General features: G+C 42.3%; 7 protein-coding genes and 4 pseudogenes across 29 annotated transcripts; 7 read left to right on the top strand and 4 right to left on the bottom strand.

Annotated features, from left to right (window-relative positions):
- Window positions 1-16,217: 16,217 nt before the first annotated feature.
- LOC110489722 (E3 ubiquitin/ISG15 ligase TRIM25-like) lies at window positions 16,218-23,513 on the top strand. The gene is made up of 6 exons (XM_021562514.3): window positions 16,218-16,871; window positions 17,454-17,549; window positions 17,769-18,002; window positions 18,107-18,266; window positions 18,371-18,532; window positions 20,427-23,513. Exons 1-6 carry the CDS (start codon window positions 16,296-16,298, stop codon window positions 20,960-20,962), a joined length of 1,764 nt encoding a protein of 587 aa, XP_021418189.3. The 5' UTR covers window positions 16,218-16,295; the 3' UTR covers window positions 20,963-23,513.
- Window positions 23,514-26,247: 2,734 nt separating this feature from the next.
- On the top strand, window positions 26,248-32,840 carry LOC110489721 (E3 ubiquitin/ISG15 ligase TRIM25-like). Its single transcript, XM_090199081.1, has 6 exons — window positions 26,248-26,903; window positions 27,321-27,416; window positions 27,652-27,885; window positions 28,008-28,167; window positions 28,564-28,725; window positions 28,843-32,840. Exons 1-6 carry the CDS (start codon window positions 26,325-26,327, stop codon window positions 29,361-29,363), a joined length of 1,752 nt encoding a protein of 583 aa, XP_090055207.1. The 5' UTR covers window positions 26,248-26,324; the 3' UTR covers window positions 29,364-32,840.
- Window positions 32,841-40,558: 7,718 nt separating this feature from the next.
- Window positions 40,559-41,796, top strand: LOC149977411 (stonustoxin subunit beta-like; annotated as a pseudogene).
- A 2,110-nt stretch (window positions 41,797-43,906) lies between these two features.
- On the top strand, window positions 43,907-105,055 carry bcl2a (BCL2 apoptosis regulator a). Of its 4 annotated transcripts, XM_090199417.1 has the most exons (4): window positions 43,973-44,099; window positions 44,273-44,469; window positions 44,669-45,396; window positions 103,933-105,055. In XM_090199417.1, the coding sequence occupies exons 3-4, from the start codon at window positions 44,839-44,841 to the stop codon at window positions 104,065-104,067; spliced, it is 693 nt and encodes a 230-aa protein (XP_090055543.1). In that variant the 5' UTR covers window positions 43,973-44,099; window positions 44,273-44,469; window positions 44,669-44,838; the 3' UTR covers window positions 104,068-105,055. The 4 variants fall into 4 exon arrangements, with proteins under 4 accessions (XP_021418187.3, XP_021418186.3, XP_021418185.3 ...); XM_021562512.3 differs by having other exon boundaries at window positions 43,907-44,060; window positions 44,273-45,396; XM_021562511.3 differs by having other exon boundaries at window positions 43,945-44,099; window positions 44,273-45,396.
- An 18,589-nt stretch (window positions 105,056-123,644) lies between these two features.
- Window positions 123,645-221,586, bottom strand: LOC110489719 (5'-AMP-activated protein kinase subunit gamma-2). 3 transcript variants are annotated; one of them, XM_036943912.2, is made up of 16 exons: window positions 220,737-221,586; window positions 203,418-203,489; window positions 197,208-197,478; window positions 154,149-154,366; window positions 150,692-150,743; window positions 147,225-147,334; window positions 143,742-143,823; window positions 140,449-140,507; window positions 138,273-138,318; window positions 138,095-138,149; window positions 136,763-136,889; window positions 135,217-135,382; window positions 133,730-133,767; window positions 133,400-133,546; window positions 129,428-129,521; window positions 123,645-126,674 (listed from the first exon to the last, which is right to left on the bottom strand). In XM_036943912.2, the coding sequence occupies exons 1-16, from the start codon at window positions 220,815-220,817 to the stop codon at window positions 125,683-125,685; spliced, it is 2,610 nt and encodes an 869-aa protein (XP_036799807.2). In that variant the 5' UTR covers window positions 220,818-221,586; the 3' UTR covers window positions 123,645-125,682. The 3 variants fall into 3 exon arrangements, with proteins under 3 accessions (XP_036799807.2, XP_036799808.2, XP_036799809.2); XM_036943913.2 differs by lacking the exon at window positions 220,737-221,586 and adding an exon at window positions 208,009-208,349; XM_036943914.2 differs by lacking the exons at window positions 197,208-197,478; window positions 203,418-203,489; window positions 220,737-221,586 and adding an exon at window positions 168,001-168,807.
- Window positions 145,469-146,557, top strand: LOC149977410 (uncharacterized; annotated as a pseudogene).
- Window positions 221,587-230,525: 8,939 nt separating the features above from the next.
- LOC110489717 (polypeptide N-acetylgalactosaminyltransferase 11) lies at window positions 230,526-286,969 on the top strand. Of its 2 annotated transcripts, none has more exons than XM_021562503.3 (12): window positions 230,526-231,040; window positions 251,996-252,292; window positions 253,080-253,203; window positions 254,714-254,880; window positions 255,190-255,315; window positions 256,771-257,020; window positions 258,722-258,839; window positions 261,415-261,567; window positions 266,123-266,341; window positions 268,267-268,371; window positions 281,289-281,426; window positions 281,796-286,969. In XM_021562503.3, the coding sequence occupies exons 2-12, from the start codon at window positions 252,034-252,036 to the stop codon at window positions 281,925-281,927; spliced, it is 1,791 nt and encodes a 596-aa protein (XP_021418178.3). In that variant the 5' UTR covers window positions 230,526-231,040; window positions 251,996-252,033; the 3' UTR covers window positions 281,928-286,969. The 2 variants fall into 2 exon arrangements, with proteins under 2 accessions (XP_021418178.3, XP_021418179.3); XM_021562504.3 differs by lacking the exon at window positions 230,526-231,040 and adding an exon at window positions 241,426-241,567 and having other exon boundaries at window positions 281,796-286,250.
- On the bottom strand, window positions 286,322-517,825 carry LOC110490933 (histone-lysine N-methyltransferase 2C). Of its 16 annotated transcripts, XM_090199407.1 has the most exons (62): window positions 516,916-517,825; window positions 504,876-505,037; window positions 479,565-479,653; window positions 472,850-472,997; window positions 468,964-469,182; window positions 458,250-458,514; window positions 451,618-451,780; window positions 450,190-450,361; window positions 446,403-446,517; window positions 441,723-441,913; window positions 435,763-435,926; window positions 416,589-417,746; window positions 414,953-415,920; window positions 400,136-400,255; window positions 399,084-399,203; window positions 398,184-398,288; window positions 393,988-394,092; window positions 391,496-391,677; window positions 380,029-380,193; window positions 372,045-372,154; window positions 369,572-369,649; window positions 368,979-369,212; window positions 363,878-364,000; window positions 356,507-356,626; window positions 356,235-356,362; window positions 350,710-350,920; window positions 347,639-347,743; window positions 347,105-347,152; window positions 345,535-345,672; window positions 338,012-338,044; window positions 337,270-337,392; window positions 336,569-336,608; window positions 336,452-336,532; window positions 335,817-336,031; window positions 335,552-335,625; window positions 331,253-331,459; window positions 330,557-330,703; window positions 328,220-330,154; window positions 327,637-327,971; window positions 325,505-327,231; window positions 322,406-322,520; window positions 322,225-322,309; window positions 322,048-322,111; window positions 321,617-321,849; window positions 310,253-312,016; window positions 309,863-310,072; window positions 307,338-307,502; window positions 306,999-307,140; window positions 306,652-306,790; window positions 306,247-306,425; window positions 304,714-304,847; window positions 302,674-302,923; window positions 302,005-302,117; window positions 300,820-300,918; window positions 296,394-297,546; window positions 296,088-296,224; window positions 294,042-294,184; window positions 293,217-293,397; window positions 292,887-293,003; window positions 288,315-288,388; window positions 288,085-288,193; window positions 286,322-287,886 (listed from the first exon to the last, which is right to left on the bottom strand). In XM_090199407.1, the coding sequence occupies exons 2-62, from the start codon at window positions 505,034-505,036 to the stop codon at window positions 287,794-287,796; spliced, it is 16,521 nt and encodes a 5,506-aa protein (XP_090055533.1). In that variant the 5' UTR covers window position 505,037; window positions 516,916-517,825; the 3' UTR covers window positions 286,322-287,793. The 16 variants fall into 16 exon arrangements, with proteins under 16 accessions (XP_090055533.1, XP_090055527.1, XP_090055530.1 ...); XM_090199401.1 differs by having other exon boundaries at window positions 336,452-336,608; XM_090199404.1 differs by having other exon boundaries at window positions 294,054-294,184; window positions 336,452-336,608.
- A 14,348-nt stretch (window positions 517,826-532,173) lies between these two features.
- LOC110490932 (DNA repair protein XRCC2-like) lies at window positions 532,174-533,330 on the bottom strand (annotated as a pseudogene).
- Window positions 533,331-534,901: 1,571 nt separating this feature from the next.
- Window positions 534,902-554,603, top strand: actr3b (actin related protein 3B). 2 transcript variants are annotated; one of them, XM_021562501.3, is made up of 12 exons: window positions 534,902-535,579; window positions 536,363-536,418; window positions 536,855-536,979; window positions 537,279-537,389; window positions 537,755-537,850; window positions 546,347-546,454; window positions 548,485-548,628; window positions 548,785-548,958; window positions 549,661-549,753; window positions 551,519-551,644; window positions 551,808-551,891; window positions 553,649-554,603. In XM_021562501.3, exons 1-12 carry the CDS (start codon window positions 535,536-535,538, stop codon window positions 553,742-553,744), a joined length of 1,257 nt encoding a protein of 418 aa, XP_021418176.3. In that variant the 5' UTR covers window positions 534,902-535,535; the 3' UTR covers window positions 553,745-554,603. The 2 variants fall into 2 exon arrangements, with proteins under 2 accessions (XP_021418176.3, XP_021418177.3); XM_021562502.3 differs by lacking the exon at window positions 537,755-537,850 and having other exon boundaries at window positions 535,329-535,579.
- A 19,811-nt stretch (window positions 554,604-574,414) lies between these two features.
- LOC149977409 (uncharacterized) lies at window positions 574,415-575,409 on the bottom strand (annotated as a pseudogene).
- Between the last annotated feature and the right edge of the window lie 1,307 nt (window positions 575,410-576,716).

Here is a 576,716-nt window from a genome sequence, read left to right as displayed (position 1 = left end):
CTTTTGGTTGACTATACTTCCTGTACACAATTTCTGATACATCACATACCTTACTTTTATTTTTCTGCATAAGTAAAAGCAAGAAATGCATCAGGAAATGCGATCCAGAGGACTGATCTCGCTATCCAAGGCCAACATGAGTAAGGTCTTTAATCAGGTCAACACTGGCAAAGTCACAGGCCGGAAGGTATTCCGGGGAGGGGGGGGGGGGAGTTCTCAGAGCATACGCAGATCAACTGGCAGGCATAATCGCAGTCATTTTCGACCTCTCCTTGTCCCAGTCTGTAATCCCCATGTGTCTTAAAATGACTACAATAATTCCTGTTCTCAAAAGCACTAAGGCTTTATGCTACAATGACTAAAGCCCTGTAGCACTCACATCGGTAATCATGAAGTGCTTTGAAAGTCTGGTTGTGGCACACATCAACTCCATCATCCCAGACACCGTAGACCCACCTCAATTTGCATACTTCCCCAGCAAATCCATAGATAACGCAATCTCAATTGCACTCCACACTGCCCTATAGGAATACCTATGTGAGAATGCTGTTCATTGACTACAGCTCAGTGTTCAACACCATTATTCCCTCCAAGTTTGTCCATCCAGGACCTCCATATCAGGCGGTGTAAAAGGAAGGCTAGGAAAATCATTAAAGACTCCAGCCACCCAAGCCATAGACTATTCTCTCTGCTTCCGCATGGCAAGCGGTACCGGTGCATCAAGTCTGACACCAACAGGTGTCATCCCCAAGCCATAAGACTACTAAATAGCTAACAGAATGGCTACAGGGACTATCTGAGTTGACCCTTGTATTTCATTTTTATTTTTGCACTGTCTCTATGTACACTCACATGATTCTACACCTCATGCACACTGACTCTTCAACACAAATAATATACACACACATTTACACAGGGTCTACACACACGCACTCACATACAATCATAATTTACACTGCTGCTATTCTGTTTATCATACATGCTGATGCTTATACATACACTATACATGCATTCTAATTAGACTGGTTTTGGATTTCTCTCTGGCCAAGATGGCTGCCATTTTGTCCCCATTCTGTAATTTTGAGGGTTTATGACATAGCCCCTCTAGTGATTTAATAAGATCTCTATTGTCATTGAACTGATAGAACTAGATAGGTAAGCAAAATGGTTAGTGAGGTCTCCAGAGAGACATGGCAAGGTAGAGGTACAGCAGGTGGTATATGTTAGGAAGTAGCTGTTTCAGGACCGAGAAGGGTGTGCTTGAAAGGATGCACATAATTCTGCAATGTTGGGTTGAATTGGAGAGAGTCAGTCTTAAATCATTTTCCACTCACAGTCTGTGCCTGTATTTAGTTTTCATGCTAGTGAGGGCTGAGAATCCACTCTCACGTACTGTAGGTATGTAGTTGCAAAGGGCATCAGTGTCTTAACAGTGCAATTTACCAAGGCAAGAAACTCTGAGCGCAGCCCTATCCAGAAATCTCGCAGTGGCTTCTGATTAAATTCAATTTCGATGAGGCTCTCTTGTTCAGATATCGGTAAGTGGACTGGAGGCAGGGCATGAAAGGGATGAAGAATCCAATTGTTTGTGTCGTCCGTTTCGGGAAAGCACCTGCGTAATTGCGCACCCAGATCACTCAGGTGCTTCACTATATCACATTTGACATTGTCCGTAAGCTTGAGTTCATTTGCACACAAAAAAAACACACAATTGTGAAAAGACCTGTGTGTTGTCCGTTAATGCGGACAGAAAAGAGCTCCAACTTCTTAAGCATAGCCTCAATTTTTCCCCGCACATTGAATATTGTTGCTATTGACAGCAAGAGTCTCTCGGGTGGATCCTGCAGTTGACCCAAGTGAAGTCGGGAGAAACTACTTGCACACTCGTTACCACTTCACTATGTCTCCCTGTCATGGCTTTTGCGCCATCAGTACAGATAAAAACACATCTTGACCACCAAAGTCCATTTGATGTCACAATGCTGTCCAGTACTTAAAAAATATCCTCTCATGTTGTCCTGGTTTTCAGTGGTTTGCAGAAGAGGATGTCTTCCTTAATTGACCCCCCATAAACGTAACGGACATATACCAGGAGCTGTGCCATGCCCACCACGTCTGTTGACCTGCCCAACCTTACCTGGTTGAATGCTCCCCGTAGCCAGGCCAGTGCGGCGAGGTGGAATAGCCCGCACTGGGCTGTGCAGGCGAACCGGGGACACCATGCGTAAGGCTGGTGCCATGTATGCCGGCCCGAGGAGACACACTGGAGGCCAGATGTGTAGAGCCGGCTTCATGGCACCTGGCTCGATGCCCACTCTAGCCCGGCCGATACGATGAGCTGGAATGTACCGCACCAGACTATGCACACGCACCGGGGACACCGTGCGCTCCACCGCATAACACGGTGCCTGCCCGGTACAATGCCCTCTCTCTCCACAGTAAGCACGGGGAGCTGGTGCAGGTCTCCTACCTGACTTCGCCACACTCCCCGTGTGCCCTCCCCCAACAAATTTTGGGGGCTGCCACCTGGGCCTCCAGCCACGCCGCCATGCTGCCTCCTCATGCCGACGCCTCTCTGCTTTCGCTGCCTCCAGCTCTGCTTTGGGACGGCGATATTCCCCTGGCTGTGCCCAGGGTCCTTTGCCGTCCAGAATCTCCTCCCAAGTCCAGAAGTCCTTTGATTGCTACTGCTGTCCGTGACCATGTGAATCCATTATTTTATTGAATGACGAAAAAAACACAAAGAAAACTTAAACAAAAACAACAAAACGAACGTGACGCTATGATAACGAGTGCTGACACAGGCAACTACACATAGACAATAACCCACGAAATACCCAAAGAAGATGGCTGCCTAAATATGGTTCCCAATCAGAGACAACGATAAACACCTGCCTCTAATTGAGAACCAATCTAGGCAACCATAGACCAACATAAACACCTAGATGAAAACAACCCCATAAATCTACAAAAACCCCTAGACAGTAAAAACACCCTAGAATAAGACAAAAACACACATATCACCCATGTCACACCCTGACCTAACCAAAATAATAAAGAAAACAAAGAATACTAAGGTCAGGGCGTGACACATACCATGCAACTTTCTGACGATACCAACATATTTAATCACTTTGCTGGAGACAAGTTGAATACTGTATGATCTTTCCAGGATAACTTTTCATCAATTAGAACTCAGAGATCTAGTGGATGTGACTTGTTCTATTTCATTCCCACCAATTGAGATTATGGCTCTTTTTTATACAATATTTCTTATTCTTACTAGTGAATACAATAAAGTTCAATTTTTTTTTACATTTAAAGATAATTTGTTTATCTGGAACCATTCAGAAAATTAGGCCATGCCTGAGTATGCTTCATTAATTAGTGAATCTAAATTATTGTGTGATAAAATCAAATTGGTGTCATCAGCAAAGAGAATGGAAAGTACGGTAGAAGACACAGCAGCAAGGTCATTGATGTAGATTAGGAATAACGAAGGTCAAATTATCGAACCCTGTGGGACGCCATAGGATATCTTGGCCCTGGTAGATGCATAGCCGTTTGCATAAACAAATTGTTCTCTATCATAAACATAACAACAGCATATAACTAATTATATGTCTAATCATGAAAACCGTAATAATGCAATTTAGAAAGTAATATTTCATGATCAACTGTGTCAAACACTTTGGATAAATCTAAAAAGATGCCAAGAGCGTATTCATTGTTGTTAAGGGCTGTAAAGATTTCATCCACATGTTGCAAAAGAGACGTATCTGTGGAATACTTTTTACCAAAACCTATTGGTTCTCATATAGAACACAGTGTTGATTTAAATATTTCAACATTCTCGTAAACACCACTTTTTCTCGTATTTTTGGAAAACATGGTAAAAGAGATATTGAGAGATAAATCGTAAAAGAAAAGGAGGATTATTTGTTGGCACAAGCGGGGAGCCCACCCAACAGTGAGTTGCAGTAGTCCAGATGGGAGAGGACAAGTGCCTTGATTAGGACCTGCGCCGCTTCCTTTGTGAGGTAAGGTCGTACTCTACGGATATTGTAGAGCATGAACCTGCAGGAGCGGGTCACAGCTTTGATGTTTGCGAAGAACGACAGGGTGTTGTCCAGGGTCACACCAATGTTCTCTGGGAGTGCGACACTGTGGAGTTGTCAACCGTCAAAGAGAGGTCTTTGAGCGGGCAGGGCTTCCCTGGGAGGAAGAGAAGCTCCATCTTGCCAAGGTTAAGCTTGAGGTGATGGGCCGACATCCAAGTTGAGATATCTGGCAGGAATGTGGATCGGGACCTGGGTGTCAAAAGGGGGGAAGGTGAAAAGATCATGTGAGGATATGACGGAGCCTAGTGACTTGGTGTATAGAGAGAAGAGGAGAGGGCCTAAAACCAAGCCCTGGGGGACACCAGTCGTGAGAGTACGTGGTGCCGACACAGATCCTCTCCACGTCACCTGGTAGGAGTGGCCTGCCAGGTAGGATGCAATCCAAGAGTGTGCATAGCCTGAGATGCCCAGTCCTGAGAGGGTGGAGAGGAGGATCTGATGGTTCACGGTGTCTAGGAGGATGAGGACAGAGGAGAGTCAGCTTTGGCAGTGCGGAGAGCCTCCGGGACACAGAGAAGAGCAGTCTTGGTTGAGTGACCCGTCTTGAAGCCAGAATGGTTAAGGTCAAGAAGATCATTCTGAGAGATTATTGAGTTATTGAGATGGGATTGTTGTAGATGTCTTTTTCTTATTCAACAGTTGATTGATGATTATCCAAGTTGACTTTAAATTATTTAATGGTTCTTGGAATTTGTTAGTCAAATATATTTTGGGGGATATCCGAAGAAGGTGACTAAATTTGTTCTTAAACTTTTAGTAATTTTCAGAATTCATGGGAGAAGGATTTGTGAGAAATGTTTCATACAAAACATTTTTTTTAACATGATTTCCAGAACCCTTCTGCTGCTCTCTTAAGTGGCATAACTAAGGGGAAACAATTCAAAGATGTGATAAAAGTCTTGTAAGCAGACTGATTATAAGCCTGATTATAAACATTTTCCCATGAAATATCATCAATCAACATCTTAAAGCGCTCACAATTACTTTTAATTTCCAGCTGCCAAAAAGAAGTGGAAAATTGGAAAGTGGTCAGAAATGTCAGTATAAAGTATGCCTGTATTAGCCACAACATTCAAAGAATTTGTAAAAAATAATATCAATAAAGGTGTCAGATGAACTGGTCATCTGGTTGTGATCGTATAGAGGAGGGGATACAGATAGCTGGAGTATAAAGTATTCAAAAAGACAGATCAGTGAGTGGTTCTCATTTTTAAATAGGTTTATGTTGTAATCACCCAATAGAAAACACATTTTATCTTCTATTAATCAAATGTAAGGTTGATGCAAGGATATCAATGAAACTACCAATTTCAGATATGGGTGGCCGATAGATTATCACTTTTTTATCACCAAAAAATGAACAGGAGGGAGTTTTTATGAAAAGAGATTGAACATCAATGTTATCATATGTAAGTGCAAGGTCATCGCTTACAAAGAACTGAAAATGTTTCTGAACAAAAATGGACACTCCTCCCACTCTTTATGTTCTACAGTGCTGAACAGCATTATAAGGAGACGTGTCATGAAGCATGGTTGTCTCATCTGTCAACTATGTTTCTGAGTGGTCAACAACTATCACGTTTCAGGTATGACCCAGATGCAGACAGTGTCAAAGAAACAAAAGTTTATTTCTAAAACAGGGGCAGGCAAACGACAGGTTAAAGGCAGGCAGGGATCAATAATCCAGAGAGGGTGCAAAGGGTCCAGAACGGCAGGCTGTCTCAGGGTCAGTGCAGGCAGGGGTCAATAATCCAGAGAGGGTGCAAAGGGTCCAGAACGGCAGGCTGTCTCAGGGTCAGTGCAGGCAGGGGTCAATAATCCAGAGAGGGTGCAAAGGGTCCAGAACGGCAGGCTGTCTCAGGGTCAGAGCAGGCAGGGGTCAATAATCCGGAGAGGTGGGGTAATGTACAAAAACGGCAGGTAGGCTCAGGGTCAGGGCAGGCAGAACGGTCAAAACCGGGAAGGACTAGAAAACAGGAACAAGAAACAGGCAATAGCAGGTGAACAAAATGCTGGTAGGTTTCACAAACAAAACAAACTGGCAACAGAAAAACAGAGAACACAGGTATAAATACACAGGGGATAATGGGAAAGACGGGCAACACCTGGAGGGGGGTGGAGACAAGCACAAAGACAGGTGAAACAGATCAGAGTGTGACAACAACAGAAAGTTCATGACTGAAAGAAAATGGATAATGAACAAGGTGGTCAAGATTTTTAGGAAGACTGTAAATGTTCAAATGGAAGGTAGTAAATAAGATTGTCTTGGTATTAGATCAACTGCTATACAGGTTGTTTGTTATATTGCTTAAGTTTATAGTAATCACAAGTGATAGACTTATTTCTGGATATTTCAGGAAATTTGAATCTGGATCAACACAATAATTGTATTTATTGTTCGCTTCACTAATATATATATGGGTTAAAGACCATGTTTTCAGAGTTGATATCCTGCCCAACTAGAGAGATACACAGTCGAAATCAACCAGAGAGTGGAACGGAAACATAGAAGTGCATGCCTCACATGTCCAATACAACCATACAGTTGTGTTAGTTTTATCAATAAGGGTGGACATCCTATGGAATGCACATTGACCCAGTCCACATAACACCACTGAAGACTTCAGAGGGTTATGGCATTTGGAGCAATGTGTGTTTTTGGTCATGAGGTTAAGTGAGTGTGTGTGTGTGTGTGTGTGTGTGTGTGTGTGTGTGTGTGTGTGTGTGTGTGTGTGTGTGTGTGTGTGTGTGTGTGTGTGTGTGTGTGTGTGTGAGTGTGTCAAATCAGCTGACTATAGCGGAGCCACTTGCCATAGGCCTACGAGAGGGGGGTGAACAACCAGCTGATCATACTTCAGGTATGCTATGTTGCCTTTCTTTCATATGTCAGTCGTGGCAGCAGTTCCTTTCTACATCCGTCAGCTGAATAATGGAAAACCTGCAGCAAAAACGTGTGTGTGTGTGTGTGTGTGTGCGTGTGTGTGTGTGTGTGTGTGTGTGTGTGTGTGTGTGTGTGTGTGTGTGTGTGTGTGTGTGTGTGTGTGTGTGTGTGTGTGTGTGTGTCTGTGTGTGTGTGTGTGTGTGTGTGTGTGTAAGGAAGGAAGGAAGGAAGTAATCAGCCCATGCACCTGATTCCACAAAAGTATTGATTTCTATGTTTGTTTTCCAATGGTTGAATTATGGTATGAAGATCTGTGAAATATCATCAACAACAATTAAAAACACCTGCTTGTTGCTCAGATACAACCAATAGAACTACTAAAAAATTATCTGGCAATGAGTCTTGTTGGTTCTGATTATTTTTTTAAGTGATTAAATGATTTTGTTGGAGCACATGTATGCTTAATGGCGTTGGCAAATTAGTACAATTAATCAGGAGTGCAAATGAGTTATTGATTTAGCGCTTCAAAAGGAACACATTCCATTCCGGCGTTCTAGCGAGGTAGCTATGAATCATGATGAAATGACCACCTTGTTTACTTTACTTTCTCATACTAGTTCAGAATCAATTGAGGCATTATAGAATCATTTACTCACCCTTACAAAAAAAGACTGCCGTTTTGAAACTGCAGTAAAAGTGCAGTAACTGCAGTCGACTGTGGTATTTTGGACCCAATAATTGCAGAATAACTGCAGTGTACAAAATTACTGCAGCAAAAAAACTGTTATTTTGGATAAAGTATTTTTCATTATTTTATTCGTAAAGGCATAAATAACCTATCATATCAGGCCTCCCCGAGACAAAGTCAATCCTCGGGTATGAATGTTTGCTTCAATGATGACAAATGTGCATTCATTTATTTAATACTGATACTGCATTTCAGTCACACAACTCATATAATAACGTCCATATTAAAATATCATGGCAATATGCACAGGTTCATCATGTGAGATTTGAATTTCTTTTCAGGGTTTTATTGTTCCTAATATAAGCACATTGTAGGAGGTTATGAAATCTGAAATCTGTTTTACATTACATTTAGGATGTTACGTAAGTGACATCATCATCATGGGACTGACACGCATAACTGTGAGAGAGGCATTATCACTGACAAGTCATGGCAGTGTGGATTGGATTCAACAACTGGGCTTTGATGATTGCAACATCACAGTGCTGGAGAAAAATGATATGCTCCATCAAAGTGCTGAGGGGTAAAGCAGAAAACTAGAAATGCTTCAGTGCCATCTAGTGGTGGATCTGGGGGGAACAGGTGGAATTCACAGCAAAAACTGCACTGTATTTCAAGTCCCAACCAACAAATAGTTACAAAGAAAGGTCAGGGACCATAGATCCTAATAATTGTATGACATGTTAATGTATATGGAGTTTGTAGATCATTAAACTGTACTTCATTTGGATGGGAGTAATCGTCATTGGACTTTGAAAAACATAATTGGATCTATTGGACTTTGGACTTTGGACAATGCAGATAGTTTGTGTCCTCACTCATCTGGGTATTATTGTCAATTCTGTAAATATTTGAATAAATTCTAATCAAGTATTGGGCATCTATTTTTTTCTCCCTAAAATCACATTCTGATGCCTTCATCGCTCACCTAGATCATTGACAGACATCTGTATGAATGAGCCTCAAGATGACATTGCCCAGAATTAATTAACTTGCTCACTCAACAATTTCCAGGAAAAAAAAGGCATTTTCAGGGAGTACGTTTTCATCTAGCCACCAAGCTCATCATCTCTGTTACGCCATGATAACCATATCATTATGCCTAGACACTCTTGTACTTCAAAATGATTGTCTTTGCCCACATATGCAAAAAAAAAAAGGTAATCTTCTGTTAGATCCATGAAGAGCAAATAAGGAAAGAATAAAATTGAATCTAATTTAACAAAGACTATACATTTATCTTTCACACTTTATATCACACACGTTTGTCTGGTCACACACACGCACACACACTCACACAAAACACACCTTGCCCTCATGCACATTCATGAGCACACTTCATACACACACATCCTCAAATCCAGTTCTGTCCTTGACAGGGTCACATACAGCTCAGCTTGCACTCTCTTCCCTCTTTCTCACTACACTGTTTAATATTATGTATGTCTACTATATACAGGCAGGTTTAATGTTATGTATGTCTACTATATACAGGCAGGTTTAATGTTATATATGCCTACTATATACAGGCAGGTTTAATGTTATATATGCCTACTATATACAGGCAGGTTTAATGTTATATATTCCTACTATATACAGGCTGGTTTAATGTTATATATGCCTACTATATATAGGCCGGTTTGATGTTATATTTGCCTACTTTATACAGGCTGGTCTAATGTTATATATGCCTACTATATACAGGCTGGTTTAGTGCTATATATGCCTACTATATACAGGCTGGTTTAATGTTACGTATGTCTACTATATACAGGCTGGTTTAATGTTATATATGCCTACTATATACAGGCTGGTTTAATGTTATACATGCCTACTATATACAGGCTGGTTTAATGTTATATATGTTTACTATATACAGGTTGGTGTAATGTTATATACAGTTGAAGTTGGAAGTGTACAAACACCTTAGCCAAATACATTTAAACTCAGTTTTTCACAATTCCTGACATCAGAATAATAGTAGAGAGAATTATTTATTTCAGCTTTTATTTCTTTTATCACATTCCCAGTGGGTCAGAAGTTTACATACACTCAATTAGTATTTGGTAGCATTGCTTTTAAATTGTTAACTTGGGTCAAACGTTTCGGGGAGCCTTCCCACAATGGGTTTGGTGAAGTTTGGCCCATTCCTCCTGACAGAGCTGGTGTAACTGAGTCAGGTTTGTAGGCCTCCTTGCTCGCACACACTTTTTAAGTTCTGCCCACAAATTTTCTATGGGATGAGGTCAGGGCTTTGGGATGGCCACTCCAATACCTTGACTTTGTTGTTCTTAAGCCATTTTTCCACAACTGTAGAAGTTTGCTTGGGGTCATTGTCCATTTGGAAGACCCATTTGCGACCAAACTTGAACTTCCTGACTGATGTCTTGAGATGTTGCTTCAATATATCCACGTAATTTTCCTCCCTCATGATGCCATATATTTTGTGAAGTGCACCAGTCCCTCCTGCAGCAAAGAAACCCCACAACATGATGCTGTCACCCCCGTGATTCCCAGTTGGGATGGTGTTCTTCGGCTTGCAAGCCCGCCCCTTTTTTCTCCAAACATAATGATGGTCATTACAGTCAAACAGTTTTATTTTTGTTTCATCAGACCAGAGGACATTTCTCCAAAAAGTACGATCTTTGTCCCCATGTGCAGTTGCAAACCGTAGTCTGGCTTTTTTATGGCGGTTTTGGAGCAGTGGCTTCTTCCTTGCTGGGCGGCCTTTCAGGTTATGTCAATATAGGACTCGTTTTCCTATGGATATAGATAATTTTGTACCTGTTTCCTCCAGCATCTTCACAAGGTCCTTTGCTGTTGTTCTGGGATTGATTTGCACTTTTCGCACCAAAGTACGTTCATCCCTAGGAGACAGAATGCTTCTCCTTCCTGAGCGGTATGACAGCTGCGTGGTCCCATGGTGTTTATACTTGCGTACTATTGTTTGTACAGATGAAGGTGGTACCTTCAGGCATTTGGAAATTGCTCCCAAGGATGAACCAGACTTGTGGAGGTCTACACTTTTTTCTGAGGCTGATTTCTTTTGATTTTCCCATGATGTCAAGGAAAGAGGCACTGAGTTTGAAGGTTGGCCTTGAAATACATCCACAGGTACACCTCCAATTGACTCAAATCATGTCAATTAGCCTATCAGAAGCTTCTAAAGCCATGACATCATTTTCTGGAATTTTCCAAGCTGTTTATAGGCACAGTCAACTTAGTGTATGTAAACTTCTGACCCACTGGAATTATGATACAGTGAATTATAAGTTAAATAATCTGTCTGTAAACAATTGTTGGAAAAATGACTTGTGTCATGCACAAAGTAGATGTCCTAACCGACTTGCCAAAACTATAGTTTGTTAACAAGACATTTGTGGAGTGGTTGAAAAACTGGTTTTAATGACTCCAACCTAAGTGTATGTAAACTTCCGACTTCAACTGTATGTCTACTATATACAGGCTGGTTTAATGTTATATATGCCTACTATGTACAGACTGGTTTAATATTATATATGTCTACTATATACAGACTGGTTTAATATTATATATGCCTACTATATACAGACTGGTTTAATATTATATATGCCTACTATATACAGACTGGTTTAATGTTATATATGTCTACTATATACAGACTGGTTTAATGTTATATATGCCTACTATGTACAGACTGGTTTAATGTTATATATGCCTACTATATACAGGCTGGTTTAATGTTATCTATGCCTACTATATACAGACTGGTTTAACGTTATTTTTGCCTACTTTATACAGGCTGGTTTAATATTATATATGCCTACTATATACAGACTGGTTTAATGTTATATATGCCTACTATATACAGGCTGGTTTAATGTTATATATGCCTACTATATACAGACTGGTTTAATATTATATATCCCTACTATATACAGACTGGTTTAATGTTATATATGCCTACTATATACAGACTGGTTTAATATTATATATCCCTACTATATACAGACTGGTTTAATGTTATATATGCCTACTATATACAGACTGGTTTAATGTTATATATGTCTACTATATACAGACTGGTTTAATGTTATATATGCCTACTATATACAGACTGGTTTAATATTATATATGTCTACTATATACAGACTGGTTTAATATTATATATGCCTACTATATACAGACTGGTTTAATGTTATATATCCCTACTATATACAGACTGGTTTAATGTTATATATGCCTACTATATACAGACTGGTTTAATATTATATATCCCTACTATATACAGACTGGTTTAATATTATATATGCCTACTATATACAGACTGGTTTAATATTATATATGTCTACTATATACAGACTGGTTTAATATTATATATGCCTACTATATACAGACTGGTTTAATATTATATATGTCTACTATATACAGACTGGTTTAATATTATATATGTCTACTATATACAGACTGGTTTAATATTATATATCCCTACTATATACAGACTGGTTTAATGTTATTTTTGCCTACTATATACAGACTGGTTTAATATTATATATCCCTACTATATACAGACTGGTTTAATATTATATATCCCTACTATATACAGACTGGTTTAATGTTATATATGCCTACTATATACAGACTGGTTTAATATTATATATGTCTACTATATACAGACTGGTTTAATATTATATATGCCTACTATATACAGACTGGTTTAATGTTATATATGCCTACTATATACAGACTGGTTTAATATTATATATCCCTACTTTATACAGGCTGGTTTAATATTATATATGTCTACTATATACAGGCTGGTTTAATATTATATATGCCTACTATATACAGACTGGTTTAATGTTATATATCCCTACTATATACAGACTGGTTTAATATTATATATCCCTACTATATACAGACTGGTTTAATATTATATATGTCTACTATATACAGACTGGTTTAATATTATATATGCCTACTATATACAGACTGGTTTAATATTATATATCCCTACTATATACAGACTGGTTTAATATTATATATGTCTACTATATACAGACTGGTTTAATGTTATATATGCCTACTATATACAGACTGGTTTAATATTATATATGTCTACTATATACAGACTGGTTTAATGTTATATATGTCTACTATATACAGACTGGTTTAATGTTATTTTTGCCTACTTTATACAGGCTGGTTTAATGTTATATATCCCTACTATATACAGACTGGTTTAATGTTATATATGCCTACTATATACAGACTGGTTTAATATTATATATCCCTACTATATACAGACTGGTTTAATGTTATATATGCCTACTATATACAGACTGGTTTAATGTTATATATGCCTACTATATACAGACTGGTTTAATATTATATATGTCTACTATATACAGACTGGTTTAATGTTATTTTTGCCTACTTTATACAGGCTGGTTTAATGTTATATATCCCTACTATATACAGACTGGTTTAATGTTATATATGCCTACTATATACAGACTGGTTTAATATTATATATCCCTACTATATACAGACTGGTTTAATGTTATATATGCCTACTATATACAGACTGGTTTAATGTTATATATGTCTACTATATACAGACTGGTTTAATGTTATTTTTGCCTACTATATACAGACTGGTTTAATATTATATATCCCTACTATATACAGACTGGTTTAATGTTATTTTTGCCTACTTTATACAGGCTGGTTTAATGTTATATGAGTCCTATATTCAGGCCAACACTGGAATCTCAATCGAGCCCGCTGCTAACGGACTAAGTCATACCTCCACAGCAAATGCCTGTGAATCTTAAGTGTGGCCCCGGACAGCGCCACTGAGCATGATGAATGGCCCTGTGCTGCACTGCGTTCCGCTGCTGTCACAGTTTGCCAGTTGGATGGCTCGCCTGATGGACATAATTGGAATGGACAAAGTCTGGATGGTGGCTGTTTGTAACACTACAGCACGGCATAGGCGCACACATTTACAAAAACGAATACGTTTGGTCTGTCAACAGCGTTGAATACAAATATTTATTTGAACTAACTGCCAATTGCCCGTGGGGTTGGTCCTTCAGTCGGTCAACATTTGAGACAAAATATCCCCATTTACGTATTATTAAACCGACTTCAAAACGCGTATCTCTGTCTGTGGCAATCAAGACGTGTTTGTTCCTGACCCTAAGACATGTTCACAAGACGGAAGGACATGCAGGCTGATGCACGCATACTTACTGACGTGTTGCAGGTGTGTAAATGGTTTAGCGCATGTGCCAGGTAATAGAAATGTTAATGCAGTACCGGCATTCTAATAAGTTCGGTATTTAATACTTTCCCTTTTCAAAATTCGACCCACTGTAGGACTAACCACACAGACAACCGGTAGGGTATGTTCAAATGTAACTTTATTCAACATTCTGGCTTGTAAGGAAACGTTCCACGTTTTTCCACTGCTTAGTTTTATGCTGTATACCAAAAGCGGGTTTCACAGGCTGATTCATCAGCCGACACAACAGTTATAACATATTCTACTCACACGCTCTTCTCTTCATGGGTTCTGGATGCAGGATAAACACAGAATTGATTACACCATGCACTGTCAATGCTGAAGAGCCTCAATCCCGTATTAAGAGGATCTTCCCATGTCTTCAAGGAGGAAGATAATGAAGCCGGACACTGTCCTTCTGCGAGCATCAATACAAAACTTACTCCGATGAGATTGTTTCCTCTTCTGTCATGATCAGGCTGTGACCACATACAGTACTGTGTCTCATTTTAAATATTTACAACTCCTTTCACATTCAAAGTCATCAATACGGAATCGTTCGTTCCTATCCTTGTTGGCCACTGTGCTCATACATATACTGAGTTTGTTCCAAGCTGTGTAAATACTTCCTGTTGTTATTCACCACCCCTTCAGCCATTACACATGTTTTCTAGAGGGAACTGGCAGTTAAGTGCATTAGTCCAGCTAAATGCAATCCCCTGTGGAGAGGAACTACTGGTTCATGGCCATCAGTTTGTAAGAGAGGAGCTAGACTGTTTGCAGACATATCAATCAAATTAAATCAGTAAAATGTATTTATAAAGCACTTTTTTACATCATCAGATGTCACAAAGTGTTATACAGAAAGCCCAGCCTAAAACCCCAAACAGCAAGCAATGCAGATGTAGAAGCATGGTGGCTAGGAAAAACTCCCTAGAAAAGCAGGAACCTAGGAAGAAACTTAGAAGGAGTCAAAAACAAAAACAGTTGGTCTGGGACAATGTAGCACGTACAGTGAACAGGTCAGGGTTCCATTTCTGCAGGCAGAACAGCTGAAACTGGAGCAGCAGCCTGACCAGGTGGACTGGGGACAGCCAGGTGTCATCAGGCCAGGTTGTCCTGAGGCATGGTCCTAAGGGCTCAGATCCACCGGGAGAGGAGGGAGAGAGGGACAGAGAGAGAATTAGAGGGAGAATACTTAAAATCCCACAGGACACCAGATGAGACAGGATAATTACACTAGATATAACAGACTGACCCTAGCCCCCCGGCACAGTAACTATTGCAGCACAGATAATGGAGGCTGAGACGGGGGGGTCGGGGGACACTGTGGCCCCGTCCGACAAAACCCCCGGACATATCTGCCCATCATCAGTCAGGTGGTTGTATTCGCAAGTAAATAGGCTACCTTTCATAACTCCCACACAATATTTGCATGTTACAATGTCGACACAGTGTTGTGTTGGTAACAACCATAATTCAACAAATAATTACCTGTGTACTACAGTATATAGAGGTTAGGGTTTTTCTAATTTCTCCAGTGTTAGCAAGCCTCCCTTTCTCCTAGCCTGGGTACCAGAGTGGTTGTGCTATTATTCCACTCCTTGTCACTTCTTGTCATGTGACACAGAGTACAAGGAGTGGAACGTTAGCACAGACAGGCCTGGATTTCAGGCTACATTTCTCCTCCGTCTTATCTTCTAACTAAGCCGTTTGACAGGATGAGCTGAGCAAGGCACTGTACAGCATCACTGATCTACAAATCATTTTCCATCCCAAATAACTTTTCATTATGTTCTCGCAGCACCTTGCACACACCTATCCCCTGGAACACCCTATAGTCTATGACCATGGAGGATTGCCATTGCTGCAGTACCAAGTGAGATTGCAGCCCAGGACTCCAGTTCACATATTCTAAAATCTTCCCTTGACTTTCCATCCTGCCGCCTTGTGACTTTGTCCTCCTGAATTGTCCCTTTATGAGCCGCATTATCTTCCTCAATAAATCTTTAAATAACTATGTACTTTGAGGTGTTGCGTCAAGAGAATTGGGAAGTGTAGAGTATTGCTTGGCACACATACGTACCATGAATGGAACTTCCACAGGCACCTTAGTCCAATTACAACCCTCTTCCTGGAATCTGCCCAATGCCACATCACCTACAGGTACAAAGTGTAAACACATCAGGAAATGTTCCCACTTATAAGCACAAACATGTCTTGAGAAATGATCATCTTTAATACTCTGCTGCTCAGTCTGTTAGTGTGTGCACCACAATGTCAGCAGCCATGGACTCAATCAGTTGTTCAATATGTCTGGATCTACTGAAGGATCCGGTAACCATTCCCTGTGGACACAGCTACTGTATGGGCTGTATTAAAGATTGCTGGAATCAGGATGATCTGAAGGGTGTCTATAGCTGCCCTCAGTGCAGACAGACCTTCACCCCAAGGCCTGTTCTGAAGAAAAGCACCATGCTAGCAGAATTGGTGGAGACTCTGAAGAAGACAGGACTCCAAGCTGGTACCCCTGCTCACCATTATGCTGGACCTGGAGATGTTGCGTGTGATGTCTGCACTGGGAGAAAACTCAAAGCGGTCAAGTCCTGTCTGGTGTGTCTGGCCTCTTACTGTGAGACTCACCTCCAGCCTCACTATAAATCTCCTACCTTTAAGAAGCACAAGCTGGTCAAAGCCTCCACACAACTAGAGGAGAAGATCTGCTCTCATCATGACAAACTGGTGGAGATTTACTGCCATACTGATCAGCAGTTTATCTGTTATCTGTGTACAATGGATAAACATAAAGGCCATGATACAGTCTCAGCTGAATCAGAAAGGATTGAGAGACAGGTAAGGACAACAACTCTGTAATAATTGTTCATTCACAGTATCAATGTGAGAATACTATTAATTACAAAATATTATTCACTGCACATATATTTCTGTATGACATTGAAAAGGAAGTTAGCCCACACCCAATAACTTAAGGCTGGCAGGTAGCCTAGCAGTTAAGAGCATTGGACCAGTAACTGAAATGTGTCTGGTTTGAGTCCCTGAACCGGCAAGGTGGGTGGGTGGGTGCCCAGGACCGAGTTAAGGAAATCCTGGATTAAGGCAGCCACTGTCACCTCTCTGATTCGGAGGGGTTGGGTTAAATGTGGAAAATATATATCGGTTGAATGCATTCAGTTATGTGTATCTCCTTTCCCTGAGCTAATGCCTAGGCTTTGAGTGCTTTTGCAGGCTTATGTGCTTTTTTGGCACACAGGAGACCTGGGATAGAAAATGATTGGTCATGCGCATACAGACACGCATGTGACTTTTCTTCCATAAGTCATGGACTTTGACCTATCATGAAGTTTGATCTGTTCTCAGTAAGACAGAGTCACTTGTACACATGAACAATGGACTGACATTTGTTTTTTACACCAGAGTCAACTGGGAGAGAAACAGAAGGAAACCAAACAGAGAATCCAGAAGAGACAGAAAGAGATACAGGATGTGAGACAGGCTGTGAAGTCACTCAGGGTGAGAGTTGTTGACCATTTGGATGTATTTACTTAGAAGATAGTCCCCTTTAAAGTAAACTACAGTAAAACTGAAGCCAGTGATCAGCCCAGTGCTGGGCCATGTTCCATTCCCACTGAGCCCCTCTGTTGGGAACAAGTTGTCCGGGGTTCTTGTGAGAGCTGAGTGAATGAACTGGTTGAAATGGAACCCCTCCTCTCTTTGTTTGTTTCCTAACAGCGCTCTGCACAAGCAGCAGTGGGGGACAGTGAGAGGATCTTTACCGAGCTGATCCACTCCATTGAGAGAAAGCGCTCTGAGGTGAAAGAGCTGATCAGAGCCCAGGAGAAGGTTGAAGTGAGACGAGCAAAAGGACTGCTGAAGCAACTGGACCAGGAGATGGCTGAGCTGAGGAGGAGAGAGGGCGAGTTGGAGCAGCTCGCACACACAGAAGACAACATTCAATTCCTCCAGGTGATATCAGTGACTCTCTGTCCCCAGCATCAGGTGTTACTGCTGAAAGTGAAATGTTTGTATTTCTCAACAATAATCTTTTCTGTTTTTTTATGTCTCTGTAGAGTTTCCAGTCTCTCTGTGTCCCTCCTCGATCTGAACACTTACTCAGCATCACTGTCAACCAACACGTCTTCTTTGAGGATGTAAGAAAATCAGTCACTGAGCTAAAAAGCCAATTAGGAAAAATCTGCTCTGGGGAAATTGCCAAGATCTCTGTAAAAGGTAGGTAACCTAGGCAACTACTGAGCCCTTTGACTTTCTGTAATGTTTTAGTCATGATCAGTATTGAACTGTGTTTATATATTTAATTTCCTATGTTTCCATAGTGACAAAAGTCCACATTGTTCCACCTTCTGAGCCCCGTTGTCTTCCGTCATTTGGCACAACTCAGTCTGGACTGTCAGTTGGAGGACTAGCATCACATGGAAATGATACCACCTGTCAGAAGACGAGGCCTGAACCCAAAACCAGAGAGGAGTTCTTAGAATGTGAGGAAAGAATATACCCCAGCTAGTGCATAACGTTCTGAGAACCATACGTTTCTTAGTGCTTTGTGAGAGCATGGTTATTTTGCATACAATCTTTCCAGAGTATTCTGAGAATGGTGCAGGATACCCAACTAGCACATAATGTTCTGAGAACCATGTTTCTTAGGTAGGAATTTTAGTAGTTCAGCATACGGATTTCTACATGTTTCCTCATTCTTAAAAAAAAAAGTGCTACCGGTTGCCTTCAGACAAGTGCCGTGACACTTGTGGGGGTCGTAGAGCAAGTTAGTTTGTAGCCCAAATGGTTCGGACACTACCAAACAGAAGTTGGCACATCGAGATCGCCACTTTACATAAAAACCACAAGAAAACATTAAGTTCAAAGAACATTCTATGAGTGTTATTTAAAAACATATACATTCCGTTCTCAGCATCAACAAAACTCTTTCTTGTTCATAAGTGTGTTCAGGTGTGTCGGCCGCATCCACTAATTGGCCACACCTGATCTTAATGAGTGCTTGCCAGCTAGCACATTTTGTTCCTTGGAAGTTATGGGAATGTAAGTTTTTGGTTTCCCATTGGTTCTGGGAACGAAGCCATACATTTCTTTTATAAACGTTCTGAGAATGGAAGTAAAAAAAATTAAATGACTAGGCTGCAGGAGGTTCTGAGAATGTTTTACTATGGTTACCTGAAAGTTTTCCTGGGAGGTTTTATTAACTTTTTGAAAACAGAAATTATAGATTATTTGAAGGTAATTAAATAACATTCTAAGAACATGTTTCAATAAGACTTTTAATAACACTGCTAGCTCAGTTTGGGTTAACTGTTTAGAACTCCAAGCACAGATAGGACACCTTGGAAAGTCATTTGCTTAGGCATTAATTATGCATTTATTTTTCTATTGTGGCACGGTGTCAATGAGCCTCAAACCTATGATCTTCTGTTCTCTATTCATGGAATTAGTCCACTACACCACCAGGACAGTTGTGATTCATTTTTTAAACTCATACAAACCTGTTTATTATATTCTATTCAAACAGACCATATTTCAACATAAAAAACCACTCATTAATATCAATTAGTGGGCGTGGCCAGCATACCTAAACACACTTAAGAAGATAGAGGATAGAGAGTGTTTTGTTGACGCTGAGAACTGTTTTTTCCTTCCCACCTTCTGACACCCAGGTGGCAGCACACATTGTTGCGTGCCTAGCAGATATCTTAGCTTGGATGTTGGCCCACCACCTTAAGCTCTACCTCGACAAGATGGAGCTGCTCTTTCTCCCGGGGAATGCCTGCCCACTCAAAGACCTCTCCATCACGGTTGACAACTCCACAGTGTTCCCCACCCAGAGTGCAAAGAACATTGGTGTGACCCTGGACAACACCCTGTTTTTCTCTGCAAACATCAAAGCAGTGACTCGCTCCTGCAGGTTCGTGCTCTACAAGATCAGTAGAGTACAACCCTACCTCACACAGGAAACAGTGCAGGTCCTAATCCAGGCACTTGTCATATCCCGTCTGGACTACTGCAACTCTCTGTTGGCTGGGCTCCCCGCGTGTGCCACCTGGAACTTGTCCAGAATGCTGCAGCCCGCCTGGTTTTCATCCATCCCAAGTTCTACCATGTAACCCCACTCCTCGGCACACTGCACTGGCTTCCAGTTGAAGCTCGCATCCACTACAAGACCATGGTGCTTGCCTACGAAGCAGAAAGAGGAACTGCCCATCCCTACCTTCCGGCTATGATAAAACAAAAAACTTACGTTCACACAGCTTCCAAGGAACCAAATGTGCTAGCTGGGACTGTACAATGCACTTTAATATACTACACACACAAACACCTGGATGCACACATACATTTCACCTGTTGTTTTGTCTTCCTCCTCAGATTCCTGTCCGCTCACATTGGATCCCAACACGGCATTTAACTGTCTGTGTCTGTCTGAGGGGAACAGAAAGGTGACACGGCGTTATAAGGACCAGCTTTATCCTGCCCATTCAGACAGATTTACCACCTACCCCCAGGTGTTGTGTGGAGAGGGTCTGTCTGGAGCCTGCTACTGGGAGGTGGAGTGGAGCGGGGACTGGGTTGATATAGCTGTCTCATATAAAGGGATAAGCAGGAGTGGACCTGACGAGGGTTTGTTTAGAAGCAGTAAACAGGCCTGGTGTTTGGAGTGTGATGCTTCTGGTTGCTCTTTCTATCACAATGATAAACCGACTGTCATACCTGTCTCCTGTTCCACCAGAGTAGGAGTGTATCTGGACCACAGTGCAGGAACTCTGTCTTTCTACAGCGTCTCTGACACAATGACCCTACTCTGCAGAGTCCAAACCACTTTCACTCAGCCCCTCTATCCTGGGTTCACTGTCTCTAGAACTGTGAATATACTGAAACCAAACAAGATTATTATAGCAAACTAAAACTGAAACTAAAACAAAAACTAATCTTGAAAAAACTATTCAGTAAACCGAAATAAAATAACTAACTAAATTGTAAAAATAAATAAACAAATAAATAAACATAACCTAACTAGGCAAGTCAGTTAAGAACAAATTCTTATTTACATTGACGGCCTACTTGGGACCAGTTTGTGTGTCAAAAGCAATTTGCGGCCCAGAAACAGGGCAGTTGTTTGAAAATTTGTATCATTATAGTTTCTACATACAGTGGTTCCTCCCTTAAAAGTTACGTCATACTGAAGCGCACCTTGTGTGCTGCCGCAGCATTCTGTGGCACGTCATTTAATTCTCAGCCAATTCTTCTGTTACTGCAAGTTATTGCTAGTTTGACCACCAGAGGGCATCCTTGAGAAGCATTTGATAGTACTCCCGTATTGGCATTACCAGTGAATGTAAAACCTTTTTTGTAATAACATAGTATATGGGATTAATTTTAAGAAATTTGGCTTAATTAATTTGATTAATATTATGGTGTTTCTATTCAGAGAAAAAATATGCACAGTTTGTCTCTACGTTAGCTAACATATTCCTCTCAATTGTACATTGTACATTTTTGGCTTGACTCGCCTCCCCGTAATGTTTTGTCAGCCATCTTTGCTGAAGAAAGTCCCCAGGGAGGGGTGGCTCATGTCAAATTCATCACTGGAACCACTCAATATGATTGGTCATATAAAAACCTATAGAGACATTAAAAAGGAACTAAGGTCAGGGCGTGACAGTACCCCCCCCCCCCCCCCCCCCCTCCCCAAAGGTGCGGACTCTGGCCGCAAAACCTAAACCCATAGGGGGGTGGTCTGGGTGGGCATCTATCCGCGGTGGCGGCTCTGGCGCGGGACGTGGACCCCACTCCACCATAGTCTTGGCCCACTTAAGTGGCGCCTTTGGAGCGGCGACCCTCGCCGCCGACCTTGGACTGGGGACCCTTGCAGCGGGCCCCAAATAGACAGGCGACATCATTGCTATAAGACATGAAGGTCAGTCAATGTGGAAAATCTCAAAAACGTTGAAAGTTTCTTCAAGTGCAGTCGCAAAAACCATCAAGCTCTATGATGAAACTGGCTCACATGAGGACCGCCACAGAAAAGGAAGACCCAGAGTTACCTCTGCTGTAGTGGATAAGTTAATTAGAGTTACCAGCCTCAGAAATTGCAGCCCAAATAAATGCTTCACAGAGTTCAAGCAACAGACACATCTCGACATCAACTGTTCAGAGGAGACTGCGTGAATCAGGCCTTCATGGTTTAATTTCTGCAAAGGAATAACTACTAAAGGACAAGAAGAGACTTTCTTGGGCCAAGAAACACGAAAAATGGACATTAGACTCGTGGAAATCTGTCCTTTGTCTGATGAATACACATTTGAGTTTGGTTCCCACCATGAAGCATGGAGGAGAAGGTGTGATGGTGTGGGGGTGCTTTGCTGGTGAAACTGTCTGTGATTTATTTAGAATTCAAGGTACAATTAACCAGCATGGCTACCATAGCATTCTGCAGCGATACACCATCCCATTTGGTTTGCGCTTAGTGGGACTATCCTTTGTTTTTCAACAGGACAATGACCCAACACACCTCCAGGCTGAGTAAGGGCTATTTGACCAAGAAGGAGAATGATAGAGTGCTGCATCAGTTGATCTGGCCATACAATCACTCAACCTCAACCCAATTGAGATGGTTTGGGATGAGTTGGACCACAGAGTGAAGGAAAAGCAGCCAAGCAGCCAAGTTCAGCATATGTGGGAACTCCTTCAAGACTGTTGGAAAAGCATTCCAGGTGAAGCTGGTTGAGAGCATACCAAGAGTGTGAAAAGCTGACATCAAGTCAAAGTGTGGTGTTACGGCTCTCGTTTGTGGAATGACCGGTCCAAGGTTCAGCGTTGTAGGCGTACATCGTTTTTTATTTGATGACACCAAAAGCAAAATAACGACTAAAAACGAAAGCACCACAGTTCTGTAAGGCAAAGAAACAATACAGAAAACAAGATCCCACAAAACCCAAACGGAAAATGACAACCTATATATGATCCCCAATCAGAGACAATGATAGACAGCTGCCTCTGATTGCGAACCACACTCGGCCAAAACAAAGAAATAGAAAACATAGAATGCCCACCCAAATCACACCCTGACCTAACCAAATAGAGAAATAAAAAGGCTCTCTAAGGTCAGGGCGTGACAGGGGGCTACTTTGAAGAATTTCAAATATATTTGGGTTTGTTTAACAATTTTTGGGTAACTACATTGTTCCATATGTGCTATTTCCTAGTTTTGATGTCTTCACTATTATTCTACAATCTAGAAAATAGTACAAATCAAGAAAAAAAAACCTTGAATGAGTAGGTGTGTCCAAACTTTTGACTGGTACTGTATGTGGTAGTGGAGTAGGGGCCCGAGGAACACACTTAGTGTGTTGTGAAATCTGTTACGAATGTACTGTAATGTTTTTAAATTGTATTTTGTCGAACCCCAGGAAGAGTAGATGAATGGTGATCCATAATAAATACAAATACAAATCATATATTTTGTGTTGTGGTGGTGTGACAGTGTTATATGATGCACTATTTTATATTTTATTTTATGTGTGATGTAAGTGTCTTAATGTATTTGGACCTCAGGAAGAGTAGCTTCTGCCTTGGCAGGAACTAATGGGAATCCCTAATAAAATACAAATACAAATGGACATGTAGTCTTATAATCTCCACCCGGCACAGCCAGAAGAGTACTGACTAGCCCTCAGAGCCTGGTTCTTCTCTAGGTTTCTTCCTAGGTTCCTGCCTTTCCAGGGAGATTTTCCTAGCCACTGTTTCCCTACATCTGCATTACTTGCTCTCAGGGGTTTTAGGATCAGGTCTCTGTAAAGCACTTTGTGACCACTACTGTTGTAAAAAGGGCTCTGTAAAGACATTTGATTGACTGATTTATACTAAGCCTAACCCTAAACCTGACCCAAAAGACAGTTCACTAGACACAGACCACACCTCCAAATGCATAGTTATTACAATATTTATTTAGGAAGATTAAAATGACGATTCATGAGGACAAAGTCACAAGGTGGAACGATGGTTGAACAGTTGGAGAACTGGAATATGTGAAATGTGCTCTCATTTCCCTTGGCAGGGTGATTGGCGTGAGCGAGGTGCTGCGAGAACATGCCCACTGGGCTTATACGTCAATTCAACACCTATTCCACTTTGGTTCAACGTCATTGAAATGGCGTGGAAATAAAGTTGATTCAACCAGCGGGTAATGTGTTGTTATTTAGGATGCAACATGATTTATTGATCAGTGATTCTGTACAGTGCCTTGCTCAGCTCCAAATTTGAGATTTTTGGATTCAAGCACAGTGTCTTTGTGAGATGCAGAGTAGGTGAACGGATGATCTCCGAATGTGTGGTTCCCACCATGAAGCATCTAGAAGGAGGTGTAATAGTGTGGGGGTGCATTGCTGGTGACACTGTCAGTGATTTATTTAAAATGCAAGGCACAATTAGCCAGCATGTCTACCACAGCATTCTGCAGCGATACGCCATCCCATCTGGTTTGCGTTTAGTGGGACCATCATTTGATTTTTCGACAGGACATTGACCCAAAGCACACCTTCAGGTTGTGTAAGGGCTATTTGACCAAGAAGGAATGTGATGCATCAGATGGCCCCCACAATCACCCAACCTTTACCCAATTGAGAGGGTTTGGGATGAGTTGGACCACAGAGTGAAGGAAAAGCAGCCAACAAGTGCTGAGCATACGTGGGAACTCCTTCAAAACTGTTGGAAAATCATTCCAGTTGAAGCTGGTTGAGAGCATGCCAAGAGTGAGCTTGGTGTCATCAAGGCAAAGGGTGGTTACTTTGAACAATCTCAATAACACTCATGATTCCATGTATGTTATTTAATAGTTTTGATGTCTTCACTATTATTCTACAGTGTAGAAAATCCCTTGAATGAGTACATGTATCCAAACTTTTGACTGGTACTGTATGTGTAGTACGTTATTTTACTGTAGTCATAGTTTCACCTAGCAGTGAATCACTGCTGTTTGAGAATGACTCAACATTTGGGCTGATCTATGACCTTACAGAACCTCCCCTGGTCAGAGGGGGATGAAGCAACCTCACAGAGCTACACACAACGGCACTTTATGGACATACATCAGACATAGATTGGTGGTTCTGTAATGGCCAGAAAACAGAGTTAATGAATATACTGTGCACAATACAATCTCTGACACTGCTTGAGGAAGACAGAGTAGGACGGTATGTGACATGCAGTAACGAGGATGGACAGATGTCCGGTGCCCTAACAACTGGCCCCTAGCAACCAACCAGTGGTCAGAGCCCCAGGTCACAGAGGGGGCAGAGATCAGCAGGCAGACACCCAGACTCTTGCCGGGGAGGGCTTCTACTACAGAGGTTTGAGAGGGCTGTGAAATGGTGTTAACAGACACCGACAGGGAATTCATAACAATTGCCGTGGGTTTGTAATAGAGGAGCAACCAATCCGTTTTGTGGTTATGTGCCCAAGTAAATAAGCTACTTTTCACAGCTTTCCCACACAATATGTTTTGCCACATTGTTATGTTGGCAACAACCACAATTAAACTAAACGATTGCTTCTGTGCTACAGTATGTGGAGAATAGGGTTTCTATGTCTCCAGTGTTTGCAAGCCTCCCTCCTTTCTCCTAGCTTGAGTACCAGAGGGTTTGTGCTATCATTCCACATAGAGTACAAGGAGTGGAACGTTAGCACAGACAGGCCTGGATATCAGGCTACATTTCTCCACCCTCTTATCTTCTAACTAACCAGTTTGACAGGATCGGCTAAGCAAGGCACTATACAGAATCACTGATCTACAACTCATATTCCATCACAAATAACTACTCATTATGTTCTCGTAGCACCTTGTTCACACCTATCCCCTGGAACACACTGTAAGTCTATGACCATTGAGGATCGCCACTGTTGCCAAGTGAAATGGGAGCCCAGGACTCCAGTTCACATACTCCAGGTCACCCCCTGATCTACCATCATACTGCCTACAGACTGTTCTCCTGAATCGTCACTTTAATCTTCCTCAATAAATCTGGTTATAGCTATGTACTTGGAGGTGTAGTGGTCTGTATCGAGTGAATTGTCAGTTTGGGAGAATGGAGTGTTGCATGACACACATACTATAAATAGAACTTCCTTAACCACCTCTGTCCAATCACAACCCTCTTCCTGGTGTCTGTCCAACACAACACTGTGTACAACCAGGAATGTTCCCACTCAAAAGCACAAACAATTCTAGAGCAACGAAAGTAGTATCATTCGGCTAGTGTTTGCACCACAATGGCAGCAGCCATGGACTCAATCAGTTGTTCAATATGTCTGGATCTACTGAAGGATCCAGTGACTATTCCCTGTGGACACAGCTACTGTATGGGCTGTATTAAGGACTGCTGGGATCAGGATTATGTGATGGGTTTTCTGATCAGCTGCCCCCAGTGCAGACAGACCTTCATCCCAAGGCCTGTTCTGAAGAAAAGCACCATGCTAGCAGAATTGGTGGAGACTCTGAAGAAGACAGGACTCCAAGCTGGTACCCCTGCTCACCATTATGCTGGACCTGGAGATGTTGCGTGTGATGTCTGCACTGGGAGAAAACTCAAAGCGGTCAAGTCCTGTCTGGTGTGTCTGGCCTCTTACTGTGAGACTCACCTCCAGCCTCACTATGCATCTCCTACCTTTAAGAAGCACAAGCTGGTCAAAGCCTCCACACAACTAGAGGAGAAGATCTGCTCTCATCATGACAAACTGGTGGAGATTTACTGCCATACTGATCAACAGTTTATCTGTTATCTGTGTACAATGGATAAACATAAAGGCCATGATACAGTCTCAGCTGAATCAGAAAGGACTGAGAGACAGGTATTGACAATCTATAATTCCGCTCATTCAGAGTATCACTGTGAAAATACCATTCATTGCTGAACATTAGTCACTACTGTACAACATAGCTTTGAAAAGGAAGTCAGCCAACACCCAATAATCTAGCTGTGCTAATATACACACTCATGTGATGTTACCTTTACTGAGACCTGAATAGTTGCATTGGCTCTTTCAGCTAATGCCTAGGTGTTTGGCTTAGCAGGCTAATGATATTTTCTGGCACGCAGGAGTTCTGTGATCGAACACGATCGGTCACACTCATACAGACTCACACAGACACACGCATGCCTTTTCCATATTGCATAGACTTTGACCTATCATAAAGTTTGATCTGTTCTCATTAAGACAGAATCACTTGTACAAATGAACCATGGAATTACATGTGTTTCCCTGCAGAGCCAGGTGGGGGGAAAACAACAGAAATCCAAACAGAGAATCCAGGATAAAGAGGATGAGATGCAAGAGTTGAGACAGGCTGTGTATTCACTCAAGGTGAGTGTTGTTAACCATTTACATGCATTTACTTAGCAGTTAGGCCTCTAAAGTGACTTATTCCTTCTAAACTAAACTGCAGAAAAACTGGACCCTGTGAGGAGCCCAGTGCTCGGATATGTTCCAATCCTATTGAGCCCCTCTGTAGGGAACATGTTGCTGGGGTTCTGATGAGAGCTGAATGAATGGGCTGGTTAAAATGCCACCCCTCCTCTCTTTCGGCTTGTCCTAACAGTGCTCTGCAGAGGCAGCGGTGAAGAACAGTGAGAGGATCTTTACTGAACTGATCCAGTCCATTGAGAGAAGGCGCTCTGAGGTGAAAGAGCTGATCAGAGCCCAGGAGAAGGCTGAGGTGAGTCGAGCTGAAGGACTGCTGAAGCAACTGGACCAGGAGATGGCTGAGCTGAGGAGGAGAGAGGGCGAGTTGGAGAAGCTTTCAAACACAGAAGACAACATTCAATTCCCCCAGGTGATATCAGTGACTCTCTGTCCCCAGCATCAGGTGTTTACTACTGAAAATTATTTTTTTATACTTTCACAGCAATAATCTTTTTCCTGTTTTCTAATCTTTTTTGTTTTGTGCATCTGTAGAGTTTCCAGTCTCTCTATGTCCCTCTTGGATCTAAGGCCTTACCCAGCATCACTTTCAATCAACACGTCTCCTTTGAGCATATAAGGAAATCAGTCTCTGGGCTGAAAAGTCAAGTTGAAAAGATCTGCTCTGGGGAAATTGCGAAGATCTCTGTAAAAAGTAGGTAACATACAGTATTAGGTCAGTATATACGATGCAAGTTAGGGCTCGATTAAATCCATGGAGCAGATAATCTGTGTTGTAGCGAGCTTGATATTTAAAGGTAATTTCCGATTAAGCAGACACATGCAGCGTTTACTGTGAATGCAGTCTCCACGAACTCGGTACCATTGCCTTTAAATGCCATTCACGCTAGAACGCAGATATTCCACGCTACGGAATTAATCGAGACCCTATCTGCCATTTAGTAAATTCAGTACATTTGGTGAACTTTATGGTTTAATGTTTGTTCTCAATAGAGAACCTTTTTCAGTTACTTATCCCATTGATTTGCTGTAATGTTTATGTCATGATCAGTGTACACAAGTGATACTTGATTTCCTGTTGTTTCCATAGTGACAAAAGTCCACATTGTTCGACCTTCTGAGCCCCGTTGTCTTCCGTCATTTGGCACAACTCAGTCTGGACTGTCAGTTGGTGGATTAGCATCACATGGGAATGACACCACCTGTCAGAAGACGAGGCCTGAACCCAAAACCAGAGAGGAGTTCTTGGAATGTGAGGAAAGAACATACTGTACATACACGTGTACAAAAACACACACACACATGCATACGCATGCGGACACAAACATGCACACATACATTTCACATGTTGTTTTGTCTTCCTCCTCAGATTCCTGTCAGCTCACATTGGATCCCAACACAGCACATAAAGAGCTGCGTCTGTCTGAGGGGAACAGAAAGGTGACATGGAGTGATAACGACCAGCTTTATCCTGACCATCCAGACAGATTTACCACCTACCCCCAGGTGTTGTGTAGAGAGGGTCTGTCTGGAGCCTGCTACTGGGAGGTAGAGTGGACCGGGGTGGAGGTTTGTATAGCTGTCTCATATAAAGGGATCAGCAGGAGAGGACATAATGAGTGGTTAAGAAGCAGTAATCAGGCCTGGTGTTTGGAGTGTGGTGCCTCTAGCTGCTACTTCTATCACAATGATAAACAGACTGACATACCAGTCCCCCGCTCCACCAGAGTAGTAGGAATGTACTTGGATCACAAGGCAGGAACTCTGTCCTTCTACAGTGTCTTGGACACAATGACCCTCCTCCACAGAGTCCAGACCAATTTCACTCAACCCCTTTATCCTGGATTCTATGTGACTACCTCTCTCAAGATACTGACACCGACTCAGTGATGAGTTACAGTGAGTTATAGTGAAACATTTAGAATAAAGACAAGCAAAAGGGTCAGAATAGTGACCGGAAAGATCCATATTATAAGATTAAGAAGTATTACCAAGTTTAAATAAATGTGCACATAAATTATCGTGATTCTATTGCCTTAGTGCATTTTTCTAAAATGTGTTTTGTATAAAACTCCCACTTCCACAGTCAACATGAGCCCTCTACCAGAGAGGAACAGAGACAGGTACGGTATGTAATATAAATACCTTGTCTTTATACCGTGGCGTGTATTCACGGACGGCAAGGGTAGCCAGGCTTCCCCATATACTTTTAAAAAAATGTCTCATTCATCTCTCTCAGTGTGTTAATCATTTTCCATCAATTCGCAAGGGGCTGAATCTCACCGAATAAATAATTTGAGCGAGGGAAACAGTGCCCCTCTGTCTCAGTATGTGTAGCCCAAAATAGTATAACATGTCTGGGTGGGCATCTGTCCGCGGTGGCGGCTCTGGTGCTGGACGTGGCCCCCACTTCACCTTAGTCTTCCCCCACCTTGTCCTCTTCCGTGGCCTCCTCACCTTGGCAACTCTTCTCAATGGACAGAGGGGCGGCAGCTCGGGACAGAGGGGCGAAGCTGTGGACAGAGGGGCGGCAGCTCCTGGCTGACTGGCGGCCCCTGGCTGACTGGCAGATCTGGAAGAGTCTGGTTGACTGGCAGATCTGGAAGAGTCTGGTTGACTGGCAGATCTGGAAGAGTCTGGTTGACTGGCAGATCTGGAAGAGTCTGGCTGACTGGCAGATCTGGAAGAGTCTGGCTGACTGGCAGATCTGGAAGAGTCTGGTTGACTGGCAGATCTGGAAGAGTCTGGCTGACTGGCAGATCTGGAAGAGTCTGGTTGACTGGCAGATCTGGAAGAGTCTGGCTGACTGGCAGATCTGGAAGAGTCTGGCAGATCTGGAAGAGTCTGGCTGACTGGCAGATCTGGAAGAGTCTGGTTGACTGGCAGATCTGGAAGAGTCTGGCTGACTGGCAGCTCTGGCTGCTCGATGCTGACTGGCTGCTCTGGCTGCTCTATGCTGACTGGCTGCTCCATGCTGACTGGCAGCTCTGGCTGCTCCATGCTGACTGGCTGTTCTGGCTGCTCCATGCTGACTGGCTGCTCCATGCTGACTGACGGCTCTGGCTGCTCCATGCAGACTGGCGGCTCTGGCTGCTCCATACTGACTGGCGGCTCTGGCTGCTCCATGCTGACTGGCGGCTCTGGCTGCTCCATGCTGACTGGCGGCTCTGGCTGCTCCATGCTGACTGGCGGCTCTGGTTGCTCCATGCTGACTGGCGGCTCTGGCTGCTCCATGCTGACTGGCGGCTCTGGCTGCTCCATGCTGACTGGCGGCTCTGGCTGCTCCATGCTGACTGGCGGCTCTGGCTGCTCCATGCTGACTGGCAGCTCTGGCTGCTCCATGCTGACTGGCAGCTCTGGCTGCTCCATGCTGACTGGCGGCTCTGGCGGCTCCATGCTGACTGGCGGCCCTGGCGGCTCCATGCTGACTGGCGGCTCTGGCGGCTCCATGCAGACTTGCAGCTCTGGCGGCTCCATGCAGACTGGCAGCTTTGGCGGCATCCTGCAGACTGGCAGCTCTGGCGGCTCCTTGCAGACTGGCAGCTCCTTGCAGACTGGCAGCTCTATGCAGACTGGCAGCTCCTTGCAGACTGGCAGCTCCTTGCAGACTGGCAGCTCCTTGCAGACTGGCAGCTCCTTGCAGACTGGCAGCTCCTTGCAGACTGGCAGTTCTGAACAGGGGGGAGACTCCGGCAGCGCTGTAGAGGCGGAAAGCTCTGGCAGCACTAAACAGGCGGGAGACTCCGGCAGCACTGGAGAGGAGGAAGGCTCCGGCAGCGCTGGACAGGCGAGGCGCACTGTAGGCCTGATGCGTGGTGCTGGCACTGGTGGTACTGGGCCGAGAACATGCACAGGAAGCCTGGTGCGGGGAGCTGCTACCGGAGGGCTGGGGTGTGGAGGTGGTACTGGAAAGACCGGACCGTGCAGGCGCACTGGAGCTCTTGAGCACCGAGCCTGCCCAACCTTACCTGGTTGAATGCTCACGGTCGCCCTGCCAGTGCGGAGAGGTGGAATAGCCCGCACTGGGCTATGCAGGCGAACCGGAGACACCAAGCGCAAGGCTGGTGCCATGTAAGCCGGCCCAAGGAGACGCACTGGAGACCAGCTGCGTAGAACCGGCTTCATGGCATTTGGCTCGTTGCTCAATCTAGCCCGGACGATACGCCCGCACTGGGGACACCGTGCGCACCACTGCATAACACGGTGCCTGCCTGGTCTCTCTAGCCCCCCGGTAAGCACAGGGAGTTTGCGCAGGTCTCCTACCTGGCATAGCCATACTCCCTGTGAGGCCCCCCCCCCAAGAATTTTTTGGGGCTGACTCTCGGGCTTCCTTCCGCGCCGCCGTGCTTGCTTCGCCAACTCCATTCTCCGATAACCTTCCGCGCACTGCTCCATCGAATCCCAGGCGGGCTCCGGCACTCTCCCTGGGTCGACCGCCCACCTGTCTATCTCCTCCCAAGAAGTATAGTCCATACTGTACTCCTCTTTGGGCTGCTCCTGTTGCCTCTTCTCCTGCTGCACCTTTGGGCGGCTACACTCCCCTGGTTTAGCCCAGGGTCCTCTCCCGTCGAGGATTTCCTCCCATGTCCAGAAATCCTTATTACGCATCTCCTCTTTGGGCTGCTCCTGCCTGTTGACACGCTGCTTGGTCCTTTTGTGGTGGGTGATTCTGTAACGGTTTTCTGTATGTGAAGGAGAGCCGGACCAAAATGGGGCGTGGTAAGTGTCCATGGTAAATCTTTAATAAAGAAAATACTGACACTGCATACAAAACAATAAACAAATGACGACCGTGAAGCTACAAAATAGACCTGTGCTGACACAAGCCACTGACATAGACAATCACCCACAAACGAACAGTGCAACCCAGGCTACCTAAGTATGATTCTCAATCAGAGACAACTAAAGACACCTGCCTCTGATTGAGAACCATACTAGGCCGAAACATAGAAATAGACAAACTAGACATGTAACATAGAATGCCCACCCAGCTCACACCCTGACCAACCAAAACATAGAAACATACAAAGCAAACTATGGTCAGGGTGTGACACATCACAATTCTATATTGGAGATCTACAGACAGGTCCTTGGACTTCATGTTATAGTTTCTGCTGTGACATGCACTGTCCCAGAAACACACTGGGACCTTATATAGGCAGTTGTGTTTCTTTCTAAATCATGTCCAAACAATTGAAATAGCCACAGATGGACTCCAATCAAGTTGTACTGACATCCCAAGGATGATCAAAGGGAATTGAATGCACTGAGCTCAATTTTGAGTGTTGTAGCAAAGGGGTGTGAATACTTATGTAAAGGAGATATTTATTCATTTCATTTTCAATAAATGTGCAAAAATTTCTAAAACGTTTTCACTTTGTCATCATGGGGTGTTGTGTGTAGATGGGTGAGATTTGATTTTTTTTTAATCAATTTTGAATTCAGGTTGTAACACAAAAAAAATGTGGAATAAGTCCATGTCAGTACATACACATGGGGGTTTTGCTTTATAATTTTTTTTAAACCAGGTTTGCTGTTGACTTGCACTGTATGAAATGGAATGGAGTTCCAGGCATTTATGTCTCTGTATAGTTTTATTTAACTTGGCAAGTCAGTTAAGAACAAATTCTTATTTTCAATGACGGCCACAGGGGAACAGGGGCCTTGGTCAGGGGCAGAACGACAGATTTTTACCTTGTCAGCTCAGGGATTCGATGTAGCAACCTTTCATTTACTGGCCCAACACTCAAACCACTGGACTACCTGCCGCCCCAAAATAATACTATACGTTTCCTTGAATTTGTTCTGGACCTGGGGACTGTGAAAAGATCTCTGGTGGCACGTCTTGTGGGGAGGTGTGTGTGACAGAACTGTGGGGTAAGTTGACTATGCAAACAATTTGGAATTTTCAACACATTAATGTTTCTTATAAAAAGAAGAAGTGATGCTGTCTGTCTTTCTTAAATTCTTAGCCAGCAGAGACTGGCATGCATAGTATAGTACTGATATTGGCTCGCTGATCAAATAAAATAAAATAAAATAAAATTGATTTATATAGCCCTTCGTACATCAGCTGATATCTCAAAGTGCTGTACAGAAACCCAGCCTAAAACCCCAAACAGCAAGCAATGCAGGTGTAGAAGCACGGTGGCTAGGAAAAACTCCCTAGAAAGGCCAAAACCTAGGAAGAAACCTAGAGAGGAACCAGGCTATGTGGGGTGGCCAGTCCTCTTCTGGCTGTGCCGGGTGGAGATTATAACAGAACATGGCCAAGATGTTCAAATGTTCATAAATGACCAGCATGGTCGAATAATAATAAGGCAGAACAGTTGAAACTGGAGCAGCAGCACGGTCAGGTGGACTGGGGACAGCAAGGAGTCATCATGTCAGGTATTCCTGGGGCATGGTCCTAGGGCTCAGGTCCTCCGAGAGAGAGAAAGAAAGAGAGAATTAGAGAGAGAATATGTGGGATGGCCAGTCCTCTTCTGGCTGTGCCGGGTGGAGATTATAACAGAACATGGCCAAGATGTTCAAATGTTCATAAATGACCAGCATGGTCGAATAATAATAAGGCAGAACAGTTTAAACTGGAGCAGCAGCACGGTCAGGTGGACTGGGGACAGCAAGGAGTCATCATGTCAGGTATTCCTGGGGCATGGTCCTAGGGCTCAGGTCCTCCGAGAGAGAGAAAGAAAGAGAGAAGGAGAGAATTAGAGAACGCACACTTAGATTCACACAGGACACCGAATAGGACAGGAGAAGTACTCCAGATATAACAAACTGACCCTAGCCCCCCCACACATAAACTACTGCAGCATAAATACTGGAGGCTGAGACAGAAGGGGTCAGGAGACACTGTGGCCCCATCCGAGGACACCCCCGGACAGGGCCAAACAGGAAGGATATAACCCCACCCACTTTGCCAAAGCACAGCCCCCACACCACTAGAGGGATATCTTCAACCACCAACTTACCATCCTGAGACAAGGCTGAGTATAGCCCACAAAGACCTCCACCACGGCACAACCCAAGGTCCCTGATCACAATGAAAAGCAAATCGTGCCGCTCTGTTCTGTGCCAGCTGCAGCTTAACTAGTTCCTTCTTTGCAGCACTTGACCATATGACCAGAGGATAATCAAGAGGAGATCAAACTAGAGCCTGCAGTACTTGACCATATGACCAGAGGATAATCAAGAGGAGATCAAACTAGAGCCTGCAGGACTTGACCATATGACCAGAGGATAATCAAGAGGAGATCAAACTAGTGCCTGCAGGACTTGACCATATGACCAGAGGATAATCAAGAGGAGATCAAACTAGAGCCTGCAGGCCTTGACCATATGACCAGAGGATAATCAAGAGGAGATCAAACTAGAGCCTGCAGGACTTGACCATATGACCAGAGGATAATCAAGAGGAGATCAAACTAGAGCCTGCAGGACTTGACCATATGACCAGAGGATAATCAAGAGGAGATCAAACTAGAGCCTGCAGGACTTGACCATATGACCAGAGGATAATCAAGAGGAGATCAAACTAGAGCCTGCAGGACTTGACCATATGACCAGAGGATAATCAAGAGGAGATCAAACTAGAGCCTGCAGGACTTGACCATATGACCAGAGGATAATCAAGAGGAGATCAAACTAGAGCCTGCAGTACTTGACCATATGACCAGAGGATAATCAAGAGGAGATCAAACTAGAGCCTGCAGCACTTGCTTTGTGGAGTGTGGAGTCAAAAAAACATCTAAGTTTTAACACCAAGTAATTTAGTCTCCTCAACAGCTACAACAATCATTACCAGATTCAGCTGGTGTATAGAACTTAGGGAATTATTTGTACCAAATACAATGCTTTAAATTATGGGTTAAAACTTTATATGGTATTCTTCTGTATTTACAAAATCTCAATTGCATGGCTTAGTCTTTTGGTCTCTTAAATGAAGAACACACATTATTGAAACATTCAAACCAGCACGTCAGAAATGCACTTTGGTGAAAAACAGACAAAAATGAAAAATAATTATAATTTTAATTGAAAGGTACATACATTCTATTTTGCGACTATATTATGACGTGTTTGGAAGAGTTTTAGTTTTCAGGAATGGGATCATAGAGGTCATATTAGCTAATAGACCCAACTGTTCAAAAGCTTCAAAAGCTAGAGCCAGATTCGGAGGAAGAAAACAGGGGGAGTCTGTGTATGTGAGGTGTGCACATCTACCACTTTGTGTAGCCATTAGTGACGTTACTAATGAAAAGTCTCTGGTAGATGGGAACGCTTCCCCAAAAACCTTCTCAATTACAGTAAATGTCAGCTACAAAATAGCTTATGTTAGCTGGCAGAATGATATCATGATTATTTGCATCAATCCAGTGGGTATTTGTGTTTTAAACTCTACTATCACATGTGGTCACAAAGTGCTTTACAGAAACCTGATCGTAAAACCCCAGAGAGCAAGCTAGGAAAAACTCCATGGAAAGGCAGGAACCTAGGAAGAAACCTAGAGAAGAACCAGGCTCTGAGGGATAGTCAGTACTCTTCTGGCTGTGCCGGGTGGAGATTATAAGACTACATGTCCATTTGTATTTGTATTTTATTAGGGATTCCCATTAGTTCCTGCCAAGGCAGAAGCTACTCTTCCTGAGGTCCAAACACATTAAGACACTTACATCACACATAAAATAAAATATAAAATAGTGCATCATAGAACACTGTCACACCACCACAACACAAAATATATGATTTGTATTTGTATTTATTATGGATCACCATTCATCTACTCTTCCTGGGGTTCGACAAAATACAATTTAAAAACATTACAGTACATTCGTAACAGATTTCACAACACACTAAGTGTGTTCCTCGGGCCCCTACTCCACTACCACATACAGTACCAGTCAAAAGTTTGGACACACCTACTCATTCAAGTTTTTTTTTTAATTTGTACTATTTTCTAGATTGTAGAATAATAGTGAAGACATCAAAACTAGGAAATAGCACATATGGGACTATGTAGCTACCCCAAAAGTGTTAAACAAATCCAAATATATTTTATTTTCTTCAAAGAAGCCACCCTTTGACTTGGTGTCAGCGTTGCACACTCTTGGTATGCTCTCAACCAGCTTCACCTGGAATGCTTTTCCAACAGTCTTGAAGGAGTTCCCACATATGCTGAGCACTTGTTGGCTGCTTTTCCTTCACTCTGTGGTCCAACTCATCCCAAACCATCTCAATTGGGTTGAGGTCAAGTGATTGTGAAGCCATATCAACTGATGCAGCACTCTATCAATCTCCTTCTTGGTCAAATAGCCTTTACACAGCTTGAAGGTGTGTTGGGTCATTGTCCTGTTGAAAAACAAATGATAGCCCCACTAAGCGCAAACCAGATGGGTTGGTGTATCGCTGCAGAATGCTGTGGTAGCCATGCTGGTTAATTGTGCCTTGAATTCTAAATAAATCACAGACAATGTCACCAGCAAAGCACCCCCACACCATCACACCTCCTCCTCCATGCTTCATGGTGGGAACACAAAAATCTCAAATTTGTATTCATCGGACAAAGGACAGATTTCCTCCAGTCTAATGTCCATTGCTCAGGTTTCTTGGCCCAAGCAAGTCTCTTCTTCTTATTGGTGTCCTTTAGTAGTGCTTTCTTTGCAGCAATTTGACCGTAAAAGGCCTGATTCACGCAGTCTCCTCTGAACAGTTGATGTTGAGATATGCCTGTTACTTGGACTCTGAAGCATTTATTTGGGCTGCAATTTCTGAGGCTGGTAACGTTAATGAACTTATCATCTGCAACAGAGGTAACTCTGGGTCTTCCTTTCCTGTGGCGGTCCTCATGAGAGTCAGTTTCATCATAGCGCTTGATGGTTTTTGCGACTGCACTTGAAGAAACTTTCAAAGTTCTTAAAATGTTCTGGATTGACTGACCTTCATGTCTTAAAGTAACTAGACTAACATGTTGTCCATCCAGTCATAGATGTAGGATCAGAGAATTAACATAGTGTGTTGTATATGGAATGTGCCACAGAGCATTATGGGGGTTCTATGTGTTGAGAAGCTTGGTGACATTGTTGGATAGAGATTACGAGTGAAGAGTGATTAGTATTTTTGGGACATTATTCAATCCAAATTAGTTTTTTCAAATTATAGGAGATGGAGGAGGAATATTATACATTTTTTTCTTGGGTTTAGATCTTTATTTTTGTGTCCAGTTAGTGCAATTGATTTAAATGTGTCTTGCTAATTTCAGTAGCAAGCTAGCTATCCGACGCGAGTGAGCATTTTTCATCCGCCAGAATGGTAGAATGGCCAACATGGCCGAAAATGTTGTGGACTTTTTTTGGGGAAAAAAACTTTATTCTCTGGGGTACACGGAAAAGTTGCAAGTGAGTGTCGACCTCTGCCTGAGATCAGTTTCATGAAGAAGGATGAAAAGGTGAGGGCACTCAATATCAACTGGTATCAAATGTATAGCTGGTTAACAGGGAGCCTATCATCAAGCCGCCTGTAATTGCACGTTAATATTCATTACATGCTGAAAACCTTTTCTGGGTTGTCGAAAACAATTCTGAATGATTTGATAGCTCCATCGTATCATCCATTAAAAGGTTGACGCAGCACATTTTTTTTTGTGTGCGCTCAAGAAGGCTTTGCACTTTTCCCTGGTATTTATTTAGCAAAGATGATAACACAATCACTCACACAAGCAAAAACTCATGACATAAATGTTGCAGCAGCCTAGGCTACACCTAAACATTAGAAATCTGACATGCTGTATGGGATGAAAACAATACTATTTTTCCATCTGATCAACTGTAGGCTACTAATAAGAGCAGCTGCATACAGCCTATGCACCCTGTCCATCTGGTCTGGGTGACTAATTAGTAACGTTATGTATTTATAGTCCATTTGTGTGTCAGGAGAAAATGTGAATGTGATCAAATTGGGCTATCTAGGCTGCCTATATATTTTTTATCCAAAATGATTACCTGGAATGAATCAATCAACATAATAGTGATGGCAGCCTAGACTTTTTTTTAAAAGGCAAACATGCATAAAGCAAGCTCAGCCCTGTGAGTTAAATTGTCAAGCAGTTGTTGTCTATGTGTCTGGGTAGAGGAAATCCCCCCCCCCCTAATCTAGTCTAAATGGGTTGGCAGTTAGTGTTGAACTAGTAACTGAAAGGTTGTGAGATCAAATCCCCGAGCTGACAAGGTAAAATCTGTCATTCTGCCCCTGAACAACGCAGTTAACCCATTGTTCCTAGGCCATCATTGAAAATAAGAATTTGTTCTTAACTGACTTGCCTAGTTAAATAAATATAATTAATATGACCAAATATAAGGTAGCTGCAGTTTGAAAGGGTTCATTCCCCCTCAATGCCAGGAGTTTTTTTTTAAACCATGTGACTTGATTAGGAAAAACTGGTCCCATCATAACCCATATAAAAGCTTTTTACAACTGATTAATCACTGTCATACCTTATAGGGTCCAGAATTTTTCCTAGTTAGGTTAACATATAAGGAAAAGCTCCAGGCCCCAGGAGGTAAAAATTGTCCCACCACTCTGGTGCCACCAGTCTGCTTGCAGTTGTCAGTTATCGTCAGGTACAGTGGGGCAAAAAAGTATTTAGTCAGCCACCAATTGTGCATGTTCTCCCACTTAAAAAGATGAGAGAGGCCTGTAATTTTCATCATAGGTACATTTCAACTATGACAGACAATTTTTTTTCTCCAGAAAATCACACTGTAGGATTTTTAATGAATGTATTTGCAAATTATGGTGGAAAATAAGTATTTGGTCAATAACAAAAGTTTATCTCAATACTTTGTTATATACCCTTTGTTGGCAATGACAGAGGTCAAATGTTTTCTGTAAGTCTTCACAAGGTTTTCACACACTGTTGCTGGTATTTTGGCCCATTCCTCCATGCAGATATCCTCTAGAGCAGGCTGTTGCTGGGCAACACGGACTTTCAACTCCCTCCAAAGATTTTCTATGGGGTTGAGATCTGGAGACTGGCTAGGCCACTCCAGGACCTTGAAATGCTTCTTACGAAGCCACTCCTTCGTTGCCCGGGCGGTGTGTTTGGGATCATTGTCATGCTGAAAGACCCAGCCACGTTTCATCTTCAATGCCCTTGCTGATGGTAGGCTTTGTTACTTTTGTCCCAGCTCTCTGCAGGTCATTCACTAGGTCCCTCCGTGTGGTTCTGGGATTTTTGCTCACCGTTCTTGTGATCATTTTGACCCCACGGGGTGAGATCTTGCGTGGAGCCCTAGATCGAGGGAGATTATCAGTGGTCTTGTATGTCTTCCATTTCCTAATAATTGCTCCCACAGTTGATTTCTTCAAACCAAGCTGCTTACCTATTGCAGATTCAGTCTTCCCAGCCTGGTGCAGGTCTACAATTTTGTTTCTGGTGTCCTTTGACAGCTCTTTGGTCTTGGCCATAGTGGAGTTTGGAGTGTGACTATTTGAGGTTGTGGACAGGTGTCTTTTATACTGATAACATTTTCAAACAGGTGCCATTAATACAGGTAACGAGTGGAGTTCAGAGGAGCCTCTTAAAAAAGAAGTTACAGGTCTGTGAGAGCCAGAAATCTTGCTTGTTTGTAGGTGACCAAATACTTATTTTCCACCATAATTTGCAAATACATTCATTAAAAATCCTACAATGTGATTTTCTGGATTTTTTTTCTAATTTTGTCTGTCATAGTTGAAGTGTACCTATGATGAAAATTACAGGCCTCTCTCATCTTTTTAAGTGGGAGAACATGCACAATTGGTGGCTGACTAAATACTTTTTTGCCCCACTGTATGTAGATGATCAGGGCTTTATTCAGGAACGTTTGTAGTAGGTTAACTGCCTTGTTCAGGGGCAGAACGACAGATTTTGACCTCGTCACCTCGGGGATTCAATCTTGCAACCTTTCGGTTACTAGGCCAACAGTCTAACCACCAGGCTACCTGCCACCTTGAGAGAAGGTACTGAGGTGAAGGAGCTGGTCAAATCCCGGGGGAAGGCTGAAGTGAGTCGGGATGAAGGACTGTTGAAGCAACTGGACTAGGAGATGGCTGAGCTGAGGAGGAGAGACGCCAAGCTGGAGCAGCTCTCAAACACAGAAGACAACATCCAATTCCTCCAGGTGACATCAAGGGTTCTCTGTCCACAGCATCAGTTGTTACTGCTGAAAATGAAATGTTTGTATTTCTCATCTTTTCTCTGTTTTTCTGATTTGTCTTTGTAGAGTTTCCAGTCTTTCTATGTCCCTCTGTTACCCAGCATCACTGTCAACCAACACGTCTTCTTTAAGGATGTAAAGAAATCAGTCTCTGAGCTGAAAAGTCAAGTTAAAAAGATCTGCTCTGGGAGTATTGCCAAGATCTCTGTAAAAAGTTGGTAACTTATCTGGTCATTGATATTACTAAACCAATTACCTAAACATCTTTCAACTATTGAGCCTATTGAATTACTGTAATGTTTATGTCATGATCAGTATTGAACTGTGATATTTCATTTCCTATGTTTCCATAGTTACAAAAGTCCACATTGTTCGATCTTCTGAGCCCCGTTGTCTTCCGTCATTTGGCACAACTCAGTCTGGACTGTCAGTTGGTGGATTAGCATCACATTGGAATGACACCACCTGTCAGTAGACGAGGCCTGAACCCAAGACCAGAGAGGAGTCTTGGAATGTGAGGAAGAACTTACTGTACAATGCACTTTAATATACTACACACACCAACACCTGGGTGCACACATACATTTCACCTGTTGTTTTGTCTTCCTCCTCAGATTCCTGTCAGCTCACATTGGATCCCAACACGGCATTTAACTGTCTGTGTCTGTCTGAGGGGAACAGAAAGGTGACACGGAGTGATAACGACCAGCTTTATCCTGACCATCCAGACAGATTTACCGCATGCCCCCAGGTGTTGTGTAGAGATGGTCAGTCTGGAGCCTGCTACTGGGAGGTGGAGTGGAGCAGAGGGGTTTATATAGCTGTCTCATATAAAGGGATCAGCAGGAGAGGAAATTATGAGTGGTTTGGAGGCAGTAAACAGGCCTGGTGTTTGGAATGTGGTGCCTCTCTCGGCACTTTCTACCACAATGGTATTGACTGCCATGTGTGTCCCCCTTTCCACCAGAGTAGGAGTGTACCTGGACCACAGGGCAGGAACTCTGTCTTTGTACAGTGTCTCTGACACAATGACCCTCCTCCACAGAGTCCAGACCCCATTCACTGAACCCCTCTATCCTGGGTTCTTTGTTGATAGATCTGTGAAAATAATGACATCAACACAGTGATAAAGGCCAGGATCCAATCTGAGCACTCTAGTCAACAATGCAGCTTCTGGGTCAATCATTATAGTGAAATATTTCCATTGATAGGTCAATTCCCTTCCCATGATTTTACTGTAGTCACATAGTGTTACCTCACTGTGATTCAGTTATGGTTTTATTGATCATGGATGGATCGACAGATTATAATCATATTGTATTTCGGTCAAATTAATATTTTCACAATGATGTACTTAAACAAGCAGCAATGAATCTGAGCTGTTTAGTTCAGTTCAGATTTGTGTTGATCGTTTAGTCCACCAGGTGGCAAACTATGCATAGTTTACGAGAATATCGTAATGTAGGCAGAGCACTGCAGTTACAATGTCTTTGAAGTGCAGGGCTAGGATTTAAACCTAATCTCATCTCTCATCAATTTAAAGGTAATGATATAAATTAGGATGATCATTTAGACATGCATACAATATTCAGAGTAGTGCTGCTATGAATTGACGACAATTAGATACAGTAGTTACCAATCTGCCTGATTTCTTTTTTTTTTTAAGATAAGTGATTTAAACTATGATTAGGAATTATAGGCCTAAAGGATCGTTTGAAAAAAAAATACTTAGTGCTGGATAGCTAGGTTTTCAATTACACTTGGTCTTCAACGTATTACTACTGACATTGTGTTTTCAGATGTATGTTTAGAAGTGATATACCGATATCCAGTCATCCATGTTCTGAAATGTCTCTCCAGTCTACAGATGGCTGAAAACTGCAAAGATGGCTGCAGCCAGATATGCCTGGAATTGCAGACACCCACTCAAACGATTTGAGTTCTAACTATCTACAACATTCATCTGTGTTTACAAAAGCTCAATTCCATGGCTTGTTCTCTTAATCTCCTATATGAAGAATTCACATTCATGAAATAATCAAACCAGTGGTGAAAAACAGACTAAAATAAATACACTTCATTGGGACGATATGATTGTATCTGCAGTGAAATAATGAGTGAAAAGGAAATAAAATCCATAATCATGATTTTTTTCCTGAATACTTGTACACCACATCACCTAACATGACTACAAAGGACGCAGAGGAACTCGCAAACCATGCAAATGAACCCATCAACCCCTTCCATCATCCCGACCGCGCACTTGGGACAAGACTGCCATTGTCTCAGAACCCAGCCACCGTCCACCCCCATTCCCACTCCAAGCTCCCTGCACACTTCAAGGAGAAACAAGGAGACTGTTGGTGACCTAAACGTAACTGCCAGTGAAGAGAAGGCTTGGGTCCATTGTTTCAAGAAGTCGCATACACCACTATTGTAATGATTCATGTAACTGCGTTCATGTCCTCAAGTTGGACAGGGGTTCTCATCCAGCCGCATGCACACAATATCTTTGTTGTCTCATATTACATACAGTATTCTGCAACAGGACTATGTTAGGTTTCTATAAGGCTTTCTAAGTCGCCATCCACTACTACATGATTTGAGAATAGGAAGCGAGTCCCACACACACATCACATTCAAGTGTGCGCACACACACAAATGCACACACAAATGCACACACACACACCATCTCAATAGACTGTGTAGTAGGGTGATGAATGTGTGTGGTGCAAGACTCTAAAAATGATGTTTGAGGGATTCTCTTTCATGCAAGCAGCTATAGCCCAAACCAAGAGCTTCTGAACATGGACCCCTAGGAGATGAGTCAGTGGTGGGGGGCTATGGTTAGATATGGGTCAGTAAACCGGAGGCAGGGATTTTTATATCCAGTGGTTCCAATAGTGTCCAATTGTCATAGCTTTGTAACATTCATATTATGAATACGTTTAAAAATATAAGAGTTGTGGTGGTATACCTTTAATGTAGCATATTTACCATACATGTTGATGTCTGTCTTTGTTGAGGCATCACTTTACTTTATGAAGACATTAGGCTTATCCTGTAACTACACTTTCAATACTTATTCCACTTTGTAGGCTGGGTACTCTGTTATAACATCTGTCAAGTGTTAACGTGTACAACGCAAACAGATGACCAACATATAAATGATATGGCCATATTCACTGCACATAATGACAAGAAAAGATTGAATGGGAGTGACGTAACTTGACGGAAGTAGCCTACCTCACCGAGAGGGAGTGAGTGGCTCGCCTATGTGGGAGTGAACGAGAGAAAGCAGAGTTTGCAGACAACCCTTGGATAGGAAGACCCTACTGGAACTGACTGCATGACCAAGCGTCGCTGAAATCGTCTGCAGAGAAGCCACAAAGTAACCTGCGCTGTTCAATTCTTAGAAATCTTCTTCCTTGTGCGTATGTTTTTTTTTTGTGTAAGCTATTTCTCTGTGAAATAAGAGTAGTCTTTTAAGAGCAGCCTTGCAAATGATTTCTCTTCCGTCTTTCTGGAACTGTGTAGTAAATGTCAGAGTATTGAACCCCAGAACGGATAACTGTAACTTAATCAACAACTTCGTTTTTCCAGATAAATACACAATATCGATTGACGCAAGCGATTGAAACTCTCGGACGCTCATGTTGACGTGAGGGTCAGCTGAAAGGATATCCAAAACTTATTACTGTTCGGTCTTGTTCCAATGGATTCCTGAAAGGGGGCGTACCATAAGCAAGGAGAACCAGACATTGCGCGCGGATCATGCTACAACATGGACGCATTATACTGTAAAGTTGACTTGCTACTGGAACTCGAAATGCATGTGATAGAATAAGAATATCATTATTTATTTGATCTGATTAGATATGTGTATGTGCATGTTTTAAGCAATTTGTTCAAGAAAACAGTATTTCCACTTTATTTTATTTGAGGCTATATGCCATTCGGAAATACTGTTTGATTTCATGTATTTTTTTTTTTTTGCAGGGCTGGAACAAGTGTTGCTATGCAAGTAATGTGCTGTAGCAATATGTTAGAGATGCAATTTATCGTCTGATACCATATCTAATTTTAGGGGATATCTTGTAGGTCGTCTCAACCAACCATTGGAAATGTATTCAGCGTAAACAGCTTGCTGGGTATTAGGCTATAGCACCATGATGGCAAACGATAATCCTTATAACAGTCGCTTTATTGTTGAAAAATACATACATCACAAACTGTTGAAGAAGGGATTTGTATGGGAATTTTATCCAGAAAACGATTCCCCAAATAATGGTTTTGGGGAGCCCTCTCCCCCTAACTCCCCCGAAGTTTTTGCACGGAGGTCCCAACCCTCCGCCGAAGGCGTGGACACTAACTCTCCGCTCCAAAACAGGATCCCGCAACCTGACCGACATGCCCGGCTCCATAGGGTGCTGCGCGAGGCGGGGGACGAGATTGAAATAATGTATCAGCGGGACTTTGCAGAGATGTCGGGGCAGTTGCATTTTACGCCCAGTACGGCACAGAGAAGGTTTACTGCTGTTATAGAGGAGCTCTTCAGCGACGGTATAAACTGGGGTCGGATTGTGGCTTTCTTTGAGTTTGGAGGGACAATGTGCGTGGAGAGCGTCAACCGGGAGATGACGTCCCAGGTAGACAACATTGCCCATTGGATGACAGAGTACCTGAACGGACCCCTGCAGAACTGGATCCAGGAGAATGGTGACTGGGTATGTCTGTTAATAAATCATTCCACATTTGCTCAGCCTCTATCCACCTATCACACCTTTGCATCAGTTGCAAATACAATCACTTCTCATCAGTGCCAAGTGCATAAATATACAGCTTATGAATCCCTTCAGGTCTGCATGCACCCTATCCTACTATTTTGATTGACCAAAAATCTGTCTACTAACACATGTCCACCACCATTGTCTAACATTTGGGACTATATTTCAGCCAACCCTGTTATCATGACTAGGGCAGTAGCCTAACCCTACATGGACAATGATTGATTTGTTGTCTGTTTCCGGGGTCCTTATATCTCCTGGCCAATATTTCAGTCAATCTAGGGAAAGCCTACCCTACCCCTATTCTGACTGAAGGTCAAGCACACACACTCAGAAAGCCCACACTGAATTATTTTGACTGCATACCACTCTGTCATTAGTTCACCAGATGTTTGGAAACGCCTGACTTCATTTCTCTCCCCCAACATCTGTGGTTTGAGTGGAACTGCTACACAGTATGATGTCTCTGAGGAGAAAATTGGCTTGTTTCCGCAATTCAAGTTTGAATGAATGAACACAGCGTTTCCCTATTTAGAATCCACATCAAATGGAGAGAAAAAAGCCTTCCCTCTTTTAGCCTCTGCTCTTAGTTCATTAAATCCCATCCGTCTGTTTTACCGCATTGCTCTAGCATTGAATAATTCAAGTCTGAAATTGGAACAGGCACACCATGCTTTCATACCCACCAATCCTGGTGTAATAGATGTCTAGGTTGTAATAATAACAACCACACTCCTTATTTTGTTCATTCACTCCTCTGTCATTTATTTACATATTTGCAACATACAGGGACTTAACATTTTAATTTGGGGTGAAGTGAATTGAAATGTCATGATATTGATGGGGCAATTTTACTGGCTCTTCATGTCCTCTATACTTGACCCATCACTTGACCTGTCACCGTAGTTAGGGTGGAGTACATGGTTTCCAAGACACAGGCAGATCTTCCCAGACAAGCAGATACTGTATGCATAGACTGCTGTATAAAGGGAGAGTGGAGGTGGTAGCTGTCTGGACTGAGCATCAACTGGAGCAGAATAAATGGCAGAGGCCAAAGGCTTCCCCCACCAACTCCAGGACGGCTAGGGAAATCACATTCTCATTGTATAGTTAGTTATGTGGTGTTGTCCCCAGAAACAAGAAGAACTGTGTGCATGTGTGCATGTTTGTGTGTCTTTATAATATATTATTGCATAGCTGTAGTAATTTCTACTCGTTCCATCAGAAAACTATTAGGAAGCAGTCAGCACTGAGGTACTTTTCAAATTAAATCAAAGTTTATTGGTCGCGTATACAGATTTGCAGATGTTATCGCAGGTACAGTGAAATGATTGTGTTTCTATCTCCAATAGTGCAGTAATACCTAGCAATAAAAAATTAAAAGCAATACACAAATAATCCAGAAAAATTAAGAAATATCAGAACGAGTGTTACGCGTGCTCCCTCTCCGGCCTCCAGGTCACCAGGCTGCTCGTTATGGTGCACACCTGTCACCATCGTTACGCGCACCTGCACGTCATCAGACTCACCTGGCCTCCATCACTTCCCTGATTACCTTCCCTATATAATTTATGTCACTCCCTTTGGTTCCTTCCCAAGGCGTCATTGTTTCTTGTCTGTGTGCTGTGTTTCTTGTTTTGTATTATGTACCGTTTATTTTATTAAAACACTCACTCCCTGAACTTGCTTCCCGACTCTCAGCGCACATCGTTACAGAATGATGCCTCATCTAAGGGAAGCATCAGGGAGTGTTTTTTTTTGTTTCGGTGAGAATGACGTCGGGTCCAGGAGCTGCTATAGGCTCTCATGCCTCAGACAGATCGCCAGGCTCCCCTGCCCTCCGCCGGATCGCCAGGCTCCCCTGCTACAGCCGGCTCGTCGGGCTTTCATGCCTTCACCTGGTCGTCAGGCTCTCATGCCTCAGCCAGATCGCCAGGCTCCCCTGCATCAGCAGGTCTGTCAGGTTCCCGTGCATCAGCAGGGGTGACCGGTCTGCTCCTGATCCACTGGATTGTCCCTTTGGTTGACGTCCTGCAGTGGAGTCGAACACGCTGGGTAGGGGGTACCGTCACGTATGCTCTCCGGTGCTCTAGGTCGCCCTGCTCCCACGTCTCAGCCGGACTGACAGATTTCCCGCGCCTCAGCAGAGGTGACCGGTCCGCTCTTGATCCCCGGGATCTTCATTTTGTTCGGTGTCCTGCGGCTGGAGCCGTGCGTCATGGAGGGGGTACTGTCACATGTGCTCCCTCTCTGGCCTCTAGGTCACCAGGCTGCTCGTTATGCCACACACCTGTCACCATCGTTATGCACACCTGCGCGCCATCAGACTCACCTAGACTCCATCACTACCCTGATTACCCTCCCTATATATGTCACTCCCTTTGGTTCCTTCCCCGGGCGGCATTGTTTCTGTTTCTTGTCTGTGTGCTGTTAGTGTTTCTTGTTTTGTATTATGTTCTGTTTATTAAAACACTCACTCCCTGAACTTGCTTCCCGACTCTCAGCGCACATCGTTACAACAAGAAATGTCAGAGACCGGAATATATACTGTACAGTTGAAGTTGGAAGTTTACATACACTTAGGTTGGAGTCATTAAAACTAGTTTTTCAACCACTCCACAAATTTCTTGTTAACAAACTATAGTTTTTGCAAGTCGGTTAGGACATCTACTTTGTGCACGACACAAGTAATTTTTACAACAATTGTTTACATACAGTGAATTATAAGTGAAATAATCTGTATCACAATTCCAGTGGGTCAGAAGTTTACATATACTAAGTTGACTGTGCCTTTAAACAGCTTGTAAAATTCAAGAAAATTATGTCATGGCTTTAGAAGCTTCTGGTAGGCTAATTGACATAAACTGAGTCAATTGGAGGTGTACCCGTGGATGTATTTCAAGGCCTACCTTCAAACTCAGTGCCTCTTTGCTTGACATCATGGGAAAATCAAAAGAAATCAGCAGACCTCAGGGGGAACAAGGTGTAGACCTCCACAAGTCTGGTTCATCCTTGGGAGCAATTTCCAAATGCCTGAAGGTACCACGTTCATCTGTACAAACAATAGTACGCAAGTATAAACACAATGGGACCAACGCAGCTGTCATACTGCTCAGGAAGGAGAGATGTTCTGTCATCTAGAGATGAATGTACTTTGGTGAAAAAGTGCAAATATTTCCCAGAACAACAGCAAAGGACCTTGTGGAGATGCTGGAGGAAACAGGTACAAAAGTATCTATATCCACAGTAAAGCGAGTCCTATATCGACATAACCTGAAAGGCCGCTCAGCAAGGAAGAAGCCACTGCTCCAAAACCGCCATAAAAAAGCCAGTCTATGGTTTACAACTACACATGGGGACAAAGATTGTAATTTTTGGAGAAATGTCCTCTGGTCTGATGAAACAAAAATAGAACTGTTTGGCCATAATTGTCATGTCGTGTGTGTAGTTGGCAGGAAAGTCGGAGGGGCAGGTTTCAGGCCGAGAGCCAGACCCTGACCCCCGGTGCCTCACTGCGGTGACGGTCTGTGGCAACTTTCTGGCGCAGAACGACGCGCTGAAGGTGGACGTGGGCGGCGTCCCATGTTTCCTCTGCGCACCGGAACCAGTCGTCCACCACAGGAGCCTCTGTCTGATACCCCAATACATACTGAAATGGAGAAAGGTTAGTGGAGGAGTGGCGGAGCGAGTTCTGGGCCATCTCTGCCCAGGGCACGAACGCCGCCCACTCCGCCAGCCGGTCCTGGCAATAAGACCTCAGAAACCTACCCACTTCCTGGTTAATGACCATAATAATGATCCACAATGACCAAGATCGTGGTGTTACCCTGTGAAGGTGGAAGATCGGTTATAAAATCCACCGACAGGTGTGACAACAACCATTGTAGAACGGGTAAGGGTTGTAACTTACCTCTGGGCAGGTGTCTAGGAGCCTTGCACTGGGCGCACACTGAGCAGGAGGAAACATAAACCCTCACGTCCTTAACTAAAGTGGGCCACCAGTACCTCCCACTAAGACAGCGCACCGTCAGACCGATCCCAGGATGACCAGAGGAGGGTGACGTGTGTGCCCAATCGATCAGCCGATCGCGGACTGCAGACGGAAAGTACAGACGCCCAGCTGGACACTGAGGGGGAACGGGCTCTGCATGTGATGCCCGCTCAATGTCCACGTCCAGCTCCCACACTACCGGCGCCACCAAACACGAGGCTGGGAGTATGGGAGTGGGATCCATGGACCGCTCCTCTGTCATACAGCTGGGACAGTGTGTCTACCTTAACTTTCTGGGAGCCTGGTCTGTAAGAGAGGGTAAACACTAAACGGGTGAAAAACATGCCTCACCTTGCCTGGCGAGGATTCATTCTCCTCGCTGCCCGGATGTACTCCAGATTGCGAGGGTCAGTCCAGATGAGAAAGGGGTGTTTAGCCCCCTCAAGCCAATGTCTCCACACCTTTAAAGCCTTAACGACAGCCAACAGCTCACGGTCCCTCACATCATAGATTCGCTCCGCCGGGCTGAGTTTCTTAGAGAAGAAGGCACATGGGCGGAGTTTTGGTGGCGTTCCCAAGCCCTGAGAGAGCGCAGCTCCTATCCCAGCCTCGGAAGCGTCCACCTCCACTATGAACGCCAAAGAGGGATCCGGATGGGCCAACACAGGAGCCAAGGTAAACAGAGCCTTCGGGTGCCTAAAAGCCCTGTCCGCCTCAGCTGACCACTGCAAGCACACCGGGCCCCCCTTCAGCAGTGAGGTAATGGGAGGAGCTACCTGACCAAAACCCCGGATAAACCTCCGGTAGTAGTTGGCAAACCCTAAGAATCGCTGCACCTCCTTCACCGTGGTGGGAGTCGGCCAATTACGCACGACTGCAATGTGGTCACTCTCCATCTCCACTCTTGACGTGGAAATGCGATGCCCTAGGAAGGAGACGGACTGTTGGAAGAACAGGCATTTCTCAGCCTTGACGTACAGGTCATGCTCCAACAGGCGCACCAGGGACACATGCTCGGCACATGTAGCGGAGTATATCAGAATGTCATCAATATACACCACTACACCCTGCCCGTGCAGGTCCTTGAAAATCTCGTCTACAAAGGATTGGAAGACTGATGGAGCATTCATCAACCCGTACAGCAAGACAAGGTACTCATGATGACCCGAGGTGGTACTAAATACCGTCTTCCACTCGTCTCCCTCTCGGCACGCACTCCGGAGATCCAGTTTAGTGAAGAAGCGCAACCCGTGCATTGACTCAATCGCCATGGCGATAAGAGGTATCGGGTAACTGTACCTCACCGTGATTTGGTTTAGACCTCGATAATCAATGCACGGGTGCAGACCTCCATCCTTCTTCTTCTTCACAAAAAAGAAAGTTGAGGAGCCAGGTGAAGTGGAGGACCGAATATACCCCTGACGCAGGGATTCGGAGACATATGTCTCCATAGCCACCGTCTCCGCTTGCGACAGGAGATACACGTGACTCCTGGGAAGTGCAGTGTCTACCAGGAGATCAATCGCACATTCCCCCCGTTGATGGGGTGGTAATTGAGTCGCCTTTGTTTTTACAGAAGGCGAGAGCCAAATCGGCATATTCTGGGGGAATGCAAACGGTGGAGACCTGGTCTGGACTTTCCACCGTAGTAGCAACAACGGAAACCCCTATCACCTACCTGAGCACTCTTGTGAACACCCCGTGAGAACCCTCTGTGGCCAAGAAACAGTGGGGTTATGATAAGCTAACCAGGGTAGGCCTAGCACCACGAGGTAGGCCTAGCACCGCGAGAGGCCAGCAGGTTGTCCAGCCGGATGATCAGGTCCACCAGCTGGTCGAAGTGGAGGGTGGTGTCTCTGCAGGCCAGCTCCTGACGGACGTCCTCACGCAGACTTCAGCGTTAATGGTCGATCAGGGCTCTGTTGTTCCATCCCGCGCCGGCAGCCAGGGTCCTAAACTCCAGGGCAAACTCCTGAGCGCTTCTCATCTCCTGCCTCAGATGATAGAGACGCTCACCCGCCACTCTGCCCTCGGGTGGGTGGTCGAAGTCTGCCCGGAAACGGCGGATGAACACCTCAAAATGGTCCAACGCCGCATCGTCCCCTCCACACACGGCGCTGGCCCACTCCATTGCTCTCCCGGTGAGGCACGAGATGAGGGCGAAACCCTTCTCACGGTCTGATGGAGCTGGTTGGACCGTGGCCAGATAAAGGTTTAATTAGAGGAGGAAAACCTGGCCACGCTCAGAATAGACCCCGGTTGTGCTGGTGGAGGCACTGGAAGAACTCCCTGTCTCTCCCAGCGGTCCCTATTCTGGACAACGCGATCCATGGCGACGCCCAGCTGCTTCTCCGTATGCTCCTGGACGCGTTCCTCCACCTCCATATCCGGTGTACTTTCTCCTGCTGACTTCATATTTAGGGTCAGAGATTCTGTCGTGTGTGTAGGTGGCAGGGAAGTCAGGCGCAGGAGAATCAAACTTGGTATAATGGAGTAGTTTAATAATGTAAAACACACTCCAAAACCAAAGTACATAATCAAATAAAACGTGGGTACAAGAACCTGTCGCACACCAATCCATAAATCACGAGCATAACAAGAAACAATCTCTGACAAGGACATGAGGGAAAACAGAGGGTTAAATAAGCAAAAATTAATGAATGGGATTGGAACCAGGTGTGTAGGAAGACGAGACCAATGATGATGGCTAGAAGACCGGTGAAGTCGACCGCCAAGCACCGCCCGAACAAGGAGAGGCATCGACTTCGGTAGAAGTCGTAACAATAATGACCATCGTTATGTTTGGAGGAAAACGGGGGAGGCTTGCAAGCCGTAGAACACCATCCCAACCGTGAAGCATGGGGGTGGCAGCACCATGTTGTGGGGGTGCTTTGCTGCATGAGGGCCTGGTGCACTTCACAAAATAGATGGCATCATAAGGCAGGAAAATTATGTGAAATATATATGAAGCAACATCTCAAGGCATCAGTTAGGAAGTTAAAGCTTGGTCGCCAAATGGGTCTTCCAAATGGACAAGTGACCATCACAAAGCCCTGACCTCAATCCTAAAGAAAATTTGTGGGGAGGCCTGAAAAATCGTGTGCGAGCAAGGAGGCCTACAAACCTGACTCAGTTACACCACCTCTGTCAGGAGGAATGGGCCAAAATTCACCAAATTTATTGTGGGAAGCTTGTGGAAGGCTACCCAAAACGTTTGACCCAAGTTAAACAATTGAAAGGCAATGCTACCAAATACTAATTGAGTGTATGTAAACTTCTGAGACACTGGGAATGTGATGAAAGAAATAAAAGCTGAAATAAATCATTCTCTCTACTATTACTCTGACATTTCACATTCTAAAAATACAGTGGTGATCCTAACTGACCTAAGACAGAATTCTTACTGAAAACCAGACATCTACATTCAACAAGAGTCGAAGGACAGAGGGATACACTAGCTAGAACCTTCTCATCATGGATCTGGTAGGATAAAAAAGCATGACGGTGGCTGGCCGATTTAATTGTTTCCCCCCATGGTGTTCATGTACTGTATGATCAAATTAATTAATTTTGAGAAACATTGAGAAATAGTTTGGCCGATTAAAAAAAAATCATCTAATTGTTTTTCCTTTTGATAATCAGCAAGCTAGCTAGTTAGCTCTCATGCCAATTTCAGGTCTTTCTAAAATAATATCTGACACTGAAATATGAAGTTAACTTGCTAGCGCATCATGCTTTGTGACATTATGTTAGCTAGCTATCTCCAGTCATATGTGTTTTCAGTTATTGCATCTGCATGCCTGTTATGTTCTCCCTGGTGCACTCGTTCGTTCGTGAGCTGGCTGCTCATTCTAAATTGTATAATCTAATCTGTTCAAAACAGTAGCAGCATGTGCAGCAATAGTCATTCCGTTTTTGACATGCAAAAGTGAAATAGGTGTATTTATCCTGTTGTGCAAATGCACAGATCGTTTTATATATCATCTAAAAGAAATTACTTGTAGTTGGAAAACTTGGCATCCTATTTCCTACTCAAACCACCCTGCGTCCCGGGTATTCAGCCAATCAGCGACCGCCACTGGCTGTACTTATTATCCTTTCTTTTGAATCCATGTGAACCCTGCGTCCCGGGTATTCAGCCAATCAGCGACCGCCACTGGCTGTACTTATTATCCTTTCTTTTGAATCCATGTGATTCATTAGTCCTCGGATAAAGCCTGCCGAATAATTGCACCGTCTGTGGAGAGGACATGGTTCAGCTGCGCTACCCTGTGCTTTTTCAGTACTACTGATATTCCAGATCTCCTGCTGGGACAACCCCAGTTTACCAGCATGTGATCAAGACCCTCGTTTTGTATTAACCCTCATTGATTTCTGTTTTCTTTTGAGTTTCTACAGAATTTCCTCTAGACGTGCTTTTGTATTTAGTCTACAGTCAACTGTTTGTGGTGACTTAACAACACCTGTGAAATGACACAGCAAGACATGATATCTAGTTGTTTATTCCCCAGAAAAGATTTTGACTTTGACTGCGGTTTTTGTTTTGGTAGTTTGATCGTCTGGGGGAATCCAGCCCAAACAAATCAGTGCTGATGACATGCGTTGTAAATAAGGTGGGGAAAAGGATAGGAATGTTTAGAGGCAGGTAAAGGTCACTTGACATTGTGGTAACGGGACCACTCTTTGCCTTGTGGGTGTCTTGCAATCGAGTTTGGATATTTTCATGAACCCCTTTACTAAAAATATCCCATAGCTACATTGCAGTTATCCTAACGACAGCTTAGGATAAAGACTTCTGTATTGTACTAGTATAGGCTACAGCAGAGAACATCCCAATTATACTCTGATTCCCTATCTCTGTTATTGCAGAGTAGCCAGAGTATGCTCTGTGGGCCCATTATGGAACGCACTCTCTCTGTTTGTCCAGCTTCTTCTATGCTGGGAAGATTTTCCAGCAAATAACCATTTCTGCTTTGTCCGTCAGAAAAGGGTTTCATCACAATCAAGGAGCTGCATATAGTAGTCTTCAATTAGTTGGAAGAGTTTTGATGTTCTTTAGGTCTTGGATTCGAGCATTGTTCTTTGTTGATGTGAGGGGCTAGAGAGCCGACTTTGCTCTTTCATGTCTAAATGTAAAAAACGAACAAAAGGCTCCTCAAATTTAAAGTCACTCACCCTCTAGTACTGTGTAGTTGGGAATGTGTCAAGGTAAGACATGAATGGCATGATGATTTGCACTTGCCTGACGACTCAAACTGAATTCTTCCGCTGCTCTATTGTCTGCTACATACTTCAGTCTGAGACTGCCATCTTGAAGTAATTTGTGAGGGGTGTCGTACAAAACAAAGTCCTCAATGATTGGATCATCTCTAACCAATCACAGTATCAAAGCCAATGCCGAATTTTCAAAATGCTGCTATAACTGCGTGTGTTCAGGCCCTGGCCGAATCCCCCGGTTTCTGTGACCAATCAGACAGTCTAGAATGGATTTCCATTCTCAAAATCATTGGGGAAGTGCTCAGCTCCAGACTCATTGTAGAGAAGTAACTTACGTCAGTGGGCGTGGCGTAGCACTTGGCCGGAGCAAGGAGTTTTGGTAGCCAGGCAAGAGGTGCACCGCACCATGCTGTAGTTCACCGAAGACAGTCCAATAGTTAAAATCACTAAACTGGAAATATCAGTATCACCAACCAGATAAAATAATTTACACATTTCTTTACAAAGTAAAAAAATTAAAAAAATACATTGGCAGGAAACTACTTGGCTATGCAAATGAGGACAGGTGAAGGGTGTTGATTTGCAAGTGGCAGATTGCAGTTTGCCTAACAAGTTTTCTCTATCTCTTACCATGCTACAAATGATCAATGGTGGTTATCATAATCACTGTACATATTCCTAACTGCCTATAATGTGGACGAGGGAGAAGTTACATGAATTTAATTGGAATAGCCCACTTGTTAATGTACTCCTCTGCTCTTACCTTTTGGCTCAGTTCGAGATGATTGCCTATTGCTATTACAATCATTGAAATAATTCCTTTGAGCAAAATCAAAACTAATGAGCGATAACAAACTATTAATTGTCTTAATAGAGCAGAAATATCTCTGCAAACTTAATAGCAAATGTATTTTTTATGCTCAATCAGGGTGGGATGCTCGGTGTCATTAAGTTAACAACCTTTCAGCAGTTAGTTTGTGTAGACATTCAGGTGCTCAACCCACGCATCACATACCTTGGGCTCTTGCCATTTGTTTGTCTCGATGAAGGACACTAATTAGCTATGTTAAGTAACAGGTGGAGCTCAATTAAGCATGTTTGACCTTGTTGATATTTCTGGGGGTTTAATAGGAGAAAGGTGTTCAAAGGAAGAAAAAAGCGAAGGCACTTCAATCAGTGGAAAGCTACTCAGGTATTAATTTCCCTGTGTATGTACTCCTTACCAAGCACTTACAAGTGACATTATTTATGAAAGCCAACTGGACACAGAGTTGTATGTGAAAATCCCCAAAGATAAAGAAAAGAAAAACCAAGGGGGAGCTTTTCTCTTTCTGTTGTTTCCCCCCGAATAATGGCTTCAAACGAACCCACTGTATATCCTGCAGCTACTGTACTTACCCTCACCACCTCAGGCTATGAGGGCAGAGGAGAGTGAAGAAAAGAACCAGGAAGAGTTTGAAAAGAGAAGAGAGCCAAGCTGATTGTAGAGATACAGCTTCCAATTGACTCATTCATCCCCCCTCTCCCCTGTAACTCTTCCACAGGTTGTTGCTGTAAGTGTTCTCAGTCAACTTACCTTGAAAAGGAAAATAAAATAGTAATACAATTGAATCCCCTTGTTGCAGGAGAACTTTCCTGGACATGTGAAACTTCTTGTGTATTTGAGGTTTAAAAAGGCTTCTAAAGTTTGTAATTTTGACTTTGAAATTTCAGACTTGATTTTTCCCTTTCGAAAAATGTCCAATTGTTGCAGGATAATTTTCTGGAGAACACAACAGTTCACCTGAAAAAAGCCTGAATCCAAACGTTACACTGTTGAATTCATGTGCATTTTACATTTACTGTACTTTCCACCGCATTTGTTGATAACAATATCTCAAAATATTCAAGGTGCATTCAGTAACATGATAAGAATATTCATGGTAAATGTGGGATAGGTGCAACATAAGACAAAGTAATGACAAGAGTTTGAGTGAGATGACTAACTGGTGTCTCCAAGGGGCCTCACCTCTCCAAAGTGTGCACAGTTCCTAAGTCATTTCAATGCACTTTTATGACTCAAAGAATAGTCTTCAACTATAAGGTGCTTTTTTTGAGCTCTCCTAAATGGGCCGTTGAGGTACTAGAGCAAGCACACTTGTAGTTGTTTTGTTGGGACACAACCTTGCATCCCCGCCATCACACAATTATTGTTGCTGTTTACGCAATCCAAAAACGGCCCATTGCGCAATCTGGGTCAGGTGGGCATCATTTGAAACGTTGTTCTATTGTCAAAATGACTAGCTAAATTCTAAAATACAATCGTACAGTTCAGCAATACAATCGTACAATTGTCATAAGACAATTCTGAGAAAATATTGTAATTTTGGTGGCATAGAAATGAGTCGTGGATGCTTTCAGGTACGTACTCCGCAGCAAATTTATCACAATAGACAAACATACGCTCATTCTGTTCAGAACCACTGTTTAGCTCTTTATATAAAATGAATGTGAAAAAAAAACATAGCAGAATTTAAGAAAACTGACGCAAAATGAAGCATTTTGGGCCGCAGAAATCACAAACAAAAATTTGCATAATCCTGGAGGGACCGACTAACCTAATTGACAGAGTGAAAAAAAGAAGCTTGTACAGAATAGAAATATTACCAAACATGCATCCTCTTTGCAACAAGGCACTAAAGTAATACTGCCAAAAATGTGGCAAAGCAATTTACTTTTTTACAACGATTATATTTGGAGAAAATACAGTACAACACATTACTGAGTATCCCTACTGGGGAGTTTTTCAGAATAAAAACTAAAAACAATGGAGCTAAGCACAGGTAAAATCCTAGAGAAAAGCCTGGTCCAGTCTGATTCCACCAGACACTAGGAGTTGAATGTACTTTTCAGCAGGATAATATCCTAAAACACAAGGCCAAATCTACACTGGAGTTGCTTGCCAAGAAGACGGTGAATGTTCCTGAGTGGCCGAGTTACAGTTTTGACTTAAATCTGCTTGTAAATCTATGGCAAGACTTAAATGGTTGTCTAGCAATGATCAACAACCAATTTGACAGACCTTGAAGAATTTTAAAAATAATAATGTGCCAAGATTGTACAATCCAGGTGTGCAAAACTCTTAGAGACTTACCCAGAAAGACTCACAGTTGTAATCGCTGCCAAAGGTGATTCTAACATTTTCTCATGGGTGTGAATACTTATGTAAATGAGATTTCGGCATATAATTCTCAATACATTAGTAACATTTTTTTAAACATGTTTCTCTTTGTCATTATGGGGGGTGGGGTCTATTTAATTCATTTTGAATTCAGACTGTAACACAGCTAAATGTGAAAAAAGTCAAGGAGTATGAATACTTTCTGAAGGTACTGTACATCAAACACATGGTTTCCATGCAGGGCCGGTTCCAGTCATAAGCCACATCAGCGGTCGCTAGGGCCCCCAGAACTTTTGGGGGGGAACTCAGTCGGGAGCTCAACTTACTATTGAGAGTAAGAATAGTAGAATACACCAGGTACAATTTTGAAATTTGGTTGTGCATCATCAGTTTTTCTCTTGTTATGTCAGTCACTGACAGTCACTCAATTAGCCATGTCAGCTAACCATTTTTAGATTGGTAGTTCATCTAGACAGTTATTTAAACTTGTAGTAATCATAGCCAAATACCAATCGGGCATGCAGGACTCGACCTCCAGGAGGCCCCCATTGATTTTGTTAGTCATTCTCACTATGATATCATATTAACATGGTGTAAGTCATTACAAAATGTGTAGAATTGCAGGAAATTCACCCAACAGGTGGCATGGCAAAATGGGTAGAATTGCAGGAAATTAGCTGTAAAACTGGAGATTTTTTTTTCACTCCATGCCAAAATGTGTAGAAATAACGGCGTTTTTTAAAATCTCAATATCAAATCATTTCTGGTGTCATGACTCTCTCCTTGGTGAGGATCAAAGTTGCCAGATCAGCTTGGCAAATGGCTGACAGATAGCCAAAACATTTTTAAAAAGTAAGGTAAACATTAGAACATTATTCCTGACATCCAAATGTTTGGAATGGTTAGTAGGGATCTAAAAAATAATCATGTCATATTGTTTATTATTTTGTGATGTCATTAAGGATGGTATAACAAAATAACTGTAACTTAGGAAGGAAACATATTCTATCTGTCAAATTGACATCTAAATGTTGTATAAAATAAATTATTAACTATGAGAGTATTTTTGAAAAGATAGAAATTAGATTTTAGTTTTCTAATGACATAATTGTTTTTCATATAAGCTATGCACAGTCAGTAGCCACGCCAAAGTGAGCTCAGAGTTTGTGTCAGCATGACAGAACGCCCCCTTTGGCCAGAGTGCTTAAAAGGACTCGCTAAGAATTAACATAGAAGACCAAGCAGAGGTACAGTGTGAGCCAGACGTTACGAATGGTTAGACTAGACTAGAAAGTGTGGAGCGGTGGCTCCACGTTGAAATGGTAAGAAACTCTGAACCTCTCTACACAAGTGAAGAAGATAAAAATTACACCAGAACATTCACAGTCTGCAGCTGTGGATGTAAAAGTGGTCCTAGAACTTTGACTCGAGGGGGGAAGGAAGACATCCCTTCTCAGACAACCGTTGGTGCATCTGAAGTATCTGTCTAACAAAACTCTACAACTAAGGACATTGTGACCTCTGGTGGACAACCAGAGAATTACACCCATCCAGCCCCTTCCTCGTAGAAGGATCGATTGGTTTCAACAGAGAGACGACAGAGAACGACATCTACGCGTAAATATATACATTGTATTTCTTATCCAAATGAGCAGTGGGTCATTGACCCCTCCCTTTTATAACCAACCGGGTTTTCATTGTATTACATTTCTAATCAATAGTCTATACCGTGTGTGTTTATGTATTCTGTGTTATTATTTACTTAGTAAATAAATAATTAAGCCAATTTGTGTATTGCTCATTCATCAACAAGGTTAGGGTGTATGCGACATTCAGAAGGAGACTGATATTAGGTAATGATTATTAAGTGACTGTTCTTGATATAATATATCTTCCAAGAGATTAATTCAGGAGATGGTAACTCGTGGGGCGGCAGGTAGCCTAGTGGACAGCATTGGACTAGTAACCGAAAGGTTGCAAGATTGAATCCCCGAGCTGACAAGATAGAAATCTGTCCTTCTGCCCTCTGAACAAGGCAGTTAACCCACTGTTCCTAGGCTGTCATTGAAAATAAGAATTTCTTTGTAACTGATTTGCCTAGTTAAATAAAGGAAAAAAAATAAAAACAACTTGGTGCCCCAAATTTCTAATGAGTTAATTGTTATGTGATTAATTTAATCAAGTAATAAATCAACATAGTTGAGTCGATAAATAACAGTCGTCAGATTAACGATAGTCACATCACGACACTGGGTAATAATTAAGTATCTTACTGTGATGGTTTTCAATTAAAATGGTCAAAAAGAAACAAAAATAGCTTCTTAGCAAAGAGCAATTTCTCAAGCAAGAATTTTGCTAAGACTGGGCGGGGGGCGGGAAAAAATAAAATGTGCTGTTATTGGCATAAAAGTTTGGAATTATCGTTCTTATTGGTCTATTAATTATTTTACTGCATGGTGATGTCACCATGGAAGTTCAAAACTCTATCCCACCAAAACAGGCAGAAATCAGGCAGTCTTTTTCAAACAGCTCTTACGCTAAAAGGGCATTGTCATCATATTCACAATTTCACAGTATTAGTCCAACCTCATAGTATGGAAATATATATAAAACACAGTTTTTGACTGCACTGGGCAATTAGAATTGCAGGAAATTAACTTTAATACTAAAGCTGTCTCCACACACACACTTTCTACGCACCACAAATGACTATTTATGTATATGCCAAGCAAACCTGGGTTCAAATTATATTTGAGCATTTGTTTTTTTTTGCCTGCCTGAAGTGGCAGATGGGTGGTGTTTACTTTTGTACTGGTTCCTATTCACCAGGCAAGCTGAAACAAATCCAGCTAAAATAGCATATGAACCCAGATCCAATGCCAAGTACAGTAAAGGACTGTATAGCATACAGCCGGTTGGGGCCGCCCCAGTCTCTGCTGCAGACTGGCTTGGGTGATCCTTTGTTGACCAAAGCAGATTTTTCTTTTGTGAGGACTGTGGACATCTGATCGTAACTGATTTCTATCCCATTTTAAAGTGATGGGCTACTCGTATATGTATTGCAAGACTTTTGTCCATCTGCTTTGGCTCAAAGCTACTAGCTTCCAATATGCTACCCCTCAGTCAGTTATTATCAATTACTGTGAGTGAGAGAGAGTAAGAAGGATGATTGAGAGACATATACAACAACATAAATAAGAATTGCCAACATAAAAAGCCATAGGCTGATTCCAGTTGCAGGGACTGATAGACTGTAGCCGTTTACGCTTTGGGTTGAGCTCCTAAATTGGAACGTAAAAGCTGTACAGTAGCATGCTATAAATGACGTCAGAGCTCAGGCTCTGCGCATCACAGCTCTGTATAAGTTTTGACTGACAGACATTCTGAACTGTGCGCGACAAGAAGTTGCCCCCATCCCTCCCGGTAATTGGGCAACTTTTGCACATTTTGTTGTCTGAGTGAAGGAAATGCTGTAAATTAAGATGACTCTGTGCATTTTGAAAGATGACACGTTGAGGATTATAATGAATACCGCTTTGATGTCATACAAGCAATTCAAACACCCGTGAGTCCAAATGTGCACTCCACGTAACCCTTTAATGGAAGCCTCTACAACATAATCCAGGTAGAATCAGGAATTCCCCAGGGCAGCAGTCTAGGCCCTTACTTTTTTCAATCTTTACTAATGACATGCCACTGGCCTTGAGTAAAGCCAGTGTGTCTATGTTTGCTGATGACTCTATACATGTCAGCTACTAAAGTGAGTGATATCACTGCAACACTTAACAAAGAGCTGGAGTTAGTTTCAGAATGTGTGGCAAGGAATAAGTTAGTGCTAAATATTTAAAAAACAAAGCATTGTATTTGGGACCAATCATTCACTAAACCCTAAACCTCAACTAAAACTTGTTATAAATAATGTGAAAATTGAGCAAGTTGAAGTGACTAAACTGCTTGGACTAACTCTGAATTGTAAACTGTCATGGGCAAAACATGTTGATACAACAGTAAAATGGGGAGAAGTCGGTCCCCCTTTTTAACAACACTATCAAGGCAGGTCGTACAGGCTCTAGTTTTGTCACACCTGGACTACTGTTCAGTCGTGTGGTCAGGTGCCACAAAGAAAGATCTCTGAAAATTAAAATCAGATTCAGGTATCATTAATAATATGCATGTAAATCTCTCATGGCTCAAAGTGGAGGAGAGATTGACTTCATCGCTACTTTTTTGTAAGAAGTGTTGAAATACTGAATGCACCGAGGTGTCTGTTTAAACTACTAGCACACAGCTTGGACACACATGCATACCCCACAATACATGCCACCAAAGGTATCTTCTCAATCCCCAAGTCAAGAACAGACTATGGGAGGTGCATAGTACTACATAGAGCCATGACTACATGGAACTCTATTCCACATCAGCTAACTGATACAAGCAGTAGAATCAGATTTTTAAAAAATGGATACAAGTACATCTTATGGAACAGCGGGGACTGTGAAGACACACATACTGTACACATGATAAAACATGCACTCTACACACACGTACACATGGATGTTATATTGTAAATATGTGATAGTGAGTGTTATTTTAAATATTATGTAACTGCCTTAATTTAGCTGGACCTCAGGAAGAGTATGGAGATGCTTAATAAATAGATTGCGATTTATAGTGGACCGATTTTGGATTGCATAAACAACAACAGTAATTGTGTGATGGCGGGAAAACAGGGTTGTGTTCCTAACAAAAGAACTACAAGTGTGCTTGCTCTAGTTCCTCAACGGCACAGGTAGGAGAGCTCAAAAAGTGCCTCATGGTTGAAGACTCTTCTTTGTGTCATAAAAGTGCATTGAAATGACTTAGGAACTGTGCACACTTTGGAGAGGTACGTGGCCCCTTGGAGACACCAGTTAGTCCTCTCACTCAAACCCTTGGATATTTTTTTGCCTTATGTTGCACCTACCCTACATTTCCAGGAATATTCTTATCATGTTACTGAATGTATCCAGATTCATTTTCAGATTTTCAGATTTTGTTGTTAACAAATGCAGCAAAAAGTACAGTAAATGTGAAATGCACATAAAATCAACAATGTAATGTTTGGATTCATTGTTGTCAGGTGAACTGAATCTTCCCATTATCTCTAAACTGTTTCCTTTCAATTGCTACCATGATTATACATATGCTTTTCATATTTGTTCTGTAATAAACATTTCAATTTAGCCCTTCCTCTCCATATAGGCCATATAGGGTTAAAACTGTTTACGAAAGTACCCCCCCCCCCGAACCCTACACATCTCCAGACTCATTCGATTAATGACACATCATCATCCGCCTCCGGAGGGACGTTGCTCATGCCATTAGGGGACCAAAAATGACGGCCATAGGCTTTGTTCCGGTATGGGACATCAACATCAAACCCTTTTCCCAACAATGGCTAGTGTTTGGAATGTAGCCTGAAGATAAGGATCTTTACGTGAAGATGTCAGTTTAGTTTTGTACGGTGTTATGTATTTCGGCAGCGCTAAGGTATCCGATGAATGTCCTGATCTTGCACGGAGATGGGGACAAAGCACCCTGTCAAGTCTCAAAAAGGGGAGGCTTTTTTCCCACTCCTTTAGCTGTGGAGTCATCTGTCTCCCGCACAAAGGGAAATCCGATTTTGTTTGACAAAAAAACCCTGCCGGTACCATGCAAGCCACCCCCCTCCCCTTCAAAACACGGCTGATTCAACCACCCACACAAAAGTTGTCAGCCCTGACGGTTGGCACATAGGAACACTTAACTGTAAATCCATGTCTCCCGCTCAAAGCGGGTACAGACACATACTGTACACATAAACAGACAAGTACAAAGACACAACAGACTGCTATTTGCACAAAAGGACATACTGTACAGCCATGAAAATTATTCAGACTTGCATAAGAACATAATACTGAATATATACACACACACAGAATACATACACACACAGGGTGCACATGCTGAAAACAGAAATGGGCAAAAGACACATGTTCAGATCAATATAAACACTATGTATTTGGTGTGCTGGTTGCACCATACGGGTCTTACGTGTGGGAGGGTGTGTGGGCAGGTTTGGTGGGCTTGCTAATGGAATTAGTCTGGGAGCAGGGTACGGATTGCTTTGTTCCCTTAGATGTGTTGCTTGTAAACAGTCTGTTCTGCAATTGCCTCAGTCTCAATCCTGTGATTTGTTAATTTCCTCAATATACACCGATATAAAAGTCTCTTGCATGTAAATACTGGTTATCCACCATGTTTGTTTGTGTGTTGTGCTTGTCTTCATGTTTTGCTACATTGCTGTGCTTCCAATGTCTCTGTTTCTCTCTTGTGTGCGACCACTAGTTTGTTTTATTGTCCATTTCTATCCTGTATTTGGGTCTATTAAAACACAATTAAGTGCGCTAGTTATTGAAAATTGAATGATACAAATATATGAGCATTTCTCTCTGCACTGATCTGGAATCAGGAAGGAATGACGAACTGTCCCTAAGGACTCGATTTAATCCCTATTGCTGAAGATCTGCGCGATTGAAATTAAAAGGTCATTTTCGATTGAGCCGACATGACATACAGTATGCAGTGTTTACCGTGAATGCATTCTCCGCGAACACGGGAACATTGCCTTTTAATTTGTGTTGCGCTAAATAACTAGTGTTTTCATTAACATGCCATTACAGACCAATTTGTCTCAGTGGAGGTTTGTCAAAAGTGTGGCACAGCACACACGTCCATTCCAAGTTGTTTCTTTCCCTTGGCTCGCGTTGTCTGGAGAAAACAGATTCTGGTTCCCCTTAAAGCAGTGAAGAGGGGCTGAAGCCAAGTGTTCCCCCTCTCCGGTACCTCCAGGTCGGGTTCTGGCTCTGCCGCCTACCATCTGCTCCACTGTTTGCACCCGTCATAGCAGGGCCTGTAATCCCGAAAAAAGCGCACACAAAAAAATGTATTTCCTACCAACGGTCCAACTGGAGCTCAGTACGTGAAAGCATGAATCCCCCTCTTTCATATGTCCACAGTAAGATTCTCTCTCAGGACTAGAGATAGCCAGCAGACCAACAACTCAGCTCCCATTCATAACCGCAATGATTTTGGACAATATTAGCTCTCAGTGTTTCCTCACTGTGGTTTTAACATCATGTATTCTGAGTATTTTGTGTGTGCGTTACACTGTTGTGCCCTCTATTGAACAAAATTAGGAGGCTGGTAATCCTAAAAAACAGTGTTCCACCCAGGAGCCGTTGCTCCCTGCCACTGTTGAATGCTAATAAGCCGTTGTTAAAAAGATTCAGCAAAGTTTAGGCAGCACTGATGTCAGATATGACAGAATCAAAGTTTGGATAAGTCAACCCGTAACTATGTATTTTAGGTTCCCTCCAATGTGCAATGAATTATTAATCATGCTGGGGAAGGAGGCAATCTTCTTATGTTAACATTAAACATACTGACCCTTTGAAAAATGAAGTCGCTCATTAGCTAGCGACTTCAAGTCTCTCTTGACTGGGTAATGCCTCGGGTCATCCAATAGACCTGAGATATTACTCAGTGCTTCAGTGGTGCTTTGAGTTGGGGCCATTTAAAGCTCACATTTAGGTTGTGTCCCAAATTCGAATACATCTCCTATTAGAATACTTTTTATTAAGAATGTCTCAAAATCAACACTTGTGTTTTGGAGACTCAACTCATCCATGTTCCACTGAACTGCTCATAGGCACATGGCTGCATACATGATTATTCTATTAGTTCCATGTTACCAGTCATTTAATCAAATGAATGATTGTAGGTTTCCATAGAAGCTGGTGGATGTGCAAGATCATTGGCAGGCTTCGGTCTTATAAATAAATAATGCATCACTCTTATGCTCTGTCTGTCTGTCTGTCTGTCTGTCTGCCCCCTTCCCTTTTTCCTTCCCGCCACCCGTTCCTGTAGCCAATTTCCTGTGTAAATGAATCATTAATGGTGATGTTAATATCCAACCCCTAAATGCGCCGCCCTCACAACAAGAGGGCCATGTCCTCCTCTCTGCCGCCCAGTCATGTTTTTGTATGTGGACACAGCTGGAAGCGAGGACGTGTTCACTCCTCACAGATGCGTGTCGTGTCGTCACAAGAGGTCATGGGGAGGGTTGACAGCAAGCTAAACATAGCAACCCCTGCAGTGCAGTGTACACATCATGTGCATCACATTTACTGTAGAAATGTATTAACATGCAATGTACAGAATGCTTCCTGCTTTCCTCACATTGTCCTCCATTACTGGCTGTAAATATAGGCTATATGAGAAAGCATCTAGTAATGTTCCGTTGATGGGTTGAACACTTTGACTCTAGGAAATCAATTGTATCATCCATAGGAATCACGAGTGAAAAATACACTACTATTACGAATCCTGGCTTGAGACTTCCATTTGTTTTTCAAACTTTAGCGACCACCAAGCTCTATCACACGTGTCAAACTCATGGCCTGCGAGCACATTCATGTATATAAATTATAATAACCCTACATTTACAACCCAACATTTATAGTCTCTTCACTCTGTCCAACATTCATCGAAACAAAAGCTAGACAGACGTGGAACATCAAAAATTCCAAAAGCGATGAAAGAGAACTATTTTTTGCAAATGTTGATATCGAGGAAATATTATACATTTTAAATATTACCCTCTGAATTTGGCCCGCGGGGAAAATGAATTTGAGGCCACTTCTCTATCAGAAGTGATTGTCCACTCATAAGACTGAGGACATGCAGTACCAATTCCAACCCCACCCTACTTCACCCTACCCTCAATCTTCATTGTGTCTGGGGATTGTAGGGGGATTTCCTGGATCATACAGATGCTATGGTCAGTGCAGCTGGATTAGTGAAAGGCACGCCAGGGTCGTCAGTTGTCCCCATGCCTCATTCACAAACCACCATGTGTATTATCCCAACAATTCATAAACTGTGTCGTAATTGGGTCGAGCCGTGGCCACAAGCAGAGTGAAACAGGAAGTCTTTGTGTGGGGCGCCATGATGTCTTCCTCCTATAGCCTCAGGGTTACCCCTGCCTTGGCAACACATTTCCACCGTCCATACCACAGCTGAGGCTTCAGGAAGGGCAACAGCTACATATTAGGCCTTTTCAAAATATATATAACTAACTTAAGTTCAAGTGTTCACCCCCCGCTCATGGCTATATTTTTTACAACATCACATCATCAGCAAGAGACTGCAAAAAGATGCTGGTATGATCCAATTCTAATTCAAAATCGAGATTCGTTATGGCTACTAAAAAATACCATTCTCATTCACTGACTCTGCCAAATAAGTGTCCATTTCCATTGTAGCTTCTTTTGCAAGGGGGATGTCATTGACAGTCGCGGTATTGTAGTCTGTATTCAGTCAGACAAGGGCTTTCTTCAGAGAGAGGAGGAAGGCAGGACCCACCTCCTATCCCAGGACCGTAGTGATTGGGGAAAAATCGATGCGGTTACATATCGGGATATTATTTTTGACAATATTGCAATATTATTTTTGCGCTAGTCGGCTGTACCTACCCCAAAATTCTAGTATTTCTTTTACATAGTGAGCCAATATTTTTTTCAGCACTTTTATTTCCCTGACTGATCAAAACTCGTTTCATCATGGTTCTCTCTCGTCTCTCTGCAGCAGACATATGGTGAGCAATACGTTTGGAACATCAAATCGCAATAAAAAATCATCACAGTATCGAATCGCAATACATATAGAATCATAAGAATCGTGAGAATCGCAATACATATAGAATCGTGAAAACCTCAATGTATATCGTTTTGGCACCTAAGTATCGTGATCACATAGTATTTTGAGGTCCCTGGCAATTCCCAGCCCTACAGGACTGCATCATGATTGATAAGCATCTAAACTTTTAAGTTGTCAAAAAGTTCAGGTGGTGCTGATGCTGGCAATGGTGGTGGCAGCAGATTGGAGTCCTCTCATAGGCTGAATCGGGCTCCTCCCACGGCTCAGCGTTCACCTTTGATGAGAGCTGATGGGGTTTGAAGTTCCCGGGAGAGGTGGAGAGGGGGATGGCGAGGAGGGGGTATACCTGAGTGATGAAGGGAGATGAAAGTGAGGGAACTGTCACATTCCAATGTAGTCGAGTGAAGAAACTTTCTCACAGATTTGCATGCGCACACACACACACATACACACACACACACACACACATACACACACACACACACACACACACATACACACACACACACACATATACACACACATATACACACACACAAACATACACACACACACATACACACACACACACACACATATACACACACACACACACACATACACACACAAACATACACACACACACACATATACACACACACACACACACATACACACACACACATGAACCCAAATACACATCTAGGTGCTAGTGTTTATAACAACATTCATGTACAGTATATTGTATGTACTCACACATACACACACACATTTGTACTTTGCTGCAAAGAGGATGCCTCATAACCATCCTTGTGTTTGTTTGGCAGACAACACTCTTGGGAAGGTTGAGAAATGAATTCCTCCTACAAGCTGCTTTGTGGGTGTTCTGCTCAGCTTAGCTTCAGAAACAGAATCTGTCCATGGATAAACTTCACCGTCCCTGATGTCCCTGATTAGGCTTGTAGTGAGCTGTCTCTACTCCAGGGAACTGTCTCTACTCCAGTGAGCTGTCTCTACTCCAGTGAACTGTCTCTACTCCAGTGAGCTGTCTCTACCCCAGTGAGCTGTCTCTACTCCAGTGAGCTGTCTCTACCCCAGTGAGCTGTCTCTACCCCAGTGAGCTGTCTCCACCCCAGTGAGCTGTCTCTACCCCAGTGAGCTGTCTCTACCCCAGTCAGCTGTCTCTACCCCAGTGAGCTGTCTCTACCCCAGTGAGCTGTCTCTACCCCAGGGAGCCTTCTCCACCCCAGTGAGTCGTCTCCACCCCAGTGAGCCATCTCCACCCCAGTGAGCCATCTCCACCCCAGTGAGTCGTCTCCACTCCAGTGAGTCGTCTCCACCCCAGTGAGCCGTCTCTACCCCAGTGAGCCGTCTCTACCCCAGTGAGCTGTCTCTACCTCAGTGAGCTCTCAACCCCAGTGAGCTGGCTCTACTCTAGTGAGCACTCTACCCTAGTGAGCTATCTCTACTCCAGTGAGCTGTCTCTACTCTAGTGGAGCAGTCTCCATCCCAGTGAGCTGTCTCTACCCCAGTGAGCTGTCTCTACTCTAGTGAGCTCTCTACCCCAGTGAGCTGTCTCTCCTCCAGTGAGCTGTCTCTACTCCAGTGAGCTGTCTCTACCCCAGTGAGCTGTCTCTACACCAGTGAGCTGTCTCTACTCTAGTGGATCTGTCTCCATCCCAGTGAGCTGTCTCTACCCCAGTGAGCTGTCTCTACTCCAGTGAGCTGTCTCTACTCCAGTGAGCTGTCTCTACTCCAATGAGCTGTCTCCACTCTAGTGAGCTGTCTCCACCCCAGTGAGCTGTCTCTAATCCAGTGAGCTGTCTCTACTCCAGTGAGCTGTCTCTACCCCAGTGAGCTGTCTCTACCCCAGTGAGGTCTCCCTAGGCCTGATTGTACTCATGTATTATGAAAGTAGCAATAGATTTAGTGTGTTTCATGGACTGTCATAATGCACAGAGTGAGTGGCCAAATCCTAACTGGAAATTAGTTTGTGTATCTCAGACTAAATCATGCAGTAATTTTATTGGTAGACCTGAGCGATTTATGCACAAATCTCAGTTAGGATTCGGGCCCAAGAGTATATAATAGGTTACCCATATTCTTCTTGTTTAAATGCCATTTCATTTGAGCAGAAAATTATACATTGATTACAAGAGTGAGCCAAAATATGGTAGTTAGTTCTACATATTGAAGTGTCAGCATTTTCATGGAGGCCCTGAATCTGAAGATGTAACTCTCATATGGCTTTTTTTGGGTCACTTCCTGTTTTTGGATTTTCCTCAAATAATTGCAGTCTGGGAAAATGAGCTTTCTAGATGTGGTTCCATGGTACAATAAAGACCATGGCGAGGCGAAATTCAAACTGGAACCTTTGCGTTTTAACATTGGGACCTATAAAGTTCTGAAATGTAACCCTTTGTTCAATTGTCAAAGTATTTAGGGGGAATAGTGAACATCCTAATGAAGGAACAAGAACAAGGTGAGTACCTGGTTGTCTCATGTTTCTCGTCTTGTCGCTAGGTAACGTTATAGCAGTAATTTCTCCGTGTGGGATGGATCTGCAGAGGAGTATTAACCAGAGACTGTGGTGGAGACAATTTGTGTGGAACTGTTTCTGTTTGTTTTGATAGTCTGTTAATTTCACTGGCATAACACACACAGTCATTAAACCCATAAAGGCAGTTTAACACCTCTGTGATAGTGACGGAGAGTAACTGTCAATCACAAGTGGCTAGAACAATTGATGATGTTGACAACGGCACAACACAAGGCGGGCACATATGCCCACACACACACAATATCAGTGCACACATTAGTGCCACTGCCACACACATGCTGATTACACTTCCTCTCGTTCATGCAAACAGACTTGCATTATTCAAACCCAAACATGGGCTGCTGTTACACTCAGACACTACCACACACACATTCTGAAGCGGGAGATTGTATCTCCATAGGGGCAAGGGGGCGGGCATAAGGGGAACACAGTGGCAGATGGGTGATTTAGCATTCTGCGAGCCCAGAGGGGCGCCCCAAAACTTCAGACTGGGGGGGGGGGGGGGGGGGGGGGGGGTACAAGATGGAGAGGGGTGCTAGATGAGATGCATAGCAACACACTCTCTCCTTTCTGCTCAACACAAATGTATGTACCATTGTCTGTGTATTTGTTTGTATTCCTTTCAAGGTTGTTTTTATCACATTGCCCTGTGCCCCACTCGTCCTGGAGGCTCAATCTGTCAAACTACGCTTTGGAATATGTGCTTTTTAAGATCTCTGGGGTTGATTTAGAAGGATGGTCTTAAGGGGCTCCAATGGATAGCTGGGTAGTTGGGGGGGTGCTATGGTTCAGAGAGGACAGAGAGTGTGGAGTGTGGCTGTCTGAGTAACGAGCGTTAGCACTTTGACTCGATGCCCCTAGGACTTCCACTGAAGGAGACCAGACTGAATGGTTAACAACGCAATGGGGATGATTGATTTGAAGGCAGGCTAGAGGTTGCATTTGCCGTATGTCTTCAGTCACAGTGCTATAAAGACAGAGATGGATAGTGAGGCCTTGAGAATGGAGAGCTGACACCAGTTTGGTAACCTTGACCCCTCAGACGTTACCGGGACCGGTGGTTCCACCCTGTCCTCACCCTGCTTCCTTGTATTGAAAACACCAGAGGGACTATTGTGGCTTTGGCAGGACATTTGTCACCGGCTGGCATCATTTGACTTGTTTCCATCGTTTTTTGGACAATGCACTTGGCTGTCTTTCCTAGCAGAGGTACAATGTGTTGTGAATGAGAGGTCATCAAATGCTAACTTAATATTAGTATGGTACAATGCGACAGAGATGGTTGTGATCATTTTTTTTGTTTAATTGCCTCCGTTTGTTTATTTTGAAAGAACCGATTGGCCCTTGCAGTGATTATAAAACAAGTTCTGAGTCTCAAACTGTTTCGAAATTGAAACAGAGAGAAAGGGCCCAACTACTGTTTTGAAGTGAATGCAAATATATGCAAAGGAGAAAAATCCCCATTTTAGAAGGCATTATCTCTGTTCTGTTTACCATCTTGTTCCCCTGACAGAAATTGAAAGTCCCCTCGGTATTCCCCCCTGCAAAAGGAGAACAAACTAAAACTTCATAACAAAACCCCTGGGGGTTTAGATGCTTAGTTGTAAGTACCATAAGGCTGGCAATAGGTAATAAAGCCACTATAAAGCTATAAGAAATGCTTGATGAATGATGCTATTATGAATATTTTATGACATGACAGATGATGTGTGACAATATTTTCACATGAAAATACATAATTACATTGTGAATTTTTTTGGGGGGGGGGTCTTGACACAATGTGTGTCTTTGAACGTAGCAAGTAACAGTCATTCAAACATATACGTGCCTCCTAAATCCAAGACATAATAGCCCCATCTGAGAAGTCATGTTTTCACGGCAAGGATGGAAAAAAAACTCTAACTGATCTAACACCAGACAGCCTGCCTCATAGGGGAAAATTGTTTGTTCCATACTTTTATCTGGTGATGAGGTCACCGGCCCTGGCGTCGCTCTTTGTGTTTTGCAAAAAGCCGCTTTATGGTGGATTACGCCCGGAGACGATCACACAAGACTAGGCCTCGCAGCAAAAAGATTTAACAGGAGAGTGGGTCGACCTGAATCGCTGATCCTCATTGTTCTGTTTGGAAAGAGATAACTCTGGGGGGGAAAAGAACATCTTTCTGGGCTAATTGGTAACCCTGGCTTTCTGTCAATTTTTATTTGATGATCCAGATGGATGTGAAGCCCATGCTGGTGTAACAGTATTGCTTCCGTCCCTCTCCTCGCCCCTATCTGGGTTCGAACCAGGGACCCTCTGCACACATAGACAACAGCCACCCTCGAAGCATCGATACCCATCTCTCCACAAAAGCCGCGGGGGAACAACTACTTCAAGGTCTCAGAGCGAGTGACATCACCGCGATTGAAACGCTATTCGCGCGCACCCAGCTAACTAGCTAGCCATTTAACTTCGGTTACACTGGCCATGTATTCACAGTGCTTAATACTGTATTGATAGACAAGGTCTAACTGGACCAATTCAATCAGTCTGTTGAACCTTGAATACTGATTAATAATCACTACCTGACATGTTGCATCAGAGACCAGCAAAGTTGTGATGGCATTGACCTTGCATTTGGAGAATTCCAAGAAGAGACACTTATTTAAGGCATTGTGTTCCTCAAAAGTTCAATAATGCATACTCAGGAATCCTAAAGTCCTGCATTTCGTAGATAATCTCAGGTTTTCTGTCGGAGTGTTCAGAGCGCTGGCCGTGGAGTAGGGTTGATCCGAGCGTTCTGACCTCACAACGGCAGTCAAGCACCCATGCTAACTGGCTAACGTTGGCTAGCTCGCTAGCTACTTCCAGACACAAATGAGAACATTTTGCCGACATTTACTGACACTGGCTATATTCAACGGGTGTTGAGCGTTCGTAAATTCATCAGTTATTCTGCGTTCATCAGTTATTCTGCGCTCAGATGAGAGTGCTCTGAAATCAGAGTAGATGCACCCACTGTCTTCCTCTCTCTCTGTGGCTACCCAAGCCTATTAGTCTAGGTGCCCGTCTGTTTAGCTATCATTCCACACCTTACCACTCCTGCAATGGCATAATAAGACTACAAGGAGTGGAACGCTAGCTTAACAGACTGGTACTCAGGCTACAAGCATATTCCACAGAGAGCAAAACAAAGCCAGATTGTCTTACCCACCCCTGTATTAATGCTTTCCTCTCATTCATTTTCCTGGCCAGGGTGAGATCAGCTGATACAAAAAAACACACAGAACGAATGTGAGAGAGGTAAAAAGGTAATTTAACTGTTCCCTGGTTCAAGCCCCAGACAGAGGAAAGGGGGAGGCATGTGTGGGTGTTGAACGAGAGAGGGAGTCAGTCAGCAGTAGGCGTGCGTGGGTGTCAGGGGAAGTTGGGGGTGGTGTGGGTAGAAGAGGTGAGACTGGCGATGACCTCTGCTTACAGCGTGGTTGGGGGGGATACATGAGAGGCCCCAGCTTGAAGCATTTCCAGCAGCAGCTCCCAAACAACCCCCTCTTTACCGTTCGCCCATGAGCTAATGCTGAAAAAATGTTTTCTCTTTCTGCTTTCCCCTCTTTTGTCTGGTCGAATCTGTTCTGGGCCTCCACGTGGTCTGGTCACCACCCACAAAGCTTCTGTGGCCTGGAGAGAGGGAAGATTTGGTAGAAGGACATCTTTCTTTCTTTTTTGTTCTTTCTAGTTGTCTTTTTCCATCTCTCATTCTGTCTTCATGTCTCCTTCCATCAACCTTTTTCTTTCTTTACCATCCTTCATGTCTTTTTGTATATTTCTCGATCTCCCCGCAGTCTGGAAATTGCTGTTTACCACAGAGATGTTACAAATCAGATGAATGTGAAACAACATTAAATAATGTAACCCTGTGCAGGCATGTGGATTCCCAGGCTTAGGGAAAAGACTGTGGTGGTGAGCGTAGGCAGGAAATGGACTTTCCCTGCTTGTAAAAGCAAAATGAGCTTTTTTGTTTTCAACATACCAGTCTGTCTTCATTTAGTTGTTTTGTGGTGATATGTATCCTTGATTCCCCTCTGTATGGAATGAACTCCTGAGAGAAAATGCTTTTTTCAATGCATTTGGTATCATCTTCACTAATTGAAATGGCTGTGAAGTAACAGAAGGTGATTATATGAACATAGCTGTTGTTAATTGAGATGTATGAGGCAATTGTATTGAAATACTGTTCAATAAGAGCATTCGATGTTTGATCTGATGTTCACTAACCTTGAAAAGCACAGCAATATTCCACTGCAATGTTTCTCTCAGCAGTGATATGAAGCTATTTTAATGCATCCCCTCCTTTTCCACCCAACAAGTGGGACAGAAATACGCTCATCCTATCATGCTGGCTATTACATAAATCTCTGTATGACGAAAATAGGTTGAACCAGGGGGTAAAAAAAACATGAAGCTGTCTGGGCCCCACCGGACATGTGTGTCTTTTGTCAGGGGTCCCAGCATTATGCAATAGTCTGTCCCGTGTGTGTGTGTGTGTGTGTGTGTGTGTGTGTGTGTGTGTGTGTGTGTGTGTGTGTGTGTGCGTGTGCGTGCGTGCGTGCGTGCGTGCGTGCGTGCGTGCGTGCGTGCGTGCGTGCGTGCGTGCGTGCGTGCGTGCGTGCGTGCGTGCGTGCGTGCGTGCGTGCGTGCGTGCGTGCGTGCGGTATGAAATACTAGGGTATGAAACTGGACATGCCAGCACTTCAACGTGTTCAAGCACCAAGACAACATCAACATTAACTTAAGGACACTTCCATTCTTAGAATGGACTTGTTGACATTCTTTACATGCCTTGTTGCAGTCAGTGGTGACTCATTCCTACCACTAAAATAAACCTTCCTCTTTAAGATGAAATAACATGTCTCTATGATGTAGCTCATGAAGGGGACAATCCCCTTATTTGCACTGGCTGACTCATAGCCAGACACTAGGGGATTGGCTTGCCATTTCTGGACCATAATGATTTAAAGAGAGGAGGGGCGGAAACCATGTGTTTTCGAACACACATGGGCGTTTGTTTGTGTTTTGATATCCCCCCTACTAAACATAATGGTCTATCATTATAACTCAGGCGTCATCACTGTAGGCTGTCAACTTTACGTAATGCTGCAATGCCAACTCTGAATTTTCCTCAGTGGGGTTACCCATTATAGTGAATCTGAAACTGGTTTATTCAAGCAAAATGACTTGAATGTTAAAAGTGGCTGAGCTAGAGCGACAGGCATTATATTATTAAGTCTGGGAAGAACCGGAATATTTTGTTGCACCTGCTGCTCACACTGTGAAAAAATGTATTTTGGAATTCATCACCTGTACCCACATCAATGTCAGGTCCATAGCTCTCCTGAAACACATCAGTGTTACCTCTCCCATCAATAGCTATAGGAGTTTTGCGAATTACTCAATCAAAGTGTATGAAACTGCTTAGCCCTCCATTTGCGGTTTTGTAATTTGCTAAGATCTCAATGTGAGCAAATCAAACATCAAAAGGGTGTTGAACTAATGTGTTCTACATCAAGAATACGTTGATGTAAGGGTGAAGTCTAGACTGCTTTGAAATCATTAGCTGTTTTACAAGAAGGGAAGCTGATTTGGCTGTTGTGTCATGTCTTATTTTGTTTATTATTATTGACGACTAACATGAGGGAAAGTTAAGGTTATTTGTTAATTCGGCAATTTTTTCACAACAGGAAAATAATCCTGCAGCAACAGGAAATATGAATTATTGTATGGATGATGATTAATGGACACTTTTGTAGGGGGTGATATATTTTTAGTTCGGGAAAATCAAGTCTGACATTTAAAATGGAATTTACAAACTTTAGAAGCTTTTTTAAACCTTGAATACATTACAAGTTTGCATTTTCTGCTGTGAAGGACATTTCCTGCAAGTACAGGGTGATCAACGAAATCTGAATATCTTCTGGATACATTTGAGTAACATGATAAGAATATTCATGGTAAATGTGGGGTAGGTGCAACACAAGACAAAGTAATGACAAGGGTTTGAGTGAGAGGACTAACTGGTGTCTCCAAGGGGCCTCACCTCTCCAAAGTGTGCACAGTTCCTAAGTCATTTCAATGCACTTTTATGACTCAAAGAAGAGTCTTCAACTATAAGGTGTTTTTTTGAGCTCTCCTAAATGGGCCGTTGAGGAACTAGAGCAAGCACACTTGTAGTTGTTTTGTTGGGACACAACCTTGCATCCCCGCCATCACACAATTATTGTTGCTGTTTACACAATCGAAAAACGGGGCTTTATAAATTACAATCTGGGTCAGGTGAGCATAATTTGAAAGCTTGTTCTATTGCCAACATGACTAGCTAAATTATAAAACGTGATCTTACAGTGTTTGGCTTTCACTGGGCAATTCAGAGAAGCAGATGGTATTTTTGGTGCGTAGAGAATGAAGTCATGAGTGCATTCAGATGTGTGGTCCACGGCAAATGTTCTTCACAACACAACAAACACATTCTCTTCAGGACAACCCAGGGTATTGTGAAGTGCACATTTGGACTCACGGGTGTTTGGCTTGCTTGTATGACATCAAAATTGTATTTATTATAATCGTCTCATCTTTCAAAATACATAAGAGTCATCGTATTTTACAGCATCACTCAGGTAACTTTTTTTTTTCAAAAGTTCCCCAATTAGCGGAAGGGATGGGGGCAACGTCTGGTCACGCACGGTTCTCAAGTTCAGAACGGATGTCAGTCAAAACCCATACAGAGCTGTGAAGCGGAGACCCTGAGCTCTGATGTCATGTATAGCACGTTACTGTACAGCCACTGCGTTCCAATTTAGCTGGTTATCCAAATCTGCCATTTTCAGCCTGAGTGTAAAGGGCTACCTCAACCAGACCAATTGGAACAGTTGTATAGAACATGTTCTGTTAACAGGAAGACGAAAATGTTTGCTTTTCTTTTTTCTGTCTGAGTATGAGTGTGAGAGAGAGAGAGAGAGAGAGAGAGAGAGCCTTTATCACTACTTTAAACGCCGCCACTTGGCTTGTAGGGCAATAAAGGCACAGTCTTCAGGGTACATGGTATGGAATGCCACTCTGCATCTCTCTGCTACACAAGAGATAGACATAGCAGAAAGAAAGTAGTGCAGAGAGATTGTGAGCACTGCATTACAAATTTAGACGATAGATAGATCAGGCCTTACATTTGCCCTAACTCTAAGAATACCGTCAAAAAATGAAAGACAGGAAACAAACCTTCCAAATCTATTTGCGGGGAAATGGTCGCTTCTGTACAATTCACCTTTTTTTACTGTCCTTTTTTACACTGAACAAAAATATTAACACAACATGTAAAGTGTTGGTCCCATGTTTTATGTGCTGAAATAAAAGATCCCAGAAATGTTCCATACGCACAAAAAAAGCTTATTTCTCTCAAATGTTGTGCACACATTTGTTTACATCCCTGTTAGTGAGCATTTCTACTTTGCCAAGACAATCCTTCCACCTGACAGGTGTGGCATATCAAGAAGCACCTTGTACTGGGGATAATAAAAGGCCACACTAAAATGTGCAGTTTTGTCACACAACACAATGCAACAGATGTCTTTTGAGGGAGCGTGCAATTGGCATGCTGACTGCAGGAATATCCACCAGAGCTGTTGCCAGAGAATTTTATGTTAATTTCTCTACTGTAAACCACCTCCAAAATATTTGTGGATAATTTGGCAATAACTCCAACTATCCTCACCACCGCAGAGCATGTCACGATCGTGTGTAGAGACGGACCAAGGCGCAGCGTACGTAGAGTTCCACATCTTTATTATCAAGTGAATCTTAGAACTAAAACAAATAAAGGACAAACGAAACGTGACTACGTGGTGCACAAACACAAAATAATATCCCACAAACACAGGTGGGAAAAAAAACTACTTAAATATTAAGTGCGATTACCAGCTGCCTCTAATTGGGAACCAAACCAAAACACCAACATAGAAATGTTAAACTAGAACACCCCCTCGTCACGCCCTGACCTACTACACCATTATAATTATAATACACCATTATACACAATTATATTCATTCGGGGACAGGTCAAAAAGCTAGCTTGCAGTTGCTAGCTAATTTGTCCTATTTAGCTAGCTTGCTGTTGCTAGCTAATTTGTCCTGGGATATAAACGTTGAGTTGTTATTTTACCTGAAATGCACAAGGTCCTCTACTCAGACAATTAATCCACACATAAAACGGTCAACCGTATCGTTTCTAGTCATCTCTCCTCCTTCCAGGCTTTTTCTTATTTGAACTTTATATGGCGATTGGCATCTAAACTTTCATAGTATTACCACAACGACGACGAACTCTGTTGTCTTTCAATAACCCACGTGCCATCTCCTCATTGGTTATACCCACATGGTCGATTGAATCTGCTTCTATAAACCAATGAGGAGATGGGAGACGCAGGACTTGCACCACGATCAGCTTCACAAATAGAACTGACTTCTATTTTAGCTCTTGGCAAATCAGACACTCATTGGCGCGCGCAAGCAGTGTCGTCAACATGTAACTCAGTAAAATATTTTACATTTATTTAACTAGGCAAGTCAGTTAAGAAAAAAATCTTATTTTACAATGACGGCCTTATGACGTCATTGTAAATGGCCTTATTTTACAATGTTGCATGTTGCGTTTATATTTTTATACAGTGTAAGTATTGTGCAAGCATTGGCCGTTTTTGTTTCAACTCACATTTAGGTCATGTACAACCCTTCCTAATCTGAATGAGATAACAGAAATGACGTTATGGGAACCTCACCTACACTGTAATATCATTATCATCGAAGTGATTGTGAAGTGGTTGTTGAATCAATGGCCGTATCCGAAACCTGTCTTACCTACTACTTACAAAAACAACTTTTTGTGTACTAATCATATTACATACTATTAAATAACATACTGTTTAGTATAAATGTATTCAGTAAGCAACCAACATCAACATACTAGGATCACCCATACTGCCAGTGCGTCACCTAATGCGCGTTTGAATTGTTTCCTGTCATTGGTTCATTTTGGTACAGTCGAGTTTTAATGACTCCAATCTAAGTGTATGTACACTTCCGACTTCAACTGTATATTCAGACCCATGTCTGTGTTTGAGGATTATTTGATGGTTTCCTGGTGAACAGACCTTTATACCTAGAAAAAAAGGACATACAGTTGAAGTCGGAAGTTTACATACACTTAGGTTGGAGTCATTAAAACTCGTTTTTCAACCACTCCACAAATTTCTTGTTAACAAACTATAGTTTTGGCAAGTCGGTTAGGACATCAACTTGTGCATGACAAGTAATTTTTCCAACAATTGTTTACAGACAGATTTTCACTTATAATTCACTGTATCACAATTCCAGTGGGTCAGAAGTTTACTAAGTTGACTGTGCCTTTAAACAGCTTAGAAAATTCCAGAAAATGATTCCAATGGCTTTAGAAGCTTATCATTGGTTAATTGACATAATTTGAGTCAATTGGAGGTGCACCTGTGGATGTATTTCAAGGCCTTTCTTCAAACTCAGTGCCTCTTTGTGTAACATCATGGGGAAATCAAAATAAATCAGCCAAGACCTCAGAAAAAAAGCCAGACTACGGTTTGCAACTGCACATGGGGACAAAGATTGCACTTTTTGGAGAAATGTCCACTAGGTCTGATGAATCAAAAATAGAACTGTTTGGCCATAATGACCATCGTTATGTTTGGTGGAAAAAGGGGGAGGCATGCAAGCCAAAGAACACCATCCCAACCGTGAAGCACGGGAGTGGCAGCATCATGTTTTGGGGGTTCTTTGCTGCAGGAGGGACTGATGCACTACACAAAATAGATGGCATCATGAGGTAGGAAAATTATGTGGATATATTGAAGCAACATCTCAAGACATCAGTGAGGAAGTTAAAGCTTGGTCGCAAATGGGTCTTCCAAATGGACAATGACCCCAAGCATACTTCCAAAGTTGTAGCAAAATGGCTTAAGGAGAACAAAGTCTAGGTATTGATGGGGCCATCACAAAGCCCTGACCTCAATCCTATAGAACATTTGTGGGCAGAACTGAAAAAGCGTGTGCGAGCAAGGAGGCCTACAAACCTGACTGAGTTACACCAGCTCTGTAAGGAGGAATGGTACAAAATTCAACCAACCTATTGTGGGAAGCTTGTGGAAGACTACCGGAAACATTTGACCCAAGTTAAACAATTGAAAGGCAATGCTACCAAATACGAATTGGGTGTATGTAAACTTCTGACCCACTGGGAATGTGATGAAAGAAATAAAAGCTGAAATAAATCATTCTCTCTACTAACATTCTGACATTTCACATTCTTAAAATAAAGTGGTGATCCTAACTGACCTAAGACAGGACATTTTTACTAGGATAAATGTCAGGAATTGTGAAAAACTGAGTATAAATGTATTTGGCTGAGGTGTATGTAAACTTCTGACTTCAACTGTAGGTGTCTAGGAGCAGTATTGCTTCACCCACCTTTCTTTAATTTGATATAGCAATCCTCTGAGATCTATAGTGCGACTGCAGAAAGATCACATGGAATACCCCAGTATGGTCTTAGAGAAAATGAATCTGATGGGCATGAATGACATGTTTGGTGTCTAGATATCACAGAAGGGGTCTTTTAAGACTTACAGTATATGAATTCGAAATGATGATCTTTAAGGTTTGACTAGACCGCATTTCTCCATATAATTTAATCCAATGTCTTTACATTTACTGTTTGTTTGCTGGTTACCATAGTTACTGGGACTCGGAAAGGGGGGGAAAGCACTGTACAACTAAGCCCCAACTGTACAATTATGGTGCTTATATCTGCAATGTGGGCTCCAAGTTTTGGAGTTGGCAGCCTTAGGTAATGCATGGAATGCGACCAAAACAGCAAGGTTTTATTTTGTACCGCTTACCTAAATGAATGTGCACTCTGCTGAATATGTGCGGGTTTTGAAATCAAAAGTCTCTCTCTCTCTTCTCTTTATCTCTCTCTCTCTCTCTCTCTCTCTCTCTCTCTCTCTCTCTCTCTCTCTCTCTCTCTTCCTCCAAGACTATAAACAAGCTCGGAAATGCTTGCCAGAGCGTAAGGAATCATTATGCAAATTCTTAAGAGTATATTCCCAAGAAGCATGAATTGCTGAAGAAATTGTACGAGCAAGCTCTCTCAGAGGGTCAAGATAATTTGACACTTCTCCCCAAACCATGTTGTGAGGTACATGCAGCCTCTGCTTGCAGAATATATTTTAAAGCATTTCTGCGATGACCCATAGCGTTAGCATATATTAGCTAATGAGGAGCTATCTAGCATATCCCACACAAAGACCCTTCTTTTATCATCGCCATCTTGATCGATTGTGGTCTGGCTCTGACTTTGAAGATATAGAACTTTGATCCAAGAAAGCCTGTTGGTGGAATGTTTTAAACTATACTTGAGGCCTTTTTTTTATTCTCCAAAGAGCATGCATTGTAGGCCTACATAAGCAACATTTTTAGTTGAACTGCAGTCATTATAACAGTTCCGCAGGTAATATAAGTACTTTCCCTCAGACTATGTTTTGGCTAGTTGGCGGGCATTTCGTGCCTGAGAAAACACACACAACTTACAACTTATGTAATGGTCTCAAAATATATATATACTTATATACTGCTCTACAAATTCAATGTTTTTCACTTGCCTGAATGCCTTTCCTTTTTCCATCAGGACAGTCAATAGTTTTAAAGCAGATTGCTGAGGTAACAATACCTCCTACCTAAGCGGGTTAAAGGAAATATTCCTTCTGTTACAGATTAAGCTCAGTCTACCATTTCAATAACATCATATTGTTCTATGAAGAGATTGCAGAAAATCTGAATTGACATACTTCTGTCATAACAACACGGGTCAATGTTTAGTAACATCTCAAGATCAGCCCAACCCATATTTCACAAAGAAGCGTCTCAATATAGGAGTGTCTCAGTAAATGTTTTATAAAATGTATAGATTTACACTTCAATGTATCATGACGTAGAAGCAGTTATGTTGCACCATGGTATTTTACAGCAATTGTTATTAGATATCTCAGTGTTTTGAGAAATAACATAGTGGTATGTTAAATGGAATTTTCTAAAATGTTATTCTTCATATTCATCATCTCTTTAGCACCACCCCAACCATCAACATACTGTACGTGAAAATGGCACGTTTTTATGTTTTGTAGTAAAAAAAAATATAGAGGAAGATACGTGTTTCCAATGACATCATCATCCAACTAGTAGACAATTAGTAAGTAATGCCTCCTCATTGGTTAAAATCAAACAATGCACACCGATGTCATTGGAAACACGTATCTTCCTCTATCTTTTTTACTACAAAACATAGAAACGTGCCATTTTCACATACAGTATGTTGATGGTTGGGGTGGTGCTAAAGAGATGATGAATATGAAGTAAAACATTTTTTAAATGTCCCTTTAGGTGTCATCACTCTTTCTTGATATTGAAACATGTAGCCTCATAACCCTTGAGACTAAGCCTGATAACTCTCACCACATGCCACACCCAAGGGCTTTTTAAAATATGAAATCTCCTAACTATGACCCTGGGGCCTTGTGCTAGTTGGCTGTTGCTAAACCCACACTAACGCTGTGCAACCTCGGTGCAATGGCTTCTCCCTTTTGAATGTGTGGGATCTTCAGTCGCCCACTGGTTCCCCCTCCTCTTCTGTAGCAATGGTTTCCTCCCAGCCTGGGTTGCTTGTGGAGATTCTGAGCTAAAGTAACACAAAAGCTTTCACTGGTTTCAGAGGCTAAATGGTTAGCTTGGCCCTTAGCCTGCAGGGTCCTCACATTGCATTATTTATTCCTCATCCATTATTGCTCATTCTCACTTGAAAGTGGACATTTCGCCCTTGAATTAGTTGTTGAATTCAATATAATTGACTTGGGATTCAAATGGAACAAGATCAAGGGCAGAGAGACCAGTCAAAGTGTGGGCTCTATTCAATCAGTATGGCGGAAGTTCAGCTTTACAGCGTGATTGAAATGTAAAAGCAGTGTTCCTGCGTCAGCGGAGACTGCATTCACAGTAAACGCTGCACATGTCGACTCAATCAGAAATTACCTTTATGTTTTCCATCGCTCAATCTGTAATGATTCAGCCATACAGATCGAATAGAGACTATTCTTCCTAACAGGTTTTTAACAGGTCTCAGTAAAGGTCATTATATTTGAGTTGAGTTAAACTGGTTTAAACCTTTAAAGCACTGAGAAGGAATACCAACAGGAACTGCTGATGTAGACTTCTCCTGGGAGCGAGATTTATTTAGAAGTGCACATCGTGCCTCTCAGGGTAGAGGCAAAGCACTTGTTCCCTTCCCCCAGTCCGTGAGAGATCTGTGCCAATCCCAATCCCAGAGAAACTGCAGCCAAAATCGCCCTCGCACTACCGCCTCTTACCACAATCACGCCTCCATCTCACGCATTCCAATAGTGCACATCGACCGCACATTCAAAACAGTTTGCAGATTAGACATTTCTACTTTCTACAATACTAATGTTATACACTGGACAAAATTATGAACGCAGCATGTTTCATGAGCTGAAATAAAAGATCCCTAAATTATCCATAGGCACAAAAATGTTATTTATCTCCAATTTTGTGCAGAACTGTATTTACATCCCTGTTAGTGAGCATTTCTCCCTTGCCAAGATAATACATCCACCTGACAATAATGGCATATCAAGAAGCTAATTAAACAGCATCTTGTGCTGGTGAGAGTAAAAGGCCACTATAAAATGTGCAGATGTGTCACACAACACAATGCCACATATGTCTCAAGTTTTGAGGGAGCATGCAATTGGCATGCTGACTGCAGGAATTTCCACCAGAGCTGTTGCCATATAATTTTATGTTCATTTCTCTACCATAAGCCACCTCTAACATTGTTTTAGAGATCACGCCAGCCCAGGACCGCCACATCCGGCTTCTTTACCTGCGGGATAGTCTGACAAGCCACCCAGATAACTGAGGAGTATGTCTGTCTGTTATAAAGCCCTTTTGTGGCGAAAAACTCATTCTGATTGGCTGGGCTTGGCTCCCCAACCATGGCTGCTCCCCTGCCCAGTCATTTGAAATCCATAGATTAGGACCTAATGAATTTATTTCAATTGACTGATTTCCTTATATGAACTGTAACTCAGTAAAATCGTTGACATTGTTGCATGTTGCATTTATATTTATATTCAGTATAGCATCCCCCTCTTTAGAAATCAGCCTGAATGTTGCAGAACATTAGCCAAGTTCTATATTTAAGTTAATTGTCTGTTTGTTAGAAGCAAACAGACCTGGGTTCAAATACGTGTATTTCAGTATGTAGTATTTAAAATCCAATAAAATCCAAAACAAGTACTTTTATTTGAGTAGTTGAACGGCTATTTATAAAAACCAAATAGCCTACCAAATTGTATTTGAGAGTATTTTCAAAAACTATTTTCAAATATCTGGGTTAAATGCATGGGGCTGTATTTGAGTCAGTGTATTTTAGTATTTTCAAATACTTTCCAAGTGTATTTCCAAACACATTCAACATCATATGTGTTGTAAAACCAATTTGCGAGTTTAAGAACCCGACATTGAAATAGGTTTAGAATATTTATTGAGGAAATGGAAGGGACGTGAGAATGAGGATTTGGGAGGTGAATGAGAATGGAGCGGGTGAAGCCAAGGGCTGCAGATGAAGGATCCAGGGGGTGTACTCTGTTTGGCTTGGATTCTCAGGTAGACATCATCGTCAGGCCAGTTAGGCTGCTGTGGTGGTGGAACAAAGAGGAGGAATGTTAGTTTGGTCAGGTTTAAGTAGGGTTGCAGTGGTGATTAAGGAGAGTGAGGACAGGTGTGGAGGCTGATGAGCAATTAGTTGCAGCTGATGCTTGTTGAGGAGCTGCGTTCAAGGCAACTAGTCAAAGTGGTTGTATTCAAGACTGGTCCTCTCCTGAATTTTTGTTCATTTTTAACACCATTAAAGTCCATAAAAAATATTGACTTAATTAATTTAACTAACTTAAAGAGAGATATGACACATGTTATCGATGGGGATATTTTTTCCTCAGAAGAAGAAGTAGATAAAGTCTGGATGGAAATGTTACCTCAACCACTTCGTACCCCCGCACATTGACTCAGTACCGGTACTCCTTGTATATAGCCTCGTTATTGTTATTTTGTTATTGTGTTATTATTTCCTTTTTATATTCAGCAAATGTTTATTGTTTTTTAACTCTGTATTGTTGTGAAAAGTGCTCGTAAGTAAGCATTTCACTGTAAAGTCTACACCTGTTGTTTTCGGCTCAGGTAACAAATAACATTGGATTTGATTTTGATTTGAAATGTCATACTGGAGTGTGTCATGTACAGTCAACCAGCTGCTGCTGCTGTTGTTGTCTCTTGCCCATATAACTCTGTCTATGTAATAACCAAGGGCAGGTTATCTGTGTGTAACTGTATGCCCCTCTGTTCGGTCCTCCCATGCCTCTTTGTTCCAGTAAAAGACTCTCTCCCCCTCTCTCTCATTTCTGGGCAGTCTTCACAAAAACAAGGGCATCACTTAGGCTATCTCTGATTCATAATTTCAGGGAAATGTGAACCAGGCCTTCATTTATATTTTGTGCGGTTTCATGGTGTTATTTGTTACAATAGAGGCATTTGTTAGTAGGGCTCTCCAACACTGTCCTGGAGAGCTACCAACCCTAATCTAGCGCACCCCATTCTAATAGTTATCTGGTTGATAAGATTCATCAGGTTACAACGAGTTAGAGTGAAAACCTACAGGAAAGTAGCTCTCCAGGAACAGTGTAGGAAAGCCCTGGTCTCGTAGGCCTTGGGCCCTTTAAACGTTTAAGCAATGCTAAGCCATTAGAGTTAGTAGGCCTAATTCAATTAACATCACCATTTCCTCTAAATTAGCATTAGCAGTGCTAATAACACTAATGTTCTTTGCCCTAGAACGCCCCTTTCTTCCATGCATGCCAGCTGGGATGTTTTAGCAGGAGATGGGTGGGTAGAATAGGGAGGGATAGTGGTTAGGTTACTAATCGTAACTCTATTGCCGGGCTGCTGGGTGGAATTGACAGGCACATGTTGTCAGCTGGTGCCAGTCATCGAGTGATGACTCTGTGTGCCAGTCCATTTTCCTCTTAATGCGCCAGCTCTGCTTTCAGATGAAAGAGTTTTATAGAGCGCCAACACACTGCCACGCGTCTGTTTATTTTTAGCATTAGCAGCACCTATAGTACAGTAGCGTTCTCTGATAGCACTGAAAACCCAGATGTTGTCTTTTGAAGTTTCTCATTGTTAAATTGTTTTAATAAATGGTACAGTAGTGTAATAATTGTAATAAAGTATGCACCTCCTATTTGGTGAGGTTGTTGACCCTTTAAACATAAAAGTATTCTCCCTCTATTTCATCTCCCACAATCAGAGAATGCTACTCCTTTCTGGGAGTTCATTTCACTTTTCCAGTTATCTGTACATTGTTTTTAGTAAATTAATAATGATTTTTTAATTTCCACATAATGGATCACTGGAAGAAAATGAGTATTTGTTTCCTTGAGAAAGTGTTGGGCCTTACCGGAAGCCAAGCCTTAAGGGGGTTCCGCCTGACACACGTGATGTATTGCATGTAACACCATCTTAATCCCTTGCTGGATTCATATTTAATGCCCTGGTCGTAATAAGGGAGTATGTATTTACAACAGGCATCAAGCTGCTAAATTATGTATAAACGTTGAGTTGATAGACATCAGGTATGAGACCGATACTCTTCCAGGGAACACTTTGGAGGATGATTCTCCACAAGATGGAAGTTTGTTTATGGCAGATGTTGAATTTGATGCGTTGATTAGTCCTCCCAAACCGTCAAGGTTATGAGCCAGGATACTGCTATGTCTATCCTAATGTGGAAACAGAATCGATGGATAGGTGAAGAGGTCATTGTGTGTGTGTGTGTGTGTGTGTGTGTGTGTGTGTGTGTGTGTGTGTGTGTGTGTGTGTGTGTGTGTGTGTGTGTGTGTGTGTGTGTGTGCGTGCGTGCGTGCACATGGGGAGGGATAATGTTCACTCAGACACACTCCAATTGTAATTATGAAGAGTGATGAGACAAAATCCATCTACAAAGAATTTAAATGTTTTCAGCAAAGCCTTAAACAAATACTCGTAGCTAAATGTTACCTCAGACCTGCCGCAGATACAGTAGGCCCACCTCTTTAAATACCCAAGTTTTCACTCTCCGTAATAAACTACTAATACTAATAACGCTCAAGGTAACATGTGGTAATAAACTGTTGGTAATGGGATAACGGAAACCAAGGACGTACAAATCTATACAAAAGCTGTATTTTCAATAATTGAATTGTTCAGTCAAGTCATAAAAGGCCCCGGTTTTAAAGGCTGAATGGGTGTTGGGTTTCAAAGAAGCCTCTATGAAAGTGCCCAACATGATATGGAGCCAGCCGTTCAAACAGAACAGTGGACCGAAGCTTTATGATGCGGAGCCAGGCTTTGACTAAATAAAAACTAGATACTGTACAGTATATGAATAAAATATATCTTGTAATTCACAACTTGACAGTGTCAAGTGAGAATACATGTTGTGCTTTCTCTTTAACTGAATGAACGTTTTATTTCACTTTACCATTTCAATGTAAATACTTTGTGTTTGTTGCCACTTTGCTTGGTGAGACACTTGAAAGTGCAGAGCCGGGTTATTCTTCAGTCAAAAGCCTTTTTTTCCATGCCCTCTATTGTTGCCAAGGCAGTCTTGCGAAGAAAATGTTTCTCGTTCCTTCTGATAGTAACATTTTGTAAGAACTTTGAACATCCTCTGACAATGCCCTCTGACCCTGAAGGATTCATATGCTATCAGTGCTTCAAAAATCCAACCACAACAATCAACCTGTAGATGCCTCATCGAGTAACACAGTCATCGAAAATATCCTCCTGAGGCATGATGTTATAGTCTCTGTCATTAGGAGCATAGCAATAAGGCAGTATGAATATGTACATTATTCCTCACCAAATAGTTTGGGGTTTTGTTTTTGTTTCTTTTCATCTTTTTTTTGCCTCTGCTTTCGGGGAGAGATCGAGTTGCGGCTCTCACGGGGAGTGAGCGAACTTGAGCTGCCATGGGAACACAGGGTATGGTTGAAGCCGGGGGACTAGATTCTGTGGCTCCAACATCAAACAATCTCGATGCCATTGTGTGACTAGCCACACACATACAGTCACTCACACACACACATTCTGAATGTATGTGGTTGACGTGAAGGAGAGATTGAACAAGAGAGAATTGACTGAGGAAGGGAGGCGCATGCACATGGGGTGTGAGTAGGTCCATTTTGTATAAAACTATGATTATATGTAGAAACCAGACAGCAAACTTTAAATCAATCCTCTAAACTTGATAAATCAACACATCCCCAAGCAACTGGGAGAGTGTGAGCTTTCATTTTTGTACCACAGCAAAGCAATCAGCTGGTAAAACAGCGCAGCAACACAACTGTCCAATGGAACATGGCCTCCTTCAAAGGAAAAGGAAAGGACAAAGGGCAACAAGAGTAATAAACAGTTAAATGCTATCCAGGAAAACATAGCTACAATACTCTCAATGCTCACAAAAACGATCAAAAAGACAAGAGGCTATCATGTCAGACATGTACAAACAAGGCGTGCGCGTGAACAAACAAGACAAAAAAATGGGCCTTTTGGAAACAAAGTTAGAAACTTTAGAAGAAGAGTCGGATGGATCTAACAACATTAAGAACTTTGACATCGGTTTTGCACATCGATGTTAAACTAGACATTGAGCCGATACCGATGTTGGCATTTTTAGCTAATATTGGCCGATTCCGATATGTTCACCGATACATCGTGCATCCATATAAACTAATGTACAGAATTTATTATACAAGAGACAAAATTCACAAATACTATAGCACAACAGCAGAGTCATGTCTTAAGTGTACAACTAACAGTGACTCGATGTTTCATGCCTTCTTTGAGTGCTATAAAGGTGGAATTAAACATATTACAATATAAATGTACTTTTAATCCATCGATCTGCATATTTCAAGACATGGCATATGTGACCGACCACCTTGATTTAGTCTTATGTAGCAAAGTTTGAAATTGTATTTTTTACATTGGATAAAAGCAGAGATACAGAGCTACAAAATGGTATATCATACACTGCATTTAAAGGAACAATGGGAAAGTCATTCTGCTTTGAAAGTTGATCAACTTAACCTCACTTTTGAGAAAATGGCCCTTCAAATGTTTTGGTACTACTACTGGAGAGCCCTCCCTTGTCTACACCCATTCAGCATTGTTCACACCCTTTTAAGCCGGCCCCACTCATCTCTTTAAGGATTCACATGTGAGGTCATGTGCTAAACAGTGAGTAATGTAGTAAAGATTAAGACTAAAAGTGGTAAAAGTAGTAGCCCACAATAAGGAAAAATTCCAGGTAAACAAAGTGTCCAGATAAAAATATTTGTTTAAATATTTGATGACACTGACCCAGACACACTTGTCTAAATTGGTGGGTCAAATGACTAAAACCAAAGGGAAAATGTGTATAAATGATAATGGCCCGACATTCTTCACTTTTTCCAGCTCGCTAATAATCACCCAAATTAAAGCTAGACAGTCAGATTATAGAAAATTCCAAAAACAATGAATATTTTTTGCACATTTTGACGGGGAGGAAATGTAACCAATTTTCAGTGCAGCCCTCCGGACCTTGTTGAAGACAGATTTTACCCAAGGGGCTGCATTGATTTTGACACTCCTGGTCTAGGCAGTCAATCCATTATCTGTCAGACGAGTGAGAACTTGAAAAACATGACCTTGGCAGTGTGTCTCAGTCTCTGACTCAGCTCTTGACACCTCGCCCCATGACGGAGAGAATGCCATCCCGTCGATTCTTGATGGAACGCTGTGGTTGTTCACGGGTTTGCAGGTGCTGGGCGGTCGTGTCTCTGTCTCGCTCTGTCTCGCTTCTAGACACAAGCGGGTGTCCGACACTGTAGGGATTGCACCCCATGCAAATTAGTAGCAAGCCATGGATGTGAGTCAGATTCTCAACAGCTGTGGCTTTTTACACATGCACATGCACACACACACACAGTTACACATATACAGGAACATTCAAGCACCCAAATCATACTTCAGCTTCATATGGCTTCCTGTGATTTTGTGTTGTTGTGTACAATATGCAGCACTTGTTCATCCTGCAAAATATCATGCCTAAGTTGCTAAGCCAAAACAATCTCAAGTCTCACTCAATCCTGTAGCCAAGCTCAAGGAATGTCTCACAAGGCTCCTCCGTTCAATCATGAGGAAACATGCCTCTGGGTCAGTTTTTTTCCTCTGTGATGGTTTAAACCCTCAGAGCAGGTGAATTAGCCGGCCACATAACAATAGCTAACGCGGCCAACCACAGATGCTAAAGGCCAAGCAGGTCTTCACTGCTCTCTGGTAGTGGTCTCTGTAGTGGTTCCAAACCCACAGAACAGCCAGTAAAGCTGACCTGGCTCTGTGGTGGAAGAGGCCAACAGTTCCTCTGGCCATTAATGCATCAGATTATAAATAACTCCCAGCACCTTTTAAAGAAGAGAGGAAGAGAGTCCTGGTGATTGGGGGAGACCTAATGCCTCCACAGACTTTGTGAATGGCCTCCTGACTCTGTTGTGGTCAGTGTGTTCCATCCTTATAAGGATGGTGACAGTTGTCAGTGACACAGGGTTGGATTTCAGAGTGACAGAGGCATCATTTCTTCAAATTTCCTGGGCGGCCTGGCTTGGCGCTAAACCAAGAGATGACTTAACCTCCCCCCACAGATTTAACAGCATAGACACAGCAACTCTAGACTAGGAACTAAGAAACTCTTCTTCCTTTGTCGTATTTTACAATTTGGACTAAAAGAGAGAATGGTTTATATTGGGGCAGGGGCGTGCATCTTCTCAGTGACGGTTCATCACCCACCCAACCTATCTGCCTTTTCTTCCTCCCTCATACATCATTCACTTTGACTAGCTAATACACACACAGTAATGGTCCATATCCCTCACACAGTAATGGTCCATATCCCTCACACAGTAACGGTCTATGTCCCTCACACAATAACGGTCTATGTCCCTCACACAATAACGGTCTATGTCCCTCACACAATAACGGTCTATGTCCCTCACACAATAACGGTCCATGTCCCTCACACAATAACGGTCCATGTCCCTCACACAGTAACGGTCTATGTCCCTCACACAATAACGGTCTATGTCCCTCACACAATAACGGTCTATGTCCCTCACACAATAACGGTCTATGTCCCTCACACAATAACGGTCCATGTCCCTCACACAGTAACGGTCCATGTCCCTCACACAATAACGGTCCATGTCCCTCACACAATAACGGTCTATGTCCCTCACACAATAACGGTCTATGTCCCTCACACAATAACGGTCCATGTCCCTCACACAATAACGGTCCATGTCCCTCACACAGTAACGGTCTATGTCCCTCACACAATAACGGTCTATGTCCCTCACACAATAACGGTCTATGTCCCTCACACAATAACGGTCCATGTCCCTCACACAGTAACGGTCCATGTCCCTCACACATAACAGTCCATGTCCCTCACACAGTAACGGTCCATGTCCCTCACACAGTAACGGTCCATGTCCCTCACACAGTAACGGTCCATGTCCCTCACACAGTAACGGTCCATGTCCCTCACACAGTAACGGTCCATGTCCCTCACACAATAACGGTCCATGTCCCTCACACAGTAACGGTCCATGTCCCTCACACAGTAACGGTCCATGTCCCTCACACAGTAACGGTCCATGTCCCTCACACAGTAACGGTCCATGTCCCTCACACAGTAACGGTCCATGTCCCTCACACAGTAACGGTCCATGTCCCTCACACAATAACGGTCCATGTCCCTCACACAATAACGGTCCATGTCCCTCACACAATAACGGTCTATGTCCCTCACACAATAACGGTCTATGTCCCTCACACAATAACGGTCCATGTCCCTCACACAATAACGGTCCATGTCCCTCACACAGTAACGGTCTATGTCCCTCACACAATAACGGTCTATGTCCCTCACACAATAACGGTCTATGTCCCTCACACAATAACGGTCCATGTCCCTCACACAGTAACGGTCCATGTCCCTCACACATAACAGTCCATGTCCCTCACACAATAACGGTCCATGTCCCTCACACAGTAACAGTCCATGTCCCTCACACAGTAACGGTCCATGTCCCTCACACAGTAACGGTCCATGTCCCTCACACAGTAACGGTCCATGTCCCTCACACAGTAACGGTCCATGTCCCTCACACAATAACGGTCCATGTCCCTCACACAGTAACGGTCCATGTCCCTCACACAGTAACGGTCCATGTCCCTCACACAGTAACGGTCCATGTCCCTCACACAGTAACGGTCCATGTCCCTCACACAGTAACGGTCCATGTCCCTCACACAGTAACGGTCCATGTCCCTCACACAATAACGGTCCATGTCCCTCACACAATAACGGTCCATGTCCCTCACACAGTAACGGTCCATGTCCCTCACACAATAACGGTCCATGTCCCTCACACAATAACGGTCCATGTCCCTCACACAATAATGGTCCATGTCCCTCACACAATAATGGTCCATGTCCCTCACACAATAACGGTCCATGTCCCTCACACAATAACGGTCCATGTCCCTCACACGGTAATGGTCCATGTCCCTCACACAGTAACGGTCTATGTCCCTCACACAATAACAGTCCATGTCCCTCACACAATAATGGTCCATGTCCCTCACACAATAACGGTCCATGTCCCTCACACAGTAACGGTCCATGTCCCTCACACAATAACGGTCCATGTCCCTCACACGATAACGGTCCATGTCCCTCACACAATAACGGTCCATGTCCCTCACACAATAACGGTCCATGTCCCTCACACAATAACGGTCCATGTCCCTCACACAATAACGGTCCATGTCCCTCACACAATAACGGTCCATGTCCCTCACACAGTAACGGTCCATATCCCTCACACGATAACGGTCCATGTCCCTCACACAGTAACGGTCTATGTCCCTCACACAGTAACGGTCAATGCAATGTTGAGCATTTCACACAGTTAGGGCTCTATTTTCAGCTGGCTTTAAGGCGGCGCTACTGTTAAACGCCTGTTAGTTTGCAATCTCGTTATGTAAAAACTGGTGCACTGGCATTTTCCAGTTCTAACGCCAGGTTCGGCAATTTACCTGTCGAACATCAGCACACTTGCGCTCAGATGGGAGGGGTGGAAATATTTGAGGTGTGTCCTTAAAAACATGATCAAAAGTGCTTATTTCAGGAAGAGCTGGTAGGGATATTTAAGACCAACTAAAAGCTGGTTTAAGAGGTAACACGGATGGTTATGTCATGAATGTTGACGGCAGAAAACGCAGCCTATCCAGCCGTGACACACACTGCCCATATGAGCATGGAACAAGATGTGCTTTTGGTGCTATAAACACTATAAACACATAAAACACTCATGCTATGCTTAAACCAAGCATATCCTCCCTTCTTCTCAATGAAGTCTGTTTTCTTTTTGTCCTGACCAATGTAGCTAATCAAGTAGGCTAGTCAAGACTGTCAAAGTGTTTGGCTTGTGAGACTGCTTGGAAATAAATCTTAATCACCAAAGCTTTATTAAAATATCAAGTTTGAGAGGAGCTAAACAGTGAGCTGACATTCCCTTTTTATCTATGTATTGTTGACATTATCTTAGCCATGCTTTGGACGTGCCTAAAACCTCCTCCATGATGTAGGCTAAATGTATTCATTGTTTTTCGTAGAATTTTATTAAAACCAAACTTATTAGAATGATTCACTGTCCAATGCAAATTCTGGAGAAGTGTAAATACGATCTATAAGATTGTTCCAATATGTACACTACCGTTCAAAAGTTTGGGGTCACTTAGAAATGTCCTTGTTTTTGAAAGAAAAGCACATTTTTTTTGTCCATTAAAATAATATAAAATTGATCAGAAATACAGTGTAGACATTGTTAATGTTGTAAATGCAGTTTAGAGTAGGCCTAGCCCCTTTATCAGTGTGAATGCTATGTACATATTTCAACATAGAAGCTATGCAATTACTTACAACAATGTGGGACAACAGGTTCAAGTGAACATATTTAGCAAAGATGGGATAGGTATACATTTTGTTATTTTGTTTCTGTAAGCTGTTTAACATACTATAACAGACTAACATTGGAGTTGATTCCAAGGCAATGCATCAAAGAAAGGAGAGACAGCTGGATTGGCTCTCTTGGAACTTTTGGCAGAATGGTGAATGAAACCAGATCGGTGGACCGCATTGACTCGGACTAGATTGACCCCATCCCACTACTTCCACTTTCTGTCCTGTGCATCGGTTGTTGATAGCTTTGCTCAGCCATGATCAGGATTTACACACTCAAATTACCAATGTGACTCTCAATGGCCCAAAGCAGGCTTTGAGAAGTAACACATGCAACATGTCTGTTTATAGCAGAAACAAACAAGCATACACTATGTGACAGATGGGAAATATATATTTTTAATCTTCATTACAAATTAGATTATTGGTTACTAGGGATGTTTATATTTACATTTTATTCATTTAGCAGACACTCTTATCCAGAGTGACTTACAGGAGCAATTAGGGATAAGTGCCTGCTCAAAGGCACATCGACAGATTTTTCACCTAGTCGACTCAGGGATTCAAACCAGCAACCTTTCAGTTACTGGCCAACGCTCTTAACAGCTAAGCTACCTGCTACTTATGTGTGTGATACCATGCACTGTAAAAGAGACCGCTGTAAGCAGATCTAAGCCCTTGTCCCCAAAACAACAACAAAGAGTACTGTATCTGGAGATGAACCAAAACAGGACCAGCAGAAGGTAGCTTCAAGAGGAAGAGAGGGCAAGGGGATGAAATAAAAACCCATTAAGTAAAGTGGAGATGGGAGGGGACATGCCCCCACCCACCAAGATATAGGGTGTGCCAATCTCATTACCCATAAGGCTTTCCTGAAAAATCAACCCTCCTCTAGGTTCAGTATCTAGTGTTCTGTTTCAACTCTCCCGGCCCTCCTAACCCACAATCCTCTCATATCAGTGTGAGGCTGCCCTCCCCCGGTCAAAGGGTTCAATGCCCCCCCCCCAAAAAATACAAGCCGAGAAGGGGAGACATTTGAGGGAGGGGAGATTGCACTTTGACCCAGTAATCCAATGCATCCTGAAAAGGTTGAATCTCCTGACTCTGGTATAGTGCAATAGACAAAATACAAATCTCTCTCCCTCCGGGCTTTGTACATTTAACAGCATTATTCATGTCTCACTCTTACATATGCCAATAGCATTGTTAGGCCTTAAAGAACAACAGTCAAACTGTGTTTCATCATTAAATTAAGGATATTCTCTGAGGTATAAAGTGTGAGGAAAGAATCATATAACGTCTTGACTAAGCTGCAGCTCTATGTGTGCTACCGCAAGTTAGTTACAGCTCCCTGAGAATGTCTCAGTATCAGTTTTTGTATTAAACACATAATAACATGATACCAAAATAAAACCTATGAAACTGGGTTGACAAGATGTTCATCTTTCCTCTGTGGAAATTTTTAACAAACATCACACAGGGACAACATTGCATCTGCCCCAAACTACTTCATATAGACAAAATAATTTACTGCTTCCTGCGTTGCACTCACCCAGCCGTGGGGTGCATACAGATGGAGGTGCACGTTCAGGCCCTGTGGCTACTACATCAAAGTGAACAAAACCCCCCTCCCCACCCCTACTCTCTCTCTACCACACATGCATGCACACGCACACACACCATGGCCTACACACTGATTGGATAGGACTGGGAGGATGTGTGCTTTTTAATTCCCTAATGCGTTTTTATCTGTGATACTGACCCCCTGAGGGAGGGCAACCTGGGAAGGGCCACAGGGGACCCTGAAGTCAGAGATGGGTCAACCTGTGCACAGCAGGGGGGGGTCCATCTTCACCTCCGTTACATTGCCTTAATGACTGAATCTTGTTTATCTCAAAGAGAAAAAACAGCTTTTAAGACCTCATTAGTCCACGGGGCTCCATGAAAGTGCGCTGTAAGGAGAGGAACTGTTGCTAGGGTAACAGCTAAAAGGAAAGTTCCTTGAAATGAACAAATTTAATTTCAATGTCGTGGTCAGAGGCAATAAGGGCATAGTTTGTGTGCTTGTGTCGCATGTTAATTTCCCCAGGTAGTCACACTATTTTGTTTTATTATTTGGCATCAATGTATCTGTGACAAGCTATACAAAAGGTACTATGCATATATCCCATGTTGACGTAGTTATTTCTGTATTTGACGTGTACTGTATGAATCATTCTAAAACGTTGAACCATTCTCACGCAGTGGTCCTTTTAAGTAGAGGAAAGCACTAATTGTACGTCTCTCTGGATAAGAGCATCTGCTAAATGACTAAAATGTCAAATGTAATTGTTGTTTGTATATCCCAGCATGCATCTGTTCTAATGAGAACACTCCTCTTCTTAGGCAGCTCAGTACAGTGTGAACGGTGCTCTGTTCCCTTTCCCATGGTGCCTTTATATCTATGACCAGCTAATTCATTTGCTCAGCTGAAAACATGGCGGGGGTAAAAACAGACCCAGAGGCATCCTTCCACGTGATTGAATGGAGACATTGTACGATATTCCTCCTGTTCAGCTCAGGGGTTGTGTGAAACTTGAGGTCTTTTTGGCTGTATGATAAAGTTGTCGGATGTTACACGTTAGCTCTGCTTAGTGGCTGTGGGAGAGGATGTCATAATGTGCATGGCTCGTAGGAGGCCTGTGGGCCAAACACACATCATGGGATAGGCAGCAAGTAGATCAGCGAATTGTCACACGCTTGAACTCAGGAGTGTGTGAGTGTGCATCTGAGCTCATCATGGGACAACTCACACACTTCTAAACTCAGACACACATAATACAGCCACATCTGAGTACAGTATACACACACACACAGCACACACACATACATGCATACACACACAGCACACACACATGCATACACACACAGCACACACACATACATACACACACAGCACACACTCATACATACACACACAGCACACACACATACATACACACACAGCACACACACATACATACACACACAGCACACACACACCCACACAGCACACACACATACATACGCACACACATACATACACACACACACATACACACACACACAGCACACACACATACATACACACACACACACAGCACACACACATACATACACACGCACGCACGCACGCACGCACGCACGCACGCACGCACGCACACACATACATACACACACACAGTGCACACACACATACATACACACACAGCACACACACATACATACACACACAAACATTGTTAAATCTTATCACATCACTCTGTCAAGTTGTCTTTTCCAGGGCTGCCTACATTTGACATGTGATGTGACAAAGCCAGAGACATGGAGGCTATAACATGAACTATATTTCCTTGAACTTACAACAACAAATCAAATGGCCCAGCTATTGAAGTCGATAACAGGTCCACTGTCATCTGACAGAGTGGGTGGACCTGGATTGGAAGCCTCCCCATTTTCTGAGAGTTTTGCTTCCTTTCTCCTCTATTGCGATATCCCTCTGGCAAACTCTTTTTAGAATGTCTGCCAGGAATGAGGCCCTCACACTAAAATCTGTGTGTCTGCCGAGGCAGGGGGAGGGTTCAGCACAAATGAGAGACAGGGACGTGTTGTTGCCAACGTGTGACAGGTGCCTGAGCAGGGCAAAGCCCTCAACGTTCCTGTTCTCATTCTCAACTCCCTGTTTAGCCTGACAAGAGTCCAAGAGGAGCCCTTTTCTCACGAGGAGAGTCCTTTGTTGGAGCTTTGAGAACTAATCTCTTCTTGTTTTCTCAGTCATTCCACCTTAAGAAGACCACCATACCTCGAATTGACCCACCTACATCATTTGATCAAAGCGATTGAATATCTGAGAGAGAGAGAGAGAGAGAGAGAGAGAGAGAGAGAGACAGAGAGACAGAGACAGACAGAGAGAGACAGAGAGAGAGAGAGACAGAGAGAGAGAGACACACAGAGAGAGAGAGAGAGGGAGAGAGACAGAGAGAGAGAGAGACACACACAGAGAGAGAGAGACAGAGACAGCAACACAGAGAGAGCGAGAGAGACAGCAACACAGAGAGAGTGAGAAAGAAAAACCGAGAGTGAGAAAGTGAGACACATAGTGAGACAGAGAGAGAGAGTGAGACAGAGAGAGAGTGAGAAAGTGAGACACATAGTGAGACAGAGAGAGAGAGTGAGACAGAGAGAGAGTGAGAAAGAGAGAGACTGGAATATGAGCGAGAGAGATGGGAATATGAATGGGAATGAGATTGGAATGAGATAGAGAGAGATAGGAATGTGAGAGAGAGAGAGATGGGAATGAGATGTGAATGTGAATGTGAGAGAGAGAGAGGGAGATATGGGAATGAGAATGTAGAAGGACGAGACTGAGGGAGAAAGGAATGAGAGAGATGGAAATTAGAAAGAGAAAGAAAAAGAGAGTTTGATTGTCTCTCCACGATAAGCCATTTTATCATGCTGACCCTCCAATGAACCGAGAGAGGAAACTCCCCAGACGAAGAATTCCCCCATTATCCAGTCTATGTCCTAATCAGCATATCATGCAAATTCGTCTAAATCCCATCCATTTGTCTAATCCCCTGGATTAAACGACCTAATCAAGCCCTTATTAACCCATGTGTGGGTACAGTGAGTCAGAGACTGTCACATTTGGCAGGCTATGTTACAGTACCTGGGCTTTGATCCAAGGCATTAGGGAAAACTCTGGGAAAGGGCTTGGTTGACTTCTTGGGCTGCATACAAAGCAACGTCTGTATAACAAAGAATTACATATGTTTATCTAGCAGTTATTGGATGTGGAATTCTGAAGATTCACAACTTAGTCTAACCCTTTGTAAAGAATCTCAGTAAATATTAGTACAAAGGCAAGTGAATAAGCATATTTTTTTATTCACCTAGGGAAGATCTCAAATGAATACTCCTCGCGTCTTCTTTCGTCATCTCCTTCTCAAAACCCATTGGATGAAAAAGTCAGAAGTCCCTCCCCTCTGACCTTCTCCTCCAATTGGTTTTGAGAAGTAGATGAGGAGAGAGGATGCGAGGAGTATGCAATTGAGATATTCCCCTAGACACTGTTAGCATTAGCAGTATGTAATCCAAAACAACCCACTCAACGTCGACTAGACGTTGAATTGACGTATGTGCCCAGTGGGAAGTAGGCTAGTATATCCTGGTGACCATGACAGCACTGGTAAAACCTGCTGGGTTCTGGCTCGGTTACCTCAGTTAGCTAGCTCAGCTCCTCCAGCAGGTCAGAGTTGTGTTCAGAATCCATTAGCGCTGGCTTTGGGCAAACCTAGCTGGTCGGTTTAAACACACGCTGGAAGCTCACCTAATGACATGTTTGCCGAGGTGGGGGGAAAAAGCAAACAGAGATGGCAACATGTTGGAAATCCAAGGGCCCTGTCTGTTACCAACCCTCTGGCTAGTGAACAGGACCATAGAGCAACCTGAAGAGAGAGAGATATTAGGACAGCACCATAGAGCAACCTGAAGAGAGAGAGATATTAGGAGGACAGCACCATAGAGCAACCTGAAGAGAGAGAGATATTAGGACAGCACCATAGAGCAACCTGAAGAGAGAGAGATATTAGGAGGACAGCACCATAGAACAACCTGAAGAGAGAGAGAGATATTACGACAGCACCATGGAACAACCTGAGGAGAGAGATATATCAGGACAGCACCATAGAGCAACCTGAAGAGAGAGAGATATATTACGACAGCACCATAGAACAACCTGAGGAGAGAGATATATCAGGACAGCACCATAGAACAACCTGAGGAGAGAGATATATCAGGACAGCACCATAGAGCAACCTGAAGAGAGAGAGAGATATTAGGGGGGCAGCACCATAGAATAACCTGAGGAGAGAGATATATCAGGACAGCACCATAGAGCAACCTGGAGAGAGAAACAGAAGAAAGAAGGGGGGGGGGGGGGGACAAGAGAGAGTGTGTGTGTGTGTGTGGGGGGGGGGGGGTGTATCAGGTGATCAACAAAGCAGCTGTTGTTGCAGGTGTAAACACCTTGCACACCTTGCTTGTGTGTCATAATGAAATACACACCGCAGGTCCACTTCATCTGGCCAGAGTGGGAACCAACGAGACCAGAGAATGGAATAAACCGTGACATCAAACCAGCGTTGTCCATGTTATGGACAGCTCTCTATCACGGTACTACTGTGTAGCCCCATACTGTAGAAGTATGACCGTGACAGCAGAGAGCCAGTGTGACATTTATGGTTTACAGTACATGCACGAGGTTGTTCTGTTGACACTGGATATGCATGATGAACTGTACTTTCCTGGACACCTGTTCCCCTCCTGGAACCGATGAATGGAATTACCCGTGATATGACTTGTATTAATATGCTAATGAGGTATGTATGCTAATGATGCAGTTCCTATGGTGATGCTGATGTGTCCAGACTGAGCCAATCGAGGAATTTCCCACGATGTCATCAATCTATTTTTTGTTTAATGTGTGTTCTCGTCAAGGTAAACTTTGAAAGATGCTCCCCTCGATTTCCTACTTTTATTACAGTAAGCACCTTGGTGGAGATTGGAAGTGTAAACAATGGCTATGTACGTCATATTGCTGGAAGAGATGGTATTTTGTACATAATATGATGCGGTGCTCCTCATGCTCCAAGACACAGGATATTGACCTGTGGCTGTCAGAGAAATGGTCAAAGACGTGCACTCTTCTCATTGACATATAGTTTAAAATTAGGGAAAGTACGTGTGTATGGGAAATTGGGAAGATGACATACTGGAAGGCTACTTTTATATCCTATCCATTCTGACTAGAGGATTATCCTAGGTTATGAAGACAGACTTTTGTGTGAGCTACACTAATGAGTCTATGGTGCTGAATATTGCATCGGCACTCTGATTTGAGCTCAGAAGAAACGTGAACTCTAGCCAGAGTACTCAGCAGCACATTTCCTCATTCTCTCCCCTTCTACTCTGAGTCATTTTGATGTGCAGCGGTTGTGGGTTAACCTCCTACCAGCACCAGAAGCATGCCGTTACCACTCCTTCTCTTTCCACCCTTTCCTCTCGGTCTCTCCTCTTCACTTCTCGTCATCTGCTCTAGCTGGTTTTGATGTGCAGCAGTTGTGGGTTAATCTCCTCCCAGGCAGCACATTGGGGAAGCTTCCTTCCTGCAAGCTGTTCAGGGCTAAGAAGCTAACAAAACGGGTCTGCCCTGCAGATATTCTCTCCACTGACAAGATGCTGGAACCAGTGGGAAGGGCAATCATACAATCCAAACAATTGCGCACGAGCCGGCCCCTCACTGGGCTAGAACACTGGGGCCTGAACGCAGCCTACGGGCTTGAGCTGTAGATGAGAGTCTGTGCCAAATGTAATGTGGTACAAGCACGCTGCAATAAAAGCACGGCTTTACTTATTAAGCAGTCTACTCCACTGTGTATGGGGTCTGGGAAGGGGAGGAGAAAACGGAGGCACACTAGTATTCAGTTTACCAACCAACCACACACACACACACACACACACACTGGGATCTAGGGTTCTGGAGCTTAAAGCTACAATATGTAGCTTCGCTATACTCGCATTAAAACCTGCTAACCATGTGTATATGACCAATAGAATTTTATTTGTATCTTTTTGTGCGACCATACCAAATTCACATAGAAATGTGAGTTATAGATCTTTCTTTCTCCTTGAAAGCAAGTCAAAGAAGCGGTAGATCTATGTGCGCCATTTCTATGCTTCCCGTTCTTCAGTTTAGTTTTAGCGTCTTCTACTTTCAGTTTTGTGCCCCAGCTTTCAACAGCTGAAAATATCATATTTTTGTTTGTGGAAAATATATTTCACAGTGGTTTAGATTGTTTAATTATTTTCTACACAATGACTGCTTGTTTTGTCATATAACCTGAAATTAGGGGAACTATTTAAATTTCAGCAACCAAAGGCCATAGAAAAGACATACACACACACTTAGATTTCACAAGGTCTGGGAATACAGTGTTACATATCCAGCTCTTAGTACACAACCTGGGTCGCATACACACAGGAATACAGTGTTACATATCCAGCTCTTAGTACACAACCTGGGTCGCATACACACAGGAATACAGTGTTACAGTGCTAAACAACCTTAAAATATGTAAAACACTGGAGGCAGTCTAGCACTGGAGGCAGTCTAGCACTGGAGGCAGTCTAGCACTGGAGGCAGTCTAGCACTGGAGGCAGTATTGTATGCTCTAAATTTGTAAAGATTTAATCAGAAGACGCTGTACTGTGTATTGTTATAGTGTACTGTACTGTGTGTTGTTATATTGTACTGTACTGTGCATTGTAATATTGTACTGTACTGTGTATTGTTATATTGTACTGTACTGTGTGTTGTTACATTGTACTGTACTGTGTGTTGTTATATTGTACTGTACTGTGCATTGTAATATTATACTGTACTGTGTATTGTTATATTGTACTGTACTGTGTGTTGTTACATTGTACTGTACTGTGTGTTGTTATATTGTACTGTACTGTGCATTGTAATATTATACTGTACTGTGTATTGTTATATTGTACTGTACTGTGTGTTGTTATAGTGTACTGTACTGTGTGTTGTTATATTGTACTGTACTGTGCATTGTAATATTGTACTGTACTGTGTATTGTTATATTGTACTGTACTGTGTGTTGTTATATTGTACTGTACTGTGTATTGTTATATTGTACTGTACTGTGTGTTGTTATATTGTACTGTACTGTGTATTGTTATATTGTACTGTAATGTGTGTTGTTATATTGTATTGTACTGTGTGTTGTTATATTGTACTGTGTATTGTTATATTGTACTGTAATGTGTGTTGTTATATTGCATCAGATATGCATTCATAATTTTTCCATCCAGTTTTTAAAAAGCAACAAATTACCAGGAACAGCTATTCATTAGGGTTATCCCCTTGTTTGTCATATTAGTATTACACTCTATTACATTCCACTGAACATGTTGGGGGAAGAACCTGAACGTTTCCTTGTAACCGGACCAGTGGACAGATTTGGGGAAGAACCTGAACATTTCCTCTTGTTTCAAAACCAGATAATATGCACAGATACATTTGTTTGTGGTTTGTAGTTGTGTGGGATCGGATGTTTTGGTCTTACTTACTGTATGCCTGGTATGCAAAGAAGCTGTGTGTGTGTGTGTCTGTGTGTGTGGGGGGGACGACAGGCTAAGGAGCTTTCTTGCAGAGATGCTGGCTGTGAGACATGGTCATCTATTCCTCTGTCTTTTGTCCCTGTGTGTACCACAGACAGAGGAGGCTCAGGGATAGAGCTACAGAGATATGGGCCCCATGTAGCCATGGTCATTGAGACATTTTACTGATGCATAGTGTCTATATAGATCTATGAAAAGATTACATTGAGGGCTTGATGGGGCACGAACTGATATTATAACAAACTAATTTACAAGGCGAGTGAATGTTCAGTAATTAGAATAAAAAACAGTTGTAGTGATGATACTAACCTCTCTCTCTCTCTTTCTCAGGACGCCTTTGTGGAGATCTATGGGCAGCAGAGGATCTCTGCCTTCCACTCCTGGCCCTACCTAAAGACAGTGTTCGGCCTGGCCGCCCTGGGTGCAGCCGGAGTCACCATTGGAGCCTTGTTCATCCAGAAGTGATATAAAATACCCCAGAGGACCCTTCCCCTCCCTCTCGCCTCTCCTACCAGGTTCTTACCCAGTAGCCCAAAAAAGAAAGGCAAACAGCACTTTTTTCCCTTGAAAAACTGGCGACCTATAACTTTGCTGTGCACGGACTACAATATTTCGTCTCTCGTTCCTCGCTTTTTCTTTTCTCTTTGAAAGCACCTCACAGCTCAGCACTGCCCATCCCGGGCCTGTAGCCCGGTTCAATCCCAGAGCTGCCGGATCTTCAAAGGAGACCGCACCGCTCTGTTGCTTGGTTGCTTATTTGATATTCCATGACCCGTCCTCTTGCGTATTGAAAAGATGAAAAAGAAAAATAAGTATACAAATCAATCACACGGAATGCAACATGTTTTTTCTGACAAATGCAGCCTTGTATATTCATACAGACTTACAGATGGATTCACCCATGCGTACTGTATACTAGACAGCTACCAACAGGGAATATCATTGGAAAGATTGCATACACACTTGATCATTTTATACTAATGCATAAACACATACCAACGGGTAGATACTGAATGTTGCAGGCAAACATATTCACACAAACTCATGTGTGTGCTCTAACAATTAAACAAATGACTTTTATGATGTATGGTTAATGAACATAAGAAAAGTGATTGTTTATTCATAAACCGAAAAACAAGATTTTCTTTCTTTTTAATAACTATTTTCAGCATGATTCTGTGGTGTATGTAGCATGTAACATTGACAGAAAAGTAAAACATTTTTAAAAAACATCCCAAGTGTACTGTACATACAGCTTCCATCGCCAGCATGAGTGGTGAAAGTGGTCGTTTTTGCCTGAGTGACCATTTATGCATGATGACTTTTGATGACAGGAATTATTGGTTTGTTTTTCTAGTTTGGGTGGTGAAGGCTCACTGTGCACAAACCCCCAAGGGAACTTCAATCAAATCCAATAGATGTGAGAATTTCCTATTAAAGTTCTTGTCTCTGATTCGTCCCCCATGTTTCTTTGTTTGTGGAACACAAGAGCGTGACCTAAATGTTGAGAAGGAATATTCTCCGGAGTTTCTCTCGCTTGTTGTATATTCTAAGGATCGAAAGCCATTTTCAAGCACACCTGAATGTATTATAGCCAGTCCCAATGTGCCACCTACCCAATCCCTTTGGCCCAAACCCTTTGATGGGATAATAAATCGAAGATAGTAAAACGAGGATAATAAAACGAGGATAGTAAAACGAGGATAGTAAAACAAGGACAATTTGTCAGTCCCCACATGGAAAAAGGCTGTTTTAAGCTTAGGGCTTAGGTTGAGGGTTTTGGTTGCAATTAGGGTTAGAATTAGGGTTTGGGTTAAGTTAGGGTTACATGCTGACTACACCGGCCACGCGCATGCGTCCACATGCTTCATTGCACGCCTGTTGATTTCATCCTCAACAGCCTTGGTTTCTCAAATGATTGCCTCGCCTGGTTCACCAACTACTTCTCTGATAGAGTTCAGTGTGTCAAATCGGAGGGTCTGTTGTCCGGACCTCTGGCAGTCTCTATGGGGGTGCCACAGGGTTCAATTCTTGGACCGACTCTCTTCTCTGTATACATCAATGAGGTCGCTCTTGCTGCTGGTGAGTCTCTGATCCACCTCTACGCAGACGACACCATTCTGTATACTTCCGGCCCTTCTTTGGACACTGTGTTAACAACCCTCCAGGCAAGCTTCAATGCCATACAACTCTCCTTCCGTGGCCTCCAATTGCTCTTAAATACAAGTAAAACTAAATGCATGCTCTTCAACCGATCGCTACCTGCACCTACCCGCCTGTCCAACATCACTACTCTGGACGGCTCTGACTTAGAATACGTGGACAACTACAAATACTTAGGTGTCTGGTTAGACTGTAAACTCTCCTTCCAGACCCATATCAAACATCTCCAATCCAAAGTTAAATCTAGAATTGGCTTCCTATTTCGCAACAAAGCATCCTTCACTCATGCTGCCAAACATACCCTTGTAAAACTGACCATCCTACCAATCCTCGACTTTGGCGATGTCATTTACAAAATAGCCTCCAATACCCTACTCAACAAATTGGATGCAGTCTATCACAGTGCAATCCGTTTTGTCACCAAAGCCCCATATACTACCCACCATTGCGACCTGTACGCTCTCGTTGGCTGGCCCTCGCTTCATACTCGTCGCCAAACCCACTGGCTCCATGTCATCTACAAGACCCTGCTAGGTAAAGTCCCCCCTTATCTCAGCTCGCTGGTCACCATAGCATCTCCCACCTGTAGCACACGCTCCAGCAGGTATATCTCTCTAGTCACCCCCAAAACCAATTCTTTCTTTGGCCGCCTCTCTTTCCAGTTCTCTGCTGCCAATGACTGGAACGAACTACAAAAATCTCTGAAACTGGAAACACTTATCTCCCTCACTAGCTTTAAGCACCAACTGTCAGAGCAGCTCACAGATTACTGCACCTGTACATAGCCCACCTATAATTTAGCCCTATCAACTACCTCTTTCCCAACTGTATTTAATTTATTTATTTATTTTGCTCCTTTGCACCCCATTATTTGTATTTCTACTTTGCACATTCTTCCATTGCAAAACTACCATTCCAGTGTTTTACTTGCTATATTGTATTTACCTTGCCACCAAGGCCTTTTTTGCCTTTACCTCCCTTCTCACCTCATTTGCTCACATTGTATATAGACTTGTTTATACTTTATTATTGACTGTATGTTTGTTTTACTCCATGTGTAACTCTGTGTTGTTGTATCTGTCGAACTGCTTTGCTTTATCTTGGCCAGGTCGCAATTGTAAATGAGAACTTGTTCTCAACTTGCCTACCTGGTTAAATAAAGGTAAAATAAAAATAAAATAAAAATCCATCCACACCAGACGTGATCACGACATGCAGGTTAAAATATTAAAACCAACTTTGAACCAACTATATTCATCTGTGGGCAGATCAAAACACATGTTCATGGGCATTTAGCTAGCTAGCTGTTGCTAGTTTTTCCTAGGAGATGAGCATCGGGTTGTTATTTTCCTAGGAGATGAGCATCGGGTTGTTATTTTCCTAGGAGATGAGCATCGGGTTGTTATTTTCCTAGGAGATGAGCATCGGGTTGTTATTTTCCTAGGAGATAAGCATCGGGTTGGTATTTTCCTAGGAGATGAGCATCGGGTTGGTATTTTCCTAGGAGATGAGCATCGGGTTGGTATTTTCCTAGGAGATGAGCATTGGGTTGTTATTTTCCTAGGAGATGAGCATCGGGTTGTTATTTTCCTAGGAGATGAGCATCGGGTTGTTATTTTCCTAGGAGATGAGCATCGGGTTGGTATTTTCCTAAGAGATGAGCATCGGGTTGGTATTTTCCTAGGAGATGAGCATCGGGTTGTTATTTTCCTAGGAGATGAGCATCGGGTTGTTATTTTCCTAGGAGATGAGCATCGGGTTGGTATTTTCCTAGGAGATGAGCATCGGGTTGGTATTTTCCTAGGAGATGAGCATCGGGTTGGTATTTTCCTAGGAGATGAGCATCGGGTTGTTATTTTCCTAGGAGATGAGCATCGGGTTGGTATTTTCCTAGGAGATGAGCATCGGGTTGGTATTTTCCTAGGAGATGAGCATCGGGTTGGTATTTTCCTAGGAGATGAGCATCGGGTTGTTATTTTCCTAGGAGATAAGCATCGGGTTGGTATTTTCCTAGGAGATAAGCATCGGGTTGGTATTTTCCTAGGAGATGAGCATCGGGTTGTTATTTTCCTAGGAGATGAGCATCGGGTTGTTATTTTCCTAGGAGATGAGCATCGGGTTGGTATTTTCCTAGGAGATGAGCATCGGGTTGTTATTTTCCTAGGAGATGAGCATCGGGTTGGTATTTTCCTAGGAGATGAGCATCGGGTTGTTATTTTCCTAGGAGATGAGCATCGGGTTGGTATTTTCCTAGGAGATGAGCATCGGGTTGGTATTTTCCTAAGAGATGAGCATCGGGTTGGTATTTTCCTAGGAGATGAGCATCGGGTTGGTATTTTCCTAGGAGATGAGCATCGGGTTGGTATTTTCCTAGGAGATGAGCATCGGGTTGTTATTTTCCTAGGAGATGAGCATCGGGTTGGTATTTTCCTAGGAGATGAGCATCGGGTTGGTATTTTCCTAGGAGATGAGCATCGGGTTGGTATTTTCCTAGGAGATGAGCATCGGATTGGTATTTTCCTAGGAGATGAGCATCGGGTTGGTATTTTCCTAGGAGATGAGCATCGGGTTGGTATTTTTCTAGGAGATGAGCATCGGGTTGTTATTTTCCTAGGAGATGAGCATCGGGTTGGTATTTTCCTAGGAGATGAGCATCGGGTTGGTATTTTCCTAGGAGATGAGCATCGGGTTGTTATTTTCCAAGGAGATGAGCATCGGGTTGTTATTTCACCTGACATGGGTATGGTCCTCTTTTTTAAGATGGTTCTTTGTAGAATTTTGACCCGGAGTCATACACCATCGTGTGTTTCTCTACTCCAACTATTAATCCACAGATAAAAAGGGAAACCAAGTTAGTTACCTTCATTTCTCTCTCCTCGTTTGTCTTCCAAGCCTCCACGTGGGGTTGGATCTTCTGGATATCCAATAAGGATCTCCTTCCAGAGAGACATAAGGGACTTTAACATATGGGGGTTGAATGGAGGTTGAACAAAGAAAACAGACAAATCTAATCGGTCTGTTGCTGCTTCCCCCTAAGAGAGAGATGCATCGATCACCTGGTATCAGATAACGGCCCAAGTCTACTCCGATGGGAGGCTTGATTTCCGATCAGCAGAGACAGACATTGAGGCATGACTATCTGTCAGGGAGACACATGAGGACGTCGCTGATATATTTACGGTTCTTATTGGACAGAGGGGGTTTTCCATGGACTCTGGTTGGTTCCTCCTGATGTCTAACTACTGTCATGGTACCTCCTGATTAGCTATATCCATAGAAAAGCAGGGGACTGTTCAGGAGGGTACAAGGTCAGGATTAAGATAGAAATGTATTGTGAGTTGAGATGAATTAGACTGAAACTTCCAGTCGCATAGAAACCAAAAGGAAGCCGTGGAGTTTGCATATAGTATCTTAACTAAGGGTTGTAGGATCCACCAAATAAATCTATTCTATTTCTGTCGATTGTGTGATAAGTCTGTTAAAGCTGAACATACAAAAGAAGCTCCAAGAAAATGTTGGTTGGTTGGCAGCTTTTTTATTTTCACACAGCTCGCTCTCTTAAAACCGCAAGACAGATCAGGTCATTAATTTTCTTTTGAACTTCCATCCTCTTGAACTTATACAAAATGTAAAGTTTTACTGCACTTTTTAAAAATAAATACTCAAATACTTCTCAAGTATGGCAATGTCAACGATAGCAGTACTGTACTTTGGTACATTGCCCTGTATCATCAAGAAAATGTCTGATCAAACCCAGACACCCCATGCACAGCAGACTGGTGCGTGATGTTTCTGGAATTGACATCCATCACGTTCTTTGACTGCAATGAAGATCCCAAATATTTTTTAAACCAGCAGTTTTGAACAGCACATACAGATTGTATGGATTAGTAACTGAGTATTGACCTAAACAAAAACCACGAAGATATGATAGCCAACCAATCTTACCAATACATGGGTGAGGGCTATTTCCATAAACCACAGTTTGTTAACAAAACTGATATCAATTATGTATTTATAACGGTTATATGTTTACAGATTTACATGAAATATGACCTATAATTAATTAAAATATGAGGTAAGGTAATAAAGTATGTAAAAAAAAAAGTGCTTTTCTGTATTGGAAAGGTGTGGGCGTACCCCAACAACAGAATGGTGGGGGTGTATAGCACTCAAAAAAAATATTTATGACAAGTTAACAGCTGATTGGCCAGCTCATTGGCCAAGGTGAAGTCACGTGATATGAGGAAATAGCCAGCATTTTTGAGATACAAGTTTGAGGTGGGTTTTTTCTCTAATTCAACAAATACGAGTATAGGACGAGTAAATATTATTTGGGTATGAGTTAACAGAATATGAACTTTTAAAAGTGAGATTTTCACTGGATAGTTACTTTAATTTATGCATATTTCACTTCTAAGACAGAAATAGTTTTGATAAACGGTACACACAGACCATCTAGTAGTATTTGACTGGTCCAAACTAAAAACGTTCTGCATCTTGAAAAAGGGACATAAAATAGAAATAAACGAGAACATTTTCATGACATGGGTTTGTTTTATACATTCTTGGAGTCAAAGGACAAACATGCAGGTATTTTTGGCAGTGACTTTGCACCTGATTTGCGCCTGTTGTTGTTTGGGACTAAAACTAAAACACATAGGACAAGCAGAAGAAAATAAGATCGTAAAATGAGGACAGTTTTGTATCTTTCTTTATACCTTCTGTTGTTGATTCACCTCTTAGCGATCTTCTTTCTCAGGGAAATCTAACTATATTCAATAGTATTGCATTGATACTGTATATGCACATAAATAGGTTTACAATTAAGTTATTTCGTTATAATTCTGTATGTAGACCACATGTCTCTAGTCTCCATGGTAATATCTCATTGTATAGCCATGCTACTTCATTATGTATGATGATAACACTTTAATCGCTCTGTGTAATTTTAATATATTTGATAATAGTTCAAGCATGACTATCTGGTTATTTAACATCATTTTTTAATAATCTGAAATATTGAAATAATTCTAGTAAAAATAGAAAAAAAGGTGATTTGTGAAGAAAAAAGCAAGGCTTGAGATCCTAGTATGCCAAGACACAAGCATTCATGGATATTTTTTAATATTTGTTTTGCTTCTAACAATGAGATCAGTTTGATTAATGTGTATGCTTTGACATTTATTTTGTAGACCTTACAGTGAAATGCTTACTTACAAGCCCTTAACCAACAATGCAGTTTAAAAAATGAAAAAAAATGGGAAAAAATGTAAGTAACAAATAACAAAGTGCACTTTGTTCGTAGATTGCTAACAATGAAACTAAACAAAGATGTACATTTGTAATTTGGGTGTACTTGTCACGAACGTCGTCAGGGAAATGACCGGACCAAGGTGCTGCGTGGTGAGCGTACATTTTCCTTTATTAAAAATGTCGCCAACAAAACAAGAAACACCAAAACGAACGTGACACTGACTAGGGCTATAGAGGCCACTAACAAAAACAACTACCCACAACTAAGGTGGCAAAACAGGCTGCATAAGTATGATTCCTAATCAGAGACAACGATGGACAGCTGCCTCTGATTGGGAACCACACTCGGCCAAACATACAGAAATACAAAACATAGAATGCCCACCCCACATCACACCCAGACCTAACCAAATAGAGAAATAAAACAGCTCTCTAAGGTCAGGGCGTGACAGTACTATCCCTTTAACATGCTGAAGAATGGAAGAATGGTTTACTTAGACTCCATGAATAGCACTCACATGGAAGACATTAAGAGCTCCATACACTCAAGTGCAGTAAGGTGTGTGAGTGTGTGTGTTGTGGTATTTATCATGGCTTCCCATTGCAGTATTACAGTAATAATCACCTAAGAGAAGGAACAAAGCTGTGAAGTGTGACAATGACTCAGTTCGAGGTCGCTAGCATCAAAAAGCCCCCTGGTGCAGGCCTGTACCAAATAGCAACCCCTGCTCTCTATTCTGCCTGCCTCTCTACTGCTGTTACAGCTGCTACAGAGGTCGATGATGATGAGGATGATGATAATGATCGTCATCATCAGGTAGTCATCATATCACTGATAACGATGATCACCACTATTGAATTACTGGATTAATCCAATGCCAACAGTCTAATTACTACTGTTTATCTCCCTGGACAACCAGGGTTCCAAATTATGATGCAATAGCCCTTCTTGGCATCCTACATCCACAGGACTTAACCCCCGTCCTCAGACTCCTAACATACTGTGCCATCATGATACATGGGAGGGACACAGTGAGGGATCTACATCCCGAGTTCTTCTCACTGTTGAAAAGAAAACCACACACTCAATGTATGAATTACTTGAGCTGCAGAGAAGAAGGAGAATTTTAAAAAATGTTTTTAGTTGGCAGTTTCGCTTGTGGGGTTGGTAATTGTGTGGATAGCTAGATAATTGCTGGCATCGAGTGCTGTTTTCTCGCACTCTCGGGTATCGAAAACTGATGACTGTGACGGAATTTAAGACCGTGTTTAATTTCAGGGTTAGAAATGGAAGTGGAGAACAGGAGTATGTTTAGTTTTGCTTTTTGTACAGAAAAAAATGTATACAATTTCAGAAACTTGTGCTTAAAAATTAATTAATGTTGCTGCAGCTAATCATCAGTTTAACATATTCTGCAGGATGAACAACATTTTGCCTTTATAGGAATTCATCCACAATTAACGTTGGTCACAATATGTTTTACTTTGTTTATAAAAAATAATCCATCTTAAAATAAGGCTCCAAAAGAAGAATAGATTCTCAGCCCTGAAAGTGAGAGCAATGTTAGATGTTTGTGTCATGTTGAAGGGGTAGTTTACTCAAAATACAAATGAACACAGCCAAGGAAAGGGAAAGAAGGATACCTAGGCAGTTGTACAACTGAATGCCTTCAACTGAAATGTGTCTTCTGCATTTCATTCAACCCCTCAGGTAACTGGCAAAATCATAATCGTTTGTATTTAAAGTTAACTATCCTTTTAACACGACACAAAGGCCTCACCTACACTAGGTCTGAGCGATTAGTGCTTTTTGATGTCGGTTTGGTTTCATTATAAAAATACATAAAAAAATCACAGATTTCGGTTTTGATTATTTGGGTTGAATTCTGTAACAACACAGAATAAAACAATGAAAGTCCCATGATGGTAGTGACTGCTCATTACTGCTTATCACTTATTCACCATCATTTATTCACATTACTTTTATAAAATATTTCATTTGTGTATATTACATTTTTATTTTCATTTTTATATGATTGCTTTATTATTTTATTCCCAGTGGTGGAAAAAGTACCCAATTGTCATACTTGAGTAAAAGTAAAGATACCTTAATAGAAAATGACTCAAGTAAAAGTGAAAGTCACCTACTACTTGAGTTAAAGTCTAAAAGTATTAGGTTTTAAGTTTACTTAAGTATCAAAAGTTAATTTCATTGCAAAACATATACTTAAGTATCAAAAGTAAGTATAAATAATTTAAAAGGACTTATATTAGGCAATCCAAACAGCACAATCCAATGTCAGTCTCAAGAGATAAGACAAACTATGACTAAACTGTGTTAGAAGATGTTTTTGTGGATCATATGGAAACCAAATGGGTAAACATATTTTCTAAATATCAATTATTTATTGTTTCAATAATCTTTCAGGAGAGTTAGAGAGGAACAGAGTGAAAAAAAAGCGAGCGAGCGAGAGAGCAAGACATGACTGTGTTGCATAAGACTATGTCAATCTCAAGAGATAGACATGACTGTGTTGCATAAGACGATGTCAGTCTCAAAAGATAAGACACACTATGACAAAACGGTTAGAAGATTATATGTGGATCATATGGAAACCAAATGGGTAAACATCTTTTATAACAAACAATTATTTATTGTTTCAAGAATCTTTCAGGTCCCTCCTCTTGTAAGAGCATTGTCAAACTGAGCCAAACTGTTTCGATCTGTTTCCTGGACAGAGATTAGTCCTGGGCTAAAAAACAACTCTAAATGGAGGATCTCCACTGAAAACCCTTTTTAGTCCAGTACTAGGCTTAAACTGTGTCCGTGAAAACCATTCCTCAGAATCAGGTGGTGTGTTGTCTTCATCAGTGTATGAAATTGGATGAGACCAAAAAGACATTAGGGTTTGAGTTTCGTTAGAAACCGTTGATGTCACTTTCCGTGTATAGTCATGAGGTAGTTCGTCTTGAGTCTCAGGCGATGGTCACCAGTAAATGCAAAAGCGGAAGTGAGCTCAACCACACTTGAGATGAAAAAAAGAGTATCTTAGTTAAGGTTAAATATTATAACCACTTATGTTGTGAGTCAGCAATGCACAAAATGGGCTATGAAGTTATTTGGTTGACTTGAGAAAAAGTGATTCAACCGATTCAACCAAATCATTGGGCACAATGTCTCTGTTCACATGTTCACACTACCATTAGATTGAAGCTATGTATTGGATATGCATTGTACGTGGTTTGCTAGTATAGCTATTGTAACTTTGCCATTATTTCCAAAATGCCTTGAAGTGGATTTCTTTCTATCTCTTTATTAATTATTGTTTTATTCAGTAACTACTCTCATGGACTGTCGCTCAGCCACGAGACAGTTCACTTCACACATCAAATAATAACATAAACAAATGCAAACAGTTGAAAAAGTCTTATGGCTTGGGGGTAAAAGCTATTGAGAAGCCTTTTGGTCCTAGACTTGGCACTCCAGTACCACTTGCCATGCAGTAGCAGAGAGAACACCGCCCGGTGTAGAGGTGCTGGGTGGCAGGCAGCTTAGCCCCAGTGATGTACTGGGCCATACACACTACCCTCTGTAGTGCCTTGCGGTCGGAGGCCGAGCAGTTGCCGTACCAGGCAGTGATGCAACCAGTCATGATGCTCTCGATGTCAGTGTCCTGAGGGGGAATAGGTTTTGTCGTGCCCTCTTCATGACTTTCTTGGTGTGTTTCGACCATTTGTTGGTGATGTGGACACCAAGGAACTTGAAGCTCTCAACCTGCTCCATTACAGCCCCGTCGATGAGAATGGGGGCGTGCTTGGTCCTCTTTTCCTGTAGTCTACAATCATCTCCTTTGTCTTGATTACGTTGAGGGATAGGTTGTTATTCTGGCACCACCCGGCCAGGTCTCTGATCTCCTCCCTATAGGATGTCTCATTGTTGTCGGTGATCAGGCCTACCACTGTTGTGTCATCTGCAAACTTAATGATGGTGTTTGAGTCATGCAGTCATGGGTGAACGGGGAGTACAGGAGGGAACTGAGCACGCACCCCTGAGGGGCTCCAGTGTTGAGGATCAGCGTGGCAGATGTGTTGCTACCTACCCTCACCACCTGGGGGCGGCCTGTCAGGAAGTCCAGGATCCATTTGCAGAGGGAGGTGTTTAGTCCCAGGATCCTTAGCTTAGTGATGAGCTTTGAGGGCACTATGGTGTTGAACGCTGAGCTGTAAGTCAATGAATAGCATTCTCACATAGGTGTTCCTTTTATCCAGGTGGGAAAGGGCAGTGTGGAGTGCTATAGAGATTGTATCATCTGTGGATCTGTTTGAGCAGTATGCAAATTGGAGTGGGTCTAGGGTTTCTGGGATAATGGTGTTAATGTGAGCCATTACCAGCCTTTCAAAGTACTTCATGGCTACGGACGTGAGTGCTACAGGTCTGTAGTCATTTAGGCAGGTTACCTTAGTGCTCTTGGGCACAGGAACTATGATGATCTGCTTGAAGCATGTTGGCCTTGTGAATGTTGACCTGTATAAAGATATTACTCACGCCGGGTACAAAGAGTGTGATCACACAGTCGTCCGGAACATCTGATGCTCTCATGCATGTCTCAGTGTTGCTTGCCTCGAAGCGAGCATAGAAGTGATTTCGCTCATCTGGTAGGCTTGTGTTACTGGGCAGCTTGCGGAAGTGCTTCCCTTTGTAGTCTGTAATAGTTTACAGGCTCTGCCACATTTGACAAGCATCGGCGCCGGTGTAGTACAATTCAATCTTAGTCCTGTATTGGCGCTTTGCATGTTTGATGGTTTGTCTGAGGGCATAGCAGGATTTCTTATAAGCTTCCAGGTTAAAGTCCCGCACCTTGAAAGCGGCTGCTCTAACCTTTAGCTCAGTGCGAATGTTGCCTGTAATCCATGGCTTCTGGTTGGGGTATGTATGTACAGTCACTGTGGGGACAATGTCCTTGATGCACTTATTATCAAGCCAGTGGCTGATGGTGTACTCCTCAATGCCATCGGAATAATCCCTGAACATATTCCAGTCTGTGCTAGGAAAACAGTCCATCTGACCACTTTTTTATAGACCAAGTCACTTGTGCACCCTGCTTAAATTTTTGCTTGTAAGCAGGAATCAGGAGGATAGAATTATGGTCAGATTTGCCAAATGGAGGGCGAGGGAGAGCTTTGTACACGTCTCTGTGTGTGGAGTAAAGGTGATCTAGCACAATAAATAAATTAGGGTGAGTGAATTCCAGAGGCAGTACCCTGTCAGGGTCAACTGCAGTATACCGTCTGAGAGTCAACTGCGGTATACCATCAGAGTCAACTGCGGTATACCATCAGAGTCAACTGCGGTATGCCGTCTGTGAGTCAACTGCGGTATGCCTTCTGAGAGTCAACTGCGGTATACCGTCTGAGAGTCAACTGCGGTATACCGTCTGAGAGTCAACTGCGGTATACCGTCTGAGAGTCAACTGCGGTATACCGTCAAAGAGTCAACTGCGGCATACCGTCTGAGTTAACTGCAGTATACCGTCTGAGAGTCAACTGCGGTATACCGTCAGAGAGTCAACTGTGGTATACCGTCAGAGAGTCAACTGCGGCATACCGTCAGAGTCAACTGCAGTATACCGTCAGAGTCAACTGCAGTATACCGTCTGAGTCAACTGCAGTATACCGTCTGAGTCAACTGCAGTATACCGTCTGAGTCAACTGCAGTATACCGTCTGAGTCAACTGCAGTATACTGTCTGAGTCAACTGCAGTATACCGTCAGAGTCAACTGCAGTATACCGTCAGAGTCAACTGCAGTATACCGTCAAAGTCAACTACGGTATACCGTCAGAGTCAACTGCAGTATACCGTCTGAGAGTCAACTGCAGTATACCGTCAGAGTCAACTGCAGTATACCGTCAGAGTCAACTGCAGTATACCGTCAAAGTCAACTGCAGTATACCGTCAGTCAACTGCAGTATGCCGTCAGTCAGCTGCAGTATACCGTCAGTCTCAACTGCAGTATACTGTCTGAGAGTCAACCCAGAGAGAGTACACAACATGCAACCAACAATTAATAGATCATTATGTTATGAAACAGCTTCTCAGTATGAACTGTTCACAATGGTACTGTAATACACTACACAGTGAGGAGAAGAAGGGTACTAACTATGCCAACTGAGAAGTAAAGGGTCTATACCCATGGGGAAATTTCAAACGGCAATGTTCCAGTCCTTAGAGAGTTACTCTAATATCCCAACTTTCAACTCCAATATCAAAACCAACCTTCGTGGTAAAGTGATGCTATTGCGCTGAACCACTCAAAGGCAGGCAAAATCTTGAAACTACAAGGAATACCAAACATTCTTCAAGGGAGCGTTCCTGAAATGGGAATTTTGTGGGAACGGTGAAAGTCACTTGTATGTCGGAATGCGCCGGAGGCGGAGGCTCGGAGTGAACCTGTATCCTGAAGGGATTGGGAAAATCACTTTATCCGTCCTCTTAGTAGAGTGGAGCCTGGTAACGTATATCCTGGGAGGAACTATTTTTCTGCCTTCCCTAATTAGGTGGAGGGAGTCCTTCAGCATAACACGAACCCTGCTTTTCAAGTCTCAACTCCAGCTCCAAACTGTGGGAAATACCCAATCCTCAACTGAAATGGCTTAATCTGTCTTTCTCTCCCTCTCTCCTGTCTTTTTCTAACTCGTTTCTTTCAATTTCCTTTATCTCATTGACACATTTCACATCAGCCTATTTATTTTTTGCGCTCTTCTTTCATTTCTACATCTCACTGCATTCGCTTCTACTCCATCTCTTCCCCTCTGCCTCACTTTTTCCCTCTCTTTACCTCCCTCTCTTGCCCTGTGTCTGTCTTTTCTCTCTGTCTGTTCTCTGCCTTGCCTCACTCTGTGTTGTGGTCTTATTCATTTCCTGGCTGGATTTCTCCTGAGGTAGCATTTTACTTCCTCCATGAATGCTATAGGGTTTCTCAAGGACGGGAGATGGAAAGAGAGAGTTTGTGCTACTTCCGACACCAACAGGCACAGCCAGGTGCTCATCCCCATCATTGTTAACAGGGTGTGTCTGGGGGATTTCTCAACTGAAGCCCTGGCTCAAACACCTGAGTGCTCTCGCTCTCTCTCTCTCTCTCAGGGAGCAGGTGCTGTAGGTGAAAAGGCTGTGTCTACTGCAAGTCTGAAACACAATATCACAGCCGTGGGAATCTGAGCAACATGTCTGGTGGAGCTGGTCAGATTAGAGTGAGTGTGGGGATTTTTTTTCTGATGGAAAGAGGAGCAAAAAATGTTTTTGTGAAATTGATTTTTAATCTAACATTGTACTCTATCCATTTTATATAGGGTGTAAATCCAATGTGTAGGCCAGTGGAATACCAGAGTTGAATATTTTTGTCCTGGTTGAATTAATATAGTGTACACTACTTACTTTTTATTTATTTTTTTATTTTACTAGGCAAGTCAGTTAAGAACAAATTCTTATTTACAATGACGGCCTAGGAACTGTTCAGGGGCAGAACGACAGATTTGTACCTTGTCAGCTCGGGGGTTTGAACTTGCAACCTTCCGGTTACTAGTCCAACGCTCTAACCACTAGGCTACCCTGCCGCCCCACTTACTAACATTTTGGATTTCAGTCAAGCAAGACTATATGTTTTCACATCTTCAGCATTTGGCCTATCAGCCTATAAAAAATAAAACTGTTAGTGTGATACAATGCTAATGTTATGATAATTAAATCAGAATCACTTGTACCGAGACTGTGCTCTGTAACATTGCACCAAACTGTGGTAACACTGTACTTGAACCCACCATCATAACATTGTAGTTCCACTGCACTAGTTCTACAGTACTGGTATGGTAGTGTAGCGTATGTCACAAGAAGTCATGAGAGCAAATGTATAAAATGACAGATCTCTATCGTGTTGCGTACATCAGTGTGCAATCTAACCGTGTCTTACATTTTAGCTAGCTAACGTTACACATTAAACCAAGTTTTCCGGTGTTAAGTCAGATGGCATAATCTGATATCAGTTATTATTCATGCTTCTTACATACGTCCTGCTAATGACAGTCAAAAGACCATTTTTAAAACATTAATAAAATAAGACTGGTCTTGCAAAACAACATTATTTACACTCAAAAGTGAGGACCTTTATCAACTGACCTAGGTTCAGCTCTCCAGACCACTCTCCTAGCCTTACCCACTTCTCCAACACCACACAGATGGTACACTATCAGACAGCGAACGAACGAGAAAGAGAATAACACGATTACATATCAATGTTGAAATCATCTTTAGTAACCATTCTATCTGATCAAAAATTAAGAGGGCTTGAAACACTAGATTATTCAAAGTATTTCATTGCATTATTGCTTAATCCATTTCATATTTAATTGGGATACAAATTCAGGAGGAAGCCAGCTTATCACAGTCTTGATTGTGAGTAGACAATATTCTATCATATACAATATTATTATTATATACAATAAACCTTTGTTGTAATTTCTCATATGGGGAGGTTGGAACTTGTAAAGAACGAATCACCATTCCAACAATGTGAAATAAATCTTCCATAGAGTGAGTATATATTGCCACCTTGTGTTTGAACTACAATATTGGCAATATTCAGTTCAAGAAAAACAGGTATAAGTCATGTTAATGTACATTCAACAGAAGCAGTGTGATCTCTCCCCTCTTTCTGAACATTACTGGTCAGCATTACACCTTTACACCAAACATCCTAATCCTGTGAAGAAGAAAAAAACAGCCATTCAACATCTAATCAAACAAATCATAAAACAAGAGGAAAATTGGTCCAGATTTACACTGCATCAGAGATTTTCATAATGTAAAAAGTTTGGACTGAACCTGCAGTATTGAGAGCTAAATCTACTTAGAGCCAACAGTATTGAGAGATGAACCTACTTAGAGCCAACAGCATTGAGAGATGAACCTACTTAGAGCCAACAGTATTGAGAGATGAACCTACTTAGAGCCAACAGTATTGAGAGATGAACCTACTTAGAGCCAACAGTATTGAGAGATGAACCTATTGTGTCTTTGGAGCACTTCCAGAACAATACAATATTCCACCCATCCACCTGCTACAAATACACAGTGCAGCCCAGTACACCATATTTGTGTCACTGAACTCAAGTCACGCCATTACCCAGCGAGCATTTCTGAAATACTGTATACACCCTTTCCAAAGGGAGAGCTTATCATTTACCAAACACCTGGTCCTAGGGCCAAAGTCCCATAATGTATTACTTGAAGGAAATGTGATTGATCATTTTTGACAGGTCTATTTGGCTTACGTGAGGTGATTCCAGGCATCTTAAAGCAATACATCTAGCCAAGCATGTAACTGTTTGACCTCCGTCAAGTAATTGGAAATAGTCCAATTACGTTACAATTTTACGTTACAAAACAATTGAATAAATTGTTTTATTGTGTGCCATGATGAACATGATCCAGCTGTGATTATGATTTGATCACTAGGATTTAGATGCAATTTTCTCCTCTTTGTTGAGCTTAGTTCAGGGCCCTTTCTCCTTCTCCTTGAGCTGCTTCTGCTCTGTGTTGAGATTCCTATGTCGTCATGAGGAGCGTCCAGGAGGTTGTTGTACTGCGGCACTGAGCAGTCACTCTTACCTATATCTGAAAACGAAAACAAAAGACAGACAGCATATGAAACAAGGAGAGGGTTAATTAACACATATACAGTCGTGGCCAAAAGTTTTGAGAATGACACAAACATTAATTTCCACAAAGTTTGCTGCTTCAGTGTCTTTAGATATTTTTGTCAGATGTTACTATGGAATACTGAAGTATAATTACAAGCATTTCCCAAGTGTCAAAGCCTTTTATTGACAATTACATGAAGTTCATGCAAAGAGTCAATATTTAGTGTTGACCCTTCTTTTTCAAGACCTCTGCAATCCCCCCTGGCATGCTGTCAATTAACTTCTGGGCCACATCCTGACTGATGGCAGCCCATTATTGCATAATCAATGCTTGGAGTTTGTCAGAATTTGTGGGTTTTTGTTTGTCCACCCACCTCTTGAGGATTGACCACAATTTCTCAATGGGATTAAGGTCTGGGGAGTTTCCTGGCCATAGACCCAAAATATCGATGTTTTGTTCCCCGAGCCACTTAGTTATCACTTTAGCCTTATGGCAAGGTGCTCCATCATGCTGGAAAATGCATTGTTAGTCACCAAACTGCTCCTGGATGGTAGGGAGAAGTTGCTCTCGGAGGATGTGTTGGTACCATTTTTTATTCATGGCTGTGTTCTTAGGCAAACTTGTGAGTGAGCCCACTCCCTTGGCTGAGATGCAACCCCACACATGAAAGTCTCAGGATGGTTTATTGTTGGCATGACACAGGACTGATGGTATCGCTCACCTTGTCTTCTCCGGACAAGCTTTATTCCGGATGCCTCAAACAATCAGAAAGGAGATTCATCAGAGAAAATCACTTTAAAATGTGCAGTTTTGTCACAACACAATGCCACAGATGTTTCAAATATTGGGGGAGAGTGCAATTGGCATGCTGACTGAAGGAATGTCCACCAGAGCTGTAGCCAGAGAATTGAATATACATTTCCATAAGCTGTCTCCAATGTTGTTTTAGAGAATTTGGCAGCACGTCCAACCGGTCTCACAACCGCAGACCATGTGTATGGCTTCACGTGAGTGAGCGGTTTGCTGAACAGAGCGCCCCATGGTGGCGGTGGGGTTATGGTATTGGCAGGCATAAGCTACGGACAAAGAACACAATTTAATTTTATCGATGGCAATTTGAACGCACAGAGATACCGTGAACGAGATCGAGGCCTATTGTCGTGCCACTCATCCACCGCCATCACCTCATGTTTCAGCATGATAATGCACAGCCCGTGTCGTAAGGATCTATACACAATTTCTGAAGCTGAAAATGTCCCAGCTCTTCCATGACCTGCATACTAACCAGACATGTCACCCATTGAGCATGATTAGGATGTTCTGGATCAACGTGGACGACAGCGTGTTCCAGTTCCCGCCAATATCCAGCAACTTCACAAACCCATTGAAAAGTGTGATAACATTCCACAGGCCACAATCAACAGTCTGATCAACTCTATGTGAAGGAGATGTGTTGCGCTGCATGAGGCAAATGGTGGTCACACCAGATACTGACTGGTTTTCTGATCCACGTATCTGTGACCAACAGATGCATTTCTGTATTCCCAGTCATGTGAAATCCATAGATTAGGGCCTAATTCATTGATTTCAATTGACTGATTTCCTATTATGAACTGTAACACAGTAAGATAATTTAAATTGTTGAATGTTGCGTTTATATTTTTGTTCAGTATATAATGGCTTGGCTTCATATAAAAAACAAAGGATCTGATTGGAAACCTTGATTTGTAACGTTCGTAATATGTTTTTCAAAAAGTCAATCAAATTCAGCCTACATTAACTCAGACAGGAAGGACATTATTATTCCCTCTACTGGCTGAATAGTGTGTAGTCTGAATCAACGCGCTTCTCCCTATTGACTTGAATCCAACAGCCTGGCTCCAGCGTCACACAGCACTCCCAATGACCTTTTGCCATGGTTGGCACAAGCTCAGACCGTGTGGCATGTGATACCCATATTTTCTGCCTTAACTGCCTCGGAGTGGCTCCAAAGCAACAAGCGGCACTTGACAGCTTAATCATTCTTAGCTGAAGGACTGCTATGCCAGCCTTGTGCAAAACGGTGCTGCATTAGATGGCAGCTATCTGACCAATTCTCCTGTTGTTTTTTTAACACTGATCTTAACTTTGGTACATAATGTCCCCGACATCATTTCCTATGACACAAAATATTGACTTCAATGAGTCGGCAGCATTCTGCTTAATTTGGACCAGGCCCTAAATCCCTAGGTTTTGAAAGAAGAAGCTGCAGCGACTAAAGAGGCAGGTGAGCCGGCATCCTGACGAGACATCAGCGAGCAAATAATCCGCCATTGCCCGCGGTTCTATAGGCGAACATGCAATCAGTGGAGAACAAACTGGAGAGACTATCCTATCAACAATAAATGTTTTATATGCATCTCGCTGGATTTACCTCATTTTTACCAGCATGTCACCTGTGCAACTAGAGGCAACAAAACTGTAGACGACTTTTGATCCATACACAGAAACGCATACAAGGCCCTCCCTCGCCGTCCATATGGCAAATCAGACCATAACTAAAGACTAGAGCTGCTGCTTTCAAGAAGCGGGACACAAATCCGGACACCGAGACGACCTCAGACAAGCAATCAAACAAGCAAAGCGTCAATACAGGACTAAATTTGAATTCTACTATGCCAGCTCTGACGCTCAATGAATGTGGCAGGGCTTGCAAACTATCACAGATTACAAAGAAACCCATCCATGAGCTTCCCAGAGACATGAACCTACCAAATGAGCCAAATGGTTTCTATTCCCGTTTCAAGGCAAGCACCAGCTGTTCCGGACTACTTGTGTGACCTCGCTCTCCGTAGCCGATGTAAGCCTAGTTCAAGGCGACATTTGCACCATTGTGCAACTATGTGGTGCCATTACGTTTCAAAAATTCAATACCACAATCATACACACCAGATAAAAAGATTCAACAGTACGTTTTATTACTTTTTCAAACAGCAAAGTAAAAAATAAAACTGAAAAGTACAATATGTATTACCATTTTACTGTCGTACTCAACCAGTTCTATCCATTTTCAATGGATAATCCCCTTATTGAGACCATCAACAATACACCACAACCTAATCCACAAGGGAAAAAAATAATCAATCTAAATGACGAAGAACATTATTTTACAGCATTGTATACACAGAAAAAAATAATGATCAATACAGAGTACAAGATATCTTGCATGCCTCCAAGTAACTGGAGAAGTAAAGAGAAATGTTGGATATAGGCAGCTGCTGCTCCTTGAAAAGCATTGAACAACAAAGTCAGCATACCGTCACCTCACTTTCGTTCTCTTCCACCCTCTAAAATAGTTAAGCACAGAGAAAATACGATTTAATAAATACAACTTTGAATCTATCTTTACAGCATCATTTCAAAATTAACATTTCAGGAATATAACAGACAAACTTTGATTCTAGAAAATTATCTCAACATCAACAAAATAAACACAAGGTGTGATATATCATGTTTTTGGTTTTGGAAACGCTCACATTCAGTTTTAACACGTTTTTGAACATTCTCCAGCTCTCAGCCAATGACGTGTGACTACTTGTGGGGCTACTTGTGGGGGCGAAAGGCACCAATGATGTTAAAGAGAGGACAGCGAGCACAGCCCGTTGTCAAAGGGACATCATAACTAGCAGGGGGGGGGATTGGTATAGTTTTCAGAGAGCCTCTGTTACGTTCACAAAACCTTGTGCAAATAAAGCTAAAAACAACACTCCCTGAAGGAGGAGAGCAGACAGAATCATGATAAAGATGTAGAAGTACACTGGAACATAAAATAAGCTTAAAAGACTGATATTCAAACCATTTGTGTGCTCATGGTTGAGACCATGACCCTGTCCAGAAACAATCCTTAGCCCCTAACTTCTATGCCAGGGGTTTTCAACCGGTGTGCCTTGAGGAACTTGAAACTTTTCCCTAATCTTATTTTAAAAATACTTTAAAACACTCAAACATTTCAAGTCCGGTCAGGTTGTAACATTTGTATCATCTGAGGGTTGCGCATCGCAAGCAAAGTCATTTGAATCATAAAAAAAAAAAACTTTGCCTGTGACTGAAAACCACTAGCACGTCTGATTAAGCTTAGCTGTTCCACAGCCTCTGCCATAGAAAAATATGGGGAGCATGGCTTTATCGGTGGTTACATCTTTACAATGCAGAAAAAAACAAATCTCTAACCAAAACGGCTCAAAACTAATTACCTATTCCCCAAGAGCTACATTTTTGTAAATTTCTAGCACGGAGTCACGAGGCACTCTTGGATACACACAAATTAACCCTATTTATCTATAAGAAAAGCATTTGTTACAGAAAATAGCAGTTTGGGTGAAATGGGGGTCATTTCCACTAAAATCGATTAATATGGATATTTTAGGTGTGCCACAGAATTTGTCTCACCTCAAGGTATGCCCCGGTTCAGAAAAGGTTGAGAACCACTGCTCTAGGTAGACACTTGGTGTAGACAGGACAACATGGTGGTAGCTCCGCCTTTCTCTCCGATAGGCTAGGTGGAATATTAGCCACATTGCTCACACCCATCCACTCCGTTCAAGTCTACACAAGTGCCTAGAGGATAGGGACTACGGGTTGTTTCTGAATTGGGCCCACAGACAGGTGATGCTGGAAGATCCAGAGGTAACAGGACGGGGGTGTTATAGTGCACAATCTGGAGAAAAGGGAGGCACAACCCAGTTATAGTAAAGTGATCCCTGGTTGGTCAGCCCGAGAAAGTCACCCATGTGACCATCTCCCCCATCACAGAAAATTACCCATTAGGACCCTGGTAAGCTGGAGTGTCACACTTCTACTAAACCACCCATCCCAACAATTAGATCCAGCCTCTTTCTCAGCTCGCTCCTCTTCCTGAGTCAACTTCCTCTCACAGCAGCGTCATGGCAGGCCAGTCACGTACGGCTTGTGGCGACGGCCATGGATGTCACTCTGCCTCAGCATCCTTGGGTCCAGCGTCAGTCTCTACCTTCACTACTGCCTCAGACTCTGCCACAGCCTCAGCATTCCCCACCTCAGCCTCGGTTTCAGCCTTAATCTCCACCACCACCACCTCTGCTTCATCCTCTGCCAACCCCACCGCAGCCTCGGTTTCAGCCATAACCTCCACCTCAGCCTCTACCTCGGTTTTAGCCTTAATCTCCACCACCACCACCACCTCTGCTTCATCCTCTGTCATCCCCACCTCAGACTCGGTTTCAGCGTTAACCCCCACCAACTCTACCATCACCACCCCAGCTTCAGACTTAAACTCTACTTCCTCTGACTTGGTTTCAGCCTTAACCTCCACCTCAGCCTCTATCTCTGCCTCAGTTTCACCCTTAACCTCCACTACCTCAGTCTTGATTTCTACTTGCACCACCACCTCAGTCTCAGTCTTACCTTCCACCTCTGCTTCATCTTCCACCACCACCTCAGCTTCCACTAGAGCTTCTACCTCAGTTGCTGGTTCAGCCACCACTACCTCGGTCTCTACCAATGTTTCTGGTGGTTCCTCAGTCTCTGGTTCTGCCTCTACTAACATCTCTGGTGGTGCCTCTGCTGTGGCCTTTTCCTGTGGTTCTGTATCTGCTGCTACCTCTACCTCTGGTTCTGCCTCTACTAACATCTCTGGTGGTGCCTCTGCTGTGGCCTCTTCCTGTGGTTCTGTATCTGCTGCTACCTCTACCTCTGGTTCTGCCTCTACTAACATCTCTGGTGGTGCCTCTGCTGTGGCCTCTTCCTGTGGTTCTGTATCTGCTGCTACCTCTACCTCTGGTTCTGCCTCTACTAACATCTCTAGTGGTGCCTCTGCTGTGGCCTCTTCCTGTGGTTCTGTATCTGCTGCTACCTCTACCTCTGGCTCTGCCTCTACTAATGTTGCTGGTGGTGCCTCTGCTTCTACTTCTGGTTGTGGTTGGCTGTTCTTCCTGCAGATACCTGGAGAGAGAGAGAGAGAGAGAGAGAGAGAGAGAGAGAGTGTGAGTATGATTGGGTTAGCATGGAAGTGTCTCAGAGGCTCTTGTCAATGCTTATGCAGATGCATTCAGAGATGTGTGCATGACCAGTTAGCAGTGGAAATCTATTTTCGTTGCTCTCATTAAGTGTAGTTAGCTGCACACCCATGCTAAATTAAAACATGGATGTTCCCTGAGTAATGCAATTAGATAAAATACATCTCAATTAAGCAGGAGGCTAAATCTATTTGCCATAATTGGTGGGGAGCTCTCATCATGTCTACCCAAATCAAAATCTTAGTGTTTAGAATTTTGCTGCAGCTCAGGAAAGACCTACTGTTGGACTGTTGGTGGCATCTCTGTGTGTACCTCTTTAAAATGTCTCATGCAATCTTTTTAGCTCAGAGATGTGAGGTTTTGCCTTGCTGTTGAATACCATGTACACACGTTATACTTAAGCAATTAGGCCCGAGGGGGTGTTATATGGCCAATATACCACAGTTAAGGGCTGTTCTTATGCACGGCCCAATGTGGAGTGCCTGGATACAGTCTTTAGATGTGGTATTATGGCCATATACCACAAACACCAATGGTGCCTTATTTCTATTATAAACTAATGTAATTAGAGCCGTAAAAATACATGTTTTGTCATACCCGTGGTATATGGTCTGTTATACCATGGCATATTGAATACTTGTTTCTGTTTGCCTTGAACGGCATTCTAGAGTGTGAATCATCTCCCTATAACGCACAGTGTATTATGCACGGTAGAATTCAATGGCGATAGTTAGTTCTTACATGATCTACGTTTGAGCTTCTTTTGAAAGCAAGTCAAATTGAAAACATGAGTGGCTTTGTTGAATTGTATTTTCATAATGGCAAGCTAGGACAGATGGTTTGGTTAGCTAAACGAGCAAGTATGTTTGTTTGCTTGTTACCTATAGCTATCTAGTAAACTTCCAAGCTACTACTTCAGTGGATGTTGAAAACATCTATTGGCAGATTAACACCTTTCTAGCGGCAAATGTGTTCAATTTTAGCCATGGTATAAAAGGGATAAACAACTTGGCGCTCTATACATTCTCTCAAATATAATTCAAATCCGTGGTAGGTCAGTTCCACTCCGCTAGCGCGTCGTGGAACACACCAATGTCATTCATAATTTTTTCCCATGGAACGCATAGCCCCTCGTTGATTATCGCTTACATATACCACGGCTGGCAGCCAATCAGCATTCTGGGCTCGAACGACCCAGTTTGTAGTTCCCAACATTAAACCCAGCACTTTGGACGTGTTAATATTTACAACACTTCCCCAAGCAGATCATTAATATGCAGTGTTTGTCATCTAGATATAGAGCGGTAGCAGTCAAAACAACACCTGCACAACTCCGTCACCTCTGACAGGCTGAAAACAGGGGGTTGTGTGTATTAGGGGATGCAACAGAACATTTGTGTCATGTTTTGCAATAGAAAATGTGCATTTCTTATTAAACAAGTCCAGGTGTTGTGGCTTTTCTGACACAGTTTGCTCAGAAAAGCTCTGTGGGCAGACTTCAAATACAGATCTTAATAGGAGAAGTATGTAGAGAGAGAATTCTGCTTTGTGTTAGATTCTAGACCTCAGCAACATAGGTTACTTCTTGCCATTCGAGATGAATCACAATGTTTACTGATACAGCTCTCCAAATAATACCAAGGACCAAATAAAACTAGCTTAAATATTAACATGAACATAACGATGAGACACCAGCTAAACAAACTCAAGGTGTAGAGTCTGGGTAAAGGCAGAAATGTTTTGACAATCTGATTAAGTGTGCCAGGCAAGTTAAAGAAAATGACTATTTGAACCCATGTCCGGATGGGTGTAGCAGGGGGTGAATGTGTTGACATGTAGAGATGAGTCTCTCTGATGGATAGAGGCTGGGATCAGACAGTGGGGCTGGAGGGAAAGAGGGATGGAGGAGAGCAGGAAAAGAGAGATGGAGGAAATGAGAGAAAGAGGGATGAGGAGAGGAGGGAATGAGAGATGGAGGGGAGGGGAAGTAGCAGAAAAGCAATCCATCAGGGAGGAGAAGTAGTAGAAAAGCGATCCATCAGGGAGGAGACAGAAAGAGAGGAGAGGGTGGGGCATGGAGAGATAAATGGTAGGGCCTGCTACTCGGTCATCACTCAGCCTTCATGACACAGGCACGAAAACACACACACTAAAGGAACATTCTCACTCAGGCTAGAACACATTTGTACACAGCACAAAAACAGACACACGCTTAACCACAAGCTTGATTATGTGTGAGCAAGCAAACCCTGTGTATTCCATATAGCATGGTCCCCCTCATCAGTACCTTCCCCCAGCATGTTCCAAAACCCCAGAGAGAAACCACAGTCACATTCCACAGCCTACCGCCTCAGACAACCCAGACTAGACCTGGGTTAAGAACATGAGTCAAATACTTACACATTTGAGGTGCACTTGATATGGAATAGTTGAGACTATTCCAAAGGTTCCATTGTACCAGGTAAACCAAATCAAGTGCAGCTCAAGTACCTGAAAGCATTCAACACACAGCATGTATATGACCCAGGGCCAAATCAGACTAGCCCGAGCCACACCGTGCCATGCCATATCATACCGGTTTAGAGGCCTTCCTTTTGTCATCTATTGTTGGGGGTGGAGACAGGACAGGGTGGAGTTTTTTATTTTATTTCTATTAGGAGGAACGCTGGGCGTTTATACCTGCAGGGGTGAGCACCAGGGCCTGCAGGATGTCCGACAGGGACACGATGCCCACGATCCGGGCATTCTCATCCACCACAACCAGCCTGTGGACCTGGGGACCAGAGGAGCAGGAATATTATAGGAGGAGAGGATCAAGGTTAGCAGAGAAAAGAGGAGAGGGTGCTATATTATATCTGAGACTGTGACAGGAGAGGGTGCTATATTATATCTGAGACTGACAGGAGAGGGTGCTATATTATATCTGAGACTGACAGGAGACGGTGCTATATTATATCTGAGACTGACAGGAGACGGTGCTATATTATATCTGAGACTGACAGGAGACGGTGCTATATTATATCTGAGACTGACAGGAGACGGTGCTATATTATATCTGAGACTGTGACAGGAGACGGTGCTATATTATATCTGAGACTGTGACAGGAGACGGTGCTATATTATATCTGAGACTGACAGGAGACGGTGCTGTATTATATCTGAGACTGACAGGAGACGGTGCTATATTATATCTGAGACTGACAGGAGACGGTGCTATATTATATCTGAGACTGTGACAGGAGACGGTGCTATATTATATCTGAGACTGTGACAAGAGACAGTGCAATATTATATCTGAGACTGACAGGAGACGGTGCTATATTATATCGGAGACTGTGACAAAAGACGGTGCTGTATTATATCTGAGACTGTGACAAGAGACGGTGCTATATTATATCTGAGACTGACAGGAGACGGTACTATATTATATCTGAGACTGTGACAAGAGACGGTGCTGAATTATATCTGAGACTGACAGGAGACGGTGCTATATTATATCTGAGACTGTGACAAGAGACGGTGCTGAATTATATCTGAGACTGACAGGAGACGGTGCTATATTATATCTGAGACTGACAGGAGACGGTGCTATATTATATCTGAGACTGTGACAAGAGACGGTGCTGAATTATATCTGAGACTGACAGGAGACGGTGCTATATTATATCTGAGACTGACAGTGCTATATTATATCTGAGACTGACAGTGCTATATTATATCTGAGACTGACAGGAGACGGTGCTGTATTATATCTGAGACTGACAGGAGACGGTGCTATATTATATCTGAGACTGTGACAAGAGACGGTGCTGTATTATATCTGAGACTGACAGGAGACGGTGTTATATTATATCTGAGACTGACAGTGCTATATTATATCTGAGACTGACAGTGCTATATTATATCTGAGACAGACAGTGCTATATTATATCTGAGACTGTGACAGGAGACGGTGCTATATTATATCTGAGACTGACAGGAGACGGTGCTATATTATATCTGAGACTGTGACAGGAGACGGTGCTATATTATATCTGAGACTGACAGGAGACGGTGCTATATTATATCTGAGACTGACATGAGACGGTGCTATATTATATCTGAGACTGTGACAGGAGACAGTGCTATATTATATCTGAGACTGTGACAGGAGAGGGTGCTATATTATATCGGAGACTGACACGAGACGGGGCTATATTATATCTGAGACTGACAGGAGACGGTGCTATATTATATCTGAGACTGACAGGAGACGGTGCTATATTATATCTGAGACTGACAGGAGACGGTGCTATATTATATCTGAGACTGACAGGAGACGGTGCTATATTATATCTGAGACTGACAGTGCTATATTATATCTGAGACTGACGGTGCTATATTATATCTGAGACTGACGGTGCTATATTATATCTGAGACTGTGACAGGAGACAGTGCTATATTATATCAGACTGACAGGAGACGGTGCTATATTATATCTGAGACTGTGACAGGAGACGGTGCTATATTATATCTGAGACTGTGACAGGAGACGGTGCTATATTATATCTGAGACTGACAGGAGACGGTGCTATATTATATCTGAGACTGACAGGAGACGGTGCTATATTATATCTGAGACTGTGACAAGAGACGGTGCTATATTATATCTGAGACTGTGACAGGAGACGGTGCTATATTATATCTGAGACTGTGACAGGAGACGGTGCTATATTATATCTGAGACTGACAGGAGACGGTGCTGTATTATATCTGAGACTGTGACAGGAAACGGTGCTATATTATATCTGAGACTGACAGGAGACGGTGCTATATTATATCTGAGACTGTGACAAGAGACGGTGCTGTATTATATCTGAGACTGACAGGAGACGGTGCTATATTATATCTGAGACTGACAGTGCTATTTTATATCTGAGACTGACAGTGTTATATTATATCTGAGACTGACAGTGCTATATTATATCTGAGACTGACGGTGCTATATTATATCTGAGACTGACAGGAGACGGTGCTATATTATATCTGAGACTGACAGGAGACGGTGCTATATTATATCTGAGACTGTGACAAGAGACGGTGCTATATTATATCTGAGACTGTGACAGGAGACGGTGCTATATTATATCTGAGACTGTGACAGGAGAGGGTGCTATATTATATCTGAGACTGCCAGGAGACGGTGCTGTATTATATCTGAGACTGTGACAGGAGACGGTGCTATATTATATCTGAGACTGTGACAAGAGACGGTGCTGTATTATATCTGAGACTGTGACAGGAGAGGGTGCTATATTATATCAGACTGACAGGAGACGGTGCTATATTATATCTGAGACTGTGACAGGAGACGGTGCTATATTATATCAGACTGACAGGAGACGGTGCTATATTATATCTGAGACTGTGACAGGAGACGGTGCTATATTATATCTGAGACTGTGACAAGAGACAGTGCAATATTATATCTGAGACTGACAGGAGACGGTGCTATATTATATCGGAGACTGTGACAAAAGACGGTGCTGTATTATATCTGAGACTGTGACAAGAGACGGTGCTGAATTATATCTGAGACTGACAGGAGACGGTGCTATATTATATCTGAGACTGACAGGAGACGGTGCTATATTATATCTGAGACTGTGACAAGAGACGGTGCTGAATTATATCAGACTGACAGGAGACGGTGCTATATTATATCTGAGACTGACAGTGCTATATTATATCTGAGACTGACTGGAGACGGTGCTGTATTATATCTGAGACTGACAGGAGACGGTGCTATATTATATCTGAGACTGTGACAAGAGACGGTGCTGTATTATATCTGAGACTGACAGGAGACGGTGTTATATTATATCTGAGACTGACAGCGCTATATTATATCTGAGACTGACAGGGCTATATTATATCTGAGACAGACAGTGCTATATTATATCTGAGACTGTGACAGGAGACGGTGCTATATTATATCTGAGACTGACAGGAGACGGTGCTATATTATATCTGAGACTGTGACAGGAGACGGTGCTATATTATATCTGAGACTGACAGGAGACGGTGCTATATTATATCTGAGACTGACAGTGCTATATTATATCTGAGACTGACGGTGCTATATTATATCTGAGACTGACGGTGCTATATTATATCTGAGACTGTGACAGGAGACAGTGCTATATTATATCAGACTGACAGGAGACGGTGCTATATTATATCTGAGACTGTGACAGGAGACGGTGCTATATTATATCTGAGACTGTGACAGGAGACGGTGCTATATTATATCTGAGACTGACAGGAGACGGTGCTATATTATATCTGAGACTGACAGGAGACGGTGCTATATTATATCTGAGACTGTGACAAGAGACGGTGCTATATTATATCTGAGACTGTGACAGGAGACGGTGCTATATTATATCTGAGACTGTGACAGGAGACGGTGCTATATTATATCTGAGACTGACAGGAGACGGTGCTGTATTATATCTGAGACTGTGACAGGAGAGGGTGCTATATTATATCAGACTGACAGGAGACGGTGCTATATTATATCTGAGACTGTGACAGGAGACGGTGCTGTATTATATCTGAGACTGACAGGAGAGGGTTTTGAAGGTCTGGTGTGTGTGTGAGACAGTCACCTCTGCTTTGACTATCCTGTCCACGATGGTCTCCAGTGTCTCGAGCCGGTTGCACTTCATGACGCCCTCAAAGTACTGTGAGCGATGCCTCAGAGCCTGGGTCACCGTGATGTCCAGGTTGTTGTAGGTCTTCTCAGCAGCAAGGTTCTACACACAGTAAAGACAAACAACTACTCAGTCCATCTCTGAACATTCACTTATGATAAGAAATATTCATCAACATTGAATTAGTCAACTTTTTAAACAGGTGTTTGATGAAGTATTTCATTAAATGTTTAGGAAAGGGATACATTTTTAAAAATGTATTTAAGAAAGAAAAGGGTTACTTACAATGACATCAAACTTGGAATAGATATCCACTACCTTTCCTGAAAAGTGGAAAAACCAAAGAGATTCACAATCCGGCTAAAACCATACAACCGACACGTACGGCACTTACACAAATGACTGATTGGCTGAAAGAAATTGATAATAGTCAATAGTCAGCTTGTGGAAACTTTCGTTAGACTTCAATGCAGCTTATGACATTATCGATCATCATCATTGAAAAACTTGTATTATTGCTTTTTATCCCCTGCTACATCGTGGATGGAGAGTTACCTGTCTAACAGAACACAGAGGGTGTTCCTTAACGGAGGCCTCTCCAACATAATCCAGGTAGAGTCTGGCATTCCCGATGGCAGTTGTCTAGGCCCCTTTTTTCAATCTTTACTAATGACCTGGCACTGAGTAAAGCCTTTTTGTCTATGTATGCTGATGACTCAACATCATGACTCAACAGCATACTCAATACCCCAGCAAGTGAAATCCCCGCAACACTTAGAGCTGCAGTCCGTTTCAGAATGGGTGGCTTGTAATAAACTAGTACTAAATATTTCAAAAAACTAAAAAGCACTGTATTTGGGAAAAACCATTCCCTAAACCTCAACAAAATGTTGTAATGAATAATGTGAAAATTGAGCAAGTGGAGGAGACTAAACTGCTTGGAGTAATCCTGGATGTAAAACTGTAATGGTCAAAACATATTGACGCAACGTTAGCTAAGATGGGGAGAAGTCTGTCCATAATAAAGCACTGCTCTGCTTTCTTGATATTGCCATCAACAAAACAAGTCCTACAGGCCCTAGTTCTGTCGCACCTGGACTACTGCCCAGTCATGTGGTCAAGTGCCACAAAGAGGAACATAGGTAAATTACACTTTGCACTGAACAGAGCAGCACGGCTGGCCCTTAAATGTACATGGAGAGCTAACATCATGCATTTCAATCTCTCCTGGTTCAAATTACAGGAGAGATTGAATGCATCACTATATGTCTTTGAGAGGTATTGACATGTTGAAAGCACCAAGCAGTCTGTTCAAACGACTAGCACACAGTTTAGAGACCCATGCCTACCCCACAAGACATTCCACCGGGGGTCTCTTCAGTCCCCAAGTCCAGAACACACTCCAGGAAACACAGTACTACATAGAGCCATGACTACATGGAACTCCTATTCCACATCAAGTAACTCATGCAAGCAGTAAAATCTGATCAACACTAAACCTTATGGTGCAACGCGGACTGTGAAGAGACACACACACACACACACACTCCACACAAACGCACATTGTAATATTGTTGTATGGTGGTATTATAAATGTTGTATTGTCGATATGTAGTGGTGTAATAATGTTATATGATGTACTGTTTTATATGTAATCTAAGTGCCTAAATGTGTTTGGACCCCAGGAAGAGTAGCTGCTGTCTTGGCAGGGGATCTCTAATAAATACAAAATACACCACCGCACGTCTGCTCAGCCTGAAGCACACACACACCTGACTCGTCCACCACTGGCAGTGCGGACACCCTCCGGTCCACAAAGATGTTGAGGGCCTTGATGATGGGTGTGTTGGGGTGGATGAAGGCGATGTTGTGGTAGGTCCCGATGGTTAGTTCCTCCAAAGTCTGCTTCATAAAGGCAGGCTTGGGCATCTCGCACACCTGCCACATATTCATAAGGGAGAAAACGTTTGGAAATTCTTATTAACATTGACTGAAACCAGGCAGAACTACCAATGAGAAACACTTTTCAAAATGTTGTAAAAGGTTTTTGGTTGCGTGACCTAATAAACATGAGATAGGAGAGATGGGACAAAGCACTTTAGGACTAAACTGGTTTCACCTCCATTTGACTGTCTAATGTAGTGTCAGCAGTCTTTCCATCAGTCTACCGGTCCCATTTTTGATATTGTCCATGTCTGTCTGACCTTCTTGCATGCCCTGCTCATATTACCATGAATGTCTGCCGGTCTATTTTTCAGTCCGTCTGTCTCATTCTCTATGTCTGTCTGTCTGTCGGTCGGTCTTGTATTCTGTCTGTCTATACCTGTGTGTGTGCAATCACCTGGTCTATCAGTTCCTTAGTGCGGCAGGTAGCCTAGAAATTAAGAGCGTTAGGTCAGTAACCAAAAGGTCACTGGTTCGAATCCCAGAGCCGGCAAGGTAGGAAAAAAAAAATCTGCCATTCTGCCCTTGAGCAAGGCAATTAACCCCCAAACACAGCACACACATTTCAGTTGAAGGCATTCAGTTGTGCAACTGACTAGGTATCCCCTTTCTCCTAACCCGCGACAGACGGATGTCCTTCTGTCAAGTAGGTTCATATTTCCTAACATCTTTCCTGTGGTCTACTTTATTATGCAGAGATACATTTCACACTCCCTTCTACAGGTCAGACACCTTCGCCTAGACAAGACTGCTTCTCTAGCCAGCAGCCTGCTACAGTACTACCTTAACGCAACCAAGTCATTCATTTATTAAACAACATTTCATTAATTAACGGATTGAATGAATATAAAATCGTTTCCTGAATTAGTGGATTTGAAACTGTTAACTGCGTTATATAGTCACAACACATCGTTAGACTTGAGGTCATCCAGGCAAAATCAGATGTTTTAGTTTTATTGAACCTTTATTGAAATAGGCAAGTCAGTCAGATCGCGTAAACCACGTGTCAAACTCATTCCACGGAGGGCCTAGTGGCTGTGGGTTTTCCTTCCTCCCTGATGAATTAACGTCAGTAATTAGTAAGGAACTCCCCTCACCTGGTCGTCTGGCCCTCCACGGAATGAGTTTGACCTCCCTGGATTAAACTAATCCTCTACTGAATCAGATAAGACCAGCCTCTCTAGACTCCATCCTTTCATCATCCTACCTTTGTAGGTGTCCTCCTTAATTTCCTTCCCTCATCCCATCTTTCAGAGTGTATGTTACCTTCAATTCTACAGAGATCCAACAAGGGGCAGCATACTCTTAAATTGCCACCCACCGTGTGTTATTCCTATAAGAGAGCCCATGCTTCACACATCCAGATTGACTTACGAAGAGCTGGAGGAACTTGAGGATCCTCTTGTGCGTGAGGATATAAAGCGCGTTGCCGCTGACTGGGTCGATGACGGGCAGCCGGTGGATCTTGTTCTTGATGAGCGAGTACACCGCGTCGAATATGCTGGGAGAGATCAATAGAAGATTGGGTTAAAATAACACAGACAACCTGTCTTTGCCAATAAAGCACTCGAGGCCGAGGGTGTTGATACATTGACTCTCTCTCTCTATCAATCGTCTCCATCTTTAAAACAGCACGTCGTGGTCGAGTCTCCAGAAAAACAGGTTCACAGTCCAGGCTACCTTTTTAAGTACTGCATTGGCTAGGAGGCTTTCGTAAAACCTGTTTCAGAACATTCCGCTTGGAGAGAAATGCTACAGTATCTAACGGAGGCGCCATAAAACACTAAGTGGACCTTATTCAGCGAAAAGCTCAAGCAAATTGACCAGATGACGTGCAAACACAAAGTATCCATGCATGTTAAACCATGAACCACACAGGAAGTCATCATAAACAAGGGGCTAACTAGGAAGGTAAACAGATCTGCTCTCTATCCCAGTCTTTCTCCTTCAGTCTCAAACCAAATAGTCTATCAGAAAGCAAAACCACGAAGACATCGGAATCAGTCATTAAGCAATTCAATGATACTGATGTTCTCCCAAAAGGAGGCAGAAACCAAACCAGAGGCATGTTAACCTGGGATGATGCCATAGTCGAGTGCCCTAGGTGGTATTTTAAGCAGAGGTTCTTTTTTTAGAGTCTGGCCCATACGGCTTTTCACAGGACGGTCCTTGAATTATTCAGTGTGAAGAAAATAAACAATGAGAAAGGCTGTCGCAGAGCAGGGAAAAAAAGGACAAAAATATGAGGGGAAAGTAGCAGAACTTTCCCCAGAAATCTAGGGAACGTACGGCATACTTGAAACTCCACCTGGGAGAGCTTATTGATAATAAACGACTCTACCTATAAATTCTAACTGAGTGAGGAAGCCAGGCTAATTTGCTGTGTTTATGACCATAGAAATACACTTCAAATTATGTTTATGACTATGATGTAGAAAAAAACGAGTAGACAAATCAGATTTCTCAATCAACTTTGAGTTGAATATGGACCGTTAGTATAATGGACTGATTAAATCCAACGCAAGTCCCTCAGTGTAATGATGAGTCAAGTAAAGTTAATCATGAACGGATCATTACTATCCTGTTCATGGATCTGCAGGTTCATTTCCACATCATACATGTTGTGTTTTATTTGAACTTCCTATATGAAATAAAGACAAATATGAAATGCAGGTGACATGTATAAGAAATGTGGAACAGGCTCACCTTGCATCAGGTGATATGTTCACTAATGGCTTAAAGGTTTCTTGTAGGTAGAGCTCTACAGGACAGAAAAATAACAAAAAGCACCAACAAACTATCACATCAATTTCTTTATAATCTGTTGACCAACTGATAAAAAGGGTTGTTTTGAAACTGGAAATCTGCTGGAAAGTTGCTATACCTCTCCATGTTTCAATCTGATGTTCCTCCAGCTCGTAGATTTGTACCTATAAGACAGAACATTCAACAATTAGTGATATTTAACATGCTTTCCATGACTCGAACATAGCACACAGCATTACATTTATAATGGTTTTGTTTTTATAAGCATTTGTTAGAATTAGAAACTTAATTAATTAAAAATATATAAAATCACAGCAATTGTCAGAAGAAAAACATGTAAGCCATGGCATCATGAAAAATCAAACAGGTGGGAAATTACCAGAATTTGGCACCACTATCACGTTCTCTCTCAGTCTCAGCTAATGACAGAGAAAAGGACTATTTCCTCATCAATATGCATAAGTCTGATATGGAAGGTTCCCTAGAGGGTCTCAATCAGGTCCACCTCAACCCTCTCCGACGTAAAACAAGACAGTTATGAGAACCGCTGCTAATGAATAACAGCAAAGAAAGGAAGGGGGGAGGGGGAGATGAGGGAGCAGTAGGTCCTCAATGACTTCATTACAAAAACAAAGGCCATTTCTATGGTACCCACAGCTACATTGAGCCCATTAGGAGAATATGAACAACAGCGGATTTGCTTGGTAATGCGTGTCGATCATTCTTTAGAATGGTGGTGTGACAGACTAGCGAGGTGGATGGAGTATAGACAAAATGCCCATTGAGCTCTATCAGCTCTTGAAGTACCCTTAGGCAGACGGAGTAGAGGGTTATAATACAATAGTCAAAACCCTGAGGCCTTTTCTGTTCTTGTAAAACAACAGCTACATCACATTCACAATAACACAATTACTGATCCAGGACTCTCTGTCTGTGTGTGTATGTGTGTGTGTGTGTGTGTGTGTGTGTGTGTGTGTGTGTGTGTGTGTGTGTGTGTGTGAGAATGTGTGTCAGCTTGACCACAAACTCACTCAAAAAGTCCACAAACAAATGAAAGGCCATTGGGCAGCCCACTCGTCAGTCAGTCCAGACTAGAGGAACTTTGACTCATCTTGGAGTAAGGTTGGAAAATTCAGGCTAAAACCTGGGAATTTTTGGAAAGCTACCAGAATTTGGCAACACTGTCAGTGATCTCTGTCTTAGGCAATAACAGAGGCACTGACTATTTCCTCATGAATATGATATGGAAGGACTGACAAACGCTTCGCTGCATTGGTTGTTCTCTTGACTATGGATTAACTAACGATAGCCATTAGGATGCCCACACACTGTCGCCGTCACCTGGCCTAACAAATACCAATAAATATTGGGACGGGGAAAATCCCAAGCTGGGCCTAGCCTCACTAGCTGGGCTTTCTATAATATGTGTAATATGCAGGAGTGACCACTCAGGTAACATGAACACAGATACTCCCATCTGACACATTTTATTTTTTACTTACCAGGTCAAATGTATTTTCTAGCTGAAAAATCATTGGTCATCGTTCGTAACAGTTTTGCTGCTATTTTGACCAGGCCTCTCTTGAAAAAAATATGATAATACTGCACTCTGCCGTTATTAAGCTTTAGCTGTACTAGGGAGGACTCCTGGAAAACAGCTACTGAAGTGGTTCTCATTACACAACACAGCTGAGCAATGCAGGCTATTTACACTACAGCCTACTGTAGTCAGCTGGCTGGCACATTGGCTGTGGTGAGTGTGAGGGTGTTCAGTGGGTGTGTGTGTGTTATACTTGACCACAATCACTGTGGGTGAGCTGGTGTGAGAGACAGTTAAGAGCAAGTGAGAGTGTGTGTGTGTACACACACAGGGTAAAACATGTGTGAAAGCCCTGGGTCAGAACAGAGAGACCGTACTGCAGAATCACCATCTTCTCATGACCTGATGATTAATGATGATGTCTCTCTCCACTCTGCCTGTAAAGCTCCATGACACAGTGCCTGAGATGGAGGTATTGTTTAAGCTCCCATCCTCCCAACACAACACTGCTGTCCAGTCAGTTAATGTCGCTGGCTGTGGTGACAATAGGAAGCCGAAGCCGTACAGTCAAACCATTTCAACCCACAGTCATGTTCATTAGTATGGACTGAAACAGGGAGTAACTAGCTGGACATGCTCAATGAGAAAACACTCATTTTGGTTTTCTGTAGCAAAATATTTGTACATTATTTCCATTGCCCTAATGAACATGACCCAAAAGTCCTTGGGATCTGTCTGATAAGGGGTCACGTACCATGGGAGACTTGTAGTATCTGTGGAGGATGTTGATGAAGTCTGTGATGGTTAACATTCCTGAAGAGAGAGCGAGAGGGAGAAAAAGGAGTGGTCTTGTTTATTGCAGTAATTATTCACATTGCACAGGTGTTGGATTTGTCCAAGCACATACACTCACTGGTACTGACAGAGGGAGACATAGGGAAGATAGGGAGGGGATACTGAGAAAGAGGATAGAGGGTGGAGAGGATGGGGAGAGGAGAAGATAGGGAGGGGATACTGAGAAAGAGGAGAGGGTGGAGAGGAGAGGAGAAGATAGGGAGGGGATGCTGAGAAAGAGGATAGAGGGTGGAGAGGATGGGGAGGGGAGAAGATAGGGAGGGGATACTGAGAGAGAGGAGAGGGTGGAGAGGATGGGGAGGGGAGAAGATAGGGAGGGGATGCTGAGAAAGAGGACAGGGTATAGAGAGGAGAGGAGAGTGAAATAGATGGGCCTATTTCTGGGACATCCTCTCCACATACACCTCATTGAGGTCAGTACAGCCTAGGGGTGAGAGAACAGTGTAGTGGAACAGAGGGCTAGATTCTTAGTAAAGCCCATCTGTGCGTGTCATACACACACACACACGTTTCTCTCTCTCTCTCACTCTCAGTTGAGTGGACTTGATTTATGTATGCGAGGCTGCAGGGAGACATCAGGCTCTACACTCACATCCTAGTGATGAAGCCAGGACAATTGCGCAATATGGATGTCCCCTAACCATAGGTGGGCACATAGCAATATTGTTCAATGTATCCTTGATTCAATTGTTGAAAAACATATAGACCAAATATGGTAAGAATATACTATTGAGTTAATTTCTGCCATCTTAAATTAGCACTAGTGAATGGAAGCCCATGACCATGGCTCATTATAACTCGTCTGCCTGTCTGTTCTCAGAGCCGGCTAGAGAGGAGAGAACAGTATTTATATCCGTCTCCATGACGCTGGCCCAGATACAAGGAGAGGAGGCCGCCTCTTGAGGGGAAGAGAGGGAAGGAGAGAGGATGGAGTCGTCAAAATGGAGGGCAGAGTAAGCCAATGGAAAGGAGAGAGAGAAGATGGATAGAGAGGATGGATAGAGAGAGAGGATGGATAGAGCAGAGACAGAAAATGGGGGAGGAGGTTGAAGAGAGGGAGGTACAGTGCAAAGACGGAAGCATTAGTAAGAGGATGGGTAGAAGTGAGGGAGAGCACACAAAGGAGAGGGGGTTTCTAAGGATGAAAAAAGAGACGAGGCAATGATTATATTATGGGGGAGGGTATTAGGGATGTGGCTAGCCATGATGTAAGAGTGATCCAACAGATTCAGGCTAGAGAGAGATTCCTATGTTACATAATATTCAGTGCATCTCAGTACAGTACATACAGTAAGTATGTGACTTATTTCAATATGTGTGTGAACACAGGCCACCAGTGCCCTCCCGCAGTGAAAAAAAAAACATTTTACACCTTTATTTAATCTTTATTTAACTTGGCAAGTCAGTTAAGAACACATTCTTATTTTCAATGACGGCCTAGGAGCGGTGGGTTAACTGCCTTGTTCAGAGGCAGAACGACAGATTTTTACCTTGTCAGCTCGGGGATTCAATCTTGCAACCTTACAGTTAACTAGTCCAACGCTCTAACCACCTGATTACATTGCACTCCACGAGGAGATTGCCTGTTACACGAATGCAGTAAGCGAAGGTAAGTTGCTAGCTAGCATTAAACTTATCTTATAAAAAACAATCAATCAATCATAATCACTAGTTAACTACACATGGTTGAAGCTATTACTAGTTTATCCTGCGTTGTTGTCCTGCGTTGCATATTATCGATGCGTATCGTTGCTCCAATGTGTACCTAACCATAAACATCAATGCCTTTCTTAAAATCAATACACAGAAGTATATATTTTTAAACCTGCATATTTAGCTAAAAGAAATTCAGGTTAGCAGGCAATATTAACCAGGTGAAATTGTGTCAGTTTGGGCCGCCTAATTTGCCAGAATTTTACGTAATTATGACATAAAATTGAAGGTTGTGCAATGTAACAGGAATATTTAGACTTATTGATGCCACCCGTTAGATAAAATACGTAACGGTTCCGTATTTCACTGAAAGAATAAACGTCTCGTTTTCGAGATGATAGTTTCCGTATCCGACAATATTAATGACCTAAGGCTCGTATTTCTGTGTGTTATTATGCTATAACTAAGTCTATGATTTGATAGAGCAGTCTGAGCGGTGGTAAGCAGCAGCAGGCTCGTAAACATTCATTCAAACAGCACTTTTGTGCGTTTTGCCAGCAGCTCTTCGTTGTGCTTCAAGCATTGCTCCGTTTATGACTTCAAGCCTATCAACTCCCGAGATTAGGCTTGTGTAACCGATGTGAAATGGTTAGCTAGTTAGCGGGGTGCGCGCTAATAGTGTTTCAAACGTCACTCGCTCTGAGACTTGGAGTGGTTGTTCCCCTTGCTCTGCATGGGTAATGCTGCTTTGAGGGTGGCTGTTGTCGATGTGTTCCTGGTTCGAGCGAGGAGAGGGACAGAGGCTATACTGTTACACTGGCAATACTAAAGTACCTATAAGAACATCCAATAGTCAAAGGCTAATGAAATACAAATGGTAGAGAGAGAAATAGTCCTATAATTACTATAATAACTATAACCTAAAACTTCTCACCTGGGAATATTGAAGACTCATGTTAAAAGGAACCACCAGCTTTCATTTGTTCTCATGTTCTGAGCAAGGAACTTAAACGTTAGCTTTCTTACATGGCACATATTGCACTTTTACTTTCTTCTCCAACACTTTGTTTTTGCATTATTTAAACCAAATTGAACATGTTTCATTATTTATTTGAGGCTAAATTGATTTTATTGATGTATTATATTAAGTTAAAATAAGTGTTAATTCAGTATTGTTGTTATTGTCATTATTACAAATAAATACCTGTTAAAAAATAAAAATAAATAAATAATAGTCTGATTAATCGGTATCGGCTTTTTTTGCCCTCCAATATCGGCGTTGACAAATCATAACCGGTCGACCTCTAGCAGGGACACACACATTTTATAATTTGCACGGACTATGTCATTTGATCTACTTTCCTCATCACCTCTCAGTTTCTATACCTCCCCTCCTTTATAGTTGTGATACCCTCATCTTTCCCTCTTCTCTATCCCAGTCTGACCATTTCTCCCTAAGAACTTGATTTGGTTCCATTCTGTTCACTATGTATGAAAAATACAGTTTGACTGCAAAGAAAAATATATTTTTCCACTTACCGACAAAGCTCTGCTTCTTTGTCTCCCATAGTGGGGCTGCCCGCACCCCGTTGGCAACCAAGGCAAAGAAGGCCTTTTTTACCTACAGGCGAGAAAAACACACAATGTTTTTACAAGACTTGTCAAACATGTATTTCATAAAATGTAGGTGGAATAGAGCAGCATTATCCACCACTTCCCAGCCCCCTCTGCCTCCCAAGCTCCCAGTTGAGGGGTCAGACGACACAGCATCTCCCCCCTAAAGAGTGTGTTTCTGGGCAGGGCAGGGCTTCATCACACCTCCCTGGCTGTGTCAGTTAGCATCCACTGCTTCCTCCCCGTTACCACTAGCCACTGTGTGGTTAGATGTCTGGTAACTTAGGACAGGTATACAGTACTGTAGTCTTTCATCACAAAAAAAGAATGCTGCCGTGTGTGGTTCTGGTGGTTTGACTTTTGTTCCCTGTAAACAACAGGCAGTGGAAACAATTCTCCTCACTCAGGACAAATAAGTATCCATCTTTCCATCTACTTTCATGGAGAGAATAATGCCCCCATGGCCCAGTTTTTCAAAAGATATCTGGATTTCGCCTATCAGATTGGATTAAATGCATAGTAATAGAATAAATAGAACATACTTGAATGGGGGGGGGGGGGAGGGACTCCCATCCTATTCCTTTGCATTAATCCAATCAGATAGGTGAAATCCAGACAGCTAACCTTTGAAAAACTGGGTCCTGGACATTCCAGTTTGGTGTGATGATAAGTTGGTATAAAATCAAAGACTCTAGTTCAGATCTTCGTATCTCTAAGCCAGAGTCACATCTACCTGACTGACTGGATACATACTGTACCATGACTCCATTCACCTCAGCTGGGGGTAAAATAACTAGGTAAACTCGTAAGGGGCTTGTGTAGACATGCTGAACAAATACCATTTCCTCATTAGAATTCATTCCCATTAGCATTCATTGTGAACGGCTCTCCCTGAGAAGCAGGTATCTGGTAATATTGTAATCCTACTGATACTGTATATCATTGTACTGCACCTCCCAAGATACGAAATGACTTAAAACCAAGACACCGCAAAGGGAAACCACAGATGATATCCCCCTCCAAAGACAAACGCATGGTCGTCTCTCTAATTGAATGCCTCCGCCTTTTTTAAATTCATATCCAATGCTAATGGTCTGGGAATGAACACACAAGCATGCTATTAAACCCCATTGTCTCCAGGCACTGTAAAACATTAATGAGAGCATCTATTTTTCTTTTGGCATTTCTGAAAGAGTAATCTTAAGAAGATTAAAGTTTAATGAGGCCGTGTAGCCATAATGAGAAGGTTCCTTTAGCCTTCACATGGAAACTTTAATCTTCCATTGGGGTCAGGCTCAGTCCGTTTTCTGTTCTGGGCTGCTGGTCTGGACAAGCACTTAATGAAAGATTGGGAATCGGATAAGCAACTACTACCAGCCAAAACGTGGATGTGATCAGAGCTATAGGGCTGCCCTATTTTCCAATCGTTAATACAAGTATATTCCAGTAAGCGGGAGGGACGACCCATTTTCCTATCTTCGTTTCCTCATCCACGTGCCAAATACATTCCCTATGAAGAGAAAGAACCCCCTCATTGACTTCAGAGAGTTCCTGCTAAACCCTCTGTAAAACTTGACATATATAAAAAGAGAACTACACAAGCTAAAAGACTACACAGAACTGACCTGTCTCGACAAGAAAAGGTTTTAAGAATGAAGGGGGAGCCGTTCGACAAATGCTGTCTGTGCCTCACACTGTCTGGGGCACAAGGTGTGTGTGTGTGTGTGTGTGGGGGGGGGGGGGGGGCTGTCCTGAAGGAGGAATTGGGAGCCATGGACCAGAAACTAGGCGCTGTGGAGACCAGGCTACAAGCCAACGTGAGCCAGGTGGAGGAAGTGAAAAGTATGAACAAAGTTCAGGAAGAAGAACTGAAGACATTAAAGAAGAAGGACTTAGCAGCTGGTCAGCCAAAGGTGGCCTTCTCTGCAGCTCTAAGAACATATGGTTCTGGGAACATTGGACCCTTCACCACTGACATACCCTTACAGTACAAAAGTCTTCTCCAACGTCGGCAGTGGATACAACCCTGCTACAGTTGTCTTCACAGCCATGGTCAGAGTGTATTACTTCTGCTACACCGTGTTCTACAACGGAAACGCCAACGCTGCCGTGACTTTGCGGAAGAACGGACAGCTGCTGGTGTCCTCATGGGACGTTAGGTCTGGAACGGCACAAGACTTTGCCAGCAACGCAGCCGTAGTGGAGCCGGAGGTGGGAGACAGCACTGAGCTGGGCGTAGACACTAACAGGGCAGAAACTACAACACCTCCAGTGGGTTTTTACTCTTTCCCATGTAATATGAGTAACACGTTTAGTTCATTTGGCTGTACATAACAGAAGAGATTTTGGGAAAATACATCACAACAGTATGAAAGTAAAACAAAATAAAACATTTACAAAAATAAAAACTAGCACACTGATTAAACTGTGATGATGTTGAGAGAGGACCAGGTCTACTAGACAAATAGATCTATTGCATTCTTGTGACCTGCGCACTAGTCAAAGGTCACTGTCTGCTGTAATAGTTGTGGTTTGATGTTTAATGAAGAACAGGTTCAAGCTGTTTGAGTGAGGTGTTGGTGGTGGTTGTGTTTGTTGTTCTTCTCCATTGTTTGACTGCTGGACTGCAGCCGTTTCATTAAAGTCTTCTCACTGCTTCCTTGTTTTCACTGACATCTCTGTAGACCGACATCATCTCTGTAGACCGACATCATCTCTGTAGACCGACATCATCTCTGTAGACCGACATCATCTCTGTAGACCGACATCATCTCTGTAGACCGACATCATCTCTGTAGACCGACATCATCTCTGTAGACCGACATCATCTCTGTAGAGTGTAGTGTGGTCTAACCATGGAAGGATGAGACCTCCAAGCGACACGGTGGATAAGAGATAACACTTATCTGGATTAAAATGTAGAGCTTTTTAATTGCAGATTTCTATCAAGTCACAAGTTCAGACAAAAGCTATTTTTCTAGCTGGTGCTTTTGAAGATAAAACAGTGGGAGAGATTGCGAGGGGTTTTAAAGTGTGACAAGCTTCGAGAGAGAGGAACTGAAAGACTTTTACAAAGAGGATATCATAATAGTATATTCTGGCCTGAGGAGAAAGTCTCCAGCTAATTTCTGTGCTGCGTAGAGACATTTGTATCACTTTCCAAACCAAGACCATAACGGAGTTTACATGTTTAACAAAGCAGATCAATAAGTAACCAGAGACATAGTATCATGGCTCAAGCCATGACGCAATTGCATTTGAAGTTACTAGTCAATAAAACACACAAAAAAAGTTTCCTATTGACCACCTGTGTAGATGGAACATTATCAGAAGGCGGGACTACAGAACAATGTTCTGTGACTGTCAGAAGTCTTTGTACAATAGATGTTCATTAGACGGAGCACTTACCTGCAGAGTAGTGTCAAAAACCACGAGCTTAGAGCTGGTAGGAACAATGTCGTAGCACTTGTGTGACTTCATAAAGCGCATGTAGATATCACTTTCGGATTCTTCAAAAGCTGAAAGTAAAGCACATATATGCACAAGCATTAATTCGATGTTCTTACCAGAAAACATTAATACACAAAATACTAGGAATGGAACAACAATGGAAATCCTGATACCTTGTACTATGACCAGTAATGAGGAGGTAAAATGACTTCCACTGATTCATGGTTTGCTCTATGCACATCTTCTTCAAAGAGAATATGGAAGAGACGTGGTACATGGAGAAAATGACTTCCTGGGCATTTTCATATAGCTACAAAATAGGATCTCTCAAAACCACTACATTGTTGTGTGAGATATCCTGGGTGTCTGATGTTGCCTTTCTTCTCAAAGGACCTGAATATAAAGGGTATATTCAATGAACTAAGAGACTGGAAGTTTCTCACTCGCTGACTACTGACTCAATCTCCAGGGCCGGTTGCCATGGTAATTCTCCCTGTACTATTCAGCTACACTAAACAGACTTTTTTTTGTTAAGCTCTTGAGACAGAGCAGTCGTTTGTTCTATGACTGGAAGGAGCCGCCATGCTCCCCACTCACCTTCCTCAAAATCTCTCCTCAAGGAGTCTAGACGACTTGGCCGACTTCGTCTGGACGTTGCCATACATTCTGGCGGTGATTTGAACCGACGCTGCAGTCTAACTGCTGTGCCGTCTGTACGTCTGTACACCCGTCAGTGTATCAGGTTGATGCGTAGGACTGACAGCTCCACTCCCATGGCTTTCGCCCTGTCAATTCTAATGACGGGTGAGGAGGCTATGTCGACACCTCTGCCGATGGTCACAGCCCAGGTCCATACATATCACAACCTGGGTATCCGAGCCCAATGCAGCATTGCTAAACCACAGTCAATGCCTAAAAAGGGACGTGAATCCATGTCCATTGTGCCACTTGAAATAAATCTAATGCCATAATAACAACAACAACCTCTTCCATCTGCTTTGTCCTAGAGGTTCGCCACCCAACAATCCCATAATAGCTCCGTTAGACTTTGCTCCTTTGCTATGCAGAGCAGCAGGAGAATGCAGCCTTACAAACCTGAGAGAAACGAGGTGCATTTGATTGAGACTAGATCAAACTGGTTTAAGACAACCCTAATGTAGTCGGAATGTCCTCGGGGGGGAAAAACTGAACATTTATATGTGTTCTGTTATCAATAAATTAGTCTTGGTTCTATGGAAAACCTTGGAACTTAAACCACTATAGGTTAGAGTATCAAACAGAGGTTTTATAGAGTGCACAACGCACATACCAACTCCCAAAATCCCTGAACACAATGGCTGTGGCTGGTGCCCAAAGCCATTGCCTCACGATCACACTCCCACCAATCTCCAAGTAAAACTACTCTGACCATCTGAGTATTTTGAAGTACCACTGAGCACAGGCTTGACACTCTGGCAAGCAGCCATGTTGGCTATTCTGAGAATTGAATTAATGTAAAATGGTCTGTTTGTTTTGAAGAGCCTTGATGATTCACATTTGACCAACGTTGAAAGAAGGCAGCAGTAGCCTTCCATCTCACAGCCTACTGAATGATGGTTGGCTCATGTGGCTTAACTTGAAAAACAAAATGGGGGGAAAAAAACAAATGATGTAAATAGGATTTAGTTTACCAGATTTACCCAGATGTCTGGTGTTGATGCCTTTATGTAAACCTCTACAGAGTACATCTAGGCTATTTCCATCCGAATGGAATGTTATGTAATAATGGTACCACGATGATAATTTCACACATCTTCTCTGTAATAAAGGTATAGTAACATTAGTGTTCAGCCCCCCCATCCCACCCACCCACCCAGTTTTTTGAAGCAAGCAGCATCATGCTCACTGAATGTGCTGCGTGTGCCATGCATACTGTGATGTGACACACAGAGTGAGAGCTGCTGGTACAGTGAAGAGCCTTGGGGAAACACTCAGCGCTGACGTACCTGGTTACCTTAAACATTACAGGGCACGAAGATCACCACCAGTCATGAAAACGAAGAACAAAACCATGGCTTTGTTCAGCAGGGCAGAGCGTTCAGAACTGTTGCAGATACAGTGCATTCGGAAAGTATTCAGACCCCTTCACTTTTTCTAAATTTCCTTATGTTACAGCCTCATTCTAAAACTGATTCAATTGTTTTTCTTCCTTATCAATCTACACGCAACAGAATAAGGCTGTAACGTAACAAAATGTGGGAAAAGTAAAGAGGTCTTAATACTTTCCGAACACACTGTAGATATGTGGTGTATAGAACGGACATGACATTATATCCTGTGCAATATGCAACTTCATCTAAGCTCTGAGCACTCACAGATAGGCTACTGACTAAACTTGAAAAAAAAGACTGTGTCAAGTGACCTGAACTCACTGGACTAGAAGTGACTTTGGATAAGTGAGTCTGATAAGTGGCATATATATTGTATTTCATGTAAAGTTTAGGGTAGCTGCCTAGGTGGGTAGATTGTGGCAGTTTTTTCTAGTTCTACTTCCCATGTACTTGGTCGTTCATTTGACGTCAGATGGTAAACACATCTGGAGAAGTAAGTCATATTCACAAACATCTAGATTAAGCTCCCTTAATCAAGGCAGAATAGCACTGCCCTGTCAGTAGCCCCCATCATCTCCTTGTTCAAGCTCTTCTGTAGGGTATTTCTGATTAGATCAGTTATTTACAGCGAAGCTGAGATGCTATTTGGTATAAACACTAGATAAAATGGATACGCTATGATTCAGCATTCTAAACTCATTAATATAACACTGTCAAGCTATAGGGTAACACTACCTATGCTGCAGCAGTACTGTATCTGATACAGATGCAACATCCCATTGTGTCTGGACTGAGGGAGGCAGCCAACAGGTTAGCAGGGATAACAGCAAACAAGCTCCCCCCTAACATGAGCTGAATCCCCTTCATACTAACAATGAAGGTCCCTGCCATCCACTAAAGCTTCTATACATTGACATGATGGGCTACAGAGCTGGTATATAGTTCGGTTCCACCTTTGATATACTCACAAAGCAGTTCAAAACATGTTCTTTTTTTTTATTACATGTTTTGATTATTAGACTACACCAGTCAAATAATGGGAATATGATCCATGGGTGGGATTGTTTGGGCAAAAATACATTTACCACTAAATGTGTTATTGGCATGATATATGACTTTAAGGCACCAACCATGTATGTTCATTTGACCAATAATCAACGGGCTACATGGCCTTCATGAACTGTTGCTTAGGCTAATTACATAAAAATCATAGATCATTCACAGATCCATTTGGCTGACGCATTACCTTGTCAACTGCCATGACAAAGGTTATGCATGGGTTTGCGGATCTACTAGTTGAAAATACATTTCCAAAAAGTTTGCAAAGAGGCTTACCTTCATCTTCTAGATCAAGTTTCTCCAGCATGCCTTCAGCTAAACCGTGGACCTGTAGATAAGAGGTACAGATAGCCAATTGACCGACTGACTCTTTCCGCTCCTCTTTCACTCCACAACCCTGCACAGGCAACGATGGCAGCAGAGACCAGGGCGCAGTCGGTTATGAAATACTAGTAGGTCGTAGAAAAAGTAACGGTTGTCAACCACACTATAGTGGATAAAATGTAGCGAACAGATAGCTTATGTTGCCTTCCCGAGCTGCAACTAGCCTTCCGAACTGGTAACGTTACTGATTTGACAGTCGCCGGGCATGAGAAACTCCTCTCCTCTTGTGCGGTGCCAACACGAAAATGAGAAACACAGTCCAACCGTTTCGCGCATAAAAGGCTCCTGCGATTTTCATGGACGCATGTCTTTCTTTTCTTGCTCGGTGTTGGTAAAAAGAGTAGAGTAAGCGTATTTTAGTAGACGAGAGAGCATTGTCAGGTAGCCTACATCCCGTAATTGCGTGCCGACTGACGACGCTTGACGTAAAATAGGATGCACGCTACCAATCCCCTATTCAAGTAAAAGTGGAACATTCCAATTTGCTACAGTCGCTATGAAAAATACAATGAACGCCTGCCAGATCTCACAACGCCTGGATAGGTACTTTACCTATCAGCTAACCACATCATGTTTTAGCAATCTGGCTGCGTTTCAAACTCATTCAAGACACACCCTCCCCCACTTACCATTGCCTCACAGGCTGACTAAACCGTTGGTGTGCATGCCTTGCAAAATCAATTTAGAAATCTATGTTATTCAATTATTGCACCCTCACTGCTCGTGGGCTCCAACGAGCATCTGCTTTACCAATGGCTAAAATAGAGGTCATTTCTATTTCTGACGCAGATCGCGCTTCAAGTCCTGGCTATCCCATCTCCTCATTGGTTTATAGAAGCAGGTACCCACATGCCATCTCCTCATTGGTAATACCCACGTGGGTGACTGAAAGATGAGTGAGGTCAGTGGCAGTAATGCACATAATCTATGAAAGTTGCCAATCGCAATATAAAGTCAAGAGAAGAAAAGGCCTAGAAGGAGGAGAGATGACTAGAAACGATTCGTTTGACCGTTTTGTGTGTGGATTAATTGTCGGAGTAGAGGACCTTGTGCATTTCAGGTAAAATAACAACTCAATGTTTATATCCCAGGCCAAATTAGCTAGCAACAGCAAGCTAGCTAACTAGGACAAATTAGCTAGCAAGTGAAGCTAGCTAGCTAAATTGCCATAAATGTTTAATGCTTTTCAACCTTTCCCCAAATTAATGTAATTGGTTCAGAGTTTGTTTTGATATTTTAACCTGTGTCGTCATCGCGTTTTGTGTGGGGGGGATAAAATACATTTATGCACGATGGCGCACGTGCGCAGCCGGTTTGGGTTCTGTGTTATGCCCTTGGGGAATCCCTGCGACCATCTTCGCCGTCGATCCCAATTGATTAGCCAACCGAGGGAAGTTGCCAACGTAAGCCTCTCAGCCCTTGTTTTTGATTGAGTTTGCGAGTGTACAATTATGTTCACTTCAGGGCCTGAAACGCCCCATAATGCAATTTGCGATGATCGTACATCTGCTAAGAAATGTCAGTAAAAACTTAAAACCTCAAAATGTCAATATGGAGAATTTAATATTTTTCATTGTATTCACAGGAATGTCCCTGTATTGATGTGTAATATTGTTATTATTGTTGCAATATATAAAAAATACTGAAATATAAAATATGGAAAAGTCAACATACGAAGGTAAAAAAAAGTAAAAACGAATGTAAATAAGTTAGAAATGTTGATACTAATGCACTAACATGTCTCAAAAGTAATGTTTTTGTTTGGTTAGCTTTTGGAAATTGTAGAAATAAAACATTTTCCTTCTTTAGAAGCTAGGCAGGCCAACATTAGTTAGCTTATTAATTTGCTAGCTATCATTCAGTAGGCGTATATTAATAATTATGTAGTTAATATAAGTAAACATGCAATCATAATTGACTCTAGCACATAAAGCACCCACAAGTTACCGGAAGCTGAAAATATAATCGTCGCGGGACAAACGACTGACAAATTTCAGGGCAAGGCAGTCATTAGAAAAATGTATAACTTCCTCCCTCGCCCCTTGCCCTGCAAGTGTCAGACGTCATCAGAAGTGTCCACTTAGAGGGCTGAGGGGAGAGGTTGTGTTAAGTGTTTGGAATGCAGCCATTGTTTAACATTTTTCACATTCTTGATTAGCCTTGAATTAAGTGTTTGGAATGCAGCCATTGTTTAACATTTTTCACATTCTTGATTAGCCTCCAATTACAAATTATGATACCAGGCAGACAATGTTAATTCAGTGATTAATGAAATTGTATGCAAATGACAACACACATTCACAATTTATAATGTGCCATGCTCAATCAAAACTTTGGTTCTGAACCTATCAATATAATATTTAAACTGTGAAGTATGGAATAAGCAAAATTATGCATGGGAGAGAGAGCTATAGAGACCTTTAAGATTTCTCTAGATTGAAGTTGTTGACTACTGTGGTTGTTATACAGTGTCTCTCTTGTCAACTCCTATGATCATTGCCATGCCAAATAGCATGCCAATGACCATAGAAGTTTGCAAGACAGTACAAACAGATCTGGGATCATGCTAGTGTCTCTCCACTAGCTGATTGAAACCAGTGTTTCACCTGGCAGAGACAGAGAGGGATCCTACTGCGCAAAAACGTCTTGAATCAATGTTGTTTCCATGTCATTTCAACCCCCAAAATCTATGTGATGATGTTGAATCAACAAGAAAACTGATTGTATTTGCAAAAAGTAATCAACGTAAGGGCTTTTAAAAAAAACAACTAAATCCAGTGACATGGTGAAATGTATTGTTGATTTCACTTTGAATTCACGTTAGTTGACAACTCAAACTAGACGTTGAACTGATGTCTGTGCCCAGTGGGATAGGATGCACAGTAAGGGCAGAGATTCCAGCAGCATACTGTTGTAGTTCTCATGGGCCACAGAAACAAAACAGACTCTAAATTCACAATTCTAAATAAAACAGTGCAGCTGCTTGGAATTCTATATAAGTTAGATAAATATCAAATTAGATGGACGTTAAAGTGATGACAATATCATTTGCATGAAGCAAGAAAATATGTAAATGCTTATGTTAATGTAAGAAGATGGACCACCCATCAATGCATAACGGGAGGGAACAGCCACCAGAACTGACTTCATAGGTGAATCTCAATAGTTTAAAGTAGCTTCCTCTCCTCATCTCCTTTCCTTAATCTGCACTGATCTGAAAGGACCATTGCAGTATTGCTTTTGCCTATCCTTTGTGGTCAGATCAGTGCAGTTGAAGAAGAAGAATCTGCTTTAGACTATTCAGATGCACCCTATTTCAACAAGTTTTTATCAGTGGGGTAGTACTCACTGGTCGTGATCGTGAGTTAGCGATGGGGGCGGAGGGAGTCATGGGTGGTTTGGAGCAGCGTAGACTGAAGCGCTGCCCGGTGTCTGGCGGGGATGAGTAGGAGCGCATCCGTGCCTCCAGCCTCTCCGGCTCGCTCCGATAGGCCTCGAGCGGGAACGCCGGCGGCTGCTTGGCGGCCTGCGTCGGAGGAGTTGAGGGGGGCGAGGAGATCCCGGAGGCTAAGGAGAAACGAAGAACGGGAACAAGAGGTGGATTAGACTTTCAGTATGAAAAAGACCTGAGGATCTTTCTGCCGTAATCTAACATGTCTGAGGGCGATGGGCATCCAGAGTGCCACTATGCAAGGAACCACAGATGGGGTGTTATCTGATTGAACATTGAACATAATTGAACATTTAGCAAGGATTCAGAATGAGATAGATAGGGAATAAACCTATAGTGCTGCCTTTTTGCAAGTTGAGACAACGTTATTTTGGTGACGTGGACAGAGCTTGGAGATGTTAATCGGATTCTCCTGTCATTTCTATATGTATTTTTTTGAATGCAATATTCTGGTATGTGCCATGTGCAATAAATCTGAACTCATTCAACCACAATACAGTCAAAGTCAGCCTGTAGGTTATTCAGAAGATTCAGAGAGGATTATGTAATTCTACACCAGCAGTAATGGAGTTTAGAGACAAAAAATAGCTGGAAAGTTATTTAAAACCCCTCAGAGAGGATCATTTATTGCTGTAGCAAGCATTTTTACACTGTAACAAAGCCAGGAGGGATGATCACCTTTCAGCTTCGAATTCAAAAGGACAGAGCTAGATCAAAAGACATCTTCATTTATAACAACATAGCCCTTAGAGAGATATTTATTAAGAAGAGGTTTCAAAAGAAACGACAGACACACCATTTAAACAGTCAAGTGTGAAGAGAAAGTCCATATTATACTAATGAGCTACTGCCATACTAGTTACCTTCTCATCACATGCATGGCATACACACATCCTCTTTTCTGGCTATCCAACAAAACAGGAATTTACAGGGAGTAGGTACCACTAATCAGCTCTTACTCCCAGAGGTTCTAATCTAACACAACCTTATTGACATGCAGATGATGCAGTATATCTTCCTTGATGAGCCCAAGCATAATCAATAAAGTCCTCTAGGCACTTAACCAGACTTTTAAGCCCTTACACTCGTGGGATTTGGCCTATATGGATAGGGATAACCATGGTAGGAATCAAAAAGAAACAGCTTGGAGATTATGGGGAAATTATTAGACTAAATATGAGGACAAAACAGTTAATCTGACACAAGACTGAACCCAAACATTTACACTGTTGATTTCATGTGCATTTTACATTTACTGTACTTTCCCGCATTTGATGACACAATCTGAAAATATTCTGGACACATTCAGTAACACGATAAGAATATTCATGGTAATGTGGGGTAGGTGCAACATAAGACAAAAAAAATTACAAGGGGTTGAGTGTCTCCAAGGGGCCACACCTCTCCAAAGTGTGCAAAGTTCCTACGTAATTTCAATGCACTTTTATGACTTAAAGAAGAGTCTTGAACTATAAGGAGCTATTTTGAGCTCTCCTAGCTGTGCCGTTGAGGAACTAGAGCAATCAGACTTGTAGTTGTTTTGTTTGAAACACAGCCCTGCATCCCTGCCATCACACAATTACTGTTGTTGTTAACGCATTCCAAAAAAGCTCCATTATAAATCGCAATCTGGTCAGGTGGGCATAATTTGAAAGCGTGTTCTATTGCCAACATGGTCAGGTGGGCATAATTTGAAAGCGTGTTCTATTGCCAACATGGCTAGCTAAGTTACAAAATAGGATCTTACTGTGTTAGGCTTTCACAGGGCAATTCAGAGAAGCAGATCGTAATTTTGGTGCGCAAAGAATAGTCACGAGTGCATTCAGATTTCAAATTTATTCTCAATACGACAAACATAGGCTCATTCTGTTCAGAACAACCCAGGGTATGACACCATGTCATCTTGTAACTGTATATCAAGCATAGTGATCATAAACGTTGACACTGTATTAGGGCTGACCCCAATTAGTCAACTGGTCGATTGTTTGGTCGTTAGGCTATTGGTCGACTGAGATTGTTTTAGTCGAGCAGTAACAATATATATTATGTACACAAAAGTTTGGGGTCACTTAGAAATGTCCTTGTTTTTGAAAGAAAATCACATTTTTTGTCCATTAAAATAACATCAAATACGGTATAGATGTTGTTAATATTGTAAATTACTATTGTAGCTGGAAACAATTTTTTATGGAATATCTACATAGGTGTACAGAGGCCCATTATCAGCAACCATCACTCCTGTGTTCCAATGACACGTTGTGTTAGCTAATCCAAGTTTATCATTTTAAAAGGCTAATTGATCATTAGAAAACCCTTTTGCAATTATGCTAGCACAGCTGAAAACGTTTGTTGTGTTTAAAGAAGCAATAAAACTGGCCTTCATTAGACTAGTTGAGTATTTTTGAGCATCAGCATTTGTGGGTTCGATTACAGGCTCAAAAGGGCCAGAAACAAAAAACTTTCTTCTGAAAATCATCAGTCTATTCTTGTTCTGAGAAATGAAGGCTATTCCATGCAAGAAATTGCCAAGAAACTGAAAATCTTGCTGTGTACTACTCCCTTCACAGAACAGCGCAAACTGGCTCTAACCAGAATAGAAAGAGGAGTGGAAGGTCCCGGTGCACAACTGAGCATGAGGACAAGTACATTAGTGTCTAGTTTGAGAAACAGGCGCGTCTACATTTTTGTCTCTCACTTGGACAACAAAACATTTGCAAAAGATTCCCAATTAGTGGGAGGGATGGGGGCTTCTTGTTCAAGTTCAGAACCGCTGTCAGTCAAAACAATACTGGCTGTGAAGCGGAAGACCTTGCGCTCTGATGTCATGTATAGCATGTTACTGTAGGCTACAGCCATGGCGTTACAATTTAGGCGCTTATCAAGGTCCAAATCTACGATTTTGAACCCGTATACAGGTACGAGTGTTAGTCACATGTATAGACTAATATAGAAGTAGGATCTTAATTTGATCACCCTGTTGCAGGAGAACTTTCCAGCAATGCAGGACATTTTAAAGCAGCAATATGTAACTTTTTTGACGACCTGACCAAATTCACAATGAAATATGTGTTGCAGAGTGCACAGAATACGGTTAGGTACTGTAGGGTGAAATACGGGTAGGTTCTGTAGGGTGATATACGGGTAGGTTCTGTAGGGTGTAATGTAGTCCTCCCCAGCAGAAGACGTGAACGGCATTACAATGAGGTCTAAAGTGAAACCTGTAAGTGATTGTGTGTGTGTGTGTCGCATGATCTTGCTTCAATTAATAAATAAAGATGTAATTTCCTACAGTTTCCTACATACTATTTAAGCCATGCCATTAGCTTTCAAAACATTTGCTGTAACCCTAGAGATAGATTCCCAGAGCGGTCGGAGCTCTATGGAGAATACATTGGTAGTAAACTCCATTGGCGAGCAGCAAGGCATTAAAACTCCCTTTAACACAGCAGAACGGACATCACCTTGTCCTACACCAAGCCATCCATTCTCTCTGTCTCTCGGTCGGTGCTACACACAACTGCAAGAGAAACAGGACAGGGCTGTAATTCCACAACATACGGTGATCGCTACATAAATAGTAATATTAAACATTCATAAAAATACAAGTGTCTCACATGTATCGAAAGCCTAGAATCTTGCTAATCCAACTGCGTTGTCAGATTTAAAAAATGATTTACTGCGAAAGAATACGAAGCGATTATCTGAGGATAGAGCCCCATGAAAAACAACTATTTCAACCAGCACAGGCGTAACAAAATCCAAAACTGCATTAAAATAAATGGTTTACTTTTGACGATCTTCGTCCGTTTGCAATCCCAATGCTCATTGTTACACAATGAATGATCTTTTGTTTGATAAAATCCGTTTTTATAGCCTAACCCAAAACATTTTGTGAACCGCTTGTGTCGTGAATTCCGTCTCATTCCATTTTCGACGACACATTCCAGGTAAATAACCCACACAAAACGGGACTTTTCCAGTCATGTTTGGTTTCATTGCAATCAACTGGTTTGTTTGTAACACAACCAAACCTGATGGGCCATTTCGCGGGACATATTGACTAAAAGAAACCGATTTGAAGACGCATTTTACACACAGCGTTGTTTTGGTAAACGCGCAGATTCCGCTGTTTATATATCAATCAGTATGGCGTCTAAGTCTGGGAAAGCTAAATCTAAGTCTAGATATACAGATGTACACACAATTTTAGAAGAAATTGATCGGAAAAGTGAGACAGAGATTGTTGTAGGACGATTAATTTAGCGATTCCCAAGTGGAGGAATATTTTTTGAACGGAGAGGACACCGTTGTAGCCACTGTGTATAATCTGTAACGGTGCCTGCAGAAGAGGAACAATGTCACCGTTTTGGACTGGTAAGTTCTTCTCATGCTAATGCCCTTGTTTGAAATTAATAATATAAAATATTATTTGTGATTTTTTTAAATTTAGAAGCAATATATAAAAATGTAATGTGATGAAATGATGCAATGAAAAGTGATGAAATGTGTTTGCCGCCCCACCCCAACCCACATGAAATAGCCTATTTGAGGCTGTTGAGGGGAGGGCAGGCCCACAACAATGGCCAAAGTGAAATGGAGACAGTAGATACAGCTGGTCTGTTGTAATATAATAAAGACAGTAGATCTAGCTGAAATGTCATAATATAAAAGAGACAGTAGATCTATAATAATATATTCAACCTTATGTTCCCTGTACTCTATATATCTGTTTATTATACCTCAGCAGCACAATATTGTGTAGAGCTTTGGCAAAGTGGGTGATGTTATATCCTTCCTGTTTGGCCCTGTCCCGGGGTCTCATCGGATGGGGCCACAGTGTCTCCTGGCCCCTCCTGTCTCAGCCTCCAGTATTTATGCTGCAGTAGTTTGTTTCGGGGGGCTAGGGTCAGTTTGTTATATCTGGAGTACTTCTTCTGTCTTATCCGGTGTCCTGTGTGGATTTAAGTATGCTCTCTCTAATTCTCTCTCTCTCTCTCTCTCAGAGGACCTGAGCCCTAGGACCATGCATCAGGACTACCTGGCATGATGACTCCTTGCTGTCCCCAGTCCACCTGGCCTTGCTGCTGTTCCAGTTTCAACTGTTCTGCCTGCGGCTATGGATCCCTAAACTGTTCATATTTACTCGAGGTGCTGTCCTGTTGCATCTTCTACAACTACTGTGATTATTTTTATTTGACCCTGCTGGTCATCTATGACGTTTGAAAATCTCGGCCATGTTCTGTTATAATCTCCACCCAGCACAGCCAGAAGAGGACTGGCCACCCCTCATAGCCTGGTTGCTCTAGGTTTCTTCCTAGGTTTTGGCCTTTCTAGGGAGTTTTTCCTAGCCACCGTGCTTCTACACCTGCATTGCTTGCTGTTTGTGGTTATAGGCTGGGTTTCTGTACAGCACTTTGAGATATTAGCTGATGTACGAAGGGCTATATAAATCAATTTGATTTTATAGAGGACTGAGGGTCTTCCAAATATTGAAAGTGTGTAAATAGATACCCATGTTATTTTGTAAAATGTATTTATTTTTTTCTTCATATTTTTTGCATATATGCATATCCTTGCTTCCGGTCCTGAGCTACAGGCAGTTAGATTTGGGTATGTCATTTTAGGTGAAAATTTAAAAAAAGGGCGGATTCTTACTAATTTGGCCTTTTGTCTGTCTTTTTTAATAATGTGTGCTGGCCTTCATGTTCCATCACCTGGGTAATTACAAGAAAGATAAATTGCACAGTTGAAATTATAGCTTGTCTGCTATGCAGCAAGGCAACCACTGGAAATATAGGTAATATTGTTTACTGTGCCATGATGTTTTCCATTTGTCGACTAATCTCAAATTCTTCTCGCCATGGTTGTGTGATCTATGAAACATCTGCTAGCCTCACACTCTCACAGCATGTGTCTGGCTTGTCTGACAGAAACGACAGCTTGCTGCCCCCCATGTCTCTCTGTCTGTCAACATCCCTACCTCCATCTCACTCAGGTTTTATATTTGCATTCATGTCCCTATGTCACTGTAGTATCTGTGGGCATCATAACAACAAGATGTCACAAGGTTATGATGCCAATACATTACATGCATCTCTACCTTATTGGTTATGGACTGTATTTGTTTGATGTGGAATTGGACATTATTGTGAATAAAGCAGTTGGACTAAATAATCACACTATGATGGAATTATAAACACACTATTAAATATATTATAAACAAATTAAAACAAATGAACAGTTAATTCACGTGAATAGCAGTGGCACCAATTGAACTCTACTACAGAGCACTTTACACACTTCAAAGGGCACTTTAAAGGGCTGGTTTCAAGTGTCTTCTTCACTGGCAATTAAGGAGCTGGAATTATTCACTTGAACAAAAAAATTGCTCTCCATTTCAGCATAATTTGCCTTTAAGTAACACTCATGACCAGTGGTGACCTGTCATTTGGGGGGGCTTGCCTGTTTTGCATGTTATTTTGGCATTCATTCGTGTCACATATCAGTTTGCAAACAATGTAAAAAAATATATATATATCATTGAGTTAATAAAGCTGCTAGAAACATGGTCTCTTTTTTGTTTTCTTGAGTAAGTCAGCTCCAATGCAGGAGTTTCAGCCTAGCTCAGTGCTTTCTGTGGTGGTGGGGCAAGCCAGCAGAAAATATGGAGAATTGTGCCGTGATTGGCTCAGTGTTCTGTCACTCATGAGGACACGACGTCACCGCCAAGTCCAAGGGTAGACCTCGAAAATCATAGCCCCTTGGGTGCTGCCATAGAGTTACATTAGAAGTGCCCTTCCAAGAAGGCTCAAGATAATTGGCCACAGATAAAATTACATCAAATCACGTTATATCTACAGTAGCTTTGATTGGACTGATCATCATGCTTTCAAAATCTTAGCTAGCAGTCATCATCATGAATCAAGTCGACAATCTACTGGCAAATCCTTTTTAATCCTTGTCATATGAAGAGAAATAATGAAGAGAAAATATAGATAAAACGTATCGGTGCTCATCGGCCATTGGACATAAACATTACACAACAAGTTGGAAATCTCAAATTCAACAATGAGTGGTTTGGAAGGAATCAGTGGCTACCTGCAAACATTGCAAAGCAGTTATTAGCCTGCTATTCAGTGGAGTGGCTGTGTGGTACCAAGTATATGATGAAGGGTCTCTTTTCCTAGTTTAAAATTATAAACATTCAACATTGGCCATGCTGTCAATAAAGCATGATTTGTGCCCCGTTCAAAACAACTTAACTCGGAACTACAAAATCTGACTGTAGTGAATTCAAGACAACTGGGAACTCGGGGAAAAATAGCCACGACTGGGAAAATACATTTTGAACTTTCATCCAACTTGGAATTGTAAATCCGGAACTCGGGCCTCTTTCTAGAGCTGCGAGCTGAAGATCACTAACGTCATCATGATTCGACCATCGATGATGCGCCACCTTCCTGTTCAAGTGAAAGGGGTGGTGTACCGCAGGGCAGATCTCTAGGCCCTCTACTCTTTTTTATTTTCACCAATGACGTGCCATTGGCATTAAACAAAGCAAGTGTGTCCATGTATGCTGATGATTTAACCATATGCGCATCAGCAACCACAGCTAATGAAGTCACTGAAATCCTTAACAAAGAGTTACAGTCTGGTTTGGAATGGGTGGCCAATAATAAACTGGTCCTGAACATCTCTAAAACTAAGAGCATTGTATTTGGTACAAATTCTAGACCTCAGCTGACTCTGGTAATGAATGGTGGGCTGTTGAACAAGTTGAGGAGACTAAATTACTTGGCGTTACCTTAGATTGTAAACTGTCACGGTCAAAACATATAGATTCAATGATTGTAAAGATGGGGAGAGGTCTGTCCGTAATAAAGAGATGCTCTGCTTTTTTGACACCACACTCCAAAAAGCAAGTTCTGCAGGCTCTAGTTTTGTCTAATCTTGATTATTGTCCAGTCGTGTGGTCCAGTGCTGCAAGGAAAGACCTAGTTAAGATGCAGCTGGCCCAGAACAGAGTGACACGTTTTGCTCTCATTGTAATCAGAGGGCTGATATAAATACTATGCATGCCAGTCTCTCTTGGGTAAGAGTTGCGGAGAGACTGACTGCATCACTTATTTTTATAAGAAACAATGTGTTGGAAATCCCAAATTGTTTACATAGTCAACTTACAAACAGCTCTGACACACACACTTATTCCACCAGACATGCCATCAGGGGTCTTTTCACAGTCCCCGAATCCAGAACAAATTCAAGAAAGCGTACAGTATTATATAGAGCCCTTATTGCATGGAACCTTCTTCCATCTCATATTGCTCAAATAAACCGCAAACCCGGTTTAAAAAAACAGATAAAGCAACACCTCATGGCACAATGCCTCTCCCCTATTTGACCCCAGATAGTTTGTGTGTATGTATTGACATGTAGGCTATGTGTGCCTTTTTTTTTAAATGATGTAGTTCTGTCCTGGAGCTGTTCTTGTCTATTGATGTTCTGTATTATGCATGTTTTGTGTGGACCCCAGGAAGAGTAGCTGCTGATTTTGCAACAGCTAATGGGGATCCTAATACAATACAAAAAAAGGTGAATACTAAAATGTATTGTATGCTGCAGCATAAATTATGTAATATGCCAAGGAAATATGTATACTGTAGCTAACAAAGTAATACTAAATATACAGTGGGGAGAACAAGTATTTGATAACCTGCCAAATCTGCAGTGTTTCCTACTTACAAAGCATGTAGAGGTCTGTCATTTTTTATCATAGATACACTTCAACTGTGAGAGACGGAATCTAAAACAAAAATCCTGAAAATCACATTGTATGATTTTTAAGTAATTAATGTGCATTTCATTGCATGACATAAGTATTTGATCACCTACCAACCAGTATGAATTACGGCTCTCACAGACCTGTTTGTTTTTCTTTAAGAAGCCCTCCTGTTCTCCACTCATTACCTGTATTAATGGCACCTTTTTGAACTAGTTACCTGTATAAAAAACACCTGTCCACACACTCAATCAAACAGACTCCAACCTCTCCACAATGGCCAAGACCAGAGAGCTGTGTAAGAACATCAGGGATAAAATTGTAGACCTGCACAAGGCTGGGATGGGCTACAGGACAAGCAGCTTGGTGAGAAGGCAACAACTGTTGGCGCAATTATTAGAAAATGGAAGAAGTTCAAGATGACGGTCAATCACCCTCGGTCTGGGGCTCCATGCAAGATCTCACCTCATGGGGCATCAATGATCATGAGGAATGTGAGGGATCAGCCCAGAACTACACGGCAGGACCTGGTCAATGACCTGAAGAGAGCTGGGACCACAGTCTCAAAGAAAACCATTAGTAACACACTATGCCGTCATGGATTAAAATCCTGCAGCGCACGCAAGGTCCCCCTGCTCAAGCCAGCGCATGTCCAGGCCCGTCTGAAGTTTGCCAATGACCATCTGGATGATCCAGAGGAGGAATGAGACAAAAATAGAGCTTTTTGATCTAAACTCCACTTGCTGTTTTTGGAGGAAAAAGAAGGATGAGTACAACCCCAAGAACACCATCCCAACCGTGAAGCATGGAGGTGGAAACATCATTCTTTGGGGATGCTTTTCTGCAAAGGGGACAGGACAACTGCACCGTATTGAGGGGAGGATGTATGGGGCCATGTATCATGAGATCTTGGCCAACAACCTCCTTCCCTCAGTAAGAGCATTGAAGATGGGTCGTGGCTGGGTCTTCCAGCATGACAACGATCCAAAACACACAGCCAGGGCAACTAAGGAGTGGCTCCGTAAGAAGCATCTCAAGGTCCTGGAGTGGCCTAGCCAGTCTCCAGACCTGAACCCAATAGAAAATCTTTGGAGGGAGCTGAAAGTCCGTATTGCCCAGCGACAGCCCCGAAACCTGAAGGATCTGGAGAAGGTCTGTATGGAGGTGGAGGAGTGGGCCAAAATCCCTGCTGCAGTGTGTGCAAACCTGGTCAAGAACTACAGGAAATGTATGATCTCTGTAATTGCAAACAAAGGTTTCTGTAACAAATATTAAGTTCCGCTTTTCTGATGTATCAAATACGTATGTCATGCAATAAAATGCTAATTAATTACTTAAAATTCATACAATGTGATTTTCTGGATTTTGGTTTTAGATTCCGTCTCTCACAGTCTCTGTCTCAGTCTCACAGTCTCTGTCTCAGTCTCACAGTCTCTGTAAGAACAAAAGTGTTGAACAAATAGTTATATTGACTACGTCCGTCCTAGCTCGCTCTTAATGTCTTAATCAAAATTACAGATTGCATCTTATCCGCTTGTCGTCCCCTTATGCCATAGTTTGTACATTTCAATTGTCAGTAAAAACCAAATTTGTTTAAGCAAGTCAACCATATCAGCTATGACTTTTTAAAATGCAGTAATTGAGGCTGAATGAACTGTTTCGCTGCCAGACAAGGCTCTGCTGATAGCCAGGTGTAGCAGTGGTAAGGTGTTGGAACTCTGCTGTTGGGACAGCTTTATGTAGGCCCTAACAGTTTGTGTGCACAGTTTGTCACCGGTATAGTGCAATTAATGTATTATTTAGTGTTGAGTAGTGGCTTTGCTGGCATGCATCCCACAGTTTGTTTTTGCCCGACTAAGATTTACATGCTAAAATGGCCCCTGCTTATGACTAAAAAAACACTCAACCCCGGTCTACCAAAAGTCTCCTTTTGTTACCATACACTTGACATTGGACGGGTGTATAACAACTAATTTCAATGCATGCAAAATGTTGATGAACTCATTGGCTAGCAGTAGAGCTATTTGTGATGATCTTGTCTGAGTCTTCATTGCACCATTATATTTCTATTTGGTACTTGATGTGTCACTGTTAGCGTTGCAAAGCTACAAGTAATTTACCAAAGTTACCGGAATCTTCAGTAATTTGGGTAATTGACATAAAATCTATGGCAATCTATCGTAACGTTGGTCATTTTATAGTTGAATAACTTGTAAAAACATTGAAAGTGTCAAGTAATATACCCTCCCTTTGCAACCCTAGTCACTGCTACATCATGAAGCAGATGGAGAGAAATAAATAAGCACAGTTCGCCTGACGCACTCGCCAGCTGATAAAATAAAATGGCACAGTACAAACTGACTGAAAGAGACAATAATTTAGTTATTTGACATCTCACAATCCATTTGGATTAGCAGGGATGTGTGGGTGGTCTGCATTTAACTGTAATCCATTATAGCTATGATAAACAACATGCCTAAAGTGTCATACTTAAATAAAACTATAAAAAAATCCTAACGACTTAGAAGTCAAACAACCCCTGGGTTTCATTAGATCACAGTGCCATATAATCAACAAGTTGAATCATGGGATGTCATGGTGTGAGAACCATGGTAACAGAGTGTATGTATGAGAGTGAGAGAGAGCGCACTATTGGGGAGTTTCCATCTGCGACAGTGTCATGTAAGGTGACAGAGAGGCGAGAGCATTCAGCAGGGTGTACCAGCATTCATTTCAGGGTGGGCGGGGGAGCATTAACCAAAACAGAACCTAATAGGAAAGTTACTTTTACACTTTTCACACGCGCACACACACACGGCCATGTGACACCTCCAGTGTTTTACAAGGGAGAAATACTGCTGACTTATTCTTGACATTCAATCATTTGGATGAGTGGTCACTGGTCACCCATTCAGACCTACAGTATTAGAAGTGTTACTGGTTCGACTCTACCTAGAGCTAGACATTAATCATTTGGATAATGAAGAAAGCCTCTAACCACATTCAATGGCTAGCGGGGTCAACAAACTATGACCTTTCCAGCCCCTACAAGACTTTACATAACGACTGTATAATGACTTTAATTGTGTGATCATAAGTAGGGAGGTGAACAATAAATTGATTGACTAATCAATCAATGGCACTATGTTTTCATAACGGTAAGAGTCTGACTTGCTATGTCCTCCAATGTCATTCCTCAAAGAGCTTTGCACACAACAGCCAGACAGGAGAGGTGCAGTTTTAAAGTGTGCAAATACCCTGACCACATTATACTAAACAACGATCAGTACCCTTTTTCATAGGCCTGCACCAATATACTCGGGATAAACTGTAATCATTTGCATAGATTTTGGTAAAACACAACAAAAGATGTATTCACTGTTGTTGATTCTTCATCTGAAAAAGGAAGACATTTGAATTCTAAAGGAAGCCAACAGTGCCACCTAATGACGTCAGAAAACAACTGCATTCCTCCATGTCAAACGAAACTCCACTGAATACCCATTCAAACATTCTGTCGTAGCACAGTGCTAATACAGTTTTGAATTTCTCTGCAAACACCCGGTTGCCAGTTTGGATCAAATGCAGATTTCAATCTAAATACAATCTGTAAAAACAAACAGACAATCACCCCACCCAAAGCATGGACAGTCAAAGCTCATGTATTCAAACATTTCCCTCTCACCTTAAATGATCATCCTCTATTGGAAAATAAAAAACTACAGGCAGTAAATAAATAATCAGTGATGCAGTATGTGATGCTGAACTACTGTAAATAACTACAAGCATTTCCAGGTCCAGGTTGTTCCTTGCTGTTTTACTCTGTTTTCTTCTGTTTGGTGCCTAATGAACACACGTTTTGTTACTAGATGGAGTGTTGCCAGGAAATGTTCAAATGTCAGCCCTTCGATAAGTGAAGTTAAACCAAAAGGTTATTTAAAAGCTCTCTGTGTTTATCACTTGTTGGGGATGCAATTTGAAAGCGCATAGATGACAAGACTACATGACACCCCTCACATCTACCAGGAAACGTATTTGACATTATTTACAGACTTTGAGGTGATCGTCATGGCGTTTTAAGAACTTCAGAGCTGTCGAGTAATTTCAAGGCAGCTAATGAGGAAACAGTAGTATCTTTATCAATCAAATGTTTTCCATGTCAGACTTTCAAACCTATGCTGAAAAAAAATGAGGAACACTTAATTCCACTTTTAAATGTGAATTAAAAAAAATCCTAAGCATAACGTCAATAATGCAAAATAGCAACTGTCTCTGCGGTCTAAATGTGGTTTTACATTTTGGCCATCCCCAGAAGTATTCCTGTAATCTCAGGCCTTCACACTGTAATCTGTCACTCCATTCTCATTCACTGAGTAGCCATGGTGATTACGTAAATGGCTGGATTTAGTTTACAATGGAACCATCTTCCACTCCCTGATGGCAAAAATAAGTGTGTGTATGTGGAAGGAGCATATCCTTTCCTCGGAAATTAGCTATCCAGCCAGCGTGGCCCACAGTGAGAGTGCACTACCCCAAGTTGAGATCAGGCCCATGAATGCGTTTTTCAAATTTTGTCATAATACATTTTTAAAAATCCTCCCTTATTTTACAGAAACAGATAACTGAAATGCCTTAGTTCTTTCACTGACATTTTCTCCCTCTCAATAGAAACTATCTTTCTCTGGCTTTTCATGCTATCAACACCCTGGTGACATTACAACATCCTAAGCTTCTGAAGCCTTCCAGTATCACATCGGTCATCAAGCCAGCTCCTTGAGAAGACAGTGGACTTTATGTTAGATCCAAGCAAACTATCACACTCACTCCCACACACAGTTACTCACTGAGCTTTTCTGAAGACTTGCCACAGTTTTGGCATTAATTGTACAAACCTACGCTTTTAAATCACATCTACTGTAACTGTTTAAGTACAAATTGGTATTAGTGTGTATACAAATGCTGCCCGCTTACTGTTTCCCAATAGGTCATGGGGCTCGGACTGCCTCCTCCCTGTCCGTCTGTCCGGCTCCTTCTTCTTCTTGCTCGCCCTCAGGCTCCCGAATCGCTTCATGGGGCACGATGGGACACAAGTATAGTGTGTAAACCCAAATAGTACATATCCAACTAAATACGATATATTATTCAATCAAGCCTGAACAAGACCTGATTCAAGCATCAATGTTCACCTTGCAGAATTCGCACTTGAAACAAGCTGGGTCAATCTTCTCCTTTAGGAGCCCTGCCAATCTGATCCAAGGACAATACTGAGTAGTGACCGTCAATCCAAGTAGATGATCCCAGGGGTTCTCTCCAATATAGACAGCGTGGAGAGACTGGATATTAGAGCCAGCTAGATAGTTCACAGTAGAAACACAATAGGAAGGGAAGCAGGAAAGAAATCAGGCAGGCTGGCAGGCAGGCTGAAAGCTTAACCCCCAGAGGAGAGCTGGTCTCATATAAATCTCCTTCAGCTCTGAATCGGCTATTCTTCTTAAATGCACTTCCCAAGAGAACCTGTTCTGTCCTTTCCCTGCAGCTCTCTCTCTCTCTCTCTCTCTCTCTCTCTCTCTCTCTCTCTCTCTACCTCCCTCTCTTTGAATCTTTGAACGCTCTGATCCACTGAGGCGTCCAACAGCAACAGAGTCCCTGCTGCCGTAGACTGTCATGTACAGCTGTGTGGCTGGTGTTCCTTTAAAAACGAGGCTGCATCACAGAGAGGCTGTAAAAGGAAAGGAAACAAAACCCGCTCCCTTTCTCTGACACACACACACACTTTTTACCTCTGACAGCCATTGACTCTGAGCAAAGCCCTGACACCCCCCCCCCCCCCTCCCCGCCTGCCGCTCAAGCTCTCTTGTTCTTCCAGAACTCTCCATCTCTCTCACACAACACACAACTTTCCTGCGTAGTGTTTCTTTAGCATGTGATAGGGTTGAAAGCAGGTATCTGACAATATAACATGGTTTTATTACAGAAGTGCCTCTGTGGATTTCTACTATCAGGAGGGACAATACGATGAATGTTCACTGATACGTAATATTTTTCATTCAAGGGTCAAAGACACACACTCACACCCACTAATGCATGGACTAAGCCGATGCCCCAGAGACACGCATCAGTACCTGTAAGTTACAGACCACAGGTTAGTATGAGAAGGGAAAAGTGTGCTGGGAACTACCTGGATAGTCATAGGTAAAGCCTGGGTGGTCCTGAGGATTTTTAACTTGAACAAGACAACCAATCTTGTTCAGGGAGACCATCATTAATACCACATTTTGTAAAAACCCAAAGCTTTGGAGACATTTTTTGTGGGGTTGAGCATTCTGCCTTCTGCATGGAAGAGCATTCTGCCTTCTGCATGGAAGAGCATTCTGACTTCTGCAGGGAAGAGCATTCTGCCTTCTGCATGGAAGAGCAGCACACGGCCTCAGAGCTACTGTTTCTCAGCCCCTGATATGCTAAAGACTATCTGAGGTAAGCTTGAGTTGGTTTGTGTGTAGGGAGCAGTCTTTTTTGAGAGTGGTGTTATTTCTTTCTTTGGGAAGTCTACGCTCAACTGAACACTGGCTGGAGCAGGGGCGCGTGTGAGAGGGAGAGCAGATTGTTTCGTCAACGCAGTTGTCGTCCTGGAAAACTCCACAGTTCAGCTGCGACCACACAGAGTCAGTTGTATTGTAAACACCATGGGGCTAATGAAGTCACAAAAGAGAATTAAAAAGCAACAACAAATCAACACTAACATTATAACACTATAATTCCACAAAGCTCTTTACACCTCCTACCTGGGAGCCAAAGTCCATCATTAATGTTGACAACAAAGAGATCAGGAATAACCTACTGAAACCAAACTTAAATTGCCAAATGCCCCCTCCATCCCCCCAGTGATGCCCATTGCAACCCCAGAAAACTGTGACAAAGTAAAAATGGCTCGACTCTTCTTCAGACGGCACTGTTTGGCTTATATAAAAATAATTAAATAGGCTCTGATGGATCTCCTCTCATATTCATCATATTCCTGTCTCTGCCCTGTTATTTTCTGTTTAGAGGGGCACTAATGTGCCAGTAAATCTCCAAACAACCTTATTTAAGTCAGATTTTTTATTCTTCTTGTGAGCGGGGTTTAACCAATCCCTCCCAAAATCTTTGACTATCTTTTTTTAAAACCAAAATGCAATCAGGAGTACAGGCCAAAGAGAGAAGGGGGAGAGGGGGAGAGAGGGAGAGGGGAGAGGGAGAGAGGGAGAGAACAATATAGAGAGGTTGTGTGAGGGAGGGAAAGAGAGAGAAAGACAAAGAAAGAGAGAAGGGCAGAGACAGTGGGGCAGAGAGAGATAGCAAACAAGATGGAAAGAGAGGTTGTGAGAAATGTCCTTGACTTTGCTTGACCGCTTGGACATTTAGCTCGGAATCCTTTCATGTACTGCTGGTACACATTCAGCAGATAAAAATGTGTGTTGGGGTGTGTATGTATGTTGTTATCACTTGTCTTGCATCATGGCTTCAAGCCATGACATTTACCATTATAGTCCTTATTCACAGTATAGGTCCCTTACTTTATCACACTCCAGTACTAACCCTGCAGCACTGGGGGCTCATGGGAAAACATGTACATAATAGTTCAATACATTCATAAATGGGTGGGGGGTGGGGGGGTTAAATTCTGTGGGATTCTATGAAAACCTCATCTGCTGGCTGCTGAAGGTCAACTTGTGTTTCTGGACAGAATCCAGATCAGTCTAGTCCATGCTAATTACTCACCTGTTGACACCCTCTTAATAAAACACACAAGAATTTACAGAGTGGGAGCCATGTGTGGAAATGACCTACCTGTCTGTCAAAGATACCTCTAATGCAGCTTGGTTTGAAGTGAGAACCTGGTGAACTTGCATGCTAATGCAGAATATGGCAACATACTAAGAACAAAATGACTATGTGAGGTCTGTACCAGAACTGTGTTCAAGGACTGTACCATACATGGGTTCAGGGACAGTACCATACCTGGGTTCAGGGACTGTACCATACCTGGGTTCAAGGACTGTACCATACCTGGGTTCAAGGACTGTACCATACCTGGGTTCAAGGACTGTACCATACCTGGGTTCAGGGACTGTACCATACCTGGGTTCAGGGACTGTACCATACATGGGTTCAGTGACAGTACCATACCTGGGTTCAGGGACTGTACCATACCTGGGTTCAAGGACTGTACCATACCTGGGTTCAAGGACTGTACCATACCTGGGTTCAGGGACTGTACCATATCTGGGTTCAAGGACTGTACCATACCTGGGTTCAAGGACTGTACCATACCTGGGTTCAAGGACTGTACCATACCTGGGTTCAAGGACTGTACCATACCTGGGTTCAGGGACTGTACCATACCTGGGTTCAGGGACTGTACCATACCTGGGTTCAAGGACTGTACCATACCTGGGTTCAGGGACTGTACCATACCTGGGTTCAGGGACTGTACCATACCTGGGTTCAAGGACTGTACCATACCTGGGTTTGTTGGCTTTCTAACACTTTAGCTGCGCTTGATTTAACCTGTCCAGATCTGCACTTGAGGAAGATTCTTCTCTCCATCACTACATGTTAACTTCACAACAACAGAGTATACCGGTAACTATGGGTTGTGCTATAAGCAAAAGAGTTGCAAACTGTTAAAGCCCTCCCCTATAGGGTGATTGTAGGGTGATTAGCCAATCTTCAATGAGCACAAACACCTGTCAAAACCTCTCTCCACGGCAACCAAGACTAAGCTCTCCTTGTAAGTGAAATAACTTGATATCCGTATTGAGAAGGGAGAATGGTCAGTAGTCTAACCACTGTTAATAAATAAATAAATAATATATGGCCTAGATTGTTTGCCCATATTTTTCACCCGCACACGGCAGTGTCGAAATAATCTAAAATGAGTGCAGGAAATGCAGAAATAGATGAAAATGCTGAGAAAAAGTTGAATTGAACAGTATAAAACAATCAGAATGGAGAAAGACCAATTGAAATCACTTAGAATGTGTGTTGCCACCCTAAGGCACACACTACTCATATAGCAAATGTAGAACTTTTATTATTTAAAATATGAAATACTGTCAAACACCGTCATTCCGTCCAATTTTTTAAACACAGTGATATGATATTTTGGCCATATCGCTAAGCCCTATCCAGGCCAACTATAAGGGTAGGTTTCCCACAATTCCATAACTAGAGCTCAGTATTACAGCAGAATGAAGCCAGCCAGTGCTGCCACACATCTACTGTCTGGTTCATGGACAGGCCACCAATGTTTCCTACACAACCAAACAGAATGGCTAACCACAAAACAAAATGACCACACACACATATTGTCATGTACGTGTGACAGCATGTTTCTCAGCTCAGCATCCCACAATCCATATAGCAAATCTGAATGATTGAGGGGTAAACTCACATACTTAAATGACTTGCACCCATACTCACAATCCCAACATAATTACACATTCACAACTAAACATTGTCCTCCATCTGTTCTCTAAATCACGTCTCGCAATGTGAATGAGAATGGGCCTTTCTCACAATGTGGCTGGGAATGGGCCTTTCTCACAATGTGGCTGAGAATGGGCCTTTCTCACAATGTGGCTGAGAATGGGCCTTCACACACGAGCATTTCTAAGGTCCTACGATGCTTTTCTTTATGCTTTCAGTTTGCCCTCCACAAGTTAGCAATTAACAGAGAGCAAAAACACTGCCATTATGGAATCCCTTTTCTGGACAGTGTGCAGAGAGATTTAGCCCAGTCATGTGGCTAATAGGGAGTTTCGACATTTACATGCACTCAGAGAACGTGGTGACTGTCACGCCGCTAAAATAAGGGCTTCTGTGACACCCTGGTGTCACTCTCCTGTTCCAGTGCTAACTGGCCAGTCAGCTGCTCCACGCGCGATGACGCTCGCTGGCGATGCTCTGTTTATTTGACGGTTGCCGAGCAACTGGGGTTGTGAAAGGGGAGAGTGATTATGGGATTGCTGCTGGAGGGTTTAGGGAGAGCTGCTGCTGCTGTGTGGTCACTCGGTACACAGAGAATCACAGTGAAGCATAGGCTATACGAACACACACACACACACACACACACACACACACACACACATACATTTAGTCCACACAGAGGTATGCTTCACGCTAACAAATATACAAACATTTAGTCCACACAGAGGTACAATTCATACTAAGGGATATAGAAACACAAACATACACCATTGAAAAGCTGCTAGGGGAGGAAACCTCTAGAGTGTAGTAGATGTATAGGTCAAGTCTGCCAACCCTGCATATAATGGGGTGGCACTAGTGACCCCAACAAATCAGAACATTACAGTAAGGTACAAGCTTATGTATACATTCCTCACCCCTACCACCCTCACAACAACAGGCCCCCAAACCAGATCTTTCACATCTCTGAGGGGGGATCAATATGGTTGCCCTCCCCCCATTCTTCCATCCCCTCCTCTGTACCTCACTTTCATTTCAACCTCTCTACAAGTAACATTATCTACACTAACCTCTACCAGTAACATGATCTACACTAACCTCTACCTGTAACATGATCTACACTAACCTCTACCTGTAACATGATCTACACTAACCTCTCTACCAGTAACATGATCTACACTAACCTCTCTACCTGTAACATGATCTACACTAACCTCTCTACACTAACCTCTACCTGTAACATGATCTACATTAACCTCTCTACCAGTAACATGATCTACACTAACCTCTCTACCTGTAACATGATCTACACTAACCTCTCTACCTGTAACATGATCTACACTAACCTCTTTACCTGTAACATGATCTACACTAACCTCTCTACCTGTAACATGATCTACACTAACCTCTCTACCTGTAACATGATCTACACTAACCTCTCTACCTGTAACATGATCTACACTAACCTCTTTACCTGTAACATGAGCTACACTAACCTCTACCTGTAACATTATCAGCTTTCGTGTCTACCTTCCTTCTCTAGCTTACATTCTCCAATCTAGCTCTTTTCAACAAATATTGGTTGCCGATAGCCTGCATACCTCAGCTTGAAGGTTGAAATGTTGCATCCTTAAACAGTGCACATAATCTTCTCTTTCCTTTTGCTTAACCTGCTTAAGCACTGGACCGTTGTTATTGTATACTGTACTGACATGGCCAGTAGAGGGCACAATGTGTCTGGACTGAAACCACGGTGACGGGAGGGATTCAAGGTTGTTTGACACCTTCCTATGGCCTCCTCCAACACTCACCAGTGTGCGGTAACTTAGGACCACTGGCCTAGTAGCAGTAGGATGGGACTGCAGAATCTCAAGTACACATTTGTTTAAAAAGGTAGACTCAGGAACATGACATCATCATACAAAGCAAGGGGACTTCTTTCTCACAGACATCAACAACATTTAAATCTGCCAAGACTGCTACTATTGGCACTACCCAATGTACAGTACATACAGCGCATTTACCACAGGTGGACTCCAATCAAGTTGTAGTAACATCTCAAAGATAATCAATGGAAACAGGATGCACCTGAGCTCAATTTAGAGTCTCATAGCAAAGGTCTGAATACTTATGTAAATAAGGTATTTCTCAAAACCTGTTTTTGCTTTGTCATTATGGGTTATTGTGTGTTGATTGATGAGGAAATACATTTATTTAACATTTATTTTAGAATAAGGCTGTAACGTAACAACATGTAGAGAAAGGGGTCTGAATACCTTCGGAATGCACTGTACATGGTAGATAAAAGCCTTTCTGCACTCCCTTACCAGGTGCACTCTACATTCAAGCGATCTGTACAGTCCTGTGACAATATATATAATCTAGCGTGCAAGAAATGGCACGACGTCTTGACGTCATTGCAACCAGTTTTTCCAGTGGGAACAATGATGTGTACACCGATCAAGGGCCTGATGTTGTCTCTGCAGAAGCCCCTAGTTATCTCTGGAAAAACAACGCCATCAAAACAAAATTCCAGCAGGTCCAGGGGTCTAATCGGACCTCCAGTGGCCTAGATATACAGACCACTCCTGTGTGTGTGTGCGTATCAATGGTGTGTGTGCGTGCATGTGCGTGTGTGTAAGTGAGAGAAAGAGGGAGCAGTTGTTTTGACCACTTATGCTCTCTGTATGAGGTCAACCTGGCATTGTGCAACATATCTCGTAAGATTGTCCTACTGTCTGATGATACAGATTAATTAGGGTGCTTGTTAAAATCTCACTACTGTAATCTGACATACTTTTAAATTATTAGTGTGCTTGATGAAAACAGGAACAATACTGTTATTGGTGCGCTTGCTTCAGCGGGAGCACTAGTGTAATCAGACATACTGCCTTGTAAGTGTGCTTGAAAGCACACTACTGGTATCTGACATACTTCCAAGTCTATTATTCCGGAATCTCTTGCTCTTACATTGCTTATACTAGACAATTCAATAACTTGATGTCCCACAATTGCCATGTTCATTCATAGTAATGTATTTGACCATATGTTTTTTCCAATTCAAGACATTGCAAAGATTAACTGTAGAATAGGATTTTTTGTACAGATTTTGTACTGAGGAGCTTGGGTTATCATTTATTTACACACAGAAAGTACACCACTCCAATAACTATATTATCCAATATGGAAGAACTTCTCTAATACTTTTTTATTTACCAAACTGAGTATACAAAATATTAAGAACACCTGCTCTTTTCATGATATAGACTGACCAGGTGAATCCAGGTGAAAGCTATGATCCCTTATTGTTGTCACTCGTTAAATCCACAGGAGACAGGTTAAAGAAGGATTTCTAAGCGACGAGACAATTGAGACATGGATTGTGTATGTGTGCCATTCAGAGGGTGAATGGGCAAGACAACAGATTTAATTGCATTTGAAAAGGGTATGGTAGTAGGTGCCAGGTGCACTGGTTTGTGTCATGAACTGCAGCACTGCTGGAATTTTCACACTTAACAGTTTCCTGTGTTTATCAAGAATGGTCCACCACCCAAAGGACATCCAGCCAACTTGACAACTGTGGGAAGCATTGGAGTCAACATGGGCCAGCATCCATGTGAAACGCTTTCGACACCTTGTAGAGTCCATGTCCCGACGAATTGAGACTGTTCTGAGTGTAAAAAGGGAGGGGATGCAACTCAATATTAGGAAGGTGTTCTTAATGTTTGGTATACTCAGAGTATATGAGACGTGTTTGATTGGAACCTCTGGATTTGACCTCTTCGATAAAAACTTCTACTGGGGGATCACGTGACCCTTGAACAAGATGGCCGCATGAACTAAGAGCTCCGCACAAGTAGTTTCCAATTCCTAATCTTACCTCCACTCCAAGTTCACACTCATTTAGCTTTAGTAAGAAAAAGTCATGGCGGCTACAAAAGGCGACACTACAGGTGACATTTTTACCCGGACTCGAGTATTAGCGACGGAAAAAGCCTCCAAGAAGAAGCTAGCTTCAGAAAAAACTAGCGCCATTAGCCAGGAGCAAGAGAACCCGCTCCCCCACGAGGCACAACGAATGCCAACCTCGCACTCTGTCGAAGACATCCTTTCTGAGTTGAGATCCCAACGTACAGAACTAAACACTAAATTAGATGCCATTAATTCTCAGCTCAGTGCGATAGGGGGCAAGGTGACAATCCTGGAAAACGCTTTGCCTGACATCAACAACAAGCTAACCATAAACGCGGGGCGCCTGGACGAGGCAGAGGGGCGAATCCTATCCATGGAAAACTTATTGACAGATGCCATGGAAACAATAGCATATGCTAAAAAGAAAATCGAGCATCTGGAAGAGAAAACAGAGGACCTGGAAAACAGGGGGCGAAGGAATAATTGTGTTCTATTCAATCTGGGCGAAAAAGAAGAGGGAAACATGCCACTGATCCGCTACCTGCAAGACAAACTTCCCGAGTGGCTCCACCTGCCCACCGACAGGCCCATAGAACTCGAGAGAGCTCACCGAGCACTGAGGCCCCCACCAGCAGCCAGACAACCACCGCGCACAATCACCATACGTTTCCTGAGATTCACCGACAAGGAACGAGTCCTACAGGCGGCGAAAAACAACACCATCACAGTGGGAAACGCCAAACTCGCTTTACACCAGGACCTGTCAGCTGGAATACGCCGAAAGCGCCGAGAATTTGACGAAGTGAAGAAATACTCCATTGACCGAGGCATCTTCAGGGGATTCAAATACCCAAACGAGCTCAGGATTCTTCACCAAGGAGCCTTGCGACACTTCAAAACTCCCGAAGAGGCAAAACGTTTTTTTGAAAGACAATCCTGGCCAATGAGAAACAGACCAATGACTAAATGTGATTAATGCCATTACTAAAGGAGGTAAGACGACATATAGCCGATATCCAGAGATCCACCCCCTAAATGTCATTATAGCCGTCCAATTTATATTTATTGTCCTTTAACTGAGAGGGATGGGCTGTATAGCCTAACCTAGGCCTACTAATGTTTCAGCCTACTTTTATTTCCCTGTTTTTTTGTTGTTGCTATTATTACCTGGGGTTCCCTATGTCCCTTGGGGGAGGCATATGTAGGCTGGGCTATTGATTTTATTTTTCTCCCCTCTTTTACTGGGGTCTGGACGAGGGCAACTGTGTTATTTACTCAATGCGGGGTGGAGAGGATGAGGCATTTCTTTGGTGGGGAGAGGGAGACGTTGTGCGTTGCTAACTGTTCCCGGTTTTTGTTTTATTCGGAACACAGAATTGAGACTGAGCGGGGGGGTAATAGATCCAACGGGATGTGTCGAGTTGTTTGGGAACTCGGCTGGGGTGTTCAGAGATTATTATTTTATGTACACCATTTATTTTCCTTTTATGTGAACGCAGCTGTAATTACTATCCACTTTTACCCAGCGATGACTTGCACTAAAGTTCGATTACTGCTCGATGACGATGACTAGTACCTAAAATCTATTGACATGGACATGGAACTGCCATACTAAGATACTATGTGCTCTAAAAAAGGAAAAAGCAGACATTGCGCTATTACAAGAGACACCTCTGTGATGCTGAACATGCCAAACTCCGCAGAGCTTGGGTGGGACAGGTGTATTTCTCATCTTTCAAATCAAACAGTAGAGGCACAGCCATACTTATCCATAAAAATGTTCCATTCATAATTGACAAAAACATATCTGATCCGGAGGGGAGATTTATTTTGATAACTGGGTCACTGTATGGTCAACCAATTACTATATTAAACATATACGCCCCTAACACAGATACTCCTGCCTTCATGTCAAAAATTATAACCCTGTTCAATGAGCATTGTGTCTCCTTTGGCGTGGTGGCCGGAGATTTTAATTGTACCCTTAACCCAACCCTAGACAAATCATCTCAAGTCCCCACCACAAATCCTAGATCTGCAAAGATGTTGAACTCTCTTACTAAAGAGATGGGACTGATAGATATCTGGAGAGAGAATAATAGCTCATCTATGGACTATACATACTACTCTAATGTCCATAACACCTACTCCCGTATAGATTAAATTTTTATCCCAAAGAGTTTCATAAATTCAGCCACATGTACAATCGGACCCATAGCACTTTCAGATCACGCCTTTGTCCTCCTTCGCTTTGACCTCTGCAAAAACATCCCAAGGTCAAAGAGCTGGAAATTCAACACCTCCATGCTATCAAATGACAAGTTCCATACATTGGTAACTACATGGATAGACAACTACACACAAGACAATAAAGACTATCCTGTTTCTCCGGCCACAATGTGGGACGCTGCTAAAGCCACACTAAGAGGTCATCTAATTGCATATGCTTCCTCTAAGAAAAAAGCAATGGAAGCACACAGGCTAGATCTTGAGAGGGAGCTGGAATGCTGTGAAAAAATACATAACCAATCCCTAGACAGCACCTCCTGGAGTCATCTTAAAGCAGCCAAAGCCAAACTGAATTTGGACTACACTCGGGAGATAAAAAAAAAAAGTTTTCTTTACTAAACAGAAATACCATGAGTATAGCAATAGGCCCAGTAGATTGCTTGCTTACCAATTAAAAAAGGAGCAGTCAGAGCGTACAATCATGGCTATCCGAACAGCAGAGGACGAGGTCACATATGACCCAAAAAAGATCAATTTAACTTTTCATGATTTTTACTGCAAACTATATACCTCTAAGAGAAAACACACAGAGGCAGAACTACACTCTTTCCTAGAGGGAATCTCGCTACCTAAACTATCAGAGACCGACCAGGAAGATCTCATCTCCCCCTTCACTCCTGAGGAGATCCTGGAGGCAATTACCTCCATGCCACCTAATAAGTCCCCAGGCCCAGATGGATTCCCCAGAGAGTTCTACAAAGCTTTTTGGCCCCAGCTCAGCCCTATCTTCATGCCAATGCTGGAGGATTTTTGCAAAAACGGAGTTCTCCCAGACTCAATGCACACAGCTCGCATTACAGTGTTGCTAAAAAAGGACAAGGACCCCCTATCCTGCTCGTCCTTCCGGCCCATAAGCTTGTTGGATTTCGACTATAAAATAATTACCAAATTGCTCGCCAAAAGACTAAACACTCTTCTTCCCAAAATAATAAAAGCGGACCAAACTGCATTTATTAGAGACAGATACTCTTCTGATAACATTCGCCGTCTTTTTGATATTATTGATCAAGTAAACGCACAAAAGACCCCTGTCCTGCTGGCTTCACTGGATGCTGAGAAGGCGTTTGACAGGATGGAGTGGAGCTTTCTGTTTTCAGTCTTAGAAAAGTTCAATATGGGCCCAAATTGTATTAAATGGATCAAATCACTATACTCTCATCCAAATGCCATGGTGACTACTAATGGACTGAACTCTGACAGATTCCCTCTGGAACGGGGCACAAGACAAGGGTGCTCGCTGTCCCCGCTGCTCTACTTGTTGGGGGCGGAGCCTCTGGCAGAGCTGATAAGGAGCAATCCAAGTATTATGGGTGTTTCTGCAGGTGGCCTGCAGCACAAGATTTTGCTTTACGCGGATGATGTCTTGCTCTACATATCCAACCCTGAGAAATCCCTCCCTCTCATTTTAGACACAATTGCTCAGTATGGCAAGTTTTCAGGTTATAAGATCAATTTTAACAAATCCACTGTCTGCCCTCTCAATATTACACTCACCAGCTCTATGAAGACACTTTGTCCTTTCCAATGGAAAACACACGGGTTTCAATACCTCGGGATCTTCATAACACCAGATCTGAATAGCCTTTTTAAGGAAAATTATCTTCCACTCCTGGATCGAATCAAGAACGATCTCCAAACCTGGATCTCCCTCCCAATTAGCTTAGTAGGAAGAATTAATGTAATCCGTATGAACGTCCTCCCTAGACTAAACTACTTATTTCAGATGCTCCCATGCTATCTCCCAGTTTCCTTCTTCAAAACAACTAACCAAAGCATCACCAAATTTATATGGGGCAATAAAAAACCTAGGATCAAGTTTTCCACTTTATCAAAACCTGAATATAAAGGTGGTCTTGCCCTTCCCTCCCTTCAACTGTACTACTGGTCTGCCCAAATCCGCAACATGCTAACATGGATCACACACAGACAAGAGTCAACGTGGATTCAGATAGAAGCCCAATCCTGTGGTTCATTGCCCTTAAGCTCAATTATATTCATTAATAACTTTAGTGAAGTGGGCAACATAGCCAAAACCTTTGCGATTTACAGCACCCTACTAGCGTGGAGGGACTGTAAGAAATACCTGGGCATTTCCTCCCAAATATGTTCTCACTCGCCTATAGTAGGCAACCCAGACTTGCCAAAAGCCCTGAGGGATGCCAACTTTAATCTTTGGCATACTCTAGGAATCAGGACCTTTTCAGACCTATTTCATCAGAAAACCACTACACTGAAATCCTTTCAAGAGCTCTGCAGTGAATTTGATGTGCCAAGATCCCATTTTTTAAAAATATCTTCAAATTAGACATGTAATCTCCTAATTTACCTCCAAGAGGAGGTTTAGAACTCAGTTGAATGAAGTTGAAACCCTTCTTGTCACAGCACAATCCATTAAAGGCAAAATATCTTACATCTATAGACTCCTTTCTGAGAAAGGAAGCTCCTCCTTTACTCCTTTGAAAATAATCTGGGAAAAGGACCTTGGTCTGACTATCAGTGATGAGTTATGGGCGGAGGTTTGCGACAGGGTATACTGCTCCTCTACCAGTGTAAAAATGAAAGAATCTAATTACAATTTTTTTTACAAATTTTATTATACTCCTTTGAGACTCCATAGAATGAAAACAGATATGTCTCCTAACTGTAAAAGATGTACCTCTGAAAGTGGAACCTATATGCATGTATTTTGGAGCTGTAGGGAGATTGCCAGATTCTGGCAATCTGTACATACTGCTGCACAGAAAATACTAGATGTACAGTTTGATATGACCCCGTGTATCTATCTTCTTAATGCCCAGCAGGACTTTGTTCTTGATCCTGACAGAGAAAATTTGCTTATGACTATTACATACTTTGCTAAGAAATGTATTCTTCTATTGTGGGCCTCAAATACCCCTCCTACATTTAAAATGTGGATTGACCAGATTGTTGACTTTCTTCCTCTTGAAAAGCTCACTTATGACCTCCACAAGAGACAGCCCAAGTTTGATAGACTCTGGTCTCCACTATTCAACTATATTTCAAACTGGACAGAGTGAACGGGGTGACTAGGGAAATGCGCAGATACATGTTGTGTAAGGTACTGTAAAACCTAAAAACGAATTGTTGGCCCGTCGTCTCAGCGAATGCTTGAAATAGCCGATAAGAACCTTGATAGTGCTGCTGCAAGTGTTAAATGTTTTTTTTTTTGTGTGTGTTTTTATTTTAATTTCGTTTTTGAGTACGTGTGCGTATGTGTGTGTGTGTATGTATATGTGCGTATGTATGTACGTACGTACGTATGTATGTATGTATATATATATGTACCAAGGAAAATATATAGATTAAGAAAAATAAATGCTTCTATTTGACTTTATCATTCATTTTAATTGTATTTTTATTTTTTCAAAAGTATTATTATTTTTTTATTTTTTATTTTTTTAAAGCCTGTCACATCTGTGAATGTGGAATGTGTTTTGTTGGTTGATTGAAAAACAAGAAAACTTAATAAAACTTGAAATTGAAAAAAAAAAAACTTATACTGAACTTGTATGTGTTGCATGGTTGTTGTATATGTGAGCCTTGTTATAGAAGTATATGGTCATGCAAATGGTTTTTGCGCATGCTCTTACTTTTGCAAATCAGGTTTTGGTCAATTAACAAACTTGTTTTTGTAATAAGGGAAAATACACAGATGTGCTGGTGAGAGCTTAGGATGTATTGGTTAGATCAAGGAGGTAGAGCAGACAGAGTGAGTGCTGCCCTAACCAATGCAAATTCTCATTGTCCCAGCAGAAGCACACCATCTTATGAATCAGAGCTTAATTTCACCTTTTGTCACCTGATGAAGATCCTTCTGCATGAAAACGTTGGTCAATAAAGGTGGTAATTGGGAGCATATGCAGAGTACAGGCCATTCGGTTCTTTCCTATTCCCAAATAACACATGACTTGCCTAGTCAAATAAAAGGTTAGATAAAACAATAGTGACCCTTGCTTTCCCAATATTGCAGTCAATATACAGTACCACTCAAAAGTTTGGACACACCTCCTCAGTCAAGGGTTTTTCTTTATTTTTTACAATTTTCTACATTGTAGAATAATAGTGAAGACATCAAAACTATGAAATAACACATATGGAATCATGTAGTAACCAAAAAAGTGTAAAACAAATCTAAATATATTATATATTTTAGATTCTTCAAAGTAGGCACCCTTTGCCTTGATGACAGCTTTGCACACTCTTGGCATTCTCTCAACCAGCTTCATGAGGTAGTCACCTGGAATGCATTTCAAATATCAGGTGTGCCTTGTTAAAAATACATTTGTGTTATTTCTTTCCTTCTTAATGCGTTTGAGCCAATCAGTTGTGTTGTGACAAGGCAGTGGTGGTGAGTAGGTGTGTCCAAACTTTGACCAGTACTGTATGTAAACATTGTATTTCTGTTGTACTCACTCCTTCTGCTCTACCTAGTTGGTCAAACTGCTCAAATATTTTATATGTTACACACTGTGATAAATAATGTACATGTCTGTAAATAGATTGGTTGTTTTTGTGTTAAAAAAATGTATGAGCCAGAAGTACCTACGGATACAGGTGTGGTAGACACTTCCAATGGTTGCCATGGGAGTCCTATCAGAGATGATTTTGGACCGGTAGGAGTACGATTCCTGCTTTTTGTCTGACCCGTCGGTTGTTTCAGGCCGGGTGAAAGGACAAACTGGGAGTGGTTACATCTGTGAAAGTTTGGAGAAGTGGAATTGTTTGTATTTTTCGTACATCCTCCACCCAGAGGGGGCGGGCGCTGTGCTTCATGCGTCACGGGGCTCAACCTGTGTCTTGCTTTACTCTCCGGAGCAGGGAGCAGCTCAAAGGAGTGATCAGTGGGGTAGCGTTGAGTGTAATGGTGAATCAAATAAAAAAATTATATTCCTAGGACCTCCTGGGTGGCGCAGTGGTCTAAGGCACTTCGTACATCGAAGTGCCTTAGACCACTGCGCCACCCAGGAGGTCCTAGGAATATTATTTTTTAATTTTGGATGGGCATTGTGTCAAGAAGCAGTGCGGCTTGTGCGGCAGTTGGGTTGTGTATCAGAGGACGCATGGCTCTCGACCTTCGCCTCTCCCGAGTCTGCACGGGAGTTGCAGCAATGAGACAAGTTTATCCCCAAATAAAATTGCGGATAAAAATAAAAATAATAATAATAATATTCCTGGTATTTATGATGCACGCCATTTGGTAAGATGTAGACCGGTGGGAGATTTTGAGATTGAAAATACTCTGTGTCTTGTTGAGCTTTGACACAGAGATTCTAGCTGACAAGGTCAACTTAGGTTATATTCGCTATTCTGTGAGGGCCTATGTTCTGGGGTAGAATGTTTCCAATGCTGAGGCAGTGAAGAGAGTAGCCCAAGGGTGAGTGATTTTACTGGGAGCCCCCAGTGAGTAGGCCTGAAGAGAGAGAGAGATCCAGAGAGGATGAGGTTTAGTAAGGTTGGATTTGATGCGTTTATAGCCATTGTGATCAACTGCACTGCACTGATGGAGTGGAAATCACAGAAGATAGATGTGGTTGTTGCAGCAGCAGATAAATATTTGGGTGTGAGAGATTTTAGTGCAGAAGATCTTCGGGGAGTAGACGGCCTGGTGTAGGATTGTTTAGGTGTTTTGATGGTTGTGCAATTTAAGATGATCCCCTTTATTTTGTGCCCAAAATTGACAACCTGAACACCGAAAGGCGCAACACAGAGTCTAGTTTGCCAGAAATTCACACGAAGAAGAAGAGATTCTAGAGCGGTGACTGAGCCTGAGTTTTCGACCACCATCAACAAAACACAAAATTGTGGGATTTCCTGTGGAAAAATAGTTTTGCATCCCTCCAATAAAGTTTCAGGCACTTGCAAAATATATGCCATGGTGCATCGAAGCTGTTCTGGCTCATGGTGGTCCAATTAAGACACTTTCTATTGGTGTTTATTATTTTGGCACTTACCTGTACGTGTTTGATTGTAACCTCTGGATTTGACCTCTTCAATAAAAGCTTCTACTGAATTTCATGTGTTGTATGTGTGAGCTTTAATGTAGAAATATACCAGACTGGAAAGTTAGGCAAATAGTTTTGCTCATGTTCTTACTTTTGCAAATCAGTTTCTGGACAATTAACAAACTTGTTTTTGTAGTGAGGGGACATACACAGGTGTGCTGGTAAGACCATTAGACTTTTTGGACACTACCACTACAGCCTTACGGAAGAAAAGACTGCTCCGACAATCCAGGTTAGAAATGTCTGAATTTCATCATTTTTTAAGTTTAAATGGTTGGATTGTTGTAAGAGACTAGACGTTTAAATAACATTAATGTTTAGCATGCTGTTATATATTTAAAATGTACCTAGATTTTACTTACGTAAAAGCTCAAACTGTTTATTGTGAATCATAATATTTGATTAAAACCCTTAACATATAGTAGATTAACAGATAATATCTGACTTTGAGGAGTTTACCTGAGTTTTTACTCAGGTAAAAAGTCTTCCTGGCATGATTTAAAATACCATAATACTACCATATGGCAGAATTAAATCGCAACACATACAGAATTGAGATACATATATAATTGCAATATGAATCAATTTGTTATGTCTATGTATTGTGATACAAATTGTATTATAAAGTCTCTGCCAATAGTCAGCCCTAATAACTACCTTATTAACAATACAAGTCTGGTAATTAAAAGGGTTATTCAATTAGCGACAGTACCAGTCAAAAGTTTGGACACACCTACTCATTCAAGGTTTTTCTTTATTTTTACAATTTTCTACATTGTAAAATAATAGTGAAGACATCAAAACTATGAACTAACACATAACCAAAAAAGCGTTAAACTAATCTAAATATATTTTATATTTGAGATTCTTCAAAGTAGCCACCCTTTGCCTTGATGACAGCTTTGCACACTCTTGGCATTCTCTCAACCAGCTTCATGAGGTAGTCACCTGGAATGCATTTCAATTAACAGGTGTGCCTTGTTAAAAGTTCATTTGTGGAAGTTCTTTCCTTCTTAATGTGTTTGAGCCAGTCAGTTGTTGTGACAAGGTAAGGGGTGGTATAGAGAAGAAAGCCCTATTTGGTAAAATACCAAGCCCATATTATGGTAAGAACAGCTCAAATAAGCAAAGAGAAACGACAGTCCATCATTACTTTAAAACATACAGGTCTGTCAATGCAGAAAATTGTATAGTCACAAAACCATCAAGCACTACAATGAAACTACTCTTATGAGGACCGCCACAGGAAAGGAAGACCCAGAGTTACCTCTGCTGCAGAGGATAAGTTCATTAGAGTTACCAGCCTCAGAAATTGCAGCCCAAATAAATGTTTCACAGAGTTCAAGTAACAGACAAATCTCAACATCAACTGTTCAGAGGAGAATGCATGAATCAGGCCTTCATGGTTGAATTGCTGCAAAGAAACCACTACTAAAGGACACCAATAAGAAGAATATACTTTCTTGGGCCAAGAAACACAAGCAATGGACATTAGACTGGTGGAAATCTGTCCTTTGGTCTGATGAGTTCAAATTTGAGATTTTTGGTTCCAACCGCCATGTCTTTGTGAGACGCAGAGTAGGTGAACGGATGATCGCCGCATGTGTGGTTCCTACCGTGAATCAAATCAAAGTTTATTTGTCACGTGCGCCGAATACAACAGGTGTAGACCTCACAGTGAAATGCACCAATGGTGCGAAAAGGTGTGTGTGTGTGTAGGAAGGTAAGTAAAGACATTTGAAAAAAAGAGTAGCAAGGCTATTACAGACACCTGTTAGTCAGGCTTATTGAGGTATCAAATCAAATTTTATTTGTCACATACACATGGTTAGCAGATGTTAATGCGAGTGTAGCGAAATGCTTGTAGTATGTACATGGTAGTAGTATGTACATGTAGGTATCGTTAAAGTGACTATGCATATATGATGAACAGAGAGTAGCAGAGGCGTAAAAAGAGGGGTTGGAGGGTGGTGAGACACAATGCAGATAGCCCGGTTAGCCAATGTGCGGGAGCACTGGTTGGTCGGATCAATTCAGGAGGAAGCATTGAGGAGGAGGTGTGAGGGTGTTGGGGTGCTTTGCTGGTGACACTGTCTGTTATTTATTTAGAAATCGAGGCACAGTTAACCAGCATGTCTACCACAGCATTCTGCAGCTATATGCCATCCCATATGGTTTGCGACTAGTGGGACTATCATTTGTTTTTCATAAGGACAATGACCCAACACACCTCCAGGAGTGCTGCATCAGATGACCTGGCCTCCACAATCACTCAACCTCGACCCAATTGAGATGGTTTGGGATGAGTTGTACCACAAGAGTGAAGGAAAAGCAGCCAACAAGTGCTCAGCATATGTGGGAACTCCTTCAAGACTTTTGGAAAAGCATTCAAGGTGAAGCTGGTTGAGAGAATGCCAAGAGCGTGCAAAGCTGTCATCAAGGCAAAGGGTGGCTACTTTGAAGAATCTAAAATATATTTAGATTTGTTTAACGCTTTTTTGGTTACTACATAATTCCATATATGTTATTTCATAGTTTTGATGTCTTCACTATTATTCTACAATGTAGAAATTAGTAAAAAAATTAAATAAGAAAAACTCTTGAATGAGTAGGTGTCCAAACTTTTGACTGGTACTGTAGCTAGCAACTAGCTTAAATATAAGGTACATTTGTAATGTGTGGCTGTCTATCAACTAAGAAACACATGTTAATGGATTGTTAAAATATCACTCCAAGGGGAAATGTTTGTCCTTAATATTCACAGATCTCATTTTTCAACAACTGGGAAGTTATGAACACCTGAAATACATTTATTTCATGACTATTTCTTTTTGTACCCAGCACCTGCAAGTCACTAGATGGGTGTACACTACTTATTGAAAAGAGATGAACACCTCCATAGAAAGCAACACTACTCTCCTCACCAAATACGGTCTCTATCCATCTATGTATATAATTTACACTGCTGCCTACAGCATCAACCTCTTCCTGGGTCTCCCCACCAATCTCTACGTCCTGTGGCGGATAGTGACCGGAGCAGGAGGGTTGGTGGCTTCAGATTTCTTCACTCTCAACCTCGCCGTGTCTGAAATCCTCTTCTGCCTGAACTGTCTGTTGAATATAATCTACATGTACTTCCAAATTAACGGTTCTGTACTGAAAGTTATAGGATTCTGCATGGGTTTCATCAGCACTGGTCGTCCCCTTTTCCAGTGTAGTGTCTGTGTGGAGCATTACTTGGCGGTGGGTCATCCTGTAACCTTCCTGAAGTATAAACCCCTGAGATACAGGGTGGGGTGCTCTGGGCTGGTCTGGCTGATGGTGCTTGGGTCCTGCTTTGTGCATGTGCTTAATGAATTCCAACTTGCAATCAATTACTTTATTTTGGGGTTGAACTTGGTTGTTTTTTCTGTGATGCTCTTCTGCTGCCTGGCTGTCCTCAGGGCGCTGAAACGCCCTGGACCGGGGGAAGGAGACAGGGAGAGAGAAGGGATAAACATGAAGATGAGGGCCTTTAGGATAATTGTAATTATCATGGTGGCAATGCTGATGAATTATTTTACTATTATAGTAGCAATTCCACTTCAGAATTTCTTAGAAGACAATAAGCTTGGTTTGTCATTCTCCATTTGTTTCTCCATCGTTGTGGTCTTTGGGTTTGTGCAGCCCCTTCTCTACTTGCACAGGGTTGGGAAACTGGCCTGTTTCAGGGGTCCCTGAAGAGATCTCCCTTAAAGGAGATGTTTGCTTTTTTACAACCAAATCTAAAAAATGTATCTGAAGGGTCTAGACATTTTTTTTGCGATTTCACTTGTTTTTCAGAAACTTACGTCAACCAGCGATGAATTTCCTCATCCTCGTTGCGCAGTACGGGGATTCAGAAAAAACATTTAACAAATGCTCCAAAAACACCAATAATTCCTTTAAGAATTGGAAACACTATCAGTATGGTGGTGCAGAGGTCTTTAGATGTTGTACACATGAAAGTGTGTCATTCCAAACTTTCTCTGCAAGTTATATTCCATTTTGTGTGACTCGAGTCGTTTCCCCTATCCAGGTGCTCCATTGTCCGTGTAGCCTGCTGCTACAGGTAACTGCCAAAATAAAGAAAATACCAACATAAAGTGTATTCATAGGGAGTTGGGCCACCACACACCACCAGAAGAGCATTGGCATAGATTCTACAAGTGTCAAGAATGTCCTGTGTGAAAGCACCTGCTTTCAATATACTTTGTATCTTGCCTATACTCAAGTGTTTCCTTTATTTTGGTAGTTACCTGTAGAATGGACAAAGATGTATGGGTCGAGTCGCAACAAAATTGCGGATAAAGTTATAAAATTACACCATTTCATGTGTACAACATCTAAAGACCTGTATCAATATACTGAGAGCTTGTCCATTTCTAAAATGACGTATTTGGGTGTTTTTGGAGCCTTTGTTAATGTTTTTCAGAGCCCCCGTACTGCACAAGGAGGATGAGGAAATTAATCACTATTTGGTGAAAGTTTATCAAAACCAAAAAATATAACAAAATCGGGAGAAAAAAAAAGAGTCCGGACCATTTACATCCATTTACATCAAAAATACAAATTTGTTTGTAACAAGGCAGGCAAAATTCTTCTTAATATGGGCTAGATTTCGCATTTCTACATGCAAATAGTTCTAAATGTTAACGCTATATCCCCAGTAGTATAGGAATACTATTCCATGATATAAACATAATTATTAAACGCTGTCCCTGCAGCAGGTATTTGGGATTATGATTCGGTAAAAAAGTAGTGCTATGTTATTTTAGGCATTTGCAAGTCGGGTTTTTTAAACGCAAAGAAATCCAATCTATTGCTAATTGTGCATGTAGCTCCTTTAATTACTAGGTACCAGTTGTTGTCTTGTGTGAGTTTTCTATACCATCACAGAAATGAATTACAAAAGACCTTTGGAACCTAACGTTAATATATAGGTTAACACTACATTTATTATCCTGAATGAAAATAATTTGTTGTAATTGTTTGACAGTAGCCAATTTCATTTGTATACTGCATTTACATATTGTGTGTTAATGGATTGTAATCATACTGTTAGTGGTGAATTTAAAAAAAAAGCATATTTATAGAATAATAATGAGTTATCATCAATCTAATAACGGAATTGTAAATGTTTTGTATTCAACCAATCTTTCAAATGTAATTTTCTAATGTTGAAACTCACTGTATGCTGGCCTTGAAAACCTTGATTGCTTGATACTCAAGAAATGATTCCACTGAACTTCGATAGTTTCTGTCCTAATAGATATATTACAATATGTACAATCATATTCTGTATATGCGGGTTGAAAGAAATAACAGTGAGAAAGAGGAACTGGCTGAATCTACAGAAAGTTTACAGAAGGTCAAAGCCATTTGTTGGTGCAATAAATCACTAAGGCATACTTTAAATCAGTGTGCTAATGCAAGTACTTCTCATTCTACATTGGGCAATAAATGGTTTCAAGAGGAAAAGCCAGCCTTAACGGTAAGTAAAATGACAAGTGTGTGTGTGTGTGTGTGTGCGTGTGTGCGCGTGCGTGCGAGCTTAGTGGTGTTACATAAGTGTTGCCATTAGCATCAAATCGCCCACACTGCTGCCGACACTGACGCCTTCCACTCTCACACATCCAAATGTAACATAACAAGAATGCTGTGAAATCATTCTCAACACATTTTGTGTGCTGTCAAATACCCTTTCTCAGTCTCTAATAGTCTATGTGCCTGGGGGACTAGGGTCAGTCTTTCCTATCTAGTGTAATTCTCCTGTCCTATCTGCTGTCCTGTATGATCTTAGGTATGCTCCCTCTAATTCTCCCATATCCTCTTCCTCTCTCCCTCTCTCCCCGAGGACCTGAGCACTAGGACCATGCCTCTGCACTACCTGGCCTGATGACTCCTGTCTGTCCCCATCTCCAGTCCACCTGGTCATGCTGCTGATCCAATTGCTGTGGTTCTGCCTGCGGCCATGGAACACTGACCTGTTCACCGAACGTGCCACCTTGTCCCTAATCTCCCTATCTCACAATTCAATTCAAAGGGCTTTATTGGCATAGGAAACCTACGTTTACATTGCCAAAGTAAGTGAAATAGATCATCAACTATAGCGAAATGACAATCAGAAATTAACAGTAAACATTACTCACAAAAGTTTAAAAGAAAGAGACATTCAAATGTCATATTATCACTATGTACAGTGTTGTAACAATGTGTTGAAGTACAAAAGGGACAATAAATACAATGTATTTACAATGTTGGATTGTTCTTCACTGGTTGCCCTTTTCTTGTGGTAGCAGGTCACAAATCTTGCTGCTGTGATGGCACACTATGGTATTTCACCTAATGGATATGGGAGTTTATCAAAATTTGATTTGGTTTTTGAATTATTTGTGGGTCTGTGTAATCTGAGGGAAATATGTGTCTTTCCATGGGAATTAACAGGAATATATGGGAAATAACGGGAATTAATATTAATGCCATTTAAATGTAATGTTTTTTTTTTTACATTGGATATATTTACCATATCATATGGAGACAGAAACATAAATATTTTACCTATCATAAGTAGACATAATTGCAAATGATTAAATCCTTCCAATAGGAAAAAAAATGTAGTTACAAATTGAACTTTATTTAAATGAGTTGACTCTTCACATGGGAGGATTTCACTGAACAACAAAAGATAGGGAATATTGAATGATCCCCAATGATCCATCACATCTCCCAAAAACGTGTTCAATATACATCTGTAAAATGATTGTCTAGAAACTAAAGCGTTGGTTGTCTTCCTCTCAGGCTTCCATGTCTTCTCCCTGGACTTCCTCAATGTCCACCTCTTGAACATCAGACTCTGAGGCCTCATCTTCACTGTCACTTTCCAACCTTGTTGAGGATGTCTCGTTGTCAGGCTCAAAACTCCTCAAATTGGCCCGGATGGCCACCAATTTTTCAACCCTTGTATTGGTCAGCCTGTTGTGTGCTTTGGTGTGTGTGTTCCCAAACAAGGACCAGGCGGCTGATGTTGGTGGAATTTGGAAGATGATGGAGGCAACAGGGGAAAGAGCCTCTGATCCACAAAGTCCCTTCCACCAGGTGGCTGATGAGATATGTTGGCACGACTGCCATATTGCATCTCCATCCCAAAGCCCTTGCTTGGAAGTGTACTTTGCCAGACTGCCAAGAACCTTGCCCTCATCCAGGCCAAGGTGGCAAGACACAGTAGTGATGACACCATAGGCCTTGTTGATCTCTGCACCAGACAGGATGCTCTTGCCAGCATACTTGGGGTCCAACATGTACGCTGTGGCGTGTATGGGCTTCAGGCAGAAGTTTTCATGCTTTTTGATGTATTTCAGAACTGCAGTTTCCTCTGCTTGGAGCAACAGTGAAATGGGTAGGGCAGTACACATTTCTTCTCTTACATTTGCAAGCAGAGTCTGAACATCAGACAGGATGGCATTGTCTCCCTCAATCTGTGCAATGGCTACTGCTATAGGTTTCAGGAGTTTCAGGCTGCTTACCACCCTCTCCCAAAATACATCATCCAGGAGGATCCTCTTGATGGGGCTGTCCATATCGGCAGACTGTGATATGGCCATTTCTTGGAGAGACTCCTCCCCTCCAGGAGACTGTCAAACATGATGACAACACTACCCCAACAGGTGTTGCTGGGCAGCTTCAATGTGGTGCTCTTATTCTTCTCACTTTGCTTGGTGAGGTAGATTTCTGCTATAACTTGATGACCCTTCACATACCTAACCATTTCCTTGGCTCTCTTGTAGAGTGTATCCATTGTTTTTAGTACCATGATGTCCTTGAGGAGCAGATTCAATGCATGAGCAGCACAGCCAATGGGTGTGATGTGAGGGTAGGACTCCTCCACTTTAGACCAAGCAGCCTTCATGTTCGCAGCATTGTCTGTCACCAGTGCAAATACCTTCTGTGGTCCAACGTCATTGATGACTGCCTTCAGCTCATCTGCAATGTAGAGACCGGTGTGTCTGTTGCCCCTTGTGTCTGTGCTCCTGTAGAATACTGGTTGAGGGCTGGAGATGATGTAGTTAATTATTCCTTGCCCTCAAACATTCGACCACCCGTCAGAGATGATTGCAATACAGTCTGCTTTCTCTATGATTTGCTTGACCTTCACTTGAACTCTGTTGAACTCTGCATCCAGCAAATTAGTAGATCAAGCATGTCTGGTTGGACGGGTGTATGCTGGGCGAAGAACATTCAGAAATCTCTTCCAAATGAGTAAAAAATAACTAAATACATTTCCACATACAGATAAATAGTTAAGCAGTTAGATTAAACAACTCCTTTGTAAGATAAATTATAAAAAATGAAAAATGAAACGGCGGAACTCGAGCGTAGTATCAGTGAAGAGCGGCAAGGCAATGTAGGCCTCCAGGCTAATTTAGCTAAATTATATCAGGACCTGGGTAGTTTTTCCAGGTTAAAGCAAACGGAGATAGGTGCTCCATGCTCAAGAAGATGGATGCTCCCAGCTCCTTCTTCTTTGGTTTGGAAAGACAGAGCGGTGAAGCCAAGGGCATGCATTGTCTGCAGCTGTCAGATGGACGGGTGACCTCTGTGATAGGGGAGATGCGGGAGCGGACTGTGGAGTTTTATACTGAGTTGTATAGGGCAGAACTGTGTGATTCTATGTGTGCTCAGGTTTTATTTGCAGAACTCCCTAAGATCTCCCTGGCACAGAGGATGAAGTGAACTGTCAACGGCCATAACCCAGACTCTCCTGCCCAAAAAGGGGACTTGTGTGAACTTAAGAACTGGAGGCCTGTGGCATTGCACTGTGAGGACTACAAGATATTTGCCAAGGTCCTTGCCAACAGACTGAAATCCCAACTGGACTCTATAGTACACAAGGACCAGACATAATGTGTACCGGGATGCTCAAGGACATGTTGGACATTGGGGCGGCAGGGTAGCCTAGTGGTTAGAGCGTTGGACTAGTAACCGGAAGGTTGTGAGTTCAAACCCCCGAGCTGACAAGGTACAAATCTGTCGTTCTGCCCCTGAACAGGCAGTTAACCCACTGTTCCCAGGCCGTCATTGAAAATAAGAATTTGTTCTTAACTGACTTGCCTGGTTAAATAAAGGTAAAAAAAAAAAAAAAAAAAAAACATGTCGAGAGTTTCAAATGTGAACTTTGGACTGGTTTCTCTAGACCAAGAGAAAGCTTTTGATAGAGTGGACCATGAGTATCTGTTTAATGTGATGTTTGGGTTTGGGGAAAGGTTTTTGGCTTGTGTGAAAATGTTGTATGCTGGGGCTCAGTAGGCCAGTCTGGGTGATGCGGGGCATTAGACAAGGATGCCCTCTATTGGGCCATTATATACACGATTCATTGAGCCTTTCCTGGGCCTCCTACGCAGGAGACTGCAGGGAGTGTGCTGGACAGGTATGGGTGTTTTGACAGGCATAGCAGTGTCAGCTTACGCAGATGATGGTTCGGTGGTGGTCAGGATATGCAGGCACTAGAAAATACTCTGAAGGTGTACAAGTGAGCTTCATTGGCTAAGGTGTATTGGGGCAAGAGCAAAGCTCTGTTATGTGGGGCATGGAAGGATAGCTTCCCGGGGGTTTGTAGTGGTACAGGTATTTGAATAAGGAAAGGGCCAAATGTGTGTTGTTGAATTTTCTGTTTGCTCAGGCATGTTTGGCTATTTGGCTAACAAGGAGGAACAGGGTTAAAGTGGGGGGATAACAGACCCTTTACTATTATTTAATAGGATGGTGTCTGTGCGCCTTAGGGTGGAATTTGAGTTCTATAAAATTATAAAAAGTTTGGAGATGTTTAAGGACATATGGTGTGTCGGGGAGGCCGTTTGTATAGCTAGGGAAGGTGGGTTGGATATACGGTTGTAGAAATGGTGAGGTTTTGGTTATTGTGATGTGTGATGTGGTTTTGTATCATGGGGTAGAGGGCAAGGTGAGTATGCAGCACAGAGGATTTTTGTTTTTTAAAGGGGGGTGGGGCTAGTGAGGTTTAATGAAATGAGGACGCATCATATAAAGTCATCTAAGTATCTCTCTCTCTAAAGAGAGGGGTTTCAGCTGCTCCGTTTGCTCCAATGCTCAGGCGCCTATGCACCTCACGAAATCTCAGGTACGGTAACACATATCGACAAGAGCAGTAGAAAACTGTAACAACACAACTTGGAGATATATCACAGATTATAGATTTCAACAGGAATCACTTTAGTCCATGTCAAATGAGATCTTAAGTTATATATGAGATCCTTTTTAGAACTGCAAATATAAGCTAAAAACTGTGACAGACAAAACAAATACAAATGTCATTGAACCATAGCTAACAAAACAAAAAATCTGACAGCTGTAGAGCTTCCTTGGAATGGAATAGAGTACATTTCGTGTGTCACAAGGCAGCAACTTTTCCTCTGGGTCAAGACTTTGGGAAAATGTGAGGTATTCTCCAGAGACACAAACACAAACTCTGCTGATTCACATTATGTCAGTATCCACACTAGGTGAGTTACTTTTGCATTGCCTAGTGCTCCGGGTGGGTGGAGATTTTAGGACCAATAGAATGGTCTAAACTGCACAAACTCCGCCCACCCAGGCCACCGGGGTATTGCAAAACGAACTCGCCCACTGATGCAGTATGACTCTGCCAAGGGAGGGGCGGCAATATATCGACCAATGAAATGACCAGACTATAAATACCACAGAGAGAAAAGTTGATATTGAACTAAGTTGGACTGTCACGTGGTTTAAGGTCATTCCAGTGTATCCCAATGTTTTGCCTTCCAGGCCTAATGGTACCAATAGCGGAGGTGCATAAAGATACAAACTTTACAAACTCAGTGGAGAGTGTTAAAACAATTAATTAATATCTGAATTCTCCCATCTTTATGCAGAGGGCCTGGATGTTGCTCTGGGGGCATTTGCAAAATGCCTGTAAAACTTAAAAATAATCTAGGGGAAAGACTGGCTCTATCTAGCAATCATAGTTGATACAGAAAACTCCAGTCTCCACAACCATTACACCCAAATGTCAAGAGTAATGTAGCTGATCTTAACATACAGGCAATGTATGCATGTTCCTTTTGTATCCCAATTATGTAATTTACATGTTTTTCAAGTCAGATATTGTGTTAAACTACAGACCCTGGTTCGATTCCAGGCTGTATCGCAGCTGGCCGTGATTGGGAGTCCCATAGGGCGGTGCACAATTGGCTCAGCGTTGTTCGGGTTAGGGTTTTGCTGGGGTAGGCCGTTGTTGTACATAAGAATTTGTTCTTAACTAACTTGCCTAGTTAAATAAAGGTTGAAATAAAACATTTAAATAGCCGTCATTACAGGCGTCAGTTGTAATTGGGTGGCGGTGGTTAGAGGTGAGCCAGTTCGAATCCTGGGTCTGATGAGGAAAATCCGGTGGGAAGTGAGCTGGCAACCAGAGGGTTGCTGGCATCTGCCATTGCTGCCATTGCCTGCCATTGTGCCCTTGAGCAAGGCACTTAATCCCAGCCAACAACAGCTCCCTGGGCAACCATTGTGGCAGCCCAACTCACCACTCCAACAAAAACTTGTTTTTGTATGCTTGTGTATGTGTGTCTTTCGGAGGGGTTGGGTTAGAATCGGAAGACAAATTTTGGTTGGACAATTGACCAATAAAGTGATCTTAATCTAATGGCAACATATATCAATTACATAACAGCCATGAGTTAGCTAGACACCTGGTGATTATCTACACACCTGGTACTTCAGGTTAAAAAAATAATTAAAGGCATGTCCACCTATTAAACACTAAACTCATGTAATTGGTCTTGTAGCTCTACTTATGTACTTATGTCCTCTGAAATGAGGCGAACGTAAAGGGATGCAACTGCAAGTCAATGTGTGGGAGGTGAGAGACGAAAGGCTGGCAAGCCGAGCAAAAAGTACATCCCCCCCCGGCAAGCAAGTTCACCACCAGTCCACCAGAAACAACATCTCCTCTGACAACAACAATATCCATCTCTAGACTATAGAATACAAATTCATTTAATGATAAAAGGCATAATTTTGTTGCATTCTATGTCAAATGATGATGGATCCCACAATAATACCCATAGAACAGCATATCCACACGGTTCACCTGACACAACCTATAGGAACGAGCATCACCCCCTCAACCACATGCCCAATACACAACGCAGGCATTTCCGTCTACCATCCTAAAACAACCTAAAAGTACACAAACACTAATTACCACAGAAGCAGAAGAACAATTTGAGCCATATTTGAGCCCCCCCACCCCCCCACCCATTCACACACATACTGCTCATATACTGCGCATATGTGATCGACCAGAGTTTGAATCTGTTTTTTCCTGCCTAGGCATTAAGTTGGGGAACTAACACAACTCTACAGGTTTAAATAACATATGAGCGTGCTTCACAGAACCAACGCCGTTGGGGTTAGAGCAACTGGTCTTACCTTTCCTGGCCCTGGAGAAGAGCTTGATGCTGATGGGAGAGGTGGAGTTAGAGTCTCTGGAGGAGGAGCGGAAGATGCCGCTGAAGCTCAGGCGACGAGGCGACTTGGGTGGAGAGTCCTGGTGGGACGAAGGGTAGGGAAAGATGGTTTTGGGGGAGCCTGGGCTGTTCTTGGTCCTAGCAGGGGCCGACTTGGGACTGGAGGGCCGGCTGAAGGGCCCCCGCGTGAAGAAGCCTTTGGTCGGGCTGGCTGAGTGGCAACTCCCATCATCCTGAGGTAGAAAACAAAGAGTTTACTGATCGCTTTGTAGGAAACAAGGCTTTTTTGCTCTCCTTTTGACAACACAGCTTTACAGCAGTGACATAAGAGAGTATTGATTAAGATCTAGACTATGTTCAATCACAGAGAATAAGCACTTTTGTTGGCAACATGCCAAATGTACATAAAATGCACAATTCAATATAGCCATTTGACTTCTCAAAATTAGACACAGCTGGAACCTATTAAGGAGGATTAAGAAGAGGGAAGGGGCTTAACTTTAATTTCACGTCATTCCTGGTTGAGAGGAAATAGCTCCCATTCTCTGTTTTAAGAGATAGACAACCAGGTTGAACACGTTTATCTTGAATTTATCTACCACTTTGCCATGTATGGGGGTGTCCAATCTACAATGCTCAAAGGCAGGACTTTGCAAAGCCAAAATAATTGGTTCAATGTCAAAAGTTTACTGTCCTGATTTATAAGTTCCTTGTAATGTTTTCCTCGTAAGATAGAAAACTGGTTACTAATAACACTATGAACCATTAACAAATAATTGAACATATGAGACAAAAAGGTCTACTGTAGGGCTCCCGAGTGGCGCAGTGGTCTAGACACTGCATTTCAGTGCAAGAGGCATCACTACAGTACCTGGTTCGTATCCAGGCTGCATCACATACGGCCGTGATTGGGAGTCCCAATCTGACTTGCCTAGTTAAATAAAACAATAGAAAATACTGGAAACAGGCTCCTTTCAGTAAACAATAGAGTTAGAGATGCAATGAAGACAGTCTGTTGTGCTTTCCCCTAGGTGATATATTGCAGAGTGTAGTTTCACTGTCTGAGAGTGTCTGGAATATCAAGATGATTCCAAGAAATGTTTATCAGGTCTTTGCTGAATAATTACAAATGTTCAAGCAGTTCTGAGTCAGAGGTTTTGATGTGAGGGCAAATATAGTCCATTATTATTATCAGATGAGAGCCAAACGCTGCTGAGAAGATTCACCCAGCATAATCAATGTGAGGAGTGACTCAACCTTTATAAATATGAATATGCATATGGACACAGATGGCTTCAGGGTTGCATCAAATCATATACAAAGCTTTTAAGCCGCGCAGTAAGAATGTAGAGATTTAAAATGATACATAGGAAGAAAATGTTACTAAGAAAAGGTGAGTGTAGTTGGAATGGACTGCTCATTCTTGCAGTGCTACTTTTGGAATGTAAGCCACTAGGGCTGCCTTGACACAGGAAGCCCAATTCTGATATTTCTTCCACTAATTGGTCTTTTGACCAATCATATCAGATCTTTTCACATCCGATCTTTTTCAGAGCTAGTCTGATTGTTATTTTCACAATCTGGAAAAATATGAGAAACAATGCATGGGCTTTATTTACTATAAACCTATTATTCTGTATTATGTACAGTTCAGCAACTCGGGGTACAACAGTCAGTATGGGAACAAAATAGGTCACATACTAAATGTACTAAAACCTTGGGAGGAAATCAACAAAGGGAAATGAATAAATGTGATCTACTACACTCCATTTCCTTGAAAGCTATCAGCTTATCTTTTTCAACAGCCTTCACTGGTTATCTTGTTTTTTTCCTGATTCACTGTCGGCCCTGTAGCTTCTGCTACAAAACCAGGAAAAAAGGGTCCGACCTTCATGCTCCAAGGTGAGAGACGCAGGACGACAGAGAAGATTCTGTCTGAGGTAAGAGCTAACTCTTGAGCCAAACAAACACTGCATTAGAAGGGAACCACTAGCAGTGCTCTTTCTGTTGTTAACATCCCAACACACGCACCTTCCCTCAGGCAACAAAACAATGGAGCAGCAAATGGTCTACCATACAACAGTGTTTCATCCAGCATTGCACAGGCAAGACCTCTCTTGCCATCCACTTAAAATAGTTTGGCTTCTATTGGTTTCAATTGATCCTATTGGTGCTAGGATGTTGCTTTGAAGGCCTTTCATCGCCAGCCTGGAACATAATGTAGGGGACAGACTGCCAATACATTGTTCATGGATGACAGTCTATGGCAGTAGGTTCAGCAACACAAAGAGTTAAAGACTTCATTCAAAACCAGGTTATTAGAACAGAGTGTAGCTTTATCCAGTTAAGAATAATAATGGAAACACTTAAATGAGGACACTGCCATTTGCACAATCAGGTGTGAATGAGATTATTGATTAGATTGGGAACAATGCCAAATGTAGAGACATCTACCTCCGCATGGCAACAGGGAAATCTACAGTCCCTGTATTGACAGGTAGGCCCGCTGTAACATGTCTCCTGATGACGTCTCTGCCACATTCTTCATTTGAAAATGTACAGTGCGTGCACAGTTTGTATGTGAAGGTTCAGATAGAGGCCACCTTCGTCAGCACCAGGGGCATACACACTTGGGACCCAATCAAATAAATAAAATGTATATTATGCTCTTTACTTGTCACTAACTAGGTTTCCATCTTATTGGCAACGGATTTTCATTTGGATATTTTAAAATCTGCACAAAAACAATATGTGCATTTTCCCACCAGAGATGTCCTTCCATCAAAATGTACTTTTTATTTTTTATTTAACCTTTATTTAACTAGGCAAGTCAGTTAAGAACAAATGATTATTTACAATGACGGCCTACCTCGGCCAAACCCGGACGACACTGTGCGCCGTCCTATGTTGCGGATAAAAGTCTGAGCATTGCACATAGAAATACGTATTGCACATAAAAATACATTTTGCGGTTAAATTCCCATGTTTTTTTAATAAAAAATACAAAAATACAAAATGCAAGTTAAATGGGTTTTCATCACATTTTCAACTCTACTGATGGTTTTCTCACCAAAATAATTGTGTTGTATAGCGAGTGTGCCGACTGGTATTGCCACGTGCGCTCTAGCCAACAGCTGGCAAATACAGTGTCTACATGATGAGGTTTTTATGGACAAAATATTTTGTTCTATTTGTCAAACGGCAGCCAAGCATCGATGAACATGTCACCAGAAAAAGACCCTCGGTATTTATTGGAAAGGAGCATCAAGCTCATCACCTTGCACTTTCACCACCCTGGGAAGTTCATCATAACTTATTTCATCTGTAGCCTAAGAAACTTCATGCTTTAGCGAAGAGTCGTGTCATGGCATATCATTGCGTGACTCCAAGTTGATTTTGATATGATGGTTATTATATCAATATTTAGACAAGTGTTTCTACCATCATTTTGCATATAATTAATTTTACAGACACAAAAAGATCCTACCTTGTCTAGCATATTTTGAAGGTCGATATTTGGAAAGTTAACTGACAAAGTTCCAGTTTCTCTGCAAAAAAATAAAAAAAAGAAACATCTCTTTTTCAAGACCCTGTCTTTCAAAGATAATTTGTAAAAATCCAAATAACTTCACAGATCTTCAATGTAAAGGGTTTAAACACTGTTTCCCATGCTTGTTCAATGAACCACAAACAATTCATGAACATGGACCTTTGGAATGGTCGTTAAGACACTAACAGCTTACAGACGGTAGGCAATTAAGGTCACAGTTATGAAAATTTAGGACACTAAAGAGGCCTTTCTACTGACTCTGAAAAACTCCAAAAGAAAGATGTCCAGGGTCCCTGCTCATCTGCGCGAACGTGCCTTAGGCATGCTGCAAGGAGGCATGAGGACTGCAGATGTGGCCAGGGCAATAAATTGCAATGTTTGTACTGTGCTACAGGGAGGCAGAACAGACAGCTGATCGTCCTCGCAGTGGCAGACCACGTGTAACAACACCTGCACAGGATCGGTACATCCGAACATCACACCTGCGGGACAGGTATAGGATGGCAACAACAACTGCCCGAGTTACACCAGGAACGTACAATCCCTCCATCAGTGCTCAGACTGTCCGCAATGGGCTGAGAGAGGCTGGACTGAGGGCTTGTAGGCCTGTTGTAAGGCAGGTCCTCACCAGACATCACCGGCAATAACGTTGCCTATGGACACAAACCCACGGTCGCTGGACCAGACAGGACTGGCAAAAAGTGCTCTTCACTGACGAGTCGCGGTTATGTCTCACCAGGGGTGATGGTCGGATTCGCGTTTATCGTCGAAGGAATGAGCGTTACACCGAGGCCTGTACTCTGGAGCAGGATCGATTTAGAGGTGGAGGGTCCGTCATGGTCTGGGGCGGTGTGTCTCATCGGACTGAGCTTGTTGTCATTGCAGGCAATCTCAATGCTGTGCGTTACAGGGAAGACCTCTCTCATGTGGGACCCTTCCTGCAGGCTCATCCTGACATGACCCTCCAGCATGACAATGCCACCAGCCACACTGCTCGTTCTGTGCGTGATTTCCTGCAAGACAGTGTTCTGCCATGGCCAGTGAAGAGCCCGGATCTCAATCCCATTGAGCACATCTGGGACCTGTTGGATCGGAGGGTGAGGGCTAGGGCCATTCCCCCCAGAAATGTCTGGGAACTTGCAGGTGCCTTGGTGAAAGAGTGGGGTAACATCTCACAGCAAGAAGCAAAACAGCAAATCTGGTGCAGTCCATGATGAAGAGATGCACTGCAGTACTTAATGCAGCTGGTGACCACACCAGATACTGATTGTTACTTTTAATTTTGACCCCCCCTTTGTTCAGGGACTCATGATTCCATTTCTGTGTCCCTTTCACATGTCTGTGGAACTTGTTCAGTTTATGTCTCAGTAGTTGAATCTTGTTAAGTTCATACAAATATTTACACATGTTAAGTTTGCTGAAAATAAACGCAGTTGACAGTGAGAGTACGTTTATTTTTTTTGCTGAGTTTACTTTACTCTAATAAATGGAAACCTAGCTAGTATTCCAACTGGACATTATTTGTCTTTTTACCAAAACATGCAAACACCATCAGATAGAATTCATAGCAAGCTGGGTTAGTCAGATTTGATTAAATATAACAGAACAGAATGACATTCACTCTCATGGGATGGGTTGCCAAAAAGAACTAACTGAAAGCCACACCAATATGCCAAGCCAAGAATATGACTGCAATGAGGCATAATGTCACTGTGCTTCTATGGCTATATGCACCTATTTAATTTGTAATTTAATTTGCTTTAAAAGCGCAACATTTTGTCTTTGCCCCATGGCAAAAATCTGTAGAATAGCATGAGATTAGCTATAAAACTGCACATTTTTCTCTTCGCCCCATGGCAACAAATTTATGGCTACGCCACTGGTCAGCACCAGTACTCTCAAGTCCTGCTCTAACCAGATGACGCCGCACCAGAACTCTTGATTGCCAGGTCTGGCTCGGCTTATGTCATTAGTGTGACTAACCCCATTATCCCCACAGAGCACTCATCTGATCAAAGGTGTCAAGGGGTTTAGCTCAGGGTGAAGTTAGGGCCATTCCCCGACTTTAAATAGAGACCAAAAGCCAATGTCAGTGCTGCAATCCCCGCTGGAGCTACAGTAGGCGTACAATTATGAGATGGCATTTTAATCTGGTAATGATGAAAATTAAAAGATTAGGTTTTAATCAAAACTATGTTAATTGCGATGGGGATGCTTTTAATTTATATGAGTCGCTCTGGATGAGTCGCTCTGGATAAGAGTTAAATGTAAAATGTGTCATTATTGTGCAACAGTGCAAAATCACTCAGCAGGAGGCTATTGGTGACATTTCCCTCACACAAAACAGCACTGACCAAATTATGGCCTTTGTGATGAACCCTATCCTGGACCCAAACTCTAAGTACTGTAGCCCACTATATCACTATATTGTTGAAAAAAACCCACTAGAGTTGGCTGAAGCACATCTAGACTAGACCATCAGTTTATAAATGAACCCCAACCATCGCTGGATTCTCAATAGTCTATATGAACAGCTGAAAATATACAAATATTAAATATTGATATTTTCCCAGGGCACACTGGTAGTGGTGAGGGTGTGCCGGGCTTGGGACATCACTGTACCTTCTGTATGTCGGCCTTATCCACATGGTCGGCATCTCCCTCCAAGAAGGGCATGGCAAACGAGCCGAGGTCCTGTATACCAAGGAGAGAATGCCGGCGTTAGATAAACATTGGCATTAGTATTGGACTCGTGGCAGCCCCGCCTCCCACCACCCCCGCAAAGAAAACACTGCCTTCACAAATCATTTATTAGCAAAGCCAGAATCCTTTTTCCACCGTTTGTATAAAATAACATTTGATTCCAGAAGCATCTACTGCATATAACATTATAAAAACATAATCTAATATAATACAGTATCTAATAATATAATCTCTATGATCATCTAAATCAGAGAGTTGACTTTCGAAGCACACACTCAGTTCCCAAGATCTTGTTTGTGTTAATGACAATGACCTCCAACAATCACCTTTAGAATGCTGATCTCAAGACTTTTCATGCTCCACTATCATACTTGTGCAGGCAGGAAAACATGTATTGAATGTGCAATGTTAAAACCGGTTCTTTGAAACCCAATTCCATGAGAAAGTGACTGCCTTTCATCTCTCCCCCACCTAACTGTCATGGTTCCTCCTGATACCCGTCATCATTGAATGGAACTATCCTTCTCTCCATTCACTGCCAAGTCCAAAAGGAGTACCTGCCTTGAACACTTCTCCAGAACGTTTTAACTTGGCTAGACTGGTCCCAGGTTTGTTTGTACATCCTTGTCACGCCAATGACCATAGGAGTTGAAAGCACACACAGATCTGGGACCAGAATAATGATTGACACCTTAAGACAAAAAGAGCAAGGCCATTGATTTCAGCTTCTAACTAGAAATGGTTTATATTTATAAAAATAGTTAATTTACACTGAACAAAAATATAAACGCAACATGTAAAGTGTTGGTCAAAGTCATAGACTGTTCTCTCTGCTATCGTACACCAAGTGGTACCAACGCAACAAGTCTGCACTATCTGCATTGACTCATCACATACGCTGCTGCTACTGTTTACTATCTGTAACTTTATTCCTAGTTATATGTACATATTACCTCGTACCCTGGCACAGTGACTCTGTACTGGTACCCTTTGTACACTGAATAAAAATATGAACGCAACAAGTAGTGGTCCCAAGCTCCCAGAAATGTTCCATACACACAAAAAGCTTATTTCTCTGAAATTTTGTTCACACATTTCTTTACATCCCTGTTACGGAGCATTTCTCCTTTGCCAAGATAATCCATCCACCTGACAGGTGTGGTATATCAAGAAGATGATTAAACAGCATGATCATTACACAGGTGAACCTTGTATTGGGGACAATCAAAAGCCACTCTAAAATGTGCAGTTTGGTCACACAACACAATGCCACAGATGTCTTAAGTTCAGGGAGCATGCTATTGGATGCAATATCCACCAGAGCTGTTGCCAGATAAATTCATTTACATTTCTTTACCGTAATCTCCAACTGTACCAGGCAGATGGCATACAGTGTGTATGGCATCGTGTGGGCAAGCGGTTTGCTGATGTCAATGTTGTGAACAGAGTGCCCCATGTTGGTGGTGGGGTTATGGTATGGGGAGGCATAAGCTATGGACAGCGAACACAATTGCATACTCACCAGACATGTCACCCATTGAACATGTTTGGGATGTTCTGGATCGACGTGTACAACAGCGTGTTCCAGTACCCACCAATATTCAGCAACATTGCACAGCCATTGAAGAGGAGTGGGACAACATTCAATCAACAGCCGGATCAACTCTATGCAAAGGAGATCTGTCGCGCTACATGAGGCAAATGGTAGTCACCAAATACTGACTGGTTTTCTGATCTACGCCCATACAAGGTATCTGTGACCAACAGATGCATATATTATCTGTATTCCCAGTCATGTGAAATCCATAGATTAGGGCCTAATGAATTTATTTAAATTGACAGATTTCCTTATATGTAACTCAGTAAAATCTTTGAAATTGTTTCATGTTGTGTTTATATTTTTGTTCAGTATATACAGTGCATTCGGAAAGAATTCAGACCCCTTCCCTTTTTCCACATTTTGTTACGTTACATCCTCTTCATCAATCTACACACAATACCCATAATGACAAAGCGAAAAACGGATTTTTCAATAAAAATGTTTACATAAGTATTCAGACCCTTTGCTATGAGACTCGAAATTGAGCTCGGGGGCATCCTGTTTCCATTGATCATCCTTGAGATGTTTCTACAACTTGATTGGAGTTCACCTGTGGTAATTTCAATTGATTGGACACCTGTCTATATAAGACCCACATTTGACAGTGTATGGCAGAGCAAAAACCATGCCATGAGGTTGAAGGAATTGTCCGTAGAGCTCAGAGACAGGATTGTGTCGAGGCACAGATATGGGGAAGGGTACCAAGAAATGTCTGCAGCATTGATGGTCCCCAAGAATACAGTGGCCTCCATCATTCTTAAATGGAAAAGGTTTGGAACCACCAAGACTCTTTCTAGAGCTGGCCACCCGGCCAAACTGAGCAATCGGGGGAGAAGGGCCTTGGTCAGGGAGGTGACCAAGAACCCGATGGTCACTCTGACAAAGCTCCAGAGTTCCTCTGTGGAGATGGGAGAACCTTCCAGAAGGACAACCATATCTGCAGCACTCTAACAATCAGGCATTTATGGTAGTAGCCAGATGGAAGCCACTCCTCAGTAAAAGACAGCCAGCTTGATGTTTGCCTAAAGGCACCTAAAGGACTCTCAGCAACACTCCCCATCCAACCTGACAGAGCTTGAGAGGATTCAACAAACTACTGCTTCAACAAAGTACTGAGTAAAGGGTCTGAATACTTCTGTAAATGTGATATCTGTTTTTTATTCTTAATACATTCGTAAAAATGTCTAAAAACCTGTTTTTGCTTTATTATGATGTGGTATTGTGTGTAGATTAATGAGGGGGAAAAAACTATTTAAACCATTTTAGAATAAGGCTGTAACATAACAAAATGTGGAAAAAGTCAAGGGCTCTGAATACTTTCCGAATGCACTGTAGGACTTGAGAAACATTCTTACCACTCAATGGTTAGAATTGTGTCAGGAGAACAAATCTTTCCTAAATACAAATCCCTCCTTGTTGCCGATGACAACTGACTGACAGGTCCAATCTTGAGTGAACCAACCATGTGCATAAATGTAGGCCAGCCTTTTACCCAATCGCATCAATGATGACAGCCACAAATTAATGATGACCTCATAAATCCTACAGATCGTTAGTGTCGGTGACATCACAGCCATAAAGATGAACATCAGCGCTAGTGGCTCTCTGGCCACATCCTAAAAGTCTTTAATCGTTTCTTACCTTAGTTGGCATGAGAAAAGGGCCAGAAAGGAAATAAAAATATGAAATCGGCCAGGTACTTTAATCTATTAGTGGTTATTACAGAAAGGATAATGAGGAATTGAATCAATTCAACATAATGGGAAACATCCTCTGTCATCCTACTGTTCACTTCTGTCTCATTCTTACTCCAATCCCCCCCTCTTTGCCCCCCCCCCTTCTAACCATATTTTTTTTCAAGTTTCTCTGCTAAGAAGTCCATCCATCCAAAATTAAACAAATAAAAATGTGTATCACACACACAAGGCCCCTGTTCCATATCTGGAGTGTGTGCATCTTAACCCTACCCTGATCACAGATCTATTTGTGCTGTCTTGCCAGAGTGGTCCAGGGTCATAAACAGTTTGCAATATAGCACAAACAGACTAGGAACCAGGCGATCTTAACCACACGACATGCTGTTCCCAGCTGGTCGAGATTGGTTGACCTTGCACTCATGTTTGTCAGTTGAACCTTGATCCCTGTGCCAGACCCCCTCTTGTTGTCTGTGGTCTACAGTACACACTCTTAAAACAGAAACAGGACAGCCCAAGATACAATTCCAAGTTAGACCACTCCGCTGAAGGCCACATGAAATCCGGGAAAGGCTTGAATTGTACACTGTGCACTTAGTTTTCCTAAAAGTCTACACACTGATAATAAATGCATTAACAAAGTTCTTAGTCCGGATTTTATTATTTTGCACTTTGTATCACATGCTTATTTAAAAATACCTTCACAATTAAAGGATTGTAGATAATGCAACTTTTTTTTTAATGAAATACCCTGGGAATCAGTGTTTTTGTGTTTTCATTCCACTTCTACTAATCAACTAATCACAGACTTTAACCAAGACATTGATTAGAGAAGTGTCATGTAAAATTGACAAAGTACATCAAACAACATTTCTGTAAATGTTTCCATCTGTAGACCCTGGGATCAGCTGTGTTACTGTTTTGTTGGAACAAAAGCCTGCACTTAAACCTGCCCTTGTAGGGCAATATTCCCCACCCCTGGTTTACAACATAGTGGGAGAAACAATTATATGTTTTGAAATGAATGTAAATGGGGAATTGCATCATTGGATCCAGCTACTACATATTCTGAGCAAGTAACACATAGAACCTTGTAACAAATATTCCCCACAGGACTTTGATTTCTCTTCTCATTCCAATCACCATCTCTTTGCATGTCTTCAGTTTAGAACACAATCCCAACTCCAGTCCAACACTCACACACTTTTTAATTTACCTTTACTCCCAAAGTGCAGAACAACCAGCAAAATCCCCTCTGCCGTGCATATGTTTCTGAACAACTGCGTGTTCTTATCTACGTGCAGGCAAGAGGAGAATGACAAGTGGAGAAAAACTTCCTTCCCCCAAGACCGGAGCTCACTTTGACCTTCCTCCTCCAGCCTTGAAAATTAGTCTGGGAAAAAAAACCTGCCTTTCGGTATCGAGAGAAAAACCAATTGCCAGTGATGTTAATCTGTTTGAGCTCTAAAAATCACAACTCAAAGTCTAGCTGCCTAAACAGTAGCCTTTCCCTGAGCGCAAGGCTAGTCCAGTGTTGCATAATGAGTACTTAGCTATGCTGTAATGAGATAGTTAACAAAAGTGCTGCCTCAAGCGCTTACAAATCCTATTTGATGAACCTCATAGGGGAGAGAGATAAAGAAGGATCTTAGTCCTCCTCACCCCCCACCCCCCCCCCTCCTCCATCAATCCCTGTTCCTCTGTCCTACTCTTCTCTATGGTTGAGTGTAGTTGGATGACTCAGCTAATGTATAACTGGCTAAGGCCTGCAGACTGTACGATTGTAACTGTCTAATGCCTCGATTTTGCAGTCCCAGACAAATTTTACATTGTGGGCAAATTCTTAGGTCTGTAAACAATTGTCGGACTTCTTGGCTCGTTCAGCGTGACAGGGTCTAGATCTGCTGGTTAAGTACCACTACGTGCAGTCGTAGGCTCTGACAAAGTTTTGCCAGTGGCAGAAATGTTGAGCCTTTATCATATAGTATGGCTGTTGTTAAGGCGTCAGCATGCTTCTGTTCGGCTGAACCGAACGAGTGTGCTCGCTCACATGCTCCCTTAAAAAAAGCGGCAATAGTACTGTTTGTCCATTTTGAAACACCGTAGCCAGTATACATTTCCTCAAAATAGTCAGAATTAATTTAAAGTAACTCAAGAAATCTATCATTAATCTTGACGTTTTTACTGAGTACATCTTAGTCGCGCAATTTTACATCTAAGATGTTTGGTGCAGTATTTCTTAAAGAAAGAATTTACATGAAAACGAGTCGTCTCTCGGTAATGACAACAAAGACTTTATTGAAGAATCCCTACTGGTGACCATTCACAGACGAATGGGCGTAGACTTCGGGATCGGAACTTAGGCTTGCCTCTATGAAAAATGCAGTGTGCCCAAACAGCCAAAAAAAATCCTAATTGAAGTCCAAAACTAACAAAAACTAACAAAATGTCATCATAATATATGTACAAACTCCTCCGAACTATTTTGGACGCTTTATCGAGCCAATCTCGGCGACTGAACAACAGGAACACGGTGGGCAATGACCCCATGCTTTTTTAATTCAAAATTAAACTATAGAATTCACACATTATATCATGAAAAGTTGGTGCAAGTAATGGGCTATGTCTAGAAAAAAATAACAAACACACCTCGAATATCAAAATTGCAATGCTTGCATTGAGTAATGGCAATAATTATGTGGAGGCGCAGATCACATTCAAGCTACGGGGCTTCTATTTGGAGTCAGCGTTTCCATGTTGTGATGTCTCTCTTCAATTTGAGAGGTGAGCGTTTCATTATGAGGAATGCACAGTTACAGAGGTAGGAGGAGCTTTGTCTGTCAATCATCAACAGATTCTTATTGTTCTTTCATGCCACAGATGATCCATTATATTGACCAGATACTCTATTGGCAGCTCTAACAATGAAAATACATGTATTCAAAAATGGAAGGCAATATGGAGGAGGCAAGATAAGGTGGGACCATTTTAACCAATAAGACGGCAGATGCACGTGTGAACAACAGGCACAACACGTGTCCTACTTATATCAGTCCACTCGTAACAATCTAAGCATTGCGAAACTTCTAGTTGATCAAAAAAGTCACACGTAGCAAATAAGCCATAGCATTTTTTGTTAACCAAATTCAACACTCATTGACCTCCATACAAAAACTCCTTGCTTGGTGAAATAAGAAGCCACCTGCTGGAGACGACAGGTTTTTGGCCTAGTGATCCCGCTCGCGTCACCTCTTACTCTCTGGCCATGCTTGATACGCCCAGTCAGAGAGGAAAAGGCCAGAATAGTCCCACCTGTTCTTGCCTCCTCCTGACTGCCTTCCATTTTGAAGACATTTATTTTCATTGTTAGAGTTGCCACTTGAGTATCTGGTCGATATAATGGATCATCTGTGGCATGAATGAACAACCACAATTCACAGGCGTGACAGTTACTGTAAAATAATGGTCCCACTTGAAACTAAACATACATTTTTAATTAAGCCTTTGTAAAAAGCCTTTTGTCGGGGCTCTATAAATGCTTCAGAAATCACCCCCGAAACAAATGTCACACTAAGGTTGAGAATAGGGTTAGGCCACATTTGGCTTTATAGGGTTGGGTGATATTTGGCTTTATAGGGTTGGGTGATATTTGGCTTTATAGGGTTGGGTGATATTTGGCTTTATAGGGTTGGGTGATATTTGGCTTTATAGGGTTGGGTGATATTTGGCTTTATAGGGTTGGGTGATATTTGGCTTTATAGGGTTGGGTGATATTTGGCTTTATAGGGTTGGGTGATATTTGGCTTTATAGGGTTGGGTGATATTTGGCTTTATAGGGTTGGGTGATATTTGGCTTTATAGGGTTGGGTGATATTTGGCTTTATAGGGTTGGGTGATATTTGGCTTTATAGTGTTGGGTGATATTTGGCTTTATAGGGTTGGGTGATATTTGGCTTCATAGGGTTGGGTGATTTTGGATTTATAGGGTTGGGTAATATTTGGGAGACCTCTTCTAAGATATGCCACTCTAAATATTGTGATATCCGATATAATCATTCTGCACCGGTAATGACTAGATCATTCCAAACAGTGCAATTTGTGCTTATTTACTGTAATATTGTCACATTCTCATTAAATAATCTTAGTTTGGCGAAAAAAAATAAAGCTTAGTTAATTCTTTAGACTTCATTTTCAACATATTGATACAGCCTAAAGTTGTAAAGTTCAAATAGTAGTCTTGAACATCACGATATATCATTTTGCACTTCACAATATACTGTCATAGTCAAATATCATGATTTTGGATCATATAAAATCGGCCAAACCCTATTTGGTAAATAAGGACCTTTTATATCACCCTTTATAAAGTATGAATGTACTTGTGAAGCATCTATGTAGGGCTTATGAAGACTTTATGGATGCTTTCATACAGTTTTGGTGGATAAAATCAAAATCGGTTGAGTGCTTTGAAAAACACACAACCCACATTATGTTCATGAGCTGTAGTTATTGAAGGGGAAATGTCTTCATTTAAAATAATTGCTTCAACTCCATTCCATCATTGGTTTCAATTATGCCCCAACTCTATTCTTCTGAGTTCCTCTGTTTTTTTAACGAACCCTTTCATTTGCCAGCCTAGATGTGTCATTCTCCGAGAAAGAGCGCTCCTTCTTTGAATACTAACTCACTTGCTAGTTTGGAAGACATTGATAAGAAAAAAACAGAATGTGCTGTGGGCAATGCATTTTGTCCGTCAAGCCTTTCAAGTTCAAACTGCCACCTTTGTTTATTGTGGGTAAAAGCTATTAATAGACGCCGATTGTTTAACCTCCAAACAGTTTAAGCTGAACTAACCTCGCCTCGAATTCTTCATAAGTATTTTAAACCCTTAGTCAATTACACCACACTGTATCCAAGTCCACAGATATTCTATGAAGAACCCACTGTTCTGTTTTGGATGTTGTTCTGAGGAAAATTCAAAATCAGGCAGAGACTCCAATGCTCCTCCTATAGTAGCTTTCTCAACACTTGTTTCTCAAGCAGAATTTGTATCATCATCTCAGTGTTTCCATAACTTTGGGCTTTACAACTGTGAAACACTGTGTAGGATGTAGGTCTATATCTGAATGTTCTGGAGATGAACAAATTCAAAGACCACATTCTGTGGAACAGAAGAATATACCCTAAGATTTGGACTTGGTTCCAATCTGACATGTTTTATGTAGTCAGAGGATGACCCCTTCCCCCCCAAGCCAAACCCCATAGCAAAGAAACAATAATGTCATCACAGATGTATTCTCCAAAATGCTGTTTTTGATTAAACACAAGGAAAAGCTGCGTGTGTTATTATAACTCCCATTGAGCTTACTTTGACCACTCGTGATTTTAACTGGCATACATGCATAAAACTAGATCTATTTTTATGGCAATGCATATTTTATCACTAGAAACTTGAGCATTTGTTGAAAGCAAGACAATTCAGCACTTACTGACCGATTTTTTGTCAGACAACTAATGTGCAGGTATCCTTTACCCAACGAGCATTAACCAGGCATTGTTTAAGACACGGAATTATTGATTATCGAAATGTCTCACCACTGCACTGTATAAGGTATTTATTGAACTAATGTATTACAGCCAACATAAATATGTATTGACACACTAGTGAAATGAAAGACATACACAAATCTAAATTGGTCACATCATTTTTTATTTAACTAGGCAAGTCAGTTAAGAACAAATTCTCATTTACAATGACGGCCTACTCCGGCCAAACCCGGACGACATTGGGCCAATTGTTTATTTTCATTTATTTTATTTCACCTTTATTTAACCAGGTAGGCCGGGTATGGTTCTCAATAAGGGACAGCTGTCTTTAGTTGTCTCTGATTGGGAATCATACTTAGGTAGCCTGTGTGGCCATCTTAGTTTGTGGGTAGTTAATTTCTGTTTAGCCTTATTCACCTTGCAGGACTGTTTCGGTTTTCCCTTTTGTTGTTTTGTGTATTCAGTGTTCAGTGCAATTCATTAAAGATGAACACGTACCCTGCTGAATTGTATTCCTCTTCTTCCGATGAAAGCCGTTACAAACACAGAGTTACACATGGAGTAAAACAAACGTACAGTCAATAGTACAGTAGAAAATTAAGTCTATATACAATGTGAGCAAATGAGGTGAGATAAGGGCCATGGTGGCAAAGTAAATACAATATAGGCGCCCCCTATGGGACTCCCAATCGTGGCTGGATGTGATACAGCCTGGATTCAAACCAGGTACTATAGTGACGCATCTTGCACTGAGATGCAGTGCCTTAGACCGCTGTGCCACTCGGGAGCCAATAATATGATACATTGTAACTTTTTTGCCCCAATAGCATCACTGTACCTCATGATGTGTAGTTACATGGGAATCTTTGTCCAGGACAAATTGAACATTCCAACAAGATGCATGTGTCTCCATTGGGATTTTAGGTTGAATTCCCCAGGCTAAGTATAAATGGCACAACCTTGACCTTGGTTTGAACCTCTACAACATGAAAACATACAATATTATTTCCCATTAGTCAAATAGTCCATAATTGTCTAATCCATAGTTCTCAATTTCCTCCATATGACATCTTATTTAATTGCATCCTGTAAGTACATGCTATTATCATGCATGTAACCAATGCATTAATGCTACCTTAACTGACTAAACTACCAATTAGTTGGCAGGCCCGTAAAAAAATACATTCACATTACATTAATAAGATACCTCAAAATAGAAATGATAGCTCCAAAACACAATGAGAAACTAATATAATTGCTAACATTTGTAATAAAAAAAACAAACGAGTCCATCTTTCCGTAAAGTCTATACAGACAAACACATTTCCTCTTCCGCACACAGACAGAGGAAGAGGAAGTTGCAGATAAGCCCCCTGCGTCATCTGCTACACATACATACCTCACTGTGTTGGTTAAAATGGAACTGACAGGAATACCAGCGGGTGTGGGAAACAAAACCTTGGATTACAAAATAGCCTACAGCCTTTCAGTACAACATATATTCATTATCAATTGTAATTGAACGCCATCCCTCGCTTTGAGAACTTCAGCGGGCGCTTGATTGGTCTGGCGAGAGTCCCTGAACTTCAAATGTCTCTTTACAAAAGGATTTGTCACACACCCCTTAAAAAAAATACTTAAAAAACTCAAGTATTTTGTGAAGTCAAATGTTTTCCAATGCAAATTAACCCAACAACAACATAGAATCAACATTACACCGTTCCAAATTTACACAAGTATTTGCACAGAGGCACGGCCATAAACACTGCACCGGCCTATTGTCAAGACACAATACAACAAAAGAGAGGTGATTATTGTCACCATGGTCCATTGTGGACTCATTGTCCATGGGGAGCGTATATGTACATATACAGTCATGTACCTATTTTTCAACTTACTTTTGATATGTACTTTTATACTGTATGACATAGAATTGTATGATCAGAGAAGTAAATCTGTACATGCATTCATTCTATTTGAACAAGTTTTTTCCTTTCAATAGAATAACGAAAACATGTAAAAAGGAGCAAAAGGTGAGATACACATCTACATTTTTATCCAGACAAAATGTCAAATGGGCGTCTCCTGAAATTTGCATCCGATTCATCAGTCTGTCAATAGTAGCCTAAATATTGACCAACCGATGATTTGGAGATAACCCATTCTCCTCCCAAAACAACTACTCCACTCCAAACATACAACAGCACTGTGCAAAGCCTAATCAATACTGTTATCATCACAATTAATAAGGAATATAACCCTTTCTCTGTCTGCTCTTAGCATAAAATCACCAGCAGCAGAAAACAAAGAGAGTAAACGTTGCCAACATGTTCCATTGTGAGACATATCACTGCTTCCTCTAATATCCGAGCCATACCATATCCACCCAGCACAGTCACAAACCACATAAGCATACCCCTGCAAATTAACATACCTCAGATATGTTGTAGGCTAAATGTATGTGCCAGTGGTGTTTCAAAAATAGCTGTATGGATAAAATACAAATCAGATTCCTATCGCTAGTTGTAGGGATGTATGGTGATCCACTGTCTCCTAAGCATGTCTGGTGTCACGTATAAAACCCGTTGCCCAGCATTGCACATGATAGAGAAAGAGGGGAATTCTTTACGCCTACACTATAGAACTGACATAAACCCAAGTGACCTTGTCTTTTGTGTCAAGCAGGCATAACGGCATCCGAGTCAATATGGGGCAATCTAACGTAACAGTGAATCACACAAATCAGTGTGTAACTTCTCAAAATCAACACTACTGCATTTGTTTGGTCAACAACATACTGCACTACAGTTGGACATTATAAGTAGACCTACACGTATGGAAGAGGGGATACGCAGGAAGACCTATTCAAATGGCTTTTTTTTTATTTTTATTCAACGATAAACACAAAAGGAAACCATTTCCCATGTCTATGAGAACAGGGCAGAGCTTCTTACCGTTTCCACAAATGTTGGGCATTTGGTTTTGTACATTTATCTTGGGCATGTCATAGAAATAGCATAGTGGCACAAAGGAAGATAAGATAGATTGAAACGGTGGGAACATCTATTGTCATCACCAATAATAATTGAGCATCAGATTCCTGACCAATGGAATTCTATGACTTTTCCTTACCCATGGCCATCAGACTGTTAAACAGCCACCACTAACATTGAGTGGCTGGTGCCAACATACTGACTCAACTCCAGCCACTTTAATAATGGAAAAATGGATGTAAAAAATGTATCACTAGCCACTTTAAACAATGCCACTTAATATAATGTTTACATACCCTACATTACTCATCTCATATGTATATATTGTACTCTATACCATCTTGCCATCGTTATGTAATACATGTATCACTAGCCACTTTAAACAATGCCACTTTTATATGTTTATATACCCTACATTTGTCACGCCCTGACCTTAGTATTCTTTGTTTTCTTTATTATTTTGGTTAGGTCAGCGTGTGATGAGGGTGATATATGTGTTTTTGTCGTGTCTAGGGTTTTTGTATGTTTATGGGGTTGTGTCTAGGTGATTTTATGTCTATGGTTGCCTGGATTGGTTCTCAATCAGAGGCAGCTGTTTATCGTTGTCTCTGATTGGGGACCATATTTAGGTAGCCATATTCCTTGGGTATTTCGTGGGTTATTGTCTATGTATAGTTGCCTGTGTCAGCACTAGTGTGTATAGCTTCACGTTCGTTTTTATTGTTTTGTTAGTTTGTTTATCACGCTGCACCTTGGTCTCGTTACGACGAACCACAATCAACCACAACACTAATAAACTACCACAATCAACCACAACACTAATATCCACCACAATCAACCACAACACTAATAACTCACCACAATCAACCACAACACTAATATCCACCACAATCAACCACAACACTAATAACTCACCACAATCAACCACAACACTAATATCCACCACAATCAACCACAACACTAATAAACTACCACAATCAACCACAACACTAATAACTCACCACAATCAACCACAACACTAATAAACTACCACAATCAACCACAACACTAATATCCACCACAATCAACCACAACACTAATAACTCACCACAATCAACCACAACACTAATATCCACCACAATCAACCACAACACTAATAACTCACCACAATCAACCACAACACTAATAAACTACCACAATCAACCACAACACTAATAACTCACCACAATCAACCACAACACTAATAACTCACCACAATCAACCACAACACTAATATCCACCACAATCAACCACAACACTAATAACTCACCACAATCAACCACAACACTAATAAACTACCACAATCAACCACAACACTAATATCCACCACAATCAACCACAACACTAATAACTCACCACAATCAACCACAACACTAATAAACTACCACAATCAACCACAACACTAATATCCACCACAATCAACCACAACACTAATAAACTACCACAATCAACCACAACACTAATAAACTACCACAATCAACCACAACACTAATATCCACCACAATCAACCACAACACTAATATCCACCACAATCAACCACAACACTAATATCCACCACAATCAACCACAACACTAATAAACTACCACAATCAACCACAACACTAATAAACTACCACAATCAACCACAACACTAATATCCACCACAATCAACCACAACACTAATAAACTACCACAATCAACCACAACACTAATATCCACCACAATCAACCACAACACTAATAAACTACCACAATCAACCACAACACTAATAACTCACCACAATCAACCACAACACTAATAACTCACCACAATCAACCACAACACTAATATCCCCCACAATCAACCACAACACTAATATCCACCACAATCAACCACAACACTAATAACTCACCACAATCAACCACAACACTAATAAACTACCACAATCAACCACAACACTAATATCCACCACAATCAACCACAACACTAATAACTCACCACAATCAACCACAACACTAATATCCACCACAATCAACCACAACACTAATAAACTACCACAATCAACCACAACACTAATAAACTACCACAATCAACCACAACACTAATATCCACCACAATCAACCACAACACTAATAACTCACCACAATCAACCACAACACTAATAAACCACCATAAACCAAGTGACAACATTACTCATCTCATATGTATATACTGTACTCTATACCATCTACTGCATCTTGCCTATGCCATTCTGTACCATCACTACTTCATATATTTTAATGTACATATTCTTCATCCCTTTACACCTGTGTGTATAAGGTAGTTGTTGTGAAATTGTTAGGTTAGATTACTCGTTGGTTATTACTGCATTGTCGGAACTAGAAGTACAAGCATTTCGCTACACTCGCATTAACATCTGCTAACCATGTGTATGTGACAAATAAAATTTGAATTGGATTTGATTTATCACTACCAGGTGTGAGAGTCCTTGGACGTCAGGTAAAAACATCACAAGTACCTGTAGAACTCTTCAAGCTTGTCTGAAGGGTATGGCCAAAGGTCAGTGATCTGGAGCACATATAGGCCCTGTCCAAAAACAACCTAACAAGAAGAAGAGCTGAAGAATATGGATTAATTCCATGCCAAGCTCTCTTCCCTAATCCAATAAAGCCCTCTTCCCTCCATCTTAGTAGCTCTCTAGTGAGCTTGGTACACCATTACTATAGTTATTATTTATTCAGGGGAGTCCAATTGAGAACATAGTTTCATTTGCAATAGTGCACTGAGAACAAACAACTCTCAAACATAATTCAATAAATCAATAAAACAGAAAAAAATAACCGCAGGATACAGCAATAACACAAATAACCCACCACAATCAACCACAACAATAATAAACCACCACAACACTAATAACCCACCACAATCAACCACAACAATAATAAACCACCACAACACTAATAACCCACCACAATCAACCACAACAATAATAAACAACCACAACACTAATAACCCACCACAATCAACCACAACAATAATAAACCACCACAACACTAATAACCCACCACAATCAACCACAACAATAATAAACCACCACAACACTAATAACCCACCACAATCAACCACAACAATAATAAACCACCACAACACTAATAACCCACCACAATCAACCACAACAATAATAAACAACCACAACACTAATAACCCACCACAATCAACCACAACAATAATAAACCACCACAACACTAATAACCCACCACAATCAACCACAACAATAATAAACCACCACAACACTAATAACCCACCACAATCAACCACAACAATAATAAACCACCACAACACTAATAACCCACCACAATCAACCACAACAATAATAAACCACCACAACACTAATAACCCACCACAATCAACCACAACAATAATAAACAACCACAACACTAATAACCCACCACAATCAACCACAACAATAATAAACCACCACAACACTAATAACCCACCACAATCAACCACAACAATAATAAACCACCACAACACTAATAACCCACCACAATCAACCACAACAATAATAAACCACCACAACACTAATAACCCACCACAATCAACCACAACAATAATAAACCACCACAACACTAATAACCCACCACAATCAACCACAACAATAATAACCCACCACAATCTACCACCACACGAATAACCCACCACAATCAACCACAACAATAATAACCCACCACAATCTACCACCACACTAATAACCCACCACAATCAACCACAACACTAATAACACACCACAATAATAACCCGCCACAATCAACCACAACAATAATAAACCACCGCAATCAACCACAACACTAATAACCCACCACAATCAACCACAACACTAATAAACTACCACAATCAACCACAACACTAATAACCCACCACAATCAACCACAACACTAATAAACTACCACAATCAACCACAACACTAATAACCCACCACAATCAACCACAACACTAATAAACTACCACAATCAACCACAACACTAATAAACCATCATAAACCACGTCACTTGCAAACCTCAGTGAATTCATCCCTCAGCTGTGTTCCAAACTGACCTATTGGCACCAGGGGTTCAAGATGTAAGGAGGTTTGTAACATGGGGTGTATTCAAGTTGAACATGGGGTGTATTCAAGTTGAAGGCTGATTTACTTAGGTTGGTAGAGACACAAAGGACCTCAAGAGTTAACCAACCCTGTGAGCGGGTTTGGTGCCCTGTATTTTTTTTACTTTAATAGAGAAGTGAGATATGTTCGAAGCTTGTGCAGCAGAGCTTTGTATACAAAATGTAGAGACGAAGGCCACAAGGGCAGAAAGAGCAGAGCCTTGTCAATTTGGAATCAGACCTTCTGCTCTTTTGCTCCATAAATAAAACACCATCTTGTTGAGCGAGTGCAGATGGATGCCCAGCAGGTCATTGGTTATAAACTGTCTGTGACCACTTCCTTTATAACACATGGTGCGTTTGGAGATCCATGAGGAAGGGCCCTAAATCACAGAATGTTCCATGATGTGAATTTGCCTTAACATCAGCATCACTGATTTGAAGGTCATCCCTCTTCTCAAGGGCTGGGATTTTGCACAACAGCAACATCACTGACAATAATGACAGCATATATCTCCACATAAGTAAATGTATGTGTCTGTGTGTGCACATGAATATGTGAGTAATGATATCGATTGCCTATTAGTAGTCACATCATGAGGCATGATCCCTAGTATCTCCACTAACTATTGTCACCTAAACGTGTAATTACAGGATATCTGTTCAGTGCCTTTGGTCTAGCTGATATCATACTGACTTGGAATGACTCACGATGACTGCTGACCTCAAACTGAATACAGATGTTACATTCTCTCTCCTACAGCCGAAGAGGAAGCTGTGAAAATCTCTTGAGTATACTACTACTGAGTTATGTCATGATGGCTATACATTTAATATTATTATTATTAGAATGGCCCTGAAAATGCTTTGTGCATGCTGTAAAATGTACATTTCTTGTCATGGACTTAACATAAATTGAATATGGTTCATAAAATGTAACCTACACTCAGCATGAAGAAGACAGGAATCTCAACGCAAACAACTGGGCTAACCCCATACATATGGAGATAACTAAGCGTGTGTGTTGTGTTAATCTATTTTCTGCATGACATATGTCACAGATTCCGAGCCAGGCATTCTTTACCGCGGATATATTGTATACACATTCAAAAGAAACACTATGGAGAACAAAAAAATGTTGCAACAGTATATTTCACTGAAGGAAACACATACCACAACCCCGCCCACATGTAGGCTACATGCCCAACTTCAGAGCAGAGCGAACATAAATTGTAAATAGGTCATCATTTCGCCCCAATTAATATGTCTGAAGACAAAAACTTACGGGCATGTTCAATCGAAGCGTCCTCTTCTTTCTAGGTGTCTTCGCGTCTCTCTTCTTGGAGTCATTTGCTGTGCTTCCCATATTTTTCTAGAATTCTCTAAACAACTGGACTCATTAAATCGTTTTTAAAAAGCGTTACTTTGGCTGCTCTCGTGCTAGATAGACTGGCAACAGTGGAAGTGTGGTAAATGATACCAAAACAATCACTGCAAAAACATTATTCGGATTCTGACAGATGTCCTTATGGCAAGCAGGTCCGTGTACTGTACGCATTAATGTGCTCCTAAACTCAACTCGTGTGTTGATGAAAGTTATCGGCTTGAGATCGGATATTTTAGACCTGACAAAAAATACACCGCGCAGAATGCGATTCACTTGGCATAAAATGTAGCCTTCCCTTCTGGGTAGCTTATGACACGCGCTGATATTTCAAACGACAACAAACTGCAAGAGTAAATCCACAATTGAAACAAGGAAGGTCGTATTATAATGCAAATGCAGACGTTCCCAGAAAGGATTTGATGAGTTCACGCTTCACAATGGAGAGACAAGTACGCATGCACGTTGGTTGGCCAGTGGCCACTAGTACCAGCTCGGGCTAATCGTGGGACCAGTGCCAGTGGGTGCGTCAAGCTTTGCGCGCAGCTCCGAATTGTCACATGGCTGTGTTTACGTTGTGGCAGCAGCATGAGGAAGCGACTGACCTATAATTGAGTAAAAGTGTAAGTATTATATTTTCTTGACGTACACCATCATATTCACCAGCTAATAAGCTTTAGACTGATTCTGTTTACAATCCTTCTACAATGGCCAACATATGGCGGCCCTACAGTTCACTCTCATGATCTGCAGTCATCATCATAATCAAAGTCCCAGCCTCTCCGATATGGCCACCATGTGGTCTCAATGGAATACTACACTTGATATATATATATATAAATATATAAATATATTTTTTTTACCCCCTTTTCTCCCCAATTTCGTAATATCCAATTGATTTGGTAAACATGGGGCCCATATCAACAGTAGAAAGTGGCTTCTTCTCCATGTCACATCTTCCTCATCTTAAGTGGTTTGGCCAGACAGGCCTGTTCGAAACTCAAAATCAATTCATGAATAGGAACGAGTTATCAGGAATTAATTTAGCTTTCACCTACCTGTTTTCAGATCAGTTTAGTTGAAGGAAAGGATAAAAATACATTTAATATTGAGATCCACCCATTGTTGAATTTATACTTAGAGTGATTTGTGATTTAATAACAGGCAACTTAAAAATATTCTAGCTAAATATGAGACACATTACAATTCCCACAAAGTGGGTTAAACCCTATTGGCATGATGCGTATGATGTTTGCCATTCACACCAGCAACCCAGGTTCACTACACTGGTGTCAAAAGTGGGTTGGTGACCATTTGGCCATCGGAACGCACAGCCCAGGATGTGTGAGGGGGCTGAATAGTTGACACACAGGGATGTGGCTTACTGTTTGGAGAGAGCAGTGTAGGAATCCTCCCTCTATGAGCCCAATAAAAATTGGTGCGATGCATAAGGTGTTTGCCTTTCACACCAGCAACCTGGGTTCGCTTCCCCGCCATTCCACAATATTGTGAAGATTTGCATGAAGATACAAATTAGAAGTCATTTTCCAATACCTGTTATGACTCTGTCCAGAAAAAGGCCTAGCTTAGTCTCTACCTGCACCCAGGTTGGATAAATGTAAGCAATATGGTGAAAATTCCATCTGAGGCAAGGTGGAGCTACAATCATAGACAGTGAGTGCCAAAAGTATTGGGACACATTGTTGTTTTGGCTTTGTACTCCAGAACTATGAGGTTAAAGTGCAGACTGTCAGCTTTCAGGGTATTATCATCCATATCAGATGAACCATAGGCATTACAGCACTTCTTGTACACTTCTTGTACATAGTGGTTAAGTATTTGTTCCCGTATTCATAGCACGCAATGACTACATCAAGCTTGTGACTACAAATTTGTTGAATGTCCTGTTTGTTTTGGTTGTGTTTCAGATTATTTTGTGCCCAATAGAATTGTAATTTTGGAGTCACTTTTATTGTAAATAAGAATAGAATGTTTCTAAACACTTCTACATTACTGTGGATGCTACCATGGTTGCAGATAATCCTGAATGAATCGTGAATAATGATGAGTGAGAAAGTTACAGACGCACAAATATCATGTAATATATAATTCAGGTTTAAGTTTGCATGTTTACAGTAAAATCCTGATTGACATGTAAAAATACAGAAATCTCACAATACTTTCTCTGGATGGCCCTATCACTTTCTAAAGTGTTACACAGTGCTTTCACTGACTAGGCCTAGTTACTGGCCCAGTTCAAAACTTAACAAAAACAGTGACAATTTCTGAATGAAAGAACATTTTAAACAGTTATCTACTGCACACTTACGAATAAACAATAAATAAACTCAGCAAAAAAAGAAACATCGTCTCACTGTCAACTGCGTTTATTTTCAGCAAACTTAACATGTGTAAATATTTGTATGAACTTAACAAGATTCAACAACTGAGACATAAACTGAACAAGTTCCACAGACATGTGACTAACAGAAATTGAATACTGTGTCCCTGAACAAAGGGGGGGGGGGGGGTATCAAAATCAAAAGTAACAGTCAGTATCTGGTGTGGCCACCAGCTTCATCTGCTCTTTGACTGCACCAGATTTGCCAGTTCTTGCTGTGCGATGTTACCCCACTCTTGCACCAAGGCACCTGCAGGTTTTAAAATTTTTTTTTAAACCTTTATTTAACTAGGCAAGTCAGTTGAGAACAAATTCTTATTTTCAATGACAGCCTAGGAACAGTGGGTTAACTGCCTTGTTCAGGGGCAGAACGACAGATTTGTACCTTGATAGCTCGGGGATTTGAACTTGCAACCTGTCACGTTCTGACCTTTATTTCCTTTGTTTTGTCGTTATTTAGTATGGTCAGGGCGTGAGTTGGGGTGGGCAGTCTATGTTTGTTTTTCTATCATTTTGGGATTTCTATGTTTCGGCCTAGTATGGTTCTCAATCAGAGGCAGGTGTCATTAGTTGTCTCTGATTGAGAATCATACTTAGGTAGCCTGGGTTTCACTGTTTGTTTGTGGGTGATTGTCTATGTTAGTTGCTTATGTCAGCACAGTTCTTATGATAGCTTCACGGTCGTTATTTGTTTATTGTTTTTGTACAGTTTAGTTCGTGTTTTTTGTCATCTATTAAATGATGCATTCACGCCACGCTGTGCTTTGGTCCGCTTCTTACGACGATCGTGACACAACCTTTCGGTTACCAGTCCAGCACTCTAACCACTAGGCTACGCTGCCGCCCCATTTTCCTGGACATTTCTGGGGGAAATGGCCCTAGCCCTCACCCTCCGATCCAGCAGGTCCCAGACGTGCTCAATGGGATTGAGATCAGGGAACTTTGCTGGTCATGGCAGAACACTGACATTCCTGTCTTGCAGGAAATCACGCACAGAACGAGCAGTATGGCTGGTGGCATTGTCATGCTGGAGGGTCTTGTCAGGATGAGCCTGCAGGAAGGGTACCATATGAGAGATGAGGATGTCTTCCCTGTAACGCACAGCGTTGAGATTGCCTGCAATGACAACAAGCTCAGTCCGATGATGCTGTGACACATCACCCCAGACCATGACGGACCCTCCACCTCCAAATTGATCCCGCTCCAGAGTACAGGCCTCGGTGTAACGCTCATTCCTTCAACGATAAACACGTATTCAACCATCACCCCCGGTGAGACAAAACCCGTGACTCGTCAGTGAAGAGCACTTTTTGCCAGTCCTGTCTGGTCCAGCGATGGTGGGTTTGTGCCCATAGGCGACATTGTTGCTGGTGATGTCTGGTGAGGACCTGCCTTACAACAGGCCTACAAGCCCTCAGTCCTGCCTCTCTCAGCCTATTGCGAACAGTCTGAGCACTGATGGAGGGATTGTGCGTTCCTGGTGTAACTCGGGCAGTTGTTGCCATCCTGTACCTGTCCCGTGTTCGGATGTACCGATCCTGTGCAGGTGTTGTTACACGTGGTCTGCCAGTGCGAGGACGATTAGGCGTCTCACAGTACAACATTGCAATTTATTGCCCTGGCCACATCTGCAGTCCTCATGCCTCCTTGCAGCATGCCTAAGGCATGTTCACGCAGATGAGCAGGGAACCTGGACATCTTTCTTTTGGTTGTTTTTCAGAGTCAGTCGAAAGGCCTGTTTAGTGTCCTAAGTTTTCATAACTGTTACCTTAATTGCCTACCATCTGTAAGCTGTTCCACAGGTGCATGTTCCGTTCCACAGGTGCATGTTCATGAATTGTTTATGGTTAATTGAACAAGCATGGGAAACAGTGTTTAAACCCTTTACAATGAAGATCTGTGAAATTATTTTGATTTTTACTAATTATCTTTGAAAGACAGGGTCCTGAAAAAGGGTTGTTTCTTTTTTTGCTGGGGACATTACCTTTAGGGAAGGTGCTCACAAAAAACTTGTTGGACCCCAAAGCCGTCAAAACCTCTCCATCAAAACCTCTCCAAACACAACATAATAAGCAACCATTTGAAAACATTATTGCAGTGGAATGACTTTCGAAGCATTAAACATTTGGATTTTGTCAACCTTAAAATCAACAAACACTGATACAAATAAAACATACCTTCTGAACGCATATCACCTTCTGAACGCATATCACCTTCTGAACGCATATCACCTTCTGAACGCATATCACCTTCTGAACGCATATCGCCTTCTGAACGCATATCACCTTCTGAACGCATATCACCTTCTGAACGCATATCACCTTCTGAACGCATATCACCTTCTGAACGCATATCACCTTCTGAACGCATATCACCTTCTGAACGCTATTGTCCCTAACCCTAAAATAACCTTTTTCCTCGGGGGATCTGGGAAATGTCCCAATGAGGGAGAATATTCCTTGTTTTACTATCCTTGTGGGGAGTTTTTGGTATTTTGTTACCCGCGAGGATAGTAATACAAGTGCATGTGCAAGCACAGACAGACAGACACGCACACAGAGAGAACAGGAGACGGCTTTTATACCTTTTACATGTAAAAGCACTAATTAAGGTCCCCTGCAAAACATAATTAGAAAGCATGGTTCCTACCCGGTTACATAATGGGAAACACTCTTTTTTTCACCCCACTTACTTCTTGATACCAGAGTACCTTTCATAGCAGTGTTGCGACTTTGGCTATGCCGGATTAAGTGATATGACATGCTATTCTATAAAATAATTTATCCGTAATTAATATCACCTGATTGAGATAATCATGTAAATGTAATTAACTAGAGAGTCGGGCACCACAAAATAATATTTATAGAGCTGTTATCTGCCGAATAAACTCTTAAAGACCTAGTAATATTTTACATCAATAGCAATCAATATTACTCCTCATTTTAATTCAGTCTCATCTGAAAGTTGTCAATTCTTGGTTATCTGCACGAACCCTGGCTAACAATTTGAATCAGCAATGCAAAATTGGGTTTAATTATTTATTTACAAAATACCTAACTAATCATACAGGATTACACATACACATAATTAAATCATAACTTGATTACAAATTACATCATAAAGGAAAACGTCCCTTGCGGGTGGAACAGATATGACAGCTTGTTACACAAAGGAAAAGGGCTAGGTTTGAGTGAAAGAGCGGGAAGACTGAGGGACACAGGGAGAAGCTGTGCTATCGTAAATACAGTATCTGATGCATTCTAAATTACCTCCCATTTGGAAAAGGAAAATGCAATAAATATTTACTCTGAGCTGCGCTTCGGTAGGTTGGTGGTAGATGGAAGGCCGAGTTGCCAAACCGAGTCCTTTGAAGAGTGTCTCTGGTTGTCAATTGGATACATTGTAGTAACATCATTGGCTGATAGACGGGATACTCTGTCTGTTCCTTCCTAACACTCGTTGCATCTGCTGTTGCTAACTCAACGGCTATGAGGTATCACTTCTGTAGTGAATAAGAGTTCAAAGTTCATACCATTCGCATCCAAGCTCACACTGATGTTGGCTTCATGCTGTAGTTATTATCTGAACCATTCTGACATCGGACCATCGTCCTCACATCATCGGAACAGGAGGTTATATTGTCGTCAAGGCTTTATATAGGAAGGGAGAGGAGGGCGTGTTTGAAAAGTTTTATAGCCCATGTCCCTCCACAGGGGCGGGCCACTGATTGAGCAGCCCTATCTTATGAAAACCCAAATCTCTAATTTTAGAAGATAAAATCACATTTCATCTCATCACGAATAATTTCATATTCAAACATTTAAATTTAACAACAATTCCATGTGAATCCGATAACTCTGATGTGTAAACTTTCCACTGTAGAGTTTATGTCATCTTATCATTGATGAGAATGTCTCAGATGACACCCGAACTGACATCATATTCATTAAGTACCACTGCATATGTTCAATTGTTCGGATTACCCGAATATAGTTCATTTCCCCCCACCTTCTGATGTTCCCAGAATCTCTATGTTAACCAAGGTTTTTGCAAATGTAACATCAGTAGGGTAGAGAGAGGAAAAGGGGGGGAAGAGTTATTTATGACTGTCATAAACCTACCCCCCAGGCCGACAGCAGGTTAGGAGAATTTACGCAGCAGGTTAGGAGAATTAACGTAGCAGGTTAAGAGGCTCAGGCTAAGGTTAGAAAAAGGGTTAGGGTTAGCAAAAATGCTTTCCTAACCTACAATGAAAAGTATTTTGTATCGGAGTGGCATGAAATCACAGCTCCCATCTTTTCTTCTGATGTGAATAGTCTGCAAACTCATCAGTTCATCACTTTCCCTAGGAATGTCTAAAAACCTATCAAACCTATGTCTTTCTATAAAATTCTTACATTGTACAAACGGGATCGCTCTCACCTTATTTTTTTTTGTCTGAAGAAGGAAACTGCTTGTCCTCACCTCAGTGGTCCACACTATAGAGAATCATAGAGGCCTCTAGTGGCCAAACGGCTGTTTTAGCATTGGCAGCACCATTGAGGACTTCCACCATTTTAATGTAGTCAACTGGGTGGGACTTCCAACTTCATTGAGTTGGAACCGGGTCATCAGGAGGGCTCAACTTCATTGGCTGATCCCTATGGTGACCCTGTTGGAGTCATGGTTCTGCCCATGCTGTCACATTATAATATTAGCGTCATGACAGCAAGACCAGCTGGATCCTATCCACATTAAGACTTCCGGTTTTCATATTTTGACTTAAAAATAAAAGTCCACAGTAAAACGCTAGGTGCATGATACGAAATCAATATTTTTTGCAGCTTCATATAGTGCATTATGTAAAATTTATGTTGAAAAAATATTATAACTGTATGTGGGAAAAATCTAAACTAAAGAGAATTACTACTTTATATAAGATAACAAATATTATAAGTTGGAGCACATTGAGAAATGCTAAGAGCTTAAGTAAATTAATGTCAAGAACATAATAGCCTACTGGTAACAAATATACAATCAATATTTTCAATAATAAATTATAATTTTGATTGTATGATTCTTGTTTATTTTACTGGTGCTATTGTTCAGAGATGCAATTTTGAAATGTAATGTTTAAGAAAGGTGGGGTGGGAAGGACTCAGTAGGGTCTGTAGAATCTGTATATGGTACCATTTCACGGGGCTCTGAATAATACGGAGTGTTGCTGGACTTTTACTGTGGTCAAACAGCATAAAGTGTGGTGCATGGACACTAAATGGTACAATTATATCACTGTACAGGGAAAACGATCCAGTCTACTCAGTAGTCTCTAGAAATCAAAACAGGTGAGTTTGAACAAGAAGGTAGGCCATAGGAAGCTTTATGTTGACATTTGAACTGTGAGACATATCAGCACCATGGACAGCTACCCTTTAGAATGTTATGTTATCACAATTACTCAGTTAGGGTTCTACTAAGCAAATACGTTCCGTTTTTCAGGGGGGGCTGTGTCGAACAGCCTGCTGGTTATTACACTGTCTTTCTTGTAATGCCTTAATTTAATCCTACATGTTATTGTGTTTTTGTGTTGAATATCAGTTGAAAAAACAAAACACCTCAACGCTTTATTTTTAAAAATCTTACTCTAGTGTGAAATAAAATACCATTCCATCCACGACTTTCATGCACTCTTGCTTGTGCTAATGGGAGTGCCAAAAGCACTCTTAGAAAAAATGGTTCCAAAAGGGTTCTTTGGCTGTCCCCAGAGGAGAACCCTTTTTGGTTCCAGGTTGAACTATTTTGGGTTCTATGTAGAACCCTCTGGGGAAAGGGTTCTACATGGAACCCAATAGGGTTATTTCTACCTCGAACCAAAAGGGTTCCCCTGGAACCAAAAAGGGTTATTCAAGGGGTTATCCTATGGGGACAGCCGAAGAACCCTTTTAGGTTCCAGATAGCACCTTTTTTTCTAAGAGTGTACCGATTATCAGCAGGTGATTATTAAGAATAACAATGAGTGACTGTCATACCTGTATGACTGTGACACCTTTATACATTCTATTGCTAGTGACCAACAGGGTGAAATGAAGCAAAACGGTACAAACAGAGAATGTAAATGAAGCTCGGGTTCAAAACCTATGTACATTTTCGACATCATACATTTTCAGTCACTCAGAAAAGGATATATATATATAAAATAATGTTGCGATCCAGAGAGGGAGCAACTTGGATTATCATTACATAACACTGCCGCACAAATAACTTATTGGATTCTGATTAAATAAAGTCACTGCAATCACTGAAAGAAAACAGTTAAGAATGAAACATCAGCACAAATAATTGTTTTTCCTGTACAGTTCTATAATTGTACCAGGCACAACACACACCAAGCTGTTTGACCACAGGAAAAGTCCAGAAAATCTTTGTATTATTCAGAGCCCCATTAAATGACACCATATATTGATTATACAGACCCTACTGAGTACTCCACCACCCCACTTTTACATCGGCACAAAATAGTATATTTTTCTCTAATAAGCCCATATATAATCCATATGCAGTGGATTTACATTGTGGCCAATGGAATGGGTGGAGTAAAATGCCAGCAACACTGCATATTATTCAGTGTCCCTTGAAATGACACCATATATGGATTGTACAGGCTCTAATGAGTATTCCCTACAATACTTTTACTGCGACATCTAGAATAGTTTTTTGCTCTATAAGCCAATATGTATTCAATATACAGTGATTCGCATTGAGAGCGTTTATTTGACCTTGGAACATGTTTTAAAACCAAAACATTTTAAACCTTTAACTAGGCAAGTCAGTTAAGAACAAATTCTTATTTACAATGATGGCCTACCCAAGTCAACCACGGACAAGGCTGTGGCAATTGTGCGCCAATTTGTGGGACACCCAATCACAGCCAGATGTGATGCAGCCTGGATTTGAATCAGGAACTGCAGTAATGCCTTATACTGAAATGCAGTGACAATCACAAGGACACGTGAAACAGATCAGGATGTGACACAGTAAAATGGCTCTTTGGATAGCTTTAACTACAACCTATATCAATGAGCGTTATCATTCTAGCTAACAACTGCTGCATCCAAAATAGTTATTTTGCAAAGATCACAACCAAATATAATCTTAGCGACTGTTCAAGCAAGAAACAAAACATTATTGTAAGTGTATGAGATCCTAAAAATGTTATTTTGTTTAGAAGTAATAAAAACGTAAATGTGTGTTGTGAATAGGCGCAGGTGGCGATGACTTTTTCACTGCCGCCAAGAGTCGCGCTAAGCTTTGCGTGACGTCAGTGTGCCCTGTACTGAACAAATGTCTACAAAGGCACAGATACAAAGACGAATCCTCTATCAATCTCTATGGTTCACACTAGTTGACTGCATGTTTGTTCGAGTTTCGATTGGTCTAAACTGTGTGAATTGCTCATATCTGATTGGGTAATCCAGTTTTAGCAACTCCTAGTATCTCCGCCTCACTGCACAGACCCACTCAATGTAAGAGAGACTGCACTCCAATGTAGTCCATCAGAAAGGGTATCTAGCTAACGTTAGCTATAGCCATTTTACTTGGTGCATTTGGTTGTAAGCCGAAGTAAAAAATAATGGCTAAGCAGCTAGGAAAGGATTTGGATTGGATCATTGGGGTGTATGTAGTTTTGTGTCACGAGGGTGCTTGTTGCGTTGCGTACTAAAGGTGGGGAGGTATCACTTGGGTCTTGCTGCCGTCTGTTTACCTAGCCAACTGAATTTACTACACCAGCAAAGACACATTGGGATGTCCATGAAGCAAGTTCATCGTAAGTTGACATTACACTTTTCATTTCATAAATGCACAATCTTCCTTCGAGTTGCCTCGGGTCTCGCTCATAGGCGATTTGAGGGCTCGCGCTAAATAGCTAGCGGGCAGCAAAACTAGCTGACGTTATTTGCTTATTGCTTGGTATGATCACTGCAATGAATGACCAATATTAAATGTCAACTCGTGTGTTAGTTAAAGCAAAGTAACTAACTTGCTAGCGTGTCTTGTATCGCATGTTAGCTAAGTAGCTAGAAACTAGAACTTTGCCACTCAGCTTTGCTATAGCTAAATATAGATATAACCAAATTGCTATGCATATTATCAGCCAATAGCGATTGTAGTTTGCCTGCTACTGTAACGTCAGTGTACTCTTGATCCCTGGCAACTAACTATAACGTTACCAAACTAGCCAGCTTGTTAGTTGACCTTACACAATAGCCAACTTTAGTTAACGTTAACTACTTGTAGATAGATTCGTGAATGCACCCATGCATTATGTTTAGCTACCGTATAATAACAAGTTAGTAAAGTTTGTGCGCGTGTAGCTACGTCGGTATACTAGCGTATTCATTCTAGCTAGAACGTTAGCTACAGCGAATATTTTCTAACGTCCTCTAAGGCTATAATGCCACAGCTTTGAACCTGCCTGTGAAAACACAATGCCGATGGTTGACAAACCAGCTCTTCATGACTAAAACGCTCATATTTTAGACCTCAAACGAAGGATATCAAGCTTAGTAAAAACAACCATATATTATAATACAAAACTATGCAAAAAAAAAAAAAAAACAGATTGCATGGGCACTAGTCTGAATCTTTCTCTGGTTGGGTGTGATCTAACCGAATTGTGGGGACGGGACGCCAGTAGAAACACCACTGATTAGGGATGTGTTTGTGTCTAAAGTTAGTTGGAACAGGATGATCCTTTTAAAGACGATGGTGCATGGAGAAGGATGGAAGCGGAATGCCGGAGGTCCATGCAAAATAGGTGGTGGATTTATTAACCAAAAGAGTTACAAACATAAGGATGAGTACATGTAAAATGAAGGGTCCCGGGATATGAGAATGCTATAAGAAAGCTTCATTAATTAGAAGAAAGAAAGAACATTTATACAAAAGTCTCTACAACCTCAGAACAAGCTGGGCCCAGCTAAATACATACACAGCACTGCCCAGCTTGGACTGACCATTACTGCAGTTAAGTAGAGGGTAGGCTACACAACCAGAAGTTCAGGGTAAATGCTTTCAAACATGATCACAATAGGTTTTGAACATTTAGTTTTACACAACATCAATGTCATCATAGTAGCGCAATACATTATTCAATATTTATGCTGCAGTAACATGATATTCAATAGCTATGACACTAGGCCTTTAAACTAACTGCTTTAGCGGCTATTGACTATAGTCAAAACAAATGCTATTTGTCACATCCGCCGACTACATCAGATGTACACTTGACTGTGAAATGCTTACTTATGAACCATTTCCTAACAACGCAGAGTTAAAAAGTATGAAAATTAGCATAAAAAGGAAATATTAACAATAATGATGCTAGATACAGTACTGATACTGAGTCAATGTGCTGGGGTACGAGGTGATTGAGGAAATATTTTCATGTAAGTAGGGGTAACAGTGTCTAGGTAATCAGGATAGATAATAAACAGGGTAGCAGCAGCGTGTGTGTAGTGCAGTGTGGGTAAAGTCCAGTGCCAGTGCGTAAGTGCCATACCAAGCGGTGATGCAACCTGTCAAGATGTTCTCAATGGTGCAGCTGTGAAATTTTGAGGATCTGAAGGGCCCATGCCAAATCTTTTCAGCCTTGTGAGGGGGATGAAGCGTTGTTGTGCCCTCTTCACGACTGTGTTGGTGTGTTAGGACCATGATAGGTCCTTAGTGATGTGAGCACCGAGGAACTTTAAGTTCTCAACCCGCTCCACTACAGCCCTGTTGATGTGAATGGGGGCGTGCTTGGCCCTCCATTTTATGAAGTCCACGATCAGTTCCTTTGTCTTACTGACATTGAGGGAGAGGTTGTTGTCCTGGCACCACACTACCAGGTCTCTGACCTCCCTATAGGCTGTCTCATCGGTGATCAGGCCTACCACCATTGTGTCATCTGCAAACTTAATGATGGTGTTTGCGTTGTGCATGGCCACGCAGTCGTGGGTGAATAGGGAGTACAGGAGGAGATTAAGCACACACCTCAGAGGGCCCCCGTGTTCAGGGTCAGCGTGGCGGATGTGTTGTTGCCTACCCTCACCACCTGGGGGCGGCCCATCAGGAAATCCAGGATTCAGTTGCAGCGGGAGTTGTTTAATCCAAGAGTCCTTATCTGAGTGATGAGCTTGGAGGGCGCTATCAATGAAATGTATTTATAAAGCCCTTTTAATTATTATTTTTTTTTACATCAGCCGACGTCACAAAGTGCTATACAGAAACCCAGCCTAAAACCAAACCGGACAGGAAGATCACGTCAGAGACTCAACCCACTCAAGTGACGCACCCCTCCTAGGAACGGCATGGAAGAGCACCAGTAAGCCAGTGACTCAGCCCCCGTAATAGAGTTAGAGGCAGAGAATCCCCGTGGCGAGAGAAGAACCAGCCAGGCAGAGACAGCAAGGGCGGTTCGTCGCTCCAGTGCCTTTCCGTTCACCTTCGCACGCCTGGGCCAGACTACACTCAATCATAGGCCCTACTGAAGAGATGAGTCTTCAATAAAGACTTAAAGGTCGATACCGAGTCTGTGCCTCTCACATGGATAGGCAGACCATTCCATAAAAATGGAGCTCTATAGGAGAAAGCCCTGCCTCCAGCTGTTTGCTTAAAAATTCTAGGGACAATAAGCAGGCCTGTGTCTTGTGACCGAAGCGTACATGTCGGTATGTACGGCAGGACCAAATCGGAAAGATGTATAGGAGCAAGCCCAAGTAATGCTTTGTAGGTTAGCAGTAAAACCTTAATCAGCCCTAGCCTTAACAGGAAGCCAGTGTAGAGAGGCTAGCACTGGAGTAATATGATAAAAAAAATTGGTTCTAGTCAAGCCGGAAAATAGAGCATTGCAGTAGTCTAATCTAGAAGTGACAAAAGCATGGATACATTTTGCTGCATAATTTTTGGACAGAAAGTTTCAGATTTTTGCAATGTTACGTAGATGGAAAAAAGCTGTCCTTGAAACAGTCTTGATATGTTCATCAAAAGAGAGATCAGGGTCCAGAGTAACGCAGAGGTCCTTTATTTTTTGTTTTGTTTTATTTGACACGACTGTACATCGATCAAGATTAATTGTCAGATCCAACAGAAGATCTTTGTTTCTTGGGATCTAGAACTAGCATCTCTTTTGTTCGAGTTTAAAATTAAAACATTTGCAGCCATCCACTTCCTTATGTCTGAAACACAGGCTTCCAGGGAGGGCAATTGTGGGGCTTCACTATGTTTCATCGAAATGTACAGCTGTGTATCGTCCACATAGCAGTGAAAGTTAACATTATGTTTCCGAATGACATCACCAAGAGGTAAAATATATAGTGAAAACAATAGAGGTCCTAAAATGGAACCTTGAGGAACACCAACATTTACAGTTGATTTGTCAGAGGACAAACCATCCACAGAGACAATCTGATATCTTTCTGACAGATAAGATCTAAACCAGGCCAGAACTTGTATGTGTAGACCAATTTGGGTTTCCAATCTCTCCAAAAGAATGTGGTGATCGATGGTATCAAAAGCAGCACTAAGGTCTAGGAGCATGAGGACCGATGCAGAGCCTTGGTCTGACGCCAATAAAAGGTAATTTGCAACCTCCACGAGTGCAGTCTGTGCTATGATGGGGTCTAAAACCAGACTGAAGCATTTCGTATACATTGTTAGTCTTCAGGAAGGCAGTTAGTTGCTGTGCAACAGCTTTTTTTTAAACAATTGAAAGGAATGGGAGATTCGATATATAATTTGTATTTTAAAAAATAATTTCTGGGTCAAGGTTTGGCTTTTTCAAGGGAGGTTTTATTACTGCCACATAAATGGGAGCCGTTTATTATGTTCAACAGGAGGGCGAAGCACAGGAAGCAGCTCTTTTAGTAGTTGGAATAGGGTCCTGTATGCAGATTTAAGATTTAGAGGCCATGACTATTTTCATCAATGTGTCGAGATATATTATAAAAAAACTTGAGTCTCCCTTGATCCTAGGTTCTGGCAGTGTAGAGCAGACTCAGGACAATTGAGCTTTGGAGAAATATGCAGATTTAAAGAAGAGTCCGTAATTTGCTTTTCGTCAAAGAAGTTCATGAATTTATCACTGCGGAAGTGAAAGCCATCCTCTCTTGGGGAATGCTGCTTTTTAGTTAGCTTTTGCGACAGTAGCAAAAATACATTTAGAATTGTTCTTATTCTCCTCAATTAAGTTGAAAAAAAATAGGATGATCGAGCAGCAGTGAGGGCTCTTCGATACTGCATGTTACTGTCTTTCCAAGCTTATCGGAAGACTTCCAGTTTGGTGAAGTGCCGTTTCCATTCCAATTTTCTGGAAGCTTGCTTCAGGGCTTGGGTATTTTCTGTATACCACGGAGCTAGTTTCTGTTGGCAAATTATTTTTGTTTTTAGGGGTGCGACTGCATCTAGGGTATTATGCAAGGTTAAATTAAGTTCCTCAGTTAGGTGGTTAACGGATTGTTATACTCTGACGTCCTTGGGTGGAAGGAGTATGGAAGGGCATCTAGGAATCTTTGGGTTGTTTGAGAATTTATAGCACAGCTTTTGATGATCCTTGTTTGGGGTCTGAGCAGATTATTTGTTGCGATTGCAAACGTAATAAAATGGTGGTCCGGTAGTCCAGGATTATGAGGAAAAAACATTAAGATCCACAATATTTATTCCACGGGACAAAACTAGGTCCAGAGTATGACTGACAGTGAGTAGGTCCAGAGACATGTTGGACAAAACCCACTGAGTCGATGATGGCTCCAAAAGCCTTTTGGAGTGGGTCTGTGGACTTTTCCATTTGAATATTAAAGTCACCAAAAATTTGAATATTATCTGCCATGACTACAAGGTCCGATAGGAATTCAGGGAACTCAGTGAGGAACGCTGTATACGGCCCAGGAGGCCTGTAAACAGTAGCTATAAAAAGTGATTGAGAAGGCTGCATAGATTTCATGACTAGAAGCTCAAAAGACAAATGCACTTTTTGTGTGTTTTTTTTAAGGTAAATTGAAATTTGGTTTTGTAAATGTTAGCAACACCTCCGACCTTTGCAGGAAGTGCAGGGGATATGGTCACTAGTGTAACCAGGAGGAGAGGCCTCATTTAACACAGTAAATTCATCAGGCTTAAGCCATGTTTCAGTTAGGCCAATCACATCAAGATTATGATCAGTGATTAGTTCATTGACTATAACTGCCTTGGAAGTGAGGGATCCTACATTAAGTAGCCCTATTTTGAGATGTGAGATATCACAATCTATTTCAATAATGACAGGAATGGAGGAGGTCTTTATTCCAGTGATTGCTTAGGCGTACACCGCCATGTTTAGTTTTGCCCAACCTAGATCGAGGCACAGACATGGTCTCAATGGGGATAGCTGAGCTGAATACTCTGACTGTGCTAGTGGCATACACCACTAAGCTGGCAGGCTGGTGATCTCATTGTGGAGTTAGAGCCCTGTTTATGTTCATAGATAAGATGAGAGCAATCCTCCAGCTAGGATGGAGTCCTTTACTCCTCAGCAGGCCAGGCTTGGTCCTGTTTGTGGGTGAGTCCCAGAAAGAGGGCCAATTATCTACAAATTATATATTTTGGGAGGGGCAGGAAGTTTTCAACCAGCGAGTTGTGAGACTGCTGTAGAGCTCATTACTCCCCCTAACTGGGAGGGGTCCAGAGACAATTACTTGATGCCGACACATCTTTCTAGGTGATAAACACGCTAAAGCTATGTTGCGCTTGTTAACCTCTGACTGTTTCACCCTAACATCGTTGGTGCCGACGTGGATAACAATATCCCTATGCTCTACACTCGCCAGTTTTAGCCTTAGCCAGCATCATCTTCAGATTATCATTAACGTCGGTAGCCCTGCCCCTTGGTAAACAGTGTTGGATCGCTGGATGATTCTTTAAGTCTAATACTGCGGGTAATGGAGTCGTCAATGACTAGGGTTTTCAATTTGTCAGAGCTAATGGTGGGAGGCTTCGGCGTCTCAGACCCCGTAACAGGTGGAGCAGAGACCAGAGAAGGCTCGGCCTCTGACTCCGACTTATTGTTTAAGAGAACTGGTTGAAAGTTTGTCGGCTGAATGAGCGACACCGGTTGAGCATTTCCTTCAAGAAGCCATGAGAAAATATTTTGGCTGCGGGGACTGTGCGAGGGGATTTATACTACAATCTGTACTTATTTGTGGCACAGATGCTTCTACTGTATATTATGAGTACAGCGACTGCAATTAGAATGCCTAGTGTTTATGCTACTACTTGGCTTTGGCTTTTTTTTTTTTTACGTTGGCAGGTAGCAAAGTAAGTCTAGCAACAAAATGCACAGCAGCAGGTAAACAAGTCCACAAGTTGTGACAGGAAATGACATCAGCACTCAATAGACCTTTCTAGTGGAGTTGAATGTTGAGATGTAGTCAATGAACAGTATTCTCACATAGGTGTTCCTTTTGTCCAGGTAGGAAAGGGCTGTGTGGAGTGCAATAGAGATTGCGTCATCTGTTGGGACAGTATGCGAATTGGAGTGGGTCCAGGGTGTTTGGGATGATGGTGTTGTGTGAGCACTGACCAGCCAAAGCATTTCATGGCTACAGATGTGATTGCTATGGGGTGAAAGTAATTTAGACAGGTTATCTTGCTGTTCTTGGGCAGAGGGACTGTGGTAGACTGCTTGAAACATGTAGGTATTAAGGACTGGGCCAGGGAGAATTTGAAAATAAAATGTCTTACTCCCATCGGCTACAGCGAGGGGGATCACACAGTCGTCCGGAACGGCTGTTTCTCTCAGCATGGTTTGGTGTTGCTTGGTAGCATCGTCTGGTAGGCTGGTGTCACTGGGCAGCTCACGGCTGGGTTCCCCTTTGTGATCCGTGATAGTTTGCAAGCCCTGCCACATCCGAACAGTCAGAGCTAGTGTAGTAAGATTCAATCTTAGTCCTGTATTGACACTTTGTCTGTTTGATGGTTCGTCGCAGGGCGTAGCTTTATTTCTTATGTGTCCTGATCCTTGAAAGCGGCAGCTCTAGGCTTTAGCTCAGTGCGACTGTTGCCTATAATCCATTGCTTCTGGTTGGGATCTGTACGTACGGTCACTGTGGGGACGACAACATCGATTCACTTAATAATGAAGCCGGTGACTAATGCCATCTGATGAATCCTGGAACTTATTCCAATCTGTGCTATCGAAACAATCATGTAGCTGTAGAATCGGACCACTTCTGTATTGAGCATGTCACTGGTACTTCCTGTTTTGAGTTTTTGCTTGTAAGCAGGAATCAGGAGGATCGAGTTGTGGTCAGATTTGTCAAATGGAGGGCGAGAGCTTTGTATGTGTCTGTGGCGAAAAGGTGATCTACAGTTTTTTCGCCTCCAGTTGCATAGGTGACATGCAGGTAGAAATGGTATCTTCTGACTGGGAGAGTTTTGTTAAGCCTCGACGCTTGCTCAAAACATTAACACGCTTCGCTTGCAGTACATTCTTGGAAACATAAAGACTGTATCTTTCATATCAGTGAGAAGTAAGCAAAAGCTTAAATTACTACACGCCTTTGGATAGGGTTAGTGTTACCACATGGCCATATCTCCATGTTACATCGCTTGTTTACGGAAGACGGACTGAAGACATAATTAGCACAGGTGACAGCCTATCTATCTAACGTGCTCCCAACACTTATGTGTAAGCATAGCTGTGGAGGAAGTGTAGTTCGTCAGCTGAAGGCACGTACATCTTGTGAATCTGTGCGAAACTGCTACAGTAAGTGTATCTTCTTATTCGGCATATTCTGATTTACTTTTCTAAACGTTAAAACACAGTGTCGGAATTGTAGTTCACATGGAGCCAAATGTGCCCGAATGTAACCGCTGAAATACAAATCTGATTACTGACCATGGAACGTGTGTGAATGGTTAAATCTGATGTATTTTCCTTGAAGGGGTTTTTATTTGCCCTCAATCTTGTTGCTTGTTAGCTGCTCTGTGAATTGTTTACAAACGAGTGAATGTGCTAGAAAGCTAATTGGCTACCTAGCTAGCTAGATGACTGCTGTGGCTAGCCAAAAAGTTGGATCATCTTATGACTGGGGAAACGTCCATAGCAGGCATTGTCACCTAAACTTGCTACATAACCTCTGAGTGATGGGAAGCACGAACACCAATCAGCCTAGAACACTGTGCACACAGCCATGTCAGCAAATGAATGCTGTCTGAACACACACATCCAATTTGAAAAACAAAACTGATTTGAGCATTAAGGCATGCAGTGTGAACAAGGCTTATGTCTCTCTCTCTCACACACACACACAACACAAATCTGCAAGGGAGAAAATCCCCAAATCCAGATGTGCAAAGCTGATACAGATGACTCAAAGCTGTAATCGCTGCCAAAGGTGCTTCTACAAAGTATTGACTTGGGTGTGACAGGCAGCCATACAGTCCAAATCACTGCTGCAATATGTCAGTTTCAGATTATACTAACGGCATGAGCCCCTCAGTTATTGTTTCAGGCTCCAGGTGGCTAATTATAGACCACACTGGTGTTTTTTCCCCCTGTTCTAGCCTTTAATCTTTGTAATGGGGCCAGTTCAGCATATTTGAAAAAAGTTGTTATTCATGTAAAAGTGTGTGGTGTGACGGGACTATGCTAGAGAGAGAGACAGACTGCAAGTATATTTGAACTTGCTCGTTCCATTTTCTAAATTGAAACCAGAAGGAAACTGAATTAGCAAGGCTCTGTTCTCTTTTCTGTGGTACAATTTAAAACATCCTTGTCCCTCTGGACCACTGTGACTACATCTGATGAATCCCATTTAGCTCGGTGCCAACTTTAATTTTACAGTCCCCTTCTTCTCAAGTTGAGAAACTCTGGCCTCAAAAAGCACTCAACTCCTCCGTGTGAAACGCACACACTCTTCTGAAATGGATATTGATTTTGCTAATAAATTCAGGCAGTGATTTTTAAAGTTAGTGTCTGAAAGAAGTAGAAAGGACATTTTATCTAAGCCTTTTCCATTTATAAAGTGTCGAGAGCAACTTGCCTAATTTGTGACAAGCATTGAGCATTCAGGCCTCAATTATTGTCCTGAAGTAGCATTAGCGCACGTAGCCTAGGCCTAACGCTCATTAACGTTTAGGCTACAGTTAGCATCTGTTTTGCGCTGGCCCCTTCTTCAGCCGTGGATCAATGCCGTGTACAGTCTGGAGCCCTGATCCACAGACATACTGTAGTCAACCTAATGGGACAACGCTAGCCACAGTTGATAGTCCTGTTATTTGACCAGCCGTCAGAGCTCAAGGGCAAAAATATTGTCTATTGCCTTGTTTATAAAAGCATGGGGTGGTTTGACATTGAGTCAAACACATGAGAATATGGGAGCTGATACTCTATGCATGGCATGCAAGGTACAGTACGAAGACCAATTCCTGGAGTGCACGCTGACAGACAATCAGAGAAGAGATGTTATAATAACGTCAATGAACAGTCAAAATGTATTGTGTTGATGCAGAATCTGTTAATCCATATAGGATTATAGGACAACTGGATTTAGACATTAAATGTTACCAGGCACATAGCCTAGATGGCCCTTCAAGAGTCACTATTAGATAATGAGGCAGGTTGACAGGCTTCCCTGTGTAAGGCCTTCCCCCACTGGTGTTTCAATTGTTGATGACTTACTGAATTTCTTGTGTTGCTGGGCTCAATGGCAGGGCAGGGGGTTAGGAACCGGAGCCAGGCTGCTTCTCTCCTAACCGTGTCTCAGAGATCTCAAATTCTCAAACGTTCCCTTTCATAGTCCCCTCCCTGCCCGGCTTGGTCCCTCTGATTAATTTGTGGTGTCGTGGCGATGCAATTTTTGTGCTCGGTGTGAAACTGAGTGGGCTCTTAGAAATAAACACAATTTTTTCAGCAAGTTGCAGATGTTACATGGCTGAAGATCGAAATGTACTAGTGTAAACCTACATTTGTCATTTCAGGATTACATATTTTCTTTTAAACTGGATTAAGCTAAATTAAGTAAATGCCACACATTGTTTACCTAGGTGGCACTTTAGATTATAAACTCATAAAAAGTAACCTAGTAGGCCCCTAGAAGGACAAACAGAATGATTGAGTTCCTAGCCCTGCCAAGGCAACAGTCACATCTTAAAAAGACCCATGGGCATAAATAGGTCGGTAGAAGCAGGATCTGAGGTCAGATGGTACCTCATCTCCATAGTGGGTGGTGTCCCTCCCCTCTTGGCATCATGATGTAGCAGGACGACTGGTCTCCAGTTACTCTCATATTTTTGTTGTCATTGGATCCAGGCTATCATGAAATAACGTGGGCTATCAGTGAGTAGTATGAGTGTGTATTTTGGGACTATTAAGGTTCTATCTGCATTTTTGTCAATGTATTTATTGACATAGCCTTGTACTCTGAATAACCCAATTCATGTTGTTAAATTCATAATGATACTAGATAAGTATTTCTGACACCATTCAAACCAATGAGGGTTCGGAACTTTAAAGCCAGTAATCTCAATCGTCTTTTTGCAGATAGAACCTTATAGTCCCACGCCGTCAAATAGTTGTCTAGCGAGCCTAAATCATAGCCCAGATCGCCTTACGGGAGGGAACTGGTTTATTCTGAAGCGTGTTCATTGTTTTTATACTTTTGAAATACAACTGCTTAGTTTAGCAAAGAATGATCTAGTATTCTTTCCTGAATCGTCTCTGGTTTGTTAAATCAATAGCTGATCACCCCAGCAACCTCAGGTCAGCTCACTTGAGACCAAGAGTAGCTCAGGGTTTTCCTGTTGAACTAGGCCTATTTGGTTTTACATTTACGCTAATCATTTCTGTGTTTAACAGACTTGTTTTGCCGAGTACAATAGTTTTGTGTTAGCCTAGTACATGAATCTTGGCCTAACTATTCATATGAACTTTTTGGGGTTTATTCTCTCATGCATTTGTGTAGGTGGTTAATGGTTAACTTGTTGGTGAAATTCAAAAGACCTTTGTCCTTATAATGTTCTCTCTTTCTGGGAAATAAACGGCTATCAACATTTTGACATCAGCTATAACTTTTTTGTTATACTACTGACCGCAGAAATATAAACTAGTCTAGCAGACAATACTAGTGTACTTCATTAAGCCTAATTTCTAGTGACGCCCTGATAAGACATTTTTGGCCGATATCCGATATTTTCCTTGCCAAAAAAAAACGATACCCATAACCGATGTTTAAGCATTCCAGTACAGTTAAATAGTTAACACACACACACACACATACACACACACACATGGACGCAGCATTCTAAGGCACTGCATCTCAGTGCAAGAGGTGTCACTACAGTCCCTGGTTCGAATCCAGGCTGTATCACATCTGACCGTGACTGGGAGTCCCACAGGGCTATGCATAATTGTCCCAGCGTCACCCGGGGTAGGCCGTCGTAAATAAGAATTTGTTCTGAACTGACTTGCCTAGTTAAATAAAGGTTACACACACTCACCAAAAAGTTATTTTGTTGGCATTTAAGTATGTCCCCATCACCAGTAAAACATAATCAAAACCTATTTCTTTCACTTACTTGCTGTGCTGTTTTGTTGTTCATTTGTTTCATTCTCAACCGTTTGGGTCTTTTGTGTGTCAAATAACATTATTTGACCAATCAGGACCTGAATATGACTGCACATTAATTAATGAACGCGTTAAATTATTATGTAATTATTACACATAGTGTAATCAATCACTCGAATTTCATGTCACAACGATTCATCGATACATATGCTATGATGCTGGTAAAGTTGTCTCGCGCACCTACAGTTTTGGATATATATATATATATATATATATATATATACATACACACACACACACACACAGTGGGGCAAAAAAATATTTAGTCAGCCACCAATTGTGCAAGTTCTCCCACTTAAAAAGATGAGAGGCCTGTAATTTTCATCATAGGTACACTTCAACTATGACAGACAAAATGAGAAAAACAATCCAGAAAATCACATTGTAGGATTTTTAATGAATTTATTTGCAAATTATGGTGGAAAATAAGTATTTGGTCACCTACAAACAAGCACGATTTCTGGCTCTCACAGACCTGTAACTTCTTCTTTAAGAGGCTCCTCTGTGCTGTATTAATGGCACCTGTTTGAACTTGTTATCAGTATAAAAGACACCTGTCCACAACCTCAAACAGTCACACTCCAAACTCCACTATAGCCAAGACCAAAGAGCTGTCAAGGGACACCAGAAACAAAATTGTAGACCTGCACCAGGCTGGGAAGACGATCTGCAATAGGTAAGCAGCTTGGTTTGAAGAAATCAACTGTGGGAGCAATTATTAGGAAATGGAAGACATACAAGACCACTGATAATCTCCCTTGATCTAGGGCTCCACGCAAGCTCTCACCCCGTGGGGTCAAAATGATCACAAGAACGGTGAGCAAAAATCCCAGAACCACACGTGGGGACCTAGTGAATGACCTGCAGAGAGCTGGGACCAAAGTAACAAAGCCTACCATCAGTAACACACTACGCCGCCAGGGACTCAAATTCTGCAGTGCCAGACGTGTCCCCCTGCTTAAGCCAGCACATGTCTAGGCCCGTCTGAAGTTTGCTAGAGAGTATTTGGATGATCCAGAAGAAGATTGGGAGAATGTCATATTGTCATATGGTCAGATGAAACCAAAATAGACCTTTTTGGTAAAAACTCAACTCGTCTTGTTTGGAGGAGAAAGAATGCTGAGTTGCATCCAAAGAACACCATACCTACTGTGAATCATGGGGGTGGAAACATCATGCTTTGGGGCTGTTTTTCTGCAAAGGGACCAGGACGACTGATCCGTGTAAAGGAAAGAATGAATGGGGCCATGTATCGTGAGATTTTGAGTGAAAACCTCCTTCCATCAGCAAGGGCATTGAAGATGAAACGTTGCTGGGTCTTTCAGCATGACAATGATCCCAAACACACCGCCCGGGCAACGAAGGTGTGGCTTCGTAAGAAGCATTTCAAGGTCCTGGAGTGGCCTAGCCAGTCTCCAGATCTCAACCCCATAGAAAATCTTTGGAGGGAGTTGAAAGTCCGTGTTGCCCAGCAACAGCCCCAAAACATCACTGCTCCAGAGGAGATCTGCATGGAGTAATGGGCCAAAATACCAGCAACAGTGTGTGAAAACCTTGTGAAGACTTACAGAAAACGTTTGACCTCTGTCATTGCCAACAAAGGGTATATACCAAAGTATTGAGAAACTTTTGTTATTGACCAAATACTTATTTTCCACCATAATTTGGAAATAAATTCATAAAAAATCCTACAATGTGATTTTCTGGATTTTTTTTTCCTTCTCATTTTGTCTGTCATGGTTGAAGTGTACCTATGATGAAAATTACAGGCCTCATCTTTTTAAGTGGGAGAACTTGCACAATTGGTGGCTGACTAAATACTTTTATGCCCCACTGTGTGTATGTATGTATGTATGTATGTGTGTGTGTATATATATATATATATATATATATATATATATATATATATATATATATATATATATATATATATATATATATATATATATATATATATATATATATATATATATATATATATACACACATACATATATATATATATACACACACACACACACACACACACACACACACACACATATATGTGTATATATATATAGCTCAAAAAAATAATGGAACACTTAAACAACACAATGTAACTCCAAGTCAATCACACTTCTGTGGCACATCAATGCGAGCTGAGGCAAAAGAAGGTTTGCTGTGTCTGTCAGCGTAGTGTCCAGAGCATGGAGGCGCTACCAGGAGACAGGCCAGTACATCAGGAGACGTTGAGGAGGGCAGCAACCCAGCAGCAGGACTGCTACCTCCGCCTTTGTGCAAGGAAGAGCAGAAGGAGCACTGCCAGAGCCCTGCAAAATGACCTCCAGCAGGCCACAAATTTTATTTTTTTTTATTTTTTATTTCATCTTTATTTAACCAGGTAGGCTAGTTGAGAACAAGTTCTCATTTGCAACTGCGACCTGGCCAAGATAAGGCATAGCAGTGTGAACAGACAACACAGAGTTACACATGGAGTAAACAATTAACAAGTCAATAACACAGTAGAAAAAAGGGGAGTCTATATATACATTGTGTGCAAAAGGCATGAGAAGGTAGGCAAATAATTACAATTATGCAGATTAACACTGGAGTGATAAATGATCAGATGGTTATGTAAAGGTAGAGATAGAGATATTGGTGTGCAAAAGAGCAGAAAAATAAATAAATAAAAACAGTATGGGGATGAGGTAGGTGAAAATGGGTGGGCTATTTACCAATAGACTATGTACAGCTGCAGCGATCGGTTAGCTGCTCAGATAGCAGATGTTTGAAGTTGGTGAGGGTGCAATGTGCATGTGTCTGTTCAAACGGTCAGAAACAGACTCCATGAGGGTGGTATGAGGGCCCGACGTCCACAGGTGGGGGTTGTGCTTACAGCCCAACACCGTGCAGGATGTTTGGCATTTGCCAGAGAACACCAAGATTGGCAAATTCGCCACTGGCGCCCTGTGCTCTTCACAGATGAAAGCAGGTTCACACTGAGCACATGTGACAGAGTCTGGAGACGCCGTGGAGAACGTTCTGCTACCTGCAACATCCTCCAGCATGACCTGTTTGGCGGTGGGTCAGTCATGGTGTGGGGTGGCATTTCTTTGGGGGGCCGCACAGCCCTCCATGTGCTCGCCAGAGGTAGCCTGACTGCCATTAGGTACCGAGATGAGATCCTCAGACCCCTTGTGAGACCATATGCTAGTGCGGTTGGCCCTGGGTTCCTCCTAATGCAAGACAATGCTAGACCTCATGTGGCTGGAGTGTGTCAGCAGTTCCTGCAAGAGGAAGGCATTGATGCTATGGACTGGCCCGCCCGTTCCCCATACCTGAATCCAATTGAGCACATCTGGGACATCATGTCTCGCTCCATCCACCAACGCTACGTTGCACCACAGACTGTCCAGGAGTTGGCGGACGCTTTAGTCCAGGTCTCGGAGGAGATCCCCCCCCCAGGAGACCATCCGCCACCTTATCAGGAGCATGCCCAGGCGTTGTAGGGAGGTCATACAGGCACGTGGAGGCCACACACACACTATTGAGACTCATTTTGACTTGTTTTAAGGACATGACATCAAAGTTGGATCAGCCTGTAGTGTGGTTTTCAACTTTAATTTTGAGTGTCACTCCAAATCCAGACCTCCATGGGTTGATAAATTTGATTTCCATTGATCATTTTTGTGTGATTTTGTTGTCAGCACATTCAACCATGTAAAGAAAAAAACAATTAATAAGAATATTTTATTTATTCAGACCTAGGATGTGTTATTTTAGTGTTCCCTTTATTTTTTTTGAGCAGTGTATGTGTGTGTGTATATATATATATATATATATACATACAATGTCATTTTGTTATGTTTTTGGGGAAGATTGTTTACATCCATAAGCTAGCTAGCTTATGGATGTAAACAATCTTCCCCAAAAACATAACAGAATGACATCTGTTTCAGTAGCTATAGTTAGCTAGGTGTCATCTAAAATAACCCTAATTTCTAAGAGCTTTTATTTGATTAATTGTGGTCAGACCCATCTATGTGAATCTAGCAATAAGGGTTAGCCACAATAGTGGACTTTGCGGTTAGTCTTCAAAATTAAAGTTTGTCATTGACAGTGATGCAAATGAATACAAATAGTAGAATTATGCCATAATTGAATAGCTCATGCTAAATGAGGTTGGAATGTTTTATATAAAATCAACAAAAGACAATTTGTTAATTTGACAATCTGTTAATCACACTGGATGTATTATACTTTAGAATTGCATTAGGGGCATACTAATTTCACTGTACAGCCTTACCTATGGATTGTGGATCAATGACATGGGGTATCCGTCTACTCAGTGCCACCCAGAGAACATTAGCGTTGTAGCCCTTATTGCGGGACTCATTTATTGTCAACCTATGTGTATTGAACACTATTCCTGAGGAAAAACAATACTGTGTGGATGTTTTGGAGTCTGATAACTCTGGGGGGAAAATTATATATCTTGGGTATTGAGTAGACTGATACCCCATATCATTGATCCCCAATATTTAGATAAAGCTGTACAGTGCAATATGAATGTCAATAAATACACATGATAGGCGATTTGTCACAGTCCCGTGATAAGAGCTACAACACTAATCTTTGCGTAAACTCTTCACGGTTTTGGTCTGTGGGTGTCACTGAGTCGTCTGATACACCGTTTCATTGCTTCACATTCTAACCTTGTTTAACATTATCTCGTCTAAATATGGCTTGATTACACCAATTGTAACCTTCTGCATCACTTTCAAAGAGGTGCTTTTATTTTGAAGGCAAATGCAAATTCCACTTGTGCCTAATCCTTATTGTGGCTAGCTTCACAATACATAACTTGGTCCAGTCGAGCCTCACTAGCCAGATGAAGCTAGCTAGCTGGCTGCTTATAACGTTAGCTTCGGGCAACAGGGTTAATTAAGAAGCTGGCTAGATATTTATTTTCATGTACTGAAGTTCAATTTCAATAGGCAAACAAGTTCTACCTAGCTAATACTTACTCACAAGGATTCCTAAATCATTGCTAAAATAATGAAAATGACTGCAGTTTCTACTGGTCATTTGTTTTCAGGCTGGTTGAATTGGTGCAAGCTAAAGCTAGCTACTCCAGAAGTTGCAGTCAAACAAATAATGCTTTATTACTAACGCGGTATTGTAAACACATCGTTCATGGCCAGTGTTTGCTTGTTTGCAGACTTTTATACAGCTTTGACAGTGCTACTGATAGTAGTGGTGACGCTTGGCTTGCACGTGCAAATTCAGAACCCACAACATTCTATAATGGAACTGTTATTTGACGTGTCAAATTAAAAGCTTATTTGATGCGTTTTTTTGACCCGTAAAGACCCAAACGGCGTTACATAGTATGTCAGTTGTGACACTATTACTGTGTAACTCCAGCAGGGCATTTCTCCTTTTTTCTTCCTCTTTCAAATGACTGCTGGACTTGTTGACTGCTCGATCCACACAGCAGACATTGTGGGCTAGGTTAGGAATGCTGTGTTGCACATTGTAGTGCAACATTTTACATGGCGTCATTACGTCATATCGGTGTGCGCGTCAGCTTTGACATCGGTTTTGCACATCTGAGTTAACTAAACATCATGTTGGCATTTTTATCTAATATCGTCCGATTCCGATATTGTTGCATTCCTACTAATTTCCTTTGTTTATTTACGAAAGTAGAAAGTATTGGGATTCTTTCTCATACTTTGGTACCACCTAGATGTGCTGTTGCAAAAAACAATTCCCACCTCTTTCAAACAATGTCTTCTTTTTGGGTTAAAAGGCAGTGGGGCTACATGTGGGCTGTGAGTGGCGGCACGAACCGCTAAGACCACCCAAGCCACATGACTCACCTCTTCAGGTTGGCCATGGATTTGCCATAAAGCATGTTGCACTTTGTGTCGTTCCTGTAGCATTTGGCAGACTGTGAGTCTGTCCACTTCAACTAGGCCTAATGAGTGATTCCTCATGAAACCAGGACAAAAAAGGACCATGATTTACCAAAATGTAAACCATATAGTCCCTTGGCGGAAGGATTGTTGACATTTTGTATCTAAAAGCATAATTGAGAAAAAATCATCAAAGTTGGCATACAGTTGAAGTCGGAAGTTTACATACACCTTAGCCAAATACATTTAAACTCCGTTTTTCACAATTCCTGACATGTAATCCTAGTAAAAAATTCCCTGTCTTTGGTCAGTTAGGATCACCACTTTATTTTAAGAATGTGAAATGTCAGGATAATAGTAGAGAGAATGATTTCTTTCATCACATTCCCAGTGGATCAGAAGTTTACATGCACTCAATTAGTATTTGGTAGCATTGCCTTTAAATTGTTTATCTTGGGTCAAGTGTTTTGGGTAGCCTTCCACAAGCTTCCTACAATAGGTTGGGTGAATTTTGGCCCATTCCTCCTGACAGAGCTGATGTAACTGAGTCAGGTTTGTAGGCCTCCTTGCTCGCACACACTTTTTGTTCTGCCCACAATTGTTCTATGGGATTGAGGGCAGGGCTTTGTGATGGCCACTCCAATACCTGTGGTTGAAAAACGAGTTTTAATGACTCCAACCTAAGTGTAAACTTCCGACTTCAACTGTATGTATGCCATTTTGGCCATGTGACCCAGGCCTCCTTTAGACTCCATAATCTTCTGTCTATCGGTGCTAGAAAGCTAAACTTGATGTCGTATGGAACTTTACCGCTTACTCTGTAATATGTAGGCCTATTATTTCATGGTCTAATCCTTTCATCACATGCAGTGCTACAGCTTCCATATTTATCTACCTATGGCTTTGCACTTGTTCCATCTCTCCCAATTGTTCTTCTGAATGACTCTGTGTCTGTCAGTGTCTGTCTTTTATTCCTCTGCTCATCTTCCCATTTTCAGCTGTGTTTCTTGACATTCCTTTTCACTGGTCTGACTAACGAGCCACTAAGTGCCATAGCAAAACAACACTGACGTCGGTGTGTGTCTTGTCACCAATTAATCATGCTTAGGCCGTAGTCTGTTTTTCAGTGGACTCGCCTTGTTTCCACCCTGCTGTCCTCATCTGACAGAAATTGTGTTGGTGCAAATCCCCCAGGCTTGGTGCTTTTGTTGTATTCAATGTTACTCTTAAGATTTGTAAATATATTTGAATGCAGTGCCAAAAGCCCACATAATTCCAACCAGACTGGTTAAAACGCACATATCTGAAATTCCTTGTTTTTCTGCCGGGGATGGGGGGAAAAAGAGTAGGGTGTAAATTATTTGGGATGTTTGTGGGTTATAAATAGCTGTAAAATCCTCATCTGGAAAATGTATTTTAATGTGTTTGTCTATAAAGTTCAGGCTATTCATAGAGATTATTGACCAGATCTGAGTTCATTGAAGTTTTGGAGAACTCACTTAATGCACAGCAGAACTGCTTATATGCACAGCAGAACTGCTTATATGCACAGCAGAACTGCTTATATGCACAGCAGAACTGCTTATATGCACAGCAGAACCTCCCCGCTTTTTGTAGGCCTGCGGACCAACATATCTTTGTAGTTTTTTTTAGGAACTAAGTCGGTGTCTCAACATACTGTTGAGAGTTAGCACCTTATGTATTCTACTTTTCTATTATGAAATGTGGTTGTGCATCAGCCGTCACTCAATTAGCCCATGTCAGCTAAAATAGTCTAGGTGCCAGCTATGTAAACTTGCAGAAAGAATGGTTGAATTACCGACTGGCGTGGGGCACATTTGAATATCAGTTATCATATTAAAAATGGCAAATATTTGCCTCCACCCTACGGCAAAATGTGTAGAATTGCAATGAACAAAGGGGACGAACTACGGATATGGTGACGAGGCCAGCCGCATTTTGGCCAGCCGCATTTAGGTTCTAAAGTTAATGCAAAGTGTCAAGGCCCCAGGCCCTGATGTTTTCCCTGTCGATTTTTATAAAACCTTCTCAGATCAACTCGCCCCATTACTATTACATATGTTCACCGACTCGTTATCACAGGGCCCCCCCCCCGACCCCGACCGTAACTCAAGCCTCCATCTCACTTATACTTAAAGATTAAGATCCGGTGGAATGTGGTAGATATCGGCCCATTTCACTTTTGAACGCTGATGTTAAAATATTAGCTAAGGCTCTAGCATGCCGGTTGGAACCGTGCCTTCAGGATGTCACATCTGATCATCAAACGGGTTTCATCAAAGAGTGACAACTGTTTTCCAATGTACGCCGGCTTTTGAACATTCTACTCTCCTATCTCTCCAGACCGCAAAATTGTTTCTCTAGATGCAGAGAATTATTTTGACCAGGTGGAGTGGGATTATTTAAGATTTTGTTTTTGGTCCAATTTCATCTAATGAAATATGTCTGCTCTATTCTGCTCCTACGGCTAGCATACACACCAACATTCAAAATACTTCCCCCTCTCCAGAGGGCATCTCCTTTGCATAGAACCGCTTTCCTTGGCCTTAAAATTATCATCATAATTCACTGGAATCCACCGAGCTGGTGAAGAGCACAGTGTTGCTGTATGCCGATGATCTATTATATCACTAACCCTGTAAACGCTGTCGATAACAATGCATATTTTAAACACGTTTGCATCGTTCTCAGGTTACAAATTGATCATTCAGAAAGCGAATGTTTTCTGATCAACCCTGCTGCCAAGCAAATTCACCTTGGAGCCCTGCCTTTCCGTCTGTCGCCCTCTGGTTTTTCCTATTTGGGTGTGGATATAATACACTCTCTGGCTACTCTCCATAAAACTAACTTTGCAAGCCTAGTCACATGAGTTAAAGCAGACTTTAACAGGGATAGTCTGCCTCATTAGCTGGCAGAATCCAATCTGTTAAAATTAACATTTTACCTTAGGTTTCTATACCTTTTTTATTTCTTTATGTCCAAAAAAATGGCATGCATTTAGCTGTAAAGTGCATATTTTCTCTACCATGCATGGCAAAAAGTGCAGGTATAAAACATTTTTCTTCTTCTCCGCTGTCAAGGGGTGGGGGGCGCTAAAATGGAGTCAGTACGGCCCCTCACGATGAGTTCCATTTTTTTGTGGCCCCCACCTCCATCAATGTTGCCCATCCCTGATCTAGACCTTTAACCTGTTGCCGCCTCTGGTTTCCTCGACAGGGGCCTGAGCATGGACCGCCGACAATGCTAGTGCTACCATGGGCAGCGTCACACTGCGCTACTTCTGCTATGGTTGCCTCTTCACCTCTGTGACCTGGTCCGTCCTGCTCTTCCTCTACTTCAGCCTGAGCCAGGACAGCGGCCGGCCCTCCTTCAGGAATGCTCCCATCCATGGGCCCCAGGCCAAACGCTTCCAATCACGCTTCACCAGAAGCCCTGGAGGAGGCCAAGAGCAAGGCATCAAGGCAGTCCCTGCAGCAAGAGGCAACAAAAAGGCCGATCTCTCTCCGGAGATGGGTAAGTGAGCCCTTCAGAGCATGAAACTTGAAAAAGATCTCTGTACAGAATTTAGGAGGGGTGTATGTGAGAAGGAATGTTCTGATGATAGGAGTTTATAAATGGTTGTCAGTTTAACAAAGCTCATGTGACCTGCCTCATAACCAGCTGCATTGCCTTCAGAGTTTCACACATCCAGAATGATGAGCTTAAGCTCCACAAGCTCACTCGTACTCATGACAGATTCTCGAATGGTTAGGACATTTTGAAGGTCTGTATTATTCATTGGTCCCCAAGGGATGCTTGTCGTGTTGGCTTGCTCCCATGTCAACTAATGAAACATTCAACAGGCAGGCAGAGTGATGTGAAAACGATCGGCTCCAGAGTGTAGCCTAGGCGATTCCACGATGCCTTTATGCGTCAATGCCCATTTGGAGCTGGACAGTGAGAAACACAGGACCAATCAAGCTAACCATAATTCATTACGCATTATCGTTGAGCAGGTTCGGTTGGCATTTTAACTGTCCGAAGCAGGCGCAAAGAAACACATTGTGCATTGCAGCAATACAAAGGCATGTTTGAAGTGTCTTTGGATTGGAGTGTGGCCTTCATGGCTGTTGAGTGAGTTGTTTCCATGGAGTTACTAAGCAAAGCCATTTCTACCCACTCAGGATGACGGCTGCTTGTGTTACCATGGCAATGTGGACCAGTCTAACCATCCCCAGTAGTGGATGCATCAATAAAATCTTCATACTGACACAAGCGCGCATCCTTTTTTCTTCTCTCCATCCTGTCTTTTCCTCTTCAGGTATGATTTTTAATGAGCAAGACCAGGAGATTCGAGACATGGGCTATCACAAGCACGCTTTCAACATACTCATCAGCAATCGACTGGGCTTCCACCGAGACCTCCCCGATACTAGGGACGACAGGTGAGTGAGAGACCTCCCCAACACTAGGGACGACAGGTGAGTGAGAGACCTCCCCGACACTAGGGACGACAGGTGAGTGAGAGACCTCCCCGACACTAGGGACGACAGGTGAGTGAGAGACCTCCCCGACACTAGGGACGACAGGTGAGTGAGAGACCTCCCCGACACTAGGGACGACAGGTGAGTGAGAGACCTCCCCGACACTAGGGACGACAGGTGAGTGAGAGACCTCCCCAACACTAGGGACGACAGGTGAGTGCGAGACCTCCCCGACACTAGGGACGACAGGTGAGTGAGAGACCTCCCCGACACTAGGGACGACAGGTGAGTGAGAGACCTCCCCGACACTAGGGACGACAGGTGAGTGAGAGACCTCCCCGACACTAGGGACGACAGGTGAGTGCGAGACCTCCCCGACACTAGGGACGACAGGTGAGTGAGAGACCTCCCCGACACTAGGGACGACAGGTGAGTGAGAGAGCGACAGCGTGTGAGTGTGGCATATATTTGGGTTTATTGACTCTGTGAGAGTGAACGGCTGACACCGACGCAGCTCTTTGCAAGCCATCATGAAGGGCAACGGTAGCCAAAGGTTAAATGGGAAATTATGTCAATCTCTCTCTGCCTGCCCTGTTGCCCCTATGAAATCCAAATACAAGGCATCTGTCTAGAGATGATTTGGTTTAGCACTGGTCTGAGGCTAACAAGTAGACCTGCAGCTTGGAGTATTACCACATGTTATTTGTTAAGATTAGTTGCTTGTAAATGCAAAAACGAATTGGCTTGGTCAGTCTTGACAATGATTGGTGCAATCAGGTGGTTTTAAGAGTTTGTAAATCCTGCTTACTCAGCAGACATGTTAGGATAGGGCAGAGGGTGAGTAGTTGAGGCATAATATGCTACATAAGCAAAGGGTAAAAACTGTTCATGTTTCCAAGGGGCAAGGCTTTCACAAGGTTGAGGAAAGCTCTGTAGGTGTGACCGTCATGATCCAAATGTTTCACTCCAAGCTGCACAGTGAAACAGCATGAGAGTTTTATGCATGCCATTACTAAAGATGGTGAATAATGATCCTAGTTATGTTTGTCCCTGTCAAATACCTAGATAGGACTCTAGTGCCCAAAATACAGTTTTAGCGTGGGCAGCGCCATTGAATTTTTCACAATTTTGAAGTAGTCAACACGGTGGAACTTCCTAAAAGGAAGGATCACTTAATTCCGTACATGTCACCAGAAGAGATCAGCCAATGAATGATACTAGTGAGGAAACATTCCATAACTGCAGGTGGCAGTGAAATGGCCAGCCTTGACTTTATAACTGATCAAACAACACACTCTCGATGGCTTCAGTTTGTTTACCAACTCCTAGAAGTAGTAGTAGAAGAAAATGTACTATAGCCTCGATGGTGCTGCCCATAACGGGACAGATGCAATGTCTATGGTCCCTGTTGTGACACCCAGGACTTGGCTAATATGTGTTGGTGGCCCCGCCCACCCCCTCTGTCTCTCAGGTGCCGAGATGGAATCTATCCTCTGTCCCTCCCCACGGCCAGCGTAGTGATCTGCTTCTTCAACGAGGCGTTCTCCGCCCTCCTGCGCACCGTGCACAGCGTCCTAGATCGCACGCCTGCCTACTTGTTGCATGAGATTATACTGGTGGATGACAGCAGTGAACTAGGCAAGCTGCTCTTTTCAGTTGTCTATTTAGGATGTGAACTCTTGGGTTTTGTTCAGGCTCGCCTGAGCCAGGTAGACTATAACAAGGCCCAGTAAATGATTGGATGCTGTCGTGGACTGTGTGCATCCGTCTACAGTGTGCATGCTTCAATTACCTTGTTGGTGAACAAACGTAGGCTACTGTATTGTGTTGACGTTATCGAATGCCTGTGTGTAAATGAAGTCAAAGATCTTGGATCTCAATAGGATCTACCTGTATAAATTAAACTGAGCTCCATCTGAAAGCTTCTGTCCTTTCCCTCCACCACAGCTGACCTGAAGGAAGACCTGGACATCTATGTCCAGCTCAACCTCCAGGGCAAGGTCAAGGTGGTCCGCAACGAGAAGAGAGAAGGACTGATCCGAGGGAGGATGATAGGGGCCTCTCATGCCACAGGTGAGCCCTCCCGAGACCATAACTCCTCACTAATGTAACATATGAGGCAGTTATTTTACCTGCATCCCTATGTTTACTGTCTAGTCAAGTTCCACACGGAAGTAATATTGTTGTATTATGATCAGCTGCAGTAGGATGAGAGGAAGAGGCTACAGAGGAATCCAACAGTGTGTGTGTGTGCGCAAACAGTGCGTGTGTGTGTCTGCGCAAACTGTGCGTGTGTGTGAACAGTGTGTGTGTGTAAACAGTGTTGTGTGATTGAACAGTGTGTGTGTACGTGCAAATGTCAAATCCCTGTAGATGTGTACCTCTAACCCCAGGAACCACTGAAGATATCTTGCCTCTCGGATACTAGAGGTCGACCGATTAATCGGAATGGCCGATTAATTAGGGCCGATTTCAAGTTTCCATAACAATCGGAAATCTGTATTTTTGGGCGCAGATTTTTTATTTATTTTTATTTTTAATACCTTTAACTAGGCAAGTCAGTTAAGAACACATTCTTATTTTCAATGACGGCCTAGGAATGGTGGGTTAACTGCCTCGTTCAGGGGCAGAACGACAGATTTTCACCTTGTCAGCTTGGGGGACCCAATCTTGCAACCTTACAGTTAACTAGTCCAACGCAATAACGACCTGCATCTCTCTCGTTGCACTCCACAAGTAGACTGCCTGTTACGCGAATGCAGTAAGCCACGGTAAGTTGCTAGCTAGCATTAAACTTATCTTATAAAAAAACAATCATAATCACTAGTTAACTACACATGGTTGATGATATTACTAGATATTATCTAGCGTGTCCTGCGTTGCATATAATCTGACTGAGTGGTGGTAGGCAGAAGCAGGCGCGTAAACATTCATTCAAACAGCACTTTCATGCGTTTTGCCAGCAACTCTTCGTTGTGCTTCAAGCATTGCGCTGTTTATGGCATCAACTCCCGAGATGAGGCTGGTGTAACCGAAGTGAAATGGCTAGCTAGTTAGTGCGCGCTAACAGCGTTTCAAACGTCACTCGCTCTGAGCCTTCTAGTAGTTGTTATCCTTGCTCTGCACTTTTACTTTCTTCTCCAACACTTTGTTTTTGCATTATTTAAACCAAATTGAACATGTTTCATTATTTACTTGAGGCTAAATTGATTTTATTGATGTATTATATTAAGTTAAAATAAGTGTTCATTCAGTATTGATTAATCGGTATCGAAAGGTTGCAAGTTCAAACCCCCGAGCTGACAAGGTACAAATCTGTCATTCTGCCCCTGAACAGGCAGTTAACCCACTGTTCCTAGGCTGTCATTGAAAATAAGAATTTGTTCTTAACTGACTTGCCTAGTTAAATAAAGGTAAAAAAAAAATAATAATTGGTCGTCCTCTATCGAATACATCCACACTGGCCATGCCACCCCTCTCCCTGTTCTTCTCCATCCTCTCTCCTGATTTGGTGTTTACTTTCTGAAGGGGAGGTGCTGGTGTTCCTCGACAGCCACTGCGAGGTAAACGAGGCGTGGCTATCGCCCCTGCTGGCGCCCATCCAGCGGGACCGCAAGACGGTGGTGTGTCCCGTCATCGACATAATTAGTGCCGACACGCTGGCCTACAGCCCCTCCCCCATCGTCCGGGGGGGCTTCAACTGGGGGCTGCACTTCAAGTGGGACCCTGTGCCCGCCTCAGAGCTCAACGGCCCCAGCGGAGCACTGGGCGCCATCAGGTAACCTCCTGGCGGGAAACCAACCAGACCTTGTCGGGAATATATGATTTGCTCAAGGTGTGGAAAATGCTGAACCCAGGGATAAGGCCAACAACTTCTATATTTAATGGTTAAATAGACAAACAATACGTTCCTCTGAGAGGTTCCAATCTGCCCCATTCCAAAGACGAGACAGTCGTTATCTGCTCATCCGTATCTCTGTTCTCTCTCCAGCTGCCTCAGAGTGCCTGGGCCCTGGTCAAAACATAGGCAACTTGCAAGGCCAGAGTGAACCATGGAGTAGACATCTCTATCGCTTTAAAATGCCTATAGTTTAATTACAGCCATCGATTGGCCTTATCCCCAGGAATGTCACTTAGACAGCGCAAACTCCAAGCTAGGTTTGCCACATCATAGATGCAGAGGAACCAGTATGCACCTGAATGCACTCAACAAAACTATGATCTTGTTTCCCTAAATTGTATTATGAAAGCATAACTGTACTATTGTATTTTAGAACTTAGCTGGTCATGTTGGCAATAGAACAGGATTTCAAATGATGCTCACCTGACCCAGATTGCGATTTATAATGGACCTTTTGGATTGCTTAAACAGCATTAATTGTGTGCTAGTGAGGAGGCAGGGTTGTTTTCAAAACAACTACAAGTATGCTTGCTCTAGTTCCTCAACAGCACAGCTAGGAGAGATAAAAAAAAAAACACCTTATAGTTAAACTCTTGAGTCATCAAATTAGTGCAAATTAGTCATCTCACTCAAACCCTTGTCATTACTTTGTCTTATGTTGCACCTACCCCACACTTACCATGAATATTCTTGTTACTGAATGTATCCAGAATATATTCAACAAATATGTCAAAGTACAGTATATGTAAAATGCACATAAAATCAGTGTGCTGTTTGGATTCAGTCTGTCAGGGGAACTGCTGTCTCAACTTTGGTCTAATAATTTCCCTTTATATTGCTACCAATGTTATGCATATGTTTTCATATTTCTGCATCCATATAGGCCAATTCCATAGAGTATAAAGGGTTAATTCTCAAATTGATTGGGAATAGCTCAGACCCCCCCCCCCCCCATTTGTTTTGATTTCAGCGTGCATGAACCTGATATCAATAAAGCCCATGTGATATAGAGTTGTGTTCCCATCCCCTTGTTATGGAGTCATGTGAAAGCTAATTAGTGGTCATAGTAGGACGCCTGCGCGCTTTCAATCCATTACTATGGCGTCTGCCGGCTTTAGCCTTAAGGTTTTCTCGGACACCCCTTAGTGTAAAAAAAAAATACAATCTCTTTCAATTTCTCTCCGTTTCGCTCAAATGCTTGCGTTCTGGGCTTTCCATAAGAACATAAGCCTACGGTCACACAGAGATGCATGAAAACGCATTAAATCGGATACGCATTCATCATGGTCCGTCATCGTCAAATTCAAGTCAATTATTTTCTGAAGAGTTGGATACGCCCAAAGGCCGGAGTTGTGTTATTTGTTTTGACGGACAATCACCTCTGGCGATCTGTCAAACGGATGGCTCCATTGAAAAAAAACATTCTCTGTCAGTAATTATCTCACAGCCTAACTAGCCTGACTAGAAGCCAGAGGCATTGTTTTCTCACATTAGTGGTTGCGCTGCAGGTACTACCTTAAAGGATACTGATGTAACGACAATGCCGACTCACACTCTGTCTTACTCCCCCTCCCCCAGGTCCCCCACCATGGCCGGTGGTCTGTTTGCCATGGACAGGAAGTACTTTAACGAGCTGGGCCAATACGACAGCGGCATGGACATCTGGGGCGGCGAGAACCTTGAAATCTCCTTCCGGGTAAATAAAAGGGTCACACATACTCACTGCCTTTCACACGACACAGTCCGTCTCCGTAGTGTGTACACTCTGTCACATAACATACACAACATGTCTGCTTCATATTATTTTTAGGCAGGGTACAGATGCTCCCAAAGTGACACCCACCCTTTCAATTGAACATATTTTTCCCGTTTTAGGAGGGGTGCCAAATCAACTAGGTGGGGAGCACAGATGCACCTGGTCAAATGAGCTGTGACACGTCAACCACACGTCATAAGCTCAAGACACTTGGTTTATTTACCCACGTTTTGGCTCAGTTAGTCTAAGGCTTTGCCCTGGCAAAGTCAAGCTTTTCTTCCCCTTAGAAAAATACAGAATTAAGTAAAATGTTTTAGCTGACAGCCAAAGGCAAGTTTATTTCTCTATATTACGTTTTGTTCCATTTGAGTTGGATCGCCGCAGGCTGGCAACTATATATTGGCTTGGCTACATGAATCTCTACAACAAAAATTCCTTTCTCGCCTCAAGAGTTTTTAGTTACTTTTACCACATCAGAGTTGGACATTTCTCTTCCAGTCCTGTTTGAATATTCTTGGCAAGACTACCTTCTCATGTCTTGCTATGTTACCTTATTTGAAAAGAGAGTACAGTATATTTTTCTTCACTTAGGAAACGTTATGTACAGTGCATTTGGAAAGTGTTCAAACCTCTTGACTTTTTCCACATTTTGTTACGTTACAGCCTTAATCTAAAATGGATTAAACATTAACATTTTATTTGATCTACACTCAATACCCTATAATGACAAAGCAAAAACAGGTTTAGACATTTTTGCAAATGTATTAAAAATACAAAATGTAAATATCACATTTACAAAAGTATGCAGACCCTTTACTCAGTACTTTGTTGAATCGTCTTCGGCAGTGATTACAGCCTTGAGACTTCTTGGGTATGACGCTACAAGCTTTTCACACCTGTATTTGGGGAGTTTCTCCCATTCTCTGCAGATCCTCTCAAGTTCTGTCAGGTTGGATGGGGGTCATCACAGCTATTTTCAGGTCTTTCCAGAGATGGTCGATCGTGTTCAAGTCCGGGCTCTGGCTGAGCCACTCAAGGACATTCAGAGACTTGTACTGATGGGACACTTGGCATTCAGGCCATAGAGTTCAATCTTGGTTTCATCAGACCAGAGAATCTTGTTTCTCATGTTCTGAGAGTCTTTAGGTGCTTTTTGGCAAACTCCAAGCGGGCTGTCGTGTGCCTTTTTACTGAGGAGTGGCTTCCGTCTGGCCACTCTACTAGAAAAGCCTGATTGGTGGAGTGCTGCAGAGATGGTTGTCCTTCTGGTAGGTTCTCACATATCCAGAGGAACTCTGGAGCTGTCAGTGACCATCGGGTTCTTGGTCACCTCCCTGACCAAGGCCCTTTTCCCCCTGATTGCACAGTTTGGCCGAGCGGACAGCTCTTGGAAGAGTCTTGGTGGTTCCAAACTTCTTGCACTTAAGAATGATGGAGGTCACTGTGTTCTTGGGGCCCTTCAATGCTGAATAAATGTTTTTGCACCCTTCCCCAGATCTGTGCCTAGACACAATCATGTCTCGGAGTTCAACGGACAATTTCCTTCGACCTCATGGCTTGGCTTTTGCTCTGACAAGCACCGTCAACTGTGGGACCTTATATAGACAGATGTGCCTTTCCAAATCTTGTCAAATCAATAGAATTTACCACAGGTGGACTATTCAAGTTGTAGAAACATCTCAAGGATAATCAATCGAAACAGGATGCACCTGAGCTCAATTTCGAGTTTCATAGCAAAGGGTCTGAATAGTTATGTAATAAATAAGGCTGATTTTTTTTCTTTTTTTTCCCTAATTTGCAAAAAAAATCGAGACCTGTTTTCACTTTGTCATTATGGGGTAAATGCTGGAGTATCGAGACAAATTATAAGTTTTAGCTTAACTGTCCAAATAGATTGAGGGAAGAAAATATGTAATCAGTTTTAGAATAAGGCTGTAAAGTAACAAAATGTGGAAAAAGGGAAGGGGTCTGAATACTTTCCGAAAGCTCTGTATGTGAAACATTGTCAGATTACATGAACTATATGGCTCTGTACTATGGGAAATGGAGCTGATGTTTGGTCAGACTTTATACACTCCCCTACATATTTATTTGGACAGTTAAGCTAAAACGCTGAATATTTGCTCTATACTCCAGCATTTGTGATTTGAGATAAATTGAGGCGATCTTACAGAACGTCACTTTATTTAAAGGCACCCCCCCCCCCCTCCCATTTGAAGGTGTTGTAAGTATTTGGACAAAACAAACTGCAAATGCATTCAACAAGTTTGTAGAGTCATCTTCATAGTGGTATACTTGGCCATAGAGTCTGCTCCTGCATGGATTAAGTAAAAGGGGTTTGAGTTTTTCTATATAGAAGCTCAGTCATGAATGTGTGTGTGGTCTACAGTAGGACGTTATTCACAACATGCATATAATATAGCTTAGATGAAGTGCGCTGGCGCTCAAACCAAGAATTAAAATATTTTCTGAACGGCTGAATGTGTGTTAATACAATGCATTTGTCTTTTCTCAGATCTGGATGTGTGGGGGCCAGCTCCTGATCATTCCCTGTTCGCGGGTTGGTCATATATTTCGTAAACGCCGGCCCTACGGGTCACCCGGAGGTCAGGACACCATGGCCCACAACTCCCTGCGCCTGGCCCACGTATGGATGGATGAATACAAGGTACATGTACAGAGTAGTAGTACAGGCTGGGCGGTATAGCGTATTTTACTCTATACTGGTATTTGATGCATGGACCAGTTTGGGGTTTTTACTTTTTTATAACGGTATTTTTAATGTTTGGTTTGTTTAATGTGCTATGCTGCTACGCAGGGTCGTCTTTCTCCTTCCACACACACCAATCCCAGAGTGCTCTACCACGAGTCACAACCATTTCACTTGCCATTCACTCACAGTGAGTGTCTGCATGGTCAATGCTGCCGATACAACAAGATGGTGACAACGATAATTATTTCCACTTTGCTCCTTACTATAAATCCACAAGCGTTCTTTAAAAATCTAATCCATGTTTATTGATGAAGTACACAGTTTTGCAGATGTTATTGCTGGTGCAGTGAAATGCTTATGTTTCTAGCTCCAACACACACAATCCAGAAAACAAACAAGAAATATCAGAATGAGCAATGTCAGAGTCCGGAATATAAATAAATATGTAAAGGGTGTGTGTTTATAGACAATATATGAATAGAAAAGGTGTGTACTGCAGTAGTTATAGGATGAGCCATGACAAGAACACAATATACACACACAGTGCCTTGCGAAAGTATTCAGCCCCCTTGAACTTTGCGACCTTTTGCCACATTTCAGGCTTCAAACATAAAGATATAAAACTGTATTTTTTTGTGAAGAATCAACAACAAGTGGGACACAATCATGAAGTGGAACGACATTTATTGGATATTTCAAACTTTTTTAACAAATCAAAAACTGAAAAATTGGGCGTGCAAAATTATTCAGCCCCTTTACTTTCAGTGCAGCAAACTCTCTCCAGAAGTTCAGTGAGGATCTCTGAATGATCCAATGTTGACCTAAATGACTAATGATGATAAATACAATCCACCTGTGTGTAATCAAGTCTCCGTATAAATGCACCTGCACTGTGATAGTCTCAGAGGTCCGTTAAAAGCGCAGAGAGCATCATGAAGAACAAGGAACACACCAGGCAGGTCCGAGATACTGTTGTGAAGAAGTTTAAAGCCGGATTTGGATACAAAACTATTTCCCAAGCTTTAAACATCCCAAGGAGCACTGTGCAAGCGATAATATTGAAATGGAAGGAGTATCAGACCACTGCAAATCTACCAAGACCTGGCCGTCCCTCTAAACTTTCAGCTCATACAAGGAGAAGACTGATCAGAGATGCAGCCAAGAGGCCCATGATCACTCTGGATGAACTCCAGAGATCTACAGCTGAGGTGGGAGACTCTGTCCATAGGACAACAATCAGTCGTATATTGCACAAATTTGGCCTTTATGGAAGAGTGGCAAGAAGAAAGACTTAAAGATATCCATAAAAAGTGTTGTTTAAAGTTTGCCACAAGCCACCTGGGAGACACACCAAACATGTGGAAGAAGGTGCTCTGGTCAGATGAAACCAAAATTGAACTTTTTGGCAACAATACAAAACGTTATGTTTGGCGTAAAAGCAACACAGCTGAACACACCATCGCCACTGTCAAACATGGTGGTGGCAGCATCATGGTTTGGGCCTGCTTTTCTTCAGCAGGGACAGGGAAGATGGTTAAAATTGATGGGAAGATGGATGGAGCCAAATACAGGACCATTCTGGAAGAAAACCTGATGGAGTCTGCAAAAGACCTGAGACTGGGATGGAGATTTGTCTTCCAACAAGACAATGATCCAAAACATAAAGCAAAATCTACAATGGAATGGTTCAAAAATAAACATATCCAGGTGTTAGAATGGCCAAGTCAAAGTCCAGACCTGAATCCAATCGAGAATCTGTGGAAAGAACTGAAAACTGCTGTTCACAAATGCTCTCCATCCAACCTCACTGAGCTCGAGCTGTTTTGCAAGGAGGAATGGGAAAACATGTCAGTCTCTCGATGTGCAAAACTGATAGAGACATACCCCAAGCCTTACAGCTGTAATCGCAGCAAAAGGTGGCGCTACAAAGTATTAACTTAAGGGGGCTGAATAATTTTGCACGCCCAATTTTTCAGTTTTTGATTTGTTAAAAAAGTTTTAAATATCCAATAAATGTCGTTCCACTTCATGATTGTGTCCCACTTGTTGTTGATTCTTCACAAAAAAATACAGTTTTATATCTTTATGTTTGAAGCCTGAAATGTGGCAAAAGGTCGCAAAGTTCAAGGGGGCCGAAATACTTTCGCAATGCACTGTATAAAGTGGTAAAACAGTATGTGACCAGTGTTCTATGACTCTATGTACATAGGGCAGCAGTCTCTAAGTTGCAGGGTAGAGTACCGGGTGGTAGCCGGCTAGTGACAATGTCTAAGAGTCAGGGCAGGTTACTGGGCGGAGGCCAGTTAGTGATGACTGTTTTAAGAGTCTGGTGGCCTGAAAATGGAAGCTACACTATTAGTTTGGTTTATGTATCTTACTTTCTGCAAACAGCTAGTTTGTATTTTTTTAGCAAGTTGTGGTTTAAAATAAATTGTGTTAGCCTCTAATGCTAATCGCTGGGTAGCTAGCTAGCTAATACAAATCAAATGTTATTTGTCACATGCGCCGAATACATCAGGTGTAGACCTTACAGTGAAATGCTTACTTACAAGCCCTTAACCAACAATGCCATTCAATAAATATAATTAATAAAATAAACAATTTAAAAATCCACCAATTAGAAAATAAAATCAATCAAAAGGTAACACTAGAAATGTACATAAGAATAACGTGGCTATATACAGGGGTTACCGGTACTGAGTCAATGGGTGGGGGTACAGGTTAATCGAGGTAATTTGACTATGCATAGATAATGAACAGCGAGTAGCAGCAGTGTAAAAACTGTTTGACTGAGAGACTGTTTGTCAATGTAAATAGTCCAGGTGGCCATTTTGATTAGTTGTTCAGCAGTCTTATGGCTTTGGTGTAGCCTTTTGGTCTTAGACTTGGCGCTCCGGTACCGCTTACCGCTTTGACCATTTTTTGGGTCTTCCTCTGACGCCGCCTAGTATATAGGACCTGGATGTCAGTAAGTTTGGCCCCGGTGATGTACTGGGCCATATGCACTACCGCCTTACGGTCAGATGCCATACCAGGCGGTGATGCAACTGGTCAGGAGGCTCTCGATGGTGCAGCTGTAGAACTTTTTGAGGATCTGGGGACCCATGCCAAATCTTTAAGGTCTCCTGAGGGGGAAAAGTTGTTGTCGTGCCTTCTTCATGACTGTCTTGGTATGTTTGGACAATGAGTTCGTTGGTGATGTGGACACCAAGGAACTTGAAACACTTGACCCGCTCCACAACAGCCCTGTCGACGTTAATGGGCCCTGCTCGACCCTCCTTTTCCTGTAGTCCATGATCAGCTCTTTTGTCTTGCTGTGTGTGTGAGAGAGAGAGAGACATTAAAAACTTCTCAACTAGCCTACCTGGTTAAATAAAATAACACTTAATGTGTTACCATGCACTGCTCATAAACAATATTTACAAATTGTATTATTCAAAAACCTAAAATACTGTGGCCATATCACGCAGCCCTAGTACACACGATTGAAATTCAGTCCTAAGTCACCCATTCCATGCTGGTGGCCTGTAATAGGTAATAGCCAAGACTGAAAACCACTGATCTGAAGAAATCCCTTTTCACACCTTATTTTTCCCAGAGGCTTCTATTATAGCCTCCAAGCCATCTATGGTCATAAGCAAAGGATTTCTTCTAATTACTCTCAGCTCCATGTCTTGATCAGCACAGTGATGTTTGTTCCTTTCCAAGCTACAAAGGAGAGCTATAATTGCTTTCCACGGACTGAAAATTGCCGATCTAATTGGAAAGGAAGCTAATACCGTTGTGGTCTCCCTTTCACACACCTCATCGTCTCACAACGATTGAGTCTGAATTTGCTTTCTCATTTCCCCCTCAGTGTGTGGACGGTTATTGTTACCAAACTAAGCAGTGTGCACAGAGGCCTTGAATATTATTAGTTAATAGTTAATCATTATTACTTGGACATCTTGGTTCCTTAGGGGCACATGAGACATCCACGAGAGTGCCGCTGTTTCCGGGAAGATTATGGATGCTGCCGTGTAGTCGCTCTTCTGTGCTCTTTCCCCAACTTCCATTTGTTTATTTCCACTTTGAAATGATATACAGTACATTTGAACTAAGAGTGTGATTCATAAATTGCCACCCCCCCCCACTGAATTCTTAGTACAGCAGAGTAGTGTTGAAATCTTCCAGAGGGTTAAGATGAGGTTAGGGTTCTGGCTTCTCCATCACCACACTAATCTGGAACTGGGACATGATTTTTTTCTATGTAAACAGCTGGCCCAAATCAGGATGTATCAAACAGATTCTCAATCAAGGTAAACATCTTGGTTTTATTATTGCTTAGCCCAATTTGAATCTTACCTCCAAAGAATTATTGAGTCTTGCACTACTATTAGCTAGTGGTTTATTCAGCTTTTCTGATCATGTTTGTTTACAAACTAACTTTAGTAAACCATGTGTTTTTACAGACAACTGAGATGCAGCTATAGCAATCAACCTCACCTATTTTTTTGTCTCGTCCAATCAGGAGCAGTACTTCAACCTTCGGCCGGAGCTCCGGGAACGCGCCTACGGTGACATCAGCGAGCGGCAGGCGGTGCGCCAACGGCTGCAGTGCCACTCTTTCAAGTGGTACCTGGACACCATCTACCCCGAGATGCAGGTGGCCTCAACCCACAACAAGCCTCAGCAGCCTGTGTTCGTCAACAAAGGTCTCCGCAGGCCCAAAGTGCTGGAAAGAGGCCGGGTAAGATAGGCCAGCTGGCTAAAAGCCCCGGCCCCCTGTCACTCTAAACCGCTGTAGACTCGCTCTCTCCACTAACCCACTAAAGTAAAGTTGAACTTGTGCTTTATAGCCAATGGTCGCATCAATCATAGGAGTTGGCCATACAGCACACTCTGATCTGGGACCAGGCTAGAGCTATGCTACTGTCCACCATAGAAATAGTCATTTCACTTATATTGTACGCTACATCATGCCTCAAAATAACACTGTTCAAACTTCAGCACTTCACTTGCAATTTAGTGTAACAAAAGGAGGCCAATTGGTTTTCTTCTAGAGATGCATCACTCTCCACCCCCGGATTTTGTCTTAAGTAGCTGGGAACTGACAATTTTCTGCCATTACTTTTACACGGTTTGTTTTTCACCAATAGAGCCATGTGTTGTTGACGGTCAACCCTTGCCAAAGAGGCCAAAAAATTACACCTGAAATGAAAAAGAATAGAATGTATGTTCTCAATCTCTTTGATTTAAGCTGTAACTCTGTATATCTTTCACACGCAAATAGCCCTATAGTTGAACATTAAATAAAGTTGCTTGTTAACTGTGAGTGATGCACCTTCAATGTGTATAAACAGCAGCTGCTTCCTGATGGACAAGAGGGCATCAGAAGTTGTAAACGTTAACAATATCCCATGTTCCTGCACGTGGTTGTTTGGGGTTCATATGATAAGGTCAGAAAGAATTTAAGAATGCAATGCAGAAATACCTGAACATTCTTCAAAAACTGAGGGAAAGCAAAAATAATCAATACAACATTACAACATACTGCACCTTACGCTTTTCTTATTGAATGAAATGGAATAAATGCCATATCCAGTCAGCAGGGGGCAATGTGGTGTTGCACATGTCATTAAGGAGTCCCCAGGTTACAGACACAAACCACTTAGAAGCTCAGAACTCAGGAATAGATAAGTTATCCTGCTTCAAAAAGACTAATAGGAAAGGAGTTATGTATTGCAAGTCAAACAACCAACAGCTCTGCTACGTCAGTCTCCCAGAGAGAACGTTCATATTCTAGTTAGTCTGGAAGGAAAGATCATGCATTCATAGGTGAATTCTTAAAATGCTTGGTTTCTGAAGATATAAAGTTATGGAACTAGGCAAACTTAGCAATGAGGCAGTTGGTGCAAAGCATTGAGATAATCCCCACATTTTTTCAAGCGACTTACTGGAGCAATTGGCTTTAAGTGCCTTCCTCAAGGGCACATCAACAGATTTTTCACCTAGTTGGTTTTGGGATATGAACCAGCAACCTTTCAGTTATTAGTTCAATGCTGTTAACCACTAGGTTACCTGCCGCCCTCGTGGCTGGGTGTTGGTATATTGTGCATTTCAGTGCCTTATTCTGGACGTTCTTCACATATTCACTTGGCATATTCTTTGCAGTAGCACTGCACAGATAATCAGGTCTTACATTGCCTGAAGCTGTGTGTAACGTTTCCAGAATCACATTAATAAAACTCAGATGTGGAGTCAGGCTGCAATACATTTTTTTTTATCCAGAGCGACTTAGTCCTAGTGGGTGGGTGTTGTTTTGGGGCGGCAGATAGCCTGGTGGTTAGAGCGTTGGGCCAGTAACAGAAAGGTTGCTAGATTGAATCCCCGAGCTGACAAGGTAAAAATCTGTCGTTTCTACCCCTGAACAAGGCAGTTAACCCGCTGTTCCTAGGCCATCATTGTAAATAAGAATTTGTTCTTAACGGACTTGCCCAGTTAAATAAAGGTATAAAAAAAAATACTAGTGAGTGCATACATTTTCATACTGGTGCCCCATGGGAATCGAACCCATAACTCTGGTGTTGCATGTGCCAAGCTCTACCAACTGAGCCACATGGGACATGAGCTAGAATACAACTTCTAACCTCTTCCTTCTCCTTTTCTCTTCAGCTGCGGAACCTGCAGGCTGACAAGTGTCTGGTGGCTCAAGGGAGGCCAAGCCAGAAGGGGGGTGCCGTGGTGCTGAGGGCCTGTGACACACACAACCTAGAACAGGTAAAGTAATGGCGTGTTCAAAACAACTGGGAATTGTTTTTGAATGGTCGTCCAACTCGAGTCTCTTTCTAGAGCTCTGCCATGAATTCACCTCATATTTTTCCAGAGTTCCCAGTTGTCTTGAATGCACCATAGTACTTGACTCTGCTTCGCGTCTCCATGACACGGACAATGACAATACAAGTCATTAGTAATGATGTCGGCCTATGACATTCTACAGTGACGATAGAACCATAACACAAGCCTGGCCTGTTAGGGTTAGAACGTGAAATTATTCCATTTCATCCTCGTATCCTTAATCTATTTCAACTGCTTCTGGCCATAATTACTTTTGTAAGAGTGTACCTTGGCCACATGGTTAAAGTGTAGTATCTCGAGCTGGATGTACATGAACTGTACCAGTACCTCCTCTCACTCCAGGATCTCATGGTCAGAGATTAGTTTTGTGCACACTTACTGGAAGAGTCATCCATCTTTTCTGCATTCAACTGAAAATGACTGTTCCATTAGGTCCTCCACTTTCCTGTGTGTGTAAAAAATGGTGCAGAATGAGTCACTCCCTGTGTGTGTCGGGTAGAAGTTCAGCAGAGGCTGAAGCTACTGCAGTTCTGCACTGTGACACGCATTCTCCCCCTCTTGCTCTCCCTCATACGGACCACTCTCTCGCTTTCTGTATTCTCTCTTTCCATTTGAACCCCTCCCCCTCTGCGGCACTGAGTCTTCGGGTACACGATGAGGTCAACAACTTCCGCTGTGAACGGGTGTTTGGGAAATTGTCTGCTGACAAGTGAGGAGTGAAATGTTGACATCCAAAAATGAAGTATTATATATTGGGAAGTAGTTTTGTTTTTCATAAATATTGGGAGTATTTAAAGTTGAAATTCTGCCATTTCTATGAAATTCTCATAAGGTGATGGTCTTTCTGTAGTAGATTACTTTACATTCCTCACTCGGGTCTGTACAACATTTGACCGTCTTGACTCATTCCACATTTTGTTGTATTACAGCCCTAACCCTAACCCTAACCCTAACCCCTAACCCTAATTCAAAATGAATGAAATATAGATTTTTCTCACCCATCTAAAGCAGATCAAATATTATTTGTCACATACACATGTTTAGCAGATGTTTTTGTGGGTGCAGCGAAATGCTTGTGTTTCCAGCTCCAACAGTGCAGTAATATCTAACAAACACAACCTAAAAGTTAAATCATGGAATTAAGGAATATTAGGATGAGCAATGTCAGAGTGGCATAGACTAAAATACAGTATATACATATGAGATGAGTAAAGCAAAAATATGTAAACATTATTAAAGTGATCAGTGGTCCATTTATCAAAGTGGCAAGTGAATGCAAGTCTATGGGGCAGCAGCCTCCTAAGGTACAGGGTTACATAACCGGGTGGAAGACGCCTTGTGTTGGCTATTTAACAGTCTAATGGCCTTGAGATAAAAAAAAACAGCTTCTCGGCCCCAGCTACACATAAGTGAAAATGTTTTTATCCATTTTTGCAAATTAAATACAGAAAAATGTCATTTACCTATAGTATTCACACCCCCTGAGACAATACTAAACTCAGCAAAAAAAGAAATGTCCCTTTTTCAGGACCCTGTCTTTCAAAAAATAATTTGTAAAAATCTAAATGACTTCACAATCTTCATTGTAAAAAGGTATAAACAACCATAAACAATTCATGAACATGCACCTATGGAACGGTTGTTAAGACACTAACAGGAAGGCAATTAAGGTCAGTTTTGAAAACTTAGGACACTAAAGAGGCCTTTCTACTGACTCTGAAAAACACCAAAAGAAAGATGCCCAGGATCCCTGCTCATCTGCGTGAACTTGCCTTAGGCATGCTGAAAGGAGGCATATGGACTACAGATGTGGCCAGGGCAATAAATTGTACTGAGACAGCGCTACAGGGAGACGAAACAGACAGCTGATTGTCCCCGCAGTGTCAGCAACAACACCCGCACAGCTCTGGAGAGAGAGACGTCATCAGAGCGCGCAACAGGACACTGTACTGTCTACACTCGGTTTGTTGTTTACATTAAAACTTCTCCATTAAATGGATTTTAATCCAAACTAAAGTTTTGTTACTAAGGATTCCACAATGCAGTTAGCCTTTACGGCTGGGACTGCATTCGTTTTGCGTGGATTCCGCGAATGCTAGCTGGCTGTACTACAGACACTTGTCGTCGTGGTGGGAAAGACTTTTGTTATCTTTTCGTAAAACAACTGGTTGCAGTATAGAGCCAATCTGGATACCAAGGAGATCCTGAGGGAAATTGACGAGTACCAACAGCTTTACGCTATGGATGAACAACATACTCCTTCGTGGAAAGATCCGACCACCTCACAAAATAACTTTAACCCGACAAAAAAAAAGAAAAACAGATTCATCTACAGACACGGACGATTTACTTAGAGGCTAGTGCTCTGGCTGGAATCCATGCAACAATGGAACATTTGTGTGAGAAGGTAGCAGGGCTGAGGGGGAGTTTGGCGTTCAGCCAGAGTGAAATTATCAAGCGCCAAAGAGAAAACAAGACACTCACAGCCAAGGTAAAAATACACGATTCCAACATGAATTGTCTACTCAGGGAAAACAGGGTGATGAAGGAGACACTGCTAGACATACAAATTTGTAGCATGAGTGAAAAATCCCTTTTTTTTTTCTGGTATTCCTGAGGATGCATCCAATAATCCAGAGGGCGCGATCAGAGAATTTATGAAATCCGCATTGAAGCTTCCTATAGAGACTAAACAAGGTGGCTTTCCACCGAGTACACAGGCTTGGAGCGACAAGACCAAGGGTCCCCGACCGATCATCGCAAAATTTGAACACTACCAACAAAAGGAGCTGATCAAAAGCAGAGGAAGGGACCAAATTCGGTCTCAATGACCAATTTCCAAAGGAGATAAACGAACTTCGTAAGAGACTGTATCCGGTACAAAGACAACAAAGGATGGATGGTAGGCGTGCCTTTATTATTGTGGACCAACTCTTTATAGATGGACAGCTATTCCGAGATGGCTCCATAACACTGTGGCTGTACTAAATTCTACAGGGACCTGTACAGGTTACGAAAAAAAGGTATGGGAACTGTTTAAAATATGTGAACATTATGAAGTGGATATGAACACACACACGTACTCAACTACATGCTTGCTTACACATACACACCTGATCTCGCTCTTTTCTCTCTCTCTCGCTATTGTCCAACTGTTTTATAATTTAATGTGTTTCTCTTTTTTATGTATTTGTCTACAAGTTTATATATATGTTTGCAACAAGCAAGGAGAAGATATCAAAATAGGGGCATAATAACATATTGTACGGAATACATTTGTACTGTAGTGAAGCAGTCTAGAATAATGCAAGGTCTCTTTCATGATCATGTGAAACATCAATTGCTATGGAAATTTTGGAATGTGTTTTTCAATTATGTTAATGGTAATACGATATGGATCACAATTATGAATATTACAGCTATACGCACTACATGTTACACACAGACACTCAAATATGCAAATTGGCAGAGTTATTATTTATTTGGACATCACACATTATAGCCTTACTCTTATACAGACATCATATCCAATATCACACAATTTGTCTAACATCTGTGGCATTGGCGAACAGGCAAGGGAATAAAAAAAATATTGCTAGAACCTATTTCTTGAATTCTAAATATCAGACATTTATAATACCTCTGATGGCAGTAACTTTACACAAGCACTAATTATGGTCAATTTAGGCTGAGAATAGTATCTACTTATGGTAAGGGGTGAAATAAGTTTAGCTAGTTATAATTGCAACGGTTTGGCAGATTATAAAAAAAGATCAGTCTTTACATGGCTAAAAGAAAATTAATATATACTGTTCACAGGAAACTCACTCTACATCCTTAGATGAAATTGCGTGGAAAAAGGAATCGGGTGGTGAAATAATTTTCTGACATGGACAAAGGAACTCAAAGGGTGTGATTGATATTAATTAACAAAAATTTCGATCTAAATGTGCAAATAATCAGGAATGATTCGAAAGGAAGGTGGATTCTATTGAATATGAAAGTGGTCGAAAAAAAGATTTGGCTCATTAATCTATATTGTCCAAATCAGGATGATCCACACTTCCTCAAACATTTATACCAATTTATTGAACTTACAGGCAACAAATGATCTAATCATTATGTTAGGAGACTATAACACAGTGTTAAGTACCTCGATGGACCGTAAAGGTAATCACTATACAAACTATCATCACTGTGCCCTTAAGGAAATCACAAATATTGTGGATATTTGGAGACTAAAAAACCCCGACCTAGTGAGATATACATGGAGGACACTTAATCAAGCTAGTCGTCTTGACTACTTTCTTGTCTCTCTCTCTCTCTCTCTCTCTTGCATTAAAGGTTAAAGTTTTAATAGGAGACAGAATGCGATCGGATCATCATCTAATTGGCATTCACATAACTTTTATAGATGTTCCACGTGGACGGGGATATTGGAAATTGAATCAAAGTTTACTGGAGGACAACTTATTTTTATCTAAGACTAAAGAAGTTAACTGAATTTTTCCAGTATAATAAAGGTTCAGCAAATCCCTTTATTGTTTGGGATACCTTTAAATGTACCTTCAGGGGTCATTCAATTCAATATTCATCAATAATAAAAAAGCTGTTTCTGGCTAAAGAAACAAGACTAACAAGGGAAATCCATGAACTAATAGTACAGGTAGATAGAAATAAAACAATACCACAGAGATACAAAATAAGCTAGAGGAAAAACAAAAATAACTTGAGGAACTTATTCAAGAACGATCTAATGTAATCTATTACAAAAATAAATCAAACTGGATGGAATATGGAGAAAAATGCACAAAATTATTCCGCAGAAACTCGTTTCTGAAGACTGAGTCATCTAGGATTCTCCGAATTATATTTTAAAAGAGGAAGCTAATTATTTTAGACGGATATTCTCTTTTCCGTCTCATCCTTTCCCACTGAATGAAGATTACGGTAAGGAATTCTTTCCAAATAATATAAGATGGAAAATTAACAAATGTACATAAAGATCAGTGCGAAGGCCAAATTAGAGGAACTTTTTCAGGCTATTTAATCCTTTCAGTCTGGAAAAACCCCAGGGCTTGATGGCATACCGGTAGATCAAGTATTTTTTGATATACTAAAAGCTCCATTGTTACATTGTTTAACTACTCCTATAGAAATGGTAGTCTGTCAGGTACTCAGCAGGAAGGTCTGATTTTTCTCATATTAAAACAAGACCCGGTCTCTCTAAAAAACTGGAGGCCCCTTACACTTCAATGTTGTGATGCAAAAATACTAGCAAAATGCATAGTACTCAGAATTAAAAGGGTTTTACCAGGTATTGTTCATCCTCGTGAGACAGGTTTTTTTACATGGACGATACATTAGAGATAATATACAACAACTACTAGAAATAATAGAACATCATGAAACATGTAAGAAGCCAGGAATGGTATTTTATAGCGGATTTTGAAAAGGCATTTGATAAAATAAGACTGGATTTAATTTATAAATGCCTGTTTTTTTTTTTCTCAATTTCGGCAATTCTCTCATAAAATGGGTAAAAATAATGTATAGCAACCCCAAGTGTAAAGTAGTAAATAACGGCTACTCTCTACAGAGAGTTTTGAATTGTCAAGAGGAGTTAAACAAGTGTTTCCGCTGTCACCATATCTATTCGTTATGGCCATCGAAATGCTAGCTATTTTTTTTTATTTCACCTTTTATTTAACCAGGTAGGCTAGTTGAGAACAAGTTCTCATTTGCAACTGTGACCTGGCCAAGATAAAGCATAGCAATTCAACACATACAACAACACAGAGTTACACATGGAATAAACAAAACACACAGTCAATAATACAGTAGAACAAAAGAAAAAAGTCTATATATAAAAGTCTATACAGTGAGTGCAAATGAAGTAAGATAAGGGAGTTAAGGCAATAAATAGGCCATGGTGGTGAAGTAATTACAATATAGCAATTCAACACTGGAATGGTAGATGTGCAGAAGATGAATATGCAAGTAGAGATACTGGGGTGAAAAGGAGCAAGATAGATAGATAAATAAATAAATATAGTATGGGGATGAGGTAGTTGGATGGGCTGTTTACAGGTGCAGTGATCTGTGAGCTGCTCTGACAACTGGTGCTTAATTAAAGTTAGTGAGGGAGAGCTGAGTCTCCAGCTTCAGAGCTTTTTGAAGTTCGTTCCAGTCATTGGCAGCAGAGAACTGGAAGGAAAGACGACCAAAGGAGGAATTGGCTTTGGGGTGACCAATGAGATGTAGCATGCGCTCCAGCAGGTATGAGTGGGTGCTGCTATGGTGACCAGTGAGCTGAGATAAGGCGGTGCTTTACCTAGCAGAGACTTGTAGATAACCTGTAGCCAGTGGGTTTGGCGACGAGTATGAAGCGAGTGCCAACCAACGAAAGCGTACAGGTCGCAGTGGTGGGTAGTGTATGGGGCTTTGGTGACAAAACGAATGGGACTGTGATAGACTGCATCCAATTTGTTGAGTAGAGTGTTGGAGGCTATTTTATAGATGACATCACCGAAGTAGAGGATCGGTAGGATGGTCAGTTTTACGAGGGTATGTAGGTATTTGTAGTTGTCCACGTATTCTAAGTCAGAGCCGTCCAGAGTAGTGATGCTGGACGGGCGAGAAGGTGCGGGCAATGATCGGTTAAATAGCATGCATTTAGTTTTACTTGCGTTTAAAGAGCAGTTGGAGGCCACGGAAGGAGAGTTGTATGGCATTGAAGCTCGTTTGGAGGTTAGTTAACACAGTGTGCAAAGAGGGGCCAGAAGTATACAGAATGCTGTCGTCTGTCAGAGAATCACCAGCAGCAAGAGCAACATCATTGATGTATACAGAGAAAAGAGTCGGCTCGAGGATTGAACCCTGTGGCACCCCCATAGAGACTGCCAGAGGTCCGGACAACAGGCCCTCCGATTTGACACACTGAACTCTATCAGAGAAGTAGTTGGTAAACCAGGCGAGGAAATCATTTGAGAAACCAAGGCTGTCGAGTCTGCCAATAAGAATGTGGTGATTGACAGAGTCGAAAGCCTTGGCCAGGTCCATGAATACAGCTGCACAGTAATGTCTTTTATCGATGGCGGTTCTGATGTCGTTTAGGACCTTGAGCGTGGCTGAGGTGCACCCATGACCAGCTCTGAAACCAGATTGCATAGCGGAGAAGGTACGATGTGATTCTAAATGGTCGGTAATCTGTTTAACTTGGCTTTCGAAGACCTTAGAGAGACAGGGTAGGATAGATATAGGTCTGTAGCAGTTGAAAATGCTAGTAATAGGGGTTGCAAAAATTTCAGCAGATAATTACAATTAAATCAGATCCAATAACAACATTAGAGGATTAGAAATCCAAGGCTTAAAAACAAAGGTGTCCATGTATGCTGATGACTCAAGTTTTAGGTTAAGTCCGCAAGCTAGATCCCTGCAATGTCTCATTAAAGATCTAGATAACTTTCCTGTACTCTCTGGACTAAACCTAATTATGATAAGTGTGCAATATTACGTATTGGATCCTTAAAGAATACAACTTTTACATTACCTTGCAGTTTACCTATAAAATGGGCTGATGGTGAAGTAGACATACTCGGTATTCATATCACAAAATATATAAATTAGATCTCCACAATGAATTTCAATAGAAAACTTGTAAAAATAGACAAGCTCCTGCAACCATGGAGAGGTAAATACCAGTCTATTTATGGAAAATTGGCCTGATTAACTCCTTAGTCATATCTCAGTTTACTCACTTACTTATGGCGCTGCCTACTCCTGATGATTCGTTTTTCAAATCATATGAGAAAAAATATTTTGCTTTCTCTGGGATGCTAAACCAGACAAAATAAAACGTGCCTATCCATATTATGAATTGGGTGGGTTGAGATTATTAAATATAAAAGCCCTAAACCTCAAAGCTTCACTCATTCAAAAGTTTTATTTGAACCCTAATTGGTTCTCAAGTAGATTAAGAAAAGCTCATCCATTGTTTAAAAATGGCCTTTTTTGCCTTTGTGCAGGTTGCCATGTCTCATTTTCAATTAATCAAAAAATTAAACTTTTTTTCAAAGTATCTGTCTTTTTCAAACAAGCATTGCAGAGTTGGCTACAATTTCAATTTCATCCCCCTGAAAAGATGGAACAAATATTATGGCTGAACTCAAATGTGCTTGTTGATAAAATACCTGTATTTATGGGAAAGATGTTTGAAAAGGGTATTTTGTTCTTAAATGGTAATGGTAGAGTTATGTCCTTATCAGAATTGTACGGGAAGGTCTGCTCAATCCAAGAGTACAACAAATTGATTACAGCATTGCCCCAAAAATGGAGGAGGCGGATGGCAGCGGGAGGAGGTAGGGAACTGGTCTGTCTGCCCAATATAAAGGATCAAAACTGGCGGAGGAATAAAAATAGCATAAATAGGAAAGTATACCAGTTTCATTTGAGGACCAGAATGTTGACAACTGTGCCATACAGATTGCAAAATAGTTCGGAAGAGATTTTTGATGTACCGATTCCATGGTACAGGGTGTATGAGTTGATATATAAAACAACGCAAGACTTCGTGCTTTTCAGCTAAAATTATTATATAGAATTCTTGGGGCATAAAATCATCGAAGCTCTGCAGATTTTGTTGTGAGGATACAGAATCAATAGACCATATATTTTGGTATTGCCCTCAGGTAGCCTGTTTCTGGTCTCAGGTTCAGGAATGGCTGAAAATGCATAGCATTGATCTACAATTTACCCTAGAAATAGTACTGTAGGAGATCTGGACAGACTGGGTAAGTCAATTATTAATACTCTTAGTAAAAGTATTTATCTAAAACACGCAATCTGTAGATTCTATTCGATTAGATAGATTGAAATTGTATGTTAAACATCACAGCATAGTTGAAAGTTACGTGTTGCGTAGAAACACAGTGGGTGGCCAGCAGAGTTGGATGGGATGGGCTGAGGGTTGGTATGTGGGAGGGGAGTTGCTGTGTGAGAGAGAGAATGATGGTCAAAAGATAAAGGGAAAAAAAGTACATTTGAATGACACTAAGTGGCAGTGTTTTTACAACTAATGCCGGTTTGCCTGAGGCTGATGCCGTGCAGGTGTTTGTACACATGCATATAAACACATACAAGAACACACACATTCATGTAATAGTGCCAGACATGCACACAAACATAAAGTAGGCATTGCTGTCATGATTTCAGTTGTCCTTTGTTTTAAATGTATTATTTATTGTTGTTTTCTGTCTTTTCCTTTTTTCTCATTAGTTCATTCTCTTGGTTGTTGGTGCATTGGGGGGTTCTTGGGGGTGGGGAATGGAATTAACTGTGAATTTTTTTATTCTGGGGGGGGGGGGAGACTGTAGGAAGGGTCTCAAATGGTTGAGGGACAGCTGTTGGGGAACTGTGGGTGGGATCTTAGAGGGTTTGGGTTTCACAAGGTTGTGATCATGAAAAAGGAAACTTGACATATTTGATATCACTATCACGCACCCTCACACAAGGATTGCTCTGTTGCGGAAAGACTGATACATGTTTGATAGTGTCTTGATGCTGTATTGTTTGTCCTTCATGTTCTAATACTTTAATGTTACCCCTTCCTTGTGTTTTGTAATAAAGAAAAAAAACACCTGCACAGGATCGGCGCACCCGAACATCAAACCTGCGGGACAAGTACAGGATGGCAACAACAACTGCCCGAGTTACACCAGGAATGCACAATCCCTCCATCAGTGCTCAGACTGTCCGCAATAGGCTGAGAGAGGCTGGACTGAGGACTTGTAGGCCTGTTGTAAGGCAGCTTCTCACCAGACATCACCGGCAACAACGTCGCCTATGGGCACAAACCCACCGTCGCTGGGCCAGACAGGACTGGCAAAAAGTGCTCTTCACTGACAAGTCGTGGTTTTGTCTCACCAGGGGTGATTGTCGGATTCGTGTTTATCGTTGAAGGAATGAGCGTTACAACGAGGCCTGTGATTTGGAGGTGGAGGGTCCGTCATACCGTCATTGCAGGCAATCTCAGCGTTGTGCGTTACAGGAACGACATCCTCCTCCCTCATTTGGTACCTCTGCAGCATGACAATGCCACCAGCCATACTGCTCGTTCTGTGCGTGATTTCCTGCAAGACAGGAATGTCAGTGTTCTGCCATGGCCAGCGAAGAGCCCGGATCTCAATCCCATTGAGCACGTCTGGTACCTGTTGGATCGGAGGGTGAGGGCTAGGGCTAGGACCATTCCCCCCAGAAATGTCCGGGAACTTGCAGGTGCCTTGGTGGAGGAGTGGGGTAACATCTCACAGCAAGAACTGGCAAATCTGGTGCAGTACTTAATGCAGGTGGTGGCCACAACAGATACTGACTTACTTTTGACCTCCCCCTTTTTTTCAGGGACACAGTCCATTTCTGTTAGTCACTTGTCTGTGGAACTTGTTGAGTTTGTCTGTTGAATTATGTTCACACGTTAAGTTTGCTGAAAATAAACAGTTGGTAGTGAGATGACATTTTATTTTTTTGCTGAGTTTATGTAGAAGCACTTTTGGCAGTGATAACAGTGGAGTCTATCTGGGTAAACCTGCAATGTACAATATGTGCACATTCTATTTTAAATTCTTCAATCTCTGTCAAGTTGATCATCGTTAGACAGCCATTTGCAGGTTTTCCCATAGATTTTCATACAGATCAGTCAAAACTGTAATTCAGCCACTCAGGAACAGCTCTTCTTGGTAGTCGGAAGTTTACATACACCTACGCCAAATACATTTTAAACTCAGTTTTTCACAATTCCTGACATTTTGTCCTAGTAAAGATTCCCTGTCTTAGGTCAGTTAGGATCACCACTTAATTTTAAGAATGTGAAATGTCTGAATAATAGTAGAGAGAATGATTTCTTTCATCACATTCCCAGTGGCCTTTTTTAAATTGTTTAACTTGGGTCAAACCTTTCGGGTAGCCTTCCACAATAAGTTGTGTGAATTTAGGCCCATTCCCCCATTAACAGAGCTGGTGTAACTGAGTCATGTTTGTAGTCCTCCTTGCTCACACACGCCTTTTCAGTTCTGCCCACACATTTTCTATAGGATGAGGTCTGGGCTTTGATCGTCACGCCAATACCTTGACTTTGTTGTCCTTAAGCCATTTTGCCACAACTTTGGAAGTATGCTTGGGGTCATTGTCCATTTGCGACCAAGCTTTAACTTCCTGACTGATGTCTTGATGTTGCTTAAATTTTTCTTCCTCACGATGCCATCTATTTTGTGAAGTGCACCAGTCTCTCCTGCAGCAAAGCACCCCCACAACATGATGCTGCCACTCCCGTGCTTCACAGTTGGGATGGTGTTCTTCGGCTTGCAAGCCTCCCCCTTTTTTCTCCAAACATAACGATGGTCATTATGGCCAAACGGTTCTATTTTTGTTTCATCAGACCAGAGGAGATTTCTCCAAAAAGTATGATCTTTGTCCCCATGTGCAGTTGCAAACCGTAGTCTGGCTTTTTGTTATGGCGGTTTTGGAGCAGTGCCGCCTTCCTTGCTGAGCAGCCTTTTAGGTTCCATCGATATAGGACTTGTTTTCCTGTGGATATAGATACTTTTGTATCTGTTTCCTCCAGCATCTTCACAATGTCCTTTGCTGTTGTTCTGGGATCAAAGTACGTTCATCTCTAGGAGACAGAACGCGTCTCCTTCCTGAGCGGTATGACGGCTGCGTGGTCCCATGGTGTTTATAATTGCGTACTATTGTTTGTACAGTTGAATGTGGTACCTTCAGGCGTTTGGAAATTGCTCCCAAGGATGAACCAGACTTGTGGAGTTCTACCATTTTCTTTCTGAGGTGTTGGGTGATTTCTTTTCATTTTCCCATGATGTCAAGCAAGAGGCACTGAGTTTGAAGGTAGGCCTTGAAATACATCAACAGGTACACCTCCAATCGACTCAAATGATGTCAATTAGCCTATCAGAAGCTTCTGAAGCCATGACATCATTTTCTGGAATTTTACAAGCTGTTTAAAGGCACAGTCAACTTAGTGTATGTGAACTTGTGACCCACTGGAATTGTGATTTAGAAGATAAATAATCTGTCTGTAAACAATTGTTGGAAAAATTACTTGTCACAAAGTACAAAGTAATGTCCTAACCGACTTGCCAACAAGAAATTTGTGGAGTGGTTGAAAAACGAGTTTTAATGACTACAACCTAAGTGTATGTAAACTTCTGACTTAAACACAAGGCCAAATCTACAGTTGAAGGTTATTGTCCTTCTGTGAAAGGTGAATTAATCTCCCAGTGTCTGGTTGAAAGCAGACTGATCCAGGTTTTCCTCTAGGATTTTGCCTATGCTTGAAAATATGGAGTAGATTTTTTTATTTTAAATGTATAGGCACCCTTCTTTGCAAGGCATTGGAAAACCTCCCTGGTCTTTGTGGTTGAAATTCACTGAGGGACTTTACAGATAATTGTATGGGTGGGGTACACAAATGAGGTAATCATTAAAAAATTATGTTCAACACTATTATTGCACACAGTGAGTCCATGCAACTTGTTAATCAAATGTTTACTCCTGAACTTATTTAGGCTTGCCATGACAAAGGGGTTGAATAGTTTTGGTTAACATTTTGAAAAATATAATTCCACGTTGACATTATGGGATAGTGTGTGTGTGTGTGTGTCACTGGCCTACACAATCTAAATTTGGGCTGTAACGCAACAAAATGTGGAAAGTCAAGGTGGGTGAATACTTTCTTTAGGCGCTGTATAGAATTGTAACTGTACACTATATAATCCATCAGCCTTTTTCTCACTCACCCACTTTCTGTCCCTCCCTTCCTTCTTTAGGAGTGGGCCTATGATGAGGAGCACGAGTTGATCCTGACTGGCCTGCTGTGTCTGGACATGTCCGAAATCCGCTCGTCTGACCCGCCCCGTCTCATGAAGTGTCACGGCTCAGGAGGCTCCCAGCAGTGGACCCTGGGGGTGAGTTAACTAGACCCCCTGCCCTCACTCAACCACACTGTTGCTGAATCAAATTGTCCCCCATATCTGTATAGGCAGATAAGACTATAGTAATGACTGCTACCAATACTACAGCAGGACAATACTACAGTATATAGTAATGATTGCTACCAATACTACAGTATTACTGTGGTTTATATATTGGCTGGTACCACGGGGCATCATGATGATGGCAACTTCTACTCGACCACCGCCAGTTGGCTTTGGGCTACTGCACTAACCTTTTTTATTAGCATCAGTAGAAAATGCTTATATAAAGTCTCCAATGGCTCTCCTCTCCCTGCATTCTCTATGTAACACATGGCCCCGTCTTCCTCCAACCATCTCCAGAAGAGCAACCGGCTATATCAAGTCTCAGTGGGTCAATGCCTGGCCGTGGTCGACACAATCAGCCCCAAGGGATACGTTGCCATGGCGATCTGTGATGGCTCTCAGTCCCAGCAATGGCAGTTGGAGGGCTGATGTTGATACCCCACGACTAGTAACGTTCCAGACATTGACTGCCCCCCTCTGGATGGAGAACACTGCACGCTGCTGCTGTGACAAGGAAAGAGGGATGGAACTAATTATACAGACTGTGTTCTTGAAGACTTGGAGAATGAATGCTGTTTGTCTTCAGAACTGGTTCCAGCCTCCCTGAAGTGCACAGAGTAAGTACACTGTAGTCCCAACCGCATTTGTATGACTTCCCCTCTTGGAAATTAGTACTCCATTATTCCCTGAGAACAATTCCTTGTCCTATGTTTTAGAATGTGTCATGCAAGTGATTTAAAAAAAAAAAGTACAATCATGTTTAAATGAATTTTATCCAAATAGTATTGCGTAAGTCCCCCAAAAGTGTTTACTAAGAACTGTGGACTACCAGTATTAGGACCCTGGTTTTAGAGTAATTTTATTCTGTACTTATTACAATCTGTTATTAAAGTGGAATTGGCAGCGTTTTAACTACTTTTCAGATATGAAACACACAATCATGACAAATTCCTTGACGTACAGTAAGCCATTGTTGGCAGAATAGCTGGATGTAATTCACCAATACCAGAAATATTGCAAATCACAGCTGGCCTGCTACACTATAGTTTACTGCATCCACCCAATCAGGATGCACTGTTTAAGTTTCAATGACTCAATACAATCAACCTAGCAATGGCAATGAATAAGTCAGTCATACCATGGCTAATAAGCTAGCGTATCTATTTATTTAGCAAGCTAAAAACACAGAGCCCAACATTGGGAAGATGTCATGCCATTGGAGGAGTGACCCATTGTTGCTATGTTTGCAGTTTTTTGGGCTAAGTTGCACTGCGGCTGCCATGGCTTTTCTCTTAAATATTTTTTTGCTGAGACCTGCTGCTGACTCAGGCAGTGAGGCAGGCTGCTGCTGAGTGAGTGGTGGGGAGGACCAGAGGAGTGTGTGTGCTGAGTCACATGAGCAAGAGGAGAGCGAGCAGCATGTGCACTCGTTGTGGCAACACCTTTTTCCATAAAACATTAATGCACTGGAAAAAGACTGGCCGCACTAGAGCACATTACATATATTCACTCCGAGGTGGTTTAAACTGCATTCCAATGTTGACTGCTTAAAGACAACGGTATCAAGCAAAGTGCTTTATGCATGCTCAGTTCTTGGGTCTCCGAGGCTGCCCGGGTGGAAATGATGGAACTCCCTCACGTGGTTATTTTTATGGGGGAAAGTTCTCAATGAAATTGACAAGCTAAATGTTGAGAATTATACATTTGCTTCTGTTGGAGTGCCTGGACACAGCCGTGGAATATATCACAAACCCCAGTGGAGCCTTATTGGTATTATAAACTGGTTATCAACGTAATTATAACAGTAAAAATAAATGTTATGTCATACTCGTGGTATTCAATCTGATATACCATGGCTTTCAGCCAATCAGAATTCAGGGCTCAAACCACCCAGTTTATAATTACAATTAGAAACGTGGTATATCAGACCATATACCACGGGTAAGACAAAACATTGGTGGGTATATAGCGGCTCCGCGTTGCGTCTTGCATAAGAACAGCCCTTAGCCCTAGTATATTGGCCATATACCATACCCCCTTGTGCCTTATTGCTTAATCCCAGCTGTCAAACGAGTTAAATTGATAAATTCTGGCAAGTTTAAGGGCAAATTCTTCTCTTGCCACATACAAAATTAGTTTTAACATCATTACAATTTACTATGATATTCCTTCCTAATTGGCTCAATAACATTATGGAAAAATGGTTTATTCTATAGATATGACAACTTCTCTCTTGCTGAAAAAAGGGTTTTGAGAAGTCATTGGGCTAGAATTTTTTTCGTGACCTTTTTCTCCTCATCGTTTCTTTGTGGCTAGGGATGCAGGTGTCATTTGGTAAGCAAGCATGAAATGTAAATCGCTTGAACGGCTCCAGTTAGCAGATCTCTTGCGTTCGTAAATTCGCTCTGGCTATCTACTCTTGTCTGAGTGTGCCATAGCGCAGAACACTGAGGAATTTATGAATGAGCAGTCAGTAAAAAAAGTCAGCAACACGAAAACAGCAATTTACTCTGCTAGGGCGAGTAAATTGTCAGAGTGGTGTCTGGAAGCTAGCCAACTTTAGCCAGTTAGCTTGGGTGCCGTTGTGAGGTCAGAAGCTTCGGATCAACCCTACTCCTCGTCGCACTCAAACACACCCCTTGTTAATGTGCATAACTGAGTGAGAGAGAGCCTACCTTTTCATTATTGTTTGATCAATAGGACTGTGAAGTTCCCAAATGTAACAGGACTCCCATGGTATTTTAGTGCCTTCGGAAAGTATTCAGACCCCTTGACTTCTCCCACATTCTGTTACACTACAGCCTTAATCTGAACAATCTACACACACTACCCCAAAGCGAGTTGACATTTTTGCATATTTATTAAAAACAACCTTATTTGCATAAGTATTCAGACCCTTCGCTATGAGACTCGAAATTGAGCTCAGGTGCATCCTGTTTCTACAACTTAATTGTGGTAAATTAAATTGATTGTGTCAAGGCACAGATCTGGGGAAGGGTACCCAAAAATGTCTGCAGCATTGAAGGTCCCAAGAACACAGTGGCCTCCATTATTTTTTAAATGGAACAAGTTTGGAACCACCAAAACTCTGGCCGAGCGGCCAGCTCTAGGAAAACGGCCTTGGTTTGAGTAAAATGTTTACAGGGACAGTGCGCATTAATCAACGTTTCAGTAAAAGTGCCGGTTTTAGCCAGCCGGCTAATTTTCAACCGCAGTCCCTGGGCAGGTTATTAAAAACAATTACAATACAGACAATCGATAAGCAGTGAGCACACGCAGAGCAACATAGGACAAGACAGGTGACCAAGAACCCGATGGTCACTTTGACAAGAGTTCCTCTGTGGAGATGGGAGAACCTTCCAGGTGGACAACCATCTCTGCAGCACTCTACTAATCAGGCCTTTATGGTAGTGACCAGACGGAAACCACTCCTCAGTAAAAGGCACACGACAGCCCTCTTGGAGTTTGCCAAAAGGCACCTAGAGAAACAAGATTCTCTGGTCTAATGAAACCATTGGCCTGAATGCCAAGCGTCACATCTGGAGGAAACCTGGCAGCATCATGCTGTGGGGATGTTTTTCAGCGGCAGGGACTGGGAGACTCAATGTCCTTGAGTGGCCCAGCCTTGAACCGCAGCAACACTCCCCATCCAACCTGACAGAGCTTGAGAGGATCTGCTGGGAAGAATGGGAGAAATGCATGTATGCCAAGCTTGTAGCATCATACCCAAGAAGACTCCGCTGTAATCGCTGCTTTAACAAAGTACTGAGTAAAGGGTCTGAATACTTATGTAAATGTGATTTTAGAATAAGGCTGTAACATGAAAAAGACAAGGGGTCTGAATACTTTCCAAAGGCACTGTACATATTTTCAGAAATTGATTCAAGTGTATTTTATGGCTTTTGGCGAATGCATTCTAAAGTCACGCTGTTACTACTGCCTGTAAACACAGTCCAGTTCAAAGTGAATTATGCCAGGCCCATGTGGCAAACGGCTTAATTGCATATAAGCCTACGGCGCACCTGTCTGCGGAGACTCTGGTCCTGGACAAGACAGATTGTTTTATTTACTCTAGTGTCTAACTCTCTAAAAGCACAGCTGTTTCCCACTCTATATTGCTATAGAATTTTCACAAATGCCTTACTATACGTCATTCCCAAACTTTTATGAAAATGTAAAACAAAATAATCTTCCTGGGGGTGTATGCGAACAGATTTCATGTTACAAAGCTGTCAGTTCCACTTGAATTACTATGACATACAGTATTTAATTTAATTTTGTAAAATTTTCTTTGGCAGAAACTTTCTATTGTACAAATATTTATCACTGGAATTTTGTTTTAAGTTATGTATTTGTCATACTTCTTTCAAACTGTTGATAGGCTAGACCAGGGCTCTCCAACCCTGGTCCTGGATAGCTACCCTCCTGTAGGTTTTTTTGCACCAACCCCAGTTTTAACTTCCGCTCTACAACCAGCTAATTATTAGGGTTGGAGAGCCTTGGGCTACACTGCATTAGCTCTACTGACCAAGAGATCGACATTGTGTGCAGTCTATGGAAATCATGTTGAATAGGGTAAGTGGAAATGCAGGGATAGTCTTTCATTTCCCAGTCTCGGCTCACACTAGCCGTCTGTCCTGCACTGTTCTAGTGAGCTATGATTTGGTTTTTTTCTTATCTAAATGTACGCTGTGCAGTTGAGTAATTCTCTTGCAAATGAGACAACCAAATAAATGTTAATTGAAGTATGAACATGCCTTGTCTAATTTGACATTAAAGTTTGGTCCATTTCCGTGGCACGGAATTGAGATAAAGGAAATAGCCAATTTCAGATGTAAAATATTTTATTTTTTGTAAATGATCTGATTCCACAACCCATCACACTCTGTATACTCTAAAAAGCCTTCCATTTTTTTTTCTTACATTAGATACTACTATACAGGACAAAGAAAAGACGCATACTGTTAAGAGGTCTGAATATTGTACGAGGGAAAATTATGTACAATTTGAAAACATACATGCCATGTACTGTTTATACCGACTTTTGTGCACACAAATAACTTCATTTCATACTGGTCAGAAAAATGCTAGTACCAGATTGACTTTTGTGATTGAGTCAAGAAGTAAATCATACAATTTTTTTTCTCAACTAGCCAGCACGTTTCTTCTTCAAAAGAAATGTAAACAACAAATTTTGTCAAAAGCATAATGGAGTCTCCTGCATATGGTAAGTGAAAGACGTTAATTAACTGCATGAGGTAAATCAGACTACTGTGCGTATGATACAGTTAAAGAAGCCAACCGATGGTGTGGGTGGTTTCCAACCTAAATTCAGTTATCTAATTATACGTTCAAATCTGATTAACTAAGGTTTAGGATGTAACCGTCTCTGATTGGTGCTCTGTGCAATTCTTAAGATTGCGCATGTCAATGCAAATAAATTGTTGTAAAATTAAAGAAACTGAAAACATTCTTCAAGTGGTCATAATTTTAGACAACGCAACTACATTCTAAATAAAACAAAAATACTTTTACACAATGATATCCTTCTTAAATACTTTTTTTGTTGAGAAAAACCCTAAATCATCCAAACAGCCGTGAAGCTTAGGTAGCATTTGGCTGACTATTTACTTAATTGCGTCTTTCCTTTTTTTTTTACAGATATTTACACATTGTATATAGTAACACGTTCTGATTAGACTGGGCTGCAGTTTGCCGGTGACTCTTTCTCCTCATTTAAAAAAATAACTTCATTTGATAATAAATACGAAAAAAATATCTTATTTTACATAAATCAAAAACAAACTGACTCATGGAATCAAGTATTTACCTATTTTTTGTTTTTAGTGCAAGTTAATAATCCCTTAGCTTTGTCCCTAAGGAAGTCCTCTCTGTACATTCCTTGTTCAGTGGCGTCTACATTTCTGTAACTATATATTTCTTAATCCGGAGGACCTGCCTCTCTAACTAAATAAGGCGGTGGCCAGCACAAAACTCTCCTGGTCAACTGGTGAATTCTACCCCAGCCCCAATCCGCTAACCCATTTCCCTCTCACACTTTATAATATTAACAAAAATCCATCTCTACTATTTTTTGCTGAGTGAAAGACTCGGCTCACTGCCTTTGTAAAAATAGTCTTTCTGCCTTTTGATTCCTCTAACAGTTCTGTGGTCAGTCTTTCCCCCCGATTATAAAAAAAAAAATAGTAATAGCGTATCAACCAACAAGCCTATAAGGAATGCACGTGTGTGTAATTTTAAAGTGTTGTTGCCCGTCTTTTGCCGCAACTCTGTTCTAGTTCATCCATTTCCGACAGTTAACTGCACCACAGTGGCAAGGGATCTTATGCTGGTCGTCCTCCAGGTCAAATTTGTAGTCGTAACACAGCTAAGAGGGAGAGAGAGAAATCAGTTCAATCCAGCTCTATTGACATGCAAAACTTTGATAAAGATATCTATGCTTGATATGACGAGACCATTGTTATTCATGTGTCAGCTTAATGTTTGAGGTAGCTACAGTGCAATTCATTCCCAATCTCTACTCCCAATGTAAAGTAATATTGCTAATGAAAGGTACATATCTTACCTCCTCTCCTCTCTGGATATTACGGCAGGAGCTGATGACGATCTTAACACCTCTCTCCAAGCTCACAGCCTCAGTGATGCAGTTCGGGGCACAGGAGTGGTTGATATATCTGAGGATGATAAAGGGTAAACAACTTTTCTAAATGCTAGTGAAATGATAGCTTGACCTCAGCATCGAAATGTAACATAAGTGGGGGTCAAATTATGTATTCAGAATGTAGAAACTCCTACCTTGCTGGTCCGCCTGTTATGGTGGCGTCGACGACATGCTCACTGTCCAGGCGGAACATGTAGACTCCACGGTTCTGCAGCACAGCAATAGAATCAAATATGTAAGATACAAAATTGCCATGCTTGTCTTGTAGATACAGTGCCTTCAGAAAGTATTCACCCCCCTCGACTTGTTACAGCCTGAATTCAAGATGGATTAAATTGACTCTCACCCATCTACACAACACCCCATAATGACAGTGAAACAATGTCCGCAGCATTGAAGGTCACCAAGAACACAGTGGCCTCCATCATTCTTACATGGAAGAAGTTTGGAACCACCAAGACTCTTCCTAGAGCTGGCCGCCTGGCCAAACTGAGCAATCGGGGGAGAAGGGCCTTGGTCAGGGAGTTGACCAAGAGCCCGATGGTCACTCTGACAGAGTTTCTGTGTGGAGATGGGAGAACCTTCCAGAAGGACAGCACTCTACCAAATCGGGCCTTTTATGGTAGTGACCAGACAGAAGCCTCTCCCCAGTAAAAGGCACATGACAGCCCGCTTGGAGCATGCCAAAAGGCACATAATGGATTCAGACCATGAAACCAAGATTGAACTCTTTGGCCTGAATGCCAAGTGTCATGTCTGGAGGAAACCTGACACCATCCCTATGGTGAAGCATGGTGGTGGCAGCATCATGCTGTGGGGATGTTTTTCAGCTGCAGGGACTGGGAGACTAGTCAGGATCGAGGCAAAGCACAGAGAGATCCTTGATGAAAACCTGCTCCAGAGCACTCAGACTGGGCGAAGGTTCACCTTCCAACAGGACAACGACCCTAAGCACACAGACAAGACAACACAGGAGTGGCTTCGGGACAAGTGTCTAAGTGGCCCAGCCAGAGCCTGGACTGGGACTTGAACCCAATCTAACATCTCTAGAGACACCTGAAAATAGCTGTGCAGCGACGCTCCCCATCCAATCTGAGAGCTTGAGAGGATCTGCAGAGAAGAATAGGCGATACTCCCCAAATAAAGGTGTGCCAAGCTTTTTGCATCATACCTAAGAAGACTTGTGGCTGTAATCACTGCCAAAGGTGCTTCAACAAAGTAAAGGGTCTGAATACTTATGTAAATATTTCTTTTTTTAAAAACACATTTCTAAACTTGATTTTGCTTTGCCATTATGGGGTATTGTGTGTCGATTGAGGGAGAAAAAAAACGAATCCATTTTAGAATTAGGCTAACGTAAAAGTCAAAAAGTCAAGGGGTCTGAATGCACTAACTACAATGTTGATCCATCCTCAGTGTTGTCATGCCGTTGGCCTGGGGGTAGGTTTATGACAGTCATAAATACTACTTCCCCCCCTTTTTCCTCTCTACCCTACTGATGTGAAATTTGAAAACCCCTTGGTTAACAGTGATTCTGGGGGGAAATTAACTATATTCTGGTAATCCGACCAATTGAACATATGCAGTGGTACTTAATGAATATGATGTCAGTTCGGTTGTCATCTGAGACATTCTCATCAATGATAAGATGACAAACTCTACAGTGGAAAGTCTGCACATTGGATTCACATGGAATTCTTGTTCAATTTAAATGTTTGAATATAAAATTATTGGTGAAGAGATTAAATGTAATTTGGGTTTTCATAAGGTTAAGGCTCTGCTCAATCAGTGGCCCGCCCCTGTGAAGAGACATGGGTTATAAAACTTTTCAAACACGCCCTCCTCTCCCTTCCTATTTAAAGCCTTGACGAAAATGTAACCTCCGGTTCCAAGTATGTGAGATCTGCAGCCTCTGCGTTAAAAGGACTAACATGTCAACTACAAAACTAAGCCAACCTCAGTGTGAGCTTTGGTTGCGAATGGTTTGAACTTTGAACTCTTATTCACTACAGAAGTGATACCTCCTAGCCGTTGAGTTAGCAACAGCAGCTGCAAACACAGGCTAGGAAAGAACAGACAGAGTATCCCGTCTATCACACAACGACGTTACAACGTATCCAATTGACCACCAGAGACTTTCTTCAAAGGACAAAGGACTTGGTTTGGCAACACGGCCTTCCATCTACCACCAACCTACCGAAGCGCAGCTCAGAGTAAATATTTATTGCATTTTCCTTTTCCAAATGGCCGATAATTTAGAATGCATAAGATACTGTATTTACGATAGCACAGCTTCTCCCTGTGTCCCTCAGTCGTCCCGCTCTTTCACTCAAACCCAGCCCCTTTTCTTTTGAGTAACCACCTGTCATATCTGTTCCGCCCGCTAGGGACGTTTTTCTTTGATGTAATTTGTAATCAAGGTATGATTAATTCTGTGTGATTAGTTAGGTATTTAGTAAATAAATAATTAAACCCAATTTTATATTGTTGATTCAACTTGTTAGCCAGGGTTCGTGCAGATAACTAACAATTTAAAAGTTTCAGATGACTGAATTAAGGTGACGATTAATATTGACTGCTATTGAAGTAAAATATTACGAGGTCTTTAAGAGTTTATTCGGAAGATAACAGCTCTAGAAATATTATTTTGTGGTGCCCCGACTCTAGTTTATTACATTTACATGATTAGCTCAATCAGGTAATATTCATTACGGAGAAAGGATTTTATAGAATAGCATGTCATATGACTTAATCCGGCATAGCCAAAGACACGACAGTGTTCTCCTATCACAGCCATTTAAACTCTGTTTTTAACTTCTTATGGCTTGGGGGCGCTATTTTCACGTCCGGATGAAGTGTGCCCAAAGTAAACTACTTGCTACTCAGGCCCAGAAGCTAAGATATGCATATTATTAGTAGATTTGGATGATGTCTGAGTATAACAGAACTCATATGGCAGGTGAAAACCTGAGAAAAATCCAACCAGGAAGTGGGAGATCTGAGGTTTGTAGTTTTTCAAATTATTGCCTATCCAATATAGTGTAAATTTGGTCCAATTGCACCTCCTAAGGCTTCCATTAGATGTCAACAGTCTTTAGAGCGTTGTTTCAGGCTTCTATTGTGAAGGGGGAGCGAATAAGAGCTGTTTGAATCAGGGGTCTAGCAGAAAGCCTTGAGTTTAGTCACGCGTGCGGCTGTGAGCACGAGCTCTATTCCTTTTCATTTCTAAAGACAAAGGAATTGTTCGGTTGAAACATTATTGAAGATTTATGATAAAAACATCCTAAAGATGAATTCTATAAATTGTTTGACATGTTTCTACGAACTGTAATATAACTTTTTTGACTTTTCGTCTGGACTTAGTGCTCGCGCCTTGTGCATTTGGATTACTGGACTAAACGCGCGAACAAAAAGGAGGTATTTGGACATAAATTATGGACTTTATCGAGCAAAACTAACATTTATTGTGGAACTGGGATTCCTGGGAGTGCATTCCGATGAAGATCATCAAAGGTAAGTGAATTTATAATGCTATTTCTGACTTTTGTTGACTCCACATGGCCGGTATGGTGGCTGAGCGCTGTACTCAGATTATCGCATGGTGTGCTTTTGCGAAATCTGACACAGCGGTTGCATTATCTTTAATTCTATGCATAACAGTTGTATCTTTCATCAACGTTTATGATGAGTATTCCTGTGGCTCTCTGCAAAATCACAGGATGTTTTGGAGGCAGAACATAACGCGCCAATGTAAACTCAGATTTTTGGATATAAATATGAACTTTATCGAACAAAACAAACATGTATTGTGTAACATGAAGTCCTATGAAGATCATCAACGGTTAGTGATTAATTTTATCTCTTTATGCTTTTTGTGACTCCTCTCTTTGGCTGGAAAATGGCTGTGTTTTTTGTGACTCGGTGCTGACCTTACATAATCGCATGGTATGCTTTCATCGTAAAGCCTTTTTGAAATCGGACACTGGTGGGATTAACAACAAGTTTATCTTTAAAATGGTGTATAATACTTTATGTTTGAGGAATTTCAATTATGAGATTTCTGTTTTGAATTTGGCGCCCTGCACTTTCACTGGCTGTTGTCAAATCGATCCCGTTAATGGGATTTCAGCAATGAGAAGTTACGTCTCCATAGGCCTCATGGTGAAATCCCTGAGGGGTCAACTGAGTTAAAGACACCTGTATCTTTGTAATGACTGGGTGTATTGATACACCATTCAATGTCTGCTTTTGTAAATATTTTTTTATCTACCCATAGGTGCCCTTTGCGAGGCATTGGAAAACCTCCCTGGTCTTTGTGGTTGAATCTGTGTTTGAAATTCACAGCTCGACTGAGGGATAGTACAGAGATGAGGCAGTCACTCAAAAATCATGTTAAACACTTGTTGCACACAGTGAGTCCATGTAACTTATTGACTCAAAAACATTTCAGCTTTTCATTTGTAAACAATTCCACTGACATTATGGGGTTTCTGTGTAGGCCAGTGACAAAAATATCAACATCTTATTCAATTTTAAATTCAGGCTGTAATGGAGGCACTGTTTTCAGACACCACTTCAAATTAGTGGACTCGGCTATGTCAGCCACACCCATTTGCTTAAAGGTGTATACAGTCGAGCACACAGCAGGATGGCCTTACACATGTAGTGTATCTAGTCTTGTGGTAAAAATAACTATCTAAACTCACCTGGGATTCATACATCTTCTCCATCCGGTTGGCGACCTCGTTGCGAATGAGGGTGCCGATGTACTCAATCACCATGGTGTGGGACTCAATGTCCCTGGCGGCGTACAGACCCAACCCCTGCCAGAGGTCAGACACAGTGCGGGTCAACACCAAACAACTTAACTCGACTTAGAACGCAAACAACCACTATGAATGCTGCCATATCAGTCATACATCAAAACAAAATAGCTTATGACACGTTTCTAATAAGTTAGAGAAGTATATTGAATCTGCATCAGTGATGTGTAGAGACCGCATGTAGCCCTAGCACAGAGTGGCAAAGGTGCCCACCTGAATGCGGGAGCGCGCCAGGTACACATTGCTCTTCCACTCTGCCTTCATGCGTCGGTACTGGAAGGGGACGGATGCAAACTGCTTGGGGGTCACCTCTTCTGGTGCTTCCACCACACCCACACTGCCAACCATCTGCATGGACTTAGAGGAGCCGCCGGTGCTGGACAAAGTGTGAGATCTACAAAAAGAGGAGAAACCAAAACACACGAGACACCCTGAAGCATTTCCACAACAGGAAGTTAGAATTACAGTACTACTTTTGTAGAGTTGGGCTTCCTGAACCCAGATTATGTCCACTCCTAACTGGTATTGTTAATAGAGACAGTCCATTTAAAGGTACAGGAATAGGCTTCATTTGGGCCTCCGGGAAAGCGGCCGTAAGAGTTAGTTATTGGTTGGAGAGGCAGCTATTGTGTGACTAAGAGCAGAACCCTTTCTAGCAGGGATACCAACATCTAGTTTTATAAGAAAGTAGAATAACATAAAACAGAATTATGGGTTAATATAGCACTAAAACAGTGACACGTACAAGATTGACTGAACATGGACGTGACAATGAAGGATGACGACTTCACAAGAAAAGAGTGATGGAGGAAAGCGGTTGTTTTTGTTACATTGATTTAAATCAAAGGAACCTCATGACTCTTTTCCCACAACTAGGAATCTGTGAAGTGACGTTAAAAAAAAACATGCATGAAGAGGATACTGAAGAAGAGAGACAACGCCTTGTTGTGGATGGAACAAAGACAACGTTTTCCAGAGATTAAAACAGTGGCCGAAACAAACATGGCAGGAACTTAAGTGTAAAATCATACAGAATACCTTAACACCAACCTCTTGACATGCGTGCAGGTCTTGGGTTCCGAGCGGGCACTGCCAGTTGGGTTGATGGCCAAGGGGAGATCCATCAGAGGGTTCCGTCCAAAACGGAAAGTGTAACTTTCACAGGCCTCCACTCCAGGGAGCTGCAGGCGCGCACACAGAGATAATGAAAAATAAATATTTTGTAACATTTAAGTGGTTTGAGAGTTTATAATGACCAAAAGTTTTAAACTTAATTTAAACACTCAATAGTACATTCCAGGTTTCCATTATGATGCGTAAGTGGACATATTGAACTGTTTTTCCTACAGGTAATTTTTTTAAAGAAATGTCTTACACCACTTAACCTTCGATTGAAAAAGTGCTTTCATAATCAACTGAAAAGCCAGATTCTAAAATAGTGTCTGATGGAGAACCTCCTGTGCCTGTGAAAAGCCTTTTCCGTCAAAGCACTTAATGGAGTTGAAGCTATTTTGTATTGGTGCTTTTAACGAAAATGTTTCTATTTGCCCAAACCAATGGCAGAGGAGAAGAAAATTCTAACTGGGTTAGCTACAGTGCATTCGGAAATTATTCAGACCTGTTCCCTTTTTCCAAATTGTTACATTACAGCCTTATTCTAAAATGGATTAAATAAATGTGTTCCCTCAATCTACACACAATACTCCATAAAGACCAATCTCGAAAACAGGTTTTTAGAAATGTTTGCAAATGGATGAAAAATATGAAACACCTTATTTACATAAGTATTCAGACCCTTTGCTATGAGACTCGAAATTGAGCTCAGGTGCATCCTGTTTCATCATCCTTGATGTTTCTACAACTTAATTGTGATAAAATCAATTGACTGGACATGATTTGGAAAGGCACACACCTGTCTATATAAGGTCCCACAGTTGACAGTGCATGTCAGAGCAAAAACCAAGCCATGAGGTCGAAGGAATTGTCCATAGAGCGCCGAGACAGGATTGTGTCGAGGCACGTATCTTGGTAAGGGTACCAAAACATTTCTGCAGCATTGAAGGTCCCCAAGAACACAGTGGTCTCCATCATTCTTACCTGGAAGAAGTTTGGAACCACAAACTTTTCTTAGAGCTGGCCGCCCAGCCAAACTGAGCAATCGAGGGAGAAAGCCCTTGGTCAGGGGGTGACCAAGAACCGGGTGGTCGCTCCATAGTTCCTGTGTGGAGATGGGAGAACCTTCCAGAAGGACAACCATCTCTGCACGACTCCCCCATCAGGCTATTATGGTAGTGGCCAGACAGAAGCCACTCCTCAGTAAAAGGCACATGACAGCCCGGTTGGAGTTTGCCAAAAGGCACCTAAAGGACTCTCAGACCATGAGAAACAAGATTCTCTGGTCTGATGAAACCAAGATTGAACTCTCTAGCCCGAATGCCAAGTGTCCTGTCTGGAGGAAACCTGGCACCATCCCTACTGTGAACCATGGTGGTGGTAGCATCATGCTTTGGGGATGTTTTTCAGTGGCAGGGACTCTGCGACTAGTCAGGATTGAGGGAAATATTAACGGAGCAAAGTACAGAGAGATTCTTGAAGAAAATCTGCTCACCTTCCAACAGGACAACGACCCTAAGCACACAGCCAAGACAACGCAGGAGTGGTTTCGGGACAAGTCTCTGAATGTCCTTGAGTGGCCCGACCAGAGCCCGGACTTGAACCCGATCGAACATGTCTGGAGAGACCTGAAAATAGCTGTGCAGCGACACTCCCCATCCTGTTTGAGAGGATCTGCAGAGAAGAATGGGAGAAACTCCCCAAATACAGGTGTGCCAAGCTTGTAGCGTCATACCCAAGAAGACTCAAGGCTGTAATCGCTGCCAAAAGTGCTTCAAAGTAAGTAAAGGATCCGATTTTTTAATTTTTTTATTATGGGGTATCATGTTTAGATTTTCAGGGGGGAAAAATGATTGAATCAATTTGTGAATAAGTCTAACGTAACAAAATGTGTAAAGTCAAGGGGATTGAATACTTCCCGAATGCACCCACCTAAAACGTTCTACTCTCTCTTGCCATCTCTGCTCTTACCGATTCCACGATCCTGGTGACGGCAGTGACAGTGAATCCAAACAGGTCCTCTCCCTTCAGGTAGACAGGGAACAGTTTCAGAGTTCCAGACTCGTTACGCCGCTCAGCCACAGGCTCCAGAATCTTGTCCCAGACAGCTACAACACAACAAACGGGATATTTAGGGGTGAGGTCAATAAGGTCATGTTCATAAGGCACTGACTAGCTGGACATTAAAACTGACAGAGAGGGACTACATGGACATTTTTTGTTGCAACCCCCCCACCCCCCCCTAGGTCTATTTCTAACCCCACCACGCACCCTTACCTTTGGGTGAGGCGCCGGTGAGCACCAGGTCATCGTAGCCCTGTTCCATCACCCGCACCACAAACTCCGGCCGGCCCTCGTTCTCCTCCACCAAGCACAGGTAGCGGCAGCGGCGGTTGCCGTGACGAGTGCTCCAGTAGATGCGGCTGGCCTGGTAGCCCACGGGGAAGATGGCATTGGCCGAGTGGAAGGCGGCCATCTGCTGGGGAAGCAGCTGACCCACAGTGTGGAACACCAGGCTGCCCACACGGAACGTGTGCTGGTGCTCGCCACGCTGCATGATGCTGGCCATCTGCCGCGCCTCATCACGCTGCACGTAGACACGGCGGAACACTGCGAAGCAGCGCAGCTCGTGGTTAGTGGCGGGTGCCACGGCCCTGTCGCTGCCGATGCCCCGGGGCCGGTGCAGGTGGCACAGCATGGTCTTGTCCTTGAAGAAGGTGCACTGGGCCTTGAGGGCGCATGTGAAGTGGTAGGCATTGGCACAGCGCAACCGGTGGCAGCGGCTGGTGGCGCCCGTCTGCTGGCAGTAGGCACAGCGCACCGCCATGCCCCGCCGTAACGCCAGCTCCACGTTGATAAGGGCGCCTGCCTGCGTCTCATATACCTCTGATGACCACAGTGCGCAGTTAAGGTGCACCCACAAGTCTAGGTCCAGGTTGAGGAGCCGGGCGGGCCCGTCCGTCACACCGTCGCCCTCCTCGTGGCAGAAGCAGCAACGTCGAAGGTCGCGGGGAAGGGGATCAGGACGCAGAGAGGCGCCCAGCTTCCTCAGCAGCTTGTCCATCTCGTCCTCACCGGGCTGAGAGGAAAGCAGGGTTCTCCTAGTGGGAACCACAATGTGTACGCTCCACTTGCGCCAACGCAGGCCCTTCCAGCGCTTGTGGTGGTACGGCGACATATCACCTCCCCCGCTGGCTGAGTGGACCGCCCTGGGCCTTTGCTTGAACTTGACCGTCACCTTGAGAGTGTCCGGCTTGGGTTTCTCAGAGGGGAAGGAGATGGGATGGGGACTGGAGGGGGGCGACTGTTTGGGCTGCAGCTGGGCCAGGCAGTGGACGTCCAGTGCGGACATGTTGTTACTATACTGGTGGAGCACCTTGGACGGGCTCTCTTTGACCGACGACTCAGGCAAGAGAGGAGACATGTTTGGCTGCGAAAGAGAGTTTACTCATTAGGAATCCAATGCAAATTCCTCTCAGCAATGGCATCTTTGGTCATTGTTAGACCATGTTAAAATATTTTGACTGCGCTTAAATGAACACATAAATCCACTCATTCTCCATGCAATCCAACGTTCATACACATTTTGACAGCTGGAATATTTTTTTAGGGACACACTTCTCCATGACTTTGGCGACGTCGCTTTGTACGTATAAATATGTGAGGCTCTCTGGGAGGCTGCTCTCTGATTACATGTACCATCTCCTGTCGTTGAGCAAGGTACTTAACCCCCTTACAGTTAGGCAACTGTATCAAACACGTAGTCAACCCTCAGTCTGGAGAGCTACTGCGTGTGTAGGCTTTTGATAAAGCCCTGCTCAAACACATCAGAACCCGTTTATCAAGGTCTGGTTGAGCAGGTCATTTCTAAAATGTGTTTTGTTGGAGGGGAATAAAAGCCTGCACACCCATTAGGCTCTCCTGGAGAATGGTTAACCACCCTTGATGTATAACATTTCACGGCTTTTGAAATAATTTCCTCATTCAATATATCAAAGATCAAATGGCTATGGTAGGCCATTTTCTAAAATAAATGCTTCTAGTTTAGTCATATTTCTCTTAGAATTGTTTACTTTGCAGGCTGACTAGCATCTATCGAATTGCAATGTCCCATACATCCAAATCAACAGTGAAGTGAATCATTCTTTCTAAAATAATCTTTTAAATTAAACATGAAACATCATGGCCTTATTTGCAAGTGTCGGTGGGACATGACGGTGGGACATTTGTTGGGACATGACGAAAACATTATATGCTAATAATAGCTAAACACTTAGACTCTTATGGGTTAAGCCGGGGAGCTAAGCTATATGTAAGGTTCATTTTGCTATTTTATTTAGAATTTTAATACCCCTTGAAGTTAAAAAATAATACAGTGGGGCAAAAAAGTATTTAGTCAGCCACCAATTGTGCAAGTTCTCCCACTTAAAAAGATGAGGCCTGTAATGTTCATCATAGTTACACTTCAACTATGACAGACAAAATGAGAAGAAAAAAAAAATCTAGAAAATTACATTGTAGGATTTTTAATGAATTTATTTGCAAATTATGGTGGAAAATAAGTATTTGGTCAATAACTAAAGTCTCTCAATACTTTGCTATATACCCTTTGTTGGCAATGACAGAGGTCAAACGTTTTCTGTAAGTTTTCACAAGGTTTTCACACACTGTTGCTGGCATTTTGGCCCATTCCTCCATGCAGATCTCCTCTAGAGCAGTGATGTTTTGGGGCTGTTGCTGGGCAACATGGACTTTCAACTCCCTCCAAAGATTTTCTGGGGTTGAGATCTGGAGACTGGCTAGGCCACTCCAGGACCTTGAAATGCTTCTTACGAAGCCACTCTTTCTTTGCCTGGGCGGTGTGTTTGGGATCATTGTCATGCTGAAAGACCCAGCCACGTTTCATCTTCAATGCCCTTGCTGATGGAAGGAGGTTTTCACTCAAAATCTCACGATACATGGCCCCATTCATTATTTCCTTTACACGGATCAGTTGTCCTGGTCCCTTTGCAGAAAAACAGCCCCAAAGCATGATGTTTCCACCCCCATGCTTCACAGTGGGTATGGTGTTCTTTGGATGCAACTCAGCATTATTTGTCCTCCAAACACGACGAGTTGAGTTTTTATCAAAAAGTTATATTTTGGTTTCATCTGACCATATGACATTCTCCCAATCTTCTTCTGGATCATCCAAATGCTCTCTAGCAAACTTCAGACGGGCCTGGACGTGTACTGGCTTAAGCAGGGGGACACGTCTGGCACTGCAGGATTTGAGTCCCTGGCAGCGTAGTGTGTTACTGATGGTAAGCTTTGTTACTTTGGTCCCAGCTCTCTGCAGGTCATTCACTAGGTCCCCCCGTGTGGTTCTGGGATTTTTGTTCACCATTCTTGTCATCATTTTGACACCACGGGGTGAGATCTTGCGTGGAGCCCCAGATCGAGGGAGATTATCAGTGGTCTTGTATGTCTTCCATTTCCTAATAATTGCTCCCACAGTTGATTTCTTCAAACCAAGCTGCTTACCTATTGCAGATTCAGTCTTCCCAGCCTGGTGCAGGTCTACAATTTTGTTTCTGGTGTCCTTTGACAGCTCTTTGGTCTTGGCCATAGTGGAGTTTGGAGTGTGACTGTTTGAAGTTGTGGACAGGTGTCTTTTATACTGATAACAAGTTCAAACAGGTGCCATTAATACAGGTAATGAGTGGAGGACAGAGGAGCCTCTTAAAGAAGTAGTTACAGGTCTGTGAGAGCCAGAAATCTTGCTTGTTTGTAGGTGACCAAATACTTATTTTCCACCATAATTTGCAAATAACTTAATTAAAAACCCTACAATGTAATTTTCTGGATTTTTTTTCTGTCATAGTTGAAGTGTACCTATGATGAAAATTACAGGCCTCTCATCTTTTTAAGTGGGAGAACTTGTACAATTGGTGGCTGACTAAATACTTTTTTGCCCCACTGTATATGATAAAATACATTTTGGCCTTACTGCTATTAACCCATACAAACGAATGGAACAACAGATAGTTCAGAACAAATTTCCTTCACACTGTCTGTCCTATATATCTGAGAGATCAGTCAACAAATATATATTTGTATTATGCTAATTCGATTTTTGCGGGGGGGGGGGCGGGCATCAACAATATGTTTTGAATTGGCTACCTAGTTTATAGAGGCTAGGTATATAGAGGCTCCGTGGGGCGACACACAATTGGACTAGCGTTGTCCGGGTTAGGGAGGGTTTGGCCGGTAGGGATATCCTTGTCTCATCGCGCACTAGCGACTCCTGTGGCGGGCCGGGTGCAGTGCACGCTAACCAGGTCGCCAGGTGCACGGTGTTTCCTACGACACATTGGTGCAGCTGGCTTCCAGGTTGGAAGCGCGCTGTGTTAAGAAGCAGTGCGGCTTGGTTGGGTTGTGTTTCGGAGGATGCATGGCTTTCGACCTTCGTCTCTCCCGAGCCCGTACAGGAGTTGTAGCGATGAGACAAAATAGGAACTACTAACAATTGGATACCACGAAATTGGGGAGAAAAGGGGGTCATATTTTTTTTATGTGCCAGAATAAATTACATTAACGAGTTCCCCCCCAAAATATTAAGATTTATTTTATTTTTCTTCACAGTACACATTTTCTCCATACCATACTGGTATCAGTGAGGTTCTCTCAAAAAGCTAAGAGTTGAGTACAGTTAGATACACACCTTACTGTCCATGGCTTTGGATTGTGTGGCAGTGGCGTGGAGGACGAAACAGTTATGGCTACAGAAGACCATGCTGCTCCCCGCATGGTTCGGTCTCTCCTGTGGAAAACAGATACAAGTCAGCACCATGGACATTAGGCACAAAAAGGAAAAAAAATCTCAGTGAAACAGGCAGGTATTAACAACCTGTGCAATTAGAAACAATTTTTTGTTTTCCGTTGCAAAACGTTTTGCCTTAATGAACATGGCCCAGGTCACAGACAAGGCCACTCTGCCTGAACATGCATGAGACACACAGTCCGGCACTGTCCAGAAACAACTACAACTACCCCATATGCACTCCTGAAAGTGATCCTACATATGGGAACCTATTGATCAAAAAGCCTGCTGTGCCACAGCCATTGTGTTGACGCCATAAAGAGTCGGGACATTTGCATAGTGTGTGTGGGCTGGCAGGAAGAGGAGAAAGACATCAAAGGTAACTCCTGATTTAAACAGCCTTGCATTTACATACTCCACCCGCTTGCTCATCTCGGGCCATCTCGACTCCTCCCGTGGTAAATAAGGAAGTGTGTCGTGGCAGTGGTCCCTCGGGGGTTAGGCAGTTAACCTGGTAATTGTTCTGGGGCGGATCGTTACTTCCCCAAAGGGAACGGGAATTAGCATAATAAGGCAACCGTTTTCTACGTACCCCCCAAGGGAGGACTTGAGGCAGGTCGCATGCTTTGAAGTCCTCAAAGTATACTTTAACCTCAAGCTCTTGAGCTCTTTATATGGATGGTAAATGATGACATGAATTTTAATAACGCAAAAAAAAAAAACCTGTCAATCCCAAAGAGGGGTTGATAAATCTCATTCCTCAGCAACCAAACTGATACTGAAGGAATGACTATCAGGCTTATACAATTCAAATTACTAAACGTGTTCATATTAACTAACAATACTTTTGGGGATCCCGAATGTGGCAGCAGTCTAAGGCACTGCATCTCAGTGAGAGAGGCGTCACTACAGACCTTGGTTCGAATCCAGGCTGCATCACAACCGGCCATGATTGGGAGTCCCATAGGGCGGCCCAGCATCGTTAGGGCTTGGCCACCATTGTAAATAAGAATTTGTTCTTAACTGACTTGCCTAGTAAAATAAAAATACTTGCTTCAGTCGAGCAACAACTGATCTGGGGCTTACCTGTTTGCTGCAGGGTAGGTCTTTGGTGGACTTTCGGACTCCGTTTCCCAGAACCAGCACCTTGCAGTTCCAGCACCACTGGGGTTTAAGTCCGTCTCCCCTGGCAGACGGACCTAAAACACAAACAACTCAATCAAACTGACCAACATTGCAGAACACTTAAATGTATTAAACAACAAAACATGCAATTTCAACCTCAACTTGTCAATCAAAACACCTGGGTGAAAGACAGGTGAACAAGAACAAAACAGACCGCTAGTATGATTGCATTTGGGTCATTTCACATGGCTTCTTCAAAATCAATTAAGACAACCAGATTATACTTTGAAAGTCTGGAACCGAAGACCTAACAGGTTCATCATCCCCAACCATTAGGGGATTTCATTAAACTTCAAATCTCAGACATGATCAATAAAGGCTAGATAGGACTATCAGAGAGCTCTGGCTCACACACAGACTAGTGTTTCCACGTTTCCATTTCCTCTTTGTTCAAAATCTTTTCTAAACAGACAACTGTTTGTATGGAAAGTAATAGGAAAATCAGCAAAAGAAAGTTCTTAAACTTAAAGGTATGGTTCCACCACAATTTAACTAGCTCTGTGGACCAGAAACACCTATTTCTCCCATCACTATCAGTAGTTTAAAGTTGCATTGCTGGTGTGTACTGACCAGCGCTGGTAGGTGGCTGCTGGCTAATTCCGGGATGAGTGGGCGGTCCGGGGGGTCTCAGGAACCTCATAGCGGGGGGCTGCTGGGAGAACATGGCCGCGTGGTGGGGGTCCACACCCTGGGTCTGAGGCACCTTGACTCCAGCCAGCAGGGCCAGGGAGCTACGCTCGGGGCCGCGGCTCACCTCGTAGCTAACGGGGATGTTCACACACAGCAGGTCGGCTACCGCAGCCACCATGCCAGGGATGTTCTACAGGTCCGGAAAGGGTCAGTGGGGTCAAATAAGTTCATAGCCAGTGGTGGTCAATACAAACAGCCTTATACGAGACAACCCATTTAGTCCATCTTGCATATGGTCTGGCTTGGTTACCCAGTAGTTATTTAAATGTACAGTTGAAGTCGGAAGTTTACATACACCTTAGCCAAATAGATTTAAATTCAATATTTCACAAATCCTGACATTTAATCCTAGTAAAAATTCCCTGTCTTAGGTCAGTTAGGATCACCACTTTATTTTAAGAATAATAGTAGAGTATTTATTTCAGCTTTTATTTCTTTCATCACATTCCCAGTGGGTCAGAAGTTTACATATACTCAATTAGTATTTGGTAGCATTGCGTTTAAATTGTTTAACTTGGTTCAAACGTTTCCGGTAGTCTTCCACAAGCTTCCCACAATAACTTGGGTGAATTTTGGCCCATTCCTCCTGACAGAGCTGGTGTAACTGAGTCAGGTTTGTAGGCCTCCTTGCTCGCACATACTTTTTCAGTTCTGCCCACAAATTTTCTATGGGATTGAGGTCAGGGCTTTGTGATGGCCACTCCAATACCTTGACTTTGTTGTCCTTAAGCCATTTTGCCACAACTTTGGAAGTATGCTTGGGGTCATTGTCCATTTGGAAGACCCATTTACGACCAAGCTTCAACATATCCATAATTTTCCTCTCTCATGATGGCATCTATTTTGTTAGGTGCACCAGTCCCTCTTGCAGCAAAGCACCCCCACAACATGATGCTGCCACCCCCGTGCTTCACAGTTGGGATGGTGTTCTTCGGCTTGCACACCTCCCCCTTTTTCCTCCAAACATAATGATGGTCATTATGGCCAAACAATTCTAGTTTTGTTTCATCAGACCAGAGGACATTTCTCCAAAAAGTACAATATTTGTCCCCATATGCAGTTGCAAACCGTAGTCTGGCTTTTTTTATGGCGGTTTTGGAGCAGTGGCTTCTTCCTTGCTGAGTGTCCTTTCAGGTTATGTGGATATAGATACTTTTGTACCCGTTTCCTCCAGCATCTTCACAAGGTCCTTTGCTGTTGTTCTGGGATTGATTTGCACTTTTTGCACCACAGTACGTTCATCTCTAGGAGACAGAACACGTCTCCTTCCTGAGCGGTATGACGGCTGCGTGGGCCCATGGTGTTTATATTTGTGTACTATTGTTTGTACAGATGAACTTCAGGCGTCTTCAGGCGTTTGGAAATTGCTACCAAGAATGAACCAGACTTGTGGAGGTCTACAACAACAAAAGAATTCTGAGGTCTTGGCTGATTTTACTTGACATTATGGGAAACTCAAAAGAAGAGGCACTGAGTTTGAAGGTAGTCCTTGAAATACATCCACAGGTACACCTCCAAATGACTCAAATTATGTAAATTAGCCTATCAGAAGCTACTAAAGCCATGACATAATTTTCTGGAATTTTCCAAGCTGTTTAAAGGTATAGTCAACTTAATGTATGTAAACTTCTGACTCACTGGAATACAGTGAATTATAAGTCAAATAATCTGTCTGTAAACAATTGTTGGAAAAATTACTTGTGTCATGCACAAAGTAGGTGTCCTAACCGACTTGCAAAAACTATAGTTTGTTAACAAGAAATTTGTGGAGTGGTAAAAAATGAGTTTTAATGACTCCAACCTAAGTGTATGTAAACTTCGGACTTCAACTGTATGTATGTCTACTGCTATTTAGAGTCTAAGATCAGAGCAACTATAGTCGTCAAAATTGCTTGTTTACAATTGCATTTAACCACTCACCTCCGCTGCGACCGGATTCAAGGTGATAGCTATGGATACCAGGCCAGCTTTGGAGCAGGAGGGAGCCGGTCTGAACTGGGACCCGAAAAAGGAGCTTGAGGGTTCAGTCTTGACCTCTCGCTTAATCTCAGTCCCTGAGGGGAAACAACCAGACAATCTAATATTACAGAGAAACTAACACAAATGATGCTTGTACAACACTGGCCTGAGAATGATTATTAAAGATGGCTACCATTACTAACAAGAAAAACTTCTTATGACTCAACATAACTATAAAATAACATGGGGAGCCCCTCAGGGGTGCGTGCTTCATCCCCTCCTGTACTCCCGAGCACAACTCCAACACCAATGAGACAGCCTATAGGGAGGTCAAAGACCTGGCAGTGTGGTACCAGGACAACAACCTCTCCCTCAACATCAGCAAGACCAAGGAGCTAATCGTGGACTACAAGAAATGGAGGGCAGAGCATGCCCCAATTCACATCGACAGGGCTGTAGTAGAGAGGGTCGAGAGCTTCAAGTTCCTCAGTGTCCACATCACTAAGGACCTATCATGATCCAAACACACCAACACAGTCATGAAGAGGGCATGACAATGCCTCTTCCCCTCCAAGAGGCTGAAAAGATTTGGCATGGGCTCTCAGATCCTCAAAATTCTACAGCTGCACCACAGAGCATATTGACAGTCTGAATCACAGCTTGGTATTACAATTGCTTGACATCCAACCGCTACAGAGGGTAGTACATAACTGGGGCCGAGCTCCCTGTCATCTAGGATCTCTATACCAGGCAGTGTCAGAGGAAGGCCCTAAAAATGGTCAAAGACACCCAAGTCATAGACTTCATAGGATGCAACAAGTCTAGAACCAACAGGACCCTGAACAACTTCTACCACCAAGCCATACGACTGATAAATATTTGCATTGACTCATCACATACACTGCTGGTACTGTTTACGATCTGTCACTTTATTCCTAGTTATATGTACATATCTACCTAGTACCCTGGCACAGTGACTCTGTATTGGTACCCCTTGTACACTGATGAAATTAAATGTTCCATATGCACAAAAAGCTTATTTCTCTCCAATGTTGTGCACAAATTTGTTTATATCCCTGTTAGTGAGCATTTCTTCTTTGCCAAGATAATCCATATCAAGAAGCTGATTAAAAAGCATGATCATTACACAGGTAGACTTGTGCCTGGGATAATATAAGGGTCATGAAAATGTGCAGTTTTGTCACATGCCACAGATGTCTCAAGTTGAGGGAGTATGCAATTGGCATGTTGACTGCAAGAACGTCAACCAGAGTTGTTGCCAGTAAAATCTTTGAAATTGTTGCGTTTATATTTTGTTCAGTATATATATTGCCAAGATATCATTACTCATTGTGTATCTATTAATGTTGTACTTTTCTATTTGTAATTGTAATTAAGCATTTCACTGTTAGTTCACACCTGATGAATACAATTGTATTAGATTTTTGTAGCTCTTGTTCAGTCAGGAGTGAAAATTGTATTTGTGATTCTTACCTTTCCCGCTGGCGCTAGGCAGCATGGGAATTACAGGGGAGGAGCAAGGGGAGGGGGGCTCCTCCTTGACATTTGACAAGTCGGGGTAGCGGCTGATCTCCACGCCGACCACACTCTCGGGGGACGAGGAGGGGACGAAGCTATCAGGGGTGTCCCTGTCCGCACAGTGGTCCTGGCTCCTGGGATGTACACAGAATCAGGGAAACTAGTTCAACCACTGGGCTCCTTCACGTAACCAGGTCAGGGCAGTACAGCTTGGCTCGGCTCAGTAGTGCAGAAGGGTATAAATCTGTTTAATACTCCACTCTCCGTTCAGAAGCTAAATTACAGTTACTCGCTCAAACCAGGTAGGAACTATCCTGACTCCCATTGGAGGACTTGCAAATCCACATTTCAAAGGCTCACCTGAGTTCCTCCTGGTTGTTATGGGGTGGTGTGGGGAGCGAAGCGGGGACATCCACCGTCTTGGGCCCCTGGGTGATGGCATGGGCCAGCAGGTCTTTTTCTGTTCGGAACGCTGTAGGTAGCTGCTTGGCTTTCAGGCCTATAGGGAGAAAGTAAAACATTTATTGTTCCTTTTATTTTCAGACCTTAGAAATGTGTATTTTTCCATTGCAATCCCAGTAGTGATTCTTTGATGTATAATTTTATATCACTATTTAATTTTAGCTATAATATTACTACAGCATTACATCTCCAAAGAAGTGCGACTGAGGCGCAGAAGATTTAGAAAATGTTACGTCCCACTTTACCATCATGGCCACCCAAGATGGCATCTTTCGTGGTAAGATCCTCGGCCGTGGCGAACCCGTTGACCATCTTCTGCCTCGCCACAGGGGGCGGCGTGGAAGGGAGTGACGCTGGAGGGGTGGGCGGGTTGCTCAAGTTGTTCTGCTACAAAATGGCAAATCACACAACATCGTAACTGGATCCAACTAGGGAAATTTGTTTTAGTATACAGGAGCATTCAACAAATGTGCGGCTATCTATTTTATTTCCTAGGAACAATGTTCCTTTTCCTATCCTATACCTTTTTCTACACTCCACCTGGGAAAGGGATGGATGTGCATACAGTAGTGATCTCTCCTCACCTTGTAGATGAGCTGGGAGTAGTAGTCTGACACGCCGCCCAGCGAAGCGCTGCCAAAGGATCCTGACAGGCTGTTCTCCCCGTTCAGCTGCCCGCTGCCGAAGGGGAGAAAGTGAGCAAAGTTGACCACCATCAGGGGCTCTATCAGGGGCAGCAGGGAAAGCTGCTGTGGGGGTGGAGGAAGAGAGGAAGGATGGTTAGTGAGAGCAGAAGGGACGCTTCAGTACGTGGTACTGTATTTTAAAGGCTTTCTCACTGCTTATACAGTGCCTTGCGAAAGTATTCGGCCCCCTTGAACTTTGCGACCTTTTGCCACATTTCATGCTTCAAACAAAGATAGAAAACTGTATTTTTTTGTGAAGAATCAACAAGTGGGACACAATCATGAAGTGGAACGACATTTATTGGATATTTCAAACTTTTTTAACAAATCAAAAACTGAAAAATTGGGCGTGCAAAATTATTCAGCCCCCTTAAGTTAATACTTTGTAGCGCCACCTTTTGCTGCGATTACAGCTGTAAGTCGCTTGGGGTATGTCTCTATCAGTTTTGCACATCGAGAGACTGAAATTTTTTCCCATTCCTCCTTGCAAAACAGCTCGAGCTCAGTGAGGTTGGATGGAGAGCATTTGTGAACAGCAGTTTTCAGTTCTTTCCACAGATTCTTGATTGGATTCAGGTCTGGACTTTGACTTGGCCATTCTAACACCTGGATATGTTTATTTTTGAACCATTCCATTGTAGATTTTGCTTTATGTTTTGGATCATTGTCTTGTTGGAAGACAAATCTCCGTCCCAGTCTCAGGTCTTTTGCAGACTCCATCAGGTTTTCTTCCAGAATGGTCCTGTATTTGTCTCCATCCATCTTCCCATCAATTTTAACCATATTCCCTGTCCCTGCTGAAGAAAACAGGCCCAAACCATGATGCTGCCACCACCATGTTTGACAGTGGGGATGGTGTGTTCAGGGTGATGAGCTGTGTTGCTTTTACGCCAAACATAACGTTTTGCATTGTTGCCAAAAAGTTCAATTTTGGTTTCATCTGACCAGAGCATCCCAGGTGGCTTGTGGCAAACTTTAAACAACACTTTTTATGGATATCTTTAAGAAATGGCTTTCTTCTTGCCACTCTTCCATAAAGGCCAGATTTGTGCAATATACGACTGATTGTTGTCCTATGGACAGAGTCTCCCACCTCAGCTGTAGATCTCTGCAGTTCATCCAGAGTGATCATGGGCCTCTTGGCTGCATCTCTGATCAGTCTTCTCCTTGTATGAGCTGAAAGTTTAGAGGGACGGCCAGGTCTTGGTAGATTTGCAGTGGTCTGATACTCCTTCCATTTCAATATTATCGCTTGCACAGTGCTCCTTGGGATGTTTAAAGCTTGGGAAATCTTTTTGTATCCAAATCCGGCTTTAAACTTCTTCACAACAGTATCTCGGACCTGCCTGGTGTGTTCCTTGTTCTTCATGATGCTCTCTGCGCTTTTAACGGACCTCTGAGACTATCACAGTGCAGGTGCATTTATACGGAGACTTGATTACACACAGGTGGATTGTATTTATCATCATTAGTCATTTAGGTCAACATTGGATCATTCACTGAACTTCTGGAGAGAGTTTGCTGCACTGAAAGTAAAGGGGCTGAATAATTTTGCACGCCCAATTTTTTAGTTTTTGATTTGTTAAAAAAGTTTGAAATATCCAATAAATGTCGTTCCACTTCATGATTGTGTCCCACTTGTTGTTGATTCTTCACAAAAAGGTTGCAAAGTTCAAGGGGGCCGAATACTTTCGCAAGGCACTGTATTTCGAGGTAAGCACTGAACAGGATCAAAATTAGTTCTAGAAATTGAATGAAAACATTTGACTGTTATTAATGACCTTTTTGGGGGGTGTAATAACTGAAGTTATTTTAACCTAACGTTATATGGTTATCAAAAGTGTAGTCGAGGCGTAGGCAGTCTAGACAAAATGCAGCCTCTGGAATTTTTTGGCAAACATTTTATTGTGCCCCTGTGAAAGGTTCACCAATGCATAACCCATGGTATATCTCATCATAATTTGAATGACATACAATTTATTTATTTTATTATTAGTCAACTAACTATTAGATTTTCCATTTAATATTCGGTTTATGCCTTCCACAAATGTTGAGTGATTATTTTTTTTAATCCACGGACCATTTAATTCCACCTAAATGAAAGTAATTACATATTAAGATCAGTGATTTATGAGGTGTGCTAACAGAAAATAAACACCCACATTTGTACCTAAGCAACTGCAGAGAAAGAAACTTTCATCTATAAAATCAGCAGCCTGAGTGCTAATCTGCACATAGCGGCACCACACACGTGAAATATTTAATGCCATCAATCAAAATATGGAAATATGTACTAAATAAAACTCTTGTTTTATGTTTCGGACTGGGAACATGACCAGACCAATCAACACATTCAATCAACACACAATAGCTAATCGGCACATTCAACACGGTGTTCGGTGGCTGACTACTATTATCTGTACCTGTTTGAGCTGGGTCATCAGAGTGTCAGTACTGGAATAACCAATCGGCTTCTCCTCTTCCTCCTTCTTCCTCCTCTTGTAGCGCGATGGTGGTTTCTCCACGCCGTTTTTATGCATCAGTTTGTTGCGTTGCTGCTTCCTCTTGCCCTGCTCCGGCACCGAGGGTTCTAGGAGCTCGGTGCTTTCTGTCAGCTGACTGCGCCGGGGAGTCTGGGAAATTACAACGAGACAAGGTTGGTGAGCTACTATTACACAACAAAGAGTTTTCATTAGGAATGTAGTACTGTATAGCAATTGCTTAGCCAATTTTGTACCCCAATATTTCGATTTCAGATAGAACATGCAGTAACCTATGCTATACTATAGTGACTGTGGTCTTTCCCTTCTCACCATGTTTTTGGCGGTGAAGGCCGGCCTGGCAGTGGCTTTGCGGTCTGATGAGTCCTCCTGCTCTGAGCTCAGTTTGTCACAGGATATCTGCTGTGTGGGAAGGGTCTGGTTGGCATTGGCGCCGGGTGGGGGCGTGCTCTTGTTCTTCAACAGGTGCTTAAGCAGCTCGTTCCCTGTGTCGCCACCTTTGGCACCGTGGAGTGGCGAAGAAAACCCCCCCTCGCTTCCCTCCTCCACCTTTACTGTCCCGCCAGCTCGGGGAACGTGCTGCAAGGCCGACCCCTCGTTGGCCGCCTCGTCCCTTCTGCACTCAGTCTCTATGCTCTCCAACTTGATTTGGAGGGTTTCGTCAAACAGGGGAGCCCGGTCATTCTCAGAGCCCATGCTGGAGCAGCCACCCTGGGCTAAGCTGCTGCCTGAGAGCTGCCTCTCCAGTTCTGTGGAGGGGGCCAAACCAGAGGACCCCACTGGGAGGAAAAGATCGGACAGATCCTGCTCACAGGGAATGCTGAGGCTCCGGGTGGATGAGGTGTCAGACCCGCGGGAGGGCGTCAGTGGGGAGCAGCGGTCTGAGTGGGGAGTGGACGGGGTCTTGACAGAGTCTGTGTCGTCGACCGAGTCTCTCTTCTTCTTCCTGTTCCTCTTCTTCTTGACCTTCTCCTCTGGGATGATGTTGGAGTAGAGCTGGATCAAGGACTGGCCTGAGCCGGGGTAGTTTGGAGGCAGGGGGGTGGATGAGTCCATTCCGAACGGAAGTCCCTGTCCCTCGCCTCGACTCCCACCCTGGGGCATCATCCCAGGGCCTCTGAATCTGGCGGGACGGGGCAGTCCCGAGGGGAAGTTGAGCCCCTGCAGCATGGGGTTTTTAGGACAGAAATTGGGACCCATCTCGGGACCACCAAAAGCCCCAGTCTTGGGCATAGGCCTGCGCTCGTCCCCCAGCATGAAGGCACCGTTGCTCTGCTGGGGGTACATGGGCCCTAGCTGCCCCTGCTGTGGTGGTGCTTGTTGTTGAGGTCTAGAGGGCTGCATGAAGTCTTGGGGCAGATCAGTATTGTAGAATGGCATGTGGGCCAGGCTATCCCCACTTGGGTTAGTAGCTCCGGGGCCGTGTGGGAGCCCAGCGGGACCCATACCCAGGCCTTGCTGCTCCATCTCCAGCCGCTGCTGCATGGCCCGGTGCCTGTCTACCTCCTGCATCAGCTGAACCCGCTGTCTCTCCTGCTGCTCCCTCATGCGGTCCCGCCTCTCGCGCTCCTGGAAGCCCTCGCTGAATGGATTGTTATCATCAAATTTCACAGCAAGGCTATTGCTGCCACCACCACCACCGTTACCTCCGCTGGCTCCCTGGGTTCCTGCTCCTTTGCCTGCAGGTGTGGCTTTTACTCCGGGCACCATTGAGGCTGATTGAGGCTGAGGCGGAAGTTGGGTCTGGGGTGGTAACTGGGGCTGGTGCAACTGGGCAGGGCTGGCGGGGGGCATCTGAGCTGGAATTCTTGGACCCGGGCCTCCCATTGGTCCTGGGGTTCCCCCAGGGTGCCAGCCTGGCACATTGGGCATACGGGCAAGGTTAGGCTGGCTGGGGTGGGTCTGCATTGTCATCATGGGCTCCATCATGGGCTGGCCCAAAGGGGGCCCCCTGGGCATTATAGGGGCAGCATGAGCTGGCATCCCTGGCATCATAGGAGCCTGTAGACTTAGCTGTTGCTGCTTGACACGGTACTCCTCTATCAGCTCTGCATGGTCTTTCTGCTGTTTCCGAATCTACCAGAGAGAAACAGCACAAGAGGAAAAAAAAACAATAAGAGAAATGTGAGCAGACTGAAGGTTATCCCACCCAATTCTTCACAGTGCAAGATGGTAGAGACATTTTTAGGCACTGCTTTTCTATACAGTCCAATTAGAACTGGTATTTACCTGACAATCACAGAAAGAACAGTGATCAAATGCTATTTTCTGTTACTTATTCAAAATACCTCCATATAATACGTATCGATACAGTAAATGTTTCCATGATTCCACAAGAAATCTGATTGAACCATTACGAAGTAAATACCAGGTAAATAGCAAAACCTCTTTAACCTCTTGAGTGTAGGGGGCAGTATTTTGATGTTTGGATGAAAAACGTACCCAAATTAAACTGCCTATTTCTCAGGCCCAGGATCTAGAATATGCATATAATTGTCCGATTAGGATAGAAAACACTAAAGTTTCCAAAACGGTCAAAATATTGTCTGTTATTGCAGGCGAAAACCTGAGGAAAATCCAACCAGGAAGTGCTGTTTTTCCTGAAACCTCTCCCTGTTCCATTGCATGCCTTCCCTCCATTTAAAGGGATATCAACCAGATTCCTTTCCTTATAGCTTCCACATGGTGTGAACAGTATTTAGACATAGTTTCAGGCTTTTATTCTGAAAAATGAGCGAGAAAGATCACATCGCGTCATTGGATGGCTGGGTGCCAGCAGAGTTTTGCAAGCGTGAGCAGCTTGGAGCAGACATTTTCTCTCTCACTCCAATTGAAAAAGCTACAGTCCGGTTGAAATATTATTGATTTATTTGTTGTAAAAACAACCTGAGGATTAATTATTTTAAAAAGTTTGACATGTTTCTACAAACTTTACGGATACTATTTGGAATTTTCGTCTGCCCCGTCGTGACCGCTCGAGCCTGTAGATTTCTGAACATAACGCGCCAACCAAATTGAGATTTTTGGATTTAAAAATAATCTTTATGGAACAAACGGTACATTTGTGTAACTGGGAGTCTTGTGAGTGCAAACATCCGAAGATCATCAAAGGTAAGCGATTCATTTTATTGTTTTTCTGACTTTCGTGACCAATCTACTTTGCTGCTAGCTGTTTGTAATGTTTTGTCTGCTGAGAGAGATGTCCTAACATAAACGCTTGGATAGCTTTCGCCGAAAAGCTTTTTTGAAATCTGACACGCCAGGTGGATTAACAATTATTTCCAACTTCCGTGACCTTTTAAATGTGGCAAGGCCGCGAGACAAACACCACAGGAGAACAAAGGCATGATTTATTCTGTGAAGTTAACCCACATAAGCTGTGTTTTGCTATATTGCATGAGTGGAGGATGTGGGTTAACTTCACAGAATAAATCATGCCTTTGTTCTCCTGTGGTGTTTGTCTCGCGGCCTTGCCACATTTAAAAGGTCACGGAAGTTGGAAATAATTAGCAAAGGCGCCATTTGTTTTGCTAAGAAAAGGTCAAAAGGTTTGTTTTCGAGCTCAATGTTTCCCTTGATTCTCAAGAAACCAAACAGTTATTTAAAAGTAGCAGCTGTTTTTCAGCAATCAAGCTTTGTGTGCTGCTGAGGAGGAGGGTTAAGCTTGTCAAAATTGAGGGGACAGAAATACAAAGCAAAGAGTTGATAACTGAGCCGACATCAAGAGTTTAATTTCAAGAGAAAATGGATAAGATGGAATCCAACATGATGTGGGAGCTAAAGACCAAAAGGCCAAAGGAAAACCCTAAATTAAGCCCTCAAAGATGGAGAGAATCTATGTACAAAGCAAGTCCTGTAGGCTTTAGTTATCTTATCTTGATTATTGTCCTGGTATATGGTCAAGTGCTGCAAAGAAAGACCTAGTTCAGCTGAAGCTGACCCAGAACAGAGTGGCACGTCTTGCTCTTCATTGTAATCATAGGGCTAATATTAATACACTGCTCAAAAAAATAAAGGGAACACTAAAATAACACATCCTAGATCTGAATGAATGAAATATTCTTATTAAATACTTTTCTTTACATAGTTGAATGTGCTGACAACAAAATCACACAAAAATGATCAATGGAAATGAAATTTATCAACCCATGGAGGTCTGGATTTGGAGTCACACTCAAAATTAAAGTGGAAAACCACACTACAGGCTGATCCAACTTTGATGTAATGTCCTTAAAACAAGTCAAAATGAGGCTCAGTAGTGTGTGTGGCCTCCACGTGCCTGTATGACCTCCCTACAACGCCTGGGCATGCTCCTGATGAGGTGGCGGATGGTCTCCTGAGGGATCTCCTCCCAGACCTGGACTAAAGCATCCGCCAACTCCTGGACAGTCTGTGGTGTAACGTGGCATTGGTGGATGGAGCGAGACATGATGTCCCAGATGTGCTCAATTGGATTCAGGTCTGGGGAACGGGCGGGCCAGTCCATAGCATCAATGCCTTCCTCTTGCAGGAACTGCTGACACACTCCAGCCACATGAGGTCTAGCATTGTCTTGCATTAGGAGGACCCCAGGGCCAACCGCACCAGCATATGGTCTCACAAGGGGTCTGAGGATCTCATCCCGGTACCTACTGGCAGTCAGGCTACCTCTGGCGAGCACATGGAGGGCTGTGCGGCCCCCCAAAGAAATGCCACCCCACACCATGACTGACCCACCGCCAAACCGGTCATGCTGGAGGATGTTGCAAGCAGCAGAACGTTCTCCACGGCGTCTCCAGACTGTCACGTCTGTCACATGTGCTCAGTGTGAACCTGCTATCATCTGTGAAGAGCACAGGGCGCCAGTGGCGAAATTGCCATTCTTGGTGTTCTCTGGCAAATGCCAAACGCCCTGCACGGTGTTGGGCTGTAAGCACAACCCCCACCTGTGAACGTCGTGCCCTCATACCACCCTCATGGAGTCTGTTTCTGACCGTTTGAGCAGACACATGCACATTTGTGGCCTACTGGAGGTCATTTTGCAGGGCTCTGGCAGTGCTCCTCCTGCTCCTCCTTGCACAAAGGCGGAGGTAGCAGTCCTGCTGCTGGGTTGTTGCCCTCCTACGGCCTCCTCCACATCTCCTGATGTACTGGCCTGTCTCCTGGTAGCGCCTCCATGCTCTGGACACTACGCTGACAGACGCAGTAAACCTTCTTGACACAGCTCGCATTGATGTGCCATCCTGGATGAGCTACACTACCTGAGCCACTTGTGTGGGTTGTAGACTCCGTCTCATGCTACCGCTAGAGTGAAAGCACCGCCAGCATTCAAAAGTGACCAAAACATCATCCAGGAAGCATAGGAACTGAGAAGTGGTCTGGTCACCGTCTTGCTAATTGCCTATAATTTCCACCTGTTGTCTATTCCATTTGCACAACAGCATGTGAAATTTATTGTCAATCAGTGCTGCTTCCTAAGTGGACAGTTTGATTTCACACAAGTGTGATTGACTTGGAGTTACATTGTGTTGTTTAAGTGTTCCCTTTGTTTTTTGGAGCAGTGTACTATGCATGTCAGTCTCTCTTGGCTAAGAGTTGAGTAAAGACTGTTGAGGAAAGACAGTTTGGAAATTCCAAATGGTTTGCATAATCATCTTACAAACAGCACTGACACACACACACCTTCCCCACCAGGGGTATTTTCACAGTCCCCAGGTTCGGAACAAATTCAAAAATACAGTTGAAGTCGTAAGTTTACATACACTTAGGTTGGAGTCATTAAAACTCCTTTTTTAGCCACTCCACCAATTTCTTGTTAACAAGCTATTGTTTTGGCAAGTCAGTTAGGACATCTACTTTGTGCATGACACAAGTAATTCTTCCAACAATTGTTTACAGACAGATTATTTCCCTTAAAATTGCCTTTAAAACAGCTCAGAATATTCCAGAAAATTATGCCATGGCTTTAGAAGCTTCTGATAGGCTAATTGACATCATTTGAGTCAATTGGAGGTGTACCTGTGGATGTATTTCAAGGCCTACCTTCAAACTCAGTGCCTCTTTGCTTGACATCATGGGAAAATCAAAAGAAATCAGCCAAGACCTCAGAAAAATAATTGTAGACCTCCACAAGTCTGGTTCTTCCTAGGGGGCAATTTCCAAACGCCTGAAGGTATCACGTTCATCTGAACAAACGATAGTACGCAAGTATAAACACCATGGGACCACGCAGCCGTCATACCGCTTAGGAAGAAGACTCGTTCTGTCTCCTAGAGATGAACGTACTTTGGTGCGAAAAGTGCAAATCAATCTCAGAACAAAGATGCTGGAGGAAACAGGTACAAAAGTAACTATATCCACAGTAAGACGAGTCCTATATAAACATAACCTGAAAGGCCGCTCAGCAAGGAAAAGAAGCCATTGCTCCAAAACCGCCATAAAATAGCCAGACTACGGTTTGCAACTACACATGGGGACAAAGATCATACTTTTTGGAGAAATGTCCTCTGGTCTGATGAAACAAAAATAGAACTGTTTGGCAATATTGACCATCGTTATGTTCGGAGAAAAAGGGGAAGGCTTGCAAGCCGAAGAACATCATCCCAACCGTGAAGCACGGGCATGGCAGCATCATGTTGTGGGGGTGCTTTGCTGCAGGAAGGACTCGTGCACTTCACAAAATAAATGGCATCATAAGGAAAGAAAATAGTGTGGATATATTGAAGCAACATCTCAAGACATCAGTCAGGAAGTTGAAGCTTGGTCGCAAATGGGTCTTCCAAATGGACAATGCATACTTTCAAAGTTGTGGCAAAATGGCAACAAAGTCAAGGTATTGGAGTGGCCATCACAATTCCCTGACCTCAATCCTATAGAAAATTTGTGGGCAGAACTGAAAAAGTGTGTGTGAGCAAGGAGGCCTACAAACCTGACTCAGTTACACCAGCTCTGTCAGGAGGAATGGGCCAGAATTCACCCAACTTATTGTGGAAGTCAAACAATTTAAAGGCAATGCTACCAAATACTAATTGAGTGTATGTAAACTTCTGATCCACTGGGAATGTGATGAAAAAAATAAAAGCTGAAATAAATAATTCTCTCTAGTATTATTCTGACATTTCACATTCTTAAAATGGTGATCCTAACTGGCCTAAGACAGGGATGTTTTTTACTATGGCTAAATGTCAGGAAGTGTGAAAAACTGAGTTTAAATGTATTTGGCTAAGGTGTATGTAAACGTCCAACTTCAACTGTACATACACTATTGTACAGAGCCATGAGTGCATGGAACTCCCTTCCATCTAATATAGTGCAAGTGAACAGCAAACATTGTTTAAAAAAACAAATAAAGCAACTCCTCACGGCACAACACCTCTCCCCCATGTGACCTAATTGCACACTGCAACTATGACAGACAGAATGAGAAAAAAAATCATATTGTAGGATTTTTAATGAATTTATTTTCAAATTATGGTGGAAAATAAGTATTTGGTCAATAACAAAAGTTTATCTCAATACTTTTTATATACCCTTTGTTGTTTTCTGTAAGTCTTCACAAGGTTTTCACACACTGTTGCTGGTATTTTGGCCAATTCCTCCATGCAGATCTCCTCTAGAGCAGTGATGTTTTGGGGCTGTTGCTGAGCAACGCGGACTTTCAACTCCCTCCAAAGATTTTCTATGAGGTTGAGATCTGGAGACTGGCTAGGCCACTCCAGGACCTTGAAATGCTTCTTACAAAGCCACTCCTTCGTTGCCCAGGCAGTGTGTTTGGGATCATTGTCATGCTGAAAGACCCAGCCACGTTTCATCTTCAATGCCCTTGCTGATGGAAGGAGGTTTTCACTCAAAATCTCACGATACATGGCTCCATTCATTCTTTCCTTTACACGGATCAGTTGTCCTGGTCCCTTTGCAGAAAAACAGCCCCAAAGCATGATGTTTCCACCCCCATGCTTCACAGTATGCATGGTGTTCTTTGGATGCAACTCAGCATTCTTTGTCCTCCAAACACAACGAGTTGAGTTTTTACCAAAAAGTTATATTTTGGTTTCATCTGACCATATGACATTCTCCCAATCTTCTTCTGGATCATCCAAATGCTCTCTAGCAAACTTCAGACAGGCCTGGACACGTCTGGCACTGCAGGATTTGAGTCCCTGGCGGCGTAGTGTGCTCCTGATGGTAGGCTTTGTTACTTTGGTCCCAGCTCTCTGCAGGTCATTCACTAGGTCCCCCCATGTGGTTCTGGGATTTTTGCTCACCGTTCTTGTGATCATTTTGACACCACGGGGTGAGATCTTGCGTGGAGCCCCAGATTGAGGGAGATTATCAGTGGTCTTGTATGTCTTCCATTTCCTAATAATTGCTCCCACAGTTGATTTCTTCAAACCAAGCTGCTTCCCTATTGCAGATTGTCTTCCCAGCCTGGTGCAGGTCTACAATTTTGTTTCTGGTGTCCTTTGACAGCTCTTTGGTCTTGGCCATAGTGGAGTTTGGAGTGTGACTGTTTGAGGTTGTGGACAGGTGTCTTTTATACTGATAACAAGTTAAAAAAGGTGCCATTAATACAGGTAACGAGTGGAGGACAGAGGAGCCTATTAAAGAAGAAGTTACAGGTCTGTGAGAGCCAGAAATCTTGCTTGTTTGTGGGTGACCAAATACTTATTTTCCACCAATACTTATTTGCAAATAAATTCATTAAAAATCCTACAATGTGACTTTCTGGATTTTTTTTCTGTCATAGTTGAAGTGTACCTATGATGAAAATTACAGGCCTCTCATCTTTTTAAGTGGGAGAACTTGCACAATTGGTGGCTGACTAAATACTTTTTTGCCCCACTGTATATACGGCCATGTACAGGTCATTCAGAAATATTCAGACCTCTTTACTTTTCCCATAATTTTGGTACATTAATGCCTTATTCTAAAATGTATATAAAACATTTACATGAGTATTCAGACTTTTTACTTTGTTGAAGCTCCTTTGGCAGTGATTACAGCCTCGAGTCTTCTTGAGTATGACGCTACAAGCTTGGCACACCTGTATTTGTGGAGTTTCTCCCTTCACTACAGATCCTCTCAAGCTCTGTTTGGTTGGATTGGGAGCGTCGCTGTACAGCTATTTTCAGTTCTGTTCGGGTTCAAGTCTGGGCTCTGGCTGAGCCACTCAAAGACATTCAGAGACTTGTCCTGAAGCCACTCATGAGGTGTCTTGGCTCTATGCTCAGGGTCGCTGTCCTGTTGGAAGGTGAACCTTTCCGCCAGTCTGAGGTCCTGGAGCAGGTTTACATCAAGGATCTCTCTGTACTTTCCTCTGTTCATCTTGTCCTCGATCCTGACTAATCTCCCAGTCCCTGCCGCAGAAAAACATCCACACAGCATTATGCTGCCACCACCATGCTTCACCATAGGGATAGTGCCAGGTTTCCTCCAGATGTGATGCTTGGCATTCAGGCCAAAGAGTTGAAGCTTGGCTCGATCAGACCAGAGAATTTTGTGTCTCATGGTCTGAGTCCTTTAGGTGCCTTTTGGGAAACTCCAAGCGGGCTGTGGTGAGCCTTTTTACTCAGGAGTGGCTTCCGTCTAGCCACTCTACTAGAAAAAAAGATTGGTGGAGTGCTGCAGAGATGGTTGTCCTTCTGGAACGTTCTTCCATCTCCAAAGTGGAACTCTGTCAGAGTGGCCATAGGGTTCTTGGTCACCTTCCTCACCAAGGCCCTTCTCCCCCGGTTGCTCTACGAAGAGTCTTGGTGGTTCCAAACTTCTTCCATTTAACATCTTTGATCTCTAGGGGCGCTATTTCATTTTTGGATAAAAACGTTCCCGTTTTAAGCGCGATATTTTGTCACGAAAAGATGCTCGACTATGCATATTATTGACAGTTTTTGAAAGAAAACACTCTGAAGTTTCAGAATCTGCAAAGATATTGTCTGTAAGTGCCCCAGAACTCATTCTACAGGCGAAACCAAGATGATGCGTCAACCAGGAAATGAGCAGAATTTCTGAAGCTCTTTTTTCCATTGTCTCCTTATATGGCTGTGATTGCGCAAGGAATGAGCCTACACTTTCTGTCGTTCCCCCAAGGTGTTAGCAGCATTGTGACGTATTTGTAGGCATATCATTGGAAGATTGACCATAAGAGACTACATTTTCCAAGTGTCCGCCTGGTGTCCTGCGTGGAATTCGGTGCGCAATTGCCAGCTGCTTGTACTTTTCCATTTGATTGAGGGGAGAAACCATGCTTCCATGAACGATATATCTTTGAAGAGATATGTGAAAAACACCTTGAGGATTGATTCTAAACAACGTTTGCCATGTTTTCAGTCGATATTATGGAGTTAATTTGGAAAAAAGTTCGTTTTGAGGACTGAATTTTCGGGTTTTTTTGGTAGCCAAATGTGATGTATAAAACGGAGCTATTTCTAATACACAAAGAATCTTTTTGGAAAAACTGAGCATCTGCTATCTAACTGAGAGTATCCTCATTGAAAACATCAGAAGTTCTTCAAAGGTAAATTATTTTATTTGAAGGCTTTTATGTTTTTGTTGAAATGTTGCGTGCTGGATGCTAACGCTAATGCTAACGCTAAATGCTACGCTAGCTAGCTACTTTTACACAAATGATTGTTTTCCTATGGTTGAGAAGCATATTTTGAAAATCTGAGATGACAGTGTTGTTTACAAAAGGCTAAGCTTGAGAGATGGCATATTTATTTCATTTCATTTGCGATTTTCATGAATAGTTAACGTTGCGTTATGGTAATGAGCTTGAGTCTGTATTCACGATCCCGGATCCGGGATGGGGAGATCAGAAAGGTTAAGATTGATGGAAGCCACTGTGTTCTTGGGGACCTTCAATGCTGCATAAATATTTTTGGTACCCTTCCCCAGATCTGTGCCTCGACAATTTTGTCTCGGAGCTCTACGGACAATTCCTTCGACCTATGGATTTTTTTTTGCTCTGACATGCACTGTAAACTTTGGGACCTTATATAGACAGGTGTGTGCCTTTCCAAATCATGTCCAAACAATTTAATTTACAACAGGTGGACTCCAATCAAGTTGTAGAAACATCAAGGATGATCAATGGAAACAGGATGCACCTGAGCTCAATTTCGAGTCTCATAGCAAAGGGTTTGAATACTTATGTAAATAAGTTTAAGAAATATATATATATACACATTTGCCATACATTTCTAAAAACCTGTTTTCACTTTGTCATTATGGGGTAGTGTGTGTAGATTGAGGGACATTTTTTTATTTTTAAAATTCATTTTAGAATAAAGTTGTAACGTAACAAAATGTGGAAAATGTCAAGGGGTCTGAATACTTTCTGAATGCACACAAATGTATGTAAATTGTAAAGTATTTTGTCTGTAATGTCTCTTTAGTTATTGCCATTGGCGTCGGATGATTGGGATCCTAATAAATCAAATACAAAATGTTTCAAGTGGCTTAAGATGTGAGATCTCTTATCTGCCTCTCCAAGGTAAATGACAGCTCTATACAGACAGCATGTACAACCTCACATATTTACATTTAAGGCCTCAGGATTTCCAATTATGTTACAGATAATGCCATGTAAAGATGTAGAATCAAGAGACTAAAGAAATAACTCAAATCCAAATCTCAATATTTAAAAAAACTTAAACATAGAATGCCTGCAATGAACCCTTGCTACATTTAGTTAGCTACCTGCTCCAACTGTTTCTGCACCACATTCTGCTGCTCTGTCACATGCTTCAGCTGCTCGACGTCCTCCTTAGGGAACTCACGGCCAGCCTTCTTGGCCGTCCGCTGTTTGGCTGACAGGGCCTTCTTGGATTTCCTGTGGGCCCCAATCTGGTCTTCCAGAAACTTCTGCTGCATCTGCAGGAGCTGTTGGGTCTCCTTGAGCCACTCCTCGTACTGCTTCCTCTTGCCATCGTCTGAGAGACGGGAGACAAAACTGTATACATAAATCCAAAAGACATACAAGTGAAATCGAATAGACCCTGGATTGGATATGGTCATCAACAAATTAAATACTGAAGAGACCAAATGGGTATATGATTAATATTTTGGTTAAAATGAATGAGGATGTCATAATCAAATGCAAATAGAAACACTTTGGGTTGTCCACTCACTGACAAATCCAGGTCCAAAATTTGGGGGGTTCGGTCTCGCCATCTGTGGAGCCAACTTCCCGTCCTGCAAAGACAATAATCAAACGATAATGTGCCCTTTTTTTCTAGCATAAGATATGAAACATATGGCAGGCAGACTGATAGACAGACAAATAGTGGTTGATTCACGATGCTTACCTGTCCAAACACATGTGGAGGCAGAGTGTCAGCAGCATCTGGTCCATGGGCTCCTAGCGTATGCTGAATTCTGATAGGATCATTGCTTTAGGGAACATGAAATCATTTTTTACCCTTTCAATTAAATAACATGACCTAGCACAATAACTCAACGCTAGCATTGGGGAAGCTTTTGCCTTACCTGTTAATGACTATAGAGGGCATTCCAATGCTGTTCTGAGCCATGACTTTATTGATTCCCTTCAGGGCTACCATCTTAGCCTTCATGATCGGGTCTGTGACGGCATCAAAATCTGCTAAATAAGAAAACAAAACTAAAAAGTATCAGTAATTTTTTGACAAGTCCTCTTAATCCATGTTTTTTATGACTCTACAGATAACGAACAGGTAGAGGGCAGAACACACACAGATACCCTACCAAAATCAAACCCACCCCAAACGCCCTATGCTCCCTACTAAATAAAACCCACCCCACCAGACATGATATACAATGAGTAAAATAATAAAGATATTATAAAAAAAATAAAACAATTATAATAATAATGATACAAATTCAAATTTGGGTTGGTTTATGGAGTTGTGAAATTAGTTGGATCCATGTCTTCTACAAAGAATAGGAAAGGTTGCCAGATATTATAAAATGGAATTGCAGATCCCCTAACGGAGTAGCGTATTTTATTTAGCTTGAGATGTTGCATAACTTCCTTTATTCAATGGTTAAAAGTAGGAGGAAACCCATCCTTCCACTTAAACAGTAGTACATGCCGGCATGTTGCCCATAGAACTGTTTCGAGGGGTCTCCTGTGGTGCCACTCCGAATAATGCAATAAAAGGCATTATTTGAACGCCTTTTAAAAGGAGAAGTTTATTTTTACAACCAAATTTCTATTTCTGATGTAAATGGCATGTTATAGAAGGGTCCATACACATTTTTTGTGATTTCACTTGTTTTTGAGAAACTTAACCCAAACAGGACATCTCGTTGTGTAGTATGGGGGAAATGAAACGTTATGGATAAAGTTCAGAATGACACAATTTCATGTGTACAACATCTAAAGACCTGCATCAATATACTGAGAGATTTGTAGTATTTGGGTGTTCTTGAAGCAATGGTTAAAGTTTTTCAGGGCCACCATAAAATTCAACGAATAAGTGATTTTCTGTTTGGGGTAAGTTTCTCAAAAACAAGTGAAATCACAAAAAAGGTGTCTGGGGACTTCTAGAACATGCCATTTACATCAGAAATAGAGATTTGGTTGTAAAAAAGAACTTTTCCTTTAAGGTTTGACCTCTTTCCAAGCCATTTTAAAAGAATCCAAGAGTGCCACATCTAAATTATGTATGGAACGCTGGTGAAGTAAGTCTCTCTTAGTCAAGAAAAATTATGTCCAACATTCTGTTCCTCAAATTACATGTGGGGAAGGTTCTTTTTTTTGCTTCGAAATATAAAAAAAAAGCATTTGTCTCAAACGAAAATGGCTTCATATTCCACATACAGTGCCTTGCGAAAGTATTCGGCCCCCTTGAACTTTGCGACCTTTTGCTACATTTCAGGCTTCAAACATAAAGATATAAAACTGTATTTTTTTGTGAAGAATCAACAACAAGTGGGACACAATCATGAAGTGGAACGACATTTATTGGATATTTCAAACTTTTTTAACAAATCAAAAACTGAAAAATTGGGCGTGCAAAATTATTCAGCCCCTTTACTTTCAGTGCAGCAAACTCTCTCCAGAAGTTCAGTGAGGATCTCTGAATGATCCAATGTTGACCTAAATGACTAATGATGATAAATACAATCCACCTGTGTGTAATCAAGTCTCCGTATAAATGCACCTGCACTGTGATAGTCTCAGAGGTCCGTTAAAAGCGCAGAGAGCATCATGAAGAACAAGGAACACACCAGGCAGGTCCGAGATACTGTTGTGAAGAAGTTTAAAGCCGGATTTGGATACAAAAAGATTTCCCAAGCTTTAAACATCCCAAGGAGCACTGTGCAAGCGATAATATTGAAATGAAGGAGTATCAGACCACTGCAAATCTACCAAGACCTGGCCGTAACTCTAAACTTTCAGCTCATACAAGGAGAAGACTGATCAAAGATGCAGCCAAGAGGCCCATGATCACTCTGGATGAACTGCAGAGATCTACAGCTGAGGTGGGAGACTCTGTCCATAGGACAACAATCAGTCGTATATTGCACGAATCTGGCCTTTATGGAAGAGTGGCAAGAAGAAAGCCATTTCTTAAAGATATCCATAAAAAGTGTTGTTTAAAGTTTGCCACAAGCCACCTGGGAGACACACCAAACATGTGGAAGAAGGTGCTCTGGTCAGATGAAACCAAAATTGAACTTTTTGGCAACAATGCAAAACGTTATGTTTGGCGTAAAAGCAACACAGCTGAACACACCATCCCCACTGTCAAACATGGTGGTGGCAGCATCATGGTTTGGGCCTGCTTTTCTTCAGCAGGGACAGGGAAGATGGTTAAAATTGATGGGAAGATGGATGGAGCCAAATACAGGACCATTCTGGAAGAAAACCTGATGGAGTCTGCAAAAGACCTGAGACTGGGACGGAGATTTGTCTTCCAACAAGACAATGATCCAAAACATAAAGCAAAATCTACAATGGAATGGTTCAAAAATAAACATATCCAGGTGTTAGAATGACCAAGTCAAAGTCCAGACCTGAATCCAATCGAGAATCTGTGGAAAGAACTGAAAACTGCTGTTCACAAATGCTCTCCATCCAACCTCACTGAGCTCGAGCTGTTTTGCAAGGAGGAATGGGAAAAAATGTCAGTCTCTCGATGTGCAAAACTGATAGAGACATACCCCAAGCGACTTACAGCTGTAATCGCAGCAAAAGGTGGCGCTACAAAGTATTAACTTAAGGGGGCTGAATAATTTTGCACGCCCAATTTTTCAGTTTTTGATTTGTTAAAAAAGTTTGAAATATCCAATAAATGTCGTTCCACTTCATGATTGTGTCCCACTTGTTGTTGATTCTTCACAAAAAAATACAGTTTTATATCTTTATGTTTGAAGCCTGAAATGTGGCAAAAGGTCGCAAAGTTCAAGGGGGCCGAATACTTTCGCAAGGCACTGTATCTACCAAAAAGGATGATCATGCAAAATGACTGCAAAACCCCCAGAGGACTGTTCTGACTACACTCTGGAAATAACTACATGTAGAGGGGTAATGCGTGTGACTCAATTAAACGGATCACCAAAACAGCAGTCACATGTCTATCTGAAGCTCATTGTCCTTACCTATGTTGGGGAAGAAGGAGTCGCTGGAGCGCTGTCGGATCATTGCCTGCATCTGCCTCTGCTGCTGCTGCTCTTGCCTCTCCTGGTCCAGCAGGTCCTGCAGTAGGAGGGGCTGCTCGTCCAGCAGCAGAGGCCTGTTTTGTGGGCCGGCCTGCCCCAGCGAGGAGCCTTGCTGGCCCTGGGGGTTCAGGCCATGGGCAGTGGGCTGCTGACTGGCTCCCACCATGGCTAGGTTTAGCTCCACCTGCTGGTTTACTGAGGCCCCGAAACTGTGGCTCCCCCCTAGGATGTGGTTTGGGTTTCCCATTGAAAGCCTGCTCTGAACCAACGCAGGGTTCACCCGATGTCCCATAGCCACGCTGGGATTGAGCCTGTTGTTGTCTTGGGCATGTTGCATGCCTGTGTTTGGGTGTAGACCAGTGGCCTGGTTCGGCTGGGCAGCTATGTTCCCTTGATGAGGAGAGCCGGTTGGGACTAACCCAGTGTTTTCCAGTTTCTCTTTGACCAGAAGGTTGGAGAGGACCGGAGCCGAGACTGTATGTCCAGGCTGCTCATACAGCCCTGCGCCCTCTTGGTTAGTCATGGTTCTGTTGTCATTCATCCGGCCACTGCAGAGTGGCTGGTCCTGGTTTTGCATGTGTCCATCTTTGACCTCCGTTTTGATTGTTTCCTCTATTTTGACTATGTCCAAGGTCTCTTTCGATTTGTTGGCCTCCCGTCTGATTTGGCCGTCTGATTTGACGGATTTCCCTACGGACTGGGACGAAGTGGCTGCGCAGTCTCCGCTGGCGTTCCTCTTCTCCGACAGGGCTTTCTGGAGGTCCGAGGTCTCTCCCTGTTGGTGTTCCTCCATGGGGTCACCCAGGTCGAGATCTTCACTGAACATGTCTTTCTTGTCTTCCAGGTTGAGCTCAGGATCCGTGTAGGCGATGAGGTCAAACTTCCCAGACATGAGGAAGTCGTCGAGGTGCAGGTCATTGGGTCCCAGGTCCAGGTCTTTGCCATCATCCGGATCGAGGTTCAGGTTCAGGTCGACCAGGTCTTTGACCTCCACGTCTTCGAGGTCCTTCACTGCAGAGTCGTCAGCGTCCAGGTTTTCGTCGATTCCGTCTCCACTGGGTATCTGAGTCTCTTCCGTTTGACCGGTGCTAGACCCAGGCAAGAGCACACCAGATGGCTCTGCATTGAGTAACTCACTAGTGACAGGGTGGCTGAGGGACCTATTCAGTGGAGGATGCTGTTGTTGTTCAGTGGTCACCTGCACTTCAGCCTGCTGCTGGTGCAGGTTCTCCATACTAGCCAACATCTGCATTTGGCCAACCGATCCCTGGGAAGGTCTGCCCATCATGGGAGCCATCGTTCTTGGTCCCTGGTTCCTGGCGAAGCCAATCTCCTGACCTCCCATGAAGCACTGGGGTGGTCTCTGGGTTTGGTTGGAGGGGTCCATGACGCCGGGAGGTCCATGCCCAAAGGGGTTCTTGATCCGGTTCTCAGGGGCCCTGTGGCGGAGCTCGATGAACGTCTGACCCATGATATTGTGCTGCTGGACGGTAAGGCCCCGTGGAGGGAAGTCCTGGGGGAGTCCCATCAGGGGGTTGCCCCTCCTGGAAAAGTCCACCGAGAGGGACCTTCTCATCTGGGGAGGAATGTTATCGATCATGGGCCCGCCGGGCATCTGCTGAGGGGGTCTGAGGAAATGTTGCTCCTGGCCGGAGGGAAATCCAAACCTGAGAGAAGGATGAAAAACACATTGTCAAATGCTAATCCATGAACAAGGCAGAACACAATGTCATAGATTGCTGATGATTGCTCCCTACACACAAATAAGGAATATTACACAGTGAGTAGCACTTCAAAAATGCCACTTCATTCCACAATGCATGTTTAACGAGGAGCAACACAATCTTTAAGACAATTATAATGGATTGGATTTGATATATAGAGCGTCTTCCTACCAACTGAGGTACTCAAAGCGCTTTACATAGTAGGGGGAAACTCACCTCATACACCACAAATGTGTTGCATTATGAAAATATACAGCTGCATTTAAATGTGGTCAAGGCCTTGTCCATAAAAAAAGAAGTGTCAAGGGCAAGAGTTTATGTATACCTATGCAGTCAATCTTGACTAACCTCATTCCTTGGGGCCTCAAGCCCATGTTGTCCATGTCCCTGGGGGAGTCGGGTATGGCAAACTGTCCCTCGTTGGGGAAGAGTCCTCGCTGGTCCCCTAGGAAGGTACCAGGGAACCTTTGACCCCCGAGAACTTGGGGGCTGCCCCTCATGGGTCCTGGGTAAGGGGGTGGTGGTCTGCCAAACATGTGGCTCTGAGGGGTGGGTTCTTCTTGTGACCAGTGACGGGTCACCGCACCAGTAGCTCCACCAGCTTCCTGTAGTAGTCCCTTCTCTTGTCGGATGGCCGTCTTCTGTTGCTGCTGCCTCAGGATTAGCTGTCGCAGTCTCTGGCGCTGCCCGGGGGGGTACACATTAGCAAGTAACAAACAAATCCTGCATCTTGCAGCTATTAATTAATTAGTATTTTAGGGGTCATTAGAGAGGAGCAACAATTATTTCATTTTGCACTAACGTGCACTGTCATACTGGCTTGGGAATGACTAATCACCTGCTAATAACTGTGCAAACAGAAGAAGGCTTTATGACAATTCAAGTGTTATCCATGTGACAGTGTCATTGCGTCTCTACTAAATGTAAATACCTGTCTGAGCTTCTCCTCAGTGTCTCCCAGGTGTGGCTGCATGCTGTTCTGAGCAGCAACAGTGTTGCTGCTCAACTGGGGGATATCATGGGCTGGCCTTTCTGAAGCTTGAACACAAGGTTTCATTGGACCCTGTTCAAAGGGGTCGTGAATCGGCGTTTGACCACCGTGATGATTCGACTGTGGCAGAGAGAAACTTTCGTCTGACATTCCCGGGTGCTTCGATATCTGAAAGCCTGGGGCACTTGGATGGGCAAACGTGTCCTGCATCCTGCCCGGAGACTGGTGGGAGAAGGGGTCAGCTGGGAGTTGGGACATGGGTATCGGTCTGGAGCCTAGTCGATTGAATGCGTCAGGACCAGCTCCTGGTCGTGGCGTCCCTGAAGCTTGGGAGTAAGGGCCGGTGAGGAGTGGTCTTGGGGTTCCAGGGGGCTGTGCGTATAGAATGGCATTGGAGGGCCGATGGGTACCAGGTTGTTGGGCATAGGGGTCCATGTTCCTTTGACTAGCAGGGGATTTGGGAAATCTATCCCCTTGGGCTGGTCTGGGGGTACCTGGCATGGAGGCATAAGGATCAGTGGAGTGAGATGGAGACTGTCTGCGTTTGGCTGGGTGCTGCTGGGGAAACTGGTCTAGATGAAGGCTAGGTGGCTTCTGCAGGTATGAAGGATCTGAGTGTGGCCTTGGGGTGCCGGGAGGTTGGGCATGGCCATCAGAGTGAGGTCTGGGGGTGCCTGGCGGTTGGGCGTAAGGGTCAGGCATCTGCTGGGAATAATCTGGTCTCGGGGTGGATGGTGCTTGGGCGTATGAGTTTCTGTGAGGGTGTCTCATCATTGGCATGGGTTGAGAGAAATGGCCCTCCTGGGATTGGCGCATCATCCTGGGCTCGTTGGGGAACCCTTCCCCCATGGGCGAATGGATGGTGAGGGGCTGCTGGGCATAGGGGTCAGCCTGTGGTCCTTGGGGAAAGCCATTAGATGGCCCTCGTCTAAGTACCCCAGGCATAGGGCCACCGTAGGGCTCTTGATGGGACTGCTGGGGAGGCATGGGGGCTTTGAACACCGGCACAGAGCCCGACTCATTGCTGCCGGGGATGGGAGTGAGCAAGGGCCTGGAGTAGGGGTCCGAGAGGATCATGCGGTTGTGAGACATGCGCTGGTAGACCTCAGCTCGGTGGCCCCCTATCCTGGCAAAAGCCTCTCCTCCAGAGGGAGAGCTCATCATGTTCCCGACCTGCTGCTTTTGCTGCTGCTCAACGAGTCCTGAAGGGCCCACCCTGGCGGGTCCCATGGGTTTCACAAACGAGTCGGGTGGCCTGGGGGTATCTGGCATCTTAGCATAAGGGTCAGCATTACCAGACGTGGGCGAGCCAAAGGACTCGTGTGCCGGTGAAGGCCTCCCTCCCCTTTCCTGCATCTCTGACAGAGAGTTCTGCTGGGGCGTGGTGGATCCGCCATCCCCAGGGGGTGGTCTCGGGGTGCCCACAATTTTGGCATAGGGGTCCCAAGGTGAGGATGGCCGGGAGCCTGAGGAGGAACTTGGGGAGTACATCTGTGGTGACTGGGGCTCGGAGGATGGTCCCTGCTGCGGGTACGAGGTCTCCTGGGTGGGTGTCCTCGACGACGGAGGTAGGAGCTGTGGTCTGAGGAACACGTCATCCTGTGACCCGGAGGTGACTGGAAGTTGGGGTCTTGCGAAGCCATCCTTAGACACTATTGGCTGCAGAGGGGATGAGTTTCCAGACTTTCCACCATTGCTGGGCTGAGGTGTCATGGGGCTCTGGTTCCCACTATTAGGTGTTGTATCTCCACATGACTGACTGCTAAACAGCTGTTGTTGTTGCTGCTGCTGGAGTTGTTGCTGCTCATTTTTAACCTGCTCCAGCTTTTGAGTAGCTTCGATCTTCGCCTGCTGCTTGCTCTTTTGTCTCATTTGCTGCCATGGAAACAAGAAAAGCAGGGGAGGGGAGGCACTTCAGTGAATGAAGCCTTTTTGAAAGTGTTGAATTAGAAATTTTATGATGACATGGTGCTAAGAATGCTCTCTTTCCCTCACTCACAGCAAAGTTAATACTTTTTCAATATGAGTGGGTCTAGCGTGTGTTGTTAAGCCATGCAAGAGGGAACAATGTGAGGGTGTATGTAATATGGTCATGAAAAAAAAGCTTCTGGAGGCTGTTACTGTGTTTTCAGGGCGAAGGACAGGTTTTACCAGTTAACCAAGCTTTTCTCCCTACAACTCCACTTTACATTTTGTTTTTCTTACACCTCGTAAATTTTGCTTTATTGGTTCTCGGCAGACGAAAACCAGAACAGTGCCTTGCCTTGGGAATCTTACCAGAGATATTTTTCCACCTCCTGCAGCTATAGTTGCCTGGTTGGAATGTCCAAAAAGGACGTCTTTATTTGTTGATTTTATGGCTTTGCTTTTTGGGACCTTTTCCTGCTGCGTCTTAAGCGGTCCCCACATCTGATTTAACTCTCCCTTTTCAATGCAAATTAAGAATTAGTAGACTGTATGAGAACGCCAAATGTATTGTTTAAAAATGACTCACTCAACCATGCACATATATAAAGTTAAATATAAAAAATTATGTTTCATGCCCCCCCAAGTTATGTTATGTTCAATCTCACCACCTTGCTTCCACTCACAATTCCCCTGACATGCGATACTTTGATTGTTATGGTGGTGTATTATGGTGTCATAAAATACATGTACACACAAAGAAACGCACACTGCTCTCTTAAACCAGGGTTTCTCAACAGGCAGGAATAAAATCCCACTTATACCATTTTGCTGCCATGAAACAAATAACTTCCTAATTTTCTATAAAGGCATGCATACAATTGCCCCACAATCTTGCATCCAATTTCATACCCTCAATTAATAAAAATAAAAAAAATTATATAAAAACAAATCCACAACAACTCCTAGAAAAGTAGTTGAGAAACCCTGCTTTACAGTGCACCCATGCTTCATACACCCCCCCCCCCCTCCATTTACAGCACACTTTAACCCTAAAGGTACTCTTACCTGTCTGAACTTCCACTCCTGCTCGTGCTCAGACTCCTTGGGCTTGAGAGTATCTTTGAAGAGCAACTCAGCGTCCATTGGGACACTATTGGGGTCAAAGGGGTCAGTCAACGGCTGCTGGTGAGGATTCTGGTGTCTCTTCAGTGTATCGTTGGACATCTGAACTTTGTTAATGCGCAGCGCTGCCCGGTTATCACGTGCCTTTTGCTGGAAGAAAGGGTCCATTTTGTAATTTTTCCAAGTGGTCAATCACTTGACCCATTGAACAATGATAAAGCTAATTATTACAGATGGTTACACATACAGTACCAGTCAAAGTATGGACACCTACTCATTAAAGGGGTTTTCTTTATTTTTACTATTTTCTACATTGTAGAATAATAGTGAACACATCAAAACTATGATATAACACATATGGAATCATGTAGTAACCAAAAAAGTGTTAAACAAATCGAAATATATTTAATATTTGAGATTCTTCAAAGTAGCCACCTTTTGCCTTGATGACAGCTTTGCATTCTCTCAACCAGCTTCATGAGGTAGTCACCTAAAACACATTTCAATTAACAGGTTTGCCTTGTTAAAAGTTTATTTGTGGAAGTTCGTTCCTTCTTAATGCATTTGAGCCAATCAGTTGTGTTGTGACAAGGTAGGGGTGCTCAAATAGTCACAAAAAACATCAAGCGCTATGATGAAACTGGCTCTCAGGACGACCGCCACAGGAAAGGAAGACCCAGAGTTACCTCTGCTGCAGAGGATACGTTCATTAATTACCAACTAGAGGTCGACCGATTATGATTTTTCAACGCCGATACCGATTAGTGGAGGACCAAAAAAGACGATACCGATTAATCGGACAATTTTCTTTTTTTGTTGTAATAATGACAATTACAACATTACTGAATGAACACTTATTTTAACTTAATATAATACATCAATTTAGCCTCAATTAAATAATGCAAAAACAAAGTGTTGGAGAAGAAAGTAAAAGTTCAATATGTGCTATGTAAGAAAGCCTACGTTTCAGTTCCTTGTTCAGAACATGAGAACATGTTGGTGGTTCCTTTTAACATGAGTCTTCAATATTTCCAAGTAAGAAGTTTTAGGTTGTAGTTATTATAGGACTATTTCCCTCTATATCATTTGTATTTCATTAACCTTTGACTATTGGATGTTCTTATAGGCACTTTAGTATTGCCAGTGAAACAGTACAGCTTCCGTCCCTCTAGTTAGCGCGCGCTGACTAGCTAGCCATTTCACTTCGGTTACACCAGCCTCGTCTCAGGAGTTGATAGGTTTGAAGTCATAAACAGCGTGATGCTTGACGCACAACGAAGAGCTGCTGGCAAAACGCACGAAAGTGCTGTTTGAATGAATGTTTACGCACCTGCTTCTGCCTACCACCGCTCAGTCAGATACTTGTATGCTCAGTCACATTATATGCCAAGAGTAGGCAAAGCTGTCATGAAGGCTACTTTGAAGAATCTAAAATATATTTTGATATTTGTTTAACACTTCATGTGTTATGTCATAGTTTTGATGTATTCACCATTATTCTACAATGTAGAAAATAGCAAAAACAAAGAAAAACCCTTGAATGAGTAGGTGTCTAAATCTTTGACTTGTGTGTATATATACACACTGCTCAAAAAAATAAAGGGAACACTATAATAACACATCCTAGATCTGAATGAATGGCAGACAGTTTTATTGCTTCTTTAATCAGAACAACAGTTTTCAGCTGTGTTAACATAATTGCAAAAGGGTTTTCTAATGATCCATTAGCCTTTAAAAATTATAAACCTGGATTAACGTGCCATTGGAACACAGGAGTGATTTTTGCTGATAATGGGCCTCTGTACGCCTATGTAGATATTCCATTTAAAAAATCAGCCGTTTCCAGCTACAAATGTCATTTACAACATGAACAATGTCTACACTGTATTTCTGATCAATTTGATGTTATTTTAAATGGACAAAAATGTTTGCTTTTTTTCAAAAACAAGAACATTTCTAAGTGACCCCAAACTTTTGAACAGTAGTGTATATTAAAAAAAACTGAATGTCTTGGTTTCTTTACCTTATGTTTTCCCCATCTACAATCACCCAATCTCATCAACAAAGAAATTGACATGCAGAGCATTGTTGAATGTAATGTCATCATGGAGAAAATCTAACAGTCCTGAAAAACCGTCAAATAACTATCTGTAAAGTTGGAAAACTTACTAGGCACAACATTTAAACAGAACAAAGATAAGAGAAGGGACAGAGAGAGAGAGAGAGAGAGCGCCCTTAGGGTGATAATGCCAGAAAACAGAGGAACAGAACAAAGATAAGGGACAGAGAGAGAGCGCCCTTAGGTTGATAATGCCAGAAAACAGAGGAACAGAACAAAGATAAGAGAAGGGACAGAGAGAGAGAGAGAGAGCCCTTAGGTTGATAATGCCAGAAAACAGAGGAACAGAACAAAGAGAAGGGACAGAGAGAGAGAGAGAGAGCCCTTAGGTTGATAATGCCAGAAAACAGAGGAACAGAACAAAGATAAGGGACAGAGAGAGAGCGCCCTTAGGTTTATAATGCCAGAAAATAGAGGAACAGAACAAAGATAAGGGACAGAGAGAGAGCGCCCTTAGGTTTATAATGCCAGAAAACAGAGGAACAGAACAAAGATAAGAGAAGGGACAGAGAGAGAGAGAGAGAGCGCCCTTAGGTTGATAATGCCAGAAAACAGAGGAACAGAACAAAGAGAAGGGACAGAGAGAGAGAGAGCCCTTAGGTTTATAATGCCAGAAAACAGAACAAAGATAAGAGAAGGGACAGAGAGAGAGAGAGCGCCCTTAGGTTGATAATGCCAGAAAACAGAGGAACAGAACAAAGAGAAGGGACAGAGAGAGAGCGCCCTTAGGTTTATAATGCCAGAAAACAGAGGAACAGAACAAAGATAAGGGACAGAGAGAGAGCGCCCTTAGGTTTATAATGCCAGAAAACAGAGGAACAGAACAAAGATAAGAGAAGGGACAGAGAGAGAGAGAGCCCTTAGGTTTATAATGCCAGAAAACAGAGGAACAGAACAAAGATAAGAGAAGGGACAGAGAGAGAGAGAGAGCGCCCTTAGGTTTATAATGCCAGAAAACAGAGGAACAGAACAAAGATAAGGGACAGAGAGAGAGCGCCCTTAGGTTTATAATGCCAGAAAACAGAGGAACAGAACAAAGATAAGAGAAGGGACAGAGAGAGAGCGCCCTTAGGTTTATAATGCCAGAAAACAGAGGAACAGAACAAAGATAAGAGAAGGGACAGAGAGAGAGAGAGAGAGCCCTTAGGTTTATAATGCCAGAAAACAGAGGAACAGAACAAAGATAAGAGAAGGGACAGAGAGAGAGAGAGAGAGCCCTTAGGTTTATAATGCCAGAAAACAGAGGAACAGAACAAAGATAAGAGAAGGGACAGAGAGAGAGAGAGAGAGCCCTTAGGTTTATAATGCCAGAAAACAGAGGAACAGAACAAAGATAAGAGAAGGGACAGAGAGAGAGAGAGAGAGCCCTTAGGTTTATAATGCCAGAAAACAGAGGAACAGAACAAAGATAAGAGAAGGGACAGAGAGAGAGAGAGAGCCCTTAGGTTTATAATGCCAGAAAACAGAGGAACAGAACAAAGATAAGAGAAGGGACAGAGAGAGAGAGAGAGCCCTTAGGTTTATAATGCCAGAAAACAGAGGAACAGAACAAAGATAAGAGAAGGGACAGAGAGAGAGAGAGCCCTTAGGTGTATGATGCCAGAAAACAGAGGAACAGAACAAAGATAAGAGACGGGACAGAGAGAGAGAGAGAGCCCTTAGGTTTATAATGCCAGAAAACAGAGGAACAGAACAGAGATAAGAGAAGGGACAGAGAGAGAGAGAGAGCCCTTAGGTTTATAATGCCAGAAAACAGAGGAACAGAACAAAACAAATACCGTCCTTCTCCCTAATGGCCTCTTGAACATTTCATCAGTGATTGGCTGCTTTCCTTTCATTCATCAGTCCAATAAACATAGGGCCCCATTCAATCAACATCTCAAATCAGGTTTGTGGAGTAAGTCAATAACAAAGTTGTTCTGGTGAAGTAGAAATAATTCATTTTTGATTGGTACTACGGCTGTTTTCGTTGGAAGTTTTGGAAAAGATTTGCCATTATTACTTCAATGTATGGATTTTGTCTAGAGGTTTATACAAACTTCTCTTCAGCAATCAGGAAAACCAAATGCTCATTAAATTAAGTGCATTGAATCATAGTCCAGCATGGATGTAAACAAACTTACCACATATGGGGCCCTGTCCTGGGAACTGGCTTTCCTCCATAATTTTGCGATTTGTTTCACTCTCATAGCCCAGTCTGAGATCGAAAAAAGATTAGCTAAAACGTACAGCGCTAGGACACACATGCAATAAGGCCAAGTAGAGTACCTTTTCTAGTCTCGTTTTCACAATATCCATACAATCTTTTAAATGAATGTGACAACTTCGAACTCATTATTTTTTATAATTCACACAAGAATTTTAGAGAACCAAACATTCTGTACCAACCTGGGAACTCCCCTAGGAGGTTGGGAAAGTTGACGTTGGTGTAAAGGACTGGGGCCACAGTGGCCATCTCGCCCAGAGTTTCCTCCTTCTCCCACTTGAGCGTGCTCCTCTGTGCGTTGGACATGGTGTCTGTCTCTCCCTCTGAAAGGGGTCCGGGGACGGGCGCGCTCCATGGAACCACTACGTCACACCCCATCTGGCTAAACTTCTTGTCCCTGGAAGGAGCTCTCTGGTTACACATTATATTGACTTATACCATTGCATTGTTGGATACTCGTTTCTGATTTGCTTGAAGGGCATTCTAGAGACACATTATTATTACATTTGCACTTTCTATGTAACTTACGGATCCCCTTGAGGCAAATGTAGTTTGGGCTTTAGTATAAAAAAATACATCCTATTCATTGATGGAGATATTAATGCTAACAAGTGAGCAGACCTCAGAGGATTTTTTTTTTAAAAAGCGAACTACAATGAAGTCTAAACAATGGAGGAAAACATAGTCAAGAAGACTCAATAGGTAAATAAAACAGCATCCAACTGATTGCCTTCCAGCAGTTGTCTTTAAAGGTGAAAGCAATGCTCTAGTAATACGCCGGAGGGGTACAACAGCTTCCTGCTATGCCAGCTCTTACCTCATATTCTCTTGGAAAGGCATTCTGTGGATGGGCGAGAAGTTGCCGGGGCCATAGGGGCCTGTGCCGCCGGGCATCATGGGAGTTGGAGGAAAATGGGGGTTGGGCCCCATCATGCCGTTTATCATTGGCATCCGGGGGAACATCCCACCGTCGCCTGCAACAGAGAGCATAGAGAATGTCAGATAAGTAGTTCCATACATACATTGATTATACAAAACATCAAGAACACCTAATCTTTCCAAGACAGACTGACCAGGTGAAAACTATGATCTCTTATTGATGTCACTTGATAAATCCACTTCAGTCAGTGTAGATTAAGAGGTGGAGACAGGTCAAAGAAAGATGTTTAATCGGTGAAAAAATTGAGACATGGATTGTGCATGTGTGCCATTCAGAGGGTTAAATGTGCAAGAAAAAACATTTAAGTGCCTTTGAACACTCAACAGTTTCATGTGTGTGTCAAGAACGGTCCACCACCCACATCCAGCCAACTTGACAACTTTGGGAAGCATTGGATTCAACATGGGTCAGCATCCCTGTGAAACACTTTTGATACCTTGTAGAATCCATGCCCTAACAAATTCAGGCTATTCTGAGGGCCAAATGGGTGGGGTGGTGCAACGCAATATTAAGGTGTTCCTAATGTTTGGTATACTCACATGTACATCCACATGTCCTGTTGATTATGTGAACATGACATGCATATAAATCAATGTGCTCCTCAATGATCAATAAATGCCCATGGTTATACATTCATTTTACAGTCAATAGTAGATTATATAAAAATGTGAAGAGGCTTGGGGTGGTGGTGGTACCTGGGTTTGGAAGGGCCATGGCTCCAGGTCCACTGGCCCCAGGGTGAGACAGCTGTGGAGGGTGGCTGGTGCTGGGACTAAGGACCGCTGTGAAGAGGTCTTCCACATCCTTCCCCTCCAGCTCTTTAGGCAATGAAATGAATGACGTTGATGAGAGTATTTTCTTTAAAAAAAACAACTCTTTCTCCCCAATTTCGTGGTATCCAATTGGTAGTTACAGTCTTGTGCCATTGCTGCAACTCCTGTACAGATACGGGAGAGGCGAAGGTCGAGAGCCATGAGTCCTCCGAAACACGACCCTGCCAAGCCACACTGCTCACTTTATCCAAAAGCCAGCCACACCAATGTGTCGGAGGAAACACCGTACAACCGGCAACCGTGTCATCGCACATACGCTACGACCAGCCACAGGAGTCGCTAGAGCGCGATGGGACAAGGACATCTCTGACAGCCAAACGGTCCCCTAACTGGGATGACGCTGGACCAATTGTGCACCGCCTCATGTGTCTCCTGGTTGTGGCCGGCTGCGACACAGCCTGGAATCGTACTCGGGTCTGTAGTGAAGCCTCAAGCACTGCGATGCTGTGCACATACTTTAAACCACCATCAATAAGTGTCGTTCAAATCTTTAAATTATATAAAACTGATCATCTCTGACAAACAACTGAATGAACAACTCTCAGAAGAACTATCTAGGTTGGGCCTTAATGGGCCTGAAAAGATTAATATCAAAACCACAAACCTGGGATTTTGTAGAGTTTACTGAGAATTGCACCTGAAAAAGACAAAGAAATGCTTATTACATTACTGCAATGATATAGACACAGTACCAGTCAAAAGTTTGGACACACCTACGCATTTCAATGGGTTTTGTTTATTTTTTTTTACTATTTTCTACATTGTAGAATAATAGTAAAGACATCAATACTAGGAAATAACACATATTGAATGATGTAGTAACCAAAAAAGTATTTTAACAAATCCAAACATATTTTTTAAAGTAGCCACACTTTGCTTTGACAGCTTTGCACTTTTGGCATTCTCTCAACGAGTTACTACATCATGTGGTAGTCACCTGGAATGAATTTAAGTTAAACAGGTGTCCCTTAAGTTAATTTGAGCCAATCAGTTGTGTTGTGAAATGGTAGGGGTGGAATACAGAAGATGGTCTTTTACCAAATAGGGCTAAGTCCATTCTATGGCAAGAAACAGCTACAATAGGCAAAGATAAATGACAGTCAATGCAGAACATTTCAAGAACTTTGAAAGTTTCTTCAAGTGCATTCGCAAAAACCATCAAGCGCTATGATGAAACTGGCTTTCATGAGGATCGCCACAGGAAAGGAAGACCCAAAGTTACCTATGCTTCAGAGGATAAGTTCATTAGCATTACCAGCCTCAGAAATTGCAGCCCAAAAAAATGCTTCATAGTTAAAGTAACAGACATATCTCAACATCAACTGTTCAGAGGAGACTGCATGAAACAGGCCATCATGGTCGAATTGCTGCAAAGAAACAACTACTAAAGGACACCAATAAGAAGAAGAGACTTGCTTAGGCCAAGAAACGCAAGCAATGGACAGTAGACTGGTGGAAATCTGTCCTTTGATCAGATGAGTCCGAAAAATTCAAGGCACACTTAACTAGCCTGGCTATCACAGCATTCTGCAGCGATATGGCATCCCATCTGGTTTGCGCACATTGGGACTATCATTTGTTTTTCAACAGGACAATAACCCAACACACCTCCAGGCTATGTAAGGGCTATTTGACCATGAAGGAGAGTGATAAAGTGCTGCATCAGATGACCTGGCATCCACAATCACACAACCTCAACCCAATTGAGATGGTTTGGGATGAGTTGGACCGCAGAGTGAAGGAAAGTCAGTCAACAAGTGCTCAGCATATGTGGGAACTCCTTCAAGACGGTTGGAAAAGCATTCCTCATGAAGCTGGTTGAGAGAATGACAAGAGTGTACAGAGCTGACATCAAGGCAAAGGGTGGCAACTTTAAAGAATCTAAAATATAAAGTATATTTTGATTGGTTTAACACTTTTTTGGTAACTACATGATTCCATGTGTTATTTTATAGTTTTGATGTCTTCATTATTTTTTACAATGATGAAAATAGTAAAAATAAAGAAAAACCATTGAAAGAGTAGGTGTGTCCAAATATTTGACTGGTACTGTACAGTGCCTTGCGAAAGTATTCGGCCCCCTTGAACTTTGCGACCTTTTGCCACATTTCAGGCTTCAAACATAAAGATATAAAACTGTATTTTTTTGTGAAGAATCAACAACAAGTGGGACACAATCATGAAGTGGAACGACATTTATTGGATATTTCAAACTTTTTTAACAAATCAAAAACTGAAAAATTGGGCGTGCAAAATTATTCAGCCCCTTTACTTTCAGTGCAGCAAACTCTCTCCAGAAGTTCAGTGAAGATCTCTGAATGATCCAATGTTGACCTAAATGACTAATGATGAGAAATACAATCCACCTGTGTGTAATCAAGTCTCCGTATAAATGCACCTGCACTGTGATAGTCTCAGAGGTCCGTTAAAAGCGCAGAGAGCATCATGAAGAACAAGGAACACACCAGGCAGGTCCGAGATACTGTTGTGAAGAAGTTTAAAGCCAGATTTGGATACAAAAAGATTTCCCAAGCTTTAAACATCCCAAGGAGCACTGTGCAAGCGATAATATTGAAATGGAAGGAGTATCAGACCACTGCAAATCTACCAAGACCTGGCCGTCCCTCTAAACTTTCAGCTCATACAAGGAGAAGACTGATCAGAGATGCAGCCAAGAGGCCCATGATCACTCTGGATGAACTGCAGAGCTCTACAGCTGAGGTGGGAGACTCTGTCCATAGGACAACAATCAATCAGTCCTATATTGCACAAATCTGGCCTTTATGGAAGAGTGGCAAGAAGAAAGCCATTTCTTAAAGATATCCATAAAAAGTGTTGTTTAAAGTTTGCCACAAGCCACCTGGGAGACACACCAAACATGTGGAAGAAGGTGCTCTGGTCAGATTAAACCAAAATTGAACTTTTTGGCAACAATGCAAAACGTTACGTTTGGTGTAAAAGCAACACAGCTGAACACACCATCCCCACTGTCAAACATGGAGGTGGCAGCATCATGGTTCGGGCCTGCTTTTCTTCAGCAGGGACAAGGAAGATGGTTAAAATTGATGGGAAGATGGATGGAGCCAAATACAGGACCATTCTGGAAGAAAACCTGATGGAGTCTGCAAAAGACCTGAGACTGGGACGGAGATTTGTCTTCCAACAAGACAATGATCCAAAACATAAAGCAAAATCTACAATGGAATGGTTCAAAAATAAACATATCCAGGTGTTAGAATGGCCAAGTCAAAGTCCAGACCTGAATCCAATCGAGAATCTGTGGAAAGAACTGAAAACTGCTGTTCACAAATGCTCTCCATCCAACCTCACTGAGCTCGAGCTGTTTTGCAAGGAGGAATGGGAAAAAATGTCAGTCTCTCGATGTGCAAAACTGATAGAGACATACCCCAAGCCCAATTTTTCAGTTTTTGATTTGTTAAAAAAGTTTGAAATATCCAATAAATGTCGTTCCACGTCATGATTGTGTCCCACTTGTTGTTGATTCTTCACAAAAAAATACAGTTTTATATCTTTATGTTTGAAGCCTGAAATGTGGCAGAAGGTCGCAAAGTTCAAGGGGGCCGAATACTTTCGCAAGGCACTGTATATACAGTGCCTTCGGAAAGCATTAAGACCGCTCGACTTTCCACATTTTGTTACGTTACAACCTTATTCTACAATTGATTAAATTGAAAAAAAGCAATCTACACACACCTCAAAATGACAAAGGGAAAACAGGTTATTTTTATAAATAAAAAATAAATACCTTATTAACATAAGTATTCAGACCCTTTGCTATGAGACTCAAAATTGAGCTCGGGTGCATCCTGTTTCCATTGATCATCCTTGAGATGTTTCTACAACTTGATTGGAGTCCACCTGTGGTGAATTCAATTGATTGGACATGATTTGGAAAGGCACACACCTGTCTATATAAGGTCCCACAGTTGACAGTGCATGTCAGAGCAAAAACCAAGTCATGAAGTTGAAGTAATTGTCCATAGAGCTCAGAGACAGGGTTGTGTCGAGGCACAGATCTGGGGAAGGGTACCAAAACATTTCTGCAGCATTGAAGGTCCCCAAGAACACATTGGCCTCCATCATTCTTAAATGGAAGAAGTTTGGAACCACCTAGACTCTTCCTAGTGCTGGCCGCCTGGCCAAACTGAGCAATCAGGGGAGAAGGGCCTTGGTTAGGGAGGTGACCAAGAACCCGATGGTCACTTTGACAGAGCTCTAGAGTTCCTCTGTGGAGATGGGAGAACATTCCAGAAGGATAACCATCTCTACAGCACTCTACCAATCAGGCCTTTCATGGTAGTGGCCAGACAGAAGCCACTCCACAGTAAAAAGGCTCATGACAGTCCTCTTGGAGTTTTCCAAAAGGCACCTAAAGAGTCTCGGACCTGATGAAACCAAGATTGAACTCTTCGGCCTGAATGCCAAGTGTCACGTCTGGAGGAAACCTGGCACCATTCCGACGGGGAAGCATGGTGGTGACAGCATCATGCTGTGGGGGTGTTTTTCAGCGGCAGGGACTGGGAGACTTGTCATGATCAAGGGAAAGATGAACAGAGCAAAGCACGAGAGATACTTGAATGAAAGATGAAAACCTGCTCCAGAGCGCTCAGGACCTTAGACTGCGGCAATGGTTCACGTTCCAACAGGACAACGACCCTAAGCAAACAGCCAAGACAACGCAGGAGTGGCTTCAGCACAAGGCCCTGAATGAGCAATATAAATATATAAATATAACTAACTAACTAACTAACTAACTAACTAACTAACTAACTAAATAAATAAATAAATAAATATATGCATACATATATATATATATGCATACACATACGTGTGCATATATATATATATACACTGCTCAAAAAAATAAAGGGAACACTTAAACAACACAATGTAACTCCAAGTCAATCACACTTCTGTGAAATCAAACTGTCCACTTAGGAAGCAACACTGATTCACAATAAATTTCACATGCTGTTGTGCAAATGGAATAGACAACAGGTGGAAATTATAGGCAATTAGAAAGACACCCCCAATAAAGAAGTGGTTCTGCAGGTAGGGACCACAGACCACTTCTCAGTTCCTATGCTTCCTGGCTGATGTTTTAGTCACTTTTGAATGCTGGCGGTGCTTTCACTCTAGTGGTAGCATGAGACGGAGTCTACAACCCACACAAGTGGCTCAGGTAGTGCAGCTCATCCAGGATGGGACATCAATGCGAGCTGTGGCAAGAAGGTTTGCTGTGTCTGTCAGCGTAGTGTCCAGAGCATGGAGACGCTACCAGGAGACAGGCCAGTACATCAGGAGACGTGGAGGAGGCCGTAGGAGGGCAACAACCCAGCAGCAGTACCGCTACCTCCGCCTTTGTGCAAGGAGGAGCAGGAGGAGCACTGCCAGAGCAATGCAAAATGACCTCCAGCAGGCCACAAATGTGCATGTGTCTGCTCAAACGGTCAGAAACAGACTCCATGAGGGTGGTATGAGGGCCCAATGTCCACAGGTGGGGGTTGTGCTTACAGCCCAACACCGTGCAGGACGTTTGGCATTTGCCAGAGAACACTGGCACCCTGTGCTCTTCACAGATGAAAGCAGGTTCACACTGAGCACGTGACAGAGTCTGGAGACGCCGTGGAGAACGTTCTGCTGCCTGCAACATCCTCCAGCATGACCGGTTTGGCAGTGGGTCAGTCATGGTGCGGGGTGGCATTTCTTTGGGGGGCCGCACAGCCCTCCATGTGCTCGCCAGAGGTAGCCTGACTGCCATTAGGTACCGAGATGATATCCTCAGACCCCTTGTGAGACCATATGCTGGTGCGGTTGGCCCTGGGTTCCTCCTAATGCAAGACAATGCTAGACCTCATGTGGCTGGAGAGTCAGCAGTTCCTGCAAGAGGAAGGCATTGATGCTATGGACTGGCCCGCCTGTTCCCCAGACCTGAATCCAATTGAGCACATCTGGGACATCATGTCTCGCTCCATCCACCAACGCCACGTTGCACCACAGACTGTCCAGGAGTTGGCGGATGCTTTAGTCCAGGTCTGGGAGGAGATCCCTCAGGAGACCATCCGCCACCTCATCAGGAGCATGCCCAGGCATTGTAAAGAGGTCATACAGGCACGTGGAGGCCATACACACTAATGAGCCTCCTTTTGACTTGTTTTAAGGACATTACATCAAAGTTGGATCAGCCTGTAGTGTGGTTTTCCACTTTAATTTTGAGTGTGACTCCAAATCCAGACCTCCATGGTTTGATAAATTTGATATCCATTGATCATTTTTGTGTGATTTTGTTGTCAGCACATTCAACTATGTAAAGAAAAAAGTATTTAATAAGAATATTTCATTCATTCAGATCTACGATGTGTTATTTTAGTGTTCCCTTTATTTTTTTGAGCCGTGTATATAGACGTGTATGTGTGTATATATCATCTCAGTAAAAAAAGAAATGTTAAGTTGACAGTGAGAGGACGTGTAAATATTTGTATGAACATAACAAGATTCAACAACAGACATAAACCGAACAACTTCTACAGACATGTGACTAACAGAAATGGAATAATGTGTCTCTGAACAAAGGGGGGTTCAAAATCAAAAGGTAACAGTATCTGGCGTGGCAACCAGCTGCATCAAGTACTGCAGTGCATCTCCTCCTCATGGACTGTACCAGATTTGTCACTCTTCTACCAAGGCATCTGCAAGTTTCCGGACATTTCTGGGGGGAATGGCCCTAGCCCTCACCCCTGATCCAACAGGTCCCAGACGTGTTCAATGAGATTGAGATCCGACCTCTTCGCTGGCCATGGCAGAACACTGACATTCCTGTCTTGCAGGAAATCATGCACAGAACGAGCAGTATGGCTGGTGGCGAATCCGACCATCACCCCTGGTGAGACAAAACAGCGACTCGTCAGTGAAGAGCAGTGACGGTGGCTTTGTGCCCATAGGCGACGTTGTTGCCGGTGATGTCTGGTGAGAACCTGCCTTACAACAGGCCTACAAGCCCTCAGTCCAGCCTCTCTCAGCCAATTGCGGACAGTTTGAGCACTGATGGAGGGATTCTGGGCTAATTTGGGCAGTTGTTGTTGCCATCCTGTACCTGTCCTGCAGGTGTGATGTTAGGATGTACCAATCCTGCGCAGGTGTTGTTACACGTGGTCTCCGCCACTGCGAGAACAATCAGCTGTCGTCCTGTCTCCCTGTAGTGCTGTCTTAGGCGTCTCACAGTACGGACATTGCAATGGCCACATCTGCAGTCCTCATGCCTCTTTGCAGCATGCCTAAGGCACAGTCGCAGATGAGCAGGGACCCTGGGCATCTTTCTTTTTGTGTTTTTCAGAGTCAGTAGAAAGACCTCTTAGTATCCTAAATTGCCTACCGTCTGTAAGCTGTTAGTGTCTTAACAACCGTTACACAGGTGCATGCTCATTAATTGTTTGTTTCATTGAACAAGCATGGAAAACAGTGTTTAAACCCTTTTATGTTAAGATCTGTGAAGTTATTTGGATTTTTACAAAGTTTAACTTTGAAAGACAGGATCCTGAAAAAGGGACAAGGGATAAATCTCTGCCAAGAAAACAGGGTAGACCTCCCTATTTGTCAACACTTAACTTTGCGGGAACATCAGCTAAACTGAGCAAACATTATTTACTTAGGTTTCCGTGATTTTGTTATCTGGCATTTGATTCGACCACCATGGCTTCTATATACACTGCAGTTGCGCCATGTGATGGATACTGTACAGCGCATACGCAACTCTAGGAAGACATACTTATTTTTCCATTCTTGACTTTTAGGGGCAGTTTCGCCGACACAGATTAAGCATAGTTCTGCCTAAAAGTGCTTTCAATGGAGATTGTTCTTTGCTAATGCTTTAGTCCAGGACTAGGCTTAATCTGCGTCTAGGAAACCAACCCTGAATCCATGTACTGATGTTGACCAGGGAAACCAGGTGGTGTGCAACTCTCTGGCCAATTATACATCAATACATCAGTGAGTGGGAGAATAAAACAGACACTGAAGCCCTGGAGATTTACTCCTCTGCTCTTCACCAATGACACCGATTAAGCAGCACATCCGGTAGACAGTCAAATTTCAACATGGCCGTCTTACCATCTGCGACCATCTTGTCCAGTTCTGGGCTCAGGATGACATCCAGAGGCTCTTCCTGTAGAGCCCTGGGCCCCCGGCCTGCAGAGCCCTGACAGGACCCAATGGGATCATCAGAGATGGGGGCCATGTCCAGACCAGCTAGGGGATGGCAGAAAAGGTCAAAAGGATGGTGAGGGGAGGGTGGTCACACAGGCGCACACACCCACACAGTCCACTTTTAATGTTAAAAATCAACACACTAGCACCCACCCCCCCCACCAATCGACCAACCCCCCTAAAAACTGGAAGCTGTCACACCAAAGAGTAAATCAGAGTTGACTGGCAATTTATTTTAGAACTGTGTCTGAGTGCTGGGTATTGGAGGAAGAAATAAAAAGAGAAAGAGAGAGAGAAAGCGAGGAGAAAGAGGAAGAGAGGAGAAGGAGAGAGAGCTGATCATTCATGTCATGGTTGTAAAATAAGCTCTCCATGCATTTTCTTCCCCTAACAACATTTTCCAAGAATAGCAATAAACTAATTTGTGTTGCCTGCTCGACAGAGTGGAAAGAGGGGGGGGGGTCCTTAAAAAATAGTCACACTACTTTCATCATCGTTCCGATCCTGCCCACATTCGAATAAACGAGGGCTTAATCAATGAAAAAAGTTATGGAAGATTGCAATGATTAATCATCATAACCACTGTCTAACATCAGAGGGGGTCGGAGGTTCATGCACATTTTACTGTGGCGCACACTCGACTAGTTTGCCATGTTGTTTTTTTGTCAGAAGAAGCTACTTTTCGTGTGACCTTAAATTAACTGGATATAAGGGAAGAGATGCATTGAGACCACAGATACTGCATATGGCCTGAAAGGAAAGAATAAAGGCTAAAGTCACTTATTGTTTTTATAAAACTAGTCATCTGCTTCAGGGCATTCAGGCATTCTCGTAAGACACAGTTTGTTCTTAAATAATCTCTCAGAAAAATAGAAAATGAAAATCACTATACAACACTGCAAAACTGGATAGATAAAATATATGTCTTTCTTTGTTTCACAGACTCAAGGCGACAGAGAAAAAAGGAAAGCTTGCCGGCTCAATAAATAAAATACTCATTGCTACTCATTGGTAACTGCTCCATGGAATGCAAGAACTGTGAGACATTCAGTTCAAACTTTGTTACATTGTATGACTAGAGGAAGCTCCCTTTTTAACCCACACAACTTAAACTCAGCTGTGGTGAAAAGGTAGTAAACACTAAAACATATCAAATGAAACCAACTGAATTACATAAAAACAACATTTGTGAGATTTTTTTTTATTTTTAATGGGCACCTCTAATAATTGTTTCGCCCAATACCACTGAACAGTCCATAGACATGCAGATTGGTGCGTGGTTAGTAACACCGCAGTAGTTAGTCAAAGAGACTGGACAGTGCTACAGCGTGAGAAAGGAGTGGGGTGCACAGACCACAGATCAAGAGAGAAGGAAGGATATGCAAATGCAGTGAGCAGGCCCAGAGTGGGAGAAGTGTCGGGAGGGGGCAGCTCTACTCCTAAGAGGCCAGATGGGCCCGAGGACTTCTCTTACCAAAAGGAGAAGGAGGGCTGTCGACCTGGAAAGGGCATAAATCAAGACCTACAGGAACCCAAAACCAGATTATTATAAACTGAGGGGGAGAAAAGCAGGTGTAATAAAATGCTAATGCTATCGATACTACTTGAAGCAGCTCAATGTGATGCCACACCATCTCGTCATAGTTGTGACATAATATCAACAACCATAACACGTCCTAGCACAGACCTGGGTTTGAATATTATTGGTTCTCTTTCAAATATGCAGGCATCAAGACAGGCCTTTCAAGTAAACTGTTCGAAAGCAAAAATAATGCACACAGACAGAAGGGTTGGCCAGAGTAGACACTGCAAACCAAGAGTATTATTCAATGTGCAATACAATACAAGTGAAGGAAAATGCCAAATCATAAGTAAAGATGCAACAGAGAAATTCCATAGGTTTTTGTGTATGGCGTTGACCTTGCTAGTGACAGGAAGAGTGCGTATTTGAGTGGGCAGAGGAGACAGGAAGTGGAGGCTGCCATTTTGGAGGAGGGGAGGGGTCTACCTGAGTCATTCCCCTGCTTCACCAGATCATCCGACAGCATTCCCAGGAGATCTGCATCCGTGCTCAGGACTTCCGGAAGGTCCACTAAGGGATCCTCGGAATTGGCTGGAGAAGGAGATGATATACATACCCCATAATGACAAAGCGAAAACAGGGTTTTAGAATTTTTTGCAAACGTATTAAAAATAAAAACATAAATACCTTATTAACAAAAGTATTCAGACCCTTTGCTATAAGACTAGAAAATGAGCTAAGGTGCATCCTGTTTCCATTGATTATCCTTGAGATGTTTCTACAACTTCATTGAAGTCCACCTGTGGTGAATTCAATTGTTGTGACATGATTTGGAAAGGCAGTGCATATCAGAGCAAAAATCAAGCCATGAGGTCAAAGGAATTGTCTGTCGAGCTTTGAGATAGGATTGTGTCGAGGCACAGATCTGAGGAAGGGTACCAAAACATTTCTGTAGCATTGAAAGTCTCCAAGAACACTGTGGCCTCCAAGCTCTTCCTAGAGCTTGGCGCCCAGCCAAACTGAGCAATCGGGGGAGGAGGGCCTTGGTCAGGGAGGCTACCAAGAACACGATGGTCACTCTGACAGAGCTCCAGAGTTCCTCTGTGGAGATGGGAGAACCTTCTAGAAGGACAACCATGTCTGCAGCACTCCACCAATCAGGCCTTTATGGTAGAGTGGCCAGACGGATGTCCCTCAGTAAAAGGCACAAGACAGGCACCTAAATGACTCTCAAACCATGAGAAACAAGATTCTCTGGTCTGATGAAACCAAGATCGAACTCTGTGGTTTGAATGCCAAGTGTCACGTTTGGAGTAAACCTGGCGCGATCCCTATTGTGAAGCATGGTGGTGGGAGAATCATGCTGTGGGGATGTTTTCAGCAGCAGGGACTGGGAGACTAGCCAGGATTGAGGGAAAGATGAACAGAGCAAAGTACAGAGAGATCCTTGATGAAAACCTGCTCCACAGTGCTCAGGACCTCAGTCTGGGGTGAAGGTTCACCTTCCAACAGGACAACGACCCTAAGCATAGAGCCAAGACAACGCAGGAGTGGCTTCGGGACAAGTCTCTGAAAGTCAGGACTTGAACACAATAGAACATATCTGGAGAGACTTGAAAATAGCTGTGCAGAGTTTGAGAGGATCTACAGAGAAGAATGGGAGAAATTACATGTGTGCAAAGGTGGTTGTAATCGCTGCCAAAGGTGCTTCAACAAAGTACTGAGTAAAGGATCTGAATACTTCTGTAAATGTGATTTTTTAAATTTGTTATACATTTGTACAAATTAAACAGTTTCTTTGTCATTATGGGGTATAGATTGATGAGAAAAAAAAAACAATTATATCAATTTTGGAATAAGTCAAGGGGTCTGAATACTTTCCAAATGCACTGTATATAGGCATACAGTATATGGTTTCCTAAATATCTAAGAGAACTAACACTGTCCAAGGACCATATTCAAACTAAAAGCTGGTGAATGTCTTCAAAACAAGCAAATCCTCAGAGTGATTAGTGTGCTTCCCTCTGCAACAAATAGCCTTGTGGTTAGAGCATTGGACTAGTAACCAGAAGATTGCGAGATCGAATCCCCGAACTGACAAGGTAAAAATCTGTCGTTCTGCCCCTGAACAAGGCAGTTAACCCACAGTTCCTAGGCCGTCATTGAAAATAAGAATTTGTTCTTAACTGACTTGCCTAGTTAAATAAAAGTGAAATAAAAATGGACGAGTGGGAGGGAAAATTGCGTTCTGAAGGATACTAGAGCAGGGGTCTTCAACGTTTTCAGGCATGAGAGCTACTTTTAAAACATGTCGCAAGCTCCTCATCTTTGTATAGCTTTCAAATAGGCACATTCTACTTCTACCTGCAACTCTTCCCCGGGTCCTTGGTGTCAATATAATGGTTAATAAACAGTATTTGGCATGACAGGGCCCATAACATTTTATTCTGTATTGACAAAGAAACCGATTTGAAGACAACAGGTAATGACATCACTGTGCACCAATGATATGACCACTGTTTCGTTGATTGACTGAATTTTAACCCAATGACCACTGATCGTCTTAAAATCTAGCTGGGTAGATAGCCAATGAGTATGTAATATGTAATGGTTATTTGTTGGAAGACCAACCCATGTAGTAAACTCCGACGTAAAGAGAGCCATTCGCTATTGAAGTTTTATACCGGAAGGAGCAATGCATATTACGCACAGCATTGTTTTGGTAAACGCACAGATTCAGCTGTTTATATATCAATCAGTATGGCGACTAAGTTAGGGAAAGCTAAATCTAAGTCTAGATATACAGATGTACACACAATTTTAGAATAAATTGATCGGGAAAGTAAGACAGAGATTGTTGTAGGACGATTCATTTAGCGATTCCCAAGTGGAGGAATATATAAACGGAGAGGACATCGTTTTGGACTGGTAAGTTCTTCTCATGCTAATGTCCTATGCGTGTTCCCAGTAGGCAACTGCAGCACTTTTCATAGCGTGTTGGAGTAGTGTGTAAATGACTGTATATGTGGAAAAGATGACTTAAGATGAGCAGACAGGATTGAAGATTGATGGGGGATGGTGGAATAAACTTGATGGGGGATGGTGGAATAAACTTGATGGGGGATGGTGGAATAAACTTGATGGGGGATGGTGGAATAAACTTGATGGTGGATGAAACATTGTGAATTTACAACTTTTGACAACAAAAAACTTGGTGAAAAACTTAAGGGAAATAGTACTGTTCATCTAGAGGAGGAGGGGGACCCAAACTAATACAAGGCCACTTTTTTTTTACATTCTGGGTTTGTTAGAAAGATGGCATTGAGACTGGGTTGATTGAGAGTCCATTGTGTATAAAAGAGAAAGCAAAAAAACATATTGGAGAAACACATTTTCTCTGCATGTAGAATAAAATTAACTTTTAGAAGAGGAGAGTCAACATGACAGCTCACCTCTGAGGAAGAACCTCTGTGTGTGTGTGAGAATGCGTCGGTGTGTGTGTGTAAGACAGGGAAAGTGACAGCTCGAGAAAGTGTGCAAGAGAGATGTGAACATACACAGTCCTCCTCCTTTTCTGGAGATGGGTATGGTAGTCGAGGTAGCGCTGAGCAGCGGATCTGAGGAGGGGTCCAGAAAGCTGGCGTTGACGCTGCGGGGTTTGGTCTCTGCATGGGCCCCTGAGATCTCCTCACAGAGCCCTGTGGTCACCAGGCCCGCCTGCCTGCTCTGCTTGCTCTTGTCCAGCAGCTCCTTTCCAAAGAAAGCCTCCTGGTAACAAAACACACAGTCAATGAGAAAGTGACCATGAGATACAGAGAACACATTCAGTAACACAACACACATCATTCACGCCCAAAATACATGACATGAAGCAAGTTTGTCTCTTTGGCTATGGCAGCAAAGGCAGCCTAATTCTTCTCTTTTGCAATTAATTGGTCTTTGGACAAATCAGATCAAATCTTCTGCCAATAATTGGGCAATTTATGAGAATTGGGATGCCAGTATAAACGCAGCCCTGGAGACAGAAGGTGGAATCCAGTTATGAATTCTAGATTTGAATGGAAATGAATAAGGGTTCAGTTCATAGTAATTAAACTCAAATACAGTATTTGAAAATACAATGCATACTGAACATTAATTAAGTAAAGCTACTAATAAACCAAAGGCTTATCAGGCTACGCTACTGCTAACCCAATAATTAATTGAATGGGTCTCCAGGCCCAGATTCCAGTGTGTTTTGTGTTTGTATTTTTTTTCTTCTCAGTGTTGCAGCACTCTATAGGCCCTAGTGTTATCCAGACACACACAGAAATAGTGAGGTGTGTATACAGTTGAAGTCGGAAGTTTAACCAAGGCAAGGTGACCGGAAACATGACTGAATACAAACAGTAGAGAGACAACGTAGAGTCACAATTCAACGGCTCAGACAAGAGGTATGTGGCAGGGTCTACAGTCAATCACGGATTACAAAAAGAAAACCAGCCCTGTCACGGACCAGGCAGACTAAATAACTTTTTTTACCGCTTTGAGGACAATATAGTGCCACTGACACGTCCCGCAAACAAAACCTGAGGACTCTCCTTCACTGCAGCCGACGTGAGTAAAACATTTAAACGTGTCAACCCTCGCAAGGCTGCAGGCCAAGACGGCATCCCCAGCCGCGCCCTCAGAGCATGCGCAGACCAGCTGGCTGGTGTGTTTACAGACATATTCAATCAATCCTTATCCCAGTCTGCTGTTCCCACATGCTTCAAGAGGGCCACCATTGTCCCTGTTCCCAAGAAAGCTAAGGTAACTGAGCTAGCACTCACTTCCATCATCATGAAGTGCTTTGAGAGACTAGTCAAGGACCATATCACCTCCACCCTACCTGGCACCCTAGAGCCACTCCAATTTGCTTACCGCCCAAATAGGTCCACAGACGACGCAATCTCAACCACACTGCACACTGCCCTAACCCATTTGGACAAGAGGAATACCTATGTGAGAATGCTGTTCATCGACGACAGCTCAGCATTTAACACGATAGTACCCTCCAAACTCGTCATCAAGCTCCAGACCCTGGGTCTCGACCCCGCCCTGTGCAACTGGGTACTGGACTTCCTGACGGGCCACCCCAGGTGGTGAGGGTAGGTAACAACATCTCCACCCCGCTGATCCTCAACACTGGGGCCCCACAAGGGTGAATTCTGAGCCCTCTCCTGTACTTCGTGTTCACCCACGACTGCGTGGCCATGCACGCCTCCAACTCAAATCATCAAGTTTGTGGACGACACTACAGTGGTAGGCTTGATTATCAACAACGACGAGATGGCCTACCTTGAGGAGGTGAGGGCCCTCGGAGTGTGGTGTCAGGAAAATAACCTCACACTCAACGTGAACAAAACGAGATGATTGTGGACTTCAGGAAACAGCAGAGGGAGCACCCCCCTATCCACATCGATAGAACAGTAGTGGAGAGGGTAGTAAGTTAAGTTCCTCGGCATACACATCACAAACAAACTGAATTGGTCCACCCACACAGACAGCGTCGTGAAGAAGGCGAAGCAGCGCCTCTTCAACCTCAGGAGGCTGAAGAAATTCGGCTTGTCACCAAAAGCACTCACAAACTTCTACAGATGCACAATCGAGAGCATCCTGTCGGGCTCTATCACCGCCTGGTACGGCAACTGCTCCGCCCACAACCGTAAGGCTCTCCAGAGGGTAGTGAGGTCTGCACAACGCATCACCGGGGGCAAACTACCAGCCCTCCAGGACACCTACACCACCCGATGTCACAGGAAGGCCATCAAAATCATCAAGGACAACAACCACCCGAGCCACTGCCAGTTCACCCCGCTATCATCCAGAAGGCGAGGTCAGTACAGGTGCATCAAAGCAGGGACCGAGAGACTGAAAAACAGCTTCTATCTCAAGGCCATCAGATTGTTAAACAGCCACCACTAACATTGAGTGGCTGCTGCCAACACACTGACTCAACTCCAGCCACTTTAATAATGGGAATGGATGGAAATTGATGTAAAATATATCACTAGCCACTTTAAACAATGCTACTTGATATGTTTACATACTCAACATTTCTCATCTCATATGTATATACTGTACTCTATATCATCTACTGCATCTTTATGTAATACATGTATCACTAGCCACTTTAAACTATGCCACTTTGTTTACATACACTACATTACTCATCATTGGGGCGGCAGGGTAGCCTAGTGGTTAGAGCGTTGGACTAGTAACCGGAAGGTTGCAAGTTCAAATCCCCGAGCTGTCGTTCTGCCCCTGAACAGGCAGTCATTGAAAATAAGAATTTGTTCTTAACTGACTAGCCTAGTTAAATAAAGGTTAAAAAAAAATGTATATACTGTACTTGATACTATCTACTGCATCTTGCCTATGCCGTTCTGTACCATCACTCATTCATATATCTTTATGTACATATTCTTTATCCCTTTACACTTGTGTGTATAAGGTAGTAGTTTTGGAATTGTTAGGTTAGATTACTCATTGGTTATTACTGCATTGTCGGAACTAGAAGCAAAAGCATTTCGCTACACTCGCATTAACATCTGCTAACATCTGCTAACCATGTATGTGACCATGTATGTGACAAATAAATGTGATTTGAAGTTTACATACACCTTAGCCAAATGGATTTAAACTCAGTATTTCACAATCCTTGACATTTAATCCTAGTAAAAATTCCCTGTCTTAGGTCAGTTAGGATCAACACTTTATTTTAAGAATGTGAAATATATATACCTTGACTCCAATACCTTGACTTTGTCAATACCTTGATGTCTTGAATATGTCTTGAATATGTCCACAATTTTCCTCCCTCATGATGGCATCTATTTTGTGAAGTGCACGAGTCCCTCCTACAGCAAAGCAACCCCCTAACATGATGCTGCCACCCCAGTGCTTCACGGTTGGGATGTTTTTCTTCGGCTTGCAAGCCTCCCCATTTTTACACCAAACATAACAATGGTCATTATTGCCAAACCGTTATATTTTTTGCTTCATCAGTTGCAAACTGTAGTCTGGCTTTTTTATGGCGGTTTTGGAGCAGTGGCTTCTTCCTTACTGAGCGGCCTTTCAGGCTATGTCGATATAGGACCCGTTTTACTGTGGATATAGATACTTTTGTACCGGTTTCCTCCAGCATCTTCACAAGGTCCTTTGCTGTTGTTCTGGGATTGATTTGCACTTTTCGCACCAATGTACGTTCATCTCTAGGAGACAGAGCGCTTCTCTTTCCTGAGCGGTACGACAGCTGCGTGGTCCCATGGTGTTTATACTTGCGTACTATTGTTTGTACAGATGAACGTGGTACCTTCAGGCATTTGGAAATTGCTAATTTTTTTCTGAGGTCTGATTTCTTTAGAGTTTCCCATAATGTCAAGAAGAGGCACTGAGTTTGAAGGTAGGCCTTGAAATACATCTACCGGGTACACCTCCAATTGACACAAATTATGTAAATTAGCCTATCAGAAGCTCCTAAAGCCATGACATAATTTTCTGTAATTTTCCAAGTTGTTTAAAGGTCCAGTCAACTTAGTGTATGTAAACTTCTGACCCACTGGAATTGTGATACAGTGAATTATAAGTCAAATAATCTGCCTGTAAACAATTGTTGGAAAAATTACTTGTGTCATGCACAAAGTAGGTGTCCTAACCGACTTGCCAAAACTATAGTTTGTTAACAAGAAATTTGTGGAGTGGTTGTAAAACGAGTTTTAATGACTCCAACCTAAGTGTATGTAAACTTCTGACTTCAACTGTATCTAGATTCCTACTGTACAGTGACCAACTGGAATCTAATGTGACATGGCAAGAGCTACATGCATGCATTCTCTAGAGAGAGGCCTGGTTACATAGAAGCTGAGAAACACACAACACCATATAAAGATGCAACCATATAAAGTCAACTCATAGTTCCACAAAAATAGAAAGTTGACTCAAATCACTGATATAGCAACTAGAATCACTGATATAGCAACTCTTCTTGTAAAAACCTAGTGGCTGTACAAATCAATGTCTTGGATAGAATGTGATTCCGATATGAGAATTGCCCTAAACCTGTACAAAGCCATACAAATAAACAGACAACCTCACAGAAAGCCTGAACTCAGTGGCGACACGTTGTACCGCTGGCTGGGCCGCTACGTGTTTAAGTCACTAGTGCTTCCAACATGTCTAACGGCTCCAAAACTATCAATGTGACTGCTCCCTGCTGTGGTAAAACATTAAAAAGGCTAATGTGCCGGGTATTTAAATAATTGATTAAAGTCGTTCCTCTGGTGAGGAACTTTAAATAAAAATTTTAAGCGCGGCGTACAAGAAAGCCCAAAGTGACAGCTGGTGCGCTTAACGCATGGCTGCTCCCCCGAACCCTGAACATGCCGGGTCTTTTAAAGGTGTGGCGTGGCACAGAGGGGGCAACGTCTCTCTGAGAAGACTTTCGCTTCAGGGATTTTTTTAAATATCATGACAGTAATACATCTGAGAAGGGGGCAACATGCAACTTATGAAGTGCTGGTTGAAATGGGTGGTGAAAGAAAGTTGCTACTGGTAAATGCTTGGTAGATGTCTTATAGAATATGCACTATTCTAATGTGGTACAAGAACATGATTTGGGACAATGACGTATTTGCTAAAATGGTTCATACAGATGTGGGATTTTAAATTTGATCAGTATTATTGCAGCAACATAATCATGCCGCAACAATTTTAAGGTTTAGTCCATAATGTTGCTTGATTGGTAGTTAGGCTACATTAAACTGGCAATACTGTTAATATAACTAACTGTGTGTTAGTGCAAGTTTTCAGTTAATTTATGTAAATCATGAAGCTCATCTGCATTGCAGGAAATTCTCAGCAACAGAAGTGTGATAAAATTAAGATCCTACATCTGTACAAAGACAATCAAGCACCTCAGTGTGATTAGGTGATTTTATGCATACTGTACCGGTGACCTTTTCCTATAAATCGATCAATAAGACAGTGTATGATAACAGAATCAAAATGAACATTTTAGACCAATACTGATATCATTAGTGTACATGTGACTGAAAGTCACCTGCAGGTACGAAGGGAACTCCTCTTCCAGTTTGGTTCTCTTTTTGCGGTATCTTTTCTTGACCTTCTCCAGACATTCAGACACTGGTGGGGTCTCCTCCGCTTGAGTACTCTCCGTCTTGTTCCACCCTGCAACACACAGACAGGAGGTCACAACCTCAAAGTAACAGTCAGGGAAATGCCTTATTACTGGGTTAAGTGTTGGATTTGATAGTCTGCCTGGAGTGTCAGATGGGTGGGACTTGCACTTTAGGGACTATTCCATTTGCTTACCTTCCTCTTTGCACATTGGGTTCTCAGGTAACGATCCTGTTGAGTATTTCCTGGATAGGGATCGCTTGGCTTTCTCTTGTCCCGTCCTGCTTCTCTGGCGGACCATAAACCCTCCAATACCTTGCCGGGAGACAAGTGGGAGGGAGGAGATATATGACAGCAATTTATGTCACCGGGGCCCTAATTATGTTAGACAGATGAGGGTCTTTCAGTCCAATTCCTGGCATTAATCTTAATTACTCAGTGACCTATGAGCACAGAGACTGAGGGGAGATGTGAGTGAGCGAGAGACTTTCACTCTGGTCAATACACAATGACAGAGTGCATGAGTGAGAGACCAAGTCGCTTGGGATAAAATTGTCTGCTAAATGGCATATTATTATATTATATATTAAAATGTGTGAGAGAGCAAACGTAAGAGAGTGAGTGTGTAAGAGTGTTTGGGGAACTTATCTCCTAGCCACTAGACCTGAGAGACAGAGTGTGAGAGAGAAAGAAGGGAGCATTTCGGGTGAGCCTATTTCTGGATAGCTTTGGTACTGAGAGAGAAGCCCCTATGGTCTGGAAGCAGACAAACAGAGCCTTCCAGCCTTCCTTAAGCTGCCGCAGTGCAAGAGAGGGGAGACTTGATGATTTATGTGCAGGGAAAAGAGAGGAAACAGCCGTTTGAATTCAGAGTTGCCAGGATACCGCCCCCTTATGAGAAGTACAACTCAGAGCATTCAATGGATAACCAACTCTCGTCATCTGTGCTAAATAAGAACACCAAGATATGAGATGCTATTACCACCAGTAAGGCACCATACACTAGACTTAAAATAGCCAAAATACAAAACATACAACATCATGTAGCCTAGCGGTTAAGAGCGATGGGCCAGTAACCAAAAGGTTGCTGGTTCAAACCCCCGAGATTACTAGATGAAAAATCTGTCGATGTGCCCTTGAGCAAGGCACATAACCCTAATTGCTCCTGTAAGTCGCTCTGGATAAGAGTATCTGCTAAATTACTAAAACTTACATTTTAACACCATTGAAAAACTACTTTAATCTTGCAATGAACAACTTCATTAAACATTATTTAAGACAATTATCATATGAAAGAGGTTCACAATCAAGTAATAGCGCCACAGTATACCCCATAATAATAGCTTTGTAATCCACCTTAAATGACGCAGTAAACATACATTATTTGTGTGATACTGGTATGTTATTTGTGAGAATGTCTGCAGCCACTTGCCTCTGTTCACTAGAGCAGGGTGGAAATAAAATGTCTCCACTGTGACAGTTCATAACAAGTGACCTGGCAAACAGGAGAGACACACCCCTTCTCCATCTCTCCCCACCAATTCTCCTTCACTCCCGCCCTGTCAAACCCAGCTACTTGACATGGGTGAGAGCTTGTGACTCTCTGGCATAGACATTTGCATACTGTACACACATTCATGCATGCTTACACACACACCGCATTTTAACAGACAGCCCAATTCTGATATTTGTTCCCACTAATTGGTCTTTTGACTGATGTGAGGAGATCTGATTTGATTGGTAAAAAGACTTGGGAATGTGCACAAACTTCCGACTTCAACTGTATATACAGTGCCTTGCGAAAGTATTCGGCCCCCTTGAACTTTGCGACCTTTTTCCACATTTCAGGCTTCAAACAAAGATATAAAACTGTATTTTTTTGTTAAGAATCAACAACAAGTGGGACACAATCATGAAGTGGAACGACATTTATTGGATATTTCAAACTTTTTTAACAAATCAAAAACTGAAAAATTGGGCGTGCAAAATTATTCACCCCCCTTAAGTTAATACTTTGTAGCGCCACCTTTTGCTGCGATTACAGCTGTAAGTCGCTTGGGGTATGTCTCTATCAGTTTTGCACATCGAGAGACTGAAATGTTTTCCCCATTCCTCCTTGCAAAACAGCTCGAGCTCAGTGAGGTTGGATGGAGAGCATTTGTGAACAGCAGTTTTAAGTTCTTTCCACAGATTCTCGATTGGATTCAGGTCTGGACTTTGACTTGGCCATTCTAACACCTGGATATGTTTATTTTTGAACCATTCCATTGTAGATTTTGCTTTATGTTTTGGATCATTGTCTTGTTGGAAGACAAATCTCCGTCCCAGTCTCAGTTCTTTTGCAGACTCCATCAGGTTTTCTTCCAGAATGGTCCTGTATTTGGCTCCATCCATCTTCCCATCAATTTTAACCATCTTCCCTGTCCCTGCTGAAGAAAAGCAGGCCCAAACCATGATGCTGCCACCACCATGTTTGACAGTGGGGATGGTGTGTTCAGCTGTGTTGCTTTTACGCCAAACATAACATTTTGCATTGTTGCCAAAAAGTTCAATTTTGGTTTCATCTGACCAGAGCACCTTCTTCCACATGTTTGGTGTCTCTCCCAGGTGGCTTGTGGCAAACTTTAAACGACACTTTTTATGGATATCTTTAAGAAATGGCTTTCTTCTTGCCACTCTTCCATAAAGGCCAAATTTGTGCAATATACGACTGATTGTTGTCCTATGGACAGAGTCTCCCACCTCAGCTGTAGATCTCTGCAGTTCATCCAGAGTGATCATGGGCCTCTTGGCTGCATCTCTGATCAGTCTTCTCCTTGTATGAGCTGAAAGTTTAGAGGGACGGCCAGGTCTTGGTAGATTTGCAGTGGTCTGATACTCCTTCCATTTCAATATTATCGCTTGCACAGTGCTCCTTGGGATGTTTAAAGCTTGGGAAATCTTTTTGTATCCAAATACGGCTTTAAACTTCTTCACAACAGTATCTCGGACCTGCCTGGTGTGTTCCTTGTTCTTCATGATGCTCTCTGCGCTTTTAACGGACCTCTGAGACTATCACAGTGCAGGTGCATTTATACGGAGACTTGATTACACACAGGTGGATTGTATTTATCATCATTAGTCATTTAGGTCAACATTGGATCATTCAGAGATCCTCACTGAACTTCTGGAGAGAGTTTGCGGCACTGAAAGTAAAGGGGCTGAATAATTTTGCACGCCCAATTTTTCAGTTTTTGATTTGTTAAAAAAGTTTGAAATATCCAATAAATGTCATTCCACTTCATGATTGTGTCCCACTTGTTGTTGATTCTTCACAAAAAAATACAGTTTTATATCTTTATGTTTGAAGCCTGAAATGTGGCAAAAGGTCGCAAAGTTCAAGGGGGCCGAATACTTTCGCAAGGCACTGTACACACACACACACACAAAGTTGAAGTCAGAAGTTTACATACACCTTAGCCAAATACATTTACACTCAGTTCTTCACAATTCCTGACATTTAATTTGAGTAAAAAATCCCTGTTTTAGGTCAGTTAGGATCAACACTTTATTTTAAGAATGTAACATGTCAGAAAAATAGTTGAGAGCATGATTTATTTCAGCTTCTATTTCACATTCCCAGAAGGTCAGAAGTTGACACACTCAATTAGTATTTGGTAGTATTGCCTTCAAAGGGTTTTGGCCCATTTCCTCCTGACAGAGCTGGTGTAACTGAGTCAGGTTTGTAGGCCTCCTTGCTCGCACACACTTTTTCAGTTCTGCTCACAGATTTTCTATAGGATTGAGGTCAGGGCTTTGTGATGGCCATTCCAATACCTTGACTTTGTTGTCCTCAAGCTATTTTGCCACAACTTTGGAAGTATGCTTGGGGTCATTGTCCATTTGGAAGACCCATTTGCGACCAAGCTTCAACTGATGTCTTGAGATGTTACTTCAATATATCCACAATTTTCCTCTCTCATGATGGAATCTATTTTGTTAGGTGCACCAGTCCCTCCTGCAGCAAAGCACCCTCACAACATGATACTGCCACCCCAGTGCTTCACGGGTGAGATGGTGTTTTTTTGGCTTGCAAGCCTCCCCCATTTTCCTCCCAACATAACGATGGTCATTATGGCCAAACAGTTCTATTTTTGTTTCATCAGACCAGAGGACATTTCTCCAAAAAGTATGATCTTTGCCCCCATGTGCAGTTGAAAACCATAGTCTGGCTTTTTTATGGAAGTCTTCCTTGCTGAGCGGCCTTTCAGGCTATGTCGATATAGGACTTGTTTTACTATGGATATAGATACTTTTATACCCGTTTCCTTCAGCATCTTCACAAGGTCCATTTCTGTTGTTCTGGGATTGTTTTGCACTTTTCACACCAAAGTACGTTCATCTCTAGGAAACAGAACACTTCTCCTTCCTGAGCTGTATGACGGCTGCGTGGTCCCATGGCGTTTATACTTGCGTACTATTGTTTGTACAGATGAATGTGGTACCTTCAGGTGTATTGGAAATTGCTCCCAAGGATGAACCAGACTTGTGGAGGTCTACAATATTTTTCTGAGGTCTTGGCTGATTTCTTTTGATTTTCCCATGATTTCAAGCAAAAAGGCACTCAGTTTGAAGGTAGGCCTTGAAATACATCCACAGATACACCTCCAATGGACTCAAATGATGTCAATTAGCCTATCAGAAGCTTCTAAAGCCATTACATAATTTTCTGGAATTTTTCAAGCTGTTTAAATGCACAGTCAACTTAGTGTATATGTAAACTTATGACCCACAATTATGATACAGTGATAAGTGAAATAATCTGTCTGCAAACAATTGTTGGAATGTCCAAACCGACTTGCTAAAACTATAGTTTGTTAACAAGAAATTTGTGGAGTGGTTGAAAAACAAGTTTTAATGACTCCAACCTAAGTGTATGTAAACTTCCGACTTCAACTGTATATAGACAGGCAAATGAAAAGGTCATATATAAACACAATTTCCAGGTGTTTTTTTCAGTAGGACATTATTCGATTGAGTATATATATATATATATGAGTCAATGTTATTTTTCCAGAGGACTCTTTCACATTCAGTGGGAGAGCTTCAAAGGGCCAATTCGCAGTTGAAACAAAGAGGACACCCCACCTCTGTTTTGGTAAAAGAAAACTGAGGGATGGGTCTGGAGAAATCTAACCACTCTCAAATTCATAGACAGATATGGATGTAAGGATTGACCATCCATAATAGAACATTTTTCGTTTTAACAATGTTTTGAGGCTATAGGGTTTTTACAATTACCATGTTTTACTCCAATTACCATGGAGTAAAACAATCTTACATTTTAGATTCTGCTGGGCTGTGTCAGCTCATGAGGCATTTATAAGTTATATTCTTCAAGAATCCATGGGCATACATAACATTTTTATGTCCAAAAATGCGCGTTTTGCACATTTAAAGTGGAACTGACGGCGTTTTAACTACTTGCAGATAAGAAACAGACAATCATAATATCAGTCAAAAATATCTAATTCCAAGTTTATGCTACAAAACCAACTTCATGAGGTTTTAAAATTATATTTGACTCAACATTCCATGACGTACACTAAAGTACTGTTGCCATCACTAACACAGACAGGCTGCTGCCTACATACAGACTTGAAATCATTGGCCACCATAATAAATGGATCTCTAGTCACTGTAATTATATTGACACATCTTGCATTTCTCATCTTACATGTATATACTGTATTTTCTACCATCATGCCTATGCCGCTCTGTAATTTCTCATATATTTATATATTCCTATTCCATTCCTTAGTTTTGTGTGTATTAGTTAGTTGTTGTGGAAATGTTAGATGACATGTTAGATTTTTCTCCACTGTTGGAACTAGAAGCACAAGTATTTCACTTCACTCGCAATAACTTCTGCTAACCATGTGTATGTGACCAATAACATTTGATTTGACAGAATAGATGGATGCAGTTCAATACATGATTAAAATAATTCACCAATACATTTCTTGATAGTCCATAAAATATTGCTATCAGCTGGCTCGGTACCATTGTTTGCAACCTCCACTCGGGATGCACAGTTTCAATGACTCAATATTTATGGACAAAAACAGACAAACGTTACTAAGGCTATGGTAGCGTATCTATTTATGTAGCAAGCTAAAAACCCAGATAGCTACGCTAGCTAGAGGCTAGGAGGACATTATTTCAATAAAGGAGTGGGTGAGTAACTGACCTCGTATCATTTTTTTGTGTGGCTACACAGCTAGAGATGCATGTGTCATTTGGTTAGCTAGCAAGAAATGTGAATCGCTTTGCTAGCTATCTATGCTGAACGACTGTTATCCAGTTAGCATATCTCGAGTTTGCAAATTCACTCTGGCTAGCAATCTAACCCGATTTCAGAGCACTCGTCTGAGTGTGCCAGAGCGCAGAATAACCGTGCAAGACCCACTGAATATGACCGGTGTCAGTAAATGTAGGCAAAATAAAGTAATAAGTTAGTTGCGAACGCTCTCAATAACATGTAAACAGCCTAATCAGCTCTGCTAGGGCAAGTAAAATGGCCAGTGAGGTGTTCTCTCATTTGTGTCTGGAAGTAGCTGGCAATCGAGCCAACTTTACCAGTAAGCTTGAGTACTTGGTTGGGACAATGCATGCATTGGCAGGCAAGCTGCAGAAAGACAAGCAGGCTGTTCTCCATTGTTTACCAGTGCAACTTTCACAACTAGCTAAAAAAGTTTGAGAGGGTTTATCTAATGTTCCTTCATTAGATTTGAGCTCATCTTGCTCTGGCTAGCATTAGTTGTTGATCTTGTTGTTGTTGATGTACATATAAGGAAAGACAGCCTACCTCTTTATGGTTGTTTGATCAATAGGACTGTAAAGTTCCCAAATGTAAAGGGACTATCATGGTATTTAGCTGCATATTTGCCAGAGACAGCAGGAGTTCAAACTGCATCTCCCATAAATCCGCTCCCTCCCTCCGCATCTCCCATAAGTCTGCATCTCCCATAAGGCTGCTCCCTCCACTCCTCCCATAAGTCTGCTCCCCCTACCTCTGCACCTCCCATAAGTCTACTCCCTCCCTCCCTCTGCATCTCCCATAAGTCTGCTCCCTCCCTCCCTCCCTCCCTCCGCATCTCCCATAAGTCTGCTCCCTCCCTCCCTCCCTCCCTCCCTCCGCATCTCCCATAAGTCTGCTCCCTCCCCCCCTCTGCATCTCCCATAAGTCTGCTCCCTCCCTCCCTCCATCCATCCCTGCCTCCATCCCTCTTCATCTCCCATAAGTCTGCTCCCTCCCTCCCTCTGCATCTCCCATAAGTCTGCTCCCTCCCTCCCTCGCTCTGCATCCCCCTCTCGTCCTACTGCCATCATCCACCACTCTCCTTCCCTCTCGCTCTCCCCCTGTCCATTCATCCCTATCAACATCCTATCTTCTCTTTTCTCCTAATGGGGCTAAACATAAGATGTTCCTGCTGTTGTAAGATAAGCTTCATCTTGCCCGATCTGAACCTCAACCCATAGGAGTTCAGAGACAAAACTGATCCAGGGTCTGAATGTTAAACATACCGGGCCGGTAAGGTTTCCTCTTCCTTTTCTTGTTGCCGTCGGCCCCCTTCGCATTGTCGTCGACAGGCTCCCGTTCCGGACTGGAGTCTGACTTCAAGTCACAGTCCATCAGGAGATCCCCTTCTGGAATGGAACACAACCATGTCACTAAAACCAGGACACAGACCATGAAGACGTTCATTAGGACACCCAACAGAAAACACTTTTTCTAAACTACAATTAGAATTTCTTGATAATACCTCTACTTCTCCCATTTGGTTCTTGATGAACATGACCCAGCCCTGCACATATTAGTGACCCACAAAACCCTCAATGCATCTTTGATGGAAGGTCTGCCATCTTTGTGGGCTTGGTGTCAGAGTAAGACCTCTGGATGAGGAGCCACATCGGTACATTAGTGTTGGAATTCTAAATGAACCACTTAAACTATTTTAGGAGATAACCATCTTAGAGATAACACTTTAGTATTTCTCAGATTATAAATGCAAATGGCATCTCCAGGATTAATAAGGATCGGACCCTTTTTTTCAATTTTTGCCTAAAATGACATACCCAAATCTAACTGCCTGTAGCTCAGGACCTGAAGCAAGGATATGCATATTCTTGGTACCATTTGAAAGGAAACACTTGGAAGTTTATGGAAATCTGAGATTAATCTAGGAGAATATAACATAATAGATCTGGTAAAAGATAATACAAAAAAATAAAATATATTTTTTTGCCCCATCATCTTTGAAATGTAAGAGAAACGCCATCATATAATATTGCAGTTTAGACGAAGTTTATATTTTGGCCAATAGATGGCAGCAGTGTGTGTGCAAAGTTTCAGATTGATCCAGTGAAGCATTGCAATAATGGACAATATTTTGTATCAAGTCAGCCCAAATGTGCCGAATTGGTCAATTGATACATTTTCAAGTACATAACTATTGAGAACATACAAAAATTATATGGTAATAGAAAATAAGTTTACACACTCCCAGGAATGTCATAAATGATTTGTCATTAGCTTATACACTAACTTTCACACATCTAGATGGTGGGTGTGGAGCCAGAGACAGCAGGAGTTCTAACTGTAGAAGCCATTTCCTACATTTGAATATAAAAATAGATTTGATCAAACAAAACTATGCTACATTTTATCTCTGGGACCCTCAGGATTTACTGAATAAGATTACTGAATATAAGTACATTATTTACCTTGAGGTGAATGTATCAAACCAGTTGCTGTGATAAGTGTTTTGTTGTTGTGCACTCTCCAAAAACAATAGCATGGTATTCACTGTAATAGCTACTGTAAATTAAACAGTGCAGTTAGATTAACAAGAATTTAAGCTTTCTGCTCATATAAGACATGTCTATCTAATCACGTTAGCTCAACCGTCCCGGTATAGGGACACTGATCCCGTAAAGGTTGTAATGATTGATATATATCCTTTACATACAGTGGTTGCTCCACTAAAAGTTTTGCGATTATGATGCAGGACTTAGTCATTTGTGGTTTAGTGCGTCACCACTTCATTGCTCCAGACCAGCGCAAGGGGGAGTTAGAGCACCGATTATGCTTTTGGGTCCTACTGTGTCTCTAACTGACAATGAATGGGCGACATAAACCTAAATAAGAACTGATAATTGTGCACAACTTCAGTATTACTTACTAACACTGTTGTTACACTAAGATTTTTTTAGGATTATTTCGCTCTTACTGTAGTACTGTAACCCACTCCCGACCGGCCACGGTGTACAGCGCCTGAGTAGCACAACGGTCTAAGACACTGCATAGCAGTACAAGCTGTGTTGCTACAATACCCATGCTGGCTTCGACTGGGAGACCTATGAGATGACTGTAGGTTTTTGGTTCCGCTCCCTCTAAAAACAGAAATAATTCTAAATAACAAACAAGGCTTTATTTAGAAATTAGTAACAATGTCTCACCCCATGTTCAAGAATGGCTTTTTTCCTCGCTCGTTTTACATTATTTGAAAACAAAATCTACAAAATCTAATTATTTTTTTAAACAAAGCCCCTTGGATATTCTCACAGATATATTATTAACCTTGTTATTAGCAGAACAATATGTATTGGTCATGGCTCCCGAGTGGCGCACAATGGGATTCCCTTGCAGTTCTCCAGCTGTATCCACTGAAAGCATGCGGGGCTCAAGGCACGAGGGCAGGGGGCATGGGATGGGCCGCAGAGCCACGCACAGAAGACGGACCTAGCCCATGGTGGAGGGGGGGGGGGGTGTACCCCCGCTGACTAGGGAAACGTTCCCGTTGTTCTTAGTGCCAGTCTGTACGTTCAAACTAAAACAATGTAACTAATAATGGCATCTTTATGCTTTCGTTAAATAAAATAATAATAAAATACTCTTTCAAAAATGCAGATGTGTTTAGTTATGAATCCATAACAAATTATTATGGGAATAAATATCACTGAATTACAAATATTGGAACAAAGTTGTCTAATGAAGGTAAACAAATTGTTGCTGACTGGAAAATACTCCTTCAAACATTGCCTAGAAGGAGATAGGGGGAGAATTCTATCGTCAAATGTATTTCTTAGTTAGGTTGGCTGTATCACAACCGGCCGTGATTGGTTGCAATTTCAGTTTAATCCACCAGAAAAGACAAAACAAATAATACAAAAAATATATATTATTAGGAATCACATCCGATCGTGATTGGGAGTCCTATAGGGTGGCACACAATTGTCCCAGCGTTTCTCTCCCTCTAAAAACAGAAATACATGTTTTGGCCTTTACAAATATTGTTTTGGCCTTTTTTCAGATTACAATCGCTCACTTTAGTTTTTTTGAAAACAAAATAACCTCCAAAATATCATTATATATTATCAAGTTGATGGCACAGTCATATAGCTAGCACCTACATAAAGCTGAGTGACTCACTCATTCATGGCTTTGGATCAAAATAAACAAGTACCAATATTATTTCTGATAGTCTTAATAAAGAAATGTTTTGGTTATGACCTGGACACCATGTACAGTACGATAATAGCCATTTATGGGCTATTAGCAGGACAATATACCTTTTCCAACACTTCTCTGAATTTTGATACTTTGTGGATGAGGGCTCCCAAGTGGATGGGGGCTCCCTCAGTGCAAAATGCTAAAGATGCAGGTTCGATACCCATGCCGGCCGCCACCGGGAGACCCATGAAGCGGCTTTTGGTTTTAATTTAGAATCCTCCAATCCTCTATATGTAGTTATTGGCAGAGAGTCATGTCATATTTTTCGATATACTGTAGGCCTACCGTAGACGACATGTCTCACTAGTGTTGAGTAATGTTCTGTTAAAAGTGGTGTAGGTCTTATTTATTTAAAGAGCACATTGAAGTTAGAAGCAATAGGATTTGAAGCAATAGCCTACAACTATTTTAGCACCGTTTTGCGCTGCTCTGAGACAAGCATGGGGACTGGTCTTGATAAATCAATTTGATTTTAATTTTCACTGAATCTCCGTTTGGAAATTGGTTAGACTACAATTATACAATTAGGGTGTAGAAATGTTATGCTCTTAGTGTAACCTTAATTTGACTAGGCAAGTCAGTTATGAACAAATTCTTATTTACAAAGACAGCCTACTCCTTCCTCCCCATCAGGGAATTGAACCCCGGTCTCCCGCACGACACAGGGATTATTTAGCTAAATAGCCCAGTATGTAGCCTACTACCGACCGTGACGTTGTACAGCACCATATTTTCCGTTCCATCCTAACGGAAACCCAGAGGCTTTTTCGTTTTTCTTGGAATAGAAACACCATAATATTAATGAAATTAAGCAACATTTCTTAAAAATTTGTCCCATATACTATGTTCTTACAAAAAAAGTTTTTAAATTCTCTAGAACAGCCACTATTGAAGGCTATCAAATGCTTCTCAAAGATGCCCTCTGGTGGTCCAATTAGCACTAACTAGCATTAATGGTATCAGTGGTTGGCACTTAAATAACGTGCCATAGAATTCTGCAGTACGCTGCAACTTTTAAAGGACAAACCACTATATGGGACATGCACAAATGTACATACTGTATGTATGCATGATTAGTCGAAGGCTGACTTTTTCGTTCATATTTCACATTTTTCTAAATGCCATGAGGTGGTACATCTACAGTGGTTGGCTATAACACCTACAGACATAACAAAATAGTCCCTAGTACCTGATCACAACCATAGTTCACAGTAAATACTGAGATACTTCTTCACACTTCAAAACAAGGTTAATGTAATCTATCTATATTTATGTGCATTGTCATAAACCCGTGTACAGTCATGGCAACATAGTTTTATGTGATTTCTAAAGCAGCCACTGAAAATCTCCCTCTCGGCATGGCTTGAAAATGTGCCCGCCGCGTGAGTTAAATATAGAGGACCAAATATAGCGTGAGCGGGAAAGGGTTAATTTCTCATCATTAGCCCTTGCTTGCACTGAGAGCCAGGTTCTGATGGATGGGCTGGGGATTAATTCAGTTAGCCCCGGCCAGCTTCCTCTCATCACCAAAATGCCAATTGAGGTATAATTTGCTGACTGCTGTTTTCAAAAGCCTTTCTTCTCTCTCCAAGTCATATTCATTATATGCCTGCCTGCCCTCATTCCCCACCTTTCCTCCTCCCCCCCCCCCCCCATCTCCTTCCTCCTCCGTTTCCCTCCTCATTCCATCTCTTTCCGACAAATAGGTTTCAGTGCAAACGTCAAGCATTACTAAATTCGTTTGCCTTTTCTGTGCATCTAAATCTTGAGATGAAGGGAACATTGCTTCCTGGCAAACATCGGTCTTTCCTTTTGACCGTTCTGATTAAATGGAAACGAGGGAAGGGTGTATGCAGATCCCATCCTGTGTCATACCAAGAAAATCTAACTGAAAAGTCTATCCTTAGAAAATAGCCCAGATATTCCGGTCCTGGCCAATGTGAAAGAGAAAACCTGAGCTTTACATCCTAGTTCAAATATATCAATCTACAAAAAAAAGCCAATAATGGGTTTATTTGAACAAGCTTATTTATTTTTTTACTTTGTAACTTTTTTTTCCTCAAGGCGGAATACCCCCAAGCCAACCCATAGTGAACACCTAGAAGTCTTTACCTCCGCGGTCATCCATGTACCCGTCCCCGTCCTGGGACAGCTCTGAGTAGTGGGTGTACGGAGGGGTCTGGAGCACAGCCACGCTGTTCTGGTTGATGATCTTCAGCTTGAGCTTGGGTTTGGGCCGCCTGTTCTGCCCTCGGCGGGTTGAGGAGGGCACTGCCAGGCTCTCCAGCTGGCACAGGCCAGACTCGGTCAGACACACCCCATCCTGGGTGTATGTCTTCTGGATTTCTGGAGGTATGGAGGAGGGGTTAATTAATCAATCTACCAAGCCTGTTTACAAGTATGAAATGTAGCTCTCGAGGACTACCCTGTGTTGTGAACACAAGTTTGTTTGTTGTACTAGACAGATACAAAGTGCAATACTCATGAGTGATTCACTTTTCCCTGCAGTCTCCCACGTACATGTCTAAAACCATATGTGACCATCTTGTTTACAAATACTGAAATACTTGTGTCCACATAACGTGGATATTACGTTAGCGAGTCCAACACTCAACGAGCGACAACATTTAAACAAAGTAATGATTAATTTGAGTCACACCACTTGATAAATGGCACTGTGATTTATCAGGGTAGTGCTGTTTTACCTGGCTCTCTCGTTTTAGACACAATCTGGGCCACCATCGGGGCCTCGCAGCCGTCAGATAGGAGGGCCTCCACTTTGCCTGCATGACAAATATGCAAAATGTCAAAGGATTGAGTATTTAGATTTCAGTGCATTGAAGTCATATACAGCAGTAATATGGAGATGAAACAAATAAATGCATCAAACATCAAACACTGGATTTCACCGCTGCCACCAAATGTAAAGAATACTTCCTTATTTTTTTTATATTATAAAATAATTTAATTGAGATTTAATTCATTCATTTTATTATTTAAATAAAACTCCACCTCCCTCCCTTTTTCCATCACTCCCTCTATTTTCTCGGAGGTAAAATCTGTTCCCAATTTCAAGAATTATCTGATATAATGAGTGAGTGAACAGGCTGCAGCTTGAATTTTAAATCTAGCCATCTGCTGTTGTAATTTGGTTGAGGCTGGTCCCCTTAATAAAAAAAGAGGACGACTTTGGGCTAATTGAGTGGAGCTGGTTGCATTCATTGCGATGAGCTTGGTAACACTGTACACTACATTTAAGGCCTTACCCATAGGATATACAACTAAGTTGTGTTTGAATACCCATACTAACATACTGTATACTAAAAACTTAATGAGTACATACACTACATACAATTAGTTTATTTTAGTATACTGTAAAAAAAAACGTGCCAATACTTTGCCCCTTGATAACCAGCACACTTCTGTATATTGTAAAAGCGTTACATGGTCGCTGCCCATATCATTGCATAATGCAGAAAATACACGAGCGTTCAGGGGCCTTGCTTTAACATAGTTAACCATTTTCACTGTAGTGTCCAAAACGTCTTTCAAGCTATCAAGCATTCCCTTGGCAGTAAGAGCCTCTCGGTGGATGCTGCAGTATACCCAAGGGGCATCGGGAGCAACTGCTTGCACGTGCGTTACCACTCCATTATGTCTCCGTCATGGCTTTTGCATCATTAGTACAGATACCCACTAATCCACTATGTCTCCATCATGGCTATTGCAACATCAGTAGAGATACCAACACATCTTGACCACCAAAGTCCATTTGATGTCAAAATGCTGTCCAGTACTTAAAAAATATCCTCTCATGTTGTCCTGGTTTCCAGTGGTTTGCAGAAGAGGATGTCTTCCTCAATTGACCCCCCATAAACGTAACAGACGTAACCTGGAGCTGTGCAAGGCCCCCCACGTCTGTTGACTCATCTGGCTGTAAAGCATAGAATTCACGGGCTTGTATGCAAAGCAGTAATTGTTTCAAACCATCTCCTGCCATGTCACTGATGCGTCGTGAAACAGTGTTGTTTGATGAAGGAATTGTCTGTAGTATTTTGGTCATTTCCCCCACCATTGCCCCAGCCTTATCCGCAGCAGCAAGAAGAATTAAGTCCTCCACAAATAGTACAGAGCTTGCCCTAGCCCTCGGTAGCTCACCATATAAGACACATATAGCCACTTCTTATTCATGGTTTCTGTTGTTTTTATACATGTCTTACAACTCAAAAGTCATCTTAATTTTCACTCAAAAATAAAAACCCATGGCTTATTTTTCAAATGGGTATGTTTTGTTTCTAAATGTCTGCGCAAGAGTGAAGGTTTCCCACAAGAGAGTAACGGTTAATGTGATTGGATGTTAATTATTTGACTAGGCTACCTGTATTTGACATTGTGTTATTTTACTGAACACTAGATGGTTGCACTTTATTCATGGCAGTGAAACGAGGCTACTCAGGCGAAAAGAAAACATCACCCAGATGTATAGCGCCATTGGAAAATCTAAATGGACTGTTTGAAAATGTGAATCACATTTTTATTGCACGTACCCCAGTTTGGGAATAGTCGAGTTAAAGCAATGAATTTGTATCCTCTCTCGTCGGACTTTAGCTGCATATTTAACTCCATTTTCTTCAAATCTGAAAATGTTGCGAAGCCACGCCCATTCTCAGTAGAATTGCATTCGAAAATTAAGTATTTGATCACCTACAAACAAGCAAGATTTCTGGCTCTCACAGACCTGTAACTTCTTCTTTAAGAGGCTCCTCTGTCCTCCACTCGTTACCTGTATTAATGGCACCTGTTTGAACTTGTTATCTGTATAAAAGACACCTGTCCACAACCTCTTAAAGAAGAAGTTACAGGTCTGTGAGAGCCAGAAATCTTGCTTGTTTGTAGGTGACCAAATACTTATTTTCCACCATAATTTGCAAATAAATTCATTAAAAATCCTACAATGTGATTTTCTGGATTTTTTTTCTAATTTTGTCTGTCATAGTTGAAGTGTACCTATGATGAAAATTACAGGCCTCTCATCTTTTTAAGTGGGGGAACTTGCACAATTGGTGGCTGACTAAATACTTTTTTGCCCCACTGTAGCTATACAGCTATATGTAAGGTATTGGCCTCATAATCATACACATAGCATTCACCGTGTGTGGGCTAGGTCTGGAGTCTTACCCTGTGAAGGCAGAGCGTGCGTTCGACACATGGTGCAGTCAAAGCCATCATCCGCTGCATTCTCCACCTCCTCATCTGTGACCAGGCCCTGGCAGCAGGCATGGATCCACCTGACATGGGAAGGAGAAGACGATTAGATAGTTACATATGCACACCACCGGTCAAAAGTTTGGACACACCTACTCATTCAAGGATTATTTATTTGTACTATTTCTACATTGTAGAATAATAGTGAAGACATCAAAACCACAAAATAACACATATGGAATCATGTAGTATCCAAAAATGTATATTTGAGATTATTCAAATAGCCACCCTTTGCTTTGACAGCTGTGCACACTCTTGGCATTCTCTAAACCAACTTGTCACCTAGAATGTATTTCAATTAACAGGTGTGCCTTATTAATTTGTGGAATTTCTTTCCTTAACTTCTCTAGGGTAGGGGGCAGCATTTGGAATTTTGGATGAAAAGCATGCCCAAATTAAACAGCTTTCTACTCAGGCCCAGAAGATAGGATATGCATATAATTAGTAGATTTGGAAAGAAAACACTCTAAAGTTTCCAAAACTGTTCAAATAATGTCGGAGTATAACAGAACTGATTTGGCAGGCAAACATCTGAGAAAAATCCATTCAGGAAGTAGGATTTTTTGTGTGTGTAGTTTTCTATTCAATGCCATTACAGTATCCATTGACTGAGGACTCAAATTGCAGTTCCTATGCCTTCCACTAGATGTCAACAGTCTTTAGAAATTGTTTCAGGCTTGTATTCTGAAAAATGAGTGAGTAAGAGCAGTCTGAATGAGTGGACCCTGCCGTGTCAGAGCTTTTTCATGCGTGTGACCAGAGAGAGTGCCTTTCTGGTTTTATCTTTTATATTGACAAGGTTATTGTCCGGTTTAAATATTATAGATTATTTAGGCTAAAAACAACCTGAGGATTGAATATAAACATCGTTTGACATGTTTCTACGAACTTTACGGATATAATTTTGATTTTTTTTGTCTGCCTGTTGTGACTGCGTTTGAGCCTGTGGATTACTGAAGAAAATGCGAACAAAACTGAGGTTTTCGGATATAAAGAGAGACTTTATCGAACAAAGGGAACATTTATTGAATAAATTGTCTTCTGAGTGCCACCATATGAAGATCATCAAAGGTCATTTTATCTCTATTTCTGATTGTGTAACTCTTCTACTTGGCTGGTTACTGTTTGTAATGATTTGTCTGCTGGGCTATGTTCTCAAATAATCGTACAGTATGCTTTCGCCGTAAAGCATTTTTAAAAATCTGACACCGTGGTTGGATTCACAAGAAGTTCATCTTTAAACCAATGAAAAATAGTTGTATCTTTGCTGAATTTTTATAATGAGTATTTCTGTATTTGAATTTGGCGCTCTGCAATCTCACTGGATGTTGGCCAAGGAAATTATGTAAAATATATCACTAGCCACTTTAAACAATGCTACCTAATATAATGTTTACATACCCTACATTATTCATCTCATATGTATATGTATATACTGTACTCTATATCTACTGCATCTTTATGTAATACATGTATCACTAGCCACTTTAACTATGCCACTTTGTTTACATACTCATCTCATATGTATATACTGCACTCAATACCATCTACTGTATCTTGCCTATGCCGCTCTGTACCATCACTCATTCATATATCTTTATGTACATATTCTTTATCCCCTTACACTTGTGTCTATAAGGTAGTAGTTTTGGAATTGTTAACTAGATTACTTGTTGGTTATAACTGCATTGTCGGAACTAGAAGCACAAGCATTTCGCTACACTCGCATTAACATCTGCTAACCATGTGTATGTGACAAATAAAATGTGATTTGATTTGAGGTTGGACGCTAGCATCCCACATACCCTAGAGAGGTTAATGCGTTTGAGCCAATCAGTTATTTTGTGACAAGGTAGAGGGGTATACATGAGACAGCCATATTTGGTAAAAGACCAAGTCCATATTATGTCAAGAACAGCTCAAATAAGTAAAGAGAAATTAAAGTCCATCATTACTTTAAGACATGAAGGTCAGTCAATACAGAACATTTCAAGAACTTTGAAAGCTTCTTCAAGTGCAGTAGCAAAAACCATCAAGCGCTATGTTAAACTGGCTCTAATGAGGACCGTGTCGTGTCTTTGGCATCATTAAATTGAAGACTTATTTTATCAAATCAATTCTCTGTAATTATTATTATGTGATTAAACCAATCATGTAAATGTAATTAACTAGGAAGTTGGGGCACCAAGGAAAATCTTCAGATTACAAAGTTATAATTTTCCTAATATAACTCTTCAGATATTTCAATATCTGATCAATTAGTCTTCTAATTAATGAATTACTCTTTAGTCGCATTCCAAACGTCGTAAATTGTTGGTTATCTGCACGAACCCAGCCTTTACTATGAATCATCAATACACCAATTGTCTTAATCATTTATTTACTAACTAAATAATCACAGAAATGTAGAAACAAACAAACAGTAAATATGATTACAAGGAAATGATAGGGGAGGCTCCCTAGTTGCTAAACCGATATGACGGCTTGGTAGACAAAGGGAAGTGGGTGTGGACTGAGAAGGGCGGGAAAGACCAAAGTCACTACACAGGATAATTTATATTGATTGAAATGCTAATCATTTGCACATGAACGCTCAGGCATTTCGGGAATAATTGCAATCAATATATATTTACGCTCAGTGTGTCGTCGTGATCTCTTTTGGAATCGTCCGTCTTTCTGCTGGAATGTTCATCTGATCGTCTCTCTGCTTCCATGAAGTCGCTCGAGGTTAGAATGGATACCTCAGCAAACTGGATGCAGTTTATCACAGTGCCATCCGTTTTGTTACTAAAGCACCTTATACCACCCACCACTGCGACCTGTATGCTCTAGTCGGCTGGCCCTCGTGACTTGTTAATTGTTTACTCCATGTGTAACTCTGTGTTGTCTCTTCACACTGCTATGCTTTATCTTGGCCAGGTCGCAGTTGCAAATGAGAACTTGTTCTCAACTAGCCCACCATTAAGGTGAAATAAATAAAATAAATAAATAAATAAAAAACCTCAGAGCACTATTCAGAAATGTTCCTACAGAATAGATATTTCAGCGGTTGTCGGCCTTCGCATCTCAGGTCGACAATTTCCAGCTGCAGACTAGTAAGTAGTACCGAAGATTTGCTCTTATTCTGTCGGTATCGATAGTCTCAGAGTTTAACCTGTTAGAGCTCTAGGGGCGCTATTTCATTTTTGGATAAAAAACGTTCCCGTTTTAAGCGCGATATTTTGTCACGAAAAGATGCTCGACTATGCATATTCTTGACAGTTTTGGAAAGAAAACACTCTGAAGTTTCAGAATCTGCAAATATTTTGTCTGTAAGTGCCCCAGAACTCATTCTACAGGCGAAACCAAGATGATGCATCACCCAGGAATTAGCAGAATTTCTGAAGCTCTGTTTTCCATTCTCTCCTTATATGGCTGTGATTGCGCAACGAATGAGCCTACACTTTCTGTCGTTCGCCCAAGGTCTTAGCAGCATTGTGACGTATTTGTAGGCATATCATTGGAAGATTGACCATAAGAGACTACATTTTCCAAGTGTCCGCCTGGTGTCCTGCGTCGAATTCGGTGCGCAATTGCCAGCTGCTTCTACTTTACCATTTGATTCAGGGGAGAAAGCATGTGTCCAAGAACGATGTATCAATGAAGAGATATGTGAAAAACACCTTGATGATTGATTCTAAACAACGTTTGCCATGTTTTCAGTCGATATTATGGAGTTAATTTGGAAAAAAGTTTGCGTTTTGAGGACTGAATTTCTGGATTTTTTTTGGTAGCCAAATGTGATGTATAAAACGGAGCTATTTCTAATACACAAGGAATCTTTTTGGAAAAACTGAGCATCTGCTATCTAACTGAGAGTATCCTCATTGAAAACATCAGAAGTTCTTCAAAGGTAAATGATTTTATTTGAAGGCTTTTATGTTTTTGTTAATGTTGCGTGCTGGATGCTAACGCTAATGCTAACGCTAAATGCTAACGCGAAATGCTAACTCTAGCTAGCTACTTTTACACAAATGATTGTTTTCCTATGGTTGAGAAGCATATTTTGAAAATCTGAGATGACAGTGTTGTTTACAAAAGGCTAAGCTTGAGAGATGGCATATTTATTTCATTTCATTTGCGATTTTCATAAATAGTTAACGTTGTGTTATGCTAATGAGCTTGCTGATAGATTTACACAATCCTGGATACAGGGGTTTTTTCATAGCTAAACGTGACGCAGAAAACGGAGCGATTTGTCCTAAACAAATAATCTTTCAGGAAAAACTGAACATTTGCTATCTGAGAGTCTCCTCATTGAAAACATCTGAAGTTCTTCAAAGGTAAATGATTTTTTTGAATGCTTTTCTGTTTTTTTGTGTAAATGTTGCCAGCTGAATGCTAATGCTAAATGCTACGTTAGCCATCAATACTGTTACACAAATGCTTGTTTTGCAATGGTTGAGAAGCATATTTTGAAAATCTGAGATGACAGTGTTGTTAACAAAAGGCTAAGCTTGAGAGCTAGCATATTTATTTCATTTCATTTGCGATTTTCATGAATAGTTAACGTTGCGTTATGGTAATGAGCTTGAGTCTGTATTCACGATCCCGGATCCGGGATGGGGAGATCAGAAAGGTTAACCATTTCCACCTGTGTAGCCAATGCTCACACGTGGTTTGGTTAGGAATTCAACAACCATTAAAACCTTAGCTTATACTGAGGTTTTTGTGGTCTCTACTCAAACCTTCGCCCCCTCTGTGGTCTGAAGTGGGTTTTTTCAGGGGGGGGGGGGGGGGGGTTTATTCGTAACAGTAGAAATGGGCTCTCCCATGAGCCAGATTATGTCTGTGCTCACGGGGGCGGGCCAATGACTTAGTTAAACTGAAGGGAATACAATTCTCTCACATTAACTGTTCAACATCACCTTACATAATTTCACTAATAGTTTCATCTTTACTCATTCATTTTCTACAATAATTAGACACAAACCTCATAATGGAGGCTCCTGTATAAACTGAGTTATGGTAATGTGGCTGTATTGTCTTTCATGAGGTCACGACATGAAACAAAACCGACCGGGTCGTAGCTGGTTTTCACATTCTCCATAACATCTTGTTCAGTTCTCAAGTTCTGTGATGTAGAAGAAGTTCTTTGTTCTACTGTGAAACTCTTTCTGCTTGGCCATGGGAAGAGAGTCTCCTCCAGGAATTTACAAACTGAGATAACATAACCTGGGTGTAGGAGAGGGAGAGAGAGGGGGGGATGGTACTCGCTTTACCCAAAGAGGGCCACGTCATGACAACCTGCTGCAGAGGATAAGTTTATTAGAGTTACCACCCTCAGAAATTGCAGCCCAAATAAATGCTTCAGGGTTCAAGTAACAGACACATTTCAACATCAACTGTTCAGAGGAGACTGCATAAATCAGGCCTTCATGGTTGAATTGCTGCAAAGAAACCACTTCTAAAGGACACAAATAAGAAGAAGAGACTTGCTTGGGCCAAGAAACACGAGCAATGGATATTAAACCGGTGGAAATTGGTCCTTTGGTCTGGAGTCTAAATTGAAGATATTTGGATCCAACCTCTGTGTCTTAAGCGTGGAGGAAGAGGTGCTATGGTGTGGGAGTGCTTTGCTGGTGAGACTGTCAGTGATTTAATTAGAATTCAAGGCATTCTTAACCAGCATGGCTATCACAGCATTCTACAGCGATACGCCATCCCATCTGGTTTGGGCTTAGTGGGACTATCATTTGTTTTTCAACAGGACAATGACCCAACACACCTCCATGGTGTGTAAGGGCTATTTGACCAAGAAGGAGAGTGATGGAGTGCTGCATCAGATGACCTGGCATCCACAATCCCCCAACCTCAACCAAATTGAGATGGTTTGGGATGAGTCAGACCGCAGAGTGAAGTTAAAGCAGCCAACAAGTGCTCAGCATGTGGGAACTCCTTCAATACTGCTGGAAAAGCAATCCAGGTGAAGCTGGTTGAGAGAATGCCAAGAGTGTGCAAAGCTGTCATCAAGGCAAAGGGTGACTCTTTTGAAGAATCTCAAATATAAAATATATTTTGATTTGTTTAAAACTTTTTTCATTACTACATGATTCCATGTGTTAGTTTTGACGTCCTCACTACTTTTTTACAATGTTGAAGATAGTACAAATAAAGAAAAATCCTTGAATGAATAGGTGTCCAAACTTTTCACTGGTACTATAAGTATTCACACCCGAGTCAATACTTTGCAGAAGCATTTTTTTAAACACTTTTTTGGTTACTACATGATTTTTTGTGTTATTTGATAGTTTGATGTCTTCACTATTATTCACCAATGTAGAAATAGTCAAAATAAAGAAAAACCCTTGAACGAGTAGGTGTTCTAAAACCTTTGACCGGTGGTGTATACAGTGGGGCAAAAAAGTATTTAGTCATCCACCAATTGTGCAAGTTATCCCACTTAAAAAGACGAGAGAGGCCAGTAATTTTCATCATAGGCACACTTCAACTATGACAGACAAAATGAAAAGAAAAAAAAAATAATCCAGAAAAATCACATTGTAGGATTTTTTATGAATTTATTTGCAAATTATGGTGGAAAATAAGTATTTGGTCTCCTACAAACAAGCAAGATTTCTGGCTCTCACAGACCTGTAACTTCTTTAAGAGGCTCCTCTGTCCTCCACTCGTTACCTGTATTAATGGCACCTGTTTGAACTTGTTATCAGTATAAAAGACACCTGTCCACAACCTCAAACAGTCACACTCCAACCTCCACTATGGCCAAGACCAAAGAGCTGTCAAAGGACACCAGAAACAAAATTGTAGACCTGCACCAGGCTGGGAAGACAATCTGCAATAGGGAAGCAGCTTGGTTTGAAGAAATCAACTGTGGGAGCAATTATTAGGAAATGGAAGACATACAAGACCACTGATAATCTCCCTCGATCTGGGGCTCCACGCAAGATCTCACCCCGTGGGGTCAAAATGATCACAAGAACGGTGAGCAAAAATCCCAGAACCACACGGAAGGACCTAGTGAATGACCTGCAGAGAGCTGGGACCAAAGTAACAAAGCCTACCATCAGTAACACACTACGCCGCCAGGGACTCAAATCCTGCAGTGCAAGACGTGTCTCCCTGCTTAAGCCAGTACATGTACAGGCCGGTCTGAAGTTTGCTAGAGAGTCTCCAGATCTCAACCCCATAGAAAATCTTTGGAGGGAGTTGAAAGTCTGTGTTGCCCAGCAACAGCCCCAAAACATCACTGCTCTAGAGGAGATTTGCGTGGAGGAATGGGACAAAATACCAGCAACAGTGTGTGAAAACCTTGTGAAGACTTACAGAAAACGTTTGACCTCTGTCATTGCCAACAAAGGGTATATAACAAAGTATTGAGATAAACTTTTGTTATTGACCAAATACTTATTTTCCACCATAATTTGCAAATAAATTCATTAAAATCCTACAATGTGATTTTCTGGATTTTTTCCCCTCATTTTGTCTGTCATATGATGAAAATTACAGGCCTCTCATCTTTTTAAGTGTGAGAACTTGCACAATTGGTAGCTGACTAAATACTTTTTTTGCCCCACTGTATGTCATGCAATTTGAACATATACAAGTGTAAATACAGAGAGAGACAGGTGCACATAGACACATAAACAAGCACTTAGCTACGCACTCAAACAGACTCTGATATGCATTAACCCGTTTGCTATAGCAACGATACGTTCTGTCCCATCAAGCCTTACGATGAGTAAATTACACCGTAGTAGATCTTTGGACTGTTTCCTTTGTCAAACTGGACGCTGGCTGCCAACATGCCATATCTACACAGTGTTGCCAGGTCCTAGTTTCACCCAATCATTCTCAGGTGGTGCATGGCCTGGCAGAGAGAGAGAACGCTGCTCACCTGTCACACTGGCGGCACTGCACGATGAGCTCGTCCTCACGGTAGCTGCGCATGCACATTGGGCATGATGCCAGGCTGGCACAGGGCCCGCACTGGGTGTAGTTGTTCTGCCAGTCACACCTCATGCCGGGGGAGGTGGCACCGCACTGGGTACAGGAGACACACCTATGGCAGGTGAGAGAGAGGGTGGCATGAGTGGGCGATGTTAAGCGGGGGTGAAACACAATCGCAATCGCAGCGACTCCAGTACATCTAGCATACCTCCCAACACAGAGAGAGTCCAAAGATAATGCACTTGTATCACACACATACAGTGCCTTTACAAAGTATTCACACCCCTTGACTTATTCCACATTTTGTTGTGACAGCCTGAATTCAAAATGGATTGAATAGATGTTTTTCCTCACCCATCTACATACAGTACAATACCCAATAATGACAAAGTGAAGACATGTTTTTAGAAATGTTTGCAAATGTATTGAAAATGAAATACCTCATTAACATAAGTATTCACACCCGAGTCAATCATTTGTAGAAGCACCTTTGGCGTCGATTACAGATTTGAGTCGTCTTGGGTATGTTTGTATCAGCTTTGCACATTTGGATTGGGGGATTTTGTCCCATTCTTCTTTGCAGATTTTCTCATGTGCTGTTAAGTTCGATGGGGAGCGGCAATGAATAACAATCTTTATGTCTTACCACAGATTTTCAAAAGGGACTTGGGCATTTTTGTTCTGATGCCATTTCAGCGTTGCTTTGGCTGTATGCTTGGGGTCATTGTCCTGTTGAAACTAGAGGTCGACCGATTATGACTTTTCAACGCGATACCGATACCAATTATTGGAGGACCAAAAAAAGCAGATACCGATTAATCGGACAATTTTTATATATACATTTGTAATAATGACAATTACAGCAATACTGAATGAACACTTATATTTTAACTTAATAATACATCAGTAAAATCAATTTAGTCTCAAAAAAACATTCAATTTGGTATAAATAATGCAAAAACAAAGAGTTGGAGAAGAAAGTAAAAGTGCAATATTTTCCATGTATAAAAAGCTAACGTTTAAGTTCCTTGCTCAGAACATGAGAACATATGAAAGCTGGTGATTCCTTTTAACATGAGTCTTCAATATTCCCAGGTAAGAAGTTTTAGGTTGTAGTTATTATAGGAATTATATAACTATTTCTCTCTATACCATTTGTATTTCATATACCTTTGACTATTGGATGTTCTTATAGGCACTATAGCATTGCCAGCCTTATCTCGGGAGTTGATAGGCTTGAACTCATAAACAGCGCAATACTTGAAGCTCAGCGAAGAGCTGCTGGCAAATGCAGGAAAGTGCTGTTTGAATGAATGCTCTATCACATCATAGACTTAATTATAATATAATAACACACAGAAATGCGAGCCTTAGGCTATTAATATGGACAAATCCGGAAACTATAGTTTTGAAAAAAATGATTATTCTTTCAGTGAAATACGGAACCGTTAGGTATTTTATCAAACGGGTGGCATCCCTAAATCTAAATATTGCTGTTACATTGCAAAACCTTCAATGTTATGTCATAATTATGTACAATTCTGGCAAATTAATTACGGTATTTGTTAGAAAGAAATGGTCTTCACACAGTTCGCAACGAGCCAGGCAGCCCAAACTGCTGCATATACCCTGACTCTGCTTGCACAGAACGCAAGAGAAGTGACACAATTTCCCTAGTTAAAATAAATTAATGTTAGCAGTATTAACAATATTAACTAAATATGAAGGCTTAAATATACTTGTGTATTGAATTTAAGAAAGGCATTGATGTTTATGGTTAGGTACACATTGGTGCAACGACAGTGCTTTTTTCGCAAAAGCGCTTGTTAAATCATCACCCGTTTGGCGAAGGCTATGATTCGATGATAAATTAACAGGCACCTCATCGATTATATGCAACGCAGGACAAGCTAGATAAACTAGTAATATCATCAACCATGTGTATTTAACTAGTGATTGTTCAAATGGATTGTTCAAATGTTTAATGCTAGCTAGCAACTTATCTTGGCTCCTTGCTGCACTCGCGCAACAGGTAGTCACCCTGCCACACAGTCTACTCGTAGAGTGCAATGTAATTGGCCACAATCGGAGTCCAAAAATGCCGATAGTTATGAAAACTTGAAATCGGCCCTAATTAAATCGGCCATTCCGATCAATCGGTCGAACTCTAGTTGAAACATAAGTCTAAGGTCATTTGCACTCTGAAGCAAGTTCTCATTAAGAATTTGCCTGTATTTGGCTCCATTCATTGTTCCCTCTATCCTTACCAGTCTCCCAGTCCGTGCTGATGAAAAGCATCCCCATATCTTGATTCTGCAACCACCATGCTTCCCGGTAGGAATGGTGTTAGACAGGTGCCTGGTTTTCTCCAGACATGGCGTTTTGAAATTAGGCCAAAGAATATCATCAACCATTTTGGTCTCAAACCAGAGAATATTTTTCCTTATTCTTTTGTTTTTTCTGCAAATTCCAGGAATGCTGTCATGTGCCAATTTCTCAGGAGTGGCTTCCATCTGGCCACTCTCCAATAAAGCCCAGATTGGTGAAGTTCTGTAGACTAACTCAGCCAAGGAATTCTGTAGTTCTGTCAGAGTGGTGATTGAGTTCTTGGTCACCTCTCCCTGAACAAGGTCCTTCTTGCCCGGTTTCTCAGTTTTGTCGGCCGGCCAGCTCTAGACAGAGACTGGGTAGTTCCATATTTTTTCAATTTCCCAATGATGGAGACCACTATGTTCTTGGAATGTTTCAACACTCTATAAATTCTTGAAAACCCTTCCTCAGAGCCAGTGCATTTGGTAAGTATTCAGACTTTTTCCACATTTTGTTATGTTACAGCCTTATTCTAAAATGGATTAAATAAAATAAAAAATCCTCAATCGACACACAATAACCCATGACATAGTGACAAACAGGTTTTTAGAAATGTTTGCAAATGTTAATTACATAAGTATTCAGACCATTTGCTATGAGACTCGAAATTGAGCTCAGGTGCATCCTGTTTCCCTGGATCACACTTGGTTTCTACAACTTGATTGGAGTCGACCTGTGGTAAATTCAACTGATTGGACATGATATGGAAAGGCACACACCAGTCTATATAAGATCTACAACATTGTTGGTTCCCATGAACACAGTGGCCTCCATCATTCCTAAATGGAAGAAGTGTGGAACCACAAAGTCTTCCTAGAGCAAATTGAGCCATTGGGGAAGAAGGGCCAGAACCCGATGGTCATTCTGACAGAGCTCCAGAGTACCTCTGTGGAGATGAGAGGACCTTCCAGAAGCATAACCATCTCTGCAGCACTCCACCAATCAGGCCTTTATGGTAGAGTGGCCAGACGGAAGCCACTCCTCAGCAAGGCACATGACAGCCCGTATGGAGCTTGCCAAAAGGCACCTAAATGACTCTCAGACCATGAGAAACAAGATTTTCTGGTCTGATAAAACCAAGATTTAACTTATTGGCCTGAATGCCAAGCGTCACGTCTGGAGGAAACCTGGCACCATACTCACGGTGAAGCATGGTGGTGGCAGCATCATGCTGTGGGTATGTAATTTAGCAGCAGGGACTGGGAGACTAGTCAGGATTGAGGGAAAGATGAACGGAGCAAAGTACAGAGAGATCTTTGATGAAATCCTGCTCCAAAGCACTCAGGACCTCAGACTGGGGCGAAGATTCAACTTCCAACATGACAATGACCCTAAGCACACAGCCAAGACAACGCAATAGTGACTTTGGGACAACGTCTCAATGTCCTTGAACCACTCGAACATCTCTGGAGAGACCTGAAAATAGCTGTGCAGCGATGTCCCCCATACAAACCAGACAGAGCTTGAGAAGATCTGCAGAGAAGAATGGGAGAAACTCCCCAAATACAGGTGTGCCAAGCTTGTAGAGTTATACCCAAGTAGACTCAAAGCTGTAATCGCTGCCAAAGGTGCTTCAAAGTAAAGTGTCTGAATACTTATGTAAATGTCATAATTCAGTTTTTTTTATAAGTTTGCAAAACATTTGTAAACATTTTTTATTTTGTCATTCTGGGGTATTGTATGTAGATTGATGAGGGGAAAAAACTACTTAATCCATTTTAGAATAAGGCTGTAATGTAACAAAATGTGGAAAAAAGAGGTCTGAATACTTTCTGAATGCACCGTGAATGCCTCATCACAATTCTAGCTCGAAGATCTACAGACAGTTCCTTGGACTTCATGATATAGTTCATGCTCTGACATGCACTATCAATTGTGGGACCTTATATATAGACAGGTGAGTTTCGTTCTAAATCATGTCCAAACAATTAAATCGGCCACATGTCAAATTGTAGTGGCATCTCAAGGATGATCAAAATAAATTGCTTGTACCTGAGCTCAATTTGTAGTGTCATAAAGTGATGTCAATATATATTCTGTCTTTAATTTTCAATAAATGTGCAAACATTTCTAAAAACATGTTTTCACTTTGTCATTATGAGGAATTGTGTTTACATGGGTGAGAAAATAATCCATTTAGAATTCAGGCTGTAACAAAATGAGGAATAAGCCAATACTTTCTGAAGGCAGTGTAAATACTGTGTAAATACAGTGTAAATACTGTTCATCCAAGCAAACCTGAGGGTAAACAGACACACAAGCCTACTATAAACTCCAAAATAACCCACTACAGTTACGCTATCTGATATATACCACACACACTTCTTAAGTGTGTGTGTGTGTGTGTGTGTGTGTGTGTGTGTGTGTGTGTGTGTGTGTGTGTGTGTTTGCATCCACCTTGAAAAGAGCTGCCCTAAAAATAAATATATGTCACTGGCGGGGCTCCAAGGAAAGTCCTGAATGAATGAGTCTCGCTGCAGTGTCAACAGAGTGTTGTTTGACTGGGGATTAGGGACTGATGTTACGCCTAATATGGGGGAAATCCCTCCCTATCAGGACTGAAAACAGCTGCTACAGATCAACAATATGTGACAGAGAGAGGGGGAAAGAGAGAGAAAACAATGTTGATGTTCAGTGGTGGCAGTGTAGATAGTTGGCAAGAATATAAGAGAGCGAGATGCAGAGAGAGAGCGAGACGCAGAGAGAGAGACAAAGTGACTAAACTCTGATGCCCAAACACTTGGCATGCCTTGGAGTTGTTCTCAGTGGACAGACTAGGGTCCCCAGGCACATCACAATCCACACAGGCACAAATGACCTGAGGACCCAGCAGGAAAGGGTGGCCACAGCGCAAGGGAGTGATTGAAAAAGCTTCTTCCACTTTCCCCAATGCACAAGTGGTCATCTCTACCCTGCTACCACGAAAATACTTACACCCTGCCACCACACAGCGGGTGAATGAAAGTGTTTTGCAAGATTGTGCCTCAAACCTAAATGTCTACCTGGCCCACCACCCCACCCTCAACTTGAACAGCCTTTACGACCAAGTCCACCTCTACAAGGCACCAATCCCAACTTTTGACAGGACCCTGAAGGACGTCACCCTCAACCGTAGCCCTAGAACCTCACACAGGAGCAACGGACATCCTCCCAGACCTGCAAGACCCCTCCTGAAGGACCTGCATCGAGAGAACACACAAAGAGGACCTACACCCAGAACACAGCATCACCAGCCACACCCCAACCAGATAAGACCACCCCAAGCAAACCCTGGCCACACCCTATAAAGGCCAACGCATATCAGACCTGTGTCCCTTCTGCCCACCCCATGCCCCCCGCCACTGCGGCACGGACCTCAACATGACAGCAGGACATATGCCCAGGCCGTGAGCAGCGCAACAGGCCCAAGCCCACTATTTACACCTGCCCAAGCCCCATCCTGCGACCTAAGCTGTACATAACTGATGCTCTGCTCACACCTACTGTGATGGTCCAGGCATAAATTACACAAAAACACCACTAGACACTATGGAACACAAAGCTTTTACAATCTCATCCTGGAATATACAAGGTCTGAGGTCATCTGCTTTTGGCCTAAAGAGCATGAACCCAGACTTCATCAAAGAAATTGGAAATACAGATGTTGTCAACCTAAAATAAACATGGTATAAAGGAGACTTGCCCTCTAGGTTACAGAGAGCTGGTAGTCCCATCCACCAAACTACCAGGTATGAAACAGGGAAAAGACATAGTTGGTATGCTAATTTGGTAAAGAGCAGACCTAACCCACTATTAATTAGTCAATACAGGAACATTTTACATCTGGCTAGAAATTAATAAGAAAATTAAATCAGAGAAAAATGTCCTCACGGGTGCTGCCAATATCCCCGATAATAGAATCCACATACTTTAACGATGACAAGGTCTCCATCTTAGAGGGGGAGATCAACAATTTCCAGGCCCAGGGACATGTACGAGTCTGTTGCGACCTAAATGCGAGAACTGGACAAGAACCTGACACCCTCAGCACACAGGGGGACAAGCACCTACAGTTGAAGTCAGAAGTTTACATAGACTCGTTTTTCAACCACTCTATTTCATTTCATGTTAACAAACTACAGTTTTGGCAAGTCGGTTAGGACATCTACTTTGTGTATGACACAAGTAATTATTCCAACAAATGTTTACAGAAAGATTATTTCACTTATTTACTGTATCACAATTCCAGTGGGTCAGAAGTTTACATACACTAAGTTGACTGTACCTTTAAACAGTTTGGAAAATTCCAGAAAATGATGTCATGGCTTTAGAAGCTTCTGATAGGCTAATTGACATCATTTGAGTCAATTGGAGGTGTACCTGTGGATGTATTTCAAGGCCTACCTTCAAACTCAGTGCCTCCTTGGGTGACATCATGGGAAAATCAAAAGAAATCAGCCAAGACCTCAGATTATTATTTATTTTTATATAACCACAAGTCTGGTTCCTCCTTGGGAGCAATTTCCGAACGCCTATGCAAGTATAAACACCATAGGACAAGGGCGCCTTCATACCGCTCAGGAAGGAGACACATTCTGTCTCCTAGAGATGAACGTACTTTGGTGCGAAAAGTGCAAATCAATCCCAGAACAACAGCAAAGGACCTTGTGAAGATGCTGGAGGAAACAGGTACAAAAGTATCTACATCCACAGTAAAACGAGTCCTATATTGACATAATCTGAAAGGCCGCTCAGCAAGAAAGTAGCCACTGCTCCAGAACCGCCATAAAAAAGCCAGACTTCGGTTTGCAACTGCAAATGGAGACAAAGATCACACTTTTTTGAGAAATGTCCACTGGTCTGATGAAACAAAAATATAACTGTTTGGCAATAATAACCATCGTTATGTTTGGAGGAAAAAGGGGCGGGCTTGCAAGCTGAAGAACACCATCCCAACAGTGAAGCACGGGGGTGGCAGCATCATGTTGTGAGGGTGCTTTGCTGCAGGAGGGACTGGTGAACTTCATAAAATAGATGGCATCATGAGGTAGGAAAATGTGTGGATATATTGAAGCAACATCTCAAGACATCAGTCAGGAAGTTAAAGCTTGGTCGCAAATGGGTTTTCCAAATGGACAATGACGCCAAGCATACTTCCAAAGTTGTGGCAAAATGGCTTAAGGACAACAAAGTCAAGGTATTGGAGTGGCCATCACAAAGCCCTGACCTCAATTCTATAGAACATTTGTGGGCAAAACTGAAAAGGCATGTGCGAGCAAGGAGGCCTAGAAACCTTGACTCAGTTACATCAGCTCTGTCAAGAGGAATGGGCCAAAATTCACCCAACTTATTGTGAGAGGTTTGTGGAAGGCTACCCGAAACGTTTGACGCAAGTTAAACAATTTAAAGACAATGCTACCAAATACTAATTGATTGTAACTTCTGACCATTTAAGAATGCGATGAAATAAATAAAAGCTGAAATAAATCATGCTCTCAACTATTATTCTGACATTTCACATTCTTAAAATAAAAGTATTGATCCTAACTGACCAAAAACAGGGAATTTTTACTAGGATTAAATGTCAAGGATTGGAAAAACTGAGTTTAAATGAATTTGGCTAAGGTTTATGTAAACTTCCGACTTCAACTGTACCTGGAGGTGACAGCAATCCCTCCCCCATATGCCTCCATAGACAACATAACCAACAAAAACGCGTCGTAAATCTGTCGGACGCTGGGTATGTACATAGTCAATGGCAGGCTTCGACGGGACTCCTACAGTAGGTACACCTACAGCTCATCTCCTGGCAGTAGTACTGTATACTACTTTATCACTGATCTCAACCCAGAGTCTCTCAGAGCGTTCACAGTCAGCCCACTGACACCCCTATCAGATCACAGCAAAATAACACTCTACTTGAACAGAGCTATGCTCAATCACGAGGAATTACAGCCAAAGGAACTGAATCATAGTACGACATGCTATATATGGAAGGAAAGTAGTGTTAAAAACTTGCCAAAAAACTATTAGGCAACAACAAAGTCAATCCCTTTTAGACAACTTCCTGGACAAAATGTTTCACTGTAATAATGAATGTGTAAACTTGTCAGTAGACAACCTAAACAGTATATTTGACCTCTCAGCTTCCCTATCAAATCTAAACATTTCTAGCAGACAACCTAAAAACAATGACAAATGGTTTGATGAAGAATGCAAAAACCTAAGAAATAAATTGAGAAACCTATCCAACAACCAAAAACATAGAGACCGAGAAAACTTGAGCATACCCCTTCACTACGGTGAATCACTAAAACAATACAGAAATACACTACGGAAAAAGAAAAAGACAGCACGTTAGAAATCAGCTCAACATAATTGAAGAATCCATATAATCTAACCACTTCCGAGAAAATTGAAAACACTAAACAAAAAACAATACGAAGCGTTATCTATCCAAAATGGCAATGGATAAACCACTTCTCTAATCATTTTGCTCTATAACAAAGAACAAACACCAAAAACATATACAGTGGGGAGAACAAGTATTTGATACACTGCCGATTTTGCAGGTTTCCCTACTTACAAAGCATGTAGAGGTCTGTACTTTTTATCATAGGTACACTTCAACTGTGTGAGATGGAATCTAAAACAAAAATCCAGAAAATCACATTGTATGATTTTTAAGTAATTAATTTGCATTTTATTGCATAACATAAGTATTTGATACATCAGAAAAGCAAAACTTTATATTTGGTACAGAAACCTTTGTTTGCAATTACAGAGATCATATGTTTCCTGTAGTTCTTGACCAGGTTTGCACACACTGCAGCAGGGATTTTGGCCCACTCCTCCAGGTTTCGGGGCTGTCGCTGGGCAATACGAAGTTTCAGCTCCCTCCAAAGATTTTCTATTGGCTTCAGGTCTGGAGACTGGCACGGTCACTCCAGGACCATGAGATGCTTCTTACAGAGCCACTCCTTAGTTGCCCTGGCTGTGTGTTTTGGGTCGTTGCCACGACCCATCTTCAATGCTCTTACTGAGGGAAGGAGGTTGTTGGAGATCTTGTGATACATGGCCCCATCCATCCTCCCCTCAATACGGTGCAGTCGTCCTGTCCCCTTTGCAGAAAAGCATCCCCAAAGAATTATGTTTCCACCTCTATGCTTCACGGTTGGGATGGTGTTCTTGGGGTTGTACTCATCCTTCTTCCTCCAAACGCGGCGAGTGGAGTTTAGACCAAAAAGCTCTGTTTTTGTCTCATCAGACCACATGACCTTCTCCCATTCCTCCTCTGGATCATCCAGATGGTCATTGGAAAACTTCAGACGGGCCTGGACATGCGCTGGCTTGAGCAGGGGGACCTTGCGTGCGCTGCAGGATTTTAATCCATGACGGCGTAGTGTGTTACTAATGGTTTTCTTTGAGACTGTGGTCCCAGCTCTCTTTAGGTCATTGACCAGGTCCTGGTGAGATCTTGCATGGAGCCCCAGACCGAGGGTGATTGACCGTCCTCCTGAACTTCTTCCATTTTCTAATAATTGCACCAACGGTTGTTGCCTTCTCACCAAGCTGCTTGCCTATTGTCCTGTAGCCCATCCCAGCCTTGTGCAGGTCTACAATTTTATCCCTGATGTCCTTACACAGCTCTCTGGTCTTGGCCATTGTGGAGAGGTTGGAGTCTGTTTGATTGAGTGTGGGGACAGGTGTCTTTTATACCGGTAACGAGTTCAAACAGGTGCAGTTAATACAGGTAATGAGTGGAGAACAGGAGGGCTTCTTAAAGAAAAACTAACAGGTCTGTGAGCCGGAATTCTTACTGGTTGGTAGGTGATCAAATACTTATGTCATGCAATAAAATGCAAATTAATTACTTAAAAATCATACAAATGTGATTTTCTGGATTTTTGTTTTGTCTCTCACAGTTGAAGTATACCTATGATAAAAATTACAGACCTCTACATGCTTTGAAAGTAGGAAAACCTGCAAAATTGTCAGTGTATCAAATACTTCTTCTCCCCACTGTACATGATTAAATACAAATCTTACATTAAACTATTGAAGACTACCAGAACCCACTGGATTCTCCAATTACATTGAATGAACTACGGGACAAAATACAGACCCTCCAACCCAAAAAGACCTGTGGGGTTGATGGTATCTTAAATGAAATGATAAAATATACAGACAACAAATTACAATTCGCTATACTTAAACATCATTCTTAGCTCTGGCATATTTGGAACTAAGGACTGATCACCCCAATCCACAAAAGTGGAGACAAATTTGACCCCAGTAACTACCGTGGGATATGCATCAACAGCAACCTTGGGAAAAGCCCCTGCATTATCATTAACAGTAGACTAGTACATTTCCTTAGTGAAAGTACCGAACAAATGTCAAATTGGCTTTTTACCAAATTACCATAAGACAGACCACGTATTCACCCTGCACACCCCAATTGACAAACAAAACAAAGGCAAAGTTTTCTCATGCTTTGCTGATAAAAAAAAAAGTTTGACTCAATTTGGCTAAACAAATGGATGGAAACTAGTGTTTCCATTATATGAGATTATAAAATCCATGTACACAAACAAGTGTGGTTAAAATTAGCAGAAAAAACACGTCTTTCCACAGGGCCGGGGGGGTGAGACAGGGATGCACCTTAAGCCCCAACCTCTTCATATATATCTCAGAGAGAGAGAGAGAGAGACGCAGAGAGAGAGACGCAGAGAGAGCGAGAGAGACGCAGAGAGTCGCAGAGTGAGAGACGCAGAGAGAGTCGCAGAGAGAGAGAGAGACGCAAAAAGAGCGAGAGAGACGCAAAAAGAGCGAGAGAGACGCAGAGAGCGAGAGACGCAAAGAAGAGAGCGAGACGCATGGATGAGAAGACACATTATAGAGATGGAGAGATAACAGATGAGATACTAAGGGAAAGAATAGAGAAACACAAAACTTAATTCTAAAAACATTTGACAGCATCATTGGTGCAGCCAGACAAGCTCTGATGCTTTGATTGGCTGTGCTGTGCTCTGTAATTAGCAGCAGTCACGACATATACACACCACTTGCACTTCCAGCTGCCCTTGGGCACCGTCTGCAGGGGTGGGTCCAGGCAGTATGTGTGGTAGCTGATGTCACAGTTGTCACACAGCAGCAGGCGGCCTGGGTCGCTGGCCTGGCCGCACGCCTCGCACACTGTGCACTCCAGACAGCGCCAGCCTTTACTCAGTACCACCCGGGTGATCTGGTGGTACAGGGGGGCAAAGGTTAGAGAGGGGTTAAAGGGGCAGAGCAGGGATAGGAAGCCCCTTTAAGGTCAATTTCAATGGAGCATATTGACTAATGGCTGTATGTTCTATATTTACATAGTAGGGGAATAATCAAATCTAGTTCCCAGCAGCACATCTTCCAGGTTAAAGGTCATTGGTGAGCTATTTGTCAAAGGGATGCACCGGTATTTATTAGCCAATAAACCATGGATGCAGAGGGCGGATCAAACCAATTGAGAGAAAGACCCTCCACCCTCACAATTATGTGCTGAAAGCCAGACAACAAATACCATAACAAGCTGACGTTGGTGGAACGTGGGTGGATTTCCACTTGCATAGTTTAGCCACCCAGATTATCTCCATTAAATGTTTTTTTTATTTCAGTACTCAAATCTGGGTGAGGTATTTATAGACTGCATAGTAAACTGTTACCCAATATCATTACCCAATTACTCCTAAATGTATCATGGGCTTACTTATAAACACCACTTTGTGCCAGTAGGCCGCCAATTCCATTGGATCCAGCAGACCGAAATGGATGCCAAAAAAGAGACTTATTCTCACCATGTTGTCAATAACAGGTACATCTCTCTTTTACTAGCCTTGTAATAAAAATAAATACAAATTACAACCAAGCAGCCAATGTGTATAGCCGTGAGTGAAATGTACAGTCACACTAAGTGCTGCTGAGCGCACTTGGCTACCAAGGGCAATTAGCCGTTTCGCTAGCTACCGGGGGCCATCAATAATGCCGTCTCCATCATTCCTGTCCATTAGCTTCCGCCAGTGCGCCGCGGTGCTGCTAACATCAATCGGTTTAATCACTGTGTTAGCTGGGATGGGTGCGATTGGCTGGCAGAGGCAGGCGTGATGAAGAAAACCTGTGCGTGTGTGTGAGTGGGTGCGCCTGTGTCTGATAGTCTCCCATTATTGAGTGAGTGCTTTTTTTTCCAGGGGGAGAGATTAAAAGGGGGATGGGCACATTCTATATTTAGGGGCCAATTCACTGAACACACTGAGCCAGAATAGGCATAAGGGCAGCATGCATATGACTTTCATAAAAGTAAAACTTCTATACAGTCTATTGATTTTATTTTAGAGGCTGTGTTCCAACTAGAATGGAATATGACAATGGTAGGCAAGCCGGCTTGGAGTGGCGACTGCTTGAGGTGATATTTGTGAAAAACTTAACACTATATCAAAGGAAACTGTCTTAGGCCCTTATTTGTCTGCCAGAGGGGGTGGTGTTGCGGGGATAAGGCTTGGCGATAAATCCATCAATAGAATCCACACAAGGTACTTAAAGTGAAACCTGTTAATCATCCCAGTATTTATTTGACACCTTGGCTCAAAGCTGCTTGGGGAAGTTGGCACAGAGCCTAATTCAATCTGTAGGGAATCCCCTGGCGACTACACTACAACCAAACTATGCATACATGTAGCCACATACACAAAATGTTGCTGTTTTAAAGCTAACTTCCTGCAATTTTACACATTTTGCCACGGGGTGGAGAGACCATTTTAATTTTAAAGCTAATTTCCTGCAATTCTACACATTTTTGACATGGCTTATGCCATGTTCTTATGCCATCTGAGCAGTGGTGTAAAGTAATTTAAAGTACTACTTAAGTAGTTTTTTGTGTGTATCTGTACTTTACGATTTATATTTTTTGGCAACTTTGACTTTACTACATCCCTAAAGAAAATATTGTACTTTGTCTTTCATACAATTTCCCTGACAACAAAAAGTACTCGTTACATTTTGAATGCTTAGCAGGACAGGAAAATTGTCAAACTTATCAAGAACACATGGTCATCCCTACTGCCTCTGGCCTGGTGGACTCACTAAACACAAATGCATCTTTTCTAAATAATGTCTGAGTGTTGGAGTGGGTGCCCCTCCTTATACGTGTACGTTTACTTTTGATACTTAAGTATATTTTAGCAATTACATTTGCTTTTGATACTTAAGTATATTTAAACCAAATACTTTTAGACTTTTACTAGTATTTTACTGGCTGACTTTTACTTGAGTAACTTTCTATTAAAAAGGTATCTATACTTTTACTCAATTATGACAATTGGGTACTTTTCCCACCACTGCATCTGAGTGCCTCAAGCAGAACAAAATCAATGGAGGGGTCCCATGTCATGCTAAATGCATTTAGACACTGCTAAATGCATATAGGAGAAACAATGCAGTGTTTATATACATACACATTATTGGTTGCGGATTAACTTTTGAGACATACTGTAGGTCTGGTATAGGAAAGAGAAGGGTTCACCTTGATGTTGACACAGAAGGGGTGGTAACACTGGCCACACTGGGAGCAGGCCAGCAGCCTGCCCTCTGACCCCTGGCCAAAACTCCCACACACCACACACATGTCCTGTATAAGGGAGAGAGGGGGAGGAAGGGAGAAGAGAAAAAAAAGAGAAGTAGACAGAGAGGGAAAGAAGGAGGTAGGGAGAGAAAGATGGAGAGGTGGGGGGGTCAAGAGGGAGCAGGGGAGTGAGAGAAAAGGATGTGGAAGGAAAAGGAGAGAGTGCATAAGTAATGGGGGAAAGAGCAGGTAAACAGAAAATGGAGAGAAAACAAGAGAAAGTTAAGTTTCTTGACATACATAAACATATGGCTCTCGGGATACGTTCGTCTTCCACGATAGAGCATCTCTTAAGAGCCTTACCTCACAGCAGGATTCATCTGTGTCTTAGGGGTGTGTGTGTGCGCGAGTGTGCGCATGCATGTCCATGTGTGGGTGTGTGTTTGTGCGTGCGCTGCAAAAATGGCCAGACACAAATGAGTGGAAAATTTGGAAGAGAAAACAAGGCCAAGAAGAGACTAGTAAACAGGCTGTCCAACAAGAGACTAGTAAACAGGCTGTCCAACAAGGCCAAGAAGAGACTAGTAAACAGGCTGTCCAACAAGGCCAAGAAGAGACTAGTAGACAGGCTGTCCAACAAGGCCAAGAAGAGACTAGTAAACAGGCTGTCCAACAAGGACAAGGGACTATCATAGCATCATCATACAAAATGCATTTTTAATGTTTCATCGTCTCTAATAGCTGTAGTATTTTTTCACCAGCATGCATATTCAAATATGTACAGTAGGGCTGACCCCATTTAGTCGATTGGTCGATTGTTTGGTCAATAGGCTGTTGGTAGACAGAGATTTCTTTAGTCGAGCGGTCACAATTAATACATTTTATTTTTCACAAGACACGTGTCTGATTCACGCCTGTCTCAGTGGACTAATCCATTGCGCACGCCATGAGGAAGGCACAGTTCATCACTAAGATATGTGATATTGAAATTGTGTATGTTATATTATGTAAAAATATTATGGTGCAACACTAATAAATATAATATTTTATAACAAATGTGCTTTTTCCCGTATTGGATACGGTCACTGTCCGCAGTTCTGAAACAATCTTCAGTGCGCCGTAGAATTGGCGCCTTTCCCTATGTTGCCATCTGCATAATAGCAAAGTTACTAGCATATTGGGAATGAGAACAATGCGGCTGAGGCAGCACAGACGAGTCAACAGTCCTTGCTTAAGCCTAATTGTTTAAGAAAATTGAGGAGAGGTGAAACCCCAACTTAATTAAGTCTTATAATCAATAGCCTAACTGTTAAATGCGCCTGACTTTATAAATCATCCATATTTAAATATCTACAGAAATAAGACAGATCTTGCTTCCGTTGCTTGTTTGAGTGTTTAATAGCCTACTGATTCCGTGAGCACCAAGCCTCATGCAACAGCAAAATATTGGACAAAGCAATTTCACAGATTCAGCTGTTTTTAATATTTTCTTTGCTTTAATCAAGACTTTAGCATTTTTCTCCGTTAGAACAGATTGGTATTAATTATAATGTATTTAGTGTTGTTTACACTGTTCCAAACAGACAGAAATGATATTGTAATCTAACCGCGCCGGTTTGTCACACATATGCATTTAGCTCTCGCTCCCATACCCTCATTTATCTTGATCTCTTTCGTATTGTTATAATTATTATTATGATCGTCGTTATCATTAGTAGGCTTTGTATAGTAGCCTTGTGTAACCACCATCGAGCTGTAGGCCTAAGAGCACATCCGGTTTAGTCTTAATAACTGTAACTTAGTTAGGCCTATATTTCAATATATAGGCTACTGTATCAATCAATCATTCATTTGTTCATGCCATCAAACAGGATATGAGACATTCATGCTTTGAAATACAATCGATGATTTAGTGTTGTTTACACTGTTTCAAATTGTCAGAAACAATATTTTATTATAATCTAACAGTAACGACTTTTGGCACACAATACTCAAGCAATAATTGCTCCTATACCAGCCTTTATTTTTTCTCCAGTAACTTCCACAACTAAGTCAAATGTCTTCCACAGATCTGACTTCCCCTTTCCCTGCTGAGCAACCAGTAAACATTCGCCCGTTTCGAGTTTCTTTTTCACTTCCTCCGCATCCATTTTGCTGTCACGTGTTACTGTGTTGGGAGTTTGTTATAACCAATTTCTTGATGTGATTATGACAGGGTATAGGTCAGGCCCAATTGGTCACATGCGATGCATACATGTTTCACGTAAAGAGAGCAAGGGTTGAGCGAATAGGGAATGTTTTTCCTAAACAAATTAGAGATTGATAACTTTTCAGTCAGAAACAAGTAAATGGCTGCAATTATGTTGCAGCTTCAGCACGAACAGCGCAATAAACACTCATGCTGCCTTTGAGCTGCAGTAGGGAGAAGAGCGAGACAACGTGTGCCAGTCACACAGGTTCTAGCTGTAATTTATTTCAACAGTGTGACCATCAGGCTCTTTCTTGAGTAATTTGTGTGTCTTAATTATTTAATCAAACAGTGTGTTAAAAGCATCAGACAAGCACAGTGCATATGTAGTTTATTTTTATTTAAACACAGGGTGTGTGTCTATATATGGAAAAATAAGGTTAAACATTACGACCAATCAATTGGTCAAAACAGGACGACTCTCGGTTGACAAACATTTTTGTCAGTTGGGACAGCCATAATGTACAGTACAGTATTTGGTTATGTAAGACATTTAACAGGCTTTAGGCCTATTCAACAGACACAGCTTGACCAGGGAGGAAGAGTCTGACTGTCCTCCTTATTAAAGTCACCAGTCACTACTGCTATACAGAGCCTTTTCTAAGGAAGACAAGAAGGATTTGACAGTAGAGAGACCACGAGGGGAGTTGAAATACACAGCTTTAAGCAACACACACAGACACAAACAAGCCGGGACTTTGACGGCACAAAGTGTCAATACTCTATTGTTTCAGTGATGTATGATGGTACTGGCCTGTCAGATTGAAGTGTTCTGAAGTTGAGAACATGACCACGGTGTTGGTACTGACCTGTCAGTGTGAAGTGGTCTGAGGTTGAGAACATGACCACAGTGTTGGTACTGACCTGTCAGAGTGAAGTGGTCTGAAGTTGAGAACATGACCACGGTGTTGGTACTGACCTGTCAGTGTGAAGTGGTCTGAGGTTGAGAACATGACCACAGTGTTGGTACTGACCTGTCAGAGTGAAGTGGTCTGAAGTTGAGAACATGACCACGGTGTTGGTACTGACCTGTCAGAGTGAAGTGGTCTGAGGTTGAGAACATGACCACAGTGTTGGTACTGACCTGTCAGAGTGAAGTGGTCTGAGGTTGAGAACATGACCACAGTGTTGGTACTGACCTGTCAGAGTGAAGTGGTCTGAAGTTGAGAACATGACCACAGTGTTGGTACTGACCTGTCAGAGTGAAGTGGTCTGAAGTTGAGAACATGACCACGGTGTTGGTACTGACCTGTCAGTGTGAAGTGGTCTGAGGTTGAGAACATCACCACAGTGTTGGTACTGACCTGTCAGAGTGAAGTGGTCTGAGGTTAAGAACATGACCACAGTGTTGGTACTGACCTGTCAGTGTGAAGTGGTCTGAGGTTGAGAACATGACCACAGTGTTGGTACTGACCTGTCAGAGTGAAGTGGTCTGAGGTTGAGAACATGACCACAGTGTTGGTACTGACCTGTCAGAGTGAAGTGGTCTGAAGTTGAGAACATGACCACAGTGTTGGTACTGACCTGTCAGTGTGAAGTGGTCTGAGGTTGAGAACATGACCACAGTGTTGGTACTGACCTGTCAGAGTGAAGTGGTCTGAAGTTGAGAACATGACCACAGTGTTGGTACTGACCTGTCAGTGTGAAGTGGTCTGAGGTTGAGAACATGACCACAGTGTTGGTACTGACCTGTCAGTGTGAAGTGGTCTGAGGTTGAGAACATGACCACAGTGTTGGTACTGACCTGTCAGTGTGAAGTGGTCTGAAGTTGAGAACATGACCACAGTGTTGGTACTGACCTGTCAGTGTGAAGTGGTCTGAGGTTGAGAACATGACCACAGTGTTGGTACTGACCTGTCAGTGTGAAGTGGTCTGAGGTTGAGAACATGACCACAGTGTTGGTACTGACCTGTCTGAGAGTGAAGTGGTCTGAGGTTGAGAACATGACCACAGTGTTGTGCATGGCATTCTCCTCCTCTTCTTTCACCATGTACGGCTGCTCCACAAAGCTGGCCTTTAGAGACACACACGGACATGTACGGACACACACACGAACACAGGCACACACATACAGGCACACAAGCAGGAGTTGATTCACAAATTATTCAAAAAAATATTGAAATTAAAACAGATGGTAAGATTGTGTTTAAAATCTGAAAGGTTGAGATAAAAAATCAAATATTGCTTGACCTAGTAAAGTATTTTTCAATTGAGGTAGAAAAGATCTCCCAGGAATAGGCCTGATCTAGGTCTAGGACATGGAAGACGTTCTCATGTGACCAGCTATCACACCTCCAGACTGTGTGTCAATATATTATTATGTAATCCACAGGGACAAACAGGCAGCAGGGTTCCCATCTCAGCATTACCATGCGGCTCTGGTCAACAAGCACGCTGCCATCTAATCCAACTATCTAGTTCGTACAATCAATACAGAATTGACATTTCTATCTTAAAAGGTGCCCACAATGTATAGTATTTAAATGCATGTTGAACACATTTTCTGCGTCAGCCACCCACAGTTTTTAGTGGGGGGGGGGGGGGGGGGGCAAAAACATGTCAGTTCCCTGCCCACCGCTATGTATAAAATAGCATTCCTCTCCCCACCACCCCCTCCCAACCAACCAACCAACCAACCAACCCTCATGCCGTGCTTGAGTGTACTGTTCCTCTTGCTAATGTGAGAGCACTCTCTGGGTTAAGCTAAGCACATTAGGCCATTGTTTTATTAATGTAGGCAGAGGAGGAGGAGGACAGAGAGAGGGAGGGAGGTGGTGGAGGGGGATAAAGGGGGGGTGAGGTCTCCTACCCCAGGGGTCATGGCGAGGGTGGTGTCGGCTTTGAGTCCTCGAGAGCGTCCGCGGCCCCCGCGCCCAGATAGGTTGGCCCCGCGGGGCCTCCGCCTTCCAGGGAAGCCCGAACCACGACCCTGTGTGGGAGAGAGGGCAGGATAAAAGAGTGAGGGGGGAGAGAGACATTAAGACAGGAGCAAGAGGAGAGTGTGAGGAGAAAGCAAGACAGGAGGGAGACAGGGAGGAGAGAGCAAGACAGGAGGGAGACAGGGAGGAGAGAGAGACAAGAGGGTGAGAGGTGTGTGTCGGGCAGAGAATATCAGAGAGAGCAAGGAAGGAGCGAGAGGGAACGAGCGAGGGGGAACGAGGAAGGAGCGAGGGGGAACGAGCGAGGGGGAACGAGGAAGGAGCGAGGGGGAACGAGGAGGGAAATAAGAAAGAGCTAGAGAGGGATAGAGGAAGGGGAGAGCAGGAAAGAGTAGATCGCGCACGAGAGGGAGGTATGAAGTGTGTATATGCTAACTGATATGAGACTACACATCGCTCAGATCAGTTATAGATTGAAGTATAATAATTGAGCCATGTTGTGAAGGAGTTTATATTTACCTTGTCAGCTCAGACAGAACGACATAACAGTGGAGTTTATGAACTCAGAGCGCGTGCGAGAGAGAGGCTTGTTGTGGCGAGTTAGCGTCAAAGTGGATTCATGTCACAATGTCAGGACTAAAGGGTTGCGGTGGGGGTGACAGAGATGGGGGTCAGGGGTAGCCTGGAAACCCAGACTGTGTGTATTGAGTTTGTTTCACTCCACTATCAGTCTGGGATTCCTGTCGTCCCGGCAATGCTAACAACGCTAAATGCTAACTATGTTAACTTATAGAATAATAACGCCATTCATAAAGGAGGTGCAAAAACAATGTTCACATGGATTTGCCTTCACTACGTCACCGCAGGAGGCACCATGTGCTGTGTCATGTCCTAACCTGTCCCCACCTGGCCGGGCTAAACCACTGAGTGAAAGGGAGGGAGGGGGATTGGACATGGACATCATAAGAGCGCTCCATTTTACCACTCTCATGCTCCAGACGGGCACCTCCTGCAGCTGCCTGTTTTTTGGGCCATCCCACCCCCCCTCTGAGGGGTCCTGCTGGGACCAAGAGCTTGCTGCCCTATGGTTACTCCATGCTCCCTGATTGGAGGAGGGGTGGGGGTAGGAGGAAGAGGGGTTGGGAGTGGGAGGGGACAAAATGCAGCAACATAAATGCAACAGCCAAATGCAAATGTCAAACAAAGCAACAAAATAAATGATAATACATGACATTATAAAAAACAGCCAAGAAACCAGTGAGATGAGACGTTTGGGAAAAATCCTATACATGAGTGGAGGGTAAACTGAATTCAACTCAATTTGGAGATTCAGTACAACTCAATTTGAAAATCTGTTACAAACAAAAGGGAGATTGTGAAATATCGATGTCTGCAAGAAGAGGGTCAAGTTCAATAGTCGGAGAGAAGACGAGACATTGCACGTTTGCACATCCACTGCTTCCAGTAATTCTACGCCTAGTCAAGCGCTCTGCGACAGTCCGTCCACAACTCCACACTATCCAGTGTCAGGCCTGCCGGGTGCCATGGCAGCCGCCTGTTACTTGTTGGCGTGTTTACAAAACAAGTGATGATTATGTCAGCGTGACGCCACCGCTGCTGTCGAGATAAACACAGCGACCGTCGTCAGGGAATTTCAGATTAAATTGTCACAGGGAAGCGTTTAGCTTGTTTAATGAGCTAATAGGCAAGAGGCTATATAATTAAGCTCAATCACACAATCACAGAAGGCTTTTTCCATTTTTTTTTTTTTTGCAATGCAAAATCATTTCAACTTGATTAATAATATATCACAGCCGTGGGTTAAGATTTTTTTTCTCTCCACTCGCTTCCTGCATTTTTTTGTCTCCATCTCACATTTGTCCCAAACCTCCATTTTCGTCAAGCACTTTTTAATGAAACTGTCGGAATTAAGCAGGAGACAACCTTTTCACTGTGAGTTCCAAATATCTCTAATGATCGCCGCAGGGGGAGTTTTTTATGCAAGCGATGTCAGAATGCACTCACTAACCCAAAATGTGATTGTTAGGCAACAGGACAGTTAACCGGCGCTGCCCTCAAACAAAGGCACGCTGCCTGCTAATTATCTATCGGTTAGGTTTCTAATTGTCAATTTCAAATGATTTTCTAACAGTTTAAATTGAGGTGTGTTCTGCCTACTCATTAATTCACATAGAAGTACCCCATTTCACTGCAGACAATTTATGTTTGATGCTTTACTGAGCAGGAGAAACTTCTCTCTACGACGAGACCCCAAGCATTTCCCCTGTGTTTCCCCCAGACATTTGCGCATCTCCAGTAAGAAAAGAACCTGCACAAACTTTTTGCACCTGGCATATTTTTCGGCTGGTGCATGCATTGCCTTCATTGTGGTTTCCCTTACATTATAATAACAACAACTTTGGACATGTGCGTTCCTATCAAAGTAAGTGCCTTATTACGTTATTGTAGATTCTGTATATAATGTTGTCGTTTCTACTGTAGCACACCGCATATATGGACCATAATGTATTTACTGTTTTATTCACGTTTTCAAGTACTGGTGACAAATCATGCATACCGATTCTTGCATTGATTGTAATGGACACATGAGTGGTGTAAAATACTTTTTGGAAGGTTGTACTGATTATGATGAGCTAATGCTAAGCTAAATGCCAGCTATGTGTGGCGCCATGTTTGTTGACATCACAATGCATTCTGGTTGTCACGTAAAAGTCAGACCAAAGATGTTATGACAAAACGAGGTGAAGGGATGGTTCACATGACTGACACACAACTATAACTATTGTTACTCTGGGTTGCCAGCTCAGACCCCACATTCCAGGGGTTTTACTTTTAGTTAGGTTTTACTTTTAGCTACCCATTTATTAATAAATCCCCCATCATGGTAGTATTTCCTGCATCATATTCCCCCACAATACATTCCACAGTTCTACCCCCAATGTACATGCAATCATCCACAAACTAAATGAACCCCCCCACAAACTCCCCTAAAATGGTTCAACCAAATCTGGCAACCCTGTTTAGCTTTTGCGCTACGGTTAGGCTTGACAGTAGGCTTGTATTTGTAATGATCTGTGAGGTAATAACATTTTATTTGGTTTGTGATTTGTAAAAAAACTGAAAATGACTTGTCAAGTCATGTGCTCCAGTTCTTGTATACACTAAAACAAGTACATCAAAGATTTGTAATATCCTGAAAAGTGGCCAAACTAAGTTAATCTTTTACACGCAGCCATCTCCCAGCTAGCACAGCGGATCTGGGCCGATTCCGGTTGAGAGTCGGGGCACTCGGCTGAGAGTCGCACTCGGCTGAGAGTCAGACTCGGCCGACATCATGCGGACCGAGTCTGACATCATGCGGACCAAGTCTGGGCCGCCTTCGGCATTATTACTTATGGCTAGGATGCGGGGATTGAGCTCGAGCCGACTACGGTGATAGTTATCTGGCCCAAATGTATTACTTGGGGTTCGGGCCAATTGGGGCTACTCTCTGGCAGATGATTACATGGGCTGCTTTGTATTTTTCCATATTTTCTCACTGTTTCTGTAATAAAAAAATATTAATTCTTTAAGAGTCCGGTGTAGTATTTTGATACTTTGTGTAAGACAATTGATAAGCATTAAAAACCATGTGGATGGAACCTCCCGAGTGGCGCAGCGGTCTGAGACTAGAGGTCGACTGATGAATCAGAATGGCCGATTAATTAGGGCCGATTTCAAGTTTTCATAACAATCGGAAATAGGTATTTTTGGACGCCGATACATTTTTTTTTTTTTTTTACAGCTTTATTTAACGAGGCAAGTCAGTTAAGAACACATTCTTATTTTCAATGATGGCCTAGGAACGGTGGCAGAATAACTGCCTTGTTCAGGGGCAGAACGACAGATTTTCACCATGTCAGCTCAGGGGATCCAATCTTGCAACCATACAGTTAACTAGTCCAACACTAACCACCTGCCTCACGAGGCACCTGCCTGTTACGCAAATGCAGTAAGAAGCCAAGGGAAGTTGCAAGCTAGCATTAAACTTATCTTATAAAAAAACAATCAATCATAATCACTAGTTGTTGATGATATTACTAGTTTATCAAGCGTGACCTGCGTTGCATATAATCGATGCATTCGCGTAAAAGGACTGTCGTTGCTCCAACGTGTACTTAACCCTGAACATCAATGCCTTTCTTAAAAACAATACACAGAAGTGTATATTAACCAGGCAATATTAACCAGGTGAAATTGTGTCACCTCTCTTGCGTTCATTGCACGCAGAGTCAGGGTATATGCAACAGTTTGGGCCACCTGGCTCATTGCGAACTAATTTGCCAGAATTTTACGTAATTATGACGTAACATTGAAGGTTGTGCAATGTAACAGCAATATTTAGACGTAGGGATGCAACCCGTTAGATAAAATACGTAACGGTTCCGTATTTCACTGAAAGAATAAATGTTTTGTTTTCGAAATTATAGCTTCCGGATTCGACCATATTAATGAACTAATGCTCGTATTTCTGTGTGTTATTATGCTATAACTAAGTCTATGATTTGATAGAGCAGTCTGACTGAGCGATGGTAGGCACCAGCAGGCTTGTAAGCATTCATTCAAACAGCACTTTCGTGCGTTTTGTCAGCAGCTCTACGCAATGCTTCAAGCATTGCGCTGTTTATGACTTCAAGCCTATCAACTCCCAAAATTAGGCTAGTGTAACCGATGTGAAATGGCTAGCTAGTTAGCGGGGTGCGCGCTAATTGCGTTTCAAACTCGCTCTGAGACTTGGAGTAGTTGTTCCCCTTGCTCTGCATGGGTAACGCTGCTTCGAGGGTGGCTGTTGTCGATGTGTTCCTGGTTCGAGCCCAGGTAGCGGCCAGCTTTCATATGTTCTCCTGTTCTGAGCAAGGAACTTAAATGTTAGCTTTCTTACATGGCACATAATGCACTTTTACTTTCTTCTCCAACACTTTGTTTTTGCATTATATAAACCAAATTGAACATGTTTCATCATTTGAGGCTAAATTGATTTTATTAATGTATTATATTAAGTTAATTCAGTATTGTTGTAATTGTCATTATTACAAATAAAAAATCTATATATATTTTTATTTTTATTTATTATTATTATTATTATTATTATTATTTTATTTTATTTTATTTTTTTAAATCCTCCGATTAATCGGTATCGGCATTTTTTGGTCGTCCAATCGGTATCGGCGTTAAAAAAAATCATAAATCGGTCGACCTCTATCTAAGACACATTGCTACAGATGCTGGTTCGAGAACCGTGCCGGCCACGACCGGGAGACCCATGAGGCAACACACAATTGGCCCAGCATCGTCCGAATTAGGGGAGGGTTTGTCCCGGCCGGGATGTCCTTGTCCCATCGCGCTGCAGCGAATCCTGTGGCGGGCTAGAAGCACACACACTGACACGGTCAACAGGTGTATGGTGTTTCCTTCGACACAAAATATATAATTTTTTTTGTGGATGGGTATAATTTGTATGCATAAAATGTATAATAGTAATATTTAAAATTACTAAAATAATTTTGGGGTCGCTTCTGGGGGGGGGGGGTTCTGGTAAGATGCCTGCAAAGTCCGCTGAATTCCGGTAGAAGGAAAAGGCCCGATGTACTTGGGCCGATTCTGGGCAGTCATTCATTTTGACTCCGGGCAGAGTACTACACCCAATTCCGGGCAGAGTCAATCAGTTCCAGGAAGAGGGCTGCTTCTGGGTCGATTCCTGGCTGCGTTTTGACTTTGTTTATTTGCATCTTATACTGGATGGCATTCTTGGATTAGGGAGTTTTTACATGTCAAACAAACATGCCTGCCATCATAAAGAATGTATCTGCTCTTAGCTTATGTCTTTTCTAAACAATATGACAAGTCTCCCTTGTGCACACCAGAGATGTGGTAGATTGTAAACAAGTCTAGCTGTTAGGTTGGTAACATATGTTTTGTTATTTAGACTGGTTTATTTTTTACAATAAAAAGGTACAATTGAGGAATAAAGTTGTGAAGACCTTCATTTCCCATCAGTACAAAATATTGTTTATATGTTTTCAAGACACAATGCTGTCTAGACGCGTTTGTTGAGTCCTACGTTCTGTTGTTACTGTTCCAATCTCATTTTTTGCAACAATAGAGTGGGAGACATTTCAATAGATTCTGTACATAGTGTGTGAGAATGAGGGTGCAAGTGAATGGGGATGTATTAGTTGAACGCATTCATAGATACTGAAAAGAACATGATCATGCCATCTCTAAGCACATGCTTGTGAATACAGTATGCTCAGTTGCAAAGTATAAACGGACCTCAAAGGTTAGGCTGAATCCAAAAACAGGCCAAAGTCAGAGTGAAAGAGTTGGAATTTGGAGAGATTGTGTCTGCACAGTACAGAGACGTTCTTCACAGCTTCCATCTCAAACATGTACGACATACTGTAGTCACAAATATTGTCATACTACCCAACTTCCTGAGCAACCCCATCCCATTCTACACATTATCCATTGAAAAAGGTAGACAAAGCAATAAGACATCATTTGAGCAGACTTTCTGCTCACAGCAATCAACAACGATTACATACAACTGCTGGTTTGTTATGTCGCCACTGCTTTAGGGATGGAACAAATTAGGAAGAATCAAAAAGTGCCAGTCCTGGCAAACTTAAATCTGGTTGTCTGATGCTGTCATATTGTTGAGCCTACCTTTAACGCAAGCCTCAAGACATGACCATCTAAATCACCATGTAGGCTGTATTGGACCACTAAATTAACATGCAGTTTAGGGTTGGGCGGTATCCGGATTTCCATACCTTCACACCGTGCCATCCCAGGATACACGATATTACTGGTAGTGCACACAAGGGGCGGCAATTTTTTTTTGTACATAAAATCCCAAAACATCAATTACCAGATTGCTAACAAAATGCTAACAAGTACTAAGGAATCACCATAGCGGATACTAAGTAAATGCTAAAGAGTGCATGCAAACCTTTACTACCAAGACAGACAACCCAACTCATATAGTAAGGCAAGTATATTACAACGCAAACCATATATTAGACAGTAGGGATCTTAATCCAGGAGGGGATCGTCTCTGCTGCTGTTACCAAGAAGCTTGACCGTGCATGCTAAAGTTAGCAAAAACCCAGCTGGAGATCATTTATTTGGCACATCTTAGATAGTTAACTTAGTACACAAAAAAATATAAATGTAACATTCAACAATCTCAAGGATTTGACTGAGTTACAGTTCATATAAGGAAATCAATCAATTGAAATAAATGAATTAGGCCCTAATGTATGGATGTCACATGACTGGGAATTGATATATATATTTTTTTTAATGGTAGGGGTGTGAATTAGAAAAGAAGTCAGTATCTGATGTGACCACCATTTGCCTCATGAAGTGCGACATCTCCTTCACAAAGAGTTCAGGCTGTTGATTGTGGCCTGTGGAATGTTGACCTACTCTTCAATGGCTGTGCAAATTTGCTGGATATTGGTGGGAACTGGAATACGCTGTGTGTGTATATATGTGTATACACACACACACACACACACACACACACACATACACACATACACACATACACACATACATATATATATATATATATATACACATATATATATATATATATATATATATATATATATATATAAAAACAATGTTTTTACATTTTTTTGACGTTATTGGAAAATCAGAGCGTATTTTCAAATACCCTGGGATACCGTATATTAGGTATAAAACCCAACCCTAATGTAAGTCATATTCGACCACTCAACAGTAGATCAGAACAGTCTACGGAGTGATTGACTAAGAACATTGGAGCATGAGGGATAGTTTGAGTGGATTTTCCTTAAGTATTTAATATTGTGTGGAGGAAGAAGATTAAGCATCTTCCTAGATCTTCCTAATCTTGCAGCAATATTAACCATCTGTGTACCAGTACGACCCGTTATCCTCTTACGACAGCCAAGTTCTCCCCCTAATACACATCTATAGGCCTAACTTCATTTTAAAGTATCTCTTACTGCAATGAAACTGCAACATGCAACATAGGCCTAAACACAACAAAAATCAAAGTACACATGGCCAAAAGTATGTGGACACCTGCTCGTCAAACATCTCAATCCAAAATAATGGTCATTAATATGAAGTTGGCTCCCCCTCAGCTGCTATAACAGCCTCCAATCTTCTGGGAAGGCTTTCCACTGGAATATGAACATTGCTGTGGGGACTTGCTTCCATTCAGCCACAAGAGCATTAATGAGGTCAGGCACGGGTGTTGATTAGGCCTGGCTTGCAGTCAGCGTTCCAATTCATCCCAAGGTGTTCGATGGGGTTGAGGTCAGGGCTTTGTGCAGGCCAATCAAGTTCTTCCACACCGATCTCGTCAAACCATTTCTGTCTGGACCTTGCTTTGTGCACGGGGGCATTGTCATGCTGGAACAGGAAAGAGCCTTCCCCAAACTGTTGCCACAGATTAGTCCGTCGAACTGCTAGATGGTGAAGCGTGATTCATCACTCCAGAGAACGTGTATCAAGTGCTCCAGAGTCCAATGGCGGCAAGCTTTACACCACTCCAGTCGACCCTTGGCACTGCGAAAGGTGATCTTAGGCTTGTGTGTGGCTGCTCTGCCATGGAAACCCATGAAGCTCCCGACGAACAGTTCTTGTGCCGAAGTTCCAAACGGTCTCTGGAAGCAACTCGGTAGTGACTGTTGAAATCGAAGACAGGCGATTTTACGCACTTCAGCACTCAGTCTCGCTCTGTGAGCTTGTGGCCTACCACTTCGTGGCTGAGCAGTTGTTGCTCCTAGACGTTTCCACTTCACAGCTCTAGCAGGGCAGAAATTTTAGAAACTGACTTGTTGAAAAGATGGCATCATATGATGGTGCCACGTTGAAAGTCACTGAGCTCTTCAGTAAGGACATTCTACTGCCAATGTTTGTCTATGGAGATTCCATGGCTGTGTGCTCGATTTGATACCATCAGCAACCGGTGTAGCTGAAATAGCGAAATCCACTAATTTGAAGGGGTGTCCACATACTTTTGACGGAGAAAGTATTCAGACCCCTTGACTTTTAACATTGTTAAATTACTGCCTTATTTTAAATTGATTAAATTCTTTCCCCACCTCAATCTACATACAATACCCCATAATGACCAAGCAAAAACAGGCTTTTAGAAATGTTTGAACATTTATACAAAAATAAAAACTGAAATATCACATTTACATAAGTTTTCAGACCCTTTACTCAGTACTTTGTTGAAACACATTTGGCAGCGTTTACAGCCTAGAGTCTTCCTGGATATGATGCTACAAGCTTGGCACACCTGTATTTGTGGAGTTTCTCCCATTCTTCTCTGCAGATCCTCTCAAGCTCTGTCAGGTTGGATGGGGAGCATTGCTGCACAGCTATTTTCAGGTCTCTCCAGAGATGTTTGATTTTGTTCAAGTCCGGGCTCTGGCTGGGCCACTCAAGGACATTCAGAGACTTGTCCCGAAGCCACTCCTGCGTTGTCTTGGTTTTGTGCTTAGGGTCGTTGTCCTGTTGGAAGATGAATGTTTTCCCCAGTCTAAGGTCCTGAGTGTTCTGGAGAAAGTTTTCATCAAGGATCTCGCTGTACTTTACTCCGTTCAGCTTTCCCTTGAACCTGACTAGTCTCTCAATCCCCGCCACTGAAAATTAACCCCACAGCATGATACTGCCACCACCACCCACAGCCAAGACAACGCAGGAGTGGCTTCGGGACAAGTCTCTGAATGTTCTTGAATGCCCCAGCCAGAGGCCAGACTTGAAACCGATTGAACATCTCTCGAGTGCCCTAAAAATGTCTGTGCAGCGACGCTCCCATCTGTGACCGACCGGCTCAAAATAGGTATTTTGTAGCAAAATCTATAATGTTTTTTAATTTTTATTATTATTATATTCTGTCTTGAAATATATATATATATATATATTTTTACATAGGATAAAAGTAGAAACTCAGAGCTACAAAATGGTATATCATACACTGTATTTTTGAGGAACAATAGGAAAGTAATTCTGTCTTGAAAGTTAATACCTTGTAAACTCACTTTTGAGTAAATTGCTTTTGATTGTTTTGGTACCTAGTGAAAAGCTATTATTTGTCTAAACCCTTTCAGCATCGTTCACACCATCTTAAGGTTTAGCCCCATCCATCTCGTTTTGCTCTCGGAGCATTCAGAGTGCACACCTGACGCTCTGGCTGATGATTTGTTTACCTCTGGATAACATGAAAACAGCCTAACCAGCTCTGCTGGCAACAATTTCATTATGCTTGCCGACATTTACTGACACCAGCCATATTCAACGGATGTTGTGCGTTCATAAATTCATCAGTTATTCTGCACTCTGGCATACTCAGACTGAATTTACGAACGCACCCGAAATGTTTACTTGCATTGTGGAGTCTTTTTTTAAGATATGTTGCAAGCTAGCTAGGTAAACAACGTGTAAGGTCATAAACGTCAAGTAACGTTAGCTAGCGGGCCAGCCAGTTAGTTGAACAACAATGAACATAGTGCCAAATCATGTTGTTACTACCCTGCATAAATCAGCTGGGACTTAACCAACCAGGTTCAATGTTAGCTAGCTAACATCAGGCTCTAACTAGCCAAGCAAACGGCTCTGGGATAAGAATAATAACAACATGCACGTAACGTTAGCTAGGGAGCAAGCCAGCTAAAGTTAGCTTGCTAGCTAACAGTACACTTTAGCTTAAGACATGTAGCTAGCTAACATTGAATTTTAAATTGATTACAATTATTTATTGTCAATCATTCTTGAATTTGTTAGACTATACAATTAAGTAGATTAATGAACTGATAATACATTCATACATTACCTTTTCTCCAATAATTTATGAATGTGATAGAATATTTCATTATAGCATACATCCTATGTGAATAATGTTCATTAAAGTTCATTTGTATATTAATAATAATAATCTGGAAATCAGGCTGAAATGTAATATTTCTCCTATTGTTCATGTCTATATAGCCTAGGACAATGTGGTAAAGTACTGTTCCTTATCCACTTAATGTATCTGTTTGATATTTCTGATCCTCGCCCCTACCATTTTTTAAAGGTATTTGATACCAACAGATGTTAACAGATTTTAATATCTGTATTCCCAGTCATGTGAAATCCATCGATTAGAGCCCTTTAAATTTATTTAAATTGACTGATTTCCTTATATGAACTGTAATTCCGTCAAATCTCTAAAATGGTTGCATGTTGCGTTTAGATTTTTGTTCAGTATAGTTGTTGCATGTTGCGTTTAGATTTCTGTTCAGTATAGTTGTTGCATGTTGCATTTAGATTTCTGTTCAGTATAGTTGTTGCATGTTGCGTTTAGATTTTTGTTCAGTATAGTTGTTGCACCTTTAGATCTCCTGTTTTTCAACTGGATATTTTCATCCATTTTTACAATAGTGTTTTCTTGCCAATTACACACACAAAAATTCACCCCATTTTTTCTCCCCAATTTTGTGGTATCTAATTGGTAGTAGTTACTGGCTTGTCTCATCGCTGCAACTCCCGTACGGACTCGGGAGAGGCAAAGGTCGAGAGCCATGCGTCCTCCGAAACACAACCCAACCAAGCCGCACTGTTCTTGACACAATGGTCCCTCCAAACCGGAAGCCAGCTGCACCAATGTGTCGGAGGAAACACCGTACTACACCTTGCGACAGTGTCAGCATGCACTGCGCCCGGCCCGCCACAGGACTCGCTAGTGCACAATAAGAAAAGGATATCCCTGCCAGCCAAACCCTCCCTAACCCGGACGACGCTGGGCCAATTGTGCGCCGCCCCATGGGCCTCCCGGTCGCGGCCGGCTGCTACAGGGTCTGGACCCAAACCCTCTTGGTAGCCTCGTCAGGCCAACTGGTTGTACGAATTTGGGATCTTTCGTCCCATAACTGTCCCATAATCAATTTGGAATAGGCTATTTCTGTCACACACAGAACGACAAGCTGACCAATAGAATAGGTTAATAAAAAAAATACTCTGGGGGAATAGTAGATTGACATAAGTTGCGGAAAAGTGAAGGAATTCGGTAAGGACACATGCCGTTGCATCCTCGAGTTCCTTGTTCTGTTAAGATTAATTTCCATAATCTAAATTGTGCTTTCTGTCATTCTGAACTCTGTGGGTGGATGCCCTAGTCAGGTTACAAATGCTTATGGTCCGGTAAATATCTCAAATAAATTGCTGCCGGTCAAAATGTCCAACTCCACATTTTTCGAACGGAAACCCGAACGCACGCACACACTCAAATGCTCAGTAGAACTCACAGACAGGCAAGCAAGCAAGCACACACTACACATAGGAAATCCCAGCTGATCCTAGCGATGAAAGCAAACCCTGCAAATGATCCTGTACAGGAAACAGTAATCCTCCTAAGAGGGAAAAAACTAAAAGAGAAAGTATGGACTACACAAACACAAGTGCTACACACACACCCGCGAAATCTACTATTAAAATAAGTATTGCACATGTTCGCCCAAAGTCGAAACAAGGTGACATCTTTTATATGCGAGTAGTTGCAGATGCATCCTACATTTTTTTTTATATCATATCCAAAACAAATCCAAGTAAAAAACAAACATTGACCTCTATACTTAAAAATAAATAAATGAAAAGGTAAACATCATTCAAGGCTTTCCAGTTCTGAGTCAAAAGCTGACTATTGGGCTTAGATATACCGAGAAGCCAAGTTGAATTTCCCCTTCTGACAGCTTTGGCTGGCCTTAAAAAGAGGTGTCCTCCCTCTTCCCTCAGCTTGGTGGAAATGGGTTTGTGTCGTGCTTCATGCCTCAATGAGCTCTTATACGAATTAAAACACCTCCAAAAGACTCCTTTATATGGTGTCCCCCCTCCTCTACCCAGCATCAAACCCTTGGCACAGACCTCAGCCCTCGCTACTCCCTCCCCAAAGGCTCTTATACTCTTATACTCAACTATGTGAACGAGAGAGTGATAGAGAAAGAAAGAGGAAGAGAGAAAGGCAAAGAGAGCAAGAGAAGGAGAGAGGGGGAGGGAAAAAAGAGATAGCAAAAGAGAGCAAGGAAGAGCGAGATAGTGAGCAAAAGAGCTAGAAAGAATGCAAGAGAGGGAGAGAGAAAGCAGCCAGAGCCTCTCAACATTAATTAAAACACACTCCACACTGGCACTAAACTGAGCAACAAGAGGGAATGGGAAAGGAGGGAATATAATTACAGAGAGAGAGGATACGAGCTGTGGATCAGCCAGAGTAGCACAACTCCCACCACAGCAGAGGAGTCTTTGGATAAAGCTACAGACCTAGTTGAACAGCTACAGAAAGTCCCAGAGAACTACAAACCTGCTAGAATAGCTACAGACCTGCTAGAAGAACTAACGGTTTGTTATAATGGCTACAGACCTACTAGAACTACATACCTGCTAGAATAACTACAGACCAGCTAGAAGACCTACAGACCCGCCAGAAGGACTACAGACCGGCTAGAAGAACTACAGACCCGCTAGAAGAACTACAGACCCGCTAGAAGAACTACAGACCCGCTAGAATAGCTACAGACCTGCTAGAATAGCTACAAACCTGCTTGAAGAACGAAATACCTGCTAGAAGAACTAAAAAGGTTTGTTATAATGGCTACAGACTAACTAGAACTACAGTTGAGGTCAGAAGTTTACATACACCTTAGCCAAATACATTTAAACTCAGTTTTTCCACAATTCCTGACATTTAATCCTTGTAAAAATGCCCTGTCTTAGGTCAGTTAGGATCACCACTTTACTTAAAGAATGTGAAATGTTAGAATAATAGTAGAGAGAATGATTTATATATTTTTTTTCATCACATTCCCAGTTGGTCAGAAGTTCACATACACTCAATTTGTATTTGGTAGCATTGCCTTCAAATTGTTAAACTTGGGTCAAACGTTTCAGGTAGCCTTCCACAAGCTTCCCACAATAAGTTGGGTGAATTTTGGCCCATTCCTCCTGACAGAGCTGATGTAACTGAGTCAGGTTTGTAGGCCTCCTTGCTCGCACACACTTTTTCAGTTCTGCCCACAAACGTTCTACAGGATTGAGGTCAGGGCTTTGTGATGGCCAATCCAATACCTTGACTTTGTTGTACTTCTCTCCTCATGATGCCATCTATTTTGTGAAGTGCACCAGTCCCTCCTGCAGCAAAGCACCACCACAACATGATGCTGCAAACCCCATGCATCACGGTTGGGATAGTGTTCGTCGGCTTGCGAGCCTCCACCTTTTTCCTTCAAACATAACGATGGGCATTATGGCCAAACAGTTCTATTTTTGTTTCATCAGGCCAGAGGACATTTCGCCAAAAAGTATGGTCTCATCGCGCACCAGTGACTCCTGTGGCGGGCCGGGCGCAGTGCACGCTAACCAAGGTCGCCAGGTGCACAGTGTTTCCTCCGACACATTGGTGTGGCTGGCTTCCGGGTTGGATGCGCGCTGTGTTAAGAAGCAGTTGGGTTGGTTGGGTTGTGTTTCAGAGGACTCATGGCTTTCGACCTTCGCCTCTCCCGAGCCCGTACGGGAGTTGTAGAGATGAGACATGATTGTAATTACTAACAATTGGCTACCACAAAATTGGGGAGAAAAGGGGGTAAAATCTAAAAAATCTAAAATACAAATTGACAAAAGTACGATCTTTGTTCCAAACAGTAGTATGGCTTTTTTATGGCAGTTTTGGAGCACTGGCTTCTTCCTTACTGAGCGGCCTTTCAGGTTATGTCGATATAGGACTTGTTTTACTGTGGGTATAGATACGTTGTACCTGCTTCCTCCAGCATCTTCACAAGTTCCTTTGCTGTTGTTCTGGGATTGATTTGCACCGTTCGCACAAAAGTACGTTCATCTCTAGGAGACAGAACGCGGCACCTTCCTGAGTGGTGTGAAGGCGGAGTCACATGGTGTTGCATACTATTGTTTATACAGATGCACGTGGTACTTTCAGGCATTTGGAAATTGCTCTCAAGGATGAACCAGACTTGTGGAGGTCTACAATTCGTTTTCTGAGGTCTTGGCTAATTTATTTTGATTTTCCCATGATGTCAAGCAAAGAGGCACTGAGTTTGAAGATAGCCCTTGAAATACATCCACAGGTACACCTCCAATTGACTCAAATGATGTCAATTAGCCTATCAGAAACTTCTAAAGCCATGACATCACTTTCTGGTATTTTCCAAGCTGTTTAAAGGCACAGTCAACTTAGTGTATGTCAACTTCTGACCCACTGAAATTGTGACACAGTGAATTATACGTGAAATAATCTGTCTGTAAACAATTGTTGGAAAAATTACTTGTGTAATCACAAAGTAGATATCCTAACCGACTTGCCAAAACTATAGTTTGTTAACAAGACATTTGTGGAGTGGTTGAAAAACAAGTTTTAATGACTCCAACCTAAGTGTATGTAAACTTCCGACTTCAATTGTACAGAATACTGCTAGAATACCTACAGACCTGCAAGAAGAACTACAGACCTGCTAGAAGAACTACAGACCTGCTAGAAGAACTACAGACCTGCTAGAAGAACTACAAACCTGCTAGAAGAACTAAAGGTTTGTTATAATGGCTACAGACTTACTAGAACACCTACAGACCAGCTAGAATTGCTACATACCTGCTAGAAGAACTACAGACTAGTGGAGCTTCCAATCCAGTTTTGGGAAAGAAACCTTCCTGTAAAAAACGAGATAAAAAAATAGATGAAAAGCCTTACCTGCTTCACCCTTGGTCTCCCAGGGGAGAACTTCCTCTTGGAGATGGCAGGCTTCCCCATGCCAATCTTGGGAGTTAGGGGGAAAAAGGTTGTGGTGGTGGGAGGCACACAAGCACTATATCCAGAATGAGGTTGTGTCTGTGGTGGAGCAGCCTGGGCCTGGATTTGGACCTGAACCCAAGGAGGGCTGGACACCCTGGGAAAGGACTCTGTACGGAAGAGGGGCCGGATTGGCATGAGCGAGAGCTCAGGGGACATTTCAGGGGAAGCCTTTGGGGCTTTGTCCTCTCCCCTCGGTGAGCTGAAGTCCGAGAGGTTGTGGTTGCTGGCGGGCATGATATCCATTTCTTCTGTAGTATCCATGTCTACGGGGCTCTCCATTTCAGGAAGTTCAGCCATGGGACTAAGCTCATTTTCTCTGATTGTGTCCTCTGCAATGGGCAATATATTTGGAAGCAACACTTCCCCCTCGTCCAAAACAATTGGAGGCAACTCCTCATCCTCCAACCCCTGCAACTTCTCCTCAACCTCCTTTTCTACAACTGCATCCTGCATGGGTTCCATAACATTCTGCTCAACAGTAGTCTCCATTGCAGCCAATTCTAAAGGCTTCGTTTCTACAGGTGCTACTTCCATAGGCTCCTCCTCCTCCACAGGAGCCTCTTCAGTAGTCTCCTCTAAAAGCTCATGAGATATTTCTTTGGTGGGCGTGGCTAAAGTCGTTTTTGAGTCCTCCGATTTGGTCTCCTCCCCCTCTACATCGCAGGGCAAAGCCTCCTCGGGCGCCGCACCTTTTTCCGTTTGTAAAGAGTCTGTTATTTCCAGTTCCTGTTGGAAATCGTCCACGGGTGAGGCGGGACTCTGGGAGGCGAGCGGTGACACGTCCGCTAGAGTTCCAGACCTCTGGGGAGACTCCCGGCCCTCCGCCAGGGTAACGGTCACCTGAATCTCCTGCGCCAGTTCAACACCTGGAACAGAGAAAGCCAATCAAATAAGAGCATAACCTTGTTTGTTTTTTTTATCATGCTTTATTGAATGGATGTTGTGCTGAACTTTTTCCAAAGTCACAAAGCAAGTGGAGAGTTAGTGGTTGAGGGAAGTTATACTTAGACATTGTGATTTTAAAGCATACACAAGTGCACCAAAACATCAGGAACACCTGCTCTTTCCACGACAAACTGACCAGGTGAATCCTGGTGAAAGCTATGAAATGTTATTGATGTCACTTGTTAAAACGACTTCAATCAGTGTAGATGAAGGGGAGGAGACAGGTTAAATAATTATTTTAAAACATTGAGGCAATTGAGACATGGATTGTGTATGTGCCATTCAGAGGGTGAATGGGCAAGACAAAAGATTTTAGGTGCCTTTGAATGGGGTATGGTTGTAGGTGCCAGGCGCACCGGTTTGAGTGTGTCAAGAACTGCAAATCTGCAGAGTTTTTCACACTAAGCAGTTTCCCATGTGTATCAAGAATGGTCCACCACCCAAAGGACATCTATTTGACTGTGGGAAGCATTGGGGTGAACACGGGCCGGCATCCCTGTGGAACACTTTCGACACCTTGTAGAGTGCACGAAGGTGTTCCTAATACTTTGTACTAATACTTCGTGTCGAATGGTTTTCTATACTGTACCTGATGGAGACACTTTAGGCTCCTTTAGAGGGCCTGGACGCGCCTCCTCCTCCTGCCGATTGCCTGGACGCGCCTCCTCCTCCTGCCGATTGCCTGGACGCGCCTCCTCCTCCAGCCGAGGGCCTGGACGCGGCGGCGCCTCCTCCTCCTCCTCCTCCAGCCAAGGGCCTGGACGCGGCGGCGCCTCCTCCTCCTCCTCCAGCCGAAGGCCTGGACGCGGCGGCGCCTCCTCCTCCTCCTCCTCCAGCCGAGGGCCTGGACGCGGGGGCGCCTCCTCCTCCTCCAGCCGAGGGCCTGGACACGGCGCCTCCTCCTCCTCCTCCAGCCGAGGGCCTGGACGCGGCGGCGCCTCCTCCTCCTCCTCCTCCAGCCGAGGGCCTGGACGCGGCGGCGCCTCCTCCTCCTCCTCCAGCCGAGGGCCTGGACGCGGCGGCGCCTCCTCCTCCTCCAGCCGAGGGCCTGGACGCGGCGGCGCCTCCTCCTCCTCCTCCTCCTCCAGCCGAGGGACTGGACGCGGCGGCGCCTCCTCCTCCTCCAGCCGAGGGCCTGGACGCGGCGGCGCCTCCTCCTCCTCCTCCTCCAGCCGAGGGCCTGGACGCGGCGGCGCCTCCTCCTCCTCCAGCCGAGGGCCTGGACGCGGCGGCGCCTCCTCCTCCTCCAGCCGAGGGCCTGGACGCGGCGGCGCCTCCTCCTCCTCCAGCCGAGGGCCTGGACGCGGCGGCGCCTCCTCCTCCTCCAGCCGAGGGCCTGGACGCGGCGGCGCCTCCTCCTCCTCCTCCAGCCGAGGGCCTGGACGCGGCGCCGCCTCCTCCTCCTCCTCCAGCCGAGGGCCTGGACGCGGCGCCTCCTCCTCCTCCAGCCGAGGGCCTGGACGCGGCGCCTCCTCCTCCTCCAGCCGAGGGCCTGGACGCGCCTCCTCCTCCTCCAGCCGAGGGCTTTGACGCGCCTCCTCCTCCTCCAGCCGAGGGCTTGGACGCGCCTCCTCCTCCTCCAGCCGAGGGCCTGGACGCGCCTCCTCCTCCTCCAGCCGAGGGCTTTGACGCGCCTCCTCCTCCTCCAGCCGAGGGCTTGGACGCGCCTCCTCCTCCTCCAGCTGAGGGCTTGGACGCGCCTCCTCCTCCAGGGACACCTCCTCCTCCACCACAGCCATAAAGACATCTGGAAGACAGGAAATAACAACTAAGTCACAATTTGATTGAGAGCTCTGCTTCTCTCAGAAAACTAGGCTTCCATCCAAATCTCACTGAAAATAACTGAAAAATCTGTTATGAGAGTAAAATTTGGTCCTATTGAAAATCTGGCCATGAGACAAAGGAATAGATGAGAATAGACAATGGGAAATCGAGTCCCTACTCAACAATTCACAGCCCTTCCAATTAGGCTCTAATCTCAAGTTAATTAGGGAACATCTTCCTCCAAGGTACTGCAACTCCCCGCCCTCCCCATCCCAAAGCCCAAACCCCAGCTGGTTCAATAACTCAATACTTAGTGTTCCCTCTATAAACATAGCCTAATTTAATTGACAATTTTCAGTTTGATCCAAGTCCTCCCCGATGACAGTCATGCAATACTTCTCCACATTGCATCATGATTATAGCAGTGATACAGGACTACATTCTAGTATTTACATGAACTCCATCCACTATAGGAAGACTTGGTAATTGTTTAATAAGGAAGGGATGTGTGAAATGAGACATTAAAATGATAAGCATCATTTCAAGACTCTAAGACTCAATGCATCTACTGTCTAGGTCTACATCAATGCAAAAAAGACTACTGGGGTAAAGTGCCCATCAGTTTCTTTCCATTTTCCGAAACAATCTAGTTAATTTCCCCTGCAACGACCTTTCACTCTCAACTCCCCATTTCTGTCTCTTCTCCTTCCATCTTCACCACCTCTCCCCCCTTTCTTCCTCTGCTCTCCTCCTCGCATTGGAGGAGCAGAAGCACATGCAGTAAAACCCAAAGAGGGAGGAGTCACCATGACAACCCCCGTTTACAAGGACCCACTCTTGTTAGAACACCACGGCAATGTTTTCAGGCAGAAAATAAAAATCCCAGCGAATCGGGTGAGAGAGAGAGAGATGAGAGGAGTTTGAACAATCCCACTGTGTTTGGCCTGCAATGAAAGTCTTAGGCTTTGCAGTGCGGCTTTGCATGGCACCCGCACAACAGTACGGTGCAGATAAACTCCCATGTCAAAACAGAGCTCAAGATTTCTTTGAAAGCAAACTAAATAGGGTTTACAGTGAAATGGATGGGTGGGACAGAACACAGGAGGAGAGTCATGGAATTCAAAGTTAAATCATCTGTACCTGAGGCCTCAGAGGACCCACCTGGTACTCTAGCACTACCACACCTCAATGGGAGGTTTAGATAGGGGTTCTACAGCAACATTCCCTCTAAGCTGCATGCAGGCGCGCAGCTCCCTGGGAGTGCTGCGCAGAGGAAATGTCAACCCGCACTGAGAAGCAATAGATTAAACTTCACTCAACTTTCTAGAGTTTTCTCCCTTAGTTAACACTATCAACGATTCCCTTAACTGTGGGACTTGTGATCGAACCAACGCATTAGCCATGTTCAATGGAACATACCGAAACAAAACAAACCATACAAGACTTAGTATGCCAAACTAACTATGCAAGAGATTTTGTTGTAGGCAGAACGCATCTAAGTTGGATTCCATTGCATTGACAGGCATGACTCAAGCCCGTACAAAGACTGGTGCACCATAACCAACAAGAGCTACAGTGGGCCTATATGCAAATAGACCATTGCCATATATGGATCTGTGCAATTGACTTTGAACTGGACTGTGTTTACAGCATTAGTGGTGCGAGTAAATGCACTTGTTTTGAGAACAAAGCGAGAGCTACATGTAGCCATGTGTGCACATTTGTTCATATCCTTTGCTATTTAGTGAGTTATTAGCCCAGTTAAAGATCATTTGTAGTCAGCAATGGGGGAGTGCTCTTGTGAGTCAGGCAAAGAGCTTTTTTTGTCTTAAAGGGGCAGTCTTGTATTTTAAGACAGGCTTGAATAAGCTAAGTAGCCAATTTGCCTAGGGTAGCATGATGTGTTATTCTCTGTAATAATGGTATGGGAATAATGATGCATTGTATTTTGTAAAGTGGTTTCTTGCATCAAATGCCACAACATTTTCAGTCACATCCTTGTCTGAAGGACAAGTAGATAAACAGGTTCATGACAAGTAAGGCTGTTACGGTGACCGTATTACCGCCACACCGGCGGTCTCGAGTCATGAAGGCAGTCAAATTCCATGTGTCCTTTTAGTCACTGTAATTAGGCTTCTCCAAGCTCTGATGCTGCTGATGGTCATTAGCAGCCTACCAAACTTGCTAACTGCCTGGTACTCAGCAGTCAATTGTTCCTCTAACCACTCTGACATCAATGCAAATGTCAATCAAAAATCTAATTAAACACTTCATGAGAGCCAAAGAGCTCATGTTGCGCATTATTTCTATAGGCTATGCAATTGCGTGAAAAAACAGAGTGATGGCCTCTATTAAAAAGAGGATCCAGCAGATTTTTATAGGCTAGGCCTACTATATTTATTTTTCAATTTAAACAGATCGCTGATCTTCAAAACAGGCGTACAGCCTGCCTGGCTGGAATGAAAATGAACCATGGGAAAAGCTATCCATTCGCTATTTAAGTGCATAGATGACAGGGTTGGGTAGGTTACTTTCTAAATGTAATCCGTTTACAGTTAGTTACCTGTCCAAAATTGTAATCAGTAAAGTAACTTTGGGATTAACCAAACTCAGTAATGTAATCAGATTACATTCCGTTACTTTTAGATTACTTTCCCCTTAAGAGGCATTAGAAGAAGACAAAAATGTATGTTACCAATTTAACATCTATTGCAGGATAAATCAATGTTAAAGTTTACATAGCTAAAGTTTACATTACATCCATACATGGATGTAAATGGGTTGGTTATGTAGGCTTTATGGGTTGGTTATGTAGGCTTCTTCTACATATAATACGATTAAATTATATCTTTACATTAACAACCAATGTCCATCAGAATACCAGTCATTCCAATGAACTTGACCTTCAAGAATCTTTTACCTGAGCATAACCCCAAAACTAAGGACTGATTAGCCAGCCCTACTCTGTTGTTAATGGTTTTGTCGTCATGAGGACTGATTGGGCTCATTGATTCGAGTTGAAAAATAAATGCTGCGCTCATGGAATGGCACGCTTTCAGCACAACTATTTACATGTGAAAATGAATAACATATGCTGCATTCACTATAGGCCTATTGTTAACCTTTTTGTTGGTGATACATTGATATCTTGAAAATATTAAGCTGTTTAAAAGGCAAATCTACAGATGAAACAACAACAAAACGGGCACCCCGCCTCTGTTTTGGTAAAACGCTGAGGAATGGGCATGGAGAAATGTAACCACGCTCAGATTAATAGACAGAGCTATGATGCAAGGACTGACAATCTATTACATAAAAGTATCGTTTTAACTATGTTATGAGGCTATACCATGTTTGTTTACATTTACAATGTTCAAAAAAACGTTGGAGAAAAACAAGCTTATATTTTGTGTCCTCATGGAATGTGACAGTTGAACTAAGCTCACGAGGCATTTAGACGTTAAATGCTTCAAGAATCAACGGATAGATATGTATAAGTCAAAAAATGGATGTACAGTTGAAGTCGGAAGTGTACATACACCTTAGCCAAATACATTTAAACTCAGTTGTTCACAATTTCTAGTAGAAATTCCCTGTTTTAGGTCAGTTAGGATCACCACTTTATTTAAAAAATATGAAATGTCAGAATAATTGTAGAGAGAATTATATATTTCAGCTTTTATTTCTTTCATCACATTCCCAGTGGGTCAGAAGTTTACATACACTCAATTCGTTTTTGGTAGCATTGCCATTAAACTGTTTAACTTGGGTCAAACATTTCGGGAAGCCTTCCAAAAGCTTCACACAATAAGTTGAGCGAATTTTGGCCCATTCCTCCTGACAGAGCTGGTGTAACTGAGTCAGGTTTGTAAGGCCTCCTTGCTCGCACACACTTTTTAATTTCTGCCCACAAATGTTCTGTAGGATTGAGGTCAGGGCTTTGTGATGGCCACTCCAATACCTTGACTTTGTTGTCCTTAAGCCATTTTCCCACAACTTTGGAAGTATGCTTCGGGTCATTGTCCATTTGGAAGATCCAATTTGCGACCAAGCTTTAACTTCCCGACTGATGTCTTGAGATGTTGCTTCAATATATTCACATCCTTTTCTTTCCTCATGATGCCATTTATTTTGTGCACCAATCCCTTCTGCAGCAAAGCACCCCCACAACATGATGCTGCCACCCCCGTGCTTCACGGTTGGGATGGTGTTCTTCAGCTTGCAAGCCTCCCCTTTTCCTCCAAACATAACGATGGTCATTATGGCCAAACAATTCTATTTTTGTTTCATCAGACCAGAGGATATTTCTCCAAAAAGTATGATCTTTGTCCCCATGTGCAGTTGCAAACCATAGTCTGGCTTTTTTTATGGCGGTTTTAGAGTAGTGGCTTCTTCCTTGCTGAGCGGCCTTTCAGGTTGTCATTATAGGACTTGTTTTACTGTGGATATAGATACTTTTGTACCGGTTTCCTCCAGCATCTTCACAAGGTCCTTTGCCGTTGTTCTGGGATTGACTTACACTTTTCGCACCAAAGTACATTCATCTCTAGGAGACAGAACACGTCTCCTTCCCGAACAGTATGATGGCTGTGTGGTCCCATGGTGTTTGTACTTGTGTACTATTGTTTGTACAGTTGAACGTGGTATCTTCAGGCGTTTGGAAATTGCTCCCAAGGATGAACCAGACTTCGGATGCCGACAGCAATCGCACCACTGGAAGACATAGCTTGGACTGTAGTCTACAAAAGCCTATTCCTGATCTTTTCCAGCGATCCATCAAACACATTTGATGTGTCATCATAGTGGTCTCTGACCTCCGCCTTTTTTCAATGCCGATTTTTTTCCTGCTGCCCGTTTCGAGATAGGGGCATGAAGGGTCCTTTCTAAAGTAAAACACATTTCACACATATATTATTTAGTATATGTTAAGGCGAGATTATATCAAGTATAGTGTGATGGTGACAATATTAGCCTATCACTTGTGAATGGTTTGTATCACAACTAAAGTCGACAAATAACTTCTTAAAATGAAGCACATTAATCCGCTTTACAACAGGTGCAGAGCCTAACTGGCATACACTCAGCGCGTGAGTTAAGTTTGGGGAAGATCATTTTTCACCATAAAAATGCACCTTCATAATAAAAGCATTACATGCACAATCACATTTGTGTTTACTTTTAAGAACGGTGTTTTCCTGCTAATGGAACATTCGTGCATATGGCCTACTGCCGTGTCTGCATTGCTGTGCTTTTTATGTTAAGAAATAGCCTAATAGTTTATCAACATTTTAAGCTAAACGCTCTCATCTGTTGCGTAAGGCTCATTGCTTAAATCAGGATTTTTGATGCTAGTGGTTATATTAAATTGGGATCTATCGCATCCCACAACTGTCCCAGACTATGATTGGAATATTTATTTCTCACACAGAATAGGTCAACTTTTGTACTGTGGGGGATAGTAACAGTGGCTTGTAGGTAATGCGTGGAAGCCAGGAGGTGTGTTTATGTCCATTAACGGTCAATTACCATGAGACCAGCAGTTATTTGCTTGAATCACCGGCTGACAAAATGTCATGACCGCCACAGCCCTAATGTCAAGCCCTGCATGTTTTTTTTCCAAACGCCTCATGGAATGTTGGACTATTTCCATGTTAAAATGTTATAGGATGCATTTTCTCCATAGTTTTGATGGTAGACCACTCTGGTAGGCCTACATTATGATCAAATAGCAACAAGTAGCCGACTTGACCGCTGTTAAAACTAACTTAGTGGGTACAGCCTCAGTGCTCACAGTAAATGGAAGTTGCACAGAATTTTCACAATGTTCAAGTTTGCGCTCAGTAGACCTGATATTTTGCTCAGTGACAAAAAAATTAGATTTTTTTGAAATTTTGCTGTGACACCTCAAATGTTTTATTTACGAGCAAACGTATCTACCAGGAAAATTAAGGATTCTATCTTTACCATCTGAAATATTTTTCATTGTGCCCCTAAATGTCTTTGTGTGAGCCAACATTTTTCAACTTAGGCGCACAAATGCTCCTTGTAAAAAAGGAAAACTCATGAGTTCATAGGTTTACTGGTAAAATGCACGACAGGGAACTTCAAGGGCACTCCAGGCAGAGCAAAATTCAGTTCAAAATTCAAAATTCAGGTGGTAGAGAAACCAAAAAAGGTTGGGAACCACTATTGTAGAGGCAGTGTGTGTGTGTGTGTGTGTGTGTGTGTGTGTGTGTGTGTGTGTGTGTGTGTGTGTGTGTGTGTGTGGAGAGAAAGGGGGGTGAGATGGAAAAAGCGAGGGTGAAAACAAGAGGACAGACAGAGGGGGGAGAGATGGAGAAAGTGCCTTTTTTTTTAATCCACTAGTGGTAAATACACCAGCATCTCTCCATCTCCGTCTCTTTGCTGCTACCACCATCTACACTCAGCTAACACAGACGGAAGAAGAGGGCAACGAGGACAGAGCATCCCATTGGCTGAGCCCGGGGAGTTATTTTTAACTTGTGGCAGAACCCCCCCCCAAGAGAGCTGTAAATCTCAGCACCATCAGAGAGCACAGACAGGCACAAGACTGGATTCCCTTCACACTTCCATTCTCATTTATCTGATTATGCTGTCAGGCTGTGTTTTCAGAGAACAAGTGAAGAATGTTGGTTCAATGTGGGACTGCCCATATGGAAATCTATACATGTATGATTGTAAGTTGCCTTGTTTAAAAGCATCTGCTAAATGGCATATATTATTTTATACTGAACAAAAATATAAAATGCAACAATATCAAACATTTTACTGAGTTACAGTTCAAATAAGGAAATCAGTCAATTTAAATAAATTCATTAGGATCTATGGATATCACATGACTTTGCAGGGGCGCAGCCATGGGTGGGCTTGGGAGCCAGGCCCACCCACTCGGGAGTCAGGCCCAGCTAATCAGAATGTGTTCACTCACACAAAAGGGCTTTATTACAGACAGAAATACTCCTCAGTTTCATTTGCTGTTTGGGTGGCTGTTCTCAGACGATATCGCAGATAAAGACGACTGAAGTGGAGGTCCTGGGCTGGCGTGGTTATATGTGGTCTGTTGTTCTTAGGCAGGTTGGACGTACTGCCAAAACATCATCTCTCTACCAACTGCCTTTCCCCATGACTGTTGTCTTGCAAAAGGTTTCTGGTTATTTCACAGACGCTTCATATCAGTGACCCAAAGGATGATGAAGCGAATGACAAGAAGAGGGGCACAGCAACGTTTGATAGACTGTTGTAGTAGAGAGGTTTTATTTTGCACATTGTTGAGGCCTGCAAAACCTACTTTCAGCCAGCCCAGAATGTGTCAATAGATGAGAGGATGGTAGCCTCAAAGGCCAGAATTGGCCTCAAACAGTACATGAGAAACAAACCAACCAAGTGGGGTTACAAGCTGTTTGTGTTGGCTGATTCTGTGTGTGCCTACACATGCAATTTTTTAGTCTATGAGGGGAAGAACAGTTTTGCTACCGGTAAGGGACTTAGCTATGACTCTGTAATGGAGTTAATGGATTTTCAACCTCTAGGGAAGGGCTACAAACTGTTTGTGGATAACTTCTACACAAGCCCTACCCTGTTTGCAGACCTTAGGAAGCTGGATGTGTGGGCTTGTGGCACCATTCGTACCAACAGGGTGGGCTTTCCGAAGACGAAGGTGAACGACATGCCTAAGCGGGCTCAGCGGGGGACCATGCGATGGATCCGTGAAGATGGCCTGCTTTTTGTAAAGTGGATGGATACCAGAGAGGTGGTGATGTGCACAACAATCCACAAGTCCTTCAGTGGGGATCATGTTGTCAGACGTGTGAAGGACAGTGCCGGGGCATGGACCACCAAAAATGTCCCCATTCCAACTGCAGTAAAGGACTACAACAAGAGCATGGGAGGTGTCGACCTATCAGATGCGCTAACAGGCTATTACAATGTTCTACATAAGACAATGAAATGGTACAAGACGTTCTTCTATCATTTCATCGACATTGCTCTGGTGAATGCATTCATCCTACACAAGGACATGGCTAAGAGCTGTGGAAAGCCCTTCCTCTCACAGAAAGCCTTCAGAGAGCTGGTAATCAAGGAGCTTGCTTGCTGCAGCACCACGTTCTACCTACTCTACCTCTGTCCCTTCTGCTCCTGCCAAGTGCTCATCTGCTCAAATTTATTTCTGCATGTATGGATGTGCCTAAGGGCCAAAAGGGCACAGCATGGAGGCGTCGCTGTGTTGTTTGCAAGATGAAGTCCCCGATCACTTGCACCACATGCTTGGTGACCCTCTGCTTTACAGCAGAAAGAGACTGCTATGGCACATGGCATCAGCAGCACAATATTTGTAGAGCTTTGGCAAAGTGGGTGGGGTTATATTCTTCCTGTTTGGCCCTGTCCGGGGGTCTCATCGGATGGGGCCACAGTGTCTCCTGATCCCTCCTGTCTCAGCCTCCAGTATTTATGCTGCAGTCGTTTATGTGAGGGTCTTCCAAATATTGAAAGTGTTTAAATAGTTACCCATGTTATTTTGGGGGTGGGGGGGGGGGGTGTTAGAATACCATTTTGGTATTTTGTATATAGTTATTTGTTTCAAAATGTATACCTTCACCAATTTGGCCACTTGGGTACATTTGGGCTACTTGTGTGGGACACCTGGGGGACTTCATGATAAATGTCATGTAGCACACTCATTTTGGAAGTTATCATTCTGAAACTTTGCACAAGTAGTGTTGCCCTCTTATATTTTTCACTGAAATTGTCCCCATCATCCTATCTGAACGTTTGTTTTATCTTGTTCATTTTAAAGATGATACAAAAAGAAAAAACTGTTTTCATTGTTTTATCTAAACCAGATCTATTGTGTGTTATTCTCCTACATTCAATTCACATTTACACAAACTTCAGAGTGTTTTCTTTCAAATGGTACCAAGAATATGCATATCCTTGGTTCTGTGCCTGAGCTACAGGCTGTTAGATTTGGGTATGTCTTCAGGCAGAAATTGCACAAAGTAGGGGGGGGAGCTGCAAGAGGTTAAAAGGAACCACCAGCTTTCATATGTTCTCATGTTCTGAGCAAGGAACTTAAACGTTAGCTTTCTTACATGGCACATGTTGCACATTTACTTTCTTCTCCAACACTTTGTTTTTGCATTATTTAAACCAAATTGAACATGTTTCATTATGTATTTGATTGATGTATTATATTAAGTTAAAATAAGTGTTCATTCAGTATTGTTGTAATTGTAATTATTACAAATAAAATAAAAACCGTCCGATTAATCAGTATCGGCTTTTTTGGTCCTCCAATAATCTGTATCGGTGTTGAAAAATCATAATCGGTCGACCTCCAGATGAGACTCCCACTAGAATGATGTAGTTAATGTAATACAAAGGGAGCGGGCCCTGGTCAAAAGTAATGCACTACATAGGGAATAGGGTGCTATTTGGGACACACCCTGCAATAAAAAGGCCCTTGCTTGAATCACACCCTTGACATTGAGGCAAGAGCTCCCATTGTCTGGAGTGGTAGAGAATTTGTTTTTTTTTTTAAAGGTGCTGAAGTTCCAATCACACTGAAACACACACAACACCATAGCCTCAGCTGCACTGGCTAGATCAAGAGACAGGGTAGATGTAGAAAGCAGGAGAGAAGACCGGAGAGAGGGAGAGAAAGTGAGATAGGACCGGTAGAGAAATAATAGAGTGAAAAGGGGGCTTAGTCAACCCCCCCCCATCTCTTGTCTCCGCCTCTCTAGAACACATCCCCGTCATCACCCAGTCCCAGGCATTCAGCCTATATGTGCCCAAGGAGAGACCTTTCACTTCTTCTCCTATGAGCAGCACAGAAATAGAGGGCAGGGGAGGGGGAATGGGAGGGAGGGAACGAACAAGACAGAGAAATAGGTAAGGCAGACAGTCGTGAGACACAGACCGGTGTGCAATAACCAATCAGAACTGCAGTAGGCCTATATGCAAATAGACCTATATGCAAATATGGAATGGTGCCACTCAATTGAACTGGACTGCGTTAACAGCATGAACAGATGTGCTTGTTTTGAGATCAAAGGAAGAGCTACATGTAGCGAGTGCGCACATTGAATCATTTTACTCTTATATTCGCCAAAATACTTATTTTCCACCATAATTTGCAAATAAATTCATTAAAAATCCTACAATGTGATTTTCTGGATTTTTTTTCTCTCATTTTGTCTGTCATAGTTGAAGTGTACCTATGATGACAATTACAGGCCTCTCATCTTTTTAAGTGGGAGAACTTGCACAATTGGTGGCTGACTAAATACTTTTTTGCCCCACTGTATGCGCGCACACACACTGATGCGTTTGCATACATGCATGTGCATCCCGCTTGCACACACTAACACAATCCCTCATATCCTCCTCTTACACACACACACACACACACACACACCAAAAAGGCATTGGAGAAGGCTGATGGGTGGCTACAGGGAGAGGAGAGGAGGAGAAAGGGGGAAATCACAACAAATCCACGCCGCAATTCATCTGGGTGCCAAGCGGGTTGGGAACCGGGTCCATTTTCATTAGGCCCGGTAATAACGCCTTCGAGGGAAATCAGATTGGCTTTTAGCTGGTGGGGCCAGCCCATGATAGGTCACCAGCTGGTTCTGTGAATACAGGAAGCCAGTAATTGATGCATTTCTCTCCCACCACTCGCTGCCTGGCTCAGAGAGATGGAGTGGATGGAAGGGATTCAGACAATGCTGTGTGGACCTTCCCTTTGAGTATCTGCAGAATTTAACTGCATCCTCCAAAAACACTTAACAAAACCCCAAACCCAATTAGTTATTGTCCAGAAAATGTGATCAGGCCAGTTTGTTTGAGCTAAATCGTCAACAAGACTACAGCACTATTCCACATAGTCAACAACAAGACTACAGCACTATTCCACATAGTCAGGTAGACAATGACCCTAATTACACAGTCAACATTACTACAGCACATAGTCAACAGTCAAAAAGACCACAACTATTTTCCAGTCAACAAGAACACAACTAAGTCAAAGACTACAGCACTGTTCCATAGTCAACACAACAACATGTTTACACACTAATGCAAAGACTATACGACTATTCCACAGTCAACAACTAGACTACAGTATTATTCCACAGTCAGCTAGACCACAACACTTTTCCACATTGTCAGCAAGACTACAATACTATTCCACATAGTCAACAAGACTACAACGACATTCTACATGATCAACTGGACCAGTGGTTCCCAAACTTTTTATCGTCCCGTACACCTTCAAACATTCAACCTCCAGCTGCGTACCCCCTCTAGCACCAGGGTCAGCGCACTCTCAAATGTTGTTTTTTGCCATCATTGTAAGCCTGCCACACACACACTATACAATACATTTAGTAAACATAAGAATGAGTGTGAGTTGTCACAACCCGGCTTGGGGGAAGTGACAAAAAGATCTTATAGGACCAGGTCACAAATAATAATAATAATCGCTAATTTTGCTCATTATTTAGCCATCTTACATATAAAACCTTATTTGTTGAATTAAAAAAATGTGAATAACTCACCACAGGTTAATGAGAAGGGTGTGCTTGAAAGGATGCACATCACTCTGCAATGTTGGGTTGTATTGGAGAGTGTCAGTCTTAAATCATTTTCCACACACATTTCGTTTTCATGCTAGTGAGGGCCGAGAGTCCACTCTCACATAGGTACGTGGTTGCAAAGGGCATCAGTGTCTTAACAGCGAGATTTGCCAAGGCAAGAAACTCTGAGCGCAGCCCTATCCAGAAATCTGGCAGTGGCTTCTGATTAAATTACATTTTCACAGAACCCCTTGTTGCAATTTCGATGAGGCTCTCTTGTTCAGATATCGGTAAGTGGACTGGAGGCAGGGCATGAAAGGGATAACGAATCCAGTTGTTTGTGTCGTCCGTTTTGGGAAAGTACCTGCGTAATTGCACACCCCCAGCTAACTCAGGTGCTTCGCTATATCACATTTGGCATTGTCCGTAAGCTTGAGTTCATTTGCACACAAAAAAAATCATACAACGATGGAAAGACCTGTGAGTTGTCCTTGTAAATGCAGACAGAGAAGAGCTCCAACTTTTTAATAATAGCCTTCATTTTGTCCCTCACATTGAATATAGTTGGAGAGTCCCTGTAATCCTAGATTCAGATCATTCGGGCGAGAAAAAACAAATCACCCAGATAGGCCAGTCGTGTGAGAAACTCGTCATCATGCAAGCGGTCAGACAAGTGAAAATTATGGTCAGTAAAGAAAACTTTAAGCTTGTCTCTCAATATTGTAAAAAAAACATTCAATACTTTGCCCATTGATAACCAGCGCACTTCTGTATGTTGTAAAAGCGTTACATGGTCGCTGCCCATATCATTGCATAGTGCAGAAAATACACGAGAGTTCAGGGGCCTTGCTTTAACAAAGTTAACCATTTTCACTGTAGTGTCCAAAACGTCTTTCAAGCTGTCAGGCTTTCCCTTGGCAGCAAGAGCCTCTCGGTGGATGATGCCGTGTACACAAGTGGCATCGGGAGCAACTGCTTGCACGCACGTTACCACTCCATTATGTCTCCGTCATGGCTTTTTGTGCCATCAGTACAGAAACCAACGCATCTTGACCACTGATGTCACAATAATTTAAAATATCCTCTCATGTTGTCCTGGTTTCCAGTGGTTTGCAGAAGAGGATGTCACTGATGCGTTGTGAAACAGTGTTGTTTGATGAAGGCATTGTCTGTATAGTTTTTTGCCTTTTCCCCTAGCGTCGTCCCAGCCATATCCGCGGCAGCAGGAATAATTAAGTCCTCCACAATAGAATGTGGCTTGCATGTCCTAGCCACTCGGTAGATCACCATATAAGACGCTTCTAGCCCCTTCTTATGAATGGTATCTGTTGCTTTTATAGTCTTAATACTTGGAAGTCGTCTTTATTCTCACTCAAAAAACTCCTGTGGCTTATTTTTCAAATGGTCATGTTTCAGTTCTAAATGTCTGCGCAAGAGTGAAGGTTTCCCGCGAGAGAGTAACGGTTAATGTGATTGGATGTTAATTATTTGACTAGGCTCTGACTAGGCTACCTGTATTTAACATTGTGTTATTTCGAAGAACACTAGATGGCTTAATTTCATTTTTGGCAGTGAAACAAGGCTACTCGGGCGAGAGAGAGAAAAAAAACTCACCCAAATGTATAGCCTCGTTGGAAAATATAATTGCACTTTGAAAATTGTGCAGATTATGCAGATGTGAATCACATTTTTATTTGGCGTACCCCCGACGGCATTGCGGGTACCCCTGTTTGGGAATACCTGAACTATGCAGCACTAGTCCATAGTCGTCGTCAACGACGAGACTACGGCACTAGTCCATAGTCGTCAACGACGAGACTACGGCACTAGTCCATAGTCGTCAACGACGAGACTACGGCACTAGTCCATAGTCGTCAACGACGAAACTACGGCACTAGTCCATAGTCGTCAACGACGAGACTACGGCACTAATCCATAGTCGTCAACGACGAGACTACGGCACTAGTCCATAGTCGTCAACGACGAAACTACGGCACTAGTCCATAGTCGTCAACGACGAGACTACGGCACTAGTCCATAGTCGTCAACGACGAGACTACGGCACTAGTCCATAGTCGTCAACGACGAGACTACGGCACTAGTCCATAGTCGTCAACGACGAAACTACGGCACTAGTCGATAGTCGTCAACGACGAGACTACGGCACTAGTCCATAGTCGTCAACGACGAGACTACGGCACTAGTCCATAGTCGTCAACGACGAAACTACGGCACTAGTCCATAGTCGTCAACGACGAGACTACGGCACTAGTCCATAGTCGTCAACGACGAGACTACGGCACTAGTCCATAGTCGTCAACGACGAGACTACGGCACTAGTCCATAGTCGTCAACGACGAAACTACGGCACTAGTCGATAGTCGTCAACGACGAAACTACGGCACTAGTCCATAGTCGTCAACGACGAGACTACGGCACTAGTCCATAGTCGTCAACGACGAAACTACGGCACTAGTCCATAGTCGTCAACGACGAAACTACGGCACTAGTCCATAGTCGTCAACGACGAAACTACGGCACTAGTCCATAGTCGTCAACTAGACTACGGCACTAGTCCATAGTCGTCAACGACGAGACTACGGCACTAGTCCATAGTCGTCAACGACGAGACTACGGCACTAGTCCATAGTCGTCAACGACGAAACTACGGCACTAGTCCATAGTCGTCAACGACGAGACTACGGCACTAGTCCATAGTCGTCAACGACGAGACTACGGCACTAGTCCATAGTCGTCAACGACGAAACTACGGCACTAGTCCATAGTCGTCAACGACGAAACTACGGCACTAGTCCATAGTTGTCAACGACGAAACTACGGCACTAATCCATAGTCGTCAACGACGAAACTACGGCACTAGTCCATAGTCGTCAACGACGAGACTACGGCACTAGTCCATAGTCGTCAACGACGAGACTACGGCACTAGTCCATAGTCGTCAACGACGAAACTACGGCACTAGTCCATAGTCGTCAACGACGAAACTACGGCACTAGTCCATAGTTGTCAACGACGAAACTACGGCACTAATCCATAGTCGTCAACGACGAAACTACGGCACTAGTCCATAGTCGTCAACGACGAAACTACGGCACTAGTCGATAGTCGTCAACGACGAGACTACGGCACTAGTCCATAGTCGTCAACGACGAGACTACGGCACTAATCCATAGTCGTCAACGACGAAACTACGGCACTAGTCCATAGTCGTCAACGACGAGACTACGGCACTAATCCATAGTCGTCAACGACGAGACTACGGCACTAGTCCATAGTCGTCAACGACGAGACTACGGCACTAGTCCATAGTCGTCAACGACGAAACTACGGCACTAGTCCATAGTCGTCAACGACGAAACTACGGCACTAGTCCATAGTCGTCAACTAGACTACGGCACTAGTCCATAGTCGTCAACGACGAAACTACGGCACTAGTCCATAGTTGTCAACGACGAAACTACGGCACTAGTCCATAGTCGTCAACGACGAAACTACGGCACTAGTCCATAGTCGTCAACGACGAGACTACGGCACTAATCCATAGTCGTCAACGACGAGACTACGGCACTAGTCCATAGTCGTCAACGACGAGACTACGGCACTAGTCCATAGTCGTCAACGACGAAACTACGGCACTAGTCCATAGTCGTCAACGACGAAACTACGGCACTAGTCCATAGTCGTCAACGACGAAACTACGGCACTAGTCCATAGTCGTCAACGACGAGACTACAGCACTAGTCCATAGTCGTCAACGACGAGACTACGGCACTAATCCATAGTCGTCAACGACGAGACTACGGCACTAGTCCATAGTCGTCAACGACGAAACTACGGCACTAGTCCATAGTCGTCAACGACGAGACTACGGCACTAATCCATAGTCGTCAACGACGAGACTACGGCACTAGTCCATAGTCGTCAACTAGACTACAGCACTAGTCCATAGTCGTCAACTAGACTACAACACCTTTCCGCAAAATCAACAAGACAATAACCCTATTACAGTCAACAGTACTACAACACTACTCCATAGTCAAGACTACAACACTATCCCACAGTCAACACTATTCTGATAGTCAACAAGACTACAACACTATCCCACAGTCAACACTATTCTGATAGTCAACAAGACTACAACACTATTCCACAGTCAACTAGACAATAACACTATTACAGTCAACAGTACTACAACACTACTCCATAGTCAAGACTACAACACTATCCCACAGTCAACACTATTCTGATAGTCAACAAGACTACAACACTATTCCACAGTCAACTAGACAATAACACTATTCCACAGTCAACAGTACTACAACACTAATCAGTCAGACTACAGCACTATTCCAGAGTCAACAAGACTCTGGAAAACAACATTAATTTGCTTTGACTTCAGTGTTCCATTTGTACATGTGCATATGCAGGGCGACAAAAAAATAAACCAAGACAAGCGTCACACAGTTCTACCTAAATCCCCTCAGTGTTTCACTCACTCGTGTTCCGATCGCTCCCTCTACACAAGCTGAAGCTGTGCTGAGTGCGCTCACAAACTCCTGTTAGACCTACAGAAATAAATGCTGAAGCCATTTTGCCACAACTTTGGAAGTATGCTTGGGGTCATTGTCCATTTGGAAGACCCATTTGCGACCAAGCTTTAACGTCTCTAGGATAGGGGGCAGCATTTGGAATTTTGGATGAAAAGCATGCCCAAATTCAACTGTCTGCTACTCATCCCCAGAATATAAGATATGCATATTATTAGTAGATTTGTATAGAAAACACTCTGAAGTTTCTAAAACTGTTTGAATCATGTCTGTGAGTATAACAGAACTTATGTAGCAGGCGAAACCCCGAGGACAAACTATTTTTTATTTTTTATTTGAGGTCACTCTTTTCAATGGTTTTTCATTGGGAATCCAGATTTCTAAGGGACTTGCTTGCAGTTCCTACTGCTTCCACTGGATGTCACCAGTCTCTGGAAATTGCTTGAGGTTTTTCCTTTGTGTAATGAAGAAGTAGCCCTGTTCAAAACAAGGGTCACTTAATGTGTACTCTTTGATAGAGGCGCATGACCAGAAATATAGCGTCAGTTAATTTTCTTCCTGTATTGAACACAGATCATCCAGTCTTCAATGTTAGCGATTATTTACTTTAAAACAATACCTAAAGTTGTATTACAAAAGTAGTTTGAAATGTTTTGGCAAGGTTTACAGGTAACCTTTGAGATATTTTCTAGTCATGTTGCGGAAGTTGGAACCAATGTTTTTCTGGATCAAATGCGCCAAATAAATTGACATTTTGGATAAATATGGATGGAATTAATCGAACAAAAGGACCATTTGTGATGTTTATGGGACATATTGGAGTGCCAACAGAAGAAGTTTGTCAAAGGTAAGGCATGATTTATATTTAATTTGGTATTTAATTTGGTAATTTGGCTTGCGAGCTTCCCCGTTTTTCCTCCAAACATAATGATGGTCATTATGGCCAAACAGTTATATTTTTGTTTCATCAGACAAGAGGACATTTCTCCAAAAAGTACAATCTTTGTCCCCATGTGCAGTTGCAAACTGTAGTCTGGCTTTTTTATAGCGGTTTTGGAGCAGCAGCTTCTTCCTTGCTGAGCAGCCTTTCAGGCTATGTCGATATAGGACTCGTTTTACTGTGGATATAGATACTTTTGTACCCGTTTCCTCCAGCATCTTCATAAGGTCCTTTGCTGTTGTTCTGGGATTGATTTGCACCGTTCGCACAAAAGTACGTTCAGCTCTAGGAGACAGAACGCGGCACCTTCCTGAGCGGTGTGAAGGCTGAGTCACATGGTGTTGCATACTATTGTTTGTACAGATGAACATGGTACCTTCAGGCGTTTGGAAATTGCTCCCAAGGATGAACCAGACCTTTTCATCTTTTTTCTGAGGTCTTGGCTGATTTCTTTTGATTTTCTCATGATGTCAAGCAAATAGGCACAGAGTTTTAAGGTAGACCTTGAAATACATCCCACAGGTGTACCTCCAATTGACTCAAATGCTGTCAATTAGCCTATCAAAAGCTTCTAAAGCCATGACGTAATTTTCTGGAATTTTTCAAGCTGTTTAAAGGCACAGTCAACTTAGTGTATTTAAACTTCTGACCCACTGGAATTGTGATACAGTGAATTATAAGTCAAATAATCTGTCTGTAAACAATTGTTGGAAAAATTGCTTGTGTCATGCACAAAGTAGACGTCCTAACCAACTTGCCAAGACTATAGTTTGTTAACAAGACATTTTTGGAGTGGTTGAAAAACAAGTTTTAATGACTCCAATCTAAGTGTATGTAAACTATCGACTTCAACTGTAGGTAAATGACAGCTGTACAGAGCTGTGTGTTTCTTACCCATAGTGGGTTCTGGTTCTGGTTCTGTGGATTCCTGGATGGGGCTGGCCGGGGTTTCCACCATGTCGCTCTCCACCTGCTTACAGACGGTGCAGATGTAGTCGGCCTGTGGGTGGAGGTCCAAGTTGCCCCCTGCCTGCATCTCACACTCACCATGAAGCCACCTGAGAACCACCAAACACAATTAAATAAAAAAACAGCTTTACTTTACTGCTACCTGACATGACTAAGATGATGCAAGAAATACTTATGACTGGAACGTACCACAATCACATGCTTCATCATAACAGTGAAGATTTAATTTTCATACATGTGAAGCTGGTTTTCAACTCAGTAAATCATTCCTTACACCAGGAATAGTTATTTGACATCCACCCCAAAGCATTAAGCATGAAACAACATTCTAGCCAGGAAGGTTGGGCTCATCATCAGTCAGTAAGCCTTCATGGCAGGGACTCTAAGCCTGTGGTTTGTGGGTTTGCTCTCCCAGCTGCGTTTCCCAGTCGCTCACTCTCCTCTACTCTTCCTGCCTTTATTGCCCCCCACCCACCTCCTGCTTACTCTGCCTTGCTCCCCCCCTCGCTTCCTCTGCAATGCTCTCTCCGCCAGCCTCTCCCTTTACCCCCCCCCCCTCTCTACCCCCACCCTACTCTTCCCTGTCACCCTGATGCAGGTGTGTTCCAGTGGGGTGCCTGCAGCCTGACTTGTCTCCTGTTCAATTTTCTCTCTGGCTCTCCCTGTCTGCAGTAATTACATTTCTGCGCAGGCACCTTGGCCTGGCAGCCGGCTGTGTCGAGAGGGCCCCCCACGCGAGTGTCCGCAGTCTGCAGAGGGTCATTATGGGGAATTGTGCTCCTCCAGCGACCACTGGCGGACTTACTATTAGGCAGAAGAGGCCATTGCTGAAGGCCTCACATCAAGGGGCCTCATGAGCTGGGCATAAACAAAAATGTTCTCAGCTTGGCTCATTCCAGGGTTTTCTTTATATTTTCTACATTGTAGAATAATAGTGAAGACATAACTATGAAATAACACATATGGAATCATGTAGTAACAAAAAAGTGTTAAACAAATAAAAATATATTTTTTGAGATTCTTCAATGTTGCCACCCTTTGCCTTGATGACAGATTTGCATTCTCTCAACCAGCTCAATGAGGTAGTGCTGTGAAAAGGTAGGGGTGGTATACAGAAGATAGCCCTATTTGGTAAAAGATCAAGTCCATATTATGTTAAGATTAGCTCAAATAAGCAAAGAGAAAGGACAGTCTATCATTATTTTAAAACATGAAGGTCAGTCAATACGGATAATTTCAAGAACATTGAAAGTTTCTTAAAGTGCAGTCTCTAAAACCATCAAGCGCAATGATGAAACTGGCTCTCATGACGAGCGCCACAGTAAAGGAAGACCGCCACAGCAAAGGAAGACCGCCACAGCAAAGGAAGACCGCCACAGCAAAGGAAGACCGCCACAGGAAAGGAAGACCGCCACAGGAAAGGAAGACCTCTGCTGCAGAGAATAAGTTCATTAGAGTTAACTGCACATCAGATTGCAGTCCAAATAAATGCGTCACGGAGTTCAAGTTAACAGACACATCTCAACATCAACTGTTCAGACGCTGCGTGAATCAGGCCTTCTTGGTTGAATTGCTGCAAAGAAACCACTACTAAAGGATACCAATAAGACTTGCTTGGGCCAAGAAACATGAGCAATGGACATTAGACAAGTGGAAATCTGTCCAAATGAAATTTCTGGTTCCAACCGCTGTGTCTTTGTGAGACACAGAGTATGTGAACAGAGGAACTCCGCATGTGTGGTTCCCACCGTGAAGCATGGAGGTGGTGGTGTGATTGTGTGGGGGTGCTCTGCTGGTGACACTTTCAGTGACTTATTTAGAATTCAAGGCACAATTAACCAGCATGGCTACCACAGCATTCTGCAGCGACACGCCAACCCCTCTGGATTGCGCTTAGTGGGACTATCATTTGTTTTTCAACAGGACAATGACCCAAAACACACCTCCAGGCTGTGTAAGAGCTATTTGACCAAGGAGAGTGATAGAGTGCTGCATCAGATGACCTCGCCTCTACAATCACCCAACCTCAACCCAATTGAGATGGTTTGGGAGGAGTTGCAAAGCTGTCATCAAGGCAAAGGGTGGCTAATTAGAAGCATCTCAAATATATTTTGGCAGCAGAGAACTGAAAGGAAAGACGGCCAAAGGAGTATGACCCTCCAGCATGACAATGTCACCAGCCATACTGCTCGTTCTGTGCGTGATTTCCAGCAAGACAGGAATGTCAGTGTTCTGCCATGGCCAGCGAAGGGCCCGGATCTCAATCCCATTGAGCATGTCTGGGACCTGTTGGATCGGAGGGTGAGGGCTAGGGCCATTCCCCCCAGAAATGTCTGGGAACTTGCAGATGCCTTGGTGAAAGAGTGGGGTAACATCTCACAGCAAGAACTGGAAAATCTAGTGCAGTCCATGAGGAGGAGATGCCACACCAGATAGGGACTGTTACTTTTGATTTTGACCTCCCCTTTGTTCAAGGAAACATTATTCCATTTCTGTAAGTCACATGTCTGTGGAACTTGTTCAGTTTATGTCTGTTGTTGAATCTTATGTTCATACAAATATTTACAAATGTTAAGTTTGCTGAAAATAAACGCAGTTGACAGTGAGGACGTTTCTTTTTTTGCTGAGTTTTTTAAAATAAAATATATATAAAATAGTACCAGTCAAAGGTTTGGACACACTGTGAGCCCCACTCAGCAATGTGAGTATGCTTAGAAGTACATATGAGGGACCTCAGAGGATGGCCATTACAGCCCTCCTCGGGAGCTGAGTTGTGTTCGAATACTCATACTAACCACACTAATCAGTCTATTTGTGATGTAAATTGAGTAGTATGATTATTGGTCATAGTATGGATATAGTTAGTATGCCAAAAGTTCCCGGATGTCAAACTAAATTTGCTAAAATATGAAGTATAGACGCAGAGGACACTATTTCCGTAATTTGCGGCCCATAATGCAATTCAGGAAATGGGTATAGCTTCACATCGTTTCCAGATTTAAAAAATATTCCAGAAATATGCAGTCGAAGTACCACGAGAGCAGATACAAATTCATTGCTTTAACTAATTATGACAAATGTTAAGAAAATGTTGAGCAATGAAATAAATGACTTAAAATAAGTTACCCAACACATCCTATTGACTGACAATTTGTTAGCCATGCTGTCCTTACGAACTATATAGCGTATCATTACAGCAGTATGTACCGATATGTTGTTAGCTAGCTACCTAAAGTTAGTTGGCTACTTACATCAAACTTGCCAGTATATTAACTATAGGCTAACTAACTAACTACCCAACGTTTATTGACTTGATTATTCCTGTCATTCTTATCTGGTATAGTCGTTGCGTGTTCTCAACGGACATTCGGGTGCTTTCGTAAATTCTCTCGGGCTATCTACTACGATTTCAGAGGACTCTCCTCTGAGTGTACCAGAGCGCAGAATAATGAATTTACGAGCATGCAACACCCGTTGAATATAGCCGGTGTCAAAAAAAAGCGTAATTGAGTGTTGCCAACAGCAGTTAGTCACCAGCGCTCTGGATAACATGAAAACTGCCTAACCAGCTCTGCTAGGGCGAGTAAAATGGTCAGAGTGGTCTCATTTGTGTCTGTAAGTAGCTAGCAAGCTAGCCAACGTTAGCTTGGGTGCCTGACTGCCGTTGTAAGGTCAGAACGCTCAAATCAACCCTACTCCTCGGCCCGAGCGTCCAGTGTGCGCTCCGAGAGCGAAACACGTTGAATGTACAAACGGACAATCTGACAATGCTCTGAATTTACGAGCGCACTCTGGCACTCCATATTGAATTTAAGAACACACCCAAAGTCGTAAAATGTCTAACTAGAAATGTGTTATGCTAAATATCTAACAAGAGGTTGCATAGCAAAAGCATCAACTTCCGGTAGACCCACGAAGAGCTAGTACGCTCAACTGAAAGCATACACACCTGTTGTCCCAGGTCTAAAATCAGTCCCTGATTAGAGGATAACAATTAAAAAATAAAGTGGAACTGGCTTCGAGGTCCAGACTTGAGTTTGAAGGGGCTAGGGGTTGATTTGGGTTTGCAGCGGCTATTTACTTCCCTGGATGCCAGGAAGTGTCCTCTACGGTGAACGATATGCCTGACCCTCAAGCAACTTGCTGGACCTTGGATAAACCAATCCAGTCGCCATAGTGGTCTTTACTTTCCCGACCCCTCATCACAAAGGCATCACTATGCCGCCAACTGCATGAGCTCTGGATTGCCGTAACGACCTTCCAGTGGTCACTGGGGGCAACAATCGCTCTGTTGTGGAAAAACCTTAGCTCTTGGCAGAGCTGCCAGATCCAGCTCAGTGATTGGTTAATAATAGTAGTTGGTATAGAGGCTCACGTAGCCAGTAAACTAACAATGAATTGTTTTAAGTGACCGGGATTGGCTGGTGCGCTGGGCCAGTTGGTGAACTGGAGATGACCTTTGGTATTGACCATTTGTAAGCTGTGAAACAAACTAAACTAACCTACTGGGCTACAACTCTGTAATGCTACGTTTTCCGATCTGTAAAGCTTGTAAAACCAATTCAGTTATAATCCATCTGAGATATTAACTCTTTGGCGGTGTGACAGTCTCCAGCTGTAAACCACATTATAATCCAATTCATTATATGACGCCGACAGCGGGGTGTCAATCCACATCGTTAGTCAATAAATAGCTCAATCACACGTAACGAGACAGATGATACACTGAAAGAGGCCCCATGTGGCAGATACAGTACACACCACTGACTAGGGATGGGCATTTCAAATCATTTCACTATTCAAATAATATATCATGACATGTTTTCGGATATCCAGAGAGTCGAAATACATGTATAGAAAAACTTAGGCTTAAACTTGGGAACTGGCATGCTGCCCAGCATGCGCGAATTGGGTGGGGCTTGCTTGCAACTCAATGGCCAACAATAACAACAAACATGAGAAACCCGTGTAGACTATGACATGTCTTTTTATGGGGGCGCACGTCAGAATTACAGTTTAATTGAATTTAAGAATTCCAAATGTCATGGTAGATCCTTGTGTGTAGCAATGTCAAAGATAATTACATTTAGACAAAGCCTTTTATTTGTTAATATAGGCCTATGATTTATTTTTCTTTGAAAATGAATACTTGCAAATATTTCAATATTAACATGTGTTTGGATATTCAAAAAACCGTGCCCATCCCTACCACAGACTGATACATATAAGCCTGGTCCCAGATTTGTGCTGTAGGAACCCCTCATGTCATAACATGACAATGACCACAGCTTCTAACAGATTTGGGAACAGGCTAGTCACATACTAAATAAATATTGTAGCTCTACTGTGTATCAGCTCATTGTCTTCCACGGCATCCATCAGCAGTGTGGGGGACCATAACATAATCAACATTATAAACTGGGTGGTTCAAGCCCTGAATGCTGATTGGTTGACAGCCGTGGTAAATCAGACCGTATACCACAGTAAACATTTATTGTTATTGCTCTAATTACGTTAACCAGTTTAGAATAGCAATAAGGTACCTTGGGGGTTTGTGGTATACGGCTAATATACCACTGCGAAGGACTGTATCCAGCCACTCTGCGTTGCAAGTAAGAACAGCCCGTCGCAGTAGTGTATTGGCCATATACCACACCCCCTCGTGCCTTATTGCTTAAGTAACCACGGCTACAGAATGAGGCACGGCATCCACCAGCAGTGCGGGGGACCATAACATGCAGTGCATTCAGGAAGTATTCAGACACCCGACTTTTTGAAAATTGGAATAACGCTGTAACCTAACAAAATGTGGAAGTCAAGGGGTCTGAATACTTTCCAAATTTACTGTAAATCGACAGTAACCACAGTGACAGATTGAGGCATACCTCTTGCATGTGTGGCAGGTGAGGAGGAGGTCCTTAGGGGCGTCCCCGCGGCCCTGGTCCCTCACACACAGTGGGCATGGCAGGGCGGGGGCGGGCTCCTCTGGTTGCCCGTGGCAACCCTCACATAGTGTGATATTGTGGGCCCACTGGCCCGCCTGCCTGACCCCACACAAAGAACACACCCGACAGTTCTGGAGAGAGAGGGTAGGACAGAGACATGACACGTTAGTTACACTCTACATATGGCTTCATTGTATTACAGAACAATTCAATATTTAGATTTCCATGGTCAATAACCAAAAGTTTAGAGTGCCAAAACTACAACATGCGAAAATACATTTGAAAAAAACATTTAAACAACACCCAGAGGCTACAGAATGCTTAGCTAGATGGCAGCAGATTGACCACACATACCATAGAAAGTAGTGTTTATTTCTGCCAACCTCCTTCAAACTTTTGCCAACTGACTGACCTTATGAAGCATGAAACTGTTCTATAAGAGTGTTGGTTGAAAATGCCCAAACAGAAGATCAAACTGGTTGCCATTTATAATTTGTAATGTCAGTCATTAAAACTGATTAAAAAAAACATCTTTATGACAGCCATTTCAAACACATGATCACTGTATTGGATTACGCAATGAAAATAATGAACATACATTTCCCCAACTTCCTTTGCAATGAGCCTATGGACCAGCCAGCTGGAAATTACATTAGCGTTCGAAAGGATCAGCGGAATTCCGAGATTTCAGGGGTGAGGAGGAACAAGCTCATTCTAAAGCTTCTCTGCACAACCCCCAAACCTACCACACACACACCCTTCCCTTCTAAAGTCCACTGGCCTATTAGCGACAAACCACCCCTATGGCTTGGCTCCAGTGGCCAGCTCATGCCCAACAGCGGGGGGGGAGAGAATTGGTGAATACTATCGCTGTTGGTCAGGCCCTGCCTGTGGGCCAGGGGAAGAAAGGAAGGAGGTAGAGATAGTCACCCAATGTCTATTTTGGAGAAAATTAGTGCCTGACTGGGATTCTGGAGGAGATGGGGATAAGATGGGGGAGAGGAGTTGTGTGTGTGTGTGTGTGTGTGTGTGTGTGTGTGTGTGTGTGTGTGCTAGCAGGCCTCGGATAGCAAAATTTGTCTTGGCAGTACAGTGTGCTGTAACCATGAGACAGACAGGGATTAATAACAGACAGAGGCAGAGAAAAAAAAAGAGAGCCGGAGAGACAGAGAGAGAAAGAGGTAGAGCTGATGGCCAGCTGATGATCAGAGGAATGGGATCAGAGAGGTATCTCTATTAGAGGTCGACCAATTAATCGGAATGGCCGATTAATTAGGGCCGATTTTAAGTTCATAACAATCGGAAATCGGTATTAAAAAAAATAAATATAATAATCCTTTATTTAACTTGGCATGTCAGTTAGGAACACATTCTTATTTTCAATGACGGCCTAGGAACGGTGGCAGAATAACTGCCTTGTTCAGGGGCAGAACGACAGATTTTCACCCTGTCAGCTCTGGGGATCCAATCTTGCAACCATACAGTTAACTAGTCCAACGCTCTAACCATTGCACTCCACGAGGAGCCTGCCTGTTACGCGAATGCAGTAGAAGCCAAGGTAAATTTCTAGCTAGCATTAAACTTATCTTATAAACAATCAATCAATCATAATCACTAGTTAGTTATAACTACTAATCCAGTTTAACAGGCAATATTAACTAGGTGAAATTGTGTCATTTCAGGGTATATGCAACAGTTTGGGCTAACTGGCACATTTCCAACTAATTTGCCAAAATGTTACGTAATTATGACATAACATTGAAGGTTGTGCAATGTAACAAGAATATTTAGACTTAGGGATGCCACCTGTTAGATAAAATACCCAAAAGGCTCCGTATTTCACTGAAATAATAAACGTTTTGTTTCTGAAATGATAGTTTCCGGATTCGACCATATTAATGAACAAAGGCTCGTATTTCTGTGTGTTATTATGTTATAATTAAGTCTGATTTGATAGAGTAATCTGACTGAGCAGCAGCAGGCCTGTAATCATTCATTCTAACAGCACTTTTGTGCGTTTTGCCAGCAGCTCTTCGCAAGCACAGCGCTGTTTATGACTTCAAGCCTATCAGCCTATTGGCTGGTGTAACCAATGCGAAATGGCTAGCTAGTTAGCTGGGTGTGCGCTAATACCGTTTCCAACGTCACGCACTTTTAGATTTGGAGTAGTTATTCCCCTTGCGCTGCAAGGGCCGCGGCTTTTGTGGCGCGATGGGTAACGCTGCTTCGAGTATGGCTGTTGTCGATGTGTTCCTGGTTCAAGCCCAGGTAGGGGCGAGGAGAGGGACGGAAGCTATACTGTTACACTGGCAATACTATAGTGCCTATAAGAACATCCAATAGTCAAAGGTATATGAAATACAAATGGTATAGAGAGAAATAGTCCTATAAATACTATATTAACTAAAACCTAAAACCTCTTACCTTGTAATATTGAAGTCTCATGTTAAAAAGAACCACCAACTTTCATATGTTCTCATGTTCTGAGCAAGGAACTTAAACGTTAGCTTTTTATACATGGCACATATTTCACATGGCACATATTTCACATGGCACACATTTTTACATGGCACATATTGCATATTGGCACATATTACTTTCTTCTCCAACACCTTGTTTTTGCATTATTTAAACCAAATTGAACATGTTTCATTATTTACTTGAGGCTAAATTGATTTTACTGATGTATTATATTAAGTTAAAATAAGTGTTCTTTCAGTATTGTTGTAATTGTCATTATTACAAATAAATAAATAAAAATTGTCCGATTAATCGGTTTCGGCTTTTTTGGTCCTCCAATAATCGGGATCGGTGTTGAAAAATCATAATCGGTCGACCTCTAATCTCTATCCATCCTCTGCCATTCTCTTCATCCCTCCATTGTTTCACCCTTCCTTTCCACTCCCAGTCGATCCCTCCGTTTTGCAACACTCTTACTCATCCCTCCCTCTGTCCCCCAACCTTCACCCCTCAATTTATCCTCACCTCGTCATGTCACTCCTTCATCCCCTATCACCGTCTCTTCTCACCCCTGTGCGTATGGGTGCTGGCAGGGTGAAGGGGCGGATGTGAAATGGATTAGCTCAGATTACATCTCAATCTCCTGCCTCCACAGACAAGGAGACTTGTAAATTCACCCCAGTGCGGATGTCAATGAGAATGGTGGGTTTCAATTGGCAGTATCTTATAAGGGTCCAAATGACCATGGATATCTATGGACCTAAGGCAATGCCTTTACAGTGAAATGAGGCAGCATTCTTCCAATCAAATTTTAAAGGGAAAATCCACTCAATCTATATTTTTGTATTTTTTTTCATTAGCCCACTGCTAATACAGTCGCAAAATGTTTTGCATCATCATGATGTGGCCGGTGATACTTTGCTTCTTGAAAATCCAATAACTTGAAACCGTGACTGCTGACATGCAAAGCATTTTGGGACTGTGTCAACAGTGGACTAATAAAAATATATATAAATGCCAAGAGTGTGCAAAGCTGTCATCAAGGCAAAGGGTGGCTACTTTGAAAAATCTCAAATATATTTTGATTTGTTTAACATGTTATTTCATATTTGTAATGTCTAGTAAAAATAAAGAAAAACCCTGGAATGAGTAGGTGTATTCAAACTTTTGACTGGTACTGTATATATTTTTTTGACAATTGTGTATCTTGAATGGATTTTCCCTTTAAAATGGCGCAACATGATGAATCTCTGCTCCAATAAAATGTGTAGACAAAACAGCAGCATTGCGGGTCCTGGGAAGACATTTTAGACTTCTCCCCTTTGTACCACACAGTAACTAAGTAAAATGGGTGAATGAAAACAAACATTTTGGTTTGAAAGATAAAAGATTGAAACAAAGAAATCCTCACAAGTCCCGAGTCTTCCAGAATGCAATAAGAAATACTGTTCCCCTTTACAGTACGGTAAAAAGGTTGGGGGCCATCTCAGCTTATGGCACTCTACTCTTATATATCTACAGTTTTTTCCTCCCTCCATTTTAGCAACCACACTAAGCCCAGAATCTCCCTTTTATGACTTAATACAGAGCTCAATAGCAGAGATGAAAGCTTGGGTGCTTGTGTGCCCCCACTGCAACCCACAGCAAAGCCGGGAGAAACAAACTTTACTGCCCATGTTTGAGGTTTGTATCTCCCCCCACCTCCTGCAGCACAAAAAGCCACTACAAAAAGGCACTAAAAGCCCCAAAAGCTATTTTCAACTGCTGGATAAAAACAGCTGGGAGACTCTTAGGGGACAGTGGAGGGATGGAGAGAGACGGAAAAAGAGAGAGAGAGAGAGAGGGAGGTGCAAGAATGAGAGGAATGGGGGTACGGTAAAACAGACGGAAGAGTCTTAGGAGGCAACTGAGAGACGGAGAGAGAGGGGGAAAATAACAAGAGTGAGAGACAGAGGGAGGAACAGAAAAGAGAGAGAGGCCGGGGGAAGGGTGAAACGGTGCAAGGAGACTTGCTTCAAAAAGACAAGAGCTTCACGCACGTTCCTTCAGAGCATTTCCCCCGTGGGGTAAATTGACAGCACTTTATACCTCATGCATACTCTCCTGTCTCGGCCCGACGGTATTCCCTGTGTTGTATAAAGTGTTTGGAGTGTTTCTTACCTTGCACCGCCAGCCGTTGGTGGGGATGGATTTCATGGTAGGCTGGAGACAAAAGGTGTGATAGCCTTTATCGCACATGTCACAGACCAGCATCTTGCTGTCCTCCCCCGGGTTCCTGCAACACACACACACAAGGGAGAAATATTACACACACACAATAATATACGACACACACAAAATTACACACCCAATGTAACACACACATAACCTAGACTAGAGAGAAAAACGGCATGGGAGTACTGTAGTATGGACAGCACTAGGGTTTATGTTTCCCAACCGCAAAGACAGACATCCTAACCATTTTCAACTGTCACTTTGGTTTTGAACTGTGTGGTTCAGGAGAGGGATCATTGAGTCTGGTCCTCCAGGGTCTCAGTGTCTATAGGTTCTTTATCGCTGACTGATTCAGAGTTTAGGAATAAGACCAACTACATTCATTTATCAATAAAGTACAAGGAATAAAAGAAAGCCAGCCAGACAGTTGAGAACTCAAATTTGGTTTGTCAGTGGGGGATAAAAAAAACCCTCACTGATTATGTTATGAAAATGCATTATGAAAATGCAATACATTTTATAACACACAAATTATCTCACACACCACGTTGTGAACATGACGTCTTTTTCCATTACCTGGGACACATAAGTTGTTACAGGAACGAGAAAAGAACACATTTCCTTCATAGAATCCAATTCCCTGAACGTCAAGATTCTAAATTAGTCGAGCCAATCAAACGCACCATTAAAAGGCACCCGCCATCGAGAACCATTCCTCCGTGGCAGATTTTGGATGCATGAATGTTGTTCATAGAATAAATCAAGAGACCTAAATGTAAGATTTATGTGTGTGTGTGTGTGTGTGTGGTTATGGTATTAGTGAAGAGGCTAGAGACCAGAAATCTATCAAATCCCAGTAGCTTGTATTTCAGATGACAAGAATCAAACCTGAATGAGAACGTCATCTGATATTTACAGCTGTGCAGTGGAGTCACGCACACACACACACGTCCCTATATCACTCTGAGTGCTGCTGCTGCCTAACCAACACCCCCTGGCCCCCATCCCTCTCCCCCCACCAATTCCCCAGCTCCCCATCTGTTATTAAAACGGCACTATATTTTCACTAAGCTTTTCCAACTCTCCCTTGTAAGCTTATCTCAGCTCAACACCATGGTGCAGGCTTTACAGTAGGCCTCTTATCCCTACATACAGGTTTTACAGTAGGCCTCTTATCCCTACATACAGGCTTTACAGTAGGCCTCTTATCCCTACATACAGGCTTTACAGTAGGCCTCTTATCCCTACATACAGGCTTTACAGTAGGCCTCTTATCCCTACATACAGGCTTTACAGTAGGCCTCTTATCCCTACACACAGGCTTTACAGTAGGCCTCTTATCCCTACATACAGGCTATACAGTAGGCCTCTTATCCCTACATACAGGCTTTACAGTAGGCCTCTTATCCCTACATACAGGCTTTACAGTAGGCCTCTTATCCCTACATACAGGCTTTACAGTAGGCCTCTTATCCCTACATACAGGCTTTACAGTAGGCCTCTTATCCCTACATACAGGCTTTACAGTAGGCCTCTTATCCCTACATACAGGCTTTACAGTAGGCCTCTTATCCCTACACACAGGCTTTACAGTAGGCCTCTTATCCCTACATACAGGCTATACAGTAGGCCTCTTATCCCTACATACAGGCTTTACAGTAGGCCTCTTATCCCTACATACAGGCTTTACAGTAGGCCTCTTATCCCTACATACAGGCTTTACAGTAGGCCTCTTATCCCTACATAAAGGCTTTACAGTAGGCCTCTTATCCCTACATACAGGCTTTACAGTAGGCCTCATCCCTACATACAGGCTTTACAGTAGGCCTCATCCCTACATACAGGCTTTACAGTAGGCCTCTTATCCCAGTAGTACATATAGGCAGCAGGCATTCAATGCCCACAATCTCAAATGTGATCTCCCTCAAAAATGTTATATTTAAACTTTATTTAACTAGGCAAGTCAGTTAACAAATTAAGAACAAATTATTATAAATTCTTAACAAGTTCTTATTCGTATTTTTTATTTTATTTTACATTGCATTGTTGGTTAGGGGCTCATAATTAAGCATTTCACTGTTGTATTCGGCACATATGACTAATAAAATGTGATTTGATTGACAGCCCACGACAAGCCAATGCAACAGAAATAAACCTGCATGTCCCACATGGGATTCCATCTCAAATCAACAACACTTCACTCCCCAAAGGCTAGCGTGCTAATCATTACGCTACCAAAAACATGGTCTTAGTAGGGGAGCTCACTTCCATGAAATGAACACGTTCAGAGTTAAGCAAACTCTACAAAAATCTTAAAAAGCTGTCCTTAAAAAGAGTCCCTGAGTTCGCGCCCAGGCTCTGTCGTAACCGGCCGCGACCGGGAGGTCCGTGGGGCGACGCACAATTGGCCTAGCGTCGCCCGGGTTAGGGAGGGCTTGGTCGGTAGGGGTGTCCTTGTCTCATCGCGCACCAGCGACTCCTGTGGCGGGCTGGGCGCAGTGTACGCTAACCAAGGTGGCCAGGTGCACGGTGTTTCCTCCGGCGCATTGGTGCGGCTGGCTTCCGGGTTGGATGTGCGCTGTGTTAAAGAAGCAGCGGCTTGGTTGGTTGTGTATCGGAGGACGCATGACTTTCAACCTTCGTCTCTCCCGAGCCCGTACGGGAGTTGTAGCGATGAGACAAGATAGTAGCTACTACAACAATTGGATACTACGAAATTGGGGAGAAAAAGGGGTAAAAATTCAACAAAAAACACAAAAAAAAAAAAAAAAGAGACACCAGTAGTTCATGCTCTTTTGGTTTCCAATTACTTCATTTGCTGGCTTCAACTCTCCACTCCTGGAGCACTTTGACTCATCATCTCTCAGATTTAGTCATCCCAGTCTTTCATCTGTTCTTTACTATACTCCCCCAAAATGTGACTCCTCACAAGCATATACCACTACACACACAGAGCCTCCCCAACCACACACACTACAGAGACCACACACACACAGCCCTACAACACACCCACCACAACACACACACACACACACACACACACACACACACACACACACACACACACACACACACACACACACACACACCCTTCCACAAAGAAAAACACTTTACATTAAAGCAGACTACCCTGCGAAGGAATTTACTTTGCTTGGCTGGTTGTATGTGTAGGGAGCTTGGGGCTGATCAAACACAGTATGCACACAAATCTCACCAGCTCTCTTATCTTTTCTTTTAATGCTCCAATGCTTCTGCAAAATACGCTTGTTATTAATTCCACATGCAAAAAAATAAGACTCTTTCCCCTTTTATCTTCCTATAGACCCTTCAGAAAACAGAAAACTCCAACCAGATCGAAACGGACTCCTCAACACCATCTCCCAAATGGCTCAATTCTTTTTTCGGTTTCTTTGAAGAACAAAAAAAACAGTGGGCTGTCTATATTCAGCTGGGTGCAGGACCAGACATGTTTTCCTCTTAGTTCATAGCTATCCCTGATAGAAATCACATAAGTCAGTGGAGTTTTTCCACTCGGGATGAGGATGAATGGTGAGTGGACTATGGCTCAGGGGAGTGACAGAGTTAGGAATGGGGTCCATTTTGTGTCAACTCAGTTATCTTAGGTAATTGTTAACTTTGCCATTGTCAGTCAACTACGTGACAACACCACATGATGGCTACTAGCGCACACAGCTAACTAGCACAAATGGCTACTAGGGCACACAGCCATTACCTGCAGGTCAGACAGACTTTGCACTCGGGGCACTGCCACCCGGCCCTCTTCAGGGGGGTGACACTCACGTCCAGACACGCCCCGTGGTAGTGCTGCCCACACAAGCTGCAGAAGAGCAGGTCCTGCAGGTCCCCAGCACTGCCACACAACAAGCACTTCACCTCCTCTTTAACTGTAGGTAAGGAGGAAAATCATATTAACCCAATGAGTCCCACGGTAACCCCTTTTAAACATTGTGTGTTTGAGTTGCAGACTTCTGGGTTGTACCATTGGATTTGTCCATTTCTTCTGCATCCGTCTGTGTGATTAACGTGGGTTGAGCTAGAGGTGTTTGTGAGACAAGGGCAGATCCCGAAGGGGCCCTGGTCTTTTTACAAAGATGTCTGTAGAGTCTGAATGATTTGAGTTACAAACTAACTATTAAAAGCTACTCTCACGAACACACACGTTACATGTTTTACTCTATGACACTCACAGGCTGCAAGAGTCGGTTGAAGGTAAGGGGTTCTTCTACATAGAAGATCATAGGAAATCCTAGGACGTAGTGTTTATAATACTGTAATAAGATCAGTTGCTGTCACAAACGCCAAATTCCGCACAGTTGTTAGTGACTAGTTGGATATTCATTTCCCAGTGAGTAAAATAAATCTGCACTTACAGCATTCAAATTACATTTACTTTTATCAGGTTTTTGCTTTGGCGGACAGTTATTTATTTATGGACATTTGTCAATAACACTCATGAATACAACTGTTTATGTCAAATTGTGTTCTACCTGTAGCCCTGGTTTTCCTGAAAGGAAAGTGGTAAAACAATTCATTGTGGGGCTGAATAAAAGGGCTGGACATGCAGATAAATAACTAACTAACTAACATTTTTGCTGGGATCTCAGGACTCAGAGTTTAAGGGACAGTTCATGGAGGGGACTTAATATTAAAGGGACAGTTCAGGGAGGGACTATATTTAAAGGGACAACATACTCCAAAAGGAACATTTCACTGAACACATGGACTGGGACGTAACTTTATGGACCATTACGTTAACATAAATGGTGCACATTTTTTCAAGAATCATCATGTGTAAAGATATTTTATTCAATGAGAAAGTAACATCACTTTGAATTTCACATACTAGCCAAAACATAAAAAAAGGGTACTTTTTGGCAAGACAGAGTGAATTTCATGAAACCTGTGTGACACTGACTCTGCAGCATGTCATGGCTGCTTGTGACCAAGGGAAATATCAGATGTGAAATCAGTTAGAATTGGTTCTTCAGTAAGAATCAGAATAAATAAGAGTTGGCATAAATATTATGCCACTTATTGTAAGCCTTGTGTTGTGTCTAGTGTTGGCCTTTTGTCTACTAGACATCTATTGTGAAATCTAGTTATCCTCATTCTCCCAGTGGGACAAAGGGTATATACTCACATCTTTGTGAGGCCAGCTGGAGGTGGTCTGGGCATAGGAGAGTGTGTCGGCGCAGGTCCTGGAAAGTTCCAGCGGCGGCAGCGCAGGGGAAATGGTAGGAGCGGCAGCAGCCATCCTCACAGCACTTGATAGATGCTCCAAGGCGCTTACAGTATGCACAGCACTGCAAAACACAGACAGAGACAGAGTCCGAGAGAGAGAGGGCGAGCGAGCGAGAATGAGAATTAAGAAAGCTAGTTCGAATTCATAGATGTTCCTGGTTTTCACTCAATATTACCCAACCGGGGGGGGGGGGTATTTTATTTGAAACTTTCTGAACATTGCAGATAGAAATAGAACAGAGCCTGACACGATTCCCTGTCAACCTGACAGAATCATATCTGTTCCAAAGAATACATTTCTATCTAAACATCCTGCAGTTGCATCCTCCTGAACAGACCCCCAGTTTAGCTGTTCAGTTTTAGTCAGACACTGTCATTGGAGGCCCTATGCTTGATCTACACTTGCTACATGAAATGCTTCTAAATAAGCACAGATTTCAGTTTTGGCACTTACTAAAAGTGTTTTAAACATCAATTCACACGTGCTAACAACAATTGTCAAGTTATTGACACATTTCAGCTCTAACCCCTCCCAGTCTAAAAAGAAATGTTGCTTCTCCACATAAAATCTCATTCGTTTTCATCATGCCTCGCCATTGAAATTAAGAAGCAAAATGCATTTGGATTCAAAACCCAGGTTGAAGTTGAAGCCGACCTCGGTAATGGTAGAGAAGTGCTATTATGATTTTTAAAAAGACTGCTTAAATGAAGTGCTCTGATACAAGGCCAGCGAACCTGACAGTAGCACCTGAATATAGACTGACATTTAAACCGCGGCCCGAGAATGAGAGCTCGTCTTTGAATAATGAAAGCCGTCAGGAGCAGAGAAAGAATGGGGCCTTGAAGTCAAAATGACTCAAGTCAGCACTTTTATGTTGCTCTCGCTCCCTTTCCCTCCCTCGTTCTAAAAACCCTTGGCCGGGGGGGGCCAACATGCAACAACCAGCAAACACATTTTTACACCGAGCGTTGGGCAATTACCGCCCGTGCGTGCACCAGCGACTTCCTTGAGGCATTGTAAATAAGAAGTTATTCTTAACTGACTTGACTAGTTAAATAAAGGTTTAATGAAAAAAAAAAAAAGAATGGGAAGGATATTCTGTGGGATGTCGTCGCAGACAGGACCAAGCCCGGCGTGGGACGTCCCAGACAAGAACGTATTACCATAGAAATAGAATGAATATAACAGACATTCCCATTCAAGTCAATGTTCCATAATTCTATTTCTATGCTAATTACACCCATCAACTCTTCAGAGACTACATAGGGAGTAATGAAAATAAAGTAACCCCTTCAAAATAATGTCACCCCTTCTCTTCAAACCATAATCCTCCGTTGCTTTGTTGAAAATAATCATTAAACACGACTGCTGTAATCGCATTACAGTGTGGTTCAGGGTTCTCTTTCCTAATCCACACCAAGCAGAAATATAAATATTTCATAAAAAAGGGAGAGTTTTCATCTCGCCATACCGATTGTTTGAGCACACTTTTCTCCCAACAACCCCTGAAAGAGGCCTCGTTGAGGCAGAAGGGTAGTGGCCAACCCAACCAAACTCTCCCTTCTATACAAAGAGCCAAAATGGCTACCGTCCAAATGGAGCAAACCTGAGAGGAATTGCAACGGATAGATATCTGGTCCAGTACCACTGAGAATGGAACAATGACTTATGGGAACTGGACCAGACTGGTATCACATAGCAGTTTTCACACCATTGTGCCAACCCAAACCATACTGGTTTGGAAATGTTATTTCACATTATCCTTTTGGATAGTCAACTCAGTAGTGTGAAAAGGGTAATAGCCCCAACCTTTCAAACACAGAGCGTAGAAGAACTGTGAGTTAAACTTAGAAATCTGTCGATTTAACATTTAAATATCAAGCAAAATTATGAAATATCCCATTGCCTATAAAAATTCTGTAGAAGAACGCAACACACTGCTACACATAGTTTAGCAAGAAGAACCTGGCCTGTGTTGCTTCGTCTTACCAATGAGTCAGTCAGACATGAAGTGGACCAGTCTGGTCCACTTCAACAGCAGATAAGGTGATAGCACCTTAAATGCAAGGCTACGGTGTAAGGGGCTGAAGTGTATCCTGATGTCCTAATGCCTGGGGGTTTCATGGCTCGCTGCCAAACGTTGTCACCTCACACTTGAAGGGCAGAATACCACTGGTGGGACAGCTCTGACTGGGCAACCAACAGCCTCTGCCGAAAAGCGATGCTGTTTCTATCACACACATACAGTAGATAGGCCTACACGATGTCTAGATACACATAATCATCCATAGGATAGGCCTACATACGATACTCATACAAAGATACTAGTGTATGGGCTGCCTCTGTCACACACACATACACAGGCTAACACATTTGTATTTATTTAACCTTTATTTAACTAGTCAAGTCAGTTAAGAACAAATTCTTATTTGAAATGACGGCCTACCCCGGCCCAACCCTAACGATACTGGGCCAACTGTGCGCCTCCCTACGGGACTCCCAATCACGGCCGGTTGTGATACAGCCTGGAATCAAACCAGGGTCTATATAGACGCCTTTAGCACTGAGATGCAGTGCTTTAGACCGATGTGCCACTAGGGAGCCACATACAGTGCCTTCAGAAAGTATTCACACCCCTTGATTTTTTCCACATTTTATGTCACTGGCCTACGCACAATACCCCATCATGTCAAAATAGATTTTTATTTTATTTAATTTCTTTACAGAATATTTTTAAAAAAAAGCCCAAACATGCAGTCTGAACTAAAGGAAAACTGCAAAAAAATGTGGCAAAACAATTCACTTTTTGTCCTGAATACAAGGTGTTGTGTTGTTTGGGACAAATCCAGTACATTACTGAGTACCACTCTCCATATGTTCAAGCATAGTGGTGGCTGCATCATGTTATGGGTATGCTTGTAATCGTTGAGGTCTGGGGTTGTTGTTTTCAGGGGAAAAAAATACCCGGAATGGAGCGAAGCACAGGCAAAATCCAAGAGGAAAACCTTGTTCAGTCTGCTTTCCACCAGACACTGGGGAGATAAATTCAACTTTTAGCAAGACAATAACCTAAAACACAAGGTAAAATCTACAACGTTATACTTGAAAATGTATAGCAAGACCTGAAAATGGTTGTCTAGCAATGATCAACAACCAATTTGACAAGTATATTATTTATTTTTTTAAGAATGAATGGGCAAATAGAAAACTTAGAAACCCAGAAACAGCCAAAGGTGCTTCTACAAAGTATTGACTCAGGGGTGTGAATATTATATTTCATTTTCAATAAATGTTCAATGATTTCTAAAAACATGTTTTCAATTCGTCATTATGGGGTATTGTATATAGATGAGTGAGAAAAAAGTATATATTCAATCCATTTTGAAATGAGGCTGTAACAACAAAATATGTAATAAGTCAAGGGCTGGGAATACTTTCTGAAGGCGCTGTACACACAGGCTCACTAATATACACAGGAGTGAGAGCTAAATTAGACCTTTTTAGCCGATTTAGGATGCAAATGCAATCAGACGAACCTGATATGGAGGTGATGATAGCTTGTGTGTGTGGGTAGTGTGTGCGTCAGCTGTGTGTGTGAATGTGTATGACTTTCAGAGCTGGGTAAGTTGTATGCCAGGCTGTCGGTGCATCCGAGTGTACATGTGCGAATAAAAGTGTGTGGTGTGTCACAGTGTGTGTTAACCTTCAGAGTTGCAGTCTCCTGAGCACCGTGACCTTTTCTGCTTTACACCCCAATGAGCCTCACTGTAGTGCCAGGGACAACCTTTAACAGGGCCCCATCTAGAGCTCTCTCACACACACACACACAAAACTGCCCTCAGACAACCAACCAACAATAGGTTTTTCAAATACACACACACACCCTCTCTCTCTCGGGCTGGGCGAAATGGCCAAAATATCAGAATATTTGGTGTTATTTTATGTTTTTTTTATAATAAAAATTCTAACCCTGCTTCATGACTAGTTCATGAACCTAGGGCGGCAACACAAATAAGTGATTTCAATAAGGCTTTCTCCATTCTGATTATTTTGACATGGTGCAGACAGGTCACCCTGTTTCTAGCTCCTTATAAGGATTTCGCTGCACCTGCAATAACATCTGTAAAACCATGTACATGATCAATAAACTTTGATTTGATACTGTTCAATCACACTTCAAACTAAAATTATTTTCATAAATATCATTGCACAAACATTCTTATCTAGGCCTACACCAGCACTGGTACCAGGCTGTATTAGCTAGCTACATGTGCGCTAACTCTTAATACATGAAGCAAGCTAGATAGCCAGCTAACTAGCAATTGGCGGCTAACACATTTTAACCGGAACTGGCTATGAAAAGATAAACTAGCGGAGAGTAGTTAGCAGACGGTAAGAAACACAAACTAATATTGTAGTTCTAGAACGATTGTTGAAAGCAGCATCGTTGTCACCAACATCTTTCTGCATTTATCTGACCACGCAGACTGCAGAGTGAACGGCAAGAAGGTGCTTGTCAAATCAAATCTAATTGTATTTGTCGCCAAAATGTGAAATGCTTACTTACAACCCCCTAAGCAACAATACTTGAAAAGAAAAATAAGTGTTAACTTTTTACTAAAATAAACTAATTTGAATGGCGGCTCAGGAGTCTTATGGCTTGGGGGTAGAAGCTGTTTAGAAGACTTTTGGACCAAAACTTGGTACTCCAGTACCGCTCCGTCTCCTGAGGGGGAATAAGCGTGCCTAAAATGGACATTACACTCTCTGGAGTTGCATATCACGTTTAACAAACCAAATATTGAAATACCGTTATAGAAGGTAAAGTTAAAAACCCCAATCGGTCAATACATCAATACCAGTATAAAGTAAAATATGGTATAATCGCCCTGTCCTAGCTCAATCCCAAAAACACACACTCCGAGTGCACACCACCAAATAAGTCATCATAGTTGGGCAAGTCCAACATTTCCACTTCCTCAATGAAGTCATTGTATTAGTTCAGAGTTTTATTTAGCCTCAACCAATATCAAGACAGCAAATTACAAGCTAGAATAGTCAATTATCTATAATGTTTCCTCCCCTGCACCCTCACATTACGTTGTGTTAAGCCAGGTGAGGCCTGTATGGGGGAGGAACAAAAGGGCTATCTCAGGCATATTGGGCAGGGCTAGGGGCTCTACAGTGAAATAAGACAATCACTATCCAAAACAGCAATAGACAAGGCATATTGACATTAGGAAGAGGCATGTGTAGTCGAGTGATTATCGGGTCCAGAGAGTAGCAATAGATGAGTCAGGGATCCAATTCAGTAGTCGCTAATATGCTAGAAGGAGACACGGCAATTCAGACAGCTAGCGGGCCGGGGATAGCAGATGGGCCTCAGGGGATGTCGCAATGTTACAGCCTGTTGAAACCACCTCCGATGGTTACGTCGGCAGACCAGTCGTGACGGATCGGCAGGGTTCCGTGTCGGCAGTAAAGGGTCCAGGCCAATTGGCGAAAGAGATATTGTAGCCCAAGAATTGGCTGATAGACCTCTTCGGCTAGCCGAGAGCTCAAAGCTAGCTCCAGGCTAACTGGTGCTTGCTTCGGGACAGAGACGTTAGCCAGGAGTAGCCACTCGGATCGAAGCTAGCTAGCTGCGATGATCCGGTGTTAAGGTTTAGAGCTTGCGGTAGGAATTGACCGGGCTGAGGCTGGAGTTAACGGTGAGGACCACTAGCAGCGGCTAACTAACTATTAGTTAGTAAGCTGGCAAGCTCCTGATGGGCGTTCACGGTTCTTAAGTATAAAGATAGCAGATCCGTACCCCATTGGGTGAGGCGGGTTGCAGGAGAGTATATTCAATCCATAGATTAAAAGTGAGATTAAAATATATACGAAGAAAACGATAAATACACGGCACAGGACAAGACAAAAAAAAACACATTTGACTGCTACGCCATCTTGGATCTATGCCGGAGTGATGCTTCATGCAAATGTTTTTGATCAGTAGGTAGGTCCCAAATAGAAGGCAAACAGATTTTTTGTCATCTGTAGCATCAGACACCACAGACCATTCAAAACAAGCTCAATAACTCAATGCATGCTACACACTGCTATTGAATATGAAGTAACCTGTATGGCAGGCCTATTCTATCTTAATTTACCCAGTTTATCAAGAGATTTACCATTCAAATAAAATTATGACCATTATGTTGTTATACAGTTAGCTTGGTAAAAGCAAAGTGAATTATTGTTTGATTAAAACATATATGCATACATGGCTGTATCTGGTAAAAAAAAAGAAAAAAATATGTTTTACATTTTCAAATTGAATGATGTTGACCTATAATAAAATCGGGAACCCCCCGAATGTACACAAATACTGAGCTCGCAAAGAAACCCACTGCTGATCACTTGTTTAGTGAGTGAGTGAGTGAGTGAGTGAGTGAGTGAGTGAGTGAGAGAGTGAGAGAGTGAGTGAGAGAGAGATCGGTGCAAATCCTAACACCCACACCCCCAATGGATTGTCTGTTACATCTCACCTCTGTGCTCCCTGAGTCTATGGCTTTGTCCACGTAGAGCAGTGAATCCTGGGCCTCGCCGCGGCACACCCCCTCGGACCAGGCGGCACAGTGCAGATGGGCACAGCACTGGCCTGTGGGGTCAAACAGGGACTGGACATTGATGTCGTCGGGGAGGCCGATCTGACCCAGCTCGTCCCAGAACTTAGGGGCCAGTTCCTCATTGAAGGGGTCCGTGCTGCCGGGTGCCGAGGAGGAGTGGAGACCACTGTCCGGAGAGCTGACCCTGGGGAGGGGGGGGTTAACAGGTCACGTTCAAGATTAAGTTTATTTTTCACCCACATAGCAGTCAAACCGAAATGTAACAGCATAAATGTATGAAAAGGACAGACAAAGGACCTACACTAAAACTACTAAACATCAGGTATGGCACCAAAGAACAAAACTGGTTAATAGAAAAATAACCACGAGAGAGCCTTGTATCCAATTTATGGGGATAGCTTTGTGGCAGTCCATAGTAGGGATTAAAACCCTGGTAACCGGGATTGACCCATGACAATTCCCGATTTCTTTTAAATTAATATTTCCCCCAATGTCATTGCAGCAAATTTAAATATTAGCTATTTTATTTTTGCCAACCAGGTCGACGGATGCAAACCCTTAGCCTAGCGTATTTACGTCACACAAAGTCGCCATAAATTCAAAAGCACACACATAATTGACACTAACAGACCGCACACAAGACCCAAATGCAGTTTAGAGTTCTCATCAGGACTGAACATTCGATCCCAGTCTGACTAAGCCATGTGAGCTGAAGGCCGAGCCCAGGCCTGATCCGACATCACAGAAATTAAATGAGTCATAACCCCAAAAAAAGCCAGATTTCTAGAAAACAGTAGGCTACATTGATTTCACTCAACATTCTGTTGTTTTCCCTGTTAGTTAACACTATCAACATTTCACTTTACTGTGGCAATTGTGATCGGATCAACGTAATATTAGCAACTTTCAATGCAAAATACTGAAACAAAAGGAAATATGCAAGAGATTTTGTTTAAGGCAGAACGCATCGTAGTAGGAATCTATTGCACACGACTCAGCTCATACAATACACAGACCTGTGTGACATAACCAATTAGAGCTGCAGCAGGCCAATATGCAAACACACCATTGCTATATACATATCTGTGCCATTTACTTTCAACTGGACTGTGGTCGTGAGAGGATGCACTTGTTTTGAGATAAAAGTAAGAGCTGCATGTAGCCACGTGTGCACATTTTGTTCATATCCTTTGCTAGTTAATACGTTTTTAGCCCAGTTATAGATACTTTGTAGTCAGCAATAGGGGGAGTGATTGCTTCTTACAAGAACACAAAACGTGTACAATTCTACACCTCTTTGAAAAGTGAGTCAGGTAAAGAGCTTTTGTTTGTCTTAAAGGAGCAGTGTTGTATTTTGAGACAAGTTTGAATAAAGCAAAGTAGCCATAAGGCAGAGGGTAGCATGATTTGTCTGATTCTCTATAATCATGGTATGGGAAAAATAATGCATTTTATTTTGTAAAGTGGTTTCCTGCATCAAACTCAAAGACATTCAGACACCTACTTGTCTGATTAACAAATGGATAAATAGGTTAATATCAACCCCTGCATGTTTTTTTTCAAAAGTCTCATGGAATGTAGGCCTACATTGAATACCACAAAATGGCTGTTACTGTAGGCTGAATGACATAACCACTATTTTCTTGTCAATGCATTTTCTCTATTGTTTATGATGGTAGGCCACTCTGGTAGGCCTACATTATGATCAAATAGCCACAGTAGCTTATTTGGCACTGTTACAATTGTAACAAAGCGGGTAGAGCCTCAGTGTTCACAGTAAACACGCGCTGGAAGTTGCACAGAATTTTCACCACTTTCAAGTTTGCGCTCAGCAGACCTGAAATTTGCTCAGCGCCAAAATAAAGTAGAGGGAACATTGCTCATGATCATCTTTATTTTAGATTGATCAAATATTAGCTGATTAGAACATTTTGCTAGCATGTCATATGGGTGGATTTTGCTCAACGCTCGCGTAGTACCGTGTCCTACTTCCGACCAAAATTGAACGGCTTAGACACGAGACATACATTACCGTTCAAAAGTTTGGGATCACTTAGAAATGTCCTTGTTTTTGAAAGAAAAGCTATTTTTTTGTCCATTAAAATATCATCAAATTGATCAGAAATACAGCGTAGACATTGTTAATGTTGTAAATGACTATTGTAGTTGACTATTGTAGTTGTGTTAGCTAATCCAGTTTATTATTTTAAAAGGCTAATTGATCATTAGAAAACCCCTTTGCAATTATGTTAGCACAGCTGAAAACTGTTGTCCTGATTAAAGAAGCAATAAAACTGGCCTTCTTTAAACTAGTTGAGTATCTGGAGCATCAGCATTTATGGGTTCGATTACAGGCTCAAAATGGCCAAAAACAAAGAAACTCGTCAGTCTATTCTTGTTCTGTGAAATGAAGGCTACTCCATGCCAGAAATTATCAAGAAACTGAAGATCTCGTACAACGCTGTGTTCTACTCCCTTCACAGAACAGTGCAAACTGGCTCTAACCAGAATAGAAAGAGGAGTGGGAGGCTCCGGTGCACAACTGAGCAAGAGGACAAGTACATTAGAGTGTCTAGTTTGAGAAACAGACGCCTCACAAGTCCTCAACAGTATCCGCAAAACACCAGTCTCAACGTCAACAGTGAAGAGATCTTCAGTTCCTTGGGAATTTCTAACGTGGAACAGCCTTCATTTCTCAGAACAAGAATAGACTGACGAGTTTCAGAAGAAAGTTATTTGTTTCTGGCCATTTTGAGCCTGTAATCGAACCCACACATGCTGACGCTCCAGATACTTAACTAGTCTAAAAGAGGCCAGTTTTATTGCTTCTTACAAAAGTAATTTACAACATTAACAATGTCTACACTGTATTTCTGATCAATTTTATGTTATTTTAAAAATGGACAATTTTTTTTGCTTTTCTTTCAAAAACAAGGACATTTCTAAGTGACCCAAAACTTTTGAACGGTAGTGTGGCAGGGTCTACAGACAATCACAGACTACAAAGGGAAAATCAGCAACGCTGCGGACACCGACATTTTGCTTCCGTACAAGCTAAAACACCTTCTTTGCCCGCTTTGAGGTTAACACAGTGCCACTGACGCAGCCCGCTACCAAGGACTGTGGGCTCTCCTCCTCCGTGGCCAACGTAAGTAAGACATTTCAGCGTGTTAACCCTTGCAAGGCTGCAAGCCCAGACGGCATCCCAAGCCGCGTCCTCAGAGCATGCACAGACCAGCTGGATGGAGCGTTTACGGACATATTCAATCTCTCCCTATCCCAGTCTGCTGTCCCCACATGCTTCACGACATCAACCATTTTACCTGTACCCAAGAAGGCGAAAGGTAACTAACCTTAATGCAGCAATCACTTCTGGAATCATGAAGTGCTTTGAGAGGCTAGTTAAGGATCATATCACCTCTACCTTACCGGACACCCTAGACCCACTACAATTCGCTTACCGCCCCAATAGATCCAGACGATGCAAGCCCCATCCCATCTGGACAAGAGGAATACCTATGTAAGAAAGCTGTAGTCAATGAACAGCACAGCATTCAACACTATAGTACCTACCCTCCAAACTTATCATTAAGCTTGGGGCCCTGTGTCTGAACCACACCCTGTGCAACTTGGCTCTTCTGTAAGGCCATTCTACTGCCAATGTTTGTCTATGGAGATCACATGGCTGTGTGTTCGATTTTATACACCTGTCAGCAACGGGTGTGGCTGAAATAGCCGAATCCACTAATTTGAAGGGGTGTCAACATAATTTTGTGTGATGTGATCTATCTATCTATAGTGTACCTTGACACTTGCCTACTGCTGAAGTGCTCTGAATTATTTGAGGAGCATGATAACGCTTAGAATCTATGAACGGCCTGTTTTGCAATTCACAACAATGTCATTGGCGATCAAAGCTACTCTATCATTACGAACTATATCAGTTTCACTTGCTGTGAAATCTTTACAAAGTGGCGCAGCCAAAAACGCAATGTGGCACAGTGACAATCTTACTTTGGGAAAACCCTAAAATGGTGACCCTATCTTGATTTTAAACACTTAAATAAGCACTTCAGATTTTAGCTTTATTTCACGGGACTCAAGGGATACATTTTCACTACTCCCAGTATTGAAACTTGGTAGAATTTTTTGAAAAATATGTATCCTAGTCTTAAATCTGGCTTGATATCTGTGGCTGGTTGGGATAGGGGATGAGACATTAACAGCGGTTTTAACTGATTCTATGGACAATGATAATTGCATTACGTTCAGCTCCATTGATCATTAATTCTGGCAGTGCTATGACACTGTATCAAGGACAAGTCGTGCTCATTGACATTGTAAATCCCCACCATTCTCTCCCTCGGTAAGAAAGCGTCAGGGTAGAAGTTGCCCTTTGGCTAATGCACAAGAACTGGCTGTTCGAGCCCACACACACACAAGCCAGACTGACACACAATCTCTCCCTCTCTCATCCCCACCGGATAAAGCCTATTCCAGGATTTGGGGAATGGTAGTCTGGAGTCAGCTCTTTTCCCAGCCCAGGAAGCAGTAGGGTACTGGGGATGAAAGGCTACTGTATACTCCCCCTGCCACAACATCTGTATATGCCTTAATAAAAATAACTATATTATACTGTTGTGTTGATTAAGGCGTACAACGGAAAACATTTTTAAACACTATGCAACAGAAAACGTAGATTAGGGTTTCAGGGAATTTTCTTCCATTTGATGCCTAATGAACACACTCCCATTAAGGTTACAAAAGGCTGTGGATGGGGGGGATGGAGAACGATCAAACACTGATGGGCTGTGGCTCTGACATGCAAACAAACCATATATCAAAAGCTCCATCTATGAATTTAAGAGTGGTGACATTTCCCTACTACAGTGTTTTATCCCAACTCCAGTCCTCAAGTAAATATTGTTGTTGTGGCCTCTGGACAAGCACAGACTGATTCTACTTGTCAACTAATCATCAAGCCCTTGACAAGTTGAATCAGGTGTTTTTGTCTGGGGCTATGACAAAAGCGTTTGCTGGTGGGGGTACTGCAGGACCGTTGTTGGGGAAGACTGCCCTACTAGACCCATCCCTCAGCTTTATAGCAAAAAGAGATGCAGGGCTGCCGTTGGGCTCAAAAGCGAATTACAGATTGTGCCTTAAAGAGAAAGCATTCCAAATGGAGGATTTGGTGGTGAAGGATGCAATGAGGGTTGGCCTCGTAGGCCCGAGACAAAAAGCCTAATATGCAATCTCCTATCCCTTTTCCTCCACTTTCTCTCCCTCTCATGTTCGCTCTCATTTTGCTCAGCTGTGGCTCGTACCCGTCTGAGCACATTCCGCACATAAATGTTATGTTCGGCATGAAAACGCTGCTGCTTTAAAAAGCTAAATAACCTTCTGGAGGTTATGGACACGTGCATATGATCAAATTGTCTACAAGACATCTTTTGGCCCCAAACATTGGCCTTTTATTTTCACAACCACATGTAATTCCATTGGAAATGAGTAAGCTTTTGGAGAGGGACTGATGTGAATGACATATATGCAGCTTATTTGTGTGATATCAACAGCTTTTCCATGTGTTCATTAACCATAAAGAATCAAAGTGTTCAATCAAAAAACTACATTTGTTGAATCAGGCCAAACTGTTCGCTAAAGAATCCAACCATTGAGTATCCACTTTTTATAATCATATTCATCAGGGCACACCGTAGGAAAACGTTTCAAAACGTTGTGCAACGGACAACATTCCTTTTCATGCGTAATGAACGCAACCCCAATTTTTCTGTCTTATCTAAACCAAGCCCATTTCCCACCTTGGTGGTTGATGAACGTGCTGGCTACAGGTGTAAATACACTGTGGTCTTCCTCTCTCTCCCTGGGACAGATGCCTCTCATTAGACAGAGTAGTGTTTCATTAGGCCTGTGATTACTTTGGGCCTGTCAGTCAAAATTACTTTCAATTAGATCACCTTAACGAGACCCTAATTAGCAACTACACACACTCAACACACAGGGAATTAGAATAGAGAATGAGACGGCCCGATGCACGAATCAAAGTATGCATGCATACCTACACAGACGGAAAGAAGGACAAACACCCAAAAAAATGTATTTATTTATTTAACTAGTCAAGTCAGTTAAGAACCAATTCTTAATTACAATGACAGCCTACTCTGGGCAAACCTGGATGAAGCTTGGCCAATTGTGCGCTGCCCTATGGGACTCCCAATCACATCCGGATGTGGATTCCGTCCCTGGATTCGAACCAGGGACAGAAGTGACGCCTCTAACACTGAGATGCAGTGCCTTAGAACGCTGCGCCACTCGGGAGCCATATCCACATGTAATCTGTCATGAGGTCACGCACCCCCTTACACAACTTTTCATCTTATCAACAGCCAATACATCATGCAGGGAGAGTGACAGTTCATCCTTGTCTCGTTAGGATACCTTTTCTACCATCGCCTCTGATCTCTCCAAAGCGGTGATTCATTGTGTTCCTATTCAGGCCAAAACAGAATGGGGTCTGTCCCCAGACCACCTTAACATTTCTCTCACACAGTCCACCTTAACACTGCTATCACGCACGCTTGTTATTGTTTTCATTCTTCAGCTCCCCGTCTAGAACTGGCACGGCGCCAGCCCTGGACTGACTGACCAATCATGGGGCTCCAAAGACAAAATGCATTTGGGCCACGTTGTCCCAATCAGGAACCTTCCTGGGTGAGAGCATTACGTCACCGCCCCCTCAGGGAGGGAGGAGACACTCGATTGGGTGTCTTCTGACGGGAGGTCTTTGTCAACAGTGGATCACGTGAAGCTGAAAATGACGAGAGAGAGAGAAAATAGAGAACAGGGCTAGAAAAGCTAGAAGGGCCTGCCAGTGAAATTCTCTTCCTTCATGGATTTTTATCCTCCACCCTATCCACCCCTCAGTCCCTTCCACCCCTCCAAGTAACTAATCACTGGGGCCATTTCAGCACCACAATAATTGACCCAAATTGAAATTGAGCGCCTGGGTTCATTAGCATACATTCACTTATTTGGGTCACGGTACTCCATCTATCTTTCTCCCTCTCTACCTACATGCCTCAAACAATGCACAATGGGGAGACCACTAATTTAGTTTGATGGAGAAACTTGGACACAGGGGTTAATCTGTTTCCAGCCAGTTAGAGGCAAAGCCATGGGTCGAATTCATTAGAATACAGCGTAGCCAAAGGTTTTGCAATGTAAATGGGGGAATTTGCATTTCCTATTGGACAAGTTCAGATAGGCAGGCACCAAACAGAAGGAAACGGACAAACATTGAGGGACTAGCAAATATAACCCGTAACAATATTTCAGAGTAATTATTTCACTTCTTTAGGTTCTTTGGCTTCTCTGGTGTGAGTCTGGGAGAAGTCTACTGTCTATAAACATAACAAATATGCTTACACATTTATTTACCATTTCCAAGCCACATATTTGATCAGCAACAGGTACAGTAGGCATGTTAACGTGTGAACACATGCTCACAATAAAACAAGGTGGCCGCCTCAACCTGAGTAATGCCTCCACCTCCTCAACCTGAGTAATGCCTCCACCTCCTCAACCTGAGTAATGCCTCCACCTCCTCAACCTGAGTAATGCCTCCACCTCCTCAACCTGAGTAATGCCTCTACCATATAATCATCAACACCTCCATGTGGCATGCAAAAAACAACCACTTGAATGAACTAACACTGACAAGTCTGTATGAAAAAATTCTATGCCTGTTCTGTTACCTACTTGGCAGCGTATACCTCCTTGGCAGCGTGTACACCCACACAATTCTGAAGTAAAGTAGACACCTTCCCTAGTGCAATTTCAGCTGTCATTTACTCTCCAACCAAAGCAATGGCAATAGCGATAACAATGTGGACCCTTGAAACTGGAGGTCGACCGATTAATCGGAATGTTTTCATAACAATCGGAAATCGGTATTTTTGGGTGCCGATTTTGCCCAATTTTTTTTTATACCTTTATTAACTAGGCAAGTCAGTTAAGAACACATTCTTATTTTCAATGATGGCCTAGGAACGTTCTGCCTCGTTCAGGGGCAGATTTTTACCTTGTCAGCTCGGGGGATCCAATCTTGCAACTTTACATTTAACTCGTCCAACGCTCTAACCACCTGATTACATTGCACTCCATGAGGAGCCTGCCTGTTACGCAAATGCATTAGAAGCCAAGGTAAGTTGCTAGCTAGCATTACACTTATCTTAGAAAAAACAATCAATCATAGACTGTCGTTGCTCCAATGTGTACTTAACCATCAACATCAATGCCTTTCTTAAAATCAATACACAAGTATATATTTTAAACCTGCATATTTAGCTAAAAGAAATCCAGGTTAGCAGGCAATATTAACCAGGTGAAATTGTGTCACCTCTTGCGTTCATTGCACGCAGAGTCAGGGTATATGCAACAGTTTGGGCCGCCTGGCTCTTTGCGAACTAATTTGCCAGAATTTTATGTAATTATGACATAACATTGAAGGTTGTGCAATGTAACAGGAATATTTAGACTCATGGATGCCACCCGTTAGATGAAATACGGAACGGAATAAACGTTTTGTTTGAGGTGATAGTTTCCGGATTTGACCTAAGGCTCGTATTTCTGTGTGTTTATTATAGTTAAGTCTATGATTTGATATTTGATAGACCAGTCTGACTAAGGGGTGGTAGGCAGCAGCAGGCTCGTAATAGTCAAAGGTATACAGTGGGGCAAAAAAGTATTTAGTCAGCCACCAATTGTGCAAGTTCTCCCACTTAAAAAGATGAGAGGCCTGTAATTTTCATCATAGGTACACTTCAACTATGACAGACAAAATGAGGAAAAAAATCCAGAAAATCACATTGTATGATTTTTTATGAATTTATTTGCAAATTATGGTGGAAAATAAGTATTTGGTCAATAACAGAAGTGTATCTCAATACTTTGTTATATACCCTTTGTTGGCAATGACAGAGGTCAAATGTTTTCTGTAAGTCTTCACAAGGTTTTCACACACTGTTGCTGGTATTTTGGCCAATTCCTCCATGCAGATCTCCTCTAGAGCAGTGATGTTTTGGGGATGTTGCTGGGCAAAACGGACTTTCAACTCCCTCCAAAGATATTCTATGGGGTTGAGATCTGGAGACTGGCTGGGCCACGCCAGGACCTTGAAATGCTTCTTACGAAGCCACTCCTTCGTTGCCCGGGCGGTGTGTTTGGAATCATTGTCATGCTGAAAGACCCAGCCATGTTTCATCTTCAATGCCCTTGCTGATGGAAGGAGGTTTTCACTCAAAATCTCACGATACATGGCCCCATTCATTCTTTCCTTTACACGGATCAGTCGTCCTGGTCCCTTTGCAGAAAAACAGCCCCAAAGCATGATGTTTCCACCCACAGTAGGTATGGTGTTCTTTGATGCAACTCAGCATTCTTTGTCCTCCAAACACGACAAGTTGAGTTTTTACCAAAAAGTTATATTTTGGTTTCATCTGACCATATGACATTCTCCCAATCTTCTTCTGGATCATCCAAATGCTCTCTAGCACACTTCAGACGGGCCTGGACATGTACTGGCTTAAGCAGGGGGGCACTGCAGGATTTGAGTCCCTGGCGGCGTAGTGTGTTACTGATGGTAGGCTTTGTTACTTTGGTCCCAGCTCTCTGCAGGTCATTCACTAGGTCCCCCCGTGTGGTTCTGGGATTTTTGCTCACCGTTCTTGTGATCATTTTGACCCCACGGGGTGAGATCTTGCGTGGAGCCCCAGATCGAGGGAGATTATCAGTGGTCTTGGATGTCTTAATAATTGCTCCCACAGTTGATTTCTTCAAACCAAGCTGCTTACCTATTGCAGATTCAGTCTTCCCAGGCTGGTGCAGGTCTACAATTTTGTTTCTAGTGTCCTTTGACAGCTCTTTGGTCTTGGCCATAGTGGAGTTTGGAGTGTGACTGTTTGAGGTTGTGGACAGGTGTCTTTTATACTGATAACAAGTTCAAACAGGTGCCATTAATACAGGTAACGAGTGGAGGACAGAGGAGCCTCTTAAAGAAGAAGTTACAGGTCTGTGAGAGCCAGAAATCTTGCTTGTTTGTAGGTGACCAAATACTTATTTTCCACCATAATTTGCAAATAAATTCATTAAAAAGCCTACAATGTGATTTTCTGGATTTTTTTTCTCATTTTGTCTGTCATAGTTGAAGTGTACCTATGATGAAAAGTACAGCCTCTCTCATCTTTTTAAGTGAGAGAACCTGCACAATTGATGGCTGAATAAATGCTTTTTTGGCCCTCTGTATATATAAAAAAAAAAGGAAAAAAAAAAAAAGGGCTGATTAATCGGTATAGGCTTAGCCTACACTTTCTCCCCAAAAACTTGCAACTCTTGGGTCAAAGCTGGGGAACGGGAATTTGAGACTCAAAATGGATTCAAGAGAATTAATACCACTAAGAGAATCGACATTGCCAAGTCAAGCCATCATAAACACCACCATCACAGCAAAATCAGCAGTGTGAATAGCCATTGCAAGCTGAACGGCCATTGTAAGCCAACCCAACAACTTTTTGCGTTACCCAACAACTACGTTACGCCAATGTTTGAGCCAACTTACTTTTTAAGGCCCCTCCCACCGTCGCGCTGCCCTGGGCTCTTGGTGTCGTGGTGGTCATCTTGGAAGTCATCTTCGTGATAGTCATCGTCCTTCTCCGAGCTGCCTCGTCGGTTGCGGATGTGCAGCGGCACATAGCCCGGCGTGGGGCCAAACACCATCAGGTCGCCCTGGCCCAGGAAACTCCTCTCGCCACAGTAGCAGAAGGCACACAGCTTTTCACTGCAGGGGACACATAGGAAAGACACAGGATAAGCAATGGGTAGTGTTCATTAGGCACCAAAATGGAAGAAAATGCACTGAAAACGAGTGACTTGTTGCAAAACGTTTCAAACATGGCCCTGCACTCTGTACCACTTATTCCCAAAACTGAAACCAAAATAAGTATTTTTTTTTAAATGGGTGGGGCTGGTAGGGAAACACTGCCCCAAAAACAAACTCTACCTATGTACCAACAGGGGTTGAAAATCGTTTGACAACACCCACACACCGAGCAGCCATATTCTTTCAATCTGATACAGGTTGGCAGCACGTCAGCGTAAGGTAAATTCTGACAACTAAAACAAACAAAAAAATAATTTAAAAAAAGGAATTACAGAGAGATGCAGTTTATATTTAGATATTTGTTTTGTAAATTACTGTACTTTATTCTAAATCTATAACTACTGTTCCCTGAAAGAGGGAAACGTGGTACAACTATGGAGAGTCGCATTGTGACTTCGGTTGAAGAATCTAAAATCCCGCCTAAAATCCACACCTCACTGGAAGCCCCAACTTCCACAGGTAATAAGCGTGAGGCTCAGATTCATTCCTTCAATTCAATACCGCTCTTCACCGAGGCCAGAAATGGGCGGCACGGGGCCACGTTTCCCTCCTTCAGGGAACAGTAGTTATGGTCATAACATTACGTTCCCTTTCAGCAAGTCAGCAATCTGGGTATTGCAAACGGCGAGCTGCCTAGTTAGTTTCCCATGTCCCAGTCGTAAGCACCCGGTGGGCTACACTAGGAGCAGTGACATCCAAGCAATAAAACCTGAAAATTGTATGGTGACGCCCAACTTGTCAAAGGACAAATATCTCCAATAGTCAACCCTTTAAACGATGCTCAAGACACTGCCAGAACCCTTGTGGAGTGGGCACATCCACCGCTAGCTAACCTTCGCCCCTGTATGCCAGGTAGACACCATCCACAATCCAATGGGAGAGACTTCGAGATGGTGACCGCCCAGACAAAAAGCTGGTCACAGAACCAGATATCCCAGAGTCTGTTAAATGTACATGTGTAAAGCTCGCACCGGACACAGGCCATGTAACCTTGCTCTTCACAAGCAAAATGACAAACCTCACTTGGTTTAGGAGTTAAGATGCTCTCCGGTAACCGGCTTGCACCAGTTACTGGTTTTAAATTATGAACACCTGCTCTTTCCATGACATTGACTGACCAAGTGAATCCAGGTGAAAGCTATGATCCCTTATTGTCACTTGTACAATCCACTTCAAAATCAGTGTAGATGAAGGGGAGGAGAAAGGTTAAAGAATTATATTTAAAGGATATTTAAGCCTTGAAACAATTGAGACATGGTTTGTGTATGTGTGCCATTCAGAGGGTGAATGGGCAAGACAAAAGTTTGAAAAACCTTTGAACGGGGTACGGTAATAGATGTCAAGAACAGGTTTGTGTCAAGAACTGCAAAGCTGCTGTGGTTTTCACACAACAGTTTACCGTGTGCATCAAGACTGGTCCACCCCCCAAAGGACATCCAGCCAACTTCCCACAACTGTGGGAAGCATTGGAGTCAACATGAGCCAGCATCCCTGTGGAACTCTTGACACCTTGTAGAGTCCATGCCCTGACGAATTGAGTCTGTTCAGAGGGCAACGGGAGGGGGGTGGCAACTCAATATTAGGAATGTTTTGTACACTCAGTGTATTGTTCAATGTTATAAAAAAACAATTCTGTGCCTTTAGCTAAAGCACTTGTTTTTGCTGTGGTAACGCTTTGGTATCAATTACCGTGATACTAAACCTGGTATCGAAGTCAAAATTCAGGTATCGTGACAACACAAGTAGTCGGATGTACCTGCACAAAAACAACATTTTTAAATCAGTTCCAGCTTTTTTTCCATCTTCTTAAATAGGGAGCCAACATGCTTTCAGCACTTTTATTTCCATGACTGATCAAAACACATTTTATCATTCTCTCTCGTCTCTCTGCAGCAGACATATAGAGAGCAATATGTTTGGAACAGCAAATCTCAAAATCCGAGTATCGAATCACAAAACCTAGAATTGTGAGAATCGCAATACATATTACATCGTGATAACATCGTATGTTGAGGTCCCTGGCAATTCCCTATTAAACAGTGTTAAGTCTTTATTCTTTTACGACAATGGCATGCATGCGCGTGTTGGAGTTTTGGTGCCCGACGGAGCCCGAAATTATACATCAAGTTAGGGCCGGATAGGGCCAGGTTATTCCATCAATAACTAGGATACGGGCAGGGCATTACTAAAATTTTGAAGCGGAGCCATTTGCTCGTGCTCTGCTGCGCAGTACAATCATATATGACTAAGAACATAACATGGTGTCAGAAGTGCATCAACATCGTCAAATAGAAAACAGGAGAGATTATTTTTCAGAAAATAGTTTTGATGGGAGATTAGAGTGACGAAAAGTAGCTAACTGCTGCTCTCTCATGTCTCGTCATTGAGCAGAGCAGCCCAAGTGGAGCCAATGCTATGAATATTCACAGACCCAGAGCTGCCATGAGCAAGCAGCGCGCAGGGAACGAATGACAGACAGAGAGGAGCAGCTAACGGATTTACTAACGGAGGAAGTCATTTCTGATTTCTGGTGGTGCCGGGCCTTAAATTTTAGTAGTGCCGGGCATGGGTAGAGTAGGTCCAGGAACGTTGTGACATGGGTAGGGCTCGGGCTTAAAATAAATGCCGTGCAGGGCTCTAGTGTGTGTGTGTGTACGATAAGTGTGCATGTGTCTGCGCCCGTCTGTGTGACTTCCTGCATCCCTCCACATGTTGCCAGGGCCTCTCTACTGTACACTAGCGGGAACACAATCTCTACTAATTGGAACTAGAAAGAAAAAGCCATCCCCTTGTTCCTCTCACTCTCCCCCTCCCTTTACTAATTACAATAGCAGCCCTGCAGTCTACAGGCTACCCCCGATGGCCCCGAGACCTCTTTACCCAGCCTGCTTTTCCCTTCTACCCACAATCCCCAGCTCTCAATTATTTCCGCTGCTTGTTCCCCTCCCCCACCTCGACTTTCTACCTCCCTCGTTTACCTTCCCTGCACGCCTTCCCCTCCCCCGTCCCCACCATGGTGGCTCATTCAAGCATGCAAGCACACACATCCTCTCCTCCCTCACACTCTCTGAAAATACTCTGTCCCTCTTTTATTTTGCTTGTTCCCTCTGTCTGTCGCTCTCTCGCAATGCACACATGGGCCCACAATCATTTTGTTGGGTTGCACAAACACATATACCCACTGTGTGTGCGTTGAGACATAAATATACACACGCTTTGCCCTCCATCCACTGTTAACCACACACACCTCTCCCTGGACTCCTCACACACACAGCTGTGACTCAGCGTGTCATAGTAATTTTCTCACTCACCAATGCCCTCTCATTTCTATCCTCTCCTTGTCTATTATTTGACTACACACCCCCCCTCTCTCCTTCACACTATCCCTCCCTCTGAGAATGTCTAGAATGTCAGTCTTACTCTGCCTCTCTTACTGGAATCTCATTTTCCTTTTCCCTGCCGCCATCTCCTGCTTTGCCTTATTCTGGCCATCTGGCACGCACGCACACTCTATGTCACTCTCTTCCCCTCACCTTACTCAACTCACATCGTCTCTTCCTCTTACCGGACTTTGGCGTGCTCCAGGGTCGAGGCGGAGGATCCTGCAGAGTCCTCCGACACGGAGCGCTGGAAGAGTGGGGAGAGGGGTCTGTCGTCCCTGGGGCTTGGCACCATGATCTCCTCCTCGACATCCAGAACCAGCTCCTTAACTTCTGTGGGAAAAAGAGGGGGTAGATGTTATACTGTTATTTATTCAAAATGCGGGAAACCACATTCATAAAGCACTTAGTATGTCTACTAACTATAACCGAACATTTAGTCATTGGACAGCAGTAGTGCTCACTACCAAATTATTCAAACTAGCAAAATCCAGGGTGACAGTTGACTTGTTTCTCTTTGGAAACACAGTTGACATAGGCAACAGCACCTTATTCAGAAGAAACCTGGTCTAGTTTCACTCAGGACTCTTTTATGAACACATTTTATTGTGACACACAAGTTGTCAGACTACGCAAACACAGAGTTCTTTCATTCCAAACCATTGGTCTTAGTTTTGCATAGACAAAGAAAAACAGAGTTTTGCTGATCAGCAAAAGGATTAGTCCTAACCCCTCACCTGCCAGTCAAAGGCTCGGTGCAACTGGCACCTCTAGGTTGTGTTCATTAACCTGTCTGGGAACGGGGTTCCGCTAACAGCCAGTGAAATTGCAGGGAGCCAAATTCAAACAGAAATCTCATAAATCAAATTTCTCTAACATACAAGTATTAGGCACCATTTTAAATATAAAATTCTCGTTCATCCAGCCACAGTGTCTGATTTCAAAAAACCTTTACGGCGAAAGCTCCACAAACAATTATGTTAGGTCACCACCAAGTCACAGAAAAACCCAGCCTTTTTTCCAGCCAAAGAGAGGAGTCACAAGAAGCAGAAAGAGATCAAATTAATCACTAGCCTTTGATGATCTTCATCAGATGACACTCATAGGACTTTATGTTACACAATACATGCATGTTTTGTTCGATAAAGTACATATTTATATCCAAAAATCTCATTTTACATTGTCGTGTTATGTTCAGTAGTTCCAAAACATCCAGTGATTTTGCAGAGAGCCACATCATCAATTTACTGAAATACCCATAATAAACATTGATAATAGATACAACTATTATACATGGAACTTTAGATAAACTTCTCCTTTATGCAAACGCTGTGTCAGATTTTTTTTTTTTACTTTACGAAAAAGCATACCATGCAATAATCTGAGTACGGCGCTCAGAGCCCAAACCAGTCAAAGAGATATCCGCCATGTTGTGTAGTCAATATTAGTCAGAAATAGCATTATAAATGTTCCCTTACCTTTGATGATCTTCATCAGAATGCACTCCCAGGAATCCCAGTTCCACAATAAATGTTTGATTTGTTCGATAAAGTTTATACCTCCTTTTGTTAGGGCGTTTGGTAAACAAATCCAAACGAGCGTGCAAGTCCAGCGGAAAGGTCGGACGACGACCTAAAAAGTTATATTACTGGTCGTAGAAACATATCAAATGAAGTATAGAATCAATCTATAGGATGTTTAACATAAATCTTCAATAATGTCCCAACCGGAGAATTCCTTTGTCTGTAGAAAAGCAATGGAACGCAAGCTAACTCTCACATGACTGCTCATCACAAAACCGTGGCTCTCTGCCAGACCTCTGACTCATTCCCCTCTCATTCGGACCCACTTCACAGTAGAAGCCTGAAACAACGTTCTAAAGACTGTTGACATCTAGTGGAAGCCGTAGGAAGTGCAAGGTGACAAATATCCCACTATCTTCAATAGGGGCTGAGTTGAAAAACTACAAACCTCAGATTTCCCACTTCCTGGTTGGATTTTTGCCTGCCATATGAGTTCTGTTATACTCATAGACATCATTCAAACAGTTTAGGAAACGTCAGTGTTTTCTATTCATTACTACTAATAATATGCATATATTAGCATCTGGTACTGAGTAGCAAGTAGTTTACTCTGGGCATGCTTTTCATCCAAAAGTGAAAATGCTGCCCCCTATCCTAATGAAGTTAACCACCAAAATGAGTAAAACTCACTGAAACAGGGTGACTACCTGGACTTATAATATAGACTCAAAATAAGTGCTCATTTTCATTTTTCTGTTGCAAAACATTAAAACATTTTCCATTGCATGCCTAAAATGAACATTACCCTGCAAACTTTATTCTAGTGTTACTAAAAGCAACACTGAGATTGTGTGGGCTTAGTGAATGCTTTGAGCTCTAGCAACCCTTTCAGTAGGAGAAGGGCTGTGAACTCCAGTCAATTCATCTGAAAATCACAAAAGCATTGCCGAAAATGTCACAACGCGTCCGGGCAAAAAGAGATGACGTGACCTTTACCTTGACCTTTAAAGCGACAAAAATGTGGCACTCTTTTCCTGAAGAGTTGCCTACACAGGAGTTCAGGGGAAATAATAGCTGGCCAAATAATTTAGAGTTTAGAAATGTTACATCAATGGGACAGACCAATTACATTTATTGGCAACATTTGTTTGCTTTCTGGGAATCAGTTCGATACCTCGGCTAGTAACTTACACTGTTAATTCTATTTAGATTTTTGGTTTCTATACGAGAAAGAGAACATATGCACATCCAATGCCTTTGAGCAGGTGCTGGATATCAGCTAATGTTAGGCAAATGATAACTCCACACACTGCCATCTATGCTCCCATGTGGGTTATTAGGGATAAGGTTGATGAAGTGGTCAAAACATTGTCACTAATAAACCACACGGGAGCAGACTGCAGAATGCAGTCCCATTTTTAGCATTTGCTGATTGGTAGAAAAACAATTATAAAAACCATACAACATCTAACAGTTATTAAACACCTTGATCTTGTGGTTAGGCTAGTTACTGTAATTCTGGGTTTTACATTTCCTTTAAAATTATAACATCAGGAGAAATACATATGAGATATGTGAAATCAAAAGAATTAAGATCTGCAATTGTTCTGGAAGGACACACTGTCCAGAATGAGTAGTCTAATATATAATTGTAATTATGAGAAACTCAAAATGGTTAGATTCCCTCTTGGATAAAACCCCTTAGCAATATCAATAAGAGCATTGATAAAGCCCTAGTCTCAGCGTGGAGCAGACCTTCTCAAGTCTGACCTGGCAGACTTCCCAGAGAGAGCTAATGAAATACAACCCACAGATTCTGATCTATTTCCTTATTAGTTGTTTATATTTTTTTATAGGGTTAAATTAAGTCCTGAAACAGTAGGGCATCCAAAACCCTCAGTCAGGCATTCACAATACTTTCATAAATCATTCACTCCGCTGCACCACTTGAAAAGCCGAAAATGCGTTATTTTGAACCGTTGACCCGGACGTGATTCTCAACCACTCATTAAAGAGTGATAAGGAACTTTGCTTTTTTTTTTCTCTTTCCGAGTGACAACATTCCTTCACTCTGGAAATGGGGGGATAAAATAATATATCCTTGTTGTAGCTCGCAAAAGCACTGAAGCGTACACACTGCATCTTTATTTCTGTATTGTTAAGACACAAAACGCCATTCTTGGAGCAAAAGCAAACCCTGGTCTTTGGTAGCATTCTTCATAACTAATAGGGAATACAAACAAGATTGCCCAGAATATGCATCAGAATATTGGCCGAAGGGAGACAACTAGGTGGGGTACAAGTAGAACAGGGACCTGATTTTCCCTTTTGACACTGACTCTGCCTAAGTATATGGGGGGGCATTTTCTTAAAGCATTCCACCTAGGAAAATCCCACGGCAAAAGCCCTGGAGTGTAATTAATAGCTAGGAAATTAATCTCCGGTCCGGCAAGAGGCTTTTGTAAGGGGTGGGGACTGTGTGTGTTCGTGCACTGGTAAGGGTTGGCAGCACATTTTTGAAGAGGAACAGATCAAGTGATGCTATTGACTTTTGCTGGTGTGAAGCCTTGATCTCATCGTGCATTGGGGAAAACTAGGCAAATTACCATAACTAGGCATGGGTCTCAATACAACTAATTTCTTCCTCCCCCATCTGTCATAACCACAAACAGGTGAAAGGTTTGAATAGGCTTTAAACCTAGTGATCATGGAGGAGAAAGGAAACTACTTTACACTTGAGGCACCCTGTGACAGCAGCACAAAAGCAGTTAAAATTATTTAGACTTTATTTCTCTCCTTTGTGTGGCATTTGCCAAGCTTGTGAAGTCATTTACAGGTCAACAAAATGCCAGCAGCGAAACGCGAACCAACACCACCACCAACAGGGGAGTTGACCATGTTCTATCGCAAATATTAGCCAGCCCTCTGGCAGTTGATTTACATAATGCATTCTCCGAATGCCACCTTGTTTTCCAAGGATGTTCTGCCTTAACGAAGTTGCATCCACAGAGCTATCGGGTTAGAAATGTTTGGGGAAGTGCACGGTGGGCCGGCGAGACCCCTGCAAGCAGCAGCTGCAGATGGCTTTGTAAACATCCCATAACGAGCCAGTGATTAAGCCTACATTTTGGCTCTGTGGAAATACAAAGTATGAACCGGCCTTTAGTCATCTACCATTTAGCAACGGATACCTCAAAAAGACATGGGGGAGGGTGGTGCAACATGCAACAAGACTGGTAGATTGCCTCTCTACAGACAACTTGAAGGATATAGTCTACAGCAGTGGTTTCCAAACGTTTTATAGTCCCGTACCCCTTCAAACATTCAACCTCCAGCTGTGTACCTCCTCTAGCACAAGGGTCAGCGCACTCTCAAATATCGTGTTATTGCCATCATTGTAAGCCTGCCACACACATAATTTTAACATTGAATATAGTTGGAGTCCCTGTAATCCTAGATTCAGATCATTCAGGCGAGAAGAAATATCACCCAGATAGGCCAGTTGTGTGAGAAACTCATCATGCAAGCGGTCAGACAAGTGAAAATTATTGTCAGTAAAGAAAACTTTAAGCTTGTCTCTCAATATTGTAAAAAACATGTCAATACTTTGCCCATTGATAACCAGCGCACTTCTCTATGTTGTAAAAGCATTACATGGTCGCTGCCCATATCATTGCAAAATGCAGAAAACACACAAGAGTTCAGGGGCCTTGCTTTAACAAAGTTAACCATTTTCACTGAAGTGTCCAAAATGTCTTTCAAGCTGTCAGGCTTTCCCTTGGCAGCAAGAGCCTCTCGGGGGATGCTGCAGTGCACCCAAATGGCGTCGAGAGCCACTACTTGCTCGCGCGTTACCAATCCACTATGTCTCCATCATGGCTATTGCAACATCAGTACAGATACCAACACATCTTGACCACCAAAGTCCATTTGATGTCAAAAAGCTGTCCAGTACTTTTAAAATATCCTCTCATGTTGTCCTGGTTTCCAGTGTTTTGCAGAAGAGAATGTCTTCCTTAATTGACCCCCCCATAAATGTAACGGACATATACCAGGAGCTGTGCCAGGCCCCCCACGTCTGTTGACTGATCCAGCTGTAACACATATAATTCACTGGCTTGTATGCAAAGTAGTAATTGTTTAAAAATATCTCCTGCCATGTCACTGATGCGTCAGTTTTTTTTGTCTGTAAAGCATTGTCCCAGCCATATCTGTGGCAGCAGGAAGAATTAAGTCCTCCACAATAGTATGGGGCTTGCCTGCCCTAGCCACTCAGTAGCTCACCATATAAGATGCTTCTAGCCCCTTCTAATTAATGGTTTCTGTTGCTTTTATACATGTCTTACTGCTCAAAAAACTCCTGTGGCTTATTTTTCAAATTGTCATGTTTTGTTTCTAAATGTCTGCGCAAGAGTGAAGGTTTTCCACGAGAGAGTAGCGGTTAATGTGATTGGATGTTAATTATTTGACTAGGCTACCTGTATTTGACATTGTGTTATTTCGCTGAACTCTAGACGGTTTAATTTAATTTTTTGCAGTGAAACAAGGCTACTCAAGCAAGAGAGAAAAACACCCAAATGTATAGCCCCGATGGAAAATATAAATGTACTATGAAAATGTGAAGATTAGTATTATTGAATCACATTTTTATTTGGTGTACCCCGATGACATTGCGCGTACCCCAGTTTGGGAATACCTGGTCTACAGGCATTGAGGAGGCAGCGGGTCTATATCGCGGGGGCAGCGGGTCTGCATCGCGGGGGCAGCGGGTCTGCATCGCGGGGGCAGCGGGTCTGCATCGCGGGGGCAGCGGGTCTGCATCGCGGGGGCAGCGGGTCTGCATCGCGGGGGCAGCGGGTCTGCATCGCGGGGGCAGCGGGTCTGCATCGCGGGGGCAGCGGGTCTGCATCGCGGGGGCAGCGGGTCTGCATCGCGGGGGCAGCGGGTCTGCATCGCGGGGGCAGCGGGTCTGCATCGAGGGGGCAGCGGGCCTGCATCGAGGGGGCAGCGGGCCTGCATCGAGGGGGCAGCGGGCCTACATTGAGGGGGCAGCGGGCCTGCATCGAGGGGGCAGCGGGCCTGCATCGCGGGGGCAGCGGGCCTGCATCGCGGGGGCAGCGGGCCTGCATCGCGGGGGCAGCGGGCCTGCATCGCGGGGGCAGCGGGTCTGCATCGCGGGGACAGCAGTCGTGCAACAACCAAAACCCCAACCTATTAGTGACGGCAGCCTAAACAAGCACACATGTATGAAGACAACAGCACACAAATATTAAAAGAGGAACACGCATGAAAGCACACACAAAGAGGCACACTGATACATCCATGTACACACACACACACACAAACCTTTCCATGACGACAGAGACAGTCAACTCACCCATATCCTGCATGTTCTCTGCTTCGGCGGTCTCCGTCCCGTCCATGCTGTCCTCATCCTCAACCTGGGCTCGGCCTCTGCTACGTCCCCTGGGACACACAGGGAGAGGAAACAGTCACTGATCTGATCTGCCTTTCAGGCTCTGCTCAAGGAGGAGCAACATTGTTACTTAGGTCTGCCTCACAAACTGAGGAGCTGCCTTTTGAAGTAGTATGAACAGTAATACAGGCATCAACAACAGGTAAACAGCCTTCGATCTCAACCTCATAGCTGAGCTTTATTGCAAGAGGAACAGCCCATAAGGGTGGCTAAGTTGAAGAATCTCAAATTTAACAAATCAAAATGTATTTTGTATTTGAGATTCATCAAAGTAACCCTTTGCCTTGATGACAACTTTGCACACCCTTGGCATTCTCTCAACCAGCTTCATAAGGTAGTCACCTGGAATGCATTTCAATTAACCAGTTGCATCTCTAGGGGCGCTATTTCATTTTTGGATAAAAAACGTTCCCGTATTAAGCGCGATATTTTGTCACGAAAAGATGCTCGACTATGGATATTCAGAATCTGCAAAGATTTTGTCTGTAAGTGCCCCAGAACTCATTCTACAGGCGAAACCAAGATGATACGTCAAACAGGAAATTAGCAGAATTTCTGAAGCTCTGTTTTCTAATGTCTCCTTATATGGCTGTGAATGCGACAGGAATAAGCTTAGACCTTCTGCCGTTTCCCCAAGATGTCGGCAGCATTGTGACGTATTTGTAGGCATATCATTGGAAGATTGGCCATAAGAGACTACATTTTCCAGGGGTCCGCCCGGTGTCCTTTGTCTAAATTTGTGCGTAATCTTCAGGTGCGGGCATTTTCTCCTGGGATTCAGGAGAGAAAGCACACTTCCACGAACGATATATCATCGAAGAGATATGTGAAAAACACCTTGAGGATTGATTCTAAACAACGTTTGCCATGTTTTCAGTCGATATTATGGAGTTAATTTGGAAAAAAGTTCGCGTTTTGAGGACTGAATTTTCGGGTTTTTTTGGTAGCCAAATGTGATGTACAAAACGGAGCTATTTCTAATACACAAGGAATCTTTTTGGAAAAACTGAGCATCTGCTATCTAACTGAGAGTCTCCTCATTGAAAACATCAGAAGTTCTTCAAAAGGTAAATTATTTTATTTGAAGGCTTTTATGTTTTTGTTGAAATGTTGCGTGCTGGATGCTAACGCTAATGCTAACGCTAAATGCTACGCTAGCTAGCTACTTTTACACAAATGATTGTTTTCCTATGGTTGAGAAGCATATTTTGAAAATCTGAGATGACAGTGTTGTTTACAAAAGGCTAAGCTTGAGAGATGGCATATTTATTTCATTTCATTTGCGATTTTCATGAATAGTTAACGTTGCGTTATGGTAATGAGCTTGAGTCTGTATTCACGATCCCGGATCCGGGATGGGGAGATCAGAAAGGTTAACAGGTGTGCCTTGTTAAAAGTGAATGTGTGAAATTTCTTTCCTTCTTAACCTTTTTGGGATAGGGGGCAGCATTTTCACTTTTGGATGAATAGCGTGCCCAGAGTGAACTGCCTCCTACTCTGTCCCAGATGCTAATATATGCATAGTAGTATTAGTATTGGATAGAAAACACTGACGTTTCTAAAACTGTCTGAATGATGTCTGAGTATAACAGAACTCATATGGCAGGCGAAAACCTGAGAAAAATCCAACCAGGAAGTGGGACATCTGAGGTTTGTAGTTTTTCAAAGCTTGGCCTACCAAATACACAATGAGATATGGATAAAGTTGCACTTCCTACGGCTTCCACTAGATGTCAACTGTCTTTAGAAACTGGTTTGAGGATTCTACTATAAAGGAGGGGCTCATAAGAGCTATTTGAGTCAGTGGTCTGGCAGAGAGCCTTGGTCTCATGACGTGCGCTCCCGACAGAGTTACCTCTCGTCCCAGTGCTTTTCTGAAGACAAAGGAATTCTCCGGTTGGAACATTATTGATGTTTTATGTTAAAAACATCCTAAAGATTGATTCCATTCATCTTTTGACATGTTTCTAAAGGACTGTAACGGAACTTTTTGAGTTTTTGTCTGGATGAAGTGCCTGCGCCTCATGACGGATTACTGTGCTGAACACGCTAACAACAAGTGGCTATTTGGACATAAATTATGGAACTTTATGGAACAAATCAGTCATTTATTGTCGAACTGGGATTCCTGGGAGTGCCTTCTGATGAAGATCATCAAAGGTGAGTTAATATTTATAGTCTTGGTTCTAACTTTGTTGATTCCAAAATGGCGAATATTCCTGTTTTGGGTTCTGAGCGCCGTACTCAGTTTATGCTTTTTCCGTAAAAAAAAAGTTGAAATCTGACACAGCGGTTGCATTAAGGAGAAGTCTATCTTTAATTCTGTGAATAACACTAGTATCTAAACTGAGATTTTTGGATATAAATATGCACATTATCGAACAAAACATACATGTATTGTGTACCATGATGTCCTATGAGTGTCATCTGATGAAGATTATCAAAGGTAAGTGATTAATTTTATCTATATTTCTGCTTTTTGTGACTCCCATCTTTGGCTGGAAAAATGGCTGTGTGTTTTTTCGACTTGGCTATGACATATGTTGTGCTTTCGCTGTAAAGCATGTTTGAAATAGGACACGATGGGTAGATTAACAAGAAGTTTCTTTCATTTGCTGTATTGGACTTGTTAATGTGTGAAAGTTACATATTTCAAAAAAATATTTTTGAATTTCGCACACTGCCTTTTCAGCGGAATGTTGTCGAGGGGTTCCCCTGCGCTAGAAAGGTAAACTTCTCTAGGGTAGGAGGCAGCATTTGGAATTTTGGATGAAAAGCATGCCCAAATTAAACAGCTTTCTACTCAGGCCCAGAAGATAGGATATGCATATAATTAGTAGATTTGGATAGAAAACTCTAAAGTTTTCAAAACTGTTCAAATAATGTCTGAGTATAACAGAACGGATTTGGCAGGCAAAAACCTTAGAAAAATCCATTCAGGAAGTAGAATTTTTCTTTTTTTCTATTCAATGCCATTACAGTATCCATTGACTGAAGACTCAAATTGCAGTTCCTATGCATTCCACTAGATGTCAACAGTCTAGAAATTTAGCAGTCTGAATGAGTGGACCCTGCCGTGTCACAGAGCTTTTTCATGCGTGCGACCAGAGAGAGTGCCTTTCTTGTTTACCTTTTATATTGACGACGTTATTGTCCGGTTGAAATATTATAGATTAGTTAGGCTAAAAACAACCTGAGGATTGAATATAATTATTGTTTGACATGTTTCTATGAACTTCACGGATACAATTTGAATTTTTTTGTCTGCCTGTTGTGACTGCGTTTGAGCCTGTGGATTACAGAAGAAAACACGAACAAAACTGAGGTTTTCGGATATAAGAGAGAGACTAATCGAACAAAAGGAACATTTTTTGAATAAATGAATGTCTTCTGAGTGTCACCATATGAAGATCATCAAAGGTAAGGGATTCATTTTATCTCTATTTCTGACTTGTGTAACTCTTCTACTTGGCTGGTTACTGTTTGTAATGATTTGTCTGCTGTAACAAACAAGTAACAGACAACTGTTCACAGGACACTGAAATCAGGCCTTCATAGTCAAATTGCTGCAAAGAGACCACTACTAAAGGACATCAATAAGGAAGAGACTTGCTTGGGCCAAGAAACACAATGGACATTAGACTGATGGAAATCTGTCCTTTGGTCTGATGAGTCCAAATTTGAGTTTTTTTGTTCCAACCTTTGTATGATTGTAAGATGCAGCGTAGGTGAACGGATGACCTCTGCATGTGTGGTTTCCACCGTGAAGTATGGAGGTGGTGGTGTGATGGTGATTTGCTGGGGACATGTGAGTCAGTGATTTAATTAGAATTCAAGGCACACTTAACCAGCATGGCTACCAAAGCATTCTGCAGCGATACCCCACCCCATCCCATCTGGTTTGCGCTTAGTGGGACTATCATTTGATTTTCAACAGGACAATGACCCAACACTCCTCCAGGCTGTATAAGGGCTATTTGATCAAGAATGAGAGTGATGAGTGCTGCATCAGATGACCTACCCTCCACAATCACCCGACCTCAACCCAATTAAGATGGTTTTGGGATGAGTTGGACCACAGAGTGAAGGAAAAGCAGCCAACAAGTGCTCAGCGTATGTGGGAACTCCTTCAAGATTGTTGGAAAAGCATTCATCATGAAGCTGGCTGAGAGAATGCCAAGAGTGTGCAAAGCTGTTAAGGCAAAGTATGGCTACTTTGAAGAATCAAAAATATATATGTTTTGATTTGTTAAACCCTTCCTTGGTTACGACATGATTCCATATGTTATGTCATAGTTTTAATGTCTTCACTATTATTCTACAATGTAGAAAATAGTAATAATCTTCAATGAGTAGGTGCCCTAACTTTTGACTGGTACTAGTATATATATATTATTATTATTTTTCTTCTATTTTTAAGCCCTTTAAACCTGTGGACACTAAATTAATCTCAAAATTGAACTTGAGCGAAAGCTCCCTCCATGTTTTTTTCAGTAACATTTGTTAGAGTGTGGTGGACCAAGGTTTGTTTCTGTTCACTTCTCTCTGGAGCACTGGAGTCCATAGCTCACCACTTCCCTTCCCTCCCCGGTCTGTAATAGGCCTAACCAACACTGTCAACACTGGTGTTGCAGCGAGAGCAGCCAAATGGGACGCACCGCTCCACCTGCGGCTTACAGCTCAGCTGCTGGTGATATTGTGAAGGGCTCATTCTACAGAAAAACTCTAAATAACATTGAAAAAAATGTGACACTTGAAATCATTTTCTACATGATTCCCACATGAACTGGGAGAGAGAGGATTGGTGCTCATATCAGTTCCCTTTACCAAGCAAAAGCAAAGTCATGAACCCTGTGGTGGTAGCAGACCGAACATGCAATGGAAACCAGGGCACCAAACCAGGGCATCCAAAACAAGCCCCTGGAGTGGAGAAAGAGGGATAGGACTGGGCAGACAACTAGGGCAAGAGAGAAAGCTGGAGGGAGAAAAACACACCTCTGTCTAGCTCTGAAAACTTGGCTGGACTATCTAGAACAGCTCATGCGTAGTGGATCTGTGCAAATGTAGCTTCTAAAAAGCTCTGGCACTTTCTGGCTCTCGATCGCTCCCTCTCTTTCTCTGTGCTACACAAGAACAAAGAGGTGCTATTCAGAGTACTTACCAATGTGGCTCTCTTAACTCAAAGCCTGCAACCCGGACCAAAAGGGCCTTCTCCTTTAGATCACGCGTCTTAACTCTGCAGGTTTACTCGACATTTGTACTTGATTGTTGAATTAAGATAAATAATAAGTAAAGAACTCCTCACCAGGGTCTCCCGAGTGGCGCAGTGGTCCAAGGCACTTCATCACAATGCTAGCTGTGCCACTAGAGATTCTGGGTTCGAGTCCAAGCTCTGTCGCAACAGGCCCAGCATCGTCCGGGTTAGGGGAGGGTTTAGCCGGCAGGGATGTCCTCGTCCCATCGCGCACTAGCGACTTCTGTGGCGGGCTGGCGCAGTGCATGCTGACAAGGTCGCCAGGTGTATGGTGTTTCCACCGACACATTGATGCGGCTGGATTCCGGTTTAAGTTGGCATTGTGTCAAGAAGCACTGCGGCTTTGTTGGGTTGTGTTTCAGAGGATGCATGGCTTTCGACCTTTGCCTTACCCGAGCCCATACGGTAGTGGCAGCGATGAAACAAGACTAACTGGATACCACGAAATTGGGGGAAAACCCTCATTAAAAACCCTCACCTTGTTGTCTAGGTCTTAATTGAAAGGAAACACCAAAAATCTGCAGACACTCGGGCCTCCGTGAAATTATTTTGACACCTCTGCTTTAGGATGGACTAGCCTAGATGTAGATTGGTTCAGAACACTATGACTGAGCTGGTCCAAATAACATTAGGTTCTTCTGAAGCAGCCTAACCCCCATAAAGCAAGAGCAGAATCAGAAAGCGGAATATACACATCAAAAGGAAGACACTTCCTGGGTTTGTGTTCAGTTGGGGACAAAAAAAATATTCCAGCAATGCAATAAGCTGTTTCAAAGCCAAAACTCTTTGGACGGCAAAAGCAAGGACTAGCGGCCTCGAAAGCAAACCAACCAAACACAAAGTTTGTAGTGGGAAATATTGGGTTTCCACTGCAAACAACTGAGGCTTTGCGGCCTATTCCACCTTGCACAATGCGGTGGCGAGGTCAGGGGCTGAGGCATCAGGTAACCAGGGTTGGGTTTCTGGGATGGAGACGGACACCGCTATTGACGCTGCCATCGGCAACCGAATCCCAGTACTCTGATCAATGACCAACATCATTGAAAATGCAAGGCCATTGTGTCCTGGAACAGGTTTAATCCAGGTCAACTGGTCTGGCCAGACTGATTCCTCTCCTTTCCACACCAAGCATAGTAACTAGTAGCCTAATCCACTGTTCAGCATGTTTCATCTAGCCTGCACTGCAAGGTACTGGTTTTACTTATTAGAAATTCATGCCAACCTCAAACACCAATTCTACAACTTCTCCAAAATGACTGATGGCCACTGCACAACATTCTCGGTTGTCTCAAAGGCTTGAAACTACCTTTTTGGTCCATCAACCACTCTGGCAGGTAGATTTAGTTAAGTTAGTTGAGATGCTTTATAAATGTTTCTAAAACAATAAATGTATTACTAGACCAGAGTCATTTAAACAAAATACCACAGATGAGACTAATTTCACCTGCCCCTTTAAGAGTGGGAGATTACCGTGGGAAAAAGACTCATGTTTGTACCTGTGAGATTGAGTCTGGCTAATCTGACCAGTAGCCGTGTTGTCTTCTCTTCCCTAGCAGTTGAAACTCAAAAATTGGAAAAACAAACTTGCTTGTGAACAAAACAATGCAAATAGCCAAGAAACACTAGGATGAAGTCTCACTTCAGTATACTTTAGTTTCAAGTAAATTAGACCAACTTTTATACCTGTGCGCAGCGCTTCTAAAAATGTATCTTTCACTCAGCACGTGCACACAGCCCCCAGCCAGTCAGTGTTGCTGCGCGAGGTGGGATAGGCTACATAAGATTTGTAGCTATGAAACAAAATGGCAGAAATACTTAGAAAACAGCTACTGCAGCACAAATGCGAGTGAAATGCTCGCACTGTGGCTGGTGAAATAGACATTTTACCCGCCAACGGAAAAATCTGACAGTTGGCGGGTGTTCATTTTAGGCACTGGTTGTCTCCAAATCTGTGTCCTCAACAGATGAAGTAAAAGGACTTGATAGGTGGAAGCCAGACCAGACCTTTTCATCATTAAGGAAACGATATGAGGAAGGGAAGGTTTTCTAGGGTACCTAGTTTAGCAATAGCTGCGGCTGCCCATAGAATGGATCACACTTGAGGGATTTCCAATTGGACAGTTTAAGTTAACGGTGGAACAGTGGTCGAACACCAACAATGTCAAGTGGCCCATGTTTGCAAAAAGAATGCAAGGACCCTCAATATATGCAACCTCCAGACAATTAATGTTCTAGTGTCAAGTGACTGATAATAAGACTGATAAGTAAATAAGTGAAAAGCCTCTCAAAAAACCTCTTAGGATTCATTGGTTAATCCATGCATGAAGCCAAACAATGCCCAACCCCACGAGAGACCTCTAAACAAACAAGAAGAAAAACAGAAGTACAGTGATGCTTACTGGTATGCAGGCACTGCATAATACATGCATCATGGCTATGTGACTTCCCACTTCCCAGAATCCATGGGTTTTGCCAAGTGGGGGCACCTAAATGGATTTTACATGTACCTGTCCTAACTCCCGTGCATCACAGAGGTAAACAAATGATGAAATGTGGGCTAATGTGTAACCCGAAAGCAGAAAAGGCAGATCCTTTCACATGCTGCAGTCCAGTCGGAGATGAAAAGGTGCCACTCGCACAGAAAAACAGCAGTGACAATCCTAAATAAGGCTCTTGGCATTTCTCTTTTCAATGCCAAGAGCAACGAAAGATAATTTTCCATTTTGTGCAAAACTTTTGAACAAAACCCTTTTTCTAACCACCTGCTAGTCAGAGAGAAGAAGGGATGAGGACGGTCCTAAAGACATGGCCCAGGCTAAGGGAACCGGTGTAGCATCCATTGGTCATATGGCCCAGGAGAAACTCTTGGAAAACTGTCATGTTACAGTCTTACAGTATGCTTATCGTCGTCATCAGCCAACTTAACTCCAATAAATAACATTTTATTGGTCACATTCACATATTTAGCAGATGTTATGTGGGTGTAGCGGAATGCTTGTGTTCCTAGCACCAACAGTGCAGTAGCATATAACAATTCACAAATCTAAAAGTAGAATACAGTATATATATATATATATATATATATATTAATTAAAGTGCCTAGAGTTCCATTGTTAAGGTTGCCTGCGATAGTGATGGCTATTTAACAGTCTGAAAATGGTTTTGATGCACCTGTACTGTCCTCGCCTTCTGGATGATAGCGGGGTGAACAGGCCGTGGCTCGGGTGGTTGATGTCCTTAATTGATCCTTTTGGCCTTCTTTTGACATCGGGTGCTGTAGGTGTCCTGGAGGGCAGGCAGTGTGCCCCCAGTGATGCGTTGGGCTGACTGCACCAGCCTCTGGAGTGCCCTGCGGTTGCAGTGCTCCAGTTGCCGTACCAGGTGGTGATACACCCCCGACTGGGTGTTCTCAATTGTGCATCTGTAAAAGTTTGAGGGTCTTAAGGGCCAAGCTGAATTTCTTCAGGCCCCTGAGGTTGAAGAGGCGCTGTTGCACCTTCTTCACTACACTGTATGTGTTGGTGGACCATTTGAGATTGTCAGTGACCTGTACACAGAGGTACTTTCCAGCTTTCCACCTTCTCCACTGTGGTCACGTCGATGTGGATAGCTAATCATTCAAATTCATTGTTACTGGTTCACATAAACAGAGCCCACCCCCCATTTTTCTAAGTTTAGGCTACCGTTAGTCTTAGATTCCACTAAAAATGAAAATGTACTGGTTCATATAAAGAGCCTCCCCAACAGAAATACCAATAGAGGACCAATCAAAGTGCTACTCTTGTTAATTCCAAATCCATGCACATTTTACATTTGCACCACTCAAAAGCAGGTGGTATCGAACAGAAGCAGACAGTCACAAAAATATGAATTTGAAGGTCATTTGTGTTTGTTTTTTGTTTGTTTGTTTTTTTAACATACATCCAGAAACTTAAAGCCACAATTCTACCACAGTGAGAAACGGAGCAGGTAGTGTTGGACAGAGAGAGGGAGAAGAAAAAAAGAAAAGCTGTTGTTGCAAGTAGTTCCAGCTCGTAAGGCAGTGGCGAAATCCCGGCATGGATTAACTGGCTGGGATGGGGCACACCCCCTTCTCCATAGCCGTTTCCCAGCATGCCATTTAACCATTTCCTCTCAGTTTTTACACTTCCAAGCTTTTACAAGCAATTGTTTAAACCAGATTCAAAACAAAGCGCAATGCTAGGGGCTAGAAACCTTTGATATGCGGACTCACAGGACATTCCCTCCTCACAACCAAATTCAATTTACCTTCAACCTATTCATTACCCGCAAGAGCCATGTTGCAAATAAGTACTCCTAGGATTTTTGTTTAAACTCCAGCACAAAAACTAGGTTGAGCTTTGGGGTTGAGATCTGGCAACCACAAAAAAAAACTATTGTGCACTACTGCGACACAGAGGCATGGAGGTTATTTTAGGGTAACATCAATGGCGACTAGGTCTGACCACGAAAGGGGCCAAATGTAATGTGGCTATTGTATTGATACATCCGTAAGGCCAAGATATTGAATGTGTATTAAGCCCCTTACACAATGCAGTAACAGCAGACCCAGGAAGAACCAGGGTTCCTAGTCTGGTGTATTTGGGGCTTTCTTAAATCACATTCATTGATAACCATCAACCAACTGCCTTCCACCCCTATTTCACTGCTGACACAATTCTATGCCACCAATAACATTTAAGAAATACCAATGCTCTGAAATAACTTTCAAAATGATATGGAGCCATTGTGTCCATATTGCAAATAAGCATCTCTGTCAAAGCTATTTGTAAGCACCCTCATGATTGACAGCTGTTCTGAAAAAACCATGCCAGCCATTTAGACAGTCAGGTAACAGTTTTGGTGATTCACTGCCCAGACCCCTTGGGCATTGCCACAACAGGAGAAATGAACAGACGCAGCAGCCATTAGGTTATGTAAGCAGTCTCAAGGAGGTACCTCTAAGCTCTTGCAGTCTTTGTAAAAAAATATATTTAAAAAGCCTGGCACACAGAGACACACTTCAGTGACATAAGCAGAGTGGAGTCTAGGGACAAGCAGAGTGGAGTCTAGGGACAAGCAGAGTGGAGTCTAGGGACAAGCAGAGTGGAGTCTAGGGACAAGCAGAGTGGAGTCTAGGGACAAGCAGAGTGGAGTCTAGGGACAAGCAGAGTGGAGTCTAGGGACAAGCAGAGTGGAGTCTAGGGACAAGCAGAGTGGAGTCTAGGGACAAGCAGAGTGGAGTCTAGGGACAAGCAGAGTGGAGTCTAGGGACAAGCAGAGTGGAGTCTAGGGACAAGCAGAGTGGAGTCTAAGATTTCCTTCAGAAAAAGATAGGAGCTATGAGGAAGAGGGAAGCGAAATCTTTGCAGAAAAATGTAGCAATTTCCTCTGAAAAAGGGTTCTTCTAGATAGAAATGACCAAGCTTGGTTTCTGACATAAAAAGAAAGGTATGAGTTGCAAAAGGTCAAGGCAATAATTCCGATATAGATTGAGCCCTATAAATCATTGTTATTCAAGGATACGTTGTTTATTCCCCATCTGGGACATATTAAGATCGCCTCGGTGTGAGTGTGTATTTGTTTCGCGCCCACGATCCATGTCCACACATACACACCTTGTGAAGAAAAACAAGGACTACCTGGAACAGAGCCTCTAGGAAGTGGCAGACAGATCACATAACAGCTGTAACACCATACAACAGCGCATATACATTACACTGTATGTATAGAAGAATGCTAATGGGAAAACAGGAAAGGAGCAGTGTCATCCACACGCACATTTTCCAGGAAGTCAGCGATGACATCATTTGAACACCAGCCATGATTTACGGTCCATAATCAGCCAGGTGATATTTTGACTAGGCCAACCAAGCTGTCCCAAGTTCTCAATAGCACTAAGTAGCATCAAGCCATTTAAAAAGGCACAATATGGGATATTCCCAGTTGTCCAATGGCAATTTCAAATAAGCTGCATGAAAATAAATACCTTAGAAATACCTCATTAGCTTAGTACAGCTGTCGTACCCAATCATTACTGACTGTCAGTTGCATCCATAGCTCCTGAATTTGAGCGTGGTTACATTTCTCCAGCATCATCCCTCAGCTTTATACCAAATCAAGTGACGGGGGAAAAAATAACCTTAGGATTGTGGGCTTTCAGTAATATTTTCTATCCAATACTATGTGTTTTTGTGTGTACGTGAATAACTAACGTCAGAGAGTTTGGTAAAGTTCAAACATAATCTTTTACTCAGATATAACATGTTACAGGTCACAACATCCTAATCAGACATTCATAATGCACCTGTTTATATATCTTAGATGATGTGAATAATGCCAAGCCAGTGGGGCACTTATCTTAACATCTTCCTTTTCATTTAGAACTAGCTTATATTAGAGGTCAGCCGATTAATTAGGGCCGATTTCAAGTTTTCATAGCAATCGGAAATCTGTATTTTTGGACGCCGATTTTGCAGCTTTTTAATTGTTTTTATTCAATATTATAATATTATATTATAATATTATAATTTCACAATATTAACCAGGTGAAATTGTCACCTCTCACCAGTTTGGGCCACCTGGCTCTTTGCGAACTAATTTCCCAGGATTTTACGTAATTATGACATAACATTGAAGGTTGTGCAATGTAACAGGAATATTTAGACTCATGGATGCCACCCGTTAGATAAAATACGGAACGGAATAAATGTTTTGTTTGAGGTGACAGTTTCCGGATTTGACCTAAGGCTCATATTGCTGTGTGTTTATTGTAGTTAAGTCTATGATTTGATATTTGATAGAGCAGTCTGACTGAGGGGTGGTAGGCAGCAGCAGGCTCATAATAGCCAAAGGTATATGGTTTAGAGAGAAATAGTCGACGCGTTATAATTCCTGTAATAACTTGCGGCTGAACTTGAAAGGGGTTCCTTTGTTATTTTACCGATCATGTCTTCAATAGAGAATGTCTTGATCTACTTCAAATAAGGTCTGTGTTTTGTGCAGGCTTAAACCGCCTCTGCGTTTTGATACCCCTGTAAATCTCACTAGGATAAGGTAACGTTTGTCAAAATATTTTCATAAATCCCCTCTACAAAAAAAATTATCTTCGCTTATATTTAGCCAATATTGATCAGTTACCTTGTCCTATGGATATCTACACAGCTATAAAATTGTCAAGCTGGTGTAAGCCTACAGGAAACACAGACCTTATTTTAAGTGAATCTGAAAATATCCTATGGAATAAATGAATGAAGGAACCGCTTTTCAGATTTTGCTAGAACTTTGGTAGTCAATTCTTACCATGTCCATTATTGTTTTCAACATGCATCACAGGTAACTTACACTATTTTTATTCAAACAGTTGAGAGTATTTGTCTCATAAGCAGACTCTTCGGTATCATTGTCACTTCAGAGCTGTGTGTGTATTTTACAGATGGCAGAGAAAAGCAGAGAACCAGTGTGGGACTATTACATGGAATTGGCACCAGGGAAAGCAAGGTGTCTTATTTGTGATAAAAATGTAAGATTTAAAATACCACCAACCTGTGGAATCACCTTAAGAACACCCATCCAAAAGCCCATATGTATTATATTAAGTTTGAAAAAAGTGTTCAATGTTCATTCAGTATTGTTGCAATTGTCATTATAATAATCGGTATCGGCGTCGAAAAATCATAATCGGTCGACCTCTTGCTTATATATGTGGCACACAGCCACAAAATGTTTAATTTCTTGGGTCATGTTGGACCAGAATACTGAGCCTCTGGCTTTTCTTAAGACTGGCTTCGACCAGAGTGCCCTGCATGGATACGAGAGAGAATCATTGGGCGTCAAGTTTCTGGCACTACCACCCTGTCGCCTTTGTTGACAACCTCTTCCTGCATTGTGAGTGTGCCTCTATGTCCAGTAGTCCCTACTCTTTCTTGTGTCCGGCCAGCCTCTTAGGATAAAAGACTGACGCATTCAAGAACTATTGTCCTCTGCTGAATGAGCTTTAATAGCATCCCGTGTCTGTGGGGAGATGTGAACCATGCTACTGATCAAAACATCAACCTCAGCCTGTAGAGCATACACGGTCTCATTTGTCCGATATTGCAGGTGACTAGTTGTTGGTAGTGCTGCTCTAGACAAGAAATCTGCAATGTGAAGTTATATTCCTTTCTTGTATAGTACCTGTAGTTGATAACGTTGAAGCATCATCCTTTGAAGTCGCTTCAATGCAGTCAGATTCTTTTTTTAAGATAACCTCAAGCGGCTTGTGATCAGTGTGCACCGTGATAAAGTCCCGATCATGAAGGTATTGATCAAAACTGTCACAGGAGAACACTATGGCTAGGCACTCCTTTTCAATTTGGGCATATCCTTGCTCCATGGGTGTCAACGTCCTTGAAGCAAATGCAATGGCTGCCCCTTCTGCAAGAGCACTGCCCCTAGGCCTTTGTCACTTGCATCACATTGTAGGGTCACTTCTTCAGGGAGGTCATAGTACATAAGTATTGGTTGGTTGCTTACAAACTTCTTGATTTGCTCCAATGCATCATCATGTTGAGGAAGCCATACCAATAGCACATCTTTATTGGTCAGCTGACACAATGGTCACATACGTCAGACAGATGAGGTAGGAATTTGGCTGAGTAATTTACAAAACCAAGCAATCGGTGCACTACTTTTGCATCTGTAGATGGCGGCATTTGCTGTACTGCCTCCACCTTCTTGGGGTCTGGCTTCAGACCTTCAGCTGTCAAAAGATGTCCAATGTATTTAATACTTGTGAGCCTGAGCTTGACTTTGTCTTTATTCAGATTCTTCTCACTTGCTCTTTGTAAGAGCCAAGTCAGGTTGTGGTCATGGTCCACAGCCGTATACCAGGATGTCATCAGCTATGACGCTTATTCTTGGTAGTCCCTGAAGTGCATCATGTTGCCTTCACTGATATTCCTCTGCAGCAGGTTTCACTCCAAAAGGTAACCTTGTCCACCGGTATTGGGGGTCCAAAATGTGGTGAGGTAACTATCTTCATCCAAACATAAATGACCGTACCCATTTTTTGAATCCATAACCGAAAATATCTTTGCGTTTGCCAGGCTAGGCAGTATCTCTTCAATGGCAGGCATTTGGTAATGTGCCCTACACAAGGCTTTGTTCTGGGCACTTGGATCAAGGTAGACTCTTTTTTTCCAGGTTTTTCCACCACAACCATGTTGCTTATCCACTTAGTAGGTTTGGTGACCTTCGTAATGACATCCTGTTCCTCCATTGAATCAACAGCCTTCAGAATCTTTTCCTTCAGTGGAATAGGGGTTCTGCCGGGAAGCTGTTGAACTGGTCTAACAGACTCAACCACCACTAGGCGAAGCTCACTGGCAGAGCCCCCATCCCTTCAAAAATGTCCTCAAACAGTTTCAGTATTGCCTCAGATTTACGAGCCTGATGGGACCTTTTGTTTTTCTTTAGTGCTGACGTGATGAATGACATGTTGGTGGTTGAGCTGTAGCAACTTTAGCTTTTCATACATTTCTGCTGAAAGGAGGCACTTTTGGAAGGTTTTCACCACTTGGAACTTTAGCACATTTCCCCATCATGATTGGCTTGTAGTTCACACTCCACTACTGGTGTAATAATCGAGCCATTGTACAGCCTTAGCCTTGCCTTGCTTGGTTGAGGCTTTGCATCTCCATCCTGCATTACTAGCATAAAGTCTCTGGAGCTGAGTATATTGACAGTTGAGCCACTCTCTAACTGGCATTTGATACTACTGCTTGGTTCATAATCGCAGTTCTCACATGTCAGTGGGGTAAGCTTTAAGTTAGTAAACCATTTATCTTTGCGACTTTGAACAGAATTAACATCTGTCATGTATAGCATGTCCGCTTCTTCATCATCATTTTGATCACTGCATGTATCCTGTTCTAGCAGATTGACAGGCTTACTTTGTCTGTCTGTACACTTTTTTTCCCACAGAATTTGCATTTAACCCCATATGCTGGGTATTTCGCTCTTGCGTGTGTTGATCCACAGTATGTGGACCCTTCTTTAGTATGAATTATGTTTCCATTTTCTATCGACACGGTCTCTGTATTTGTTCTGAGTGGCACAATTGACAGATTCAGGGACAGTGTTCATCTTTTTTAATTGGGTCTGTGTCTGTTCACTTGCTCTGCATATATCTATGGCTTTATTCAGAGTGTAAGTTGTGGTTCATGCAGCATACTTGCTTTTATCTTTACAGCCAATCATTTTGTCTCTCAATGACCCGAAATCACATGAATACGACCATTGACGCAACCTCAAAACATATTGACCACGTCTCTGCTTGAGTTTGATCTCATGTGTTAAAAAGCAATCTTTCATAAATCACATTACAGGTAAGTTCAAAATGCCTTTGCAAACCGTCAAGGTTTTTCTTTGAATATTTTCTGTCCTCTTCCCCCAGATCTAGGAGACACGGAAGCATATGCCACTCTTCCAATAACACTAGGCAGTGTTGCCAATCTCACATGCAGGTCTTTTTTTTTTTTATCTAAACCTGTAGCGATGTCATAATTCTCCTTCTGATCATAGAAGAACAAACAGTTCTGATACAAATCACCTTTCATGTCCATGGAGCTAGGCATCAGAATTTGACTGAGACATTGTATGCTCTTTGTCCTCGCTCATTTGTTCCTCTATTTCAAGTCTTTCCCGCAGCGCTCGACTTCTTCAAGCTCTGTCAAATTGGTTGTTGATCATTGCTAGACAACCATTCTCAGGTCTTGCCATAGATCTCCAAGTAGATTTAAGTCAAAACTGTAACTCGGCCGCTCAGGAACATTCACCGTCTTCTTGATAAGCAACTCCAGTAACTGGCCTTGTCATTTAGGTTTTTGTCCTGCTGAAAGGTGAATTTATCTCCCTGTGTGTGGGGGAAAGTAGACAACCAGGTATTCCCTTTAGGATTTTGCCTGTGCTTAGCTCCATTCCGTTTCTTCTTTATCCTGAAAAGAATTCCCCAAAACAAATCACAAGCATACCATTAACATGATGCAGCCACCACCATGCTTGAAAATATGGATAGTGGTACTCGGTAATGTGTTTCACTTGCCCCAACCATAATACTTTATATTCAGGACAAAAAGTGAATTGATTTGCCATACAGTTCCTTCTGTACAGGCATCTCTCTTTTTACTCTGTCAATTACAGTTGAAGTCGGAAGTTTACGTACACTTAGGTTGGAGTTATTAAAACTAGTTTTTCAACTACTCCACACATTTCTTATTAACAAACTATAGTTTTGGCATGTCGGTTAGGACATCTACTGGCATGACAGCAGTAATTTTTACAACAATTGTTTACAGACAGATTTCACTATAATTCACTGTATCACAATTCCAGTGGGTCAGAAGTTATATACACTAAGTTGACTGTGCCTTTAAAAAGCTTGGAAAATTCCAGAAAATGATGTCATGGCTTTAGAAGCTTCTGATCAGCTAATTTACATCATTTGGAGGTGTACCTGTGGATGTATTTCAAGGCCTACCTTCAATCTCAGTGCCTCTTTGCTTGACATCATGGGGAAATCAAAAGAAATCAGCCAAGACCTAAAAAAAAAAAAAATGGTAGACCTCCACAAGTCTGCTTCATCCTTGGGAACAATTTCCATACACCTGAAGATACCACGTTCATCTGTACAAACACCATGGGACCACGCAGCGGTCATATCGCTCAGGAAGGAGGCACGTTCTGTCTCCTAGAGATGAACGTACTTTGGTGCGAAAAGTGCAAATCAATCCCAGAACAGCAGCAAAAGGACCTTATGAAGATGCTGGAGGAAACGGGTGCAAAAGTATCTATATCCACAGTAAAACTAGTCCTATATCGACATAGCTTGAAAGGCCACTCTGCAAGGAAGAAGCCACTGCTCCAAAACCGCCATATAAAAGCCAGACTACGGTTTGCAACTGCACATGGGGACAAAGATCATTATTTTTGGAGAAATGTCCTCTGGTCTGATGAAACAAAAATAGAACTGTTTGGCCATAATGACCATTGTTCTGCTTGGAGGAAAAAGGGGGAGGCTTGCAAGCCGAAGAACACCATCCCAACCGTGAAGCACGGGGTGGCAGCATCATGTTGTGGGGGTTCTTTGCTGCAGGAGGGGCTGGTGCACTTCACAAAATAGATGGCATCATGAGAAAATAAAATTATGTGGATATATTGAAGCAACATCTCAAGACATCAGTCAGGAAGTTGAAGCTTGATCGCAAATGGGTCTTCCAAATGGACGAAGCATACTTCCAAAGTTGTGGGAAAATGGTTTAAGGAGAACAAAGTCAGGGCCTCCCGGGTGGCGCAGTGGTTAAGGGCGCTGTACTGCAGCGCATGAGAGTCCCTGGGTTCGCGCCCAGGCTCTGTCGTAACCGGCCGCGACCGGGAGGTCCGTGGGGCGACGCACAATTGGCCTAGCGTCGTCCAGGTTAGGGAGGGCTTGGTCGGTAGGGATGTCCTTGTCTCATCGCGCACCAGCGACTCCTGTGGCTCCTGTGGCTAACCAAGACCGGGTGCACGGCCTCCGACACATTGGTGCGGCTGGCTTCCGGGTTGGATGCGCTGTGTTAAGAAGCAGTACGGCTGGCTGGGTTGTGTATCGGAGGACGCATGACTTTCAACCTTCGTCTCTCCCGAGCCCGTACGGGAGTTGTAGCGATGAGACAAGATAGTATAGATAGCGTCCCACCTGGCCAAAAGCCAGGGAAAATGCAGAGCCCCAAATTCAAATAAATTACTATAAAAATCTAACTTTCATTAAATTAAATTAAATTGCAAGATACCAAATTAAAGCTACACTAATTGTGAATCCAGCCACTAATTGTGAATCCAGCCAACATGTCAGGTTTCAAAAAGGCTTTTCGGCGAAAGCAAACAATAGCACCTCCAATAGCACTAAACAAAGAGAGAAAAGCGACACAAAACGCGACACAAAACGCAGAAATGAAAATATAATTCATGCTTTTGTTGGCACTCCGATATGTCCCATAAACATCACAAATGCTCCGTCGATATATATCCAAAATGTCCATTTATTTGGCGTGTTTGATCCAGAAAAACACTGGTTCCAATTTGCTCAACGTGACTAGAAAAGATCTCAAAACTGCCTGCTAAATAAGTTATGTTATACTCGGTTATAAGTTCTGTTATAGACATGATTCAAACAGTTTTAGAAGGTTCAGAGTGTTTTCTATCCAAAACTACTAATAATATGCTTATCTTATCTTCTGGGGATGAGTAGCAGGCAGTTGAATTTGGCCATGCATTTCATCCAGACGTGAAAATACTGCCCCGTCACCAAGAAGTTAAACAATTTAAAGGCAATGCTACCAAATACTAATTGAGTATGTAAACACCTGACCCACTGGGAATGCGATGAAAGAAATAAAAGCTCAAATAAATCTCTCTACTATTATTCGCTAGCGTCCCACCTCGCCAACAGCCAGTGAAATTGCAGGGCGCCAAATTCAAAACAGAAATCCCATGATTAAAATTCCTTAAAACATACAAGTGTTATACACCATTTTAAAGAAACTTCTTGTAAATCCAACCACAGTGTCCAATTTCAAAAAGGCTTTACTGCGAAAGCACACCATGTGATTATGTTAGGTCAGCACCTACTCGTAGAAAACCATAGTCTTTTTCCAGCCAAGGAGAGGGCTCACAAGAGTCTGTCATCACTAACCTTTAATGATCTTCATCAGATGGCACTCATAGGACTTCATGTTACACAATACATGCATGTTTAGTTCGATAAAGTTCATATTTATATCCAAAAATCTCAGTTTATTTTGGCGCGTTATATTCAGAAATGCATGGTCTCAAAACAAACATCTGGTGAAAGTGCAGAGAGCCACATCAAATTACAGAAATATTAATCATAAACATTGATAAACGATACAAGTGTTAAACATATGAATAAAGATAAACTTCTCCTTAAGACACACAAATTACCAGAGGGAGTCCGACCAGCAATTGGTTGGATTGTGCCGGGCCAAGCTCAGACCTGCTGCGCTGGTCAAAAAAGAAATAAAAATAACACAGCTAGTGACTGACTAGCACCCGTTGTCTCACTCTCTCCTTCCTGCTGCAGCGACCACCAGAGAACATCAAAGTGTTTATCGTGCCGGCAATGTTGCTGAAGCAGAGAAGTTCTGTTACAGAAATCCCTCATTTGAAATCCCTATTCCCTTAACCCTTGCGCTCTTAACGTGAAACATGTATGCATCGCATGTATGCATCACGTGACCAAAGACCTATTTGCACGTGACTATCATTACTAGAGAACGTTGGTTATTTAAGTATTACTCCACAATGTCCGTTATTCCAGAGGACGAGTCGGTCGGGATTAGTTTTTTTCCAAACTGCAACTCTTTATTTCTTCCCAATAAATTGACAGTTATGCCAGAAGCCTGAAGATTTTTTATTCTGGGCGTGAAGACACAGTATTTCAACATGTCCAGGTGATATGGCCACACTGATAACTCAAGCTTGGTTCCAAGTTTCTAAACCATACCAAACTGTCACCATATTTGAATTGAGGAAGTGTGATCATAATCATTAGGACATTTGAGCAATCTGCAGTATGTCCTAGATGCCCCCCAGCCTTCAGATTTGAGCTAAACAGTGCAATTGCACTTCAGATATGTTAAAGCTTTGGATGCAAAAGTATACATTTCCAAACCTTTTGGTCAGTTGCATGCTGCTTTGAGATCTATTAACAGCAAGGGTTGCATTAAATAGGCTCAATATTTGTTACTTATGCATTTGGCAATATTCAAGTAATAAAGTATTCCCTGTGAAAGTTGATATATAAATGGCCCACGTGTAGCCTGTGAATGACCAGCTCAAAAATCGGTCTTAGATAGCAACATTTTAAATTGTATTTTTTTTTATTTTTTTAATTGGATAACAGTATAGACTCAGAGCTACAAAATTGTATATCATACAATACAGTTGAGGAACAATGGAAAAGTAATTCTGCTTTGAAAGTTGATAAACTTGTAAACTCACTTTTGAGAAAATGGCCTTTGAATGTTTTGGTACTACTACTGGAGAGCCCTTCTTTGTCTACACCGATTCATCATAGGTTGTTTTCATGTTATCCAGAAGTCGGTGACTAAAACTGTGCTGTCAGATTGTCAGTTTGTAAATTCAGAGCGTTTCACGCAGAGCGTTTAGAGCGCACACTGGATGCTCTGGGTGATGAGTAGGGTTGATCCAAACGTTCTGACCTCACAACTGCAGTCAAGCACCCAAGCTAAATGGCTAACATTGGCTAGTTTGCCAGCTACTTCCAGACACAAATGAGATCATGGTGACCATTTTACTCAACCTAACAGAGCTGATTGGGCTGTTTTCATGTTATCCAGAATGTTGGTAACTGTGCTGCTGGCAACAACTTAATTACACTTTTTTGCCAACATTTACTGACACCGGCCATATTCAACAGGTGTTGAGCATTTGTAAATTCATCAGTTATTCTGTGCTCTGGCACACTCAGACGAGAATGCTCAGAAATCGGACTACATAGCCAGAGAATTTACAAACGCACCTGAAATGGTTACTTGCATAGTGGAGTCTTTTGTTAAGACATGTAGCTAGCTAGCTAGGTAAACAATTTAGCATAATCCCAACTCGTGGCGTTACTACCATGCATGAATCTGCAGGTATCTAACCAACCAGGTTCAATGTTAGCTAGCCAAGCAAATGGCTCTGAGATATGAATAATAAGATCATACATGTAACATACGCTAGCAAGCCAGCCAGCTAACAGTACACCAACTTGAAATGAAACCACTTTGTCAAAATTAGAAATGTGTAATATCTGAAAATGTAGCTAGCTTAGACTATTTTACCCGTATACATCATTCATGGATGGACACATCTCCTGTCGGATGCCATGGTTGCCCTTAGTTTGAAGATGTAACCTGGAGACTGGCGTTTTCTCCATCTCCTTAGCTATCATACTCAAATTCCACTGATTTCAAAACTCGGTCCTCCAGAAAGTGGAGAGAAACACTTTTTACTACACAATACTTGTTTTTAAAGCGGAGTTTGACACAAGGGTACCTAGAAATACTGGACAGCTCAAATAGACAGAAGCGTGTTATATGGCCTACCAATTCAAACTCTCGGCATGTTCAGCCCACTCATTATCTCAGGCTAGTGGGAAGGTTGCTGTTTTTTTCCATGGCTAAACCAACTAGGGTCATAATTTAACAATTTTATTCATACTTACATTTGGCATACAAGTTTGTTATTAAGGAACATGAAAGTTCACATGTTCGAGGCATTTCTGCAAAAAAAAATGCAGAAAAACATTTTACATCTAAACGGCTCACCTGTGAAGTAGTGACCCCGTGACATACGCTTAGTTTCCTGAAACAGGTCACACAACTTAGTTACATTTATCGAATCAGCTACTGTTACCGTGCACAAACCGCGAGCAACACCTGTCAAACTCAGACATCTCTCTCAAAACACAGGGATGTTGATTCACATGGGACTAGTATTACCAAAGGACATTGGAGTTTGTTACTCTCCTGCGATGTAAAAATGACTGACATGGCAGATTGGGTCAGAACTAAAATTACAGAAGTGGTGTTTTGTTCTCGTGCACATAATTACATTACCCGAACCCCCCCAGTAAAAATAAGCCCGTCTGAATGGGGCACAATAGGGCCTGACCTATAGCTTATCATAATTACATCAATAAATTGGTTATAACAAACTCTGAACACCGTAAAACATGACAGCAAAATGAATGCTGAAGACATGACAAATTCGAAAATGGGGGAATGTTTACTGGTTGCTCAGGAGGTAAAGGGGAAAGCCAGATGTTTGGAATATACTTTACTAGTTGTGGAAAATACTGGAGCTCAAGAAAAAGAAGGTAATGCTGCGTGAATATTGTGTCTGCCAAACAGGTGCTGTATAGATTACAATATAATTTCTGACCTTTTGGAACAATGTAAACACTAAATAAATAAGTGTACCAGAGAGTCCGTTGTAATGTTTTTTTGTTAAGCCTTTATTACAGGAAAGACTAAAAACAGTCTCATTCATTCATGAATGCAATTTCTGAAATGGAATGCTTCATTTATTGTTTAAGCCAATTATTCAAGGCTCACTATATTTTAAAACTAAAATGCTTGATTGCAATTCAAAATCATGAATGACTCATATGCTGTGTAATGACATGAACAAATTAATGATGGATTCAGTAGCATATAAGTATTGAAATATAGTCCTAAGTAAGTTACGGTATTAAGAATAAACAGGAGGCGCTCTTAGCTGTATGTAGGCCTCAATGTTGGCTATACTAAGCCTACTAATGATCATGACCTTACTTATGATCATTATAATAATAGTAATAATAAGATCAAGAAAGAGGAGCGTTGTTATCAATATTATTTTTTCGGACAATTTGGAACAATGTAAACACTAAATAAATGAGAAATAATACCAGAGCGGCTGTTCTAAAAAAAAAAAAACTTTTTTTTACAAAAATGTTAAAGTGCAAAGCTTAAAAAAAGCTGAATTTGTGAAATTGCTTACTTACGTGAGGCTTGGTGCTCACGGAATCAGTAAGCTTCTAAACAAACACAAACGGGCAACATTCCTATAGATGCACATGAATGATTTATAAAGCCAGGCACATTTAACAGTTAGGCTATTGATTATAGACCTAATTAAGTTGGGGTTTCCTCTCTCCTCACTTTTCTTAGACAATGATACAAGGGCTGTTTTCTCATTTCCTCATTCTACTGCTGCCTCCGCCGCATTGTTCTCAACACCAATATGCTGGTTAACTTTGCTATTATACAAATAGCAACATGGTCTAGGAAAAGGCGCCAACTCAACAGCGCACTGATGTGTTTCTGCGACCACTAGCGCATTTATTATAAAATAATATTTTTTATTAGTGTTGCACCATTGTTCTTATGTAATATAAACAAACAATTGCAGTAGAACGTCTTAGACTGATGGACTGTTCCATCCCCACCACAATGGATCAGTCCACTCAGATAGGTGCGAATCAGACAGGTGTCTTGTACACCATGATATATTTTTTATTGCTACTGCTCGACTAAAGAAATCTTGGTCGACCAAAAGCCTATCGACCAGTCAACTAAATGGGTTAGCCTTAAGCCAATCACATCCTTCATCTGAAGACGAAACCTCCTCCCCACAAAGTTATACAGACCATCTTCTAGAGTTGTTCTTGATTGGATTAGTGCTAGATGGTATTCTAGTGATAGGTGGTATGCAATACTTCCTCTCCTGTATGAGTTTGCCATGTGAAAGGATGAAAGTGGGGATATCTCTGAGACAAAATGTAACAACCGGAAAGGAAAAACATGAAAAAAGACAGGTACATTGTCAGTTCCTAGGCAGTGTCTCTGTGACGGGGGAGTCAGTCACTGGCCGCGGGCAGCGTTTGGTACACTAGCACACACATCGCACCTCCCTGCTCCGTTAACAATGTGGGTCGACAAGTTCACTTTGCTATCTTAGTACATACATTTTACACTTTATTCTTACCTCCCGTCAGTAACAGTTTATGGTATAAAGAATGTACAGACAAGCGTTCATGTTTAATTTAAGCAACGTTTATTGTACTTATCTATGTTATGGATGAGCGCGTTGTTTGTTTGGTTCTGTTCCTCTCTCTCCATCTCTGTAGCTTCAGGGTATGCTGGGATAAGGACCAGAGCTACGGTAATCAGGCTGGCTTTGTAGTGGCTCAAATGGCTCGTTCATGTGAATGGGCATATTGGAAGACTCCATGTCAGTAGGGATGGGATTTTCTAAATGTGTTATATTGGTATATTGTATCTTGAGAAACGTGTTGCAATGTATATAATTCATTATGTTTAGCTGAGTGAAAAATGTAGGCTTTGATGACGGTAATTGCTTAATTAATAAGTGCTGGGTATGTTCTGATGGGAGGGGCTTCCACTACAAAAGGAGCCTCTCTTTCAGTTCAAGGGGGGAACCATTTTGGATTGAGCTGTTGATGGGGGCAGCATTGTTTTAAGCTGTCCCCATAATGTATACTTTGGATGGCAGTACTGTTGTTTTTCTTCCGGATTCACTACGTAAATAAACACCCTTGCACAGAAGTACTTTTGCGGCTCTGCCATCTTTTTATTTGTTAGAGGTTAGGTTTTTCAGTTTAGCCTTCTGGCCTACTCTACGTGACAGTCTCCTTGAGTGCCTCGAGGGGGCGCCCGGCTTCCTCTGAGCCAATGCACCTCAAAACACGAGTGGCTCGTCAAGATGGAATCTCGGCTTAGGTTGGCTCCACGCCACACTTTGTGACGCCCCGCTTCCCTCTCCAAACACACACATACCCCTCCCCACCAGCAACGTTTGGGGATAGCTTGGGTTATCCATGTAGCCACAGCAGCACATATCTCCTTCCTTGCACTCATGATTCATTTGGGAGGCCGCGTATTGGGAGATGAAAACGCTGGCAGATTTAATAATTCATGGTACTTAATAAATTCATTTAGTGGACCTATGGGGTTGTGGGGCTGAGGGAGATGAGTATTACCAATTAAAAATGTTTTTTTTTTTTTTTTTAATTGTCCGCTTTGAAAGAAATGGCAAGATTACTGAAGAATTCCATGAGTTGATTAAGTAATAAACCTGAACCAGCCAAAGAGACATCTGTCAGTAGACTTAATGTTTTTATCCTCTACGATAATAATTAATCCTACCTTTACAACTCACAACCACCCAAAATGAAAACTCCAACCAACCAACCCTCCCCCCTAAACAACCAAACTGCTTAGTAAAATACATCCAGTAGATCACCACAAGAACAAATGCCACAGGGACCAATGAAACCACAGAGGGCAACACCATCAGCCAAGGCATCAAAACTAAGCATCACACCAAGATTAGAGTGCAGAGGGACCTACTTCTTTCTGGGTGTGGGTAATCCCGAGCCTGCATCCTTACGAGGCCGGCCGCGGGGGCGCCGGTCTGTGGGGGCAGGGGAGGGGGTGCGCCCCCCAGTAATGCTCAGGGGAGTAGAAGGTCCGTGGTCAGAGGGATCCAGATTCTTGTCCTCTGATGACATTCTGCGGACCAGGATGGAGAGCATAGAGAAGAGGAGAGAGAAGGAGACAAGTTTATTAATTGAACCATGGACATCGGATTGGAGCTGTGGGGATACATTTGTCTTGCTAGGTAAGATAATTAAATACAAAAGTAGATAAAAAAGAAACAGAAAACAACTTCTGGTTTGGTTAACACACAACCTGTATTTTAAGGTGCCCCGTTTGAGTACACCATGAGACACAGTGGACTTTCTACTGAAATCCATCCACACACACAATACATTTAGAACGGCCTTGTTCTGAAATGGATTAAAAAGGTTTAGAGATTACTGAAGAAAAAAAAATATCACAATTACATAAGTACTCAGACCTTTTACTCAGTACTCTGTTGAAGCACCTTTGCCAACGATTACAGACTGGAGTATGACGCTACAAGCTTGGCATGCCTGTATTTGGGGAGGTTATCCCATTGTTCTCTGTAGATCCTCTCAAGCTCGATCAGGTTGGATGGGGAGCATCCAACCTGAGTGTGCGTGTGAGATATATCTCACACACACAGTACTAGTCAAACGTTGACAGACAATCATTCAAGGGTTTTTATTTTTACTATTTTATACAATTGTAGAATAACAGAAAATACATCAAAACTATGAAATAACACATGTGGAATCATTACGAATCAAAAAAACAAAAGAATTGTTCAACAAATCAAAATATATTTGAGATTCTTCAAAGTAGCCACCCTTTGCCTTGATGACTGTGAACACTCTTGGCATTCTCTCAACCAGCTTCACCTGGAATGCTTTTCCAACAGTCTTGAAGGAGTTCCCACATATGCGGAGCACTTGTTGGCTGCTTTTCCTTCACTCTGCGGTCCAACTCATCCCAAACCATTTCAATTGGGTTGAGGTTGGGAGATTGTGGAGACCCAAGTCACCTGATGCAGCACTCCCATCACTCTCCTTCTTGGTCAAATAGCCCTTACACAGCCTGGAGGTATGTTGGGTCATTGTCCCGTTGAAAAACAAATGATAGCCCAAACCAGATGGGATGGCGTATCACTGCAGAATGCTGTGGTAGCCATGCTGGTTAAGTGAGCCTTGAACTCAAAATAAATCACTGACAGTGTAACCAGCAAAAGACGCCCACACCAACACACTTCCTCGTCCATGTTTCACGGTGGGAACCACATATGCGGAGATCCGTTCACCTACTCTGCGTCTCACAAAGCCAAGATGGTTGGAACCAAAAATATCAAATTTGGACTCATCAGATCAAAGAACAGATTTCCACCGGTCTAATGTTATTTGCAGCAAATCGACCATGAAGGCTCGATTCACAGTCTCCTCTGAACAGTTGATATTGAGATGTGTCTGTTGAACTCTGTGACACATTTATTTGTGCTGCAATTTCTGAGGCTGGTAACTAATGAATTTATCCTCTGCAGCAGAGGTAACTCTGGGTCTTCCATTCCTGTGACGGTCCTCATGAGAGCCAGTTTCATCATAGCGCTTGATGGTTTTTGCAACTGCACTTGAACGCTCAAAGTTATTGAAATTTTCCAGATTGACTGACCTTCATGTCTTTAAAATAAATGGACTGTCATTTCTCTTTGCTTATTTGAGCTGTTCTTGCCATAATAAAGACTTGGTCTTTTACCAAATAGTGCTATCTTCTGTATACCACTCTTACCTTGTCACCACACAACTGATTGGCTCAAATGCATTAAGGAAAGAAATTCCACACATTAACTTTTAACAAGGCACATCTGTTAATTGAAATGCATTTAAGGTGACTACCTCATGAAGCTGGTTGAGAGAATGCCAAGAGTATGCAAAGCTGTCATCAAGGCAAAGGGTGGCTGCTGTAAAGAATTTCACTTTTTTGGTTACTACATGATTGTTATTTCATAGTTGATGTCTTCACTTTTTTTCTACAATATAGAAAAGAGTAAAAGTAAAGAAAAACCCTGGAATGAGTAGGTGGTCCAAACTTTTGACTGGTACTGTATATACAGTGGGGAGAACAAATATTTGATCCACTGCCGATTTTGCAGGTTTTCCTACTTACAAAGAATGTAGAGGTCTGTAATTTTCATCATAGGTACACTTCAACTGTGAGAGATGGAATCTAAAACACAATTCCAGAAAATCACATTGTATGATTTTTAAGTAATTAATTAAAATTGTATTGCATGACATAGGTATTTGATCACCTACAAACCAGTAAGAATTCCGGCTCTCACAGACCTGTTAGTTTTTCTTTAAGAAGCCCTCCTGTTCTCCACTCATTACCTGTATTAACTGAACCTGTTTGAACTCGCTACCTGTATAAAAGACACCTGTCCACACACTCAATCAAACAGACTCCAACCTCTCCACAATGGCGAATACCAGGGAGCTGTGTAAGGACATCAGGGATAAAATTGTAGACCTGCACAAGGCTGGGATGGGCTACAGGACAATAGGCAAGCAGCTTGGTGAGAAGGCAACAACCGTTGGCGCAATTATTAGAAAATGGAAGAAGTTCAAGATGACGGTCAATCACCCTCGGTCTGGGGCTCCATGCAAGATCTCACCTCGTGGGGCATCAATGATCATGAGGAAGGTAAGGGATCCGCCCAGAACTACACAGCAGGACCTGTTCAATGACCTGAAGAGAGCTGGGGCAACAGTCTCAAAGAAAACCATTAGTAACACACTACGCCATCATGGATTAAAATCCTACAGCGCACGCAAGGTCCCCCTGCTCAAGCCAGCGCATGTCCAGGCCCGTCTGAAGTTTGCCAATTACCATCTGGATGATCCAGAGGAGGAATGGGAGAAGGTCATGTGGTCTGATGAGACAAAAATAAAGCTTTTTGGTCTAAACTCCACTCGCCGTGTTTGGAGGAAGAAGAAGGAGGAGTACAACCCCAAGAACACCATCCCAACCGTGAAGCATGGAGGTGGAAACATCATTCTTTGGGGATGCTTTTCTGCAAAGGGGACAGGACGACTGCACCGTATTGAGGGGAGGATGGATGGGGCCATGTATCGTGAGATCTTGGCCAGTAAGAGCATTGAAGATGGGCCGTGGCTGAGTCTTCCAGCATGACAACGACCCGAAACACACAGCCAGGGCAACTAAGGAGTGGCTCTGTAAGAAGCATCTCAAGGTCCTGGAGTGGCCTTGCCAGTCTTCAGACCTGAACCCAATAGAAAATCTTTGGAGGGAGCTGAAATTCCGTATTGCCCATTGACAGCCCCGAAACCTGAAGGATCTGGAGGTCTGTATGGAGCAGTGGGCAAAAATCGTTGCAGCAGTGTGTGCAAACCTGGTCAAGAACTACAGAAAACGTATGATCTCTGTAATTGCAAACAAAGGTTTCTGTACCAAATATTAAGTTCTGCTTTTCTGATGTATCAAATACTTCTGTCATGCAATAAAATGCAAATTAATTACTTAAAAATCATACAATGGGATTTTCTGGATTTTTGTTTTAGATTCCATCTCTCACAGTTGAAGTGTACCTATGATAAAAAATTACAGACCTCTACATGCTTTGTAAGTAGGAAAACCTGCAAAATCGGCAGTGGATCAAATACTTGTTCTCCCCACTGTATATCTAAAAACAATTATAAATCTCTATCATTGTCCACTAGTTGGCACATTGATATTGGCTACGAATGGCAAAATTTGATGACATAAGGATCTTTCAATGCAACATATCCCATTTCCCAACCCGCTTGGAGCCGTGCTTGAGCCCAGCCATTCCACCTTTGTTTGATTCCACCACCAGCACACCTGATTCAACTTACCAAGAGCTTGATGATTAGTTGACTAGTTGAATCAGGCATGCTTGTGCAAAAGTTACAACACATTGTGTAACAACACAAAAGTTACACAACTCAACTTGCTTTCACATACCTCATGATGCAAAGCATGCAGAAACGCATAGAAGACGGGCCAGGATGGCCATCACTGTCACAGCACTCCCCCTCAACTTCGACGAGCAAATTAGCTGGGTTTACCACCCTTAAGCCTCCAACAACTACCACAGAATACAACAGATCTAGCCTCCACTTCTAATAACTGAGAAAATTAACAATAGCAACTACAACTGCTTGATGAAAGGCACAACTGTACAGTGGACAGACCAGTGTCAATTTAGCAGAGCTAGGTAAGGCGAGCTCTTGCACAAGAAAGAGGGGAAAGGAAGAAAGCAGACATTAACTCATCTGTAATGTCTTCGAGACCAGATGTGCGAAGTCTAGCATTGGGGGACTTCTCCGTGCTGCTTGGCAGCATCGCTCTCTACTGCATAAATTAATTTAGCCATTTTGTTAAGCACAGTCATGTTGGGGTGGAGAGAATGAAAAAATTAGAGGAGAGAAAATAAATAGCAGGGTCCCCCGCTGTGCGTCTGTACCGGTTTATTTTATTTTACTAGTTCTCAAATGCACTACTAGAGCCAAGTGGCTGTTCAGCCTCACAACGTCGCTGGGCAGACCACAAACAGACTATGAGCCTGCTGGTCTGCTTGAAGGGTAGGCTATGTGCCTATGACACCAGAAACGGAAGTGGATATTACATGTTTATAACTTGAGTTTTGGCATTTCAAAGTGTCCACCTCACATCACAGACCCATTCCCACTAGCAAGATATTTGGGACATCACTGAGCATAAAAACATGGATTCTCACATTTAAGGACAGATGCACTAATACATATCACACACACAAAAGTATGTGGACACCCCTTCAAAACGTGTGGATTCAGCCATTTCAGCCACACCCATTGCCGACGGGTACAGTGCCTTGCGGAAGTATTCGGCCCCCTTGAACTTTGCGACCTTTTGCCACATTTCAGGCTTCAAACATAAAGATATAAAACTGTATTTTTTTGTGAAGAATCAACAACAAGTGGGACACAATCATGAAGTGGAACGACATTTATTGGATATTTCAAACTTTTTTAACAAATCAAAAACTGAAAAATTGGGCGTGCAAAATTATTCAGCCCCCTTAAGTTAATACTTTGTAGCGCCACCTTTTGCTGTGATTACAGCTGTAAGTCGCTTGGGGTATGTCTCTATCAGTTTTGCACATCGAGAGACTGACATTTTTTCCCATTCCTCCTTGCAAAACAGCTCGAGCTCAGTGAGGTTGGATGGAGAGCATTTGTGAACAGCAGTTTTCAGTTCTTTCCACAGATTCTCGATTGGATTCAGGTCTGGACTTTGACTTGGCCATTCTAACACCTGGATATGTTTATTTTTGAACCATTCCATTGTAGATTTTGCTTTATGTTTTGGATCATTGTCTTGTTGGAAGACAAATCTCCGTCCCAGTCTCAGGTCTTTTGCAGACTCCATCAGGTTTTCTTCCAGAATGGTCCTGTATTTGGCTCCATCCATCTTCCCATCAATTTTAACCATCTTCCCTGTCCCTGCTGAAGAAAAGCAGGCCCAAACCATGATGCTGCCACCACCATGTTTGACAGTGGGGATGGTGTGTTCAGCTGTGTTGCTTTTACGCCAAACATAACGTTTTGCATTGTTGCCAAAAAGTTCAATTTTGGTTTCATCTGACCAGAGCACCTTCTTCCACATGTTTGGTGTGTCTCCCAGGTGGCTTGTGGCAAACTTTAAACAACACTTTTTATGGATATCTTTAAGAAATGGCTTTCTTGCCACTCTTCCATAAAGGCCAGATTTGTGCAATATACGACTGATTGTTGTCCTATGGACAGAGTCGCCCACCTCAGCTGTAGATCTCTGCAGTTCATCCAGAGTGATCATGGGCCTCTTGGCCGCATCTCTGATCAGTCTTCTCCTTGTATGAGCTGAAAGTTTAGAGGGACGGCCAGGTCTTGGTAGATTTGCAGTGGTCTGATACTCCTTCCATTTCAATATTATCGCTTGCACAGTGCTCCTTGGGATGTTTAAAGCTTGGGAAATCGTTTTGTATCCAAATCCAGCTTTAAACTTCTTCACAACAGTATCTCGGACCTGCCTGGTGTGTTCCTCGTTTTTCATGATGCTCTCTGCGCTTTTAACGGACCTCTGAGACTATCACAGTGCAGGTGCATTTATACGGAGACTTGATTACACACAGGTGGATTGTATTTATCATCATTAGTCATTTAGGTCAACATTGGATCATTCAGAGATCCTCACTGAACTTCTGGAGAGAGTTTGCGGCACTGAAAGTAAAGGGGCTGAATAATTTTGCACGCCCAATTTTTCAGTTTTTGATTTGTTAAAAAAGTTTGAAATATCCAATAAATGTTGTTCCACTTCATGATTGTGTCCCACTTGTTGTTGATTCTTCACAAAAAAATACAGTTTTATATCTTTATGTTTGAAGCCTGAAATGTGGCAAAAGGTCAAAGTTCAAGGGGGCCAAATACTTCCGCAAGGCACTGTATATAAAATTGAGCATAAAGCCATGCAATCTCCATAGACAAACATTGGCGGTAGAATGGCCTTACTGAAGAGCTCAGTGACTTTTAATGCCACTTTTCCAGCAAATCAGTTTGTCAAATTTCTGCCCTGGTCAACTGTAAGTGCTGTTATTGTGAAATGGAAACGTCTAGAAGCAACAACGGCTCAGCCATGAAGTGGTAAGCCACACAAGCTCACAGAACGGGACCGCTGAAGGCTGAGGCGTGTTGCGCATAAAAATTGTCTGTCCTCAGTTGCAACGACCAAGTTCCAAACTGCCTCTGGAAGCAACTTCAGCACAAGAACTGTTCGTCGGGAACTTCATGAAAAGGGTTTCCATAGCCGAGAAGCCGCACACAAGCCTAAGATCACCCCTGTAAGCGTTGGCTGGAGTGGTGCAAAGCTCGCCGCCATTATACTCTGGAGCAGTGGAAGCGTGTTCTCTGGAGTGATGAATCACGCTTCACCATCGGCAGTGCGACGGACGAATCTGGGTTTGGCGGATGCCAGGAGAACACTACCTGCCCCAATTCATAGCGCCAACTGTAAAGTTCGGAGGAGGAGGAATAATGGTCTGGGGCTGTTTTTCATGGTTCGGGCTAGGCCCCTTAGTTCCAGTGAAGGGAAATCTTAATGACATTCTAGGTGATTATGTGGTTTCAACATTGTGGAAACCGTTTGGGGAAGACCCTTTCCTGTTTCAGCACGACAATGCCCCCGTGCACAAAGCGAGGTCAATACAGAAATGGTTTGTCGAGATCTGTATGGAAGAACTTGATTGGCCTGCACAGAGCCCTGACCTCAACCCCATCGAACAACTTTGGGATGAATTGGAATGCTGACTGCGAACCAGTGTTTGACCTTACTAATGTTCGTGGCTGAATGAAAACAAGTCCCTGCAGCAATGTTCCAACATCTAGTGGAAAACCTTCCCAGAAGATTGGAGGCTGTAATAGCAGCAAAGGGGGGGGACCAACTCCATAATAAATGTCCACAATTTTGGAATGAGATGTTCGACAAGTAGGTGTCCACATGTAATGCATGTGGTTTGCTCAGGACATGTGGCTGCCTTAGCCCTGCTTGTTTGCTGTTGTAGCCCTCTTATCGGAGGTAGTGTCATAGGCTTGGCCAACAGAAGACATCAGTGACACAGGGAGAATAAAAGCTATTCCACAAACTTAGGGGGGAAAAAAAATATTTGTTTATGCAGTAAGTGCTGTAAAAACATGTAGATGCAAAATGAGGGATATTTCACAGAGCAAATTTGTTACAGTAAACATTTGATGTAATGTAGCAAACATTTGGAGTAGATACATCACTCACTATAAAGGCCTATTGTGGCGACACCTTCCAAATCTTATGACAAAAAAAATATTAACATCATTAATGTAAAGGTGTTTGTGTGTGGGGGGGCTATTCTCAAGCTGCCAGGTCGCATGTCTCAATCTTGAACTACATATTTCCCTCTAACACAATCCGTTGTGTTTGTCAAGTTGTGGTGAAGGATGGTCAGGAGACATTTGTTGTGTTCATTGTAGAAATAAACATTTGAAATGTAAAAACAAAATTATTTGTTATTGGATGCATTCTGGAATGTATTTCTGTGAAGTGAAACAAAATGTTTGAAACCTTACAGTCAAATGTAATGAATAGAACACAATTACCTATGAGAGAGTACATTTACATGCACACTAATAATTAGATATTAAAACGGATTATGGCAGTAGGCAGGTTATGCAATAGTCATGTAAACATCTTACTCTGCTTATCTTAAATCAGCGTAAGGTCAAAATTGAAGTAAATATACGGCGATTAAAACAACATTTTCTGAGCAATATTTTACATTTTTAGGACATGTAAACACCCACGTTCCAGCAGTATATTTTTATCTGCACATGAGCTACCAGCAGCCTAGCGAGCCTCTCTCTTTAGCATGAGTGAAGCGAGTTCGGAACAATGTATGCCTCTTAGAAGAAGAAGTCGTTTTCACATACAAACTTTATACGTTCGAACTCAAAAGTCAAATATGCTTCCAAAAAAGGAATATGGATGCTGTGGTAGAACATTTATTTTGATTGGCGATTTTCTGCATTTATTGGTGACATCAGGTAGCCTGATTTCAGATGTAAACAGGATTATTAGGGAAATCGTTCTTCTTGCAAAGCATGTAAACGTATTAATCAAACTAGTATATTAAATCTGACTATCCACAATAATCACATTATTATGTGCATGTAACCATACTCATAGTGCACATTACAGACCATAACACCTGTTCTACACTATAGGCCTACCCTTCTACCTAAACGTTCTGTAACGTTAAACCCTCCTAAACAGGCCCCTCAAATCACCCATTTCTTCCTACTGAACACAGAAATGGTTGCACAAGCATTAGTAGGACTAGGAGGGGCCTGCAAGCAGCTAAGTGGGTGTTGACAGTTCTCTCAGCTAATTTAATAACCACGACCATCACTGCCACAACAGTTTGCAATCCATTTCTGCAACAATGCCAAGAGACTGTAGGCTCTTAAGAATGGAAGACCATCATGCCTTTTTTTTACCTCAAGACTTCCTGAATGTCATTTTATGCCTTTCAAAGATTTGCTAGAATGCACTATATAGCAATCCGACACCCTAAGGATGACTAATATCTCCAACTGATAGATTTATGTTCACCATTAAGGGTAGCTACCAAGAGGCAATAATCTCCAGAATTTGTGTATTATTATTTGTCATAACAGCCTCACAGATATAGTTATGTTGACATGGAGCCCAGTCAGCATTTGCACTGTAAGTGACACAGGAATATGTGTTATGAATGTCGTATGAAGTCCTTATGTATTAGGTACCCTTCAAACAGTGAAAGTAGTGATACTAAATAATCTTCCTTCTTGACATTATTGGTGTCCTTTGAGCTTTGCAAAAATCAAGCTCAAACCTGAAACCCTCTGGCTTCTATTAGACAGGCAGCCCAATTCTGATCTTTTTCCCAATAATAGTTTTTTGACCAATCAGATCAGTTCTGAAAAATATTTTAGGTGAAGAGATCTGATGTGATTGGTGAATAGACCAATTAGTGGAAAAAAAATAATCAGAATTGGGCTGCCCGTGTAAACACAGCCTCAGATTTCACCTGTGTGGCCCAATGGTCTTCGAAACAAAGTGGGGTGTTGAGACCTATCATGTCAGGGAGGACTGAATTTTTTCCAGCCCTCCATCTTTGCTATGTTCCAAGTAAGCACGACAGGACCATGACATGTTTTAGACTGACTGCATTTGCTGTGGTGAAATTAAGATTAATTGAGCCATTCCATGTCCTATATTCAAGGATCTTCTCTGAATTTCCCTGCCATGTCATCCTATCACTAATTTGAAACCAAGGAACCAGCCTTCAAAGTTCTTTAAACATTAGCCATAAATGGTCTACATTCACACAACATTAAAGCCAAATTGTCTAAGTCAGACATCTGTCATTTTAATGATGATGGCATCAGACCTGGAACACTGACAACACTGTTTTTAAGACGGTAAGTGACGACAAATGTTCTCAACTCCTCCTACCTCTGCTCTAATCAATAAAAGCTTCCTGGTGTGTGTTCCTTGACAACGTCCTCCACTTTCGCTCGCTTTCTGCACACTGTCCTCCACTTTTACCTGTATGCAGCATTCCGTCTTCATTTTCCTTCCCTGAATAACAATGCACATAGCTTCTCATAACATTTTCCTTAGCTCTTTACTGTCTTAAATCCAATTTATGCTTGATTCGAAAATGTGGTCAGAGACTTCGTATGGAGTGTATGACGATATTGCGGACCCTCTGGTGGCATGCAAAGGCCAAATCAAGCTCCATACCGCATCGCCATGTGCCTCAAATGTTAGAACAATGCAGAGGACTCCGTATAGCTCCACATTGACATGATTGGTTGACAGTAGGTGGGGGCGGTACATCCTGTATAAACAAAAACTCACTTCCTTGGGATGGGCATTTGACATTTGACTGTTCGAGTACTTGCATGATTTTTTGAGTACTCAAATAAAATATGTTTTTAGAACAAGGCCGTGGGGTTTTACAGATAACATATCCTAATTGCTAAATTGGCTCATATATACAAAAGTATGGTGGACACCCCTTCAAATTACTGGATTTGGCATTTCATTCCCACCCATTGCTCCCCACCCAATGACGAGCAGGTGTCCACATACACTACATGACCAAAAGTATCTACCTCCTTCACTCCAGTATCCCAGCACATTGTAAATATGGTATTGGAACTGACCCTGTATATAGCTAGCTTACTTATCGTGTGTTTTTGTACCATCTTATTGTTTTTAGTACTACAGATATTGATTACTGCATTGTCAGGGTTAGAGCTGGCAATAAAGGCATTTCACTGTACTTGAATCTACTTATACATCACCAGGTAACACAGGAGGTTGGTCTCACCTGAATTGGGGAGGACAGGCTCGAGGTAAGGGCTGGAGCGGAAGAGTATCAACTACATCCAACATGGTTTTCATGTGTTTGATGCCATTCCATTTGCTCCATTCCAGCCATTTATGAGCCGTCCTCCCTCAGCAGCCTCGACTGCTAGGTAAGGAGTTAGGCCTTATTCGTTGATTTGAGAGACGACAATATAATCAGCTGCACTTCTGTCTATAATAAACAACTGGAGTCCTTGGTTGTCAATGGCAGGATCTGCATGCAGTGCTGTCTTAAGGTTGAATGCATAAGAAACATGACTTAAAGTTGGGCATAGTTTTTGAGAAAATATATTGCAATTCGTGGTTATAATAAACACTGGACTCTCCTCATGTCCTATCAAGAGCCACAACGCATGTGGTTCTCCAATTTAGGTCGTGGAGACCTACTGCGTGTGCAAGCGTTTATTCCAGCCCATCACCAATACCTGACCTGATTAAAATAGTCAACCAATCCTGTATCTTCAGTCTGGGCCATAACATGCAATGCCAGGTGTTGCTAAAGGGCTGGAATGAAAGCATGTACACCAAATATCCTGGACTGGAATTGAAGACCTCTGGTTTAAAACATTCAGACTCTAATATGCTTAGGTCAAAACCCATAGGTGCAGTTCAAGAGTGGGCATAGGGATTGAATGTATGTGGTTCAAAGATCTGAAAACAACTTTTTGACTGCATCATTTGATGGTCACAACCCTGCCAAACACTATTGTTTGATCTTCTTGAGTGAGTAGCCGAACCATAGGGTTAACGTCTCATTAAAACTATAATGTAAAATGCTGAGTTGCCGGCAGTTAAGTTGAATTCTAGTACGAAATAGTTTTAGCAAGAAGCTGCGCTCTTCAAATGCCATGTTTGAATCAAAAATTATAACAAACAGAGCGCTCTACGGCAACATGATTGGCCACACGGAAATGTTGAAGGGGGCTGGTTATCGCTGCACGTCTGAAAACACATAACTGAGTAAAATATAGAGAAATACATTATAGCTTACCTTTTAGAACCTAGAAGTTCAGATGTATTTCCTTCATGACCTTTAAAGCCATATGAGAAATGTCATACTTTCGTTTAGTATAAGTGGGATAAGGGGTGTCGCTGACTCGTTCATCCACCAATTCAAAAATATGGGGGAAGTGACCAGTGCACTTTCGGCGCCTCAAAAATCATACAAACTGTTATATCCCTTTATGTATTCTTCAGTTTATTGGCTTCTTAAAAGTACGTCAATCAGTGAACATTACTACTCTCCCTTCGACCACCAATATTTACTTTCTGCCATAAAACGCATACAAATTATAAAATATTTCCCAATCGTTTCTTCAATTCTTCACAGCAAAATGATTGCAATTAAGATAGATCCACAACTTGAAAAATCCCACAAAAGGTTTGTAAAAGCTTTAAAACTATCGAGAGAAATTAAAACGCTTACGGAATTGATGCAATTATTTTTTTTCGTTTCCAGCTTCCAGACAACTTAAACCATTATTAAATCCAACAAGAAACTTTCTCCAATGATTTCATATGGATAAGATGACTGATATAATTTCTTCAGTTGAAACATTCCTGTGAAAATGTATAAGTTTTCTTCTAAAAATGTGAAATTTAAAGTTGAAGCTTTACTCCATCATGGTAGCCATGTTTAGGATAGACCTAAGCACTGCCTGTCAACGTTTGTCGCGGAAATAGGTCCAATTAAACATGAAGTAAGACGTGTTAAAACCAATAATGGTCGATCAGGAATAAACCATGCATTAAAAAATAAGCTTATACATATGTATAAATAAAAAAACATGTAAATTGTCGCATTTTGTGTCAGACCGCGTAATACATGTTATGAAAAAAGTCTCACTGACCCTGCGGAGTGATACATTGGAGCACTATCCAGGTAAAGAGACTTCTCAGTCATCAGCCAAGAACTCTCCAAACATAGATCTGGAGTTCCTAAATAGTGGATTGGATTCTGTTTCGCCGAGCCATGCATTCTCTCAATGTCGATTAATTTCTGCTGGTTTTATTCAACAGTGCACAGAGGCAACATAACTGTTATTTTGTGTTGCATACAAGTCAGTAAATTGTTTTATATCTGTTGCTACAACAGTCCTTATTCTCAGAGTTATCACATTGTGGAATAGATTATTATTGGTAATGTCTATTGCTAAAATACATTAATATAAAATACAACACAAAGTCTCTACTCTACTTGCTGGTAGGAATGCATAACATAATTAATTGCATTTTACCTTACACAACAGAAAAGTATTAAGATAACTGGGAGTTCTGATAGTTATGAATAGTGTACATGGCATAACAAATTATAAGTTGATTATTAAACATTAAGGTATCACACATACACACACACACACACACACACACACTTATAGCACGGGATAAGGCATCCATTTATTTTTAGTAAAAGTGAATCACAAATTACATTAAATCACCATGCGTCAACTTCCTTGAGATGACGAATAAGACTTCTCATACATTCATCAACATCCGCCAATGATACTATAGTGTTACATTTTCTATTGATTCTGCTCAGCCCTTTTCGTTAGATTTATTTTTCTCACTGATTAGTGGGATACTCTCTGAGGGTCAAGGATGGGATGGAGGAAGTCCAGACTGGTCCAGGTGCAGGAGGAAATGAGCTTCATGGGTTGAAAGAGGTTCCACTGTCTAATAGGACAGTGCTTCACTGATTCGCTGAGTCCCTCAGAGCTCACTTATATCCTCCTTTTATGTCCTCAGTTCTGTTTGTGTGTGTGTGTGCATTTGGGTCAATGAAAGTGTGCTTCTTCTCTACCGTGAGAGCCTGGTTAAGTGGGTTGAGGGGTAGGACTCATAAAGTTCTTTGTTTTGTTGTTTGTTTTCTGTGGGTTAGGAGATTGTTCCATCAACGTTCCATCAAACATACACAGACCATGGTTGTCATGTTCTCAGAAAATAAGATATTATTGATCTAGACACTTTTCATGGGAATGTTGCAAGAACATGTGTCGGGTATTCTGTGGGTTAGGAGAATATCAGATCAAATCAAATATATTTATATAGCCCTTCTTACATCAGCTGATATCTCAAAGTGCTGTACAGAAACCCAGCCTAAAACCCCAAACAGCAAGCAATGCAGGTGTAGAAGCACGGTGGCTAGGAAAAACTCCCTAGAAAAGGCCAAAACCTAGGAAGAAACCTAGAGAGGAACCAGGCTGAGGGGTGGCCAGTCCTCTTCTGGCTGTGCCGAGTGGAGATTATAACAGAACATGGCCAAGATGTTCAAATGTTCATAAATGACCAGCATGGTCAAATAATAATAATCACAGTAGTTGTTGAGGGTGCAGCAAGTCAGCACCTCAGGAGCAAATGTCAGTTGGCTTTTCATAGCCGATCATTAGGAGTATCTCTACCGCTCCTGCTGTCTCTAGAGAGTTGAAAACAGCAGGTCTGGGACAGGTAGCACGTCCGGTGAACAGGTCAGGGTACCATAGCCGCAGGCAGAACAGTTGAAACTGGAGCAGCAGCAAGGCCAGGTGGACTGGGGACAGCAAGGAGTCATCATGCCAGGTAGTCCTGAGGCATGGTCCTAGGGCTCAGGTCCTCCGAGAGAGAGAAAGAGAGAATTAGAGAGAGCATACTTAAATTCACACATGACACCGGATAAGACAGGAGAAGTCCTCCAGATATACAAACTGACCCTAGCCCCTGACACATAAACTACTGCAGCATAAATACTGTAGGCTGAGACAGGAGGGGTCAGGGGACACTGTGGCCCCATCCGATGATACCCCCGGACAGGGCCAAACACCATCCTGAGACAAGGCCGAGTATAGCCCACAAAGATCTCCGCCACGGCACAACCCAAGGGGGGGCGCCAACCCAGACAGGAAGATCACGTCAGTGACTCAACCCACTCAAGTGACGCACCCCTCCTTGGGACGGCATGAAAGAGCACCAGTAAGCCAGTGACTCAGCCCCTGTAATAGGGTTAGAGGCAGAGAATCCCAGTGGAGAGAGGGGAACCGGCCAGGCAGAGACAGCAAGGGCGGTTCGTTGCTCCAGAGCCTTTCCGTTCACCTTCACACTCCTGGGCCAGACTACACTCAATCATATGACCCACTGAAGAGTTGAGTCTTCAGTAAAGACTTAAAGGTTGAGACCGAGTCTGCGTCTCTCACATGGGTAGGCAGACCATTCCATAAAAATGGAGCTCTATTGGAGAAAGCCCTGCCTCCAGCTGTTTTCTTAGAAATTCTAGGGACAATTAGGAGGCCTGCGTCTTGTGACCGTAGCATACGTGTCCCACCAGCATACACAGAACATGGTTGCCATGTTCTTAGAAGATAAGATATTATTGTTCTAGACATGCTTTGTGGGAACGTTGAAAGAACATTCCCACATCCAAAGAAAAGTTCATTAGACATCACAGAGCCAATCAAGGCCCTGATTGGTGAATCACTGATAGCTCTTTGCCTGTTGGCAAGGATGCTCACACAGTGCTTTTAACATACAGTTTTTTCCACTTACATGATTACATCGTACATGTTCATTTATACAGTAAATGAACTGCGCCCCGGCGGGCCCGGGCGCAGTGCGCGCTAAGGTTGCCAGGTGCATGGTGTTTCCTCCGACACATTGGTGCGGCTGGCTTCCGGGTTGGATGGCGCTGTGTTAAGAAGCAGTGCGGCTTGGTTGGGTTGTGTATTGGAGGACGCATGACTTTTAACCTTCGTCTCTTCCGAGCCCGTACTGGAGTTGTAGCGATGAGACAAGATAGTAGCTACTAAAAACAATTGGATACCACAAAATTGGGGAGAAAAAGGTTACCCTCTGAGTGGACAACATCAGCACGGTGTGGGACTGGCAATTTAGAACAGCATTCTACCCAACCTCACCGAAACACCTGTCAGCATAAGATACTCATGTATCTCCCTAGCCAAGATGCGTTATGATACTTTTCTCAGTGCATACGCACCAACGTTACCATCTGAAAATGAGGCAAATGACTACTTCTACTAGATGAGGCCCTTCACCACATCCCCAGGAATGACAAGATCTTTCTGCTGGGTAACTTCAACGCTAGGGTGGGACAGAACAACAGGATATGGAGCAGAGTGCTGGGTAGGCATGGTGTTGGCCAGGTCAATGAGAACGGAATGAGACTGCTAACTCTATGTGCCGAGCACAATCTCATTGTCACCAACACCTTGTTCCAGCAGAATAACAAATATATAACATCATGGATGCACCCACGCTCCAAACACTGGCCCCTGATTGACTACATCATAGTGAGATGTTCTGACACTAATGACGTCCTGCTGACACCTGCCACGAGGGGTGCAGAAAGCTGGACAGATCACCGTATTATACTGGCAAAACTCCTGGTGAGTATACGTCCCCTCCAACGCCTGCAGAAGTCCAGTAAGAGGAGTCTGGACTGTATCCGGCTTGAGAAAACTGCAGTAAGGGACGAGTTCCGTCGCTCTCTCGCTGAAAGGCTGAGGGAGACTGAGTGCAGAAGACCCCATGGACCAGAAGTGGGCATATTTTAGCTCAGTGCTCTATCATGCAGCGGCCCACTCCTTTGGCTACAGAGGAAGGAAACATCAAGACTGGTTCAATGAGAACTCTGAAACCATCACAGCCATACTGGACAATATGCACAAAGTGCACAGGGCTACTCTCAACACATCCACATCTGCTACCCTTCGCAAGCAATGGCACATAATCGCGCAAGGAAGTGCAAACAACCTTGTGTGCGCTGCAGAACGAATGGTGGACGAATAAGGCATAGGAAATCCAAATGTATGCAGACAAAAACAACATGCACAATTTCTACAACTCAGCTAAAGCTATCTATGTCACTAGAAGTTGCTCCATCACCCCCATGACAACAGCTGATTGCCTGACTCTCTTGAAGGACCAAAAGCAGATCTTGATTAGGTGGGCTGACAACTTTGAAGCACTACTCAATCAGCATTCTCCTACAGACCACTCCATCCTGGAAGAACTACCTGTCTGTCCACCAATTCAAGACCTCAACCATTTGCCAACTTTCTAAGAGGTGTTATCAGCTATCCGTTCCCTCAAGAACAACAAGACTCCTGGCACTGACAGCATCCCGGCAGAGCTACTTAAGACTTCTGCACCAGAACGCTCCACCAGCACATTACTGAGGTTTGGGACCAGGTGATGGTCCCCCAACAGTGGCGAGATGCAAACATTGTCACCATCTATAAAAACAATGGTGATAAGTCCATCTGCGGGAACAGCCGGGGGATATCCCTAATGGCTGTTGCCGGCAAGGTCCTGGCCAAGGTGATGCTACACAGGCTGGTGAACATCATCACAGAGGAACTGTTGCCAGAGTCACAATGTGGCTTCAGAAAGAACAGGAGTACGGTCAACATGATATTCATGGCACGGCAACTCCAGGAGAAGTGCCATGAACAACATCAGGACTTTTTTATGGCCTTTGTTGACCTCTCCAATGCCTTCGACACAGTGAAGTGAGCAGGGAACTACTACGGCGCCTTCTACTCAAATTTGGCTGTCCAGACAAATTTGTCAACATCCTTTGCCAGTTCCATGATGGGATGATGGCTTGGGTGGCCATTGGAGGGCAGAGGTCAGTGCCCTTTGGAGTAAGCATCGGTGTGAGGCAGGGGTGTGTGCTGGCACTGGTATTCTTTAACATCACCCAGCTTCTCCACAAGGAGCTTGAGGACAGCAGTGGTGTTGCAGTGGACTTCAGGCTGGATGGAAACCTATTCAACATAGGCTCCAAGCAACCACCATGGTTTTGACGGAGCGGGTTCTTGAGCTGCAGTATGCTGATGACTGTGCTCTTGTGGCCCACACTCCGGAAGGCCTTCAGTCCATCCTTGTAGCGGCTGTGAGGGTCTATAGCAGGATGAGACTGTCTATCGACACCACCAAGACAGAGGTGGTCTGCCAATGGAGATCCAGTCCTCCACCCACCATGCCTGTCTTCACCATTGAACACAAATCACTGGCAATAGTTCCGTCCTTCAAATACCTGGGCAGCATTCTCTCGGAGGACTGCAGCATCGACCTCGGAATACAAAATAGGATCAAGCATCAGCTGCCTTCAGGAAATTCAGACGCAGGGTCTTCCAAAACAGGGATCTCCACCTCCACACCAAAGTCACTGTCTATCAAGCCATCTGCATCACCACACTTATTTACAGCTGTGAAGCCTGGGTCATTTACAGTCGCCACAACAAGCAGCTCAAGCGATTAAATCCTGGGAATCAACTGGTGCAACCGTGTGCACCATACAGAAATACTTGCTAAGACTAACTGCAAGAGTATGGAGGCCATGGTCACCCAAAGAGAGGAGAGGAGCACAAAGAGACAGCAAAAACAGCTCAAGAGAGACACAGCCATGCCTGCCCTCGCCAACACAGACTGCATATGCCCCACCTGCAATAAAGTTTATGGATCTCAGATTGGACTCCAGTCACCAAAGAACTCACCGTTAACTCAAAAGGAGAAGTCATCATCGAATATGATGGACTACCATAAGCAAGTAAGTGTGGGTGTGTGGGTGTGTGGGTGGGGGGGGGTGGGGGGGGGTGGGGGGGGGTCACACAAAAAATAAGCTGTATAGATTTTCCGATTTGATTTGGTGTTTCTGGACAAAGAGATCACTGCTGCCTTTGCTGAGTTATGTTCTGTGTATATTTAGTGAAACGTTGATGGAATATTCTCATAACCCTTAGAAAACTGGACACGTGAATGTTCTTACAACGTCCCATAAAACCCATCAATCAAATGAATGTGTTATATTCTGAGACCATTGTAACCACGTTCTAGATAAGTTCTGCTTGACATAACTTTAACACCAAAACATGCCAAAACGATTCTCAGAAGGTTTTTGCTAACAGAGATAGTTAGGGGAACATTCTAGCAGAAAATTGGATACTCAAACATTAGGGTAACTTTACGGTTAACGTTACAAAAATATTCTCTCTCCCTAGAATTGTTAGTTGAGTTTGTGGCGCAGCGGTCTAAGGCACTGCATCTCAGTGCAATAGGTGTCACTACAGTCCTTGGTTTGGATCCAGACTGTATCACATCTGGTCGTGGTTGGGAGTCCCATAGGGCGGCACACAATTGGCCCAGCGTCATCCGGGTTTGGCTGGTGTAGGCCGTCATTGTAAATAAGAATTTGTTCTTAACTGATTTGCTTAGTTAAAAAAAAAAAAAATGGCCATTTATATAGCCCAACTCAAGCTCAAGGTTCATTTGAATGTTATGTTTTGCCATCCCAAATAATTTCTAATTAATTTAGGGAGGTCTTATTTTGATACAATATGGGATTAATTTTGAATTGCTAATGCGAGGCATTCTTCTTTCAAGCTCAATTGTATATACCTTGAAGGGGACTGCACCGCTCTTCCCTGTTGTATTATGCAATCCTAATGGAGTCCCCTATACAACCCAAGCCCTTTGAAACCTGAGAATTGAAAATAACTAAATAATCATAATTGAACATGCGCCAATCTATTGGTCTTAATTAGCCCTTCTTTGTGTCACGTTCTGCAGTGTTTTAACATTTGAGAGACTTGGAACAGTGGAGGCTGCTGAGAGGAGAACGGCTCATAATAATGGCTGGAACGGAGAGAATGGAATGGCATCAAACCATGTGTTTGATGTATTCGTTACTATTTAATTTATTCTGTTCCAGCCATTACCACAAGCCCGTCCTCCCCAATTAACATGCCACCAACCTCCTGTGACTTGGACAATACATTTATAAATTACCCCAGCTGGAGGTCTCCTGCTGAAGCAACCCTGTGGTTACCACTGGCTCACACCTGCCAGATAGCCTAGCTTAAGCAGTGGCTAGTAGAACATACTGATTGTATTCTTTGTGAATCCATCCTCACAAATGCCAACTTTTACTCTGCGTTGATACATGTCTACAGTGAGGTTTTATTCATGAAACACTAACACCATGGTAACTTCGGTCCATTGTACCTACAGTATAAACAGTTGAAGTCGGAAGTGTACATACACTTAGGTTGGAGTCATTACAACTCATTTTTTCAACCACTCCACAAATTTCTTGTTAACAAACTATAGTTTTGGCAAGTCAGTTAGGCCACCTACTTTGTGCATGACACAAGGAATTTTTCCAACAATTGTTTACAGACAGTTTATTTAACTTATAATTCACTGTATCACAATTCCAGCGGGTCAGAAGTTTACATACACTAAGTTGACTGTGCCTTTAAAAAGTTTTAAAAATTCCAGAAAGTGATGTCATGGCTTTAGAAGCTTCTGATAGGCTAATTGACATCATTTGAGTCATTTGGAGGTGCACCTGTGGATGTATTTCAAGGCCTACCTTCAAACTCAGTTCCTCTTTGCTTGACATCATGGGAAAATCAAAAGAAATCAGCAAAGACCTCAGAAAAAAGATTGTAGACCTCCACAAGTCTGGTTCATCCTTGGGAGCAATTTCCAATACGCCTGAAGGTACCATGTTCATCTGTACAAACAGTATGTAAGAATAAACACCATGGGACAACACAGCTGACATACTGCTCAGGAAGGCGACTGTCTCCTAGAGATGAATGTACTTTGGTGCGTAAAGTGCAAATGAATCCCAGAAAAACAGCAAAGGACCTTGTGAAGATGCTGGAGGAAACAGGTACAAAAGTATCTATATCCACAGTAAAACGAGTCCTATATCGACATAACCTGAAAGGCCGCTCAGTAAGGAAGAAGGCAGTGCTCCAAAACCGCCATAAAAAAGCCAGACTACGGTTTGCAACTGCACATGGGGACAAAGATTGTACTTTTTGGAGAAATGTCCTCTGGTTTGATGAATCAAAAATACAATGTTTGGCCATAATGACCATCGTTATGTTTGGAGGAAAAAGGGGGAGGCTTGCAAGCCGAAGAACACCATCCAAACCGTGAAGCACGGGGGTGGCAGCATCGTGTTGTGGGGGTGCTTTGCTGCAGGAGGGACGGGTGCACTTCACAAAATAAATGGCATCATGAGGAAGGAAAATGATGTGGATATATTGAAGCAACATCTCAAGACAAGCTTGGTTGCAAATGGGTCTTCCAAATGGCTTAATAAGGACAACAAAGTCAAGGTATTGGAGTGGCCATCACAAAGCCCTGACCTCAATCCTATAGAAAAAGTGTGTGCGAGCAAGGAGGCCTAGAAACCTGACTCAGTTACACCAGCTCTGTCAGGAGGAATGGGCCACAATTCAGCCAACTTATTGTGGAAAGCTTGTGGAAGGATACCCAAAATGTTTGCCCAAAGTTAAACAATTTGAAAGGCATTGCTACCAAATACTAATTGAGTGTACGTAAACTTCTGACCCACAAGGAATGTGATGAAAGAAATTAAAGCTGAAATAAATAATTCTATCTACTCTTATTCTGACATTTGACATTCTTAAAATAAAGTGGTTAACTGACCTAAGACAGGGAATTTGTACTAGGATTAAATGTCATGGATTGTGAAAAATTTGGCTAAGGTGTATGTAAACTTCCAACTTCAACTGCATGATGCTTGTAACCCAAGGGTAGTGAATTCAAATCCTCGGACAACCCATATGTAAAATGTATGTAAGATGCTGTGGATAAAAGTGTCTGCTGAATGGAATAGTGTTGCCAGTTGTACAACTGAATGCAGTCAATTGAAATGTGTCTTTTGCATTTAACCCACCCCTTCTGAATCAGAGAGGTGTGGGGGGCTACCATAATCAACATCTACATTTTCAGAGCCCAGCAGGGTTAACTGCCTTGCTCAGGGGTAGAGTGACAGATTTTCACCTTATCAGATTGGGGATTTGATCCAACAACCTTTCAGTTACTGGCCCAATGCTCTAACCATTAGGTTGCCTGCCATCCCTTGTAATTTTGCAATCTGTTACTATTTTTAAACCAGTCAGCAGAGCTGGAAAGACGAATGCATGCAACATAGGAGACTAAAGACCATCACTCTGGATTTAATGGAGTTTGTTTAGGTGGCAACTTCCATTATGTTTTACCTTATTTCACTATTTCTCAAAGCCTAAATAAAACCTAGCCAAATAATGAACCAAGAACCATTGGTCTCTTGTCTTCTAATTAGGGATATGTTGTTGAACACTTCTATTTCTTAACCCCAGGCTTGGACTACTAAAGCATATCATTCAGAGCCATAAGCCCTCCCCCGGCATCAAGCCTTTTGTTAACTGCTGAAGAACGCACATAAAATCAACAGCAATAAACAAATCAATTAAGATTTTGTGCACCACTTGGCATTCATTTGATTTTCTGAACCAAAGTTAAGGACTGCCGTGCTGTCTTGGTCTTTGAGTCAGCCAGTTTAATGTGGGCATAGGGACCCAGTTGCAATCAGTAGGTAAACAAATGGATAATTTGGGGTTGGGTCCATTTGATATTGAGCCTGTGTGGCATAATCCGTTTGATATTGATCATATGTGGCATAATTAATTTGATATTGAGCCTGTGTGGCATCATGTAATGTGCATTACATAAAAATAGATTGATAGCTTGTGCTGACAACATTTACTTACATTTGCTGAAAAAGGATTGAGCTATCTGGCCTCTGAGGGGGATTTTGTGAACTAGTATTGGTACTGGTATTCCAGAAAACTAGAATTAAGGTGATGCCTTTATAGCCAAGAGCAACACCTCATGAACATGGATTATGAAGGAGAGTATGGGACATTATTGAACATTTCAAACATGACTGATAATATGAAGATGCATAATTGTATCATTCATGCTGGGGGACATTCAAGTTGAAGGCCAGTGTATACAGGGCATTCAGAAAGTATTCAGACCCCTTTACTTTTTCCACCTTATGTTACGCTACAGCCTTATTCTAAAATGGATTAAATAAAAAATGTCCCTCATAAATCTACACACAATAGCCCCATTGACAAAGCGGAAATACCCTTTGCTATGAGACTCGAAATTGAGCTCGGGTGCATCCTGTTTACATTGATTATCCTTGAGATGTTTCCACAACTTGATTGGAGTTCACCTGTGATAAATTCAATTGATTGGACATGATTTGGAAAGGCACACACCTGTCTATATAAGGTCCCACAGTTAACAGTGCATGTCAGAGCAAAAACCAAGCCGTGAGGTCGAAGGAATTGTCTGTAGAGCTCCGAGACAGGATTGTGTCGAGGCACAGATATGGGGAAGTGTACCAAGAAATGTCTGCAGCATTGACGGTCCCCAAGAACACAGTGGCCTCCATCATTCTTAAATGGAAAAAGTTTGGAACCACCAAGATTCTTCCTAGAGCTGGCCACCCGGCCAAACTGAGCAATCAGCGGAGAAGGGCCTTGGTCAGGGAGGTGACCAAGAACCTGATAGTCACTCTGACAGAGCTTCAGAGTTCGTCTGTGGAGATGAGAGAACCTTCCAGAAGGACAACCATCTCTGCAGCACTCTACCAATCAGGAATTTATGGTGGAGTGGCCAGACAGAGTCCACTCCTCAGCAAAAGGCACATGACAGCCCGCTTGGAGTTTGCAAAAAGGCACCTAAAGAACTCTCAGAACATGAGAAACAAGATTCTCTGATCCGATGAAAGCAAAGTTGAACTCTTTGGCCTGAATGCCAAGTGTCACGTCTGGAGGAAACCTGTCACCATCTCTACGGTGAAGCATGGTGGTGGCAGCATCATGCTGTGGCGATGTTTTTCAGCGACAGGGACTGGGAGACTAGTCAGGATTGAGGGAAATATGAAAGGAGCATAGCACAGAGAGATCCTTGATGAAAACCTGCTCCAGAGCGCTCAGGACCTTAGACTGGGGCGAAGGTTCACCTTCAAACAGGACAACAACCCTAAGCACACAGCCAAGACAAAACAGGAGTGGCTTCGGGACAAGTCTCTGAGTGTCCTTGAGTGGCCCAGCTAGAGCCCGGACTTGAACCCGATCAAACATCTCTGGAGAGACCTGAAAATAGCTGTTCAGCGATGCTCCCCATCCAACCTAACAAAGCTTGAAAGGATCTGCAGAGAAGAATGGGAGAAACTCCCCAAATACAGGTGTGCCAAGCTTGTGGTGTCATACCCAAGAAGACTCCAGGCTGTAATCACTGCCAAAGGTGCTACAACAAAGTACTGAGTAAAGGGTCTGAATACTTGTGTAAATCTGGCGGGTAATTGCTCAAATAGGCCTAGTTTGTGCATCCCTATCACGAGCTATCACACTACCTAACAGTGAAAAATCAGAGAGTGAGTGCGGAGCGTCACTGGGCCAAGCTAGAGCAGCTTGTGAAGTTGCTGGAGCCCTTTGCAATCCACACCGATCAACTTGAAACTGACAGCCAATCGCTGTTTAATGTGGTGCCCTGCCTTCTCAACCTTGAGGCACATTTGCAATCAACTACTGTTGCAAAACAGTTGGTACAGGTCCAACTGAAGTCACTGCATGTGTGCTTCGCATGCATACTAACTCCTCTGGCAGCCAAACCCTGCAGCAGCTTGCCCGATGGACCCAAGTGTTCCTCTGGCACTTCACTCAACAGAGATGGAGCCACTGATGAGGGAAGCAGAGTATTTTGTACTTCAGCAAATCAGAGAGTACAACCATGGAGCAGCATGACCCCAGGACGATGCCAGCACGATGAATCCAGCGAGGATCTCGACCCCAGTGCTTCCGAAATATAGCTTCCTCACATCGAAGATTGTGTCTGAGGTCACTGTCCAGGCGGAGTGTCAACCTAGCAGGGCATTAAGGTCCCCGTGCAGGGCTCTACGCTGACTTGTTTTACAAGGAGCATGTGCATGTAGGCGCACACAAATACATTTAAAAGCACAATGAAAAATATTTGAGGTATTAAAGCTAGAATCCTGACTTTTTCTAGGCACACTGGTGCTCCTAAATTAAAATTCCAGGTAGAACAGCAAAATATTTAGCCACATATGAGAGTAAAATGGGCGCACTGTAGAGCCCTGCCCTTGTGAGCTGTGGAAATATCTGGAAGAGGTAAAGGGTGTCTTGTTTACAGAGTCACCTCTTCAGTTCTGACAGGCAAGGATGGCTGTTTATTCAAAGCTGTGCCCTGTGCACTGGATCTGGTTTCTGCCCCTGCTATAGGAGGATGGGCTCATTGCTATGGCTGTGATAGAATTAATGGAACGGTATTAAATGTATCAAACAATATGGATACCACATGACTCCGTCCCGTTAATTCCATTCTAACCATTACTCCTATAGCTTCTCCCACCAGCCTCCACTGCATAAACATAACTTCAAATGGGCCATGACTTCATTTGTTGTTTTTTCCTCTATCTTTCTGTTAGATAAAGGTACTTGATTTTTCTTAAATCTACTATTAAAGTTAAAAAAGCATTGGATTGGTATAAGCTATCACACCTTTTCACTGTTAGGTAGTGTGATAGCTGGATGGCACCTATCCAGTCTAGAGGCCTTTCCTTTTAAATCCAAGTCACATTAGGATTGATGTATAGTTAAATCTAACCAAACCCATGTCCTGGCCCATCACCTTATGTATTACTTTCCCCAGAGGCAAGAAGTGACATCCCAAAAAAGGGCATAGGCCCACCCACTTGGGAGCCATGCCCACCCACTGGGGAGCCAGGCCCAGCCATTCAGAATGAGTTTATCCACACAAAATAGCTTTATTACAAACAGAATTACTCAGTTTCATCAGCTGTCCGGGTGGCTGGTAAAGTCGGATGCTTGGAAAAGTCGGATGTGGACGTCCTGGGCTGGTGTGGTTACGCGTGGTCTGCGGTTGTGAGGCCGGTTGGACGTACTGCCAAATTTTCTAAAACAACGTTGGAGGTGGCTTATGGTAGAGAAATTAACATTGAATTATCTGGCAAGAGCTCTGGTGGACATTCCTGCAGTCAGCATGCCAATTGTATGCTTCCTCAAAATTTGAGACATCTGTGGCATTGTGTTGTGACAAAACTGCACATTTTGGAGTGGCCTTTTACTGTCTCCAGCACAAGGTGCACCTGTGTACACCTGTCAGATGGATGGATTGTCTTGGCAAAGGAGAAATGCTCACTAACAGGGATGTAAACAAATGTGTGCACAAAATTGGAGAGAAATAAGCTTTTTGTACATATAGAAAAATTCTGGGATCTTTTATTTCAGCTCATGAAACATGGGACCAACACTTTACATGTTGCATTTATATTTGTTGTTGAGTATAAATAAAAATGTGTAAATCATGTCTGAAAACTAACTGAAACTAAACTGAATGTCAAATAAAATCTAAAAAATAACAATAAAAACAAATATTAAATCACAAAACTATAATAACCTTGGTCACATGACATGGGACAATTAAGTACTGGAGTGAACAGCTGCTGCTGGTTGAAGGAGGGGTGGGTGTTATACTTTTATCAACTCTTCTTTGAGTAATAACAAACCATTCAGTGCCTAATTACTCTGTAAGGCTTGCCTTATAGAACAGAGAGCCGTGAAACAATACAAGGGTCCACAGGGAGGGAACAAAACCCTGCTATTATGTACAGTACAGCTGGTCTCCGTCAATGAGCTACTAGCAGCCTGGGTTCCACGGGATGATTGACTGACAATGACTGTGTAATTTGTTGTTTATCTATGGTATCGCTGTGTATGATGTTGGTTGGGTGTCAAAAGTCATTGGATAAGTAAGTAGGGAGAGAGTTGACCTGCTTGAACACGAAGACCCCATTTAAATAGCTGTGCTTGCTAGATTGACCAAGCACTCCCCATATTACAAGCTAGGCCTGAACCTGGGAATAGATGTTGTGCATCAAAAGTGGAGACTAACAGCCCATGACAAATAAAAAACTATCAATCACGCTAAGTGATTAAGAAAGTCCTAAACAGGGTGAGTTTGGTTAACACTTACTGTACCCCAGATTAAACCTGAAACTGGATGACTGAGCTGTAGATGCTCTTAAAGACTTAAAGAAGATCTCATGTGAAGAGTAATTTCAGGTTTACTGATATACACAACATTAAATATTTCAGGCCTTTAGGCTTTCATGAGAATATTTAACCCACAGCTATCACTACAGAGTAAAGCATATTTAACTGCTTGAATTATATACTGTAACTTAAATATTCAGCGCTTCATTGAAGAAAGGCATTGCTGCTGTGTGTAACAGTTGCCTTATCTTACTCTTTTATTTTTTCCCCTCTTAACAAAACAAACAAATTACATCCAACATAATAACCATCCACATTTGGTGGATGTAAAATAATCCAACAACTGTTAGAAATAAAATCACTAAAAGTTGCTATGGTTCAAAATGATTAATCTATCAGTTGAACACATCCGGAATATGAATAGAATTCAATCAAATGAGTTCAACAACATTCTTTATAAAAACTGAAACCCCCTTTACATTTCACAGAACGAGGAGTGTTTAGCACCTCATGTCTTTGTGGTGGTGTATGCAGTTGAAAACACCTGGTTTCTGTCCTTGGTCTCGTCTCCTTCTGCCAATCCCTGCTGATGTAGGCCTGGTCAAAGTCTGAAGCATGGGAGGAGGACCACCGTCTAAAGGAGGAATACGATGAGGATGGCTCAGAGGACCCAGGTGTCATGGCTGCCGTGTCAGACTGATCCGAGTGCCCGTAGTTCCTGATGTTGGCGTGCGTGGTGGCGAACACCACAATGAGGTAGTCCCTTAGCACCCGGGCCAGGGGCTCTGAACACTTCATGAGTATGGCTTCCTGCTTGGCCACGCTCTCCTCTCCGCTGCTCCGGTTCACCCAATAGAAGGCTGAGAAGGACGGGCCGGCTGAAGAAGGTATTCTCCAGGTAGTGCAGTGTGAGAAGCAGCTGGACTGAGCTGGAGCAGAGAAACACGAAGAGTCGGCGCAGGCAGGCTCGCACCCTCTCCTCAGGCACTACCACCACATCACCATCCTCCCCCAGGTGCTGCTCCAGTACTTTCACCAGCCTCAGCATGTCAAAGTGGTAGTTGGTGTCCACGTACATGACCTCCCCTCCAGGCCGCCCCGGTCGGTTGGGAGGATGCAGTGGGTCACCAGATTGAACAGGGTATGTGTCTTCCCATTGCCCTCATGCCATGGAACTCCACAACATCACCTGGAGAGAAAACATGTGACTACTGTGGTTATTTATTTATATGGACTGACATGGTCCTGTCTTGCTGTCTAAACAGCAGTTAAATGAGTCTATAAGGCCAAACTATCTTGAATTGGTCCAGGAAACATGTCAGGTTCAATGTCCGTCAATGATCATCACCCCTTCAATCTAGCAAACAACTAAAGGAAAATACAAACTCACTTGGTTAAAAAAACTAAAGCTTCATGACCCATATGCTAATTCTGATTTTACTTTGATAACAAAGTACTTCTAGCTGCTTACTTGAAGTTCAAGTTCACCTTCAGTAGTCATATTTAGCAATACACACAAAACACAATAATAAACATAATCGGATTTTAGGCAAAATGGTCTTCCCAATGACATCATACCAATCAATAACAGTGCACAGTAGCACCTCTCTGGCCAACGGCGGGAAAACAGGTTGGAAATAACCAGTGGCATGTATTCAGGCAGGCTTCAATAAAAATACAAGTGTATCAAATCAAATAACACATAAATATGTATTCTTATTGTCACGGCTTCCACAGTGATTTTACCCACCACTACTGAAAATAACAGAGTATCTTCAAGCAAGATCAGAACACTAGTGTGGGACACAACCCTGCAGCCCCTGCAATGCAGGACCCACAAACACTGGGGGCCCAACCCCTGGAGGAGCCCCTCCCAAAATGTGTAGAATAATATGAGATAGTTATAAAACTGCACATTTTTCTCTTTGCCCCATGGAAAAATTTGTAGAATTGCAGGAAGTACATTTTTTTATCCCAAAAAAGGGACCTTGAGGGGCCCCGCGAAACCGCAAATCACTATAATATTTGCAATAAATTAATGTAACGTTAGCTAAGTAACGCTAAATGCGATGTGCCTGTGTTTAACGTTACTATATCGTGTTGGACGGAATACATTGTAAACAGTTATCTACATACTCGTTAACCGGTATGGAGTGTCAGTAAAGTTTGATTGCGCGTAGCAATGTTGAAGACAAACAGGTAGTTATTAGGTGTATGCTGGTGTAAAAATTAGCTAGTGTACATTGGGGAAAGACTTGACCGAATTGTGCGCTGTTGATGGGAAATGCGCACGTGACGGTGGTAGCAAAGTCCATATATCGTCATGACATCAAATTAGTTTCTTACAAACCTTTCGTCAGATACTTTTTTACACTTATAGATTAGTTTGCGACATATTTGTGCACCGTTCTCTGTCATTTATGTAGTCATCTTCTCTTGCTTGCTGTCAGGAAAAATAACGCGCATTTTCAAATAATCTTCTTGCTTTTTGAAAATGTACCATAATATCTGGCATAGATGAGTTATTGAAATGGTTACAGGATCGTTATCGTGCCTCTCTGGTAGACATAATGAAATACATAATGAAAAATTGTTTAGTATGATTGCTATTAATCCCAACGTTATCAAGAATAAAGGCTATTAGTTTGTGTGACAGAATATCCGTCACCTCCTTTTCATTGGGCGCGTGAACAATACAAACAAGGTTGCCTAACAACTCGTGGCCAGAGAGGAAACAGTAGGATTCAGATGCCACCTTGCGGTGTGAGTATTGAAATACCTAGGTATTTAGTTTTTTTGCAGCTTCTTCACAAAATTACAAGGTTATTTAATTGCATACACCTTAGCCATATCATTTAGTGAAACATTATTTTCAAGAATACTTTCACAGCTTTCAATAAAGCATTTTTTTCTGTAGCCTAACAGCTGATCCTGTATTAGCAATCACACAGAGCATTTCCGAATGAGAAACTGACTCACGGTCAATTGTGCAAGTTCCCATTCCCTACTAAGCTCAAGTGGAGAACGGAGCCAGACAGCTTGTTTTTATTTTTTCAATTTTCCCTTTGACTCGGGAAGTACTATCGCTGTCAAACTACTAGAAATAGAAACATAGAGAAAGAGGCAGAGCGAGAGGGATAACTGGGCCCAAAATCGGTCTTCTCCAGCAGGTGGCGTTTTTATGTTTTTTCGCTCACCAAAGCGAGGAGTTTTTGTATGGAGGTCAACGAGAGAGTGTCGAATTTGGTTAACGAAAATGTGAATGGTTTATTTTCTACGTATGGCTTATTTGATCGACTAGAAGTTTCGTAATGCCTATGTTGTTGCGAGTGTACTGATTTAAGTAGGACACTTGACATCCTGGCAACTTTGGAAAAAAAACACTTTATATTGGAGTTGTGCCTGTTGTTGTGCGTATCTGCCCTCTCATTGGCTAGAATGGTCCCACCTAATCGTGCCCCCTCCCCACTGCCTTCCATTTTTGAATACATGTATTTTCATTGTTAGAGCGGCCACTTGAGTATCTGGTCAATATAATGGATACTCTGTAATATAAATAACGGTACAGGGAAATAAGCGAGCACGGGGCAGTGCAATCAGCCGTGTAGCCAACCTTCAATCATACATTGGGTTTAAACTAGCCGATACAGTTGTTGCAAATAATCTATGGTGTTCTAGTATCGATAGGACAATCGTCAACACGAGCATGGCAACTCCTCTACCTCCTTGCGTGATAGATTGTGGGACAGGGTGAGTTTGTTTACTTGAAACAGCTACGCTTGCTCTGAAGATACAGTATGTGATGTGCCTCGAAAAGGACATTTACTAACGTTAGGCTATGTTATGCCACCAATCAAGACAACCTTTTTCACCCAAGTGGAAAGCACCTGCCTGCAAAGTTTACTTGAGAATAATATTAAATAATACTATTAAAAATGTTATAATGTATAATATATAATAATACATACTTTCTAATGTTTTTTTAGGTCTATAGCTAAGATGTTAATGTAAATAAAGTGCCATTGGCCACTGCTGTAGTGTCCTCTAAAACTTAGACTATTTTAGCCGTAGAGGAGCCTACTGTTTTCTGAATCCGAAGGCCTGTAAACTCACAGGTGTGATTAACTTGATGAATAACTCAGCCTGTGGGCGGTACATTTTCCAAGATCTCTATGAATTAAACAGCTGCATGTTTTGGCTAACAATATACATTTTAGAGGAGATACATTTTTCCTCCATGATGAATTAGTATGGTTAAACAGGAAGTTTTACTTAATCAGAAAGGCTGGGGTCGAGACAGAACCTGATACTGTAAATTTATTACAGGGAACTAATTGCTAAAGGTTTCGGTTGTTTCTGAAAGGTTAATGGCAAATTGATCGGTAGAGAATATATTGACAAATGCATTCTGCTTAGTCCATGGTACAGAAAATAAATAAATGATTCAGTTGTATATTTGCACAATGCTTAGGGGCAAACATTGTAATCTTTGCTGTGTTATGATGACTTTGTGCTGTTTTTCTTTGAATGCAGATACACCAAGATTGGATATGCTGGAAACACAGAGCCACAGTTTATCATGCCATCCTGTAAGTATACTGTATAGCTTATGTTGCAGATGTTTTAAACATTATCCACTTCTAACTTGAAGATGACTTTATTTATATCAGTTTTGGAGTTTTGGTTTTTGGATTTGAATCAAGCTCTGCCTTGGGAAAGCACTAATTAAAGGCAGTGTAGCCTCCCATCTCATCACACGGCTGTGTAACCTTGAGCAAGTTACTGCACTCCAGCTGTCATTTCACTCATTACCATCAATTCATTTCTCAAGGGAACGGACAACAAATGAGTTTCAGACTGTTTTGATCTGTTCTTTGTTGAACACAGAGTCCTAAAATATGCTTGATAGCTGTGTGAACATATGGGCCTTGGTACGTCATCTGTCCATGTATATCGACTTGATGGACGGGAGGTCTGGAGAAGAATGTAACACCTGTTCGTTACCCTTATGTGTTTCCATTTCAGGCATCGCTATACGAGAGTCAGCCGGTGTAGGAGACCAGGCACAGAGGCGACTTGTGAAGGGAGTGGATGACTTGGATTTCTTTATAGGAGATGAAGGCATTGATAAGCCCAACTATGCAACCAAGGTGATTGATCCTACTCATAGGATCTGTCCCACTGGGAACAGATGTCAGTTCAATGTCAAGTTCAATGTGAATTTCCCAAAAATATTTCACCATGTCATTGGATTTAGGTTAAAAGTTGGGTTAAAAAAATACTAAGTGCCCTTACGTTGATTACTTTTTGCTAACCCTAGCAGTTTTCTACGTTGATTCAACGTCATTAGGTTGAAGGTTGAAATGACGTGGAAACAACGTTGATTCGACCAGTTTTCGCCCACAGGGGTGGTTTTGAGTTGTAACCATGTGGCCTTTTGTCTCCAAAGTGGCCCATCAGACATGGGATGGTGGAAGACTGGGATTTGATGGAGAAGTTCATGGAGCAGATCATCTTCAAGTATCTGCGGGCAGAGCCTGAAGACCATAGCTTCCTTATGGTGAGAGACGGTTTATTGTAAAGGTATTATATACCCCAGTATACACCATAACACATATTTTGTTTGTTGTAACATATATGGGAATGAAATAGAGGTATTGGTATTTATTTTTCTAGTTTTGAAACTGGTATTTCAGTATTTATAAATATCAATGAATGCACCCATTGCCCATTCTGAATTTAGTCAATGTTTTTCAAAATTAAAACAGTCAATAGACCTGCAGTTGCAAAAACCATCAAGCTCTATTATGAAACTGTCTCTCATGAGGACGGTCACAGGAATTTAAATTGTATTATTTTGTAGCTTTGCTGTTATTGCTCTTAGTCAGTTGGACTGTATAGTGTTTTTTACGTTTGTGTCCCCAGACAGAGCCTCCGTTGAACACGCCAGAGAACAGAGAGTATCTGGCTGAGATCATGTTTGAGACCTTTAATGTCCCAGGCCTGTACATCGCAGTGCAGGTACAACAGAAATAATGTCCCATTCACACTATTGATCTGCGGTGGTGTTAATGAGGTGTAATACCCCAATGACCCCATTTATGTATGGTTATATACCAGTAGTATATAGTACACGTATTGAGGATGTCTTATTATTATAACAATGTATTTGATATGATCATCCATTCATTCCATGTAAGCCTAGATAGAAATATACAGTACCAGTCAAGTTTGGACACACCTACTTATTCAAGGGTTTTTCTTGATTTTTTACTGTTTTCTACATTGTAGAATAATAGTAAAGACATCAAAACTATGAAATAACACAAACGGAATCATGTATTAACCAACAATGTGTTAAACAAATCAATATATTTTATTTGAGATTCTTCAAAGTAGCCATCCTTTGCCTTGATGACAGCTTTGCACACTCTTGGCATTCTCTCAACCAGCTTCACCTGGAATGCTTTTCCAACAGTTTTGTAGGAGTTACCACATATGCTGAGCACTTGTTGGTTGCTTTTGTTTCTCTCTGTGGTCCAACTCATCCCAAACCATCTCAAATGGGTTGAGGTCGGGTGATTATGGAGGCCAGGTCATCTGATGCAGCACTCCATCTCTCCTTCTTGGTCAAATAGCCCTTACACAGCCTGGAGGTGTGTTGGGTCATTGTCCCGATGAAAAACAAATGATAGTCCCACAAGCGCAACCAGATGGGATGGGGTGGGGTATCGCTGCAGAATGCTTTGATAGCCATGCTGGTTAAGTGTGCCTTGAATTTAAAAAAAATCCCAGACAGTGTCACCAGCAAAGTACCATCACACCTCCTCCTCCGTGCTTCATGGTGGGAACCACACATGCAGAGATAATCCGTTCACCTACGCAAACATTTTGGCTCATCAGACCAAAGGACAGGTTTCCACCAGTCTAATGTCCATTGCTCGTGTTTCGTGGCCCAAGCAAGTTTCTTCTTATAATTGGTGTCCTTTAGTAGTGATTTCTTTGCAGCAACTCGACCATGAAAGCCTGATTCACGCAGTCTCCTCTGAACAGCTGATGTTGAGATGTGTCTGTTACTTGAACTCTGTGAAGCATTTATTTGGGCTGCAATTTATGAGGCTGGTAACTCTAATGAACTTACACTCTGCAGGCAGAGGTAACTCTGGGTCTTCCATTCCTGTGACCGTCCTCATGAGAGCCAGTTTCATAATAGCGCTTGATGGTTTTTGCAACTGCACTTGAGGAAACTTTCAAAGTTTTCTGCATTGTCTGACCTTCATGTCTTTAAAGTAATGATGGACTGTCATTTCTCTTTGCTTATTTGAGCTGTTCATGCCATAATATGGACTTGTTTTTTTACCAAATCTTTTACCAAATTTTTTTACCTATCTTCTGTATACCACCCTTACCTTGTCACAACACAGCTGATTGGCTCAAACGCGTTAAGAAGGAAAGAAATTCCACACATGAACTTTTAACAAGGCACACCTGTTAATTGAAATGCATTCCAGGTGACTACCTCATGAAGCTGGTTGAGAGAATGCCAAGAGTGTGCAAAGCTGCCATCAAGGCAAAGGGTGGCTACTTTGAAGAATCTCAAATATAAAATATATTTTGATTTGTTTAACACTTTTTTGGTTACTACATGATACCATGTGTTATTTCATAGTTTTGATGTCTTCTCTATTATTCTACAATATAGACAATAGTAAAAATAAAGAAAAACTCTGTAATAAGTAGGTGTGTCCAAACTTTTGACTGGTACTGTATGTTTAAACACTTGATAGATCAGTGGATGCATAAAGATGTTAATGAAGGTGAGGTCCAATTAGAGCTGTTGTGACGATATTACTGCCACAATGGCAGTAATGATGAAAGTCAAATTCCATGTGATCGCTGAGTCACGGTAATCTCCTCTTATGCACTCTGGACATGCGTTGGTAGTAGAGGTCTTCATGGTTCACAAACGTTGGACCCGTTCCGAAATTGACCTGAGGCTTTCCCACACGGAACAGATATGCATGAATACATTTTGTAAATATAGAGACCTGTTTCGACAGGACTCAAGGACAGTTAGACCCGTTCTGTATAGACATAACCCGGGCCGAATCGAGTGAGGGATGCAGCAGAAAAGTCATGTTTTAAGATACTTTCTTAACTGGAGCTGATAAAGCGTGAGAGGTGCCGCTCTAGCAGGCGGGAGAGGGGCCCTACTGTGAGCCGGTGACATTTGGAGCAGGGCGGAGGGAGAGAAGAGAGCAGCATCCAACCAATCCGACTCGCGCTATAGTAGACTAATAGCGGCCATAGTTAGGTTATTTATCATGAAAAATGATTACAGAGTACCTGTCTTGACTTCATCAAACTAAAAGTAGCTAGCTAGGCTAATTGAGGCTGCATCTGTGCATGAGCTTTCTCATCATACACAACATAACAACAACAGATCCAATCCAGACCCATGACATTATTTAGAATTCTGGATCTGGAACTCGGTCTCGGGTATTCGGGTACAGGTGGATCCGTGAAGATCTCTAGTTTGAAAATGGACAGCTCTTTATAAGATGATGATTTATTCAAAGCATTTAAGACATTGCATTTAGAACACCATACACATATTCAAGCTTATGCATACTCATAGGCCTATACAGTGACTTTGGAAAGTATTTAGACCCCTTTACTTTAAACATTTTTTGTTCTGTTACAGCCTTATTCTAAAATTGATTAAATGTAATTTTTTTCCTCATCAATCTACACACAATACCCCATAATGACCAAGCAAAAACAGTTATTTTAAAACATTTTTTCAATTATTTTATTTTTTATTTTTTTTACATTTTCATAAGTATTCAGACCCTTTACTCAGTACTTTGTTGAAGCACCTTTGGTAGCAATTACAGCCTAGAGTCTTCCTGGGTATGACGCTACAAGCTTAACACACCTGTATTTGGGGAGTTTCTCCCATTCTTCTCTGCAGATCCCCTCAAGCTCTGTCAGGTTGGATGAAGAGCGGTGTTGCACAGCTATTTTCAGGTCTCTCCAGAGATGTTCGATCGGGTTTAAGTCCGGGCTCTGGCTGGGCCACTCAAGGACATTCAGAGACTTGTCTTGAAGCCACTCCTGCATTGTTTTGGCTTTGTGCTTAGAGTCGTTGTTCTGTTGGAAGATGAACCTTTGCCCCAGTCTGAGGTCCTGAGCGCCCTGAAGCAGGTTTTCATCAAGGATCTCTCTTTACTTTGCTCCGTTCATCTTTGCCTCGATCCTGACTAGTCTCCCAGTCCCTTCTGCTGATAAACATTGCCACAGCATGTGGGAAGCACAGCCGCGAGCTGCCCAGTGACGCGAGCCTACCAGACGAGCTAAATCACTTCTATGCTCGCTTCGAGGCAAGCAACACTGAGGCATGCATGAGAGCATCAACTGTGTGATCACTGTGTGATCACGCTCTCTGTAGCCGACGTGAGTAAGACCTTTAAACAGGTCAACATACACAAGGCTGCGGGGCCAGACAGATTACCAGGACGTGTGCTCCGGGCATGTGCTGACCAACTGGCAGGTTTCTTCACTGACATTTTCAAATTGTCCCTGATTGAGTCTGTAATACCAACATGTTTCAAGCAGACCACCATAGTCCCTGTGCCCAAGAACACAAAGGCAACCTGCCTAAATGACTACAGACCCGTAGCACTCACGTCCATAGCCATGAAGTTGTTTGAAAGGTTGGTAATGGCTCACATCAACACCATTATCCTAGAAACCCTAGACCCATTCCAATTTGCATGCCGCCCAAACATATCCACAGATGATGCTACCTCTATTGCACTCCACACTGCCCTTTCCCACCTGGACAAAAGGAACACTTATGTGAGAATGCTATTCATTGACTACAGCTCAGCGTTCAACACCATAGTACCCTCAAAGCTCATCACTAAGCTAAGGATCCTGGGACTAAATACCTCCCTCTACAACTAGATCCTGGACTTCCTGACGGGCCGCCCCCAGGTGGTGAGGGTAGGTAGCAACACATCTGCCATGCTGATCCTCAACATTGGAGCCCCTCAGGAGTGCGTGCTCAGTCCCCTCCTGTACTCCCTGTTCACCCACGACTGCATGGCCAGGCATGACTCCAACACCATCATTAAGTTTGCAAACGACACAACAGTGGTAGGCCTGATCACCGACAACAACGAGACAGCCTATAGGGAGGAGGTCAGAGACCTGGCCGGGTGGTGCCAGAATAGCAACCTATCCCTCAACGTGACCAAGACTAAGGAGATGATTGTGGACTACAGGAAAAGGAGGACCGAGCACGCCCCCATTCTCATCGATGGGGCTGTAGTGGAGCAGGTTGAGAGCTTCAAGTTCCTTGGTGTCCACATCAACAACAAACTAGAATGGCCCAAATACACCAAGACAGTCGTGAAGAGGGCCTATTCCCCCTCAGGAAACTATAAAGATCTAAGATCCTCAATGGGTTCTACAGCTGCAACATCGAGAGCATCCTGACTGGTTGCATCACTGCCTGGTATGGCAATTCCTCGGCCTCTGACCGCAAGGCACTACAAAGGGTAGTGCGTACGGCCCAGTACATCATGGGGGCTAAGCTGCCTGCCATCCAGGACCTCTACACCAGGCGGTGTCAGAGGAAGGCCCTAAAAATTGTCAAAGACCCCAGCCACCCTAGTCATAGACTGTTTTCTCTACTACCGCGTGGCAAGCAGTACCGGAGTGCCAAGTCTAGGACTAAAGGGATTCTCAACAGTTTTTACCGCCAAGCCATAAGACTCCTGAACAGGTAATCAAATGGCTAACCGGCTATCTGCATTGTGTCCCACCTACCACCCGCCAACCCCTCTTTTACGCTACTGCTACTCTCTGTTCATCATACAGTGGGGCAAAAAAGTATTTAGTCAGCCACCAATTGTGCAAGTTCTCCCACTTAAAAAGATCATAGGTACACTTCAACTATGACAGACAAAATGAGAGAAAAAAAATCCAGAAAATCACATTGTAGGATTTTTAATGAATTTATTTGCAAATTATGGTGGAAAATAAGTATTTGGTTACCTACAAACAAGCAAGATTTCTGGCTCTCACAGACCTGTAACTTCTTCTTTAAGAGGCTCCTCTGTCCTCCACTCGTTACCTGTATTAATGGCACCTGTTTGAACTTGTTATCAGTATAAAAGACACCTGTCCACAACCTCAAACAGTCACACTCCAAACTCCACTATGGCCAAGACCAAAGAGCTGTCAAAGGACACTAGAAACAAAATTGTAGACCTGCACCAGCCAGGGAAGACTGAATCTGCAATAGGTAAGCAGCTTGGTTTGAAGAAATCAACTGTGGGAGCAATTATTAGGAAATGGAAGACATACAAGACCACTGATAATCTCCCTCGATCTGGGGCTCCACGCAAGATCTCACCCTGTGGGTTCAAAATGATCACAAGAACGGTGAGCAAAAATCCCAGAACCACACGGGGGGACCTAGTGAATGACCTGCAGAGAGCTGGGACCAAAGTAACAAAGCCTACCATCAGTAACACACTACGCCACCAGGGACTCAAATCCTGCAGTGCCAGACGTGTCCCCCTGCTTAAGCCAGTACATGTTCAGGCCCGTCTGAAGTTTGCTAGAGAGCATTTGGATGATCCAGAAGAAGATTGGGAGAATGTCATATGGTGAGATGAAACCAAAATAGACCTTTTTGGTAAAAACTCAACTCGTCGTGTTTGGAGGACAAAGAATGCTGAGTTGCATCCAAAGAACACCATACCTACTGTGAAGCATGGGGGTGGAAACATCATGCTTTGGGGGTGTTTTTCTGCAAAGGGACCAGGACGACTGATCCGTGTAAAGGAAAGAATGAATGGGGCCATGTATCGTGAGATTTTGAGTGAAAACCTCCTTCCATCAGCAAGGGCATTGAAGATGAAACGTGGCTGGGTCTTTCAGCATGACAATGATCCCAAACACACCGCCCGGGCAACGAAGGAGTGGCTTCGTAAGAAGCATTTCAAGGTCCTGGAGTGGCCTAGCCAGTCTCCAGATCTCAACCCCATAGGAAATCTTTGAAGGGAGTTGAAAGTCTGTGTTTCCCAGCAACAGCCCCAAAACATAACTGCTCTAGAGGAGATTTGCATGGAGGAATGGGCCAAAATACTAGCAACAGTGTGTGAAAACCTTGTGAAGACTTACAGAAAACGTTTGACCTCTGTCATTGCCAACAAAGGGTATATAACAAAGTATTGAGATAAACTTTTGTTATTGACCAAATACTTATTTTCCACCATAATTTGCAAAATAAATTCATTAAAAATCCTACAATGTGATTTTCTGAATTGTTTTCTCTCATTTTGTCTGTCATAGTTAAAGTGTACCTATGATGAAAATTACAGGCCTCGCTCATCTTTTTAAGTGGGAGAAATTGCACAATTGGTGGCTGACTAAATACTTTTTTGCCCCACTGTACCTGAGATCAATTTAGAGTCTTATAGCGAAACGTCTTATTTACTTATGTAAATTAGGTATTTCTGTTTTTATATTTTATAAATGTACAAACATTTCTAAAAACCCATTTTCACTTTGTCATTATGGGGTTTTGTGTGTAGATTGCTGAGGATTTTTTTATTTAATACATTTTAGAATAAGGCTGTAATGTAACAAAATGTGGAAAAAGTCAAGGGGTCTGAATACTTTCCGAAAACACTGTATACGATATGAGCCAAAGCCCGAAAAATAAACCTGAATTAAAATAATGATTATGGCATTAGATAATACATAACCTAATAGCCTACTGCATATTATGCAAGGTGGAAAAACATTAAAAAAAACATATATAGATTTAGGATGTTTTTGGTATATGACTGTTCTAGCCTATACTTCAAAATTAAACAAATTCTAGCAATCACCTTTGAATCTGGACTGTACTATTCATACTGGTTGAACTGGTTACCTTATGATACGCTCCAAACATCAATCCATGTGTCTGGGAGAGAACATATAGGCCTAGGTGATGCTGTTGGTTCATTGATTGTGCAGGGCGGCTTACAGAGTTAGCTTACAATTATAGTGAATTTGTCCATCTCCTCTCCTTCATTCCTTTTTCAAGCACGCAGAAATAGGGGCTGTCAACAGTTTTAGTTAATTAAATGTGTTGCGTTATGAAAACATGTTACTATCGCTATTCCCAAACAGATTTAATTTGGTTTCCCAAATGAAGCACTGGGTAGCTGCAGGAACATGGTTGGAGAGCCCATAGCATAGAGAGTTTGGGTGGAATATGACCTGTCGTGCAGTGAGAGGCTGCATGCTCCTCAGACATTGGTTGATGCGTGAAGTGAAATAAGTGTTCTTATAAGCCCAGACATTTCTATATGCAATCCCGTGTGATAGCAGAGTTTTTGATGGTTGCCACTAAAAAGAGGAGGATCCCAGCTGCTACTATATTTAGATCTATTTCTCAGCTGCTCTGCTATAAAACCGGACTAGCCTCAGCATGATTTAAACTGGGAAAGCAGCCTCTATTTGCTATTTGAGTGCATACGGATGATGTCTTTTTTCCCCTGCCCCCTGTTCCTACAACACAAGGTTGATGATACCTTAATTGGGGAGGACGGGCTTGTGGTAATGGCTGGAGAGGAATAAGTGAAATGGTATCAAATACATCAAACACATGGTTACAGTTGTTTGATGCCATTCCATTTGCGCTGTTTCCGTACATTAATATGAGCCGTCCTCCCCTCAGCAGCCTCATGTTGTTCCTACTTATTTGATATTGGGCCATTCTAAATCTTTTTTTTCCTCCATATTAGTTAAGACAAGATTAATTTGAGAATAGTCTGATGGTTGAATATATGACCACTTGATGAGAGAACAGGGTGTGCAGCCTGAGGCAAGGAAGCTTTTTTTGTGACTTTTTGTTGCATATAGTAGCATCATGCAGCCCAAATATGTTTAGATTTTTAAGACAATCTAAGATTTGTATCATTCACATCTAAATTAGCCAATTAACTGAAAATCTAGTTTAGCATATAGGACCTGTTTCAAATGATCACTTTTACTCTCAAAATTGCTCCGGAATGGGAAAAATATCCTTCCTATTTTATTCCGCCAAGTTCAATTATATTCTTCTTACTATAAAATCATATAATATAAAATAATGTCACGGGACTTAAAAACATATCTTGTCTGCTAAATTAACTAGTATACAGCCTATGGCAGGACGCATAGCCAGATAAAATACAGTAGGCCAACTCATATTCTGTTCTCTGTAATACATTTTCTTCATATCATAATGTTTCTTTAGACTTGCCTAAAATAAATAATAGATTTATTGTGATGGTTTCATTAAATGGGTTTATTAGACTTTTTTTCAATGTAGATATTCCAAAGGCATACATGTATGCGTGGAGGCTTGGAGATTCTAAACATGTTTACAATATTTCATGACCGCCACAGCCCTAGGTCTAATCACATTGAAATCTGTCTCTCAGTGATTGTACTGGTTCATTTCAGGCAGTTCTGGCCCTGGCAGCATCATGGACGTCTAGACAAGTAGGCGAGCGAACACTGACAGGAATCGTGATTGACAGCGGAGATGGAGTCACCCACGCCATACCTGTGGTAACATAAGCATATCAACGTTTTTTTGTTGTTAAAAGACACTATGACAAAGTAGGTCGCAGGCCTAATAGGTCATAGAGGCTTATAATCACACTTGTCGTGAAAGCTTAATGTTGTCTTATGTCACGTTAAACTGTTATGAAACCGTCCATCAACATTGGGGTTGCCATAATCTTCCATGACAGAAGTGCTATGCCAACCTTATGAAGGCATTATAAACCTCAACATTTGTTGGCATTCCTCAAGAAAAGCTAGGCCATCTTGGTTGCTTAGCTTTAATTGTGGGAACAAAACAGAAATGTCTTTATTGTGAGTGGAAGCAGCTAGCAAGCCCAACTTAACTCCTTTATTGATCTGTTTTGATTGTGTGTCTGTCCAAATTCAAAGGAATGTCAATATACAACATGATCCAAGGCATCGTGGGTTAATGGGAGGATCCAATGAGGAAAGGCATGTAAGGGGACGTTTTATAACCATCCTATCCCTTCCCTGATAGAAACATCCCTGTAACATGGGTTGAACTCCCCCACCCCAGGACATGCTTCAACTCTTTGGTATTTTGACCAATTAGATCAGCTCTGAAAAAGATCTGATGTGATTGGTCAAAAGACCAATTAGTGGAACAAATATCAGAATTGGGCTGCCTGTGTAAACGCAGCCTAAGACTCTCATACTGTTTCTCAACAGACCAAGGTGGCTTTTCCCTCCTCCAGGTCAAAGCAAATTCCCTTGTGGGCCTTCGCCATATTGCTTTTAGCTATCCTGTCTTTTTAAATCAGGGTTGCTGTCCTGTCTTTTTAAATCAGGGTTGCTGTCCTGTCTTTTTAAATCAGTGTTGCTGTCCTGTCTTTTTAAATCAGGGTTGCTGTCCTGTCTTTTTAAATCAGTGTTGCTGTCCTGTCTTTTTAAATCAGGGTTGCTGTCCTGTCTTTTTAAATCAGTGTTGCTGTCCTGTCTTTTTAAATCAGTGTTGCTGTCCTGTCTTTTTAAATCAGGGTTGCTGTCCTGTCTTTTTAAATCAGTGTTGCTGTCCTGTCTTTTTAAATCAGGGTTGCTGTCCTGTCTTTTTAAATCAGGGTTGCTGTCCTGTCTTTTTAAATCAGTGTTGCTGTCCTGTCCTTTTAAATCAGTGTTGCTGTCCTGTCTTTTTACATCAGTGTTGCTGTCCTGTCTTTTTAAATCAGGGTTGCTGTCCTGTCTTTTTAAATCAGTGTTGCTGTCCTGTCTTTTTAAATCAGGGTTGCTGTCCTGTCTTTTTAAATCAGGGTTGCTGTCCTGTCTTTTTAAATCAGTGTTGCTGTCCTGTCTTTTTAAATCAGGGTTGCTGTCCTGTCTTTTTAAATCAGTGTTGCTGTCCTGTCTTTTTAAATCAGGGTTGCTGTCCTGTCTTTTTAAATCAGGGTTGCTGTCCTGTCTTTTTAAATCAGGGTTGCTGTCCTGTCTTTTTAAATCAGTGTTGCTGTCCTGTCAATTTTAAAATCAGGGTTGCTGGCAGAGAGGAAACAAGGAGAAGTAGCCACTTTAGCTTATTGAGACGCACCACCTGTGCACATGACTCTCCTAAATATAACTCCCTCTCTGTAAAAGTGATATGGCATGAAGTTCTGTGTCTGTTGTTTATGATGAGTAAAATGCTGTGTCAAATTCAATGATTGCTGGGATCCCGTATGTGGACTTTTTCTTTATGGCTATATATAAAATAGAATTGGATACCATAAAATAGAATACCATACAGTGAAAAACAAGTGCTGTACCCATATTGAGATATATTGGTACTTGTTAACGTAAAAGTCACAGCACGTTCATAGACTTGTTCAGATGCCTTCTTCACTGTCAGCTGTTTTCTAAATGTTTTCTAGATACATATTGCAGCTTTAAGTGTTTCATGTTGTGCAAATTCATAGTTATGCTGCAGGTATAGAGTAACTCTTTGAGACATGATCAGGATCATATTATGTTAACCTGTTGTTGACTTGATATTTAGGATTCTTGACTGTTTGAGTCATTGTGACTTATGTGTCCTGTGCTAGGCTGAAGGCTACGTCATTGGGAGCTGTATAAAACACATCCCCATAGCAGGTCGAGACATCACCTTGTTTATTCAGCAGCTCCTCAGAGAGAGGGAGGTGGGCATCCCCCCGGAACAGTCCATGGAGACAGCCAAGGCAGTCAAGGTAAGGAGGAGAATAGTAGTGAAGCTACCTAGCAACACCTAGCGACCTCTTTAAGAGGTTTTGATTGGTGTAATGGTTGTTGGACTGATGCTACATTATGTACATAAATGGACAATGTAAGCTCACACTTGTTTATATGTTGTTTTGTTTTCCCAGGAGAGGTATTGCTACATCTGTCCAGACATTGTGAAGGAATTTGCCAAATATGACACGGACCCTGGGAAATGGATCAAGAAGTACAAAGGCATCAATGCCATCAACAAATCTGAATTCCACATAGATGTTGGATATGAACGCTTTTTAGGTCCAGAAATATTCTTTCATCCAGAGGTATTCATTGATATTCTGAATAATGGGTAGCGTTTATTTTATGCTACACTATTTATATATAAGAAGTAACATGTTACCCAATAAGGATCCAGTTGGATTAATTACTAATTTGAAATGAGTATCTTCAAGAAAGAACAAATTGTAGTCATGTAAGATATCGGTATAAAAAAAAAAGATGAATAATTGTTATGCAGAATAAAGTTGACAAATTTAAGATTATTCTCATTTAAAGGCCCAGTGCAGTCAAAATCATGGTTCCATGTGTTTTATACATATTTACACACTGAGGTTGGAATGATAATGCCTTTTTAGTGTAAGAGCTGTTTGAAAAGAAAGCCTAATATTTCAGCCTGTTTTGGTGGGATGGCGTTTTGGCCTGCCTGGTGACAACACCAGGTGGTAAATTAGTTAGGTTTGGAACTCTTTATTATTTTAAGTCTATCTGACAATAACAGCTAGTTTTCAGTTTTCCTTTCTCCAGACCACTCCCAGACAGTCATAGCTAAATTCTTTCTTGAGAAATTGCTCTTTGCTAAGAAGCTAGTTTTGTTTATTTTCTAACATTTTAATTAAAAACAATAACAGTAACATTCTTAATTCTTACCCAGAAATAATTTGGTATTGAGATAAAAACAGCTGCATTGAACCTTGCTTTAAACATTCACATGTAATACCCACTATATCTGCTCCTGTGTTTTACAGTTTGCCAACCCAGACTTCACGCAGCCAATCTCAGATATAGTTGACGAGGTTATAATGAACTGTCCAATAGATGTCAGAAGACCTCTATATAAGGTATGGCTTCAACACTACGTTCTGCAATTGATTGTGTGATGGGGGAAATGCATGTATTTCCAGTTTAACAATTCATTTAAGAAATAATATGATTTGAAGATTATTTTAAATATGTCAGACTTGCTCTGCAATACATTTAGTATTGACAGTTTTGATTCTGAATAGTTGTTCATATTTTGTCCACCAGGCGTCAGTGTACACCTTGTTATCTTACTGGTAGATGCATGTTGGCCTTGTTGGAGGCAATGAGGGGACATCCGCTTGAACACGGCACCTGACTTATTCAATGGCCATTTCAGTTCACATTCTAGTCTTCATTTAGCTTGGATCATGCCAACAAAACATATATTTTTTCTAAACACAGAATGAATGCAAATTATCTTGCTCTCATGTGTTATAAATGTCCATGATATTCATGCCACTCATCTGCATATCAAATTAAAACATCAAACTGGGGTATTTATAAAAACATTGAGACAAGTCATTGAACTTGTAATAGCCCAGTGAACCAACTGCCTAAAATAAAATATTGCAATCTTCTGGGCAATTGAATACATTTAACAATTCATTGAGCATTCTAACTATCCCCACGAGTCACAACACCTGAGGTGGACTATAAGCTTAAACCATCTTCTTCACAAATTGAAAGGTGGTCATCTGCAGTAAAACGCTCTGCTGCTGGGCTCTCATCTCCTCCTCTGACACGAGTAATAAATGGATTCATTTCAGAAAGGCAAAACATGGATGGAAAGAGGGATGAAAGAGGGAGGGAGAGAGGGATGAAAAATAGATGGAGAACAGTACTTTTTTTATTGCTGCAGAAGTTATTCTAGCTCAGCCCAATCCAAACAACGGGATACATTTCCTCCCAAAGCCTCTAAAGTTTATTAACAAACGATTGACCCCCTCGACCTGTAATGGCGGAGGATCGCTGGTTGATCCCCTATTATCGCTGAACGTCAATATTTAATTAAGGTCGAATGACTGTCCCAATATTCCCTGAGCCTTTTCCTCTCTCTTTCGCTCTCTCTTTCGCTCTCTCTCTCTCTTTCTCTCTCTCTCTCGTTAGGGTTTGAGACCTGACCAGTGTAGCCTTTACACATTTGATATCAGCAACTTTCAAGGGGTGTTATTTAAGCAATAAGGCCAGAGGGAGTGTGGTATATGGCCAATATACCACGGCTAAGGGCTGTTCTTAGGCACGATGCAAAGCTGAGGTGCATTATTGCTATTATAAACTGGTTACCAACCTAATTAGAACAGTAAAAATAAATGTTTTGTCATAGCCGTGGTATACTGTCTGATATACCACACCTTTCAGCCAATCAGCATTCAGAGCTCGAACCACCCGGTTAATAATTTGTGATTAAGCCCTAATTCTGTGATGACATTGAAGCCTAACTAGACACAGAAAGCATGCACAAAAATATTGAACATCTGTCGATGTGCCCTTGAGCAAGGCATTTAGCCCTAATTCCGCCAGGTGCATCATTCATAATGACTGACCCTGGCTGTGACCCCATACTCCATGGGTGTCTCAATGAAATTGGGATATTAAAAAAATACATTTCCAATTCACACATGCGTATAAATTGCATACTTGTGTATGTGTAAAAAAGGACAACTATAAGCGCCCACCAATTATTGTCTCTTGATTGTGTGTTTAGCAAGATTGACTACTTTTGGTGAATGAAGGTGTTGTTATTGCTTTGATGGGCTAGAAAACTGACACCCTATAGTTGTGTTGTGTACTGACACATTACAGAATATTGTCCTGTCTGGCGGTTCCACCATGTTCAGAGACTTTGGCCGGCGGCTGCAGAGAGACCTGAAGCGGTCGGTAGACGCCCGGCTCAAATTGAGTGAGGAGCTCAGTGGAGGAAGGATAAAGGTGTGTGTCTGTTCGTGCTTTCCTGCCTCCTATGGTCATGTTTGGTACGACAACAATCATAGGAGTTGGCAATACAGATCTGACATTGTCCAGGCTATTGTGATGCAGGGTAGAACTGGGCTCAGGATGGATGGTAATCTGTCTACTTTCCTGTTGTTTTCAGCCCAAGCCCATGGAGGTCCTGGTGGTTACACACCACATGCAGCGCTATGCCGTGTGGTTTGGAGGATCCATGCTTGCCTCTACGGTAAAGACCATACACAGTGCACATGTACACACTCACACACAGAGCACGCACCCACGCATACACACTACATTTTCTACATGGTCATACTGCGAAGGTTAACAAGTTATGTTATTATTATTATTATCATTCACTATCACATGTCTACTGTATTAATGTACAGTATATATAGAATCAATATATAAACAGTACTCAGCCTACAGATAAAGGATCTTCATTTAATTACTCTTTTGTTGCTGAACTATTTCCTGCACAATAGTGTATTCTAGGTTTAAAAAGGCTTCTAAAGTTTATTATTTCCACTTTAAAATGTCTGACTTTGCCCTAAAGAAAAATGGATCAACTCCTACAAAAAATGTCCATGAATTAAATCTACATAATAATTCAAATGTCCTGTTGCTGCAGGATTAGTTTCCTGCTGTAGCAAACTGGCTCAAATTAAGATTGTACATCTGTAATAATGCTGTGTCTGGTGTAAAGGTCGACCGATTATGATTTTTCAACGCCGATACCGATTATTGGAGGACCAAATAAAGCCGATACCGATTAATTGGCCAATTTTTTTTATTTTATTTGTAATAATGACAATTACAACAATAAATACTGAATGAACACTTATTTTAACTTAATATAATACATCAATAAAATCAATAATGAAACATGTTAAATTTGGTTTAAATAATGCAAAAACAAAGTTTTGGAGAAGAATGTAAAAGTGCAATATGTGCCATGTAAGAAAGCTAACGTTTAAGTTCCTTGCTCAGAACATGAGAACTTATGAAAGCTGGTGGTTCCTTTTAACATGAGTCTTCAATATTCTCAGGTAAGAAGTTTTAGGTTGTAGTTATTATAGGAATTATAGGACTATTTCCCTCTATACCATTTGTATTTCATTAACCTTTGACTATTGGATGTTCTTATAGGCACTTTAGTATTGCCAGTGTAACAGTATAGCTTCCGTCCCTCTAGTTAGAGTGCGCTAACTAGCTAGCCATTTCACCTCGGTTACACCAGCCTCATCTCGGGAGTTGATAGGCTTGAAGTCATAAACAGCGCAATGCTTGACGCACAACGAAGAGCTGCTGGCAAAACGCACGAAAGTGCTGTTTGAATGAATGTTTATGTGCCTGCTTCTGCCTGCCACCACTCAGTCAGATACTTGTATGTTTGTATGCTCAGTCAGATTATATGCAACGCAGGACACGCTAGATAATATCTAGCAATATCATCAACCATGTTTAGTTAACTAGTGATTATGATTGATTGTTTTTTATGAGATAAGTTTAATGCTAGCTAGCAACTTACCTTGGCTTACTGCATTCGCCTAACAGGCAGTCTCCTTGTGGAGTGCAACGAGAGAGAGGCAGGTCGTTATTGCGTTGGACTAGTTAACTGTAAGATTGCAAGATTGGATCTCCCGAGCTGACAAGGTGAAAATCTGTCGTTCTGCCCCTGAACAAGGCAGTTAACCCACCGTTCCTAGGCCGTCATTGAAAATAAGAATGTGTTCTTAAGTGTCTTGCCTAGTTATATAAAGGTATAAAATATATATATATTTTTTTTAATCTGCAAATCGGCGCCCAAAAATACCGATTTCCGATTATTATGAAAACTTTAAATCTGCCCTAATTAATCGGCCATTCCGATTAATCGGTCGACCTCTAATCTGGTGTTATCCAACCTTTTTCATCTGCCTAAAGTACTGAGATAAATCCCCTGTTGCTCCTTAATTTTTTATATTCTGTTTCTTTCCTTCACAGCCTGAGTTTCTCCAGGTTTGTCACTCAAAAAAGGACTACGATGAGTTTGGTCCCAGCATCTGCCGCCATAACCCTGTCTTTGGTACCATGTCCTAATGCTAAAACCCACACCTACAGAACCTGCTGTTGACCCCGGCCTGGGGTCAGTCCATGCATCGTGATTGATGTCCTTACTTTACCACCATAGCACTCTAACCTACCACACAAGAGCCCCTTAGACGTTGATGTGCAATTGAATTTGTCAACAATATATTGTACAATCAGTATCGGCTAATTAGAATTCATGTGAAAGGATAAAAGTCATTGAATTAGACAAAGACCTCTTATAGCACTCATACAGTGAATTTTCAATATTGTCATTGTAGCAACATTGCAGACTATTTAATAGAATTAAACAAGAAAAAATCTAAACTGGAACACTTTGTTTGAAGCCATGAACTGAAGACTGTTTTCTTGCACCTACTCTCTTAGTTTCGCTGTACACTCTTAAGATTAACTTTAGATCCCATCCCAGGCTGCATGAATCATGTGGGAAGGCAACCCACGCTAATTCTGGAGCAGCCCAAGTTACATTTGTCCAATATCCATAGAAAGTCATGCTTTGAAATTGTATATAAAATATATAGATAAAGATACTATATATTACAATATAACATATTTAGAAATGTGTTTATATTTATATTAAAGATTATCAGAACAGGTATATAAAGATGTAGATCGTATTGAGGTGAAATAGTGTAACGTGAAAGAAGAGATATTTGGAGAGATTTTGTTTATTAGGTCCAAAAGTATTTATTAAATTATTTTTGTCAGCCACAAATTATCTATGGTATATAGATATATTGAAGTATTTATTTATACATTTCTGTGTAAGTTATTTCCGTAGGGAACTGTGCTCACTAAAAATCAAACTGCTGTATGACGCTAATGTGAATAAAGGTACTTGGCACCTTCATGGCTTGTTGTTTCTGATTGATAGCTAATGTGATTTAAAAATATATATTTTTAACCTTTTTATTTTTTGAATTTTTCGCAGTTTCTCTCCAATTTCGTGGTATCCAATTGTTAGTAGTTACTATCTTGTCTCATCGCTGCTAGTGGGGGGGGGGGCTCGGGAGAGACGAAGTTCGAAAGCCATGCGTCCTCCGAAACACAACCCAACCAAGCCGCACTGCTTCTTAACACAGTGCGCATTCAACCCGGAAGCCAGCCGCACCAATGTGTTGGAGGAAACACTGTGCACCTGGCGACCTGGATAACGTGCACTGCGCCCGGCCGGCAACAGGAGTTGCTAGTGCGTGATGAGACAAGGATATCCCTACCGGCCAAACCCTCCTTAACCCGGACGACACACGGCCGGCTGCGACAGAGCCTGGGCTCGAACCCAGAGTCTCTGGTGGCACAGCCTTAGACCACTGCGATTTACCACTCAATGAGATTTAAAATCTCTTTTTCAAGAGCGTCCTGGCCAAGATAGGTAGCACCAAGTCATTACAAAAATTACAGACAAACATGAAAAACGACGAAATAATCTAGTAAAAAACATAGAATTCAAAATAGTATAACAAAATCAAAAACAGCAAATTAAAAACATTGACAGGTCAGGGAATCAGTCTCAAGATCATTCATCAGTGATTTAAAAATACCAATCGGGACAGGTTCTTCCAGTTTAAAAGTATTTTGTAAGGCGTTCCAAGATGATGGCGCAGAGTACATAAAAGCCCTTTTACCAAATTCAGTTCGGACAGTTATCAGGATAAAGTCCAGCGAACGAAGAGAGTACCCACCAAATTTCTGAACAATAAAAATGCCCAAATAAAAAGGTAGTAAACCCAAAATGGCTTTGTAAATTAAAGTATACCAGTGACTGAGCCTATGAGTGACTAGAGAAGGCCAGCCAACCCTGGTATACAAAGTGCAGTGGTGCGTAAGGGTTTCGCAGTTTAAAATAAATCTCAAAGTGCAATGGTAAAGGGTGTCAATTGATCTCAAACACTGAGCAGAAGCATTCATATGAAATATCCCCATAGTCTAGTAAAGGCATAAATGTAGCTGATACTAGCCTCCTGGCTTCAATAGAAAAACAGGCCTTATTCCTAAAATAAAATCCCAATTTCAGCCTCAATTTTTTTGTAAGTTGTTGAATATGCTTTTCAAAAGAGGCTGTCATCAATTAAAATTCAAAGATATTTATATGACGTTACAACCTCAATCTCTTTGCCCTGACAGGTAGGTTCAGAGGTCTATTTCTTGCTTTAGAAAACACCATTAGTTTAGATTTGTCAGTATTGAAGATACGCTTCAATTGACACAAGGTATGTTGAACAGTATAAAAAGCAGTTTGCAAGTTCTGGAAAGCTGTTGTAAGAGACAGTAAATAACAGTATCATCAGCCTGTAATGCTCGTCAAAAGGGATAGACCAAGGCGCAGCGTGATTTGGGTTCATCATAAATATACTTGAATGTGAACCAGCAACAAAAACAGTAAAGAGAAACAAACGAATGTACAGCCTTGTAGGGCTCAAAAGCAACAATACAAAAACAAGATCCCACAAACAACAGGTGGGAAAAGGCTACCTAAATATGATCCCCAATCAGGGATAACATGATTGGGAACCATACCAGGCCAACATAGAAATACAAAAACTAGACTACACTAAGAAATAATAAACTAGAACACCCTCCCAGTCATGCCCTGACCTACTACACCATATAAAATAAAGGCTTTCTATGGTCAGGACGTGACACAGCATAATGAGGTTGCACATTTTGGACATTTTTGTCTAAATCATTGATATAAATAGTGAATAAGAGAGGACCAAGTACAGAGCCTTGGGGCACACCATTAAAAACAGACAATTTAACAGACATAAGCCCATCAAATTGAGTGCACTGAGTTATATCAGACAGATAGTTAGCAAACCATGCAACTGCATGCTCTGAAAGACCTACACTCGACAATCTCTGCATAGCATGATCAACTGTATCAAAAGCCTTAGAGAGATCAATAAAAAGTGAGACACTGCTGTTTTTTGTCAAAATGCTTTCCAATAAGCTTTCCAAGACAGACATACAGTAAATTACTGAAACATTTAATTAATTTGATTATTGTGTCCATTTCTGGAAAGTGTATTATCTAGACTTTGTAGTTGTATACAGCCCATTGCCTCCCGAGTGGTGCAGCGGTCTAAGGCACTGCATCTCAGTGCAAGAGGTGTCACTGGTTCCAATCCAGGCTGGATCACATCCGGCCGTGATTGGGAGTCCCATAGGGCGGCGCACAATTTTCCCAGCGTTGTCCGGGTTTGGCCGAGGTAGGCCATCATTGTAAATAAGAATTTGTTCTTAACTGGCTTGCCTAGTTAAATAAAGGTTAAATAATAAAAACAATTAAACTGATTGTCTTGTTTGGGATTGCCACAGAGTCAGCCAAAGTTGCAATTGTTATTCAGTTACTGTATCCAATCTCATATGGCCAATGGCATACATAATAATGGATTTGATGGTGTAAAAAACAACTGATATTCTTGTTCCATGTGATATTAATAGCAGTGGTATTCTTTATGATATAAGCTCATGTCGTGGTATCGTATTTTTCCTGATCAGCGTTCAATCCATGATAAAAGCTCAATATTAGCAAAAGTAAGAGGCCAACTTCCTGCAAGGCTTCCGCAAACCATAAATATGTTATCTTGTTCTTTAATGAATGCTCAGAAGGCATTACAATGGAACTAGGAGTTCTCTGAGTGAACTTGGCACACCCCTCCTGGTCGTTTGATCCAGAGTAAATCTGTGGGTGTCACGTGTCAATTGTACTCTCAGCAGCTTACCTGAAAAATAACCTTGTGACCCTGTTGAACACTGATAAGCAGTGTCATTACTATTTATTGCACTGCAATAATCTCCCACTGAAGTATTACAGATCAAATACAGTATCTTTCAAAATGATCATCTAGTATTACAACCAGAAGGAAATAAACTCTGGACCACCTTTACTCCACACACAGAGAAGCATACAAACCTCTCCCTCGCCCTCCATTTGGTAAATCTGACCATAATTCTAACCTCCTGATTCCTGCTTACAAGTAAAAATTAAATCAGGAAGCACCCGTGACTAGATCAATAAAAAAGTGGTCAGATGAAGCAGATGCTAAGCTATCCGGGATTTCTCCGATTGCATTGAGGAGTACATCACATCCGTCATTGGCTTCATCAATAAGTGCATCGATGACGTTGTCCCCACAGTGACCATACGTACATACCCCAACCAGAAGCCATGGATTACAGGCAACATCCACACTGAGATAAAGGCTAGAGCTGCCGGGATTCTAACCCGGAAGTTTATAAGAAATCCTGCTATGTCCTCCAACGAACCATCAAACAGGCAAAGCGTAAATACAGTACTAAGATCGAATCGTACTACACCGGCTCTGACGCTCGTCGGATGTGGCAGGGCATGCAAACCATTATTGACTACAAAGGGAAGCACAGCCGAGAGCTGCCCAGTGACACGAGCCTACCAGACGAGGCTAACTACTTCTATGCTTTCTTCGAGGCAAATAACATTGAAATATGCATGAGAGCACCAGCTGTTCTGGAAGACTGTGTGATCACGCTCTCTGTAGCCGATGTGAGTAAGACCTTTAAACAGGTCAACATTCACAAGGCCGCAGGGCCAGACAAATTACCAGGACGTGTACTGCGAGCATGCGCTGACCAACTGGCAAGTGTGTTCACTGACATTTTCAACCTCTTCCTGTCCGAGTCTATAATACCAACATGTTTTAAGCAGACCACCATAGTGCCTGTGCCCAAGAACACTAAGGTAACCTGCCTAAATGACTACCGACCCGTAGCACTCACGTCTGTAGCCATGAAGTGCTTGGAAAGACTGGTCATGGCTCACATCATCACCATTAACCCAGAAACCCTAGACAAATCAAATCAAATCAAATGTATTAATATAGCCCTTCGTACATCAGCTGATATCTCAAAGTGATGTACAGAAACCCAGCATAAAACCCCAAACAGCAAGCAATGCAGGTGTAGAAGCACGGTGGCTAGGAAAAACTACCTAGAAAGGCCAAAACCTAGGAAGAAACCTAGAGAGGAACCAGGCTATGTGGGGTGGCCAGTCCTCTTCTGGCTGTGCCGGGTGGAGATTATAACAGAACATGGCCAAGATGTTAAAATGTTCATAAATGACCAGCATGGTCGAATAATAATAAGGCAGAACAGTTGAAACTGGAGCAGCAGCACGGTCAGGTGGACTGGGGACAGCAAGGAGTCATCATGTCAGGTAGTCCTGGGGCATGGTCCTAGGGCTCAGGTCAGTTGAAACTGGAGCAGCAGCACGGCCAGGTGGACTGGGGACAGCAAGGAGTCATCATGTCAGTTAGTCCTGGGGCATGGTCCTAGGGCTCAGGTCCTCCAAGAGAGAGAAAGAAAGAGAGAAGGAGAGAATTAGAGAACGCACACTTAGATTCACACAGGACACCGAATAGGACAGGAGAAGTACTCCGGATATAACAAACTGACCCTAGCCTCACGACACATAAACTACTGCAGCATAAATACTGGAGGCTGAGACAGGAGGGGTCAGGAGACACTGTGGCCCCATCCGAGGACACCCCCGGACAGGGCCAAACAGGCAGGATATAACCCCACCCACTTTGCCAAAGCACAGCCCCCACACCACTAGAGGGATATCTTCAACCACCAACTTACCATCCTGAGACAAGGCTGAGTATAGCCCACAAAGACCTCCGCCACAGCACAACCCAAGGGGGGGGCGCCAACCCAGACAGGAAGACCACATCAGTGAATCAACCCACTCAGGTGACGCACCCCCTCCAGGGACGGCATGAGAGAGCCCCAGTAAGCCAGTGACTCAGCCCCTGTAATAGGGTTAGAGGCAGAGAATCCCAGTGGAAAGAGGGGAACCGGCCAGGCAGAGACAGCAAGGGCAGTTCGTTGCTCCAGAGCCTTTCCGTTCACCTTCCCAATCCTGGGCCAGACTACACTCAATCATATCACCCACTGAAGAGATGAGTCTTCAGTAAAGACATGGGTAGGCAGACCGTTCCATAAAAATGGAGCTCAATAGGAGAAAGCCCTGCCTCCAGCTGTTTGCTTAGAAGTTCTAGGGACAATTAGGAGGCCTGCGTCTTGTGACCGTAGTGTACGTGTAGTTATGTACGGCAGGACCAAATCAGAGAGATAGGTAGGAGCAAGCCCATGTAATGCTTTGTAGGTTAGCAGTAAAACCTTGAAATCAGCCCTTGCTTTGACAGGAAGCCAGTGTAGAGAGGCTAGCACTGGAGTAATATGATCATTTTTTTTGGTTCTAGTCAGGATTCTAGCAGCCGTATTTAGCACTAACTGAAGTTTATTTAGTGCTTTATCCGGGTAGCCGGAAAGTAGAGCATTGCAGTAGTCTAACCTAGAAGTGACAAAAGCATGGATTAATTTTTCTGCATAATTTTTTGGACAGAAAGTTTCTGATTTTTGCAATGTTACGTAGATGGAAAAAAGCTGTCCTTGAAATGGTCTTGATATGTTCTTCAAAAGAGAGATCAGGGTCCAGAGTAAGACTTCCAGTTTGGTGTGGCGCCATTTCCGTTCCAATTTTCTGGAAACTTGCTTCAGAGCTCGGGTATTTTCTGTGTACCAGGGAGCTAGTTTCTTATGAGAAATGTTTTTAGTTTTTAGGGGTGCAACTGCATCTAGGGTATTGCGCAAGTTTAAATTGAGTTCCTCAGTTAGGTGGTTAACTGATTTTTGTCCTCTGGCGTCCTTGGGTAGACAGAGGGAATCTGGAAGGACATCAAGGAATCTTTGTGTTGTCTGTGAATTTATAGCACGACTTTTGATGTTCCTTGGTTGGGGTCTGAGCAGATTATTTGTTGCAATTGCAAACGTAATAAAATGGTGGTCCGATAGTCCAGGATTATGAGGAAAAACATTAAGATCCACAACATTTATTCCATGGGACAAAACTAGGTCCAGCGTATGACTGTGACAGTGAGTGGGTCCAGAGACATGTTGGACAAAACCCACTGAGTCGATGATGGCTCCGAAAGTCTTTTGGAGTGGGTCTGTGGACTTTTCCATGTGAATATTAAAGTCACCAAAGATTATAATATTATCTGCTATGACTACAAGGTCCGATAGGAATTCAGGGAACTCCGTGAGGAAAGCTGTATATGGCCCAGGAGGCCTGTAAACAGTAGCTATAAAAAGTGATTGAGTAGGCTGCATAGATTTCATGACTAGAAGCTCAAAAGACGAAAACGTCATTTTTTTTTTTTGTAAATTGAAATTTGCTATCGTAAATGCTAGCAACACCTCCGCCTTTGCCGGATGCACGGGGGATATGGTCACTAGTGTAGCCAGGAGGTGAGGCCTCATTTAACACAGTAAATTCATCAGGCTTAAGCCATGTTTCAGTCAGGCCAATCACATCAAGATTATGATCAGTGATTAGTTAATTGACTATAATTGCCTTTGAAGTAAGGGATCTAACATTAAGTAGCCCTATTTTGAGATGTGAGGTATCATGATCTCTTTCAATAATGACAGGAATGGAGGTGGTCTTTATCCTAGTGAGATTGCTAAGGCGAACAACGCCATGTTTAGTTTTGCCGAGCTGACTACACTGACTGTGCTAGTGGCAGACTCCACTATGCTGGCAGGCTGGCTAACAGCCTGCTGCCTGGCCTGCACCCTATTTCATTGTGGAGCTAGAGGAGTTAGAGCCCTGTCTATGTTGGTAGATAAAATGACAGCACCCCTCCAGCTAGGATGGAGTCCGTCACTCCTCAGCAGGTCAGGCTTGGTCCTGTTTGTGGGTGAGTCCCAGAAAGAGGGCCAATTATCTACAAATTCTATCTTTTGGGAGGGGCAGAAAACAGTTTTCAACCAGCGATTGAGTTGTGAGACTCTGCTGTAGAGCTCATCACTCCCCCTAACTGTGAGGGGGCCAGAGACAATTACTCGATGCCGACACATCTTTCTAGCTGATTTACACGCAGAAGCTATGTTGCGCTTGGTGATCTCTGACTGTTTCATCCTAACATCGTTGGTGCCGACGTGGATAACAATATCTCTATACTCTCTACACTCGCCAGTTTTAGCTTTAGCCAGCACCATCTTCAGATTTGCCTTAACGTCGGTAGCCCTGCCCCCCGGTAAACAGTGTATGATCGCTGGATGATTCGTTTTAATCCGACCCGCTGCTTAATGGGGAAAACCGGTTGAAAGTTTCTGTTGGCTGAATGAGCGACACCGGTTGAGCGTTCCTACAGCATTTCCTTCCAGAAACCGTGAGAAAGTTGTCCGGCTGCGGGGACTGTGCCAGGGGATTTATACTACTATCTGTACTTACTGGTGGCACAGACGCTGTTTCATCCTTTCCTACACTGAAATTACCCTTGCCTAACGATTGCGTCTGAAGCTGGGCTTGCAGCCCAGCTATCCTCGCCTAAAGGCGAGTACAGCGACTGCAATTAGAACCCACTACAATTTGCATATCGTTCTAACAGATGCACAGATGATGCAATCTCTATTGCACTCCACACTGCCCTTTCCCTCCTGGACAAAAGGAACACCAATGTGATAATGATGTTCATTGACTACAGCTCAGCGTTCAACACCATAGTGCCTTCAAAGCTCATCAATAAGCTTAGGACCCTGGGACTAAAGACCTCCCACTGCAACTGGATCCTGGACTTCCTGACGGGCTGCCCCCAGGTGGTCAGGGTAGGTAACAATACATCCGCCACTCTGATCCTCAACACTGGAGCCCCTTAGGGGTACGTGCTCAGTCCCCTCCTGTACTCCCTGTTCACTCATGACTACACGGCCAGGTTTGACTCCAACACCATCATTAAGTTTGCCGATTACACAACAGTGGTAGGCCTGATCACCAACAACGACGAGAAAGCTTATAGGGAGGAAGTCAGAGACCTGGCCATGTGGTGCCAGGACAACAACCTCTCCCTCAATGTGATCAAGACAAAGGAGATGATTGTGGACTACAGGAAAAACAGGACTGAGCATGCCTCCCCATTCTCATCAATGGGGGTGTAGTGGAGCAGGTTGAGAGCTTCAAGTTCCTTAGTGTCCACATCACCAACAAACTAACGTGTTCCAAGCACAGCAAGACAGTCGTGAAGAGGGCACGACAAAACCTATTCCCCATCAGGAGACTGAAAAGATTTGGCATGGGTCCTAAGATCCTCAAAAGGTTCTACAGCTGCACCATCGAGAGCATCGCTGCCTGGTATGACAACTGCTCGGCTTCCGACTGCTAGTCGCTAGAGGGTAGTGCGAACGGCCCAGTACATCACTGGGGCCAAGCTTCCTGCCATCCAGGACCTCTATACCTCTATTGACTCTGTACCGACACCCCCCTGCATATAGTCTCCCTATTGTTATTTTCCTCCTGCTCTTTAATTACTTGTTACTTTTATTTCTTATTCTTATTCGTATTTTTTAAACTGCATTGTTGGTTAGGGGCCTGTAAGTAAGCATTTCACTGTAAGGTGTCTACACCTATTCGGTGCATGTGACTGATAACATTTGATTTGATTTGAGCATGGTTTTTGACAAAGGAGTTCCACCATCAGTGTGATATGTACTGTGAAAAACAGGAATCGCTATCCCTGATGAAGTCTCTCCTTGGCAGCTTATTACATAGAAAAGTCTATCTGAAGTCACATGGTGGATGGAAAGTGCAGAGGGAAGCTGAGGCGTGATGCGAGTCAAGAGGGATGTAGCCCTGGCCAGTGAGCAAAGTGTCAAACTGCACTTTGTCTATCCTGTAAAACTCAGTGGACAGAACAATGTGGGGAGTTATTCAACATTGGAGGGTGGCTGTTTCAGTATAAGTGTTACAAGTGTCCCTCATCACTTGATACCTGACTAAAGAACAGCCATTTGGAGTCAGTTGAGCATTTGCTACGCTACCTCCTGGCATACCTTGGAGAAACTTTGAGTATACTGTAGCAGTCTAAAGCTGCCGACCAGGCTGCACAGAGACATAACATTATATGCTTTAAAATGAGACATTTTTCCTGTCAGCTTTAAGTAAAATGTTACCAAAGTTGTTCCATTATTTTGTTTCCCCTTCCCTCCCTGCCCACCTTTTTCAGGCCTGTCTTAATATTCCTCTATGCCTATTAGAGGTGTGGATGCTCCAGTCCAGAGAGACTCATTACTGAAGGGAGTGTCTGGGTGGATGTCACCCCAGGGATGGAGCTCATCTAATTAGAATTAGGGCATAATCACACCCTACCGACATACTGTTACCCTGAACACTGAGGGGGGAAATGTAAATTGAGGCCAATGGATTTCCATAGAGTCAAACTAGAGTAATGTACATAAATCTAGCATAAACAGTTCATAAATCAGGAGTGTACAGTAGCTGGAAATTCAGACATGGGTCCATATCCGGAAAGGGAAATGAGTGATTTCTTTGTTTGAATAATTGATTACATTTTATCCATATTTTCTTTGCTTAGTTGTCAAGTTGTTGTGATGACAAATTCATTAATGCAAAATCCCCAGTAATACATGCAGGCACTGCTCAACAAAAATAGGACATCACTGGTTGGCTGCGCTCACCACATATCCCACTGGGCAAAAACTGGTTGAATCAACGTTGTTCGTCATTTATTTTTTATTTTTTATATGTGATGACTTGGAAAACTGATTGGATTTGAAAAAAGTCATCAACGTCAGGGCATTTCGTATTTTTTCGCCAAACCTTTAACCTAATGTAAATCAAAACTAGATGTTGAAATGACGTCTGTGCCCATTGGGATGATGCCGTCAGAAGTTTGAAATGGCAGCTATTATAACATGTCATTACAGATCATAGCATTGATATACAGTATCTGACATACCAACAGCTGACTTAGTTTTAAAGAGAGTATGTTTGTGTGTGTGTGTGTGTGTGTGTGTGTGTGTGTGTGTGTGTGTGTGTGTGTGTGTGTGTGTGTGTGTGTGTGTGTGTGTGTGTGTGTGTAGCGATTAGTCTGTCATATCTTCCCTCCTCCCACACCAATAAAACTGGTTATTATGATGATCATAAATTCCCTTACATCAGCAGAAATGCTGTTGGTAGCAGAGCAATTACACTAGGCTCGGCTAAAAACTCAAACTCAGCAGAATGTTCATTGTTTTAATACAGACACATTGTGGGGCTTAGAAAAACAGCTGTCCCAAAAGCTCATGAATATCTTTACATGAATGTATGCATACAAGGCTCAGGCTGCCACATGAGTATTATTTGCATAATATGTAATTATGCAAATTCACGTGGATGTTAGAGGGCGTTACTGAAGAATGTGTTTGTTTGATATGATTGTTTTTTGCTTTTCGTATTTTTGTTTGTTTTTCATGTATTGTGTAATTGATGTGTATACTGTATACAGTATATATGTATTGTGCAATTGATGTGTATAGTGTATACTGTATATCTGTATTGTGCAATTGATGTGTATACTGTATACAGTTTATATGTATTGTGTAATTGATGTATGTATATACTGTATTCAGTATACATGTATAGTGTAATTATTGTTTGTTCATGTGTTCATGCAGGGCTCATATGTGAAAGAGACAGCATGCTTAAATAAAGGTTAAATAAATAAATGCATGACAGAGTGAGACGTTCAGATAAGACTTAAACGTGCCATAACAATAATATATACTGTTAGGTAATGATTTGCATTGAAAACCTCTTAAAGCTAGGCCCCTTTTTTCTCCACTTCCTGTCTGAATGGCGTGCACAAAGTAGACTGCCTGTAGCTTAGGCCCTGAAGCCAGGATATGCATATCATTGGTACCATTGGAAAGAAAACACTTTGAATTTGTAGAAATGTTAAAATAATGTATGAGAATATAACACAATAGATGTGATAGGAGAAAATCCAAAGAAAAACCAACCAGACATTTTTGTTTTGTAGAGACCATCCTCTTAGAAATGCAAGGTCATGTTGAAAATTATCTAACTTCAAAAATGAATAAGAAATAGCAGTTTTAGCAGAAGGACACGGTCTTGGAAATTCGTGTTTGCGCACGCCATGAAGACATTACGCACCTGCTAAAATCGGTTTTCAATTGAACATTCTTCTTTCCATAAGAAATATTATAGTTTGATTACATTTTAGGGTGTCTGAGGAGTAATTGGAAACGTATTTTGACTTGTTGAAACAAAGTTTAGGGGTAGATTTTTGGATTCCTTTCTCTGTAAATTGAAAGGGAGATTGATGGCGCCAACTAAACAGACTTTTTGGGATATAAAGTAGGATTTAATCTAACAAAACGACGCTACATGTTATAGCTGGGACCCTTAGGATGACAAATCAGAGGAGGATTATCAAAAAGGAAGTGAATATTTAATCGTTATATGTGAATGTATGAAACCTGTGCCGGTGGAAAAACATTTTTATGTGGGGTGCCGTCCTCAAACAATCGCATGGCATGTTTTCAATGTAATATCTACTGTAAATTGGACAGTTCAGTTAGATTAACAAGAATTTAAGCTTTCAGCCGATATAAGATATGATTTATATGTACATAAAATGTATATGTACATAAATGTTTAAAATCCATAATATTTCTGATTATTTATTTGAATTGCGTGCACTCCAGTTTCACAGGAAGTTGTCCCGGTAGTGGGACTCCTATCCCTATTAAGTAGCCTATAGCAATATTTACACTCCCCTCCTAATGTATTTGGACAGTGAAGCTAAAATGTTTAATATGTCTCTATACTCCAGCAAATGCTTCATATGAGGCGACAGAACAGAATGTTATCTTTTATTTTAGGGTATTTTCATACATTTATGTTTTACCGTTTACAAATGAAAGCACTCTATGGACCAAGGTGATATTCTATATTGTTGCCTCATATGAAACATTTTATCTTAAATCCAAAATTGTCACGTCCTGACCTTAGTTCCTTTTTTATGTCTCTGGTTTAGTTTGGTCAGGGCGTGAGTTGGGGTGGGCATTCTATGATGTGTATTCTACGTTTTGTATTTCTGCATTTGGCCTGGTATGGTTCCCAATCAGAGGCAGCTGTCGATCGTTGTCTCTGATTGAGAACCATACTTAGGCAGCCTGTTTTCCCACTATGATTTGTGGGTAGTTGTTTTCTGTGTCTGTGTTTTACCATACAAAACTGTTTTGGTTTTCATTTATTTCTCTTGTTCTTTTGTATTCAGTGTTCGGTTATTTCATTAAAATATCAAGGACACGTACCACGCTGCATTTTGGACCGATCCTTCTTACTCCTCCTCAGAAGAGGAGGAAAACCGTTACAAAAATGCTTGAGTATAGAGCCAAACGTAACATTTTTGCTTTACTGGGTTTCATTTTGACAACCTATACAGATTAATCTACAGTACATTGTGAATACAGTGTGGTCTTACATACATTTGCTCATCAGACGCTTTTGTTCAGAATGGGTCTGTGTAAGAAATGTATTCATGTTTAGCAGGTATTTGTTAAGTGCATGTGAGTAAAGATCATTGTTTTCATTAAAGAAGTTTCCATCAATAATGTGAATGCAAAATTTACAGATTAGATAACGGTTCCCATTTTAACACAGGATTTCATTCATTGGAAATTTGTCCTGTTTCAGTGCTTAAACTATCTGATGTAATGATTTCAGTAACTGTCACACACTGATCTGTTTCACCTGTCCTCGCTATTGTCTCCACCCGCTCCAGGTGTTTTCCCCAGTGTATTTATCCCTGTGTTTCCTGTCTCTCTGTGCCAGTGTATTTATCCCTGTGTTTCCTGTCTCTCTGTGCCAGTTCGGCTTGTATGTCCAAGCCTACCAGCATTTTTCCCGTTTTCCTGCTTTGCCTTTTCTCCTTTTGGTAGTCCTCCCGGTTTTGACCCTTGCCTGTTCTGGACTCTGTACCCGTCTGCCTGACCATTCTGTCTGCCCTGACCTCGAGCCTGCCTGCCACTCTGTACCTCCTGGACTCTGATCTGGTTATGACCTTTTGCCTGTCCACGACCATTCTCTCGCCTACTCCCTTTGGATTCATTAAACATCTTAAACTCCAACCATCTGCCTCCTGTATCTGCATTTGGGTCTCACCTAGTGTCACGATAGTAACACTTTATTTAAAAGGTTTGAAATAAACCATTTATAAGGCATTTATGAAGTGTGTGTTCACCATTTATTATTCGTTACTCCCACATTACTGAACAATTTACTTATCATTAGTTAAGTATTTTTGCAGTCCCTAAATGTAGTGCTATACATACTTTATAAATACTTCATAAATGTTTTGTGTAACCAGTATAATTTCTCACAAAAATATTGGCATGCCATTGGTAGACATGCCTGCAGTACCTGGTAAAGAATAAGCACACAACACAGGATGTTTAAGGAAATGGATATACAGTACATTCAGAAATTATTCACATCCCTTGACTTTTTCAAAATGTTGTTGTGTTGCAGCCTGAATTGGATTAAATATTTTTTTTTCACACAATATACCGTAATGTCAAAGTGGAATTATGTTTACAAATTAATACAAAATGAAAATCTGAAATGTCTTGTGTCAACAAGTATTCAACCCCTTTGCCATGGCAAGCCTAAATAAGTTCAGTCACATAAGTGTGCAATAATAGTGTTTAACATGATTTTTGAATGACTACCTCATCTATGTACCACACACATACAATTATCTATAAGGTCCCTCAGTCAAGCGGTGAATTTCAAACACAGATTCAACCACAAAGACCAGGGAGGTTTTCCAATGCCTCATAAAGAAGGGCACCTATTGGTAGATGGGTAAAAATATAAAAAGCAGTATGATTATAATCATTAAGGACTGGGGAGTTTGTCCGGATAAAAAGCACAGGCAAAATCTTAGAAAACCTGGTTCAGTCTGCTTTAGACCAGACACTGGGAGGCTAATTCACCTTTCAGCAGGACTATAACCTAAAACACAAGGCCAAATATAAACTTGAATTGCTAAACAAGAAGACAGTGAATGTTCCTGAGTGGCCGAGTTCGATTTTCAAGCAGATTTCAGTCAAAACTCTATGGCAAGACCTGAAAATGATTGTCTAGCATTGATCAACAACCAATTTGGCCGAGCTTGAAGAATTTTGAAAATAATAATGGACAAATGTTGCACAATCCAGGTGTGGAACGCTCTTAAAGACTTACCTAGAAAGACTCACAACTGTGATCGCTGCCAAAGTTGATTCTAACATGTATTGACTCAGGGGGTTGAATATTGATCCAATCAAGATATATTAGTGCTTTATTTTTTGTTTAGTTTTTTTGCAGAGATCGTTGACAAAATGAATACAATTAAATCCATTTTAATCCCACTTTGTAACACAACCGAATGTGGAATAATTCAAGAGGTGTGAATTATTTCTGAAGGCACGGTACTGGTGTGAATAACTAGCTTTCTAACATTTACAAATGTGGGGGTAATGATAAATAAATGGTGAACGAACAGTTTATAAATGTCTTATGAATGGTTCATTGTAGACCCTTCAAATAAAGTGTTACTGTACCATGATTTATCCTTAGATGTACCATAATTGAAGTGATCGATTTAGGCTCCCAGTATGATGCATCAGTGTCCGACGGAAGCTCCCCTCACAAATTCCGACTCAGGTTAAGGGCCAATCCGCAGTTGAAACAATAACTGGACTGGGGAAAATGTTATCACTCTCAAATTTATAGACAGAGCTATGGATGCAAGGACCATCCATGACATCAAAATTAGAGTTTTAACCGTGTTTCGGGACTAATAATAATAATACATTTTATTTTAAAAGCTTTTCACAACACCCAAAGTCACTTTAATTACACAAGAAAATCAGCAGGACAAGAAGCAATAAAATAAAATGTTAAATGAGTAAGTACAGTGCATTTGGAAAGTATCCCTTTTTCCACATTTTGTTACGCTACAGCCTTATTCTAAAATTGATTAAATAAAAAATGTTCCTCATCAATCTACACACAAAGTGAAAACAGAAATACCGTATTTACATAAGTATTCAGACCCTTTGCTATGAGACTCACAATTGAGCTCAGGTGCATCCTGTTTCCATTGATCATCCTTGAGATGTTTCTTCAACTTGATTGGAGTCCACTTGGAGTCCAATTCAATTGATTGGACAAAGGCACACACCTGTCTATATAAGGTCCCTCAGTGCATTTCAGAGTAAAAACCAAGCCATGTGCTTCGGGACAGGATTGTGTCGAGGCACAGATCTGGGGAAGGGTACCAAACAATTTCTGCAGCATTGAAGGTCCCTAAGAACACAATGGCCTCCATCATTCTTAAATGGAAGAAGTTTGGAACCACCAAGGCTCCCTAGAGCTTGCCGCCCGGGCCAACCTGAGCAATCGGGGGAGAAGGGTCTGACCAAGAACCCGACAACCATCTCTGCAGCCCTCCACCAATCAGGCCTTTATGGTAGAGTGGCCAGACGGAAGCCACTCCTCAGTAGAAGACAACATGACAGCCCACTTGGAGTTTTCCAAAAGGCACCGAAGGACTCTCAGACCATGAGAAACAAGATTCTCTGGTCTGATGAAAACAAGATTGAACTCTTTCGCCTGAATGTCAAGCGTCACGTCTGGAGTAAAGCTGGCACCATCTCTACAGTGAAACATGGTGGTGGCAGTATCATGCTGTAGGGATGTTTTTTAGTTGCAGGGACTGGGAGACTAGTCAGGATCGAGGCAGAGATGAACGTAGCAAAGTACAGAGAGATCCTTGATGAAAACCTGCTCCTTGAGTGGCCCAGTCAGAGCCCGGACTTGAACCCGATCAAACTTCTCAGGAGAGACCTGAAAATTGCTGTGCAGCAACGCTCCCCATCCAACCTGACAGAGCTTGAGAGGATCTGCAGAGAAGAATGGGAGAAACTCCCCAAATACAGGTGTGCCAAGCTTGTAGCAATATACCCAAGAAGACTCAAGGCTGTAATCCCTGCCAAAGGTGCTTCAACAAAGTACTGAGTAAAGGGTCTGAAAACTTCTTTAAATGTGATATTTAAATCTTTAATACTTTTGCAAAAATGTCTAAAAACCTGTTTTTCTTTGTCATTATGAGGTAGATTGATGAGGGGGAAAACTATTTAATCAATTTTAGAATAAGGCTGTAACGTAATAAATGTGGAAAAAGTACTACAGTATATGCACTGTATATAAAAGTACAATAAACATGACGACAGATTTACCATGGAGAACACTAAACATAAGGTTAGACTAACCCTAGAGAACACTAAACAGGATAACAGACTAACCAGGGAAAACACTAAACAGGATAACAGACTAACCAGGGAGAACACTGAACATGATGACAGACTAACACTGGAGAACACTAAACATAAGGTTAGACTAACCCTGGAGAACACTAAACATGATGACAGACCAAACCATGGAGAACACTAAGCATGATAACAGACTAACCAGGGAGAACACTAAACAAGTTAATAGTGTTAAGTGTGCTCCCTCTCCGGTCTCTAGGTCACCAGGCTGCTCGTTATGGCGCCTACCAGTCACCATCGTTATCCGCACATGCGTGTCGCCAGACTCACCTGGACTCCATCACTTCCCTGATTACCCTCCCTATATATGTCACTCCCCTTGGTTCCTTCCCCGGGTTTCTGTTTCTTGTCTGTGTGCTGTTAGTGTTTCTTGTTTTGTATTATGTTCTGTTTATTAAAACACTCACTCCCTGAACTTGCTTCCCGACTCTCAGCGCACATCGTTACAAACAGACTATCCATGGAGAACACTAAACATGATGACAGACTAACCAGGGTAGTGAACTAGACAGAGAATAAGACAACAGAAAATCTGGGTAAGCCTGTGTGAAGAGGTGTGTCTTTAGTGTGGATATGTGTATAGATTGTGAGGTTCTGACATGGAGAGGGAGGGAGTTCCAGAGTTGGAGTGCTGCCCTGCTAAAATCCGGTCTCCCATGATGCAGAGCCTGGTGCAAGGGATTGTGATGCCAGTGTCAGAGAAGCGCAGTGAAAAGGTGGGAGTGTATTGGTGCAGGAGTGCTGCACGGTGTTTGTTTACATTTACATTGCTTACAAATATTGGAGTAAAACAAGCTTGTATTTTGGGTTCTGATGGTGTACGACAGTTGAACTAAGCACCTGAGGTGTTTCTAAATTATATTCTTCAAGAATCAATGGGTATACAGTTGTCATGACGCTAGCCCTTTCAGTGAATTGGGTAGCAGAGATGTGAACAACCCCCAGTTTTACGACTTTACAACTACGTTGTGAATTCCTTGCAGAGACTCTTGTCTCCCTGACCATGCCGTATGGGAGAGAGAGGGTCACAGTAGAACAAAGGAACTCTCCCGCCAAATTCTACTTCTTCTAAAGAAGAAGTGCATACTAAACTAGCAAATATCAGACTGCAGCTGAACATAAGCGCTAATCTAGAACGAGAACACTGACCGACGAGGAAGTATCTCCATAGTGAGATGAACCTCTCAGACCATGTGATCCTCTCACATGACGACCCGGAAAAATCTACAAAGGACAATGGTGACCTCGACTGGGCAAACCAGAGCCTCACATCACCAACTCAACTATCGAAGCCAGCTTCACGTAAATACAATGCATTGCTTTTCCGAATGAGCGATCGTTAGTGGCATATGTATTTATGTGAGAATAGCTTTCCAGGTCCGATAGAGACCCATGTTCCTTAGTCTTCCTTCCAAACCCCCTTTCTCTTCTCTCTGAATCTATCGTGTTATAACCAAACTGTTTATGTTTAGTCCACTAGGGACGGTATTTACTGTATAATGTTATTATGTATGGTATATTCTGTAATTTTTTAATTAGTAAGGAAATAAATAATTGAGCCAATTTGTGTATGGACGATTCATAAGTAAAGGCTGGGTTCATGCAGATAACCAAACATTTTACGATGTTCAGATGAGACTGATATTAGGTAAAGAATAATTAATGACTGTTGGACTGCTATTTATATAAAAGATCTTCAGATCTTTGAGAGTGGATTCGGGAGATAGCCGCTCTATATAAACGAATGCTTCCGTGGTGCCCCGGGTTATTAATGGTTTAATTGTTGCATGGTTTAATTCAATCACGTAATCAATTAAATGTTAGGTAATCGATTTGAGAATAGCATGTCATCTCTTTTAACCATAGTAGAGTCACGACACAGTATAACATGAATATGCAAGTTTTAAAATAAATTTAGCAATTGTAGATTGCTCCTTTAAAACGCACTGTTTTTGCCTGGATATTGATCAACACCAAGATCATGTGCCTCAGGCATGAGATTGTAGGAGTTCACACACACACACACACACACACACACACACACACACACACACACACACACACACACACACACACACACACACACACACACACACACACTTCCCTTGTTGACTGTCAGGGATTTCAGTTTTATTGACTTGATTTATTTGCATATCATTATTTTCAGGGTATAATTGCATACAGTACATCATGAAGTAAAGGGATATGTGTTGTGCGCGGCCGTGAGGGGAACTTAATAAGAGGCCTGAACCAACATATGCTAGTGATATGATAGTGTGGTTTTGAGATTTGTCTTACAGTTTTTTACAATCACTTTGGCACTAATTTCAGAACCTTGTGGTCATTTTTCAAAACTCTAGACACAAAACTCAATGGTCATCACTTGTAACACAGGCTGTCCAACATTCAATTGTGCATTAATTTCTTTAAAGAAACCTTGCACTTGCAGAATCATTGGTTCAAAACTAATTTATCATGAAATACCATAGAAACATTAATTTGGATCACCCACACACAAGATACCAATAGTTTCACTGTGTAGTTGTTTGTACAATCATTAAATATGGTAGTACAAAATATGTGATACATGTTTCATAATGGTACTACACATACATACATCACTGTAAAAGGACTAGTAGAGAGTATACTACAGACACAGTGGAATCATTGGTGTGGTAGGTAGCCTAGTGGTTAGAGCGTTGGGCCAGTAACTGAAAGGTTGCTAGATTGAATCCCTGAGCTGACAAGGTAAAAATCTGTCGTTCTGCCCCTGAACAAGGCAGTTAACCCACTTTTCCAAGGCCATCATTGTAAATAAGAATGTGTTCTTAACTGACTTGCCTAGTTAAATAAATTGAATGAAATCTGAAAGTTATTGATAAAAATCACACTTTTTTTATCAAATCAAAAATAATTTGCTACAAAAAATTAAAAAAACTACAGTAAAATATAAACTGCAGTGTTCCTCATCTGGCTTACTGTAAAAAGCAAAACAAAGGATTGATTACTGTACTTCTATATTTCCAGCAACCCTGTCTTCTGGATTTGGGTTCTCATCCACATCAGAATGGATGGATGTTTTCATTGGCCAAACATCTGGGGAAGAATCTTCGGGCATGGCAGAATCCAGGCCTGACACTGGTCTGCCGTGATGTCATTGCATGTGTCATCCATGACCTAGAGAAAAGTGGCTTGTTCGTGAGGGCTCCTATCATATACTTCTACCTCCATGTGGAGAAAAATTCCTCAATCGGGTTAAGGAAAGGAGAGTATGGAGTAAGTACAGGGTGGTAAATTGTGGATGGGCCTGAAACCATGCTTGCAACATTTGAGCATTGTGGAACCTGACATTATCCCACACAATGACATAGGTCACACCATCAGCTCTACAGACCTGATTTAGCTCAGAGGAAGGTTACAAGGAGAGCAGCATTATATGATCTAATACGAGGTCTGTGTCCCAACACACCATCTTCAGATATGGTGATGTTGACCCCACATTGTCCAGGTACTTGGATGGTTGCCCACTGGTCATTGAAATTCCTACCTCTCCTCCTTGTCTTGGCCAGGTTGAAGCCTGCCTCATTCAAAAAGAGGAATTTGTGACGCTTTTTTTCAGCATCCAGCTCCATCACTTTGGAAAGAGAATTACTGATTACAATGATGTAGAACTTTTGGGTAATTTTTCACAACAGGTATCTTGAAACTGAACATACCTGAACATAATCAGTCCTCAGTTGCTTGACTCTGTCTGCATTTCTTTCAGAAGGCACTTGGGATAGCTGTTTGAGAGACACCTGGTGCCATTTCAGCATGTGTACAATAGTCGGCAAACTTATGGCTTCCACATTGTTGAACATGTCTTCATGGCCAAGATGTGCTGACGAATTTCTGTAAGGCGAATGTAATTTCTGGCCCGAACCAAATTGACCACAGCCCGCTCTTGTTGGTCAGTCCGAATTTAGCCTCTGCCTTCCCTATTTTGCCTTGTCTCAATTCTGCAGGGAAAATTACAGTAAGAACACATTTAATCACATCATCTACCCTGTGACAATTGAGAGTAGCCTAATGTGCATGCTGAAGACTTACCGGTTCTCATTGCGGAAAGTTCTGATGATTGAGGCCAAGGTTGATCTTCTGAGGTTTGGTTGAATCATTGTTGAATCACTGCCTCAGTCATTGTCATGCCATGATTTTACGACATGGTCTACAACTATTGCTCGGATTTCATTGGACACTCTTTGCTGTTGCTGCCGCTGTCTTGGTCCGTTGCCTTGTCCTCTATCACGTTCCCCCACACCTCTCAAACGAGGCTCACGATCACCTCTCAGAAGTGGTGCTTGTCCCCTGCCCTTCCATTGACCACCACATCTTCCTCCTCCCACTGCTTGACCTCTATTGTGAACTGGATCACCTGCCGGCTCCATGTTATCGCTATGTTGTTGTAGGTGGATACCACTCATTTCACTATATACTCGTACCACAATGTGAAATCAATCATCAGTAACCAGTTGGCAGTATTGGAAAAGCAATTACAAGGGTCTGCATACATACACCTGGCCACTTTATTAGGTACATCTGCACGTTAACGCAAATAGTCAGCTCCTTCAAACAGAGAATAGTGTGGCTGCCAGCAACTCAATATATAGAGTATATAGAGTAGAGAGCTTTAGTTGTTGTTCGACCAAACATTAGAACGGGCAAGATGCGTAATCTAAGCAACTTTGACCGTGGTATGATTGTTGGTGCCACTCATGGTGGTTCCAGCATCTCAGAAACAGCTGCCCTCCTGGGATTTTTACGCACTACAGTCTCTAGAGTTTACAGAAAATGGTGCGATAAACAAAACACATTCAGTGAGCGGCAGTTCTGTGGGCAAAAACCCCTTGTTAATGAAAGAGGTCAGAGGAGAATGTCCAGACTCATTCAAGCTAACAGAAAGGCCACAAACGCTCAAATAAAAGCAATTTAAAACAGTGGTGTGCAGAAGGGCATCTCTTAACGTACAACACCGTGAATAATTCAGGCTTTTGTAGAGGCTAAAGGGGGTCCTATCCAGTACTAGATAGGTGTACCTAATAAAGTGACCGGTGAGTGTACAGTCATTTCAAATCTGAAAACATGGTCCGGAAAAGTGATACATGGGACCATAGAAACAGTTTCTGATAAAGAATAATGATGAAATATTACATCCATAGACAATGTAGTCCAATTGATTCATGTTCCACAATAATTGGTGTCAGTGGATTTGTTATCCTGAAACTTTCACGATCTAAACATGGAATATTGTTTGTCAGTTTCCATACAAATATGCATTAAGAGTCATACAACAGTTACTTATCATTTTGAGCAGTTGTATCAATTGATAGTAAGATCATTGTAATAAAATGAATCGACAGTAATCTCAGATGTAATGTGTAAATTGCATTTTGAAATGGTAATACTTTGATGTTAAGTTGTGTCGTTTTGAACAGATGATGTTAGTTAAATGAACAAATGATCTTAGATTTATGTGTATTGTATCCAAGCAATTGGAAAAAGTGTTAAGAGTTTTGAAAAATTTGCATTTTGATCATCGATTGTGAGTTTTGAAAATGACATCAAGGTTCTGAATTTAGTGCCAAAGTAATTGTAAAAAACTGTAATGTGTTTTCAGCGTACAGGTATGGGTTTCTGCCTCCAAATAATTTACTGAATTTATTCCAGTATGTAGAAATGTCTGTTCAGTTTTTCA

Source organism: Oncorhynchus mykiss, chromosome 15, assembly GCF_057628025.1.
Source record: "Oncorhynchus mykiss isolate SJ-2025 chromosome 15, ASM5762802v1, whole genome shotgun sequence".
In the NCBI taxonomy this organism is placed as follows: domain Eukaryota; kingdom Metazoa; phylum Chordata; class Actinopteri; order Salmoniformes; family Salmonidae; genus Oncorhynchus; species Oncorhynchus mykiss.
The sequence above is the reverse complement of the archived record's forward strand: the minus strand, read 5'-3'. Positions and strand labels throughout refer to the sequence as shown.

Excerpts from the sequence above, each read along its gene's own strand:
- LOC110489722 (XM_021562514.3), top strand. The coding sequence starts at position 16,296 with ATGTCAGCAGCCATGGACTCAATCAGTTGTTCAATATGTCTGGATCTA. Across the intron at positions 17,550-17,768 it reads AGGCTGTGAAGTCACTCAGG|CGCTCTGCACAAGCAGCAGT; the intron begins GTGAGAGTTGTT and ends GTTTCCTAACAG. Across the intron at positions 18,267-18,370 it reads TGCCAAGATCTCTGTAAAAG|TGACAAAAGTCCACATTGTT; the intron begins GTAGGTAACCTA and ends ATGTTTCCATAG.
- bcl2a (XM_021562512.3), top strand. The coding sequence starts at position 44,839 with ATGATGGCAAACGATAATCCTTATAACAGTCGCTTTATTGTTGAAAAA. Across the intron at positions 45,397-103,932 it reads TCCAGGAGAATGGTGACTGG|GACGCCTTTGTGGAGATCTA; the intron begins GTATGTCTGTTA and ends TCTCTTTCTCAG.
- actr3b (XM_021562501.3), top strand. The coding sequence starts at position 535,536 with ATGGCAACTCCTCTACCTCCTTGCGTGATAGATTGTGGGACAGG. Across the intron at positions 535,580-536,362 it reads GTGATAGATTGTGGGACAGG|ATACACCAAGATTGGATATG; the intron begins GTGAGTTTGTTT and ends CTTTGAATGCAG. Across the intron at positions 536,419-536,854 it reads ACAGTTTATCATGCCATCCT|GCATCGCTATACGAGAGTCA; the intron begins GTAAGTATACTG and ends TTTCCATTTCAG.
- LOC110489719 (XM_036943912.2), bottom strand. The coding sequence starts at position 220,817 with ATGGGAAGCACAGCAAATGACTCCAAGAAGAGAGACGCGAAGACACCT. Across the intron at positions 150,744-154,148 it reads CTAACTCACGATCACGACCA|GTCCACGGTTTAGCTGAAGG; the intron begins GTGAGTACTACC and ends TCTTATCTACAG. Across the intron at positions 135,383-136,762 it reads TCAAGTTCCTCCAGCTCTTC|GTGTGCGAGATGCCCAAGCC; the intron begins GTAAGTCAATCT and ends AATATGTGGCAG.
- LOC110489721 (XM_090199081.1), top strand. The coding sequence starts at position 26,325 with ATGGCAGCAGCCATGGACTCAATCAGTTGTTCAATATGTCTGGATCTA. Across the intron at positions 27,417-27,651 it reads AGGCTGTGTATTCACTCAAG|TGCTCTGCAGAGGCAGCGGT; the intron begins GTGAGTGTTGTT and ends TTGTCCTAACAG. Across the intron at positions 28,168-28,563 it reads TGCGAAGATCTCTGTAAAAA|TGACAAAAGTCCACATTGTT; the intron begins GTAGGTAACATA and ends TTGTTTCCATAG.
- LOC110489717 (XM_021562503.3), top strand. The coding sequence starts at position 252,034 with ATGGGCAGCGTCACACTGCGCTACTTCTGCTATGGTTGCCTCTTCACC. Across the intron at positions 257,021-258,721 it reads GGAGCACTGGGCGCCATCAG|GTCCCCCACCATGGCCGGTG; the intron begins GTAACCTCCTGG and ends CCCCTCCCCCAG. Across the intron at positions 258,840-261,414 it reads ACCTTGAAATCTCCTTCCGG|ATCTGGATGTGTGGGGGCCA; the intron begins GTAAATAAAAGG and ends GTCTTTTCTCAG.
- LOC110490933 (XM_090199401.1), bottom strand. The coding sequence starts at position 505,036 with ATGTCATCAGAGGACAAGAATCTGGATCCCTCTGACCACGGACCTTCT. Across the intron at positions 336,032-336,451 it reads CCTTTCCAAGAGAATATGAG|GGACAAGAAGTTTAGCCAGA; the intron begins GTAAGAGCTGGC and ends AGCTCCTTCCAG. Across the intron at positions 288,389-292,886 it reads AGAAGATGTATGAATCCCAG|AACCGTGGAGTCTACATGTT; the intron begins GTGAGTTTAGAT and ends GCTGTGCTGCAG.